Source organism: Dermacentor andersoni, chromosome 1, assembly GCF_023375885.2.
Source record: "Dermacentor andersoni chromosome 1, qqDerAnde1_hic_scaffold, whole genome shotgun sequence".
Taxonomy (NCBI): domain Eukaryota; kingdom Metazoa; phylum Arthropoda; class Arachnida; order Ixodida; family Ixodidae; genus Dermacentor; species Dermacentor andersoni.
This window is the reverse complement of record NC_092814.1, coordinates 414362171-414938886: the sequence shown is the minus strand read 5'-3', so window position 1 is coordinate 414938886 and position 576716 is coordinate 414362171. Positions and strand designations below refer to the sequence as shown.

At 46.1% G+C, this 576716-nt stretch overlaps 3 protein-coding genes and 3 pseudogenes across 6 annotated transcripts; 3 read left to right on the top strand and 3 right to left on the bottom strand.

Moving 5' to 3' along the window:
• Positions 1-138346: 138346 nt before the first annotated feature.
• Positions 138347-539020, bottom strand: LOC126518482 (solute carrier family 53 member 1). 3 transcript variants are annotated; one of them, XM_050168268.3, is made up of 14 exons: positions 538463-539018; positions 523553-523604; positions 495723-495824; positions 463342-463634; positions 389434-389535; positions 357271-357351; positions 356154-356232; positions 340210-340397; positions 330388-330715; positions 226326-226526; positions 208133-208302; positions 194018-194151; positions 187290-187481; positions 138347-138517 (listed from the first exon to the last, which is right to left on the bottom strand). In XM_050168268.3, the coding sequence occupies exons 1-14, from the start codon at positions 538529-538531 to the stop codon at positions 138445-138447; spliced, it is 2064 nt and encodes a 687-aa protein (XP_050024225.1). In that variant the 5' UTR covers positions 538532-539018; the 3' UTR covers positions 138347-138444. The 3 variants fall into 3 exon arrangements, with proteins under 3 accessions (XP_050024225.1, XP_054921029.1, XP_054921030.1); XM_055065054.2 differs by having other exon boundaries at positions 138427-138517; positions 187290-187452; positions 538463-539020; XM_055065055.2 differs by having other exon boundaries at positions 138437-138517; positions 187364-187481; positions 538463-539020.
• LOC140215528 (uncharacterized) lies at positions 199126-201487 on the bottom strand. The gene is made up of 3 exons (XM_072286027.1): positions 200785-201487; positions 199931-200688; positions 199126-199734 (listed from the first exon to the last, which is right to left on the bottom strand). Exons 1-3 carry the CDS (start codon positions 201485-201487, stop codon positions 199126-199128), a joined length of 2070 nt encoding a protein of 689 aa, XP_072142128.1.
• Positions 261879-262012, top strand: LOC126518781 (U2 spliceosomal RNA; annotated as a pseudogene).
• LOC140215527 (uncharacterized) lies at positions 308170-309817 on the top strand (annotated as a pseudogene).
• LOC140215526 (piggyBac transposable element-derived protein 4-like) lies at positions 434798-436486 on the bottom strand (annotated as a pseudogene).
• Positions 539021-546783: 7763 nt separating the features above from the next.
• LOC126518484 (uncharacterized) lies at positions 546784-561508 on the top strand. Of its 2 annotated transcripts, none has more exons than XM_072285891.1 (7): positions 546784-549784; positions 551495-551671; positions 552535-552696; positions 553325-553521; positions 553907-554066; positions 554447-554567; positions 559833-561508. In XM_072285891.1, the coding sequence occupies exons 1-6, from the start codon at positions 549592-549594 to the stop codon at positions 554563-554565; spliced, it is 1008 nt and encodes a 335-aa protein (XP_072141992.1). In that variant the 5' UTR covers positions 546784-549591; the 3' UTR covers positions 554566-554567; positions 559833-561508. The 2 variants fall into 2 exon arrangements, with proteins under 2 accessions (XP_072141992.1, XP_072141991.1); XM_072285890.1 differs by having other exon boundaries at positions 546785-549784; positions 552481-552696.
• Positions 561509-576716: the final 15208 nt, after the last annotated feature.

Sequence of the window (576716 nt, the reverse complement as noted above, 5' to 3'; positions counted from 1 at the left end):
GAACTCGTTGGAAGCAACATAATAAGTTGGCTTTAATGTTAAGTGATTTCACACCAGAACTACCACAATCAAGGGCGTGTTATTGTTTTCCATACGGGGCGCGCACACGATGCCTGGAAACTATTCTTCTATGCTCGCGGAACAGCTACTGACAGCAGCAGGAGCGAAACGCCAGTGTTGCAGTGACCACAGCGGTGTCACAGAGCCATCGCGCTGCGATCACTTCGGCGGCAGTCAAGTAGCCACGCTCCAAATTTGTCAGGCATCTCATTCCGTGCTGGAAACACTGCGAGACAGGACGTTTAAAAAAAAAATGGCCACCGCCGCGCGCAAATGTCTCGGTCGTGGGTTCGTTATGCCAGTTGTGCGTCATTCTAAGCCGTTCTGTAGATTTATTCTGGATATCAACTGGAGTCATTTAGTTGTGCTGATGCTGTTTGCCGTGTTTTGCATCAGTGCTTCTTGACATCGGCTGTATTGTGTGTTTTCGCCGACGGCTCACTACCACAATGGCAGAATCTGCGTTCTCCATCATCATCATCATCATCAGCCTGGTTACTCCCACTGCAGGGCAAAGGCCTCTCCCATACATCTCCAACAACCCCGGTCATGTACTAATTGTGGCCATGTCGTCCCTGCAAACTTCTTAATCTCATCCGCCCAACTAACATTCTGCCGCCCCCTGCTACGCTTCCCTTCACTTGGAATCAAGTCAGTAACCCTTAATGGCCATCGGTTATCTTCCCTCCTCATTACATGTCCTGCCCATGCCCATTTCTTTTTCTTGATTTCAACTAAGATGTCATTAACTCGCGTTTGTTCCCTCACCCAATCTGATCTTTTCTTATCCCTTAACGTTACACCTACCATTCTTCTTTCGATAGCTCGTTGCGTCGTCCTCAATTTGAGTAGAACCCTTTTCGTAAGCCTCCAGGTTTCTGCCCCGTAGGTGAGTACTGGTAAGACACAGCTATTATACACTTTTCCTTTGAGGGATAATGGCAACCTGCTGTTCATGATCTGAGAATGCCTGCCAAACGCACCCCAGCCCATTCTTATTCTTCTGATTATTTCCGTCTCATGATCCGGATTCGCCGTCACTACCTGCCCTAAGTAGATGCATTCCCTTGCCACTTCCAGTGCCTCGCTACCTATTGTAAATTGCTGTTCTCTTCCGAGACAGTTAAACATTACTTTAGTTTTCTGCAGATTAATTTTTAGACCCAATCTTCTGCTTTGCCTCTCCAGGTCAGTGAGCATGCATTGCAACTGGTCCCCTGAGTTACTAAGCAAGGCAATATCATCAGCGAATCGCAAGTTACTAAGGTATTCTCTATTAACTTTTATCCCGAATTCTTCCCTATCCAGGTCTCTGAATACCTCCTGTAGACACGCTGTGAATAGCATTGGAGAGATCGTATCTCCCTGCCTGACACCTTTCTTTATTGGGATTTTGTTGCTTTCTTTATGGAGGACTACGGTGGCTGTGGAGCTGCTATAGATATCTTCCAGTATTTTTGCATATGGCTCGTCTACACCCTGATTCCGTAATGCCTCCATGACTGCTGAGGTTTCGACAGAATCAAACGCTTTCTTGTAATCAATGAAAGCAATATATAAGGGTTGGTTATTTTCCGCACATTTCTCTATCACCTGATTGATAGTGTGAATATGATCTATTGTTGAGTAGCCTTTACGGAATCCTGCCTGGTCCTTTGCTTGACAGAAGTCTAAGGTGTTCCTGATTCTATTTGCGATTACCTTAGTAAATATTTTGTAGGCAACGGACAGTAAGCTGATCGGTCTATAATTTTTCAAGTCTTTGGCGTCCCCTTTCTTATGGATTAGGATTATGTTAGCGTTCTTCCAAGATTCCGGTACGCTCGAGGTCATGAGGCATTGCGTATACAGGGTGGCCAGTTTCTCTGCTTTCGCCACCTTCGTGTTACATCGGGATTCATAACATCTTGCGCTAATCGGACTATCCCATTATCTAAGGCCATCATGTGTTTTACTCGTGTTTCGGTGCGTCTTTGTACGTCGCGCGTACGGAGAACACTTTTTCCGGTAAGTGAAATACATTGCAATTCGGGTTCTAGCATTGATGTCCCCGTTGCCGCTTTGGTGTCATAGAGGCGCCGCCAATAATGCGAAATAATGACACGTTGTTACAAGTAGTAAAAAACACGATTGAATAAATATAATTACGTCCAGCCGCCAACTTGTGAAGCCAAGTTCAGCACTACCGCGCTCCAGGACTTCCGCAACACCAGTCAGAACTTTGCCCTGCTTGTTAGTCTTTGTGGTTGACGTAGCACGAATCAACCGAAGGGAGTGCATTCGAAGACTGGCTGTAATGAACAGACTGAACTCGTCCTATTTTGCGTCCTTTTGTTCCTGCGACAGCGTTGCGTGCGCGCGTGCGTGTCAGTGACTATGTAGCTGGTAGCTTTCCCACTTTATAGCAAGACAAAAATATAACGGCAATGTTTACTTCATCTATGCAATTCCAAATGCAATCGTCTGCTGATGTATAAATTTCACTTGTGTTTTGTTCTAAATAAGCAGCATAACTTTTAGCCTCGTAGGTGCTTCATCTGGGAGTGCAATCACGACTGTCTGGCATTTATTAATGAATGACTGTGACTGGGTCACCTCACTTGTAATTGCAAATGTCTTTCAACTGACTTGATGCTCTCTTATTTTGTTCCTTTCACTCAATAGACGACTGGACATCTTTCTTGTACCTTGGCGCAAGCTGGATGACGGGACCTCATCATGATCGGCTTAAGCAAATGTACTGTACCGTCTTTGGTCCTCCCAGTGCTTTGTATATGGGTTAAGGCCAGGGAGCGCTTCGTGGTAAAATAGCTAGTTGGTGTCTCACCAACGGGCATTTTTTTGCACTGGTCCCTTATAAGCTGCCACTATTACAACCAATTTCTCAGTGCCAGTGTACGTGCACAGTTCTACTATTAATTAGTTTCCTGAAGCGTTACAAAATTTAACTGTAGGTAGTCAGTACTATGCAAGAACTCACAAATTAACTCTGTTGTGTCATACGAGTATTCCATACCCATGAGTAAAAATTTGCTACAACAGTGTACATTACACCTTGCTTCCCTAATGCACAAATTTATTCAAGCCAGTATGTGATTAGTTCTGTATTCTAAATCTTTCTGTGTTATTTAATTTCTTTTCAGGAATTTACTGTACAGCATCAGCAGGGAGTCTAATTTAAGATTTATGTGTGCTGTAAAAGGTATGCTTTGCTAAATTGATAAAACATGGGCCGAGAGTTCCACACTAGGACGAACTTCAATTTTGCTCTACCACCGTCAGCACTTGGCTGGCGCTTGCAAAATGAATCACATCAGGTAGCTTGTGCCAGACTGTTTTTCAACCTTATTGTGAAGAGATCACAGTGACGTGTGGAGGCGCCTGCGTCTGAGATAGAGATTGTGCTGCAACATATGTGCGTGTAGAACAGGTGATCTGAGAGTTCCAGCAGTTTGCAGAGGTGCTTTTAAAATTTTGTCATAACTTTTTTGCCATCTATTTCAATAATATCATTGGAGCTGTTATCAGAATTTAGCAATTTATTTGCCCTGGCCCATTAGCCTGCCACATCTGACTTTTTACTAGGTGGGAAATTATTCAACATGGACCATTACTTGAATAAACCTTTTTGTGTGCAGTAGCTTCTAAATTGAGAGTCAACGTAGATGTTCAGAATTACCTGAGGTTATAGATGCACTGATGAATTTGCTACCTATACGAACCACTTTGCACTTTCTCGCGCAAACAGCATGTTAATGCTTCCAAGACAGTGATCAATGTTATGTCGCGAAGCACTTTGAGCAGAAAGCGTTCGCGACTAGAACGCTGAAGCAGCGAGAGGTAGTGTAGCCGACCGAGCACCGAAACAAGGTTGTTCTTTCTCGTCGTCGCTGTCTCTTTCCTAGCCACAGCCCCACTGCTCCTTATTTTACAGTACAGTTATCTCCCCCGCGGAAAAGGAAGCCGTCCCGGTGACCTACGGGTAGGACAGCACAGGCGGATCATAGTAGGGCTTGAGACGCTGGGCATGCACAATTTCGCGTCCACGACGGCGATGATCCAAAGGTAGCTCGAGGGGTTCCACAATATAGTTGACTGGAGACGTTTGGTTGATTACGCGGTATGGGCCTTGGTACTTCGACGCGAGTTTCGGTGACTGTCCGGTGGTAGAGGCTGGAACCCAAAGCCACACTAGCGAGCCAGGAGCATACGATACAGGAGCATTGGAACTTTCGCGATGGTGCTTCTGGCGTTGCTGGTCTTCTGACGTAAATATACGGGAAAGCTTGCGACACTCTTCTGCGTGTGCAGCAGCTTCGGATAGGGTAGTCATTTCCGTGGAGTCAGGGCGGTACGGAAGGATAGTATCCATTGTGGAAAAAGGTTCGCGTCCGTACATGAGAAAGAAGGGCGAAAATCCCGTGGTAGTCTGCGTGGCGGTGTTGTAAGCGTAGGTCAGGAAAGGTAGAACATGGTCCCATTTGGTTTGGTCGGATGCAACGTACATGGCCAGCATGTCACCAAGAGTGCGATTAAAGCGCTCGGTCATGCCATTAGTCTGCGGATGATACGCAGTAGTGGTGCGATGAATGATGCGGCATTCTTTGAGGAGAGCCTCGATGACGTCGGAGAGGAAGACGCGGCCTCTGTCACTGAGTAGTTCCCTGGGAGCTCCGTGGCGAAGGATGATGTGGCGCAGGAGGAACCAGGCGACGTCACGTGCAGAAGCGCTGGACAAAGGGGAAGTTTCCGCATAGCGCGTAAGATGGTCGATGGCCACGATTACCCAGCGATTGCCATCTGATGTGGTTGGCAGAGGTCCATAAATGTCGATGCCTACTCGATCAAAAGCACGTGCTGGGCAAGGCAAAAGCTGCAATGGCGCGGTTGAACGACGAGGGGGATCTTTACGGCGTTGGCAAACCAGACAGGAGCGGACATAATGATGGATGAATCGATACATCCCCCGCCAGTAGTAACGAAGGCGTAGACGCGCGTATGTCTTCAGTACCCCTGCATGCGCGCACTGGGGATCGTCGTGGAACGCTGCGCAAATATCCGAACGCAGGTGTCGCGGGATGACAAGCAACCATTTGCGGCCCTCCGGGAGGTAGTTGCGACGGTACAAGAGCCCGTCGCGAATGGAGAAGTGATGTGCTTGGCGACGTAATGCGCGATTGGTAGTCGGTGTCGATGGGCTGGACAAAAAACGCAGCATGGACACAATCCATGGGTCTTTCTTCTGCTCCAGAAGAATGTCCGTGGCAGCAAGGGAAGACTCGGACAATGAAGCGTTCGGGAAGCTAGCCTCGTCTGTTAGCGGCGAACGAGACAAGGCATCCGCATCCGAATGTTTTCAGCCAGAACGATACAGCACGCGAATGTCGTACCCTGCAGTCGAAGGGCCCATAGAGCAAGACGACCGGATGGTTCTTTTAAGGACGACAGCCAGCACAGCGAATGGTGATCAGTTATGACGTCAAACGGGCGGCCATAAAGATACGGACGGAATTTGGTTATGGCCCAAATTATAGCCAGGCATTCCTTTTCTGTGACAGAATAGTTCGATTCAGGTTTAGTGAGTGCACGACTGGCGAAGGCAACGACGTACTCATCGAAGCCAGCCTTTCTCTGAGCGAGAACGGCCCCAAGGCCAACGCCACTGGCATCCGTGTGTATTTCAGTTGGAGCACTTGGGTCGAAATGGCGCAGGATTGGTGGTGACGTCAAGAGACGACGCAGCTTCGTGAAGGCGGCATCGCAATCCGGTGACCAGGTTGAAAGGTTGTGGCCACCATGAAGAAGCTGCGTTAAAGGTGCTATTATAGAGGCAAAATTGCGGATGAAACGGCGAAAGTATGACGCTAATCCAATGAAGCTGCGCCGTTGTTTCAAAGTCGTTGGTCGGGGAAACTTGGCAACAGCTTGTAGTTTCGCCGGATCAGGGAGTACACCTTCTTTCGACACGACATGGCCGAGGATGACCAGCTGGCGGGCAGCGAAGTGACACTTCTTCAAGTTAAGCTGGAGGCCAGCATCGGCGATGCACTTTAGGACGTGTTCAAGTCGAAGTAAGTGGGAAGGAAAGTCCGGTGAAAAGATAACGATGTCGTCCAGATAACATAGGCATATCTGCCATTTGAGGCCGCGCAAGATGTTGTCCATCATTCTTTCAAATGTGGCAGGCGCATTACACAGGCCAAATGGCATCACGGTGAATTCAAATAAACCGTCAGGTGTGATGAAGGCCGTTTTCGGACGGTCTGACTCAGCCACTGGCACTTGCCAGTACCCGGATCGTAAGTCTAAGGATGAGTAGAATTGAGCGCCTTGGAGGCAGTCTAGCGCGTCGTCAATACGGGGTAGCGGATAAACGTCCTTGCGTGTGATCTTATTAAGTCGCCGGTAGTCCACGCAAAAGCGAATTGTGCCATCTTTCTTTTTTACCAGCACTACAGGAGAAGCCCAGGGACTGTGCGAAGGTTGTATGACACCGCGTTCGAGCATGTCTGCAACTTGCTCAGCGATCACGCTACGCTCCGTGGCGGATACACGATACGGCCTGTGGCGTAAAGGCGCATGGTTGCCGGTGTCGATATGATGGACAACAGTAGAAGTGCGGCCTAAGCGAGATTGTTGTAGGTCGAATGACGTGCGAAAGCGGTCTAGAAGATGGACGATCTGGGCGTGCTGCGCTGGAGTGAGGTTGGGATCAATACTCTGGTAAAATGTTGGGTCACACGGCGGCGTGGGAGGAGAAACTTGAAGGCCCAGAGTGTCAACCGGAGGAGAAGCCGGGTCGTCAGGCACATCGTAAAGGAAACTTGCTTCGATTCCGTCGGCATAACCAAGACACTCATTGTGGAGCAGCCTAGCAGGGCAAGGAAACAGGTTTGATACATAAAGTGCGCTCGAACCTTGTCGAATGGCAAGAAGGGCAAAAGGAAGCAAGAAAGGATGGCGGCGAGTAACAAGCTTAGACGGCGTGAAAAAAACTGTGGAGTCGGAAAACCCAATGCAGGAAACGGGTACAAGTGCGGCAGAGTATGGAGGAATCTCGGTGTCGGCGGTGACGAACACACGACCGGAAGTGTCATCAGTATCTTCAAAAACGCTGGTGCCGAATGGCGACAGCGCGAGTTCAGCACGGGCACAATCTATAACGGCATGATGAGAGGACAGAAAGTCCCATCCTAAAATCATGGCATGGGAGCAGCGAGGCAGAACAACGAACTCAATATGGTATAAAGCGCCGCTTATAACAACACGCACGGTACACTTCCCTAAGGGTTCAATCGGCGCAGCGCTTGCTGTACGTAATGAAATGGTTGAATAAGTCGTCGCTACTTTTCTAAGGGTAAGACGAAGCTGGTCCGAAATCACTGATATTGCTGCTCCCGTGTCTACAAGCGCATGAACGGCAATGTCTTCTGCATAAACTTCAAGGACATTCGCAGGAAATAAATGAGGTCTTGAGGAGTTCGCTAAGATCGCAGTTCTTGCCTCCGGAACTGCGGTCTTTAGTTTTCCTCTCGGATAGCTTCAGGACGACGGATAAGCGGCGACAGAGAACGCCGACGGGGAGACGGAGACCGACGGGTATTGAAGGGTGGGGAAAGAGGAGACGAGGCTTCGAAGGGCTGAGGGGCAGTAGCAGAACGGGACGGAGAGTCGAAACCGTTACTTTGTGCCCTCGGAGAATCCGAAGGATACCATCCACGCCGACGGCAAAGCCGTGCTACATGCCCAGGTAGGCCGCACGAATAACAGATAGGCCGATTGTCATGGGTGCGCCATGGATTGAGAACAGCGGGCGGAGACTGTTGGAAATATTGGCGAGGTGGGCGCACGGGCTGCTGTGGCGACCAGTAGCTGCTTGGGGGGGCAGGAGAATATGTTGCAGCTGCTTGCGGAGGTGAGGGAAAGGCGCTGGTAAGTCTGGATTGATTACCTGCAGAAGGAGGCCTTGGATTAGCGACAACGGCAGCGTACGTAAGTGGCGCAGGCGTAGGAGGCGGTTGATGAGCAAGTGGTACTGCGTTAGCGACTTGTTCTTGTATCATGTGACGGAGATCTGCAGACAAGCGCGGCTCTGAGGCTGGAGCGACTGGCAGAAGAGAGAGTTGGCGCGCCACTTCTTCTCGCACAAATTCCTTGATTCTGTCAAAAATTTCTGGACTGCAAGGAGTAGAGGTGACACCATCACTCAGAGCTGAAAGCGCGACGTCCGGAGCGAGTGCTTGGCGCGTAGAAAGCCGTTGTTTGCGCAGCTCCTCATAGCTCTGGCAAAGCGTTATGATGTCGTTGACCGTCTGAGGATTCCTTGCCAAGAGCATTTGGAAGGCGTCATCTTCTATGCCTTTCAAGATGTTCTTGACCTTGGCATCTTCGGTCATATCTGGGTCTATACGCCGGCAGATGTCAACTACATCTTCAATGTAGCTCGTAAAGGTTTCGCCCTTTTGTTGGGCACGACAGCGAAGCTGTTTTTCAGCCCGAAGTTGGCGCACAGCAGGGCGACCGAATACTTCCTGAAGTGCCGTTCGGAATGCTGACCAGGTGGAAAAGTCAGCCTCATGGTTGCGGAACCAAAGATGGGCGACCCCGGAAAGATAGAATGGTACGTAGCCAAGCTTGTCAGCTTCAGACCATTTGTTGTGTGCACTCACTCGGTTGTATGATGACAGCCAGTCCTCTACGTCATGATCGTCAGTGCCACTGAATATGGGAGGATCCCGTTGGCGTGGCGCACCAGGACAGACGACTGGAGGCGGTGCCATGGGTGGCGCGGTAGTACTAGTCTCCTCAGGCATGGGAGATGTGAGAGGGATCGTCCGGCTTCGGAGTTCCAGGTTTGCAATAAGTCCAGCACCTTCCACCAAATGTCGCGAAGCGCTTTGAGCAGAAAGCGTTCGCGACTAGAACGCTGAAGCAGCGAGAGGTAGTGTAGCCGACCGAGCACCGAAACAAGGTTGTTCTTTCTCGTCGTCGCTGTCTCTTTCCTAGCCACAGCCCCACTGCTCCTTATTTTACAGTACAGTTATTATTTGATCAGATCATGAGATACTTTCAATTTTGTATGACGCATCATCCAAGGTGATGCATCATTGGTGTGAGGTATTGCCCTAAGCCAATTAGGGTCACATGAAAATATATCAACAAAAGTGATTGATCCAGCTAGGGAGGTTGCTTTGGAACACTACTTTATCACCAGTCCTCCTTTGCGTGCTACCTGCTTACTCTGTACTGCGTCAAATTTAAGTTTGAAAAAAAAGCAACAGCTAGGCAGTGCAAAATACCAAACTTGCTTTTAGTTTAACAATATAAAACGCTATTTACCTTTTAATTAAGCTAGTACATCATTTACCTGCCGAATGGATTACTGTTCGAAACAATATATTTTGCAGGCAGCTTCTGACTCGTTTTACAAGTTGAGAAGTGCCTTTTTGCCCACAAAACACCATATATTAATTTCAAGGCTGATTTTGCCTGAATCTGCTCTGCAATTTAGTAACTATATGCCAGGAAATATACTTGTAATTTTAAACATCACATACATACCTTAAGATACCCGCAATTTAAGAGAAAGGAGTGCCTAAATTAATTTTTAATGTGAGCGAAACTTCTTACTTAGCAGATATTGCTTATTAAAGTTCCAATTTGAACATTTCCATTTGCTCCCTCGCCTTGTTCACCTCTTCTGTGCAGGTATTGCTTGCCTATATCTACAAGAACTGTTGTGTTGAGACACAAAAACTTTCACGCGTGGTCTGTGACAGCAAGCTTTTGTGGGCAGCCAGTAGTGCTCTCCTACGAAGGCTGGCCTGCTCTGGCAGCGGCGGCAATCATCTTCAAGATTCATCCATGATCACCTTTGCTGCCTTTTGTCACTCTTGTTAATTGCACTTTCACTTTCTGCATCTTTCTAATTTACTAGATAATAAAGTATGACTATGTGACATGGTGTGAAGTAGATTTCTTGCTGCTTTTTCGCTTGCAATCATCTTTTATGCATGAAAAACTCATTGTACAGTGTATGAAAAAAAATAACAGCATATTATGACTTATCTTTTAGTTCTGGTAACATGTAACGTACGAGGAATTCACTAATGGGTGGAATGCCGAAGAACTGGCCATAATTTCTGCGTGATGCTGTGCAAGCATGTGGCGTTACCTTACAAGGGGTACCCACAAAGTAAGTTACAATTTACTTCTAAATGAAGCATGGACATCAGAAAAAAGATATATTTATATTGCCAGTTAGAGTGGTTCGCAAAGATTTTCCAGATGTGTACTATCCTTTATTCCTTAACAATTCATTCCAGCCCAGCGTTCTGTTTCGTATACTGGTGTCAGGCTATTATGCCCCCTCTAGCTGAAACCAGGATGTAATTTTTGCCTGAACTGCAGCATCACTGACAAAATGTTTCCCTGCTAGAAACTATTTCAATTCTATGGAGACCTAGCAGGGCGAAGTTTTGTCAATAATGGCGTATTTCATGCAGAGATCTTGTTTAGGTCAATGGGCGAACATTGGCATGATTTTTTATTTATTTATTTATAAATACTGCGATCTTAAACAAGATCTTAGCAGCGTGGTACACGAGTAAGTTCACGAAACAATATAAATACAAAAATGGGGAATTGTACTCAAAAATTCTTCAAACAAGCGCTTTAAACAAGCGCTTCACACAAGCGCAAAAAACAGGCACAAAAAAAAAAACACAGGCGCAAAAACAAGCGCTTTAAGGTTACATCAGCGATACTTCCCAATCACACAGTAAAACAGTGCTATCACTGACAGCATATCAGCATACAATACAGATCTTGTTCTATTTGCAAAATAATTCTGACAGGCGGCATTCAATTGATTGGTCTAAGTAAAAAGAACTAATTGACCAATGAGGCTGTACTACACTATTCCCATGGTTCACATCTGGAAAAACTACCTGTGCATCACTCTCTCCGACAATATAAACTTCTTTTGCTGATGTCCGTGTCTCATTTAAAATAAATTGTAACTGCAGGCAAACCTCCTGTTACTGTAACAGCTGCCGCAAAAATTTGAGAGTATGTCTATAAGAAGTATTCAGTTGTTCTTGTCAAGCTGTCCATTATACAACATTTAGCGTAACCTTAGTAGGGCTTACTGAAGCGCTTCTAGACGTCCATGGCTGCAAAATGTCTTGATCAAGACAGCTACTAGACTTTTGAATTAGCCGTTCAAGACATCTTTTAGACATCAAATAGCTGCTTGCATGTTTCATGGGTGAGGATCATTGGCACTGCACTTTGCACAGGTCGATTTAACTCTGCATGATTGCGATGTATGTCCGAACCTCTGGCACTTGAAACACCACCTCGGGTTTGGGATATACGGTCTCACGTTGATCTTCACATACCCTGCATCAAGTGTACTAGGTAGAATACCGGTACCAAAGGTAAGGTAACGTGTTCGGCTGGAATTTATCAGTTTTTCGTAAAGTTATTATTTGAACCTTGATTACATTTTGTTCTTAGAAACCTTCCCTGAGTTATTCATCGCTCAGGTTTAACAAATCTTCTCATATCACGCCCCTACTTGTGTTTAGAGAACACAAGCAGGGCTTGTGCTGAGATTGTGACTTTGATGTCACCGACACTGGCGAGATCAGCGAGCTTTTCTACTTGGTCTTTGGTGTTGAGTTCAAGGAGGAAGTCCCCACTTGACATCTTTGAAGCCTTGTATTGTTTTCCGATTTTTTTTCTACTAGGCATTTCGCCACTAGGAATGGAGATAGTTTTCTCATTGGCATGGATCCTTCACTGTGCATTACATGATAGCGTGGGAATGTTTGTACGTTGCTTCTTAAGGTGAAATCAAAGATTGCTTCTGTGCGCCCTCTTTTGTTAGGACGATCTGGAAGGGGGGGATGCATTTGCCATGACATTCTTAGAATATTCAACGGCGATGGTAGCCACCCACTACCGAGCCCAACAAGGGGACGCTACGAGGTTAGGAACATACCTGTAGACGTCAGCTATTCAACGCCGCTGTAACCTAATATATGTACCCAAGGCTGGGTAGATCATCATCATCATCAGCCTGGTTACGCCCACTGCAGGGAAAAGGCCTCTCCCATACTTCTCCAACAACCCCGGTCATGTACTAATTGTAGCCATGTCGTCCCTGCAAACTTCTTAATCTCATCCGCCCACCTAACTTTCTGCCGCCCCCTGCTACGCTTTCCTTCCCTTGGAATCCAGTCCATAACCCTTAATGACCATCGATTACCTTCCCTCCTCATTACATGTCCTTAACATGTCCATTTCTTTTTCTTCAACTAAGATGTCATTAACTCGCGTTTGTTCTCTCAGCCAATCTGCTCTTTTCTTATACCTTAACGTTGCACCCATCATTCTTCTTTCCATAGCTCGTTGCGTCGTCCTCAATTTAAGTAGAACCCTTTTCGCAAGCCTCCAGGTTTCGGCCCCGTAGGTGAGTACTGATAAGACACAGATATTAAACACTTTTCTCTTGAGGGATAATGGCAACCTGCTGTTCATGATTTGGGAATGCCTGCCAAACGCACGCCAGCCCATTCTTATTCTTCTGATTATTTCCGTCTCATGATCCGGATCCGCCGTCACTACCTGCCCTAAGTAGATGTATTCCCTTACCACTTCCAGTGCCTCGCTACCTATTGTAAATTGCTGTTCTCTTCCGAGACTGTTAAACATTACTTTACTTTTCTGCAGATTAATTTTTAGACCCACTCTTCTGCTTTGCCTCTCCAGGTCAGTGAGCATGCATTGCAATTGGTGGCTGGGTAGATACACACGGTTAACCCTTGCTGCCTGGAAAATGAGAAGTAAAATGAAGTGAGTAGAAGACAGGAAAGATTAAAAGTTAGAGAGAAAGACGAAGAGTGAAGAGGGGGACAGGAAGAGGCAACTACCGACTTCCCCCGGGTGGGTCAGTCCGGGGGTGCCGTCTACATGAAGCGGAGGCCAAAGAGGTGTGTTGCCGCCGCCGAGGGGCCGTAAAGGTCCGAACACCCGGCATTGGCTAAACCCCCAGGATCCCCTTTTCCCCGGACACGGCTAAGCCGCGCACGGTTACACGCGGGAGGGTCCAACCCTCGTGTTCTCGGGTATGTGGTGTCGCAACACACCAAACGCCTGCTGACGCAGACGCCCCTGCGGAGTCATGCATTAGTTGTCATACCATCGGCCCAATGCAGTCATGGTCGTTCCATCGTCGTCATTCTAACATAAGACTCTCGTCATACCGTCGTCCTGACGCCTTCCTCGTCACGCTGGCATATTATTATCGTCAGCACTTCAATGACGTCATCCCATTGTCCTCACGCGGTCGTCTTCATACCGCCTTCGCACCCGCCGTGGTGGCACAGTGGCTCTCTCGTTGCGCTGCTAAGCCCAAGGTTGCGGCCGGGATCGAATCGTGGTCTCGACGTCTACACTTCGATGGGAGCGAAATGCAAAAAAGGCCGCGTACCATGCATTGGGTGCACGTTAAAGAACCACAGGTGGTCGAAATCTTTCCGAGGTCCTGCACTACGGCGTTCCTCACAATCATTTCGTGGTTCTGGCACGTAAAAAAACTCATACCGCCTTCGTCCATCCACCGGCGTCATTCTTTGTTTATCGTTCTATCGCAATCATGCTGCCATCATTCAAGTGTCATTTTGCTACTGTTGCCATGCTATCGTCGTCGTTGCATCGTCGGACAGTCGCTGTTATGCAACCATCTTGGATCTGTTATTGCCATTACGTCGTCGTACCATCGTCGTAATTCTAGCTTCGTAATCCGTTTGTCATCATACCACTGTCTTCATCTCAGTGTCCTCATGTCGTCGTCACACTGTCATTGTTATACCATCGTTATGATTTATGAATCAACATCTTATTGCCGTCATGGTGTTGTTACATACCACCTATCGTTCCACCGAAGTCACTTCTTCATTGCGTCATTGTCACTACGTCGGTGTTGTACAGTCGTTGTCATGCCACCATGCTCACAGGCGATCTTTGCAAGTGAGTGCCATAGGCAAAGTGGCACGATATCGGAGTATGTCGCATATAGCAGAAGCAACGAAAATCTGAGAATAACCACCGCACATGTTAAAAAAACGTTGCTTCAGTAATCTGGTGTGTTCCTTCATTGCTCGAATGCTAATCGCGTTGCCATCGACAGTCATCGTGAGATGAGTTCTGCCATAATATTTCTTCGTCATTCCATCCCCATAATGCCGGTGTCATCACGCCATCGTAATCATGCAGTCGCAAATCTGTCGTCATCCAAGCTGTCGTATCACGCAGTCGTCACCATACCATTACTCCTTCATCGCCATTCATAGTCGTCCTTTTGTGGTCATCATATAGTCATCGTCATAAACTCATAATTTTGCCGTCGTCGTCGTGCCCTCATCACGCCTTGGTCGCCATAACGTCGTCACCGTTGCAGCGTTGTCACTGCGTCGTAGTCTTACGGTCGCTGTCGTGCCGTCATTGCCGTATGTCGTGGTCGTTTCTTTGTCGTCATTCCGTCGTCCTCATTGCATTGTTGTCACACCGTTGTCATTATAGTCGTCGTCAGTGCGGTATTCGCATGATTGAGTGCCACAAGTTTAAGCAGTTGACCAAGACGTTCTTGGTGAAAATGTCAGATTTGGTCGCGTGCTCTATACTTGCAAGTGGACACTAAACCACAACAGCGTTCCTCGACAAACGCCAGCTTAAATACTTCGCATAAACTCATTCCTGAGAGCATAACTGTTTCCCATATAAATTTTGTATTTGAGGCTTCAGAGAAACTTTACAGATGTTACCCCACATTGAATTTTTCAGCGAAACTCTTACATTGAGAAAACAGTGCTACAGAAGTTAAGACACACACACGCGAAGGCGAGCACAGATGAGGCGCTTCGATGAACCAGTTTATTAGAAAAGACCACGGGGGAGAGGGGGAAATCGTGAGCAGATGCGTCAATTCGAAAATAGAAACTACGTGCAGTACATGAAAGAAGGGCGAATCACAAAAAGAAGGAAAAATATCGTAAACAATAATATGACTGACGGATCAAAACGGCAAGTTGGGCCAGTTGGTTGGGATTCATAGTAAGTTTGTTACAGCGCAACACAAGACAAGGACAAAAGAAGGTATAAAACGACGACACGGCGCTGACTCTCAACTGATATTTTATTGAAGATATTTCTAACATAAATATAGGTGCCATTCGATGAACCATGACATGCACGAGATACAGAGATGCATCGAGGCAGCTGTGACAAACTGACGCATAATCAAAATTGACATAGGTATCGCAGTTCCTTGTCATGAAGAGTGATAGACGGTTCACTGATACACGCTTTGTCCCTAATCTTTATATTGTGAGCCTCGGCGATTTTCCTTCTCAATTGGCTTACGTGTTTAAAAATGACACTAGTTTTTTTTTTTTTTTTTTCATTCGGGGCGACAACCGCACGACTTTCAATGCTGCGGGAGATGAAGTGGCGCAACCCCTTGAAGAGATAGCTCATGCTCCCGAAGTCGAACATTCACACATCGCTTCGTTTGTCCCACGTACTCTCTACCACAAGATAATGGAATGGCGTACACAATATGCTTAGCACAAGTGATGTACCTGTTCACATGTTTGACAGTGCATTTTCCCTTCTCTTGCTTATCCTTCAACAAATTATCAACTAACAGGCATGTCGGACCTATCTTATGTTTCGCAGAGAAACGAACGTCAATGTTGTACTTTGAACCAACCAATGCGCTAACTTCTGTACATACGGTACTACTGCGTTTTTTCTTCTAAGTTAGTTTTAATACCTTGGTCATTTATGCTCTTGACGCCGCGAACCATACTTTCACTCACAGATGAAATTATCGCTTCGGGGTAACCAGTGTCCATTAAACGATTTACCTGATCAGAAAGAGCAGCCTTCGACATATGAAAACACGACTTTTTTAATGCAGCATTTAGGATAGTCTTCGCTATAGCCCGCTTCACTACTTTAAAATTATTTTATTTATTTATTTATTTATTTATTTATTTATTTATTTATTGTACTTTCAAGGCCCGAAGGCGTTACAGAAGGGAGTGGAACTAAATACACAGCATGTGCAGATAACCGGGTATAATGATAACAAGAAAAAACTTAGAAAGTGCGGATTAACAAAAGTATTCTTCAATAGTAGTTCTAAAAGCAGATGTATCGGTTATGTTAACAATTGAGGCCGGCAGATGATTCCATTCATTGGTAGTTTTAGGAATAAATGAATAAAAAAATAGGTTCGTGCGACAGTGTGGAACGCTCAATTTATGCCGATGGTCAGTACGAGATGATATATATGCAGGTTCGGACAAAAGTTCACATTTTAATTCCGGATTGTAATAATAAATTTTGTGCAGCAGTGATAAGCGTGCTAACTTCCTACGGGATGAGAGGAGAGGGAGGTTTAAAGTAGCCTTCATAGATGTTACGCTTGATGTCCGAGAATGTAAGAATGAACCGCGCGCTACGATTTTGTATAGATTCTATGGCATTTTTTAAGTAATCCAAGCCAGGGTCCCATACAGAAGAGGCATATTCAAGCTTAGGACGTATTAGTGTTTTTGTATAGAAGTAGCTTTAAGTTAGCGGGTGCCATAGAGAAATTGCGACGGAGGTAACCAAGCGTACGGTTAGCATTGTTAGTGATGTGGTTTATGTGTGTTTGCCAGGAAAAATCAGATGTTATGTGGACGCCTAAGTATTTATAGGAACTGACTTCTTCGAGTACAGAGTTCTTCAAGTGATAGTTGGATAGGTTAGACCAAGCATTATTGCGAGAAATCCTCATTAGTTTGCACTTTTGGCTGTTAAGTCGCATTTTCCAAGTGTCGCACCAGTTAGTTACCTTGTCTAGATCAAATTGTAGTGTTAGAGTGTCAGAATTTAATGATATTACTCTGTAAATTACACAATCGTCTGCAAATAACCTTATGGAGGACGCTACACAGTTAGGCAAATCATTATTATAATTGAGAAAAAGCAAAGGTCCGAGAACGGAACCTTGCGGCACCCCGGAACTGACAGGACAACGTGAAGAGTCAAAATTATTAGCAGAGACAAATTGTGTTCTATTGGATAATAAGTGTTCAATCCATGAGATAATGTTACGGTCAATGTTAAGTGTATTTAATTTTAGACAAAGTAATTGGTGAGAGACGAGATCAAATGCTTTAGAAAAGTCTAAGAAGATGGTGTCAATGTGAAATCCATTATCCGACGCGGCACAGATGTCATGTGTAAATGAAATAAGTTGGGTATCACAGGAAAATGATTTACGGAACCCATGCTGACGAGATGAAAAAAAATGAATTTGTTTCTAGGAAGTTGATGAGATTAGAGTATATTATACGCTCTAGAATTTTGCATGGCACACTTGTTAGAGAAATTGGCCTGTAATTTAAAGGTGAATGCACGTCGCCAGACTTAAATAATGGAACCACCTTGCCGACTTTAAAGTCCTTTGGTAGTGAGCACGACAGAATAGATTGCAAAAAAATGTTGCACAAAATTATGGATGAGTACACTTCAGTATTTTTCAAAAATTTAGAGTTAATATCGTCTATTCCTGACGATGACGAAATCTTTAACTTACGAATCAAGTTCACGACACCATCGTAATCAATTAACAAGGGCTCCATCGGAGGAAACTTCATCTTAACAATTTCAGGTAGAGAGGCACAGGGCAACACGTTATTCAAAAATGATTTAGAAAACACTTCATTGAGTACAGAACAACATTCTTCTTGTGGAACAACAGCACCATCTACATCAGTTAACGATATTGTGTTACATTCGGAACCCTTCACAGTTTTCCAAAATTTTTTTGTACTTCCAGTCAGCAGAGATGGAAGTGTATTGTAAAAGAAAACGCGTTTAGCTTCTTTGACTGCGTTTTTAAACAGTGAAGCAACCTGCTGATACGCACGCCAGCTATCAATTGTGTTCCGTTTTTTAGTTTGGCGAAACAGACGCTTCTTCCTGTTCAAGATATGTTTTAAGGATGCATTAAACCACGCTGCTCGATGGTTACACCGGACAACTCGGAGGGGTATGTATTTTTGTAATAATTCATTAACTTTATTTTTAAAGAGCGACCAGTTCTGTTCAACGCTCCGAGTGTAAAAGTCCGGCATATATTCTTCTACAAAAGCTTCAAGTTGTGTGTTCATTGATGCGTAATCGGCTTTACTGTAGTCTCGAATGTATTTTTCTTTGCTATTGGGACGGTTGACGTTTTCCTTCAGCTGGAAATGAATAAAAGAATGATCGCTAAGCCCTGGCAAAATACTTAAAGAATTGACAAGATCCGGAGCGGTAGTGAAAAGTAAGTCAAGGATGTTAGCACTGGTTGCTGTAGTTCGAGTAGGTTTAGTAATCAGCTGAGTAAGATGGAAATGAAAACACAAATCGAGAAATGCCTTGCTATCACTGGATGAGTCGGATACAGTTGGCACAGGATAGGACCAGTTTATGTTGGGGTAATTGAAATCCCCTATTAGGAAAATGGGTGAGTGTGGAAACCTTGTTACGATGGTATTAAGCAGGTCATGAAGTTCAGCGCAAAACGTAGAGGAAGCGCTCGGTGGCCTATAACATGCGCAAAAAATAACATCACGGTGGTTTATTCTAATTCCTGCACAAACTGCTTCTAAACCGGAAGAAAGAGGAATGTGAAACGAATTGAGCCTGTCGGCCACTGCGATAAGCACGCCACCACCTAATCTAGTACCACGGTCCCACCGATAGATACAATATTGTTGTTGGCATTCGAATACTTCTTTGTTCGATATTTTTGACGATAGCCAGGTCTCTGTGAAAGGGACAATGTCGGCAGTGCATGTATCGATTAAGGAAGATATGTCACCACGTTTATTTACAACACTACGAATGTTAGAAAAGAGCAGATTAATATCAGGTGCAAGGCGGTGTGTGTTCGAGTTTAGCTATGCCGGATGTGTGTCATGCGCAGAAGATCGAACAGCGGCTTGAGAAGGATGCAAGGATGATTCATCAGCCTCAATTCCGGACTCGATCTCACAGACACTGTTAGTAGATGGGTGGTACATATAAGCCTTCTTTTTGATTATCAATTTATTGTAGCGTACTGAAAATTGTTCACCGCTAGCTTTTCCAAACTCTATTAGTTTTTTGCGGGCTGTGCGGGTGGAAATGCAAAAATCTTCACTTACAGTGATACCTGTCGTTCTCATTTGGGATTTTGAGGAAAATATTTCGCTTTTTGTTTTAAAACTAGTGAACTTAGTTATTATCGCACGGCATTTATTTGGCGAAAACTTTCCCAGTCTGTGGGCACGAGATATGGCCTGATTCGACAGTTCCATGTTGAGCGCTGAAGAAATGTCCCGCACTTTTTTTTCAGAAGCAGCCCACGTTTCTGTCCGGTCATCAGCGACGCCATAAAATATCAAGTTATCGCGCCTTGACCGATCTTCGAATTCATCGAAACGACTGTAAATGCCGGCCGTCTCCCTACCCACAGCCTCAGTCACTGCTCGGGCAACTTCCACCTCGGCACATTTTTCAGTTGCTTCTAATTTTTCTTCAACAGCTGTCAACCTGTCATTTAAATCTGTAATTTGCTTTTCCAGATTCATCTGAATTTCCTTTACTGTATAAAGTTCTGAGAGCACCTCTGCATGATTTTTGTCTATTTTAGCAGTAAGTGTCTTCATCAAAGAAAGAAGTTCGTTAGAAGTTTTGCTAGGGTCCTCCTTCGTAGGTCCGGGATTCATTTCGACATCACCCCCCAAAAGCAAAAGTTTCATGACATAAGCACAGTCACAAACAATGCTAAACATGGTGTGTGGGCATGGAAAGAGCAGCAAGCTAGTATTGCTTGAGCGTTTACAGTGCAAACGAGGGCCAGGACTGACCTGCATCGCGAAGCAAAGATAGATTTGGAACGCCCGCATCGTAGCCGCTCTTTCCTGCCCACTGAAGACGAACGATGAGAGCCCGGTTTTTAAAGGCAGTTGATCCGATGATGTCAGGGACGATGGCGATGCCAGATCCATGGGAAAAGACGTGACGGTCCAAGCGTTGTCCTTCGATGTGGCCGGGCAACATTGTTCTGGCTGCAGCACTGGGCTGCGCAGGGGTAAGCGGCACCAAATGTCTGATGACGCATCAGGCTGTGGTTGTGGCTCGCCGGGGACGCACATCGATGCCATCTGCATCGAGAAGCAAAGATAGATTTGGAACGCCCGCATCGTAGCCGCTCTTTCCTGCCCACTGAAGACGAACGAAGACGAACGATGAGAGCCCGGTCTTTAAAGGCAGTTGATCCGATGATGTCAGGGACGATGGCGATGCCGGATCCATGGGAAAAGATGTGACGGTCCAAGCGTTGTCCTTCGATGTCCTTTGACCGGATTTATAGTTTAAAATGGGCTTAACCGACCTGGGATCATATTTCCAGCACACATGATTTTTAACAAAAATTATTCTCAGGTCTAGAAACTGCAGTTGATCGTCCTTAGGGACTCCCAAAGTAAAATCAAGGCCCATGCCGTGCTGCCTGAATAACGTTAAAATTTCATCAACACCCTCGGCGTGAATATCACTGGTAAAAAATATAACGAAATCATCAACATAGCGAAAAACCCTATTGGAAAGTTTAGCAAGGTGGCCCTCTAATTGTCTATCAGTATAACCTAGAAAAAATGTCACTAATGATAGGAGCTACGCACGAGCCAATGCATACCCCCGATTTTTGTATATATAACCCCCTCTCCATGAAACAAAGCTAGACCTCAAGTAAAAGAAAAGAAGTTCAAGAAAGGCTTCTACTGAGATACCGCAACCATTGATGAAGGCTTGTTCATCATTGTCACGCGCTATACAGTCTTTAACCCATTTCATAGCCTGCGCATGTGGAAGGGAGTAATAGAGGTTTTTTCACATCTGCGCTGAAGGCACACCGAATGTCTGCAAGTAACTGGAAGATGGTTCGTTGAACATTCGATGTGCCTTCAGCGTAGATGTGGAAAACCTATATTACTCCCTTCCACATGTGCAAGTTATGAAATGTGTTAAAGACTGCATAGTGCGTGACAATGATGAACAGGCCTTCATCAATGGTTGCGGTATCACCATAGTCCAATCGTGATTGAATCAGGCTCTTGTAAAGATTCATTAAACACTTCCTATCACTGCCCCATGTTGTGTGGGATAAAATTTTCAGTAAGTTCATTGTTTTAAGCATTTCACCTTGAGATATCTTAAGGGGCAGCGCAATAATAAGAAGACAGAAGGCAGGAACATACAGGATCTGTCCTGTGTGTTTCCGCCTTCTGTCTTCCTCTTATTGCGCTGCCCCTTCAAGATATTCAACCAGTACCAACTCGCCCAAATGTCGATCCTTCACCTTGAGATACTTTATGTGTGGAATAAAAGTTAGTTCAGAGTCAAGTATGATGCCTAAGAACTTGTGCTCTTTGTTCACAGGGATTTTCTGACCATACATTTCGATATTGAGATCTGCAATGAGTCGTTTGTTTCTTGTGAAAAGCACACAATAACTTTTGTTGGAGTTCACTTTAAATTCATTTTCGTCTGCCCATTTGGACACTTTGTTCAAGCCCTGTTGTACTTGCCTCTCACACACTGCCAGGTTGCAGGATTTGAAACCTATTTGTATGTCATCTATGTAAACAGAATAAAAAATGGCTGGCGGTAATGTAGCCCGAAGCGTGCTCATCCTCACGATAAAGAGCGAGCAGCTAAGCACACCTCCTTGGGGTACACCAGTTTCTTGCATAAAAGGTCGCAACAATACATTGCCGATTTTCACGCGGTAAGTACGTTTGGACAATTAACTTTATGGTATGTTAAACATATTTCCACAAATGCCCTTTCCCGACAAGTCTCGCAAGATCCCGTATCGCCACGTTGTGTCATACGCCTTCTCCATATCGAGGAATATCGATAAGAAGAACTGCTTATTCAGCATTGATTTAGACACAGTGAAGGTATTGGATGGCAAGGCTAAAGGCAGTACATTGTCTGCCTGACTAAGGCCCTGTCACCCATACATTGCTCAACAGTGCGGTAGCATACAACATACAGATAGTATACACACATATCAATAGCGTGGATTAGACATACATAGCATACATTGCATACATCCGTGCACTAAATACAACAATCACTATACAACTTTCTAAGTAGAAACAGTTTAGGATCAACAGAGTAATATGAACACGAAAAAAACTTTATAGATATACAAGCACAAAATGAAACGCACTTAAAATCATTCTACATAAAAACACACAAAAAAACCAATTAGCACAATGTCAATCAGAAAGGGAAAGCAAATATTTTTTCATGGCACTTTTAAAGTAGCTTAATGATCTGAAGTTTTGCGCGATAGTGATCGTGTTAGGATGTGCATTTATGAAGGATGGGACTAAGTATGCTAGTTGTTTTTTACCGTAGTTCGTCCTGCAAAATGGAACTCTAATATGGTCATGCCTGAAATTGTATTGGGTGTAACTTGAGAGGTGGTTTTGATAAAAAATGAGTGAATTTTTCACGAGTTCGCCTCGTATGTATATAGCGAGCTTAAGTTCGTACAGTTGATTAATTTTTTAAAGTGCATGCTTTATGAAAAAAGGTGCCGTGTGATCGCGGGGTCCAAGGTTCTCAACACAGCGAACTGCTTGTTTTTGGAGACATATCAATCATCCAAGTTTGATTGGAATGTAGTCCCCCATACCAACAGGCAATAAATAAGATGAGACTGAATTAAAGCATAATACAGACGGCGTATCAACCAAGTAGGAACAAGGTATCTAATTTTAAACAATATGCCTATTGACCTACAAATGCTAGAATGAATCTTCGTTACATGAGGTGTAAAACTCAGGTTCTCATCAAAAAGCACACTTAAAAATTTAAAAGCTGAAGTGCGCTCGATTACGCAACTATTGAACTTTACACAAAAAGCACAGTCATCAGGCCTATTTCTAGGCTTAAAAACCACATATTTTGTTTTATTGACGTTTAACTGCAGGTGGTTTGCTGATAACCAAACTAAAAGTTGATCTAAGCAATTATTAGCTGTAATTTCTAGCACTCGTAGACTGTCACCTGAGAAAAACAAACTTGTGTCGTCAGCATACAAGACTATGTCTGGAGTAAGCGGTATGTTTACAATATCGTTTACGTATAGAATAAAGAACAGGGGACCCAAAATGGACCCTTGAGGGACACCGAGTGCAATTTCTTCCTTGTGTGAAGAAAACCCATTATAACACGTGTATTGCTGTCTGGTAGTGAAGTAATCTTGAATCAGTTTCAGGGCCACTCCGCGAACTCCGTAGTATGACAGTTTATTAAATAGGATGGTGTGTTCAATGGAGTCTAAAGCTTTTCTAATATCCAGGAAAAGACCAACCGTATATAGTTTGTTCTCGATGTTACTGAGGAGTTTTTCTTTGATCTTAACAAGTGCCATTTCAGTAGATCTGTGTTCACGGAAGCCAAACTGTTGGTCCACAAGGGCGTGGTTTTTATCTAGAAATTTAGTTAGTCTGCACTTTACGAGTCGTTCCAACACTTTTGAGAAAAGAGGTAGTATGGATATCGGTCTATAGTTTAAATCAGCGACAGAGCCTCCCTTATGCAATACAATCACTTTGGCAATTTTCATAGAATCGGGGAAAATGCCATTCACGAAAGCACTGTTACAGATATGGCATAATGGAGCCGAGACATCAGCAACAGATATGATTGGTCCTGCTTTTATGTCATCAGTCCCTGCTGCAGTATCTTTTTTTAAAGCCTTAAGAACGGAATACACTTCCATTTCAGTGCAGGGTGATAGGAAGATAGAATTGGAAGTCTCGTGGTTTAGAAATCTTTCAGGTGGCAGTAATGAACCACTAGAGTAGGATGACCCACCACCAAGTAAAAAATGATCGTTGAATTTATTGGCCAAGGAAGTTTCACTGTATTCAGTGTCACCAAACGTTAGAGTATTCGGGTTTGTGTTATACTGGATTCCTTTTACCTGCGAACTGCATTCCATAATTTCTTTGGATTGTTTGATACCGTAGAAAAGATATGTTCGTAATACCTGTTTCTAGCTTTTTTGAGGTCTGAAGTCAACTTGTTTCTTATTTTCTTGTATTCATTTAGTATCTCAAGATCCCTGTACCGAATAAATGTATCAAATAATTTGTCACGTTTCTGCATTCTTTTATACATATCTCGAGTTACCCACGGCTTCCTAGCTTTCTTGTAGGTCTTTATTTGTTGTAGTGCGAAAGCAGTATCATAAAACGATTTTATTATCTGAATAAACGTATCATACGAAATATTCGGATCATTTTCGCCACAGACTGTAGACCAGTCTGTATTCTCTATCATGGAGCGAAAGGAACTCATATTCTCATCGCTAAAGTGGCGACAGAAAGAAAGTTGACTTCGAAAACGCCTTTTGTTTTCATGTCGTGGCAAAAAACAAAATACTGGCAAATGATCACTTAAATCAGAGGTGAGAATTCCCGAAAAAACATCATTTGGATCGTGGTTCGTTATACATATATCAATTAATGATTCAGAATCTGGCGTTATTCTGGTTGGCGAACAAATTGTGTTAGTGCAATTATAAGAATGTAGTACGTCAATGAATTGTTGAGTTTGAGCAGTAGGTAATAATAAGTTAATGTTCATATCGCCAACCAAAACAACCGGGAGACTCAGATCAGAAGCATATTCCAATATTTTGGTAACGAATTCAATGAAATCATCAAGATCCCCTGAAGGAGGACGGTACACTGATGCAATAAAATATTTACAATATTTTACAGCAATACACTCATAGGAATCAGTAACGCACGAGAATTCGCACAGCAGCTCGTAGGACAGATCGTTTTTCAAATAAAGTGAAGTACCTCCACCACGGCGGTGTTTACGAAAAACACCTTCACATTTATAACCATCAAATTGAATAATATCATCCGCGCTTGTGAACCACGTCTCGGTAAAAGCTAGGACTTCGAATTTATGTTCTAAAGATTCCAAATAGGTTTCCGTTTCCATATATTTATTTTTCAGGCTCCTAGCATTCAAATGAAAGATAGATAGCTTGTTATCTTTTAGAAAAAATGAAGCATTTACGGCAGAAGTAAATAAAGAACTGGCATAGTAAGCTGATGCGCATGTACCCGCCATGAGAAAAAGTAATCTGTAACGCCCAGAAGGCACCAGAAAGTCAGCGTATCAGAGATAAATCAGCTTCGCATGCAATACGGATTGCGCGCTCGCCCTGAGCCCTGCGCACGAACAGTTTGCCGTCCCTATGCCAAGCGAATTGGTAATGCTTCTCCTGACATCGTAGCTTCATTTCCCACAGAAGCTTCTTGTTTTCTGGCGTCAGATTATCAAGGAAGTAAACATTCGATTTCCTTGCTTTCAAATCATTCTTTTTTGTCATCCATTCGTCCCGCGTGACACGGGATACAAAACGGACGAGTACTACAGGTTCTTTGCCTGGTTTGGGTGGAAGCCTATGCATACGTTCAACATCAGCTCGAGACAGTTCGGCAAGTTGCAGTGTTTTCGCTAAGTTGTTTACTTTGTCAAGCAGTACTTCATTGTCACTGTGCGGAATACCATGAATTTCCAAATTGTGGTGCCTACTATACTGCTCAAGTTGGTTAACTTGCTGTCGCAGTTTAGAAATTTCTTCTTTGCCGTTGTTTACCTCAGCTTCTTCGACCTTTTTTTTTCAAAGCAGCTATCTCTGAAGAATGTGTTTTCATTGTAGCCAGCACTTCATCGTACACATCCGAGAAATGCTGCACAGTTTGCTCTAATTTGCCTACTGTGTGCTTCAGCAGCATGAGTTCTTCAACTTTATTCATAATAGCCGGTAGTTGCATCAACTGCTTGTTAATTTCAGCCAACATCCGTTCAACTCCTGAAGCTTGCTCGTGTTTCTCTTTTCGCACGTCAGCGGCGATTCGGGCTGCTAATACAAGACACGTCTGACATTTCCACTTATTCTTCGTCACGTCATCTTGGGCCTTAAACGCGGACTTAGTCACGCCTGAGCATGCGCCGAGGTGGTAACCAAAGCCGCATTCTGTGCACATAGGGTACGAGCCTGATTCTGGAAGAGTGTCATTGCAGACTAGACAAAGTACAGACAGAGGCATTTCTAATCAAAAAAAAGTGCATCAGAGTAACATTAGAAGCAGCAGTGGTGGTGGCAGGGAGCAAGCAAGACATTTACTAAAAGGTACAGTTTGCACCAGCACCAACCTGCAAGTATCGAAGAACTTGGTTACGCTTTCTGCGATGCCGTTCACCACCACCACCGCAGAGCAAATGCACCGATGCCAGGGGAGCCTTGTTCTTTTAAGTAGCTCGATGACGTCACTGCTGGATGTAATCGTGGAAGGATTCCTCTGTCAGCGCCGGTGCCACGTGGGCGATGTTTCCACGGAAGGATAGCCGCAACTGCAAGTATCGAAGAACTTGGTTACGCTTTCTGCGATGCCGTTCACCACCACCACCGCAGAGCAAATGCATCAATGTACAAATGCATCACGGATGTTCCCTTCAATGCGCAAGATTATCAGTCGTAGACCGCCCTTCTCTGAAGCCACACTGATAGGGATCAAGCATATTGTTCAGTTCAAGGAAATGTATTAGTCTACGATTAATCATTTTTTCAAATAGCTTACACAGAGGGCTATCGGCAATAACTTGCCGCCAAGGAAGGGTCTTTACCCAGCTTCAAGACGGGAATAACAATAGCTTCCTTCCATGAGGAGGGAGGTATCCGGCAGCCCAGAGAGTTGAAAAGTGCCATAAGTGTCATTTGTATGTCTTTGTGTAAGTTCTTAATCGTGTCATACATGATTCTATCAACTCCCGGTGCAGAGCTTCTACATGTGCTCAATGCAGCTTTAAGCTCGGCAATATTAAAAGGACGGTTGTATGGTTCATCCGGACGGCATTTACGATCCAGTGCCTTAAGTTCAGCTAATTGTTTGTATTTGAGGAATGATTTTGTGTAATGTGTTGAGCTTGATACATGTTCGAAGTGTTCGCCCAGAGCGTTGGCCTGGGGGTCCAAGGTAGTCCCTTGGTCGTCCACTAAGGGCAAAGGGTGGATTTGTTGCCCCTTTACCTTTCTTACGCCATTCCATGCTTTGAACTCTTGGTTGTAGGAAGTGATGCCCAAGAGAAACCTCTCCCAGCTAGCCCTCCTTGCCTGTCTCCACGTGCGCCTTCCTTGTGATTTTGCCAGTTTAAATTCTATAAGGTTTTCTGCAGTCGAAGAGCGACACAGCAAACCCCACGCTTTGTTTTGTTTCTTTCATGCCAGTCTGCGCTGTCCATTCCACCAGGGAACCCGTCTTTTACATGAGAGTCCTTGTGTTTGTGGAAGGAATTTTTCTGCTGCGTCGAGTATAAAACAAGTAAAATACGCTACTGCTTCATCTATGCTAAAATCGGTGATAACATGCCGTGATAAGTAAGTTTATTCCTTAAAATGATTCCATTCGGTGGAGGCTAGTTTCCACCGGGGGGTATGGGGGGGGCATTCGTTTTGACGTATTTAATATTACAGGGAAGTGGTCACTTCCATAGGGATTTTTGATTACATGCCATTGCAAGTCCGGGAAAATTGAAGCAGAGCCAATCGACACGTCTATTGATGAATATGAATTATGATGAATATTATAATACGTTGGCTCCTTCTTGATGAAGAGGCACGCACCGGAGTTCACAAGAAAATTTTCAATGAAACGACCTCTCGCGTCACATCGCGAGTGTCCCCACATGGTGTTGTGGACATTAAAATCGCCTACGAGTATGTAGGGGTCCGGAAGCTGATCAATTAGGTTATAAAAATCGCTTTTTCCGAGGTGATAATTAGGGGACATGTATATGCAACATACAATGATCAATTTATTAAAAAGAATTGCCTGAATTGACACTGCCTCAAGGGGCGTCTGAAGGGCAACATGACAAGCTGCGGACTTGTCCACAACTATTGCTACACCGCCAGACGAGGTATTCGCCTCGTTGCGGTCTTTACAGTAGATGTTGTACTGGCGAAGAAAGTTTGTGTACATTTAAGATGTGTCTCCTGAACACACAGAACCTTTCGGTTACATTTGTGTAAGAGTTGTTTAATGTCATCGAGGTTGTGGATAAGACCTCTAACGTTCCAGTGTATTACGGTATTTGTGTAGCCATATTGTTCGTGTTTTTATGCTGTGTGTCAAGAGGAGTAAAGTTGGAAAAATGACTTACGGAGCCTTTTCAGGCCCCGTGATTCGGGTTTTGTCTTTCTTGGAGGGGTCGCGAGATTCACGCCCCTCCCGAGGTGCTGGATGCGCCGTCTGGCTCGGGATTGTGTCCATCGACTTTTGGGAGCCGCTGGACTTCCGCTCACATGAGCGCGGTGTTTTCACCGTAGGCCTTGCCTCGAAAAGCAGGGCCTTGGAGGCCACCAACCCAGAGGTCGATGGGCCCTCCTTCAGGGACAGCGCAGCAGCGCTGGCTGCTGACGCCAAGGAGGCTGGTGGCACGGCCGAAACCATACTCTTTGTGGGCCGGGCCGGAGTCTGCTGCGACGTTGCCCCTTTGCTGCCGCATCAGCATACTCTGAGGTATGGAAAAAGGAAACACGTTTCCGCGCTTCTTGAAATGAGATGTTCTCTTTGATTTTCATTATGATTATGTCTATTTCTTTTTTCCATGTGGGGGCAAGTTCGAGAGTATGCTGCGTGTCCACTGTCACAGTTGGGAAAGCGGAGTGTGCCACTACAATTGTTGGATTCGTGTTCGTGTTCGCCACATTTTGCACAGGTCAGTCGGCCACGACAGTTTTGCGAACCATGGCCATATCTCTGACACTTGAAGGATCTTCGGCGATTTGGGATGTAAGGCTTGACTCAAATTTTGGTATATCCTGTTTCTAGGATTTCCGGTAGCATGCTCGATGCAAAGGTGAGGATCAGATGCTTAGTTGGAATATCTTGGTTGTTTATATACGTGTTTAGTGATCGATGGGGGTAACAGTGATTGCCACATTACGGAATGCTAAGAGATTGGAGAGTTTGCCATGCTGTTGAGTGTCGCGGACCTCAAGAAGAAGGTCGCCACTGCTCATATTTTGCCACTTTGTAGCCAGCACCTAGTGTGTCGGTAAGACATTTAGCTACGATGAAAAGTGGATAGTTCTGACTGTCTTTTCGGGATCTTGACTGTGTATCACATGGAAGCGGGGGAAAGTTTCTTTGCCCTGGCTGAATAGCTGGAGAGTTTCGTCGGTGCGCCCTCATTTTAAGAGGACGATCGGAAACAGGGGGGAATGACGTCTTAGCCATGCAGAATTCATTTAATTTTCTAGCTACGCCAGCCACCCACCACCGAGCCCAACAAAGGGTCACCACGAGTCCAGGAGGAAACTCAGACGCCAGCTGCCCATAGCTACTATAACCTAATATAACATATCCAAGGTTGGATATATACACCAGGTTAACCCTTCATCATCATCCTCATCATCAGCCTAGTTACGCCCACTGCAGGGCAAAGGCCTCTCCCATACTTCTCCCACTACCCCGGTCATGTACTAATTGTGGCCATGTTGTCCCTGCAAACTTCTTAATCTCATCCGCCCACCTAACTTTCTGCCGCCCCCTGCTACGCTTCCCTTCCCTTGGAATCCAGTCCGTAACCCTTAATGACCATCGGTTATCTTCCCTCCTCATTACATGTCCTGCCCATGCCCATTTCATTTTCTTGATTTCAACTAAGATGTCATTAACTCGCGTTTGTTCCCTCACCCTATCTGCTCTTTTCTTATCCCTTAATGTTACATCCATAATCCTTATTTCCATAGCTCGTTGCGTCGTACTTAATTTAAGTAGAACCCTTTTCGTAAGCCTCCAGGTTTCTGCCCCGTACGTGAGTACTGGTAAAACACAGCTGTTATACACTTTTCTCTTGAGGGATAATGGCAACCTGCTGTTCATGATCTGAGAATGCCTGCCAAACGCACCCCAGCCCATTCTTATTCTTCTGATTATTTCAGTCTCATGATCCGGATCCGCAGTCACTACCTGTCCTAAGTAGATGTATTCCCTTACCACTTCCAGTGCCTCGTTACCTATCGTAAACTGCTGTTCTCTTCCCGAGAATGTTAAACATTACTTTAGTTTTCTGCAGATTAATTTTTAGACCCACCCATCTGCTTTGCCTCTCCAGGTCAGTGAGCATGCATTGCAACTGGTCCCCTGAGTTACTAAGCAAGGCAATATCATCAGCGAATCGCAAGTTACTAAGGTATTCTCCATTAACTCTTATCCCCAATTCTTCCCAATGAAGGTCTGTGAACACCTCCTGTAAACACGCTGTGAATAGCATTGGAGAGATCGTATCTCCCTGCCTGACGCCTTTCTTTATTGGGATTTTGTTGCTTTCTTTATGGAGGACTACGGTGGCCGTGGAGCCGCTATAGATATCTTTCAGTATTTTTACATACGGCTCATCCACATCCTGATTCCGTAATGCCTCCATGACTGCTAAGGTTTCGACTGAATCAAACGCTTTCTCGTAAACGATGAACGCTATATATAAGGGTTGGTTATATTCCGCACATTTCTCTATCACCTGATTAATAGTGTGAATATGGTCTATTGTTGAGTAGCCTTTACGGAATCCTGCCTGGTCCTTTGGTTGACGGAAGTCTAAGGTGTTCCAGATTCTATTTGCAATTACCTTAGTAAATACTTTGTAGGCAACGGACAGTAAGCTGATCGGTCTATAATTTTTCAAGTCTTTGGCGTCCCTTTTCTTATGGATTCGGATTATGTTAGCGTTCTTCCAAGATTCCGGTACGCTCGAATTCATGAGGCATTGCGTGTACAGGGTGGCCAGTTTTTCTAGAACAATCTGCCCACCATCCTTCAACAAATCTGCTGTTACCCGTTCCTCCCCAGCTGCCTTCCCCCTTTGCATAGCTCCCAAGGCTTTCTTTACTTCTTCCTGCGTTACTTGTGGGATTTCAAATTCCTCTAGACTATTCTCTCTTCCATTATCGTCGTGCGTGCCACTGGTACTGTACAAATCTCTATAGAACTCCCCAGCCACTTGAACGATCTCATCCATATTAGTAATGATATTGGCAGCTTTGTCTCTTAATGCATACATTTGATTCTTGCCTATTCCTAGTTTCTTCTTCACTGCTTTTAGGCTTCCTCCGTTCCTGAGAGCATGTTGAATTCTATCCATTTTATACTTCCTTATATCAGCTGTCTTACGCTTGTTGATTAACTTCGAAAGTTCTGCCAGTTCTATTCCAGCTGTAGGGTTAGAGGCTTTCATACATTGGCGTTTCTTGGTCAGATCTTTCGTCTCCTGCGATAGCTTACTGGCATCCTGTCTAACGGAGTTGCCACCAACTTCTATTCACATTCCTTCTATGCACATTCCTTAATGATGCCCATAAGATTGTCGTTCATATCTTGAACACTAAGGTCCTCTTCCTGAGTTAAGGCCGAATACCTGTTCTGTAGCTTGATCCGGAATTCCTCTATTTTGCCTCTTACCGCTAATTCATTGATCGGCTTCTTATGTACCAGTTTCTTCCGTTCCCTCCTCAAGTCTAGGCTAATTCGAGCTCTTGCCATCCTATGGTCACTGCAGCGCACCTTGCAGAGCACGTCCACATCTTGTATGATGCCAGGGTTAGCGCAGAGTATAAGGTCTATTTCATTTCTAGTCTCGCCATTCGGGCTCCTCCACGTACACTTTCGGCTATCCCGCTTGCGGAAGAAGGTATGCATTATGCGCATATTATTCTGCAAACTCTACCAATAACTCTCCCCTGCTATTCCTAGAGCCTATGCCATACTCCCCCAGTGACTTGTCTCCAGCCTGCTTCTTGCCTACCCTGGCATTGAAGTCGCCCATCAGTATAGTGTATTTTGTTTTGACTTTACCCATCGCCGATTCCACGTCTTCACAGAAGCTTTCGACTTCCTGGTCATCATGACTGGATGTAGGGGCGTAGACCTTTACGACCTTCAATTTGTACCTCTTATTAAGTTTCACAACAAGACCTGCCACCCTCTCGCTAATGCTATAGAATTACTGTATGTTGCCAGCTATATCCTTATTAATCAGGAATCCGACTCCTATTTCTCGTCTCTCCGCTAAGCCCCGGTAGCACAGGACGTGCCCGCTTTTCAGCACTGTATTGTCGCGGTACAACGCGGGCAGAACACAGGGAGACGTTCTTCACGAACAACAGGACAATCTGTTCAAAAACAAACAGAGCAGAGACACGTCTTGTTCGTCATCAACCAATCTCACTCTGACCCACTATAGGCGGAGTCCGTTAGTGCTCCCATCGTCGTCGTCGTCTGCATAGAATACACGCGTCATTTGTCCCTCCCTAGGAGAGCATCGTCCCGATGCTAAACAAGAAATGTCACTTGCGGAAAGTAAAGGCCGCGCATAGTCATTCGCTCACATACGGCTTCATGCGCACAACATGCACAAGTTCAGGACGGTGTGTGCGGCGTCGCGTACAGTTGGGATTATCGGGAACGACCTCGTAGGTGACATCACTGAGGCGCTGCAATACCCGATATGGTCCGAAGTATCGCTTTAACAGTTTCTCGGAGAGGCCTCGTTTCCGTATGGGTGTCCAAACCCACACTCTGTCGCCGACTTAATAGGTAACTATTCTACGGTGAAGATCGTAGCGGCCTGCGTCGTAGTCTTACTGCTGGTAGATCCGCAAGCGCGCGAGCTGCCGAGCTTCTTCTGCGCGTTGCGTAAATACATCGGCTTCCGTATCAGTGTCGTCAAAGTCGTGTGGAAGCATCGCATCCAGCATCGTTCGTACATCCCGTCCGTGAACAAGTGAGAACGGAGTCATGCCCGTCGTCTCTTGTTTCGCCGTGTTATATGCAAAGGTGATGTAAGGTAGGATGTCATCCCAATTTTTATGATCAACATCCACGTACACGGAGAGCATGTCTTCAATTGTTTTGTTTAAGCGTTCTGTTAACCCATTGGTTTGTGGATGGTAGGCGGTGGACTTTCGATGGGCCGTTCCACTTAGTAGCAAGACGTGATCTAAAGGTGCAGCCGTAAATGCGGTTCCTCGGTCGGTTATTACGACGGTTGGCGCACCGTGTCGCAACACCACATGCTCAATGAAAAAGCGCGCTACCTCGGCTGCTGTGCTGCTCTGGATTGCCTTTGTTTCAGCGTAACGTGTGAGATAGTCGGTTGCGACGATAACAAAGCGATTGCCTGCAGTAGAAGTAGGAAGTGGGCCCAAAATATCCATTCCGATTTGATCGAATGGTCTTCGAGGCACCTGGACGAGTTGTAGGAGGCCGGCTGGTTTCGTCGGAGGCGACTTGTGCCTCTGGCAATTGAGACAAGTGCGAACGTGATGTTTCACGGCGGTGGTAAGTCTCGGCCAGTAGTACCTTTTCTGCACTCTGGCCAATGTTCGCGTGTAGCCTAAGTGACCAGAAGTCACCTCGTTGTGGCAAGCTTGAAGTACTTCCGTACGAAGAGCTGCAGGAATGACAAGCAGATAGGGGGACCCGGTCGAAGAAAAGTTTTTTTTGTAAAGGACCTTGGCCCGTAAACAAAACGGCAACAGTCCTCTTGTGAAAACTCTAGGTGGTTTCGCAGATCTTCCCTCCAAGTAATTGACTAGTTCAAGCAACTCAGGGTCGTCCCGTTGTTGTTGCGCGATGGCGGATGTGTCCATAACACAAAGAAAAGCTGAGTCTTCTTCGGGCGGAGCAGTGAATCTATCGGCGATCGAGACAAGCAGTAAGCATCCATATGTCGTTTCCCCGACTTGTACGTGACAGTCATGTCAAACCCTTGCAGCCTTAGGCTCCAACGAGCCAGTCGTCCAGAAGGATCTTTAAGGTTTGTCAACCAACATAGTGAATGGTGGTCGCTGATAACAGTGAAGTGGCGGCCATACAAATATGGGCGAAATTTCATAACCGCCCATACCACAGCGAGGCATTCTTTCTCAGTTGTGGAGTAATTAGCCTCTGTACGTGAGAGTGTTCTACTTGCATAGGCAAGCACTCTTTCTGTGTCCGCTTGCCACTGCACAAGAACAGCTCCCAAGCCAACATTGCTGGCATCAGTGTGGAGCAATGTAGGAGCGGTCTCATCAAAGTGAGCAAGCACTGGAGGTGTCTGGAGACGTTGCCGCAAGTCGTTGAATGCACCTTGCTCTTCGTCGCCCCATACAAAAGCAACGTCGTCTCTCGTCAGGCGAGTTAACGGCGACGCAATGCGCGCAAAGTGTGCAATAAACCGACGGTAATAGGCACAGAGGCCGAGGAAGCGCCTGACAGCCTTTTTATCGGATGGTACGGGAAACTGTGCTACGGCTGCAATTTTTTCAGGATCCGGCCGGACACCTGCGTGGCTGACGACGTGACCGAGAAACTGCAGTTCCTCGAAGCCAAAGTGGCACTTCTGCGGCTTCAGGGTGAGGCCGGCGGACCGTATGGACTGCAGAACCGCTTCAAGCCGTTCGAGGTGTTCTTCAAACGTTGCGGAGAACACGATGACGTCGTCGAGATATACTAAGCAGGTTTTCCAATTCAGACCCGAAAGTACAGTATCCATGAGGCGTTGGAACGTAGCAGGGGCAGAACACAAACCGAAAGGCAAGACTTTAAATTCGTATAGGCCATCTGGCGTCACGAAAGCAGTTTTTTCACGGTCTCTCGAGTCTACTTCGATTTGCCAATATCCGCTTTTTAAGTCCATTGAAGAGAAGTAACGTGCCTGTCGAAGCCTGTCGAGTGAATCATCTATACGGGGAAGCGGGTATACGTCTTTCTTTGTCACCTTATTTAGCTTTCGGTAGTCCACACAGAAACGCAAGCCGCCGTCTTTTTTCTTGACTAGAACTACAGGAGATGCCCAGGGACTTGTTGATGGTTGGATCACGTCATCTTCAAGCATTGGTGTCACTTGTTGTTGTATGGCTTCACGTTCTCTAGGTGCCACACGATATGGATTTTGGTGAATTGGTGTTACCGTATCCTCTGTAATTATTCGGTGCTTTGTCAGAGGCGTCCGACCGACGCTGGACGTCGACGCAAAACAGTCGTTGAACTTGGCCAATAGCGTAAGAAGCCGCTCTCGTTCGTGCTCCGACAAAGCAGTGTTAACGTCAAGTACAGGAGCTGAGTCTCGCGTAGGCGCTTCTTCGAGTAGTGAACAGCAGCCACGAACATCCGCAACGCCGTCAAAATAAGCCACAGCTGTGCCCTTGGGAAGGTGCCGTCGCTCTGTGCTAAAATTTGTTAGCAACAGGTTTGTGCGCCCGTCGGTGACATTCAGGATTCCTCGTGCGACCGAGATACCGTGCGTAAACAACAACGAGGTTATTTGGTCGGCAACTCCTTCGCAACGAAACGGTATGTCGCATGCTACTGAAACAAGGGCACACGATCGAGGGGGGATGACGACGTCGTCTTCTGTTAGACGAAAGCAGTTGTGTTGCGGCGATAAACAATGAACTAAACCGGAGCTCTTATAAAACGTCACCATGTGGTCCGGGATGCTAATTACGGCGCCATATTCTTTTAGGAAGTCCATTCCAATAATCAAATCTTTGCAGCATACAGGAAGGACGATGAAAGCGGCCACGAAAGAAGAATCCCCGATGTTAACTCTAGCAGTACATCTTCCAGTAGGCATCAGTAATTGGCCGCCTGCCGTCCTTATGTTAGGTCCCGTCCATGGCGTCTTTACTTTCTTCAGGCGGAGGACGAGTTCCTGACTCATTATAGAGAAGTCGGCACCAGTGTCGACTAACGCTGTCACCGGTTGCCCATCCACGAAAACATCAATGTCGGCGCTCACAATTTCTTCAGTGTTTATCGCCTTCACGTCGTTCTGCAGCGAGAATGTTGGGGGCTCTTTAGTGTCTTGCGGCAGGCCTGCAACCTTGCCCCCAGAGGTCGCCGCCTTCAGTTTCCCCGACGGGGGCTGGGCGACCTTCGTCCTCGGAGCTCCGCAAAAGTACGTCCAGTAGATGAAGCCATTTGACGTGGAGGAGTTGGAGAGCGCGATCGACGGCCGAAATCGGACCGATCATTGGGCATGGATTCGTTACTCGGGTGCGCTATTGGGGGTCCCTGAAAAGCAGCGTCGTCCCGGTGTAGCATGGCGTCGTCATTTGCCCGTCGACCATAGTACCACGGACGAAGAGGTCGAAATGATGTATCACGATGCCAGCAATGACGCGAAATATGGCCGGCGCCTCCGCAGTGAAAACACAGTGGGCGCCTATCGACAGTGCGCCATACGTCGGTTCTCCGAAGTTGCGGCCGTCCCGTAGCGTCGTTTTGCGGCGGTGACCAAGACGCGGCGAACGACGGCTGGCGGTATGACTGAAGCGGCACAACGGCTGCGCGCCTCGAAGCCTCCTCTTGCGGCGACGACCGAGGAGCGGCTGTCGGAGGCTGTTGGTACGGTGATGTGGTTGCAACCGGTGGTGGACATCGGACAGCAGCGGCGTAACTCAGGGGTCGCTGGTGGTCTTGAAGATCGGTTACCGGGAACGCCTGCCGGATTTCATCACGCACCACTTCGGCGATTGACGCGACGGGTCTATCTAGTGTCGGTGTCAGGATCTTTTGAATTTCCTCTCTGATGAGCTCTCTGACCAGCTCACGCAAGGAGTTCTGATACTCGGTAGTCACTGCGGCGGCATTGATTGTAGTGCTGGTGGGCAGTCGATCGTATTGCCTGCATCTTTGATGAAGGGCCCGCTCAATAGCCGTAGCCTCTTTGATAAACTCAGCGACAGTGACTGGCGGATTGCGCACAAGCCCCGCGAACAACTTCTCTTTTACACCTCGCATGAGGTAGCGCAACTTCCTATCTTCGGTCATGTTCGGGTCGGCTCTACGAAAGAGGCGGGCCATGTCTTCGGCGAACATTGTGACCGACTCATTAGGTTGTTGCACGCGTAGCTCCATCATTTGCTGGGCGCGGTCGCGTCGGTCGGCACTCGCAAACGTATCGGTGATCTTCTGTCGAAAGTCATGCCAGCCCGTGAGGCTGCCTTCGCGGTTCTCGAACCAAGTACGGCCACTGTCGTCAAGGGCGAAATAGACGTGGGAGAGCTTTTGCTGCTCGGTCCACTGATTAATCTGTGCGACGCGTTCATGCTTGTCCAGCCAGTCTTCAATGTCTTCGAAGACTGCTCCGCGATAGCGATCGGGAACCAGCGGATGCAGAACGGTTACCTGTTGTGGACTGGGAAACCGACTGCTTTGGGGTGCTTGTGTTGGACTGGTTTCGGTCATTGCGAAATGTGTGCAGCTCCTGGAGAGAGGTGGTTGAAGAGCGGAGAACTCCGGGGCAAGGCCTAGCAGTCGACGACTAAAGCGATGCACCGGTGTCGTAACTGGCGATAGTGCGTCCGGGCTAGATGAACGACTCCCTGAAGGACTCCGACGCATCAGACGCGGTCAGTACCCAGCACCTCCACCAGTGTCGCGGTACAACGCGGGCAGAACACAGGGAGACGTTCTTAACGAACAACAGGACAATCTGTTCAAAAACAAACAGAGCAGAGACACGTCTTCTTCGTCATCAACCCATCTCACTCTGACCCACTATAGGCGGAGTCCGTTAGTGCTCCCATCGTCGTCGTCGTCTGCATAGAATACACGCGTCAGTATATGCTTCTTTCGTCCTCCTAACTTCCCTGAGCCCTATTATATCCCATTTACAGCCCTCTAATTCCTCCAATAGCACTGCTAGACTCGCCTCACTAGATAACGTTCTAGTGTTAAACGTTGCCAGGTTCAGATTCCAGTGGCGGCCTGTCCGGAGCCAAGGATTCTTAGCACCCTCTGCTGCGTCGCAGGTCTGACCGCCGCCGTGGTCAGTTGCTTCGCAGCTGCTGGGGACTGAGGGCCGGGGTTTGAATGTTGTGTTCATATAGGAGGTTGTGGCACCAGGGTGGCCAATCCTGCTCTGGTGAGGGAGAGCGTTACCGGTTCTGGTCACCGGGATCAGGCCACACTCCAGGCCTGTTTATGCAACTTTATCAACTCGCGGATTTTTTTTTACCCGGTGGAAAATTGCGCGGCACCGGGATTCGAACCACGGACCTCTTGCACGCGAGGCGGATGTTCTACGCCACCGCTGCACCTTACCGCTAACCGTTACCGCCTATAAATACGGAAGTGAGAAGTGATAAGAAGACAGGAAAGAGAGGACAGCGAGAGGGAAAGCAAAAGATTCAATAGAGGGACAGGAAAAGGTGACTGCCGATTTCCTCCAGGTGGGTCAGTTTGGAGGTGCCGTCTATGTGAAGCAGATGCCGAAGAGGTGTGTTGCCTCTGCCGGGGGGCCTTCAAGGTCCAAACACCCAGCATCGGCTCAACCCCTAGGATCCCCCTTTCCCCAGACACGGCTAAGCCACGCACGGCTACACGCGGTAGGGTCCAATCCTCGTGTTCTCGGGTACGTGGTGTCGAATCACACCAAACGCCTGCTTACGCAGACGCCCCTGCGGGGACCCATTCTCTACCCAGGCAGTACACCAGCATTGGTCCAACCATGGCCCAATGCTGGCAGAAATTGGTACCAATGTTGGACCAATGTTCGCAAATTTGCAAAGTGCAACCCAATCCAATGCTGGCCCAGCGTTAAAGCCAAGATTGGACCAATGTTATGCCAATGCAGCAGCCATTGTGCTGCCAGCGTAGGACCAGCGTTAAAGCTAAGATTGGACCAATGTTATGCCAATGCAGCAGCCATCGTAGGACCAGCGTTAAAGCCAAGATTGGACCAATGTTATGCCAATGTAGCAGCCATCGTGCTACCAGCGTAGGACCAGTGTTGAGTCATATCGTTGCCATTATTAATGCCAGCTTTGAGCCAATGCCATTTGCATGACGAATATTCTGGATACGCTGGCTTTAGAGCACGCACACATTCTTAACGCAAACCTTTTGCTAGCGGCATTTTTTGCAGCAATTGTCCCCTTACCGTCTTCCTCAATAGTAGCTAGGAAAGCTCGACAAAAAGATGTCAAGAAGCAGAAGTCATATATGCTTGCAAATAATAATAAAAGAATACTGAAATTGACGTTTATGACAGTTTATTTGCGAATAAATTCTCACACACAGGCATTTTCCGTGGACCTAGATGGGTGACGCTCGGTTATCTTCAAACAGTTTATTTACAAGCACTGCCCTCAGGATAAGAATTGGGCAAGGTGCCGAGGACGGTGGGCTGGCCAGGGGCTTCAGGGCAGAGAGCTGACGTCGGTAGGCAGGTTGGTCAGTGCAACAATATTATAAGCCTGAGCAGAGAGTTCGAAGGGGTGAATCAAGAAACTTTCTCGCAAGAGATTTGTCAGGTAACACTTCTTAATATTTCGACATATATGGCATATCTTGTACAAGGTGTAACGTAATATTTAGAACAGGCATAAAATGCGCAGGATCCGTCCGCCTTGTTTACAGCCCACACCTAGTCAGCGTAGCACTTTATAATTAAAAAATTGCAGCAAAACCTGCTACAGCACAAAAAGCCTAGTTTCAGACTGTGTAGACACAATGCGGCCTTCGTGCGAAATTTTTAATGTGGAAACCGAGAAGTTCCGTCAGGAAACACTAGTAAAAGAGGCATTTATTATACGAAAAGAAAGAAATACTGTCGGCTGGAAATGATGCTTGACCTATACCAGTGAGAAGAAGCGTGGTTCCTCGGTATCACTAGCAGGATCAGGCCGCGCGCGTGGCTTGATAAAATCATAGTCCTGGAATTCGGGTGAAATTCACAGAGATTTACACGTGGTTCTACTCCGGGCACTATTCAAAGGCTGCAAATAAAAAGAGCTATGTAATTACAGGCACTCTATATTAGCCAGGCCTGTTTCAGTAATATATATACCGCGTGATATTGCTTGGGTGATATTGCTCCTTATAAAACTTATAACATGCGCAAAACAAATGCACTCACCATTGTAAGATCCATGCTTCTGTGTATCCGAGTTCATCCCACATCGAAGACGGTGGCCACGAGCGCCGACTTTTTTTCTAACTGTTGTTTCGCCTATATTAATTCTAACACTCACAAAAATTCGTGGCCACATTGCTGCGTATTTCAAGATGTAGGCTTCTCAGTAGGAATGACAACCGCAAGCGAGCATTTTTTACGAGAGGAGTGCGCTGGCAAGAACGGACAAGACGGCAAGCACTCAGGCGGTGTTGCACCCAGTCAGCGTGCTAGCGACGCATAGAAGGAAAGAGTTATGCCCCAACCACTGGCACGCGCTGGAAAGCTTCGGCGCGCGCCGAAGGGTCAAATGCGTCAAAGCGTCGGTCGGGAACTCGGCGAAGCGGAACGTCGCGCAGCGATTATGTCTACTGCCGATGCTAGAAGTTTGCGACGCGCGGCGAAGCTGCGCCGGCGTGCACCAATGAGAGGCTGCGACGCCTCGCAGGCGTCAACCAATCGAAGGCTGCGGAGCCTCCGGCTGCTAGGCCTGTAATGGCCGACCGTACGAAGGCGCCCGGCACCAACGATCGTCCGAGTTCTTTGGACGCACGACGCGCGCGACAGTGTTCCTGAAAGACAGTACTGTAAATAGTAGGCCGACAACGACACGACCGACCGACCGACGACCGTGGGTTGTGGCAGTGCGACGTGGATCCGAAGCGACTTCGAACGACGCCGACTAATCCAACCTGCCCACTGGGTTCCGCCGGGCTCGGTACGATCGTCTGCTAAAACAGCCAGCCGAATCACGATTGCCGCAACGTCTGTGCTTGTTGTATGTGCATTTTGTTGTGCTCAAAACGAATGGAAACACGTTTACGAGCTCCGAAGTCTGGATAATCAACACTCGCCGTTACGCGTAGGCCTAGCGCATCCATCGAGTACGTAACTGGCGAGTGAACGAACCACGACCTTATACAGTAGGTCGTGGAACGAACTCACCGGAGAAATCTGTTGAAGGAAATAAATTTTCAGGTCCGTTTGGTGCTGCAGTGATTTAACATATGGCACTCTTGACTTCGTGTGACCTGTGATGCGGTGAATGAACCGTGTGGAAGTTGGGTTGGTCAACCGCGGCGTGTTTCGTGTGGTGTCGGTTGACTCAAGTTTAACGGGCAAGCTCTGCGCTGTTTCCAGTGGTAAAGATAACTTCCGAAAGCGAACTACACTAGTAGCCGAACTATTGGAAGTACTTACATATTCAGCCGTGCCGCCTGTTTCAGATGACACTGCGCTCTTTTATTCGGCATGTGAATCCAGTTCAGTACAAGTTCACTGTACTCATTCACTCCCTTCTTTCTAGTGCGTCCGTGTTTTGGGCTAGTTGGGGATAAATCGCTCGTGTAGCAATCAAGAACACTGACGCACTGAAGCATACGTGGCAACGCAGTCATATTTGAGTCAGTGTGTCGTTATAGTTGAGCACTGCAAAAAGAAATTATCTGTTTGCAACGTGTGCCCTGTGTGCAGTGCATAGCAGGACCTGCATCATGCAAGACCTATGCATGTAGCAGCGTATACCACGATTGCTTCGATGCCCGCTTCAGAAGCAGCAAGTACTGAGTCAATGAAACTGTAATTGAATTTTTATCTCACTTTTTGCTTATGGAAAGTGTAGATGGTGTGAGAGCATTGTGGGGAAGGTGAAAAGGTGTCATCAGTGTTTTGTGCAGTCAGTATGCTTAAACTGCTGGAATCCCTTCAGCCTCTACTAAAATGTTTCTTGCTGTGATACTATAAATTGTAGTCAGGACAAAGATGTACTCAAAACCAAGTTACTAATGCATCTGCCCAGAATGTGTTTGATTAACAAGTTAACGCTTCCACAACAACAATATGCCGATGCACAGCATATGTGCTTACAATAAATAAATTCCGTAAAGGTAAACGACTGGGCCTACAATATCAAACTTTGTAGTAGCACCGTAAAAAGTGCTGCCATTCGTATCAGCCACAACGAAACTGCTGCACGTCCAACCTTCTTCCTTGGAGGCACTTCTATAAAGACTGTTCGGGCCCTTCTCATTCTGGGTGTAGCATTTAGCTGTTCTCTCAACTTTTCCACATATGTCACCAGCACTGTATGTAAACACCAGCCCTTTCTTGGGTTTGTGTCCCGTGTCTCCCTTCCCTGATGACCTAAGGTTTTCCGAGCACTCTACACTTCTATCATTCTGTCACGACTTGAGTACTGCTCATCAGTATAGTTCCCGCACCAAACTCACGACGCTAACAAACTTAAGCTTGTTCTGCGCCGGACAATACGCACCCTTTACTCCCATCTTTTCGGTTGTCACAAGCTCAGGCCAGCCTTCGAGGATTGCCTCAAACCCCTCAAGTAGCACACCCTGCAATACCAACGCAACATTGCACTAGTCTATACTGCAGGGTGTTTGACGTCTCTCTAAACAGCACTAATCTTTCTTCAGTTCGTCTGAACGAGTGGTCAGCACAGCCTGAGCCCTCATCACGCCTCTATGGCCCGACACCACAACTCCATGATTATATCTGGCATGCAGAGCTTTCTCTCCACCCCCCTGGCGATTTGGATTCTCCTTCCTTGGAACCAGACTTCATTGGCACTCCTGTGTGTTGTGCACCTGTCGAGTGTGTGCGTGTGTGCCGTGCTGTGTTATTGAGCAAGTGTGTGTGCACGTGGAGGGGAAGGAAGTGTCTTCTGCATCCTGCAAATTCCTGCTTTAGATGGCTGGTTATCAGATGCTCTAACATACAGGCATCAGCCTTCTTTTCAGTCTAGTGTGCCAAGTTACCACTAAGATTATTATTATTATTATTATTATTATTATTATTATTATTAGAATCATCACTTTGACCACATTGATTGTGTTGAAGCCAGCGTGACACATAATTCAAAATATTTCTGGAGCTTTGTGGGCTCTCTCTTCTAAAAGGAGTGCCAAAGATGTACGTCTTCTTCATGAAAATAGTGGTGTTGTCTCGAACACTGCTGATGCCTTTGCAGAACATTTCTGTTTGCTATATGGTGTGAAATATGCTTCAAGTAACCTTCCTTCTCAGTCTGGCGCAGTGTATGCTAACAGTCAATGAAAACCTCGTTTCCAAGTATATGAAGTGCCTTAAACTTTGCCTTAAACTTTCCCTTTCTTGTGGTGTCGATGGTATATCCTCCACAGAGCTTAACCCTTTGAGACGCTGTCTACACAATTGGGCACAGCAGGAGCGTGCATCAATAGCAAAAGCACTGATGAAAGTAATGGTATTTAAAATGTGTTTCATACATCTTGAAACACTTATTATTGGAACTGTGCTGCAATTTTGAATAATGTGCAGAATGTTTTAACAAAATGATTGGGAAGGTAGACGGCTGGGTGTTGTTACTCTGTGTCAGTATGTTGTATGTAGCGGGTTCACTTCTTTCATTGTTTTTTACAATGTCGTGCACCAGGCATAATTGTCAAGTGGCTGGATAAGTGCTTTTCAAGCTTTTCAAAACACGAAATAGTACATGTTTTCATATTTTGTGTTCCTGTAGTGAGTTTTCGCATGGAGTCGAAATTTTGTAAACTTAACAAAACTCGCTAAACAATTGAAAATTCTTAATATTTGCTGCGGCTGTACACTTTCTACGATTCTGAGGATGCAAGAGATGTGGTGAAAGCAACTTTTCAATCAACGGGATAAAGTGGTGTCTGAAAGGGTTAAGATGTATGGAAGCATACTTGTTCCTCGTTCTCCCAAGCATCTTCAATAGTTCCCTAAAGTCTAGTACCTTTTCTAGCACTCGGAAGGTAGCATGAACATTGCCCATGCACAAATCAGGTGCTAGATGTGCAGTTACTCCTTGCCGACCTATATCTATCCTCTTCAGTGCGTCAGGTGTTTGAATCGATATGGGATTCCTCGCTTTCTGTTAGGGCTAAGCATTTTAATAAATGAACAGCATGACTTTGTGTGCCGACATTTCAGACTTTCAGACTATTTCAGACTGTCAACAGTGTTCACTACTGCATCGACTTCCAAAAAGACATTTTTTCACTCTCGAACTGGTGCAGAAGTAATAAGTACTCTTAAATGCTTCCAAAACTATGGCATTAAGTTATATGCACAAAACGCACCATGTGAAATTTTGATACACCCTACGTGATGCTCCACTCCTTAGGGTCGATGAAATGAAAGATCTTGGCGTGTACTTCAACAAAATGCTAAGCTTCTCTTCACATAGATAATTACACAAGATGCCCTTCACGCTCTTGGAATTGCATGCCGTATATTGCATGATTTCCACTCACCTGTTGTGTTTCTGAAATTCTGCTGTGTGCCTCCAACTACTAGAGTATGACTCTGTAGGAGGGGGGTGCAATGAGCAAATCTAATTCTGACCTCATTGAACGCATCCAGAATAAATTGATGTCTATCTTCAAGCACCACTTTTGCCATTCTGGCGACCACAGTTGAGCCTTTGTTCCTGCACCTTTTGTTCCTGTATAAGGTGGTCCATGACATTATACATTCCTTAAAGCTTCTTGATCATATGCATTTGTTTGTGCCGCAACACTATACCAGGTAGCATTCCACATTCGTTGCCTGGGCTTGTTACAAGATTGTGCTAATAAGACTCGACTCCAAAACATACTTCAGAGTTCATTTCCTGTGTTTTGTGTATCTGTAGATAATCACGTAGGATTAATTTCCTTTTACTTTTCCGCGTTTCCTTTTTTCCCTATTTGTTTCTCTATCTTCCATTTTTTTGTCTACTGCATTCATGTTTTCTCTACATTTTATCTCACATAGTGCTCGTTAAGTGCACCAGTACAAAGGCTCTCTAGCTGTTCCTGGGCGCTACAATAAGAATTTGAATGATTGACTATTATCGTAGTATAAAATTGTGCTTTTTAAGTATGTACTAGTATACTATTTTAGTGCAGTAGCTTTCATGCAATTAAAAAAAGGGCATGAATTAAGAAGAGAGAGAGGAAATGATAAATGAAAGGTAGGGAGGTTAACCAGGACTGAGCCCGGTTGGCTACCCTACACTGGGGAAAGGGAAAGGGGGACGGAAAGATTAAAAGAAGAGAAAGTCCACTGGGGATATCAGTCGGTCACTCAGTCTGGATCACAGACGGTGACTCAATCCGGTATCTTTCAAATATCGCAGCAGCGCTTTTGTGGCCTTTTGTAGCTGCGATATGCGAGGCCATGGTCCCAAGATCTTGTTCAAGGTGAACGGCTTTCCATCTAGCTGATTGAGAGCTCTGCAGAGGTCTTGCCTTTCATCTTCAAAAGATGGGCAGTAGCACATTAGGTGTTCTATGGTTTCCTCGACACCGCAGGCATTGCACTCAAAAATGCATATGCACTGGTGAATGCGACGCCCAAACATAAGCGGCACAGCACTGTTTCCTCATTTCGCAGAAGACCTGGTAACAGCGGCAGTTGCATAGAGGGATCAAGGGAATGCAATCGATGTTGAGTGAATTCAGGTGTGTGCCACTTTTCCAATGTCAAAAGAGTGTGCTAGCTTGCCTAAGTGTTGGGCTGTGTCGGTCCGCGATAAAGGTACAGAAACAAGGGTTGCTCCTTCGTGGGCTTTCCTAGCAGCTTCGTCAGCGAGGTCGTTGCCGGAGATACCGCAATGACCAGGCAGCCACTGAAACACGACGTCGTGTGCTTTCATGATCATGTGATGGTGCATTTCTCGTATCTCTGACACGAGTTGTTCACATGACCCGCGACGAAGAGATGACAGAAGACATTGTAAGGCCGCCTTTGAATCGCAGAATATTGCCCACCGATTAGCCGGTTGGTTATTAATATAATCAACGGCACCTCGGAGGGCAACAAGCTCCGAACCGGTCGATGTTGTCAAGTGAGAAATCTTGTATTGGATGCTTAGTGATCGTGATGGTATAACCACTGCGCTGGTGGAGCTGGTCTGAGTGGAAGAACCATCCGCATATATGTGGACTCGATCAAAGTAGAAAGTGTGCAAACAATCCAGAGCTGCTTGCTTCAAGGCCAAGGTAGGCAGGACGGTCTTCTTTCTTATCCCTGGAACCGTAAGACGCACTTGAGGTTGTTTTAAACACCACAAAGCTGAGGTTGAACGTGCTGAGGGTGTGAAGCCCGATGGTAAGGAGGCACGATGGATGCTGACCTTGTTGGAGAAGGACGCCTGTGGTCGTCGTTCTGGCATGAATTAAGAAAGTGCAATAATATGCTATGTGCCTGATCATATGCATTGTGCTATTCATTTCTTCTGAGTTTTAATAATGGCTGGCTACTGTATGCAGTGTTGTGCAATAAAATAATATGCCACAGCAATTATTGCGTGCCTCGTAGAACAAATTGAATATATCTTTCTCAGTCAAAACATCATAGCAGGCTGAAAACAATAAACTGCAATTTTTCTTTTTGTGGTGACGAAGTGTATAAATTGTGAAAATAACCTGTTTATATATTTCTTATACTATGCAAATGAGCTGCTCCCATGCATTCGAATAAGTGCTTCAATAGTACGACTTGGCAAAGGGCAACGAAAGACTCCTATTAAAACCCTCTAATTCTCAAGCTTGTATTATCTGACGGTATGTCATTTCATTATTGTAAAGAAAGGCAAACTTGATATGTGGAAACCAATTACAATAGAACATGGCCCTTACACTGTGAAAATGTTTTGTAGCAATACACTCAATGTGAAGGCCTGCGGATGCGGTGTTGATGCATCAAAACAACCTAGAATAATAGAGGTGCTCCATGGGCTAGATTTGGCAGAATCAAGAATTGTGGGGAGACAAGATACGAATTACATACATTTTAGCTATTCTAGGTTTTTTTTTTTTAGTGCTACAGGTGTTTCAATTCTGTTTTGCTGATTTTCTCAGAACCCACTTGTTCACGTTTCTCTCATGCATCAACAAGCATAATTATATTGACACGGATGCTTTATCTGTATCCGGTTACCGTATTTCACCGGCTAAAAAATGTTAAACGTTATCGCTCGGTGCAGGATGCGCCTGAACGTATCGGAAGTTTCGCGAATGTTATTGATGGTTCTGCCTGTTGTCGACGAACCTTGCTAATCTGATTGCATACGCGACACGAATTGTGTTGTAGTTTCTGGAAGGCGCGCGGGCACCAGCGAATAGGCTGTAACTTTCGACGACTGACGTATGCAAACCGACGCGCTCGACCCGCAGACGAGATTTTCTACGATTGCCGACATTGCTCGCCGCTATCGTTGCGATTGAGCCGGCACTATTCATTTACCGTCATTACTACGTGGCAATATTTCCAACACAGATTTTTTTTCAGTTATACATTGCACGCCTAACTCTTACATAGTTGACTGTGCAATAAGCTACCAAAAAATGAAATGGTGCAACAGTTTTTGATATATGGCATCGTCGTGCGGGTGTTTGCAAAGCGATCTTGCAGACAGACGACGCGCGAGCGCTGATGTTGATATTTTGTACACTATTGTTACTTCAAAAATAAAAACAAACTGTTGCGGCAGGTGTATATTCATTATTCAAACGTGTTTTTTATATCTAAAAGCACATACAGATCACTAACTTATTGTTTCAAGCTTTGTTTACAGCAGGCTGTTTTAGGCCGGACTTTGACGGATGAAGACGGAATAGTCCAGCAACAGTGCGCCGCAGCCGAGGAGCGAGCTTCGGCGCGCGTCGGAGCTTGTCTCCAGTGGTTGCGCGCCCTTTCCCTCCAGCCGAAGCGAAGCGACGCGTTCGCTTGCCAGCGCGCGCCGAAGCTTTCGGCGCGTGCCAGTGGTTGGGGCATTTAAGGAAAGGGTGAACGAAGAATGTGGCGTAAACGCCACTTTCCCCCTCTGGACCTAGCCCGACCGCGTTTTGGGGTGGCAGCGACGGAGGGCGACAAGGAGGACAATAGTGACCCCGCCGCTTTCCCCCATGCTTCCGAGAGCACCCAATTCGACACAGCAGCTTATGGCTGTCTGAACGCTTGACTGATAGCATTGACGAGGCTCACGTGAGTGCGTGGGGGAGAGGCAAGTGGGGGCTGAAGGACGGAAAGCTAGGCCGAAAAAAAAAAATCCGGAATGCGCCGTGCCTACTAAAGGCAAAGACAAGAGGTTGTTGACACGCAAATGCCAAAACGTGCAATTAATTTTTTTTCTGTCAGGGGCATTCGTACAAGGAGCTTACTACACATGCACGAACAAACAAATATATTAGAATAGGAGCATGATGATTATGTCGCCGCAACATGCCATGCATGCTAAACAAACAAACAAAAGTTTCACTAATACATATGCGCTCCATCTCGATGCAATATAAAACGGTTCCATCAGCTCTGAGGCACTGTAATTCTCGATTCTCCTCAGAATCCTGACCCACCAAAGCCGCGGAGCGTACATGCAAAATATACAGTGCGCAGGCAAATTCGCAATACCGTTGCTTCTTATGGAAAGCTCATGTTCTTATTCACGATCAATAAAGCAGCGGCTAAATTTATGCGGCTTCCCCTGCTTGCTACGTGGTACACTGGCTTTTCTCTTTAGGGGACGCATTTCGGTAAAGGAGAAGTGCAAAAATGGCGGTGTACAATGCATGGAGTTGACATGGGAGAACATATTTCTGGTTCCTGCGCAGTGTGCCTCTGATCAGTGCGTTAGTTTTCAAAACACGTTGTTCAATCTCAGCAAGTCGTAGAGCACTAAAAGCCGACAAGGCGAAAATTGGCTTATTACGGGCCAATGTCCTCCAAAGAAAGCCAACTAGTAACCCATATTGGCAAATCCATACGAAAGTCGGTCCAATAATTCCCGCCTTGTTGAACGGCAGTGCCAATATTGTTTACTGACTGTGTAATGTGGGCCAACATTGGATCTCTATCAGAATGGCACAGCCAATATTGTTTACTGACTGTGTAATGTGGGCGAACGTTGGATCTCTATCAGAATGGCACAGCCAATATTCGCGCCACGCTGTTAACCTTAGGCCATCATTGGGCCAGGAATCAGAATGGCACTGCCAATATTGGAACCACGCTGTTAATCTTATGCCGTCATTGGGCCAAGAAGTGCCAATATGTTTCCAACGTTGGCCCAACCTGACGTGCCGCCTGGGTACCTGCTGTCCTACCTCCTCTCTAACATTCTATGTACGTCTCCTCTAGATGGTTACATGTGTAGAAAGGCACGCATTGCAGTTTCCGCAATGCTTTTGTGGGGGAAGGGGGCAAAGATAAATACAGCCGTCAACAGGGCATTGTGACGACACCCAGGGAGCTCCAGAGGGCATCGCGAACATGTGACGCGGTGCAAATGCTGAAAAGATCTCGTGCGTCATCTTTCATCTCTGCCATGCTCCTGCCATGTATATGCGTGTTTTAAACCACCTTCCACCAGCAGTCGAAAAGTCGAAGGAAGAGGCATGGAAGGAAAAAAACAGTCAAAAAACACAAAGGACAAGAGGAGAGGTTCACACCACAACGACTGGACTATCAACTAACAATCAACTCTCAACTATAATAAAGCTCAGTTGATTGTCCAGTCGTTGTGGTGTGAACCTCTCCTCTTGTACTTTGTGTTTTTGACTTTTTTTTTCCTTCAAGTATGTACCAACTGGCCCGGATTTCAACCCTTCTGCAAGGCATGGAAGGTTCGCTTTACAAGTAGAACTGTTTGCTCTAAGGAATGTTCGAACCCTTTGTGGCCTATCTTCGCTCAAACAATAGCCTTGTATTTCCAGGTCACGAATGGCATGCACATTATCAGTGTAACAGCATTGTTGACATGAAAGTTACGGGCACAGAGTTTTCAAGAGAGAAAATTCAAGCAACACAGACGACCATTCTTACACTTTTTACACTCTAAAAAAATCTTGCACTCCTTGTATTTACTTTCAGGTGACTAACGGCATGCATTAAAGAAAATTTTGAAGAAAGAAAACGCAAGCAATATAGGTAATGATTACTGTTTGGGGATAAAATACACCCCGAAAAGTGTAAATTTCTTTTGTTAGAGCGAAGCTCTTAGGCGCCCATTCCTGCGGCGAGCGTCTGCCTAACCGAGAGAACGAGAACATTAGCGAAGAATGAAAGAGCAATGCGGAGTGCAGCAAGGAATGCGGCGATAGCGAAACGAGCGCGAGCACTAAAGCGGAGGAGGAGGGTATGGCCAGAACGTAAGAAAAGTGTAGTGTCGCGCAAGGCGTATTCTGCGACAATCACTACGAGATGGCACCAGAGTACCGGGCGTCGTCTGTTCACTTCTTCATCTTTCTTCGGTCACTGCTTTTCATCGGCTAACAAATATTGATGGTTATCCCTCGATGGCACGACGTACTTAAATGTATCAGAAGTTTCTCGAATGTTATTGATAGTTCTATCCGTTCATTTTTGTCACCAAAGCTTCTTGTAATCTGATTGTGTGCACGACGCAAATTGAGTAGCACTTTCCGGAAACCACGCAGGTACCAGCAATTACACCGGAATCAGCGACGAGTCATGTATAAAAGCTGATGCGCTTGACCTGAAGATCAGATTTTCGACAATCGCCGACTCCGCTCGCCGCTATCGTTGTGCACGAGTGTTACTTGTTTTGCTGGGTACAAGTTCGCCCAATAAAGAGGTAAATTTGTATCTCACTGTTTCGACACTGTTGTTCTTCACTGACACTACCACGTGACAATACAATCATAATACAAAATAGTGTCAGCCAGTTCTTTCTGAACAAAGCGCCGCAACTAGTTTAAGTACTTCCTCTGTTGCAGCTGCTAAACGAGCTGCCTGAGCAGAAGCTCAGTGCCGTTGCCAAGGGGACCCCATCATTAAGAATCAAAATTCTTTGCCACAGTATATTGCGAATTCAAAACTCCTCTTAGTAAAGCAATGAAGGGGGCTAGTTGGTGAACGTTCATGGTTATATTGCGCTCAGTTTTACACAGGCGATATTTCGAGTACATCGGGCTTCTACATCCCTATATCGTCTGTGTAAAACTGAGCGCAATATAACCATCAAAACACCTCAGCAGCTGCACTCAAAATTCGTATCAGGAAGTATTGTAATCATTGGTGATTTTTTAAAATGAAAAGTGCAATACATTTATAACCGTGTACGCATCTGATAAAGGAGAAAACCACCAAATATATATACTAACAAAATTGAATCTTTTATACCTTTCGTACCTTTGTAACCCATTATTTTAGGAAATCGTCGACTTCAGCAAAAGGTGCAATTCATTAGGTGCCTGTACATTCCTAATATGAAGGATAACAAAATGTGCACTTTATTTTCCCACTATATGTAAATGCAAGGGGTACCATTAATCTGTTGACAATAATAGAGCTGTAGTGGTGACAGCTGCATTACAATTTTCTTGTGCACGTGTGAAGGCTATAGAAAATACATGCCAATTATATACAAAATGAACTGCTTCTTGAGGTACAAGATGTCAGATTGTCTCTCCCATGACTGTGTGTTACATTCTCGGAGCTGCGTTGCATATGTTACCGAATGGACGGTTCGGTGCAAAATAGTATTGAATGTGTCAATTTGTAGGAAGGGGGTGTGGCATAAATGGTTAATTCGAATTATAGGTCTACTCAGAAGGGTTTGGGTGCGAGCTAGTTGGTACGGATCATTCATATTTAGAACAGCGCCAAGAAACACGGACAAGGGACGACAAGGGAGGAGCAGCGCTCGTCCTGTGTCCTTCCTTGTCCGTGTTTTTTGGCGCTGTTTTAAATATGAATATAGGTCTACTGACTGCCCCCAAAGCTTTCTACACCTTTTTGACATGAACGCGAAAACAGTTTGAGCAACTGTGCCGCGTTATGCAAGGATACAGATGCACCCACAACCTTTTTATTCAGGTTGTGAAAGCACACTTAGCTTTTGGTTCACTTATAGCGGTGTCACACGGCCACTTGTGAGGAGAGTGGCTCCCTTCCGCAGAATGAGGAAAGAAGCCAATCGCGACAGATAAATTCAATCCGCATCGGGTTCGATGGCTACCAAAAGTGCGCGATGCGACACCACTATTAGAAAGGCATGTAGTTATCCCTAAGCTAGGTTAACAAGGTTTATATAATAGTTGTAATTTTTCTTTATGTACCTCTGTAGGAAAATGAGAGAGTTGTCAGACAGGAATATATAGATACAGTGGAATCCCGGTTATACGTCCCCCGGTTTTGCGACGACCCGGGTTTTACGACGGATTAGCGCAGTCCCGGCGAAGTCCCCATAGAAGAAATGCATTAAAAACCCCATTATCCAATGCAATTTTAGGCCTGAGCCGCACCATACGACGACCCTCGCGAAGCGCGGGACGGAACGGCGGACGAAAGTGCCGCGGGTCTCTTTCCTCGTTCCGTCTCACCACATGCGGAGCGCTTGACACCGCTCGACCGGTTTGCTCCGGCGCAGCTTTCTTCCCTGCCTGGGTGGTAACAACTTTATTTCTTCAACAGAAAGGATTTGGTTGACTTTAATGGGCTTCCAGGGTGCGTGAGGTGGCCGTCCGATCAGTTCCTCCAGTGCCACCTGTTGTGGTCGCGAGGCCCTGTCTGTCGGCGACTTCCAAAGCCCAGCTGACGGCCTGCAGTTGAACAGCCGGGTCCGAGCTGAACACCGCATCCTCCCACTCTTGCTCGTTAGAGAGTTGCCATTCTCTTTTCGGTTTTAGATCGTCGCAATCGAATAAAATGTGTTTTAAATCTGCCTTTGTGACCCCGCAGAGCTTACATTCGGGCGTGTAGCCTCCTGGGTAGGCCTTGGAGTATATATAGGGATTGGGGAAGGTGTTAGTTTGTAGCTTCCGCCAGGTCACTTGTTGATGTTTATTAAGGCTTTTGTCTGGCGGCGCGAGCGTCCTTCTGTTGTTTCTGTAATATTGACACGTGTACTTGTCTTTCTCGGGCGACCCGTTTCACCGCCTAAACAAATGTTATCACACAGCGCCGGACGCGCTTGAATGTGTCGGAAGTTTCTGGAATGTTATCGATGGTTCCATCCGCTGTCTGTTGTCGCCGAACCTTGTGCAATCTGATTGCATGTAAGCGCGACGCGAATGGCGTAGAACTTTGTGGAAGGCATGCGGGTCCCAGCGATTACTCTGGAACATTCGACGACTGATCTATAAAAGCCGACGCGCTTGACCTGCTGGTCAGATTTTCGGCGATCGCCGAGTGTGTTCGCCGCTACCGTTGTTCTTTGAGTGTAGCCTGTTTTTGAGGGCACAAGTTCGCCCAATAAAACGCTCGTTTCGTTAATCACAGTTTTGCTGCCTTCTTAACCGTCACTACCACGTGACATCTGGTGGAGGTGCTAGCAGGGGGGGGACACTCCCCGGTTCCGGTGGCACAGGAAATTGGCGCCATCTCTGTAATGGGCGACGCAAAAATCCGTTTCCCTTGCATGGCCTCGTAGATCGTCGCGCGCACGCGCGCCGATCCAGGTGGCCAAGCCCTTCCCCCCGCTCAACTCCTCTCACTACGCCCTCTCTCTTAATACCCTCCAGAGGAAAAAAAAGCGTATCATGCCTACACATGAAGGTTGTTCGCGCGGTTTTCCCATCGGGGGTTACTGAGATAGTACACAAACACTAACAGTAATTTATCAGCTGTTAGCTGGTTTGTAGAACGTGATACATAGAAAAAGCACTGAGGGCGGTATGGAAAGCTGGGCAAGTTACTGAAGTTGCAGAATGAGACTTGGCACAGAAAAAAACAAGTCACAGACCAGGTGACAATGAGGAGGAACATCTATTTGTCAGCTTTCTCTACCGGGAAGAGGCAAGTGTAGCACAATCAAGGCGCAACGACGTCTGTCGACTGTCTACGCGCCCGCGCCGCCGTGCCATCCCCGCCGGCACGGCTGCTGCTTAGTCCGCTACGTAACGCTTTATTTTTGTTATCTACTGTCATCGAGATGCGTGCGCTGCTGTGCGTTGACCGACGTGGCTAGTTTCGTCAGTTCTGTGGTCCTCGATAGCTGTGTGCTTGTGCTCCGCGACGTTTCACCCGTTTCACGACTCGTACCGCTCGTGCATCGTGCAGCGGTGCACAAATACCTCAAAAACAAGTCCTGCAAGGTTGTTCCGGGTGCCTAAAGGCAACAGGTGAGCGCTCAGACCCAAGGACATCAGAAGGCGCATGTACACGAACACAGCCCTGTCCATTTGTGTACTCCATGAGGCTCCGGACGTCGTTGCGCCTTGATTGTGCTACACTTGCCTCTTCCCGGTAGAGAAAGCTGACAAATAGATGTTCCTCCTCATTGTCACCTGGTCTGTGACTTGTGTTTTTCTGTGCCAAGTCTCATTCTGCAACTTGAGTAACTTGCCCAGCTTTCCATACCGCCCTCAGTGCTTTTTCTATGTATCACGTTCTACAAACCAACTAACAGCTGATAAATTACTGTTAGTGTTTGTGTACTATCTCAGTAACCCCCGATGGGAAAACCGCGCGAACAACCTTCATGTGTAGGCATGATACGCTTTTTTTTCCTCTGGAAAGCATGAGCATTGCAAGTGTCCTACATGCAGATTTTTACAGTTCGTGTTTATTATACAAGGGAGAGCCCAGTAGGTACGACTTAGTGCCTTAAGTGACGTAATTTTATTGCTAAGCATTGCATTCGGGTCGAAGGAAAAGTTGTTTTGTTGGCTTATTTTACCTAGTCTTTGATAGAGGAATAAGCCTTTCTTTCTGCGAATGTTTTCTATGTGCTGCTGCAAAAGCCGACTACCTTCTGTTCCCCTTGCCACCGTTACTCAAGCTGTGGCCAAGTGAATAATGTGATAATGTGTGTTTCAGTTTTTAGTACAATGTTATTTTTTTCTTCCATGTTTTTTTCAATTTGTTCAGCAGTAATGAACATGTCACGCATTTCATATACTTTCGTGCAGATTTATAAGTAAGTTTTCTTTTGGTATGGCTCTCAATCAAACAATGTTAGCATTTTATTCTATCTTTCAGGTATTTTGCGTGTCATTGTTTTGGCCATTACTAGTGAGTTTTCCCTTTTTATAGTTGTCATGACTATGTCATACACGTCGTCCAATTTTGTGCAATATCTTAGTGCACATATCAGGAGCTCGTCTACATTTAGGTCTTGAGGACGTTATATAAAAATCTTGTTTTTATATGTGTGTACATGAAATGGCCTTCGCGTTTTCTAGCACTTTCTTTTGTTATTTCACCATCTGTGAACTTTTGTCTTTAGTACTCTTGTATATGTCATGCACCTCTCACTGTTGCTCACTTTTTGAGCGTGTATCACACCACGTTGTAAGAAAAATCTCTTTTCGGAAACGAAGTCAATAAAGCGAGACTAAACATCTGTTGTGTTGGAAGTGGAATTTTTTTTATGTCCCGGCACATGCTGGTATAATATAAGTATGGGCAAGACTGTGTGCGTGCCAACGCATAGCCCACGGCGCACCACGCGCCAGCTCGCAAGCAATGCCAATGCGCGGCGTAGCGCGCGCATTGTTTGCGAGCTGGCGCGTGGCGCGCGGTAACAAGCGCGCTATAAAAAAGAAGAAAAAACGCGCCGCCTACGGGTAAAAACAAAAAAAAAAGTGAGCGGCGCGCGCGGCATGGGGGAAAGGGAGTGGAGCGGGTAGGCATAATAAAAACAAAAAGGAAAGAAAAACGCTTGGGAGAGGAGGTGCCGCGCGGCTGCTGTTGCCATGACAACGTAAACAATCATGTGCGCCGCCATTTTGCTTAATGCGTCGCCCATTGGTTAGGGCCGTAACTGAAGGGGATCTTGGCGCTAGCGTCGAAAGAGCGTCTGCTCGAAAACGGCCAATGGGATGTATACGGAGTGTCCCCCACCTGGAGCTAGTGCGTTCATGTACCGAACGCCCCCGCAAAGCCGCGATCCAAGCCCGAAGCCCGAGTACAAAACCAACATCGCCCAAGACCAGCGTGCTAGCCGCAGACTGCAATGATTGCCCCCAGAGCACGGACTTCTACCTGAGTCGACAAAGAAGAAAGTGGTCAAAACAACCCCAATGGCTGCCCCAGCGTCCCCCGTTATCCTACAACAACCTCGGGACCCACCGACCTTCCATGGAGCAGCGACTGAAGACCCGGAATCTTGGCTGGAGACCTACGAACGAATCGCGACTTTTAACAACTGGGACTCCGACGACAAGCTGCGGCATGTATACTTTGCCTTAAAAGACACCGCCAGAACGTGGTTTCAGAACCGGGAGTCGACCTTGACAACATGGGACCTCTTCCGTAGCGGCTTCCTGCGCACCTTTACGAGCGTCGTGCGCAAGAAAAGGGGTGAAGCCATGCTGGACGCCCGAGTACAGCTACCTAACGAGAACGTTGCCATCTTCACGGGAGAAATGAACCGTCTGTTCCGCCACGCCGACCCAGATATGCCCGAGGACAAGAAAGTCCGCCTTCTCATGCGTGGTGTCAAGGAAGAACTTTTCGGCGCAATGATACGAAGCCCACCGAAGACCGTAGAAGAGTTCCTTCGCGAGGCCACCAGCATCGAGAAGGCATTCGAAATGCGGAACCGGCAATTCAACCACCGCACGAACTCTACCAACTACACAGGAATTCAATCACTGGCCACCGACGATCTACGCGAGACTATCAGAGCGGTCGTACGGGAAGAGCTGCAGAAGTTGTACCCCAGGTCGCAGCCTCCAGTAGCCTCAATCGCCGAAATCGTCAAAGATGAGCTGGAGCGATCCCTTGGAGTTCCTGAGGTGCAACCAGAATCACCGCAGCCCCAGCCGGAAGCGATGACCTACGCCGCCGTTGCCCGCCGTCAAGGCCCCCCTGCACCACCGCGCCAGGGCCCTATTGGCGGCGAGAAGTTGCGGAGTCGCCATCTATCGGGAGCGCCTTGCTGGCGTAGTATGAGGGATCACGTGGCGCGCTCCTCATAGGTTTTGCTGTCAGCGCTCACTGAAAACACCACGCGCGAGCTCTCCCGGATATTTCTGTAAGTACTTTCGAAACGAGAGAAGTTTTTTTTACTGTCTAAATAATAATCTTAGGCAAACTGAAAGCACAGAATCGTTTACAGACGCTATCTCTCTTTACCGAATACGTACAGTGTACGCCACTGCGCGCGGTCGCCGCGATGGAGTCTCCCGTACCGGCTTCTTGCGTGAAAGGTAGGTAAACGCTGAGAGCAAACTTGTGAAATATGTTCTTCAAGTGTTTGTATGACTAAATGGAGCGTAATAGAATGAAGCCTCAATGCAGCGATCGCACAGATTCGCAGCGACCGACTGCGCGTCTGCATGCTTGTCCGCGCTGTTTCGTTTTCACCGCGTGCGCATTTTCGCGCCGTGCCTTGAGCTTTAGGCCGCAGAATATGAGCGTTTCACAGTATACAAGCAACCATTGTTGCGTGGGCGCTATCAGAGCTATTGAAAAATAATGTCCTTTTAGAGGCTTCGACGCCTACGGGGACTGTGATGTGCCGTCGTGACGATTCGGTGTTTTTTTTTTCTAAATTCTTGTACGTTTCCATATTATTTCTCGAGTTGCGCTGCACTGTATGTTTATCGGTGTTCTCAGCGTGCGATTTCCCGCTGCTTCTTTTTTTGTAATCCAGTGCATTAATTCATAACACAAACATGACCATATGCCATGCTTATTTAAATGTGCTTCTTACCGCTCCCTTTCCACTCCTCGATTACTCGATTACTAACTTTTGTTCGCATGCATTTTATGCTGCGCCCTGTACTTTTACACCGTTTATATAGACAGGTTCTGCTGCCTGCGATTGCATACGCGTCCCCTGTATGGTGGCCGCCTTTCCCGACAACACATCTGCAAACGCGTGTCCTATCGGTGCAACGCTCGTTGTTAATTGCATTAACCGGCGCCTACCATACCACCAGGACCTCTGCCCTACAGATATTAGCCCGCTGTCCGCCTCTTACAATTGAGCTAGAACGTCTTAACGCGGAGTTTTCTTTATTCACACTCCGCCAGGTCACGCATTATGGGTGTGTCACGTTTCACCCTAGCGAGGTCGACTCTTCGTTTACTCGTTGGACCCACCATCCGCGCGACGTTTGCCGGTTCATGTTCACGCGGCTCTCCCCCGCAGGAGCTGCTCGCATCGCCACCCGCTCTGCTTTCCACGTCTATACTGATGGCGCGTACACGAGTATTTCGGCGGGGGCGGCGTTTGTTGTATTTAACCCAACCGGTCGCTTGTCAGCCGTCCGTAAATTCCGAGTCATCAACGCAACATGTGCGTATGGCGTTGAGGCTGTCGCCTTAGCCGAGGCGCTAGCGTACATAGTCACATTACCAACCTGCGCTCCAGTCCATCTTTATACCGACTGCCTCTCCTTATTGTCCGCCATAGCGCATCTTCGAGACACCAACACTTGCATATGGGCATGCAAACAGACCCTCACCTTGCTCGATCGTCAGGGCCGGCGGACATACCTACACCATGTCCCTGGACACAGGGGCGTCGTAGGCAACGAGCTGGCAGATACCGCTGCAACGTCAGCGGCTCGCACGGGACTCCTCCGCGTTGCGACGGCGTCCATCAATACGGTGCGCGCGCGCTTTCGCCGCATCGCGCGGTCACAATGGAATTCCTACTGGCACCGCGAGGGTACTGACACTCCACTATACCCCTGGGTTCCGGATATAGCCGATATACCTCGTTGGTTTCCACCAAATAAACTTCTGAGCCATTTATTTACTGGCCATGGTCATTTCGTCTCGTACCTATATCGATTCAATCTCCACGCTTCCAACGTGTGTACGTGTGGCGCTGTGTGCGCCGACGTATCCCATTACTTTACCTCCTGCCCGAACACTGCGCACATCGTTCGGGCATTGTGCGACGACGCTCACGTGGACTCGTTGACTCCAGCCACTTATGCGGACTTATTACTCTCTCGACGCTCACGAGCATTACTTCTGCGTCTCGCGCGCCTAGCAGTTCTTTCGGTTTCCCCTACCTCTCCTCCTCCTCCTCGTACTCCTGACGGTTCATAACTCCACTACTTCATTTCTTCACTCTATTTCTTCTTTTAATCATGTTGCTTTTGCATGTGTGCTTCTGCCAAATGCACTGCTTAAGCCTACTATTGGCGGGGCTTCCCCGTGCCAGCTGGCTCTAGCTACATGCGTCATCATTCTTTTCGTATACTTTTATTTCAACATTTCATGGCAACGCCTTTTCCTTTCCCTGCGTACATAATCATCTCTGGTTCCTTGCACGCCCTTTCCCCTGTCTCACTCTCTATCATTAGCCACATGTGCAGAATATGGCATCAGCTCCACCTGCCTGGCCTTCATTCCTCGACGTCTGAGCTGTTCGTGCCCTGCTGCCCTCACCAACATACCTGAACCCCAGGCGACGGCCTTTGCATTGCTGGCTGCCTGATGTTCCTGTTCTATCATCTGCGAGACCTACTGCTTCTGCCCCACCGTGTGGCCACCTTGCTGACTCCAGATGCACACCTGTTGGACTCCGGCCTCCCCGAGTACCAACCGCTACTACCTGCAGCATCACCGCCATGCCACATCGACAACTGGGCCAACTGGGCAGTCGACATGATGAAGCTTATTGGATGTATTCAATAAATCTCGCCCGTGCTGCGCATGGCAGCCGGAGCGGTGGGTGGGCGGTTGGGGGGGTTTGTTGGATTCTTATCAGGAGCACAATTTACAACATGCGCCTGACTACTTCTCTTCATCATCGTGCTAAATACTTCTTTCTAAATATCTACAGGCTTGCCTCCGTATTATTCTTTTAATAATTGGCTTTTCTATAAATTTTCTTTGGGAAGGCAGAGCCTTCCCCTATTCATTTATTTTGATTGGCTTACGCCTGCCATACCTAGTTGGTGGTGCGGGCTTCCCCACTTTATTTTTCTTTCTTTTTCTTTATGGGGACAAACAAAGCCTTTCCACTCCAGTGAACTTGCCAGCATCGACAAGTTCATAGACTAAACCGTCATGACATTAGTCGGGCAGCGGACTCAGGCGAGCGCCTCAGTGCGCATTTTCCGAACATCGCAGACCCGGCGCCGTAGCAGAAATCTTCCTCGCGTCTGTGCTTGCTGCATACCCGAGTTGTAGCGGATGACTGTTTGCCGGTTTTATGTTTCACGAGCCAAGCTTCACGCAGCTTCTTGTCCTGCGGCTACGTGTGAATAAGGCTGACACCGGGCTCCGTTGCGTAAGTCCGGCACTGCGGCACCGAGCAGTAGCCTACCATGCTGCGCGCCTTCAAAGGCAGCCACTACCTATTGAAGCGATTTCAAGCGTTGTAAAGGCGACGCTCGAAGCGGGAAAATCTCGCCACTAAATGAGGACCGCAGCGTATGAGGGAATTTAAGCTCTCGTTTTCAGCTCGCTTCGGCGCTCCCGAAGCAGCCGACGCCGCCGCTATGTCCACGTGATCCCTAATAGCACGTCATGCCGATGGTGGCGCCAGTTTTTCCAGTGGTGGAGCTCGAGGCCAATAACGCCGCAATTCCGTCGTCCACCGCCGCCGCCGCCAGCACGCCCGCCCGTCGCCCAGCGCCGCTACGCGAGGAAGACGGATATTTGGCGCGCTCCTGACCACCGACCACTCTGCTACCACTGCGGAGAAGCGGATCACGTCTACCGCCGATGCCCATACCGGGAGATGGGACTGCGAGGGTTCGCCGTTAACGCGCCGCGACCACAGATTGGCGAACGACCTCGCGACATCGCCAACTACCTCGCCGCCACTCAGTCGAGCCCTCGACGACCGTCTCGTTCGCCGTCACCAGGCCGCTACCTGTCGCCGCAGCGCCTACCATACACTGGCCCAGCCCGGGGCCGGTCAGCGAGCCCACATCTGGAAAACTAAAAGCAGCAACCGATGGAGGTGCGGTTGCTGTTCGTCGAACTGACGAAGATCCTCCGCCGCCGACGAAGACGCGGAAAAAACTATACCTAGACGACATAACGACACGCCGCCGTCCCGACGAAGTGTGGAAGCAAAGAATACGACGATGAAAGACGACCTGACGACGTCACATACCAGCCACAGGTCAACGCTACGCAGCCGCGATCCCACGCCAAGGCCGAACTGTAATGCAAGACAAAGAACCATCGACCTCGACGTGCTTCTCGACGGCCACGCAGTCACCGCCTTAGTCGACAGAGGGGCTGATTACTCCGTCATGAGTGGACACATCGCCGCCCAGTTGAAGAAAGTATAAACTGCATGGGAAGGCCCTCAAATTCGGACCGCTGGAGGACACCTCATCACGCCGACTGGAATTTGCACGGCAAGAATTACCGTCCATGACCGGACTTACCCTGCCACCTTCGTTGTCCTCCAACAGTGTTCACGAGACGTCATTCTCGGCATGGACTTCCTGAACCAACACGGCGCAATCATCGATGGTAGAGTGTATAAGCGCGACTGGACGAGGACGAAGAAAGAAACAGATACACAGACACAGCGCTTCACAGAAGATACAAAGAAGCGCTGTGCCTGTGTATCTGTTTCTTTCTTCGTCCTCGTCCAGTCGCGCTTATACACTCTACCATGGATTCCAACCAACTAGCCCGCCAACGTGTTTTAACCAAGTGCAATCATCGACCTGAAGTCGAAGTCGATAACGCTGTCGGGAGATCGAGCGATACCGCCGGAGAGCTGTCGTAGTCACCATGCCTTAAGCGTGCTCGAAAGTCAAGTAAGCATCCCGCCTCGCTCCAGCATTGTAATTTCCGTCGGCACCAAAACACCTGCCGACGTAGAAGGCGTCATCGAGGGTGACCAACGTCTACTGCTCGACCATGAAATTTGCGTCGCAAGAGGGATCGCTCGTCTGCACGGAGGGAAAACTGAAGTGTTGCTGACAAACTTCAGCCAGGAGTTCAAGCACATCAACAAGGGCACGACGATCGCGTACACCGAGGAAATTCTGGAAACCAATAATGCGTTTGTCCTCTCGGATTCCGCCGCATCTACCCCGACGACCATGGTTCCCGAACCAGACTACGACATTAATCCAAGTCTCCCTATGATTAAGCAAGAAGAGCTCGGAAGTCTCCTCCGACGATACAAAGGCTGCTTCTCGACGTCATCAAGGATTCGACAGACACCAGTCGTAAAACATCGCATAATCACCGAGCGCTCGACCACTCCGCCAGAGCCCTTACCGAGTTTCGCCGCGAGAACGTGAAGCTATAAGAGAACAAGTCGACGAAATGCTGCGCGACGACATCATCCAGCCGTCGAACAGCCCGTGGGCATCCCCTGTTGCCTTAGTGAAGAGAAAGGACGGAACCTTACGTTTCTGCGTCGATTATCGTCGACTGAACAAGATAACAAAGAAGGATGTATACCCCCTACCACGAATAGACGACGCATTAGATCGGCTCTGGATAGGATAGGAATAAACTTTATTTGTCCAACGGTTGTTGATGTTGGTGCCCGGGGCTAGGCTGCCAGGGGTCCATCGCCCGAGGAACATCTTTCGAGATCCTCGGCAACGGCCCTGGCCCGCTGGACGGCCCACTCCTGGTCTTCGGGTGCCTCGCTGAGGAGGGCGGCTTGCCATCTCTCAGCGAGGCGCCCCGCTTCAGAGGGTTCCGCTGTTCTATTCCCCCTTCCTCGTTGTCCTTGTTCCACGTGGCGTTGGCATTCCCAAAGCACATGGGCCATATCGGCCCGTTCGTGCTCGCACCACGGGCAGCCGGGCGACGGGTGCAGCGCGGGCCACAGGCGGTGCAGGTGGTAGGGGTTGGTGAAAGTGCCCGTCTGCAACCGTCTTAGGTCGACCGCCTGGGACCTGTCTAGACGCCCGTGGGGTTGTGGATATTTTCTTCTTTCTTTCCTGTAGTGACCAGTCACCTCTCTGTACGTTGCCGGAAACTCCTTGACATCGCAGTCGGCGTCCGCATGATCCCCAGCTCCGTCCGCCGCGATTTGTGTTGTATTGGTAACGACAGCGGCCGCGTCAGACGGAGTGGCAGCCGCCGTCGCCGTCACTCCTCCGCTGGGGTCCCGCACAACAACGGCAGCGGCTGCCCTCTGGGTGACCGCGTCGCGGCGGGTGAGTTGCCTCGCGACGAGGTGGGCGCGCTCGTTGTGGTTGGGTGGAGTGTCGTTGCGTCTTCGGCCGTTAGCAATGTTGGTGTCATTGTTGCTGTTACTGCCAAGCTCCCCGACGTGCGCGGGGAACCACTTGAGGGACTTGTTTGTAATGGTGCCGGATCCGAAGTCCCCGGCCCGGGCGTTGAGCATGCGCGCCACATCCGCGGACACCCAACCTTTGATGTAATTCCGAATCGCTGATTTGGAGTCGCTGATAATCAGGTTATCCTCCGCACCTTCGTGGAGTACCGCGAGGGCTATGGCCATCTCTTCCGCTGCTTCGGCCGATGGCAGCCTCGCTGATGCCGTGACTCGGATCGTTCCCTTTGTATCTACGACTGCCATGGAGAAGGCGGGCGCCGCCGCCGTCGGCCGGCCGTGTCGATGTTGCCGTTGTTGCTGCTGCCGTTGTTGTCGTAGTAGCTGTAGTGGTGGTGGTGCTGGTAACTGTGGCTCGCCTCGCACATTCCCTTGTAGCGGTGGTGGTGGTCGACGTTCCTCGTCGCCATCAGAGTCACCGACTGGCCGCGGGTACCTGGCTGCATCGACGAAGAGGACGCCTTCTTGTCTTCCATGCTTCTCGAGGACTGCTACCGCCCTGCGTATGCGTCTTTGCACGTCATGCACCGGGTGCATATTCTTCGGCATGTTTTCCGTCTGTATGGCGTCCCTGACCTCCGGTAGCAGTGATTCTTTCAGTCCACGCGCCTCGTGATATCGAAACCCGAGCAAGTCCAGGATTCGTCTTCCCGTTACGGTGCTGGACAGCCTCTCCAGCTGCGCGATTCTCTGCGCCTCGGCGATCTCTTCGAGCGTGTTGTGTACGCCCAACTCGAGGAGCCTATGGGTTGGCGTGTACTGGGGTACTCCCAGGGCGGTCTTGAACGCCCTGCGGATCGCCACGTTCAGCTTGTCGGTTTCGCTCCTGTTCCAGTCGGCGTATGCGGTGACGTACGCTATGTGGCTCAGCGCGTACGCCTGTATCAGCCTCGTAACGTTGTGTTCCTTCATTCCTTTTTTCTTGTTCGCGACCCGCCGCACGCTGTGTGTGGCGGCGGCCATTTTCTTCTGCAGTCGGGCAACCAGCTCGCGGTTGGCACCGTTCTCTTCCAGCCACAGGCCGAGCACTCGCAACTTGGACACCGTCGGTATTCGGGCCCCCTCCCTCGTCGTCACGCGGACGCCCAAACGACGAGCGTCTAGCACGGCCTGCGGAAGGGGTCCTTTCTTGCGCGGCCTGTGGAGCAGGATCTCCGACTTGTCGGGTGAGCAGACGAGTCCCGTGTCTTCGAGGTGCCGCTTCACCTCCCGGACGGCCCGCTGCAGTCGGTCTTGCATTTCGCCGACGCTCGTGTTCTCCGTGGTCCACACCGTCACGTCATCTGCGTATATGGTATGATTGATGCCCTCTATCGCGTCAAGACGTTCCGGCAGGCCGATCATGACGAGGTTGAAAAGCATGGGGGAGAGTACGGAGCCCTGCGGCGTTCCCGCACCACCCATTCGGACCGTTCGTGGTGGGGCCCCGTCGATCTTGACTGTCGCCTCGCGCCCATTCAGGAAGCTGCTGACATATCGGTGGAACCTCGCCCCGAGATCGAGTCGGCTGATCTTGTCCAGTATGGCCCCGTGCTTCACAGTGTCGAAGGCGCTCTTGAGGTCTAGCCCAAGTAGGGCGCGCACGTGCGTGCTCGGAGCGTTCACGACCTGTTCCTTGATCTGCAGCATGGTGTCCTGCGTTGAAAGGCCCTTCCGGAAACCGATGATGTGGGTGCCGAAGGCGTCCTGTTTCTCGAGCAGCGTCGTCACCCTATTAAGGCAGGCATGCTCCATCACTTCTCGTCGATGGATCTCAAGTCTGGCTACTGGCAAATAGAAGTCGACGAGAGAGATCGCGAAAAGACCGCCTTCATCACGCCAGACGGCCTCTACGAGTTCAAGGTCATGCCATTCGGACTGTGCTCGGCGCCTGCAACGTTTCAGCGCGTCATGGACACGGTGTTAGCTGGACTGAAGTGGCAAACGTGCCTTGTTTACCTGGATGACGTCGTTGTCTTCGCCGGAAATTTCGACGATCACCTTAGGCGGCTTGCGACAGTGTTAGAGGCCATCAAGTAATCAGGGCTCACTTTGAAGCCGAAAAAGTGCCGCTTCGCTTACAATGAGCTTCTGTTCCTAGGCCACATCAGCAAGTCTGGAGTCCACCCCGACCCGCAGAAGACAGCTGCGATTGCAAAGTTCCCGCAGCCCATCGACAAGAAGGCAGTGCGTAGATTCCTTGGCATGTGTGCCTACTATAGGCGCTTTGTCAAGGACTTTTCACGCATTGCTGAGCCGCTGACACAGCTAACAAAATGTGACGTCGAGTTCAAGTGGTAAACGCCACAGGCCGACGCGCTTCAAGAACTCAAACGACGCATGCAGTCGCCGCCCGTACTTGCGCACTTCGACGAGCACGCCGATACCGAAATCCACACTGACGCCAGTAGCCTAGGCCTCGGTGCCGTCCTAGTCCAGAGAAAAGATGGACATGAACACGTGATAGCTTACGCTAGCCGGTCGTTATCAAAAGCGGAAGGCAATTATTATACAACCGAAAAGGAATGCCTCACCATCGTTTGGGCTACAGCGAAATTTCGCCCTTACCTATATGGCAGGCCATTCAAAGGTCATCAGCGACCATGCACGCCTTGTGTTGGCTAGCGAATTTAAAGGATCCTTCAGGACGGCTGGCGCGGTGGAGCCTGCAAGACTGCAAGAATATGATATCCCTGTAACCTATAAGTCCGGACGAAAACACTCTGATGCCGATTGCCTATCACGCGCCCCCATTGACTCGCCGCCGCAAGATGACGAAGATGACGCTGTCTTCCTTGGCACTTTAAGAGCGGAAGACTTCGCTGTACAGCAGCGAGCAGACCCGAAGTTGAAAAACCTCGTCGAGTATTTGTAAGGGCACACCGACGTTGTCCCTAGGGCATTTAAGCGAAGATTGTCTTCGTTCTCGCTTCAAAACAACCTACTCGTAAAGAATAACTTCTCACCAGTGCGCGCCAACTACCTTCTTGTTGTCCCGTCAGGACTGCCTCCAGAAGTATTGCACGCCCTGCATGACGATCAGACCGCTGGACACCTCGGATTTTCCCGGACACTATCGAGGATACAGGAAAGGTATTATTGGCCGCGCCTGACCGCCGACGTCGCCCGTTATGTCAGAACATGCCGAGACTGTCAGCGACGCAAGACACCACCGACAAGGCCAGCGGGACTACTACAGCCAATCGAGCCTCCTTGCCGACCGACCATTCCAGCAGATCGGGATAGACTTTTTGGGACCGTTTCCGACATCAACAACCGGAAATAAGTGGATCGTCGTGGCGAAGGACTACCTCACCCACTTCGCTGAAACTAAAGCACTGCCGAAAGGTAGCGCAGCCGAAGTGGCGAAATTCTTTGTCGAAAACATCCTGCTGCGACATGGCGCCACAGAAGTCCTCATTACCGACAGAGGAACGGCCTTTATAGCGGAGCTCACCCAAGCCATTCTGCAATACAGTCAGACAAGGCACAGGAGGACAACGGCCTACCACCCACAGACGAATGGTCTTACGGAGCGCCTGAATAAGACCCTCGCCGACATGCTAGCAATGTACGTCGACGTCGAACACAAGACCTGGGATGCCGTCCTGCCGTACGTAACATTCGCTTACAACACGGCGGTGCAAGAAACAACACAGATCACGCCGTTTAAGCTGGTTTACGGCAGGAACCCGACGACGACGCTCGACGCCATGCTGCCGCACGTCACTGACGAGGAGAATCTTGACGTCGCTACCTATCTCCAGCACGCCGAAGAAGCTCGACAGCTCGCCCGCCTACGGATCAAGAACCAGCATAGTTCCGACAGCCGACACTACAACCTCCGACGACGCTTCGTCGAGTACAAGCCCGGCGACCGTGTTTGGGTATGGACCCCGATACGCCGACGAGGACTGAGTGAGAAACTATTGCGACGCTATTTCGGACCCTACAAGGTCATCCGACGTGTTGGCGCGCTGGACTATGACGTCGTGCCAGACGGCATTTCGCATTCACAGCGGCGCCGCGCACGATCTGAAGTGGTCCACGTGGTGCGGCTTAAACCATTTTACGGACGCTGGCGAAGTTCCTTATTTTGTTGTTTTCTTTGCTGCGAGTGCTTTTCTTTATTACTTTCGTTTGTTTGCAGCATCGGGTCGATGCTTTTTATGAGGTGGGTATTGACACGTGTACTTGTCTTTCTCGGGCGACCCGTTTCACCGCCTAAACAAATGTTATCGCACAGTGCAGGACGCGCTTGCATGTGCCGGAAGTTTCTGGAATGTTATCGATGGTTCCATCCGCTGTCTGTTGTCGCCTAATTTTGTGCAATCTGATTGCATGTATGCGCGACGCGAATGGCGTAGAACATTGTGGAAGGCATGCGGGTCCCAGCGATTACTCTGGAACATTAGACGACTGATCATAAAAGCCGACGTGCTTGACCCGCTGATCAGATTTTCGGCGATCGCCGAGTGTGTTCGCCGCTACCGTTGTTCTTTGAGTGTAGCCTGTTTTTGAGGGCACAAGTTCGCCCAATAAAACGCTCGTTTCGTTAATCACAGTTTTGCTGCCTTCTTAACCATTACTACCACGTGACAATATAATGTTATGGCGTGGTAGGTGGTCAAGGTCTCTCTGGCCGACCTCAGGACCGGCTCGCCCACTGCCCAGTTGACGAAACCTCGGGCTAAGTTGTGGGCCGCCTCGATCCCAGGATGCGACGCGTGGGCCGGAACCCATATGATTCTAATAGGCCTGGCGTTGTAATTTTGCGGTTTTAGGATTTGTCTGACGGGTTTGTGGAACCTCCATTTTGCAAAGTTTCGAGCGGCTGTCTTCGAGTGGCTAAAGATCGTGTTGGCTTCAGTGCTTATAATGGCGATGGCCGCTTCCTCCGCCTCGTGTGCCTTCCGCACGGAGGCGGCGGCGATTGGTTTTAGGTCCACGACGCCTATCGAAAAGGCATCGTGATCACGGAGCTCTGCAACGTCCGTACAGACTGCCTCCTTATGGTTTGAATATTGCCTGTGGAAGGCTTTGGCTCTCGCCTTCCTCCTTCCTGCGTGGTGTTCGGGATGCATGTTTTTCGGGATTGGATCTATTCTCAGATACTTGTGTATGTCTCTAGGCATTTGCACGGCATCCGCCCTATGCATTCTTGCCTGATATCCAAGGTCCTTAGAATGTATCTTTCCGTGGGTGTTTTTGTTAGCCTGTCGTACTGCGCGATTCTGGCGCCTCGACTAACTGGGGAAGCGTGTTGTGTATGCCTAACATTAGCAGCCTTTGTGTTGATGTGTACTTAGGGAGATGAAAGGCTGCCTTGTGCGATTGTCTTGTGAGGCATTCAACCGTGTTCTTTTCCGTTGCCTGAAGTTTGAGATAGGGGAGAGAATATACTATACGGCTGAGCACGAAAGCCTGCACTAGCCTCCTCAAATCTGTTTCTTTCATTCCCTGGTGTTTGTTAGCTATTCGTCTTATGAGCCTGTTGGTTTGTCCAACACATGCGGCTAGTTTGTTTGGCGTAGTTGTGTTTTTCCTATTGTTTTGAATGTACATTCCCAGGATTCTCAAGGTTTGTACTTCTGGAACTTTTGTACCATCAACCCTAACATCCAATTGTGCCGGGGGATCGTTTTTCTGTGGTATGTGTCTGATAACTAGGAGTTTGGATTTTTGTGGCGAGCACGTTAGTACGACTCTCCTGGCGTATCCGGTCACTATATTCGCTCCCGTCTGTAGCGTGCCTTCGATATCACCTTCGTTTCCCCTGACTGTCCAGCGGGTGATGTCGTTTGCGTAGAGTGCCGAGGATAAGTTTGGTATGGCGGCAAGAAGCTTGGCCATGGGTTTGAGGGTTACGTTGAACAGAAAGGGTAACAGCACTGACCCCTGCGGCGTGCCCTTGCTTCCTAATTGTAGTGTATCCGACTTGATACTTCCGAATGTTAGTTGAGCCATTCTGTCGGTTAGAAAAGGCTTGATGTATGAGTATATTCTCTCTCCCACGTTTAAGTCGGAGAGGGCATTCATGATGGCATTGTGGGTGACATTATTGAAGACTTTGGTGAGGTCCAGTGCCATTATTGCTTTAGTGTGTTTATTACCTCTTCCGAAAGCCTGAGCATCATATCTTGCGTAGACAGGTTGGGCCGGAAGCCTATCATCGTGTGCGGAAAGAGATTGTGCTTGTCCATGTGGTCTTGTAATCTAGATAGCGCCACGTGCTCCAATAGCTTCCCTAAGCATGATGTTAGGGATAGGGGTATGAGGTTGCTTAGTTCGAGTTTCTTGCCTGGCTTGGGTATGAGAGTTACCTTGGCGTGTTTCCACGTCTCTGGCAGCCACCCATACTTCCAGCACTTGTTAAAGTACTCGGTGATCCCTTGAATAGAGTCCTCATCTAGATTCCTTAGTATTTTGTTCGTCACCTCATCCGCTCCTGGAGCGGAGGATGTTCTAAGTCTCTGCATGGCCGCCTTTTTTTCATTTATTTATTTATCTGCTTTACCTCTGCTACCATTATGTTTTCGTCAAGTTCAGGGTTGGGGTTGCCACTGTAGTTGGGAAGCGTCAGGTTTTTCGTTGTGAATAGGTATCGGTTTTGTAATTCCGTTATCATTTCTTCGTCATTAAGTGAGCTTGCATGAATTATGCGAGCTACATCCCTCTGGTGAGCGGCTCTGCTGTTTTCTGGGTCTAAAAGATGTCTCAGAAGATACCATGTGTCTTTGAGCCCCAATTTCCCACTCATTTGATCACATGTTTGTCCCCATTGTTGTTTTACTAAGTTTTGAGAATGACTTTCGATTTCTTTTTCTAGTTTGGCTATTCTAATTCTAAGTTTTCTGTTCTGTTTTTGTTTCATCCACCTTTTTTGTAAGCTATAATGTGTAATAACGTGCTGTCAGCGGCTTTCTTTTCGGCTGCTATCTCTATCGTCTTGGTGGTGTGCTCTGCGTCTTTCAAGAGTTTGTGAATCCATTCATTTAGGTTTTCAATCTTCTTGCCATCTGCGTTAACCTGTCTCCTTTCTCTGAATTTATCCCAGTCGACCACTCGTGTCACCCTTCTTTCTTTCTTGAGCGTACTGCTGGGTATAGTGGTGTCTATAGCAATGGTCGCTCCCTAGGTTTTCGTTCGTGTTGCGCCATTGTGCATCTACTATGTTTTTGCATAGGGTCAGGTCAGGGCATGTGTTGGCTTGCACACTGTTCCCTATCCTAGTTGGCACCAGCGGATCTGTCAGGAGCGTGTATCCTTCGTCCTGAACATGTTGCCAGAGGCTAGTTCCTTTCTTTAAGTTTGTTCTGTAACCCCATGCCATGTGTTGTGCGTTCATATCTCCGACTACTATTAGGGGATTAGTTTTACTGATTTTTCTGGCTTCGTTCATAGCTTTTATTATGGGGGAGGATTCCGCCTTGGGGTGCTATATACATTTAGAATGAATAGCGGGGCCTCGCTTCTTCTTAGCGGTATGACCTCTATCAGGAGGCAGTCTTCACCGTTCGATTGAATTTCGTGCTCTATTGCCGTTAGATTTCTATGGACAAAGAAGGCCGTGAGTGGTTTTTCTTCCTTGCCGTTTCCATATGTTTTATAATCCCGAACATTTACTTTTTTCCTGGTTTCTTGTAGGGCTATGACATCTGGGATTTTTTTCTTTTTCAAGGTTTTGAATGTGGAGCTTTAGGTTCGCCCGCTTTCCGCGGAAGCTCCTACAGTTCCATTGCCATATTATTATCTCCGTGTGGCCCTTCCCCATGATTAACTTTAGGGAGGGAGATGGATTGCGCTGAGGTCCGAGGACCCATGGCCATCGGTCCTGGGGCCGGAAAGAGTTTGCCCATCACCTTAACCAGTTGCTTGTCATGTTTCTGTACTAGCTCGTTTGTAGTCTTTGCTGCGTTTGTAAGGACTCTTACTTGCTATGCTAAGGTTTTGTATTGTTCCCTGGTCTCGTTTCTTATAGCTGTGAAGCGTGCTTCTATGTTTATTTCAATATTGTTTTGCCTTTCCTCAATTTTGTCTAATCTCGTTGCCAATGTTCTTAATAGGCTCATTACTTCGTGATTCCGTTTTTTGTGGTTCTCTGAGTCTTCCATAACCCTCTTTTTTGCCGGTGGCCCTCTTGCAGGTGAGGGTGCCCTCGAGGATCCGTTTGACGGGGGGAGGGAGGCCCTCCGCGGTTCCTGTGTTAAGATCGCGGGTTGTTGAGCAATATGTGTTTTACTTTCTTGCTTCTGTTGCGTTATTGCCTTCATTAGTTCCTGAATGATTCTTTCCTGTTTTTGTATGATTGCTTTAAGTTCTTTAATTTCATTACTCTCGTGGGAGGATTGCGGTGTCCCGCTCACCTGATGTGGTGCTCCTTCCCGCCAGGCATTCGGTAGTGCCGGGTAGGACTCCGAGCGGTCTCGTTTTCCTCGGTCGTTACCCTGGGCTCGGTTTCTCGATCTGCTTCTACCTCGCTGTTGCTGCTGTTGTTTCGGGTGCGCAGGTTGCGGTCCCTGTCCCTCCGGTCGCTGAAATTCCACTTGAGACTTGCCATTCCGTTTCTTGTTTCGCTTGGCGGGCGGTCTCTGTTATCTGATCTTGCATTGGTTGGATCCCGTGAAATGTTCTCTCTTGCACAGGATGCACTTCGGCGTACACTTTGGCTCGTCTTGCACCGGATGCTCATTGCCGCACCTGTAGCAGAGGTTTCTTCGTTCTTGCGGACACACGACCGAGCGATGTCCCGGTCTTCTACAGTTGTAGCATGCTTCCACTTTGGGTCTGAAGAGGTAGCAGTTGTGAATTCCTCCGCCGAATCGAATGGAGTCCGGGACTCTCTTGGTGTTGGCGAAAGTGATGAGCAGGGCTTTTGATGATTTCCCCATCCTTCTTGCGTCCACAATCTCTAGCTGTGGGTTGACTTTCGTCCTTGATCTCGGCGTGGCTTTGGTCTTCTAGAACGTGATACGCTATCCCCTTGATGCTGTTGTCCGGTGCCGCTACGTAGGCACACGTCGCATAGACTTGGTGCAGGATTTTGCTATGTTGTACTTCCGCGTATTTTCCTGCGCGTTCCATAGAAGGGGTGCTCACCGTAAATGAGTTGTTAAAAGGATTGATCCTTACTTGGTCGTGTTGTTTGATTTCCCCAAAGTTCACTCCGATGTCCAGGCACAGGGCATACAGTAGTGTAGTGGCCGTGTGGTCTCGGAGCAGAAGTCCGCCTCTTGGCCGGTGTACGATCTTGTACTCGCTCTCTGGCAGACGCGGGAGCGGCATGTTTTTATATGGGCGGCGTCTTATCGATGGGCTCACCACATTGGACGGCCTTGCCGGTGGCGTCCGTCGGTGTCATAGCTGTATCCTGTTGGGCATTGGCGTCCCCATGCTTGGGGCGAGCTCGATCATGGGCTTTGATGGTAGTCTGTATCCATTGGCTTCGGCCTTCATATTCCTCCGGGGAGATTTCTTCTCCGTCTACGGCGTACTCCATCGCGGCAACGTCGGTAACGGCTCCAGGGGCCGGCGGCGACGCCGATAGTGCCCCTAATCGCGCTAGGCCTGAAGTAGGCCCAGCTCGACTAGTTGCGGCCGGTGAACGAAAGTGCCCCTAAAGGGGCAAGAAGGGGTCTTGCGGGCCTCGAAAAACAGCGGCAGGGTTCCAGGCACTCTCTGTGACCTTGTGGGAGCAGGTGCGGGTCCTCTGGTACAGATAGTAGCTCGGAAAAGACCAAGAATTCGCGAGCCCTTACGGAGCACATCCGCATGACTCAACGCGCCAAGCGTCCTCTCCTTCTTCCCTGCCTCGTCTCATCGTTCGTTTCTCTCTCCCCCACCAGCAGCCGCCCGCGACGCTCGCTGTGCTGAAATAGCGCCTTTTCTTCTCCACAATCACTTTCTTCCTCTCTTCTCGGCGGCGTCGCCTCTCGTCGCGTTGGGGGGGAGGAGCGTTTCTCTCCTTCCAGTTTCCCAGTAGCAGATCGCCGACAAGGTAGCGCGTAGAGGCCTAGGTTTATCACGCGTGTTCTTCGTCGCAATCCTAGCGACCAGTGTTCAGCAGAGGTTTTGAGTTGTGTGGAGCAACGCGACGCACGATGTCCCGAAAGCGGACAGTTCTGTCGCTCGGCGATAAGCTGAATATTATCGAGGAAGTGGAAAAGCAGCATAGAGCCACGAAAGCCAGCATTGCCCAAAACCTTAAGACACCAGAATCTTCGCTTAAGACGATCCTGGCAAACAAAGCGGTGATATTGCAGAATGCCAACAAGTTGGGGCTCAAGCGGAAAGCGGCAAAAGAAGGACATCATGAGAAGTTAGAAAAAGTTCTCGTCAAGTGGCTGCATCAAGCACGGAGCTCTGCGGTCAATGTTGATGGCGCCATCCTAAAAGGCGGACCTTGTGGCATTGCGTCTGGGCATCGACGACTTTCAGGCATCGAACGGGTGGCTGGATCGCTATAAAAACGGAACAGGATTGCGTACAGCCGCTCCTGCGGAGAAAGAACTTCCGTGGACGTTTCGTCGGTGATCAAGTGGATGGAGTCGCTGCCGGAGATGACTGCTGCATACAAGCCCTGCGACCTTATCAACGCCGATGAGAGCGGTATTTTTTACCATATGCGGCCCGAGCAAACCCTTGCGTTTAAGGGTGACAGCTGTCATGGTGGCAAGCGTAGTAAAGAGCGTGCGACGGCACTATACTGTGCTAACGAGGACCGTTCCGAGAGGCTGCCTGTGCTCGTTGTTGGAAAGTTTGCAAAGCCACGGTGCTTTAAGAACTTGAAGACGCTGCCGTGCAGCTACAACTTCAACAAAAAGGCGTGGATGACGTCTTCGCTCTTCAGCAATTTTTTGCAGCAGCTGGATAACAAAATGGGTGCTAAGGCGAGGAAAATATTGCGTTTCGTGGACAACGCACCGTGCCACCCACCCGATACGTCCAGCCTGAGGAACATAAAGGTTATTTTTCTTCCGCCCAACTGCACAAGGCAGCTGCAGCCGCTGGATGCCGGCATCATTAAGTGCGTCAAGCGAGGGTACCGGAAGCAGTTAGTGCAGCGTCAGCTGGCGGCTATAGAGCGCAGCGAGTCGGAAAAAGATATCACTCTGCTCGACGCCATGTATTATATTGCCAGTTCGTGGAACGCAGTGTCGCGAAGCACAATCGCTAACTCGTTCAAGCACTGTGGCTTTAAGTGAGAGACTGCCTCCTCTGCTGGGGACGCAACAACCTCGATGCCGCTCGAGGCCAATGCAGGCTTCGCCGACGACGATTTCGAGGGTTTAACCCTCACCACGACCTTCGCCGAGTACGTGGAGGCCGACGACAACGTTGCGATCTGCGGCGAGGTGTCGCTGGATGACGCCATTGAGGAGGCTTTGCCTAGTGCCGACACCGCTGCGACATCGGACGAGCACAACGACGACGCCACAGATGCCGAGCCTGTACCTACCACGTTCGCCGAGGTGCTACGGCACATAGACGGCATCCGGAACTTCATCTGTTCACGCGACGCCGCAGAGGACCTTATTTTGGACGTTGCCCAACTTGAGCGAAGGCTCTTGGTTCACGGATCAATGTCCAAAAGAAACTTACCGACTTTTTTTCAAGTTCACGCCGGCTGGCGGGAATCGCGGCAGTGGAGCGCCGTAAAGGTTTGAATAAAGCATTATTGGTACGTGTACTGCAGCATTAATTCTTATCGCATTTACTTTTTTGGTAATTTGGGTTTCCAAGCCCTGTAGAGTATGTTAGTAGTTTACATTGAAGTTTCTCGTAAATCCATCGCGCGAAATAAGTAGTATTTTTATAGGCATAATTTCTGTTCGGATTTTACGACGCCCGCCTTTTATGACGCTTTTTCGCGGTCCCGAGAAAGTCATATAATCGGGGTTCCACAGTATATGTATAACCTTGTCTGTGTGTGTTAAAGGAGCCTCCTACTCGTGGCAGCAATCAGCGCACGTGGATGCTGCCATGTGCATCATGCGCCTTGATCGTGTTCGTTCTTTGCCATGATGCCCGCTCATCATGAGCGTGCGTGGTGGCTCGCGACCCTTCCAAGAGCTGGCATTCCATGCAGTTCGGCCACCTCAGTCTGGCACGTGTACCTCCGAAGCAGACTGCCTACGCGCCGGTGTCTTCATGGTCGGCACGACTTTCGCCTGTAAACGATAGAAGCCGTGGCGTTTTTGACGCCGCTTTTGATCGGCAGCGAAGCTGAGATGACGGAAAATGACTGCGCAGGCACATTGAGCCCACCTCTCCGGTGGTGTTGGCCGCGGCGACGCCTGCACCACGTTCTGCAAGCATAGCGAGTGCGTGGTTGCCGAACACGCCGTTCGTCAATGACGGCCGCCACCACCTCGAGGGCGCCCTTCAGCGCCGCATGTGCACACTTCGTCATGCACTGCCACAACCCTTTGGCCAACACAAGTGTCGCCGTACTGAACACGGACTACACGTCACCCTCCGGCCGAGCCCGCCAGCCTGACGTGCGCCCAGTGGCGATACATAATCGGGTCCGTGGACGACGAGACCAGCCTCCGCCGTACGATCGTTTTGTGCTGGCGGCCAACCACGGTGCCATAGGACTCGCTCGTCTACCACATCTCGGCGTACGACCACGCAAGCGTCAGCAACTGGAAGCTCGAGCGCGGAAGGCTGCTGTCTGTCTCGTTCGTAGCGCTCGACGCATTCGGTCCCTGGTGGGCCGCCGCTCTTGCCGCGTTCGCCTCCTCAGCTGTGGCTGGCACACCTGCTCTGCTGCTCACCTTCAATCACCACCGCCCCAGGAGTCTACGTCCATCTGCGGCGTCCATTTTACCACGTCCTACGTGCTCCTCCTCAAGGTGACTGCACGCGCCAGGTGCAGCCGGTATTCCGTCGTGGCCATAGACGTCTCACTGGTCTTCGGTACCGCCTGCTACGTGTACGCCCTAGCCGAGCTGAGCTTGCTGCTGACGCAGGCGACAATGATCAGCCTGGGCGTCGTGGTTCTCACGCCACCGAGGAGTTCCTATGCAAGTAGCTCGCCCCATGCAACATGGAGCGAGCTAAGGATGTCGTGCTTCATGATATTTATTTTATTTATTTATTTACAAATACCTCAAAGGCTCCATGTAGGAGTATTATGTGGGGCGGACTAGACAATAATTTTTAACATGAACACGAAAACAAACAAAAGAAATTCAAGAACCAGGTATTATACAATGGTAAAATGTAGTAGATATGGTGTAACATTGTAATAATAGAATACTTAGTAGGTTTTATAAAAATCGAGTGGGCCTACATGATAATATTTATTTACAGGCAGCTGTAAATTTATTTCAGGTAGCTTACCGAACCACGATGTCGATCTGCAGGACGCGCTGTCTGGATGAGGCTTACACAGCTGATGATGCCGTTGCTACCTGGTCTACATTACGCCTCCATGCCGACGGCTTTAGTTGATGCTGATTTTATTGGTGCACTATGTTATTGTAAATAAATATTAATTGTTTGGCTATAGTGATGTTTGACTATACCGCATGTATGCATGCATTGTTTGAAGGCAATTTGGAAGCACAACCTCGGTGCCACAACTAATAGTGAAAGTTCTCACCTGGCTTCAGCCTATACATAAGGCTGTCATTGCCACTAGTTAGTGACGGACAAATCCTAGAAGTGAGCCATAAAATAAACGCTATTTTTTTATTTTTCAAAAGCGTTTGATGTTCCTCATAACGATTTATTAACAAAACTAAAGGCAATTGGCATTGAACAGAAAGTAGGGGCATGGATTGAATCTTACTTAAGAGATAGAAAGCAGCGTGTTGCCATAAATGGGAGTGTCTCCGAAGATTTGGATGTGTACTCAGGGATTCCGCAGGGCTCGGTCCTCGGGCCTCTCCTTTTCTTGGTATATATTAATGATATTTATCTTTGCGTCGAACCACCAATCCAGATTAAACTATTTGCAGACGACTGTGTTGTATACACAGCCATAAATAACCGAGATGACCAAATTAAATTGAACAATTCTTTACACTCCATTGATGCATGGTGCGCAAAGCGGGGCTTAAGAATAAACACTTCCAAAATAGCTTTCATTACATTTAGCAACAAAAAGAAGCCCCTTGACTTTACTTACTTTTTAGGTAACGTTACCATCAATGGAACTGACAAAGTTAAATATTTAGGCATCACACTTACCAGCAATTTCAATTGGGAACCGCATGTTGAAAATGTATGTCGGGGTGCACTACAGAAATTGTCGTTTTTGAAAAGGAAACTGCGTATTACCCCTCCTGCAGTAAAACTGAATGCATATAAGGCGCTAATACGACCAAAATTGGAGTATACATCGGTTATTTGGAGCCCTTGCCAACAATATTTATTTTATTTTATTTATTTAGTACCCACAGCGCCCATTCAGGCATTACAGCGGGGGAAAGGGGGGTAAAGATGAAAAAAACAACCATAAAAATTGCAGGTTTGCATAAATTTGTGTAAGTCAACAACACATTACTATACGCCGACAAAAAAAGCACACAGCCAAGCTGCACGCAGCGACGTCGGGCACAGGCACGTTGCAGGTGTCACATGTCACATTTGAAGAAAAAAAAGAAGTACATAACGCACAATGATTACAAAGACTCAAAATGAAAAAGCAAAAAAATAAGACAAAGCGAGTAATAAGTTGCAAAAAAAAAAGAACAATGCGGTGATTAATATACAGTGCGACAAGGTGAAAAAAGAGGCACTAAAAGAAAATGTCACTTGCAACTGGGATTGTTATAGGTCATGATGATTGCTAGACGTACACGGGATATTTATCAAGCATTAGGGATCAAAAGATTCTATTGCTTTTAATGCAGAAAAGAACTTGTTAGGACAAGAAATTCCTACAACTGAGGAAGGAAGTCGGTTCCACTGACTGATGGTTCTTGGAAAGAAGAGCTGCTAAAGGCCGATGTATTACATTTGTATTCTCTTATCTTCTGTTCATGATCTTTGCGTGCTGATGTGTAGTGAGGCTAGTTTATGTACAAGTCACGCGGAATTCGAGTATGAGAGTGATATATGCTGTGTAAAAGCTTCAGTCGAAACGACGCTCTTCGGTGCTGGAGAGATGGCCAGTTTAGCATTGTCTTAGATTTAGTTGCACTAAACTGCCTGTAGTACATTGCTATATCTAGTACATATCTTGCCGCCATGGACTGAACTTTTTCTAGTCTTTCTTTGTTAGTTACTGATGAAGGGTCCCACACAGAGCATGCGTATTCGAGCGCAGATCTTACATATGATTTATATAGTAACTCCCGGGTTTGTTGTGGAAACGCACGTGTATTTCGTCGTAAAAATCCCAAGCTCCGACAAGCTTTGCCTACGGTATAATCCACATGCCGATTCCACGATAAAGAAGGGCAAAAGTAAACGCCTAGGTATTTATATTCACACACCATTTTCACTGGAGAGCAGTTTATCGTGTATTCAAATTTCTCAGGATTTTTTTTCTGTAGAACCTCATACACACCGTTTTCTCGAGATTCAGTTTCATTTCCCATCGCTCACACCACTCGTGTATGGCATATAAGTCGTTTTGAATTACGAAGCAGTCACTTTCAGATGTAACTTTACGGTATAATGTACAGTCATCTGCAAATAACCTAATATGGGACTGTAAATTTTCATTAATGTCAATGATATAAAGTAGGAAGAGAAGGGGCCCCAGAACTGATCATTGAGGTACCCCTGACGTAACATTAGTTATTGCAGATTGTTCACCGTTTGCGACTACATATTGTCGCCTCTCGCGTAAATATTCGGCGATACACGCAATAACTTGGGGATTAATATTAAAACTGGTTAGTTTTTGCAGTAACAGGTAATGTGAAACGGTGTCAAACGCTTTTTGAAAGTCAAGAAAAATACAGTCCACCGATGATTTGTTGTCCAGGGCCGCCGCTAAGACATGTATGAACTCTACTAGTTGTGTGACGCATGATAATCCTCGTCTAAATCCATGCTGATTTGAGTTAAATAAAGAATTACTATCTATATATTTGAATACTGCAGTATATAAAATGTGCTCTAGAACTTTACTGCACACAGAAGTTAGTGAAATGGGACGGTAGTTATTAATAACGTTGCGCGGGCCAGTTTTATGTATAGGAGCAACCGATGATATTTTCCGATCAGCCGGAAGTGAACTGTGTTCCAAGGACTTCTCAAAAATAATTTTCAAGTACACTGACACTATATGAGAGCAAGACTTCAACATAAAATTGGGTAAACAGTCAGGGCCCACAGATTCTGCACAATTTAAATCACGAAGTAGTAATTCAATGCCCCAAGCTTCGATCACTATATTAGGCCATGGGTGTGGATTCGTGTTTCAACAATTTCAGATCTTTCTGAGAATCTGTTGGAGCAGAGAACACTGATGTACAATAAAGATTGAACAACTTGGCCTTTTCTGTGGCGTCGCAAATTGTAACATCGCCATCAGTCAAACATTTGATTAACAAAATCGAAAGAGTACAGAATTTAGCTTTTCGTTTTATTTATTCTGTTCACTCCCGTCACTCTAGTGTCAGCAACTTACGTAATAGGGTCAACCTACAAAAACTTGAGCAGCGCAGGATAATATCTAGATTAACATTTATTTACCAACTTTATCACGAGAAGTTTAAGCTATCACGGGAACGATATCTTCAGGATCCTTTCAAACGAACAGAGAGAACGCACCCCAGCCAGTCAGCCACATCAATGTTCACAAGTTATCTTTATTTCCTCGCGCAATTTATTATTGGAATACGTTATCTGAGGAGGCAGGAATCATTTGTTCCATGTATTAGTAATACCAACTTTTCTTGAAATTCGAGTCCAAGTGGTGTACGCTTCGAGTTGACAATATTACCTTGTTCGAGTATTCATTTATGTCATCTATGTCCAGTGTATTGCCATGTTTTTTTTTCACTTTTGTATGTATTATATCTTTGCAATTATGTCAAGTAATTAATTTAAATTTGCTGCCCTTGTTCGTATTCTTAGGACCCACTCCTGCATGGGCCCGAGAAGGGCCTGCAGTATCTGTAAATAAAATAAAAAAAGAAGGTTGCGCCTTCGTACAACTAATATGTGACCTTGTGCTTCTTGTTGTATATTGTAACCAGCAGGGGGCCACGCTTGTGGGCACTCCAGCGCCATCATTACAGTATAAATAACCTACCCAAGCAGGGGGGTGTGTCTTCAGGTATTATGTGATGTACCGGCCAGTCGTCGTCAATAAACCTCTTGCACAACTGTCGTCTCATTAGTAACGGCGACGAGGATGGGATGAACCACCGGCCCTGATTCAAGCAGTAAGCCGCAGTAGACATCATGGACAACGATCTGACACCGTCTTCTAGCCACCAACCGTTCGTCGGACGCCTGACGGAATTCTATACCACGACAGGTAACATGGCTATCTACTTCAAGCGGTTCGAGGCTTTTGTGAGAGTGGATAAGCTGGACGAACAAAGCAAGACGGACGTTCTTATCACGATAGTGGGTGACAGCGCGTATGCCACATTGCGGAACTTGATGTTTCCGGAGGCTCCTGAAAAGAAGACGCATCAAGAGATAAAACAGGCGCTTCTTTACCATTACGCGCCAAAGCGGTCGATACTCACAGAGCGTTACAACTTCCATAAACGCACATAGGGACCCCGGGAGGCAGTTGATGACTTCATCGTGGAATTGAAGCGGTTGGCAACGAACTGCACGTTTGGAACTTTTTTAACTAAGGCGCTCAGAGAACAGCTCGTCGTGGGTGTGCGCAGCGAGGCTATTCGATGCAAGCGTTTGGCCGCTGAGGACGACAAAGGCCTAACATGGGACAAGGCGTGTGTTATCGCCACGTCCATGGAAGCCGCGGAAAACCACACGAAGGAGATGCTACCGGGACGAGACGTGACCCGAGAACAAGAGGACGACGTCAAGTGGCAACGCGGCGACAGCGCATCGACTAGGCGACAGTGCAGCAACTACGACCACGCGAGGGAAGTGCTACTGGGACGAGACGTGACCCGAGAACAAAAGGACGACGTCAAGTGGCAACGCGGCGACAGTGCCGCGACTACGCGATCGACCAGCGACTGTCGGCGACGTGGTACGGCAGCTGCGAGGAAAGGGTCCACTGACAAGGACAGGATGCGGTCGTGTTTTCGTTGTGGGGGTCGCCACCACCAGCAGGACTGTCGGCACATAAAGGCAAGGTGCTACAGTTGTTCCCAGGGGGGACATTTAGCTATTATGTGTAAGCAATGTGTAAGAGCAATATTCCCGCGGAAGAGGACGTGTCTAGCTTAGAATTGTACGCGCTAGGAGAAAGAGTTGAGCCGTACAAAGTTGATATGAATGTATATGGGCAAACCCTTCCCATGGAAATAGACATGGGCTCAGCGGTATCTATTATGCGTGAAAGTGAATTTGTGAAATATTTTGGACATCTGCCGTATCAGCCTGTGCAGTTTCGCTTCATCGTCATCATCATCTTCATCATCATCATCACCAGCCTGGTTAAGCCCACTGCAGGGCAAAGGCCTCTCCCATACTTCTCCAACTACCCCGGTCATGTAAAAATTGTGGTCATGTCGTCCCTGCAAACTTCTTAATCTCATCCGCCCACCTAACTTTCTACCGGCCCCTGCTACGCTTCCCTTCCCTTGGAATCCAGTCCGTAACCCTTAATGACCATCGGTTATCTTCCCTCCTCATTACATGTCCTGCCCATGCCCATTTCATTTTCTTGATTTCAACTAAGATGCCATTAACTCGCGTTTGTTCCCTCACCCTATCTGCTCTTTTCTTATCCCTTAACGTTACATCCATAATCCTTATTTCCATAGCTCGTTGCGTCGTACTTAATTTAAGTAGAACCCTTTTCGTAAGCCTCCAGGTTTCTGCCCCGTACGTGAGTACTGGTAAGACACAGCTGTTATACACTTTTCTCTTGAGGGATAACGGCAACCTGCTGTTCATGATCTGAGAATGCCTGCCAAACGCACCCCAGCCCATTCTTATGGCACCCCTGCCCTAAGTAGATGTATTTCCTTACCACCTCCAGTGTCTCGCTGCCTATCGTAAACTGCTGTTCTCTTCCGAGACTGTTAAACATTACTTTAGTTTTCCGCAGATTAATTTTTAGACCCACCCTTCTGCTTTGCCTCTCCAGGTCAGTGAGCATGCCTTGCAATTGGTCCCCTGATAGTTACTAAGCAAGGCAATATCATCAGCGAATCTCAAGTTACTAAGGTATTCTCCATTACCTCTTATCCCCAATTCTTCCCAATCCAGGTCTCTGAATACCTCCTGTAAACACGCTGTGAATAGCATCGGAGAGATCGTATCTCCCTGCCTGGCGCCTTTCTTTATTGGGATTTTGTTGCTTTCTTTATGGAGGACTACGGTGGCTGTGGAGCCGCTATAGATATCTTTCAGTATTTTTACATACGGCTCGTCTACACCCTGAATCCGCAATGCCTCCATGACTGCTGAGGTTTCGACTGAATCAAACGCTTTCTCGTAATCAATGAAATATATACATTTATGTATATACATACATATCCGCACATTTCTCTATCACCTTATTGATAGCGTGAATATGGTCTATTGTTGAGTAGCCTTTACGGAATCATGCCTGGTCCTTTGATTGACGGAAGTCTAAGGTGTTCCTGATTCTATTTGCAATTACCTTAGTAAATACTTTGTAGGCAACGGGCAGTAAGCTGATCGGTCTATAATTTTTCAAGTCTTTGGCGTCCCTTTTCTTATGGATTCGGATTATGTTAGCGTTCTTCCAAGATTCCGCTACGCTCGAATTCATGAGGCATTGCGTATACAGGCTGGCCAGTTTTTCTAGAACAATCTGCCCACCATCCTTCAACAAATCTGCTGTTACCAGATGCTCCCCAGCTGCCTTCTCCCTTTGCATAGCTCCCAAAGCTTTCTTTACTTCTTCAGGTGTTACTTGTGGGATGTCAAATTCCTCTAGACTATTCTGTCTTCCATTATCGTCGTGGGTGCCACTGGTACTGTATAAATCTCTATAGAACTCAGCCACTTTAACTATATCATCCATATTAGTAATGATATTACCGGCTTTGTCTCTTAACCCCAACATCTGATTCTTGCCAATTCCTAGTTTCTTCTTCACTGCTTTTAGGCTTCTTCCGCAGTTTCGCTTAAGGACATACAATGGTTCAAGCGTTCCCTTGAAGGGCAGTGTCACTGTAGATGTAACTCATGAAGGCAATTCCTTTAGACTGCCGCTCGTGATAGTTGCGAATGAACAGGAGCGCACTGTACCTGCATTGCTTGGCCGAGACTGGTTGAAGCACATTCGCCTAAACTGGTCCCATGTTTTGCGAATGAACACAACCGCTAAACAGGAGGGGTTGCTAGACAAGTACAAGGATGTGTTCACGGGCCCAATTGGAACTATTTAGGGGTTTGTGGGCTCCATTGTTTTGATGCAGGGAGCACAACCTGTATTCTGTAATGCCAGGCCAGTGCCGTACGACCTGAAAGACAAAGTTGAAAAAGAGGAAGGATTTGGAATTGGCCAGTGTGTTGCACCCGGTGCGTGAAAGCCAATGGGTAACCCCTGCCGTAGCAGTTCTGAAGAGTGATGGAGAAGCTGTCAGGCTCTGTGGTGACTACCATGTGTCTTTAAACCCCTGTATTACGGTTGCCCACTACCCTCTACCATTGCCAGAAGATGTGTTCGCGTCGTTGGCAGGGGGAACTTGTTTCAGTGTGCTTGATTTATCGAAAGCGTACTTGCAACTTTGAATGGATGACGCTTCGCAAGAGTTGCTAACGATAAATACACACTTTGGCCTTTTCCGTTTCACGCGTTTACCGACCATTTGGTGTTGTTATATCTGTTACATCTTGATTACTGTGGATTACGACTGATAAGAGAAAGGACAACGGACGCCATGGTAAGCGGGTTGAATCAGCACTGGCCTATTTCCCAGTTGGGAGTGGCGTTTATTGCGTAACTAGCAGAGGGAAACGTAGGGGGCGCTAGCGATTACATAACACGCCGCCACACAAGAACTGACAACAAAAGACAAAAAAGAAACACACAGAAGACGTTCACAGGAGAAATCTTGAAGGAATTCTCACTGGTCTTCCAGAGCGCGTCTTTTTCGGGAATGCTTGCGTTGGCACCGTTCTCGGGTCTGAGGATCGGTCAGGCGGAAGACTTTGGCGTGAGGAATGGTGTGGCTCACTTTCTCCTGTTGCCTCAACGGGATAGTAGTCTTCAGGTGTTTCCTGGGGATCCCTTGAGTGGCTTCGCACTCGTAGGTGGTGTCGGTTGCGCATGTACGTTTGACCATTGGCTGCTGTGACTGTGTACCTCCGTGGCTCTTGGCCTACTTGGGTTATGACTGCTTTTTCCCATTTCTTTCCATGCCAGAACCACACTGGTAGGTTCTTGCCCAATGGTGGCAGGTCTCGAGCATGCTGGTCTGCGTACTTGTGCTGTGTCTGCTGCCTTGTTTGAAGCTTCTTCTGGAGCACCTTATGGTGGTAGTGTGGTAACAAGGTTCTGGGATGGGCTGGAATAAACGTTCTTATCCTTCTTCCCATAAGCATCTCTGCTGCAGATAGGAGGCCATTCATCGGAGTTGCTCTGTGGTTCATGAGCACCATTGAGAGTTCCTTGCCTTCAGAAAGCGCTTTAGTCATTGTTGCTTTTATGGTCTGGACCGTTCTCTCAACTTGTCCATTTGAGCGACGGAAAAGAGGTGATGTGGGTTTGTGGACGATGTCCCATTCCTTGTTGAAGTTTCTAAACTCAGTGGAGTCAAATGGAGGTCCTTGATCAGTCACGACTTCTGAAGGTATGCCAAACCGTGCATAGATGTCCTTGAGCACTGAGATCACAGGTGAGGCTGCAGTTGTTGTCATTTTCTTGACCTCTACAAACTTGGAGTAGTAGTCTACTAAAAGCAAATATGTGGCACCATTGTGGCAGAAAAAGTCCATTGCCACTTTTTCCCACGGACGTGTCGGCAGTTCTCTGTCAAGGAGCGGTTCTCGCTGATTAGCTCGCTGATGGCGTTGGCAGAGCTCACAACCAGACACCATCTCCTCAATGTCCTGGCTTATTCGAGGCCAGTAGACACTCTGACGAGCTGTATTCTTACATGAGACTATGCCACGATGGGTCATGTGGATCCTTGAGAGTACGTCCTTTTTGCATGCCTGGGGTACAACAAGTCGTTCACCGTAACAGAGAAATCCATCAGTTGTGTACAGTTCACTCCTGATTGAATAGTAGGGCTTCACTGTTGGCGGAACTTTTGAGATTTTGTCAGGCCAACCTTTCTGGATGTACCAGGCTACACGTTGAAGTGTGCTATCAGTAGCTGTGCAGCTTCTTATCTCAGCTAGCTTTGGGGTTGAGGCCTGCACCAATGTACAGGTCAGAACCTGATACTCTTGGTCTGAGGTCTTAATGGTTGCTGCTGGATCAGGGGCTCGAGACAGCGTGTCTGCAACTGTTAAGTGTTTACCAGGTACGTACACCAACTTCACATTGTAGCGCTGCAGTCGAAGTAGTAGGCGTTGTAGCCTGGGAGAAACTTTGTGGAAATCCTTACACTGAAGACCGATGAGAGGTTTGTGATCAGTCTCAACCACAATGCTGCGACCACAGACATAATAATGAAACTGTTCACAGGCAAACACCACAGCTAACAGTTCCTTCTCAATTTGCGCATAGCGCTGCTGGGCTGGTGTGAGTGCTGCAGACGCATAGGCTACTGGATTCCCATTCTGAAGTAGGACGCTGCCGATTCCATAGGAACTTGCATCTGTGGATATGGCTATAGCCTGTGCTGGGTCGAAATAGTGCAACACTGGGGCTGTTGTCAGCTTGTTCTTGATCTCAATGAATGCATCCGTCATCTTAGGAGTCCAGTGCCATGCGATGTCAGACTTAAGAAGTTCTCGAAGGGGCTGTGTCTTTGCTGAGAAATTCGGGACGAACTTCATGAGGTATGTTGCCATTCCCAGAAAGCGAAGAAGCTAAGCTTTGCTAGTTGGTGCTGGTATTGCATTGATCGCCTTGACTTTACTGGGATCAGGGGTGATGCTTTGCTGTGTCAGCTGATGTCCTAGGTAGGTGACTGAGGGCAAACCCAGTTTGAGTTTGTCATAGTTCAGTTTGAGGTTGTTAGCTCGTGCTGTGCTGAGCACTTTACGCAAGTGTGCCACATGCTCTTCAAGTGTTCTTGATGCGATCAAGATGTCGTCAAAGTATGGCGTGACAAGGCCTTGACGTTCAAAGATACTGTCAATTGCTTGCTGAAAAAGTTCAGTGGCTGTATTGAGGCCAAATGGTACCCGAAGGAACCTATAGCGTCCCCAAGGTGTGGCAAATGTGCACAAATACGAGCTGCTTTCGTCAAGAGCTAACTGCCAAAATGCACTCTTGGCATCCAAAACTGAGAACACTGTACACCCACTTAGCCGCGCGAACAGTTCTTCTGGAACTGGAATGCGATAGTGATGTCGCTTCACGGCTGCGTTTAAGTTCCTTGGGTCAAGACAGATTCGCACACTTCCATCTTTCTTTGTGATTATGACGATAGGATGCACCCAGTCTGTTGGTTCCGTCACACGCTTGATTATGCCATTCTGTTCCATTCGTTCGAGTTCAGCTTTCACAGTATTTTCTAGTGCACTAGTTACACGGCGAGGGGCAAAAACTGTAGGCTTAGCATCTGGCTGGAGGTGTATGCTGTATTCTCCAGGTAGCCTGCCAGTGCCTCTGAACACATCAGGAAATTCTTGGAGCACGGCTTCAAGCTGTTGAGAAGCTGAGGGGTACGTCTTTTCCACTGCTTTATTGTTCCTGACTCTGTGCACCAAGTCTAGCGCTGTGCATGCAGCTGCTCCAAGTATAGGCTTGAGGCTTTCTTTGACTAGCAAAAATTTTAGGATGCTTTGCTTGTTTTTCACTGAGCAAGAGAGCTCACATTCATAATCGATGTCGAGTTGCTCACCGAGGTAAGTTGTGGTCTTTGCCTTTGTTGTTGTCACAGTCGGCTGGGGCTTCCATTTCAACACTAGCTGCTCAGGGAGAATGTTCACGTCGGACCCTGTGCCCAACTTAAAGTTCACGTCGCGGCCATTAACTTCGACGCATTCGAACCAGTCTGATGATGAATTTTCCACAATGTCCACGGTGAGGCTTCCCAAGAAGAGTTCTTGGTCGGGGTCGTCACCCTGGTCGGCGCCAAGCATCCGAACTTTTCTCTGCATTGTTCGTTGCTTCTGACGGCAAACACTCGCGTAGTGTCCCAACTTCCCACACGCGTAGCAGGTAGAGCCGTAGGCGGGGCAATGTCGGGGTTGGTGCAAGGTTCCACACCTGCCGCATGTGCGTTGAGATACTGTTTCTCTAGGCTGACTGTTTCTTCGGTACAACGATGGTTGTCCTCTCGGCTGTTGCTTGTCGGGTGCTTGTTGTCGAGCTTGCTTGTGTTTTCTGTTCAAGTTGTCCACATTCACTTCTTGTCCATCTGCTGCCGTTGCTAGCGAAGACACATGCTGCTTGGATATTTCCGCAACTCTGCACGTCGCGACAATTTTCTCCAGTGTTAGGTCTCTCTCGCGAAACAGCCTTTCTCGAAGTGCTGCATCCCGAATGCCGACGATGATCCTGTCGCCCAGGAGGTGGTCATGCTTGTCACCGAAGTCGCATTTTGCTGCTTGCTGCTGGAGTTCAGCAATGAACTGGTCAATGGGCTGGTTTTCTTTTTGACACATGCTGTTGAAGACGGCTGTCGCTTGTGTCACGTTTTTGTACGGAAGGTATCTCTCGTCGAACTTTGCAAAAATGGCTGCCACTGTGTCGCTTCTTTGCTCACCTTCAGCTGGCGGAGAAAAACGGAATGTCTCCACGACCTTCCGCGCTGTTGGACCCATGACGTGAAGTAGCAGTGCTCGCCTTGTTGCTTCTGGCTTCGCGCTGTACTCGCATGCTGCTTCGTAAAGCTGATAGGCCGCTTTCCAGTCCGACCACGCTTCGGGGGGATTGCTGCCCGGCTCGAAATGCTTGGGTGGTTGAATGAGCGGGAGTGCCATGCTTAATAACGTTGATGCCGCGTCACTGAAGGGCCTAAGAGCTGCTGCGTTGGGTTAGTTGACTTCTGACACCATGTTATATCTGTTACATCTTGATTACTGTGGATTACGACTGATAAGAGAAAGGACAACGGACGCCATGGTAAGCGGGTTGAATCAGCACTGGCCAGCTGGGAGTGGCGTTTATTGCGTAACTAGCAGAGGGAAACGTAGGGGGGCTCCAACTCCGACTAGTGTCTGCGAATTGAAGGCTTTCCTAGGGTTGGTGAATCTTTACGCTAGGTTCCTTTTCTAAACAGCCACCACCCCAGAACCGCTCTACAAGCTCCTCAGAAACGATTGCCTGCGGGAATGGACAAAAGAGTGTGAAACCAGCTTTCAGAAATGCAAGCTGCTCCTGAGCGAGGACTCAGTGCTAGCTTTGTACGATGGAAACAAACCACTGCGCCTGACATGTGACACATCGCATACGGCCTTCGAGCGGTGCTCGCGCCCACCGAAGGTCGCAGCGAGAGACATATCGCATTCGCGTCACGCACGCTTACAGCGGTTAAAAGAAGCGATGCACAAATTGAGCGCGAAGCTATAGCGAAGCTCTAGCCATTATTTTTGGCATTAAAAAGTTTCATAAGTACTTGTTCAGTCGGCAGTTCGAAATAGTGGCTGCTCATCAGCCGCTGACGCAGTTTGATCCGAAGAGACACAGCAGTCAAGTAGCGATAGCAAGAGTGCAGCGATGGAAAAATTTCTTGGCTTGTTATCAGTATGTCATCAAGTACAAGGGCCAACAAGTGGGCCATGCAGATGGCTTATCGAGGCTTCCGTTGGAAACAACTACGGGGGGAAGAACAAGAAATAATTTTTTTTTCGCCTCTATCAGAGGTTCCCTTTACAGCCCAGGAAGTGGCTGAAGAAACAAGCAGAGATGAGGTTCTGAGAGTGGTAGTAGACATGACGTGGCGCGGTTGACCTCAAGAAACAGAAGAGCAATACCGCCCATATTTTAATCGTCGACACGAGCTGTCGATAGAGCAGGGCTGTTTGTTGGGGAACAGTCGGGTTGTTATACCGAAAGCTCTTAGGCCAAGTGTTCTGTCTTTATTACATGAGAGCCACCCAGGAATGACGAAAATCAAGATGCTGGCGCGTAGTTGCATTTGGTGGCCAAATCTTGATACTGAACTAGAAGACATGGTACGAGCGTGCAAGGTCTGTCAAAATCTACGGAATTCAGCGCAATCAGTACCGGTGCAACCATGGCCAATAGCTACAAACGCTTGGGAGAGGGTTCATTTAGATTTTGCGGAAGTGGAAGGGAGATCATTGCTGCTGATCGTAGACGTGTACTCAAAATGGCTCGAGGTAAGAGTAATACACGGCACATCAGCCTTGGCCACGGTGGAGGCGGTAAGGAGCAGCTTTGCGGCGTATGGCCTGCCCAGAGTCGTTGTGACCGACAACGGTCCACAATTTAGCTAGATCCAGGGAATTTCAACCCTTCCTGGAACAAAACGGTATAAAGTCACTTTTCACGGGCCCGAATCACCCCCAGTCAAACGATGCAATGGAAAGGTTGGTGCAGACCACGAAGAGGGGGATCTTGAAATTACAGCTAGAAGATGAAAGAGCCGGCCGCACGCAGTCGTTAAAACACCGCATTGATAATTTCTTGTTTTCATACAGGACGACGCCACATTTGTTCACAGAGTCTGTGCCCTGCGAGTTGTTTCTTGGACGAAAAGTTCTAACCAGACTGTCCATGCTGAAACCGTGCAAGATGAAAGTGTGGAAAAACAGAAGTGAAAAAAATAAATAAATAAGCTCATGGCAGATGTAAGAAGGGGTAACAGCCGTGACTTTACGCAAGGCGAAGAGGTATATGTCCGTACTGTTCGCAACGAAAAGGTGAATTGATGGCCAGGGAAAATTGTAAAGAAGGCGTCAAAAGTGACCTTCCTGGTACGCGTAGGTGGGGTTCTTAGGTATTGCCATGCCAATCACTTAAGATGTAAAGTGGAATCGGCAACGGCTCCCTGGTCCGAAATAACGCTGTCGGAGAACGCAGATACCCAAAGCGAGGTACTCCCCGAAATTTTACGAGGGAGGAGGCATTAGAAGCAGTCACATCCACTCGGGAGGCAGCGCCATTAGCAGAGGGCCAAGCAACTGAACAAAACTACCTCACAACATCCAGTCGGACCAGTGTCCCTGCGGCGATCCACTAGGATCCGGCGAGTGCCCGAAAGGTACGGGTACCAGTAGCCAAATAAAGGGAAGAAAGGTGTTGTATCTCGTAACCAGCAGGGGGCTTGTAGGCACTCCATGCGCCACCATTACAATATATATAGCCTACCCAAGCAGGGGGGCGTGTCTTCAGATATGTGATGTACCGGCCAGTCGTCGTCAATAAACCTCTTGCGCAACTGTCGTCTCTTTAATATCTAAGCTAGTGGGAGATAAAAAGCAGGTCAGCAGTGGCGGCGATTCGAACAGTCGCTTACAACGTACTTTGCCTATTTACAGCACTTCTGCCTCATCCGAGCATTTCTACCGAAGCCTGTGCAGCTGCCTCGGAACCCCTCCGCTGGCGAAACAGTCTGCACCAGTCACCGTCTCTGCCTGTTGTCTGCGCCTTGGTCTCCTACACCAGCGCCCTGACAGGCTTCTTGGCAGCAGTGGCGACGATTCGAACAGTCGCTTACAACGTACGCTGCCTATATACAGGTTAGTTTACAGTACTCTTGTTCCGTCCGGCTTGTTACGCTTTATTTCTGCCGCTGCTGCCACTTTGACACTGCGCTGTCTGCTTTGTTGACATTGCTGCTTGTACCAGTTATCTAGTGTAGTTTTGCTATGCCTAATGAAATTGAAAAAAATTCGAGACGAGCCGAGGAAAGAATTTCGAAAGGAGATTGCAGCTATGCGCAACTCACTAGAACGCGACTTACGCAACGACTCGAGAGAACTAACTAAAAGTGTACGTTGAGCACTGCAGCGAACAGTTGATGACTTGCTTGCTAAGGTTTCATCCTTAAAACAGGAAAATAAGGCGCTAAAATCTGAGAACGCTGCAATGTCATCCGAGTACGAGGAACTGAAGCGATGTTCTGACCTTGAACAAAGATTGACAGGTGTGGAACAGTATTCCCGGAACAATAACATTGAAATTAATGGGCTGAAATGAAAGCCTTCCGAACATGTTGCAAAAAATGGGCGAAATGATCGATGAGCCGATACTGGAAAGTGATGTAGACGTTTGCCACCGGGTTCAGACGAAGAACAAGAGCAACGTGAATGTAACTGTCCAGTTCAAAACTCGAGCAAAGCGTGACACTCTGCTAGCGAAAGCGAAGAAGACCAATCTCGCAGCAGAAAGCCTTGGATATAGCGGTTCAGATTCTGTGTACGTGAACGAACACTTGTCATCATCATCATAATCAGCCTGGTTACGCCCACTGCAGGGCAAAGGCCTCTCCCATACTTCTCCAACAACCCCGGTCATGTACTAATTGTGGCCATGTCGTCCCTGCAAACTTCTTAATCTCATCCGCCCACCTAACTTTCTGCCGCCCCCTGCTACGCTTCCCTTCCCTTGGAATCCAGTCCGTAACCCTTAATGACCATCGGTTATCTTCCCTCCTCATTACATGTCCTGCCCATGCCCATTTCTTTTTCTTGATTTCAACTAAGATGTCATTAACTCGCGTTTGTTCCCTCACCCAATCTGCTCTTTTCTTATCCCTTAACGTTACACCCATCATTCTTCTTTCCATAGCTCGTTGCGTCGTCCTCAATTTGAGTAGAACCCTTTTCGTAAGCCTCCAGGTTTCTGCCCCGCAGGTGAGTACTGATAAGACACAGATATTAAACACTTTTCTCTTGAGGGATAATGGCAACCTGCTGTTCATGATTTGAGAATGCCTGCCAAACGCACCCCAGCCCATTCTTATTCTTCTGATTATTTCCGTATCATGATCCGGATCCGCCGTGACTACCTGCCCTAAGTAGATGTATTCCCTTACCACTTCCAGTGCCTCGCTACCTATTGTAAATTGCTGTTCTCTTCCGAGACTGTTAAACATTACTTTAGTTTTCTGCAGATTAATTTTTTGACCCACTCTTCTGCTTTGCCTCTCCAGGTCAGTGAGCATGCATTGCAATTGGTCGCCTGAGTTGCTAAGCAAGGCAATATCATCAGCGAATCGCAAGTTACTAAGGTATTCTCCATTAACTTTTATCCCCAATTCTTCCCAATCCAGGTCTCTGAATACCTCCTGTAAACACGCTGTGAATAGCATTGCAGAGATCGTATCTCCCTGCCTGACGCCTTTCTTTATTGGGATTTTGTTACTTTCTTTATGAAGGACTACGGTGGCTGTGGAGCCGCTATAGATATCTTTCAGTATTTTTACATACGGCTCGTCTACACCCCGATTCCGTAATGCCTCCATGACTGCCGAGGTTTCGACAGAATCAAACACTTTCTCGTAATCAATGGAAGCTATATATAAGGGTTAGTTATATTCCGCACATTTCTCTATCACCTGATTGATAGTGTGAATATGGTCTATTGTCGAGTAGCCTTTACGGAATCCTGCCTGGTCCTTTGCTTGACAGAAGTCTAAGGTGTTCCCGATTCTATTTGCGATCACCTTAGTAAATAGTTTGTAGGCAACTGACAGTAAGCTGATCGGTCTATAATTTTTCAAGTCTTTGGCGTCCCCTTTCTTATGGATTAGGATTATGTTAGCATTCACGAACACTTGTGTCCACTGCAAAAAAAAAAATTGGTGGGAATGGCAGTGGCACAGAAAAAGGAGCAGAAGTGGAAATTTGTGTGGACACAAAATGGGCACATTCTGGCTAGGAAAACTGAGTCGTCGGCGATTGTGCACATCACATGCGTACAAGACCTAGATAAGACCTACAAGACCTAGATAAGATAGCGTAGATGCAAGGAATTTTTTTTTCTAACAATTGACAAACTGCGCTTTAACATGTGCTCAATCATGTCGCCTTCTGACCCTTGTGCTACGTTTACTCAGAAAAACAAAGCTCTGTCCTTTTATGTTAACGCGCAATAAAGGTGATGAGCTAGAAGCATTTTTCTGTATAGAGTTTCCGTTTCAACGTAATAATGATTACTGAAACTTGGTATCAAAGCAGTAGCGATGTTATGCGCCTACCTGGCTACAATACATATGTGCAGAATCGTACTGATAAACGAGGTGGCGGCGTCATGATAGCAATAGAAAAGACTTTCAGATGCATCATTCTTGTCGCCTTCACTATAACTCATGAGGACTACGAAATTCTGTCATTACAAAGCGGAAGAAACGTCTTTTCTGTTATATACAGAACACCCAGTGGTAGCGTTTCGAATTTTGTTCGCTTTCTTGATGGATATCTGCAGTGTATCACAGAAAACAACCTTAATCTAGTTCTGAGTGATTTTAATATTAATTTCTTTTCTTCTGCACGTAATTGTGAACTCGACCGCATATTAAACAGCAACGGATTCACTGTCATACATAAACCGACACGGCTGGAGACAGCGACTGCAATTGATGTCTTCATTAGTAACTGTCGAGTTGACTGTCTTCACTCAGGAGTCATTAATGTCCAAGTAAGTGATCATCTGCCCAGATTCTTGTTTGTAGATTCTTCTAAAAAAATACTCCTCAAAAACAATGTATGCTTCTTGCGGTACTATATCTTTCTTTCTTTCTTCTTTATTCAATACTGCAAACCTTGTACAGGTCCAAGCAGGGTGGGTCAAATGGCAACAAAACAATAAACAATAATAACAAGGTTAAAAAACAAAAAAAAAACATCAAAGTGTGGCGAAAGGCAATAAGGAATCATTCCAGTCGGTTACAGTGCGAGGGAAAAATGAAAACTCGAATAAATCTGTTCGCGCAAAATGCGGCGTCAGGGAATTAGGATGATGGTGGCGTGTATGCCTTGACGTTGAAAGCGACAGATATGGAGAAGGGTTAATAGCCAGATCTTGATTCCAAAGCAAGAAAAGAAACTGCAAACGTAAATTTTTTCTTCGTTGTTCAAGACATTGTATACCGTTAATCTGCATTAATTCAGAGGGTGAGTCATACGGGGAAAATTTTGAGTAAATAAACCTTACAGCTTTTCTCTGTACCTTTTCTAGGCGGGTGATATTGTGTTTATTAAATGGGTCCCAGACAACGCATGCATATTCAAGTTTAGGTCTAATTAGTGAATTGTAAGCAAGTAATTTTACGCTAGGGGGAGAATTTCTTAGCTTATGTCTTAAAAAATACAGTTTACGGAATGCGGAAGAACAGGTGTTATCTATATGTAAATTCCATGATAAAGTATTAGTTAGTGTGACACCCAAATACTTATATTTAGTCTCTTCCAGCAAAGGTGACGAACCAAGCCTGTAGTTAAAAGAAAGCGGAGCTTTTTTGCGAGAGAAGCGAAGAAAGACGGTCTTATCAGTGTTAAGTTTCATGTCCCACGTTTCACACCATTCAAAAATCTTAGCAAGAGAGGAGTTAAGATGGATTTGGTCGTTAATTGAAGTTATTTCTTGAAAAAGCACACAATCATCCGCAAACAACCCGATTTGGACATTCGGATCAAGTTCAGCAGTAATGTCATTAATATATAATAAAAACAATGATGGCCCCAGCACACTTCCTTGGGGCACGCCAGAGCCGACCGGAAGGCAACCTGATAGCTGCTCATTAACTGTTAGAAATTGGTAGCGATTGGTTAAATAGTTTGATATCCATATGATTAATATTTCTGGGAGTCCAATGCGTCTGAGTTTTAAAATTAGTTTGTCATGGGGAACTGTATCGAAAGCTTTACTGAAGTCAAGAAATATTGCATCAATCTGCCCGTTCCTATCGAGACATGAAGCAAGTGAATGTATTACTGTCACCAATTGTGTAATTGTTCAGTATCCTTTTCTAAACCCGTGCTGGAAATTAGAGAGGACTGCGTGTGCATCTAAAAATTCATTAATCTGGTTGGCAATAATATGTTCGATTAGTTTACAACATGATGATGTAAGTGATATTGGACGATAATTTTGTAATAATGTGCGGTCACCTTTCTTGTGTATTGGCACAACCCTGGCTATCTTCCAGTCGCTCGGTAATTTTCCATTAAGTAATGAAATACGAAATAAAATAACTAGAAACTTTGCAACAGATTCCGCATCTCTCTTCAGAAACACGTTAGGAAGGTTGTCGGGACCACACGATGATTTAGTTTTTAAATTTAGTAACATAGAAACTACGCCAGGGTATGAAATAAAATTTACATCACAGGGGTGAAACACTGCGTCATTGGATGGACAAGCACCGGATTTAGCTAGAAGACACACTGCGAGGCACTGAAGTGGTGCGCAATATCCCCGTGAACCACAGAACCACCAACCGAAATTTGCGACACCGGTTTCTTTTTTTCACTTACATAAATCCAAAACTTTTTTGGTTTCTCTACAATGAAATTTGGCAGCACTGCATTAAAATAATGTTCTTTCGAGGAGTGTACTGCACGTGCAAGACCTTCTTTTAAATCCTTTAAATGGCCTAAATGCAAGCGCTGTTCTTTAACGTCTTAACGGCGCATAAACCAAGACACAATTAATTCTTTTCGGTCAGCACTTGCAGGTGTGAACTGGAGTACTGTGCTCCGTGAAAGCGATCCCGAGGACGCTTATAATGCCTTCATTATCACATTTAAGTCTGTTTATGAGCAATGTTTTCCACTTGAGACGCCTAAAAAACCTTGTAAGGCTCGAAAACCCTGGATAAGCACCGAATGTCTTCAAATGATAAAACAAACAATCTTTATAACCACTTCATCAAAATCAGATCACCGGATGACCTGGTGCGTTTTAAGATGTATCGAAACAGTCACGTCTTTTCTTCGCCAAGCAAAACAAGAGTATATGGAAAAGTTATTCAACCCAGACGTGCTAAAACGGAGTGACCTAGTATGCAAAACAATAAATGAAATTTTGAATCGAGGTGCACATGCCAGCGGCATGCTTGATGTCTTAATTAGTTGACAACATACCTCTGGGTGGAAAATTGCTAGCCGGAAGATTGAATGATTTTTTCGTGTCTCTGGCAGATAGCAATAGTGCCCCCGCGAATGTCAAATGCCTCGACTCGCGAGTTCCTTTCACTGCATTCTTGATGCCAACAGGCACCAGCGAAATCGAAGCTTGCCTCGTGACCCTCTGCATCACGGGACATAGATGACCTATAAGCCAGTAAAATATGTAGCCGATATAATAAGCCCAGTCCTAGAACATATCTTTAATTGTTGCCTCGAAGATGCAGTGTTCCCTAAACGAATGCAGATTGATAAAGTAACCGTTCTTCATACGGGTTGAGACAAAAAACGACCTATCAAATTATCGCCCAATTTCTATTCCTCCGATTTTTTCAAAGTGTTTTGAAAAGATACTGTATACGCGAATGTCTAGTTTCTGTGGGAAATTTAATATACGGACGCCAAGCCAGCATGGTTTTAGGAAGAACTTTTCGACCAGTGACTGCACTTCTAACCCAAAAAGAACTAATCTTAGAGTCCTTTGAGCAAACGCTTTTCACTCTTGGTATTTTCATCGACTTCTCGAAAGCGTTTGACCGCATCAATCGCCAAACAATGTTAGCCAAACTCGAACACTACAGTTTTCGCGGAAAGTGTCTCGACATAATTTGATCCTACCTCAGTTCTCGCGTCCAACAAGTAACAGTAAACATTGAACTATCAGATGTTAAACATATTTCTTCTGGAGTTCTGCAAAGCAGTGTTTTGGGACCTCTGATTTTCCTCCTTTATGTCAACGACATAGTCTGCTTAAGATCCCAACATTTGTGATCTACGCAGATGATACCACTCTTCTTCCGAGCAGCACATGTACGAGGTCTTGAACCGCAAGCTGCAGATTGTCTGCGCCAACTTCATGAATGGTCTGAATCGAACTCGCTAATCATAAACACGAAAAAAAAGTAAAGCTGCATTATTTAGGCCTTGTAACAAGATTGTTTCTACTCTACAGATCTGCCTAAAGATGGGTTCGTCATCCATTCAAATAGTTCCCGTGGTCAAAAGTCTTGATGTTTTCTTTAACGAAAATTTATCGTGGGACGAGCACGTTGAAATGGTCAGGGGCAAGTTGTCAAAGGTTGTTGGTATCGTGTCCCGACTGCGATATTTCCTACCGAAGCGTGTTAAGCAAATGCTGTACAATGCACTGTTTTCTTCAGTCGTTAATTACTGTATCTTGGTTCGGGGCACCACGTCAGTTGCTAATATCAAACGGCTGCACATGCTTCAGAAGAGAATTGTTCTAAATATTGTTAATGCTTTAAAATTTGAACATACTGCACCAATCTTTGCATAACTGCGAGTCGGCCTAGTTGGAACAGACTCATTTTTAAAAAAAAACTCTTTTGTGCGCGAACAAACAGGGACAACACAACACAGAGGAGCAACACAAGGATGAGCGCTTTCTGACAACTAGTTTTAGTTTTGAAGAACTTCCTGCTTAATTACCCGCAGATCTGCGGGATCTAGTCAACAGAGCACGCCTATAGCGCATATAACACTTGAAATAAAATGCCGTGGACCAAAGCCACCCGGTCAACATAAAAAACAGCAAGACGCACGTAACAAGCACTTACGATGAAAATGCGTTAAAGATGTGATGACAGAAGGGAATTTTCCTTATCCAGCAATGAAACAGAAGGATGGCTGATGCATTTTTTCTGTTTTTCAATCCAGTGTGCTTCCATAATTTCTCTCGCGGTTTGATTCCTATGCCTATACAAAATTCCGGTACTACTAAGACACGGTGAGCGCTCGTGTTCTTGACAATGCATTGCCAAATGCGTATCTGGGTGACCTTGTAGACGAGATAAGTGTTCCCTTAGTCTCGTGTTGATGCATCTCGAAGTCTGCCCTACGTATACATGAGCACACGTCATAGGAATCTGATAAACAATGTTTTTTGCGCAATCAGCAAATTGGTTCTTACGCGCACGTTTAACGCTACATTCATTCTTTGCATCATCTTTTTTTCAAACTTACTTTTAACCTTCGAACAAACACTACCTATTTTGCTTTTTGCCGAAAACACCACTTTTACTTCGTAACTCCCAGCCACCTTTTTAAGTCTGTGTGAAAGGCCGTGAACATACGGAATCACTGAAACCTTGGAAGCCAAATCCTTCTGCCTTTGATTCTTTGTGCATTGTTCTTTATCCTGTTTCCTTGCGATCTTTGCGTCACTTGGCATCACCCCCCTTCCCCAACTGTATGTAAATTTACTATTAAGGTGGTATACAACAAGTATAAGACAAAATAATACATTTATGTTAGACCTGGCAATTTTGAAATGCAAGGAACTTAAGTATGCTACCCGCACTGGCTTCACATGGTTTGTGCCTAAAATGCGAATGGATTATGGTCGCCAGATGCTTTGCTACATTCTTCCACAGATGTTAAATAACACGCTGTGAATTGATGTAAACTTATGTACCGCTGAAACTTTTGTCATAGTGCTTTGTGATTGTTTTTCTTTTGCCTGTAATGTTCAAATGCCGTTTCATTTGTGCCAATGTTATGAACTAGCCTGGTTGCTTGGGCTAGTTGGTAATTCATGATCAAAAATAACGTACAGCGCGAAGGACAAGGACTGCGAGAGATGACATACACTGTGTTCTCGCAGTTTTTGTCCTTCGCGCTGTACATTTTTGCCAATGTTACTATTGTGAATGCTTTACACATGCTATATGATACACTGCGATACTGTTGCCAAGTCATTGTAGGGTGCGTCGACCTCTGTCAAGCCTTTCTTCTGGCTTTTTGTCGACGCACCCAACATCCTCATGATGATGTTGAATAAGGAATTGAAAAAAGAAAAAAAAGGTGCCAAACAGGAAATGTTTGAATCAGTCTGACTGGAAATATATGCACAATTCTTTGACCCACTTACTCATTTTAACTACAGTGAGCGAGTTGCCTTCATTTTGCAAGCGGACATGTTCTTGAGGACTATGAGCTGGTTCTGTACTAGTGCCAGCACCTTGCAACAAACCTCATTTACTGAAACTGGATCAAAGTAACTTGATTCACAAGAGAAGTTCAGTGTAGAAAGCTAAGTGCAGATGTGTGTGTGGCACCGTTTTTGCCTCCACTGAAACAACCAAGTAAGGGGTCAGCTGATATGAAAAGCAAGCGATAGTTCTATGAAAATAATTCTTTATTCAGCCTCTGAAAAAATGCAGGCTCCAGGATGGGGGTCATGTTAGACTTGCATATACACAGTATGTACACAGTACCATCACATTCATCCTTAGCAGCTGTGCAATAAATACAGGAGGTTACATGCACAATGGCAACTACAAATCATGGCACCTTGGCAAAAGTAAAACACAGGCACACTACCCAGATGTCTCCAGGCGTGAACATGGCAGTATTTGGTTCCATCCATTTGGGCTGTCGGCACAAAAATATACAGCTTCTTGCCCAAATTTTTCTGCACCGACCATAGAAGGCGACGTGTCAAGCAGTTTCAATTAGTTCCAATTGCAACAACTATCAAACTACAAACAAAAGCAATCCCTTAAGTCAACTTCACATAACGTATATAGAATGAAACTTCAGAATTCATAGAATTCCAGCCAATGGATAGGCGGAGTGACTTATCAAACATCTCTGTTCCCACCAAAAGACAAAACAATCGGAACACTCGCTTATTAATTGTTCAAACAACCATGAAGGCATTGTTCAGTCAATGCAGATTCTATAGCCTAGTACACGGTACAAAATACTTTGGTGAAGGCAAATAGCCGCATTCCTGTCAACAGCGTGGACACATCTGTTACATGGCAAATGCAAGCTTTTCCTGTCCCACTTATGTCCCTAAGCGTTGCATCACCACAGAAATGTGGCTCATGGTGCATGTAAACGGCATGTACAGCTCTCACGGAATGAAACGCAACAATTTAGGGCTAACTAATGCACATACTCTCGTTTCCACTGGCTGCAGTTCGTGTAATATCGACGTAACTTTGGCGCATGCACTTCGATCGGAGTCCGAGTCACCTTTAGTGACCAGATTCCTAGCAACATGACATGGTACTCTCGAGCTATTTGCACATATGCAGGGTTCTACTAAATGCTCCCTGTCGCGTTTGTACCCCATTGTACTGTAGCACTGTACCCCAGTGTTAAAGGTTGGACGATGTCTCATCTCAAGCTGCGTCGGCAATTCCTTAAACTACACAGCTGAGCTCAACACAAACAGCACAATGTCAAAGGTTTGCTTACTGGCTGTGGTGGTCGCACGTTGCGGAACCCCAGGTGGCTGAAATTAATCTTAGGGCCTCTCACATATGCAATGTGCTGCTTTGGGTCACGAAGCTCGTAATGCATGACTCACTGGGACGGCAAGTGGCACATTCAACCACTTCGCTGCCAGCACTGACAGTTCTGAGCTTTACACGAGTGTTTTTCGTAGAATGATTGCTTCATTGGGACTAACTTTCAGAGCAAAGCCAACAGTGAAAAACACAGCTCCCCCTGCAGTTCATGAGTTTGTAGCTGTGTGCACAACCAATGAGATAGTGAAATTATTTTTTTTCAAGTGTAACTGACAGGAGCATGGAGAAGCTGGCCTTCTGTGCTCTGAATATTTGACCACCACACAAATTTAGCACTTTTTCCGAAATGAATGACAGGCCTATCTTCACCACTACACTCAGTGACAGACACATCAAATTGAATCAAAATTTATTGAAATTATCGAGCAGGCTGAAATGCCACATTATGCCACTGTTCTAGCATCACATTAGTTTTTGATTCAGGTAAAATAAAAGCATTCACTGAGAGATGACTAGTGTGCAAACTTTGCACAGAGATCTCATTTTTCATTCTGTTTTATATAACACATTTGGTGCCAGTGACTCCTTTAACCTGCCCTTGTGCACAAGAACTACAGCCTGTAATAATAAAATAAAAGCAAATTCAGTCAATCAAATAGACCAGTGCCAGCCCACATGGAAATGGCAAAGGGGACAGGGTGGACAATGCTGAGAATGGTGGCAGAGTGACTGCATAGAGGAGCAAAAGCACAGGTCTGCTGCCTTAACTGTGCAGTTCCATATTTGAACCCAATAAAAGGCAGGCAAACACTAGGGGCAAATGTGCCATAGTACAAAAAGTAAGAAAATAAAAGATGCAACCTTTGCACAGAGGACTGCACAGCAGAATTCCAGCGGCACACATGAAAGAATTTTCAAAGCACTGGTGGTCTGAATATTCAGGCCATTGCATTGCATTGCAGCCCCACTGAGGTTGTGCCCATTAGGCAAATCTCTCACTCAATCTCACTCTGAAGTCTGGTTAAGCTCTCTGTATTATGCCAGCTCAAGATCAGAAACAGTGACTTGTGAAGAGCTGCCTCAAAGTCATCACGCACACAAGGCAAGGCTGCATATATGTATGACCGATGACATGCTTTACTGCATGCCGATTTTAGAGCACAGCTCTTAGGCACCCGTTCCTGTGTTGAGCGTCGGCGTAACTAAGCGAACGAACACAGTGAAAGATCAAAAAAGGGTGCGTGAGGAAGAAAATGGAGGAGGAGAGTACAGTGAAAGTATGAGGCAGAAATTGGAGGAGGAGTATGGCTAAAGGATGAGCACGAAAGCAGAGTGCTGCGACAGACTACGAGATGGCGCCATAGCATATGTAATCTGATTGTATGCATGACGCGAAATGTGTAGTACTTTCTGGAATCCATGCAATTACACTGAAACCTTCGACGAGTCATGTATAAAAGCCGACGTGCTTGACCCGCAGGTCAGATTTTTCGGTGATCGCCGACTCTGCTCGCTACTATCGTTGTGCTTGAGTGTTACTTGTTTTTTAACACTTCGCTCTGTTTGCAACGTGCTGCACGAGACAGATTGTCCGCGCCAGCCAATATATAAAAAAAAATGAAAACACGTATACAGCTGTGGTCAAATTTTGCATTATGGCGTATCGTAATCGTCGGTGAATTTTCTTGCACACTAAAAACATTACATGGTAAAGCAGTGATTTGGGCTAGTTGCTAAAACATTGTGAGGCTTATAGCGCGTGAAAAAGACAAGGACGAAAGTGAGACGTGACACACACAGGCGCTAACTTGCAACAATCTTTATTTCGAGCAAGGGACCCATACATATACAACTTTTTCGCGTACATCATACATGCGCTGCTTGCAAAAAAAACCTTACACACAATTGTGCAGGTACGATAACTCTTGGCGGGAAAGGGCAATCGATAGTTTAGACACACAGTTATCCCCAAGCCTATCAATCATTTCTGCTTCTATAAGTTCGCGAGTTATCCTACCTCGGGCTTTTCCCACAATGGAGCAGTCTCTGTATGCTGGAGCACACGTCGAGTGGTCACCATCATCCACCCCGGCAACAGCGCACCTGCAATGCCTGCAGTGGGCGTCAAGGAACCCACCCCGCTTTTCTGCTACATTATACCGGTGTTCCTTTAAACGCTCGTTGAGGCACCTTCCGCTTTGCCCCACGTAGTTCTTCCCACACTTTAAAGGAAGGTTGTAAACAACTGCTTCCACACATTCAACAAACGGTTCCTGGTGTTTCTTTTTGCACGTGCGCTTATCAGAGAGGCCTGGTCTGTTAGTCTGCACAGACATTGCAATTTTGTAGAAGCTGAAAACACAACTCTAACATTCGCACGTTGGCCTATTTTCTTTAAACGGTGCGATAGGCCGTGGATATATGGGATGACAGCAACACTCCTCTGATCTACACAAGGCACGCTGGCGGAATTCTTTGATAGCTTCGACTTGAGCAGACCCTCAGCAACGCTAATAAGTACATGTGTAGGGTAACCTGCCAATCGCAGACGGAGGATCTGATCCTTGATGCTTTCGGTCATCAGCTCCGGGCATGACTTACATAATGCATTTGACAAGCATGTCTTTAATTCCCCTCTTGACTAACTTGGAGTGCGCCGACTGATATGGGAGGAGTGGCTTGTTCACGCGAGGCTCGTAATTCCAGCGTACATGGTCGTTGAAAAATAAAAACTTAATGTCAAGAAATCTGATACTTCCTTTTATACGCGAGGGTTTATCTCCTCTAAAAATAACGCATGAACGGCCGATTGACGGAAGTATCCGATTTCTTGACATTAAGTTTTTATTTTTCAACAACCATGTACGCTGGAAGTAGGAGCCTCGCGCGAACAAGCCACTGCTCCCATATCAGTCGGCGCACTCTAAGTTGGTTAAGAGGGGAATCACAAAGACATGCTTGTCAAATGCATTATGTAAGTCATGCCCGGAGCTGATGACCGAAAGCATCAAGGATCAGATCCTCCATCTTCGATTGGCAGGTTACCCTACACATGTACTTATTAGCGTTGCTGAGGGTCTGCTCAAGTCGCAGCTACCAAAGAATTCCGCCAGCGTGTCTTGTGTAGATCAGAGGAGCGTTGCTGTCATCCCATATATCCACGGCCTATCGCACCGTTTAAAGAAAATAGGCCAACGTGCGAATGTTAGAGTTGTGTTTTCAGCTTCTACAAAATTACAATGTCTGTGCAGACTAACCAGACCAGGCCTCTCTGATAAGCGCACGTGCAAAAAGAAACACCAGGAACCGTTTGTTGAATGTGTGGAAGCAGTTGTTTACAACCTTCCTTTAAAGTGTGGGAAGAACTACGTGGGGCAAAGCGGAAGGTGCCTCAACGAGCGTTTAAAGGAACACCGGTATAATGTAGCAGAAAAGCGGGGTGGGTTCCTTGACGCCCACTGCAGGCATTGCAGGTGCGCTGTTGCCGGGGTGGATGATGGTGACCACTCGACATGTGCTCCAGCATACAGAGACTGCTCCATTGTGGGAAAAGCCAGAGGTAGGATAACTCGCGAACTTATAGAAGCAGAAATGATTGATAGGCTTGGGGATAACTGTGTGTCTAAACTATCGATTGCCCTTTCCCGCAAAGAGTTATCGCACCCGCGCAATGGTGTGTAAGGCTTTTTTTGCAAGCAGCGCATGTATGATGTACGCGAAAAAGTTGTATATGTATGGGTCCCTTGCTCGAAATAAAGATTGTTGCAAGTTAGCGCCTGTGTGTGTCACGTCTCACTTTCGTTCTTGTCTTTTTCATGGGCTATAAGCCTCACGATTACATGGTAAAAAACTATGGCACTATTTGCAAGGACTCAGCACACCGCAATAGTGTGCTTCAACATGCACTGAAAAGGCAAATCCACTGCAGACTATGGTAACTAACTTCCTGGGGTCACAAGAGAATGTACAGTGGCACCCTGGTTATATGTCCCCCGGTTTTACGACGACCCGGGGTTTATGACGGATTAGCGCAGTTCCGGCGAAGTCCCCATTGAAGCAATGCATTAAAAACCGTGGTTATGCGATGCAATTTTACGCCTGACCCGCGTTATACGATGACCCTCGCGAAGCGCGGGATGAAACGGCGGACAAAAATAAGTGCTGCAGGTGTCTTTCCTCGCTCCATCTCTCCACATGCGGAGCGCTTGACACCGCTTGACCGGTTTGCTCCGGCATAGCTTTCTTCCCTGCCTCGTCTCATCCTTCATTTCTCTCTCCCCCACCATCAGCCGCCCGCGACGCTCGCTGTGCTGAAATAGCGCCTTTTCTTCTCCACAATCACTTTCTTCCTCTCTTTTCGACGGCGTCGCCTCTCGTTGCATTGGGGGTGGGTGGGGGGAAGCGTTTTTCTCCTTCCCGTTTCCCAGCAGCAGATTGCCGACACGGTAGTGCGGAGAGGCCTAGGTTTATCACACGGGTTCTTTGTCGTAATCCTAGTGACCAGCATTCAGCAGAGGTATTGAGTTGTGTGGAGCAACACGATGCACAATGTTCCGAAAGTGGACAGTTCTGTCGCTCGGCGATAAGCTGAATATTATTGAGGAAGTGGAGAAGCGTCATGGAGCCACGAAAGCCAGCAATGTCCGGGACCTTAAGATACCTGACTCTTCGCTTAAGACGATCCTGGCAAACAAAGCGGTGATATTGCGGAAAGCAGCAAAAGAAGGACAGCATGAGAAGTTAGAAAAAGTTCTTGTCAAGTGGCTGCATCAAGCACAGAGCTCTGCGATCAATGTTCATGGCGCCATTCTAAAAGGCGGACCTTGTGGCATTGTGTCTGGGCATTGACGACTTTCAGGCATCGAACGGGTGGCTGGATCGCTTTAAAAAACGAAACAGGATTGTGTACAGCCGCTCCTGCGGAGAAAGCACTTCCGTGGACGTTTCGACGGAGATGACTGCTGCATACAAGCCCTGCGACCTTTTCAACACCGATAAGAGCGGTGTTTTTTACTGTATGCAGCCCGAGCAAACCCTTGCGTTTAGGGGTGACAGCTGTCATGGTGGCAAGTGTAGTAAAGAGCGTGTGACGGCACTATTCTGTGCTAACGAGGACAGTTCCGAGAGGCTGCCCATGCTCGTTGTTGGAAAGCTTGCAAAACCATGGTGTGCTTTAAGAACTTGAAGACGCTGCCGTGCAGCTACAACTTCAACAAAAAGGCGCGGATGACGTCTTCGCTCTTCAGCAATTTTTTGCAGCAGCTGGATAACAAAATGGGTGCTAAGGCGAGGAAAATATTGCTTTTCGTGGACAACGCACCGTGCCACCCACCCGATACGTCCAGCCTGAGGAACATAAAGGTTGTTTTTTTCCTGCCCAACTGCACAAGGCAGCTGCAGCCGCTAGATGCCAGCATCATTAAGTGCGTCAAGCAAGGGTGCCAGAAGTGGTTAGTGCAGCGTCGGCTGGCGGCTATGGAGCGCAGCAAGTCGGAAAAAGATATCGCTGTGCTCGACGCCATGCATTTTATTACCAGTTCGTGGAACGAAGTGTCGCGAAGCACAATAGCTAACTCGTTCAAGCACTGTGGCTTTAAGCGAGAGACTGCCTCCTCTGCTGGGGACGCAACAACCTCGATGCCGCTCGAGGCCAATGTAGGCTTCGCCGACAACGATTTCGAGGGTTTAAACCTCACCACGACCTTTTCCGAGTACGTAGATGCCGACGACAACGTTGCGATCTGCGGTGAAGTGTCGCTGGATGACGCCATTGAGGAGGCTTTGCCTAGTGCCGACACCGCTGCTACATCGGACGAGGACAACGACGATGCCACAGATGCCATGCCTGTGCCTACAACGTTCACTGAGGTGCCACGGCACATAAACGGCATCCGGAACTTCATCTGTTCACGCAACGCCGCAGAGGACCTCCTTTTGGACGTTGCCTAACTTAAGCGAAAGCTCTTGGTTCACGGATCAAACAAGGTCCAAAAGAAACTTACCAACTTTTTTTAAAGTTCACGCCGGCTGGTGGGAATTGCGGCAGTGGAGTGCCGTAAAGGTTCGTTTGAATAAAGCATGATTGGTATGCGTACTGCAGCATTAATTCTTATCGCATTTACTTTTTGGGTAATTTGGGTTTCCAAGCCCTGTAAAGTATGTGAGTAGTTTACATTGAAGTTTCTCGTAAATCCATCGCGCGAAATAAGTAGCATTTTTATAGGCATAATTTATGTTCGGATTTTACGACGCCTGCCTTTTACGACGCTTTTTCGCGGTCCCAAGAAAGTCGTATAATCGGGGTTCCACTGTAATTTCACTTAGTTTAGCGCCCCATGGCATGTTGCAACTATGCCTCACCAGAAACATAGCTACCGTGAGGAATCTAGGAAACAAATAATGTACAGGTGGTAACAAGCCCACTGATGGTAAACCAATACTAGTGCATTCATGCTGCAAGTATACCAGAGGTAGGAACAGCCACTGAATCAATAGGGAACTACTGCTTCTATGCCCATTACGCGTATACGGTGGTGGGGGCCTACCCCCCCCCCAATTTTTTTCCCTTTCTTTTTGTATCAGGGGAGAAAACTAGGCTATGCTGAGACACTGAAAGGCACTTATGCTCGGCTTGATTCCGTAAGTTAGTCGGTTAGCTTAATCAGGCCTTGACAGATGGCATTCTCTTTTGAGACAGCCCACTGCACATCTGCAATGCCAACATCGCAGAAAACATGTATGTAAAAAAATTTAAATAAACAATGCCGCACACTCACGACAGCATACAGAAAGTATGAATGACATGGAAAAACGCTTGTTTGCCTAAAGACCACAGCAGCTCTATCGAACGTACTCTTGAGTAGAAAGACACAAGCCTTCTGGACTCAGCTTGTCCTTTCGTAGCAGAAAGTGTAGTTGTGCTAGGCTCACAATTCTGCACACCACATTCACTGCTCCGATTCAAGAAAGCAAATATATGCACTATACGAGGACATAGAGGTTGTGCAGCTTTCACAGCTGTTAGTAACAACACATCAGCATGCCACTTTCACTTTATTGGCAATACAGTCACCAATGGCAACGTAAGGCTGCTTGCAAATAATCACCCAGAGCCAGCTAATGCAGAGCAAAGTGTGTTATCACCAATGATGCCTAGAGTTAGCAAGGGACAGTGCTCCAAACATCAAAGCTATTCGTTGACAATTGTGAGGTCTGTAGAGGGCTGAAGATGTGAAGGCATCGTCTACAGTTGATGCCGTACCAAATGAAAGCAGCATGAACATGAAAAAACATTTAACAGACTTGTACAATCCTCTCATTGAAAATACAGGGTGCTTTTTTTTTTTTGCCAATAGTCAACCTTTTTCAGGAAGCGTAGCAACAGAAAGTGGATCTGGAAAAGCCCTACTGGCGAAAAAAAAAAATGAAATTGATTTCATACTTTCTGCCGACCCCCAGCAGAGTGCAGGATGTAGAAGTGATATAAAGGGTAAAGTGCAGTGATCATAGGTTAGTGAGGGCTAGGATTTACCTCAATTTCAAGAGAGAAAAAGCAAAATTGGTCAAGAAGAAACAGGTCAACCTAGAGGCAGTAGGGGTAAAAGCAGACAAATTCAGGCTGGTACTTACAAACAAATATGCAGCCTTAGAACAGAGAGATGACGATGACATAGAGCTAATGAATGAAGCCGTAACTAAGCTGGCTTCAGAGGCAGCAACTGAAGTGGGAGGCAAGGCACCAAGGCAACCAGTAGGCAAGCTCTCCCTAGTAATAAAGGACCTAATAAAGAAACGACAAAGAATGAAAGTGTCCAACTCAAGAGATAAGCCAGAATTCGCGGAACTGTCAAGACTGATCAACAAGGCAAAAATAAGTGATATGCTAAACTATAACTGTGGTAACTAACATCACCAGGGGGCGCGTGATGTACAATAAAAAGCAACGCACATGACCTGTGCAGTCAGTGTGCCTACGACCCTCACCGCAGTTACTAGGTCTTCATTGCCGTGTCCTATGGCCGCGGGTCTGGTCACTACAACTGGTGATGAGAGTGGGATCTGGATGTAGCCCGGCAGCACTTATTATGTGGCCAAAGTACTGGACCTCAGGTAACAAAAACTTGCAGTTTGCAAGTTTCAGCTTCAAGCCCACCTCTTGCAAGCGTTCTAGTAGCTTGCAGACGTTTGCCCAATGTTCGTCGTCATTAGAGCCTGTTACCAAGATGTCATCGAAGTAAGAAGTAAACTGCGACATGATCAAGACCTCCCAGGAGGTTTTCCATTTCCCGTTGAAATATGGCTGGGTTGGAAGCAACCCCAAATAGCAGTCTTGTGTATTGAAATAAGCCCTTCGGGGTATTGACAGTGACGAACTCCTGTGACTGGTCTTCCAGCTTGATCTGCTGGTAGGCGTCCTTTAGGTCTAGCTTGGTGAACCTTACTCCTCCCAGGAGCTTTGTGAACAATTCCTCTATGCATGGCATGGGATACATTTCCACAAGTGCTATGGGATTTACAGTCAGCTTGAAATCGCCGCATACGCGGAACTGCCCATCTTGTTTTAGCACTGGAACGACAGGTGCTGCCCATCTGGCAGTCTTCACTGGTTGGACCACGCCTTGGTGGTGCAGTCTCTGCAACGATTCCTCAAACTTGTCTTTCAGAGCAAAGGGCATCCGCCGGGGCTTAAAAGAATCTGGGTTTGGTGTCTGGTGGCACCAAGATGTGAGCCTCAACCCCACGGAACGTGCCTAAACCATCTGAAAACACCTCTTGAAAACGGTCCACAGCTTCTTCTGCAGACGACACAGAGAAAATAGATTCTGGCTTGCCGATTCCCAACCGGAATTCCGTCATCCAGCTTCTACCAAACAATGCTGGGCACTGCCCCTTTACCACAAACAGAGGTAGCCATCTCTCCTCCTCCCCAAGCTTTACAGCGGCCGCAAACTTCTCAGCGACTGGTCGCTTGTCTCCGCAAAAACTCCTCAGCTGTACGTCAGATCATTCCAAGGCGGCCAATGGGAACAGTTGCGTGAACTTTGTTTCACTTATGGTTGAGACACTGGCGCCCGTATCAAGTTCCATCTCTAGTGGACGCTGTTAATGATAACCGCAACGCGCACAGGCACTGGCCCAGCCGTCTGAAGTGCCCAAAGGTATGCTTCCGGTGTTTGACTCACTCCGGGTGCCCCAAGCACTCATCCACAGTGTCCACGTGCCTCGAATCTGCGTGCCGCGCCTGTCTGTTTACAAACTCGCTATCACTTTTGCACACTCTTGCCAGATGCCCTTGCCGCCTCCATTTGTAGCAAAGTGAGTTGACGTGTTGGCAATGGCGCACTTGATGAGTACTGCTGCAGCGGAAACACCTGCATTCGCGACGCCCAGCTTGCACTACGTTTGATGTCACCATGGCCGTTTCGGCTGTCAATTGGGCCGACTCCGACTATGGCGTTGGGTGAGTGCTTAGTGTACGGGAATCCTTGCGAGCAGCCTCGATGTCCCGTACCATACTCATTGCGGTTTCCAGGTCTAAATTGGCTGTTTCCAGTAAACGTGTTTGCATTGGCACGTCGTCAGTGCTGCTGACAATTTGGTCTTGTAGCATGCGGTCTCGGAATGACCCAAATTTGCAGTCGTCGGCCAGTCACTTTGTTGACCCGAAGTACTCGCTCATCACCTCTCCGTCCCGCATATGGTGAGAAGAACTTGAAACTTGCTACCACTTCTGACACCTTTGGTGCAAAGTGGTTGTTGAAGGTCTTAAAAATTGCCACTAAGTTCGCTACGGCAGGTTTCTCAGGAGCCAGTGGGCTTCGCAGCAAGGAATACATCGTGGCCCCGCAACAGGTTAGAAATACGGCCGTCTTCTTACCATCTGGCAGGTCGTTCACCATCAGGAACAGTTCCACCCGCTATCGCTAATCGGTCAAGTCTACAGTGTCCACGTTGACCTCGTCTATCTTTCCGATGACCGGCATGCTTGTTCTTGCTTCACCGTCACCGGTGTCATTTACTTGAAGCATTTTCCCTCGTCGCCAGTTGTAGTGACCAGACCCACGGCCATAGCGCACGGCAGCGAAGACACGGTAGCCGCTGTGAGGGGTGTAGGCACACTGACCGCACAGGTAATGCGCTTTGCTTTTTATTGTACATCGGACGCTCCCTGGTGGTGTCAGTTACCACACTTCCGCCCCTCTTAACACAACAGATTAACAGCATATAAGCAGTTACAGTTCAAGGAGGAAACTGAAGCACCGGTCGGCGTTCCCTAGTGTTCCGATGAAGCCGAGGTGTGGAAGAAGGCGGGGAGCAATCGGTACATGTTGATATTATGGTGTCACTGGTCTTTAATTGATAGGGCTTGCCGGATAGTAGTAGTTGACCCTCCAAGCTTGTCGCTGCTTCGGGTAAACCACTGTCAGTGTTAGCTCCGGTCTCTGAGGACCCGCATTCGCGAGTGAAGCGTACGAGACATTCTTGATGAAGAACGGCGTGAAGAGGATGCTAGTACCACCCTATCACCCTGGTGCGGAGGAGAAAGCCATTCAAACTGCGAAAGTAACATTACAGAGAGTTCGCCCAGGGGACCTGCGTGCACAAATTGCACGAATACTGTTATCATATAAGTCGACACCCCACGAGGTCACCAGGTGTTGCCCATCCGAGCTGTTGATGGGACGGAGGCTCAGGACTGCATTGGATCTGCTGTGGCCGAACCTAAGGAAAACAGTCCTCCAGAAACAACTCGCTCAGAAGATGGAGTACGATCAAAGAACGAAACCAAGGGTGCCAGCACAACCAGGAGACAGAGTATTCACCAGGAATTTTCGGCCAGGTGCGAGCTGGATTCCCGCTGTAGTCACCAGGCAACATAATTCACAGATGGAGCTACAATTGGATGATGGGCGACAACGGACCCGGCATCTCGACCATGTAAGGCCACAGTCGATGCCCAACCAGCACAACCGTTGGTGCTCCAGCCCTTCTACTGCACGCTCCGAATAACATTTGATTTTATCCTCGGAGACTGGAGGTACGACTGACAGTGGTTTACCCGAAGCAGCGACAAGCTTGGAGGGTCAACTACTACTATCTGGCGAGCCCTATCCACTGGAGACCAGTGACACCATAACATCAACAAGCACCGATTGCTCCCCGCCTCCTTCTACACCTTGGCTTCGTCGCAGCACTAGGGAACGCCGTCCGGTGCTTCGGTTTTCTCCTTGAACTGTAACTGCTTATATGCTGTTAATCTGTTGTGTTAATGGGGGAGGAAGTGTGGTAACTCACACCACCAGGGGGCGCACGATGTACAATATAAAAAGCAGAGCGCATGACCTGTGCGGTCAGTGTGCCTACGCCCCTCACAGCGGCTACCATGTCGTCATTGCCGTGCACTATGGGTGCGGGTCTGGTCACTACAACTCCGGTCACTACAATAACATGAGAAAGACTGAAGAAGCCGTAAAAAACAGACGCAGCCTGAAATCAGTGAGAAAGAAACTTGGCATGTATGCACTGAAATACAAGCAGGGTAATATCATCAGCAATCTCGAGGGTATAGTAAAAGCAGCGGAAGAATTCTATACTGACCTGTACAGTACCTAGAGGAGTCACGATACTGCCATTAGAAACAGTAATGAACAGGATACAGAAAATCCTCCTATAACTGGTGATGAGGTGAGAAGGGCCTTATACATGAAACGAGGAAGAGCAGCAGGAGAAGATGGAATAACAATTGATTTAATCAAAGATGGAGGAGACATAATGCTTGGAAAACTGGCGGCTCTATATACGACGTGTCTATCGACTGCAAGGGTCCCAGAAAACTGGAAGAATGCAAGCATTCCACTATAATCCACAAAAAGGGAGACGTTAAAGAATTGAAAAATTATAGGCCCATTAGCTTACTCCCAGTATTATATAAAATATTCACAAAGATAATTTGTAATAGACTAAGGGCAACACTGGACTTTAGCCAACCAAGGGAACAGGCTGGCTTCAGGAAGGGATACTCTACAATGGATCACATCCATGTCATTGATCAGGTAATAGAGAAATCCGCAGAGTATAAGCCTCTCTACATGGCTTTCATAGATTACGAAAAGGCATTTGATTTCGTAGAGGCATTACACAATCAAGGAGTACACACCGCATACGTAAATACCTTGGAAAATATCTACTAAGATTCCACAGCTACCTCAGTTTTACACAAGAAAAGTAGGAAGATGCGTATAAAGAAAGGGGTTAGACAGGGAGACACAATCTCTCCACTGCTATTCACTGCGTGCTTGGAAGAAGTATTCAAGCTATTAAACTGGGAAGGCTTAGGAGCAAGGATCAACGACGAATATCTTGGCAACCTTCGGTTTGCCGATGACATTATTCTATTTAGCAACACTGCAGATGAGTTACAACAAATGATTCAGGACCTTAACAAAAAGAGTGAAAGAGTGGGGTTGAAGATTAATATGCAGAAGACAAAGATGACGAATAGCCTGGCAAGGGAACAAGAGTTCAGGATTGCCAGTCAGCCTATAGACCGTTTTTTCTTAGGCGCCGCCATATTGTGAACGCAGTGGCGCCGCCTATGAGCAGCGCCATACTGGCTTGGGTGAAAGCGGTCTTTTGCATGGCAGGTATACGCTCGGCGGTAGGTTCTGGCGTTTCTGTTCGCGGTCGTACAGTCTGTTTAGTATGACGTGCGTCTTCTACGTGGTACAAGGTCCTGTGAGACTTGCTGAAGTGGTTTAAGGTGTCATGGCCGGAATTTCTGCTGGCGTTGAGGTGGACGGAACACGCAGCGCGATGTGTGCGCGTATATTTGAGCCTATAATCAGCCTCGGAGATCAATTGTGTATTTCTGAATGTTCCAATCCCTAATGTGACCTTATTGCAGTATTATCCTCTATTTCTAGGCTGCGGTTTAGGAGCCATGACACATACGCGACGATCGTAACAGCGTGGGTACCGTTCCGCTACGATAGGAGCTGTGCTGTTATACTTTGACAAGCATTCAAACTGTTCGCTGCAGGTTACACTACGTGACTACTTGGTTCGATGGATGAGGTTTCCACCTATGAATAAATGTTTTGGCTAGTAATAGCATCATACCTTACAGTCTGAATTAAGCTTGTCCAGCAAAGCGACCGTTTACTAACTGCGCGAGCGTCCTAAGCAGTAGTAGGTGCTGAATTACAGATATCTTTGTTCTATATAGCGCATGGTCCAAGCATACGGCATCAGCGGTTATGTATTTATAAACGTTGTGCAGCGTTAGCCCGTTTTCCCTTGCTTTTTTGAGAAAGAGGATGATAAATGAATTTTTTTTTTGCGGTTGTGTTCGTTCAGTTCTCTACGACGCACTCACACGTATTAGGGAAATCTTGCGCTAAAAAATAGCCATCGCATTCTTTTTATGCGAACCCTCTCATATATTATATGGCTGTATACAGGCCAAAAGGGCAATGCCGAAGCACACAGCTTATATATATTTATCGTGCTGGCTCACCAACCGCAGTGATCGCTGTGTTGAGCAGCGCCATGGGCCACATGCAGCAAGGCTAGCGTAGACATATGGTAATTTCAAGCATACTAGACTTGAAATGCGTGAGAACGATGCCAGTGTATCACAAATATTTGATAGCGCTTGCCGCTCAGATATTTCGTGGTTGCCTTAGGTTGGCCGTGCACAGCATGCGCTCTTATGTTTTACTCCCTACGCCAATCGATCAGACAGTGAGCTGATTTACCATTTAATGCTAGTAATACAGACACGCCGGTTTCATTTGTTGATTTAAAATCGATATAAGCAAAATAGTAAAGAACACATACACGCACAGCGACTGATAATGCGCGTACACCGCGGCTGATTATGCGCGTCACATTCTTGCGCCCCCAAGACATAATTCCGCCTATAGTAGTTACCGATGCACCGAAAGGCTTCCCTGACGACCTTATATGAACGAACATGGCATAAATTTCACAAAGTAAGATCTAAAACATCTCGAAATCGTTCCGCAGCACGCGACAGCAATACTTTCAAGCAGCGCCGCGCCGGATCGCCCAAGCCAGAGAGGAGGAAAGGCTCTCCGCGCACCCTATCCTCCTCGCCCGATGAAACGGTCTATAGAGTCTGTGAAGGAGTATGTTTACCTAGGTCTACTAATCACAGGGAACCCTGATCATACGAAGGAAATACATAGAAAAATAAAAATGGGATGGATTGCATACGACAGACATTGTCAGCTCATGACTGGAAGCTTACCATTATCATTGAAAAGGAAGGTGTACAATCAGTGCATTTTACCGGTGCTGACATATGGGGCAGAGACTTGGAGATTGACAAAGAAGCTTGAGACCAAGTTAAGGACCGCGCAAAGAGCGTTGGAACAAAGATTGCTAGGCATAAATTTAGGAGACAGAATGAGAGCGGTTTGGAGCAGACAGCAAACGGGTATAGCCGATATTCTAATGGACAATAAGAGAAAAGAATGGAGCTGGGCAGGTCATGTAATGCGCAGGTTTGATAACCATTGGACCATTAGGGTTACAGAATGGGTAGCAAGAGAAGGAAAACGCAGTTGAGGACGGCAGAAGACTAGGTGGAGCGATGAAATTAGGAAATTCGCGGGCGCTAGTTGGAATCGGTTGGTGCAGGACAGGGGTAATTGGAGATCGCAGGGAGAGGCCTTCGTCCTGCAGTGGACATAAAATAGGCTGATGATGATGATGATGATGAGATTTGTTTATGAAAAGGCTATGGCCGTGAGACACATGTCATCTTTGCAGACGAGCTGTACGAGGCAGAAATACTTTGCTGCTGCGAAAGTTACTCTGAAATGACTAATAAAAATTATTTAGCGAACTTTTCTGTTAATAACTTGAGGGCAGTTATTTATTTGGAAAACTTGAGACCATCACAATTTATGGCATACCAACTTTTTTAGAAAACCGAAAATTCCACGTAATTTGGGATATTCACCATCAAAATTGAAGGCCAAATCCATGCAGTATTGGAACCGAGAGGTCCCGGAGTGCATAAAAGGCGGCCGCTTTGTTACGTCACACAGAAACGCTCCGTGACGAAGGGAGCGATGAAATTTGAAGGAAGGCACGTTGTAGCAGAATCTTGTCGAGGAAAATGGCAAGTAATCTGTGGTGCACAAGTACACCACTCATCCTTCACCCGTGATGCCTGTTGCCGAACTTATTCTTTGTTACGTAACGATTAAAATACGCGCAAGGCCCTCTTTCGTGCTGTGTGCATGCAGGAGGTTAGCGCCGCGATGGCTGCCCCTGGAAGTTCATGCTACTCAGTCAAGGAAAAGGTGGAAATGGTCTTGGTGTGCGCAGAAATGAACAGCAACTATAGGTTGGCTGCACAGCTGTACTCATCTTGCATCCCGGGTCTCCCAGTCCCTGAATATGCCAGGATTTCACCTCTCTACAAGCACTTCCTCAAAGCTGGCTACATCTGCTACCGGAAGTGTCAGAAAGGTGTTGTCCTGCATAGAAATTTTGAGATTGTAGTTCTAGCAAATAGGTTGGTCTGAGGAAGTTTGGTATGGAATATTCAGGGACTGAACAACTGTTGCAACTTCACTTGTGTTTTCAAAGTGCGCGGACCTTTTATCGCCTCATCTGGCGATCCATCTGAGTTCGGACTATCACTACTAACGCATGCTCCTTCCTGTCTTCCTGCCACTCGGCTACTTCTAAATTTGCTCTACACCTTTGAATAAATGTTCATTTTGTTCTACTGGCTACACTGATGCTTCACTGGTCTGGCGTTACTGCGAGCATGCCATGGCTATGCTACAATAACTGTGCATTATTTCACTGACGTCCTATAGCTGATGTCGTTATACCTTTAGGTGACGAGATGTTTAAGAGTCAGGCTTTGACTTTGTAATCTATTCTCTATTCTTCGGGCAGTGCTGTTTGCAACCAATGAGAATATTTGTGCATTCCGAACCTGCAGGCTTAACATTTTTTTTCAAGAGGCTTTTTGATAAGAGACAGCTGCTGCACAGATAAGAAACAAGGACTAGTTTTTGGCATCAACACAAATGGGTTCACTTTATTTGCTAACCAATTGTAAGCACTGAAGATATGGTCACATAGAACTTGAAACAAAAGAACAAGTTGCTTTATAAAAAATGCTCAAAATGCCTTTCCTCTGCCCCGATACACAGCACGGACCTTCTGTTCATCGAGTTCACAGCTCTGCAGATCATTTCTGGGCGAATATCAACATGTGCCACGATGGTTCTTTGCTTCAGGTCTGCAAGGCTGTGTGGTTCTGTTATGTCAACTTGACTTTTAACAGAGCCCCAGAGGAAAAAGTAAAGCAGCGTCAGGTCAGGAGATCTTGGGGGCCAGTACGCAGGGCCTGAGCACCCGATTCAACGGCCCAGAAAGTTTGTGTCAGGCTGCGCCCTAGCACACCCGAAAAATGAGGATGTGTGCTATCATGCTGGAACCACATTTCCCAGTAGTCACTTAGTGACACTTTGCTCGCAAGTTCCTCAATGATTCAACTCAGTATCTTCTCTATGTAGTCCTTTCTGGTGAGGTTCCCTTCAAAAATGTAAGGTCCAATCATTCAGACTCTAAATATGCCACACCATACATTCACAGACCGACGTGTTTGGCGATTACACTACGCGGGGTTCTGCTCAGACCAGTAGTGCACATTGTGGGTGTTGACATTGCCGCCCTGAAAAAAAATTGCCTCATCTGTTGAAACCTTACGGAGAAAGATTTCGTCCCGTTCTTTCATAATGAGGGCCGAGTTACTAAATTCCAGTCTTTTCTCGAAGTCGGCATCCGTGACATGCTGGTGTAGGCAAACGTGATTAGGGTCATGTCTGTGCTTTTTCAATACCTTCCACACCTCCAGTAGCAGACAGAGCCAGTTTTGAGGAAGTGCTTGTAGATAGGTGAAATTGTGGCATGCGCAGGGATTGGGAGACCCGGGCTACAAGACGAGTGCAACTGCATGGCTATCCTAGAGTTCCCATTTATTCCCAGGCACATCCCGACCATTTTCACCTTTTCCTTCACTGAGTAGTGTAAACTTCCAGAGGCAGCCACTGCGGTGCTTTCTCCTGCATATACACAGCGTGAAGCAGAGCCTTGCACCTATTTTACACTTTAGGTAAGACACAATCGGATAAGCACAGGACATCAAGCGCAAAGGATGAGCAGTCCACTTGCGCACCACAGATGGCTTGCCATTTCACCTTGACACGATTCTGCCACAATGCACCTACCTTCTAATTTCGTCGCTCCCTTTGTCACGGAGCGTTTTCGTCTGACGAAACAAAGCGGTCGCTTTTCTCTGTGCTACCAGCATCCTAGTTTACAATATTGCATGGATTTGGCCTTCAATTTCAATGATGAATATATGAAATTACATGATTTCTTTTTCATTTCTAAAAGATGAGTATGCCATAAATTGTGACACCCTAGAAGTTTTCAATGTAAACTGCCCACAAATTAGTAACAGAAAGAAAGTTAGTTCATTTTTTCTGAGTAACTTAAGCAGCAGGAATGTACTTCCACCTCATCGTAGAGCTCGTCTGTGAAGATGACAGGTGTCTCACAGTCATAGCTGTTTCATAAAAAATATGTATTGTGTAAAAAATAAAGAAAACAAAGAAAAACAAATGCCCGGTATATGCACATAAATGTGACACTCAATCACATGTCAGTGTGGATTTATGAAACATATGAGAAGGAAATTTTTTTTTGTTATGTCACATGAATGCAATGCACATGACTCATTCCTGTGCAGATATATTTTACGACAGGGTTTTCAAATAAACCAGTTGAACGTATGCACTATGTGTGTGCCTTGTCCTTCAATTCTACTGTCATGCGCATTTTCACGGTCATAATGATCAAGCGACTTGCCTGTGTTGAAAGCCGAGTTCAATGCATTTTGCATCCATGAAATTGCATCAGGAGCTGTCTCCCGCAGCTACAGTACTGGGAACCGCTCCACCAGACACCCGAGACTAATTTCCCCAGTTATTCCTGCGACAACTCGCCTTTTCTGCGCCTGGTGAATTACCATCAACAGGTAACACAACTTCCGTGACTACGGATGGGCAAGTCAGGTAATGCAGTGAGTTACCTTATTATGGTCAGTGTGCACCAGATGAACACGGACCACAAAAGAGTGACTCTCTCACAACAGGCCCAAATAAGTGACACAGCTCCTCAAGAAATAATCTAGTCAGAAACAGTCTATTTTACCTGTAAAGTGTATTTAAGAGTAAACATTTTTAAAGAAATCAACAACAGAGTCTGTAACACTGTGTTTCCATGTCTATGTTGGGAGATGGCGGTCTGCTAAATCTCCCGGAAGGAAAACTATCAAGAAAAATCCCAGCCTTTCTGGGAGAAAATAAGAAGAGAAGCATGAAGGCACAGAAAGCTAAGGCAAGTGAGAGGGGAATTTTCAGAAGCAACTCCGTAGAGCAAAAGCCCAAGTTTGCTTATACAGTGAAACCTTGTTACTACAAACACCACATTAACAAACTTTTCAGATAACCGAACCTTTCAGAAATCCCCTGCTGACTTCTTATAATTTCAATGTAAAAATATTTCATTACTACGAACTTCAGAATACCAAACTTTTCAGAATAATGATCATTATTCAGTTTCCTTGTGATGTTAACAACGCCTCAGTACTATGAAATAACATTCAGAAATTTGGGGATTCTTAGATCTCCGTGTATGCTTCACAGCAGCCAAAACAGTAGGCTAGCAGATGACAAGGCAAAGAGAGCGGATGCTGTGGCACATGGGTGTTGGAATACTTGACATGGTGCCCAAGAAAAAAAAGAATGCTGGCGAGTGGAGGTGATCAGTCAGACTGGGATACATAGCGCAACAAAATATGACACAGGGACAAGCAGAACACAGGACGAGCGCTGTGTCATATTTTGTTGCGCTATGTATCCCAGTCTGAATGTATCCCACCAACATGCCCAAACTTGTTCTCTGCTAAAATGACACATCAGGTTTTGAGAGTGCATGCTCCACCCAGAAAAGTGTCACCTAGCAATGGAGGCACGTCTCTTCCTTTCACCCTTCTTTCTGCACATGCATCTTTCTTTCGCGCTTCTTTCTGCGGTCGTATTAGCTATGCACACGGTGAAATGTAACCTCTGCACTCGTGGGGGTGCCATGCAGTTGCACTTTGCACTTTTGAGATGGTGTCGTTTACACGCTCTTGCACTTTGACCTAGTTCAGGCGTCGGCCTCGAGCGAGACAGTTGTGGTGTCCCCGACAAGAAATGTGAAAAGCAAACAAAAAGCAAGAAACATTGCGCTTTGGAGACAACATGAAACTACCTTTTTGTTGGTAGTTTTCTCGGCATCAGCGTCTGTTTTGCACACATCACTCTTATTATACGGTGCTTCGGTGGCGCCGGAATCTATGGAATATAGCAGCAGCATGTGCCGAGAGGCAACCGCGGTGTTTTCGTGAATAGCTCTTATGGTGACAAGTTATGAACTGATGGGTTGATGGGCGGAATGGTTAATTTTGGGGCTTTCACTATAACAACCTTTCAGAATAACGAACAGTTTACCGCGGTCCCCTGAAGTTTGTTGTATTAAAATTTCACTGTATAGGAGTACCGACACAAAAGTTCCAAGTTGGGATGTTTGTGCTATTTGATTCCTTGCACACGTAGGTGTCGCTGACCAAATAAATAAATATGAATAAATATTATTTGCAGATGTAAATATATTTTGCTCAGGCCCCTTTGAGCTTCACCACTGTACTATCATGAACAAATGAAATGCGAAGAGTGGAGCCTGTGCTGAAACCATAGCTCAAAGTACAGTGCATGCCATGGGCCAGCCATCCTTATCCACATGCGGGTACATATGGTTTTCAAGCACAGTGCGGGGCTGCTTGCCATATGGCAATATTGTTGCCCAAACTATACATTGTTCGATGCCTGGTTCCTGACAAGACCAGCTGCAGTGCCATTCCCATCGTCGCTTGTGCAGTGCAATATATTCCTCACGCTATTCACATTATGATTACACACTGGAAGCTGTTTGATTGTAGGAGAAATAGCAAAGTGATGCAGGTCAGGAAACCAAACACGTGTCAGCGATATCGAGATGCACAGGCGATGATGGTGCAAGCCACCATAACAGTACTGGCAAGATGGGAATGACTGTGCAGGAGGTGGGGTGAGAATAACAAGTTTTGTATAGTTTAGGCAACATTATAGTCTTTATAAGAAACTGCTCGAGGCCTCCGAAATTAATCCGAAATTCATTATAAAGGTCGTGGTCGCGCACTGCACAGCTCACAACAGAACCCAGACAGGATTACCCCTTCGTTATACAGGTCATTTTGTTGTAGAGACGTTCATTGTAGAGGTGCTCGACTGTTAGACGAGCAGCCCCCCACCAACTTTTCGTAAAAAACATATGCAGGTGGCCAATGATGACTGGTTGACGGCGTAACCTCTACTTTCAGTTACGGTTTGGACACGCATTACACTGTTCGTATTTCATTTGCTCCTGATAGAAAACGTACAGCGGATAGAAAATGTACAGAGGACTAAATAAGTTGCAAATGCTTGAAGACATACATGTCCGGAGGCAACTGCATGCTTGAATGTCATTGTTTCTTTTGGACCAGAATGCGCATAGTGTTGCACGGGAGAATTATTTAAATTCTGGGGTTTCATGTGCCAAAACCAGGATCTGATTGTGACGTAGGCCCTAGTGGCGGGGGACTCCTAATTAATTTTGACCACCTGAGGTTCTTCAACGTGCACCTAAATATAAGTACAGCAGGGCTGCGTTAAACCGTACCCGCTTAAACAGTAGCTTCATTTTAAAAGTAGTAAAGTCAAATCCCCGACTTAGAGGCAATTGAACATAATGTGTTTTGCATCTGCAAAAACAGTACCAGCTTATTGCATACGTATCGGTTAACACGTAGTGTTTCCACTTTTCGTCGCGCAAACATGGCGGTGCGTCGTCTCCATCGGGTGGCCCGGCAGAACAACAAGCCTCAGAGATCGGCACAATGGCCTCCAAGCGCCCTGTGCGTTTGTGCGTGAAGCCACATCAACATCAACATCATTTCGGCGCTGTGCCAGAGCGTTGTGGCGTTGTGAAAGTGAGGACTCGCGTCATGCTGAAACTCAGATAAAAAAGACGCTGGGTGCTTAGCATAGAAAAAAAAATTGACATCGTTCGTCCTATCGAACGTGACGCGAAAAGTCGGCGTTGGCACGCGACATGGGTCTACTGTTGACTACGGTGTGTGGCATTTGGAATGCGAAGAAGTTGCTCGGCAGCGCTGCTGCGACGGCGAAGAGATGTCGGCTACGAAGTCTGACTTTTTGCCATCGTTACCTCTGTTGTTGCCGAAGTGTCGCCTAGCGACAGTGATAAGGACGACACGGAAAGCGACAGCATGGGCGATCCAGGCCCGACAGTGGCAGAAGCTGTGCGTTACGTCAGCCTCATGAATGCAATAGTTACGTAGAGAACAGCACCCCGCAATGAAAAGGTGCCCCGCGACTACTGCAACGCTACCACACCTGTGCACGGAGAATATGCAACGCCAACGAGGAATCTGCCATGCCAGTGTTTGCCTAGACGAGGGGGCTGGCTCAAAAGCTGGCTCTAAGCTTCAGCAAGTTTGAGGCCACTGTCGTCGCTGCTAGGCTGCCGCAGCATCAAATGAAAATAACACGTTTGTCACGCGAAGTAAATAAATACTGCATGTTTTTTCCCCCTTTCATTGCACTCCTTACGAGTTCTGTTTTTGACAGGTAAGTGGGCAATCTCACGATATTTCAGTTAAGTAGTACTACCGTTTAGTACATACTTTTTTCGAGCTCCGGCCAACTACGGTTTAACAAGGTTTCACTGTACACAAGCATTTTGCTCTACCAAAATGCGGCTGCTGTGGCCAGGTATTGCACCTGTGGCCTCATGCTTAGTGTTGTGCCGTGGAAACTAAGCTACTGCGGTGGGTGTTACACTGGAGGTGCTGCTTCCTTGTGTGCTTTAACAGGTGCCAAGTGTGGTGTGCAGCTGGAAGCCAAGTTTCAAATTATTAAATAATTAAAAAAAACTTAGGTTGGTGGAGGAGAAAGCAAGAAAACATACTTTTTGTACTCTCCTGCTTAGCTGGAACTGCTGCAGGAGCTTAGGAACAAGTGCATAAATGAATTAATCAGCGCACTTCATGGTAAACTGATTTGCACCAAACTTCATGTACAGTCAAACCTCCATATAACGAAGTTGTACTTGCAGCGCAAAAACTTCATTAAATTTCAAAATTCATTAATTCAAGGTTTCAAAGTTTCAGCAGTAAAAATAATTTAACAAATTACCAGAACATTCTTAGTGGATAGTACCTTGTCAGTTATACCCTTATAAACAAATCACACGGTTGAGCCAAAATAGTGTGGTTACAGATGTTAACGCATGTGGGCCAGACTGGGTCGAGAGCAATGCATCAGCGGGGCTCACAGTGTCCCAAGATTTGCGTGTGTTGCGTCATGCAGCGCCTTAAATCTTGGATGCCATGGCTTACTGCACTTAGCGACCGCAGCCGCCATCAGATAGCGCTCACAAATTAAAAACAAAAGTATCAAAACATACAAATATTTTGCTGAGAAAAAAAAAGAAATGTGTAAATGCTGCACTTGCACCAGAAAGGTGGAGCACTGACAGCGACAGTGAAGAGACAACTACGTGAAGTAAGGTTCGTAGTTTTTTATAGGTGTCACGCAAGCTTAGGCAAACAACTGATCTCACTTGATGACCACGAACACTCACTGTCACAATGCAAGCAAACCCTTCGCACCATGTCGGAAACTTGAGATGAACATGCGTCCAGCAACACTACACCCGCAAGAACACAGTGCACATCTAGGCACCAACCTTCTCCGCTTGCCCTTTGCACTTCCTGCGATTACCTCCTAGACACGAGGCGCATATGGACAGCCAAGCGTGGCCACGGCAAGCGCAGAGGAGGAGATGTGCACTAGGAAGTGAAAAATAGGAGCGCATGCTCGTACCGCAAGTGTGTTCACCACTCCTGCACTGAAATTGGAATCGTCAGCTCTCATGCTTCTCCAAGTGCTCCGCGCGGCCGCGCACCCCCGCAGCCTCTGCAAGTTGTTCACCAATGCAACAAATGGCACAGCAGCATTTCCTGCACACCGCATGCCGGCTCCTCAATAGTGTTTTTTGCAGCTCAAACGTTTCATGCAGAAGGATGCTTGCAAATAACTTTTGCCTCGGGCAGCATATTTAGTTTTTTGCTAGATTTACCAACCATACAGGCTCCAAGTACATGCTTTAAATCGCCAAAAATGTCATTAAATTGAAACTGTGTCACGAAATTACTTAAACTAAATGGCTAAAAAAAAATGTATATGCAGTTTTCAATGGAACTAAGATCGGAAAATGAAGATAGCATGATGCATCACAAATTTAGTTAAATAGGGATTTCTTATGTCGAGATTATTACGAGTGCAACAGATATATCAAGGGTGCAACATGAAGTTATTGTTGCATTGAGTCACATATTGTTTTGCAAGTCCTGCTTACCCCACAATTCACTGAGTGCACTAGTCATGATTCAGTCGATCCTGGATATATTGAACTCGAAAGGGATTGCAAAATAAGTTCAATAGAGTCGAATGTCGATAATTCGAACTTGAAAGTGCCCAACAATTTGTTCGAATTAAAAGAAGAACTTGTTCTTGAAGTATTCGTGCATCATAGCACGATGCACGAACGGTGCAAGTCATGAAATAATGAGGCGCGCAAGCACACAGCAAGCGAGGACCACGAAAGTGCCCACGGTAGCGAATGCTCGCCTCCCAGTAACAGCAGAAAACGAAAGTTCAAAGAGCGGACTAAGCTGGCACCAGGCCGGCTGGCTGGCAGCACGGAGGCGGGTACACGCGAAGACTGTCGAAGGTGAGGGAGTTACGAGGGAAGCGTAGTTGCAAGGAAGGGCAGGAAGGAAGTGAATTTGCTTCCCGCCAGCTTGCTGGATGGCGCTAATTACCTCTGCCATCAAAGCACCGGAGTTGCCGGATTGGGCCTCTGCTGCTGCTTCCCTCTGTGTGCCCGGGTGCTTTAATGCGATAGCTTTGAGGAGCCCATGTCGTAGAAGATCCAGCATAGGCGTCAGATGTCATTTTGGCAAAAATATTTTCGAACCACCCATATCCAGGCCCTCCATATGATGCAAGTAATTTACTAAAGTAATTGAATTTATCAAGCTAAAATACGTGGAAGAATCAAACTACAACTTGCCCACAACCTACAGACATGTTAGCTCTCGGATTGTAATTTGAAGTATTCGAGACAACATAATTCTGTTACACGAAAACTCAAAGAAACCCCTTTTCCAGCATTTCTACCATTCACAGACCGGCCACGCCGTCGGCCACTTGCGCGCACCGCCACGCGAATGTCTTGGGAGCCATGGAGCGGCGCACCCGTTTCCTTGCAATACTTCCAGCTGGCGCTTGCCTCCGTCGCATTGTGGCCCACGCAAGAGGCCGCCTTTCTATCACAAAGCCCGCCTTCGTGCATAGCGTTTGTGGCCAGCGTTTCCGGGTAAATATTACAGTTACATACACTCCAGTTGCTGGGAAGCGCAAGAAGCAGTTAGGGATCTTTGAATGCTACTGTGTTCCACTCTTAAAGGTGAACCTTAACCCTTTGAGGGTCGATTTTTTCGCCCCATGCAACTGCCCAGGGTTGATTTTCTTTTATTGCAGATTCCAATTCTTCTTAGGGACTTATTTCGAAAAACATTTACCGCAATTTTTCTAGGGTGACCATAAAGTGAGAAAAAAATATTTTGCGTTGGTATATATGTAGTCTTCATTCCTCAATAACAACAACAATAAAAAAGGAAAAACTTACAAGAATTAAAAATTTGATGCATTGTTATACACATAGTTCAAGGCTTGAAAATGCGCACACTAAAATATTTCGCAAGACTCAAATGTTCCTACTCTTACACTAATATGTACATCCATCCATAGCGTAATTGAACTGCGTAGATGCGCGCACTCAAGAAAACTGTCTGGTTGTGTGCCCGTCAAAAAAGCAAAACATGTGACAAACTTCCGCTAATCTTCATCTTATCGCCAACCAGATGCAATTAGTTTTCGCGAGTGTCAAAAAAAGCAAAAAAAAAAAAGGAAACGGGAGCGCATGCACGGCGGCATCCTTCCTATGCGCACCCCTGCGAGCACTAAACAAGCGAGAAAGAAGCGGTCGCCCTTCGAGCGATTAGTAACGAGATAGCCATCAGTTTTGCAAACGTAAGAAGCCGAAACTGCCCGTGGAACAAAGCCCAAACTGCCAGCCACCTGCGCGCGGGCCAATGCGCGAGTGGTAGTATATAGGCTCACGGGAGCAAACTGGTGCTAAAACAAGCCATGCAACGAAAACCGAGAGAGGAGCGTGAAAAAAATTCCCTGTATACCCACATAGTGGCAGCACAAGCCAGGGAATAAAAAATTTGGAAATTGGTGAGCTTTTTAAACGTACAGACGGCGCCGTAAATATACGACATTGACCATTTTTGGACTTGTTTGCAGTGCCGTATATTTACGTCATTGACCCTAAAAGGGCTAAGTGTTGCAGTAAAACACGCTGTGGGGCTAGTTGGTGCATAGCTTTCATGGCTTTCAGTGCCTTGTCCTGTCTGTATTCTTTCTTGTGTGTCGTCACTATTGGCACTTCACCTATTGAAAGGTTAAGTGTCTTACAAATTTTTTCCTTCATCTGCTGACAGATCGGCGCTGTGTTTATGTTCTTCGTCCTGCATTCTTAACGCGAGTCACGCCTTATCAAGATGACGAAGTCGCTGCTACTGATCATAATCATGTTGGTATGCTCCTTTCTGTTGCGGTGTCGCCGCATTCAAAAGACAAGAAGAATGAGGAATGAGGTACTGGGTGTCACCTTCGCGCCCTTGTATTCAGGGTCTGTCTTGTCGTGCAGAATCGGATATGGCGCACTGTCTCCAACAACCTTTCCATCGGGGTATATTGGTTTAGACACGTCACTGTAAAAAAAACAAGTGCGAACGAGATCAACCAAGCCAACCAAAACAAGCGCGAGCAAGAGCTGACGAGAGCAGATGACAGTGCAAAACAAGCGGTCCGGCTGAACCAAATTGAGAGTAGGAACAGAGCGGTTGGGCGGGTCTGCATGATACTGCAGTTTCCCGCATGTATGTCACTGTAGGGGCCACTCTTATACTGTCGAACCTGGATAATCGAACCCGGATATTTCAAATTATTGGTTATATCGAACACACAGATTATCCCCTTGAAAATTCTGTATAAACGTGTAGGAAAGTTGCGTCGTATATCGAACTCTAATTTCGTTGGTCATTAGATATGTCGAACTGCTCGCCGCACACTGGAAGGTGCGCTTTCCCCAAAGGCGTAGGCATCTTCCGCACCCATCTGCGGTTGTTTGGCGCACGCCGCCGCATGATATATCAAGCCCCTCACCACGCAATGGAAGGTGCGCTTTCCCCAAAGGCGTAGGCATCTCCCCAACCTATCTGCAGTCGTTCGGCACGCGACGTCGTGCGACATTTGCGAGCCACGTGTGCGTAGGAAACCGGCTTGGCAACGGCTGGTCTAGAGCAGCACCTCAAAGCCCCTCGAATCTCCTGCGGTCGTTTGGCACACGACGCCACGTGACATTTGCAAGCTCTCTTTCGACTCTCTCTGGCCTTCCCTCTTTTCTTTTTCTCCTTCGCAGCAGTACGCAGGCACCAAAAAGCCAGATCAGAGCGTGCCAGACAGAATGCCCGTTGCTTTCCCTTGTGGGTGGTGAACATTCCATGGATGGCGTGTGTGACGTGCAGCTTTTTCGTGTAGTGCAAGCTATGGCAGCTGCAAATGTAAAGCAGGGGAAATATATGGACTTTGCAACCTTGTTGGCCATCATACAGAGTGTTGAAAAGGGCAAGAAGTCCTTGGTGGCTGATGCATTTGGCATTCCACGGAGCACTTTAAGTACGCTGCTCAAAACCAAGGAAGACTTCAAGCTCAAAGCAGCTGAGCAAAGTCACTCTGGAGCGTGTCATGTGCGCGCTGCGGCTTTTGAGAATGTTGAGAAAGCATTGTATGCATGGTTTCTGGAGGTCCGAGCTAAAAACATTCCCGTGGATGGCCCCATGTTGATAGAAAAGGGGAAATGGTTCACAGCTGCTCTCGGCGAGGAAAACTTTTGCGGTGGCACTGGGTAGCTGCAGAGGTTCAAAAGCCACTACAGCATTGCGGGAAAAGCCATTTCAGGTGAAAGTGAAGCTGTCAGCAGCCAGGAAATGCAACAGTGGCTTTCCGAGGAGTGGCCGAAGATCGCCATGAAGTTTTCTCCCGCAGAAATCTTCAATGCGAATGAGAATGCACTTTTCTGGAAAATGCTGCCATGTAAGACACTTGACCTCCGAGGGAGCACATGTCACGGTGGGAAGATGAGCAAAGTGCGCGTTACGGTTTTCCTCGAAGCAAATATGGATGGTTCTTTCAAGGTGAAGCCATTTGTGATTGGAAGAAGTATGTAACCTCGGTGCTTCAAGAACTGCAAGCAGCTTCCAGTACGCTACAGCTTTAACAGGAAAGCGTGGATGATGCGGTAGCTTTTCTGAATGGCTTCGGGGTGGGACACTGAATTGGGCAAGCCAGGCTGCCTTCTTGTCGACAACTGCTCGGCCCATCACACCACTTGTGAGCTGCAGCAGATAAAATTGAAATTACTCCCACCTAACCCAACAGCGAGGTTGCAGCCGCTGGACCAGGGCATCATAAAGGCACTGAAGGTCGGCTACAGGAGGAAACTTGTTCAGCGGCTCCTAATTAACCTCCACATGGGAGTCGATCTGAAGGTTGACCTGTTGGGGGCCATTCAGATGATCACTGGCGCCTGGAACGACGTGAAGCAGGCAGGACACAGCGGTCAATTGTTTCTGCAAGGCAGGTCTTGCAGTGGCCGTAGACGAATGTCTGGAAGCCTCAGACAAATACAGATATTTGCACGAGGCGCGACTTGTCCCATTTTCCGGGTGCTGTCCCGCCCGAAGTGACTGTTGACGATTTTGTCGATGCTGACAGCGATGTTCAAGCTGTAGCCGCTCTAGCTGACGAAGACACTGTGGCGGGAATTGTTGGCAGCCAAGAGGAAGCCGATTCCAGTGGTGACGAAGGTCACCGTGGTCACGAAGAAATGCGCCCGTGCACAACCACTGAGCTGGTGCCAGCATTCCGCCTGATTCGGTGTTGTTGCTGTGAAATGGAGGGCACCAGATTATCTCAACTGGAAAGTCTAGAAGATCGAAAGCAGCATTTTCAACTTTATTTCCCAGAGATTTCCCAGTCAAAGATTAGCGATTTTTCTTCTGTGAAATAAAGTGCGCCTTCACGTTGCGCTAAGGACCTTGCTGTTCTTGAATGCTCCGATAAGCTACCATTTGTCGTGACTGCGAGCGACTTCTCAAGCCAATTTCTCTATATCGATTTATCGACATATCAAACTATTTCGCGATCCCCTTCGACTTCGATATAAGTATCCAGGTTTGACTGTAGGTCTCCTCTGCTCGCAGCTCGCTTGCTGCCGCGGCAAGCCACGAAAAATCGGCCGAGGATCGATCCCTCCCGCGGCCCATGTTTTGCCGCTAGTGTGGCTGGGGCATTACGGCACGATGCAGAAACTCTTTCAAATGGCGATTGCCACTTGTGAGAGGTGACGACTATGTTTCTTTCATGCGTGGCGTTGAGGGGCCTCTCCTAAGCCTTTCCTCTAGGGCGGGGTCAGAGCAATGCTTGTCGGAGGCGCCGCCGCGTGATTTGGCTCGCTGCTGAGAGCACTGTCTGAGTGCGGTATGCTTGAAATAACCATCGTAAATGCTTGCGTATTTGAATTACCGGCCGTTTCTGCCTATTGAAAAACACATAACTTTGACAGGACCACGGCATGACTTCTAATAAACCGGAAGTTTGAATTAAGTGTGTTCGAATTGACGAGATTTGACTGTATATCGATAATTCAAAATACAAAATATGCCTACCTGAAGCTTATTTGAAATCTCTGCATGTCATAGACGGTTTCCCCGAGATCGTAAAAAGTGGGAATTTCTGATTGGCGTCGCCAAGGCCATGTCGAATGCACAAAAGTTTCATTATATTTTTTGCATATGAAAGTCAGAAGATGCTTGTGCTGAGGAATGGTCCTTGATATACAGAGACATGCATATTCTACTTAAAATTTTTGAGAAAACCTTTTACGTTTACCGCTGCACTGTTCTCACTCAAATTTCACAGAAAGATTGCAGTTTGGAGTCTACGTTGTTCAATGTAGCACTTGACCCAGTCAATACCTGGTTTTTAAGAAAGAAATGCGAAATTGCTTTCATTTATGGGGATGCAATCTGCTTTCGAGATGGTGCTAGCATAAACTTGTTTGTCCACCTGCCCGTGACTGCAGAAAGTAGCCATTCAAGGAATGTTTCCACGTGCTGCCTACTCCTCTGGAACCGGCAGCAACCCTCCCTGAACAGCCACTTTCTGTAGCTGCCGGCGACTGAAATTTGTGCTAGCACTGTATCGGCAGCAGCTTGCATCCCAAAAACGAAAGCAAGTTTGCTTTTCTTCTTCTTAAAACCAGGCAAGTAACTGTGCCAAGTGCAACATTGAAGGACGTAGACTCCAAAATGTGGTCTTTCTGGGAAACTTGAGCAAGAACAGTGCAGCAGTAAGTGCTTTTCTTCAAGGATTTTAAGGGAAATAGGGAAATATGCCCGTCCCTGTACTGATGGCAACACTAACCGTAGAAGCCTGCCTGGCCCGGCCAGTAGAGCAGAGTGCGCTTTGTGCATATGTAAGTGCTTCTAGCACGTTTTTATTCAGAATGAGGTGGAAATGGACAAAGCTCGGAAGCAAAACCAGCCTGTATGGAGTGGATATGCAGCGGACTGCCGTCAACATATTTCTACTGCAAATCGTGCGTGAATGTGCCCAACTGCGTTCCCCGTTACACTATGCCATCTAAATGGCTGATCGTCATATGTTCGCAATGAGTCGACCAGGCAGACTATTGTGTCAAGCTTCGGTATCAAAAGAGACTCTGTGCTCTCGCTTCATCACCAGTCATCATCGCTTTAAATCCGCCTGTCTCTTCTTGCGTGCCACTCAACGCTCCGGCACCTCGCAGTTCTCAGCTCTTCCTTTCCGGCTTCTGCATCGGGACTGCCAACAACACACAGATGCTATTAGATTCGAAAATGGCGTTCAGCTTGCAGACCATCTGAGCCTACTCCTACTCATTTAACCTCGCAAGCACAAATGAAACACACTCAGTGCAGACTGTCAAGTGACGAATAGCGCACCGATGAGCCTTGCGCTCCACTGCTGCAATGCTCTTTTCGCGAATTAAGTGCGGATGTGGCATGCGGTGGTTTCATTAAATCCAAACTGTAATACTATAATGTAAAAATGCATTCATGTAGAGGTTAGGATGTTGTGGTCAGCTTTGTTTTGACCGCTCGCAGAATGCTAAAATGCTGTTCACGGAGAAATGTCTTGTGCAAAAAAATAGACCCACTCTGGCACAGACGTTTCTAGTTGGGCATTCTATGCCCGCAGCCTCTCAGTGGAAAGCTTGTCATCTACACTTTCTTGTGGAAAGCCTATCAGATCGGTAGGTCTTTCGTGTTCTTAAAGAAGAGTGGCGATCTGCTTTTGCTGATAATGAATTGTTGCAGCTTGCACAAGCTATCCATATCCGCAGGGCGCAAAACCAACCTTGCTCATCTTTCCTCCATAGTATTTGCTGCCCGTCAGCTTCAATGTCTTCTTTGACAGCATCAGTCAAAACATTGCCATTACGAATCCGTCTGCTATGATTACTGCACAAGAAGGATCGCATGCCTGCAAGAAGCGCACTTGCGGGGGTGCACCACAGTGTTCAATAGTATTGCATGTGGCAGTGAGCAGGAATTTGATAAACGCATAGTGCAGTGCTATACTTCGGCATGGAACTTCCAAGGGGATGTTCAATATAGACAAAAATGACATATATCTGAGTTTCATATATCTGGGATCGACTGTGTGTCTATATATATATACATTCCAACCAGTGGTACCTCCATGGGCACAAAAATAGATCCCAATTATGCTAACATTTTCATGGGCAAGCTAGAACTGAATTTCCTTGCTACTCGTGACCTCAAACCATTCTATTACAAACGCTTAATTTTCTTAATTTGGCACCATGGTGAAGCTGCATCACTTTCCTTCATTACCGACTTTAACAATGCCGCACCGTCAATTTCCCTTTCCCATTCCTATTCATCACTCAGCATAAACTTTCTTGACGTCTCAGTATCTCTGTGCAATGGTAATTTAACGACAAACCTTTACAGAAAGCCCACTGACTGATAGCGATATCTGCATTTCAAAAGCAGCCATGTCAAACATTGCAAAATGAGCATTCCCTACAGCCAAGCTATCCGGTTCAAAAGAATTTGTTTGGACAATAGTGAATTCACTTGCAACTGTAACCAGCTTCGTAATGCCCTAACCGTACAGAAATACCCTTCACAAATAATTGACGATGCCCTTAAATGGGCCGACTGTCTCGACTGGAAAGAACTCATCTCCACAGACAAGCGATCAGCGCCGATTTCACCAACTAACCTTATCCTAACACACTCTGCATCTATTCCTAATGTGTCCCACATTCTCAGGAAGCATTATAACTTACTGACACAAAGCGACCATCTTAAACACATTTTCACGGAATCACCAAGAGTTGTCTATCGTTGCTCTAGGAATCTGCGTGACCTAGTAACCTCTTCCAAGACTAAAGTGATTGCTCCTGCTGGTTGTCATCCCTGCAATAAGCCCTGTTGTAATGTTTGTACACACATGACCACATCAAAGACTGCTAGAAGCACAGCATCCAATTTTTCTGTTAAAATCAATGGCGACTTCACTTGTGACAGCACTAACATCATCTATCTGCTTGAATGTTCAGTGTGTCACATGCAGTATATCGGTCAGACCGAAACATCTTTTTGTATCAGATTCAACAACCGCAAAGCACACGTTAACAGCTTGCCACACCTTCCATTATCTAAACATGTAAACATGTTCGAGTGCCAGGTCATACGTTTGACAATATCAGTGTAACCATAATACAATCAGGTTTTAAATCGCACCATTTCGAGAAGTACGAGAATCCTTTCTCATCCATAAATTTAACACTGTGTCGTCCGGTATCAACAAGAGCGTAGGAAAAATGTCGTGCCTTTCTGCCATATCTTGATGTGTATGTTCTCGTACAGAATTGACAAAGCATGCCAAATCAGTTTTGCCATGTCGCAATTGATATTATTCTGCACTTCATGTGCAATCATCTCGACACTTTAATGATATTTCATGCATATCATTTATCGTGCTTAAGTTATATTTGCTGCTGTACTTTTTTCTTTTATTATTTGCAAGTGTACATGTGCATGTACTGCTGATTATGCCCACGTGCGCATGCCCATAAAAGCGGCTGCATGCTTGCATCTGTGCTTATTCTGACGAAGGCCGTGCCATGGCTGAAACGTTAAAAACATTAAAGATACAATTTTCGTAAGGGTGCACCTTCATTTCTTCAACTACCTATGCACCGGACCTACAGAACTTTTCATTGATATATATATATATTGACTGTATGAAAAGTCACTTTCCAGTCTACAGCACTACCTGCCAGGTGTGAAACAAAACTATAGCTATACAAGTGACCAGCATAATTGTTACTCCCTGCACCCCTTCAACTTTGGGCAGTCGCATTTTACAACTTACTGGTATTACTTTCTTAAGCTACTGCCAATCACACACACTGAGTTCTGACCCTACAGACAGTCTTGCAGTGTTTATGACTACATTACAGTTTTCAAGCAGAATGTGGGCGTTGCGTAAAGGATTACTTTGTTATAGCATGACTCTGATCACAAATACAATTAGTCTTAACAGCTTAACATATAATTACAGACTCAATCAGCCCTTGCTCATGCTGTAACCAGGTGGAACATTTCAAACAATAATGCAAGTATCCAACTTGCCAAGTATAGAAGCCTATTTTAAGAAAAGATTTAATTGCTAGTACAAATATTACCTTCCCATAAAAACTAGACCACACTTAAAAAAAGCAAGAAAGATACCCGAAGCTGTGATTTCACCTATCAATGGTATATTTCAAACCTAAAGCTACAGGCATTTCACAAAGCAAACAAAACTTTCCTGATGCTAAAAAACATTTATTCATAAGTGGAGAGATCAGTGTAAGTACTAAATCTATGCAAACTCAAAAGCTTTTGAAGGGAATTGGCATAACAATGTAAAAAAATTATACTTAAAAACATCAAACTTTGTAAATAATATGTTAGCACAACGGTGTCACAATCAAAATGCTCCTAGGAAAAAAAAATTTTGGACTTCTGTATCCCCCATTACAATACTGACTGAAAATTTGCTGTAAGCATCTAAAACCCTGTTTAAATAATGGTGCTACATGAATATGGCAAAGGATACTACAGGACAAAGAAAACAGGCATAAAACATCATATCTCACAGTTGCAACGAGTCCAGTGCACTGGACAGAAGCTGTTAATGTGAGTACCACAGCCTAGCGCATCAAATATAAAGTCACAGGTTACGGGTTACAATGGGAAACATACTTGTCACACCCTATCATATACATACATGACTACAGGCATAGGTGGAACAGAAAAAAAAGCTATATAATATGCACTTTTGGCAGAAACTGCTGAAATGCGTGGCAAATAATGCCCAACTCTAATGAGCTTAATGACCATGGAATGATGAACGTAATGAGTCATACTCATCTCTGAACCCCAGATGACAAACACAGGAGCACAAAGAAAGCTTTTGTAGTACCATCTCCTGAAATTAGCAATATTAACACTTCTAGAATGTGTGTATTCTGGAACTGAATATCAGAAATGTTGCTACAGCGCCTTGCTTTTTTTAGAACAGTTGAAATGAACCAGAAACAGCATGAGTAACAAGCGAATCACTTGAAAAAAAGTTATGCCTCGAAAACAAAAAATGTGTCTCCGCCAATTAGCATGTACACTATTAACACTGATAGAGATACAAACGTCGGGGTGCGTGGTTCACCAATCCTCACGGTCATCTTGAAATGCAGTGACCACCTATGACAAGTCACATTAATGACAACACTCGTGACATACCCCAATCGTGACACGTCAGAAATTCTAGTTGCTTTTCACAAGGCTGCGCAAGAACTACGCACTGCACCGGCACCTGCATTTCAATGAATGGTGATAACACAATGCCCCTTGGTTTCGAGTTCACCCGAGTGGCTTTGGCTGAACATAGAGAATAACAGTGTGGGCCAGTAAAAGTTGCAGCAAGACAGAAGAGGAAGAGAAGCTTGTCTTGGTTGTACGTGGTACGTAATTACAGCACTGTGCAGTTAGTACAGTTGAATCCAGAATTGTTGAGCACAATTCACTTGCACAATTCACTTTACTTCTACTTGCTGGTTGCTTCTGGTTTGGGGAATATCACTCCTCTGGGTTTTGAATTTGACCTGCAGCCCCACCTTAGCTCGTTGAGACTTCACCACGCGAAACTTGACTTGTAAAATGTTTTGATTAGCACTGTACTGATACATATTAGCCCAAAACCCTGTTTGCAAGATGCATCACAGACCATTACTTAAGCCCAATAGCCTCCTCATGTCTGAATGGTACTGGCAGCTAGCTATTTCAGCACCCTATATAGCTGTTCATAATTTTACTCCTGTTTTTCTATATGTGTGTGAGCTGTTATATTTGAGTCTACTGTGCAAATTCACCACTAGCCTAGTCACTGAAGGACAAGGTACAAAACTTTTTTAAAATGGTGACAGTACACATCTCGTATGATGCAAACATAACTCAAATCCAGTCTTATTTACCATAAAATGATATTCTTGCACTTCTGTATACCAGTTGTTTCACTACAGACAGCCAAAACGTCCATGAGAATATGCCGCACAGACACCTTTGTTTTCAGCAACCTGTTCTCATGCAGGCCGACATCAGAACTTGCCCAACATAAGTGATCAGTTCATTAATAAATTTATACTTACTAACTGTATAACTTATTAAAATCAAAACTGCACCCTAAAATCATTAACTGAAAGGTTAATAAAACAATTAAACAGAGGTGTGCCACTGATATCAGGCACTTTCTGACGTCCGTTAAAGCGAATAATGTGCTGCCAAAGGACAGAATCTTTACTTACTATCTAAGCCTAGTTTCTTGCGAAAACCCTTGGCATTGCATCTGCTAGTTTAGCCCTCTATATCCTGGCTACTTTCTACAATACCTCTAATCATAGAAAGCGAAGCACAGCCATTTATGTGGAAGTGCTGCAACCTTAGTAGACTTGCATTGTTATTCTATGTCTTCAAATGTCACCAAGTGCCTAATGGAGCATCAGGCAAGCAAAGTTGCTTGTTGTGACACTGTTGCAACACTTTCTGGTCATTGCCGCTAATTTTTGTATAAGTTTAATCCTCCTTGCTTTGTTCTTTGCAGATCACATAACAAGCACACATGCTTGTATGTGCTCAGAACTGTCTTCAAGGCACGATGGAAAGATACCCGAAAGGTGAGAACAGACAAATACTTTGTGGCTGCTATAGAAAATGTTGGCCAAGGATTATTGGCTGGCTGTAAGCTAAATATGATGTACAACAAAGCTGCTATCATTTGATTCACATTCTGAACACGGGTTACTTTCGGAGAGGGAACGCAAGGTGCTATTATACAGTATTTTGTAGTGCTTCAGCTATAGTATCCATCTGTGCGATACTGAGAAGCCTTTCTGGAAACAAAGTACAGTGAATCATACATCATTTAATGAAAAAGTGTTCAGCACAAAAAAATCTAAATGTGTTCCTAGCACACAAAGCATAGGCTGGTTTCTAAGTCTTCCAGCCACCTTGTCAGCTTTATACCCTTCCTTTTGTATGTTACATGGAATTAGCTTTCCACAATTAGTTGATGAGGAGGGCCTAATGCAAAATGAGAAAATGTCCAAGGCTCTGTGCTCTGCACAGAGCCTTGTGCTCTGCAGATTAATGCACATTATGTGTCCCAGAAAACATAAGTCTGATAATACATATAAACGCCAGTCACATTCTACATTAACAATTTATGATAGCCACACTCAAGTATGCAGCTTAAGTGTGCTAACAATCAGATTCAGCTTTGTTCAAGTAGCATGAACAGGACTGCTATATTTCGCTCCGTAATCAGTCAATGTAAAAAAAAACACACATACAAGCAGGCTAGATGTTGCAAGGGCCGAAACAATGGCTGCAGTTGGTGCAAATGGTGGCTTCAATAGCTAAATAATGACTTCAGTGCATGGCAATGAAGCCATTTCGAAAAATGGTAAGATGGGTGTTTTTTTTCTTTTTGTTCTTTTTGCACTTTACTGCTATGAACACTGTAAGCCCATGCATTGCTGATGTCATCAGATGAGCAAGCCATTATGCAAAAAAGAGGAGAGGCGTGCAGACAGGCCACAAGAGTAGAGAAGTGGACAACACGAACGCCGTTCGTGTTGTCCACTTCTCTACTCTTGTGTCCCGTCTGCACGCCTCTCCTCTTTTTTTGCACAATGAATCCTTACCAACTAGCTCAGCTTTCTGTCGTTCTGAGCAAGCCATGAATGTCTTTTTTTTTTTCTGCAGAAAATGATGTGTGTTCGATATTTTAAATTAATTTTTGTACATGTTCAACAGCTTGCCTGACCCTTGGTCTCAATGAATGTCACCTACAAGCTTCTAACAGTGCCACTCTGTTAAAAAGCCAAATTAACAATGTCAAGAGGAGACCACTTTTTACACTTGCCCAAACTCTACCTCTGTTGCCTAACAATGCACACTGCAAGTAACAGTAGCCTAGGGTCTCATGCATACAGGACATGTCAAGTTGCTGAATGACACAGATGTGCACTGAAACTTCCAAAAGACAGTAAGAGGATCTTATAGCGTTTCCTGTGTCATTTTCAATGAAATGAATAAAAAGAAGAGCTTATAGCTCTTTGCTCCTCAGGGAACTATTAAAAAAATTCTCCCTAGAATCAGCTCTGTACAGTGCTAGAACATTTCACGAAAACAGACTTCTGAACCCTCACTTCCATGACAACCACACATGTTAACATTAACAAAGTGATCATCCATGCAGTCAGTAATGCGAGGCAGAGTGCAAAGCAAGGATGTGTGTCAGCCTGCTGTTCCCTGTACAGCCACAGACAATGGTAAGGAACAAAATGATGATGAGACTTAAGGTGAATGAAAAATGAAGGGGCCCTCCTGAGAAAGTTAGCCTGTTGCCATTCTCCAAACGATGATGTCCGGAGCGATGTGAAGCAGCAAGCTGACGATGCTGACTAGACGTCCACAGTGTCGTCGCCTTCCGCAGTTTCAAGGAGTATCTTCGTCTCCGGCGATGACTTCTTATGCCTGCAATGACCACATGGTGCGTGTGTGCACAAGCATGAGTGAAAGTGTCCGCAGAAATAAAAGGAAGATAAAAAAAAAAGTGCTTAGGGCCACGAGCCAAGCACACTGTTTCACACATGGTCACCTGTGCACTGAAACCGGAATACATTACACCAAGCTTGCGCAATACCATGTTTGTAGTTCACTATTTCTTTTGAAGATTTTCACATTCAGCACCCTTCATGTCAATATTACCTATAGAAAAAACCACCATGCAGAATACAAGCTGCAAGGTGTAGTTTGATAGTGCAATAGGCGAAACTTGAGGGCAGAACAACATGATCTATACAGTCAAACTTTGACACAATGAAAACATGTATTTTATTTATTTATTTTTTACCTAAAAGGCCCCTGGGCGTTTTACATATGGGGCGGATCAAATGTGCAAACTAATTCTTTCAATACGGTTCTTGAAAGTGGCAGGATGGGATCAGACATAACAAATTATTGGATATAATGAAGTAAATCTAGAATGCTTCGTACAGATATTAGGGCGTAATCATTATAGTATGCTTACAACAAGGTTTGACTGTATCAATGAACATTTGCAGCTGAATCCTTAGAAAACATGGAGCAATAAGTGACAGTCTCTGTGAGCATGCAAGGCTTGGAAAAAAGTGGGGAGGTGGTAACATTAAATTACAGTAACTTGGCATAGCACTGCAGTATTCATAGTTGTGCCCCTCTCCTTCATAGAATAATATGGCCATATTCGACTGGTCATTTGAGAGCGCTCTGGCAGTGCCCCAAGATACAGCCTACTAAGCCTTACTCCAGAGAGTGAATGAGTCATAATGATGATCATGAAGCACAATTACCTCTTCTATAGTTTTATATTCTCACAATGTAGCCTTAAAGCTGTTTTGAATGAGTGCAACAGCATTGCCAGAATGCTCGGAAACAATCATTTGGGTGTGCCACCAAATAACACTGCTCACTGCACGCTGTATTTATAAACCCTGCTGATGATTGTGCAATCTTTAGAGAAATATATAATCCTAACAATGTTTCACTTCTTCAATCTCACCCACATGCTGTGTTTACGTGGTGCAGCACTTGACACATGGAACTTAACAGCAACTAGAGTGCACTAGAATATGGTTGAGTGGGACAAGCGGCTGGGGCAGCGCATGCATTGCAGTGAGCTGCGCAACGACGAAAAATACTCTGGCAGCGCTGCAATCAAAGTGGATTGGGCCGCATTAAGGTCGTGCCATTGAAAACTGCTGGCGATACTTCTCGGAAGGGTCCTTCATACTAATTTGCGTGCTGGTATATGCATTCAGACTGCTCAAACAGTGTTTATAATTGCATATGACATGTATTTATGCCTTAGGAATAGATGCCTTTCTTTTTCTTCATTTGATTTTATTTATTTTTAATGACGCTCAGTGAGTGTGCGTGCATTGCAGCCGCAGTGTCAGCTTTGATTTTACTACGTTATTGGATGGTTCCCTTTGGAGAAGATATTTTTCTTGCTCTACAAGCAGCATGTATCTCCCGTGTATATTTTTAAGCGTACAGTTTTCCGTCAGTATGTCTTGCGACACGCAGACGGAAAAACATATGCAATCTTTATGCTTGCCGCTTCAAACAAATATAACATATCTGCCCCATCTGGCACCCTGTACTCAGATTTACGAGAAGTATTGTTACAGAAAAAAAAAAAAAAACTGCAGTGCAACATTCCATTCATGTTTCTGTCTTCCTCGCATAAAAGAATGCTGAGTAATTGGTACGGGTTCTTTTATTGCAGTCAGACCTCGGGTACAGTGTACTTGCACCCTGTACCTCGGGCACCGAAAACAGTTTTAGGTAGCCATTATATATGCTAATCTTTGGCCTGTACGCCATGTGGACTTTTTTTGTCGAGTCCATGCTTTAAAAAAAAAAAAAGAAAAAGAAGAAAGGCGGCACAGTAGCCTACAGTGAATATAGCGTTGCACAGATAAACTCGACCTGACGAGTTCAAACGAAGTCACGGAATTCGATGGGAACGAAATGGAAAAACACTTGCGTACTTCTGTTTAGGAGCACGTTAAGGAACCCCAGGTAGTGAGAACTGAACAGGATGTCTCATAATCATATCACCAGACGTGAAATGGCAGAATTTGCTTAATTAAAAAAAAAAGTAGCTGCATCCTTTGGCTTTTTTCTAGAGGTGTAAACAAAAGAAATTATTCTCGAGTCTGATTTCTGAGAAAAACATGTCACATTTATATGTCATACCTAAATGTAATGCCGTTCCAAACTATACGTCCGCTCAACTAAACAGCTTCTGTATTATGAATGGCTGCTTTCAGTTATCCGGTGCACTATCATAAAGACAATAATGAAGCAATTAAAGGAAAACGTGCCTCACATACACATACAGATATTAGTAGATCTGCTCTGTTCATTCAAGCGTGGTACCACATTGGGCACCCAATTTTAATGGGTTGCAGACATGGTGAGACTGCCAAAAAAAATGTTTTCCGTGCATGACAGAAGTTAGCAGATTTACAGGCTGCCCCAAAACAGGATGTTTACATTGAATGACAGCTGGGAACTTGTTCAGGAGAACCGCTTAGCGCCAGTGCGTTAATGCTCTAAGGAACTGGTTGCACAACAGCCACAACTCTCCAGCAGCACAATCATTCAGAAAAATAGGGCTCAATCGGCCCCTTACCTTTGAGAGTTCAAAAGTGCTGCTATGTGTTCCATTTGAACAGAAATGGCTATTTGATAATTTTTAATAATGAATTCTAAAGTTGTATATTATCTGAACAGCAAATACCATTCGATTTGACTACCTATATGTTTCTACTTCATCTCGCCTGCTGGCACATTGAAGGCGATCACCAGACAGGCCACGGAGATTACATTGGTATAGACTTCCCGGTCTCCCCGATTCAGTTTGAGTACATAGGCAATATCTTTTCGCTAACACTATTGTTCATATTAACATCCAATAATTGCCTTGATTTCGATTGGTTCACCTGGAGCTGGTGCAGCTTTTAAAAGAAGCACGCTTATTCCGGTTGGCAGTTTTCACTTTTTCAATCAGCGCATTTAGAATATTTGATAATTCTTTCTCTTACATGTACAGTGTGTCCCAGCTAACTTTAGCCCGAGTTTAAAAATATGTGACTGCCGCATAGCTGGAGAGAACCAAGGTAATTTTTGCCGTCGCTTGGAGATACTAGAATTATTTTTTTGCATTCTGCATAATTATGTAATTAGCCTTAATTAATTATTCAACTTCTCAAATATTATAATTAGATTAAAAGTGTCAATGACAAAATTGTAGAGTGACATGAAAAACTTCCGACACAGCTTTCTGTTGCTCAATACGTGCTACATAAACTTTTTCAGAGCGTGAAAGAAGCCCGTGAATACGTGCAAAGTGCCTCGAGCAGCCAGTCGCGTGGCAATGTTGCGTGAATTTTGCTTGCTTTGGCCTCATGTTGCATGAGGCCAAAGCGCTCCAACATGAAGGTAATTATCCATGCCCCGTCGGGTCTGCTGACATTGACATTGAAATCTCCCACGATGGCGATAAATGTATTGTCGACGGGCTTATTCTGCCCAAAGACATGCACAATAAACGTTTCGATATCTTTCTTGGATGCAGCAAGGCGGACTTACACAGTCGCAATCGCCGTGCCATTGGGGAACCTGACGGCACAGGCGTTGGCATACATGGAGATGACTGCTTCATCTACAACAGGTAACGGGTAAGCTTTGACACCGCCAACAATCTCATTCTTTATGTAGATGGCAATGCCAGCCCGAGTGTGGTGGTACGCAATATGCAGCGTCTTGGTATACGTCGCGCTTGCATTTCGCCTCCCTGGTCTGATCATTGTTGGTGGTATTCGCTCGACGGTGCCGCTTGCACCGATGCTTTTGCTCACGTCGGTGCTCGACATGTGTGAGTTGCTCTTCTTGGGGAAGAGCTTCACCGGCACTCGATGTTGTCAGACTGGGTAAAGCAGCAAGGGTGGCCTCACATTGTCAGCTCGCCCATTCACGCTTCTGTGCGCAGTGACACTAACTGTATTCCCGCTGTTCTTCCGATCGAACAACACGCGTCCTGCCCATGCCGCAAGTGATAAAGGCAGTGGCACGATCTCTAAGTCACAAGGCAATGATACACAATGATTGGGGTGGATAGAGGAAATGACGTTTTATTATAGCACGGCTATGCCAATCACGGCGCGTGATTCAAAGGAATACCATTTAGAAAGGATGAAGACTGCATTCCTATTGTAACTGCCATTGCCGATAAGGCGGCATGCTCTCTTGCTCCGATCGAGATCGAGATAGTGCATCGTGTGCCCATTAAATCAGGTCATCAAAATATTATTGCCAGGTTTTGCTCTCGCGCTAAAGAAAAAAGATTTCCTGGCAAAGGCTCGCAAGGCCAGGATGGATACCGGCAGTCTTTCTCTGGAGAGAATGCGGGGCCCATCTTCATTAATGAACACCTTACACCTGACAACAAGAGGCTTTTTGCTCAGGCCTTAGCGCTCAAGAAAGAAAAAGGATGGCGCTTCCTCTGGACTAAGAATTGCCGTATTAACGCACGCAAGTCCGAAGAAAGCAGAGTTCACCACATTAACTGGGAAGCAGACCTTTCTGTTATCTCTTAACCTGAATCACGTGCATAATGTCAATCCGTCCCCAACAGACCCCTTATGGCTTCATACTTCACACCGTCCTAACTAGATTCTTATCTTAAACCTCCTTGCTGATCCCTTGTACATTTTAATGCACGCAGCTTACGGAAACATTTTGATGACATTTATAATTTTCTATCATCCTGTCAACACCACATCTCGATCATGTGTAAGTGAAACCTGGCTCAGTGAAGCCGATAAAAACTTGTATTCTTTTTCATCTTATACACCAGAACACTGTCACCGGAGTGACAGCAGTCATGGCGGTGCAGCTGTCTTCATTTCATCAGAGTTAGAGTATTCCAGGCATCGGAACTTAACAATTAATCAAGTAAATTGCGAATCAGTGTGGATTGAGCTGAATGCATCATTTCTTGATATTGACGCAAAAATTTTGTGGTTGGTTCTATTTATCGATTTATCTTCGTCATTCATTAATGATTTTTGTTTAGAACTAAACCATGTCTTGCACACACTATCGCTAGAACGTAAAAACATCATTATTATGGGTGACATCAATATTAACTGTTAGATGTTCACAGTTCATCATACACTGCTTATACAGATACCTTGAATGGATATGGACTCGAATCACTTGTAGCTATACTTACTTGGCGGAATACTAATGGTCTGGATACACTAATTGACCACGCATTGTCGAAACTCATCATTACACCTGGATCTGGTGTCATTGAAGTTTCACTAACTGATCATTATCCAATATTCTTGCGTATAAATTCCAATATGAATATTCAGGATATGCATATTATAAGAAAAAAATCTCGACAAAACTTCATTTGTTAGGAAAATTGCCGATGTTAATTGGAACCCGGTTATGTCGCAAAATAATCCAGAAATCGCCTTCGAATTGTTTTGCAATATAATTTCTAATGCTACTTTCGAATCAACCACAATAACCACGAGTAACAAAAGGTTCGCTTTTCCTCGTTGTCCATGGATGACTGATAATCTTCTCAAATGCATGCGCAGAAAAGATAATCTTTATAACAAAACAAAAAATAAGCCATTTAATTTGACCATGCTGACTCGTTACAAGTGCTACTCGAATATTTTGAGCAGGCTTTTTAAAAACGCTAAAAAAGAGTATTATGAAAAGGAATTTGACCGTGCTGGCAACGATTCTAAAAAACAGTGGAAAATTATCAATGAGTTTTTAAATAGAACATCGCCAAACCCCGCCATAACTGCTATTCAAGTTGGAGAACAAACTCTTAATAATCCTTCAGCCATTGCTAACGCCTTTGTCGATTCATTTTGCCCCGACCAGCCACGTCTCTCAGTTCACATCGACAAGGCTTATCGTTGTCTGCCACAGTTTCTTTCTCTGTCAAGTTTCCCCAGAAGAAGTGTGCATGACCATTCTGAGCTTAAAAAACATGGGAGCTGGTTAAGATAACTTCAACTGATCTCATGTAAAGCTTATAGCTCATCTTATCGGTGACACACTCTCATACATAATAAATCTAATTTTCAAAACTGGCGTCTTTCCTAGCTGCTCAAAAATCGCCAAAGTTATTCCCGTTTTCAAAAAGGGTAGCAAAATCTCGTTATTAAACTACTGCCCTATATCTAGTTTATCATTTTTCAGCAAAGTAATTGAAAACTTAATCGTGGTACATTTAACTAGCTATTTCACAAAGTTCAGTATTTTGTCATCTAATCAATTTGGCTTTCGATCTGGTTACACAACTGAATTAGCGCTCATTACTTTAACTGATCATCTTAAAACAGCCATTGACACAGGCAAATTGGCTGGTACCTTGTTTATTGATTTTTCCAAAGCTTTCGATTCATTAAATCATGACATACTTTTTGCTAAACTAAACGCTGTTGGCATGTGTGGTCCACCACTTTCCCTAATTCGCAGTTATTTACATGATCGAAAACATGTCGTCTCTATTTCTGATACTCATTCGCATACCAAACTAACTAACATAGGGGTTCCACAAGGCTCAATACTAGGACAGATTTTATTTCTCGTGTATATCAATGACCTTCCAGAATACATTACACATTCTAGTTGTATTTTATATGCTAACGACACAACAATTTATTCTTCTAACACTTCCTTGGAATCGCTAATATCTTACCTTAATGTTGACATAACTAAAATCATTATTTGGTGCCGAGATAATATGCTCAATATTAATGCTACTAAATCGAAATTTGTAATTTTTTCATCCCCGCAAAAAAGTGTACAGCAGAAGCCATGCATTAACATTGGTCCGACTTCGCTTCAGGCTGTTGACCATGCAACATTTCTTGGAGTTGAACTCGACAATCATTTGAAATTTACAACTCACATATCTTTCATCATCATCAGCCTGGTTATGCCCACTGCAGGGCAAAGGCCTCTCCCATACTTCTCCAACTACCCCGGTCATGTACTAATTGTGGCCATGTCGTCCCTGCAAACTTCTTAATCTCATCCGCCCACCTAACCTTCTGCCTCCCCCTTATATCCTTATATACATATACCTATCCTTATTAACCCGTAAAGCGGCATATGGTATCAGAATACTAATCAAAGTCTGCCCCTATTTTCCTGTACATATATTAATTTCACTCTACAACACATTTCTTCACAGCCACATCTCTTACTGCATTTCTTCTTGGGGCAACTCACGCAACTCACTTGGCGCCCCTGCAGCACACACAAAACCAAGCCTTGAGTCATTTACAGCCATTTTTTATCTAGTGCGCTGCCATTACTCCACACATATATTTTGTCAGTAGTGGATTTAAATAACTGTTCTCTTAGTGTCCTAACGTATAAATTTTGTTGAGGAGAATTATCAATTTCGTTGATAACAAGAGACCAAACCCCACATTTCACTGGCACTCGATTTTCCCACCATAATAACTACCTCCTACCGAAACCAAGTACTAACTACGGCAAATTTACTGCGTACTTTTCGGCAAGATCAATATGGAATTCACTACCACCCTCCATTAAATCATCCCCTTCCATTCATTTATTTAAGAGGAAACTTCGTCACCACTTGTTGGGAACGTGATTGTGTTATTTTTTTTTTTTATGCTTCTGTATGTGGAATAATACTCCTAGGACCTGCCTTTTGTGTTTATACTTTATTGTTATTACTATGACTTGACTTTGTTAATACTTTCTGTTCCATAGGATTGCTACTGCTGTTGTTAACCCTATTAAGTGTACTTTTACTATGTATTTATTGTTGGAGGTCCCTCCTCAGTCTTTGACTATGGGACCTCCTAGAGTTACTTTTTATTTTTTATTTTATTTTCTCAATACTGCGGATATCTCTCCAAGCAGGAGGGGGCTACATGAGCAAATACAAAAAAAGCAAACGTGCAAATATATACAAGAGATACAGTCAACAAGATTCATCAAGTGGGTGGTTGTAACCAGTGGGAATTTCCCGGTAGGGCATTCCAATCATTGATTGTTTTCGGAAAAAATGAGTTTTTGAAAAGGTTTGTTCGTGCAAAGATTGGTTTTAAATACTGGCTGCATTTGTGGCAGGAAATTTGAGATGTGTCCTTAATAATATAGTCATGTGGTTGTATTCCTAGTTTCCCGTAATAAAGCTGGCGAAAGAAATTTAATCTGGCAGTTTTTCTTCGATCAGTTAGTGGTTCCAAGTTTGCGGCTTCTAGCATACTCGTTGGGAAATCACATCGTTTGAAGCGCTTATAAATGAAGCGTGCGGCTAACCTTTGAATTCTTTCTAGTTTTTCAATACCTACCACTGTGTGAGGATCCCAAACGATACTCGAATATTCTAAGAGAGGCTTAACGTACGTTTTATAGGCTTTCGATCTTAATGATGACATGGAGTCATCTAATTTAAACTTTAGAAATCCTAATCTTTTTCGGGCTGCACAGGTTATATTGTCTATGTGAGGCACCCAGAATAGACGTGAAGTTAAAGTTCTCCCCAAGTATTTGCAGCTTTCTACTTTCCTAATCTTATTATCCTTTATTTTGTACAAGTATTCTAGCTTTCTTAACTTATTTGTAATACACATATGCACTGTTTTGTCATAATTAATAACCATATCCCATTCATTGCACCATTCTGCCAACCTATCCAAGGTTTCTTCCAGAAAAAGCTGATCAGAGACAGTTCGAATGTTGCTAAATATAATACAATCATCTGCAAACAATCTGACACGAACAGGTGATTCCACAATTTTAACTAGGTCATTAATATAAATATTAAACAGTACTGGACCCAGCACTGATCCCTGAGGTACGCCTGAAGTTACCCCCAAAAACCGGGAGCACGATCCATTTATTTCCACATACTGCTTACAACCAGTCAGGTATGAATTTACCCAGTTTATGATCTGTAGGGGTATTCCGAGAAGTTTCATTTTATATATTAGTTTTGAATGAGGGACTCTGTCGAATGCCTTAGAATAATCTCAGAAAATAGTGTCAACTTGACCGCCCCCATCAAGCACGGAAGTGAGCTCATGGACAGTGACTACTAACTGTGTGGTTGTGGAGTATCCTTGTCTAAAACCATGCTGATTAGCCGTGAGTATATTATTTCTCTCCAAAATATTATTCAGGTAAGTGACTATGATGTGTTCTAAAGTTTTGCAGCAGCAACAGGTGAGTGATATTGGCCTGTAATTACTTACAGAAGATTGGAGACCTTTCTTAAAAACTGGTATTACTCGTGCCAAACGCCAATCGTCAGGAACAGTACCACAGGCTAAAGATTTAGTAAAAATAATGACCAAAAATTGAGCTAATACTTCCGAATATCTTTTAAGAAAAGCAGGAGGAATGTTATCTGGCCCTGTAGCTTACTTTGCGTCTAACCGTAGAAGAAGCTCAGTCACACCTTCAATAGCTAGGCTGATCACGTTTGGGCTGTCAAATATCTGCCTCTCAGCAACACTAGTGCTTAAAGTGGAATAAACACTTTGGAAAAACGCATTAAACGCTTCAGCTATTTTCTTTGCATCTGTAATTGTTACTTCACCATCGCATATTTCCCATGAAAGTTGGGAATCTTTGTTAGATAGGAATTGCCAAAATTTTGGGGAGTTCTGAGAGGCAAATTGACCAAGTGTTTCCGTAAAATAATGTTCCCTTGCCTCTCTCAGTTTTAGAGCCAAGTCATTTGCCATCGTGCTAACAATTGTCCTGGCATAATCTTTAGATTTTCGGTATTGTTTTATTTTACGTTTGAGATGAATGACGTCTCTGTTTATCCAAGGATTCTGTCTGCCGATCTTTTTTGTTTTATCTGGAATGAATTTTCTGATACAAAAGTGGCATAAGGACTTAAACTTGTTCCACAAAGAATTCACGTCATCGTCAGTATCAAGCTGTACAAGTGCTTCTTCCAAACAATGCACAATTTGAAGGTCGTCAGCAGAATCATAATTTTTAACAGTGATATACTTGGCAGTACGTAACTGTGATCGAGTAGGAAGAGCGCATGTGAAGTACACTATTTTGTGGTCAGAGATCCCTTGGTTCACTTCAGCTTTATAGTCAGAGATGCTAGCAGAGCATAATACAAGATCGAGAATTGAAGTCGCTGAATCTGTAATCCTTGTAGGCAGGTAAACAGTTTGGGTAAGGTTGTGCGCTAGTAATATATCTAGCAAGGCTTCAGAACTTTTAGTGTCCGTTGAGCCACATGACATTGAATACCAGTCAATATGAGGAAAGTTGAAGTCCCCGGCAATAATAACATTTCGATTTTGAAAACTGTCTAGGTAATCATACAACACTAATAAGAAATCCGGATGAGTCCCGGGTGACCTGTAAACGCCCCCGATGACAACTTGGTTACCCGACAATGTCATCATACAGAAAACACTTTCATGCTCCGTGCTAACAGCAGGCAAAAGCGAAGACATCAAAGTTTTTTTAACTAAAACAACCACGCCTCCGCCGCATGTCAGACGGTCCTTGCGATAGCAGTTATATGTTGGCGGAAAAACACAATCGTTCATTATTTCTGGTCGCAGCCAGGTCTCTGTAATTACCGCAACATGAGGATCATACAACAGGAGCACTCGTTCTAGTTGGTCATATTTGTTGCATAAGCTTTGTGCGTTCAGGCAAAGAAGCCAAAAAAGTTTCTTTTCGGCGTTTGGGGTGTTGATATTACATCAGTCTTCATTCCTGTTTCCAGAATTTGCATTTCGGACTTTCTGTGCTGGACTACTGGCCCTGCGCAAGAGCACTCTACAATTTTTGCCTTCATCCCACGTGTAAGCTTCGTTGTTTATGAACAGCTTATCATGCACCAGTCTCACCCTGTCCCCAGCCTTTCTATCGGTGCCGATAGACTGCCAAAGCTTTTTCTGGTAGCAAAGGTTCTTTGCGAGTAATCATGTGATATCGATAACCCTGTATCTTTTAGTTTAAAGCAAACTTTTATGACAGAATCTTTTTCTCTGAAGTTGTACAAACGAAAAATTATGGGCCTGGGTTATTCCATAACCTGCCAATCCTATGTATGCGCTCCAATGATTTGACTACGATCCCCAGTCTGTCATGAAAAACCTGCGGGACCACCATATCCTCGAGCATGTCGCTAGTTTCGTCAGGTTTTTCAGGAATTTCAAACACCACCAAGTTAGTTATTTCGACATGCTCTGTCTTAGTAATCGTTAAGCTTTTTATCCTGAGCAGCCAAAATCTTTTCGAAATGCTTCACCAATTTCTCCAGGACAGATATTTTCTGTTCATTCGCTTTTGATATTCGTAGCACTTCGTCCAACCTTGACAGCTGAGAATTAATTTGCAACAGTGTGTCATCACGCTTTTTCTCGGTTTCTTTAAGTTCCTTCAGAGCAGTAAAAATGGCATTTAGCATTTCTTGACCTTCAGGGCCAGGATTTTCCTCCACATCTCCACACAAAGCGATAAGTATAGTAAGCCAGCAATCAGCAATCATATGAAAACACCGTTGGGGGCACGGCAGCACAAAAGGCCATAACAGCTTGTACGTACATTAGAATACTGACACGTGTATTTATCTTTATCGGGCGAACACGTTTCGCCGCTTAACAACTGTAATCGCACAGCGACGGACGCGCCTGCATGTATCCGACGTTTCTGGAAAGTTATCGATGATTCTACCCGGCTGTCTGTTGTCGCCGAACCTTATGTTATCTGATTTCATCGCCTGACGCGAATGGCGTAGAACATTGTGGAATACGCGCGGGTCCCAGCGATTAGTCTGGAACATTCGACGACTGCTGTATAAAAGCCGACGCGCTTGACCCGCTGAGCAGATTTTCGACGATCGCCGAGCGTGTTCGCCGCTATCGTTGTGCTATAAGTGTAGCCTGTTTTGTGGGCACAGGTTCGCCCAATAAAAGTTAGTTTTGTCGTTCACAGTACTGCTACTGTGTTATTCAACGTCACGACCACGTGACATCTGGTGGAGGTGCTTGTGCGTTCATGTACCGAACGCCCCCGCAAAGCCGCGATCCAAGCCCGAAGCCCGAGGACAAAACCAACGTCGCCCAAGACCAGCGAGCTAGCCGCCGGCTGCAAGGACTGCCCCCAGAGCACGGACTCCTACCTGAGACGTGCAGGAAGATTGCCACCAAGTCCTCCCCAATGGCAGCCCCAGCATCCCCCGTCGTGCTGCAGCAGCCCAGGGAGCCCCCCACGTTCCGCGGTTCAACATTCGAGGACCCAGAAACCTGGCTCGAGACGTACGAGAGGGTCGCTGCATTTAACAGCTGGAACAGCGACGACAAACTGCGACATGTCTTCTTCGCATTGGAAGACGCTGCCAGGACGTGGTTCGAGAACAGAGAAGCCACGTTAACGACCTGGGACCTTTTCCGAAGTGGCTTCCTGCAGACATTCACAAGCGTCGTACGCCGAGAACGAGCCCAAGCACTACTGGAAACCCGAGTGCAGCTGCCCAACGAGACCACCGCGATTTTTACAGAAGAAATGAGCCGCCTATTCCGCCACGCCGACCCGGAAATGTCCGAGGAAAAGAAAGTCCGGCTACTAATGCGTGGTGTTAAGGAGGAACTTTTCGCCGGTATGGTACGAAACCCACCGAAGACTGTCGACGAGTTTCTTCGCGAGGCCACTAGCATCGAGAAGACACTCGAGATGCGAAACCGGCAATTCGACCGCCGCACCAACGCTACAAACTATGCCGGAGTTCAATCACTGGCCTCCGAAGACCTGCGCGAGGCTATCAGGGCAGTCGTACGAGAGGAGCTTCAGAAGATCTTCCCGTCATCGCAGCCTCAAGTGGCCTCGATCGCTGACATCGTCAAAGATGAGGTTCAGCGGTCGCTCGGAGTTCCGGAGGTGCAACCTCAATTACCCCAACCCGAAGCGATGACCTACGCCGCCGTCGTACGCCGTCAAGGCCCTCCTCAGCGACCGCGCCAGGGCCCTGTAACGCCGCAATTCCGTCGACCAGCGCCGCCGCCGCCGACAGCGCGCCCACCCGTCGCCCAGCGGAGCTACCCGAGGAAGACCGACGTTTGGCGCGCTCCTGACCACCGCCCGCTCTGCTACCACTGCGGGGAAGCGGGTCACGTCTACCGACGATGTCCATACCGGGAAATGGGACTGCGAGGTTTCGCCGTCAACGCTCCGCGCCCGCAGCAAGGTGAACGCCCTCGCGATATCGCTGACTACCTCACGGCTACTCAGTGGAGTTCTCGACGACCGTCGCGTTCACCATCACCAGGGCGCTACCTGTCGCCGCAGCGCCGACCATACACTGGCCCAGCTCGGGGCCGGTCAGCGAGCCCATATCCGGAAAACTAAAAGCAGCAACCGATGGAGGTGCGGTTGCTGTCCGTCGAACTGTCGAAGATCCTCCGCCGCCGACGAAGACGCCGAAGAAACTACCTCGACGACATATCGACACGCCGCCGTCCCGACGAAGTCTGGAAGGAAAGAATCCGACGACGAAAGACGACCTGACGACGTCACATACCAGCCACAAGTCAACGCGACGCAGTCGTGATCCGACGCCAAGACCGAACTGTAATGCAAGACAAAGAGCCACCGACCTCGACGTGCTTCTCGACGGCCACGCAGTCACCGCCTTAGTCGACAGAGGGGCTGATTACTCCGTCATGAGTGGACACATCGCCGCCCAGTTGAAGAAAGTTAAGACTACGTGGGAAGGCCCTCAAATTCGTACCGCCGGAGGACACCTCATAACGCCGACTGGAATGTGCACGGCAAGAATTACCGTTCACGACCGGACTTACCCTGTCACCTTCGTTATCCTCCAACAGTGTTCACGAGACGTCATTCTCGGCATGGACTTCCTCAACCAACACGGCGCAGTCATCGACCTGAAGTCGAAGTCAATAACTCTGTCGGAAGACCATGCGATACCGTCGGAGAACCCTCGTAGTCACCACGCCTTGAGTGTGCTCGAAGATCAGGTGAGCATCCCGCCTCGCTCCAGCATTGTTATTTCGGTCGGCACCGAAACACCCGCTGACCTAGAAGGTGTCATCGAAGGCGACCAACGTCTACTGCTAGACCGTGAAATTTGCGTCGCAAGAGGGATCGCTCGACTGCACGGAGGAAACACAAAAGTGTTGCTGACAAACTTCAGCCAGGAGTACAAGCACATCAACAAGGGCACGACGATCGCATACATCGAGGAAATTCTGGAAAACAGCAATGCGTTTGTCCTCTCGGATTCCGCCGCATCTACCCCGACGACCATGGTTGCCGAACCAGACTACGACATTAATCCAAGTCTCCCCGTGATTAAGCAACAGCAGCTCAGAAGTCTGCTCCGGCGATACAAAGGCTGCTTTTCGACGTCATCGAGGATTCGACAAACACCAGTCGCCAAGCATCGCATAATCACCGAGGAGTACGCTCGACCACTTCGCCAGAGCCCTTACCGAGTTTCGCCGCGAGAACGTGAAGCTATAAGAGAACAAGTCGACGAAATGCTGCGCGACGACATCATCCAGCCGTCGAAAAGCCCGTGGGCATCTCCTGTTGTGCTGGTGAAGAAAAAGGACGGAACCCTTCGTTTCTGCGTCGATTATCGTCGTCTGAACAAGATCACGAAGAAGGACGTATACCCTCTCCCACGGATAGACGACGCATTGGATCGGCTCTGCAACGCTAAATACTTCTCCTCGATGGACCTCAAGTCTGGCTATTGGCAAATAGAAGTCGACGAAAGAGATCGTGAAAAGACCGCCTTCATCACCCCAGACGGCCTCTACGAGTTCAAGGTTATGCCATTTGGACTGTGCTCGGCGCCTGCAACGTTCCAGCGCGTGATGGACACGGTTTTAGCAGGATTGAAGTGGCAGACCTGTCTCGTTTACTTGGATGACGTCGTTGTATTCGCCGAAAATTTTGACGATCACCTTGGGCGGCTTGCCACAGTACTAGAGGCCATCAAGTCATCAGGGCTCACTCTGAAGCCAGAAAAGTGCCGCTTCGCTTACGATGAGCTTCTATTCCTAGGCCACGTCATCAGCAAATCCGGAGTACGCCCCGACCCGCAGAAAACAGCTGCCATTGCAAAGTTCCCGCAGCCCACCGACAAGAAGGCAGTGCGTAGATTTCTTGGCATGTGTGCCTACTACAGGCGATTTGTCAAGAACTTTTCACGCATCGCTGAGCCGCTGACACAGCTAACTAAATGTGACGTCGAGTTCAAGTGGGAAACGCCACAGGGCGACGCATTTCAAGAACTCAAACGACGCATGCAGTCGCCGCCCGTACTTGCGCACTTCGACGAGCACGCCGATACCGAAATACACACTGACGCCAGTAGCCTAGGCCTCGGTGCCGTCCTAGTCCAGAGAAAAGATGGACATGAACACGTGATAGCTTACGCTAGCCGATCATTGTCAAAAGCAGAAGGCAATTATTCTACAACCGAAAAGGAATGCCTCGCCATCGTTTGGGCCACAACGAAATTTCGCCCTTACCTATATGGCAGGCCATTCAAGGTGGTCAGCGATCATCACGCGTTGTGTTGGCTAGCTAACCTAAAAGACCCCTCAGGACGGCTGGCACGGTGGAGCCTCAGGCTACAAGAATACGACATCACTGTAACCTACAAGTCCGGACGAAAACACTCAGATGCCGATTGCCTATCCCGCGCCCCCATTGACCCGCCGCCGCAAGATGACGAGGATGACGACGCCTTCCTTGGAACAATAAGCGCGGAAGACTTCGCCGAACAGCAACGAGGAGACTCGGAGCTAAAAGCCCTAATAGAGTATTTGGAAGGGCACACCGACGTTGTCCCAAGGGCATTTAAGCGTGGATTATCTTCGTTCACGCTTCAAAACAACCTACTCGTGAAGAAGAACTTCTCACCAGTCCGCGCCAACTACCTTCTTGTTGTTCCGTCGGCGCTACGTCCAGAAGTACTGCACGCCCTACATGACGATCCGACCGCTGGGCACCTCGGTTTCTCCCGGACGCTATCGAGGATACAAGAAAGGTATTACTGGCCGCGCCTAACCACCGATGTCGCCCGTTACGTCAAGACATGCCGCGACTGTCAACGACTCAAGACACCACCGACAAGACCAGCGGGATTACTACAGCCGATCCAGCCTCCTTACCGACCTTTTCAGCAGATCGGGATGGACTTGTTGGGACCGTTTCCGACATCAGCTTCCGGAAATAGGTGGATTGTCGTGGCGACGGACTATCTCACCCGCTTCGCTGAAACTAAAGCTCTACCGAAAGGCAGCGCAGCCGAAGTGGCTAAATTTTTCGTCGAGAACATCCTGTTGCGACATGGTGCTCCAGAAGTCCTCATCACCGACAGAGGAACGGCCTTTACAGCGGAGCTCACTCAAGCCATTCTGAACTACAGTCAGACAAGGCACAGGAGGACAACGGCCTACCATCCGCAGACGAATGGTCTTACGGAGCGGCCGAATAAGACCCTCGCCGACATGCTAGCGATGTACGTCGACGTCGAGCACAAGACGTGGGACGCGGTCCTGCCGTATGTCACCTTCGCCTACAACACGGCGGTGCAAGAAACAACACAGATCACGCCATTCAAGTTGGTTTACGGCAGGAACCCGACGACGACGCTCGACGCCATGCTGCCGCACGTCACTGACGAGGAGAATCTTGACGTCGCTACCTATCTCCAGCGCGCCGAAGAAGCCCGACAGCTCGCCCGCCTGCGGATCAAGACCCAGCAGCGTACCGACAGCCGACACTACAACCTCCGACGACGCTTCGTCGAGTACCAGCCCGGCGACCGTGTTTGGGTATGGACCCCGATACGCCGGCGAGGACTCAGTGAGAAGCTGCTGCGACGCTATTTCGGACCCTACAAGGTCATCCGACGTATTGGCGCACTAGACTATGAGGTCGTGCCAGACGGCATTTCGCACTCACAACGGCGCCGCGCACGATCTGAAGTGGTCCACGTGGTGCACCTTAAACCATTTTACGGACGCTGATGAACTTCCTTAGTTTGTTGTTTTCTTTGCTACGAGTGCTTTTCTTTGTTACTTTCGTTTGTTAGCAGCATCGGGGCGATGCTTTTTAAGAGGGGGGTAATGACACGTGTATTTATCTTTATCGGGCGAACACGTTTCGCCGCTTAACAACTGTAATCGCACAGCGACGGACGCGCCTGCATGTATCCGACGTTTCTGGAAAGTTATCGATGATTCTACCCGGCTGTCTGTTGTCGCCGAACCTTATGTTATCTGATTTCATCGCCTGACGCGAATGGCGTAGAACATTGTGGAATACGCGCGGGTCCCAGCGATTAGTCTGGAACATTCGACGACTGCTGTATAAAAGCCGACGCGCTTGACCCGCTGAGCAGATTTTCGACGATCGCCGAGCGTGTTCGCCGCTATCGTTGTGCTATAAGTGTAGCCTGTTTTGTGGGCACAGGTTCGCCCAATAAAAGTTAGTTTTGTCGTTCACAGTACTGCTACTGCGTTATTCAACGTCACGACCACGTGACAATACGGATTATAACAACTGACCTGCAACACAAGCCACGCATGGTTAGGCATGTTCTCAAGAAAGCTGCCGTGCCCTCTGAAGGTCTCGGGTGATCGGGTGAAGCAGCTGCCTTTATAGCTGAAGGCCGTGACGTCACGAATCCACTGGACCATCCAGCGTTGACTTCGTCGACGCAATCGATAACTTGATAATCTTGCAGAAACTTGGCAGTTAGCGACGCATTGGGCGGTGCAAGATGCGGCAGGACATGCTTCGGAATGGTTAGAAACCCCGCACTTGAGACCATGCGAAGAAAAAGCACCTGCAACACAAGCCACGCATGGTTAGGCATGTTCTCAGAAAAGCTGCCGTGCCCTCTGAAGGGCTCGGGTGAAGCAGCTGGCTTTATATTTGTAGCTGAAGGCCGTGACGTCACGGATCCACTGGACGATCCAGCGTTGACTTCGTCGACAAAATCGATAACTTGATAATCTTGCAGAAACTTGGCAGTTTGCGATGTGTTGGGCGGTGCAAGATGCGGCGGGACATGCTTCGGGATGGTTAGAAACCTCGCACTTGAGACCATGCGAAGAAAAAGCACCTGCAACACAAGCCACGCATGGTTAGGCATGTTCTCAGAAAAGCTGCCGTGCCTTCTGTAAAACATTTCAATTGCATCAATAAACTGAAACTGAAACTGAGAGATGGCGCTCGTAGCGAGGAGTATACACTACTTGGGAATGAGGCATCAGTGGTGGAGAGGAGTATAAATTGTTTATCTATGTCCACGGAGACAAGATCTGCCACAAGACTGGTGTATTTTCTGCCATTTTGTAATACCTATTATTGTATAATTATGTATGTTTTTCTTCAGTTACCACTCCTTTCTGTAATGGGCTCGGTGTAATGCTGTAATGGGCTCGGTGGCATTGCCACGATGCGATCCACTAACCCGCTGCTGTTCTTCATGCAGGTTTTGACGTCAGTTATCATGCGAATGCTGCTGCTTCTTCTTGTGAAATCAACGAGCGTCGCTTTGGGATGATCGCACCCGTGCTCCAATGACGTATTAACATGGGACATCAGAACCAACGTGGATTCAATCCATCTGGCCACGCCGCCAGTGAAAGAATGGATCCTCGACGAAAAGCTGCTGGCCCTACTACCATCGTCAACAACAATCCAGCTGCCTATAAAAGGGGAGCGACTACCCCTGCCGCACTGTGGGCTCGGTGGCATTGCCACGATGCGATCCGCTAACCCGCTGCTGTTCTTCATGCAGGTCTGTGAACCAAACTCTCTTTACGCTGAGAAAACCAATAATTATTCTCTTGTGCAGCTACCGAGCCCGCAGTGCTGATTGTGTGTTGTCTCTGAGTGCCTATGTGTTATCAAATACCTTTTGTTACTCTCTGGGGACATTGAAAGTAATCCCGGTCCGGATTACGCCGCATTACTTGCCGAAATGAAGAAGGTATCTGCTGGCCAAGATACGATTATCGCTGAGATGCTAGATCTTAAAAACAAACACATGGCTACGACTCCATCTCTAGAGGCTCTAAGCGAGAGGCTGACGCACCTGGAGGGTAATTACCGAAGTGTTTTATCCATGCAAGCCGATATGCAATCCATACGGGCAGACAGTGAACGAATGACACAGGTGGTTCATAAACTGGATGCCCGTGTAGATGATGCTGAGAACCGGTCAAGGCGAAATAATTTGATTTTTTATGGCCTTCCCGATCCATCAGCATCAGAGCCATCAAACGAATCAGAAAAAATTATCTTACGCCTCTGCTCAGATCATCTGAAGGTACCGCTTGAGCCTAAAGAAATAGAGCAAGCGCATCGAATTGGTTGGTATTCCCCTGATCGCAAGCACCCAATTATAGTTAAATTTGTATTCTTTAAAACAAAGGAAGCTGTCCTTTCTAATGGCCGTAATCTTAAAGGCACTGACTTCAGCGTTGCCAAAGATTTTTCGCCGGCTGTTAGAAATGCTCGTAAACACCTTGTCGCCTTCGCAAAAGCTAAGTCTGTGCCGTTTTCCCTACGTTTTAAAACACTATTCACAGGTTCCAAGTGCTACGTATATGATGAAGCTTCGCAGACGATTAAAGAAGTATAGCAACCACTTCGTAATCAAAAAATAAATCGACGCCCCCGAATAGCAGATATACCACGCACTTCTATTTCAGTAATCTTTACTAACATACGAAGCTTCATTGCAAAACGCGAACACGTGTCTAACCTTGTACTAACGTCTAAAAGCAACGTGCTGGTACTCACGGAAACCTGGCTTAGTGACCATATTCCAGACTCGGAAGTGCTGGCTGATTTACCGAATTTTAACGTGTTTCGGAAAGATCGCACGACAACACGAGGAGGAGGCGTCCTTATAGCTGTCAGTCAACAATTATCGTGTTCTGTTGTTAGCGTCACATCCAACTTAGAAATCCTTTTCATTCATTGTCACACCGCTCCACAATCAGTTCTTTTGGGCGTTTGCTATAGACCCCCTCGCAGTAGCCCAGATTTTGCCTGCCAACTTAGCAATGTACTGTGCAAACTAACTTTTCAGTACCCCAAAGCTGACCTCCTCCTCTTCGGAGACTTTAACTTTCCAGATATCGATTGGCACAATATAGCTCCGTCTCTCGTAAATCAGACAGAAGCAAGAAATTTCCTTGATGTTTGTTTTAATTTTAACCTCGCTCAACTTGTATCTGAACCAACGCGCGTCACACCAGACACAGCTAACGTATTAGACCTAATACTAACAAGTCGACCAGACAGTTTATTGTCAATTACATATCTGAAGGAAATTAGCGACCATAAGGTTATTCACGCTTCCTTTCACTTTGCGCCAATTCCATGCCAGAAACTTCAAAAGACAATACATCTTTATAACGAAGGCAACTACGAGGCTATACGCGATAATCTGTACAACTTCTTTATTTCATTCGAGGCATCCTTTAACAAACACGATATCCATACCAACTGGTAAAGGTTCAAAGAAAAAATAAATGATCTAGCTGACAGGTTCATTCCAACGATAACGTTTCAAATGCAACTTCGGAAGCCATGGTTCACCAATTCTTTGAAGAGACTTGATAATCAAAAAAAAAAAACGTTTGTACCATGCAGCAAACGGCAGGACAAACACATGCGCCTGGGATAAATACTACGCAGCAGAACGTGCATACTTATCAGCTATTCGGGAGGCAAAACAGTCTTTCTTTCACGAAGATCTACCAAACATGCTGGTCACTAATCCAAGAAAGTTCTGGCAGGTGATCAATCCTCGGGAAATAAGCAGTATTGCGTTAGTCAACGAGAACGGTGAAACGGTCGATGATGTTGAATGTGCTAATCTTTTTAATACAGCTTTTGTGTCAGTCTTCTCCCATGAACCTAGCTTGTCATTTCCGTTTTAGGCTTGTAGCGCAGCTCAGGAAGAGCAAAAAAGGAAGGAGGTAGGGGTAATCAAAGGGAACGGAAAAACAGAGTGAGCGCTCACTCTGTTTTTCCGTTCCCTTTGATTACCCCTACCTCCTTCCTTTTTTGCTCTTCCTGAGCTGCGCTACAAGCCTAAAACAGTCATGACATACCAACTCGCCCAAACTGCCACGCTATTGTCATTTCCCTCTACAGTTAACAACTCAACTAGTGTCATGCCATCAGTAACCTTCTTTGCCGATGGTATTTTGTCTCTAATTGACAATCTTAAACTAACATCCTCAGCTGGAGTGGATAACATAAACTCAAAAGTGTTAAAAAAATACTTAAGACATCAGTGCTGCTTATTTGTGCTTGTTGTTCTCGCAGTCACTCTCATCTGGCATCATACCACATGACTGGAAGGTGGGGAGGGTTGTTCCCGTCTACAAATCAGGTGACAAGAACTCTCCACTTAACTATCGTCCCATCTCACTGACAAGCATACCTTGCAATATCATGGAACATGTAATTTATACAGAAATTATGAAATTTTTAGACGCAGGAAACTTTTTTCATTCTTCACAGCACGGATTTCGCAAGGAATTTTCCTGCGAGACGCAATTGGCACTTTTTCTTCATGATCTTCACACCAATCTAGATACTAACCAGCAGACAGACGCAGTATTCCTAGACTTTGCGAAAGCATTCGATAAGGTACCACATCAACGACTATTACTAAAGCTATCTCTAGCGAACGTGCACCCCGATATATTGCGATGGATTGAAGCTTTCCTTAGTGACCGCTCACAGTTTGTTCTTATTAACAACAGCCCATCTGTTTCCCTACCGGTAACTTCTGGGGTTCCACAAGGATCTGTCCTCGGGCCTCTCCTCTTTTTTATATATATTGACACGTGTACTTATATTTATCGGGCGACCACGTTCCGCCGCCTAACAAATCTTATCGCACAGCGCGGGACGCGCTTGCATGTATCCGAAGTTTCTGGAAAGTTATCGATGCTTCTATCCGCAGTCTGTTGTCGCCGAACCTTGTGTTATCTGATTTATTCGCCTGACGCGAATGGTGTAGAACTTTGTGGAAGGCACGCGGGTCCCAACGATTAGTCTGGAACATTCGACGATTCTGTATAAAAGCCGACGCGCTTGACCCGCTGATCAGATTTTCGACGATCGCCGACAGTGTTCGCCGCTATCGTTGTGCTATAAGTGTAGCCTGTTTTGTGGGCACAGGTTCGCCCAATAAAAGTTAGTTTTGTTCTTCACAGTATTTCTACTGTGTTCTTGAACGTCACCACCACGTGACATCTGGTGGAGGTGCTTTTCGTTCATGTACCGGACGCCCCCGACAAGCCGTGATCCAAGCCCGGACCGCAAAGAGAGCACCAGCGTAGTCCTGGACCATCGAGAAAGCCGTCGTCTACAACAGCTGCCCCCGGAGCACGGACTTCTACCTGAGAAGCCCAAGAAGATTGTGGCCAAGACAACCACAATGGCTGCCCCAGTGTCACCCATCGTACTTCAACAACCCAGGGAGCCCCCTACCTTCCGTGGAGCTACGTCAGAGGATCCTGAAACCTGGCTCGAAACCTTCGAAAGGATCTCGACCTTCAATAACTGGACCTCTGAGGATAAGCTACGACACGTGTACTTCTCCTTGGAAGATGCCGCGAGGACTTGGTTCGAGAACCGGGAGTCCACCCTAGCAACATGGGACCTGTTCCGCAGTAACTTCCTGAGGACGTTCACGAGCGTTGTCCGAAAAGAAAGGGCCGAAGTTCTACTGGAAACCCGAGGCCAACTACCCAATGAGACCATCGCCATATTCACAGAAGAGATGACCCGTCTTTTCCGGCACGCCGACCCGGAAATGTCCGAAGAGAAAAAAGTGCGTTTCTTGATGCGAGGCGTAAAGGAGGAACTTTTTGCCGGAATGGTTAGAAGCCCACCGAAGACCGTCGACGAGTTTCTTCGTGAGGCGACGAGCATCGAGAAGACACTGGAATTGCGGAACCGGCAATTCGACCGCCGCACCAAGCCAACAAGCTACGCCGGAATTCAATCACTGGCCACGGACGATCTGTGCGAGACAATCAGGGCCATTGTGCGCGAAGAACTGCGCAAGGTCTTGCCATCGTCGCAGCCTCAAGTGGCCTCGATCGCCGACATCGTGAAAGAAGAGGTGCACCGATCGCTTGGAGTTCCTGAGGTGCAACCACAAGTACCGCAGCTTCAGCCAGAAGCGATGACTTACGCCGCCGTCGCACGCCGTCAAGGTCCCCCTCCGCGACCGCGCCAGGGCCCTGCAACGCCCCAATTCCGTCGTCCGCCGCCGCCGCCAGTACGACCACCCGTCGCCCAGCGCACCTACGCGAGGAAGACGGACATTTGGCGCGCCCCCGACCACCGCCCACTCTGCTACCACTGCGGCGAAGCCGGCCATGTTTACCGCCGATGCCCATACCGCGAGCTGGGATTGCGAGGCTTCGCCGTCAACGCACAGCGCCCGAGGGAAGGTGAACGCCCTCGTGACATCGCCGACTACCTCGCCGCTACTCAGTGGAGCTCTCGACGACCGTCGCGTTCGCCATCACCAGGCCGCTACCTGTCGCCGCAGCGCCGACCATACACTGGCCCAGCCCGGGGCCGGTCAGCGAGCCCGTATCCGGAAAACTAAAAGCAGCAACCGATGGAGGTGCGGTTGCTGTTCGTCGAACTGACGAAGATCCTCCGCCGCCGACGAAGACGACGAAGAAACCATCTCGACGACCTAATGACGACACGCCGCCGTCCCGACGAAGTCTGGAAGCAAAAAATACGACGACGAAAGACGACCTGACGATGCGACGTTCCAGCTTCCGTTCAACACGACGCAGCCGTGATCCGACGCCGAGACCTAACTGCAACGCCAGACAAAGAACCACCGACCTCGACGTGCTTCTCGACGGCCACGCAGTTACCGCCTTTGTGGACACAGGGGCCGATTACTCCGTAATGAGTGGACACATCGCCGCCCAGTTGAAGAAAGTTAAAACTGCATGGGAAGGCCCTCAAATTCGAACCGCTGGAGGACACCTCATCACGCCGAGTGGAATCTGCACGGCAAGAATTACCATTCATGACCGGACTTACCCTGCCACCTTCGTTATCCTGCAGCAGTGTTCACGAGACGTCATTCTCGGCATGGACTTCCTGAACCAACACGGCGCAATCATCGACCTGAAGTCGAAGTCAATAACGCTGTCGGAAGATCAAGCGATACCGCCGGAGAGCCCTCGTAGTCACCACGCCTTGAGTGTGCTCGAAGATCATGTGAGCATCCCGCCTCGCTCCAGCATTGTTATTTTGGTCGGCACCAAAACACCCGCTGACGTAGAAGGCGTCATCGAAGGCGACCAACGTCTACTGCTCGACCGTGAAATTTGCGTCGCAAGAGGGATCGCTCGACTGCACGGAGGAAACACGAAAGTGTTGCTGACAAACTTCAGCCAGGAGTTCAAGCACATCAACAAGGGCACGACGATCGCATACATCGAGGAAATTCAGGAAACCAGCGATGCCTTTGTCCTCTCGGATTCTGTTGCATCTAGCCCGACGACCGTAGTTCCCGAGCCAGACTTCGACATAAATCCAAGTCTCCCCGTGATTAAGCAGCAACAGCTCCGAAGTCTGCTTCGACGATACAAAGACTGCTTTTCGACGTCATCGAGGATTCGACAAACACCAGTCGCAAAGCATCGCATAATAACCGAAGAGTGCGCTCGACCACTACGCCAGAGCCCTTACCGAGTTTCGACGCGAGAACGCGAAGCTATAAGACAACAAGTCGACGAAATGCTGCGCGACGACATCATCCAGCCGTCGAAAAGCCCGTGGGCGTCTCCAGTTGTTTTAGTGAAGAAAAAGGACGGAACCCTACGTTTCTGCGTCGATTATCGTCGACTGAACAAAATCACGAAGAAAGACGTGTACCCCCTCCCACGGATAGACGACGCGTTGGATCGGCTCTGCAATGCTAAATACTTCTCATCGATGGACCTCAAGACTGGCTACTGGCAAATAGAAGTCGACGAAAGGGATCGCGAAAAGACCGCCTTCATCACGCCAGACGGCCTCTATGAATTCAAGGTTATGCCATTTGGACTGTGCTCGGCGCCTGCAACGTTCCAGCGCGTGATGGACACGGTTTTAGCAGGATTGAAGTGGCAGACCTGTCTTGTTTACTTGGATGACGTCGTCGTCTTCGCCGCAAATTTTGACGATCACCTTAAGCAGCTTGCGACAGTATTAGAGGCCATCAAGTCATCAGGGCTCACTCTGAAGCCGGAAAAGTGTCGCTTCGCTTACGATGAGCTTCTATTCCTAGGCCACGTCATCAGCAAATCTGGAGTACGCCCCGACCCGCAGAAGACAGCTGCCATCGCAAAGTTCCCGCAGCCAATCGACAAGAAGGCAGTGCGCAGATTCCTTGGCATGTGTGCCTACTATAGGCGCTTTGTCAAGGACTTTTCACGCATCGCGGAGCCGCTAACACATCTAACGAAATGTGATGTCGAGTTCAAGTGGGAAACGCCGCAGGCCGACGCATTTCAAGAACTCAAACGACGCATGCAGTCGCCGCCGGTACTTGCACACTTCGACGAGAACGCCGATACTGAAATCCACACTGACGCCAGTAGCCTAGGCCTCGGTGCCGTCCTAGTCCAGAGGAAAGACGGACTTGAACGGGTGATATCTTATGCTAGCCGGTCGCTGTCAAAAGCGGAAGGCAATTATTCTACGACTGAAAAGGAATGCCTCGCCATCATTTGGGCTACAGCAAAATTCCGCCCTTACCTCTATGGCAGGCCATTCAAAGTCGTCAGCGACCATCACGCGTTGTGTTGGCTAGCTAACTTAAAGGACCCTTCAGGACGGCTGGCGCGGTGGAGCCTGAGATTGCAAGAATATGACGTCACCGTAATATACAAGTCCGGAAGAAAACACTCTGACGCCGACTGCTTATCACGCGCCCCCATCGATCCCCCGCCGCAAGACGACGAGGACGACGACGCCTTCCTTGGAATAATAAGCGCGGAAGACTTCACTAAAGAGCAGCGAGCAGACCCGGAGCTAAAAGGCCTCGTCGAGTACTTGGAAGGGAACACCGAGGTTGTCCCTAGGGCATTTAAGCGCGGGTTGTCTTCGTTCACGCTACAAAACAACCTGCTCGTGAAGAAGAACTTCTCACCAGTCCGCGCAAGCTACCTTCTTGTTGTACCGTCAGCGCTGCGTCCAGAAGTACTGCACGCCCTACACGACGATCCAACCGCTGGGCACCTTGGATTCTCCCGGACGCTGTCGAGGATACAGGAAAGGTATTACTGGCCGCGTCTGACCGCCGACGTCGCCCGTTACGTCAAGACATGCCGAGACTGTCAGCGGCGCAAGACACCGCCGACCAGGCCAGCAGGGTTACTACAGCCGATCGATCCTCCTCGTCGACCATTCCAGCAGATTGGGATGGATTTGTTGGGGCCGTTTCCGACGTCAACATCTGGGAATAAGTGGATCGTCGTGGCGACGGACTACCTCACCCGCTTCGCTGAAACTAAAGCTCTACCAAAAGGCAGCGCAGCCGAAGTGGCGAAATTTTTCGTCGAGCACATCCTGCTGCGACATGGTGCCCCAGAAGTCCTCATCACCGACAGAGGAACGGCTTTTACAGCAGAGCTCACCCAAGCCATTCTGCAATACAGCCAGACAAGCCACAGGAGGACAACTGCCTACCACCCGCAGACGAATGGTCTCACGGAACGCCTGAACAAGACCCTCGCCGACATGCTAGCAATGTACGTCGACGTCGAACACAAGACCTGGGATGCAGTCCTGCCGTACGTAACATTCGCTTACAACACGGCGGTGCAAGAAACAACACAGATCACGCCGTTTAAGCTGGTTTACGGCAGGAATCCGACGACGACGCTCGACGCCATGCTGCCGCACGTCACTGACGAGGAAAATCTTGACGTCGCTGAGCTATCTCCAGCGCGCCGAAGAAGCCCGACAGCTCGCCCGCCTGCGGATCAAGAGCCAGCAGAGGACCGACAGCCGACACTACAACCTCCGACGACGCTTTGTCGAGTACCAGCCCGGTGACCGTGTTTGGGTTTGGACCCCTATACGCCGACGAGGACTGAGCGAGAAGCTCTTGCGTCGCTATTTCGGACCGTACAAGATCATCCGACGTATTGGCGCACTGGACTATGAGGTCGTGCCAGACGGCATTTCGCCGTCACAGCGGCGCCGCTCACGACCTGAAATTGTCCACGTTGTGCGACTCAAGCCGTATCACCAGCGTTGACGAACTTTGGGACTTCGCATAACTGACCTTTGGACTTGATTTCTTTTCGTTGTTTTGTTACTTATGTTTAATAAGTGTCCTTTTGTGTTTCCCTCTCTTATGTTTGTAGCATCGGGACGATGCTATTTAAGAGGGGGGTATTGACACGTGTACTTATATTTATCGGGCGACCACGTTCCGCCGCCTAACAAATCTTATCGCACAGCGCGGGACGCGCTTGCATGTATCCGAAGTTTCTGGAAAGTTATCGATGCTTCTATCCGCAGTCTGTTGTCGCCGAACCTTGTGTTATCTGATTTATTCGCCTGACGCGAATGGTGTAGAACTTTGTGGAAGGCACGCGGGTCCCAACGATTAGTCTGGAACATTCGACGATTCTGTATAAAAGCCGACGCGCTTGACCCGCTGATCAGATTTTCGACGATCGCCGACAGTGTTCGCCGCTATCGTTGTGCTATAAGTGTAGCCTGTTTTGTGGGCACAGGTTCGCCCAATAAAAGTTAGTTTTGTTCTTCACAGTATTTCTACTGTGTTCTTGAACGTCACCACCACGTGACAATATTAACGACTTACCTCTGCATGTATCCTGCAATATTCGCATGTTTGCAGATGACTGCGTCATTTACCAAACAATTACTAACATGTCTGACCAAATCTCCCTTCAGGAGGATATTAACCGCTTGCAACAATGGTGCGATTGCTGGTTAATGACACTTAACCCAAATAAATGTAAAGTAGTGGTATTCTCCCGCCGACGTAACCCACTAGCTTACCCATACATAATAAATAACGTAGAGGTAGAAACTGCGCAGTCCTACAAATACCTTGGTGTTACCCTTACTAATGACTTGACCTGGAGCACACATATTACTAATGTCATCTCATCTGCTATTAAATCTCTTGGTTTCTTAAAACGAAACTTAAAGCAAGCACCCAAGCATGTGAAATTACTAGCCTACAAGAGCATAATCAGACCCAAACTCGAATATGCATTTGCCGTATGGAGCCCTCATCAAGCATATCTAATCAACGCACTTGAATCGGTGCAAAACCGTGCCATAAAGTTCATCCATTCAACGTATTCATATGATGTCAGCGTGTCATCACTGAAAAAAGAATCCGGACTGGTTACACTCGCTGATCGCCGTCGCATCTCAACTCTCTCTCTTTTTCATAAGTTTTATCATACTTCACTTAATCAACCACCATACATTATTCCCGCTGCCCGTGTATCACATCGCACTTGGCATGTGTACCAAGTTGGCCGCCCTCGCACTCACACCACCACTTTTTCAGGCTCATTCTTCTTTCGCGCAGCAACAGATTGGAACAACCTGCCCCACCAAATTGCCGCCATAACCTGTGCACCTACATTCATGCAAAGACTGACAGCCCATTTTTTAGAATAAAAAAATGAACGGGATATGCTATCTATCTGTGTACTAGATGGAATTATCTACTTAATTTTCACGTATGTTGTAACTTATGCTCTGTTATTCTAACTTATGCTCTGTTATTCTTAAAATGATGTATAATAAATATATGTATGCCCACCCCTTATGTAATGCCCCTATGGGGCTTTTAAGGTAATAAAATGAAATGAAATGAAATGCCTTCGGGCCAGGAAAGTATCCGAAATAGATGAATAAATAAAAAACCTAGTCATAAACAGCTTTGCTGTAAAACACCATTTGCGTTGAATGGTAGGGGACGAGGAGTAAGGAAAAAGTTGACATCACCAAGAGACTAAGGCAGGGGTACCCTCTATCGCCGCTGCTCCTTATGACGTACATGGTAAGGATGGAAAGGGTAATAGAAGGAATCAATATCGGGTTTAACCTCTACAAACAGCCTATACAAACAAGCGTGCACAATAGTTGAGCAGAAGCTTCCAGGTTTATTTTATGCAGATGACATTGTGTTGCTTGCCAACAAGTAAAGTGATATGAAATGTCTAGCTGATATCTGTGGACAAGAAATTGAGAATTTAGGATTAAAATTTAGCGTTAAAAAATCCTGATTTATGGTATTCAATGAAAACAGTGAAAAACAGTGTTAATATCAGAGGCAGGAAATGCCTTGGGTAAAAGAATACAAATAGCTTGGTGTATAGATGAACGAAAACGATAGATACCTGGGGGCATAGGAAAAAATAATAGGGAAAGGGAAAAGAAATGAGGGGGCGGCCATAATCAAACACAGGGCGTTATGGCGATACAATATGTATGAGGTACTCTGCGGTATGTGGAAAGGTGTAATGGTTCCAGGACTTACATTTGGAAATGCAGCTATATTTGCTTGAAGTCGGGGGTACAAGCAGGACTTGAGGGCAACCAAAGATCAGTGGGACACCTCGCACTGGGCACTCACAGAAAGACTACTAATGAAACTGTGCAGGGTGATAAGGGTTCGACAAGTTTTGAAGTGAGGGAAGCTGAGAGTAAAATTGTTTTGAATAACAACTGAGGAATCATTCATTTATTCATTCTATGATGTCACTTTTGAGCGGGACCGCTTCAAGTGCTTGCCACTTGCAGAAACAAAAGCAGGCCACCATCCCCGCCGCATTGGCCCAAAAAGTGCTGCATGTGAGCTAGGCCAGGTGTGGCACGGACACGAAGAGAGCCAATTGCATAGACGCTGCAGTCTGCTGGCGAACGCACACATAAGCATACTGGCACAATGACGGCATGTGCTTAGTAGGCGACGTGCAGCATACAAAACGCTTCAAGCAATCAGTACCACACAGCAACAGGTATCATGTTTTGGTGAAGCAGCGGCAGCTTCGCTCAGTAATAGGTCGTTGTACAAATGTGCATATGTGCATCAGGGAAAGCCGGAAAAGTGTGCTCTGCTGCTGCGTTCCCTGCCAAAGTTTTGAAATGTTACTCGCCTTTTCACTATAGCACGGTCATATGAGAGAGGCGTAATTTACCACATCTGTGGAAAGAAATAAAGAGAGAAAAATCTTGTAGTGCATATTTTATATATTTATTGTGGCATCGCATATATTTCTTTGTTAGTAGCGGCATAACACAGGTCAGAAAATGCTAATTTGTACTTGGCAGTTACATACTACCTTTCAGTGCATAGTTACGCTGCATTCCTGCAAGGTACGTATTAATGAGGTTTCACTGTAACATGTGAGTAAACAAACTCTGGATGTGCCTAACCAACACCAGCAGACCTCACACAACAATGCAGCTTTACGATTATATATATATATATATATATATATATATATATATATATATAAAAAAGCAGTGCTCTGGTCCTTTATCTGGCCAGCTTGGCTTGTTTCTTCCTTTGTATGTTCCGCTGTACCAGTTCTAGAATGCAATACCAACTCGCCAAATCCTCAACCCTACTTTACGATTACGCTTGCTGGGTTTCGGTTTTTTGGGTTTCGGCAACATGGCTGACGACAATACCGGCGACGTGTCAAAGCCAAAATATTGCTATTTCTGCTCAACTCATGCAGGTAAGGTCCGAATTATTGAACAGCCCACTGTAAGGTGTCCAAAATTTCGGTCGTCCTTATATAGTTAAACCTCGATATAAAGAAGTTGGTCAAATTTTCAATTTGCTTTGTTATATTGAAATTTCATTATATTGAAATTTGATCTTTCATGCAAATAAGTACAGTCGGCCATATATATTTTTTTACACGGAAGGGGCGACCTAATTTTCTGAATTATCATGCAATCAGAAGAAAGCAAATTTGAACGAGAAAAAAATTGATTTTATTGAATTTGAAAGTCTGTGACAAAAGATATGGTTTCACGCCATGTTGACGATACCTTCGTAAGCTGGGATACATGGCACAAGAATGACACAAGGACGAAGCAAGAACATGGGACGAGCGCTAACTTTCAACGATTGATTTATTGCAGCTAGTACGCATATATATACTCACTCAGAAGCCACTGTAACAGACACACTGAAGATAAAGAAGATATGGAAAAGGAGTCATGTGACTACTATGCCAAAAACTCAAGTTCTTTCTTAGATAAAAGAATAGACGGCGTGCTAACACAATCGTCACCTGCTCTAGCTATCTCAGCTGCTTCGACAATTTCCCTCGTTATCTTATTCCTGTGGTGACAGACGACAGTTTGTTTTGAGAGAGGGTAGCATAGTGCCTTCACGTCACATTTTCTACAATGGGCAGCCAGATGCCTATCTATTGCGATGCTCCCTACTTTATTACTATTCTCCGCCAGACGCAAGTTTAAACATCTGCCCGTCTGGCCCACGTAGTACTTCCCACACGAAAGTGGAATCTTATACACCACGTTACGAGTGCATGTTACAAAAGGATCCTTGTGCGCAGTAGCGCAACCTGGCTTTCATTTCCTCACGGGACAGCTCAACACACTCAACCTCAAAAGTTTGTTAGGTGCTGTAAAAACAATGTTTACACCAGACCGTTGCCCTACCCTTTTTAGGTTGTGGGAAACCTTATGAAAGTAGGGAATTACAGCCACCTTTCGTTTGTCCCTTTGTTCTTTCTTCTTTCTTTCGCCATCCGCTCCCTGCTCATCGCTCATGCGTGAAGTTACCTTCCTTCGACGATGCAGGCTTTCAGCAACCGAGATAATGATATGTCTTGGATAGTTCACTGCTTCCATACGAGCCACCTGCTTACTAAGGCCTTCATCGAGAAAGTGAACACATGACTTAGAGAGAGCGCATAACAAGAAAGAACGTACGATACTTCTTTTTATGAGTTTTGAGTGTGCAGAAGTGTACCTCAAGGGCAGCTTGTTAGCTCTGGGCTCATATACCCAACACATGTGTTCAGCTTTGAAATGCAAATGCAAGTCTAAAAACCTGATATTGCCCTGCGCAGGAAATTCAGTGGTGAACGTAAGTGGCCTATAATACTCATTGAATGAGGCAACAATACTCAACAGCAGGGTTTGAACAGTCGAAACAGCAATCTACATGATATCTTCACATCAGTGGTACAAAGTAGAGCCAGCCATACTTTTGCATCCTCTCTGCCCCCGCGGATAATAGTGTCGACCTCAGTGGGACGATGCTACCATGAGTGAATGCTTTGTCTGCCTCTCGCTGCAATGCATTTCCGAAACTCGAGATTATGCAACCTCCAATACTAAGCGCATGGAAAGACAGTGCACATGATGCCATGACATGTCAGCCCACACTCTGCACATGCAACAAATTACATCTTAAACAGGGTGCTTGGGCTGCATATGCACTCAGCTGCACTGACTGATGCGCTGCAACAGCCATGCAACAAAAGGAAACGCACGCCAACCTACCCCCTTCACATGCATTTATCGCGTTACCGCGAGCTTGCTGCCCTTTCTCCTTGCTTACGCTGGATGACTGCGCTCAGTAGAAGACAAAACTCAATAAAATATAACAATATTTTCAATATAATGAAGTATTTACCATATTTATTCCAATCTAGGCTGATAGTTTTACCAAACTCTAGGGTCAGCTTAGATTCAAGGATTTAAAAAAACGCGCCACTTTGTAATTGAAAATGATAAATGTGGTGCATAGCTAGCGCCATCTAGAAAAGTCAGTATCTCAGCCCCTACTAGCCACTACTAGTCCGAATTATTGGGCATGTCCAGAAAATCGAACATTGACTGTATACTGTGTTTAATGAACAAGAAGTTATCAAAAGTTAACTGAAAGAAGTTAACTGAAGTACACGAGCGACGTCGCCATTTTGACCTGTGTCGTATTGGTGAGCGGTGTGACGTTATTGTAATGGCACCAAACAGGCGATGCCACTGCAGTTCCGCTTTCAATCTAAAAGTTGTGCTAGCCGCAGAGGCATCGTCAAATGTTCCAAGCCGGGCGAGACTTCAGAATCGATGAGAAAAATGTCCGTCATTGGAGGGGGCAATGGGAAATGCTTTTTGCGTGTGCCGCAACGAGATGACTGCGATAAGGAAGATAAGCCTGCCATAACAGAGAGGAGTTGTCCACTGAGATCGTGCCGCGTTTCGACGCATACCAGCCCTGCAGCATTATACGCAAGCGTACGAGGCTAGCAGCGATAATAACGTAGAGTGAGCTTGGCATGTTTGTATTAAATAAATGTTGTTTTCATTTTGTGAACACTGCCCTCGCTTTTTCGTTCGGCCTACATTCGAGGCAAGTTTTTAAATTTTTTCTAGCTTCGGACATTAGGGGGTCGGCCTAGATTCGAGCAAATACAGTAACTTTTTATAACTTTTTATCCATGGAACACCATGTATTTTGAACCTCAATAAAGTTAAACCTCAATCTAATGAACTTCGGCATAATGAACTTCTCAATATAACGAAGTATTTAACTTTTGATAACTTCTTGTTCATAAAACACAGTGTACAGTCAATGTTCGATTTTCTGGACATGCCCAATTCCTTCACGGATTCCTTCACGGCACCGTCACAAAAACGTTCGAAATTTCGGACGCTCAAACCCATCGCCATCTGGTTTTCCAGACTTTTTACGATTAACCACAGGTGCAAAGCGGCATCCATCACTGCCATTACGATTATCTCGCAGCCTTGAACCCACACTCTCACACATTGATCCTCTAGCCGTAGCAAGCTGTAGCACCGTGGCCCGTGCATCATACTGAAACCTCCAACCAACCAACACTCTCGCACGCCAATCCGTTGGCAGCAGTAGCCAGCTGTAGCTATGAACATTGCCTTTTGTGTTTATCCACATGTTTGGTTAGCCTTGTGATAGGTTGTGTGATTACCGTATTTACTCGCATAATGATTGCACCTTTTTGTCAGAAAAATTGATGCAAATTCAGGGGTGCGATCATTACGCAGGTTGAATTTCCCGCAAAAAGAAAACATTTTTTTTTTTCATCCAGTGTTTGCTGCGGGTTGACAACAGGGCAACAAACCGACGGCTGCCGCTGTAACAGCAGGACACCAAAACAAAAATGGTGGCCGGCGAAACAAGCCGAACGCGCTGAACGGGATTTTTTTTCTTCTTGCGAGTACATTACGCACACTGAAACAGTTTCTTCCGTATCAGTAATGAATAATATTGTTACTATCGGCAAGTTTGTGGCAATAACATAGCCATGACCACTTTGAGGGGACAGAAACAGAGATGGGCGTGCTTAGCTGCCAGTGACAGAAACTAAAGCCCCTCAATCTTTTAACAGAAACCCATGACGGGCAGGCTGCGGAAACTGCGGCATTTGTCTTCACTACTATCTTAATATAGTACGCTTCCGCTATGGGTGGGCATCTTAGCTGTGTTACAAGCGTCGGCATATGAATAGGGTACACTTCTAATGTACCAGTGTACATGGCTACTATCGTAGCTGCTTGCGATTTGTTGCGTGCCCAGGAGTGCTGACGAGAAGAATCCAAAAGCGCCTTTTTTGTTGTTGACCACATCCGTTAAAAAGCCTACAAATAATAAAGCCAAGGCAAGTTTGGTTGTAGCTTTTTTTTCATGGAAGTGTGGAAAGTGATGAAAGGAATGAAATGGGGCATCTGCTTAAGAATGTTCGGTGTGTGCAGACCACTTGGTATGTCTTGGAAGAGTCGTTCGCGTAGCACTCGACAGCATTCGACAGATGGCAAGCGCGATCATCATTAGCTAGACTTGGCACAAGACATATCGCTTTGGCAAGTTCGGGGTGCGATCATTGCACGGGAAAGGGAAAAAAAGAAGAAATAAAGAATTTTGACAACAAAATTCAGGGGTGCAATCATTACGCGAGTGCGATCATTATGCGAGTAAATACGGTACGTTGTGCTGCTGTGCGCTCTCTTTGATGTTCGCTAAGAAGCATCCCGCTGTTTGGTGCTGAGCTTTTCATCCAGCAGGGGCCGTATTCTGAAACGTTCGCCTTCCGCGAAAGTTTCGCCGCCGCGAAAGTCACATTCAATAAGCCAAGTGACTGCTTACCCGTGACGTCAGCGTGCACTACCAACGCGCGCTCTCGAACGCTTCACATTGCATAAGAGATCGCGCCCGGCGAGTGCAGAGCGGCTCAGGTGTGTTGTTTTCGAGTGTAGTGGCTGCAGTACGAGTTCTGTGCACTGACTATGTTTGCTTACAGCCTCTTTAGGTAAAATAAATTGAATAAGGAGGTGCGAAATGTTTTATTTTATATGAATCAACAAACATCGCCACGAAACAACGCAAGTGGAACGCCACCAAGAAGGCTACTATAAACTACCACCTATCTTGTCTCTACTACACTCCACCACCAACCGAACGCCAAGAGACGCCAAAAGACATGTTAATTTATTCAATACATGTCGAGAGCAAATGACGTAGGCCGGAACTACTAGATGGCGCTGTTTAATTTCCGGTTTTGCTAAAATCTCCAATCAGCGCGCGCCGTTGGCGGAGGCGTGGCCAGGGCAAAACTTTTGCAGAGGCGAATGTTTCAGAATACGTCCCCAGATTCACTGCTGACCGCAATGGCACTGACTACACCTTCGTCCTCTTCACCCATGGCTTTGAAGCGTGCAAAGCACTATTGTATCATCAAGCAAGTTGAAAGCGACTGGTCACAAGCAGACGTGGGCAGGGAGTCGGGGTGTTTACCCAAAGCATGAGGAAGCGCTTCTCGTATGGTCAAGTACTATGATCGTGAAACAAAGCCCAGACTTGGGTTACATCTTGAAGGAAAAGGCTGAGGCTTTTGCGCTATAAGTGAACACTGAGGACTTCAAGTTCAAGCAGATGTGCAGGGAAAGTGGCGCTGTCGACGGTTCAGCCATTGCAGTGTTGGAATGGAAAGCTACAGTCTTTGTAGCAAAAGTTCATGCCTGAGAACATTTTCAACAGTGATGAAACTGGACTGTTCTACAAAATGATCCCAGAGAAAACACTCACATTTGCTGGTGGCAGCAAACACAGCAAAGAGGGGCTGACCATCCTCGTCAGCAGCAACATGTCGGGAAGCAAGAAGCTTCCTAGTCATAGGGAAATCGAAGAATCCGAGGTGTTTTAAAGGGGAAACCCTACCTGTTCAGTATGAGGCCAACAAGAAGGCCTGGATAACACAGCAGTTATTCGAAGTGTACATTCAGAAGTTGGGCAAAAGGTTCGAACATCAGAATCGAAAGGTTCTGCTGCTTGTAGGCAACTGTGCTGCATATGGCCACATCAAAAACCTAAAGGCTATACAGATGCCGTACGCCACAGAAATGCTGCAACTGACAGACCAAAGTGTGATATGTAACATGAAGCTTCTATACAGGTCACTTGTGCTCAGCCGCATGGTGCTGTGCTCAGAAAGAGGCAGAAGTTATGCTGTTGACCTTAGGTCTGCTGTCAGCATGCTTGTGGACTTGTGAAAGGTGGTTAGGTACACATGAGACGCTTCGCAACCGCTTTTGCCACATGGGCTTCACACTTGGCACCGAGACGGCTGTCTCACCTAGAGAAAACAACAGCGTGCATGATCAATCTCCTTCCATGGACTTTTTGGTTGATGCCCTGTGCGCCGCTGGCATTTAAAACCAGGATAACTTTTGAAGGATTCACTGACACTGACAAAGATCTCGAACTCTGGGTGGAGTTCACCGATCATGAAATTGTCCGTCAAGTGACGGTCGATTTGGACAACTCCAACACTGAGAATGAAGAGCCACTGCCTGCACAGTCAACGAGCTCCGAGTTGAGGCAATCACTGATGACGCTGTCATCAGAGCACAGCAATGATATGACCCTGGCGAAAATTGAAGCAAACATGATCGCGTCCAAGCGGAATGCTGCGCAAAAGAGGATCAACAATTTTTTTCACACCACTAAGGCCAGCAACATTGACCAAGCTGAAGATGGTGCTGGCTACATTGACTGCACCCGCTGTCGGATTTAAAACAAAAATTGATAAACGGCTTTTTCAGAGCCGCCTCAATGATGCATTGGCAGAGTTGTGCAGTCTGATGCTCTGTCCCTTACCCTCTTTATCAGAGAAATACCTACAAAATGGTATTTTCAGCATGCATTTGTTTTTTTCGGACTGCCCTATTTTTTGGATGTTTTTGCGGTCCCCTGGGAGTCTGAAAAATCGGACATTGACTGTATTTTGTACCTCAATGTAATAAAGTTCGTTTATAACCGATTTCAATATGACATTTCACTGCCACAGTGAAAGAATCTTGAAAAGAAAAAGAAACTTTCGTGGAGGCAGATGGTCAAATGGTTCAATTACATATGGCTGCTTGTGAATGCACCTCTCATTGTGTGCCATGCAACCAAGAGGGACTGCTGAAGTGGAGGAGTGTCATGTTCCGTATAAAGTCCAAGTGCAACAATATCCTATTACGCATAGCGTGCTGTATACTTTGGGTGCGAATGAAAGCGTGCAAGAGTAAACGCTGTCTTCCCACGCAAGCAAGAGAAAAGGGTGGGAGGGATGCAATCAACTGGGTGGTTCCTTTCTAGCATGGCTGAATGCATACGCAGCCAGCATGCCCTATTTTAGAGGTAATCTGTCGCATTTGGAAAGCCTGTACGAGCTGAGATGGTGTGACACTGTTTTCACACGTGTTTAGCACTCGAGGTTGCGTGATCTGGAGTTTCGGGGATGCACTGAAGCGAGGCAGACAAAGCATTTGCACTCCACTGCCGATGCTTCTTTGACAGTATTGCCCACTGGAGGTAACACTTTCAGCTACGGGAATGGAGTGGACGCGAAAGTGTGGCTGGCTTCGCTTCACACCGCGCATGTGAAGATATCGTCAACACAGCTGAAACAGTATCCTTCAGTGCTGACTCTCAAATTCAACAAAGTGATTTTTTCCTTCTTCAAATTTGCTTTTTCCGGTCCCGATAATTCGGAAAACATAGTGGCCCCTTCTGTATATGAAATATCAATCGGCGACTGTACTTACTTGCTTAAAAGGTCGAATTTCAATATAACGAATTTTTTATATAATGAAGCAAATTACCGATTTTACCAACTTCATTATATCAAGGTTTAACTGTACAAGGAAGTGTGTTTATAAATGATTTCAATGCCGTCGACTTATGTTAATTCAACCCTGATAGGACCGGAAAAATTGACTGAATCATCCAGCAGATTGAAATAAGCAGAATGTTGGAAAAAATGCCAACACACATAGCAGTTTCATTTGGTAGTATTTTCCCGATCTTAACATGGAATCAAACTTGCACCTGCTTTCTATGTGTCCAAAGTAGAACACTAATGTAGAAATGACATTAAAGCTTCTAAAATCTATTGCACACTCAATTTTTAGCAAGAAAACGGGCACGGGTCTAATATGTGTTGCACAATGGTCGCCGGGTTTCCTAAAGTCAGGTTCGCCATACAATATTGAAATATCAGCTTCGCTGCATGATTTTTTAAAGTTTTAGCGGGGTGACTATCACCTCTAAAGCAGGTGAAGAAGATGGGCTTCCGTGCAGGTTGCGCGGGAATAGAACACGCTAGTGTGCTCGACCTGAGTGGCCGTAGTGTCGGCCGCTCCAAAGATTCCGCGGCACCATGGCTGGCCGGCCTAAATAAACCATGGCTACGATGGCTACCTCTTCACCCTGCCTCCCACAAATTGGTCACCAAGACAACCGAGCCCGGCCGTGCCAGTGTTAACCCAGAAAGTGGTGACCCGCACAATTGAGCTCAGCCATGCCAGTGTCCCCACACCGACTCTACAGGGTGAGTGACATGGCCTCACGCAGTCACTCCCATGGTTGTAGGGTGTCCTGGAATTCTACACTGATATGCCAGTCATCTGGCTCATCCAGCCGGACAGCCACTTCCGTCTCAACAAGGTTCCAGGCTCTGGCTGTCTTCCAGGCTACGGTTGCCACTCCCCGGCGCCGACTTCTACGATGACTTGTGAGCAGCCGTCTTTGCTCACTATGTCACCTCGAGTGCTCAATCAAAACCGCTCTCACCATTTGAACCGTTGCGTCATTCTGCGCCTTGTCGTCCCACATCGCCTGCATCCACCCATGCCGATTGTCAGCACGCGCTGGCCCCCCAGCATCAGACCTCTACTCGGTCCGTGAGCTTCCTCCCCAACTCAAAGGCAGCTGCATGACGACTCTTTCCAAGGAATTCACTGGGTCAAATGTAAGCGCTTTCAGCTATTCTACACCTCGCCGCTCTCCTTCCTTGGATGTTCCCACAAGCTGTTTGCTTTCCATTCGGGTGAACCTCACTCATCACCGATACAGAGGCTCTCCTACTGGCTGCACTAGGTGCAAATTTCACTCTCGCAGGCACAGTGATGCCCGAGAACAACCTTCGGGATACATTCAGCGAACCACCGCAACCCTTATATTATCGGCATTCGAGATTTCACGACAAGCAGCAGCAGGCGAGCCTTCCAATGTTCTGTGCTCATACCTTCCATGGATGCATGGTCTACTGAAGCTTTACAGGAGCCAGCTCTACCATCTAGTTTCTTCACCTCGAGAATCATGTCTACGTCAACAATGTGAGTGACCAACACTTGAGCTATCTCAACGCAAGTTGCAATTGACACTATGGTATCACTGTGGCTGCGTCTCGCTCACAACCCACGCTGCCGGTGCTGCCTGCTACATCTCTCTCAGATAGCGTGAACCCGACACTACCAGCGACGACACCATTTGCACACTTTACCTGGACTTTACCAGAGGACTTTATTTCAATCACATTTCACACCCGGAGGGGGGCTTTGTAGCAAAGAAGAAGATGGGCTCATGTGCAAGTAGCGCGAGAATAGAACATGCTAGGCGCGCTCGACCTGCACGGCCGCTATATCAGCCACTCCCGAGATGCCGCGGCACCATGGCTGGCCAGCCTAAATATACCGTGGCTACAGCAGCTACCTCTTCGTGCTGACTCCCACAAATTGGTGATGCGAACTACCGAACCCAGCCTTCCCACAAAGCAGTGACCTGGACGACCTAGCCTACAAGGTAGACTTTGCTGCAATTGTAACAAGCAGGTGACCGCCTCTCGGGCATAATCTTTGTTGGCCCGCCAGGCACGGTGGCCTGCCATGCTCGGTAGGCAACATTGGGCACCGCACCCAATAAACACCGACGAGCACAGCTGCTCGGCGGTCAGTCATCGTTCGTCACCACCACGCTTCGGAGCATCTGTCTAACGGAGGGTGCCTCGAGCCCTCCCTCGTTCACGAACCCGGGCGGATCGTGACACTGGTGACGAGTACCCACGGATCGTCCCACGCCGCCGCGAGCAGCGAAACACCGCCCCCCCATTGCTGCCACCATGCCACTGTATGGAAGGCTCGAGCCGTTCGAGGGAGATGGGTCCGCCTGGCCAATTTACGAGGTGCCTGATGCTGTTCCAGAAAGTGATGAAGTGTTCATGCTGGAGCACGCATACCTGGAGGTATTCTCCAGATCTGCGGTATCACAAGCGACCAGCCGGGACCCAGTCCTGTCCCAGGTGGTCAAGGCGGTGTCCCGTGGAGATGAATTGGTTCAGCAGGCCCATAGCCACAAGGCTGCCGAGCTGAGCTTGCAGCAGGGCTGCCTACTGTGGGGTTCCAGGGTGATCTCACAAAGTCTCCGGTCCAGGGTCCTGCAGTTGCTGCATGCGGGTCATCCTGGCATGGAAAAGACCAAGATGGTGGCCTGGTCCCATGTTTGGTGGCCTGGTGAGGACCAGGACATCGCTCACATGATGCAGAGCTGCCAAATCTACCAGGAGCATCAGTGGGCCTCACGTCATGTGGAAATCACCCCCTGGCCGTTCCGACAGAGACCCTGGTCCCGCCTGCATGTGGATATTGGGGGGCCCTTCAAGGGCCTTTACTTCCTGGTGGTGGTGGATGCCTTTCCGAAGTGGGTGCAGGTTCTACCTGTCACCACTCCATCAGCAGGCGCAACCATTGCAGTGCTACGACAGGTCTTCGCCACTCAGGGGTTGCCGGATGTCATCGTGTCCGACAATGGTCCTACTTTCGCCAGCACAGAGTACCTGGCCTGGCTGACGAAGAACGGAATCCGCCGGATGATCGTTCCGCCGTACCACCCTGCTTCAAACGGTGCAGCCGAGCGGGTGGTGCAAACCATCAAGGACAAGCTCACGATGAGCCAGACTGGGAATTTCCAGATGCAGATTGCCTGGATACTGTTCCAGTACAGGACCACGCCCCACATGTCACTGGCCGTGCCCCCTGTGAGCTCCTGCTGGGTTGGATGGTCAAGACACCCTTGGACGTCTTGCATCCAGACCTCCGATCTACAGTGCTCCTGAAGCAGCTGAAGCAGAAGCTGGCTGCTGACCAAGGTGCCGTCCCGGGCCTTTGCTGGAGTCGGGAGCTCCAGTTTCCACCTAGAATTTCCGTCCTGGCCTACCCTGGTCCGCCGGACAGGGGGTGTCTCCTGCCAGCACCTCATCTCTGCTCGTCCGCATGCCAGAAGGGGCCAAGTGGCACATTAGGCCTCGGGACCTGGCCAGCACCCTCGACTGCCACTTCCGAGTTCCATCCCGCAGGAGGACTAGCGGCAGCACCAGTCGCTTCCAGCGGAGCGCTGCCCACCTCGGAGGCGGCAAGCGTTGCCAGTGGTGCAGCACCGTTGGGCCGGTGTTGAGCACGTCACCACTCACAAGGCAGGCCACTGCGGACCCTCTGGATGGAGCGAGGCTGTCTCAGGCAGCACCCGGCATTGCCACACCCGGCCCGTCAACACCGGTGCCCAGGCAGAGTATTGGACGGCGGAGGCCATCAGATCATTACTCGCCTGGGTAGCAGGCACTGTCGAACTGGCTAGGACGGAGGCAGAGCCTCGTACTTTGAACTTAGACGCTTTTTTGTTGTGGACAAACAAGCTGGGGGTAAGGGGGCGTAACAAGCATGTGACGCCCCCTTGGGCATAATCTTCGTTGGCCCGCCAGGCTCGGTGGCCTGCCATGCTCGGTAGGGAACATTGGGCACCGCAACCAATAAACACCGACGAGCACAGCTGTTTGGTGGTCAGTCATCGTTCATCACCACCAAGCTGCAGAGCATCTGTCTAACAGAGGGTGCCTCGAGCCCTCCCTCATTCACAAACCCGAGTGGATCGTGACAGCAATAAATGTGCATTATGCAGCAAAGCATACGGACGCTCAGAAGGCAGTTTCCGGTCCAATTTTCACGAAAATGAATACCGTAATCAGACATTGTGATCTATGGTGATTGCCTGAAAAAATTTCTAGGGCAGGTAGAAAATAGGAGTTTTCGACAGGAAATGACGTGTTCAATGCATTCACTGTTCCCTATGCTCCAATGAGACAGATGCCACCACTAAAGAGGTGACTATTGGGGTCGCTGAAGGGGTCAAGCATGTGCGTGCCGACTGGTAACGTTAGAATTATCCGGCGAAAATCAATACTGTGATTGAAATAAAGAAAGTTTGGGCCCATAGAAATGCATGGACTTTCAGGACTTACGGCCAAGATTGAATTTTTTGAAATATTGAATTAACCGGCATCAAATTAACGGAAGTCTACTGTATAATGAAATTTCACTGGCACTGTGTAGGAATACCGAAACAACAAATGGAATCTTCCGCAGACGCAGATGGTCAAATGGTTGAATTGCATGCTGCTGCTTGTGAACTTCCCAAATCGTGAGTGCACGACCCAAAGCAACTGCTGAAGCGGAGCAGCGTCATGTTCCGTATAAAGTTCCAGTGTGGTAAGGTCCTATTGCACCCCGCACACTGCATACTTTAGGTGCGAGGGAATGAGTGCGAGGGTGAGCAGAGAAGGATGGTGGCTTGATGAGCACAGTCTTCAAGCGTCAGCAAGGGAATGGCGGGAGGGGAGCAAGCTTGCAATAACGCAATTAAGAGTGCGCGAAAGCAAGGAGAAGCAGAGGGAAGGGAGGCAAAGTGGCGCACATATCCTGTTCTAGCGCCGCCGTGGCTGCGCATGGCTGTCAGTGTGACATTCCCGATTTTAGAAGTACCATATCTACTCGCATAATGATCCCACTTTTTTCTCCAAAGAATTGCCACTAATTCAGAGGGGGGATCATTGCGCGGGTTAAATTTCCCGCGAAAAGAAAAAAAAAATTTTTTTTCATTCCGCATTTGCTGCGAGATGACAACAGGTCAACAAACAGACGGCTGCTGCTGTAACACTGCGGGACACCAAAACAAACATGGCGGCCAGCGGAGCAAGCTGAATGAAAATTTTTTTTCTTTTCGAGAGTACATTACGCGCATTGAAACAGTTTCTTCCGTATCAGTAATGAATAATATCGTTAATATCGGCAAGTCTGTGGCAATAATGTAGCCATATCCACTTTGAGGGGACAGAAACGGAGATGGGCATGCTTAGCTGCCAGTGACATAGGAACACATGGCAGGTATGGTGCGGAAACTGCGGCATTTGTCTTGACTACTATCCTAATATGGCACGTTTCCACTAAGGGTGGGCGAATACCTTAGCTGTGTTACAAGCGCTGGCCTATGAATAGGGTACACTTCTAACGTATCAGTGTTAATGTGGCTACTATCGTTGCCGCTCGCAATTTGTTGCGTGCCCACTAGTGCAAACGAGAAGAATCAAAAAGCATCTTTTTTGTTCTTGACCACAACCGTCATCAAGCCTACAAATAATAAAGCCAAGGCAAGTTTGGTTGTAGCTTTTTTTCATGGAAGTGCGGAAATTGATGAAAGGAATGAAATGGGCCATCTGCTTAAGAATGTTCAGTGCGTGCAGACCGCTTGGTATGTCTTGGAAGAGTCGTTTGCGTAGCATTCAACAAATGGTAAGCGCGATCATCATTAGCTAGACTTGGCACACAACATATCACTGTGGCAAATTCGGGGTGCAATCATTACACGGGAAAGGAAAAAAGTCTAATTTTGACGATAAAATTCAGGGGTGCGATCATTACGCAAGTGCAATCATTATGCCATACGGCAGTAATCTGCTATGTGTAGAGACTAGGCAAGCTGAGACAGCATGGCACCATGCGCCGTCTTCTTGTGCGTTTAGTGTTATAGGTTGCGTGATCTCGAGTTTCGGAGTTCATTCGAGAGGCAGACAAGCATTCGCTCCCTGTTGCCAGCACTTTCCATGATAACGTTATCCCACTGCAGGTGGCACTATCAGCCGTGGGGGCAGAGTGGATGCAAAAGCTTGGCTGGCTTTGCTTTGCACCGGCAATGTGAAGATATCGTCGACATGGCACGAAACCGTTCCTTTTGTGACCGTCACTCAAATTCAACAAAATCGACTTTTTTCTCATTACAATTTCCCTTTTCCAACTGCCTGATAATTAAGAAAATTATGAGGATGTTTTCGTGTAAGAAAAATCCATTGGTGACTGTACTTATTTGCATAAAAGTTGATCTTCAATACACCAAAGCAAACTGCCAATTTTACAGACTTCATTATATTGAGGTCTAACTGTACATATTGTTACAGGGATGTTGCGAGTATAGAAAGACTATATTTACAATATATATATACAGGCTGAGTCAGGGTAGTTAAGATGGCTGACCACCAACAACACGCAGCAGCCAGCGTCACTGATATTCTTCCTCTCTCTTCTTTCATCCTTCCGTAACAATATGAATAATATGTATGTGAAGCCAGTGATTTCAGAAGGCACATCCACTTAGAACAAATTTTGAAACTACAGTCGAATCTCGATAATTCGAACTCGAAGGGGCCTGAAAATTTGTTCGAATTAAAAGGAGGACTTGTTCTTGAAGTATTCGTGCACCATAACAGAATGCACAAATGGTGCAAGTCGTGAAATATTGCGGCGTGCAATCACACAATGAGCGAAGACCCCGAAACTGCCCACGCCGGCCAACGGCAGAAAATGAAACTTCAAGGAGCAAGCTGACGCCGGGCCGGCAGGGTTGGTGGCGCCGGCGGGTGCATACGGAGACCGTTGAAGGTGAGGGAGTTGAGTAGGAGGGTGAAGGGAGCAGATTTGCTTTCCTGCCAACTTGATGGACGGCACTAATTACCTCTGCCACCTAAAGCCCCAACCAGGTGTACGCGTTGTAACGCTGCTCGTGCATTGTTTGGGTGCACGCCCTCTTCCTCCGTTGGGCGCGACGCAACGTCGAGTGAGCGAGCAGCGTGTGCGGACGCGTTCTTTCTTTCTTGCTTTCTTTATTAAAACATAACATATACAAATCAAATATTTCGTCAGCCCGCCAAAGCAATGACGCTTTTGAGCAGGACTGGGCAGTGCTATGGCCTGAATGACAGAGTTTTGTGCTTTAAGAAGAGAGGAAAAAATAGGTGCAAGAAGTACAATAGTAAAATTAAATTTCTTATATGTGCCACAAACATGCACCCTGTAGTCTGCGAAAGCATCGATGCTTTTATGAGGACCACTGTATAGTAATTGCCTTCAGCAAGGCATAATACAAGTACACAATGTCTTTCTTTCCTCCTCGTTATTCCCTTTACCTTTTCCTCCATCACTAGGCTAATTTCTAGTAATGTCGACTCTCGTTACAGTGGACTCTGATAATCCGACAAAAAATGTCCGTTCTATCCGAAGTCCCTAATATCCGAAACGCCTCACTTCCGCAACCCACGTCACTATGTCTAGTAACTTTATTGCAAAGAGCGAGTGACGAACGTCCAAAGTAAAAAACAAAAAGTCGCAGTTTCGCCCGCACTTGCGTCATCTTGCACAACGATGGTACAAGAGCCTCTGATTGGCTGTCTGAGCAAGCTCTGCGGGCAGGCCAGGATAATTTTTTGCAGGGGGGTGTCGACTGCTCGCCCAATGCAGAGCAATCACGGTAGGGAGAGCGGTTGGATGGAGCCGTGTCGCTGGGTTTCCCCATTTCTGCGAGGGAAAGCCAACTTCTGAGGGCACTTTTGCGACGCTTGCCGTTCGATATATTGGGAGTCTCTGCTATTTTTGTTCGATGTAAGCTTAATTTTTGCTATACATACTCATTGTAACTATACCGTGTTCAGAAATTGTTCGACATACAGAATAATTTGATGTAAATGGATTCGACTGTATATACTTAAGCTGCAACACACTGCATAATGCAGTATCTGAGTATTATACAAGAAACTGCAATTTATGAGAAGCCACGAAATTGAGATAAAATTTGCAGTGCATGTCCAAGATTTTGTACAAGTAGGAGACATTAGAATGTTTTATGAAGGAACATGCAAGTGAGGCAGAGTGTCAGTTTTTCACACAAATTCTTTAAATTGGTTCATCAAATCTCCTGTAGTATGCCATCTTTCATATCGATAGAAAGGAGGAAGTACAACCAAGCAAAATGCCATTTGGCCAATCCCACAAGGATATCATATGGCCACACAATTACAGTTGACTCTCGTTGCAATGGACTCTGAAATCAGACAAACAAGGTTCATTTTATCCGAAACCTGTAATATGCGAAACGACTGACTTCCGAAAGTTTCGTTGCGATGTGTAACAACTTTATTGCAAAGAGTGAGTGACGAACGTCCAAAGTAAAAAAACAAACAAAAAAAGTTGCAGTGTCACCGGAAAGGCAAAGCATTGATCGCAACTGCAAATTAAGCACGATAAGTGCAGCAGCAGCAGCAAGCGAATTGACCTTCGAGCTGTCTCTTCCTTCCACATCGCAGATTGCTTTGAAGATGAGGCCCATGCAGGCATGTACTTTGTCCACATCACAGATTGCTTTCAAGATATGGCACCGGCATGAGCGTACACTTTGTCCACATCGCAGATCACTTTCAAGATAAGGTGGCCGCGCCGTAAGCAGCAGCCGCTGGAGTACACCTCTCCCTCCATGCCTCGTGCATGCGATATTGAGCCGAAATAGTCAGCTGACCCTTGTAAGTCAGTTGTTGGCCCGTGCTGACACAGCAAAAGTACATTTTATAGATCCGGTTTTGAAACAAAAAAGTTCCGCTAATTTAGTTCGCTGTAGCTGTTAAAAGTGTTAATAGCGGTCCGTTAAAAGCGAACTATGTTGCATTAATAAAATAGGTAGAACAAACTAAGGCTGAAATATGGACCAATATATACAAAAGTCTGTTGTATGCGGGTCGGTTGTAACGAGCGTAAACTGTATACAGGAGTTACTGAAAAGGTTAGCATAGATCACACGTCAAGAAATTTTAACAGGTGAATGTAAAAGCAATATCAGTAGTGTCCAGTCAATGCAGAGAAAGATAACAGGAGAAAAGAGTTAGTGCGCAAAATGCCTTGAATATTCTGGTCACAGGGTAGTCCCTGAAAGAAAAATTTACATCCACCCATATGTAGCACGAAGCTACAAAGGAAAGCCACATGGGTTTCTCAGAAACAAAGCTTCGTAGTTGAAAAAAAGAAAAAATCATCCAGGATTCGAACTCGGAACCAACGCTTTTCTGGGGCGGTCGCTCTACCATCTGATCTAACCAGGAGGCTAGCAGGTTGCAGTGCGAGGGCGAATTAGTCAAGAACTCTGGGCACAAGGACAATTGAATATGGCAAATCAGTTCTGCGGAATTCCGCAAGGTGACAATACCCAAAAGGACAATATTCATTGTCCTTGTGCTTTGAGTTGTCGACTAATTCGCCCTTGCAGTACAATCTGCTAACCTGCTGGTTAGATCAGGTGATAGAGCGACCGCCCTAGAAGGGCAATTGTCCCGGTTTCAAATCGCCGACCAGGACGAATTATTTTTCAACAACGAAGTTTTGTTTCTGAGAAACACGTGTGGGTTTCCACTGTACCTTCGTGCTACATATGGGTGGAAGTTAATTTTCCTTTCGTGAACCTTTCTTCACATTGCAGAATTTTGCAGAACTGATTTGCCAGGGTCATCCCTGAAAGAGCTTTTTGGAAGGTGCCCGGTTTTTGTCAAACAATAAGGTCAAAGGCATAATGATAGAAAAAGCAAATGAACGTGTCACGGTAAATGCCAGACAGTCTTTCTCAACTGCCAAGATAACATAAAACAGTCATAAATGAGGCAGTAAAACAAAGAATATACACGTATACATCACAGGTGCATAATGCATCATTCAACATGAAGCAGCCATGCTATGAAGAAGCCAGAACAGTCATGCAAGGCAACAACAGTTCAGTCGAAACAAAAGTGTTAAATTGCAAGAGTCCATTCACAACATAGCACTAAAGTAGTACATCATGCTGATGCTCCTGGAACATTGTTTCCAAAAGCTAAGCAGCAGGCGCTTTCACCTACACTTAGCAAATGCATTTATACACGCAGGAAAGAAACAGTCCACAGACAAAAACGCAGGGACAGAGTGAAGACAGAGCAGAGAGTCATGCTTCCCGTCCCAAACCAAGCCAGATGCCAAGCCTGAAGCCAATCCAGCCGCCAGTTCCAAGCCATGCTGTGCCTTCCTGTTCGGCGGGCATAAGGTGCACAAATGGCCTCACTTGTTGGCTCGTTTTCGAAGGTCCCGTCGGCCCCCACGGTTGACGACGCCACACGGCTCGTCCATCATGCGTACCAAGAGTGCTTGGTTTCCAGCATCGATCGGTGCCACTGAGATGTCCCGCACTGCTCGGAACTTGCCGCAGTTGTTCAGATGCTCGTTTTCTAGCCGGAAGAAGTTCCACACAAAACGCCTGCATTCAGCACAGGTAAATACAGTCACATTTAGCTGGACATCAGATGGGTGGCTGCAATCTTTTCTTGGTACACTTAAACCTCAATATAACAAACTTCAATATAACGAAATTCTCGATACAACAAAATATTAAATTTTTTATAAATTCTTGTCCATAGAACACCATGTATTTTGAACCTCAACATAATGAAGTTTTTTTTATGCACAATATCAATATAATGAAATCTAATTGCTTCTTCAGAGACATAGTGAGACAATGGAAACTTTCATGGACAAATGATGGTAAAATCATTTAATTACATGCAGCTGCTTGCGAACGCACCTCTAAAATTGCGCTACCAAGAGCAACTGAAGCGGAGCAGCATCATGTTCGGTATAAAGTCCAAGTGTGATAAGATCCTATCACGCCCCGCACGCTGCTGACTTTAGGTTGAATGAAACCGTATGAGGGTGAGCAGAGAAGAGCGGTGGCTTGATGAGCGACATCTTCCTGTGCGAGCAATGGGAAAGGAGGGAAGAGAGTGAGCTAACGGTAATGCAATCAAACGCATGCGAGGGCAGAGTGGGAGGAGTGGAAGGCTGGTTGGCACGCGTCTCCTCTTCCAACACAGCCGTGACTGCACATGGCTGTCAGTGTGGCTGAGCGCTAATCTGCCGCATATGCAAAAGTGGGAGAGCTGATATGTCATAGCATCGTTACTGTATTCCCTAGTGCATTAATTGCTGGAGGTGTCGTAATCTCGATTTCGGAGATGCATTGAAGCGAGAGGCAGATGAAGCATTCGTGTCCCATTATTGGCATTCTTCATCATGACGTCATTTCACTGCAGGCGACAACACTATGAGCTGCGGGTGAGGAGAGGACGCTAAAGCGTGGTTGGCTTTGTTTCATACCGCCGATCTAAAGATATCGTCGACTCGGCATGAAACCATATCTTTCGTCGCCTGCCTGAAATTTAACAACAGAATTTTTCTTACTGAAATTTGCTTTTTACGACTGCTTGATAATTCAGAAAATTTCGCGACCCCTTCCATGTAAGAAAAACCCATCGGCGAGTGTACTTATCTGCATAGAAGATCTAATTTCTATACACCCGCCGACGAATTTGTTGGGCTTCAAAAATTCGGACTTGATGGATACTTTCGTCTTGGTAAATGCACCGTCAAGGTCATCTGCACGACCAATATTTTGGACTAATTTAGGCCCCAAAACGTGATTTTCCAGACTAAATTGCTAGTTTCGAGCCATGCTACCTGACCTTGGGGGCTGCCTTGTTGGATATTCCACTGGATTGGCCAGGCTTGGCGTCCAGTGGCCTGCTTTATAGCCTCCAAGATTTGGAGGTGCGCTCTATCCTCCAGTCTCGAAGGCCATGTTCACTCTTCCTCAGCTGACAAAATGCTCCAGGAGATGCCTTTTCTTTTTCTTTTTTTTTTTCAGTCAGCACTATCACAATCATTGGGTGTGAATTCTTCTTTTTCTGTGTAATGTTTTGGTCGCCATTCCGCACGTGGCATGTCCACAGAGCAAGTGCGTCTTGGAGACATTGCATCTTTGTGTGTGTTTGTGTGCCTTCGCATTTGTGTGCTCGGGGCGACCTTCTGTACCTTCATGAGAGCCAAGTGGTGCAAAAAAACTTGGCTCGTTTCTTCTATCTACATGGCGATCTCCGTTGGCAGAGACTGCCAACACGGCGACGCTCTTGGCAACTTTATATGGAGAGGACGTCCCGCTTACACAAATCCAAGCAAATCTGATCGCCTTTGTATCGTAATCTGTATCACTATCAGCGCTGCGTGTGGCGCGCGCTGTGTTCGTGGCAAGATACGCCCCCATGTGGAAAGGGCGTTCCCCTCTTCTGCATATCTTGTATAAAACCAGTGCTGAATAAACGCTGGGCCCACTTTGGCCAGCAAGCGACACATGGTGTGTCGTTGACTGATCCGCTCGATATGTGGTGTCAGAAGTGGTTAGCACGGCAATGCACTGCCTGCACGACGCATGAAGACGAAGGATACTGCAGAGCAAAATGGGTTTCTTCAAGCCACCGGATCTGCTTTATACAACAGGCGACCTGCGAAAGAACTGGCAGCTCTTCAAACAAAGGTTTGAAATCTTGAGTGCTTCAGAAGTTGCCGAAAGAAAACAGCGCTGCTTTTAAGCGTCACCGGCGTAGCGGCTATTGAAGTATTGAACACCTTCACGTTTGCAGAAAGCGAGAAGAACGACGACTATCCCACGGTGGTGAAAAAATTTGATGAGTATTGCATTGCACAGACCAATGAGGTGCACGAGCGGTACACATTCAGGAGAAGAACCCAAGCTGCTGGTGAACCAGTGGGGCATTTCCTGCGAGACCTGAAAAATCAAGCATGTGCTTGCAACTTTGGCGCTCTCACAGAATCCACGGTGAGGAACCAAATTGTATTCTGAATGCACGACGACAGGGTGCGTGGAAAGCTCCTCGCAGACAGCTTGACTTTGCAGAAAGCAGAACAAGCCTGTAAAGCAGCTGAAGCAGCAGCAACTCAACAGCAAATGTGGAGCCAAGAACACCAAGTACATCCAATCGGCAAGGCTAGCACAAGCAGCAAAGTCCGAGAACAACAGACACGTTACGTGTGCTGAAATTGCGACAGAACACACACTCCAAGAAGCTGCCCGGCATTTGGCTGAACATGCCGGAGATGTCAGCGAAAAAACCACTTTGCCAGGTGTTGTAAAGCGACGGCACTAGTTGGCGAGCTACAAAGCGATGAAGACGATTTCGAGATACTCAAAGTACCCACAAGAAATGTGTCAAGCAAACATGACTGGAAGGTGCAAGTCCTAATAAAGAACTTGGCGCTTCATTTAAGTTGACACCGGAATGCAAGCAAATTTGCTGCCTTATGGAATATACAGCAAAATGAACCCACAGCCACCCCTGTACCCTAGCAATGCGACTTTACGCTCCTATGGCGGAGACGTAATCAAGCACATTGGCATCATGTGTGCCAAAGTCGTTCTAAACGATCACGTTGCCATGCTGAGCTTTTTCGTGGCACGAAAAGAGCGCCAAGCCATCCTAGGTCTTGAGGCGAGTGAACACCTGGGACTGATTTCACGCGTGAACAGCGTGTCGCGAAACAGCTCTGAAGAAGCGGCCGCCAACTTTCGTCACCTGTCTACTGGCACCGGCTGCGTGCCACAGGGTGCTTCGCAAGGACGCCGTGCCAATGGTTCAGAGACCACGCCGAGTACCCCTGGTCTTAGAGGAGCCACTTCGAGATGAGTTGGCACGCATGGAGCAAGCCGGAATAATTGCGAAAGTCACCGAGCCAACAGACAGGGTCAGTCCCCTTATCGTACGAAAGAAGGACAAGAAACAGCGAGTATGCATGGACCCCAGGAAGATAAATGAGTGCCTCAAGCGCGAGCACTATGCAATGCCAAGGCGGGAGGACATAGAGGCCGAGCTGACCGGCGCAAAGGTATTCACTCGCCTAGACGCAAGCGCAGGATTTCACCAAACTCCCTCAGATGAGAAAACTTCTAGGATATGCACTTTCGCAACGCCCTTCGGTTGTTATCGGTTTTTGCGACTGCCCTTTGAAATATCGTCAGCGTCCGAAGTATTCCAGCAAACCCGAAGTGAAATTTTTGACGCGCTTCCTGGTGTTAGGGTGTATGTCGATGACATACTCGTGTGGGCCAAATCCCGGCAAGAGCATGACCAATGTGTCAGAACAGTGCTAGAAGTGGCAGAATGTGTGGGGCTAGCATTCAATCCAGCAAAGTGTGCATTTGGCATTCAAGAAATTGAATTCCTCGGTGAGGTGATAAACGAAGAGGGAATCCGTCCAAGCTCGTCCCTTGTAGAGTGCATGCTGAACATGCCCCCACCGAGTGACAAGCTAGCTGTTTAACGCATGCTGGATGCTGTGAACTATTTCTGAAAGTTTCTGCCACCGCTCGCGGAAAGGACAACGCTTCTTAGAAGCTTGCTAAAAAAAGACACCATTTTCGAATGGCCAGCAAATCACTAAAAAGAATGGAGAGCGCTGTGCGACAACCTTAGCAGGCAGCCCTTGCTATCAGTGTTTGATCCTGATAAAGAAACGAAGGTATATCTTGCGATGTTTCAAAAAACGAAATTGGTGCTGCCCTGCTGCAGCATCACAGCGGTACATGGAAGCCGGTTGCTTACGCCTCCCGAGTGCTTACAGAGACGCAGCAACGCTATTCACAAATTGAAAAGGAAGCAATGGCCATCGTTTTCGGCTGCGAAAGATTTAACCACTTCGTGTATGGGTGGCAGGTTGTCGTTGAAACACACCATCATACGTTGATCTCCCAAAAGGCGATCGGTGACATGCCACCCAGATTGCAGCGATGTTTTTTGCGTCTGTTACGCTATGACATTTCCATAAGCTATGTTCCAGGAAAACAACTTTTGCTGCCGGACATGCTGTCAAGGGCTTCCGTCATGGGCGCAGCAGGTCACACCGACGACGACGTCGAAGTGCGCGCAGTGAGTGTGGCCGATTCTCTTGTCAGTGAAACCACGTGGGAAAAACTGGCTTCCGAGACACGGAACGGCGCACAGCTAGCCGCTGTTCTAGAGCACCTGCAGAACGGGGAACCAATTGAAGAGCCGCTGAAGTCTTCTGCTATGGGAAGTAAAAGGGGTCCTCTTGAAAGGGTGCAAGATTGTCATTCCGGCCAGTATGCTGGCAACATCAAGGCCACATGGGAATCAACAAATGCAAAGAAAGGGCACGGTGCCTGGTCTTCTGGCCAGGTATGAACACAGATATCGAGACGTTTGTACAGGCATGTCCTGTATGTAAAAAGTATGCATACAAATTGCCACAGAAGCCTTTGATTATGTGCCCGGTTCCAGACCAACCATGGTACTGCGTCGGCATGGACCTTTTCAGCTACGCAGGTCGGTCATATTCATGCATTTACGATGCCCTATCAAATTTTCCCCAAGTCCAACAGCTCGCAGACACTTCAGCAAAAACTACCTGGATGCAACAAGTGCCATATGTTCCAGATATGGCATACCTGTAGAGGTATGCACTAACAACGGACCTCAGTTGTCCAGTAGAGAATTTGCAATCTTTTCAGAGGTCTATGATTTCAAGCACGTAACTTCCAGCCCGTATTTTTCCCGCTCCAACGGGCTCGCCGAAAAAGGGGTACAAGTAGTCAAGAGAATCTTGAAGGAAACGAATGAAGCTAAACAAGACTTTTGGCTTGGTCTTCTCGCCTACAGGTCAACTCCACTGGAATGCGGCCGGGCACCAGCCAAAATATTACAAGGACGTCTGCAGCGAAAAACACTCCCAGCCGTTCAGGTCGGACAAAGCCAGCAGGTTGGCAAACACCAGCAAAAAAACTACTCAAGAGGGCCACTCGCACCACTCAACGACGGCGATACAGTCAGAATAAAAGACGGTACATAGTCAAAAAAGGCTCAAGTTTTCCGGTCGTCTGGTCAACCAAGGTCATATGTAGTCAGGACTGAAGACTGCCAACTCTTGCGACGCAATCGCGAGCATCTATTGCCAACTAGAGTCTTTCCGTCTATGCGGTCCCCACCAGGACGACGAAGACTATATTCAGGAATGCGCTGCCCCTACGTGTACGCAACACGACCCAGATGCGGCGCAAAATCAAGACTGCACAGCGAGCACTATGCCGATACGTCCGCAGCAGGTGGTAGCTCCAAGAAGGACTACAAGACAATGTCGACCACCTCGACGCCTAATGTATGACAAGAACTTTGAAGAAATGCCGTGACTTTATTCAGTGCTCTGATCTTTGATGTAGTTTTGATGCCCACATCTGTTTTGATTTCACTGTCTCTTTTCTGTTTTCCAAAGCTAAAAAGCTGTCCTTGTCATGAAATTTTTTTTTTGTTTACAAAGGGGGATGTATCGTAACCTGTATCACTATCAGCGCTGCGTGTGGCGCGCGCTGTGTTCGTGGCAAGATACGCCCCCATGTGGAAAGGCCGTCCCCCTCCACTGCATATCTTGTATAAAACCAGTGCTAAATAAACGCTGGGCCCACTTTGGCCAGCAAGCGACACATGATGTGTCGTTGACTGATCCGCTCGATACAGCCTCTAAGTGTAGTATGAGGCAGGGCATTATTAGATATTTTTTAAGCCACTCTAAGCCTAATAAATATTCGTTTTTTTTTTTTGGGCTGAACAAATTTTTCAGACTGTTTGATTTTTCGGATTTTTTTTCAATCCCCGTGAGGTTCGGAAAATGCGTCGGCGACTGTATCACGAAATTTCAATATACGAAGCATATTCCCGATTTCCCCAACTTTGTTATATAGAGGTTTAACTGTATAATCATTTAAAAGAGACGTCAAATCAAAATACTACAACCATATTTAATTAAACTTAAGAAGGCCACATGGTGACTGCAATCAAAGCTGACGGCTACACTGTGTATGCATATGCTAGTCTCTCAAGCTCATAGTGATGATAACGGTAATGATGACAAAAAAGGGTAAACAACCGGGCACACCTGAAGACCTCGAGCGGCGCGAGGATGGTGACCATAAGGTCCGAATGGATGACACCGAGCTCCGTTAGGGACACTGACAATGTCCATCCAAAGCGCAGTGCCAGGTCCGTCAAGATGGCAAAGTAGTAGTAGCCCTGAAAAAGTACAAAAGCAGGATGTTTCACACAGAAAGCACAGAATACAGAGGAGGATTCAACCATTTCAGGCCCAAAATTATCTTATTTTAGTACATTATGCAACACACTGAATCTACAGCAAGCAATGTATCCAAAGTCCTTCAGCACGAAATCTTGAGTCCACAGTATTGACATGCTCTTGAAAGAGCCATGACACCGTCAACTCCCAAATTGGAGCTTTATACTGCAATGAAAAGTACAGGTGCCCTTTTGAAGGTGAATACTTTTGAATACTTTTTCATGGTGCCCCATGAATTTAGTATTGTGCCTCAAATAAATTTTCTCTTTGGTGTTCCTTTCCCCATGCTTTAGGGTAGCTCAGGGTTCAGCTGTCGTACACAAGGGTTGCTATTTATTTCCTTTGTATGATAGAGGCAGCTCAACAAGCCTTGCTTTTTTATCATTTTTTCGCCAGTGAGCTGGTCGCCAACAGATCGTCCCGTCCATAGCGATATAGCTTTGAAGGAAGCTTTGTATCATACAAATATTAGGCCAGTGTTAGAATATGCTTGCGCAGCATGGGACCCCTTCACAAAAGTTCTTGAGGATAAGTTAGGGCGTGTTCAGAAAAGGGCTGCAAGATTCGTCACGGGCATCTATCACTACAAAATTAGAGGTTCGCAAACAAGGTAAAATCTGGGGTGGAAGTTGCTGTCCACATGCAGAAAAATAATCACGTTAAAACTTTTACACAACATTAACAGCGGTAACACAGATATCGATAAGAACATATATTTAAAATAACCTCATTATTAGTCTAAGAGACGCGACAATCCCAAGAAAATAAGGGCCTACCAAGGTCGTATTAATGTATCGTCTTCATTCTTTCCGCAAACAATTGCAGAATGGAATTTGCTCCTGGATGAGATAGCGTCTGCATCCAATTTTTCATCTGCCATAGAGAACTTTACATGAATCTGTTCTAGACAATATTTCCAGTGTGCTGTTTTATGCATTGTGTAACAAATTTTATAATCAGATGTTTTTGGTATTGGATGTGTTGTCTTTCTCTCTAATTACGATGATTGTATTTTTAATACCATAACTGACATGATGCTGTTTTTCGCGAAGTTCAATCTTTGACCTTTATGTTTGTAATTAACCCCCCTACAATAATGCCCAACTTAGGCGCTGTAGGTATTTGTAATAAATAAATAAATAAATAAATAAATAAATAAATAAATAGCTGGCACTCTTTATCCTCAATAGCCGCTCCTATGTTTGTGAGATTGTGTGCACAGCCATTGCACTGAGTCAAAACAAAACTACTGATTGCCACAACCACTGTAGATGAAACCTCGGCTGCTATCGATGAGATCTTGGACAGCGAACATGCAGTTCTGAAGGCATGCGGCTGACACTCACACCAAGTCAAAACGAAGCAACTGTTTTCCGCCGCTGCTGCAGACGAAACAGCAGCGGCAGACTGCAGTCGCTATTGATGTGATCATGGACAGCGACTACAGTCATACAGGCATGCAACGAATGCTGTCTGATGCCCAGGAAAAAAAAAAAAAAACAGGGTTGTGTGAATACAAAATTTTCACTTTCGAAGCAAATTACAATAATAAAAACCAAGTGTGAATTGAATAGAATATTTTTTTAATATAAATACTATTGGTTTTGCGAAAATGCAATTTCTTTTTTTTCAAGAGCAAAAAGTACGAAATAAAAGAAAAAAAAAAAGCAACAAAGCAAATAATCTAAAGGAAAATTATGCTTTGTGGTCAAGCTGACTTAAAGACATGGCAACAGCCATTTTTTGGAGGTTCAAATATTTCGAACAGTAAAAGTGCTTTTCAAATCGAATTGAATACTAGCAAATTTGAATATTCGTACACTGCTACAAAAAAGAAAAAGCAAGAATAGGTACAAATATGCACAAATTGTTCTGGCATTTCTGTGGTTCACGAACGATTTTTGCTGATGACTATAGCGATGTGGACTCTGCCACTTTGTTTCGATTGGGCGATAGTGCCACTTTTCCTCCTTTGCGTCACACATTTGCAGTGCTCTGCACTTGCCGAACTCTGAGAGTTGTTCAAATGAACCAGTGTGCAACCAACTATGTTGAAATTAATGAGTAATTTCATTATACAATGCATACACCTGCTAGGACGAGAAGATGAGTAAAAATAATTAGATTTTCCTAATTAATGAGGGTTGAATTAACAAGGCTTTACTGTACCTTTGTTTTTGTTCCCCATCACTTCCTCGCATCCAAGTGCAAGTTTTCATTAAAAACGTTATCTAAAGAATGAAAGGTGCCGTTGCAGCAAAACAGATACCAGTCACATGCCATTCCGAAACTACGAGCGCAGCTGCTGCCATTTTTGCTTGGAGAGTGTTGAGGGTAGCTGAGCAGCTAAGCTGAGGGATCTGCATGCCGACAGCCCTGCCCCAAGAGACCAACAGACACCAATCGCATCCAGCCAGACACTGCTGCTCCCGCCCAGGAACTTGCTTTATTACAACAAATCATAAGCGCCCTGGCGCCATCTATGTTAAGCATGGCACACTACACAAAGCTTGCGATATATGGTGGGACACCAGTGGATGCTGCATACGATAACGAAGTAAGTGTTCTAGTTGGCTGAAAGTGGAAACTACTGCTGCGTGGTGGCATTTTGTAAAGGTCTTGCCATTATGACAGCAGCATCAGCCACACACATGTCGACAGGTGCAAAGTTAAGTTTTTTATTGCACTTCAGCCGAAAAAGTCCAAAGTCCAAAAGGCAATGCCGTCGCAAACTATTATCAGCAACGAGATAAATGAAGCATCAATAAACCATGATTTCTCGATAATGGCCACCAAACCTTTGCAATTTTGCGTGGCAGCGGCACGCCGTAGTGCGTTCACGCCGACTCTGGCTGCAGAATTGACAGCAATGATAAGATAGCAACACTTGCGCAGCTGAGATAAAGCGCAAAAGTGCAACCGAACTGAGCCCATGAAAGTGCGACCGAACTGGGTGCACGGCAGCGACCCCCACTCAAGTCCAACCACAATGAAGATATGACCGTTGAGATATGCAAGCACCGCAAGCAGATTTCAGAAGCCACGAAGGAAGTCACTCGCATTCAACCATGCTAGGGTACCCATGCTTTCAAGGCACATTTAAAGCATACTTCAGCATTGTCGCGTGGTTAGTGCCGCACGGGGCATGAGCACGCAGGGACGGACCGAAACGTATCGCCTCTTGCTTGGACGAAAAGGGAATGCCCCTTCTTTATTGGGCCCGAACATATATAGAGACAGACACACACAGGTCACCGGAGGCGCCACACTCTGGTGGCAGCCTAACAAACAGGGCTGAACTGTGGCGACCTCTACATCTCCCCCCCTTGAAGCGTTGGAGTTTAGACGGTAGAGATTCAGGAAGCCAAACACGTCAAAAGTTTGACAAGTTCAAACGGCGCGGCAGAACAATAGGCCGGCTGTAATGTGTTCGTGTCACACCATCACTGCGGTCCCTGGCTGCAGGGGACTGTTGCACAGACTGTCCGAGGGGGACCGTTGATTCCACGATGTTGGCAGGCCGAGGTTCCTGACAGCGAACTTGCTGCAGTGGTGGTGGTTCCTCTCTGGAGGCTGTAGGCCCAAAAGGCACTAGGTGACGTCGGTTGCGCTGTAGGGTGCCACCTCGCTCCGTTTCGACCACGTAGCTTCTTGGTCTTTGCCCCGGACTGAGGACCGTAGCCTGCACTTGATCAGGTCGCACCCAGACACGCTGACCTGTTTGGAGTGGTGGTAAGTCTCGAGCTCCGTGATGCCTGTTGTAGTTGCCGGTCTGCTTCTGCTTGTAAGCCATATTCTTGGCAACGACGTCTTTCGTTGGCGGCCAGTTGGGGCATAGCTGGGAGTCTTGCTTTGGGACTCTGGTTCTGAGTTGACGTCCCATCAACAGCTGGGCCGGACTAAAGCCGTCGACTCCTGGAGTATCCCGATAGCTGAGCAGAGCCAGATAAGGATCCTTTGACTTGCGAAACAGGTCCTTGACAGTACGCACCATCCTCTCCGCCTCTCCGTTCGATTGAGCATAGTGTGGACTGCTGGTCCTGTGGTTAAAGCCGTATGACGCTGCAAACGCTGCGAACTCTTGCGACGAGAGTGGTGGGCCGTTGTCTGACCTGACTTCTTGCGGGATTCCATGGCGGGCAAAGATGGATTTGAGAGCGTCAATGACTGCCTGAGCTGTCGTGCTCCTCAGGGTCACCACCTCAGGGAACCTTGAGTAATAGTCCACCACCAGGATGAACGTCGGGCCGTTGAGGTGGAACAAGTCCATTCCAAGAAATTCCCAGGGATGTCCAGGTAGGGCTGTGGAGGGCAGGGGCTCGGCAAAGTTCACGCGGGTGGAAGCGCACTGTTCACAGTTGGCAACGAGAGAGGCGATGTCTGTCGAGATACCAGGCCACCAAACTGACTCCCGAGCTAGGGCTTTGGTCCTGTTGATGCCCTGATGACCTTCGTGCGACACCGTCAAGATCGCTGGCCGAAGGGATGATGGGATGACTATCCGGGCGCCTTTCAGCAGAACACTGTCGCAGACAGAGAGCTCGTCTGCCACAGAGGCGTACTTTAAGAGGTGCAGTGGTATTGTGGTCTTTTTAGGCCAACCATTCTGGCAGTAGGAAGCGAGGCCTTTGCACTCGCCATCGGACTCTTGTGCCTGTCGCACGTTTTTAGGGCTGAGTGGCAAGACTTCCGACGTGCAGCTGACTACCTGTGCTGCAAAAAGTTCGATAGTGTCCAGAGGAGTGGGTGGCTTGTAGGTGATGCGCGACAACGTATCGGCTGTGGCTAGCAGCTTTCCTGGCACATGCAGCATACGGAACTGGTATCGCATGGTCTTCAGCCGTAGTCTCTGAATACGAGGCGGCAACAGGTCCTGTTCCATCTTGCCGAGAAGTGAAATGAGTGGCAGGTGGTCACTCGACGCCGAAGGGGATGCCACGGACGAACTCATCGAACCTTTGGATAGCCCACATCGTTGCCAAAGCTTCTTTTTCAGTCTGGCTGCAACGCTGCTCGGTATCGGTCATTGACCTCGAAGCGAACGCGACTGGGCGGCGCTCTCCTGAGGGTTGCATTTGTAGCAAAACTGCGGCGAGTCCGAATGAGCTTGTGTCTGCAGACACCGTAGTGGCGTACGACGGGTGGTACTTGGCCATGGACCTGTCTGACGTCAAGAGTTCCTTGATTTTCTCGAATGCTGCCTTTTGCTCATGCTGCCACACCCAACTCGCAGACTTGTTCAGTAACGCTCTGATGGGAGCTGTGACGTCCGAGATGTGTGGCAAGAATCTGGCAAGATGATTCACCATTCCGAGCAGTCTTATAACGCCGGCGACGTCCGTTGGAGCTTCCATGGCTTTGACTGCTTCGACCTTGCCCGGATCTGGCCTGATGCCCTGTGCTGAGACGACAACTCCGAGGAAGGAGACCTCGGGTACCCCAAAACGACACTTGTCCTGGTTCAATGTGATGCCTGCCTTTGCAAGGCGAGATAGCACCTGGCTCAGTCTGGCGTCACGTTCCTGGCGGGTGCGTCCAAAAACCAAAATATCGTCTATCATATTGGCGACTCCTTCTTAGCCCGCCAGGATTCTTGCCCTCTGCTTTTGGAAGTACTCTGGTGCGGAGGTAATGCCAAAGGGGAGCCGGCAGAAGCAGTATCGGCCATATGGGGTGATGAATGTCGTAAGCTCTTGGGAATCTTTGGTGAAAGCTTGCGGTCGCGTCCAGCTTCGAAAAAACTGTTGCATCGCCGAGGAGGCCAAGGACTTGCTCGACAGTTGGCAGAATATGTCGTTCACGGAGGATGACTTTGTTTAGTTGAGTCAAGTCGACGCAGAGGCGGTAGGAACCATTGCCTTTCCGGACGACGACGAGACCTGAGCACCATGGTGTTGGCTTGTCGACCCTATGGATCACGCCTGCGCTTTCCAATTTGTCCAGCTCGCGGCGGACGATCTTGAGCAGCGGGATGGAGATCCTGCGAGGTACGCTTAGCGAGAAAGGTACAGCATCAGGTTTCAACCGGATGTTGTACTCGTCCTTGAGAGTGCCCAATCCATTGAAGAGCTCGGCGGGCAGCGCCGCTTTTGAAGTCTTGAGTTGATCAAGAAACCGAACTACTTGGAGGGCTTGGAGCGCTGGCAGTCCCAGAAGAGGCACAGTGGGAGACTGGATCACGTAGAGGAGCTGACAGCTTGTTTTCCCTTGCCACTGAAGTCGTGCCACATACAAGCCCAGCACGCGCAGTGGCTGTCCTCCCGGGCCAGTGAGCAGAGTGTCGACTTGGTCGAGTTTGGCAGGCAAGGTAGGAAAGTCACTGGGAACAGCAGATACTTCAGCTCTGGAGTCAACCTTGAACTGCGCTGTGTAGTCGTCAACGGTGACGTCGACGAACTTTGTCGAGGCGGGCGTCGCGACGGCATGCAGGTGAACGGAGCTGAGCTTGCACTGCTTGAACTTCCGCGAGCGGCATACTTCGGCAAAGTGGCCTTTCTATTTGCAGAAGTTGCAGGTGGAGCGACGGGCTGGGCAGTCTGAACGTCGATGAGGCGCACGGCCGCAGAATTCACATGTGGACGGCTCGCGTGAGCGCTCTGCTTGCGGCTGCGGCGAGCGAGGCTTAGCGCCGGAGCGACGACGAGAGGGGAACTTGTTAGCTTTTGCGGCGTCGAGGTTCAGCTCGCGAGAGTGCTCGGTGCGGTTCTGGGGCAACGCCTTTTCCCTGTCGGCGTCTTCGGATTGACGGGCTTGTGTCCAGGCGTCCTGTAGTGTCAACTTCGCGTTCCGGCACAGCTGGTCCGAGAGACGGGAGTCGCGGAGGCCGACGACGAACCGGTCGCGTGCGAGCCTTTCCTCGACAGCAGCAGACTGATAGTTACAGCGCTTAACCATCCTGCGCAGTTCTGCGTAGTACGTGTCGACGCTTTCGTCGGGCAGCTGAACACGTCTGTGGAACCGTGACGACTCGTAAAGCTCGTTTGCCGGGTGCACGAAGTGCTCGGTGAAGCGGGAGGCAACAGCTTGGTATGAAGCGAGCGACTGGGCGTCGAGCGAGAAAGTCTCGAGAAGCAGGCAGGCCTCCGGGCCCATGCAGTACAGTAGCGAGCGTACCTGCATGTCTTCCGACGCTTGCGTCAGTCCTGAAACCCCTGCGTAGTCTTCGCAGCGGCTGAGCCATGTCGCCCACGTTGGCGGGTTCGCGAAGTCGAACGGTGCCGGCGGCTGGAAGCTGACGCCGTACAGTTTCGGCGGCTCGCCGGTCTCGAGGGACATCTTGGTGCCTTTCTCTGAGGTGAGGACTAAGGCAGGGGGGCGTTATCCGGCCACTTCTGACACCATGTCGCGTGGTTAGTGCCGCGCGGGGCACGAGCACGCAGGGACGGACCAAAACGTACCGCCTCTTGCTTGGACGAAAAGGGAATGCCCCTTCTTTATTGGGCCCGAACATATATAGAGAAAGACACACACAGGTCACAGGGGGCGCCACACTCTGGTGGCAGCCTAACAAACAGGGCTGAACTGTGGCGAGCTCTACAAGGATGAAACAGTACAGCGTACAGTGGCCTTTGAGGTAGCACCAGTGCTATTTTGCAGTGCAGTTTAATAAGCAAGGTCGGAAAATCGTGAATACAGTAACATGTGGTCGTTATAGCTGATAAATTGTTATGTATGGGATCGTTATAAGTGGGTTTAACTGTATTTTCTTTCCCCCTAATAGTGATCAGACCTGCAACTCAGCGCCACGAGCGGTAGCCTGGTTTACATCCAACCGCAGATGCCAGATGTTCCCTAGCGCTAGCTAGTGCCACCTGCTGAAAGTTGGTATCCTACCATGTTTTCTTTGTCAGTTTGATTGTTGGTTGTGTTGACATGTGTAGGAAGTGATCGGACTGCTAGTGAGTGTCGCATGGGCTGGTACAAAAGCTACACTGCCGGCTTCAAGTCCAAAGCCATTGCATATGCTTTGAAGAATGGCAATCACACATCAGGAAGGCACTTCGGCATTGATGAAGTATGCAACCACTATTGGAAATGGCAGCATGAAAAGTTAAAGGCTACCAGCAACACATGCCGTGCTTACTGCCAACTGAAGACCAGCCGCCACCTGCAGGTTTTGAAAAAGCAATGCTTGAACACGTATGAAGACTCCGGAGCGATGGCAGCGCTGTGTCAATTGAAATGATACAGAACAAGACTCGCTTACATGCAAGAAAACAGTCCATTCCGGCTGCACACATCAAGGTGAGCAATGGCTGGACAATGCGCTTCCTGTGGCAGCACAAGCTTTTAGAACGAAGGATGATGTGTCAGCTGCTGCCTTCCAATACGAAAAAAAATTGTAGATTTGCCTTGGTTCGTGATCATCTTCTGATGCCAAGAGCTAAAATTAAGAGGCAGCCAGAGGAACCTTTGTGCATGTGGGTCCTAGAGGTATGGAGGATGACTTCTGATGGTGCAGTTGTAAAAAACTATCAAAACAACTGACAGCTCAAAATAGCTTGACACCACTGAGGTCGTCCCTGTTATGGGACGACACTATTGAAGTTGAAGCTACTGAAGAGGCGGCTGAAACTGCAAATTTTCCGCACACAGACTCCGATTTGGAATGAGTGTTTTCTAGCTAAGAAAATAAGACTCAGCCTGTTCCCATAATCTATCTCTATGTGATTCATCAGTAGCTTCTTTTTCGACATAATCATAGCATATCGTATATTATCGTGTCATAGCATATTGACACGTGTACTTATCTTTATCGGGCGGCCACGTTTCGCCGCCTAACAAATGTTATCGCACAGCTCAAGACGCGCCTGCATGTAAAAGAAGTTTCTGGAATGTTATCAATGGTTCCCTCCACTGTCTTTCACTGCAACTTGTGTAATCTGATTACATGTATACGCGACGCGAATAGTGTAGAACTTTGTGGAAGACACGCGGGTCCCAGCGGTTAATCTGGAACATTCGACGATCGCCGACCGTGTTCGCTGCTATCGTTGTGCTATAAGTGTAGCCTGTCTTGTGGGCACAGGTTCACCCAATAAAAGTTAGTTTTGTCGTTCACAGTATTGCTACCGTGTTCTTCAACGTCACCACCACGTGACAATATTGTATATAGCCAGGCAAGGGAACAAGAGTTCAGGATCGCCAGACAGCCTCTAGAGTCTGTGAAGGAGTTTGTCTACCTAGGTCAATTACTCACAGAGAACCCTGATCATGAGAAGGAAACTTACAGAAGAATAAAAATGGGTTGGAGCGTATACGGCAGACATTGTCGGCTCCTGACTGGAAGCTTGCCATTATCACTGAAAAGAACGGTGTACAATCAGCGCATTTTACCGGTGCTAACATACGGGGCAGAAACTTAGAGTCTTACAAAGACACTTGAGAACAAGTTAAGGACTGCGCAAAGAGCGATCGAATGAAGAATGTTAGGCGTAACGTTAAGAGGCAAAGAGAGCAGTGTGGATTAGAGAGCAAATGGAGATACGTGATATTCTAATTGAAATTAAGAGGAATAATTGGAGCTGGGCAGGTCATGTAATGCGTAGGTTAGATAACCGGTGAACCATAAGGGTTACAGAATGGGTGACAAGAGAAGGGAAGCACAGTCGAGGACAACAAAAGACTAGGTGGAGCGATGAAATTAGGAAATTTGCGGGCGTTTGTTGGAATCGATTGGCACAGGACAGGGGTAATTGGAAATCGCAGGGAGGAGCCTTCGTCCTGCAGTGGACATGAAAATAGGCTGGTGATGATGATGATGATATTAAGGCTTGTTAGTGACCATGGAAAAAATTCCCTCAGAAAAGCGTCCCACATAATGCACGTACCCCTCAACAAGTCTTGGAAAAAAAAGAAGGAAGATAAAGAGAAGTATTCAATGTGAAAGTAAATGCGGTATTCCTATTGTAGCTTGTTAAAGATAAGTACTGCTGATTGAGTGTGCAAATGAAATTAGTCTTGAGAGGGCACAACTGTTCTTTCATTTACACAGTTACACAGAACGTTTGAAATCATCCAAGGCAGTTGTTTCTGTGAAACTACCTCTTACATAGTTCGTTCTTGTGAGCTCTGAAAAAAGTAAAAAAATTATGGTGAAAAACTTATGTTCCTACGCTTTATTTCAGGATTTCTGTGCAGCACTGTGGAAGCTACAAGCTTCTCGACCTATCTGGGGGTTGAACACATCTTAAAGGTGCCTTTCTGCACCTTGTCTGCTAGCGGCGAGCGCTGCAGCACAGGCAGCGGCAGCATCTACGAAGACTGCAACTTCGCAGAAACAATGGCTGTTATGATAGCAGCGGTGGAAAATTTGTTCTATATTCACTCTGACACCAAAAAGAAGTGAATCTTCAAGACATTTTGAGGCACACAGGAGAAGGAGGGTTGCAGAAACGGTGGAAGCAGAAGGAGCACTCGGCCAGCAGGCAGCATGGTATGCTGCCATCTTTTGATTTTTCCTGTAACATCCACTTGTACACGGTGTGCTCGCTGACATTCGCAAGTGCAGCCGTTCTCGTCACTAGAATTTGTGCACATTTATTGCACTCCTTCTGCACTATTCCAAGTATTTCGTATTTCAATGCCAACTTATTCGTTCCTTTGGCATAAAAGAGCAACATGGAACAATACTACACAAGCAAGTCTACGGATGCCATTTTTGCGAAGGATTAAGAGGATTTGTTGTGGCTGTGCCGACTACGTGTATGAATTTAGCCACTGTCAGAACAATAACAGTTGAAATCGGTTATATCGAACTTGAAAAAAGAACGCCCCCCAGTTTGATATAGGGCATAATTGGACATGCCGTATTTACTCGTATAATGATCGCACTCGCGTAATGATCGCACCCCTGAATTTTGTCATCAAAATTCGATTTTTTTTTCTTTCCCATGTAATGATCGCACCCTGAACTTGTCGCAGCTATATGTCGTGTGCCAAGTCTAGCTAATGATGATCGCGCTTACCATCTGTCAAATGCTACGCCAACGACTCTTGAGGGCATACCAAGTTTCACCACTAACAATTCATTTATTCCCGAACTGGAAATGACTGGAACCATCTCCCTGCCTTCATGGCTGCGATCACAGACGTCAACAAATTTAAGAAAACTGCCGCCGATTTTGTATGCCCCTCCTCTCTGTAATGCCTCTGGCCCTGAGAGTACTGAAGTAAATAAATAAATAAATAAAAGCGGTCCGTACGCACCCAACATTCTTAAGCAGATGCCCCATTTCATTCCTTTCATCACTTTCCGCACTTCCATGAAAAAAAAGAAAGCCTACAACCAAACTCGCCTCTGCTTTATTATTTGTAGGCTTCATAATGGTTTTGGTTAACAACAACAACACAAAGGGCACCTTTCGATTCTTCTCGTCTGCATTCGTGAGCACGCAACAGATCGCGAGCGGCAACGATAGTGGCCACGTTTACACTGATACGTTAGAAGTGTACCCTATTCATACTCCGCCACTTGTAACGCAGCTAAGATATTCGCCCACCCTTAGCGGAAACGTGCCGTATTAGGATAGCAGTGAACAAATGCCGCAGTTTCCGCAGCATGCCCGTCATGTGTCTTTATGTCACTGGCACCTAAGCGCGCCCATCTCTGTTTCTGTCCCCTCAAAGTGGACATGGCTATGTTATTGTCACAAACTTGCCGATATTAACGATATTATTCATTACTGATATGGAAAAACTGCTTCAATGCGCATTCGGTGCGTTCAGCTTGCCCCGCAGGCCACCATTTTTGTTTTGGTGTCCCACACGGACAGTGGCAGCCGCCTGCTTGTCATCCTGCAGCAAATGCGGGGTGAAAAAAGAAAATGTTCCTTTTCGTGGGAAATTTAACCCGCGTAATTATTGATCGCACCCCTGAATTTGCGTCAAATTTTTTTAGAAAAAAGTGCGATCATTATGCGAGTAAATATGGTAAGCCTGCTAAAGAATTGGACATCATAAAAGCACATACCATTTACAAAAGCACTTTATTGATGAAACTAGCTTAGTTTCGCATGAAATAGTCGTGTGTCTTCTGCTTGGGCAACTTCGCTGCCTGTGACAGCATGCACATCTCCACATTGTCTAAAGAGTTGGAGCAGCTGAAGCCACAACCTTCCACATTCACGCAGAAGCGCCAGATTAGTGCGAGTGCTCCAATCACCTCGGAGGATGTGGGTGAAGGGTTGGCATTGTTTTCCTCATTGTGCCCGCTTTCACTTGAGTTCGGTACGATGTCGACAATGTAGTCTTCGTTGTCGGGCTCTCCTGTGGTCACGGCACAGCCATCTGCACTCACAAACTTGTCGGCCGTTGATCCATCAATGACTTCCAGAAATTGTGACAAGTCGCTCCAAACTTCGGCGACACCGGCAATGGCTTCGTCACACTGATGAGCATTTTCAGAGTCATCACCGGGCACGCAGAAACTGGCACGTCTGAAGCAGTTTCGGATAAACCACTTGTACATGGCCGCCTCGATGTCGCAGCCATGTGTATGCGTCGGGCGCCACATGGGCACCGGGTGATTTTTCCGCCTTAGCCCTAATCTTCCCTTTACTTTTCAATATCATGCTGAGAGTGCCCCTTGGAATCTTGTACGCTGCGACGACATCCAACTTGTTACCGCGTTCCGACTCGAATTATGATTTTGAGCTTCATAGCGAAAGGCAAATTCAGTGCGCTTTGTGCTAGCCATCAAGGCAAGCATGCGGGAGAAGGCCCACAAGGCACAAATACAACAAATGAGGAAAGCAGCGAGGCAACTCGGACTTGCACCATCTTGAACGACGAGGGCACAAAAGCCTCTGAATGGCTGTCTGAGCAAGTGCTGCAAGCGGGCCAGGATAATTTCTTGCAGGGGGGTGTCGCTGACTCGCTCAACGCGGTGTGGACACAGCAGGGAGCGCAGGTGGATGGAGCCGTGCCACAGGGCTAAACCACTTTTGGGATGTGTCGGCAGATTTCCCCGGCGCCGCAAGGGAAAACCAACTTCTGTGGGCACTTTTGCACCGCTTGACATTCAATATATCGAGAGTCACTGCTATTTTTGTTCAACATAAACGTAACTTTTGCTATATATACTCATAGTAACTATACCGTGTTCAGAAATTGTTTGACTGTAATTGTTTGTACTTTTTAAATGCAAATGAATGTCTGGATGGCAGCATTGCATTTATTTTTTTGTTCTCTTCATGTTTTTATTCGAACAAGTGGTAAACGTTTTTTTTTCTTTTTTTTTTTTCACTCTCTCATTGACAAACTATAGCAGGAAGTTTTCTGGTCTGCGTGTGTGTATATGTATATTATATGTACTCTGAATGTATGAATGAATCTGTGCCTGTTGCCAAGAAAAGGGGTAAGGACCTAGTCAAGCTGCTGTTTTGCAGCTTTTTGTTCTTGCCCTAGCATTATTTTTCTGCTGTAAAAAAAAAAAAAACAATGCTGAAATAAAATGAAATTAAAAGAACATGAAAAACTGTTTTCAGTATCATGGAGCCTCAATAAACCACCCTGTGACCAGCGGAGAAGCTTCCAAGTAAACGCCTGCCGACAGGACCACTTGTCAAGGCCATTTGGTAGCACAAAGGGTTCCGAACTGTGGCACTACATCTCGCTGCACAAGACTCTGCGCTCGCAGAACTACTGAAACGGAGTATACATGCTTGTGCACCGTGACTGCATCGCTCTCAACCATGTTTATTGCGTCCCCAAAATTGTAGACACTTTAGGCCTCATTCCCAAAGAACAAGGCCTCATGCAAGACGAGGTCAATTGTTAGTCAACCACATGTGCATGTACTTTCCCTGTCTTTGACACTGTTCCATAAATAAGACTTCTTTTTCTGCATTTCCTGAGGAGTACCCACGGGCATTGTGGCTATAAGGTGAGCAAGCGAGTCAAGTCGCGTGAAGCACTCACCGAGGAGGAGTAGACAATCTCCTCGCGCAGGAAGCGGTTCTCGCCGGCATTGGAATCAAACAGACCCCAGTCCATCCTGATGTCCCAAGTGTAGGTGAAGCACGAGCTGACCACTGCCGACAGGATCCACAGGATGAAGAATGGGTGGCTGCTCGACGATGGGTAGCTGTCTGCACGGGGGCATAAGCATGTACAGAGGAGGACTCATTAAATGGATTTTCAACCACTATGGTAGCTCATTCAATGTGGCAAAGCCTTGTTGCTGCAACCACAGCATCAGCCTAATTATGCTTACAGTGCAAGGCTAAACGTAAAGAGGTACAAGAAACAACATGGAGGTTATGTGTGGCAATGTAAATTTCAATAAAGTACAGTTGAAAGTCCAGTGTCCGTCCGTGCCTAACGCCTTTTCCTTGTGTGCGCATCCTTTGTGTTTCGCTGGTACCCCCTTCTTCAAGTTCATCATGCACCAACTGGCGCAAGAGCTTGCGCTAAAACAACACCAAGAATGCTGACTTCCACCTGAGAAGCGACTGAACTGTGTTTCTCTAGTTTTCGTTTTGGTGTTTTCATGGCACAGTCACATATGTGTGTTCTTTCTGCGAATAAGATCACTTGGAAGTCAACGCTGTTCATGTTGTTTTCTCTGGCTACATTTAACCTTTCTCTGTAAGTACATAGCAGACCCTCGTTATAATGAAATCACTTTATTCAAAGTTTTTTGTGGTCTGGCATTACTATGACTCTTTTATAGCGCCCATCCTCTTAACAAAATACCACTTACAACCAAGTCAACTTGCAGTCCCGATGACTTCGTTGTAACAAGGGTTTACTGTATTTAGTACAACTCACCAACAAGGTCAAACTTTTATGTTGCACTGCATCAGGATGCAAACATGGTGAAACAAATGAAAAGAAAATTAAATTCTGTGTTTGTTCTTGTGCCAAAACCACGATATCATTACGAAGTACGCCACAGTGGAGGAGTATCACTTAATTTTGACCCTCTGGGGTTCTTCAACATGCATCTAAACATAAGCACACAAGCGTTTTTGCCCACATTGAAATGCGACCGCACACGGCCAGGAATTGAACCCGCAACCTCGTGCTTAGCAGCCCAACGCCACGAAGTTACCGCAGTGGGCAACGAACAAAACAAACAACGTCAAGACCAAGCACAGAGTGCAGAAATGCCATTCAACACATTTCCCCAAGGTCTCGGATAAAGAATGGTTTTAGACAGGCCTATGCTAAGCAGCCTCTGCAATGATCAGCAACATTCTCCTGCTTTTGTACAACACAATCCTTTGATGAGAGAAAAGGAACAGTGACCTTAGATGCAAGATTGCTTTTCTTTTTTTTGTAACACAGACTGTTCAAAGCAGTGTGGCACAAAGACGTTAATTGTTGCTCCATAATGAAAGCATCTTATGCATTCCCGAGATTCCGGCAGAGGAGTAGCATATACAATGTAGTAAGCATTTGTCTCTCAATTCCTTGACATTTCTTGCCTTGTGCCAAGTTTTCCTCCACATCTTTGCATTTTTTCTTCTGTGTTCTGCTACGTACTGCATGCCTGCCAACTTGTAAACTACCAAATTCGTAAAAATCTTGCAGACATGACAGGAGGAGGAGGAAGAATGGAGGGGGAATATGTTTTTGAATGTCTGCCCTGAACACACTTTTTGTGGGATACATAAACCGTTTATTAATGACGATTTACCTTTAGACTTAATACTTAAAGCAGAAGCAGCAAAGAACTTGGAACAGCACAGACTGACAAGCAACACATCTTTTTTAGATCACAGTGACGTTTTCAAAGACTTCGCTGTAGCTGATCGGGCCTGTTTTAAGAACCTATGCGAATAAATTTGCTTGAAGCAATTACCTCTGGCAAATGCAGCCTTGGGCTGGCATAAAGGTATTTATTCAAAATACCTTACAGGCCCGAAGAATGGGCATTGCGTAAGGGAAAAAAAAAATTTTACACCATATAAAGAGCAAACAATTATACAAAATTATACAATTATACAATGCTTTGTTAATAATAACACAACGAAGAATCAAGTTTACACAAACTCTAAAATTCTAATATAAAAGAAAAAAAGCATACAAGAATCAACGCAGGCAAGAAGTTTCTTTTTTTTTTAAGTAAGAAATAAATGTTTATGTCGTGATAGAATTTTTCTTTGTTCGCTTCAGCTACCAGGATATCAGGAAGGTCGTTCCACGACAGGTGACACGTGGAAGCGCAGATGAGTTAAAAGCATCGGTTTTGCCGTAGATGCACGTGAAAGAAAGATGATTATGCAATCTTCGTGAGGTGAATGGAGAAACTTGCAGAGGTATTGGTGATGGCCTCGGTCCGTGAACGTACTTGTGAAACAGCAATAGAAGTGCTACATCACGACGAGTGTTCAAAGAAGGAATTGATAGAATGTTTTTCATTTGCGTTATACTTTCGATACATTTGTAATCTTGTGAAATGAATATATCATCATAATATTTTGTATCTTTTTTTCCCCCATATTGTGCATCCCAAATTTCAACACCTTATTGTTCGTTACACTTGATCAAATATTAAGAGGAAGCTTTAGCTCGGGCCCAACTCCGACGCGGCCTATTCAAATACATGTAAAAACGCAAAAACGTTTTTTTGAGATAACCCCTGGACCGATTTTAATGAAATTTGTTGCATTTGAGAGAGAAAGTTAAATTCTAGTGACTGTTGGAAGCGGAATTTTGATTTAGGGCTTTAATTTTGTTAAAAGGATTTTCAAAAATTCAGACGTTTGAAAAAAATAGAAGCACGAAGTTTGCAAGCTAATAGCTCTGCATCAAGAACAGATATCGCGATTCTGTAAACGGCATCCATTAGACCATTCAAAGCAGACAAATTTGATGGGTCAGTTTGCATCTTACGTGAATTTGTTACGTTGTTTACGAAGGTTCTGCAAAAGTTGTAATTACACATTACTCCATTTTTTGAGGTTCATGCGTAACATATCAGTTTTGTCCGCTTTAGATGTGCTATCAGGTACAATTCACAGAATTGCGATATCATTTTTTCTTGCTGAGTTACGGAGTTGTAAACTTGATAGTTTCGTTTTCTGAAAATTTGCGATTTTTGCCAAATTTTTATAACAATTTGACGACCTAAATCGAAAATTCGAGACCAACAGTCACTAGATTTTAAGCTTTTCTTTTAAATGCAGCAAACCACGTCAAATTTGGTGCACTGGTTGCCGAGAAAAACGAATTCTCCTTTTACATGTATTTAGATAGGAGCACCCGAGCTAAAGCTTCCTCTTAAGAACATTTTATATTAAGCCTAAATACATAAATTTTATGAGAAATTAGGGAGAGTTAGCAGATATGCTACTGCCATACACGCTGTGTGATATCTGTTTATTTAGAGTACACACTAGGCTACATAACTAAGAACTACATAAAAGGAGTGCCTTTCATAGGGACAGATCAACAAGAGGAGGCAGGTTAGTGGCTGTACTGGTAAAGAAAAATGTGCCAGTCACTCTTGCGTCACGCTGATGATATGGGAACTATTAGCCTAAAAGTTTCTTGTTGGAGACAATCTTTCCTGCTGTTTGCTGTTTATCGAGCACCTGGCTCACCATCCCAATTCTTGAGTGATTTGCATGCACCTATCGCACCATTCGTGCACAAAAATTTTTTTTAATAGGAGACTAATTTTCCAGAAGTTAACTGGGAGCATATTTGTTCTTGTGCTGAACTCACTCTGCATTCAAGCTATATGCATGATAGAATCCTGTGCCCCAATTTATAACAAGTTGCAAATTTACCCACGCACATGCACGGTTTTTCATTATCAGTATTTGATCTTGTGTTTGTGAGTAGAACAGTCGAAAAGATTTCAGTATCGGTCAAACACGGCATCGACTGCACAAATCGCTCCGAGATCACGGGATCCTATGCATAAAATGACCCAAATTGTAGTGCCTGTGGTCTGCAGTGTTGGGCTGCACGCCAAAATGTCAGCGGTACAGCCTTGGTTTTACGCAGCGCACAATGCAAATTTGAAGAATACTTGCGCGTGAAACGTCTTTCCAGAAGAGTTCTCCGGCCTGCTTGTGCAATTCACGGCACAACAAGCAGGCATTTTTGGGCAGAAAAAGAAAACACGTCAAGCGCATGCGAGCTGCAAAGCGATGCAATGGCTGACTTCCGGGACAAGGCCTCTCACTATAGTGCCTAGAATATACTGGCTAGCGTGCCATCTGCGGCATTCCAGGTGGCACCGGATGCAATGAATGCCAGCTGCTGCCGCTAGGAGTGCTGCAGTGCAGGTGGGCGAGGAGTTACGGAGTCGCCGTCTGTCAGAAGTGCCTCCCTTGCGTAGTATGAGGGACCACGCAGCGCGCTCCTCATAGGTTTCACTTACGCCGCTCAATAAAGACACTACGCGGCAGCCCTCCTGGACATTTATGTAGGTACTCTCAAAACAAGGGAAGTTTTTGACTGTCAATATAATAATCTTGGGCAAACTGAAAGCACTGAATCGTTTACAGACGCTATCTCTTTACCGAATACGCACAGTGAACGCCACTGCGATGGAGTCTCCCGAACCGGCTTTTTGCGTGAAAGGTAGGTGTTGTGTATAGGGGCGCTGACAATTACATCAGCTGTATATAAGCGATTGCCATCAGAATAAATTTCAGTTCCGTGGTTCCCCGTCAATGTATAGTCTTATTCAGCGCTTCACGCTACCACAATCTGGCGCAGTTCGACGAACTGCTTTCCCTTACCTGGCTTCCTGCTGTTCCAAGGGGCATCACCTACGAGATGGCAGCGTACAGACTACCGCCTTTCCTGGAGACTCCTGGAAATGCGACCATTCCATGGGAGCAGTGGCTCGATGATTTCACAAATTTCCTTGAAGCGACGGGGATGGACGCGCAACCGCCACTACGGAAAAAGGTCATTCTGCTACAATGTCTTGGGGTCGAGGGACGCCGTGTTTTTCGTCGCACAATGGGCCCCGAGCCGGCACGTATGTCATATGACAAAAGCCGGGCCGGAGGCAAGCAAACCAGCAGGAAAAGACAAGACGGAGGCAAGTGAAGAGGATAGTTACACGGAGGTGTTGAGCCTATTGGAGTGTCAGTTCTCAAGCACCGTCAACGTACTTGTCGAGCGACGTCAATTCACGTTACGTCGGTAACTGCCGAATGAGCCGATACGAGAGTACATCAGTGCCCTTCGACAGTTAGCAAAGACGTGCAACTTCGGGCATTTCTTGGAAGCGGCTCTACAGGACAGGGTTGTTGACGGAGTACAGAGCACTGAGTTGCGACAGAAATTGCTCGTGAAGGGGTCACAACTTATGCTCGCAGAGGCAGTAGAAATGCTGCAGATGTACAAGCAGGCAGCGGAGGGCGCTGCGGTCTATGACCAAGGGTAGCCACAAACGGACACAGTGCAGCACGTATCTCAAGGCAGAGGCCAAGACAGTGACTCGGCAGTGACGCCGGTGCTTACCGGTGGGGCTCTACGAGGCACCTAGCTAATTCACAGGAATGTAAAGCACGGGGGAAACGTTGCTCCCAGTGCCACAGGATGGGACATTTCCGAGCAATCTGTGGCAGGTCGGCGGAGCGGGATGTGCGGACGGTCCTAAATGACGGCGCTAACGAGGAGGACGTCCTCACTGTGCTGGCGGTCAGATAAGTGGAACGAAGGACTTTGGTCGGTGACGTCGTTATTGAGAACGAGCCACTTCAGTTGCTGGTGGATACGGGGTTGTCGGTGCCTATTTTGCCAGACCACGTTTATCGAGCCAAGTTCGCCAACAGGCTCCCTTTGACTGCGGCTACAGCGATGCTGCAGGATTTTTCACAGAAGAAGATTCCAGTCTTGGGATGGTTCACAGCCAGAGTTGCACGTGGGAACAACTCGGCTTGACTTCGCTTTTACGTTGTTCCCCCAAGGCATGGCATTACTAGGACTGGATGCAGTGCACAAGTAATACAGTAGAACAGCTTGAATGCCTCCTCTTCAGATACAACCCCCCTATTGCAATTGTCGAGGAAACCTGGCTGCATGATGGTGTTAGCAAAGAAATACTGGCATCACCATCACAAGATTTTCCGTCCGGACCGTGGATCGAGGAGAGGAGGTATAGCGATTATTCTAAAAAGCATGTTTTCTGCAGAAATACTTCCTCAGATTGAAAACCATGAGAGTTTGTTTTTGAAAGTTAATTGTTGGGGACATGTAGTTATGGTATGTGAGGTTTATAGGTCACCATCGTCCCCTCCAGAATTCGTCTTCGCTGCGTGACTACATGACTGTGCTGAAACCCCAGAAAATTATCATGGCGGGCGATTTCAACCTACCCGCAGTTAATTGGCTGCACAGGCCCGAGATGCAGCTGGCCGATAGCCTTCTTCTCGACATAATGTTTGCATGTGACATGGAACAAGTTGTGCTTGAAAACACACGTGACAATGCTGATACTGGTTCAATTTTGGATCTTTATTTCTTAGCAAAAATATGACAGAGCTCGATGTTCGAGTGGAGGAGGGCATATCTGACCACAAGCTTGTGCTGGTCAGTAGTAGGCGTTATAGTTGTGAAAGGAAGCATGTTAAGCCCTGCAAAACTGTTACAGACTTTATTAATGCCAATGATCAATCTATCCTTGATGAACTTTGGATGCTGGTCGACAACTTACCAAAAACTGATGTTACTTCACTGTGGCGTGCGTTTGTGACCTGCATTAACTACTGTATTGATGCCTTCGTGCCGACTAAACGTATTAAACCACAACAAAGAAACCCATGGATTGACAGAAAAATTATACATATAAAACACAGGTTAAAACGCAAAAAGATGCCGGAACAAAAACCTTGAAGTTATTAGCCACCTGCGAGTCCAGCTTTCAGACGCATTGTCTTTGACCCGTCAAAAATGTTTTTCCAATACTTTGCTGAATTACATAAAAACCAGTCCCAATAAATTTTGCCGATATCTTGGCAGTGGAAACAAACATTTGCAAGAAATGAGGCAACGCGACATTGTGATCACCGATCCTCAAGAAATATCTCACATAATGAATGAATATTTACATTCTGTGTTCACCCGCGCTGATAGAGACATGGAGGCTCCTTTTCCATGCCAAGTGTCAGACGTCATATCATTTGAAGGTGTGTTTTCCTTATTGCTTAATGTTAAAAAAAAATCTTCTGGGGGGCCAGATGGCATACCAAATCTTTTCTTCGCCGTTACGCCAAGCCTGTTACACACATCTTAACAGCTGTCTTTTCTTTTTCTATGAGCACAGCGACTTTACCTGATGACTGGCGTGTGGCTCGTGTCATTGCAGTTGATAAGAAGGGTGATCGCCTAAGAACTGAAAACTATCGTCCCATTTCATTGACATCCACGTGCTGTAAAACACTAGAACACATCATCGCTCATTAAATAACTAATTTTCTTAAAAGTAACAACTCTCTCCATTTCAGCATGGCTTTCGAAAGAAACTGTCGACATCTATGCAACTTTTAACAACTGTTCACGAAATCGCTCTAACGCTTGATTCTTCCAGACAAGTTCACCTTATCTTCCTTGATTTCAGTAAAGCGTTTGATCGCGTGCCTCATAATAAACTTCTTGGAAAACTTACTAAGCTCGGCCTCCCTACATTTATCATAAATTGGATAAGAGCCTACCTTTAAAACAGTAGTCAGTTCGTAGACGCTAACGGCCATGCTTCTACTGCATACCAGTTCCATCCGGAGTACCTCAAGGAAGCGTACTCGGCTTGATTCTTTTCCTAATCTATGTTAATGATATAACTAGCACCATTCATTCACACGTTAACATCAGATTGTTCGCAGATGATTGTCTTGTCTTTAAAGAGACTACTTGCCGTGATGACCAAGTTCAGTTAAGCATGAATTAGTAAATGCAAGGCGTAGAAGACCAGGACTCATATTGCGCCTTGCCTTTACTAATTCAAGCATGAACCAACTAGCCCAGGCAAGAGTTTTACTTACTCAGTTAAGCACTAGCTTAGCCAGACTTAATGAATGGTGCACCACCTGGTCTATGACCCTAAATGCTGACGAAACTGTCTTACTTCGTGTCACGAACAAAAAGCAACCTATGGCGTTTACATATTGCATCAATAGTACACAAATAAAGGAAGTCTCCGAATATAAATACCTAGGCATAATGATTACCAACACACTATCGTGGTCGAAACACATTGCAAACGTTTGTGCATCCGCCTCTCGAAAGCTTGGCTTTCTGCATCATAAACTGAAAACAGCACCTTCAAATTTAAACTTCTAGCATACAGAACTTATATATTGCCAAAACTAGAATACGCCTCAATAGTATGGGACCCCTATTACATAAAGGATAAGCATAAGCTTGAAATGGTTCAGAGGCGAGCAGTACGGTTCATTTTCAACAAGTTTAGGTCCACTGATTCACCGTCACAACTAATGACCGAAAACCATATCCCTACCTTAGAAGCACGAAGAACTGTGGCACGACTAAAATTTCTTTTCACGATGTACGACAAATCGCTTGAATTTAACGGACAAACATACATTCAACCTTACCTGTCATGCGCATCTCGACACCGTCACGCTCAGAACTTGCTCCCTTTCCGTGCACGCTCTAACCTGTTTAAAAATTCATTCTTTCCTCGTACTGTTGTTCAGTGGAATGGTCTACTCTCAGAAATTTTCTCTGCTGATAATTTTGAACAGGCACTACTCATGTATTTTGCACAATAATATGGAATGTTATTTTTTTTCCCTCTTTTATTCACGTTACTTTTACTATCACCTATGCAAGTGAATTTTGTTCTGATGTGAACTTGGTTATATTTATATGATATTGACTATCCCAGTGAATTTTTCTGATGGTATGAATATCGTCCTTTGCAATACAAAAAGGCCAACTTGTTCCTTTCTTTTTCTTTTTTGCTCTCTTCCTTTTTCTGTTCCATATGTCTAGCACAAGAGCACATATTACTCTTGTCCTACATGAGTGTTTGCAGAAATACGCCCACCTTCTTGGTCTGTATAGACTGCAGTATGTACAAATAAATAAATAAAATAAAATAAATAAATAACAAACCAGTTCATTTTTAAAAAGTATGAGTAGCGCATTACGCTTGAAAAAAAGAAGTGCTCACTGTTTTGGACGGAAGAGATCAAAATACAGTTTTAGATTTCAGAATGCTTAAGGCCCATTGACACCAGGCTGACACGACACCGATTTTGGTCGGCCGACTGTCGGTGCCAGCACTTTCCATCCTGTTGGTGCCTCTGTCACACTGCACCGACGCCAACAGTCTGCAGATGGGTCGCTGACGGCCATGTCAGCGGAGCACTGGCGGGAAAGGACTCATTAGCAGAGTCGGGCAATTTTCTTGTCACACTGGAACAACACAACCATACACAATGGAAACATGGAGACACCTTCAAAGCGACAGCCAACCGCTGCGGATCTATCAAGTTGTTGTCCTGCCCTTTTTCAGCCTTTCACTCATAACAGGTAGATGTATTCGCTTTCGATGTTAGTAACGATGCTTAAACAACAAACTATTAGCGACAACTGGGTGTTGTTACCAAGATCCGTTCTCGGTTTCTTGACCCATTAAGCCTAACAAAGGCGGCTATATAAACTGGACATGGCCTCCGAGACTGTATGCGCTGTCAGATCTCAGAGGTTATACATTATGAATGTTTGTTTGTTTCTTTGCTCTATAGGTGGCGCCACAGCTTTTTCTCACGACCCATTTATAATTGCTGCTGCGCGTCGTTTGCTTCAAATACAGTGGAAACCATGCAGCGCTGACTTGAAATACTGATGAAATCCTACAACACACAGAGATTTACACATACAATTGGCGTATACATCACTCAGACGCGCTGATATATGAGCGGCCAGGTTTCGCAAACGGCTCTCACTGCAATTTTGATAGCAGGTTCTGATTTTCCATGCTGTGTGGCCGCTTTTTGTGTGCAGACTGTACGAAGTCAAGAGCAATTGATTCAATGTCACTATGGGCAGAAGTGAACTACACTGAACTTGGGAGACCAAAATCGGCGTCATATGGGCCTAGTTTGACCGGACATTATTTCAGGCATACAAGTAGTGAGTATACACACATGAACCCCTCAGTTCCTGGTAGCTTCTCCGCTGAACAAAATCAGCACCTGCTCTAGCTCAACACAGACTGCTGGCAAAGGCAAACAATTATGCATTTCAACTTATGAAGTATGTTTCCATGTATGTGGAGGACGATTAAGTATATATCAAGTGCAGCTGCTGAGGAAATCGCTTTGTCGGTGCAATATTCTCACTCTGCAGCTGATTTTACGAAGACTGGTCAAATAGTCTACAGACTGGCTTTGTCGGTGTTGGTGTCACAAAATACTGTCACACTGCGACAACCCGCTGTTGTCGGTTGCGTTGGCGGTGCTATCGGTCTAATGTGACAAAATGCCTCTCACACAATCTGCTGACTAGTTAGCCGATCATCGACGGCGGCGTTTTGTCGTTCTCTTGTAGGCGTCAGTGTCAGGTTAGTGTACTAAGAACGTTCCTTTACGGTACCACCAGATGAATTCTTAAAACCTTTTACAAAGATATGCAGCAGATTTCTATTAATGCTGACTCCAGTTAATTAGTTTGGTTAAATCGATCTCAACTGAAGGTCCCAGCTGGCACATATGCATTTCTATAAGCCCAAACTTTCATTATTTTGATACTAAAATTGGCCTTTGCCAGACAATTTGAACTTGACCTGTCATCATTCACGTGCCTCATCCCTATGGTGACCAAACAGCAACCTTTTTAGGGGAAGCATGTCTCAGCAGAACTTGGGGGACAGTGAATACGTTGAACACACATATTATTTCCCGTAAGAATGCCTAATTTCAACTTGCCCTAGGAATATTTCCAAGCAATAACTGTAGCTCACAATGTCTGATTACGATATTTACTCAATCGCAATGGACAATTTTTTTTTTTTTTTTAAATTGGGCTGTAGAAGCGTGCGCAGTTTATTCAGATAGAAAACCAAAACAGCATTCGTGGCTTTTGTATGTTTTACTGCATAACAGAGATGTATTGCGGCGATGGTGACTTTAGGACACTGGCTGGCATTGAGAAACACATAGACTGCTGCCTATTTTTCTTGCTAAAGAATCGTGTGTGTGTTAGATTTCTACATAGTTTAGGAGATTTAATTAATTTTTATGTTAGTTGTTTACATTGGACAGACAGAAAGCAGGGCACACATGACTAGGGGGTGTGTTAGAGTTGTGCAAATACTGCCATATGAATCAGTGGTGTGTTTTATGTTTTTTCTGCATTTTGTTTAATTTGACCCGCCAGATAATTCAATCAGTTGTGTTGGCCCCATCAGGGTCGAACTAACGAAATTAACTGTATATATTAATAAAAAGTCACATTTTTGCCAAAAAAGTGACAATTGCAGTAGCAAATCATTTAGACAGCTATACGAAGTAAGGTGGGTAGTTTTATTTGCTGTATAAATTGCAGTAAACATTCGCTTACTAACTAAATTAATAAGCATGGTGTCACGCATGCACAGGCAAACACGAACAGATCTCACTTAATGACAGTGGACATTAGCTGTCGGAACGCTGGTGTGATGAAAAGCGGCAGCAGCGACGAGCGAATGCGTCGTGCTGCCTGTAGCTTCAACGAGTCTTTGAAGCTTGAGACTATGCAATCTCCAACAGTAGGCACGGGAAAACACAGTGTACACAAAGTCATAAGCCATCTCGGCGCTTGTAGCCTCTGTGCCTGCTGCAGATTACCTCCAAGATAGAGTGTGCGCCGCCGCACTCAGTTTCGCCACGCGCAGCTACAGCTCGACTAGTGTGCTCACCTGCCTCCCTTCGTCCTACTTAACGTGCGCGCTCACCTCTCCCCCTCCCTCCCCCGCCCCCTTTCGTGCACAACATAGAGCGAACGGGGAGACGGCGCACATGAAGCCACCATCCTCCCTTATCCTTCTCGGCTAATTCTCTCATGCTTTCCCTCGCACCTACAGTATACGGCGCTGTGGAATACAATAGGGCCTTATTGAACTTGGACTTAATACAATATATCGTGGAGATGGTAACGACGATGGCATAAATTCACCTGGAGCGTCCCCATAATTGCTATCACAATAGCAATTCTGTTGTTTTGTCTTTTCTTGTTTCATACTTGGTTGTTCACTAAATTAAAAGTGGCGAAGGATGCTTTTCATGCTGCTGAAAAGCCTCAGTGCCATTTTACAAGACTGCATTAAAGGGAGATTTTTCTTCAACTGTTGTCGAACATGATCACCGAGTAACTCGCCTCGTTCAACAAGTACATTTAAAATCTTGAATGGCAGGGGCACATCTACATGAATTGCGTCATGGCCAATTCCTGTAGAATTCAGGCTTTTTAAGTTGATTCAAGGTCAAAATAATCCTGTTCATGCACTGAAAATACAATATTCAGTAGCTGCAGTAATGGCAAATGCTGCAGACACAGTATTTTTATAGATTGACACATGCTGCATCACGCCCAATAAACACTAGTGACATGAGAGCGAAGATTGATTACTAGGCAAACTAAGACAAATGCAAAACACGAAGAAGGAATGAAAGTCCTGCTTTATATTTTTTCCACAAGTGAGCAATTTCAGGGCAGATTGTCAGCCTGCTATAATAAACATAATTTAACTGTTCTAAATAAATTCTCATAAGAAAAATGTGTCTGAAATATTGCTTAATTTTGTGAGGTGGCAGAGTGGTGCTTCCAGTAAGAGTGGTACTTCCAGCTTCCTGCTGCTACAACAAATGTTTGTACTGGCTGAGCTACGTCTTGTTTACGCAGAAAGAAATACTGAGGAACACGAACACTTCCCAATGCCAATGTGCAAGCAACAAGATCATCATCATCAGGCTATATTTGAGAACATTGCAGGAAAAAGACCTGCGGAGATGGCAATGTTTGCTGAACCACCTCCATTTATTGCAGGCAATGAAGACAACAGACCATGCCAGGGGTTGCAGCTGCATCGTTCAAGAGCCAGCCTGGTTCATTGTGAAGGTCTTAGTGTGCTCAAGATGATGGTGATGGGGCTGCCACAGGCCTCTTTCTGCAAATCTCCAATTATTGCATGCTTTGTAAATTTCCTAGCCTAATTGCTCCATCTGGTCTTCTCTGTTGCCTTCAAGTGCGCTTTTCTTCTCTTGGCACCCACTGTGTTACTCTAATTGACCACTGGTTATTTTTTCTGTGAGCCACATGATTTTCCCAACACGGCTACTTCCTCTCAATTTCAGCTAGAACAATATCAGTTGACATTTACTCTCAAATGATCCACACTGTTGCTTCCTGTATCTTAATGTTGCAGCAATCATTCTCCATCACACCTAGCACAGACCTTAACTTCTCAATAAGGTAATGTTGTACAAAGACAATCGTGTAGGAACTAGATGTAAAAGTGTGCTCAGTCTTAATGAAAACAACGATGACAGGATGGTGACAGGGCAGCCATCATTTCAGCCACCAGATGACACCACCATCTTATGGACTCGGGAAAACTGTTTGCATCTGTGATGCTACCCAAGCAAGATTCTGGGCAGAGAAGTTGCTCCTCAAAATTTTAAAGCAAAGCTTTCTTTGCCTCTTACCAAGGTTTGTTGCATGTTGACATTTCTTCCAGGGATATGTTTGTAGATATACAATAGACAACTTGGGCCACTGGGTACGTGCTAGCTGCTGTCTTGCTGAGAACTTGCACCACAGGGAACGTGCCTGAACAGAAAACTTGCTGCTGGCTGTTGTCTGGCAATATAAGGCCCAACGGGGCACAGAAAAGGCATGTTGGACTACTGTGGTATAGTGTCTCCCCCTGCCAGATCTCCGTGTTATCATACATTTATGTTTCGTAGTAGTCTAGCTAGATGGCGCACCCCCCTTCTGTCATGTGACGAGCTTAGACCAATCAGGAGGTGTCATCTGGCGTGTGAAGTCCTTTTTGGTAATAAACGGCCGCGAGCCGGCTCAGTCCTTTGTCCGGTTTTCATCAGGAGCAGTTGGCTCCGTGTCTCCCTCTCTGCGTCGGGCGGTCGCCGCGCGTTCGCTGGTCGCGGGCCCCCGCTTGCCTGCCGCTGCCGACAACATCTTATGGCGACGAGGATGGGATTCCCGCAGCGGTTCCAACCGAAGCCCCGGGAAACCAACGAGCTTCGTAAGTGAAGTGTCCCTTCCTGTGTCTGCACGGCAAGCAAACGCCTCCGACGCACTTGGCGTCGCGAGGCTTCTGAGCCTAGGCCTTCTCGACCCCTTTGTTCTTCCTTGCCCCATTCCTGCTGCGAGCTCCGGCTTGTTTTCTGTACTGTCTCCTGCACGCTACCGGGCATGGCTTCCTTTTCGGCAAACCTTCCCGTTTTTCTTGAATTGCCCAGGCCACCGTCAATTCCATGGAATAGATGGAAAAAAAATTTTTCAGGCCCACCTCGAAGCGGCCGGCGACGGCGACTGGACGGACGCGCGACGAGCGTCTGCGCTCGTCAGCGCTCTCAGGCGTGAGGGACAACGAAAGTATTTGGCTGACGAGGAGCAGGAAGCAGCAAGGCAGTTAACCGGCGCAGCGTCAGCGTCAAGCGAAGCCGCAAGGCAGTCGACCGGCGCAGCGTCAACGTCAAGTGATGCGGTCCCGCCAGCGTTACAGTTCCAGAAACTCTTGCAGCGGCTTGACCGGTTGTTCGCCACGTCAACAAATGTTCTGGCGGAGAGGCACGAATTCACCAGTCGAAGGCAGTTCGAGGGAGAAGGATTCCTGGAATTCGTGACCGCACTGAAGGAGAAGGCGGTACAGTGCAACTTCGGCACAACCTACAATGAGCGCGTCCGAGACCAAATAATACATGGGGTAGCGAACGCCAGTGTTCGCGAAAAGTTATTAGCTCATGGCGAAACCCTGTCCCTGGACAAGGCAGAAGAAATTGGACGCTCTTTAGAAGCCTTGCATCAAGCGAACCGCGCGTTCGGCTCTGAAAATGTACGAAGAATCGAGGCATCTCAACTTGGCGTTCCGTCGACGGGCCAAGATGACAGACTTCTTCCGGAAAGCTGCCAAGATGGCCGACTTAGTCCGGCAGGCCATGAAGATAACCGAGTTCTTCCGAGAAGCCGCCGCCAAGATGACCGACTTCTTCAGAGAAGCCGCCAAGAGGGCCGACTTTTTCCGAGAAGCCGCCAAGAGGGCCGACTTTTTCCGAGAAACTGCCAAGATGGTCGACATTTCGCACATGGCTCCTCCGGGAACCGTGGTGCATGCGATCGGTGTGGCAGCAGGAACCATATCGCGTCTTACAGGAATTGTCCAGCAAGAAATCGGCGATGCAACGCCTGCCACACGTTGGGCCATTTCGCTTCGGTATGTCGAAAGACCCAAACAGCGGTGCAACACGTCTCTTCCGCAGAGACGCTGTCTTCGTCAACTTCCGCAGGGCAGCCGTCCGCGTCTGTCTTGACGGTAAGCGCTTTTGAAACTAAAAAAGATTTGGAAGTTCCGGTCGTAGTTAACGGCGTCTCCATGCGACGGCTGGTGGATACGGGAGCGTCTGTGTCATTCATGACGGCCGAAGATTTTAGACATCACTTTGGTCGACAGCACAGGCTGTCACAAACAACAGTGGATTTGAGAAATTTCTCCAAGCAACGCATCGACATTCAAGGCCTGTTTCAAGCCACTGTCCAGTTTTTCCAAAGGTCATGCTCCGTCACGTTCCACGTAACGACTACAGGAACATCACTGCTGGGTTTAGACGCCATCCAACGCTTGGGCATGCAGATCGACGGTACGTCGCTGACATGTCGTCTGCCATCGCTTTCTTCAGTACAGAGCCCCACAGGTGTGCCTCCGGGTTTTGATCACCTCTTCAGTGACGAGTTGGGTCTCGTCAACAACTTTGTGCACCGAATTCATCCGCAGCAAGATGCGAAACCAGTATCTTCAAAGTTGCGCCGACTACCCCTGGCTCTCCGTGACCAGGTCACAAATGAATTGCGACGTCTCGAGGACTGCGACGTCATCGAGCACGTCGAGGCTTCTGAGTGGGTGTCTCCACTTGTGGTGGTGCGCAAGAAGGATGGAACCATGCGGCTCTGTGTAGATCTACGGGAACAGGACAGTCTTGTGCCTCAAGTTCAAGAAAGGGTCTTGCAGAAACAGTGGCAGACTAAACAGTACGTAGACAAACGTAGAGGTGCTCAGGCAACTCGTATCAAGGTGGGAGACACCGTCAGAATAAGATTTAACAGGAAAGGATTTTTTTAAGTACAGTAAACCTCGTACAGTTAAGGCCCAGATAGGACCATCTACTTTTCTACTCAGTGATGGGAAGACGTGGCATGTGTCTAAGTTAACCCTAGTGATAAAGGATTCAGCAGATAGTACATTGTGTACAAGTGATAGGGACTTTTTGTACTCATATTCAAACTTGGATAGTCATTCCGATGACTCATCTGTAGTGACATCGTCTTCTCATAGTTATAAGCATCAGCTAAGTAGTTCGTCTGACTGTATCACTTCCGAGTCTACACAGTCAGCATTCGTCTCTGATTCCGTGGGGGAATTGGTAGCCTCCCAGGACTTGTTGGGACGTCGAGAGGAGCTTCCTGGGCAACCCTCTCCAGCTTTGAGCGACACCCACATTCAGTTGTCTAACCAGGGGGAGGGAAACAGTAGTGGGACGACTGGGTCTTCGAAGTCGACCGATACGCGTCGCAACCCCCAAAGTTCTTCTGAGGTACGCACACGTCCTCATCGTGACAGAAAACGGCCTCCGTGGCTCGATGATTATGTTTCTTGAATGTAGAGCGTATTGCAGTCTTCGAAATGCCACGGATAGGGGCCTCGCTGTGACATTTAGGAGACAGTTCACATGTTTCGTTAACACAGGTATAAAATGTGTTCCTTCTTGCGGTGCAGCGAGTCTTGTGCCGTGTTCCTTGTCGGATTTTGTCTTGAGTGACTGCCTGTGTTTTGGTGCCCCAAGTCTGGTGCGCGTGTGTGTGAACTTGGGCGGGGACGGACTGAATTTGTTGTGGACTTAAGTGCGTGCCTTGTGTGCGACTGGTGCGCGTGTGTGTGAACGTGGGGGGGAACGAACTGAGTTTGTCTTTGGACTTAAGTGCGCGTCTTGTGTGCGCGTTTCACTGTATGCTTACTTTGTTCCAGGGGGGGATGATGTGGTATAGTGTCTCCCCCTGCCAGATCTCTGTGTTATCATACATTTATGTTTTGTAGTAGTCTAGCTAGATGGCGCACCCCCCTTCTGTCATGTGACGAGCTTGGACCAATCAGGAGGTGTCATCTGGCATGTGAAGTCCTTTTTGGTAATAAACGGCCGCGAGCCGGCTCAGTCCTTTGTCCGGTTTTCATCAGGAGCAGTTGGCTCCGTGTCTCCCTCTCTGCGTCGGGCGGTCGCCGCGCGTTCGCTGGTCGCGGGCCCCCGCTTGCCTGCCGCTGCCGACAAAACAACTACCACATGGGCTAGCTCCAAGAAACACGGCTATTCATGTAGCTTTAACTAAACTCCCTCCATAGTAACCCGTCCTCTTTCCCTCCCTCCCCAGATGGTAACTACAAAGGGGGGAGGTCATACCCATGCATAGGAAAAACTAAGTTTTTTTTCACCATCATCACCTACACAACTTCGGTCACTGGGTATGTGCCCAAACAGACAACTTGGGCACTGGGTATGTCCAAACTGGCTATGTGTCAATTCTTGGCAAATCCTCTAGAACGGATGAGCCACAGTGACGCAAGTAATACGATGCCTTAATTGTATTAGACATGTGTTGTCCTTCACTAAGCCTACACTTCTCATCAACATTCTTCCTTTGACAAGCATCGTATTTGCCCTTGTGACGCAGCCAGCCAACAGCTACAGGTGATGAGGCTGTGCTTGTTTCATTTGCTACTGCTGCTACCTCGCTAACTCAAACAAGCTTTGTGTTATTGGAATTGCAACACTGCGTTAGAACTGGGTTTTCTTTTATAGCTGCAAGAGCTCAGTGCAGTTCTACTACAAACATAGGCAAACCAAAGATGCACAATCTGGAGAAATGAAGGAAACTGGGCAACAGTGTTTCTACTGAAACTGACCCCTGTAGACATTGAAGAGGGTCGAGAAGAGCACGACGAAGAACGTAGTGGCGTACTTGGTGGCATTGGCCAAATGTGGGAAAGCTTCCCGCGTGTCCCGGTACCGACGCAGGCACTGAGCAAACCGGAACCAGGCTGGCAGGCATGCCAACACGGGCCGCAATGCGAGGTTCACAGGCTGGTTCATGCAGCGGGTGGCGTCTGAAACAAACAAACCCAGCACTCAATACAAGTTTCCCGAGTTATTAGGCTGCTTGTTTAGATTCTATGGCAGGGGTGTGTGAAGCTACACGAGGTGTGTACAAAGCGACAATGAGAAGTGGCAACATTAAAGGGACACCAAAGAGAAACTCCAAATCAATTCAGACTGAAGTGCCACTCTTTCAAAACCATTTTTGTTAATTTCTCAGTAATGTGCTGAATAATAAAAGAGAAAACAAAGGTAAAAGACTCTAGCATTGGTATGTTAATGCGACATCATGAACCAAGTGTATTTTCGTATTTGGGCTGTTATGCTTTTCACCAAGTTACTGAAACCTGCTCGACTCTCTTAGGATACAATGTAGTCCATCTTTACCGATAAAAAATTAAACAGGCCTGAGCAAATGTGGTCAAAATAACAGCAAGCTAATGTGGGAACTTCACAGCTCTTTTGTTCTTGCATATTTTCTGGCTTCTCAATCTCTTCTCACAGTAAGAGTGGCCTTCTTGAGGCATTGTAGAAGAGTAATTTACGAATGTAGCTGAAATTATTTTTCTCTTTAGTGCCCCTTTAGCAAACTGTAAAGGAAATGTGTGATGAGAATGTACGCAATAGCTGAAATTCATGTAAAGTTTGAGAAAGTGAGGTCAGAAAATCAGTTTTTGAATTCCTCCAAACTTGATCTGATGGAAAAAGTCTAACTAACAACCGCAATAAACCAGGTTTGTCTCAAACTGTACCTTCATTTACGCTAAAGTAATCAACCACTTTTCAGTGACTAAACATAGATTTTTTTTTGCAGGTTACACAACAAATAGATGCAGTGACAAAAAATGTGACCAAGCACAAACACACAGTGGATGAAACGCACACATTGGCTGGTTTTTCCTCCAAGGTTAGGCTCATGAAGAACAGCCCTGACCTCACCACTATGCAGTATATGCAGCACCACAGGCAAATTCGAGAAGGGACACACACGGACTGGTGTGTCTCTCCCTTCTCCAATTTGCCTGTTCTGTGCAGTATTTTTTCCTAAGCATTATGAACTAACTAGCCCAGCAACAAGTTTTATTGCCTTGGGCTAATTAAGGTTTAACAAAATTCAGAGGTGGTCCAGCCAGTTTAGGATTTGGAGCAATTTTTGGAGCAGGAAAAATATCGTTCTGAAGCAGTTTAGGAGCAGCCACACCAGCATTTTGGAGCAGTTTCAGAGCAGAAAAATTTGTCTTTTTGGAATACTTGGAGTAGTACAGCAGTAATGTATAGCCATTTGGCAAAACTTGTTATTACTGTGCAAAAAGTAAGTGCTGCTTAACAGTGAAGCAAGACACAAAGCCAACAGCGAGCAATTAAACATGCCTTCCAACGGACGGTACACCATGCACGGTATGTTGCAAACATTTTCATTTGGGCAGACAAAGAACTGAATTTTGTAAACAAATAAAATTTTTTAGGCTAACAAAAAAAAATGATATACGCCTTGGCGCAAGACAGACATAAAATTACAAATAAGCTAGAACAATTTGTGCTGTCAGGCACAAGACAAAAAGTGATGGCATATGTCTTATGTGCCTTCCAAATGACAGATGTGTTTTGATGTGCTTTACCGCATTAGACAAAATGTGTATTACACTCAATAACAATGCTAGAAGCTTGAAAAGAGACTATGCATCTATGAACGGCACCAAGATGAGATGCCTCTGTACGGTGTGTTCCAAAGGTGGTGATGGCATTGGAGCACAATGTTTGCACCATCCTGTACACTTGCTTTCATTGTGAGGCAGTTTGTCAGCTTCCTGTGTGTCGTGTGGTCTCTGCACATAGATACGAGTCGATTTGGTGTAAAATATTAACTTTTGTCGTAGATACCTGACCAACCTTTCGAAGCACTACCGGTCAAGCCAACGTACAAGGCAGTGTGCCATTGCGAAAATTGGCTGTTGGCCGATGTGACCAGCAAGCTTTCCACAAGCCGTCACGGAAAGCTTGCCGATAATATGTTTGAATGAGCAGTTGACTGGCAATTGGTTCAGAGATGATGCATGCGTGTTTTTAACTGTTGAAGCTGGCAACTACTGCAACTGCGCATAGAAGTTCGCAGATTGACCGAAAGTTCCGAACCGCATGTACAAATGCGTGAATCCACGTGCATGAACACGCGTATGCAATACCACCTGCATGCCTTCCAGTGGCTAATCGGTCCTATACCTTCACACAAAGGCACTGCTTTCGTTGCCTTCCCTTTGTCTGCGTCAGGTATAGGAATTGCTTCGTTTTGAGTTGATGACCCGGACGACCCTTGCACCAAGACAAGCGTGCCTACATCAGATTGTGCTTTCGCCATGTAAAAACTCCAGAATTAAATTTTCTTTTGTCCCAAAACCAACTGAGCACCGTGTTAAGGCTGCATGCAATGCATCAACCCGAACTGAGTGTTTCACCAAATATATATGAAAAATAGAGTAGTAGATAATCGAATCGATAATCGAATCATGAACTGAATTATTTGAATGTTCACAAATCGATTCGTATAGTTGAGTACAGTCAATGTCCGATTTTTCAGTCTATCTAGAGGCTGTGAAAACCTACAAAAACTCGGGCAGTCCGAAAAAAAAGAATGCATGCCTTTTACTGCCCCCCCAAGGGCTCAAATCGCCACAGGCGCAGCCAAAATAGCTCTGGAGGCATGCCAGTACACTTATCAGGCACATAGGTGCTCATACTGTGACAGAAGACGGCAGGTGCACGCGTGCGTAATTAAGGAATACATACTGTGTCCCGTGACAATTGCCTCTTCCCACAATTGGTATACTTCACTTTGCGTGTTTCACCACGTAACAGTGCTGTATTGAGGCGAAGCTAACTTTTGGGAACCGGTATTATGCAACGCGTCATGCTTTCCAAGCTTCGAAGCCATTGGTGAGAATAACAAAGGCTGAGTCGGCGCCTTTGCTAACAGCGGCAATTTTTTTTTTAAATGAAAAGCACGGCACCGAACAGCAAGAAGCTTGGTAGTGAACGTCGAAGTAGCTAGACCTAGAGTTGCTGTGGTGGTGGCTACGACTATCACACCACCACGGCTACCAGCAGATCTGCGTGCGAGAGCGCCTGTTCGAGATGGCGAGATAAACTAAATGACGGCAATGATGGCTTCGATCAATGCCCTTTCGAATCTACGGTCATGGCGAAAAGTCTGGAAAATCGAACGGCAAAGTATTTTTGCGTCCAAAATTTCAGGCGGGCTTATACAATGACTCTATGGGGTGGTGCAATGAAGGAGCCCTAATTATCGGGCATGTCCAAAACATCGGCTGTTGACTGCAGATGCATAACCCTACTGAATTATTATAATTACCTATAATAATTACTTCTCTCCACCTTGCGGGTTTCCGCAGAACTACTACGTGGAACCCTACTGAAAACATTTCATTGCCGTGAAAACACGAAAATACCGCTCTTTTGCACAGTTGGCGCAAATGGCAGAGTTGGAGCACAACTGAAAATTGTCATCCTGTAGATGCTTTTCAATCAATCGACAGTGTTTAAAGGGGCCCTGAAACACTTTTCTAACTAGTCATAGAATGGCCTCACTATCAAAGGGTGTCGTCTCACGAATCTTGTGCCGAAAAAATTTTTTCCTATCCTTCAACTGTAAGCGAAGTTATCGCAATAATACCCAACTTTCTCTCTTTTAATCTCTGCTAGCTGTGCTGGGAGCTACACAGCAGAGAAGCCAAATGGGCAAAGCGCCAGCCAAAAGTTGAGGGTGGTGAACATGCTTGCCATGGCGGCCGCAGCAGACTACAGCTACTACAGCTCTGTACTGCCGCTACGTGCAGTACAAAGATGTCTTTTTGAGATTGCAGACATATATATTTTTCATTTACTTAATTAGCAATTACTGCTCTTGTGATCAGCCAATAGCTTTTGATGTGATGGCACTGTGAGGGCCTTTCGCTGTGTCCGACATGAGATTGTAAATTCCCCGCTGCAGTGTATGCCATACAATGCAGTGCAGTATATATTTGGCCTTCAAGTTCACAGCAGCCTCTACGACAGATGCACAAAGTTTTCTTACTTCGTTCAAAAAGTGTTTCAGGGCCTCTTTATTGCACCTACAACAGACACCGCTGTGGAGGGTTTTGGATTATTTCTGACTACCTGGGGTTCTTTAACGTGAGCCGGAAACTTGGCACACAAGCATTTTTTTCCCTTCTGCCCTCGTTAAAATGCAGCGGCTTTGACCGCAAATCAAACCCATGACCTTGTGCCCACCAGTGAAAATTAATAGCCACTAAGCCACTACGGTTTGTAATTAACTGTTTAATTATTTAACCTTCTTTTAGCAGAACACTGCAGAAACTAAAAACCCTTGCTGTTTCCAGCACTGCATCCTTGAAACCAAGTGCTACCCTGTGCCAAAATGTGGCATTTCACCACAGGACATATGCTCAAGTTTCATTTGTTGCAAAATGCAAGATTCTGAACAAAATGCTGATTTTTACACCCGCTAAAAGAAAAATCAGTCAGCGAAGTGCCCCTCATCCAAGGGAATGTATGAACATGCTACACAGGCACACTTGGCAGAAGACAGCAGTGCACTTGGCGCAACTGCACTTTCCCATTATGTCTTACTGTAGCGATCAATGCTAGTGGGTAACTTGAGGCAGCCACATGTTGCTAGAACCAAATTTCTTGCCCCTATGACAGGCATAAACACGCTATTTCCTCTGTTTGCTCTATTTGAGTGCAATTCCTATGTTTTGAGTACCATCCAAAGGCTGCTATGTCTGCAGTTTTATCTTCCAGGAGTACAGAAATAACATTTTCGACTCTTCATTTTTTGCATTAAATAAAAGTGCGGGGACTCTAAACCCCAGGAAAAAAAAATAAAAAGAACTTACAAGCCTCAGAGCGCTCTAAATAATTTATTAAGGCGAAAGCCTTATATGTCTCACTGGTAAGCCGACCTTGAGCAAAAACGCATCAACGACACGAGAGGTACAAAAAGGCTACAATCCCTCAACCCTTGGTGGGAGTCGAACCACGGTTGTTTTTGGGAATCGAACCCATCACCTTTGGTGTTAATGAAGGTGAAGTTAATTAAGATAGAGTAAAGGCACTCGAATCCACACCCTTAGAATGACAGAAAGCTGAGCTAGTTGGTAAGGATTCATTATGCAAAAAGGAGGTGAGGCGTGCAGACAGGACACAAGAGTAGAGAAGTGGACAACACAAACGCCGACTATCAACTGAAGGGAGCACTGAGGTGAAAAAAGAAAGACACAAAACTCATCTGCGCAAGCTCAGGAATGGTATCTCCATGTGTCAGTCGGGTACATGTGCCGGTCTACGTGAGAGATAACTGGTCAGGCACTTAATCTCTTCCTTATGTAAAGTAATCAAAGACTGACTCACGCACGCACTTCCACCATTATAGATATGCCATGCCTCTACCATAAGACACGTATCTTCATTCAGATGCCTGTACAATATCGCGCATTCATCTAACTCTGGCGTGCAGTTACAATCTTGGCAATGTAGGAAAAGATTAAAAGGCGATCCACTGGTTAACGACCTTTTATGTTCCATTAGCCTCTGATTGATACACCATCCCATTTGCCCTACGTAGAACTGGCCGCAGCTAAGGGGAATATTATAAACCACACCCATACGACAGTCAGTAAACCTTCAGTCAGTAAAGTCAGTAAACCTGGCGGTAAAGTAAGTAAAGCTGGAGATTTCAGCCATAGAAAAGAATTTACAGCCAGTAAAACTTAAGCCTTCGGCAGTTAAGCAACGTGCGGTTGACGTCCTGTCAAGACATAATCGTGATAGGGTTGTCTCCAATGTCAAGAAAGCAAAATCCCTCACCTTAGAACTGTTTTTCTCGGCGAAGACCCATTAGCAATAAATTCCTTTTCGCGCTATAGTGCCAGAGAAAGGGACGTGGCAGGTCTGTGTCGCTAGTTACCTACAGAACTGCTTAGCTTCATTAGTTTTTTCAAACCCCTTTTGCTTGCATAATTCTCGGGCACTAGTTCAGTATTTGAGAGAGGAAAATCCTGGTGATTGTACAGCTTTTCGTATGTATATCGAAGACCTGTATTACTCCTTGCCGCATGACAAGTTGCTAAATTCCGTAAATGAGTGCATTAAATAACAAGTGCAAGAGTTTGCTTTGCTTGACAGATGCGGTGTTTCCATGGGAGCTTTTCTAGAAATTCTTTCAATGTACTTAAAGTCGACGCTGATTGGGTGGAGAGATGGTGTGTTTCTGCAGAAATCAGGTATTTGTATTGGCTCAAAGGTTGCCCCTATTCTTAGCGATATTTACCTGAGTAAGGTTGACAACAGCTTAGAGAAAGCCTTAGGTGATAGCGTTATCAAGATATTTCATTACGTTGATGATTACCTGATTTTCTGCAATAGGGAAGAATTCGATTCCGCTGCTACCTCAGTAAGTGAGCAATTTAAATTTTATGGAGGAGGATTAAGGTTTACCAAGGAATTTCCTCAGCGACGCGTAATTCAGTTTCTTGACATTTCCTTGGTCTTCGAACAAAATCACGTTTGTTGGCAGTACTCCCCAAGATCTTTGAAGCCGTTGCTAAACTTTCAATCCAAGCATTCCAAAGCAATAAAAACGAAATTGCCATGTCTTGCCTTAAGTCTTCTCTCACCAGATACTGCACGCACAAAATGAGCGCCACTTTTAATGCGCAGGTCCGGCGCCCATAAGAAGCGGGTTATCCTAGCGTAGCAGTGGCCACTGTGGCTGAACGCCTAAAGAAGTCAGTTTCGAGGGGGACGGACGTGATTACAGAAAGCAGTAATAGCAAAAAAAGAGTAGTGGCTATTCCATACATTCATTCAGTATTGCACAGGCTTAAAAAAGTTGCAAGTAGATATGATGTTAATGTTGCTTTCACTGCTCCCAATAAGCTAGGTAAAATATGCGCTGCCGTGCAGAGGAAAAAGGAGCAGGTAAAAGGCAAAAAAAGAACAGATATTTGTCCAGTGAAGCACAATAAGAACAACAGGTTTACTGACTGTCGTATGGGTGTGGTTTATAATATTCCCCTTAGCTGTGGCCAGTTCTACGTAGGGGCAAATGTGGCGGTGTATCAATCAGAGGCTAATGGAACATAAAAGGTCGTTAACCGGTGGATCGCCTTCTAATCTGGACAGTGGACTTGGAAGCACCGAACGAGCACGGATGCTGATCAAATTTTTTCTGATCGCACAGGTTAGTGACAAGCATTTAGTCTCTTCAATTAGAGACAACGATGTAACATTAACGGTGCTCCCAAGTCCACAATGCTGTGTTGCTATTTTGCGGGATTGTTTTAATGTTGTCTGCTTAATGTTACTGACATCCGGAGACGTTGAACAAAATCCAGGCCCCGACTTTGATTCAGATGAATGTTCGCAGCGGGAACTAATGAAACGTATTCTAAGAGAACAAAAGGAAATGAACAAAACACTGAAACAACTGTCTTCAAATATCAAGCACGTGGAGACAATAGTTGCAGATTTGCAAGAAAGAATGACAGTTATTGAGGATGAAAGGGGATTATGGAAAGAATGCGAAGACAAGATGGTACACTGCAAGGAATCTTGTAAATCTACCATGCCACAAGTAGAATTTCTGGCATCGAAGGTCGATGATTTAGAAAATAGAAGTAGGCGGAATAACCTAGTAATTTATGGATTACGAGAGAGCTCTGATGAAGATGTTAAAACACTTGAAGAAGAAGTATGAGACGGTATATTTAAGAAGATCCTAGGAATAGAAATTAACTCAATAGAACGAGTTCACAGAATCGGCACAAAGCAAAGCCAAAGGACACGCCCCGTTATTATCAGGCTCTTCAACTTCGCTGAGAAAAACAAAATACTATCAAGCTGCTTCAAGCTGAAAAACACACAGATTTCAATATCCAAAGATTTCTCAAAGAAAGTACGCAACACACATGCTAAATTATGGCGTTCTGCAGTAAGTGACAAGGCGAAAGGGGCAAAGGTATCTCTGGCATTTGATAAACTAAAAATAAATGGCAAAACCTTTATATGGAATGAGTGTGAGGACTGAAGAATTGAACTATCTAAACCGATAACTTCTGCACACGCTGGCCCAGCAGCTCGCGATGGCACGCGACAACAACGTACAAAATGTATCAGAGTGTTATCACTGAATGCGCGCAGTGTAGTCAATAAGTTCAGCCTACTTGAAAGCATAGTTGCAGCCCATCAACCGCACGTTATAGTCATCACGGAAACCTGGCTTCACGAAAGCGTCCAGGATTCCGAAGTGTTTCCACCTTCTTATCGGCTCATACGGAAAGACAGAGAATTGCGGGGGGGAGGTGTAGCTGTCGCAATTAAATCTAACATAAAATTCACAGTTTTAAACAGCGTACCTGACCATGCAAGCGTATGGTGTAAACTTACATTTAATGGAAAAAGCATATTTCTGGGTGGCGTATACCGACCTCCGAATGCGCCCCCTGAATACCTAGACGTTATGCACGATTACACTGCACAACACACTAATTCACGTTCCAATATTATCATCACAGGTGCTTTCAATTTACCAGGAATCAATTGATCTAATCTTTCGCACAACAGCTCTGACGCAAAAAGTGCTGAATCACTATAGTTTGTGCGATTTACCTTCTCTCTAGACCAGCTAGTTTCCGAACCGACTAGAATAGCTGGTCCGTCATGTTCTGTGCTTGATCTGATGTTCGTAAGCAGTCTATTTCAATATGACACATTAAACGTTGAAAATGGCATTTCGGACAATAAAATGATCGTATTCTCCTGTCCAATTTTAGGAAACCGTGAACGCGTTGAGCCATCGATTGCTGTTATCAGGGATTACTCAAGAGCGGATGACAATGTTATCTCAGAATATTTAAACGCCTGCTTTCTGCAGTTTTCACTACTTCATGACGTAAATGAATTATGGTTACGTTTTAAGCGTATTGTACACTTTTGTGAAGAAAACTACATTCCCTCCAGAAAGAAACGAGTGAACAGAGAACATCCTTGGGTATCGTGCGAAATAATACATTTAAAACGAAAAATTAAAAGGAAGCGCAGAAAGAAAACCACACGTGACCTTCAAGATCTCGTACACTTATTACAAGATAAGATCCACATAGCCAAGGAGCGTTTTTCCACTGTTACTCTGCCTTCTTACATGACGAATAAACCACAAAAATTCTGGCGCTACCTATCGAGGGAGCGGCACACCGTATCGCAGATTACTGTTTCGAACGAGACGGTTGTTCAGCCTGACGTCATAGCAAGCAAATTTAATGAATTTTTTCAATCTGTATTTAACAGAACTACCTTTAACGGTCACTCTCCACGGTATCAGTTCGAGAATCCAATGCCTGAAATAGATATCGACCAACAAGGAATTTTTCGACTCTTACAAAAACTGGATGTAAGGAAACCCTGTGGCCCTGATCTTATATCAAATGCATTTTTGCAAAAACATGCAGTTTGGACGTCAAAATACTTATACGTAATTTACAGGCGATCTTTGGGAACTTCAGTGATACCCGACGACTGGCGAAGGGCCAAAGTAATACCTGTGCCCAAATCTGGCTCTAAACTCGACGTAAGTAACTATAGACCTGTTTCATTAACATGTGCATCCAGTAAATTGTTCGAACATATTTATTTATAAGGCCATAATATTGCACTTAGAGAATAATAACCTACTATACAGCTGGCAACATGGATTCCGCTCAGGTCTAAGTACTATTACTCAGCTGAGTTAACCCATGCTGTAGCTACCGCAATAAATAACAGAAGCTAAATAGATGCCGTTTTCTTAGGTTTTTCAAAGGCCTTTGATGTTGTTCCTCATCCAGATCTTATTACTAAACTAATTGCCATTGGTGTACACGAGAAAACAGTATCATGGATCAAGAACTATCTCGAAAACAGAAAGCAATGCGTAGCTGTGAATGATATTACGTCTGATTACATCCACGTTTCTTCTGGTGTTCCACAAGGCTCGGTTCTTGCACCCCTCCTATTTCTGATCTACATCAATGATATTCGTTCATGCGTTCAGCCGCCTATTCAAATGCGCCTATTCGCCGATGATTGCGTAGTGTACACAACAGTGAATACCAGAGAGGATCAGGTAAAACTAAATGATTCGTTAGCTGCTGTACAAAATTGGTGCAACATTTGGAGGATAAAACTGAATGCATCAAAAACTACCAGTATCTCCTTCACACACAAGAAAAATGCGCTTCAGTTTACATACACAATAAACAATATACCACTAAGAAAATACGAGGAGGTCACATATCTCGGGGTCACTCTTACTGGGAAACTGGGTCACTCTTACTTAATTGGGAAACACATATAAATAACATATATGACAAGGCCCTAGGTAAACTACATTTCTTGAGAAGAAAACTTAGAAACACACCTCCTAGTGTTAAATTAAATGCATACAGAACCCTCATTAGACCCGCTTTAGAGTATGCTGACATTATTTGGGCCCCGCACCAGAAGTATTTTCACCAGAAGTATTTAACCGAGAAACTAGAACGCATACAGAACTTAGCATTGAGATTTATATATTCACAATATTCACGTCAAACGAGCATTACGAACCTGCGCGTCAAGGTTAGCGTTCAATCACTGGCTCAACGCAGAATGATTTCCAGATTAAAATTTCTATACTTACTTTATCACGGCTCCTATCGAATACCACAAGCAACATACATTCAAGCGCCATTCAGACTTTCTGCCCGAACCAACCATAATAAATCAATACGACACCATCCCAGCCATAATAACACTCACAAGTACTCTTTATTCCCACACGCCATTTCCCATTGGAACATACTACCCTCTAGAGCCGTAAATTGCCCATTTGCCAACGCATTTATTGACAGTATTGAGAATCTGGAATTCGAATGGTAAACGCTGTTTCTCCTGCTTCCTGGACGGCTCATTTAAACAGTGTATATATTTATTGAGTATGTTCATTTTTGTGTGTGCTAATGCTCTTTGTTTTGGATACACTAGTTTCACTTTATTCTTTTTTTTGTACTGTATTCCATGTTGTAACCACTCCTGCATGGGCCCGACGAGGGCGTGCAGTATTGTAAAATAAATAAATAAATAAATAAATAAATAAATAAATCTTTCCCTACATTGCCAAGATTGTAACTGCATGCCAGAGTTAGATGAATGCGCGATATTGTACAGGCATAAGAATGAAGATACGCTTCTTATGGTAGAGGCATGGCATATCTATAATGGTGGAAGTGCGTGCGTGAGTCAGCCTTCGATTACTTTACAATAGGAAGAGATTAAGTGCCTTAACAGCTATCTCTCACGTAGACCGGCACATGTACCCGACTGACACATGGTGATACCATTCCTGAGCTTGCGCAGACGAGTTTTGTGTCTTCTTTCTTTTTTCGCCTCAGTGCTCCCTTCAGTTGATAGTCGGCATTCGTGTTGTCCACTTCTCTACTGTTGTGTCCTGTCTGCACGCTTCACCTCTTTTTTGCATAATGAACCTTTGGTGGGAGTCGAACCCACCATCTTTGGTGGTAATTAAGGCACAGGTAACTGAGATAGATAATTAAGGCACTCAAACCCCCATACTTTGATGTTAATTAAGGCACTCGAACCCACACCTTGGGTGAGAGCCAAACCCTCGACCTTTTGAATTAAGAGGGGTGACTAAGCAAGGTACACTAAGTAAATGCAGGGGGATGACTAAGCAAATTAGGAGGGATGACTAAGCAAAGTACATTAAGAACATGCAGGTGGATGACTAATCGAATTAAGAGGATGAGTAGGTGAATTAAGAGGGATGACTAAGGAAATTAAGAGGGATGACTAAGTGAATTAAGGGGGACATGTAGGTCATGTGTCTGTCTTTAATACATCGGCACTTGGGCTTTCACCTTTAAGTGGTCTTAGGGGTAATGTAAGAGGCCGTGTGAATTTTTATATTAATTTTTTTACAGCCACTTTTGGTTTAGTGTCTCGGGAGGTTAATGTGTCATGACATGATGCAGAAGGTGGCCATGTGCGAGCCTGACATTGAGACTTAACATTCGCTCCTGCTTGCTCGGTCATCTGCTATGCTGCTACATCAGCCCTCAACAGAGTAGCAACAGAGGAGGCAACAGAGCCGAAAATGAGAGTTGAAAATATAATGTCAGAACGTTAAAGTTCCCCACACTATGCATAACTTGTAGGTTCCTTTACAAAGCATCATACTACACATGCGTACGTGTCATGCATCCTTCTCTGTCTCTTGTGCATCGCACTATTTTTTGTTGTTATGGAATACAAACTTGTCCAGCATTCTATCCGAAGCACCATACTAGCCAGGCACAATACCACTGCTGTAAAACCTAACTCGTGTTTGCTTTGTTTGCATATAGCCCTTGTAAGTTATCACTTCTTGCTTCAGATGTAGTGCCTGAAGCATACGGACATGCACACTGCACCGACTTTAGAAATACCAGCACTGACATGTTTGTTGAAGAAAAAGCATGACATTAACTGTTTCAAACACTGATGAGCTCAAAATTGTTTAGCTATGCTGTATCGATTGCACTGCCACACATCAGAATAGACTGTGAAACTATCACACATCTCTATGACTTAACAAACGGAAACCCGTCCAAGGCAACCAGTGAGCAAAATTAGTCTATTACATATGATCATCAGGCTGTTGAACATGCTCCCAGCTTCGTAATCAGCTTCATCATCCCAGCTTCGTTGACAACCTTAGGAACACACTCAATGCCTCTGATTTTACTAAATTTATTTAACTGCCTACTATTTATTTAAGAATTATGCATTCTTATAAGCCAAAACCCCTATCTGATTATGAGGCATGCTGAAGTGGGGGACACTGAATTAACTTTCACCATCTGGGGCTCTTTAACTGCACCTAAATTTAAATATACAAGTGTCTCTGTATTTTGCCCCCATCAGAAGGCGGCTGCCGTGATCATCATTTATATGCACATGTGTTCATGTGACGATGACTTCTGTAATTTGTATGATTTCTTCCAGACATTGTCTTAAAAGTCATACACGGAACATAAAATGAACATTTAATGCTACTAATATCAAATCAGGGCTCAACGACATGAGACTGAAATCACTATGTAATTTGCAGCAAAGTGCAACTAGGGACCTTGAAACAAAGCAAAATATCAATCTGCTAAAATTGGCTACTTTATGTACTGCTGGTAATCGCTAGTGTCAAGGTGAAGCAGTAAGTTAGGTGTAAGCAGAGGCTCCTCATTCTATTAAAGAAAGCAATATCATACCACCAGGTTAGAAATATGGAAATAGTGTTGTGGCATGGCTGATAAAAACATGCCCACATGCACTTGCACGCGCACACACACACGAACACACACACACACACGAACACACACACACACACGCACACACACACGCACACACAATCGCCCAATGGCTGGCGTCTATTGGATGCCATGCGGGTCAATGATGTCATAGGTGAGGCATAATAGAGGGGACCTTGAAAGCCCCAGGAGAGAGCAAGCAATCTTTTATGCAGTATGGGGCTCCCTGTTGCATGTAGAAGAATAATGTGCGGCTCGTGTGTTCATGGCAGCTTGGTTTACAGATTGTGACAATTTTCTTATCGTGTTAGAAAAGTGTTTCAGTGGTCTAATTCCATCTATAATAATGCTAATGTATTTTTATTATAGTTCCTGCACTCCTTGAGTTTTTCATGGGCAACTAGCAGCTCAACTGCTCAGATGTAGTAAAAAATTGCAAATCACACTAGTACATATTTTAGACATGAGTGAGTGAGTGAGTGAGTGAGTGAGTGAGTGAGTGAGTGAGTGAGTGAGTGAGTGAGTGAGTGAGTGAGTGAGTGAGTGAGTGAGTGAGTGAGTGAGTGAGTGAGTGAGTGAGTGAGTGAGTGAGTGAGTGAGTGAGTGAGTGAGTGAGTGAGTGAGTGAGTGAGTGAGTGAGTGAGTGAGTGAGTGAGTGAGTGAGTGAGTGAGTGAGTGAGTGAGTGAGTGAGTGAGTGAGTGAGTGAGTGAGTGAGTGAGTGAGTGAGTGAGTGAGTGAGTGAGTGAGTGAGTGAGTGAGTGAGTGAGTGAGTGAGTGAGTGAGTGAGTGAGTGAGTGAGTGAGTGAGTGAGTGAGTGAGTGAGTGAGTGAGTGAGTGAGTGAGTGAGTGAGTGAGTGAGTGAGTGAGTGAGTGAGTGAGTGAGTGAGTGAGTGAGTGAGTGAGTGAGTGAGTGAGTGAGTGAGTGAGTGAGTGAGTGAGTGAGTGAGTGAGTGAGTGAGTGAGTGAGTGAGTGAGTGAGTGAGTGAGTGAGTGAGTGAGTGAGTGAGTGAGTGAGTGAGTGAGTGAGTGAGTGAGTGAGTGAGTGAGTGAGTGAGTGAGTGAGTGAGTGAGTGAGTGAGTGAGTGAGTGAGTGAGTGAGTGAGTGAGTGAGTGAGTGAGTGAGTGAGTGAGTGAGTGAGTGAGTGAGTGAGTGAGTGAGTGAGTGAGTGAGTGAGTGAGTGAGTGAGTGAGTGAGTGAGTGAGTGAGTGAGTGAGTGAGTGAGTGAGTGAGTGAGTGAGTGAGTGAGTGAGTGAGTGAGTGAGTGAGTGAGTGAGTGAGTGAGTGAGTGAGTGAGTGAGTGAGTGAGTGAGTGAGTGAGTGAGTGAGTGAGTGAGTGAGTGAGTGAGTGAGTGAGTGAGTGAGTGAGTGAGTGAGTGAGTGAGTGAGTGAGTGAGTGAGTGAGTGAGTGAGTGAGTGAGTGAGTGAGTGAGTGAGTGAGTGAGTGAGTGAGTGAGTGAGTGAGTGAGTGAGTGAGTGAGTGAGTGAGTGAGTGAGTGAGTGAGTGAGTGAGTGAGTGAGTGAGTGAGTGAGTGAGTGAGTGAGTGAGTGAGTGAGTGAGTGAGTGAGTGAGTGAGTGAGTGAGTGAGTGAGTGAGTGAGTGAGTGAGTGAGTGAGTGAGTGAGTGAGTGAGTGAGTGAGTGAGTGAGTGAGTGAGTGAGTGAGTGAGTGAGTGAGTGAGTGAGTGAGTGAGTGAGTGAGTGAGTGAGTGAGTGAGTGAGTGAGTGAGTGAGTGAGTGAGTGAGTGAGTGAGTGAGTGAGTGAGTTTATTTTCCAGGTTTAACTGGAGGGTTTTCTGGCGAAAAGCTGCATGAGCAGCTTGACTATGTCCAGAAAACCCCTACAAGCAGTAGCACACTAGTGGTACAGAAATCAGACACACATACAATAGTTATAGTCAATAAAGAGAAAACATTCACCAGTTATACATACAGAGTGTAACAATCTATTGCAAAAAAAAATTAAACAATAAAATCGAACATAGAGGCGCTCAAATGGTCATACAATATTCAGAATAAAATAGGAATAATCAAGCAAAACATAAAGGACATAAAATCACATGTCAACAAAATATTTCCGCAGCTAAGCTTTAGTATATCCTATTGTGTGTTTATATGTGTTTAGAACATGGGGCAGGTTGTAAGACAACATTTGTAATTTATAGTTAGTACGAAAACGTGTTATATTCCAAGTATTAATAGTTCTTGTGTGTATGTTAGCATGACGCATGTCCAAAGATGCCAGAGTCGAATAAAAATCGGCAATGGATGCCGTCGAAAAATACATTTTTTGTAACAACTTAAACTGATACAAATACAAAGACTGATACAAAGACTGCTAAAGTCATGCAAGTGGCAGATGCAATATTTCAAAACATCTCATTTTGTGCAAGCTAACATTGAAGCAGTGATAAATGCACTTCATGCGCGGGCTTCAAGACAACCAGAAGTAGACCACACGACGCCCCACCATGACGCAGAGCTAGTGAAAGCAGCGCAGATCGACAAAGTTGGAGGAAATGCATGGCTATGGAGGAGGGTACCCTGTAATCATCTGTAGCTCTCTTGATATGAGACTCTCCAAAAAATTGTGATGCAAATGATTTATTGTACCTGTACCGTACATGTCTGCAAAATTTGTCTGAACTGTTCCAGGGACCCTTTAAATGTCAGCAGACCTGGCTTTGCTTCAAAATGTGCAACCAAAGATGTAGCTGCAATCACTTCAGCAGCAATGATTGCAGCCAATAATTATATGATCCCACCACTCACCACTCGGGCTTACAAACCAGTGACACGAGGGAGTATGCAAGTTCAGTTGCCAGAGGCAGATTTCATCTGCTAGCCACACGTATTGCAGCATATCAACTGTATAAATGTTAATTGTGCTCACAGCCATCATCAAGTCAGGCTGATGATTTTTTGTAAGCCAAAATTGTCCACCATTATGGACATAACTGACCATTTCATGGGTCTGAGAGTGACAGCACTGCATGCAGTGACGAAGGAAGACATCCATAGATTGGCCAAGCTCCCCCTGCTATATATAGAAAGATCTCCTCTTTTGTCACGTTCATATTTTCTTTCCACACCCCTAGCCTTTTTAGCAAGGGCCACCATGCTAAGCAGGAGAGTCAGGCAGGCATGGAGATTTGTTACACCCATGCCAGGGGAGCCCACAGTGCCTCCTCTGCAAGGCCTGCTTCTACCAGAAGTCCACACTCCTTTCTGGTAGCAGGAAATGAAGTGAGCAAGTACGGCTGCATCTCCCCATGGACATTCATTGTATCCGCTGCTGTTAAGTAACTTGACCCACGGTTGTTGGGGCCTCACATGGGGATACAAATAAAATGCCATGTTGGCTACGATGCCAACCGTTTGCTTCGAAGGATAGAGTTGTACCGCACACCGACGCCCAAGCATGACAGTGTTTCCAGACATAAACACGCGTTAATCTTTGTTTCTGATAGCATGCATGAGAAAGTAAGGGGACAAAAGAAAAAAAAAATGGGAGTGGGGCTGGCACAGAAGTAGCACCTTCACAGCGTTCCACGTGCACAGAAGTAGCACCTTCACAGCGTTCCACGTGCGGGGCCATCCCATTGGTGACGTCAACAGTCCTCGCAAAACATATCAGATTCTTTAGAAGCTTCAGAATGTAGTTAATTTATGTCAATGCCACAAGGTATTGACATAAGGTATTGTGGTTCAAAGTCAGATTCCCACATGGCCTTTAAACTCTTATTAAAATAATGTATGTATTTGATTCTAATGAGTCCTTGATCGTAACATGTACCCAATTTTTGACAGCCAGAAATGAAAAATGCAATGCCCTTGACAGTTCAGTTACCAGCATTTCATAGAAAAAGAGAGGATAATGATGACCGGTTCTCATTCCTGGAAGAAAAGTACTACATCTAAAGAAGAACGGAAGATTGGGCGAGTTGGTGGTTTCCCATATTGTTTAAAAAACAGTGCTAAAGACGTGCACCGGACAATAGAATAGAGGATGGGAAACACACGGCGCTGACTTACAACTGTGTTTTTTGGGAAAAACACCATGGCTTTTTAAAGCCTTGCATCAAGCGTGCGCGCATGCTCGATGTGAATAAAAGCAGTTGTAATTGCTAACACACTGCCTCGTGATCGTGGGTGATATTAACACCGTTGTTCATCCCGGTTAAGCAAGCCCATTTCCTTCAAAGATAAGGTTACGGAAGGCTGACTAACACATCCATTACCTTTTCTCATTATGCAAAATGCTTTCACTACTTCCCTGGTAATGCTATCATTGTGACAAACAGGATTTTTCTGTCATCAAAGAACGGTTTACACTCGCATTCAAACCAGTGCTTTGCCAGGTTTGTAGATTCCTTGTCTAAAGAATTCTGGTGCTTTAACAGCCTTACGTTAATGCATCTGCCTGTCTACCCTTTGTACAGATGGAGGCACAGATGGGCAAGCTCCAATGTTTGGGTGTGGTTTGATATCTTTAATCGTGGAAACGTTTTCTTCAGATGAGTCAAGCCATGATAATATTGGTCAACTTGCTGCCGTGGTTCAGTGCTTACGGCATTCTGCCACAAAGAGGGCTTTTTTTTCATGCGATATCTTCTTGCGTGCGGACAAACTGCTGTGACTGCAGCTGCTATACTAGTCGGCTCCCTTTCACGAAAAATAGCATTACTTTGAGGGGAATTACAGGTTATTCGCATTATTAGCATGGTACTGGTTTTAGCATTGTACTGTATGCCGAGAAATGTCATGGCTATATATTATTGCCTCTGTTGCAAGCAGTCTCAAATTGCACTTCATAACATAAAGCCAAAATGTATATCCCTGCCTCAGCATGCCTAGCATGATTCTCAGGTTGCTCATCAACCAGGCCAGTTGTTGCCTGAGCATTTTCAATTGAGTAATTATTGCCTAAATTTTGACTATAAGCTTAAAGCTCCTCATTTAATAACACATTAAGCTAACGGACAGGTTATAATGGACAGGTTATGGCAAAATATGGATTTATATGTATCACTAAAACACAGAAGCCACAATTTAAGTTCTCAGCTTCAGCTAAGAAATTCAAGGCCAACTGCACTCTACAAAACATGATTAATGGCTTAAACGAGAAGAAAAGGGGTTAACTGAGGGGCCCGGTTTTTATTAGTCATACTACAGGAAGCCAACGAACACTGACACCAAGAACAACATAGGGGAAATTACTTGCACTTAATAAATGAAATAAAGAAACGATAAATTAATGGAAATGAAAGAGGATGAAAAAACAACTTGGCATTAATTTATCGTTTCCTTATTTCATTTATTAAACACAAGTATTTTCCCTATGTTGTCCTTGGTGTCAGTGTTCGTTGGCTGCTTATAATATGACTAATAAATATTGGGCCCCTCGGTTAACCGCCCTTCTTCTCGTTTATTACATAACGAGGGTCTCGAATCTGGCAACATTGATGCCTTCAGGTAGCATGTGTGGGTTTAGTGACCGGTTGCCTTCACCTAAAAAAGATCATGTTCTCGTAACGTCTGTGGCAGAAAGGATGTTCCACATCCGCCACCAAGGTCTGTGTGTAGTGGCACTGGCTAACACTCCCAAGGTTCTACTACGAACCAAATACCCAAGAAAGTGGATGGGTAAACGGCGCCATGATAGCTCAATTGGTAGAGCAGCGCACACGAAATGCAAAGGTTGTGGGATCGTTCCCCACCTGTGGCAAGTTGCTTTTTCATCCACTTTCATTTCCATTAATTTATTGTTTCTTTATTTAATTTGTTAAGCACAAGTAATTTCCCTTATATTGTCCTTGGTGTCAGTGTTCGTTGGCTGCTTATAATATGACTAATAAATATCGGGCCCCTCGGTTAACCGCCCTTCTTCTCGTTTATTACATAACGAGGGTCTCGAATCTGGCAACATTGATGCCTTCAGGTAGCATGTGTGGGTTTAGTGACCGGTTGCCTTCACCTAAAAAAGATCATGTTCTCGTGACGTCTGTGGCAGAAAGGATGTTCCACATCCGCCACCAAGGTCTGTGTGTAGTGGCACTGGCTAACACTCCCAAGGTTCTACTACGAACCAAATACCCAAGAAAGTGGATGGGTAAACGGCGCCATGATAGCTCAATTGGTAGAGCAGCGCACACGAAATGCAAAGGTTGTGGGATCGTTCCCCACCTGTGGCAAGTTGCTTTTTCATCCACTTTCATTTCCATTAATTTATTGTTTCTTTATTTAATTTGTTAAGCACAAGTAATTTCCCTTATATTGTCCTTGGTGTCAGTGTTCATTGGCTGCTTATAATATGACTAATAAATATCGGGCCCCTCGGTTAACCGCCCTTCTTCTCGTTTATTACATAACGAGGGTCTCAAATCTGGCAACATTGATGCCTTCAGGTAGCATGTGTGGGTTTATTGACCGGTTGCCTGCGGCAGAAAGGACGTTCCACGTCCGCCGCCAAGGTCTGTGAGTGATGGCGCTCGCTAACACTCCCAGGGTTCTACTAGGACACATAAATACACAAGAAAGGAGATGGGGAAACGATTTCTTAGATACACAAAACATCTTAACAGAATGCCAGCATGGATTTCAGAAAGGGTACTCCACTTGTGCACAGCTAGTTGCTACCATCCATGATTTTGCCATATTTGTAGATAAAGTAGAAAAAATTGATGCAATTTTTATGGACTTTTCAAAAGCTTTCGACAAGGTATCACACAGTAAATTGTTATTTAAATTACATAGTCTGCTTAGAAACTCTTTACTTGTTAATTGGATTTCAGCGTACTTGAACAATTGCCGCCAGTTTGTTGCATTTAAAGGCCGTCAATCTGACCAATTACCAATGAAATCAGGTGTCCCGCAGGGCTCGGTCCTAGGGCCACTCCTTTTTCTTGTGTATATAAACAATACAGTAAAAGACATCTCTGTCAAAATTGTACGCGGACGAATGTGTTGTATATACGGAGGTTAATGATCAATTGGATCAGGCATTGTTAAACAATAATTTTCAGCGGGTTGTTTTATGATGTATAAGCTGTGGCAGATGTGTATAAACTTCGAAAGACTGCGAAAAGACTGCTTTTATGCAGATCACTCGAAAGAAGAGGCCCTTAACGTTTTCGTACAATTTTAACAATGTGCTTCTGTCTGAGGTGTCCGAATACAAATATCTTGGACTTGGACTATGGATTTCAAACAATCTTAGGTGGAATAAACATATCTATTACGTTACAGCTAATGCTTATAGGAAGTTATTCTTTTTAAGAAGAACGTTAACTCTGGCTACCCCTGCTGTAAGAAGATTGGCATACAAATCCACTGTCCTCCCAGTCAGTCTTAGACTATGCTGCTATAATATGGGACTCCTATACAAAAGGTAATATTCTGAAAGTAGAGAATGTCCAAAAAAGAGCTGTGTAGTTCATTTATAACAATTTTCGACGCACCTCAGTGACTGAACTACAAGCTCGCGCTAACCTAACCCCGTTATCCGATAGAAACCGCTCATCAAGTCTAAAATTTTAAATCAATTAGTTAAGGGGCACTATAACGTTGCCGTTCGCGAATGAATTACATTTTCTTCCGGTTATTAAACACGTGAAAGACATGAACTAACAATAACACCTTTTCATTCTCATAATGACTCTTTCAAGTATTCATTCTTTCCATGAACAGTCAGAGACTGGAATAACCTCAGCAGCTGCATCGTTCAAGCGGACTCTTTGTCAGTTTTCGCATCCCTTCTTGATGGCTGAAACATAATTGGTTATGTTTATAGTGACTGTCTATATGATATCTGTGTTGATTGTTCCTTTGTTTAATTTGCACATTTGATAAATGCTTTGTTTAAATTTTTTGTTCTCTTTCTTGACTGTGACCTATGCATGTAAATATATTTTGTTTGCCATTATGTTGTATTTTCTTTCATGTATTGTATCCCACCCTGCTGAAATTACGGTGGGGGTTGCAGTACAAAAAAAAAGAAGAAGCCATTCCACTCTGTGGAGGTGGATGAATAGCGAAGCTGATTAGCACACGACAAAGGTGACAGAATTTTTGAACAAAAGTACGAACTCAATTACCATGATTTTTATATAAATTCGCATGGACGACAGGACCGCCACCCAAAGTAGAAAGCAAAAATGGACACCTGCTATCAATGGTTTCAAACACTGCTTTTGAGACCTTCTGCACCACTCACGGAGATTCTGTGCCATTAGATGTGAAGGAGGGGAACTATATTTCTTCTGTTTTCTAAGCAGCTCGCTTTTTTCCCACCAGGAGGTAATTTCTGAACATGCTCTGGGGTTTTCGCGATTGTTAAAGTAGAAAGCAAAAATGGCCTCCTCCGAGAGAGGTGCGCGCGCTTCAAAAGATCGCATCTTGCGGTTTCACTGCGTTTGCAGCTGATTTTATTGATGGAGACGAGCAGCTGCGAGTCTAAGGATGGTCCCTTTTCGTCCGACTCTGAGAACAATGATGACGCAAACCAGCCTGGAACATCAGCAGCCACAGCCCGGCATGCCCAACTGCTTGCCATTAAATTTTTGCAGTGCAATACCTGTTCAATGAAAAATTTTCATGTTTTGGAGATAGTGCCAATCAGACAGCAATACATTTTTTATATCTCACAATTTTTGTTACATATTTTTCTTGGTAGATACAAGAGTGTCTTTATGAACTTTGTTCAATTTTATCCTTGATAAAAGGATAAAACCTTGATTCTGGCAATTTTTCTTTTTTATGATGTAATCATCATCATCATCAGCCTAATCATGTCCACTGCAGGACGAAGGCCTCTCCCTGCAATCTCCAATTACCCCTGTCCTGCGCCAACCAACTCCAAATAGCACCAGCAAATTTCCTAATTTCGTCCCTCCATCTAGTATTCTGCCGTCCTCTACTGTGCTTCCCTTCTCTTGGTACCCATTCTGGGGCGCGATCGGAGATATTTTGTTCGATACGCGTTCTGTTCAGTTGCTGCAACGTCACAAAGTTGCAGTATGCAAAATTTGTGACAGCGGGGCGGAGAGAGCAGCCAATCAGGAAGCGGTGACCTCCCCGGAAGTTTACCTCCGTCGTTTGTCGTCTGCTTGCAAACAGTATACTACAAAGCCAAATGTTTCTCGTCTTCAATTGAATGAAATCTTTATCTAAAAAACTGTATTTTTTCTTCTCAAGCCCAAACACGTTTTCAAATAGTAGTACGTGTGACTACAGCAATTTATAACTATTAGGTCCTTTGCATCGTCCCTAGGTGGTGTCGCGCACAGCGAGAAGGAAAAAGAAAAAAAAACGACGGGAAGAGTGGCGCACTTTTCAAGAGGCAGCGACAACATACCAGTGGCTCGCTGGCACCGATGATATTGTCGATTTCTCTGTACAACCAACGAATTATTTGTTTCGAGAAACAAAAGCGACACCGGAATTCACTTTCTGCCATTTCTTCAAACGCGTTTCGCACCGCCACCCGCTCTCCTTCTTCCTCTAGAAACGCCAGCGCAACAACCTAAGTTTCCAACGGAAGCGCCATTTTCCAGAATTAAACTATGGATTGGATTCAAAAGTGCCATTCCGCAGCCGAAAAGGCCACCTGTTGGATCCAATCCAATCCACCAGACGCGCCATGCGAAGCCGTATGATCGCTCCAAACTTCTCAACTCCCGTCGCGTTCGGACGAAATGCTCGGTGGGCGGATGATTGACAGGAGCGTGTCGTCATTTTGACGTCACCAAAAACGGGGCGGCGCCCCGCGGCTGGCGACGTCGGCGCAAAGTAGGCCAATCGCGCGCGCCGGTAACCGAACGAACGCGCCGAACAACCATCTCCGATCGCACCCCTGTTACCCTAATGGTCCAACAGTTATCTAGTCTGCGCATTATATGACCTGCCCAGTGCCATTTTTTTCTCTTAATGTTTATTAGAATATCGTCTATGCCCGTTTGCTCTCTGATCCAAACTGCTCTCTTTCTGTATCTTGAATCAATTAATGTGTGGTGTTTATTGGCGCAAGGGCCAGGTATGGCCAAAGAGCGCCAAGCCAGTGTTGATGAGTTTGCAGTGGAGTTATGAATTCTGTGAAGTTGATGTGACGTGGCTGTAAAAGGGCCTAAAATAGTCGCTGTAAAGTGCGTAAAATCTACATGCAATAAGATTATGGCGATGACAAAAGACATGTACTATGAGCATTAGGGTGCATGGCGAAATAATGATACCGTATAAAAAATGTATAAGATTCTAAAATTCACTAGAGCACTATGGCCTCATTAGAGCCCTTAAAACACAAGGGCCTAGAGGCATGTGCTATAAAAAAACAACTGTCACAGCGGCATCCTCTGGAAAGAGGATGCGCTACGAGTTTAATGGGCTTATAACATGCAGGACAACATCATTTAAAAAATTGAGGGCTACCTTGGTGTTAAAAAACGGTTCCCTGCCAAGAAACATAGACGGGTGAAGAGGGACGCAATAATGATATGCAGGATGAAAATATTTCTTTCTTTCAGACTCAGCTTTCTGACACTCCAAGAGGACGTGGAGGACGGTCAGCCTCTCACCACATCGACCACAGGTTGACGGTTCATTTCCAGTGAGCAGAAAATTGTGGGTACCAAATGTCTGCCCTATTCTGAGGCGACAGAATAAGACATCTGTTCGCTGAGATTTTGTTGGGGAGGCCTAAAAACCTAAGTGTGGCTTTATAACATGCAGTTTATTATTTGTTTCTGCGTTCCACATGCACTGCCAGTGTTGTCACAGTTTCCTTCTTAAGAAAGGCCTCAGATCTGTGACAGGGACAGCAGTTGTAGAAAAAGTGGTTAGTGATGCGAGTGATGTGGCCATTTTGTCAGCTAGCACATTACCTTCAATGCCCCTATGGCCAAGCACCCAGCATATTACTACGTGTCTATGTGATAGATAAATATTGCATAAGAGCGAGTAAAGTGCAATGAAAACAGGATTTGTATGCTTTTGTAAAGAAATTAACGCTTTTACAAGGCTTAACATGTCTGTAAATACTATTGCTCTGTTGAGTTTTGATTTATTTATGTTTTACTGCAGACAGTACTGCATAGGCTTCTGCAGTGAAGATACTTGTTAAGGGATTCAATACGTCAGATTCTGAAAATGAGGGACCAACTGCAGCAAAAGATACGCCAGAATGTGATTTTGACACCTCTGTGTAGAATTCTGAGCACGAGTACTTCGATTGAAGTTCACAGAAATGCATAGTGATTTCGAGGTCAGGTGCATGCTTTGTGACCTCTACAAAGGATATGTCACAGTCTATCACCTGCCACTCCCAGGGTGGTAACAGCTTAGCTGCAGGCATTAGGCGATGTTCGAGAACTGGCACATCCATTTCCGTGCTAAGTTCTCTTGCATGCAGTGAGAAAGGGAGTCTCATAGAGGGTCTATTCTGAAACAGTGTTTCACATGTCAAGTCGTTAACGGTTGTGAAACACGGATGTTCCTTATTAGAGCGAACCTTGAGAAAATATGTTAAGCTGATGTATGGTTCTCTGAAAATGGAGTGACCACTCATCTGACTCGACGTAAAGACTTTCAACAGGGCTTGTTCTAAATGCACCAGTGGCCAGGCGAATACCGAGATGGTGAACGGGGTCTAACATCTTTAGCGCACTCGGGGCAGCGGAGTGATATACTACGGCACCATAACCTAATCTTAATCGAACTAGGCTCCTGTAAGGATTCAGTAAACTCTTCCTGTCGCTACCCCATGTTGTGTGGGATAGGATTTTAAGTAAATTCACTGTTTTTAGACATTTTGCTTTAAGACATTTTATACGTGAGATGAAACTAAGCCTTGAGTCAAGTATTACATCGAGGAATTTGTGTTCATTGTGCACAGGTATTTGTTGTCCGCCCAGTTCTACGCAAGGATCTGGGACCAGACCTCTCTTTCTTGTGAAGAGAACGTAAGAACTTTTATGGGGGTTGATTTTAAATCCATTTTGGTCTGCCCACTTGGACACCTTGTTTAAGCCCTGCTGCACCTGTCTTTCACACACTGTAAAGTTGCAGGACTTGAAACCTATCTGTAAATCGCCTACGTAGACGGAATAAAAAATGGCCGGTGGCAGTGAAGGACGAAGTGTGTTCATTTTATCGATAAAGAGAGTGCAACTGAGTACTCCTCCCTAGGGTACACCTGTTTCTTGTATAAAAGGTCGCAACAATACGTTGCCGATTTTCACGCGGAAAATACAATTCGACTAATAGCTTTCAATTATGTTCAGCATATTTCCACGGATGCCCATTTCCGACAGGTCTCGCAAGATCCCGTAATGCCATGCCGTGTCATACGCTTTTTCCATGTCAAGGAATATCGATAGGAAATACTGTTTATGTATAAATGCATCGCGGATATTTCCTTCAACGCGCACAAGATGATCAGTTGTCGACCGCCCTTCTCTGAAGCCACACTAATAAGGATCGAGCATATTGTTGAGCTCAAGGAAGTGTATAAGTCTGCGATTTATCATTTTTTCAAAAACCTTTGCGATTTATCATTTTTTCAAAAACCTTACACGGACAATTTGTTAGAGCTATCGGACGATAACTTGCTGCCAAGGAAGGGTCTTTTCCCCGCTTCAAAACAGGAACCACAATCGCTCCTTTCCATGTGGATGGGAGGTATCCCGAAGCCCAAATAGTGTTGAATAGTGTAAGTAGTGTAACTTGTGTGTCAGTATGTAGCTTTCTGATCATGTCATACAAGACTCTGTCAGGTCCTGGTGCAGTGCTTTTGCAAGTGTTCAAGGCAGCTCTCAACTCGGCAATACCGAAAGGCCGGTTATACGGTTCATTCTGCCTGGATTTTTGTATGATTGGCTTATGTTCTACTATTTCTTTATGTTTAAGAAAGGATTGGGAATAGTGCATTGAGCTCGACACTCGCTCAAAGTGCTCCTTAAGTGAATCTGCCTGATCTTGTAGTGTATCGCCCTGTGTGTTTACCAGAGGGAGTGAATATGTTTGTCGCCCTCTTATCCTATTAACCTTGTTCCAGACTTTGGCCTCATCTGTATAGGAGTTGATGCCCGATAAGAACTTCTGCCAACTGTCTCTTCTGGCCTGTCGGCGCGTTCTCCTGCCTTGGGACTTTACTTTCATAAAGTTAATAAGATTCTCCGCAGTGAGAGAGGCGCGTAGCAACCCCAACGCTTTGTTCTGTTTTTTACGAGCGATCCTACAATCGTCGTTCCACCACGGGACACGCCGTTTGCATGCCAAGCCATTTACTTCTGATATGCATTTAGATGCGGCATCTATTATGAAGTCACTGAGCATGTGCTGGTGGGCTAGTTGGTTAAGCATGATCACAAAGACTGTGCCGAATAAAACAACACACGAAGAAAGGAGACACGAGACAAGCACATCTTGACATCTTGAGAGCGACACTTAGAAGTTATTCTGTATCTTGGCTTCCTTGTGCGATGCAGATGACTGCCCTGTTTATTCTTGTTGTTTTGATCCTTGACAGCAGCTATATATTACTATGTCAAGAAATAAAACACTCAGTTGTTAGTGCGCCTACGTGCTTGTCTCGTGTCTCCTTTCTTCGTGTGTTGTTTTATTCGGCGCCGTCTTTGTAATCTATTATGAAGGCTGTAAAATACTCAACAGCAGCATCAATTCTTAACGAGGACAAGTCATCCGATGGGATACTAGTGAGAGTTCGGAATTTCTCCCAGTCGGCTGTATCAATCTTCCACTTAGGGGCCTGTGGTAGATATTCATTTTCTTTAGGTGTTCTTAGCAGTATGGGGAAGTGGTCGCTTCCGTAAGGATTGTTGATAACTTCCCCCTCGAGTTCAGGTAGTACAGACGGGGAAACAAGGCTAAGATCAATTGAAGATAGGTTCCTTTTGCAAGACAGTAATTGTGGGTGCCTTCTTATTCAGCAGACACAAACCAGAAGAGAAAAGGAAACTGTTCAACAAGACGACCTTGAGCATCTATACGAGAGTCGCCCCACAGGCAGTTGTGCGCTTTGAAATCCCCAAGGACAACATAAGGTTCTGGCAATTCATCTATGAAGGACTGAAATTCATGTTTAGTTAATTTGTAATGTGGGGGTATGTAGAGCGAGCAGACAGTGATAAGTTTGTTTAGGAGAACAGCACGAACCGGCACTGCTTCAAGGAGAGTTTGTAGCTGCAAACGTTGACACGCTATGCCGTTCTGAATAACAATGGCAACACCGCCCGATGATGCGTGAGCATTATCGCGATCTTTGCGAAAAGTTATATACTGTTAGAGAAAGTTTGTCTGTTTGGATTTTAAGTGTGTTTTCTGTAAACACAGCACTTTTGGATTGTGTTTTTGGATGAGTTCCTGCACATCATCAAGGTTTCCAAGAAGACCTCTGACGTTCCATTGAATTATTTGTGTATCCATATTGGAAGTCAATAGGTGCTGTGTGTACGGAAACAGAAGTATTAATTACAGAGATTTCAGAGATTAGATTACAGAGCTCTTTCGAGGCCCTGTAATCGGGGTTTTGCCCTTTCTGAAGCGTTCGAGGGAGCCTCGCTGCTCCTTAGGCGCTTGGAACGCCTTGAGGATAGGTGTAGTGTCCATTGCCTCTTGTGAGGCACCGGACACGTGCTCTTGCGAGCGAGAAGTTACCCGAGAGAGTCTCGCCTTGGAGGGCAAGACCCCTGCGCCCACCAGCCCGGAGGTCGATGGGGCTCCCTGAGGGATTTGGCTGCGCCGGCTGTTGCCAGCGCTGGAAGGGGCCGGGGAGCTTGAGGCAGCCTCGGCTGCGCCCACCATCGGGGTCGATGACCCCGGCTGCTGGGTTGGCGTAGCAGCGCTAGCTGCAGCCGCCAGGGGGCGGATGGCGTCAGTGCAGCCTCACTGGGTGTGGGTCAGACAGCCGCCGGAGACCGTTGTGGCGCTGGCCCCTGACGCGCCACATCGGCAAAGGTTTTCTTGGGCAGGTAAGATACCTGCCTGCGTGCCTCCTTGAAACTTATATTTTCCTTTACTTTGTGACAATTTCTTTTCTTTTTTCCATGATGGGCACGACCGCGAGTACGCGGCGTGCTCCCCTTCAGTTTACGCAATGGAGAGTGTTCTTGCAAGCTTCAGAAGTATGTTCTTGGGCACTGCACTTCGCACAGGTTTGACGGCCTTGGCAGCTCTGCGAACTATGGCCGAAACGTTGGCATTTGAAACATCTGAGGGGATTTGGCACATATTTTTATTTATTTATTTAACCATACTGCAGGCCAATTCTTTGGCCCTAGCAGGAGGGGCATTTTCGGAATGACAAAACAGTAAATAACAACAATAAATTCGCAAACAGCAAAAGGGGCAAAAGCAACAGCGCTAACACAATGAAGCAATTTTCAAAAAAAAAAAAAAAAAACAAACATATGGCCTAACACAGAGCTTGATGTACCCGGCCTCTCTAGACTCGGGCAGAATACTTGAGCCGAATGTGAGTATGAGGTGTTGTTAGATATGGGGCCGTTTCCTGAGCCTACTTCGAGTTCCCCAGACCACATCGAATCGCACCACAGCTAAGTAAGGAATGCAGAAGCAAGACGGCTGTAACGCGCCGTGACAACCTGACGGCTGTAATGCGTCGTGACAACCTAGCAGCGTCGCCCCCGTCCGCCTTTGAAGAGGGCATTTGCAAGCCAGGGAGGCAATACCGCAGGGAGAAGAAGGCCCTCGGACAAACAACCGAGTGGCGACTCTCTTCGCCGGGTGTGACTCCATCGCATGGGCGCCTACCATTGGCTGAAAATGGCGTCACCTGAGCGGGCTCTCCCATTGGCCGAACGTGACATGTCTTCGAGGCACCGAAGGGCTTAAAAGACGCAGACCGGGAGCAGCAAGAGCATTCCTAGAGGATTCCTAGAGCCTTCCCTGATTCATCTCTTTCGAACTTCTTGCGACGGGCCGCAGCGTCCGAGTTGCTGCCGGCCCGTAATGACTCTAAGACTGTTCATTGACTCTCACTGTAAATAATGTAAATAAACCTGCCAAGTTTTCATCTCGAAGTCCTCCTCGACTCCTACAACTGGTTGCTAGCGGTGGGATCGCCTCCAAATGCATCAACTGGTGGCAGCGCTACGGATCAATCTTCGTCGAGAGAAATCCTGAGGGACCTGGAACAGCGAAGAAGAGCCTTCGTCCAAAGGAGTCGCGAGGAACCGGGAAGAGCGAAGAAGAGAGAGCCTTCGTCGAAAGAGGTCCTAAGAAACTGGGAGTACCGAAGAAGAGCGAGCCTTCGACTCAGGGAGTCCTGAGGAACCGGGAACAGTGGACCGATGAACCAGATGGCAGGGTGCTGCAACCGTAAGTGAGCGCGTGGTTTCTTTCCTTTTGATTCACCAGACTCAAATGTTGTGTGTTCATTTTGATAGTTCTGGAAATCGGGAATTTGTTGCATTGTGAGTTTGCACAAATTAATTAAGGAAAACAGTTCTAACCACCAGTCGAGGCAGCTGCCATGGATCTTAGAAGGTTGACGAGGTTAGACTTGTTGGTGTGCGACGATTTGGGAGTTGAGGCGGACGAACAGATGAAAACGCCAGCTATCATAAAGGCGATTGAAGATAGTGGCAATGATGATAAAATCATTGAGCTTGCTTGGGAGGTGATACAAGAACCACGGGAGCGTGAACGTCGTGAACGTAAGAGTGAGCGTAAGCGTCAAGAACGCGAGAATGAACGGAAGCGTGAGCTTCAAGAACTTACTCTTAGGTGTGAGCGTCACGAACGTGAGAATGAACGCGAACGTGAGTATCAGGAACGTAAGCGTGAGCAAAAGTATGAGAGAGCGAAGGCAGCATTGTTAAAAGAGATACAGCTCGAGTAAAGCCTGCTGCATTGTTCCAGAGTCGGTTGAGCTGTCCGCCAGTCGAGGCAAAGTGAGAGTAGATTTAAATGTAAATCACTCAGACTGTTCGGGTAAGAGACCGATCCGGGCCGACGAAATGTGTAACGGCCAGCACGAGGCACCAGAGGACGGCAAAAAAGGGCATTCCAAGAGAAAGCGCCGCAAAAAGAAGCGCCCTAAAGATAGGAATGCGGTGACTAATGTAGCGCCGCCAAAGACGGCGAGAGACCCAAAAGGGCAGGGTGCGAGGAAAAGAGAGGTGCGGTCGTCACTGACGATGTTGACGCATCATAAACGTTCGAGCCACAGGTCAAAGGGGGACCGCGAAGCATGTTCTGCACGGACGCGGACAAAGGACACGGGGCAGTTAAATTCCTTGTCGTTCCATCGTTCTCTTCGAAGCTCAGCGTGCAGTACGAAGAAGCGCAAGGTGGCAAGACGAGACCAGGTGGGGAGTAGCGACGCAGTCAATAGAGTTTGTGTTGAAAGCGGGGCGCCAGGACGCAAATTGGCAGGGGACTGTAACGTCTTGGGGGAGCTGATAGTGAGTCAGCCCTTTTCTTGTTCCTCGGTAGCCAGAGTAGCTTTCACACCGTGACCACCTCAGGTATGGCTCAAAGTATGAGTCAGACGTAAACGTTTGGAACGGGAGGCAAGAGAGCTTCCGTAGAAGTGAAACGTGTTTTGTTTTTTATTTTTGAGCACTCGGATAATTTTCGCGATTTAAGTTTCTTTCAATATGTAAGGTTTGAGCTTTGTTTAGGTTTTGTTTGAGAAGCTCGGAGATTTGAAAGACGCGTTTTTTGTAAACATGTAGTATCGCGAGGTGTTCATTAATAAGTAGATGGGCTCTCTTTTTTGTGTGTGTGAGTAACCCGAGTGTCAAGGTTATCGGTGAGAGGCCTATCGTAACGTGCGTGTGTTTTAGTTAACCTTCTTTTTTTTATGTGTTTTTTAATTTTCTAAGGTTAACCGCGTAGGTTTTCAGTAAGTGCATCATTTGCACTGAGAAGCGTCCTTGGTTCCTTTAGCGCATGTCCTGTGTGGACGGAAGGAAGCAGATTTATGACTGGGTTGCTCGTGTGTGTTGAGGGCAGCCATATTCTGACTTCTTTGGTGAACGCGACTAGAACTAGTTATTAGAAGACGCATCATTTTAAGGTTTCTGCGGAGTGCGTGAGCCCCGCAGGTTTAATTGCTCGCCTAAGTTACGTGTCCTGTAGGGACTAAAGGAAGAAACGTGAGTAAGCGTAATAAAAAGTTTGCCTACAACGCAAGTACGCGTTCTGATTAGTGACCACAAGGCTAGCGCGCTTGTGATTACGTACTTGTGAAGTTGACCAGACTGTTCAGTGGCACCAATACGTGCGATAAGTACGCCACTGCGATAGGTTGGAAACATGCTGTTCGTGTAGTTAGGCCACTTAAGTTATGTTCGGCTGTTTTCATTGTTTGTTTGCAACGATAACGACCCTTTGTTTTGCAACAACAATAGTACTCTGGTCGTGTCGGCATTCGGGGAGAAATGGATAGCGGTTTGGAAAGGTGGTTGAAACTGCTTTGTCAAAATTGGGGAAATAAAAGATCAGGGTTCATTTTGACTCAGTAATAGCCTGGCGAGTCAGGGGTGAAGAGCCTGCGCTTACATGTGGTGCAGCGCTGTGTTGTTTTGTTTGTTTGACGTATGTTCTCCAGGGCCCAGGATCCCGAATGTTGTCAAATGAGGCTCGACACCAGTACCCTGCAGGTTCTTTCAGCGTTCCTCATGGCCAGCGAATTGAGTTCACCGGCCATTCCGAACTTCTGGGGTGAGGACGAGCTGTTAGATATGGGGCCGTTTCCTGAGCCTACTTCGAGTTCCCCAGACCACATCAAATCGCACCACAGCTAAGTAAGGAATGCAGAAGCAAGATGGCTGTAATGCGCCGTGACAACCTAGCAGCGTCGCCCCCGTCTGCCTTTGAAGAGGGCATTTGCAAGCCAGCGAGGCAATACCGCAGGGAGAAGAAGGCCCTTGGACAAACAACCGAGTGGCGACTCTCTTCGCCGGGTGTGACTCCATCGCATGGGCGCCTACCATTGGCTGAAAATGGCGTCACCTGAGCGGGCTCTCCCATTGGCCAAACGTGACGTGTCTTCGAGGCACCGAAGGGCTTAAAAGACGCAGACCGGGAGCAGCAAGAGCATTCCTAGAGGATTCCTAGAGCCTTCCCCGATTCATCTCTTTCGAACTTCTTGCGACGGGTTGCAGCGTCCGAGTTGCTGCCGGCCCGTAATGACTCGAAGATTGTTCATTGACTCTCACTGTAAATAATGTAAATAAACCTCCGAAGTTTTCATCTCGAAGTCCTCCTCGACTCCTACAGTGTTTGGTCTTGATTTCTTTGCTGTCACGCCTGATCTTAATTCCTTTAACATTGATAACATTCTGGTCACTGAAGCCCTCCAAGAGTTCATCCTCAGTGAGCTCCAGTAAGTCATCGTCCGAGACAACACCGCGGCTTGTGTTCATCGTACGGTGCGGGGTTACAATTACTTGGGTTTCCCCAAATGACACTACTTTTGTCAATTTCTCATAATGTTTCTGATCGCGGAGCTCCAAAAGGAGATCACCGCTTGCCATCCTCGACGCCTTATAACTTGTACCAAAGACTTCATTCAATGTCTTAGAAACAAGGAATGGTGAGATAGTTTGCGCTGGTTTAGCTGGTATTTCAGAGTGGATCGCGTGAAAACGAGGGAAAGATTCTTTTTGCCGACCAAAAAACTGGAATACTTCATCGGTGCGCCCTCTTTTCTGAGGGCGATCAGGAAGCGGAGGGAAAGAGGTTGCCATAAAGGAATTTAATTTTCGGCAATAACGCCAGCCACCCACCGTGGAGTCCTACAAGGGGACGCTACAGGGACTGTAAGAACAGGTCCTGTAAACGCCAGCTGTACGTCATCACTATAACCAAATATGAAAAAACCTAGGTTGGCTATTCACACAAGGTTAACCCTCACTGCCTGGAAAAATTGGAAGTAAAGGGAAGCCAGGAGAAGACAGGAAAGGTGGAAAGTGAGAGAAAGACGAAGACTAGAGGGAGAGAGGGACAGGAAAAGGCAACTACCGATTTTCCCCGGGTGGGTCAGTCCGGGGGTGCCGTCTATGTGAAGCAGAGGCCGAAGAGGTGTGTTGCCTCCGCCGGGGGGCCTTAAAGGTCCAAACACCCAGCATCGGCTCAACCCCCAGGATCCCCCTTTCCCCAAACACGGCTAAGCCGCGCACGGTTAGACGCAGGAGGGTCCAACACCCATGTGCTCGGGTACGTGGTGTCGCAACACACCAAACGCCTGCTGACGCAGACGCCCCTGCGGGGTCTTTCTGTCTTTTAAAGTTATGCCTAGCATTCTTCATTCCATCACTCTTTGCGCGGTCCTTAACTTGTTCTCAAGCTTCTTTGTCAGCCTCCAAGTCTCTGCGCTCTATGTCAGCACCGGTAAAATGCACTGACTGTATACTTTCCTTTTCAATGATAACAGTAAGCTCCCATTCAGGAGCTCACGATGTCTGCCGTATGCGATCCAACCCATTTTTATTCTTCTGTGAATTTCCTTCTCATGGTCCGGGTTCCCTGTGATTAGTTGATCTAGGTAAACATACTCATCCACAGACTCTAGAGGCTGACCTGCGACCTTGAAATATTGTTCCCTTGCCAGGTTATTTATCATCTTTGTCTTCTGCATATTAATCTTCAGTCCCACTCTTACACTTTCCCTGTTAAGGTCCTCAATCAATTGTTGTAACTCGTCTGCATTGTTGCTGAATAGAACAATGTCATCGGCAAACCGAAGGTTGTTGAGGTATTCGCCGTCGATCTTTACTCCTAAGCCTTCCCAGTTTAATAGCTTGAATACTTCTTCTAAGCACGCAGTGAATAGCATTGGAGAGATTGTGTCTCCTTGTCTGACTCCTTTCTTTATAGGTATCTTCCTACTTGTGTAGAATTAAGGTGGCTGTGGAATCTCTGTAGATATTTTCTAGGGTATTTACGTAAGCGGTCTGTACTCCTTGATTACGCGATGCCTTTATGACTGCTGGTATCTCTACTGAATCAAATGCTTTTTCGTAATCTATGAAAGCCATATAGAGAGGTTTATTGTACTCTGCGGATTTCTCGATAACCTGGTTAATGACATGGATGTGATCCATTGTAGAGTAACCTTTTCTGAAGCCAGCCTGCTCCCTTGGATGACTAAATTACAGTGTTGTCCTTATTCTGTTGGAGATTATTTTGGTATATATTTTATATAATACTGGGAGTAAGCTAATGGGACTATAATTTTTTAGTTCTTTAACGTCACCTTTTCTGTGGATTAGTACAATGTTTGCATTCTTCCAGTTTTCTGGGACCCTTGCAGTCGATAGACACTTCATATAGAGAGCCGCCAGTTTTCCCAGCATTATGTCTCCTCCATCTTTGATTAAATCGACTGTTATTCCATCCTCTCCTGCCGCTTTTCCCTGTTTCATGCCTTGCAAGGCCTTTCTGACCTCATCTCTAGTTAGAGGAGGAGTTTCTGTATACTGTTCATTATACAGAAACTGGGTACCGCCTGGGTACTGTAAAGGTCAGTATAGAATCCTTCCGCTGCTTTTACTATATCTTCCAGATTGCTGATGATATTACCCTGCTTATCTTTTAGCGTATACATCTTGGCTTGTCCTATGCCAAGTTTCCTTCTCACTGATTTCAGGCTGCGTCCATTTTTTACGGCTTCTTCAGTCTTTCTCACGTTATAGTTTCGAATATCACTTATTTTCCGCCTTGTTGATCAGTTTTGACAATTCTGCGAATTCTATCTTATTTCTTGAGTTGGACACTTTCATTCTTTGTTGTTTCTTTATTAGGTCCTTTGTTACTTATGATGTACATCTCTGTTAATAAAACTTATGCATGAGAAGTGCATCATTCTGCTTTTTGTCTACTTATTACATAAAATATTGAGTGCAATAGTTCCTTAGAAAAAAATAAAATTTGGTGTAACCTACAAAAAAAAACCTATTTTCCCCATGGCAGGAAAAGAGTTAATATCTGATAATGTTCTATTTGGACCCAAGATATTAAACTTATTTTTGCAAGTTGGTGTAGTGCTTGAAGCCCGCTTCACCTCTGCCGCGGGTCGGCTCGGTATTTCACTATCTCCGCGATCGGTCTACGGTTTTTGCACACACAGAACAAAAATGTACGAAACCCTAGACATAAACAGCTTTGCTGTAAAATGAAACATAGTTGGACATTCTGCACTCAAGTTCCCACATAAGCTTACTGTGAAATTATGGATTTTGAGAGCATGTATACTTAGTTATACTTAATAGTTTATCACAAACTACTCTGCAATCTCAAAAGGTCAACCTCGCAAGTCTGGAATAACTTTCAAGGAAGTTTCCAGAACCCAAGCCTAATTATCTTGTATTGTTTATGGGGAGTATCATTTACAGACATTTGTAAGCTCGCAAGTTCCCATGTGCATTAGACGGCTGTATATGGAGGAAAAAGAGCAGACAGCACGGAGGCACACACACGTCTGGACTTTTTCTCTTCTGGCATCTAGATCACAAAGTTATAAATGATAACACTTATACTTTGCTCAACCATAAAGTTGCTTCCCCCATAAAAGGCTGGCGGAGCACTAATTCACATCCAAGCCCCACTAATTACGCGGCATTGTTTATGGGGAATATCATTTACAGACATTTGCAAGCTCCCAAGTTCCCATGTGCATTAGATGACTTTCTATGGAGGAAAAAGAGCAGACACAGTATGGAGGCACACACGCATCTGGACTTTTCTCTTCTGGCATCTAGATCACAAAGTTATAAATCATAACGCTTATACTTTGCTCAACAATAAAGTTGCTTCCCTCATAAAAGGCTGGCGGAGCACTAATTCCCATCCAAGCCCGACTAATTACGTTGCATTATTTATGGGGAATATCATTTACAGACATTCGCAAGCTCCCAAGTTCCCATGTGCATTAGACGACTTTCTATGGAGGAAAAAGAGCAGACACAGTATGGAGGCACACACGCATCTGGACTTTTTCTCTTCTGGCATCTAGATCACAAAGTTATGAATGATAACGCTTATACTTTGCTCAACAATAAAGTTGCTTCCCTCATAAAAGGCTGGCGGAGCACTAATTCCCATCCAAGCCCGACTAATTACGTTGCATTATTTATGGGGAATATCGTTTACAAACATTTGCAAGCTCGCAAGTTCCCATGTGCATTAGACGGCTTTCTATGGAGGAAAAAGAGCAGACACATTATGGAGGCTGTAGAAAAAGGCGAATAAACGGAGCAGGCGGGCACTGCGAGAAGAAATTGGAACAATGAGGAGCTCTTTGTCTGGTTTCTTTATGTCTCAGTTTTTATAAATTTTTTGGTGCCGAAAACCTCCGTGTGGACTCGTTACCTTCATTGCACGTCTCCAAGGGCCTTCTACTCCACTGCCTCGCACTGCGAGCGGTGAGGAATGACTGGATAGCGCATCGTTCATGATGGGCGTGGAGACCAGACATCTATCAAGAGCGAATCTGATGGATTGCCTCAAGACCAAGCGGTCGGCTCGACGAGCACAGATTACGAAGATTCTGCAAGAAGCACAGTTGCTACTTACAGATCCTACCGTGGACAAGCCCAAGCTTTCAGGTATTTTTGGCCATCTATCTACTAGCAACAACGAAACTCGAAACTTAACGATGCACTCGAAGAGCACATTGCCGACGACGAGGTCGAAGCAGAATACATAACTGCTGCAGAATATAACGATCAAGCTATCAGCATGCTTGCCGAGATTTGGTGCAAGATTGACGCTTTGGGACGTGCTGACAGTACAGCGGAGTCTGCTCCTCAGAATGCAACCCCGACAGTTCCTGACACTATGCCCAGTATGCAAAAAAAGAGGTGAGGCGTGCAGACAGGACACAAGAGTAGAGAAGTGGACTTCACCTCTACCCCATCGCATCCTAGTAGCAATCTAGAAGTAGATGATGTAGTACTCATCGAGGAACCTAACATCTCTAGAGGTATTTGACCACTGGGACGAGTGGTGGATGTCTTCCCTGGTCAAGATGGAATAATCCGAGCCTGCTGTGTCAAAGCTCAAGATGGCAAACTTATAAGAAGGCCAGTGCAGAAATTGTACAAGCTTGAATTGGACAATTGGACAATTGGGTGGGAGTGTGTAGAAAAAGAAGAATAAACGGAGCAGGCGGGCACTGTGAGAAGAAGTTGGAACAATGAGGAGCTCTTTGTCTGGTTTCTTCAAGTCTCGTTAGTTTTATACATTTTATACATTAGTTTTCATACAGAGGCACACATGCATCTGGACTTCTCTTCTGGCATCTAGATCACGAAGTTATAAATTATAACGCTTATACTTTGCTCAATAATAACGTTGCTTCCCCCATAAAAGGCTGGTGGAGCACTATTTCACATCCAAGCGCAACTAATTACATTGCATTGTTTATGGGGAATATCGTTTACGGACATTTGCAAGCTCGCAAGTTCCCATGTGCATTAAGCAGCTTTCTATAGAGGAAAAAGAGCAGACACGGCATGGAGGCACACACGCGTCTGGACTTTTTCTCTTCTGGTGTCTATAGTAGGAAGTTATAAATGGTGACGCTTAAACTATGCTCAACAGTAAAGTTCTTCAACCACTTAAGATCCAAGTGCACATAATTATGTAGTATTGCTCATGGGGAATATAATTTACGGACTTTTTCTTTTCTGGTTCTCTAAAATACAGGGTTCCGAAGCTGTGTACATGCTCATCAGAGTTGTGAGAGGTGCTCCGGAACATCGCAGATCTCACGATTCCACTGCGTCTGTGGCTTATTTTATTGACAGCTCAAGCAGTAGTGAGTCAGATGATGCTGCCTTTTCATATGACTGATTCTGAGGGCGATGAGGACGGAAATCAATCCGGAACTTGAGGATGCACAGCTAGTTCATGCTCCTCAATGAACTGTCAGCACTAGCCTCTTAACAAGGAGACATACCTAAACTGCAATAAATGTGATAACAAAATGTAGTAGAAAACAAGAGTTTTCCAAAAAATTTGCAAAGTTCCGCTATGTTTTGCTATCAGAAACTGCTTTGCTTCCTGGCAAACCCAATTGCAGGGCTTCAAGTTAAACTTGTGTAACACAAGTAGTTTTCAAGGGAGAAGTTTTATTTCTTCACAGACAGTGACTATGAGGTATACAAAATTTTCTTATATTTCAAAAAAATTTTAGCATTTCTTCTTTATATACAAGCGTACCTTTAGAACAATACCTTGCAAGTGTTGTCTTGTTTAATTCTACAACCTTGTTTTTGGCAATTTATACTTGTTGTAACTAAATCTTGTTAATACTTTCAGGGTTAATGACATAAATATACGACGCCGCGAACATATCCAAAATGGTCGATGCCGTATATTTATGGCGCTGTCTGTACGTTTAAAAAGTGCGCCAATTTCCTAATTTTTTCTTTCCTGGCATGTGCTGCCACTACTTGGGAATACAGAGAATTTTCTTCTCGCGCCTCCCTCTCTAGATTTTCGTTCCATGGTTTGTTTTAGAGCTAGTTTGCTCTGGCGCATCTCTATACTACCACTCGCACATTGGCGTGCGTGCGGGCGGGCAGCGGTTTGGGTTTTATTCTGCGGGCGGTTTCAGCTTCTTACGCTTGCAAAACTGATGGCTAATTGCTTAAAGGGCGGCCGCCTGTTTCTCGCTCGTTTATTATAAAATATAAAGACGCCACTTGCAACTGCTTTATTCATAGAATGCAGGCGCATATATATGGTCAGTCAACGCATACGCACAGAGCAAACTTACAATCACATATCTAATCAAACATTCATGATAAACAACGCTCAAGAAACTTCTTCTCGGCCTTATATAATGATAACGAAGTTTCGCTAACGCACAAGCTGCCTTTATTGCCTATGTGATAGGCTTCAACCAGTTCCCTTGCTCTAGTATCATCAGTGCTATGGGCAAGAATCCGCACATCTGAAAAACGTGGTTCACAAGAGCGTGAGGGACAGGTCCCGATGTGCTTAGACAAATTTGGGCTCTCTTTCATTTGCTCAACATTTCTTTCACGCTCCCTGACATGCTCATAAACACAGCGCCCGGTCTGTCTTATAGAGGAACGACCGCACGAGAGGGGTACCTCGTACACAACCCCTTCTGCACAGTTCATGAAAGGTCGCCCATGTTTGGTCCCACAACCTATTTGTGTTTTTTTTTTTGTGTGTGATTTGAGAGCGAACACTTCCGAAGCTTCCTTGGGGTTGAAAACACAAGTGGGACGCCATGTCTGCTCGCTACCGTCTTCAGATTGTGGGCCACCTTGTGCACAGACGGCACACGGCCACCGGTATCACCTCTTTCCGAGGGGCCTCTGCTCCAGCTCTCATCGCCTTTCTCTTTATTTTTGTAAGAGGCTTTCGGCTACTCCTGTTACGAGCGACCCAGGGAACCAAGCTGAAGCTAGCCTAGCCAACTGATTGTCAAAACTCAATGCCATCTTGTGAACACACAACTTCCTGAGTGCGGACTCAAGGCAGAGTGACGCAATTCCTCTCTTCACTAATTTTGAATACGCTGAGTCAAATCGCAGAAGCCCTTTCTTTGCACGTGGAGCATAGCAAGAACAGACATGATCCTCACCAAACTCGATGCTAAGATCTAAAAACAGTAAAACATTTCCATGTGGCAGTTCATCTGTAAAATCCAAGCCTTTTTCATGTTGTCTAAAAACAGATAAAACATTAGCCACAACTTCTGTGGAGTTTTGACTGCCGACCTTAGTTAAAATATTTAAAAATCATCTACATACCTAGAAACTTTAAAAACCTTGTTAGCTGGTAAAGCCTGGTGCAATACTTGGTCCATTTGAAAAAGAAAAATGTTACATAACACAGGGGCGACACAGGACCCAACGCATATACCAGCTTTCTGCAGAAAAAAAACACTGGTCAAACATTATAAAAGTGGAGTCCAGGTAAAACTTTAAAAGGGTTAGAAAGTCATCTATGGAGACACCGGCAGAGTTGTGAAAAGAAATAGGATCATTCCCTTCAATGCACTCCCTAACTGCAAAAAATAGAGCATCATGGGGAACCAAATGAAATAACTCAACAATATCCATGGAAAAAGCAAAGCCCACACTACCTTCAGTTCCCAGGAATTCACATAATTCATCCAAGCTTTTCGTTAAAAACGGATCTTGTACATCTAGTTTACTCAAATACTTTAACAAGAGGTAATTTGCTTCTGCCATGGCCCTTTTTCCGTCACTATTGTTCTGAAAGGCAGGTCTCGCTTGTGCGTTTTTACCGAGAAAAACACCTTCAGCACGTTACTTTTGCTTTTGTTAATTTCTTTGGCAAGGCTGACCAACCCCAGATGCTCACACATTGCCACAGCAGTGGCTTTGACTTTTATCGATTTTAGTGGAATAGATGAAAAATTCTTTTTAATCGCCTGAGCTGCCCTTATCGAGAAGTTATCTTCCGATATGACTACAAACCCGCCTTCCTTATCGGCTTGAAGCGTTAGGCCATTCTTGCTAAAGAAAGACACTATAGCTCCGGTTGACATATCCATGCGCCGTGTAGGCCCCGGGTAGCAAGATTTAAGCAGGCAGTCAACTCCCTCAAGAAGGCACTTTTCTTGCTCTTCTGGATCAGCCTTCCTTGCAATTCGATGATTAACGGCAATGAGCTCACGCGGCAGAACTTTCGGTTCTATACCAAACTTGGATCCTTTCTGGAGAACAGACGTCACTTTCTGTGGCAGATCAATATCCCCCACACCCACAACACTCCCACATTTCTTCTTGTCCTTTCTCCTTACCCTGAGCAGACTGTTCAGCCTGCACATCCAGAGTTGTTCTGTCATCTGAGAAGCTAACCTCTTGAAATACCGAATGTTAAATCATTATATAAGGCCGAGAAGAAGTTTCTTTAGAGTTGTGTATCATGAATGTTTGATTAGATGTGTGATTGTAAGTTTGCTCTGTGCATATGCGTTGACTGACGGTATATATGTGCCTGCGTTCTGTGAATAAAGCAGTTGCGAGTGGCGCCCTATCCCATTCTCTTCTCTTGTGTGTGTCCGTTTATTTGGCGTATTTATATTTTGTAATGAACAGCTACCAACTAGCCCAACAAGAAGTGCTTCTCGCTTGTTTAGTGCTCACAGGAGTGAGGAAGGATGCTGCCGTGCATGCATTCCCTTTTCTTTTCTTTTTTATTGGGGGGGGGGGGGGGGGGGAGAAGAGAGAGACTCGTGATATCTAATTGCCTCTGGTTGGCTATAAGATGAAGATTAGCGGAAGTTTGTCACACGTTTTGCTTTTTTGACAGGCACACAACCATACAGTTTTGAGTGTGCTCACCTATACAGTTCGATTACGCTATGGACGCAAATATTACTGCAAGAGCAGGAACATTTGAGACTAGCGAAATATTCTCATGTGCCCATGTTCTAAGCCTTGAACTATAACAATGCATCGAATTTTTAAATCTTAAAAGCTTGTTTTCTTTTTTTATTGTTGTTATTCGTAAACAGAGAGTACATATATACCAACACGAAATATATTTTTCTCACTTTACGGTCACCCTAGAAAAATTACGGTAAATTTATTTCGAAATAAGTCCCTCAGGAGAATTGGAATCTGTAATAATCATAATTATAATAATAAAAAAAAACGACCCTGGGCGGTCGCAATATGGCAAAAAAAATCGACCCTGAAGGGGTTAAGAAAAGTTGTATGGCTGAAAAGTGAATTCATTCTGCTTTGCTTTCAGGTCCGGCGCAAAACCTATGGTGGCCCACATAACGTGAGAATATATGGTTAGGCCAAGCAATGTCAACTCACGTTTTCTAAGGGTCACGGACTTCGTACGGCAGTGGGAGGCACTGCTCGACAGTGAGGACCGGGAGAGCCAATTGGCTCTTCTGGACCAAGCTCAGCGAGGCGCAAGAGCCAGTGGAGCCCTGGACTGAGGGCCCCGCCCCAGACCTGCCATAACTCCAATTAACTTCTCAATAAAGTTTTTCCTCCTCCTTTCAGTATCACATAAAATCTCAAGTGCAATAGTTTCTTCATAAAAAAAAAGAAAAGATGTAGTGTAACCTACAACAAATGGCCATTATCACCACGGTAGGGAAACAATTAAGGGCAAGACTGCTTAGGAAAAACCTGCATTCTATTTCTTCGTGTTTTTCTGTTTCGTCATCGTCATCAGCCTGGTTACGCCCACTGCAGGGCAAAGGCCTCTTCCATACTTCTCCAACAACCCCGGTCATGTACTAATTGTGGCCATGTCGTCCCTGCAAACTTCTTAATCTCATCCTCCCACCTAACTTTCTGCCGCCCCCTGCTACGCTTCCCTTCCCTTGGAATCCAGTCCGTAACCCTTAATGACCCTCCTCATTACATGTCCTGCCCATGCCCATTTCTTTTTCTTGATTTCAACTAAGATGTTTTTCTGTTTATCTCTCATAAACACGAGGGTTGCAATGTGGGCTTGTTGATAATGCATACTGAAGGGGTGTACGGTAGCGTGATTAAAAGAAGGGACAAAAGAATGCACACAGGGACATGCAGCACTATTGAGTGCGCTTAAACACTTACTGTAGTTGTCTGTTTTCGATGGCGTAGAGGTAGAGCATCCACCTCATGTGCAAGAGGACCGTGGTTTGAATCCCGGTACCGCACAATTTTCCATCGGATAAAAAAAAAAGAAAAAAATCCGCGTGTTGATTAAATTGCATAAACAGGCCAGGAGTGCGGCCTGATCCCGGTGACTAGAACCGGTAACGCACTTCTTCACCAGAGAAGGATTGGCCACCCTGGTGCAGCACTTGGCCACAACCTCCTATATGAATACAACAATCCAACCCCGGCCCTCAGTCCACAGCGGCTGCGAAGCAACTGACCACGCCGGCGGTCAGACCTGTGACGCAGCAGAGGGTACTAATAATCTCTGGATCTGGACAGGCCGCCATTGGAATCTCAACCTGGAAACGTTTAACGCTAGAACATTATCTAGTGAGGAGAGTCTAGCACTGCTATTGGAGGAATTAGAGGGCAGTAAATGGGATATAATAGGGCTCAGTGAAGTTAGGAGGACGAAAGAAGCGTATACGGTGATGAAAAGTGGGCACGTCCTGTGCTACCGGGGCTTAGTGGAGAGACGAGAACTAGGAGTCGGATTCCTGATTAATAAGGATATAGCTAGTAACATACAGGAATTCTATAGCATTAATGAGAGGGTGGCAGGTCTAGTGAAACTTAATAAGAGGTACAAATTGAAGGTCGTACAGGTATACGCCCCTACATCAAGTCATGATGACCAGGAAGTCGAAAGCTTCTATGAAGACGTGGAATCGGCGATGGGTAAAGTAAAAACAAAATACATTATACTGATGGGCGACTTCAATGCCAGAGTAGGCAAGAAGCAGGCTGGAGACAAGTCACTGGGGGAATATGGCATAGGCTCTAGGAATAGCAGGGGAGAGTTATTAGTAGAGTTAACAGAACAGAATAATATGTGGATAATGAATACCTTCTTCCGCAAGCGGGATAGCCGAAAGTGGACGTGGAGGAGCCCGAACGGCGAGACTAGAAATGAAATAGACTTCATACTCTGCGCTAACCCTGGCATCATATAAGATGTGGATGTGCTCGACAAGGTGCACTGCAGTGACCATAGGATGGTAAGATGTCGAATTAGCCTAGACTTGAGGAGGGAACTGAAGAAACTGGTACATAAGAAGCCAATCAATGAGCTAGCGGTAAGAGGGAAAATAGAGGAATTCCAGATCAAGCTACAAAACAGGTATTCAGCTTTAACTCAGGAAGAGGACCTTAGTGTTGAAGCAATCAACGACAATCTTATGGGCATCATTAAGGAGTGTCCAAAAGAAGTCGGTGGTAACCTAGTTAGACGGGATACCGGTAAGCTATCGCAGGAGATGAAAGATCTGATTAAGAAACGCCAATGTATGAAAGCCTCTAACCCTACAGCTAGAACTGGCAGAACTTTCCAAGTTAATCAACAAGCGTAAGGTAGCTGACATAAGGAAGTATAATATGGATAGAATTAAGCATGCTCTCAGGAACGGTGGAATCCTAAAAGCAGTGAAGAAGAAACTAGGAACAGGCAAGAATCAGATGTATGTGCTCAGAGACAAAGCCGGCAATGTCATTACTAATATGGATAAGATAGTTGAAGTGACTGAGGAGTTCTATAGAGATTTATAAAGTACCAGTGGCACCCACGACGATAATGGAAGAGGGAATAGTCTAGAGGAATCGGACATCCCACAAGTAATGCCGGAAGAGGTAAAGAAAGCCTTGGGAGCTATGCAAAGTGGGAAGGCAGCTGGGGAGGATCAGGTAACAGCAGATTTGTTGAAGGATGGTGGGCAGATTGTTCTAGAATAACTGGCCACCCTGTATACACAATGCCTTATGACCTCGAGCGTACCGGAATCTCGGAAGAACGCCAATATAATCTTAATCCATAAGAAAGGGGACGCCAAAGACTTGAAAAATTATCGACCGATCAGCTTACTGTCTGTTCCCTACAAAGTATTTACTAAGGTAAATAGAATCGCAAATAGAATCAGGAAAACCTTAGACTTCTGTCAACCAAAGGAGCAGGCAGGATTTCGTAACGGCTACTCAACAATAGACCATATTCACACTATCAATCAGGTGATTGAGAAATGTGCGGAATATAACCAACCCTTATATATAGCTTTCATTGATTACGAGAAAGTGTTTGATTCAGTCGAAGCCTCAGGAGTCATACAGGCATTACGGAATCAGGGTGTAGACGAGCTGTATGTAAAAATACTGAAAGATATCTACAGTGGCTCCACAGCCACCGTAGTCCTCCATAAAGAAAGCAACAAAATCCCAATAAAGAAGGGCGTCAGGCAGGGAGAGACGATTTCTCCAATGCTATTCACAGCGTGTTTACAGGAGCTATACAGAGACCTGGATTGGGAAGAATTGGGGATAAGAGTTAATGGAGAATACCTTAGTAACTTGGATTCGCTGATGATATTGCCTTGCTTAGTAACTCAGGGGACCAATTGCAAGGCATGCTCACTGACCTGGAGAGGCAAAGCAGAAGGGTGGGTCTAAAAATTAATCTGCGGAAAACTAAAGTAATGTTAAACAGTCTCGGAAGAGAACAGCAGTTTACGATAGGTAGCGAGGCACTGGAAGTGGTAAGGGAATACAAAGTTTGCGCTTGGTGTGTCGTCCTCTCACGTCCGTGTCGTTTTTTGCTGCGCAAAATCATTTGAGTAATGGATTACCAACCTGCTCAGAATGCTGCTCTCATTGAATACATCTACTTAAGACAGGTAGTGACCGCAAATCCGGATCACGAGACTGAAGTAATCAGAAGAATAAGAATGGGCTGGGGTGCGTTTGGTAGACATTCTCAGATCATGAACAGGAGGTTGCCATTATCCCTCAAGAGAAAAGTTTATAACCAGCTGTGTCTTACCAGTACTCACCTACGGGGCAGAAACCTGCAGGCTTAGAAAAAGGGTTCTACTTAATTTGAGGACGACGCAACGAGTTATGGAAAGAAGAATGGTGGGTGTAACATTAAGGGTAAGAAGAGAGCAGATTGGGTGAGGGAACAAACGCGAGTTAATTATTTATTTATTTATTTAGCAATACTGTAGGCTTTGGCAGGCCCATACAGGGGTGGGTTACAGGGGTATTCCCAGTTTCGATCACTATATACAGGACATTTGCACGTCAATGTACTGTTCTGCAACACATCATTCTGACCAAGTTTCAAAAGAGCACATACAACTTTCGCGTTATGGCACAGGATTCATGAATACTTTGTTTAGCGCAAAACGACAGAGACAAGAAAGACGACAGGACAAGGCGCTTGTCTCTGTCGTTTTGCGCTAAACAAAGTATTCATGGATTCGAAGCAACTAGCCCGCCAACGCATTGGGCACAGGATTAAAAAAACTATTCTAATTTGGTTACAAAGCTGGACACACAATCGCTGTCAACAAGATCCAGTGGCAAAGAATTCCATAACTTGATGGACGACGGAAAAACAGAGAACTTAAATGTTTTGCAATGGGTGACGTATGGTCTGATGTGGTTATCGTGATTTATTCGTTTAGTGTGGCGATGTGGTGGCTGCAGGTACTGATCTTTGTTGATATTCACAGACCCATGATAGAGCATGAAAAAGAACTTCATGGCGGCAACGCGAGGCTGACTGGAAAGTTTGGGAATGCCTGCTTGCTTTCTAAGTGCACTGACGCTTTTGTACCAAGAATACTTTGAGTATATAAATCCTAATGCTCTATTTTGCACCGTTTCCAGCCTATCTGCTAAGTACTGTTGATGAGGGTTCCATACTATGCTACCATACTCTAAGATGGGTCTGACTAAGGTTTTGTAGGCATTCAGCTTTACTTCAGCAGGTGTCATGGCTAATTTCCTTCGTAAAAATCCTAGTGTTTTAAACGCGTTTGTACAAGTATTATTAATATGCACATCCCATTTCTAATTACACATAAGTGTTACTCCTAGATATTTAACGGTGTCTGTTTGCTTGAGCTCTGACCCATTTAATGTGTAGTTAAACCTCAGTTGCGATTTTTTATGACTGACACTCATACATTGTTTTCGATACATTTATTTTCGTGTCCCACTTCTCGCACCACAGAGAAATGTTTTTTAATGACATGTTCAGTTTCAGTTGATCATCTGGTCCCCGCACAACTGTGTAAATCATGCAATCATCAGTGAAAAGACTGATTTTCACCCGATCATCGACACAAGAGCTGATATCATTAATATATATGAGGAATAATGGTGGTCCAAGCACGGATCCCTGTGGTACACCGTAAACCACTTCGAGGTTCTCTGATTCACTATTATTTATCACGACATATTGTGTGCGGTTTGATAGGTAAGCTTCTATCCATGCTATTACTGTTGAATTAATGCCGATGAGCTTTAACTTGTCAATTAATTGGCAGTGTACGACACGGTCATAAGCCTTAGAAAAATCAATAAATATACTGTCAACTTGTTCTCTGCTATTCATTACTTTCATGAAGTGATGTGTTATTTCGAATAACTGAGTTACTGTCAATAGTCCTTTCCGGAAACAGTGTTGCATCGGATTAATTAAGTTATTTGCTTCCAAATAACTCATAATCGATTTATTAAGAATGTGCACCATAAGCTTAGAGCAAGCACTTGTAAGAGATATGAGTCTGTAGTTGTCAACCAGCTTTTTATTTCCTTCTTTGTGAATAGGGATTATCTTTGCATGAAGCCAGTCAGTAGGAAGCGTGGCAGTTTTTAGTGACTCGACAAAAAGTGCATGTAGGAAAGGGGATATTTGTTGTGCATACCGTTTTCAAAATACATTTGAGATACTGTCTGGACAGCGCGATTTTTTCGAGTCAAGCTGTAAAAGCAGGTTTGACATCTTAGTTGAAATCAAGAAAAAGAAATGGGCATGGGCAGGGCATGTAATCAGGAGGGAAGATAATCGATGGTCATTAAGGGTTACGGACTGGATTCCAAGAGAAGGGAAGCGTAGAAGGGGGTGGCAGAAAGTTAGGTGGATGGATGAGATTAAGAAGTTTGCAAGTGACAACATGGCCACAATTAGCGTATGACCGGGGTAGTTGGAGAAGTATGGGAAAGGCTTTTGCCCTGCAGTGGGTGTAGCCAGGCTGATGATGTAGTAGTCTGTTGCTTGCAATAATGAAATAAACAAGCTTTCTTTATGCCTTAGTCAGAATTCAGAAGTGCCCAGTTTAGCCAGATGCTGACCGTGACTCCAAGCTTCACCATAATCGGCATATGGAAACTGTTAGGAGTGTTATATACAGCAACTTTGGAAACTGCAAATTTGCGACTTTTGAGGAGGGGTTGTCCACTTTGGAGCAAAAAGTAAGTGTTTTGGAGCAGCTTGGTAATTCTCAACATGAGTGAAAGAACAAGAAAAGGTGTTCTATATTTGACATTGCAGAACAGTGGTGAAAAAAAAAAAATGTAAAGCTTCCCGCACACGGTGCCCACTGCATGTTGATCGGCTTTACTTCATGTTAATTGGGAGTATATTTTATAATTGTGCACAAACACCTAACACGTGGGTCAATTATCTAACCACTCCTAACTCCTACCAGGCACTCCTAACTTTTATTTACTTAAGATGTCAACAGCCTAGGCTTTGCGAGTCCTTTTTTTTTTTTTTTTTAGAAAAAGATGGGAATGCATCCCATCACCAACGATATCAGCAGTCTCATGTGTAATCATTTTTACCTAATAGTATTGTTTATCTTATACATGTGCAAACCAGGGCTTCATCTTCTATAAGGACTGAGGATGCATGCCGAAACCTGCTGGCACATCAGGGAAAGGGAGTGGCCACTCCAGGTACAATAATCTAGGTTTTGCATTTGGCGAGGTTCTCATTTGAAACTGTTGCAATCCCTTGGCATGCAAATGCATTGTGAAGGCAAACTTTTAAAAATTTATGAGCTGTCTTACGCCAGAAAAAGGTTTTGCACAAAGCCTATGTTACTTTATGTGACGTAGTAGTTCTGTGGAAACTTCTGCGGAATAGTTTTGCAGCAAGTTCTGTTGTCACACTAAAGACTTAGCTTCGAGTTGTTGACAAATTCAACTTCGCCCTGCTATCTTCTAGCCACCTGGTAAGATCAGATGGTAGAGCGGCTGTCCCGGAAAGGCGGTGGTCCCAGGTTCGAGTCCCGGACCAAGACAAATTTTTTTTCAACTGCGAGGCTTTCCTTTCAAGGAACCCTATGTGTTTCCGTTATAGCAGTTGCTACGAACGGGTGGATGTCTTATTTTCCCTTGATGAAGTAAATAAAAGGTACATTATTAAACTTCAATAAATGATTTGTGCAGAATAAAGAAAAATATTCATGACCAGCATGAACAACAACTATAAACAATGAGTGCCTTACGTGTAAATACCTCGGTTATCTTTTAGTTCTAGAAGACATTTAGTTGAGACAGCCGGTATGAAGTTACTTCCCATGTCGTTACATGTTTATCAGTTTTTCACATACCTGACAGTGAAAAAGCATTTTAATAATTTTGAAGATAATAAAAAGAGATGTTCACTGGCTTTCTTCCCTGCTTATACACCTATCATCTTAGGGTTATACAGTTGCCAACCAATTTTTAGCACAAGCTTGATTATTTGGACTCATTTGAGGTACAGGTCATGGGCCCCATAAAGCCATATAAAATGGCAGCTAATATTTTGGACAGTGACTGATAGTTTATTGAACTTTTCAGGATATATATAAGCAAGTCACGTCATGAACAGTCACCGCAAATGCAGTTCCTGTCATTTCAGTTTTCGACGACATTTTACGACCACGATTTGGCCAATAAGTTCTAAAATGATAAGTGATGTGAAGTTTCAGTTTTAGTCATCGTATAACCATGACTAAAACAAACTGTAGATTACTAGCTTGTGTTTTGCGGCAGAAAATGACTGATTTAACATGGTGTACTCATACCAAAATGGAGTAGGCGGAATCCAAATTTCGATGACAATCACAGTTGCCATTGGATATTTGTTAAGAAGTTTCATGAGAGTAAGCACGCTGTTTGTCACTGCTCCACACTATCATCCCAGCGATCGAACATGGTGCATGTGCAAAATGGATTCGGGACATTACAAGCCCAGCGTTCACCATTAATCGACACAGATAACTAAACTGACGAACTACACATAGAACAGACTGACTTCACTCAGCTAACAAGGTGGCTTTCCATCCTGACTGCCCCGTAAAAAGAGCGCCAGTTAAAAGGATCTTTAGCTGGTCCACACATAGGCAAATGTGTAAGATGCATGCGTGACGTATCGTATAGAACCAAAACAATCTTCATTTCGCAGTCAGCAAGTTACAATGCACTATCGAACAACCACACTCCAATGACGCCGACACTGAAATGAATTGCCTGGTTTAGATTCGAGGACTAAACACTATCCATGACACTAGCCAATGCATGACGACGGCAGTGTGGTTGCCACTGAAACGCATTAAATTCAAAGACCTCACTAGAAATTTTTTGTTTCGGAACAGGCTGGCACAGCTTCAAGGTTTGATGGGTGATGCCATTGGCCCAGCCCATTCACACCTGCATAATGCACTCTGCATGCACTGGACTCTGTAGGCATCCGAGAAACTGTGTACAGTCGATCCCACTTATAACAATATTCAAGTGCCATGAAAATTCCATCGTTATGACCAATAATTGTTATAACCGGGTTGCGTGAAAAAAATCAAAATAGAGGTATGGCAGAGCTGATATAAGAAAACTATAATAGCAGGGAGGTCAGTGCCCCTCCCCAGCACCTTCCTTCATCCAGCTGGTGATTGTGTTCACTCGTTTAACTGCTTCGTGGGAGCTCCGATCGCATGTAATGAGCCCCGGGTGTCAGTGTTAAAGATTGGCACTGCTATGACAACTGCAAAGAGGGGTCACGGGTGGCACGTGATATACGAGCACAGCCGAGACATCTATTTGGTGGCTCCCAAAAGGGGCCTTTTAAAAATTGCGAGAAGGCTGCTGCGGCAGCCTGTCAGCTTGAGAAATCCAGAAGAAACGCTGAGGTGAGATCGTCACAAGCATCTCGCCACGCACCTCTCACTGGCTTGCATGAAAAAACCCTGCGTCCATCAGCCTTGCATGCTTTACGCGAAGCTTGCCTACATCCTCCAAGGCATCCAGGTGCTCTACGTATACAAAGGTTCCTCGCGAAAATGAAGTCCCGGAGAGACTGAATCATCTGCCGGGCCTCCTGCAAGGACAACGTTGAGACAGCCTGCCCTACCGCGTCATCACTGCCATCGTCGCTGTCGCTATCTAATGCAAGCATGTTCGCGACGATTGCCTCATCGGTTAGAAGCACTTAGTTTCCAAATGTATAGCCATGCGCTTTCTTTTCACCGGCAACGTCATGCATTGCCGATGATTAGTGGGCGAATAAGTCATCTTCCGTTTCGGCGGTGAGTCAAACCAACTGTTGGTCAAACGAGGCTGAGAAACCATGTGGCCAGTAACGATTTTGACGCAACTAACAAAGACGAACATGAGCGATTAAGCTATTTGCAGAACTGCACTGAATGAGGAGCCAGTGAGCAACCTGTTAGCAATGCAGTTGATGCGGTCCATTCGTATTTCGGAGGGTCGGGCGGCTTAGAGCTATGGGCGCAGCCCATTCATGTTCGGAGGGGTGGAAGGGTAACGGGAGAGAGGCGCGCGGAGATGGCTGGAAAACTAGCGTGCGGCGGCTGTTGGAGCAGGGGCCATCTTGCAGCAGCCCCTCGAATTTCTCGTTTTCTTTTCAAGGATTTCGCATTTCACTACCTTTCGGCTCGGATACCCAGGAGGAGGAGGAGGAGGAAATAACTTTATTGAGTCCTGAGGAACCCTTCCCCACCCACTCTTGGTTTAGTGGTCGGCAGGGGTCGCGGGCCGCACCCACGTTAGGGCGGGAAGCCCGTGAGCCTCTGCCCTTTCGTGAGCCCTCTGGACGGCCCGGAGCTGGGTCTGGTGGTCGTCGCTTCGCCGGGCATCCACCCAGTCTTCTTTTTTGCAAAATACGGTGCCGCTTAACGCGGAGCATTGCCAGAGAATGTGCAATAGCGAGCAGTACGATTCGCCGCTATCCGGACATTGCGGCTCTACGTCGGGTGTATAAAGGCTCAGTCTGCCTCTCGAGGAGAACGACCTTGTTTGAAGCATTCGGAATATAGATGACTGTGGTCTAGTGAGTTTAGCGTGGGGAAGCGGGAAGGTCCTCCTCGAACAGCTGATAGTGCGTTGTTATTTCGTTGAAGGTGAGCAGCGGATCTCGGTGCTCCTCTCCCTCCCCGCCACTACGCTCGCCACAATCGCCACAGTGCGCGAGTCCTCGCGCGCGTCCGTGCGCCAGCTCGTTGGCGTTGGAAAAGTCGGGGTGTACGCTGGCCCCCATGTGGGCTGGAAACCCCCATGTGGGCTGGAAACCCCCATGTGGGCTGGAAACCCCCATGTGGGCTGGAAACCCCCATGTGGGCTGGAAACCTGCGGCTCCCTCGCTGCCGAGGACGGCTGCTGCTTCCCACGATATCGAGCTCGAGGCGAATGCTCTGGCCGCCGATCGCGAATCTGTGTATACGTAAGGACGTTCGGGGTCCCTTATTGCCATGGCTATTGCTACCTGTTCGGCCATCTCGGACGTTACCCCCTTGACTGATGCTGCGTTAATGATCGTACCATCCCAGCGCAGCGAGACGGCCGCGTAGCGGTCGCTGCGCCCGTACTGGGCCGCGTCTACAAATCCCGCCAGTCCCGGGCAGTTGGCGGTCGATTTCAGCAGTGCTCGGGCCCTCGCCTTTCGGCGCCCCTCGTCGAATTGCGGGTGGACGTTTCTCGGAAGCGGTTCTACCTTGAAAGTGCCCCTGACCGCCGCGCTGAGTGCAACCTTGCGTGCGTTGCACTCTGCCTCTGAATTTATCCCTGCTTCTTCTAGGATGCATCTGCCGGCCCTGGTGGTCGACAGCCGCACGACCTGTGCCTTGGTCTGTGCTTCGATGATTTCTGCTAGCGAATTGTGGACCCCTAACCGATCGAGCCGCTCCGTGCTTGTAGTGATCGGAAGACCTAGCACCCTCTTGATGCTCTTGAGCATCAGTGTGTCTATCTTGGCCGCGTCTCTCTTGGTCCATTTTAGCGCCGAGGCTACGTAATTTACGTGACTCATTAGGAAGGCGTGGTAAAGTCTGATGAGATTGCTCTTGCTGAGCCCTCCCCTGCGGTTCATCACCCTGAGGATCAGCCGGAGCATGTTCTTCGTTTTGGACGTGAGTCTCATGACCGTTTGCGTGCTACCGCCTTTAGCCTCAATTAGCAGCCCCAGGATTCTTATAGTGTCCACCCTGGGGATCGGCTGGCCGGCACTCGTGTGTAATTTGATTGGTATTTGATCGATCGGAGTCAAATTCCTCATGCCTTGTTTTGAGGGCCTGTACAGCAACAGTTCCTATTTGCTGGGTGACAGACGGAGTCCCGTTTCCTTCAGGTACTCTTCCGTTGTGTCCAGCACCTCTTGAAGAGCCCGCTCGACTTCTGCGTCGGACCCTACCGGGCACCACACCGTAGTGTCGTCTGCGTACAGGGCGTGATTGACGTTGGTCACTCTTATCAGCCGGTCCGAGAGCCCTTTCATTGCTAGAATGAATAATAGTGGGGAGAACACCGCCCCTTGTGGGGTACCCCTCACGCCCAGCGTGTACCAATCGGACGTGGCCTGTCCTATTTTGATCATGGCTTTCCTGTCTCTGAGTTAGTTAATTCGGGTTTAATGGCGCAAAAGCGACTAAGGCCATGCTGCGCCAGTCACAGGACAGTATAAGATCCAATGTTAAGGTAGTTATAGCTGTGTTACCTTAAAGTCGATGCAGATAATTGGTTTCACCTAAAAACTGGAACAGGTTAGTGAATGGCACTAGTGGGTCATCGCCCAATATTAAGGCAGGGTGCAGAGGTATATGTAAGTGATACAAATTTTTGAAATGTTTCCGTCTCTGTGTTTCAGTGTGTGGGCATGATATAATGATGTGGGTTACTGTGAGCGTTTCGTGACATTTCTCGCATGTTGGTGGACTTTCGTTTCGAAGTAAAAAATTGTGTGTTAGATGCGTGTGTCCAATTCGAAGTCGACATAACATTACCTCATAGAACCGTTCTTGGTGAGTACATGATTTCCACTCGCGAAGCAGGGGTTTAGTTATATGTAACTTGTTATTTACGCACGTGTTCCATTCTTGTTGCCATTTTGATGCTAGGGCCTTACGAACCACTCTGATGCTGTCTTCGTATGGAAGTGTTATGTGTGTGATACTTTTGTGCGCTGCCATGGATGCGCTTCTATCTGCAGCTTCATTCCCTGCTATCCCAACATGGCTTGGGACCCAGCAGAATCGTATGGTTCCTTCGTATTTCTTGTTAAACACTATGTTTAAGATATCGCCAAGCAGGGGTTTAGACGCGGAGTTTAAGTTAAGGGCTCTTAGGGCACTTAACGAGTCGGTATAAATAATAGCATTCTTCTGCTTGTCGGAAGTGATTTTCTTAACTGCCATCCAAATCGCATAAACTTCGGCGGTAAAGACTGAAGAAAAATTATTTATGCGAATGCTATTTTCCCAATTTTTTGTTACAAACCCGACACCTACGTATTCTTGTGTTTTAGAGCCGTCAGTGTAAAATTCTGTGTAATTTTTATATTTTTCTTGGATAGCTCGGAACTCTTGTATTATATGCTCTTGTGGAATGTCTTTTTTCTTTATATGTGTTAACGTCCAGTCACACAGCTGTGTAAAATTGCACCACGGGGGCAATCTTGGTGGCCTTTCGGCAACCTGCAGGGCTTCAGGAGGGATATCATAAGTCTGACAGTATTGTTCGTGTCTTAAGATGAGTGGCCGAATCATGTTTGGTTTATTTGTGTAGTGTATTCGTGATTGGCACTGTGTTACGATGTTGTAGCATATATGTTGTGGTGATGACCGAATTCTTAGTACATAGGAAAGTGTAAGTAGTGCTCTGCGGTGCTGTAATGAAGGCTCATTAGCGTCAACGTATAAACTTTGTACAGGCGATGTTCTGTAGGCACCGCTCGCCAGTCGTAGGCCAAGATTGTGAACTGGATCAAGTCGCTTAATGTAGGACTGCCTAGCTGCACCATAAACTACACTACCGTAGTCGAGGATGCTACGTACAAGGGATCGGTATATACGTAGTAGACATGTACGGTCAGATCCCCAGTGCTTATGTGATAAAACCTTGAGGATATTTAGTGCTTTATTTGCTTTAATTTTCGTTGCGTTAATGTGGGCCAGGAAGTTCAGTTTAGTGTCAAACGTTACGCCTAGAAATTTATAGTGTTCTTTGACCGGTAGCGTTATACCATGCAATGTGAGACCTGGAGTACAGTGTAACCCTCGCTTCTGGGAAAAGAGAACTGTAACAGTTTTGTGTGTTGAGAACCGGAAACCATTTTTGTTAGCCCATTGTGTAAGATTATTTATCGTTATTTGTAGTTGTCGTTCACAGGTGGGTAAGCTTGAGGCGCGGCAAGCCATTTGCAAATCGTCGACATATATTGAGTGCATAACAGATGATGGGATGATTTTATTCACAGAGTTCATTTTGACTATGAAGAGCGTCGTGCTCAGAATGCAACCTTGTGGAACGCCATTTTCTTGTGTGAATGTGCGCGAGAGTATTGTGCCGAGACGTACTTGAAATGTTCGGTTTGACATGAAATCGCATAGACAATTCAGCATTCTTCCGCGAATTCCCATGTCAGCCAGGTCTCTCAAAATTCCGTATCGCCATGTGGTATCATATGCCTTTTCAAAATCAAAGAAAACCGCGAGGCAGTATTGCTTGTGAAGAAACGCGTCACGTATTTCATGCTCTAGTCGCACGAGATGGTCAGTGGTGGAACAGCCCTTTTTGTATCCGCACTGGTGTTTGTCTATTAGGTTTCTTGTTTCTAGGATGAATGTGAGTCTTATGTTTATAATGCTCTCATAAGATTTGGCTAGACAACTTGTTAGTGCAATGGGTCTATAGCTGCTAGGGGAGGTACCGGGTTTACCAGGTTTTAGAAAAGGTACTACTACCGCTTTTTTCCAATCTGTGGGCATTACCCCACACTCCCATATCTTATTGAAAAATTTAAGAAGTGCCCCTACCGACGCTTGGGATAGGTGTGCCAGCATTGTGTAGTGCACACGGTCAAGACCTGTTGCTGTTTTTTTACCAGCAGAGAGAACTCTGTTCAATTCATGTATTGTGAGGGGCTTATTGTACATTTCAGCTGAAGCCCCAGTGGTAGGCAGCCTCTCTTTCTCAGCCGATTCTTTATATTTTAAAAATGTATTTGAATAGTTTGCCGAGCTGGATATGTTATGAAAGTGTTCACCTAATAAGTTGGCCTGGTCCTGTAGTGTTGTTTGTGTGCCTGGACATGTAAGTAGTGGTATAGTGTATGATGAGTACTCTCCTCTAAATTTCCTCACCTGGTCCCACATTCGTTTTGATGTCACTGTACTATTGATTGAAGATATGTATTTTTGCCATGATAATTTTTCTGCATTTCTTCGAATATATCGTGCTTTGGCTTTGGCCTGTTTCAAATTTAGAAGATTGTTATAAGTGGGGTACCTTCGTAGGATTCCCCAGGCCTTATTTTGTTCTTTTTTGGCTTTAGTACATTCGTTTGTCCACCAAGGATTTAGCTTTTTGCGCATAATACCGGAAGACTGCGGTATCGCCTTTTCTGCCGCTGTGATTAAAACTTCAGTGATTTTTTTATTAAGATCATCAATACTGAGCTCTGGCGAAAAGACATTTTCCAGTTTCGCGTTCTGCATAAAAACCTGCCAGTCAGCGAGCTGTAATTTCCATCGGCGTGGTCTAGTTAGTAGGGTTTGTGGTGATGATAGGTGTTTGATGAGTGCCGGTAAGTGGTCGCTACCATATGACGTGTCGAGAGTTTCCCATTTAAAATCAGTAAAAAGAGAGGGTGAACAAAAAGCTAAATCTAAACAACTAAATGTGTGAGAAGTCAGTGAAAAGTAAGTTGGCGCACCTGAGTTTAAAAGACAAATATTATTTGACAGGATAAAATCTTCAACGAGTTGCCCCCTTTGGTCAGTTTTGACACTGCCCCAAAGAGTACAATGAGCGTTAAAATCTCCTACCAAGACAAATGGCTCCGGTAACTGTTCTGTTAGATTTTCTAAGTCTTTGATAGTAAAATGTGTGTGGGATGGGATATATAGTGAGCAAATGGTGATTGTTTTGTAGGATAGAAGGGTGACAGCTACGGCCTCTAAAGATGTATTTAATGGGACATTTCGGGTAGGAGTGCCGCCCTGCACGACTATAGCCACTCCACCTGACAACCGGTTCGGACATTCGCGGTCCTTTCGGACAATGGTGAAACCTCTAAGGAATTGACTGTGTTTAGGGCCTAAGTTTGTTTCCTGTAGGCAAAATGCGATTGGCGAAAAGTTATTTATTATGTCCTTAATGTCACCTAAATTGCGAATCAGTCCTCTACAATTCTAATGCACTATAAAAGCCATAGTGACAGAATTGAGAATGGTAATTTACATATATGTACTAAGTAACTGTAGGTGACATTTGTTAGTGGGAATGTGCTATTGGAAGAACGGTAACCGTTCAGGTTACCGGTCCCTTTGTTTGCGTAGTTATTGTGAGCTTGTCTTTCTTAGTGCGCTCCAGAGAGCGCTGATGTTTTGGCGTCGATGACGCCGGAGTTTTGGTGTCGACATCCATAACCTTCTCCGAGGCGCTGGATGATCGAGAACCAGGCGCTGAGACGCGCGTCTCAGGCCTGGGAGTTCGATTTAGCCTGGGGCCCTGTGGAACCGGGGTCTGCAGGCCAGTCTTTGATGATGATGATGATGATGATGGAGCAGGACTGGCTGCTGCCACCAAGGGGACGGATGGAGTTACTACTGGGCCACTGACTGCGGTCCCTGTAGACTCCTGAGACCACTGCGGTGCTGTCCCCTGTCGCACCGCACTGGCGTAGGTTGTTTGAGGTAAGTGTGCTAGTTTCTTTCTTGCTTCATAAAAGGAAATCTTCTCTTTCACTGTAAGTGCAATTATCTCTTTCTCTTTCTTCCAGCAGGGGCAAGATCGTGAATATGCTGGATGATCTCCTTTGCAGTTTGTAGTGTGGAGCAGCATTACAGTTTTCCGACTGATGGTCATTGGCACTACACTTTGCACATGTCGAGTTACCTCTACATGATTGCGATGCATGTCCGAATCTCTGGCACTTGAAACACCGCCTCGGGTTTGGGATATACGGTCTTACGTTGATCTTAAGATAGCCTGCATCAAGTGTAGTAGGTACAATACTGGTACCAAAGGTGAGTATAACGTGTTTGGTAGGGATTTGTTCATCATTTCTTCGGAGAGTTATTCTTTGAACTTTGATTACATTTTGTTCTTGGAAACCTTCCAGGAGTTCTTCATCGCTTAGGTTTAAGAAATCTTCTTCTGATATTACACCTCTGCTTGTGTTGAGAGAACGGTGTGCTGAGATTGTGACTTTGATGTTACCGACACTGGTTAGATCAGCGAGCTTTGCAACTTGGTCTTTGGTTTTGAGTTCAAGGAGGAGGTCCCCACTTGACATCTTTGAAGCTTTGTATTGCTTTCCGATTTTTTCAACTAGGCATTTTGCTATTAGGAATGGCGATAGTTTTCTCATTGGCAGAGATCCTTCACTGTGGATCACATGGTAACGTGGGAACGTTTCTGCGTTGGTTTTCAACGTGAAATCAAAAATTGCTTCGGTGCGCCCTCTTTTGATAGGACGATCTGCAAGGCGGGGGAATGCATATGCCATGTATTCTTGGAATATTCAGCGGCGATGGTAGCCACCCACCACCGAGCCCAACAAGGGGACGCTACGAGGTTAGGAACATACCTGTATGCGTCAGCTATACAACGCCGCTATAACCTAATATATGTACCCAAGGTTGGGTAGATACACACGGTTAACCCTTGCTGCCTGGAAAATGAGAAGTAAACTGAAGTGAGTAGAAGACAGGAAAGATTCAAAGTGAGAGAGAAAGACGAAGAGTGGAGAGGGGGACAGGAAGAGGCAACTACCGATTTCCCCCGGGTGGGTCAGTCCGGGGGTGCCGTCTACGTGAAGCCGAGGCCAAAGAGGTGTGTTGCCGCCGCCGGGGGGCCATAAAGGTCCAAACACCCGGCATTGGCTCAACCCCCAGGATCCCCTTTTCCCCGAACACGGCTAAGCCGCGCACGGCTACACGCGGGAGGGTCCAACCCTCGTGTGCTCGGGTCCGTGGTGTCGCAACACACCAAACGCCTGCTGACGCAGACGCCCCTGCGGGGTCCTGTCTCCGAGGAAGGAGCCTATGTAAGAGTGGAATTTCCGGCCGAGCCCCATCACCGAGATCGTTTCAATTAGAAATCTGTGTTTCACCGTGTCAAACACTTTCGTTAGGTCCAGGGCCAGTATGCCCCTGGTGTGTCTGGTTATGCCGTCGATTATGTGCTTTTTGAGTTGTAACATTACGTCCTGTGTGGAGAGGCCCGGTCTGAAGCCCGCCATGTTATGTGGGAAGAGGCCCTCTCTCTCTATGTACCGCGATACTCTGTTATGTATGGCATGTTCCGCCGTCTTGCCTACGCACGAGGTTAGCGATATTGGCCGCATGTTCTCCGCCGCAAGCAGCCAGATTTTATCGTTATAACCGATAATGCAGCATCGGGGCATTGTAGTAAGCGGGTTATTTCATCATGGAACACATACAAAAGTTGACGGTGCAGCAGCTTTTCATTGTTATAACTGATATATTGGTAAAACCAGTATCGTTATAAGTGGGTTCGATTGTATAGAGAATACTGTTAGTGACAGTGTTGCTGACAAGGACAGCAACAACCAATTTTATAGAAAAGAGGATGTTTCTGCAATTCTTCACTATGTTGTTCCTAATGTATATGGCCCACTCACACTAAGAGGTGTAGCATCTAGAATTCAGCTACACCAGGCCTGAATCTGGGACAAATGGCTATTCTAACACTACCAAATCAGGACTTGTGGCTTTGACAAGAATTAAAACAGCACCACAAATTTCAATATGGTTTGCAACAGACAAAACGTGAAAGCCCAAACGTGCCTGACATCTCCTCTAGTGTTTACCGTATTTTTGCACGTGCAATCCGCACCAAAATTAAGCCACATCTCTCCGCCATTCAAAGTTTCGTTATCTCCTAGGGAACCAACCCCACATGCTTCGCACTTCTGGGTGTTGAAGCTCTCGTCTCCCCTCTTTCATGGTCACCCATTCTCCTCCTTTTTATGGGTTGCCATTTTGTGTTTAGTAGTTAGTGAATAGCCTGCGCAGCACCAGCAAACTGATGTGTTACTGGTCCCCATGGCACTCCTTCGGGCCATGCGCAGTGCTTTGCGATACGGCCGTGAGTCAAATCACCGCTGAGATTTTCAACTTGGCTGCGTTTGCTCCATCGCCAATGCCCATGCGAAGGCTGCTCCGTCTGCGCTGTGATCTATTGTTGTGTGAATGCTATCTGCGAAATGATCCGATTCTCATCACATATCACATGACTATTCGTCCGCAATAACGTCTGGCATGTGAATCTAGCTTTGCGAGCATCGACGAAGAATGGGAGAACAGAGCCGCTGGCCAAAGATACTGTTTTTGCCAAGATTTGAGCATTGTTGTATGCAGTTATTTCCACGGATTATACGTGTGGATATTTCTTTTTACTTTTTTTTCCAGGCTGTTATAATTGGGTGTGTATAGCTGGCCCTAGCACCATTAAACATCAAACATTCATTGATAATTGCGGGTGTGGGTTATACACAGAAAAATACAGTATATCTCACACTTTTGAATCATCCCACCAGCAAGGCTGGTGACAAGCAGGGTGCTCAGGCACATAGATGGTAAACAGGCCAGGTGCACAGTCACACATATGCTGTGCTGTTCGTCTTGTATTCCTCACAACGGACACTGGTAGGTGAAAAAACCTACTACTTCGACCACACTGCTAACCAGGTCACTGAGGAACACCTTTAGCCATCATTGAGACCAAAATGTACACCGCAACCACAGAACTGTCAGCCTTTATCATTCCTGCTCGCTAACATTCCAAGTGTTGTTGCCAAGCGTGATGCACGGTGCAGTCTAATAGGCTCATCTTCTTGCGATGTCTTACTACTAACAGAAACATGGCTTAACACATCAATTGATGATACCGAAATTCTCCCTTACCTCTCGCATTTTGACATTTTTCGGAAAGATAGACCCGATAACTCACGCGGTGGGGGTGTATTAATCGCCACTAAGCGTAACCTACATTGTTCACTTGTAAACCTCTCTTCATAACTGGAAATGATTTGGATTCGATGCACTGCTACACACCCACACATTCTGATTGGTATTTGCTATCGGTCTCCTAGTACCGACAGTTCTTTCACGCCTTCACTTCATGAAGCCTTAAATACGTTAACAAAAACATATCCTAACAGTCCTGTCCTTCTGTTTGGCGATTTTAATTTTCCAACTATTGATTGGTCCGATCCTGCCTCTACATTATCTAATAGCAGCCCCGCTAGAACTTCTTAAACACGTGTATAACATTCGGCTTAACGCAGCTCGTCACTGACTCAACACGCGTCACTGCTCACTCGTCCAACGTTTTAGATCTTGTATTAACAACTCACCCTGATAACTTTACCCCTGTCACCTTATTGCGCGGTTTGAGCAACTACCTGACAGTACATATTTCATTTCGTTGCAACGTACTAAAGAAACAAAAACAAAAATCGGAAGACACTTACACTCTATGATAAAGGGGACTATGTCAGCATGAACCGAGAATTATCTGAGTACTTCGATATGTTCGTCGCTAACTTTCAACTAAATTCTCTCGAGTCGAACTGGCTGCTTTTCAAAGCAGAGATGCATCGCCTTATACGTCTTTACATCCCCACCATTACAATAACAGAAAGAACAACATGGTTTAATGTATCCCTCAAACGGCTAAATAATAAGAAAAAATGGTTGTTTCGATCAGCCAAATGATCTAATTCTTCTTGCACATGGCAGAAGTATTACACAGTCGAGAAAGAATATGACAAGTTAACCTCTCAAACTAAACACAAGTTTCTTTCTACCACTTTACCAGCTGTGCTACAAACTAACCCGAAGCGATTTTGGAAAACTATTAATCCTAATCAGCGGAATGAGATATCACTTATCAATAACTCCGGACTTCCGATCCCTGAGACTGAGGCTGCGGATCTTCTTAACAGAACATTTAGTTCAGTTTTTACTAATGAATTACTTGATGGCTTGCCCGATCCACCATACTTCGCATATCCGCTCATGCAAAATATCACATTCGATCCCATCGGCATTGTCAAAGTAATTGAATCATTGAAGAACTCGTCATCTACAGCAGTAGACGGTATCAATGCCAAAGTTCTAAAAAATACTAAACATGTGTGTAGCCTGTTTTTATCACTCATATTCCAGGAATCACTTAACAGCGCTTCAATTCCACATGACTGGCAGGTGGGCAAGGTCATCCCAGTCTCCTAGAAAGGAAGCCGATCATCACCGAGTACCTACCGCCCTATTTCCATAACAAGCGTGTCTTGTAAAATAATGGAACATATTTTATACTCGCATATTGCTAACTTCCTAACATCCGTCAATTTTTTTCACCCAAGTCAACACGGTTTCCGCAAAAATTATTCCTGCGACACTCAACTTGCTCTTTTCTTGCACGACTTACATTTAAACCTAGATCGTAACATCCCGACTGACACAATATTTTTAGATTTCGAAAAAGCATTCGATAAGGTCCCTCATGGTCGTCTCTTAATAAAGTTCTCACGTCTTAACATTCATCCTTGTGTTCTAAGCTGGATTCGAGGGTTTTTAACTAACCGTGAGCAATTCGTATACGCTAACTCACAGTCTTCATCCTTAACACCCGTGCTTTCAGGCGTACCTCAAGGTACCGTACTTGGTCCCCTCCTTTTCTTAATATACATCAATGACCTACCTTGTAATATATCTTCTCATATCCGACTCTTCGCTGATGATTGTGTGGTTTACCGAGCAGTTACTAACCCCAGCGACCATTTGGCGTTACAAAATGACCTATCGCGCATACAAAACTGGTGTACCACTTGGCTCATGTCATTAAATGTAGCTAAAACCGTGTTAATGTCTATTCATCGTCGTCGTAATTACAATATCCCTAATTATAGCATCAACAACACGCAGATTGCAACAACGGATTCATTCAAATATCTTGGTGTGTACATCTCACGTGACTTAACTTGGACCTGTCATGTTAACCACATAATAAACTCTGCTAATCGTACTCTAGGTTATCTACGCCATAACCTTTTCCTCGCTCCTCCCTCTATTAAACAACTTGCTTTTCTAACCTTTGTGCGGCCCAAGCTTGAGTATGCCGAAGCTATTTTTGACCCCCACCACAATAACCTTATTAAAGCCCTTGAGTCAGTTCAGAACCGCGCGACACGATTTATCCTGTCAACTTATTCATACAAGTATCTCGGCACTAAAAACCCAAATAAACCTACCCTCTCTAGCCTCACGCCGTAGAATAGCCCGTCTTAAGCTTTTTCATAAATTCTTTCATTCCTTGCCTTTTGACAACCCGTACATAAAAAGAGCACATCGCATTGCCCGCACCAGTCACTCTAATACAGTATATCCCCCACAAGCCCATACCGTTACTTTTCAGCAATCATTTTTTCTGCGCACAACACGAGACTGGAATGGCCTGCCCGCCGAAGTTGCCACTATCATCGACCCACTTGCATTCAAGCGACTCATCGAAAATATCCCTTTGTAATTTGTAGTATCTATCTTTGTCACTAACTCCCCACTCCCTCATGTAATGTCTCAACAGAGACCTTTGAGGAAATGAATAAATAAATAAATAAATAAATAAATAAATAAATAAATAAATACCAACTCGCCCAATCCTCAACCCTAGTGAAGCTAACGATGACCGTGCACAAGGCAAGGCCAAAAACGAAAGGCACATCCCAGAGCATTCAGTTTCTTTTAAATGAGTTCAACCCTTTAAGGGTATAATTTTTTTGCCAAATGTGACCCCTAGGGTCGAATTTTCTATTGCTGATTTCAAATAGGACTGACCTATTCAAAAAAAGAAATTTACTGCAACTTTTTTAGAGTGGCCACAAAGTGACAAAAAATATTTTCTGTAAGTCAATATGCATTGTTTATTCATGAATACAGATGGGTTTCCACAAATAATAATAATAATAATAATAATAATAATTATTATTATTTATGCACCACAAGAAAAAAATACATAGTAAGCGGGCCTGTCGAAGCCTAAATGGCTTGTGTGACTAGGCCCGGCAGTGCCGGCAACAGCGATGAGGTCAGTGTATGTACAGTGCTCACGGATTGAAATAGGACACGGAGCATTTAGTACAACCCTACATATGTGCAAAGTACGCGAGAGCACAATGTCATGTCGCTAGAAATTTGGTCACCAAAGGTGACGAGGGCTCCGATGTAAGTGTACGCGCCAGAATTACGTCGATGTGACACGAACTGCAGCCGGTTGAAGCGAAAGTATGCGCATTACTTAGCCCTAAATTGACGCGTTTCATTCCGTGAGCACTGTAGATACATGCGTAACCTTAGTGCCGACAAAATATTGTGCATAAATGAAAAATAAATACATGTCAATACAATGTAGCGTGAACATATTTTCACGCTTATATAGATGAAAAACAGAAAATTTTGATACATGGTAGTCCAACATAGTGAACATTTTTTTTTTATGCTTACATAAAACAAGAAACAAAAATTAAAAACAAGTTATGGCAACGTAATGAACATTTTTGTAAGCTCATAAAGATATACAGGTTAATACAACCAAATTATTTCAAATAAACACATACCCATACATAAAAGAAAACTCAAATGGAAGATAACATCTTCTTTAAAACCTTTTTTGACTGAACCGAGAAAAATTCTTCAGGTAGATCATTAAAGATTTTGGGCACATAGACGCATCGCCATGCCTCGCCATACCGAGTTGATGAACGAGGAACATTGAAACGAATGTTGTCTCTCAAAAGTCGAGGAGCTACATATTTTTCTCGGAATTGGTCGTTCCAAAATTGACGAAGAACAAGTTTGCTTAAATAAGGACTGAAATGAAGGAAAACCTAACGCGGAAAATTAATTGTCACCTGACATCTGGCCGCAGCCATAGGCAACACTTTTCAATATATTTTTTAGTAAACTGTCAATTCTCGTCTGCCATCTCAATGCGCAGAAAGCGAAAACGGTGATTCCGTATCGCAAGATGCTGTATGCGAGTGCATGCACTATGGACTAATAATAATAATAATGCATGCACTAATAATAATAATAATAATAATAATAATAATAAAAGTAGATACACTGAAATAGAAATATCAAGGAGACATTCTGATTTGGCACCTGGGTAGTAGACTAGTAGTCCACATCGGAGGAATCACTGCTTGACTCACTAGCAGCAGAGCAACCAGCGTGCATGCCCATAGCGTAATTGAACTGCATATGTGAGTGCATGCAAGAAAACTCGATGGCTGCGTGCCCATTAGAAAAACCGAACGAGTCAGAGACTTGCAGTTATCTTTCGTTCTATCGTCAACAACGGGCAATCAGTTTTCGTGAAAAGGTCTCGAGAAAAGAAACACAGTCATGGCAGCATCATTTATGTAAGGCCGTATTGTTCGTATATATCAGCCCGTGAACAGACGTACTCGCGGCCCTATGCACAACAGACGACCAAGCATCTAGCGGTGACCCTTTGAGAGATTAGAAACCAAATAAATATAAGTTTTTACGAATGCAAAGAATGGAAACAGCTGGCGAGACGAAACCAAAACCAACCACCTCGCGCGCATGCGCGCCCTCGCACACACAGATCCATGCCGACGCTGCAATGACAGTGTAAAGAAGCCGTGGAATGAAAACCAAGAGACTGCTAAGCAAAAAAAAAAAAAAGTATCCACACAGAGTGGAAGCACTTACTGGGCAACAAAAAGTTGAAAAATTGGCGCATTTTTCAAACACACAGACGGTGCCATAAATATATGACATCGACCATTTGGGACTTGTTTGCAGTGCCATATAGTTAGGGCAGTTACACTCAAAGGGTTAAGTGGAGTCCCGCTTCTCATATTCAAGCAGTAAAGGGACTGGCAACCAATTTCACGGTACCTATTTTTTTAATGCAATGGAAAAATTACCATTTAGACTGTATAATCATGCAGTGGTACTCAGAAAACACCGTGGAACATTTTTTATGAGAATTTTTCTATCTGCAGTGAGGATGTAGTCGTTCGCTGGAAGCATGCTGAAAATGGTAGAGTGTTTTAGCAGAACGTTTTTGACGGTCCGCTCCGCTCTCGCGTACCCGCTCACAGTTAGCGGAGCGGCGGACGAAGAATCAGTTTTAGCGGAGCGCCCAGCTGCGTCCGAAAGGCATGTGCTCGCCTGACGCGCCACCTTGCCGCAGAAGATAAAACCGCTATGAACATAATACTCGTGTTGCAAGAATTGCCGCAATAAAATATGTCTGGAATTACTCAAATGTCTGAAGGCATTTCACGCAATGCATTGCATTTTCATTTCTTAAATATATATATATATATATATATATATATATATATATATATATATATATATATATAATCCTTACATTAACAAAGCCGTTACGCTGTGTTGTAGCCAAGGCAAGGTTCTTTGCTCTTTCAGTACACCTAAAACGTGGTCCGCATAAACAAACGTGCACACATGGCAGGGTTCTGGAACGGGTTCATGGCCACAACCTCCCGAAGTAGAAGATCTTCGTGTCTCCTAAAGTGTACTCTAGGTTAGGGCTTTACAAATCCCGATTCAAACGAGCTCGTTGACGGGCCAGCAGCACTGGGGGCCGCCATTTTGCTTCGCTAGACCTGCTTGACGCGCTCGCCGCGCTCCGCTGAGAAAGCTTTCTAGCGGAGAGGGGGCCCCCGTCCGCTCGCCCGCTCACGGCTGAACGGGTCGCGCATGCGCACTTGCGCTTCCGCTAGCCCGCTGAGCGGAGCGGACCGTCAAAAACGTTCTGCTAAAACAGCCTGGTAACAGGTGAGTGTGATAGCAATTATACGCTGCCATTAGTGTGAGGCAGACGGCAAATGTGGCCGTAACTATGAGAAAGTATTATTTTGTTTATGAAGTCGATGTTTCTGTGATTCATGTTTTCCGAAGTGTTAAAGTATTTCTGTGATAATAGCTACGTGTTTTCGTGGTTTCCTGTACAACTGCTTTGGTATTTGACCAGCCAAAATGAAACCAGTCGGATTGAAAGCGAAACGCTTTTCCCATGATAGTTCAGCTTGTTGCCACTGTCATGCGTGCACTTGTCATTTCCAAACCATGGAATAAAGCACAAGTGTCTAATAATATAGCAACTGCAATTTTAAGCGATAGTTATGTTGTACTTAATAACAGCGAACTTACGAACAGTAATCTTATAGACTACATCTGAAGTAAAGCAATGAAGGGGGCTAGTTGGTGAACATTCATGGTTATATTGCGCTCAGTTTTATACAGACAATATAAGTGAAGGACGGGACGTGGACGGACGTGCGCTACGTCCGTCCACGTCCCGTCCTTCACTTATATCGTCAGTGTATAACTGAGTGCAATATAACCATGTACATCTGAAGTACCAAGTTTCCCCACCAGGCCTCACCACTTAATAATTTTTTATTAGACTTTCTTTGCCAATTTAAAATTATAATTCCTACTTAAAATGCAAACAGCATGCTGGATTCTTATCACTATAAATCATAGTCATTTCATTTCAATCAACATCTCACAGCACATTCTGGCCAGTTGTCAGTCCTTTTAATGGCCAACTGCAACGAAATTTCACTTAGGCTAAATTGACTATAAATGCCTAGCATACACTCTCAAAGTAATCTTGCCAAAAAAGCAGGGCTGGTAATTACCTAATTTTGCATAGGCAGCTATTAAATAGCTGCCTATGCAGATGAAGCATGCACCACATGGCAAAGCAGTAGCGATGCAGATATGGCGAATGTTGAAAAACCGTATGCAACTGTTAATCTCTCAGTTGTGCCATGTTGCACCAAGGCAGCCAGATGCATTGCTCACTCATCAGTTGCGAATTGACGGGCGTCTCTTTCGGGGTGCATTCTCTCTGTTGTGCTCATGATTAGAGCTGTTTCAAGAATGCCAATGTGTTGGGCAGCCGTCGAGTGCTTGAATGTGTAGTCGAGTACGAGCAGTGGCTGTGCAGTACACATTGCTGAGTAGAGGAAGGCCAAACACATCTTTCCTGTCTCAGCTTTCAGTGTGGAATCGTGCACCGCAGTGCAGCAGGTAAGTGCGACGTGGACCAGGCAACATGCACAAAGCACGTAACCTGCAGTTGATGAACCTGCAAGAGCTGCATTTCAATAGCACAGTCACTCACCCATCAAGATTTTCTTGGCTTTCTCGGGGTGACTATAAGTACTACATGCCATGATGGCGCACGAAAACCAAAGGTAACATCCAAAGGTAAATTGTATTCAAGGGCAATATTCTTGAGTGGTCATTTCCGGCAGTGCATCATCTTCAAGATATTTTGTGCGTCTCTACATCGGACGCGTCAAAGTAGACAAACTAAATCCTTTCTGACACAGCGCCAGGAACGTGCAGGAACTACATGCTGCATTTTTCACGAAGGAAACACAATGTGGTGGCCATGGTGTTGATGTGGCTGCAAGCCATGCAGGAATGCAATGCCGTCAGAGAGAAATGGGTGAAACTTTACCACGGCTGCAGTCTGGCCTGTCCGGCCGAGAGTTTATGCCCCTCTAGCCCAGCCGTGCCAAGCCTCAGCTACTTATCATCCTTTACTACAGATGGCAGTAGTTGTCTGATCAGTCGACGAGTCCGGCACTTCCAGCGTGCCAGACAGCGGCTGGTGAAGTCGGATACGTCCTGCTGGAGATGCTAAGATCGCTAAAATGTTACCCTGCGCTTTAAATGTGACCCGTAGCAGCGCAGCAATCAGTTGTTGCTGCAACGCTAGCAGACAAGTGCACGGCGAGCAAGTGCTTCTTTGTTTGTTAAAGGCACAAACACAACACATTCGCTTCAGCGAACTCGAACTGCATGCTGCTGCTCAGCCAAGCTAGCGCGCGATGCACCCCGTTCCAGCTGCTTCGGCATGCAATAGGACATGTTCTATTCCTGCACCAGCCACACTAGACTGTAGAGTGTCCAATTTTTGTCAATTTAGCATAACTGTGCTACATGTAGATCACGTCTGCGTTAAGCTGGACTATACCGCACCTTTAGCTTGGCCACCCCAATGCGCTCTCCTTCGAGCGGAGGCAGAATGCATGGATGCCCTACTGTTGAACGTAGACAACCAGATAGAGAAAACCGGCTGAACTCGGATACTTCGCATTAAAAGATCATAGCGGGTGCGCAACAGCGTTGTCATAGCGCACGAAGCAGATAACAAAGTTTACTAACTCTGTGGCTAGCAGACGTGCGGGACCTGTTCGCTGATACACCGGGACAGAATACAAGCAAGGAAAGCAGACAGCATGGGCGCTGGTTCTTCACATTCTTCACTGTATGTTACTTCTGCCAGGCAATAATGGCAGCGTTTTTTCAGTTTCGGTACGAAAAACATCAGTTTTTGCGAGCTCATTGAGCAGGATTGACCTGTATTTCAAGCTTTAGATTTTGAACAGTTAACTGCATGTCTAAATTATATGAAACTGGGCTTCTTATGCGGTTCAAACTTCATCGCAGTTGGCCTTTAAGCACCTTCTGCACAGGGGACAAGACTCTTCTGTAATCTGCCTCCTACAAGTGGATCCGCAGCTTGGGAGAAACCTTAATTCTCCTCCATAGCTGAGCATTGTGAAAGGCAGAACTGCAGCAAAACATCGATCATTTCATCTCTCTTTGTTTGAAAATTCAGTTAATTCATATAATTTGTGCCGTCCTGCAATTTGTAATGTGAATTACACAGGATAATTTCAAAAGTCAGCATGCATCGATTCGTATAATTCGCGGCTTCCGGTGATGGCTTCCAAGACCGTCATGCTAAGACATGCTTCTGGGTCTGCACATCTCGAAGGCAGTGTCAGAAGTATGGTGGCCACAACATGTGTCCCTGCTCCTGCAATTGCTTCTATCTAGTAATGTTGATTGCTTCTGGCTCTTGCAGTACATAAATGCATTGCCTTTGAGATCGGATCTGAGACCCACCACTACTGTAGTTTAGACATGTTCTTCATTCTGCCATGTGGGTGCTGAGAGTTCGTACAGCTGTGCAAAGTACCTACGTCATGAACATTGTGTGGCAGTGCTGACTGCGTGAATAGGCTGAACATAGCATTTGAACTTGAACATAGCAGACGTGCAAACAGCACACACCAATGTGGAAAATGAAGTCACTGACGGGGTGCCAGTAAGCAATGGCCGGAATGATGAGCCCACTCGTGCACCCGTTGTACGCGTAGTGCGCGCCAATGGATGCGCGATGGGTGGTGGCCTTGTGTAGAAAACACGGGAGAGGAGCCAGCCCCGTGCCATGGTTTGTTGTGTCGTTGATAGTGCTTCTCTGTCTTATTCACGTTTTCAGAGCAAAATAGGCAACACCCTTCGCATGTGTGGGGTGGCCAAAGCTTCAAGGAATGTCAAAGAAGAATCGTTGCAGGGTGGGGCGCTCAAATGCTGGTCAAAACGTGCCGGCAATACGGTTCTAATCATTCCCCGCAAATCTTCATCAGCGAGAGCAACGGTAGCAATGGTCGTCGCTTCGGCAGGAAATTTCTTGTTTTCATCCTTTCCTTTGTCGCGTCGGTGTTTTTTTCCACTCGGATCATAGTCAGACGCTTAAACGACAAAGTTCATCTTCAGTGCAGCATGCGGTTTAAAGGCCGTTTGCTAAAGTTCGGAATGCTGTTCGCCACTTATATTGTTTTCCGCTTCTTTACCGCGTTGCACTAGCTAGGCAGCATGACTGCACAAGCACATTGTGTTGTATGTTAAAGCTACTAAAGTTTGCATGAACTGAAATTGTTGGTTTTATGTGGCCCGGCAAATCCTCTCAAAAGCTGTCGCGCACTTCATGTTTTTACATCTATTTTGTGCGTGGCTTGGCACATGTTTAACTGTTGCTAGTTGCTTCATGCATAACTCTTGTTAATTCTTTTGAGCTGTGAAGTTTTCACCTTGCCTCGTTAGTAAAGGGTGTAAATTACATTGTGTCCTATCGGAATGATACCAAGCAAGTGCTTCTTTAACAGCTTTATTCTTTTCGCCTGAGGGCATATTAGATATTGCGGTTTTTGGGGAAATGTGTTTAGAAAATAGGTAGCTCAGGGCGAGAATTGCTAATAGCTGCTGCATATGGCATTTTTGTTCCATTTTTCACTGGAATGTTCGCGTCATGTTTGGCAAGTCATCACACCTCGATGCTGTCTGAGCAGACTTAACACGCCGAGTGATTTGTTTGCTTCACAATGTAGGGGTCCCTTGCATGTGAATTTTATACTCAACTGAATTCTTTCTTATTATGCTTACGCCGCTGAGGACTAAACCCAGCCTTGCCGTCAGCGCACATCTACTTTGACTGGCGTTGCTCTGCCTTTAAATATATGATGTGGCACCTCTCTCTAGTAATATAAAAAGAAAAGTACTGAAAAGTTTAGCTTTGTACGTTTCCAAGCAGCTCCCTTGGGGAATTTAAGATTGCAAAATCTGCAGCGGGAATGGCAGTTGATCGGCGAATGCAGCAGAATTGCATCGGCGGTACAGCGTTAACACGCACTTTTATTAACCCGTGCGTTTAATGACTTCGTTGACTAGTGTATGTGTTTCTATCAATAAATTCGCAATTACTCTTCTTGATGCGACCTTGACTGCACTTATTCAGCGATGTCACACGTATTCATCAGCAGTACAATCACAGCGGCATATGCAGACATCGCACCATTTGGATTTGTTTGATATAAGTCTGCACTAACGACAGGTGCTTATTATTGAGGTACAGAAGCAGCATTACAGTAAGGATAGAATTAAAAAAAGAAAACGATTGAGACATCGCATCACTCAAAAAAATTTATTGGCTAGTTAACATGAGCTCCACTTTATGTAAATGGGGTTCATCGCGTTTGTCTGTGGGACGCACCTGGCACGTATGTGGACCATGTTGTCCCAAACACCGGGAACATTGTGTTCATACCCGCTCCCACAGAAGCGAACATCTTCCCTACTGCTGTCAACACAGAAGAAGCAGTCTGGCACCCGAACAAAGGAGAAATCGCAGCCGCGAACTTCAGCTATCCTTGCTGCAAAGGGCTGTCGTCTGCTATGGCTCCCGCGCATACTGTTGGAAGCACCCGCTAGGTGGCTATCAGTGGCGCCTCTATAGGCGGTGCACTAGGCGCACAGCGACAGTTATCGTGTCCCCTAAATGTCGCCCGCAGCTTCGTTGAGGTAGCGGTAGTCACTGCGTGATGCTGTGTATGATTAACGGTCTAGCTACCATGGGTCGTATTCTTGGGTGATCACTTTCGGATATAGTTTCAACTCGGAGTAAGACTTGTTCGCGTATATGGCCAATGGCATTTCTGATACTGTGCCAAGCATGTTATCTAAGCATGGTGCTAGGAGCATTGTCAGCAATATACTTCAACACGTCCAGCACCAAATCTCGCTAATTTTTGCAAAAGTAATCATCAAAGAATACTGCTCCACGGCTCTTGGAGCAACAAACTACTGTAGCAAGCAATCCCGCACAAATGATTGCTTCAAGTAGTCCTTCTACAGAGAAAATGAATGTGACATGCTTGTGTCGTGCAGTTCTACCCTTATTTTTCTGTTTTTTCCCCTCCTTTGTGGGTAATTAGAAGCACTGCTTAATTTTAAGATTTTCTGTGATCTGGCAGAATTCCAATAAACAAGGTTTTACTGCGCAACCCTTGCATCAATTAAGGCACTAAACTACACGCTCACTTCTGTGCCAAAATTGCATGGCACTCTGTGTTGCTTGTTACAACTCGCTACAATCATCATCATCATCATCATCATCATCATCAGCCTGGCTATGCCCACTGCAGGGCAAAGACCTCTCCCATACTTCTCCAACTACCCCGGTCATGTACTAATTGTGGCCATGTTGTCCCTGCAAACTTCTTAATCTCATCCGCCCACCTAACTTTCTGTCGCCCCCTGCTACGCTTCCCCTTGGAATCCTTCCCTTGGAATCCAGTCCGTAACCCTTAATGACCATCGGTTATCTTCCCTCCTCCTTACATGTCCTGCCCATGCCCATTTCTTTTTCTTGATTCCAGCTAAGATGTCATTAACTTGCGTTTGTTCCCTCACCCAATCTGCTCTTTTGTTATCCCTTAACGTTACACCCATCATTCTTCTTTCCATAGCTCGCTGCGTCGTCCTCAATTTAGTAGAACCCTTTTCGTAAGCCTCCAGGTTTCTGCCCCGTACGTGAGTACTGGTAACACACAGCTGTTATACACTTTTCTCTTGAGGGATAATGGCAACCTGCTGTTCATGATCTGAGAATGCCTTCCAAATGCACCCCAGCCCCCATTCTTATTCTTCTGATTATTTCAGTCTCATGATCCAGATCCGAAGTCACTACCTGCCCTAAGTAGATGAATTCCCTTACCACTTCCAAAAAATGAGTCAAGCACGCTACCAAGTTGAAACACCAAGCTTTAACCCTCTCAAGCCATGCCCACGAAGTTTGAGCCAATGTCGATCCTGTTCAGCGAAGGTTACCCTGACGCCGTCGAGTTCGCGCATTCGCTACCGGCGGACCTGACCTCAAATGTAAGCAGTTAGGTCAACGAAACTGCTTTTGTAGTTCAGTTCTGGCCTTAGCGATTTGAAATCAGCTACACTTCACTTCGCACGGCGCATACACAATAAGCGGAAAGCGGCGACACAGCACTGTGCCAGCACAACGCAAGGCAACCGTGTGGCTGAACGGAACTCAGCGTGCCTTTATCGGCCGCACTGTTTGCAGAACAGGGCACTCAGGCCAGCTCCCCGAGTAGTCATTGAGTGGTACACGGCTTCAGGAACAACATGATGTCCCGAAGAAGCCATTAATAATGAGTCGCGATCTGCGAAGCGCACAACCGACGCGCACTCAACGTGGGTGCAGCTATGCAAATCAACCGGCGAGAGCCCCGGGACCCTTCCAAAACGTTTTCAGCGGCGTGCGGCAGAGGGCAGCACAGGAAAATGAAAGAGGCAGATTGGTCCCCTGAGTTACTAAGCAAGGCAATATCATCAGCGAATCGCAAGTTACTAAGGTATTCTCCATTAACTCTTAACCCCAATTCTTCACAATCCAGGTCTCTGAATACCTCCTGTCATAGAGTTTCTCACTATAACACCTAGAGAAAAATCTGGTGCCACCGTCTATGGGAGTTTCTTAAGGGGCGCCGTGCCATCACGGGAATGATGCTATATGAGTCTGCGAGGCTTGTGTTGGCTGGTGTTGTAAGAGGCTTCGTCTAAAACGTGGGTATGGCCACACAAATAACGCGTTCTTAAAGTAAAATCTTCATGAAATGTTTCCGTTCACGCAAATTACATCTTTACTCACCTACAATGCATGACGAAGGGAAGGAAAGCAAGAACAGACGACAAACTATTTCAAATGGAGCGCATTTATTATTTCAAATGGAGCGCAATGGAGTGCAAATGGAGCGCAAGTTATTGACCTGCTCACCCCTTGCCTCACTCCCATTTACAACATCTCCCTAACCTCTGGCATTTTTCCTCAACAGATGAAAATTGCAAGGGTAGCATTGGTGTACAAAGGCGGAGAAAGGGAAAACTTAAGTAACTATAGACCAATCTCAATTCTTCCACTGTTTTCAAAAGGTTTAGAAAAAATTATTCTCCTTAGGATGACTGCCTTTTTTAATGAGTATTCTGTTTTAACACCATGTCAATATGGCTTCAAGTCAGGCTGCTCGACTGAAACTCTTCTTAAACAAAAGGAACTAATTTTGAAAAATATAGAGGCGAGGAAACTAACATTGGGAGTATTCCTTGATTTCTCAAAAGCTTTTGACAGAATTAACCATGGAACACTATTCAAAAAATTGAATTGTTATGGTTCACGCGGAATAGTTCTAGATTTAATTAGAAGTTACATAACCAACAGAAGGCAATGCGTACCAATAAATAGAAAATTATCTTTGTTTAAACTTATTAAGCAAGGTGTGCCTCAAGGTAGCATATTGGGACCACTTCTATTTATCATTTATATAAATGACATTGTTAGTACTGATGTTTCGATTAACTATATTATTTATGCAGATGATACTAGTTTATTCTTTTAAGGAACTAAGGAGGATCAACTCATCAATTTTGCAAATGAAATACTTCACAAGATATATAACTGGTCTGTAAAAAATTCTCTCCAGTTAAACAGCTCCAAGACAAAAGCGGTCCTCTTTAGAGCGAAGTCCACGCCTTGTGATCTCACCCAATGCCTCACACTCAATGACACAAATATAGAACTTTCCGCTACAGCAAAAACATTGGGTGTTATCTTTCATGAATTGATGCCACACCGATTACTTACGAAATAAACTTAGTAAAGCGTTAGGTATGTTGCGCAGATGCCAGAGGCTACTACCAATACCACAGAAACTTATGGTTTATGACGCACTATTTGCTTCTCACCTGCGCTATTGTAACCTGGTCTGGTCAAATAGTACTAAGAAATCATTAGGTAACTTAGTTTCAGTTCAAAAGAATGCCTTACGTGCTATTTCAGGCTTACCTTACAATGAACATACGCGTGACATATTCCGGAAGTTCAAGATTTTACGTGTAGACCACCTTTACGAGTATCAACTTATGTGTTCTTTTAAACGTGACATGATTAAGGGTACTAATCATATCATAAACATCACGAACTTGCAGCGGAATCCTTCTTTTCGCCTAAATCGATATACGGAACACAGGGAAGTCCCGCGCCCTCGGACTAACTATGGCCTTCAAGCACTCTCCTACTGTCTTCCCTCTACACTTAACAAATATAGTCTAAATGATGTAAACATACGCCATATATCCCAGAGCACATTACTGCAAAAATTTCTGTGAATAACTAACTTTTTGGTTTGTCAGTTGAAAAGTATTTCTTTGCTATTTCTAAGTTGTCATTTCTGGTTTTCTTGCATACATGTATGCATATATGCATGTGTGTATGTGTATGTATGTGTATATATATATATATATATATATATATATATATATATATATATATATATATATGTGTGTGTGTGTGTGTGTGTGTGTGTGTGTATATATATGCGTCTGTGAATATTGACACGTGTACTTATCTTTATCGGGCAACCACGTTTCGCCGCCTAACAAATGTAATCGCAGAGCGTGGGACGCGCCTCCATGTATCCGAAGTTTCTGGAACGTTATCGATGCTTCTATCCGCTGTCTGTTGTCGCCGAACCTTATGTTATCTGATTTCATCACTTGACGCGAATGGTGTAGAACTTTGTGGAAGGCACGTGGTTCCGAACGATTAGTCTGGAACATTCGACGACTGTTCTTTAAAAGCCGACGCGCTTGACCCGCTGATCAGATTTTCGACGATCGCCGACTGTGTTCGCCGATCTCGTTGTGCTTTAAGTGTAGCCTGTTTTGTGGGCACAGGTTCGCCCAATAAAAGCTAGTTTTTGCCTTTCACAGTATTGCTACTGTGTCCTTTGACGTCACGACCACGTGACAATATGTATATATTGACCCTGCCACAAGTATATACTACGAATATCTTGCCATGTTGCTGCCTGTTGTTCATGGGGAGGTGGGACTAGTCAAGCTGCCGTTATGCAGCTTTTATCCTGCCATCCCTACCGCTTTGTATATATCAGTGTACTTATGTGGTGAAATAACCTCTTCTTCTTCTTCAAATCTTGTCGTCTGTCCTCCAACTTTAACGGCCCGCTGATACTCTTTACATATCACATAATTGTACATGCAATAGCAAGTTCTCATAGTTAAACAAAACGTTTTTGTGTAATAATAAAGCTAAAACAGCTTTTTATGTGCAGCTTTAGTAGAAAATGAGTCATTGTGACAGACGGAACGGTGCTTGCCTGGCTCTTCGAGAACGATGCCAATCCGAAGTCACAATATACCGGCATTCCTACGCGTATCACAGCACAGCAGCGCCAGATTTCCCTCTAGGTAATATAGTGAGAAACTCTATGCCTCCTGTAAACACGCTGTGAATAGCATTGGAGAAATCGTCTCTCCCTGTCTGACGCCCTTCTTTATTGGGATATTGTTGCTTTCTTTATGGAGGACTACGGTGGCTGTGGAGCCACTGTAGATATCTTTCAGTATTTTTACATACAGCTCGTCTACACCCTGATTCCGTAATGCCTGCATGACTCCTGAGGCTTCGACTGAATCAAACACTTTCTCGTAATCAATGAAAGCTATATATAAGGGTTGGTTATATTCTGCGCATTTCTCTATCACCTGATTAATAGTGTGAATATGGTCTATTGTTGAGTAGCCGTTACGGAATCCTGCCTGGTCCTTTGGTTGACAGAAGTCTAAGGTGTTCCTGATTCTATTTGCGATTACCTTAGGAAATACTTTGCAGGCAACGGACAGTAAGCTGATCGGTCTGCAATTTTTCAGGTCTTTGGCGTCCCCTTTCTTATGGATTAGGATTATGTTAGCGTTCTTCCAAGATTCCGGCACGCTCGAGGTCATGAGGCATTGCGTATACAGGGTGGCCAGTTTTTCTATAACAATCCGCCCACCATCCTTCAACAAATCTGCAGTTACCTGATCCTCCTCGGCTGCCTTCCCCCTTTGCATGCATAGCTCCCAAGGCTTTCTTTACTTCTTCCGGCATTACTTGTGGGATGCCAAATTCCTCTAGACTATTCTCTCTTCCATTATCATCGTGGGTGCCACTGGTACTGTATAAATCTCTATAGAACTCCTCAGCCACTTGAACTATCTCATCCATATTAGTAATGATATTGCCGGCTTTGTCTCTTAACGCATACATCTGATTCTTGCCTATTCCTAGTTTCTTCTTCACTGCTTTTAGGCTTCCTTCGTTCCTGAGAGCATGTTGAATTCTATCCATTTTATACTTCCTTATATCTGCTGTCTTACGTTTGTTCATTAACTTCGAAAGATCTGCCAGTTCTATTCTAGCTGTAGGGTTAGAGGCTTTCATACATTGACGTTTCTTGATCAGATCTTTCGTCTCCTGCGATAGCTTACTGGTATCCTGTCTAACGGAGTTACCACTGACTTCTGTTGCACACTCCTTAATGATGCCCATAAGATTGTCGTTCATTGCTTCAACACTAAGGTCCTCTTCTTGAGTTGAAGCCGAATACCCGTTCTGTAGCTTGAACTGGAATTCCTCTATTTTCCCTCTTACCGCTAGCTCATTGATCGGCTTCTTATGTACCAGTTTCTTCAGTTCCCTCCTCAAGTCTAGGCTAATTCGACATCTTACCATCCTATGGTCACTGCAGTGCACCTTGTCGAGCACGTCCACATCTTGTATGATGCCAGGGTTAGTGCAGAGTATGAATTCTACTTCATTTCTAGTCTCACCCTTCGGGCTCCTCCACGTCCACTTTCGACTATCCTGCTTGCAGAAGAACGTATTCATTATCCGCATATTATTCTGTTCTGTAAACTCTACTAATAACTCTCCCCTGCTATGCCTAGAGCCTATGCCATATTCCCCCGCTGACTTGTTACCAGCCTGCTTCTTGCCTACCGTGGCATTGAAGTCGCCCATCAGTACAGTGTATTTTGCTTCGACTTCACCCATCGCCGATTCCACGTCTTCATAGAAGCTTTCGACTTCCTGGTCATCATGACTGGAAGTAGGCGCGTAGACCTGTACGACCTTCAATTTGTACCTCTTGTTAAGTTTGACAACGAGACCTGCCACCCTCTCATTAATGCTATAGAATTCCTGTATGTTACCAGTTATATCCTTATTAATCAGGAATCCGACTCCTAGTTCTCGTCTCTCCGCTAAGCCCCGGTAGCACAGGACGTGCCCGCTCTTTAGCACTGTATATGGTTCTTTTGGTCTCCTTGTCACTGAGCCCCTTCACTCACTACAGTCAACTGCAACTTAAAAGCAGTCTTCAAGCTTGTGCCTGCACCCTCCTTTAATACCGTTTCTAGTTCTAACAAGCAAAAGCCATCAAAATTACTGACTTCTGAATAATCAGGCTCAATGTCTTTAACAAACTACAAGTACAGAAGACTTCTGTTAATTCAACTGCAGTTAATTTGATTTTATGGCTAGTTTGATCCCAACCGAAGATGGTGGTCAGCGCCCATGCATTCCCAAGAGTACAAAAATTTTTTTTTTTATTTCGATCCTGAAATTGGCATTTGCCAGATAATTTGGACTTGAATGTTCAGCAAGCATGAGCATGACCTCTATGGTAACCCCAAGTGATCCTTTAATGGCAGCATCTGTAACGGCAGAGCTTAGCGGACAGAGAATACGCTGAAGACACGTCAAATCTGCCTTGGAAAACGCCTATTGTCAGCCCCAAACAATAACAGCATTTACCCACTTCTAACACATGCCCCCACCCCCTTTTTTTTCTCCCAACAAACCTAAAATAAAATACCGTATTTACACGATTGTAAGTCAACTCAAATGTAAGCCGACCCCCCCATATTATGCGTGACAGGGAAAAAAAAGAGCATACCCGAGGGCGCATTCGATAACGAAAATTTATTAGTAGCTGACATGGTCACTGGACTATTCGTCTTCACTAGTGCTGCCATTGTCATCGCTGCTACAGTCCCACAGCGCATCGTTGTCCAGCGAAATTCCACATTTGGCAAACGACCAGACCACGACATCTTATGGAACAGCAGCCAACGCCGAATGCACACAACCACACGCAGCTGTCAGGGAGGCTCTTTTGACAGGTCCGGTTGGCGTAAGTTCGCTGTCATCTGCCGCCAGCCACTCGTACTCACAGTGGAGCAGGTCCTTAATAGGCGAAGATCCGGGCTTGTTTCATGACCATGTTGCACTTCACTGGCAGGGATTGATCACGCATTTCAGCGACGTACGCCACAAGCTTGGCGAAGGTGTGTTAGCTCGTCGAATTGAGAATAAAGGAATGCTGTGCAAAGGCCAGGGGCCTGGCCATCTGACAATCACGTGCCAACGCCCGTGTGTTAGCTGGCACTACATCGGTGTGTGAATATTGCTTCATGATGCACAAGAAAAAAAAGAAGCCGCTTTTATTTCCTTCCTAAAACACATCAATTTCCGGTCGAAGAAATATTTACAGCAGAATTCCCAGGTCGGTCTAACTACTGAGTCACTATCTAAATTCTTAAATCACCACCTGTCAAACATCCCCACCACCCTCCCATCTTTTGTTCAAGACACGCCGCACTTCCTTCGAATTATCGACGGCATCAACGCCAAGCAAATGCTTTCCGACCGCGCTATTCTAGTCACTTTGGATGTTTCTGCCCTTTACAGCAACATACCCATGAGCGAAGGAATTGAAGCCATTTCTAAATCCCTCGCAATCAATCCCCAAGCGCACGCTCCTGAAGTTTACCTGTTGCTCCTTAGGTTAGTTCTCATGCTCAACTAGTATTTCGAATTCGATTCTATTCACTACCCGCAAACTTTCGGCACTAGTATGGGTACACCATTCACTCCCACGTATGCGAACATTTTCATGGGACAGCTTGAAGCAGACCTGTTGAAATCCTACCCTTTAAAACCCTACACCTGTCTTCGTTACAGTGACGACATATTTATAACGTGGGAACACGGCACAAGCACGTTAACCAACTTATTTAGCCATTTCAATCGCTTTAACCCGAGTATTAAAATTACTGCTCACCATTCTCCTAGTCAGATCAACTTCCTGGGCATGACTGTCCACATAGAAAACGGAAAACTGAAAACGACAGTTTACCGGAAGCTCGCGGATAGTCAGCAATATTTAGACTACAACAGTCATCACCCGTGACAGTGCAAGCAAGGAATTCTTTTCGGACAAGCGAAACGTATAAGAAGAATCTGCGGTGAAGACCACGATTATATCCACCACCTAAATGACCTTAAAACAGCGCTAGCAGAAAGGAACTATCCCCAAGTTGCTCTCGATAAAGCTTATGATGCCACGTCAAGATTGGAGAGACAGTCGGAATTGGCAAAGAAACAGCCCACACCAGAATCTGACAGACGATGTGGACACGGCAGCACTGCCGTGACGATGCCGCCTGACGTGCCGCTGTTCATGCAGGTTCTCTGCGCGTGCCTTAGTTTCATTGCTGGAGGTGCTGCGAAACCCTTCGACACTGGAAACATCACGCTTCGCTACGATGCTGGCCTGCCGCGACACTTCTGCGTGAGCGGATACTTCGGGCAATTTGCTGACTTCACCGGTATCCGGGGGCATTGACACGTGGATGGTCTTTTCGGCTCACCATCTGGGGGCACGATGACGTCAGGACGCATACCTAGAAGGGATCAGCTGTATGCTATAAAAGCATGCCCATCGCCTACCAGCTTCAGTGGACACGGCAGCACTGCCGTGACGATGTCGCCTGACGTGCCGCTGTTCATGCAGGTTCTCTGCGCGTGCCTTAGTTTCATCGCTGGAGGCGCTGCGAAACCCTTCGACGCTGGAAACATCACGCTTCGCTACGATGTTGGCCTGCCGCGACACTTCTGCGTGGGCGGATACTTCGGCCAATTTGCTGACCTCTCCGGTATCCAGGGGCATCGACACATGGATGGTCTTTTCGGCTCACCATCTGGGGGCACGATGACGTCAGGACGCATACCTAGAAGGGATCAGCTGTATGCTATAAAAGCATGCCCATCGCCTACCAGCTTCAGTGGACACGGCAGCACTGCCGTGACGATGTCGCCTGACGTGCCGCTGTTCATGCAGGTTCTCTGCGCGTGCCTTAGTTTCATCGCTGGAGGCGCTGCGAAACCCTTCGACGCTGGAAACATCACGCTTCGCTACGATGTTGGCCTGCCGCGACACTTCTGCGTGGGCGGATACTTCGGCCAATTTGCTGACCTCTCCTGTATCCAGGGGCATCGACACATGGATGGTCTTTTCGGCTCACCATCTGGGGGCACGATGACGTCAGGACGCATACCTAGAAGGGATCAGCTGTATGCTATAAAAGCATGCCCATCGCCTACCAGCTTCAGTGGACACGGCAGCACTGCCGTGACGATGTCGCCTGACGTGCCGCTGTTCATGCAGCTTGGTGACCGAAAAAATGGCTTCCGTAGTGATGTTCTTGGTCTTATAGTGCTGCCGTGTCCACAGGCTGTCGTTGAATGTATATGCAACTGTTTTTCTATTGCGGGCCTGTTGTTGAGTCTCTCTGGGGACGTGGAGAAAAATCCTGGACCAATAACAGAAGTAATGAGCAGGGAAATGCTCCAAAACCAGAAAGACATTTTGTCTAAACTCACTGCGGTTCAAGACAAGCGAGACTCGTTTGAAACAAGAATCCTAGACATGCAGAACCGGCTTCTTCTTATCGAGAGTAAGGTACAAAGCTTAGACGAGACTCGGAACAGGCTCGCAACTCTTGAAGGAATTGTAGCTGACCACAGCGTTAAATCATCTACTCTGGTCAAACATCTGGATGATCTGGATAATCGTTCACGACGAAATAATCTTATCATTAGAGGAATTAAAGAAGAGGACCATGAAAACGAAGAGACCCTATTAAGCAAAGTAATAGACGGAATCTTCAGCGCTACTCTGAAAGTAAATGTATCTTCTATCGAACGAATTCATAGGCTAGGCAAGAAGATTTCTTGTAGAACTCGACCAGTCATCCTGAGGGTGGCAGACTATGTATAGGGATAAAATGAAAGTTTTGCAGAACTGCACAAAACTGAAAGACACGGATTACAGCGTAAGCGAAGATTTCTCTAAAAGAGTACAGGGTATAAGAAAAAAGCTATGGGCCTTGGCAAGTGAGGAGAAGATGGCAGGAAAGAAGGTAAAGCTGCTTTTTGATAAATTAAATGTAAACAATACGCTGTACAGCTGGAATGAAGAACGCGAGGAAAGGTGCAAACTGCGAACTGATACAGGAGCAACTGATAATTGACGCATGCAGGGCCAACATGCTGGTTTCAAAATAATCAACGTAACTGCAAGAAGCCTGATAAACAAGGCGCATGCGCTTGAAGCTCTAGTTATTGATCACACTCCTGACATTGCTGTAATCACTGAAACCTGGTTGCATAAAATTATACTCGATAGCGAAATCGCGCCACCCGGATATTCGCTGGTTAGGAGGGATAGGGATGGAAGAGGTGGAGGCGTGGCCGTTTTGGTGAAACAAAATATTATATTTTCCACTTTAGAAGTACCAGGAAATATTGAGGCTGTATGGATTACTACAAAATTGAATAATCGCACTGTATTCATCGGAGCGGTATACAGGCCTCCGAACTCCTGAGTAGAACACATTAAGCTGCTAAGAGAATTCATGGAAACGCATGTGAAAGAGCAAGATAGCATACTGTTACTAGGGGATTTTAATCTCCTGGCTATTGATTGGGATTCATATGTAGCCGGTGACACTGATGTTACATCTTCCGAGTTGTTTTTGGATTTAATATATTCCTACAACTTAACCCAGCTTGTTAGCCAATATACTAGGGTGTGTGCAACAACGTCATCTGTACTTGATCTTATATTAATCTCAAATGCTTTCACACCGCATGTGATTGACTGTCTTGTTGATGAAGGGCTATCTGACCACAAAATGGTTATTCTGTCCTTGAACATGTCATCGTACCCTTTACACCAGGATTCAAGCATCCAATATCTAAACTTTCAAGCTGCTGATGATGTTAGTGTCTTGGATTACCTTGAAAGGTCGTTTGATAACTTTATGTCTGTTTATGAATTTAATGGTGGCACTGACGATCTCTGGGACTTTTTTTCCAAGGTTACGATGCATTGCACTATGCGTTTTATCCCTATAGGCGTCAAAAAATGTAAACGAAATAACCCATGGATTACAAGGAAAATAATACATGTCAAACGAAGGATAAAAAGGAAACAAAAAGCTTGTTCTCGAGATCTTAGCGCCCAAAACAAGACTTTGCTTCATAACATGAGGCTCGACTTAAACCGTCTGATCAAGGAATCCAAGGAGAGATTCTTTAATGTCACACTGAAAAATTTCCTTCATAATGCACCTAGTAAATTTTGGAGATATGTGAACCCTTCTAAAAAACAACACAAAGGCGAGGATGAAAGGATTAACCAAGAACGTACAGAAAATTTCAATTCCTTTTTTTCCTCCGTGTTCACCAATGATGATGGCACACTTCCGTACTTTCATGACACCTCTGACCGCCCTTTAGCATCTGACCTTCTCATCAACGAGGCAGGAGTCCTGAACCTTCTTCTGCGCATTAATATTAAGAAATCCCCCGGCCCCGACGGCATACCGAATGAGTTCCTATATAGGTATGCTCCGTGGGTTGCTAAATATCTTACCATAGTCTTTCAATCTTCGCTCCCCCAGGGAACATTTCCTACAGCCTGGAAGCAAGCTAAAATAATTCCAGTTCACAAAGTGGGAGCACATCTGAGGTAGGAAACTACAGGCCTATTTCTCTTACGAGTACCTGCTCCAAACTACTTGAGCATATAGTTTGTAAACATCTGTCAAATTACCTGGAAGCTTACAAGTTATTATCACCAGCACAACATGGTTTTCGCAAGAGGTTGTCTACAATAACGCAGCTTGTTCAAACCGTTCACTATCTTTCACAAACATTAAATTGCCGAGGACAGGTCGACCTAATTTTTTTAGACTTCGCCAAAGCGTTCGACAAAGTATCACATCCTAAACTCCTCTTAAATATGAATGAAATATTTATAAATACAAATATTACTAAGTGGCTTAAATCCTACCTTCAGTCTCGTAAGCAGTATGTTGAAATAAATAAAATTAAATCCATGCCCAAACCAGTTTTGTCTGGAGTACCCCAAGGCAGTGTCCTGGGTCCTCTTTTATTTCTTATATTTATTAATGATTTGCCTTCTGATATAAGTGTTCCACTAAGGTTGTTTGCAGACGACTGCGTCATTTACAATAGGATCGAATCTTTAAGTGACCAGTTAGAACTTAACAACAATTTACAAAGAATAATCAAATGGTGTAATGAATGGCAAATGTCACTGAATCCAGTAAAATCAGTTTGCATGACCATAGCAAGAAAGAAGATGACTTTGCGGTACAAATACAGCATAGGTCCACAGGAACTAAAGAGAGTAACAGAATATAAATATCTCGGACTAATATTTACTCAAGATTTGAGATGGAATGTGCATATCAATCCTGTGTAGCAGGGCAAATAAAGTCTTATGGGGTCTCAGGCGAAGACTGTACAGCGCAACTCCTGAAGTGAAAAGTTTGGCATATAAGGTATTAGTAAGGCCAATTATTGAATACGCTAACATTGTATGGGACCCGCACACTGTAACTAATCGTCATAAACTGAACAGAGTTCAACGACTCGCCTCCAGATTCATATTTAATAAGTATCAGCGCATGCGCTCTTCTACTGAACTATGCAGACGTGCAAACCTCTCCTCTTTAGAACTAAGGACTAAGTTTGACCGACTGAAATTTTTATACCCAATTGTTCATAACCAGGTTAAACTTAATTTCACTGATTTCTGTATAATTTCACCAGATCAACGCTCCAGACACAAGCACAGTTTATACATACACCCGCCAGTTACACGGAATGATATATTCAAGTATAGTTTTTTTCCTAGGGCGATCAAAGAATGGAACGAATTACCCAATCCACTTGTCACATGTTCCTCTGTCAGTGCTTTTACTGCTGGTTTGGAGAATCTTATTTTTCCGGATATGACTTCATCATAGCATTTGTTTCTGATGCGCATACTGCGAGTGTTTTGTCTTTGATCACTGCATGTCACTTTTTACAGATTCTGCTATTTGTATTGTTCTTTGTTCTACATGTACCGATATTTTGTATCTTTTATTGTATTTCTATCCACTCCTGTAATGGTCCATCCTTGGACTGACAGTATAAATAAACAAACAAAACAGACTGCCGGCCTTTAAAACAAAATATTCTAATGCACTCCCAAACATAAACAACATCCTACAAAAATACCACCCAATATTATCAAGTAGCAAGCGTCTGAGAAAAGCATTCCCGGATGTACCTAGGGTTACCTACCGCCGCAAGAGGAACTTTAAAGACATGTTAGTGCACGCAAAAGTCATCCAACAGCATTCCCCCGTAATAAAAGCATGTTGTCGCCCCATGTGCAAAACCTGCAGGCACCTTCAGTGACATTAAAATTAAAAGCACTGCAAATAGTTATACACACGAAGTCAAATCTAGCTTCACTTGTACAAGTTCGGACGTGATTTATATGCTTGAATGTTCCTTCTGTAAGAAACAATATATCGGTGAAACAGGTCAATCAATGTACGTCAGATTAAATGGACATCACGCGGACACAGCTAAAAAGCTTCTCAAAGCCGTCGCCGAGCATTTCAACCAACCAGGACATAACTTTGATGAACTTAAACTCTACATCTTACAGTGAAATTTTCGTTCTGAACGAGAAAGAAAATACAGAGAATCATACCTTATCCATAAGTTCAAGACATTGCAACCAACAGGCATAAACGTTTCAAAGGGAGCTTTAGAATCTATTCGCTATGATAAATTTCAAACAATAGGCAACAACACTTAGTTTGGTTTCCTAGGTTTTTTTTTCTCCCTTCCCCCCCCCTTTCTTTTTTCCCAGCCGACGTGTCAGACGCCGTTGATGCACTGGCTAACACGCGAGCATTGACATGTGATTGACAGACGGCCGGGCCCCTGGCCTTTGCACGTCATTCATTTATTGTCAATTCAACACGCTAACACACCTTCGCTCGTTGCCGCACCCACCCGCCTTACACCCACTCCCCTTTAGAAGAACCCCACCTATATATACTGTGTCGAGGAAGGCATATGTCGCCTTGAAGAAAACAAGTCAACTTGTCGAAACGTTAGCTCCTGCTTTAACCTAGTTCTCATTTTCCTCATCGTCTTGAATTTCTATCTCCCGCCTTTCCCCTGTTTTCCCTGTCCTCATGTATGTCATCTGCCGTTTGAAGAGAAAGCAAAATTGATTTGATTGGTTTTTCATGTTTGAGAATTGTGGAGTAGGCCGGTTGTGTGAAGTTGCCTTTTCTAGCCGCCTCTTATGGTGCAGGGCTAGCCTAGTTACTGATTTCATGCAAACTGTACATGAGCCTTTTGTAGTTAACAAATGAAAAATAATGCAATATCCATATCTAATTCCAATTCCTCCAGCAACTTCTTTCGTCCACAAAACCAAATAGCCCTTTGATAAACTGAAGCTAAAGTACTGAATTTAATGCATTAAACAGTCGCACGCATGATAATTCACCAATATTTCGTACCTGTTGGTTCCAAATGTTCTTGCTGTTGTTTGGTTTACCTGAGAACATTTATTTTTGCATTAGTGAAGTGGTGCATCATGTTCATGCAGAAAAAGAATGCATCATTTCTAATAGCTTCATGTCTTTCATGCATTTGCTTGTGAAACCAGCGGTGTGATCTCTGCTAGTGTATAAGTGAGCGCACAAATGTTCTCATTGTGATATTCGTAATATTTAAGGTGTTGACATGCATTGTAGTTGGGCAGGTATCAACTTTATGGAGAGTAGAAATATTTATTTACCATGCTGCTTAAGCACCCTAGAACAAACAGTACATTTGCATGTGTTCTGTAGTCACAAAGCATTACAATGTATATCTCACACCTTTTCGCATTTCATATTGCAAAATTGTGCTTTTTCACTTTCTGATGCAATCAAAATTTCGGTTCCAGACATGCAGTAATGAGGACGGCACCAGTATAAAGTAGCATATTCCATGCACTAAAGAGAAGCTGCTGCCTGCTACAACAAGGCCATTGTGCGGACTTTGGCTGCTACTACAAGGTAAACAACACCTGGTTCAGAAAAAGATATGTTTGATATATACTGTGTTGGCTTGCTAGCCTTAAGATACATGTCATTTGTTTGTAGCAGATGATATGAACATTTACTTATACAGTCAACGACCAATTTTTCGGAACCTCTAGAGAACGTAAAAATGTCAGAAAATTCAGGCAATCCGAAAAAATGAATGCATGCAAAAAAACTCACATTATTTCTTTTTTTCTCGGATCTAGAGGTAAAGGGAAAAGTATCAGGCTTCCGAAACCCTGCCAAAGCATCAGTGAAGTGGCTATAAAAAAGAGGCGTTCAAAAACTCTGAATGCAGCTGACTGCCAGTTTATTATGTACACGTGCATCGTCGGGCAGCCAGTGTTATTGCTGCAGTGGCTTGAAGAACTTGTCGATTGTTGTTTGGATGGCGTTCCGGTTGGATGCGATCATATTCGCCTCGATCTGAGCAAGGGTCATGTCAGCACTGTACACTGATGAAAGTGTCAACAGTGCTCGCGTCAACTCAGTGCATGTAGGCAGCGCAGGCATTGGCTCCTCATTTTCAACATCAGACTCTTCTGAATCTCCCACAACCTGACGGACTATTTCCTCGTCCGTCAGTTCTGCGCAGAAGTCGAGCTCATTGTCAGCGTCAATAAACTGTTCAAAAGAGCACACTTGACACAACAGCACAACCACGCACCACGCTAGCCAAAACGTGGCCTGCGCAAACAAACGAAATGGCGCCGCTCCGGAAACTCCGCCGGGGTAGGGTGGCTAGAAGGGGAGGTGTGAATACCGGTGGCGCTTTCCTTCGGGCGCGCGTGACCATCTTGCGCACCTATGCCACCAGGGGGAATGTGTCGCTGCCGCTCGCGGCGGGGTACTCGTAGCCGCTCGTTCGTTATTCTATGGCCGCGCTGGCCTGCGCCTCCATGCCTCTGCTGTCAGTTGGTCTCGTCGCCTCTTTTGGAGTGTTCCTCGCGACAATCTGTCATTTGAGGGCGAGATGCAGTCGGCAGCGAAAAAGAAGACTGAGCGTTGGCGCTTTGTGCCCGGATGTGATAATGGGTGCAGGAAAACCTCAGAAAAAGTATCTCTTCCGTGCCCCTGCCTGCAAACAAACGTCTGCCAAACGGGATCGAGCGATCCCAAAGGCCAGGCCAGGCTCATTGAAGCTATGACATCGAGGTTCCCTGCAGAAGTCATGAGGTTATTTTAACATAGTTTTTCTCTCAAAATGGTGCATGATTGTTGTCTTTGGTATTTCAGACGGGGCAGCAAGAAAGAGGCCACCCTTGAAATTCTTCCGTTTCTTGATGAATGGGAGGCTCAAGGGCTCGGCTTTCTTAGTAACAGTACTTCAGAGGGGCTGAGGATGACCATCCATTCAACAAAACACCTTCTAAAGTACCTTGCAGAAAACGCTGACTTCATGTACATGATGACTTCGAAACTGAGCCAAGACCGCCTAGAGCAATGTTTTGGCGTTAATTTGTGAGACAAGCGAGTGGGGCAAACAATCATCCTACCTCAGCTCAATTCATTCTAGTCATAAGGTATGTATACGTACGTGCAAGCTTGGTAAATAGCACCTATGTTTTGCAGAAGTTCGGCATGCTTATGTAACAAATGTCGCTTGTGCACATCCACGTGTCTAAGCTTCTACAGCCAAGCAAGGAGCCCCAAGGACGGAAATGTGTCGTCGGATGTCCTGGAGTTATTGTTATCTGTTAGAGAGGTGCTGGCTGAACAAGAAAGCCACAGTGAAGACAGCGTGAAGGTTCTGCCAACTGATGGCGTGCAAGTGGCATTTGGACCACCAAAGTTATGTAGAGCACCGCAGCGACGCACGGCTAGTTTATTACATTGCAGGTTATGTGGCGAGAAGGCGTGTTTTGCCCACACATTGTGAAGACTGCAAAGCAGCATGTCTTAGTGATAAAGGCAATATCCCCAGAGAACTTCCATCAGAGGCATCCAAAGAGCGGGACCTTGGGGGCATTTTATATCGCTCAGAATCGATCTATAAGCTGCTCAATGCCCTTGAAAAGAAACTCGCTCGTTCATTCAGTGTAACACGCTTGCATGCCAAAGCTGTGGCCGAAATCTTGCAGTTAATTCGTGATGTGCCAAAAATTGGTCGCCTGGACCATTCTGCTACCCTCACAGCCTCAGTTATACGTTATTATTGCCACACAAGGATTCACTTTTTGCTTAAAGGTGTCAATCAGCAGGGCAGCGAGAAGAAACGGAAAACAGTGAAACCTTGTGTGTTGTAAAGTTATGACAATTTTTTTCCTCACTTGTAAATAAACGACTTTATGACCTGATCTGTTGCTTCGATCACTGTCCGCAATCATGGGAAATTCCTTATATGAGCGTCAAAATGACATGCTACAGGTCTACAAGTGCAGACAGGAAGTCTGCACTTGTAGACCTGTAGTGCAGGTCAGACAGAAACAAGTGCAGGCAGAAAGTGGTTTGTAAATACGTCGAGACGAATTATCAGATAATGTCTCTCAATCTGCAGACATTACCTGATATGCACAGGGTGATTGACTACTGCACGTGACTACGTCATAGGGTGATTGCATAGGGTGATTGACTACTATGCGTGCGTCAGGCATAGGGTGATTGACTGCTGATCTCGAGGACGACGGTCGCATTTTCAGAGAGGCGAAATGCAAGGCGCCCGTATGCCGTATGATGCCAGTGCGCGTTAAAGAACCCGAAGTGGTCGAAATTATTTCGAAGCCCCCCACTAGCCCTTAACACCCTTTGCCGCTTCACGAAATGTGCACAGACAAAACGCATTTGAATCTCGATACAGTGCGAACTGGGCCCGTAAAATTTCACAGGAGTAATAATGTGGGCTGACATAACATCATTTTCATGATAAAGATTCATTCTTTGACGCTCGCAGAAAGCGCGCGATACTCGAAACAGGCTCACTTTCACTTCGCTGCTAGACATGCAGCCGACGCGATGCTGGCGAGGCGCTCATTTCGGCTGCCTGCTTCCCGCGCCTCGGTCAACAGCGCCGCCCCGCGGCATCGGTGCGCTGTGGGGTCACGTTTTCACCACCGGTATTCACACCTCCTCTTCTAGCCACCCTAGCCGGGGGCGAAATGTGGCGATGAACATAGCCAGCGTGGCCAGACCTAATCGCTGTGTGACGGCTAGATCCGGCTAGTTGTGGTTCAAAGCGGTGATACGCTTCGGCTGCAAGTCAATTTCCTTCGCAAGGGCGCTGTGCGAGGAGCCAAAGTACCTTCCGTCGCATCAAAAAGTCCGGAAAATTGTATGGCGGGGGGTTCGAGCGTCCAAATTTTCAGATGTCCTTATACATTGATTCTATGGGGCTCGTGGCGGTGCCGTGAAAACGTCTGAAATATCACGCATGTCCGAAAATTTGGGCGTCCAAAAGTTCAGTCGTTGACTGTAATTGGGTTTGACTGTACATGGACCGAAGTTGATATCCACATGGTATCGACATGCAAATTTTATTTCTGCTCTTGTGTGAGAAGGTGTACTGCTTTTATTTTGCCAATAAAGTCGGACATCCTGTTCACTCACTTGTGGCTTGTTTGTAGGGACGTCAGTAGAGGCTCTTTAGTCTCCTGGCAATTAAAACGCGGCAGCTGAGGCACGCCGCAAAGTCAGCAGGGTGAGGTATAAAGTGGCCATATTAGATAGTGCACTAAAAAATGCATTTCCGCTTCCCGTTTCAGTATCCCCATCTGTCGGCCCCCCCGGTAAGTTCCATGCGCTGCCGCTTTTTATTTTAGTACCACTGTGGAAGGTACAGTTTCCCTTCTCTAAAGGTCGTTCTTTATTCTATGACATAGCCAGCAGTCAAGTCAAACGCGTCAAGCTAGCTACAAGGAAAGAGAAGCATGTGAGCGGTGTCTGCTCTTCCATGAACTATTGATACTCCCCGCAAGCGCCGCAGTTCTGAAGGTGCCGCTGTGAATGGAACAGCAGCACTTCCATCAACTATCAACACCTCCCCCATGAGTGTTGTGTGCCCTGCAATACTCTCAAAAATGTTGAGAAACCCTTCTGAAAAGCAAACAAATGCACGGGATAGCGAAAAGCTACGGGTAGGGCCATAGAGCCAACATAAAATTGTAACTATGTTGTAGCTCCCCTGATATCGTGTTGGTCTCGCTTTTTTGACGGTGCCATGTTTTGGTTTCAATTGTAAGTCGACCATCCCACTACAGATTTTCAAATCTTAAAAAATAGGTTGGCTTACAATCGTGCATTCGTGATGTTTGTATGCTTTGACACATAACACAGCTGTATTGCGGTGAAACTGACTTAGACATCCATGCAGCAAAGCAATGAAACCGGCCGCCACTGTGCAACACATATTAGACCCTTGCCCATTTTTCTTGCTAAAAATCAAGTGCACATATAGTGTGTGTGTCCCCCTTCACTGTGTCCTTGTCAATTGTGCGCGCTAAATATTTTACTATGAATTACTGCTTTGTTTAGGAGCTTTAATGTTGCTTCTACGTTCAGGGTGTCCACCAAGTTGACATTTTCGGATTCCCTGAGTTTTCCAGGTTTTCCCTGAGTGCCTTTGCGAAATTCCCTGAGTGACACAGAACTTTATTTTATGCCAAGACAGGTTGACACCATGTCGCCCAATGCTGTCACTCCCTAGTAAGCATTTTAAAAATAAAAAAGAACAACTTAATCTAGTTTAAATAGTAAGGAGTAGTGTTTATTTTATTAAAAATAGAAAACTGAAGGGAGGGGTTAGTAAAATGCACAGAGAATAAAATATCTTTGAAAAAAAAAATGGTCACACCCATGGCAAATAGTCTATTTTCAAATACGAATAAAAAGATGCATAAAGAAGCAAATATTTTCAAAAGAAGAATTATGGGGTTTTACATGCCAAAACCATGATCTGATTATGAGGTATGCCATAGTGAGGGACTCTGAAAATTTGGACCACCTGGGGTTTTTTAATGTAATGCGGCCGCCATGGCCAGGATTCGATCCCGCAACCTCGTGCTTAGCAGCCTAAAAAAAAATTAAATTAAATTATGGGGTTTTACGTGCCAAAACCACTTTCTGATTATGAGGCACGCCGGAGTGGAGGACTCCGGAAATTTCCACCACCTGGGGTTCTTTAACGTGCACCTAAATCTAAGTACACGGGTGTTTTCGCATTTCGCCCCCATCGAAATGCGGCTGCTGTGGCCGGGATTCGATCCTGCGACCTCGTGCTCAGTAGCCCAACACCATAGCCACTGAGCAACCGCGGCGGGTGCTTAGCAGTCTGACACCATAGCCACTAAGCAACAATGGTGGGTATTTTCGAAAACGAGCTATTTCTATCAAGTGATAGCAAGCTCATTGGTATTAAGCCCAAACTTTGTCACAACTGAGGTTCTCTCAGCAGCTGGAAAGTCAAGCTCAACTGTCCTGACATACTCTCAACACACGCACAATGCCTCAGAGTTACATTTCACTGTTTTACAGAGTTTATTGTGGTTTGGATAAGGGTCACCTGCATCTTGGTGTCAGCCAACAATTTGCTTTTTGAGATCAAGCTCCTTCAAAGAAGAGGCGGCACAGTTACTTTCCCGATGATTCCTCAATGCGTCGGTCCTTTCTGTTCTCGTCCTCGTTCCACCGTGTGTACGCCCCATGTACCATTTGAAGCATCCTCTTCGTCAGTTGTACGGTCAACCTCCGATTTTTCGGACTATTTAGGGACCACAAGAACGTCCAAAAAAATCGGGCAGTTCAAACAAAATTAATGTATGTCTTTTACTGCCCTTAAGGGCTCAAATCACCCCAAGCACATCCGAAAAAGCTCCAAAGACCTGCCAGCGCACTTATTAGGCATATCGGCGCTCGTAGTGTGACAGGAGACGGCAGGTGCACACGCGTATAATTAGGGAATACAGGGCCTGTCCTGAAAGGAATGTCAGTAAGGCCATTAAAAATCATTTATTGAATTTATCGTTACAAGTGTTTAAAAATCTTCAAAATAATCTCCTTTCGCGTCGATACATCGGCTCCAGCGAGACTTCCAGCTCTCGAATGCGTTTCAGTAGTCCTCCTCCGGAATGGACTTTAATGCTGCTATGCAAGCTGCTCTTCAAGCTGTAAATGCTTGCCTTTCAGGGGCAAGCACAACAGAAAAAAGTCGGGGGGGGGGGGGGGGGGGGGCAAGTTCGGGCTGTACGGGGGCTGGGGGATTGTTGGCACCCCTGCGTTAACCAGGTAGTCGGCAACGATGAAGGCAATGTGGGCCGTCGCATTATCGTGGTGCAACTTCCAGTTGTCTGCGATGTCCAGCCGGATGCGTTGAACTCTGCGTTTCAGTCTTTTGTGGACTTCCACATAAAATTTGGAGTTCACAGTGGTTCCAGGTTCTACAAACTCGTGATGAACCAGTCCGTGGATGTAAAAAAAAAAAAAATTGATGAGCATGATCTTGATTTTTGATTTGCTCATCCTGGCTTTCTTCTGGCAAGGGGATGAGAGCGTGTGCCACTCTGATGATTGCCTTTTGGTCTCCAGGTTATATTTAAATACTCAAGTCTCGTCACCTGTAATGACGTTGTCCAAAAGTTTTCGATCACGTTTGCACATGTTCAGGTTTTCTTGGCACATTTCAACGCGGCGTGACTTTTGGTTATCATTGAGCACTTTTGGAACCATTTTTGCGCACACCTTCCGCATGCCAATATCATTTGTAAAGATTTCATGAACTTGAGTTTTCTGGATGTTTAACATGTCGGCCATTAAATTGTCGGTCTGAGTTCAACAGTTCCTTCACTTGCGTCACATTGTCAGCCGGGGTGGTCGTGGACGGCTGTCCGGTGTGGTCCTCGTCGTCGACCTCTTCCCGGCCTTTCAAAAAGGCCTTGTGCCACCGAAACACTTGCCGATCTGACAGGGCATGTTTTTTGTAAGCAGTCTTGAGCATAGTAACAGTTTCCACAGCGGTATTGCCAAGTTTCACGCAAAACTTGATCGCAAATCTTTGTTGTAACGAGCGCTGTATTTTCCCTTGCACAAGAATAAAAAAACTCTCACGGACAGGCCCGTCCTACACTCTCTGATGCTCGGAGCACACTCAGCGACGGAGTACTGCTTAGCTGTGTTCCCGCACTACCAGTTTGAACCGGTTAGACCATGCTCCGATGTACAGTCGCGTCACAATAAATTCACTGACATTACTTTCAGGACAGACCCTGTACGTACTGTGTCCCATGACAATTGCTCTTCCCATGCTTGTTAAGCTTCACAGCAATACTTCACGCATGCTTCACCACATAACATTTCTGGGGCTGTATTCTGAAACGTTTGCCTTCCGCGATAGTCACATTCAGCAAATCAAGCAACTGCTTACCCGTGACGTCAGGGTGCACTAGCAACACACGCTGTCTAACGCTTCACATCGCATGAGAGAGCGCACCGTGCAAGTGCAGAGCGGCTCAGATGTGTTGTTTTTGAGCAGTACGGGTTCTACGTACTGACTACGGTTAGTTATGGCCGCTTTAGGTAAAATAAAGAGGATAAGGAGGTGTGAAATGTTTTATTTTATATGAATAACAAATATCGCCGCGAAACAACACGTTTAAGACGCCACCAAAAAAGACTACTATAAACTACCACTTATCTCTATTACACTCCACCACCAACCGAACGCCAAAAAATGCCAAAAGATGTGTTCGTTTATTCAATGTATGTCGAAAGCACCAATCGACACCATGATGTTAAAATGACGCAGGCTGGAACTACTAGATGGCGCTGCTTATTTTCCGATTTTGCTAAAGCAGCCAATCAGCGCGCGCCGTTGGCGGAGGTGTTGCCAAGGCGATAGCTTCCCGGAAGGTAAACATATCAGAATACGGGCCCTGTGCTGAGATAAAGATGCCTTTCGGAAACTGGCATATGCAATACCCCGTGCTTTCTAAGCTTTGAAGCCAATCGCGAGGATTACAGAGGCGGACTCGGTGCCATTGCTGACAGCAGCGAATTCTTTCAATGAAAAACGCAGCACCGAACGGAAAAAACTTTAACAGCGAACGTCGAAGCAGCTAGGCCTCGTGTTGCCGTGGTGGTGGCTATGGCTGCCAGCAGATCTGTGTGCGAAAGCACCGGTTCGAGGCAGCGAGATTATCGAAATGGTGGTGTTGGCTCTGATTCATGCCATTTCGGACCTGTGGTCGCGGCAAGAAGTCCGGAAAGTCGGACGGCAAAGGGTTCTTTCGTCCCAAATTTCAGATGTTCTTATACATTACAGGGTACACGACTCTACGGGGTATGTGATGGTGCTGTGAAACTGTCCGCATTATCGGGCATGTCCCAAATATCGGACGTCCGCAAAATCTGTAACTCACTGCACACTGGCAACTCCTCCAGCCTACGACACTGCGTCAGACAATTCGTTACGATCCCTCTCTTTTACTTGAGCCAGCATTAGGGTGACTTTCGTTCCCTTTCAATAAAATGATAGCTAATTTTCCCTGACAGAAGCAGAAATTCCCCGAGTTTTCCCTGAGTATTTCCAGACTATTCAAAATCCTTGAGAATTCCCAGTCTTCTCAGTTTCCTCAGTAGGTAGACACCCTGATGTTAGTTTTCTACTTTGGACACGTAGAAAGTCGGCGCAGGTTTGATTTGGGGGCACGTTATAATCGGGCAAACACTGACAAATGAATCAGTGGTGTGTTATGACATGTTTTTCTACATCTTGTTTAATTTACCCACCAGATAATTCAATCCATTTCGTTGGTCCGGTCAAGGTTGAAGTAACGGAAGTCGATTGTAGTACAAAAAGTAGTGCTTAGCCCTTTGCTTACCAACAGCAACAGATATTGCTGTCAATGCACGCATGTTGTTGCCATACTGCAGGCCTTCTGGGCATGGTGAAAAATTGCCAATATTCACATCCAACATGCATGAGACCTTACGCTTTAAAATCACTCAACTCTATCAGACTGCATGCATTCAGAGGGAATGGGTGCCAAAAATCTGCATTTCAGACAGCTCTGGCAATAAAGTTAAACAAGCCACAAGAGTGGCAAGCCCTTTGAGGCTTCGCTAGTAGGGTTCTTCAAGCATACCAGTTTTGAAACTCTCCTCTGGATATGCTACCGGCAGTGGCATATTTGTTCGGAGGGGGCTCACATTGCAGCTCGGCCTCCTCCTTAAAGAATTTGTAGAGGGATCAAATACACAAATAATAACTGCATTGCCATTGCCAAAGATGCTGCAAACGAATTCTTGAATGCTACGCGCTGTCAAGACAAGTATGTATTCTTTCATAAAAGAATATACTCGTTATGTTTCAAAAATTGTGCCCGAAATAACTGATATCAATGCTTCGCTGTTTTTTGTCCATTTATTAAGTAAAGCAAATATCACATGAACTTTACTATATCAGTTCGAAACCAGCAGAGCAGTGCCTGCCGCTGATACGAAACATGTAAAGGCCATGAAATTAACAAGTTGAGGACACATATGTTACAGTAAAAGCTCGGTAATTCGAATTCGGCGGGGATGCTATGGAAATTCGTATTATATAAAATTCGAACTAATGAAAGTCAGAGAAAAAAATCGCTCGGTTAAGGCGCCTATATAGTCTGACGTGGCGTGAGCACGCGCGCACACGCTACGTCACGTTGGCGTGAAAAACGTCTATACTTCGAAGCTCTGGCGCAGCCAACGTAACTGGACGCGGCCAGCGCGGTCCGACGCGCCTGACGTCGAGATGGCTCTTGCTCCATCCGCGCGTTCGTCGCGCTGACTGGGGCGTAGAAAAAAAAAGGTCTCCGTCTCGCGCGAAAAGCGAAGCATCGATTGCGATAGAAAATTAGTAGATAGCTATACGAAGTAAGGATAATAGTTTTATCGGCCGTATAAACTTGTAAGCATTTGCTATCTAACTAAATTAACAAGCACTGTGTCACGCGCGCACAGGTGAGCATGAATGCATCTCGTTCGATGACCGCGGAAACTCGCTGAAAAACGCTGGAGTGAGGGCACGCAGCAGTAGCAGCGAGCGAATTGACGTTCGTACAGCCCTCGCTTTAACGCGAACTAAATGTAGAAAGCACATCGCATTTGAAGCTACCGGCAATACGCGCGCTCTGCACACATCGCAGATCGCTTTGAAGACGAGGCCTACGCGGGCGCACACTTTGGCCACGTCGCAGATCGCTTTCAAGATGCGGCGGCCGCATGGCCGCGCCGTAAGCAGCAGCCGCCTCAGCCGCCGAAGATCATCCCCTGGTCCCTCCCTCGCCTCACCCCCCTGCCTCGCGCGCGACAAGAGAGGGTGCACTCCGCCCCACTTTCCCCTCTCGCGCACGCGAGATTGAGCCGCGTTCGCCGGCTCACCCTCGCACGCTCGTACGCAAAGAACATGGCGTGCGGCAAGGGTGTTATCGTCCTTGCCGCTGATTGAAAAAGCAAAGCTGCGCGACCCGCGCGGCGACACCAGCGTGCTCCTGTGCACTAGCTCTCTCCCCATCCACGATGATGCGGAGTTCGAATTATCGATGGCGGTGCGGATTTCAGTGTGAATTAGCGGGATGTGTTACATATTGCTTTCAATACATTGTGGGACGGTCCGCGGCAACTAATTCGAATTATTCGAAATTTCAAATTAACGAGTAGTGAATTAACGAGCTCTTACTGTAATAACTTGATCAGTCAAGAACGTTGTTTAAATTTTTGTACATATGCAATGGCCAGGGAAAAATCTCAATGGTGCTGTGATTTGTTCCAATGTATTGCACAGGAGCAGATGTCACCGGTGGTGTATTGTGAGCAATTGCACTGAAATTATAGTCGCAACAGACGGGAATTTTGCGACTCGTTAGTGGGATAAATCTCTAAAAGCTCATGGAGACTACTTTTAAATAAAGTACCCCGTTTGTCATATATTCCAATTGGCTTACTTCCATTTGACTCGCCCTCATACATTTCGCAAAACTCCTGATTTTTATATGTGCTCTCTGTTGTGACTATAATTTCGTGAAGCAAGATGACCCCATTCGTCAACTTCCCACGTCATTTGTTCTTGATTGCGACCCGCAGCCGATCCGGTATTTCACAATACCAGAAACAATTGATAGCCTCTCCAGGTTTAGCGAATTCAATCAATAATGGCCCCCGATGATCGAAAAAAAAAGTCAACAACACCTTTCCGGCAGAAATGACAACCTTTGCTTTCATTTGGGTAGTGAAATCAAATGTTTCCACTGTAAGCTTTGCCGTCGTGTTTCAGGCTTGCAGTAATGGCACCATGATTCGTCCCCTGTCACAACTGCAGACAAGAAGTCGCCGCCCCCATTGTGATACCGGATCAGATGAATCAAAGCAGCGCCGAACCTCTCCATCTTCTGGTGGTGGTTCAAAATCTTGGGCATCCATTGCGCACACATGAGCCGATAACCGAGATGTTAATGAATTATGGTGTGAACCAAACCGTGACTGATGTTCACACGCTCTGCCTGTTCATGGATGCTTATCCTCCGTTCTTGTCTAATCAGCTCATCAACTTTTGCAATTGTGTTGGGGGTGATTGCACGGTGGCTTCGGCCCGGTCTTGGATCGTCTTTGCAACTTTCATGCCCTTCTTTGAACAGTTTCCTCCAACGCTTCACAGTGGCCAATGAAATGAAATGAAATGTTCAACATACACGGCAGCCACACAGCAACTATTTTCTTTCTTTGGAAACATCTTCACCTGTCAAAAACCTCACGACACTACGCTGTTAAACTTTTGGAGTGTCCATTATGTCACGCAACCACGTTCAACCCAGTGTATGAGAGCATTAAAAAACATTTATCCTCACACCTGCTGGTCACTTTTGTAAATGAGACATGCCTGCGTGCTACAAGCATTAATCACAACCATTATCACGCAGGGTTAGTTGGCTCACATTCATTTGACTCGCCCTTGTACATTAGAAATGCAAAGATACAATTTGACAAACAGCAAAAAAGCGCGCGGAGATAGCTAGAAAATGAGTGCGCGACGGCTGTTGGAGCAGCGGCCCATCATGCAGCGGCTCTAATTTCTCGTTTTCTTTTTTTCCTTTCAAGGATTTTGCATTTCACTACCTTTCGGCTCAGACACCCAGCAGCCAAACTTCCTCGTTATAACCAATAATGTGGCATAGGGGCATTGTAATAAGCAGGTTATTTCACCATGGAAAACATACAAAAGTTAACGGTACGGCAGCTTCTCACTGTTATAACCAATATATTGCTAAACCGGTATCTGTGGTGTTGAGAGAAGATGGAAGTCAGACTCCAGCCGTCCCGAAGTAAAAAGCCGTTTATTTAACATATACAACCAATATATATAATGAAGAATAGAAGCGCCCCCTGGGGAATAAAGAACTGAAATGAATAACGAAACTGAATATAACAGTATCGTTAAAAGTGGTTTCAACTGTATACGTATAAGTCTCCAATAAATCTATGTAACTAAGGAAAAGTCAATTTGCGTCAAACATCAAACAAGGGAAATAAACATGTTGCGCAATCATAGATTTACAGAATCCTAAATCCAGCCAGCCACCCCTCCCTCCCTCCACTCCCTCCCCCCCCCCCTTCGATGTAGCGCGCTTCCTCCCCGCTTTTCTCCCTTGCACACACAAGACTGAAGCACCATTATCTGCTCACTCATGCCCCCCGCACCACGCTTTCATTTGCACATATAGCACACGGCGTGCGGTCACAATATTATGGCCCTTGGACTTTATACAGAACGACGGCAGTAATGCGCCTGGAGTGTCCATATAATTGTTATCGCAATAACATAATATGAGTATTCAGCAACTGAAGCGTCCCGTGGCCCATTCCGTGGCCCATTACTTTCCGCAAAAGAAGAAGTAACAAACTCGAACGTTCACCATGCGACAATTTACGGCACCGCAACAATGTCTTTTTTTCTTTTGTGGGGCGGGGGCACAGAAATAAGATAAGAAACACAAAGGAAAGCATGTTGGCCACAATTGAATGCCTATTTTGGGCACCTAGTGTGGCTACCGAAGGAATATAGAAGAAAACGTAAGACGCTTGGTCCACAGAGAACCATGCGCATACTGCTCAGAATCCTACACCGGTGAGTCAATGCAGTGACGGTGGCGAGCGACCATTGTTTCTTGCTCTCGTCTGCTAGCCAGAAAGAGTCCAAAACTTTGCCAGGCGAGAATGCACTTGGCCAGAGAAAAACGAACGCACACCAAAGAGCGCCGCACGGTAGTCGCGGCAACACGAGAAAAACGCATGCGCTCTGGCTGGCTGTGGCAGCTCGCGGGCAGCGAGAACAAGAAAATTGAAGAGGCTCAATATATCCTCGCGAATAAAAGTAAAAAAGAAATAAGAACGTCGTTACCTTTGCTGGCTTTATTGTCTTGACATGGATGCTTTGGCGGAGGGGAAAAACATATTTGATATTTTTTTTTGACGTAACGGCACAAATACCATATTTACTCGCATAATGATCGCACTTTTTTTGTCAGTAAAATTGACGCAAAATCAGGGGTGCGATCACTACGCGGGTTAAATTTCCAGCGAAAAAAAAAAAAAAAAATTTTTTTCGTCCCGCATTTGCTGTGGGACACCAAAACGAAAATGGTGGCCGGTGCAGCAAGCTAAACGCGCTGAACGCGATTTTTTTTCTTCTCGAGAGTACATTACGTGCATTGAAACAGTTTCTTCCGTATCAGTAATGAATAATATTGTTAATGTCGGCAAGTTTGCGGCAATAATGCAGCCATGTCACTTTGAGGGGACAGAAACAGATGGGAGCGCTTAGCTGCCAGTGACATAGAAACACGTGGCCGGCATGCTGCAGAAACTGCGGCATCTGTCTCCAATACTATCCTAATACGGCACGTTTCCGCTAAGGGTGGGTGAATATCTTAGCTGTGTTACAAGCGTCGGCGTATGACTAGGGTACACTTTTAACGTATCAGCGTAAACGTGGCTACTATCATTGCCGCTCGCGATTTGTTGCGTGCCCACGAGTGCAGACGAGAAGAATCAAAAGGCGCCTTTTTTGTTGTTGTTGACCACAACCATTATAAAGCCTACACATAATACGCTCTTTCAAATAGAGGCAAGTTCGGTTGCAGCTTTTTTTTAGTCATGGAAGTGCAGAAAGTGATGAACGTAATGAAATGAGGCATCTACTTAAGTATGTTTGGTGCGTGCAGACCGCTTGGTTTACCTTGAAGAGTCGTTCGCGTAGCATTCGACAGATGGTAAACGTGATCAATATTAGCTAGACTTGGCACACGACACATCGCTGCGGCAAATTCGGGGTGCGATCATTACACGGGAAATAAAAGAAAATAGAATTATGATGACAAAATTCAGGGGTGTGATCATTACGTGAGTGCGATCATTGTGCGAGTAAATACAGTAAACCATCACAAGCTTCGTCTCATCAGACCTTGCTGCGTGCTTTGTCAACTTGTGAGATAGTGTGTTGATTTGGCTTATCTCGTTGTATGTTCCGAGTACAACTTTAAAAAAGCCAATGCACCTTTGGCGTCAAATGTTTATAACAACATTAAACGCACAAAGTTCTGGAATTGAAAATCTAAAGCACGACTTCAGAAATGTCAGTGCACCTTTTGCATCAAAAGTTTGTGAGAACTTTATACCCATAAAGTTTCAGAATTGAAATCCATGCCCTCTGTAGATTCCGCGGCCTCTGTGAGATGTTGTGACGAGCCCTCTCGCCATCAAAATGCCCTTGAAACTTTGTGCTCAGATGGGGCTCCTTGAGTTATGTGACTCCCGGTGCATGGCTGGCCGTGGCCACGCAATCCAGCCCGAGTTCACAATAGGTTTATTCGATTCAGAAAAAAGTGCACGGCACCACAAACGAAAAGGTGCAAGGGGTGCCAGTTAAGGTGTGCCGGGCTGCACCCACTCGCTGCAAGGTTCAAGGGTGCACTGTATCACGGCGGCACCTCGCCTTGCACCCCATTCAATCGAGCACGGGGGTGCAGGGTGCATCGCTGCACCTTGGGGAATGAAGGCCAAGGTGCAGTGCACCATGCATAGGTGCAGATGGTGCAGAGAAACTTGGCTGAATTGAACAGACCTAATGTGCTCGCTGAAATGTCTTTTTGAGCATCAAAAAGACATTCGAGATGAAATCCAGAATGATTTCTGGTGCCGGAGGTTGTTTTGGTCGGCGGTGCATAGAAAGCACGACAAAATTTCAGGGGGGGGGTCTGAAGCCCCATAAGCCTCCCCCCCTTCGGCTACGCCCCTGTACTAATAAGCAGGGGTTAATTGGCTAATTGACTAACGTGTCGCCAACAAGCAACAAAATCAAACATTGCTTTGATGCTCCGTCATACTGCCTGCTAAAAAAGTGCTTAGAATTAAACACCTGAAATAAAGGTATGACTAGAAAATGTGTTAGTTTGGTTTTGCTCATTGCGCATTCATAATCTAACTTTCATTTATGTTCCTTTGGTGCTTGGAAAAGCAGTGCTTTACAGTACCCTTTGTTGTCCATTGGTGACATGCTGTGTGCCAATCACTGCATCTCGATCCTAGAAGGAGTTCTATGAAGATACTTTCTTATATGGTAAGTCCAAAAAGCTGTGTTCGCAACCGCATAGCCACGAGTTCCTTACCGCTGTTCTCCATCCACTGGAAATCCGTGGCATAGAAGCAGACGAAATACTGTGCATCAATGAACACAGGCACTAGACTGTTGAGCTGGTCGGCCAGCCAGAAGTCCGCAAAGCCCACGTAGAAGAAGGGAGCTGCAAAGATGCGACCCAGCACCCGCAGCAGCCAGAAACGCGCCTGGTGCCTCATGGTATGCAACGGGTTCACCAGGAACACCAACATGAGCAGAAGCAGGGCAAGAGGGTTGGCGTACGTGGGGATGGCCAGGGGGCCCGAGTAGAGGAACGCCAGCACGCTCAGCGCCCACAGGACACCAAAGATGGCTGCCATCTGCAACAAGGCACAAACAACATTTTGCAGCATGGGCGATCCATGCCGAGCCTGCATTGCACTGTACTTAGCGAATCATTATACAACATGGAACCTTTGATGATTCGGAAAACAAATTAACATTACAACTAAGGGTTGATAATTATTAGAAGTTTCATATGCTCACTGAATACTTGCATTTCAACTAAATATTTTACTTGAGAATTTGATATTTACCTTTGTGGTATCCACCGCCATGCCCAGCCAGACTACATTGTAGAGCCAGAGAATTGCGAAGTTAACAGCCCCAGCACCAGTACACGAAAGCCGTTTATAGTCCGCGATGGATATATATATACCGTATTTACTCGCATAATGATCGCACTTTTTTGTCAGAAAAATTGATGCGAAATCAGGAGTGCGATCATTACGCATGTTAAATTTTCCGCGAAAAAAAACAAAAATTTTTTCATCCCGCGTTTGCTGCGGGACACCACAACAAAGAGGCCGGCCGGCGGAGCAAGCCGAATGTGCCGAATGCGATTTTTTTTTCTTCTCATGAGTACATTACGTGCACTGAAACAGTTTCTTCCATATAAGTAATGGATAATATCGTTAGTATCGGCAAGCTTGGGGCAATAATGTAGCCATGTCCACTTTGAGGGGACATAAACAGATGGGCACGCTTAGCTGCCAGTGACATAGAAACACATGGCTGGCATGCTGCAGAAACTGCAGCATCTGTCTTCACTACTATCCTAATATGGCACGTTTCTGCTAAGGGTGGGTGAATATCTTAGCTGTGTTACAAGCGTCGGCGTATGACTAGGGTACGCTTTTAACGTATCAGCGTAAACGTGGCTACTATCGTTGCCGCTAGCAATTTGTTGCGTGTCCATGAGTGCAGATGAGAAGAAACGAAAGGCGCCTTTTTTGTTGTTGTTGACCACAACCGATATAAAGCCTACACATAACACGCTCTTTCAAATAGAGGCAAGTTTGGTGGCAGCTTTTTTTTAGTCATGGAAGTGCAGAAAGTGATGAACGTAATGAAATGAGGCATCTAGTTAAAAATGTTTGGTGCGTGCAAACCGTTTGGTTTGTCTTGTCGTTCGCGTAGCATTCGACAGATGGTAAGCGCGATCAATATTAGCTAGACTTGGCACACGACATATCACTGCGGCAAGTTCGGAGTGCGATCATTGCACGGGAAATAAAGAAAATCGAATTTTGACAACAAAATTCAGGGGTGCGATCATTACGCGAGTGCGATCATTATGCGAGTAAATACGGTAGATACACGTGGCGGTTAATCCTGCCAAGGCACGCCATCTGGTTTTACTCAAAACAACTACTAAATACCACAAACTTCTTCAAGTGTTCAGTCAAGTCTGCATATAATCTTTTTATCCATGGTGTGTTTTTTTAGCCATAGAATGTGTTTGAGACACCAGGAAACTTCCAGCTGCGTGCAGTGGACTACAGCATGCATTGCTGCAGCAAAGTATGTGTCACGATCCGCCTGGGTTAGTGAACAAGGGAGGGCTCGAGGCACCCTCCGTTAGACACACGCTCCGCAGCATGGTGGTGATAAACGATGACTGACTGGCGAGCAGCTGTGCTCGCCAGTGTTCATTGGTGCAGTAAGAAATGTTGCCTACCAAGCCTGGCGGGCCAACAAGATTATGCCCGAGGGGGCGTCACATGCTTGCTACACCCTCTTACCCCCAGTTTGTTTGTTAACTAAAATAAACAAACGTCCAAGTTCAGAGCATAAGGCTTTGCCTCCATCCTAGCCGGGTCGACAGTGCCTACTACTCAGGCGAGTAACGGTCCGGTGGCCTCTGCCGTCGAGTACTCCGCCTGGGCACCGGTGCTGACAGGCTGGGTGTGGCAATGCCGGGTGTGGAATGCCGGGTGCTGCATGAGCCAGCCTCGCTCCGTCCGGAGGGTCCGCAGTGGTCGGCCTTATGAGTGGTGCCAGACTTGACACCGGCCCAATGGGCACCGCACCACTGGCAACGCTTGCCGCCTCCGAGGTGGGCGGTGCTCCACTGGAAGTGACTGGTGTTGCCGCTAGTCCTCCTGCGGGCTGGAACTCTGACGTGGCAGTTGAGGGTGCTGGCCAGGTCCTGAGGTCGGCATGGTCGGCGTGTCTGTGCCACGTGGCCCTGTCTGGCATGCAGACGTGCAGTGATGAGGCGCTGGCAGGAGACACCCACTGTCCGGCGGACCAGTGTGGGCCAGTACAGAAGTTCCTGGCGAAAACTGGAGCTCCCGACTCCGGCAAAGGCCCGGGACGGCACCCTTGGTCAGCAGCCAGCTTCTGCTTCAGTTGCTTCAGGAGCACTGTGGATCGGAGGTCCAGATGCATGACGTCCAAGGGTGTCTTGATTATCCGACCCAGCAGGAGCTCGCAGGGTGCACGGCCATTGACATTGTGGGGCGTCGTCCAGTACTGAAACAGTATCCGGGCAATCTGCGTCCGGAAATACCCAGTCTGGCTCTTCTTGAGCTTGCCCTTGATGGTTTGCACCACCCGCTCGGCTGCAACGTTTGAAGGAGGGTGGTACGGCGGAACCATCATCCGGCGGATTCCGTTCTTCGTCAGCCAGGCCAGATACTCTGCGCTGGCGAAAGCAGGACCATTGTCGGACACGATGACGTCCAGCAACCCCTGGGCGGCAAAGACCTAACATAGCGCTGCAATGGTCGCACCTGCTGATGGAGTGGTGACAGGTAGAACCTCCACCCACTTTGAAAAGGTGTCCACCACCACCAGGAAGTAATGACCCTTGAAGGGCCCCACAATATCCACATGCAGGCGGGACCAGGGTCTCTGTGGGAACGAGCAGGGGGTGATTTCCACATGACGTGAGGCCCACTGATGCTCCTGGCAGATTTGGTAGTTCTACACCATGTGAGCGATGTGCTGGTCCAGGCCAGACCACCAAATATGGGACCGGGCCACCATCTTGGTCTTTTCTACGCCAGGATGATCCGGGTGCAGCAACTGCAGGACCATGGACCGGAGACTTTGTGGGATCACCACCCTGGAACCCCACAGTAGACAGCACTGCTGCAAGCTCAGCTCGGCGGCCTTGTGGCTATAGGCCTGCTGAACCAATTCCTCCTCACGGGACACCGCCTTGACCACCTGAGGCAGGACTGGGTCCCGGCTGGTCGCTTGCGATACCGCAGATCTAGAGAGCACCTCCGGGTACGCATGCTCCAGCATGAACACTTCAGCAGGTTCTGGAACAGCATTGGGCACCTCTGGCAGGGGCAGGCGGCTCAGGGCATCAGCAGGTCCCAGGTCCTTTATCGGACGATAAACCAGCTGGTAACTGTAAGCTGCCAGCCGCAAGGCCCAGCGTACCACTCGAGGTGATGCCAGCACAGGAACTCTGCCTTGTCAGGCCCTAGCAGCCCCAACAGCGGCTTGTGGTCCGTGACCGCCTCGAACTTCCGGCCCCACAGATACTGATGGAAGCGTTCGACATCGAACATGAGGGCCAAACCTTCCTTGTCCAGCTGGCTGCAACGGTGCTCTGCAGCATGAAGCTGACGAGAAGCAAACGACACAGGGCGTTCCTGGCCATCCTTGTCCCGGTGTGCCAAGACAGCTCCCACGCCATACGGCGACGCATCTACGGTCAGGACGACAGGCTTGGCAGGATCGAAAAGTACCAGCACTGGAGCCTTGCTGATTAGCTTCTTGCTGCGCTGGAAGGCCTAGTCCTGCTCCTTCTTCCAGACCCATTGCTGACCATCTCGAAGCAGAAGATGGAGCGGCTGTAGATGCTCCGACCGGTTTGGAAGGAAACTCCTGTAGAGGTTGATGAGGCCGAGGTAGCTCTGAAGCTCCTTCTTGTTCTGGAGATTAGCCGCCTTGAGTACGGCATCAACTTTGCGGGGAGCCGGGGCTAGGCCAGCCTGGAAAATGACATGTCCCAAGTACTCAACACTGGGGGCCAGGAAAATACACTTTTCCAGCTTGAGCTTGCAGCTGGCATCCTGCAGTCGTGGCAGGACGTTGTGCAGGTTTTGTAGGTGGTCCCCGTCGTCGCTGCCAGTTACCAGGATGTCATCCAAGTACACCGCCACGTGCCTCATGCCCCTGAAGAGGTTGTCCATCTCCCTTTGAAATATGGCTGGGGCTGAGGCCACGCCAAACGGTAAGTGCGTGTACTGGAAGAGCTCCAAAGTTGTCAATATTGTGACATACTTCCGGGAGGCATCTTGGAGCACCAGCTGCTGGTTAGCATCTCTGACGTTGAGCTTGGTAAAGTTCTGTCCCCCGGACAACGCCGACTAGAGATCTTCAATCCGGGGCAACGGGTACTTCTCGACGGTAGCGACAGGGTTGATGGTAACCTTGAAATCCCCGCAGATCCTGACACTACCGTCTTGCTTGAGGACTGGTACGATGGGAACGGCCCATTCAGACGTCTTGACGGGCACCAGGATGCCCTCTAGCTCTAACCGTTGCAGCTCCTGGGTGACCCCGTCCTTCAGGGCGAATGGCAGTGGCTGAGGCTTGAAAAAATGTGGCCAGGCTCCCTCGGGTACATAGATGCCAGCCGTCGTGCCAGCGAATGTGCCAACCCCTTGCTGGAACAGGGACTTGAACTCGGTCAGGAGGCTGGGGATGTCTTTCACCACCTGCAGGCTGGCTTCCTGGTACTCTGGCAGACAAATGCCCCGTACATGAATGCAATTTCGGCCCAGCAGTCATATGACGTGCCGGCTGCGCACATGCCCTCCCGGAAACTTAGACACGAGCTCGTGCATGTGAAAGACCGTTTGGAAAAGGACAAGTTCCCAGCCGTGGTGTATGTCATTCCGTGTGCGGACTGTCCGTATGTCTACGTCGGAGAAACAGATAACGTCAAAACAAGACTTAAGCGGCATAGGAATCACGTCCAGAAACGACACGTTGCATTGAATGCCTGGGCCGAACACTGTGCTACCACGTCACATACGATTAACAGGGAGAAATCTCGCGTGATTGCCAAGGAGCGAAATAATTTTTCGTGTCTTTATCTTGAGTCCCTAATCATCAAAACCACGGCACACACTCTTAATCACAACGAAGGCAATCTGCCGCCCATGTATGTCAGATGCCGTAGTCATGTTTTGAGTCACACATAAAAGGGGCACCAGCTCTGCTGCTTGTTTTTTTGTGAACAAGGCTCCCATGGGGAGCTGAAACACAAATATCTATTTTAAACTATTTTGGTCAGTGTCCGGACCTCTTCCTTTTAAGTATGCATCATCCCGATTAGACAGGCTTCCGTCACTCTCGACTTCAACCTTTTCAACGATTCATCAACACAGTAACAAGAGCATTGCCTTTCTGTTTCACATACATAGACGATTTGCTTGTCTTTAGTCGCAATGCAGAACACATCCAACATCTGGGCCAACTCTTTCAACACTTCACAGAATATGGCCTTATCAACAATAGGGCGAAGTGCAAATTCGACGCGCTCAAGTTGGACTCCACGTCGATCACCATGTCGAGAAGGATGGCATCTGTTCCTTGCCGCTCCAGGCCATACAAGATTTTCCTCAGCAGTCTTCAATCTGCAAACTGCGCGAGTTTCTTGGCCTTGTGAAATTCTACAACCACTTCATCTCTCACAGCGCCACTTTTCTCCGGCCCCTGACAGACATGCTCCAAGGCAACAAATCCAAAACAACTAAACTAACCTGGTCCCCAGAAGCACTAACCACTTTTGATACCATGAAGACCAAGCTGTCTCAGGCAACCCCTCTCGTCCATCCGAGACCAGGAGCCCCACTTTGCCTCATGACCGATGCGTCCAATGCTGCAGTGGGAGCAGCGCTTCAACAGTTCGCAGATAATGTCTGGCAGCCACTTGCCTTCTTTTTTCAGAAGCTCTCATCCACGGAGACCCGCTACAGCACATTCGGAAGAGAACTCGTCAGAATGTACATGGCTGTGCATCACTTCAGACACTTCCTGGAGGGTCGATAGTTCCGCAATAAGACAGACCACAGTCCTTTGACCTTCGCCGTCCGGTCGAATTTTACCAAATTTTCACCACGGGAAAAACGCCATCTCGCCTTCATCCCAGAATTCATGACGTACGTATGGCACGTGCACGGAAATGACAATGCCACAGCTGAAATGCTCTCGCACTGTGCCTCTCCCATCACAATGGACAACAACCCGGTTAGCATCGACTTCTCCGCACTTGCTGCCCAGCAACAAGACGACACAGAGGCAATTGCGCATTGTGGAAATGCTGGTGCCTTACATATGTATGTTGTCCGCTTCAGACCTTGCGCCATCCCTATTCTTTGTGATGTATCCACGTACACCCCATGTCCAGTTGTTCCACTCAATTTTGGGCGTACCGTTTTTGATACACTTCATAAACAATCCCACCCTGGAATCCGGGCCACACAATGTCTGGTAACAATGTTTTATCTGGCCGGGCAACAACCAGGATGTACAGGCGCGGCCACTGTTAGAGGTAACACGGCGCGCATGGCCGCGCTCCTCGGACCACCAATCAGCATGAGAGGCAGAGTTAGCTGCGCGTCGTCTGCTACTGTTCCTCCCACTTCGCCACACGCGCTCTGGTACAAAAGACTGTAGCCATAGTGCTTGAAAGGAAAGAGACCTTCATCTAAGCTTCATTTGCAGCTGTGGTCTGGGCTTCTTTGTATTTACCATATAATAAATCTGAAGAATAGACTTATAAATAAGCCTTGTTTGTCGCGTGATCTTTCACTTCTTTAGCATGCGAATTCTGAAATCGACCCTCCGTGACAAAAGGGACCTTTTAGAAGTAAAATGTGCAGTTAAAATTTTAGGTGTACAGCATGCCTGCGTGCTTTGATAACTGATTTAAAATACTACCTGTTGACGTACCAATGCTACAGGGTTTGTGTACTCCGAAGCGCGCGCGCAATCTAGGTTTCGCAGCGAAGTGGGAAGAACCATGGCAGACGACGCGCAGCTAACTTCGCCTCTGGCATCAGTTGCACTTTCGCCGCAATACTTCACACGGCACCCGTGGTGGCGCCAGCCACTCCGTCTTACCTCTAACAGTGGCCGCGCCTGTACGTGCCTGGGTGGCTGTCCAGTATGCCAACAATCGAAGGCTCACCGACACACAAGGGCATCTTTCGGTTTGTTTACTCCACCATCTGAACGATTTGACAAAGTATCCATTGATATTTTGGGGCCATGGCCGCCATCAAACGGGTACACCTCCCTCATGACCTGCATACATAGCTTTACCCGATGACCAGAGGCTTTCCCTCTAACCGACATCCATACTGAAACCATTGCATACACGTTCGTCGTGGACTGGGTTTCGAGATACGGCGTACCAGCTACTATTAAAACCGATAGAGGACACCAGCTTGAATCAGCTTTATTCAATAACCTGCTGACCCTCCTAGGCACTTCTCGCATACACACCACGACATATCACCCTATCACCAGTGGTCTTGTTGAACGTTTTCACCACTCTATCAAGATCTCGCACAAAGCGCAGCCTGACGCCATTCACTGGTCCACATCACTTCCACTGGTTATGCCGAGTCTTCGGGCTACACTGAAGCAGGATCTGTGCTGTATGCCTGCTGAGGTGATTTTTTTAGCACCACTATGCCTTCCATGGGAGTCCTTCCACCCTTGAATTTCATCGCTGTGCCCTGACCCCACCGACTACATCAACAGGCTGCGAGCTTCATTCCGCACACTTCATGCTCCTGAACACCACACTGCCAGCACCGTACCACATCGCATATTCCTAAAGAGCTGGCGACATCCTCTTATGTTTTCGTCTGCCATGACTCCGTACGAAAGCTCCTGCAACGCCCTTACAACGGTCCATACCGTGTCAAGCATCGTGCCAACAAACGTTTCACCGTGGACTTAAACGGCTGACAGGAGAATATCTGTATTGATTGCCTCAAACCTGCCTTGGTTGAGGACCCACTCCCTCAGTCACCGGATAAACCAATTAGCCCAGAGCCAGTTGGTTCTCTCCAGTCATCCTTAAGCGCACTTCAACTCCCAACACCCCAACCTAAACTCCTCAAGGTATTGTTCCAGCTACCCACACGGCTGCATCACTAGAGGGGAGGCCTCCTGTAGCAGCATCAACGTTGAGGAAGATGAGAACGGTGGTTGGCTAGGGACAGGCCATTGCCTAGGAAGTGAAGCGAAGCAGGAACGTGGCTCAGATCATGAGCGGTCGGCATGAAGTCACCGGAAGATTTATCTGCTGAAGAATGAACATCAGCTAGGGCCTTCTACTCAGTAAAAATATACTCCTCTTTATTGTGGCTCATCGTTGTCACTGATTTTACACGCCACAGTCTTATTGCAGCTTTGGCAAGCTTACGTTTGCTTACTTCGAACTCAGTCTGGGTCAGAAGGCTTCTGAGTGGGGTATTTTGGCAGGAAGTTTTGATGTGCCTACTTGACGTCGAGCTGGTGGGACCCTGGCAACCCAAGATGCACATTGTTGCTTTCCTATGGTGTAGTGTTTTTAAGATGGTGACGGAAAACCGAAATGAAATTGAACTAGAGGGCGATGCCAGAATACAGTGCCTATGATGCTGCCAGAGCAAAACACGACGCTCACTTTGCGCCGCCTGCAGCAGATAACAGCAGCGAGTTTGGGTTGTCATCTATGAAAAGCATGCAGTACGCTTCCAGCAGTGCTATGCCCCATGCACTGTGAAACAGATAGGTGAAGATGCTTATTGCGGTTGGCGGCGATAGCTGTGGCGCATGACAAGGCGGGAGAAGATCTGCTCTGGAATAGGAAACTGAGCACGCGCCGGCATTCATACGCGAGACCGGTGAATGAGTGAAGCTGCAGTGGCACTGTTGTTGATCGCGCATGCCTTTCTTGTTTACATGTGGTCTAGTAAGAGGAGAACTTATCATACAATCACACTTTCCTGATGTGCTGGTGCCAAAAGACTTTTCTGGGAACGTATGAACTGGTAAAAAAGAAGCACAACCATAGTGGGTCATTTTTGGTGTTCTCGATTGCGAATGTTGGTGCCGGAAAATTGTACATAACAGGATCGTATCACAGAGGTTCTACTGCATGTGCACAACCTAGACGAAATTTGCCCTAAATTTGTAGCTGGTAATCGGTTAAAAGAGGAATTTGTTACAAGAATAATATCGGCAGATAAAACCAACTGTAAAGAATGGTCTGTTATATCCAAAACTATGCTGTATGTGGATCTGTTATAACGGGTGTTAACTGTATCAGAGTGTAAGCTTATAATGAATATCAAATATAACGAAGATATTTCCTTGTTGGATGCAACTTTGTCATAACAAGGTTCCTCTTTATTAAACTGCACTCGCCGTGAAATGCCACCAGAATTGCAATACTTGGGAAGTCAATGGCAAGGAGCACTTGAGAGGGCCACCATGCAGGGGCTTTGCATGCCACATCATACAGCGTCATGTTTGAGACCACAGAGGTTATTTGTGTGCTCACCTCCATGAGATGCTGTTCAGAAAGATGGTTCCGGGGGTCGAGCTCAAAAATCAGCACATGGTTGACACCAGATGTCCGCCAGCCATACACATTGACTCCAATGAGGAACATAAACAGGATGATAAGCAGTGTGCCCCGGTAGAGGCGAAACACGATGCGCCAGTCGTCCCGCGTCTGGCTAAAAACACCTGGGGCGCAAAGAGGAATAATGGGGCACTCAATAGGGCCAGTTGGTGCATGCTTAAGTAATTAGGTTAATTGGCATCTTCTGACAGTACACAAAACAGACAACACAACAAGCATTAGTTATAATGCCACCTACGTTGGTAGTGCGTAAGCAACGAGGTTATGCTAGATGAGAGGTTGCATTGAGAAAGTGCTTCAATACGAGGCTAATGTGCTTTATGCACACCCCAAGATGCTTCTTTTTTTCTTCATTAACTCAGAAAAAACAGCAATGTATCTCTCAGTATAAGCTTGCTTTGTCACACACTCCCTTGTTCCAAGCTCTTTCTCACTGCAACACTTTCATCTAGCACGGCCCTGTGACTAGCTTACACACTGCTAGCGACAATATATCCAGCACAAAGGAAAGTGAGAGGACTGTCTTGGGAACGCTTATGGCCAGCCAGCAACCTTGAACCAAGCTTGCAGCCAGAACAAATCAGCAAAACTGCCCACAAAGAGAAGGCACACCTACCGCCAGTGTTGAGTCACAAGTACTTTTTAACGCAATAGCTTTAAGGGTGGACTTGGCTTTGAAAATCAACTTCCTTATTTCTTCATGGATTTTTATTAAAATTGGCACAACTGTTTATCCCTGATGCTTCCATAAAAGTTTCAGAGCGATATCTTGAGACCAATTTATTGAATTTTATTGAGCAGAATTTTTCTCTCTCAAACTTTCTGGAGAGCCTCGGGAACATAAAAGAACGTGATAGAAGGCTTGTTAAGCATTGACTGCATAGCTAAATGCGTGCTGAAGGTCGTGACATTCTCGTTTCTTTTTTTTTTTTCGCAACACATATTTTTTGGAGTGCCATTTTTTATGTTACCTTCGAATCAAGCACACTTCTGGGGTAGACGAATAGCCATATTGTAAACTTACAAAAGGTCAAGATAAGAAAGCTAGAATGTCATGACCTGCACTGTAGCCCAAGGAATGCGACGAAAAAACCGGAGTCAAAATATGCTAAACGGTAAAAGAAGAATCAGCTCCAGAAACTGAGCAGAAAGGCAAAAAAAAAGAAAACACAGTTTTGAGAAAACAGCTCTCAAAGTTTCACTTTGTCTTCAGTTCAATGGAAGGCACCAAATTTGTAGTCTTTCGGGTGATTTCTGATGTAGGGCTTCCAGTACATGTGGCCTCTGGTCTGGTGTGCCTTCATCCTCGCACCCCCCCCCCCCCCCTACTTTTGTATGGCATTCTTGGCTGCTGCTCTACAAAGAGTATGGTGCCTGAGTTTCAAACCGAGGTGCAGAACTCTGTGTGGGCATGAATATAGTTCCAGTGTAGTACCAGCAGGCTGCCTGATTGATAGCAGTCTCGAGTACAATCAGTGAGGCATTTTTTTTTTTGGTAGAATTGACCATGTTACTGAATGAAGGCTCTGAGTGTCAGTAGCCTTCCAAGTCATTTTCACCGGACAATAGCTGTGGAACTTCGGATCAAAGAGCCAGGGATAGATATGCAGCTGCTAGGTGCTTTCCAGAATTGTACTTTCGTATGATGCCTCGATCACTTCTGCAGCCAGGCGTCTGTGCCAGCCCAAGGGGCCTAGTGAACATAGCTCATGATGAGGTTCTCTTTATGAAGGGGTGGTATGATAGATATCGTTATGAGCTATCATGACAATATGATAATAGAGTGAACGCGCAATTTGTTTGGTTGCAGGTCCAAGGTGCCAACGCGCGAAATGCCTAGCTGCAGATACAAGGAGTTGACACTTGGTGTGCTTATTTGTGCAGTCCGAGGTGCCGACGCGCGAAATGCCTAGACGCGGGCTCGAGGAGTCGACACTCCATGCGCTTATTCATGCAGTCCGAGGTGCCCACGCGCGACATGCCTATATGTGAGCTCGAGGAGTCGGCACTCGATGTACTTGTCGTGCAGTCGGAGGTGCCGATGCACAAATTGCTTAGGTGAGGGTCCGAGATGTCCGCGCGCGATGTGCTTGATTGATGAGTCGGAGACTCCTATGCGCAAAATGCTTAGCTGTGGTACGAGGATTGCGTGCGCAATGTGCTTGGTCATGAATTCCGAAACACCGAGTGCTGAAAGGCCTAGCTGCATGTCCGAGGATTCCGCGCGCGAATCTTGGTCACAAAGTCCACGTCGCCGATGCTCGGAATGCTTAGCCGCGGGTCTGAGATGTCCACAAACATAGGGATCGGCCAAGCTACTGCGATGTCCGTGTGGCGCCCGTTTTCACACATGGAGATTATGGCGAGTGGAGACTTCCAGGGCTCGCGAGGTGCAAAGAGCCGAGCAGACACTGCGAGCGCCGGACCAATGATGAACCGTGCTGGAGTCACGTGGCGGACGCGGCCAATCGCAGACTCCAGCACGACTTTCAATCATTTGCTTTTTGTGTGCTTGTTTCTGTATAGAGTAGATAGCTGAAGCGGCAAATTTGAAGATGGATAAATGCGCTTTCTAATGAGACCAAGATGACGGTGCTCGGTTGCGCCGTTACAGAGATATTGTGGCTTGAAAAACGCTCTTTCTTGATTTCTGTGAAATTTTTTGCCACCTTGGCAAATAAAACAAATTTTTTAGAGCACTTCTACATGGTTTATAGGGATGATATTTCGAAATCAGATGGAAAAAGAGTTACAGAAACTGAAAATGTGATTATTCGGTAGTGACTACAATGACGGGGCCCGGTACTTTAACATCTGCACTACAGTGGCGGGGCCCGTCACTTTAACAACAACACTGTAGCCACGGGGCCGTCCCTAATGATGTCGGTATTGGGGGCGAGGACTTACGGAGTTGCCATCTGTCGGAAGCGCCTCACTTGCGTAGTCTGAGGGATCACACGGCGCGCTCCGCATAGGTTTGGCTATCGGCGCTAAATAAACACACTACGCAGGAGCTCTCCTGGACATTTTTGCAAGTACTCTCGAAATGACAGAATCATCTTACCTTTAAAATAATAATCTTGGACAAACAGAAGGCACAGAAAGGTTTACAGAAGCTGTCTCTTTACCTACTACGTACGGTAAGCTGGGACACTGCGCGTGGTCGCCGCGATCGATTCTCCCGAACCGGTTTCATGCATTAAATGTAGCAATCGTTGAGAGAAAACTATGTGAAATATGTTCTTATAGTGGGCCATCTGTATAGCCAAATGGAGCATTACAGAACGAAGCTTCAATACAGCGATTGAACGGGTTCGCGGTGACTGACTGCGTGTCTGCATGCATGTCCGCGCACAATGTTTCGCTTTCGCTGCGAGAGCATTTTCGCACCGTGCCGCGAGCTTTATGCCGCAGTACATGAGCATTTGACCGTACGCACGCAACCATTGTTGCATGTACACTATCAGAGCTGTTCAAAAATATTTTCGTTATAGCTAGAGACTTCGACGCCTATACGGCGACTTGTGTTGTGCCGTCGCAATGATTCAGTGTTTTTTTTCTTTTCTTCTAAAGTCTTCGAAGCTTCAATATCATTATTTCTCAAGTTGCATTGCACTGGATGCTTATTGGTCTTCTAAACGAGCAATTACCCGCTGCTTCTTTTTCTTAATCCAGTACAGTATTCATTGTCTGGTGCGTCTGGTGCTACACAAGCATGAACATATGCCATGCCTTTTTTTAATGCACTTTGTACTGTTCAGTTTCCATTCCAGTAAACTTTCTTTCTTTCTTTATTATCATCATCATAGGTGTTACGGTGCATACGCAAAAGGCTGTTGGAACCAATAGCCGCAGGCTAGTGGATGGGTCTGGATGCAAAATATAATACACATTCGGTACAAGCATAGGGGGATCAATGCAGAGGATGAATGCAACACATTAGCCCAATAAGGGGGGAGGCGGGTTTCGCATCGCGAAAAATTGCCAAAAAATAGATTGTTTGAAAATCACATTTTCAGTTTCTATAACCCTTTTTCTATCTGATACCCAAATATCATCACTGTAAACCACATAGAAGTGCTCTAAAAAAAATCGTTTTATCAGCCAAGGTGGCGACAAATGTCGTGGAAATCAAGAAAAAACAGCGTTTTTCAAGCCACGAGATCTCCGGAACGACGCGATCGAGCACCGCCATCTTGGTCTCGTTGGAAAGCGCATTTCTCCGTCTTCAAATTTGCCGCTTCAGTGACCTCCTCCATACAGAAACAAGTGCACAAAAAGCAAATGATTGAAGGTCATTCCGGAGTCTGCGATTGGCCGCACCCACCACATGACTCCAGCGCCGTTCGCCATTGGTCCGGTGCTCGCGTCGTCTGCTCGGCTCTTTGCACCTCGCGAGTTTGGACGTCTCCACTCGCCGTAATCTCAACGTGTCAAAACAGGCGCTACGCGGACCTCGCAGTAGTGTGACCGATCCTTACGCTTGTGGACGTTTCAGACTCGCTGCTAAGCATTCCGAGCATCGGCGACGCAGAATTCGCAACCAAGATTTACGCGCGTAATCCTCGAACATATAGCTAAGCCTTTCAGCACTCGGTGTTTCAGAATTCGTGACGAAGCACATCGCGCACGCAATTGTCGGACACGCGGCTAAACATCTCGCGCATAGGGAGTCTCCGACTCAGCGATCATGCACATCGCGCGCGAACTTTTTGGACCCTCACCTAGGCATTTTGTGCATCGGTGCCTCCGACTGCGCGAATAAGCGCATCGAGTGTCGACTCCTCAAGCCCGCGGCTAGGAATTTCACGCGTCGGCACGTTGGACTGCGCAAATAAGCGCATAGAGGGTCGACTCCTCGAGCCTGCGACTATGCATTTCGCACGTCGGCACCTCAGACTGCGCGAATAAGCGCATAGAGGGTCGACTCCTCAAGCCCGCGACTAGACATTTAGTGCATCGGCACCTCGAACTGCACGAATAAGCGCATCGAGGGTCGACTCCTCGAGCCCACTGTAGAGGTCGCCACCTGTGTATATAAGGTGGCACTACAATCTGAAATGACCTTGTATTTATAAGGGGCTTTGGGGAGTGGGGAAAAACATCGTTTTGGTTTCCGCCTTGCCATTAGTCCACCTCGTTCCTCAGCTCCTGTGCAGAACATGGTGTCATAAGTGGAATCCCACCATTAACACCGACATGCCCGACACGGAATCCACCCCCGCCGAGACCACCGAAGCGAAAGTGCACATCGTTCACACTGGCACATCTGGTCTGCGCCCACTGGAGAACCTCACGTTTTCAAACCCGGGAGAATGGCCAACGGGGATTTCGACGTTCAAGGATTACGCTTCCGTGGCCGGCCTCCACAGTGCCGGCGACGAGGCCCAGGTACGGACACTTCTTTACTGTATGGGACCGCAAGCCAGGACCATTCTTTCGTCCTTGGGGGTGTCAACAATAAAAGCGCTTTCTTTCACTGCCGTCAAATAAAAGTTGGATTTGCACTTCGTGTATCCAGTAAATGAGATATACGAAAGTTGTTTCCACCGCCACACTCAGCAGCCAGGCGAATCTGAGGATGACTTTTTTTTTGTATTACGCAACCTGGTAAAGCACTGCAGCTATAACAGCCCGCTCGTCGAGGATCGCCTTGTTCGCGACAGATTCGTCGTAGGCATACGTGACGAGAAACTGATCAATTGTGCCGGTGCACAAAACTTTCCGCTGAGGAAGCACTGTGCTAAGCCCGCATACACGAGGACGCAGAAAAAGAACGGTTATCAAGCGCTAGATTGACTATGGATAACGCTCTTGTCGAAATGCTAAATACTGACTTGGCTCGGCGAAACGATACGGCCACTTCTTCGCCACGTTTCCGCAACCAGTCCGAGAGCACCTGGCTAGGTTATCGTGTGGCTTTTGTAGACGACAGTGTCACTCTCGAAAAGACTGCCCAGCCAGAAAATCAGTTTGCCACTACTGTAGAAAGCTAGGACATCTTGCGGAAGTGTGCATGAAGAAGAACGCAAATTACTGACTGGGTTCCATCGAACTTCACAACGTGAATTCATGACGAGCAAGGTACATAGACATACTAGTGAACGGGCACCCGGCCGAGTTTAAGATAGACTCCGGTGCGGAAGTCTCTGTTGTCTTGCCGTCTTTCTCAGGCCGAACGCGGTTGCTGGATGATGTTGAAGGAGAAGTCTTGGGCCCTGGCGAACAGAGTCTGCAAGTTCTTGGTAACTTTAAAGCAACCTTGCAGTGGGGTGAAAAGTCCACAGTGCAGACCTTGTATGCGGTTGAACGTACAAGGTCTGAATGGCCTCACCTGCTTCGGCTCCCTGCAATTGAAGCCCTTGGTGTTGTTCACTTCGTGGATTCTGCCGAGTGTGCTCATTCCCCCCCAGCCAAGATATTCCAAGGGTAGGGAAAATTTCGGCAAGCCGAATATCGCATTCGCGTTAAACCCGGCACTCATCCATTTTCCCTGAGCGCTCCAAGACGGATTTCAATTCCTTTAAACGACGTTGTCAAGAAAGAGCTAGACGACCTGGAGTTGCAGGACGTCATAAGGAAGGTAGCGACCCCAACTGAGTGGTGCTTCGGGCTTGTAGTCGTGCCCAAATCATAGGGAGGCTAAAGAATCTGCGTCGATCTGACGAAGCTGAATGAAGTCATCGAAAGGGAGCGCTTCATCTTGCCGATGGAACAGATCCTCGGCCAGTTAGGTGGAGCGCGAGTATTCTCCAAGTTGGATGCGTGGTCTAGTTTCCATCAGGTGAAGCTTAGCGCCGACAGCCAGGAGCTCATGACATTTATAACGCCGTTTGGCCGGTACTGTTACAAGAGGCTCCCTTTTGGTATAGCCACGGCACCAGAGTATTTCCAGAAGTTAATGTCGAGGGTTCTTGAGCACTTGCCTGGAGTCGTGAACCTGATTGATGACATTCTAATCTTCGGGAAAGATCATCAACAGCACGACGAGCGTCTGGCTGCAGTCTTAGCTCGCCTTGAGGAGGAGGGTGTCACCCTTAATGAAAAGAAGTGTGTGTTTCGGGTCAGTTCGGTCAAGTTCCTTGGAGTAGTGATTGGGGCGGACGGGATCTCACCAGACCCGGACAAGGTGAAGGCTGTCAGAGATCTGCTGCCACCGACCGACGTCAGCGGAGTACGACGATTGCTGGGAATGACCAATCACGTCGCACGGTTCATACCTCACTTATCAGACATTACGGAACCCATTCGTTCCCTCCTAAACAAGAACAGCACCTGGACTTGGGGTCCCAGTCAAGAAAAGGCCTTCTCACGCCTCAAGTTGCTGTTGAGCTCCGACACGTGCATGGCAAAATACGATTCTTCCTACCACACTGTAGTATCCGCAGATGCCAGCTCCTACGGTCTGGGAGCTGTACTGCTACAGGACCATCCTGAAGGTACTCGATGGGCTGTAGTGTATGCTTCAAGGGCGCTTACTCCGACGGAAGCACGTTATAGTCAAACAGAAAAGGAAGGTCTCGCGGTGACTTGGGCCATTTCACGGTACGACCAGTTCCTTTGCGACCTAAGCTTCGAGGTAGAGACAGATCACCTTTGGTCACCCTTCTGGGTAACAAGGACCTGGAACTAGTGCCGCCTCGCGTACAACGAATGCGGATAAAACTGCTGCGATATCAGTATGTAGTGAAATATGTGCCTGGAAAGCACTTAGCTACGGCGGACACTTTGTCACGGGCTCCCTCTGATTTGCCAGCTACTCGCATGGTAGACACCCTGGAGTTGTCTGTCAGTGAAGTGTTCAAGTGAAGCCTCTTGTAGCAAGATGGCTAGAAGATGTCGGCATACACCAAGCCCAAGATGGAGTCTGCTCTGCGATCATGAAGTATTGCATGAAAGGATGGCCAGTCAAAAACAAGGTGCCGCTGCAGATCGCTCCATTTTGGAAGGAGAGAGACAGATTGAGCATATATGACGGCATCCTTCTGCTGGACCGACGATTTGTCATTCCTTCAGCCTTGCGTCAAGACATTCTCGCCCTATTACACGAAGGGCATCAGGGAGTGCGCCGCTGCCAAGAACGGGCCAGGGAGTCTGTTTGGTGGCCTAAATGTAACATGCATGTTGAGCATATGGTGACCCAATGTGCCATATGCGTCGAAACTCGAGTTCAGCGTTCTGAGCCTATGTTGTCCACGGTGACACCCGACAGACCATGGCAGCACCTTGGCATCAATCTGTTTCAACTTAGAAGGCACGATTACGTCCTGATCGTTGATTATTATTCCAGGTTTCCTGAAGTAGTCTCCGTGAGGTCCACCAGGGCACCAGCAGTCATCTCGGCGATCAAGAGCTGTATTGCCCGTTTTGGCATACCAGACATCGTCCAGACCGACAATGGATCGCAGTTTGTGTCCAACGAGTTCGCCGAGTTTACGCGGTCATACGGCTTCCGTCACAAGACCAGCAGCCCGAGGTACCCCCCCCCCCCCCCTAGCAATGGAGAGGCAGAGCGCATGGTGCGCACAGTGAAAGACTTGCTCTTCAAAGGTCCTGATCCCTACCTTGCCTTACTGTCGTACCGTGACACGCCCGGTCCCAACGGCATTTCGCCAGCTCAAGCCCTGATGGGAAGGAAATTACAAACTCGTCTCCCGAAATTACCGGAACAACTAATGCCGTCGTTACCATGCCACACAAGTTTCAGGGAAAAGGACTCGTGGAACAAGGCACGGTAAGCGATGACCTACAATCGCCGTCATGCTTCAAGCCAACTGGCCCCTCTGAGTCCTAGAGACTATGTATGGGTCACTGACGCATGCTGCAATGGTGAAGTACTCTCGCAGGCCCAGCATCCGCGGTCCTACCTTGTTCAGACCCCCGGAGGTGTCCTTCAGCGTAATCGTCGACACCTGGTACTTCATTCATTGGAAGCGGCCCCAGCTCAACTGGCAGCTTCTTCGCCTGTCCCTCCCGAGGTCGTGCAGCCTGCAGCACCTCAAGAAGATCCAACGCAGCCAGAAGTAACGCTGCAGGAAACGGTGACACAGACTCGCAGCGGTCATATAGTGGGACCTCTGCGATGGTTAGACTTGTCGGGCCCTGTCCCATAAGAGGTGAAAAGGAGGGATGTAGAGGTCACAACCTGTGTATATAAGGTAGCGCTACAATCTGAAATGACCTTGTATTTATAAGGGGCTTTGGGGAGTGGGGAAAAACATTGTTTTGGTTTCCGCCTCGCCGGTAGACCGCCTCGTCCCTCGGCTCCTGTGCAGAACGCCCATGACTAGGCATTTCACGCGTCGGCACCTCGGACTGCGCGAATAAGCGCATCGAGGGTCGACTACTCGAGCCCGCGACTAGGCATTCAGCGCGTCGGCACCTCGAACTGCGCGACTAAGCACATCACGCATCGACTCCTTGTATCTGCGGCTAGGCATTTCGCACATCGGCACCTTGGACCCACAACCAAGCATATTGTGCGTCCACTCTATAATATTGTCACGATAGCTCGTAACAATATCAATCATACCACCCCTTCATAAAAAGAACCTCATCATGAGCTCTGTTCACTAGGCCCCTTGGGCTGGCACACACACCTGGCTGCAGAAGTCATCGAGGTATCATACAAAAGTAAAATTCTGGAAAGCACCTAGTAGCTGCATATCTATCACTGGCTCTCTGATCCTAAGTTCTACCGCCATTGTCAAGTAAAGATGACTTGGGAGGCTGCTGACAATCAGAGCCTTCATTCAGTAACATGGTCAATTCTACAAAAAAAAAAAAAAAAAAAGGAAAGCCTCACTGATTGTACTGGAGATTGCTATCAGTCAGGCAGCCTGCAGGTACAGGCTGCCAGTGGGTACAGGCTGCCTGAATGTACACTGGAACTATATTCATGCCCACACAGAGTTCTGCACGTCACTTGGTTTGAAACCTAGGCACCATGCTCTTTGTAGAGCAGCAGCAGCAAAGAATGCCCTATAAAAATAAAAAGGGGGGGGGGGGGGGGGGAGCACACCAGACCAGAGGCAACATGTACAAGAATCCCCACATCACAAAACACCCCAAAGACTACAAATTTGGTGCCTTTTAGAGAACTGAAGAGAAGGTGAAACTTTGAGAGCCGTTTTTTCAAAACTGTTTTTCTGCCTTTCTGCTCAGTTTCTGGAGCTGATTTCTTTGTTACCGTTTAACATTTTTTGACTCCGTTTTTGGGCTGCAATGCAGGTCGTGACATTCTCGCTTTCTTATCTTGGCCTTCTGTAAGTTTACGATATGGCTATTCGTCTACCCTGAGAGTGTGCTTGATGTGAAGGTAACATAAAATATGGCACTCCAAAAAACTTGTGTTGCGAAAAAAAAAAAAAAGCAAGAATGTCACGACCTTCAGCACGCATTTAGTTATGCAGTCAATACTTAAGCCTTCTATCACGTTTTTTAAGTTGCCCACGCTCTCCAGAAAGAGCGAGAAAAATCCTGCTGAATAAAATAGAATAAAATATTTTCAAGATATCGCTCTGAAGCTTTTATGGAAGCATCAGGGAGACATTCTAAACATTTGTGCCAATTTTCATCAAAATCCATGAAGAAATAAGGAAGTTGATTTTCAAAGCCACGTCCCCCCTTAAAACAGAAAAGAAAAATGAATTTTTTTACAGCATGCATAAAAATTATCAGCAGTTACATACATTATCAAAGCGCAAAGACGATAACGCCAAGCAAGAATACAGGCACCAAATCAGTGGTTTATAGCTAATAAATATGATTGTAGTGCTTTGCCAAAATTTTGTGCTTTTTTTGGAGGGTATGTTGTTCCATGTCTCCAAAGGCTATCAGGGGACACAAGATTGGTGAAGAAGAAATTGAAGTCACCCCTGAGAAAGTTCTTTCAGCAGTTCTGGACGACAGAGTTGAAGATAGGCGAAATTCGGAACTATTTCACCGATGATGGGTGGGCCACGCTCATTGCAACAATTACTCAGAAGTGTAATCATAGTTTGTGGACATGTAGTGCATGTCGGCAAAGGGTTCATGACAACGCCATTGGGTGTGACGCGTGCCTGAAGTGGCTGCACTTTAAATGTGTGTCTGTCACATCTACGCCAAAAAGTAAGGTGTGGTTTTGATGGAATTGTGTGAAATTTTCGAAATTATGCAAAGTTTTCTCAATATGGGCGTGTTCAGATTACGCTAATCAAAGTCCCATTACCATTTTTTTTGTTTTCTATAGAATTTTTATATGTGATGGGTAAATATGTTGACACAAAGGAATAACCCTTAGCTCTGCATGAGACACTAATTTTTTTGTGAAAACGTTTTATGTGACAAGCAATGGAGCATGCTATTCTTGCGATTTCGCAAAGTTCCAAGTCAGGCCCTACTGCATGCACAATTTTTTTTGTCATGCTCGAGTATTTTTTCATGTAAGCCTAACAACTTGTATTGTTTCAAACACTAAGTAATATTTCTTTTGTTGTCTTCTTATTCTGGGAAAAATTCCTAAACATTTCTGCACAAGCTACGTGCTACGAAGAAGCCATTTTTCAGCCCAAATTTAACGCAAGATGTATCGAGATTTGATCGCTGAGAAAATATTCATGTGCAACAAAAATGTATTGTGTATGCAGGAGGGCCCCAAACATGGAACTTAGCGAAATCGAAAAAACACTATTCTCCACCTTTTGTCATATACGATCATGGTCATGGGACCTCAATTACCATTCTTATATCAACATGTCCACATATATGTTCGTATTTTTGTCATATGTCAATGTGGTTGAAGAGCCGGACCACGTCTCTGTAGTGTAGATATTAAAGTGCCGGGCCCCGTCACTGTAGTGCAGATGTTAAAGTACCGGGCCCCGTCACTGTAGTCACTACCTTTCAAAAAACAGATTTTTGGACATTTTTTCATGATGCTAAAGCCGCGTCCCCCCTTAAGGGTCCCGTGTCGTAGAAAATCTGGCGTTGACGTGCCTCATCCAGCGTCGACCGTCTTTTGAACGAAAGCTCATTCCGAAACACACATACCCAACCTTGCAGGCCATTCATATCCATTCATATTCCATATTCCATTCATTCCCATTCATATCTTTGCAGTTAGTGCAAAGACATTACTGAAATAATTGAATTTCTTAAAGCAAAATGCGTCAGAATAATCGTAAAGTACGACTTACACACAGCCTACAGACATGATAGCATCAGATTGTAATTTGAGCATATGACAAAACTTAATTCTGTTACGTGGAAACTCAAACATAAACTCCTTTTCCAGCGTTTCTACCATTCATAGAGCAGCGCACCAAGCTCGATTCCTTGCAACAACACCACCGATATGGTCCTTGCCTCTACGCATTTGCGGCCCATGTAAGAGGCAACGTTTCTACCAGAAAGCTCACCTTCGTGCATAGCGTTCGCCACCAACATTTCGTCGTAAATATTATGGTAACATATGCTGCAGTAGCCGGGAAGAGTGAGAAGTCAGGAATCTTTGAATGCCGTCGCATTCCACTTTTAAAAGGCGAAGCTTACACATCCTCCAAATTTTTACAATTGGTAAGTAATCTATTCACACGCAAATAAAAAAGGAGTTCGATATAAGACGTGCTCACGAGATTAATGTTCGACATTAACTAAAGCAAAGTCACAACGATAGATTAAGTCCATTTGTTTGGCTGCTTAACTGTTGCTGATCAAAATGTGTGTAAGTGATCCCTCCTAATGTGGTAGATAGAAAAGAAATATGTCATGGAGTTGCTCTAAACATGCAGCTCAAAGTGAAGTTTAACCAATCAAAATTACAGGCTTTCCTGAAATGTCATACTTTGACATTGAACAAGAATTGCCTCCAGATTTAGCAGCCTGAAGCATTAAAAGTTTTGCACCTTCACATAAACAGAAGTCCTGTATTTACTCGATTCTAACGTGCCCTTGATTGTAACATGCACAGTTTGCTGTGACGTAAAAAAAAGGAAAGTCCTTTACAGTACTGCGCACCTCATTCTTTCATACAGAAATACACCTTTCTCTCATTTGGAAAACAATAGATTTACTCCCAATGCACTAAAGTTGCAATAGATAAAAAAAGCCGCAGTTTTGCCCAAACGGTGAAGCATCGATTACGATAGCAAATTAGTAGACAGCTATACGAAAAGTAAGAATGATAGTTTTATCGACCGTATAGACTTTTAAACATTTGCGTACTAACTAAATTAACAAGCATGGTGTCCTGCGCACACAAGCAAACATGAACACGTCTCACTCAATGACCACAGAAACTAAACGCTGGAGTGAGGAAGTGCAGTAGCAGGAGCGAGGGGATTGACCTTTGTGCAGCCTCTCGCTTAGGCACGAACGAAGCGATGAGAACACAGCGCGGTGCGCCTAGACGCGTAAACTCTTGTCTCCGTCGCAGATCGCTTTCAAGATAGAGGCCACATGGCCACGCCGTACATAGCATCCGCCAGTGTAAAACACCTCTCCTGTTTGTGCCAATCCTGCACGCAAGTTTCGGGGACTCCTACATCCGTGATGCGGCCTAAGTTCTGTCCGTCTCCACACATGTGACCGCTTTCCTTTTAATTGTGGCATCGTGATGAACTCGGCCTATCTTTGCAGTTGGCACTTCCATGCTTATAGAGCAAATGTAGAAAATGGGAAGACGGACGGGGCACTAACCCAAGCCAAAGGAAGCATTGCCTAAGCACACGCACTACAGCACATGGAGAAAGCTACGGCAGCTAGGCTCGAAGTGCGTATGAGGCGGCCATTTTGAAATGCCGATGGTGCTATGGTAATGCACATTTAGGACTGTACGCGATTCTAACGCGCACATGATTTTTGGACCCGTGTAATCATAAAAAAAGTGAGCGTTAGATCAAGTAAATATGGTACACATATTTGGAAAGATTGGATGTGCTTTATAAACGATCACAAGGAAAAAGACGGGACAGACGCAAACTAACAAGTTGTTAGTTTGCGCCTGTCCCGTTTTCTTCCTTGTGATCGTCTACAAAGCGCATCCAATCTTTCCAAACACAATGAACCAACTTGTCCAATAACGCATTCTGCTAAATGGTACACATATGTTCACGAAGAGTCTAACTTTGCCATTCCAGAAAATAATTTGTTTTCCTCCCTCGCTGCAACTTCCATTTATGGCTGCAGTTAAATAATATAGGTAAATATGATATGTTCATAGCAACCATTCCTTCCAAGGGGCAAAGATTTTATTTCTCCGATTCATCAGTACACATTTCGACATATGCAGCATGACATTTCGAACATAACCCAAATAGAACCTGCGGCTGCAAACAACAAGAAACAAGCAGGCAGGAATGTTCAGTGAGAGTGCTGTGTGTCGAATGTGTAACGCCTTTGGGCTTTCAAGGTGATAATCAACAAAACTAAATAAGGTTTTACAAACTTGTAATAATCATGAGCATAAGTTCCTTACTCTTTGTGTAACTCTACGTCCAACAACACATTCCTTGTATTTAATGCAAAAATGTTTCTGCTGCTCTGTATTTTAGAAATTAGAACTAAATTCTGGAGCTTTACATTCACCAAACACCAAAAACACGATATGAGCTTGAAACATGAAAGAGCTTGAAACCCGTAGGCTGTAGCGGGGACCCGAGTAATTTTGATCACCTGGGGTTCTTTAACCTAAATCTCAGTACTACACAACATTTCACCCCTATCAAAATGTCACGGCCAGGATTGACAGCAACTCCTCGAGCTCAGGAGTACAATGCCATAGCCATTATGCTACCACAGTGGGTCACTGCCCTCTGTTTGCAGTTGTTTACAGTGTACCATGTGAAATCTTGAAGCCTTTCTGTAGCCCACATTTACGGAATGCTTCAGCTCAGAACCCATTACAGTAGAACCCCACTGTTACATTCCTCACTGCTGCGTTTTCCCGGCTGCTCGCATGATGCGTTCCCACATCAACGTTCCCGCATGATGCGTCGCAACCCAAATCCGCCTGGGCCAAAGTAGGCAACGCGCTCCAACCGCCATTTTGGCTTTTGACGAGTTTTGACCGGGCTTGGCTATGGAACTGGCTGCAAGAAGCCGCACGCCAGTTCGAGAAGCCGCCACTAGGTGGCCATTCGTGAACAATGCTCTCACTATCATCACTGTGATTACGGTCACAGCATGGTTTGTTGAACGGGTCGACTCGCGGAGGAAGGAAATTCAGGAGAAGCCCTGACATCACTCGTCGTGAAGCTATAGCTAAAGGGAAGCCGGAAGTTAGCGTTGGTCCGCCTATCGGGCCAGCTCTCCTCTCTTGTTCACATTTCTCGCGAAACCACGCCGCGCTGCGCACAACCGGGCTGCTCGGATGCGCGTGCTCCGCAGCAATACTAAACAATCGTTAGCACGTTAGCATGATTATGCCAAAGGGGACAAAATTTCCCGCGGATATTCATTCGTCCGTTGCCATTGCCGTGGCGCGGTGACGACGAGGAGCACGAGCCGCATGATGCCGGGGAGTTGCCAAATCCTAGCTTTGGCGAAGCTGTCGCGGCTCTGGACCTCCTCCGCAGGTACGTCGCACCTCACAGTGACGCTGACAGCAATGCAGTCTTCCAGGCTATTGAGAAACGTGTGGTGATTTCTAGCGAGCGAAAGAAACGGCAAGCCACCATTCTAGGCTTTTTTAATTTCTAAGCGCACTCTGTGAAAATAAATTGTCTATAGATGAAGCTGCGCTTTTTTCATTCATTTTCGGAGCTTTCCTCACTGTTGTGTTTTCCCGGCTGTTACGTTCTTTTTCCTTGGTCCGGTGAAAAACGTATGAACGGGGTTCCACTGTGTATGTATATGAACAAAACAGAAAGAGTACTCACCTGAAAGGATCACTGCAATGATGAGTACAATATAGGCACCAGAAAAGAGACCCACTTTGAACGTCACCCAAGGGGATTGCTGCACAGACAACAAAGCAGTGGTTGTATACTGATTCTGGAGAAAGTGACCCTTACACTGAACGAGGATAAAGACCATGCCGAAATACAAGGTCACCACTATTCCAGCACGAGCTGAATTGGCTTATTTGTGGGTGTGGCAACATGGAAGTCTGAATATACTCAACTGTTTGGATGAAATAGTCCCTCGCCTGCTTCGTGCTATTTTTGGATGAGCATTGCCCATTTCTATTTGTCAGGAGGCTGCTATTCAGAGCTTGGCCTGACTTCATTTGGCCACCCAGTGGCTATTCCGCTGCACAAAGCAATGCTTTCTATCCTTTCCATTGTTTCTTTAAAATTCAATTTTATTGCAAACAGTGTCATGAAAATAAAGCAAGAAAAGAAAACATACAGTAGGATGTCCCATGGCTCATGAAGCATAGGTGGGGCCTCCTATTAATCTAGTACGTACAACAAAAATAAAAAAGATGACAAATGCTCATTCAACAGCACATTACACAGATTATACAAACATCACACATTGTGTTATGCAAGCAAACACACACAAACATGTGCAAACACGCACAAAAAAAACCTACACAGTGGTCTAAACAAGTAAACAAATTAAACATTTTTTCTTGTACAAGCTATTTTATAAAATATCTAATTTCAAATGTTCATAAGTCCCAGAAAGTCAAGGTAGAAAAGCACAATTTGTTTGCCACTGTTTCTGCTTTGGCTTTCTACCTTTTGCGGAAGATTGTATTTTGCCGGAAACCTAGACCTGCTTAGATTAGAAAGCAAGCTGGAGAGAAATATGTCGAAAGTAAGCTGGAGAAGATGAAAAAGAGAAAAAGAAAAAAAAAAACAATATACCAATATCAGTGAAATGCAGTTTGGGAAAAGGCAAAGTTTTAAGCTGCTGAGAGATAAACGCTAATATGCTCCGAAAAATTTCCCCTGCTGCTCTTTCCAGATCGCTTTAACGAAATTGGGCTGCCTTAATAAGAAACACACAATTCATGACAACTTAGAGAAGCCGTGACAGAAGCCTCACCTGATCACCAAGCGGAGGTACTCGTAACCGCTTCATGGCCTTTTGTCGGTCGCCGCCTTCCAGCATGGAGGTCACCAAGCTCTGCAATGAACAGCAGTAGTAGTGAAGACCACTTTGGGTTGGGAGGGTACACCCACTGACTATGAGGGGGTAGGGGAAAATACTACACTTTACACAGCAGCGAGTCGAAATTCACTCCCCCTTTCCACGAAGGAGAGGAGCATGAGATACATGGCCTGTTCAATCATTTTTGCAGGCCATTTCCACTTTGAGTGCTGACCACGGCTTGGGTAATGCGGCTATGCCGAGTAATGGTGGCAGCCAGAACAGCGGATAGAAATTAGGGCCGCCTCCTTTGGTGCATCTATATCACTCAAGAAAACTCAGTGGCCACAGAAGCATGCTTTGTGTGCACCACACAACCCGCAGCTGCAAGAAACAGCCAGGTCATGCTACGGCAACCTCTCATCCATGAAACTGACTCACTGCTACACTTGGAGTCCATAAATAACCCAAGGCATCAGCACCCTGTCAATAACTTGGTAAGATACGTTCGCTGCACTGCAGTACGATCAAAAGTCATACTTTACATGCTAATGTGATGGTAATTTGCGTCGACTGAAGTCAAAACATGCTGTTACATCAGCCATTCTGCTGTTTCTTTGCCTCAATGCGAAATTTCTTTAGTTAGTTGAATGGGGTTTAGTAGCATAAAAGTGAGTAAGGCTATGCTGCACCAAACACAATGTTAGTTAGTTGGTTATATGGGGTTTAATGGTGCAAAAGCAGCTAAGGCTATGCTGCGCCAAACACAAGGTGTCTTAAAATCCAGTTTATGAAGGAAAAAGCTGTGTTAGTAATCTATATTTTATGTAAAAATCCAGTGTCGTCTAGGAATTTACGGACATCACATAATGGGACTAGCGGATCATCACCTAAAGTTAGAGCAGGGTGTAAAGGTATGTGTAGTTTATATAATTTGTGCAAAAGTGTTCATCTGTGTGTTTCAGTCTGCGTACATGGGAGTAATATGTGCATAACTGTTAGTGGCTGTTGACATTTCTCGCATGTTGGTGTGTCTTCTTTCGTAAGTAATTGTGTGTGAGGTGTGTGTGCCCAATGCATAGTCGGCATAAAATTACTTCGATGAACCGCTCCTGATGATGGCATGACTTCCACTCACCAACTATGGGTTTCGTGAGATGTAACAGCACAACAGTCCCATTCGCATTGCCATTTTACCGTGAAGGCTTTTCTAATTGCACGGATGCTATCATTATATGGGAGTGTTGTGTTTGTAATGTCTTTGTGCGCTGCCATCAATGCATATCTGTCAGCTGCTTCGTTACCCGGTATCCCAACATGGCTTGGGACCCAGCATAAACGAATTGAGCTCCCGTATTCGTTAAAAGCCACCATGTTTAAAATGTCTCCAATCAAGGGTTCACACTCAGATTTCAGATGTAGAGCCTTCAGTGTGCTTAAAGAATCTGTGTATATGACTGCATTTTTGTGTTTATCAGCGATAATCTTTTTAACAACAACCCATATAGCGAAAACTTCGGCTGTGATAACAGAGGCATGTTGAGGCAACTGAATACTTTTTTTCCCAATTTTCCGTTACGACCCCCACTCCTACGTGTTCTTTCATTTTAGAGCCATCAGTGTAAAATTCTATGTGGTTATGATATTTGTCCTGAAGAGCACGGAATTCTTGTATAATGTGTTCGCGTGGGGTGTCTTTCTTCTTTAAATGTGTTAATGTCCAGTCACACAACGGTTGACAGTTGTGCCACGGGGGCAAACGTTTCGGCTTTCTGGCAACCTGGAGGACTTCGCAAAGAATGTCATAATCCCAAACATATTCCTCATATCGCAGGTCAAGCGGTTTAATCATGTTCGGTTTATTTGTATAGTGTAGGCGTGAGTTGCATCGTGTGACGATGTTGTAGCATATGTGTTGCGGTGATGACTGAATTCTTAGTACGTAGGAAAAAGTGAGTAATGCTCTGCACTGCTGTAAGGAGGGTTCATTACAATTGACGTATAAACTTTGAATAGGTGAAGTTCTGCAGGCACCACTTGCCAGTCGCAGTCCAAGGTTATGTACTGGATCAAGTCGTTGGATGTAGGACTGTCTGGCTGAGCCGTAAACAATGGAGCCGTAGTCTAAAAGGCTACCAACAAGAGACCGGTAAATACGTAAAAGACACGTTCGGTTGGAACCCCAGTGCTTATAAGATAAAACTTTCAGGATATTCAATGCTTTATTTGCCTTAATCTTTAGCGTTTTAATGTGGGCTAGGAAGTTTAGTTTTTTGTCAAACGTTACTTCCAAGAATTTATATTCTTGTTTTACCGGCAGCGTGACATTCAATTTTAAATCTGGGTACAACCCTCGTTCGAATCCGGGTACAATCCGGGTACAACCCTTGTTTTTGCGAAAAAAGCACTGTAACAATTTTCTGAGTAGAGAAGCGGAAGCCATTTTTCTCAGCCCACTCCATTAGTTGATTTATTGTTATCTGGAGCTGCCTTTCACATGTTCGTAAGTTTGAGGTGCGGTACGCTATTTGCAGATCATCGACATATATGGAGTGCATAACAGAGGTGGGAATGACTTTGTTGACAGAGTTCATTTTTACTGTAAAGAGTGTTGTGCTAAGTACGCAACCTTGTGGCACACCGTTTTCTTGGATAAATGTGTGCAAGAGCACAGTGCCTAGACGGATTTGGAATGTTCTGTTGGACATAAAATCAGCGAGACAGTTTAGCATTTTGCCACGGATTCCTAACGCGGCGAGGTCACGTAAGATTCCAAATCTCCACGTGGTGTCGTACGTTATTTCTAGGTCGAAGAACACTGCTAGGCAGTGCTGTTTGTGTAAAAATGCTTCACGTATTTCGTGTTCAAGTCAGACGAGGTGGTCTGTCGTTGAACACCCTTTTTTATAGCCGCACTGGTGAAAATCAATGGAGTTCCGTTTATCAAGCGGGAAGGTTAACCTCGCATTTACAACACTTTCGTACGATTTCGCCAAACAGCTTGTCAGGGCAATGGGTCGAAAGCTGCTTGGGGATGCGGGGGATTTTCCCGTTTTTAAAAAAGGCACAACTATTGCATTTTTCCAACATTTTGGCATGCTTCCGGATTCAAATACTTTGTTAAAAAATTTAAGGAGAGCATCTACGGATGCTTGGGACAGGTGTGCGAGCATAGAATAATGGATCCGGTCAGGACCTACTGCAGTTTTTTTTGCCAGCACAGAGAACCCTGTTAAGCTCTTGTAACGAGGATGACGCAACAAGCTATGGAAAGAAGAATGATGGGTGTAACGTTAAGGGATAAGAAAAGAGCAGATTGGGTGAGGGAACAAACGCGAGTTAATGACATCTTAGTTGAAATCAAGAAAAAGAAATGGGCATGGGCAGGACATGTAATGAGGAGGGAAGATAACCGATGGTCATTAAAGGTTACGGACTGGATTCCAAGGGAAGGGAAGCGTAGCAGGGGGTGGCAGAAAATTAGGTGGGCGGATGAGATTAAGAAGTTTGCAGGGACGACATGGCCACAATTAGTACACGACCGGGTTGTTGGAGAAGTATGGGAGAGGCCTTTGCCCTGCAGTGGGCGTAACCAGGCTGATGATGATGATGAACGTAAATGAAGCGTTGTATTCGTGCCTTGACGTACAAGTAGTGGGCAATTTCTCTTTCTGCCGATAGTTTGTAATTTAAGAACCTGTTTGTATAATTAGCTGAGCTAGAGACGTTATAGAAATGTTCCCCAAGTATATTCGCTTGTTCTTGTAGTGTTGTCCGAGTGCCTGAAGGTGTGAGTATGGGTATCATGTATGGTGAGTAGCCCTCCTTAAACTTCCTGACCTGGTCCCACATCCTTTTGGATGTGACGGTGCTATTAATTGTAAACACATATTTCTGCCAAGACAATTTTTCCGCCTGTCTCCGAATGTATTGAGCTTTCGCTTTGGCTTGTTTGAAGTTTAGAAAGTTGTTTTGTGCTGGGTATCTGCGTAAAATTCCCCAGGCCTTGTTTTGCTGCTTTTTTGCTACGGTGCATTCATGTGTCCAAGGATTCAGGTTTTTCCGAACCACGCCAGAAGATTGCAGAATGGCCTTTTCAGCTGCAGAAATTATGCGATTGGTAAACTTTTCATTAATTTCCTCAATGCTTAGGTCTGTTAAAATAAGTTGCTCCAGCCTGGCACTTTCCGTAAAAACAGCCCAGTCGGCCATTTGTAACTTCCAGTGGCGTGGTTTGTAGGATATAATGGGTAGTGTTGATGTAAGGTGGATTAAAGCAGGTAAATGATCACTGCCATATGGATTCTCCAGTACGTCCCATTTAATATCGCTAAAGATATCCGGAGAGCAAAATGCTAAATCAATGCAGCTAAAAGTATGTGAACTCGGTGAAAAATGAGTTGGCGCACCTGAATTTAGAAGACAGATGTTGTTTGTCAAAATGAAATCTTCGATAAGTTGTCCTCTTTGGTCATTCTTATCGCTGCCCCAAAGAGTGCAATGAGAATTAAAATCTCCAACTAAAACAAAAGGCTCTGGCAGCTGGCTAATTAAATTTTCCATGTCTCGAGTTATGAAATGGGTATGGGGAGGGATGTACAACGAACAGATGGTGACAGTCTTAAAAGTTAAAATGGTGACAGCTACTGCCTCAAACGCAGTATTTAGTGAAACGTTCCGTGTGAGGATGCCGCCTTGGACGATAATAGCGACGCCTCCTGATAGACGGCTGGAGTGCTCGCGGTCCTTTCTTATGACAGTAAAACCTTTAAGAAAATGTGTATGTTTGGGTACCAGGTTCGTTTCTTGAAGGCAGAATGCTACTGGTGATAACTTATTTATGATGTCTTTGATGTCACCTAGATTATGAATTAGGCCTCTGCAATTCCAATGAATGATCAAAGCCATCTTATTGAAATTTGGAAAAAAAATACTTATGTGTGCAAGCTTACAAATTGTAGGTGACGTATTTAAAAGCTGATTACTCTCATGAAGGGCGGTAACCGTTCAGGTTACCTTTCCCTTTCTCACAGGAGTTATAATATGTTTCTCCTTCTGTGAGCGCTCCAAGGAGCGCGGGTCTTTTGGCGTCAATGACGCCGGGGTTCTTGGATCGACCTCCATCGCCTTTTCCGAGGCACTGGACGATCGAGAGCCAGGCGCCGAGACGTGCGTCTCGGGCCGTGGGGTACGCTTCAACTTCGGGCCCTGCAGCACTGTTGTCTGTGGGCCCGTATTCGTTGCTGATGGAGCAGCACTGGCTGCAGCCAAGGGGGTTTCTACAGGAGTATCGGACGTGGACCCTGTAGATTCCCGAGACCGGTGTGGCGCTGCCCCCTGCCGCGTCACACTGGCATAGCTTACTTGAGGTAAGTGCGCTAGCCTTTTCCTCGCTTCATGGAATGAAATCTTTTCCTTTACAGTTATTGCAATTATTTCTTTTTCTCTTTTCCAGCAAGGGCAGCTCCATGAGTAAGCTGGATGATCGCCCTTGCAATTGACACATTGTGCGGGAGCATTGCAGTTGTCAGATGGATGGCCGTTGGCACTACACTTTGCGCATGTTTACTTTCCTCTGCATTATTGTGATGCATGTCCGAACCTCTGGCACTTGAAGCACTGCCTCGGGTTTGGTATGTACGGTCGGACGTTGATTTTCAGGTAGCCTGCATCGAGTGAAGTTGGCACAGTACTGGAGCCAAATGTAAGTATTACGTGTTTTGTGGGGATCTGTTGGTCGTTTCGTCGAAGTGTTATCCTTTGTACCTTGATTACATGTTGCTCCTGGAATCCCTCAAGGAGCTCTTCGTCACTGAAGTTCAAGAAATCTTCTTCTGATATTACTCCTCTGCTGGTGTTGAGCGAGCGATGTGGGGAAATTGTGACAGTGTCACCGATGCTTTTGATTTCAGTGATTTTTTCGACTTGTTCTTTCTTTGTCAGTTCGAGGAGGAGGTCTCCGCTTGCCATCTTTGATGCTTTGTAGCCTGATCCGATCGTGTTTGATAGGCATTTGGATACTATGAAAGGTGATAGTTTTCTAATAGTTGTGTTGCCTTCACTGTGAAGGACATGGAACTTTGGGAAGGTGTCATAGTTTGATTTTAATAGGAACTGAAATGTTGCTTCGGTGCGCCCTTGTTTTTGAGGGCGATCTTCGAGGGGGGGAAAAGCGTTTACCATGTAAACACTGGAAAATTCGGCGGCGATGGTAGCCACCCACCCCCGAGCCCAACTAGGGGATGCTACTAGGTTGGGAATAATACCTGCAGACGCCAGCCATGCATCGCCGCTATAACCTAATATATATATACCCAAGACAGGATATATTACACACTGTTAACCCTTGCCGCCAGGAAATACGGAAGTAATAGGAAGTGAAGAGAAGACAGGAAAGATGGAAAAGTGAGAGAGAAAGACGAAGATTCGAGGAGAAAGAGACAGGAAGAGGCGACTGCCGATTTCCCCCGGGTGGGTCAGTCTGGGGGTGCCGTCTACGTGAAGCAGAGGCCAAAGAGGTGTGTTGCCTCCGCCGGGGGGCCTTAAAGGTCCAAACCTCCGGCATCGGCTCAACCCCCAGGATCCCCCTTTCCCCGGACATGGATAAGCCGCGCACGGCTACACGCGGGAGGGGCCAACCCTCGTGTGCTCAGGTACGTGGTGTCGCAACACACCAAATGCCTGCTGATGTAGACGCCCCTGCGGGGAAAACACAATGCGTTATAAAATAAAATTTAGACAGCAAAAGCTGTGTTCGCCTATAGCTTATGTAAAAAGCTAGTGTTGTTTAGAAATTTAAGCAAATCAGGTAATGGCACTAGTGTATCATCTCCTATAACTAAAGCAGGGTGTAAACGTATGTGCAATCCATACAAATTGTGAAAAAGTTTTTGTCTGTGTGTTTCAATATGTGTGCATATCAGTTAACCCTTCTAAAGGTGCGTCTTCAAGTGGCTGAGGAGTTCTATAGAGATTTATACAGTACCAGTGGCACCCACGATGATAATGGAAGAGATAATAGTCTAGAGGAATTCGAAATCCCACAGGTAACGCCGGAAGAAGTAAAGAAAGCCTTGGGAGCTATGCAAAGGGGGAAGGCAGCTGGGGAGGATCAGGTAACAGCAGATTTGTTGAAGGATGATGGGCAGATTGTTCTAGAGAAACTGGCCACCCTGTATACGCAATGCCTCATGACTTCGAGCGTACCGAAATCTTGGAAAAACGCTAACATAATCCTAATCCATAAGAAAGGGCACGCCAAAGACTTGAAAAATTATAGACCGATCAGCTTACTGTCCGTTGCCTACAAAGTATTTACTAAGGTAATTGCAAATAGAATCAGGAACACCGTAGACTTCCGTCAACTAAAGGACCAGGCAGGATTCCGTAAAGGCTACTCAACAATAGACCATATTCACGCTATCAATAAGGTGATAGAGAAATGTGCGCATATGTATGTATATACATAAATGTATATATTTCATTGATTACGAGAAAGCGTTTGATTCAGTCGAAACCTCAGCAGTCATGGAGGCATTGCGGATTCAGGGTGTAGACGAGCCGTATGTAAAAATACTGAAAGATATCTATAGCGGCTTCACAGCCACCGTAGTCCTCCATAAAGAAAGCAACAAAATCCCAATAAAGAAAGGCGTCAGGCAGGGAGATACGATCTCTCCAATGCTATTCACAGCGTGTTTACAGGAGGTATTCAGAGACCTAGATTGGGAAGAATTGGGGATAAGAGTTAATGGAGAATACCTTAGTAACTTGCAATTCGCTGATGATATTGCCTTGCTTAGTAACTCAGGGGACCAACTGCAATGCATGCTCACTGACCTCGAGAGGCAAAGCCGAAGGGTGGGTCTAAAAATTAATCTGCAGAAAACTAAAGTAATGTTTAACAGTCTCGGAAGAGAACAGCAGTTTACGATAGGTAGTGAGGCACTGGAAGTGGTAAGGGAATACATCTACTTAGGACAGGTAGTGACTGCGGATCCGGATCATGAGACTGAAATAATCAGAAAAATAAGAATGGGCTGGGGTGCATTTGGCAGGCATTCTCAGATCATGAACAGCAGGTTGACATTATCCCTAAGGAGAAAAGTTTATAATAGCTCTGTCTTACCAGTACTCACGTACGGGGCAGAAACCTTGAGGCTTACGAAAAGGGTTCTACTTAAATTGAAGACGACGCAACGAGCTATGATAGGTGTAACGTTAACGGATAAGAAAAGAGCAGATTGGGTGAGGGAACAAACGCGAGTTAATGATATCTTAATTGAAATCAAGAAAAAGAAATGGGCATGGGCAGGACACGTAATGAGGAGGAAAGATAACCGATGGTCATTAAGAGTTCCGGAATGGATTCCAAGGGACGGGAAGCGTAGCAGAGGGCGGCAGAAAGTTAGGTGGGCGGATGAGATTAAGAAGTTTGCAGGGACAACATGGCCACCATTAGTACATGACCGGGGTAGTTGGAGAAGTATGGGAGAGGCCTTTGCCCTGCAGTGGGCGTAACCAGGCTGATGATGATGATGCATGTCAGTAAAATGTGCATAACTGTTAGTGGTTCTTGGCGCTTCTCGTATGTTGGTAGTCTTCTTTTTCTAAGTAAAAATTTGTGTGCGAGGTGTGTGTGCCCAATCCTTAGTCGGCATAAAACTACTTCAATGAACCGTTCCCGGTGATTACATTACTTCCACTTGCCAAGTAGTACAGGTTTAATAACATGATGTATTCTTTGTACAAAATTGGTCCTTTATTATGGATTCTTCTATCTACACACTACTTCATGAGCTAGACAAAGTTGTATCATCTGAGTGGATTAATCATGATTCCTTGAAATGCTTTCACATAAATGCACAGTCTATAAATAACAAACTGGAGGAGTTCATGTTACTGCAAAGCTTTGGCTTCTCATATGACGTCATCATAATATAAGAGTCATGGCTGAATAATGATTGCTTTCAGCTTTCAATGTAAACCATGTTGTCGGCCGCGGTGAAGGTGTATGTATGCTTGTCAATGAAAAAACCAGTTGCGAAATCTTACCAGACTTCTGCTACATGTCTGATGACGAAGTTGTTTCAGTGGTAGCCAAAAACAAAGTATTATCAGTGTTTTACAGGCCACCCAATGAAAATATGTGTCTATTTCTTGAATTTCTCGAGTGTTATCTTTCATTTGCGTCAAAAAGCTACTATGATACCATTTTAAGCGGCGACTTTAATATAGACATGCTGTCCAGCACACAAAATAGCAATAACTTTGATTTATTGCTCAAATGTTTTGATTTTAACATTCTTACACAACACCCAACGCGAATTACTCTGACATCAAAGACATTACTTGATTTGTTTATAACCAATATTGATATTTCAATAAGACATAGTGGAGTTACATGCTGTGACTTGAGTGACCACATGGGAATGCACCTGTTTTTTAAAACAGTTGTTCGTAAATGTAGAAGGTATGATATGCACGTTCAGGCAATCACACAAACTGCTTTAGAACATTTTTGCACACAGATATCTAACAAAGATTGGAATTGTCCCTTTCAAAGAAAACTCAGATGCAAAAATTTTGGTTAAAATATAAACGTCACTTTTATTTGCAACAGAAACGGAAGCCCAGGAGAGTAAGGAAGCCATGGATTTCTTCTGAGCATCTTTAATTGCCTCTAGGGACATCGATGCTTTAGAGAAAATACACGCTTCAGAAAATACAGAAATAAGCTGAACAGTGATACATGTAAGCAAGAGTACAATATTATGAGAAATATCTTGATTCAACTTGCGACCGACCTGGCAGACTATGGAGGAAACTCGGGACACTTGATGGAGGAGACTCCAGCAAAATACTGGTAGATAGGATCGTGCACAATGGCCGTGAGTATGTGGGTGAGGATTTAGCCAATGAATTTAACAAATTTTGTACTCAAGGTATCTCCCACTGCAGAGACGTAACCAATATTCATATTGATAAATATCCGTCCACAGTCTTTCTCAAGCCAGTTTGCCAAAACGAAGTTATTACAACATTCTCTTTCTTATCTAATAGCACGTCCTGTGACGCTAATGATCTACAGATAAAACCAATTAAACATGTCACTGACATTGTTGACTATCCCCTTGAGCACATATATAACCTATGAATACAAACAGCCACTTTTCCTTGAGACATGCAGATTGGAAAAATTACTGTTGTCTATAAAAAAAAGTAGAAGTGAATTCAGGAATTATACACTAATAAGCATACTTGAAAAGCCACTTCTTAAACATATTGAAAATTTTTTATGCGAATATAGTATTATTACTGACTGTCAGTATGGTATGCGCTGTTACAATATTTAAGTTAAGTCATGTCAGTGTGGATTCAGGAGTAATCGGTCAACAGAGCTTGCACTTCTGCACCAAAAAGAATTCATTTTAGGAAACTTTGAAAACAAGAACATTGTGTTAGGGATTTTTCTTGACTTTACAAAAGCATTTGAGAGAATAGATCATGGCATACTATTAAAAAAACTAGAGCTGTATAGAATAAGAGGTCATGCTCTGCAACTAGTTAAATAATACCTTTCTTCCCGAAAACAGTTTGTTTAAATGGACAAATGTAAGTCACCTATGCAAGCTGTGAACTGTGGTGTGCCACAAGGCAGTATTCTCGGACCATTGCTTTTTAATATCTATATTAATGATCTGGTTACCATAGATAGTAACGCTCATATCATAATGTATGCGGACGATACTACTATACTCTTTGAAGGCGATAACTTTATTAACTTGGCAGTACAGGCGAATACATTTCTCAATAACTGGAAGCATGGTGCGACACAAATGTGCTCAATATTACTGTTAACAAATCTAAGGCAGTCTGTTCTCACAAAAAAAAAAAATGTGATCTTACTCTTAACCTATTGTACAAGCGAGAAATTATAGAAATTGTCTTTTAAATCACTGGGAGTGTACTTTCAGAACAAATGTTGTAGGACAGACAGATAAATCATATTGCCATGAAAGCCTCTCAAGGTTATAGGTTCTGAACACGGCACAGGTATGCCCTGCTGCATAAAGTAAAGTTGCTTCTGTACGATTCCCTACTCTGCTCTTATCTAAATTACTGTCCATTAGTGTGGGCGACCACCACCACTACCAACTTAAAACAGATATTGGTCCTACAAAAAAGAATTCTTCGTATTGTGTATGATGTACCTCACGGACATATGACCAGACACCTGTTTTACGAACAGAAAATCAAAGATACATTAAATTTATATGCTTACAAGTCATTGCACAATTATGAGAAAGAAAAAAACAATTGGTTGAGTTTACATCAAAATTAGCGTCTTCATGTCCTTTCAAATCTCCGTATCCACTCCGACAGATGACAGCCTGGGCGTTGCCTACTGTACGGACAAATTACGGCTACGAGATGATCAGGTTCCAGTTAGCCGCGCTTTTAAAGGGGCCCTGAACCACCCCTCGGGCTTGGTGAAATAACCGTGGGTAGCATATGCTGTTGTGAACAACTCGGCCAAGTTCTGCTGTCATCGCGGGCCGTGGAGCTTGCAAGCAGAGCGCGAAGTCACCTTTTTCTCAAACGCTCTCGTTTTAAAAACTCCATGATCCTCACTCTTTTCTGTGTGCTCTATTTCGTCATAAAGCACACTCCAATACGCGTCTGCTATTGGTCGCTGCGCTCGGCTACACCGCGGCCGCCACGAGAGTCCAGTGGCTAAGCGCACTGCGACTCTCTGAGAACAGCCGCGTTTGGCTTACGTTTAGCGCGGCACAGGCACCAAATCGGAAATTTGAACTGCGTGCTACGGTGACATCTCCGCCGTAGCCTTCGCAGTGCAAGGCATTGGAGGAGGAAGGGGAGCACATCTGAGGCCGTGTTTGATTGCCGATAACTCCGCTTCTGCTGAACGCATTGAAGTACTTTTTGCGGCAAAGTGGTTCTGAAATAGCCTATCTTCACTTCAAATGCCTTTCTCCACTTCGATAAAAAGTGGTTCAGGGCCCTTTAAATGAACTGCATAACTTGAACATTTCCCTTAAGAACATTTCAAATGCGCATCTACACAGTTACATTATTGGTCGTCGCATAACAGGAACAGCTTCTTAACTTTGATCATCGACAATGTTTCTCTACAACTAACATGTTACCACTCCCAATATACTAGCAGTTACTATCCACCATCAAGTGTGACCATTTTTCATTCTTATTTCTATTTCACCTCTTGCTGAAGGCTTGCGAAATTAATTTGTATGTATTTTTTTCTTTTTAAAGGTTTGTATAATATGTACGAGGCAAAATTAAATGCCTCGAAATGTATTTCAGTAATTGTTTCTATTTGAGATAAGTTATCTGTAAATATGAACGTAAATGTATGACGTTCCCTGCTGTTGCTTGCTGTAAAAGGTGCGTGACCTTCATCAAGCATTCCTCGCTTTTAGTCTCACACCTTCCATCAACCTCTGTATTGATGGGAAATAATATTACCATATTATTATTATTATTATCGTTATGTAGCTTGTTGTTTGCACAACAGTCCCATTCGTGTTGCCATTTTGTCATTAAGGCCTTCAGAATCGCTTGGATACTATCTTTGTATAGAAATGTTACATCGGTTATGCCTTTGTACGCTGCCATGGATGTGCATCTACCTGCTGCTTTATTACCTGGCAGAAATGACCTCCCGTATTTGTTTGAAATTACCATGTGTAAAATATCCCCTAGCAGGGGTTGACACTCGTATTTCAGATGTAGAGCCTTCAATGTATATAAATGTCTTTCTTAGGCTCGTAGCGCAGCTCAGAAAGAGCAAAAAGGAAGGTGGAAGGGGTAATGAAAAGTAACGGAGAACAGAGTTAGCGCTAACTTCCAACTGGCGGTTTATTTTGTGACACAGAAGGCTGCTTATATACACTCAGCGAACCATGTACAAAACCAAGCAACAAAACCGAAAGTAACCATGTGAAAACACATACTCAGACAGCCTGCTCAGACAGATTGTTCAGACAGCCATACTCAGACAGATTGTGTGAGATGGTGTGATTATAAGGAATAATGCTTGTCCTACCCCGAGTAGTTGCAGGATTATCTTCGTGCTGGTTGTCTCTTCTAAACTCTCTTAGAATCCGTTCTGCTACTGACACTTGTAGGGACACAGGATGACCAGCCTGCGAAAGCCGTTCGCACTGAGAGGCAAAGCTAGACGAAACGGTATGGTGGTACGACTTTTTCAAAGCCTTATTTACACAAAGGTTAGCAATGCCTCTCTTGACCAACTCAGAATGAGCAGAATTTTTGTTGTGCTTATATGGGCCACAAAGTTGAGTTTTGTGTCAAAGGCCACTCCTAAAAATTTATAATCTCGTTTGACCAGCAGTGTGGCGTCATTAGATTTCAGGACTGGGTTGCAATGTAGCCCTCGTTTCTGAAAACCAAACAGTAACCGTTTTCTGGGTTGAGAAGTGGAAGCCATTTTTGTTAGCCCATTGTGTAAGTTTATTTACTGTGGTCTGAAGCTGCCTCACAGAGGTTGACAAACTCGAGGCGCAGCAAGCCACTTGGACATTGTCTACGTATACAGAGTGCACAAGAGACGACGGTATAATCTTATTAACTAAGTTAATTTTTACTATAAAAGGTGTAGTACTGAGAATAGAGCCTTGCAGAATGCCATTTTCCTGTAAAATGAGAAAGTACTGAGCAGAGACGCACTTAACATGTTCTATTAGACATGAAATCAGCTAGGCAGTTCAACATTTTAACACGGATCTCAAAGAGAGCCAGGTAACACTTAAAATTCCATATCTCCACATGGTATCATGGGCTTATATATCAAAGAAAACAAAGATGGTGTTGCTTGTGTAAAAATGCCTAACAAACTTCATGTTCTAGACAGACAAGATGGTCAGTGGTTGTACAACCCTTTTTATATTTGCGCTGGAGAAGGTTCTCTTGGGTTTCTTGATTCTAAAATAAATGAGACCCTTATATTAATAATGCTTTAGTATGACTCTGCCAAACAGCTTGTCAAGGAAATGGGTCTGTAGCTGCATGTAGATGTTGAGGATTTACCAGCTTTTAGAATGGAACAACTATTGCTTTTTTCCACTCTTTTGCCATTATCCCAGATTATATCGAAAAATTCAAGGAGAACCTCAACAGATGTTTGGGATAAACGTACCAGCATGGAGTAGTGAATACGGTCGTGACCTAATGCTGTTTTTTTGTATGTGCAGAGGCGACTGTTTAATTCCTGCAGTGTAAGGGGGATATTATATAATTCATTTGACGTGTCAGTAGTAGGCAGCTTCTGATTTTTCAGCAAACAGCATATAGCTTAAAATTTTGAACAATTTACTTAGCTGGAGGCATTATAAAAGTGTTCGCCAAGTATGTGTCCGCCTGTTCTTTTAGTGTTATTTGTGTGCCCGGGCTTGTAGGTAACGGTATTGTGTAAAATGAGTAATCTCCCCTAAACATCCTCACCTGTTTCCACATTCGTTTAGATGTGACTGAACTGTTTATTGATATGTAGTATTGATTCCATGATGATTTTTCTGCCTGCTTTCGTATAACTCAAGCTTTGGACTGTTTAAAGCCTAGGAGTTTTGTATAGGTTAGGTATTTTCGTAAGAATCCGTAGTTTCTATTCTGTTGTTTTTTAGATTCTGTGCACTCAGGTGTCCACCAAGGATTAAGTTTTTTGCCCACAAAGCTAGATGCTTGAGGTATTGCCCTTTCTGCCGCTTAAATTAAAACAGTTAAATTTTCATTAATTTCATCAATGCTTACCTTACTTGAAAAGACTTTTGCATGTTCCATAAACTGCATTCTAGAACTGGTACAGCGCAACATAAATACGAAGAAACAAGCCGAGCCAGCCAGATAAAGGAACAGAGCGCTGACTTCCAGCTGGTTTATTAGCGAGTTGCACGAAATATATACCTACAAGAAAGCATCAGGACAAGTCATCACAATACTTCACAAAATGTCACACCGATAGAAGGCTACACTATCATGGGTCACAGAAGGCGCAATTTCGTCATGCAAGGTTGAACTGATCAAGAAATCTTGCGTCCTGTGGAGATAGGCACAAAGATGGCGCGCTAACGCACGTGCTTCCAGCCCTTGCTATGAGACCAGCTTCAATGATCTCCCGCGTAAGTTGTGATCGGTGCTTTTTTAGCACTTCACACCGATAAAAATTCGGTTTACATCCACAGTCACGACAGTGAATTCCTAAGTGTCCCTGTATAGCCCGGTACACATTTTAATTATGTTCTTTTAGCCTTTCATTAAGGCAGCGACCCGTTTGACCTATATATCTCTTCCCGCATGATAGTGGGAGATCATTGAAGCTGATCTCATAGCAAGGGGTGGCAGTATGTGCGTTAGCGCACCATCTTTGTGCCCATCTCCACAGGAAGCAAGATTTCTTGATCAGTTCAACCTTGCACGACGAAATTGCGCCTTCTGTGACCCATGATAGTGTAGCCTTCTATCGGTGTGACGTTTTGTGAAGTGTTGCAACGACTTGTCCTGATGCTTTCTTGTAGGTATATATTTCACGCAACTCGCTAATAAACCAGCTGGAAGTCAGCACTCTGTTCCTTTATTTGGCTGGCTCGGCTTGTTTCTTCCTATGTATGTTGCGCTGTACCAGTTCTAGAATGCAATACTAACTCGCCCAATCCTCAACCCTAGTGTACTTCATAAAACGCAACAAGTATTTTCCACCAACGTGGTTTAGAATTTACAATGGGTAGTAATGTGGATCTGATGACAGCAGGTAAATGATCGCTGCCACACGAGACATCCAGGACTACCCATTTAAAATCACTAAAAGCACATGGTGAGCAAAAAGCTAAGTCCAGGCAACTAAAATAGTGTGAAGTAGAAGAGAAACAGGTTGGTGCACCCGAGTTTAAAAGACAAATATTTTTAGATAAGAAAAATCTTCAATAAGCTGCCCTCTTTGGTCAGTTCTATCACTGCCCCAATATGTACAATGGCCATTAAAATCTTGCACTAAAAGAAAAGGCTTAGGCAACTGTTCTATTAAATTTTCTAGCTCTAACTGTAAAGTGGGCATGAGGCGGAATGAAATTGAACAGATGGTGACAGTTTTATACGATAAAACAGTGACAGCTATGGCCTCAAAAGTAGTGTTTAAGTGAACATTACAGGTAGGAGTGCCCCCTTGGAAAACAATAGCGACACCCCCTGATAGACGACCGGAATTTTCACGGTCCCTTCGGACAACTTTTGAGCAATTGACTATTTTTAGGACCTAGATTTGTTTAGCATAACAGCGAGTCGGCCTAGTTGGAACAGATTTCCGGTCAGCGTTGTTGAAGTCATGTCACCACACTGTAAAGATTGCATTTTTTGAGCAAGTTGATAGGTTGAGAAAGGCTGGGTACCTGCTCGCTGTGATGCTGGCGTCGTGCGCTAGACTAATGAAGGAACTTAAAAAGGATAAAGGACAATGCACAAAGGATCAAAGGCAGAAGGATGTAGCTTCCAAGGTTTCAGTGATTCCGTATGTGCACGGCCTTTCACACAGACTTAATAAGGTGGCTGGTAGTTATGCAGTAAAAGTGGTATTTTCGGCAAAAAAAAAAAAAAAAAGGTAGTGTGTTCTAAGGTTAAAAAGAAGTTCGAAAGTAGGGATGATGTAAAGAAAGAATGTAGTGTTAAACATCTGCGCAAGAACCAATTTGTTGATTGCGCGAAGAACGTCGTTTATCGGATTCCTATGACGTGTGGTCATGTGTACGTAGGGCAGACTGCGAGATGCATTAACACGAGGTTAAGGGAGCACTTGTCAAGTCTGAAAGGTCGCCCTAGTATGCATTTGACAATGCATTGCCAAGAACATTATTGCTCACCTTGTCTTAGTAGCACAGACATTTTGTATAGGCACAGGAATCAAACCGCTAGGGAAATTGTGGAAGCACACTGGATTGAAAAACAAAAAGAAAAATGCATCAGCCATCCTTCTGTTTCATTGTTGGATAAAGAAAATTCGCTTCTATCACCACATCTGTAACGCATTTTATTGTAAGTGGTTGTTTTATGCACCTTGCTGTTTTTATGTTGACCGGGTGGCTTTTGTCCACGTCTTTTTATCACAAGTGTTATATGTATTATTGACGTGCTCTCTTGACTTGATCGCGCAGATCTGCGGGTATCATATGCGCTATGGGCGTGCTCTGTTGACTAGATCGCGCAGATCTGTGGGTATTTAAGCAGGTGGTTCTTCAAAAATAAAACCTGTTGTTAGAAAACGCTCGTCCTTGTCTTGCCCTTTTCTTCGTCTCTGTTTGTTTGCGCGCAGAAGTTTTAAGATAGATTTGTTTCTTGTAGGCAAAATGCTACAGGTGACAAGTTGTTAGTCTTTAATGTCACCTATATTGTGAATCAGGCCTCTACAATTCCAATGTGTGATAAAAGCCTGTTGGAACATGCTGCAAGGCTGAGCTGAGCGAGTATAAGCAACCATGCGTCCCAAACAACAACTGAGCTTTTATTCACTCCGAAGCTCACAAAGAAAAGTCTGGTGATACCTCGCACATTCGCTCTTGGCATTGCACACGGAAGCACCGTTTCGCGGCACTACAATACTCCCCCCCTAGTGAATGGGTCAACAATGAGCTGTGGTTCATACGTTCATTCGCAACGGAGGTCTTGTGTGCCGTCCACTCCGTGTGAACCTTTCGACTTGTTGAGCCGGTTCAGTCTGGTCTGCTGGTAGTCCTTGTGGCTGTGGAACTCGAGATGATGCACGCACTTCACTGTTGCTGTCCACGTGTGCTGGTTTTACGTGGTCAAGCGAAACCACGTCATGATGGCCAGCTCGGTCAATCGTGATGTGCTTTTCTCCTCGTTTCACCACCTTGAACGGCCCATCATACGGGGGCTGGAGTGAACGCTGTACGGCGTCATGGCTTACAAACACGTGAGAGCAGGAGTAGAGATCACTGTGGACGTGGGCAAGCCGTGGTGCCGGCAGACGTGAAGGGACAGCGCATAGCTTGCTCATAATGTCCCGCAGTCACAGGGCATTTCCGTTTTTACTGTCAGCGACAAACTCTCCCAGAAGGTGAAGTGTTGCGCCGTATACGAGCTCAGCCGAGCAGCAGCCAACGTCCGCTTCCAGAGCCGTCCTAATTCCCAATAAAACCAGGGGTAGCGCCTCTACCCAACTGTGACTTGAAGTTGCCGTCAGGCTAGTCTTCAGCTAATGATGGAATCTTTCCACCATACCGTTGCTAATGGGATGGTGGGCCGTTGTTCTGATGCGCCCGATTCCCAGGAGTCGCGTAATGTTCCCGAATAGGGCAGACTCTATTGCGTTCTGCGATCCGTTGTCACTGTTGATGGAACTCCGCATCACGCTACCCAATGGTAGATGAAAGCGCGGGTCACAGTATCGGCAGTCATACCTGGGATGGGGATGGCTTCTGGCCACCGCGTGAAGCGGTCGACGCAAGTTAGTAAGTAGTTTTGCCCTTGGCAATAAGGCAATGGTCCCACAAGGTCCAAATGCACATGGGAAAATCAAGTGTCCGGCTCGGTGATGGATGCTAAGGGGGTCACAGTATGACGCTGCATTTTCGAGCGCTGACATGATAGGCACTCCCGTGTCCAACGTCAGACGTCCCGGTTTATTCCGGGCCACACGAATCTAGATGTGCACAGCCATTGAGTGGCTCGAATCCCCGGATGCAAGAGGCCGTGCAGCAATTCATAAATGTTGCGGCGAAGATCGGGGGGCACAAACGGCCTGGCCCTACCTGTAGACATGTCGCAGCATACAGATCCTGTCGGTCCTTCCATCTACTGCAGCTTCAAGGCATTGGTTGTGGACTTCAGCAGGTGTTTCAACTCCCTGTCTGTGTGCTGAGCCGTCGTTAGTGCAGTGAAGTCGATGCCGCTTGGTAGGCTGATAGCATTCACTGGGCTGCGCGAAAGAGCATCTGGCGCTGCATTGTCCTTCCTGCTGACATGACGTATATCCGTAGTGAATTCTATAATGTACGCCATTTGGCGGAGCTCTCGTGCCACGTGTGCACCCGTATCTGAGTGGATTGCGCGCAATGCGTAGGTCAACGGCTTGTGATCCGTGAGTACAAAGAATTCTCGCCCTTCTACATAGTGGCGGATATGTCGTATAGCAGCGTATATGGCCAGGAGCTCCCTACCAAAGGTGCTGTACCGTCGTTCGGACTGAATCAATTATCTGGAGAAGAAGGAAATCGGTCGCCACCTTCCGCTCGGCTTCTGCTGCAATACTGCTCCAATAGCTGCGTCGGAGGCGTCTACCATTATGCATTGCGGAACACCGGGCTGCGGGTATGCGAACAGAGCCGCATTTGCGAGAGCCTCCTTATATACAGGAACGCTTCTACGGCTTGGTCATTCCACTGAATGGCGCTTGCATTAGTTCCTGATGCTGCAAGTAGGCTGTGCAGCGTGTGAAGGATGTAGGCGTACTTCGGAACGAACCTACGGTAAAAGTTTACGAGTCCCAGGAACTCTCGGAGCTGGCGTATGGTTTTTGGCTGTGGAAACCGTCGTACTGCTTCGACCTTGTCTTGCTGTGGTTGCATTCCCACGCTTGAAATGCAGTGACCCAAAAATGATAGTGACGGCACCCCGAACACGCACTTGGCCGTATTGATAATGATGCAGTGCTCTGCGAGTCGCTGTAGCACACAGCGTAGACAACTCTCGTGCTCTTCGGGCGTGCGGCTAGCAATCAGCAGGTCATCCAGGTAAACCTTGTAGAAGTTGAGGCCCCAGACAACGCCATCCATGAAATCTATGAACCATTGTAAAGTTTGGCCTGCATTCCTTAAGCCAAAAGGCATCCGCAAAAATTCGAACATTCCGAATGGCGTTGTTATTGCGGTCTTGGGAACATCCTCAGGTGCTACAGGTATCTGATGATATGCTCTCAGCAGATCTATTTTTGAAAAGATGTTAGCGCCATGCAGGCAAGAGGTGAGGTCGTGGATGTGCGGCACTGGGTAACGGTCCGGTACAGTCACACGGTTTAGTACCCTATAATCCCCACAAGGACGCCAATTGCTGCCTGGTGATTTGGGGAACATCTGCAGAGGCGACGCATACGGGCTGGACGAAGGGCGTACTATGCCCAGTTCCATCATATGCGAAAACACCTGTCGGGCTAGCCGTAGCTTTTTGGGCGAAAGACGCCGTGGCCGCGCGTAGACCGGTGGTCCTGTGGTTTCTATGTGATGCTGAACATCGTGTTTCACTTCGGCGAATGCCTCTTGCTGTCGCATCAGCTCTGGGAACTCTTGTACTATGGTGGTGAATCACGATTCTCCGGACGGACGGAGTAATGTCGGGCTGAGGAGGATGCAAACATGGCTTACCTTGTACCACTGCACGACATACAGGATCCTCAAGCCGTTTGTTCCGAACGTCAACCAACAGACCGAAGTACTGCAGAAAGTCAGCACCCAATATGGCGAACTTGACATCAGCGGCTATGAACACCCATCTGAATGTTCTGTTGAAACCGAAGTTCAGCATGAGCGAACGATTTCCGTATGTTCGTATCATTGTGCTATTGATGGCTTGGAGTGGCAATGTACTAGGGTTCTTCCTTTCGGCTTGTGACGCGAGTATCACGTGCACCTCGGCACCTGTGTCGACTAAGAAACGAGCCCGGTTGTTGCAGTCGGTAACAAAAAATACCAAGGGATGACTTGAAGGCAACGTAGAAGCACTGGTCGCCCTCAGTGCTTGCCGCGGTCGTTTCCCGGGCGTGCACATGGTGGGACACAGTTACGCGCAGCATTTCCGAACCGCCGATAATACCAGCCTATATATATTCTTCCACTGAGGTTGTGAGAGCGACGTGTTTGGCTCGCTTAAATTTTGTGCTTTCCTGCTTGTGTGCAAAGCTGATAACATCTCGGTGAGTCGAGAAATATCTTCACACATTTGCTGAAGTTCGTCCTGAGCCTGCGGTGCTCGCACGGCAGCCAGTGATGTGGGCGTAGTGATCGGCAAGCTCAGCGACCGCAGGTAGGTCTTTCTGCTCTGACACAGCAACAACCAAGCAGACACTTCACGGCAGCTTTTGCAAAAAAATTTCTCGGAATAATGCTCCGTCTACAATGTTTCTTGTTTCGCCACGCAATAGTTGCATGTGCCGCAACAGCAGACTGGGAGTACGGTCGCCGATGTCCATGTCGCGAAGCAATTGTTGAAGTCGCTGCGACTCGGGGGGCGTGACACGGCGGATTAGGTTTTCTTTTAGCGTTGCATATGCTTTTTCAGCAGGCGGGTTGAGTAAAAGATCCCGTATTTCACTGGTTATGGGCGGCGGGAGAATGCTTATGACGGAGTGGTATTTGGTAAGGTCTGCAGTGATGCATCGTGCTGCGAACTGGGCTTCTACTTGTATAAACCAGAGTGTGGGGTCCGCAGTCCAAAAGGGGGACAGTTTACCGTCGACTGAAGAGACTGTTGGCGTAGCGTCCATCGTGGACGTTGAAGTCATAGAGCCGTTGATGCTCCACCCCGGTGGCTGCTTATCGCGTCCAGGTCACCAATGCTGGAACGCGCTACAAGGCTGAGGTGAGCGACTATCAGCAACCACGTGTCCCAAACAACAACTGATCTTTTATTCACTCCGAAGCTCACGAAGAAAAGTCTGGTGATTCCTCGTGCATGCACTCTTGGCATTGCGCACGGAAGCGGCATTTCGAGGCGCTACAAGCCAAAGTGATGAAATTGAGAATGTTAATTTATGTGCACGAGCTCAAAAGTTGTAGGTGACATGTTCCAAAGGAATTGTACTATTTTCAAGAGCGGTAACCATTCACGTTGCCAGTCCCTTTTTCGGTGCAGTTACAAGATTGCCCTTCTTGGCATGCTCCAGGGAGCGTAGATCCTTTGGTATTGATCACGCTGGAGTTTTCGGGTTGACCTCCACCGCCTTCTCCGAAGCGCTGGATGATCGAGAGCCAGGCGTCGAGACACGCGTCTCAGGCCGTGGAGTTCTGTTCAGCTTCAGGCCCTGTGACACTGCGGTCTACAGGCCCGTCTTTGATGTTAATGGAGCAGCACTGGCTGCTGCCACCAAGGGAGCGGGTGGAATCTCTACTGGCACACCATGCCTGCATCCTGTACACTCCTGAAACCAGTATGGCGCTGGCCCCTGCCATGCCGCACAGGCATGGCTTACTTGTGGTAAGTGCCCTAGCCTTTTCCTGGCTTCATAGAATGAGATTTCTTCCTTTAAATTGATTGCGATGAATTCTCTTTCTCTCTTCCAGCAAGGGCAGCTCTTAAGCTGGATGGTCTCCCTTGCAATTGACACGTTGTGCAGGAGCATTGCAGTTGTCAGAAGGATGGTGCTTGGCATTACACTTCGGGCGTTTCTCTGCCTCTACACGATTGTGATGCATGCCTGAACCTCTGGCACTTGAACCACCGCCTCGGGTTCAGTATGTATAGTCTGACATTGATTTTCAAATATCCTGCGTCAAGTGAACTGGGCAGAGCACTGGTACCAAAAGTAAGCATCACGTTTCGCGAGGATCTCTTGGTCATTTTGCCAGAGTGTTATTGTTTGTACCTTAATAATGTTTTGCCCTTGGAATCATTCAAAGAGCTCTTCGTCGCTGAGGTTCAGGAAATCTTCTGATAATGTCATGTGGTAGCGACTCTGAAGAAAGCAGCCAAACTGGAATGACGAAACTAGCGTTTTATTGGGTGAACTTGTGCCCTCAAAAACAGGCTACACTCAAAGAACGGCGACAGCGGCGAACACAGTCGGCGATCGTCGAAAAATCTGATCAGCGGGTCAAGCGCGTCGGTTTTTATACATCTGTCGTCGTATGTTCCAGAATAATCGCTGGGACCCGCGTGCCTTCCACAAAATTGTACATTATTTGCGTCGCGCACACATGCGATCAGATTACACAAGGTTCTGTCCCAGACAGCGGATGGAAGCATCAATAACATTCCAGAAACTTCCGATACATGCGGGCACGTCCTGCACTGGGCGATAACATTTGTTAGGCGGTGAAACGTGTCGCCCGATAAAGACAACCAAGTACACGTGTCAATACCCCCTCTTAAAAAGCATCCACCCGATGCTGCAAACGAAATAAATGAAAACACCCGTAGCAAAGAAAACAACAAAATAAGGAAGTTCGTCAGCGTCCATAAAATGGTTTAAGACGCACCATGTGGACAACTTCAGGTCGTGTGCGGTGCCGCTGTGAATGCGAAATGCCGTCTAGCTCGACCTCATAGTCCAGTGCGCCAATACGTCGAATGACCTTGTAGGGTCCGAAATAGCGTCGCAGTAGTTTCTCACTGAGTCCTCGTCGGCGTATCGGGATCCATACCCAAACACGGTCGCCGGGCTGGTACTCGACGAAGTGTCGTCGGAGGTTGTGTCGGTTGTCGGTCCTCTGCTGGTTCTTGATCCGCAGGTGGGTGAGCTGTCGGGCTTCTTCGGCGCGCTGGAGATAGGTAGCTACGTCAAGACTCTCCTCATCAGTGACGTGCGGCAGCATGGCGTCAAGCGTCATCGTTGGGTTCCTGCCGTAAACCAACTTGAACGGCGTGATCTGTGTTGTTTCTTGCACCGCCATGTTGTAAGCGAATGTTACGTACGGCAAGACTGCATCCCAGGTCTTGTGTTCGACGTCGACTTACATTGCTAGCATGTCGGCGAGGGTCTTATTCAGCCGCTCCGTAAGACCATTCGTCTGTGGGTGGTAGGCCGTTGTCCTCCTGTGCCTTGTCTGACTGTATTGCAGTATGGCTTGGGTGAGCTCCGCTGTAAAGGCCGTTCCTCTGTCGGTGATGAAGACTTCTGGGGCGCCATGTCGCAGCAGGATGTTTTTGACAAAGAATTTCGCCACTTCGGCTGCGCTACCTTTCGGCAGTGCTTTAGTTTCAGCGATGTGGGTGAGGTAGTCCGTCGCCACGACGATCCACTTATTTTCGGTTGTTGATGTCGGAAAGGGTCCCAACAAGTCCATCCCGATCTGCTGGAATGGTCGGCAAGGAGGCTCGATTGGCTGTAGTAATCCAGCCGGCCTTGTCGGTGGCGTCTTGCGTCGGTGACAGTCTCGGCATGTTCTGACATAACGGCCGACGTATGCGGTAAGGCGCGGCCAATAATACCTTTCCTGTATCCTCAATAGTGTCCGGGAAAATCCGAGGTGTCCAGCGGTCAGATCGTCATGTAGGGCGTGCAATACTTCTGGACGCAGTACTGATGGGACAACAAGAAGGTAGTTGGCGCGCACTGGTGAGAAGTTCTTTACGAGTAGGTTGTTTTGAAGCTTGAACGAAGACAATCCTCGCTTACATGCCCTAGGGACAACGTCGGTGTGCCCTTCCAAATAAATCGACGAGGCCTTTTAGCTCCGGGTCTGCTCGTTGCTGTTCAGCGAAGTCTTCCGCACTTATTATTCCAAGGAAGGCGTCGTCATCCTCGTCATCTTGCGGCGGCGGGTCACTGGGGACGCGTGATAGGCAATCGGCATCTGAGTGTTTTCGTCCGGACTTGTAGGTTACAGTGATGTATTCTTGTAGTCTGAGGCTCCACCGCGCCAGCCATCTTGAAGGGCCCTTTAAGTTAGCTAGCCAACACAAAGCGTGATGGTCGCTGACCACTTTGAATGGCCTCCCATATAGGTAAGGGCGGAATTTTGCTGTAGCCCAAAGGATGGCGAGGCATTCCTTTTCGGTTGTAGAATAATTGCCTCCCGCATTTGACAACGACCAGCTAGCGTAAGCTATCACGTGTTTATGTCCATCTTTTCTCTGGACTAGGACGGCACCGAGACCTAGGCTACTGGCGTCAGTGTGGATTTCGGTATTGGCGTGCTTGTTGAAGTGCGCAAGTACGGGCGGCGACTGCATGCATCGTTTTGAGTTCTTGAAATGCGCTGGCCTGCGGCGTTTCCCACATGAACTCGACGTCACATTTAGTTAGCTGTGTCAGCGGCTCAGCGATGTGTGAAAAGTCCTTGACAAATCACTTGTAGTAGGCACACATGCCAAGAAATCTACGCACTGCCTTCTTGTCGATGGGCTGCGGGAACTTTGCGATGGCAGCTGTCTTCTGCGGGTCCGGGCGGACTCCAGACTTGCTGATGACGTGGCCTAGGAACAGAAGCTCACCGTAAGCGAAGCGGCACTTTTCTGGCTTCAGAGTGAGCCCTGATGACTTGATGGCCTCTAGTACTGCCGCAAGCCGCCTAAGGTGATCGTATAAATTTCCGGCGAAGACGACGACATCATCCAAGTAAACAAGACAGGTCTGCAACTTCAATCCTGCTAACACCGTGTCCATGACGCGCTGGAACGTTGCAGGCGCCGAGCACAGTCTGAATGGCATGACCTTGAACTCGTAGAGGCCGTCTGGCGTGATGAAGGCGGTCTTTTCGCGATCTCTCTCGTGGACTTCTATTTGCCAGTAGCCAGACTTGAGATCCATCAACGAGAAGTATTTTGCATCGCAGAGCCGATCTAATGCGTCGTCTGTCCGTGGTAGGGGGTATACATCCTTCTTTGTGATCTTGTTCAGTCGACGATAATCGACACAGAAACGTAAGGTTCCGTCCTTTTTCTTCACGAAAACAACAGGGGATGCCCACGGGCTTTTTGACGGCTGGATGATGTAGTCGTGCAGCATCTCGTCGACTTGTTCTCTTATAGCTTCCCGTTCTCGCGGCGAAATTCGGTAAGGGCTCTGGCGGAGTGGTCGAGCGCACTCCTCGGTCATTATGCGATGCTTGGCGACTGGTGTTTGTCGAATTCTCGATGGCGTCGAAAAGCAGCCTTTGTATCGTCGGAGGAGACTTCAGAGCTCTTCTTGCTTAATCATAGGGAGACTTGGATTAATGTCGTAGTCTGGTTCGGGAACCATGGTTGTCAGGGTAGATGCGGCCGAATCCGAGAGGACAAACGCATTACTGGTTTCCAGAATTTCCTCGATGTACGCGATCGTCGTGCCCTTGTTGATGTGCTTAAACTCCTGGCTGAAGTTTGTCAGCAACACTTCAGTTTTCCATCCATGCAGTGGAGCAATCCCTCTTGCGACGCAAATTTCACGGTCTAGCAGTAGACGGTCACCCTCGATGACGCCTTCTAAGTCGGCAGGTGTTTTGGTGCAGACGGAAATGACAATACTGGAGCGAGGCGGGATGCTGACTTGACTTTCGAGCACGCTGAAGACATGGTGACTACGAGAGCTCTCAGGTGGTATCGCTCTATCTTCAGACAGTGTTATCGACTTCAACTTCAGGTCGATGATTGCGCCGTGTTTGTTCAGGAAGTCCATGCTGAGAATGACGTCTTGTGAACACTGTTGGAGGATAACGAAGGTGGCAGGGTAAGTCCGGTCATGAATGGTAATTCTTGCCGTGCAGATTCCAGTCGGCGTGATGAGGTGTCCTCCAGCAGTCCGAATTTGAGGGCCTTCCCATGCAGTTTTTACTTTCTTCAACTGGGCGGCGATGTGTCCACTCATGATGGAGTAATCAGCCCCTGTGTCGACTAAGGCGGTGACTGCGTGGCCGTCGAGAAGCACGTCGAGGTTGATGGTTCTTTGTCTTGCGTTACAGTTCGGTCTTGGCGTCTGATCACGGCTGCGTTGCGTTGGCCTGTGGCTGATACGTGGCGTCTTCAGGTCGTCTTTCGTTGGTGTATTCTTTGCTTCCAGACTTCGTCGCGACGGCTGCGTGTCGTTATGTCGTCGAGGTATTTTCTTTGGTGTCTTCGTCGGCGGCAGAGAATCTTCGTCAGTTCGACGAACAGCAACCGCACCTCCATCGGTTGCTGCTTTTAGTTTTCCGGATATGGGCTCGTAAACCGGCCCCAGGCTGGGCCAGTGTATGGTTGGCGCTGCGGCGACAGGTAGCGGCCTGGTGACGGCGAACAGGACGGTCGTCGAGGGCTCCACTGTGTGGTGGCGAGGTAGTCGGCGATATCGCGAGGTCGTTCACCAAGCTGTGGTCGCGGCGCATTCATGGCGAACCCTCGCAGTCCCATCTCCCGGTATGGGCATTGGCGGTAGACGTGACCCGCTTCTCCGCAGTGGTTACAGAGCGGGCGGTGGTCAGCAGCGCGCCAAATCTTCGTCTTCCTTGCATAGCGAAGCTGAGCGACGGGCGGGCGGGCTGGCGGTGGACGACGGAATTGCGGCGTTATAGGGCCCTGGCATGGTCGTGGAGGGGGGCCTTGACTGCAAGCGACCGCGGCGTAGGTCATCGCTTCCGGCTGGGGCTGCGGTGATTCTGTTTGCAGCTCAGGAACTCCAAGCGATCGCTGCACCTCTTTTTTCACGATGTCGGCGATCAAGGCCACTTGAGGCTGTGACGAAGGCAAGACTTTGCGCAGTTCTTCGCGCAAAATGGCCCCGATGGTCTCGCGCAGATCGTCCGTAGCCAGTGATTGAATTCCTGCGTAGTTGGTAGAGTTCGTACGGCGGTTGAATTGCTGGTCCTGCATTTCGAGTGTCTTCTCAATGCTGGTGGCCTCCCGAAGGAATTTTTCTACGGTTTTCGGTGGGCTTCGTATCATTGCGCCAAAAAGTTCTTCCTTCACACTACGCATGAGTAGGCGGACTTTCTTCTCCTCGGGCATATCCAGGTCGGCGTGGCGGAACAGACTGCTCATTTCTTCCGTAAAGATGGCAACGTTCTCATTAGGTAGCTGCACTCGGGCATCCAGCATAGCTTCGGCCCTTTCCTTGCGCACGACGCTCGTAAAGGTGCACAGGAAGCCGCTACGGAACAGGTCCCATGTTGTCATGGTCGACTCCCGGTTCTCAAACCATGTTCTTGCTGCGTCTTCTAAGGGGAAGTATACATGCCGCAGCTTGTCGTCGGAGACCCAATTGTTAAAAGTCCCGATTCGTTCGTAGGTCTCCAGCCAGGATTCCGGGTCTTCAATAGCTGCTCCATGGAAGGTCGGTGGGTCCCGCGGTTGTTGCAGGATAACGGGGGACGCTGGGGCCGCCACTGGGGTTGTCTTGGCCACGATCTTCTTTGTCGTCTCAGGTAGAAGTCCGTGCTCCGGGGGCAGTCCTTGCAGTCTGTGGCTAGCACGCTCGTCTTGGGCAATGTTGGTTTTGTCCTCGGGCTTTGGGCTTGGATTGCGGCTTTGCAGGGGCATTCGGTACATGAACGCACAAGCACCTCCACCAGATGTCACATGGTAGTGACTCTGAAGAAAGCAGCCAAACTGGAATGACGAAACTAGCGTTTTATTGGGCGAACTTGTGCCCTCAAAAACAGGCTACACTCAAAGAATGGCGACAGCGGTGAACACAGTCGGCGATCGTCGAAAAATCTGATCAGTGTGTCAAGCGCGTCTGCTTTTATACATCCATCGTCGAATGTTCCAGAATAATCGCTGGGACCCGCGTGCCTTCCACAAAGTTGTACATTATTCGCGTCGCGCACACGTGCGATCAGATTACACAAGGTTCTGTCACAGACAGCGGATGAAAGCACCGATAACATTCCAGAAACTTTCGAGACATGCAGGCGTGTCCTGCGCTGGGCGATAAAATTTGTTAGGCGGTAAAACGTGTCGCCCGATAAAGACAAACAAGTACACGTGTCAATATTACTTTCCACTTGTCTTGAGCAAGTGATGTGGAAAGATTGTTACGTTAATGTCACTGATACTGGCGAGTTCAGCGAGCTTTTCGACTAGATTTTTCTTTATCAGTTAGAGGAAGAGGTCTCCGCTTGCCACATTTAAGGCATCTTAGCTAGGTCTAATCACGTTTGCTAGATATTTAGATACTACTTTTCTTACAGTTGGGTTGCCTTCACTGTGAAGGACATGGTACACTGAGAAGGTGTCTTCGTTTTACTTCAGAAAGAAGTGGAAGGTTGCTACGGTGCACTCTCTCTTTAAGGGGGGTCTTGAATGGAGGGAAAGTGTTTGCCATGAAAGCCTTGGAAAATTTGGCGGCGATGGTAGCCACCCACCACTGAGCCCAACATACGTTCGCTACTAGGTTGGAAGAATACCTGCAGACACCAACCATGCATCGCTGCTATAACATTATATATATATACCCAAGACTGGATATATTACACAAGGTTAACCCTTGCCGCCCAGAAAGTCAGAAGTAAAAGGACGTGAGCAGAACACAGCAAAGATTTAAAGCTAGAGAGAAAGACAAACATTGAAGAGGAGGACAGGAAAAGGCAACAGCCAATTTCATTTCCGTCAGGTGGGTCAGTCTGGAGGCTTCCAGACTGACCCAGCAGAGATCAATTAGGTGTGTTGCCTCCGCCGAGGGGCCTTAAAGGTCTGAACACCCGGCATCAGCTCAACCCCCAGGATCACCCTTTCCTGAGACACAGTTAAGCCACACACGGCTTCATGCAGGAGAGTCCAACCCTGATGTGCTCGGGTACGTGCTGTCACAGTGTCCATGTCCTCTTCTACTTCAGCTGCGGTGGCTGAAAGCAGCCATGCGTGCCCTATCTTTGAGGCAATTTGCTATGGCTTATTTTATTATTTATTTATTTATTTATTTATACAATACTGCAGGCCCTGGCGTGGCACAAGCAGGAGCGGCATACAAATGATAATAAAAGATAACATTAGCAGACGTAAATTAACAGTGCGCAGAATACCAATCCAGTCCATCAGCTGCTAGCACAAAGCAGGGAAAGAACACTTGATCATGTAATGAAGGAATTCCCAAAACAAATAAAGTGAAGAACATATGTAGAAATGAATCATTAATACAGTTTAAGCAAAGTAAAAGAACAATAACACAAAAATCATTTGTTAATCAATTCACAAGAGAGCAATGATGTCAATAATTCAGATGGTCAATGGAATCAATACTGGTTAGTAGTGATTGAGGTATCAATTGTTCCCATCCGTAATGGTGCGTGGGAAAAAAGAATATTGAAAGATGTTAGTTCTGGCAATAGGGAGTTAAAGAGTCAGCGTGACGATGCCGTGTTCGGCATGCCACCATTGGCATTACAAACGGCTCTGGCTCTGAAGAAGGTTACTTTCAAGAAGAAATTTTAACCGCTGGATTTTTCTTTTCATTTGCAGTGTTTGGATACCATGTTTTATTTTGATGTCGGGGAATCAGTCATGCAGTACTTTGAAAAAATACATCTGATTGCTTTACGCTGAATTCTTTCTAGTGCATCAATGTTAGTTTTGGTGTAAGGGTCCCATACTACGCATGCATACTCAAGTTTTGGTCTTATTAGTGATGTGTAGGCTAAAAGTTTAATTTCAGCGGGAGCTTGTTTTAGTCTATGACGAGGACAAAGTTTACGAAAGGCTGAGTCATATACGTTAGTAATGTGTGTGTTCCAGTTTAGGCTATTTGTTATTGTGATGCCAAGATATTTGTATTCCCTCACCTCGTTTAGCGGTTCAGATCCTAGGGCATAAGGAAAAGATAGAATATTTAATTTTTTATTTATTTTCATGTACACTGACTTGTTAGCATTTAGTTCCATATTCCAGCGCCTGCACCAAGAAAGAAGATTTTGAAGGTTAGTGTTCAGGGTTATCTGATTACCGCGGCCGGTTACTTCACTAAACAGCCCACAATCATCAGCGAATAATTTTGTTTGAACAGGTTAAGTGATTACGCTGGTAATGTCATTATTATATATTAAAAACAATAAAGGTCCTAGAACGCTACCCTGAGGGACACCCGAGGCTTCAAAGGATAGGCCATCCGAGATAGTTGATGGCTTCGTGTGCACTGCGTTCTCGCGTGCCTAGTTCGTGTTGAAGCAAGAGGCATCACAAAAGGGAATTCACTCGCCGCTTCCGCAACTCTTCATCACGTCAGCGTTCTGACATCAAGCGTCCATGGTCATCGAGCGACATATGTTCACTTGCCTGTGTGCACATGACAACATGCCTGTTAATTTAGTTAGCAAACAAATGTTTACAGCAGGTTAGTCAGCTGATAAATCTACTAACCTTACTTTGTATAGCTGTCTAGAAATTTGCTATCCCAATGAATGCAATGCCCTTTGGGCAAAACTGCGATTTCCTTTTGGCCAGTCCGTGGCTAAAAGTACTTGCTTTAGAAAATAGTTTTCTCACACATGCACAGAATATTTTTGCAAATGGTCCACCGACTTGAGTGAACACTGGGAATGCCTATAGGAACAATTCTTGCTGCTTGAGAGCCAACCTTAGTGCAGGCCAGGAGCTGGTGTCAGGAGATGGAACGCTTTCATATCTCTCATAACTGCTAGCCTTTATGCCTCTGAACTATGGAGGTGAGCATGAAGATGATGTCCGATGCCAAAATTTTGACAGAGGTGTCTTCAAGTAGCCCTGCTTGGGTTTGCAAGCATCATCGATTCTAGAGTGTGATCGTTTAACGATAGGTGCCACATGATGGAGACAAGAGAGCACTGATCGACCACAAAGCCGTAATTTTAAGTTCCATTCGAACATTTCTTGAGCAAAGAAGGATGCCAAGTAAATCAGAGGCTCACTGAAAGCGAGCGAAATTTGCATTGCATTATACTACCGAAGTTCTGGTGCAAGGCTCCGCCACAGTGTTTTGGACTGAAAAGCAACATAGCATGTGGACAATGCAGGAAGCAATATTGAATAATTATTTAAGGACTACAAACGAACCGAGCCACAATGGTTTAAATTGTTCACTACAGGTTTGCAAATGCAGCTGCTTATTTAAATGCGTAAAACTTTCTTGTTCAAGCTTTCTTGTTTTGTCAAAGTAAGAACTTCTGCTACCTCTCTCTCTCATAGCCATGGCAGTAGATGCAGAGCAACCTATTAACTGCAGGTGTCATGTATATGACACTCTTTACTCTCGTATTTCACTTCAAAATTCACACTGTACTCTTTTACTTTGGATTTCATGTATGTGAATTCCAAATTACGAAGCTTTCTGTCTGCAAAAAGTAAGATCCTTTGGTAAAGTTTGCCATTCAGAGAATCCCTGGCCTGATCTTGCCCCTCAAGAGTGCTGCAAGCGAGTCCCACACACACTTAAGCTCAGGCTTTAAAAAACATTGAACAAAACAAGCAGCCACGCACCTCTGTCTCCTGAATGAGCCGATCGATGTCTTTGTTGGTGTAAAACGGTGCTGCCTCCACGTTGCCCTGGCGCCATTGGGCACCTAGGTTCGTCCCCAAGAGCTGCAGTAACAAAAGAGGAGCACTGAAACAGCACTTAAGCACAACACAGTAACACTGCTCACAGACAGAACTACCTCAAAGCAGCTACAGAAGCTAGTAGGTTATACACTGTTGATAATGTGTGCATAGCCCCAACATTGTTTTACGTGCCCGCACTGTGTGCATTATCAAACTGTCCCTCATCGTGTTTTACATTTCAAAACAGCCCACCAAAATGTCAGCAATCTTACATACATTACTCACAGTTGTTTACAAACCAGGAATGTAGCAGAAAATAAGCTACAAGAGGAGTCCGTGTACAGTCGACACCCATCAATTCGACCTCAATTAATTCAACTGTTCACTTAATTTGAACAAGCCTTCATGAGAATGTGTACATTGCTAAAAAAGAAACTCCTTTAGTTTGAACATGAAAGTATGCCACTTCAGTTAATTTGACGCCCACTGGTGCCCCATTATGTGTAAAGCAGTCACTAAAAGCTTAAAATACAAGAAATTGAGCAGAGGGTGCTCTTGTTTCCCTAGGTGTACAGAATAAAAGCATACTGTGTAGATGCACAGAAGTGTGTGTCGTTTTGCTTTGCTTTGCGTGCATTTTGTTTGGCTTTACCCATCGCCGATTCCACGTCTTCATAGAAGCTTTCGACTTCCTGGTCATCATGACTGGATGTAGGGGCGTAGACCTGAACGACCTTCAATATGTACCACTTATTAAGTTTCACAAGACCTGCCTACCTCTTGTTAATGCTTCATTATATCATAATTAAAGCGGTTTCTTTTCTTTGCGCCACTGGTCCTTTGTCACGCTGGTCGCGGCTCGCGAACCCCCTGAGAGAAGGCGAGGGGCCTTCAATATATATATACATATCTATATATTGTAACAGATACGAAAGGCACAGACAAGAGAAAAGAAGAGAAGATGAAGAGAACGAGGAGTTTGAGAGGCTGAGCTGCGCTACTATCACGCTACGATCATCATCCCTCACCTGTAAATATAACCATTTCTTCGCAACTCTTCGTAACAGTTGTGGTGGAAGGTGTGGGGTAATCGACACCGGAAGACGGAGCTGAACCATAAGTTCTTCGACGGAGCCGTCGCATTGCTGGACTCCCACCGAATCTACCGGAGTTGAATATGTCTCACGACGCAGACGAACAACGGCCCATTGCAGCAGCTGCGCCGACAACTTCCGTTCTACAACTGAGAGATGCGCGTCCTTTCGGCAGAAGATCGGACGAAGACGTCGAGGAATGGCTCATCCATTATCACCGGGTGAGTGCCGCCAACAAGTGGAACAGCGCTTCTCAGCTTTCGAACGTCGTGTTCTTTCTCACGGATACTGCGTTGATGTGGTTCGACAATCACGAGGAAACGTTCCCAACATGGGGAAGATTTGTTTCCGAAATCAAAAAGCGATTCGGCGACTCCGCAATGAAAAAGAAAAGAGGAGAACAGACGTTAATGCAACGTGCGCAAGTGCCAGCCGAAACCTGCACGACCTACATTGAGGCGGTAATAAAACTGTGTAGGATGGTGGACTCTGGAATGTCTGAGGAAGATAAAGTCGGGCACATCCTGAAAGGAATTGCCGAAGACGTTTATAATTTCCTCATTGCAAAAGACAACCTGGCTTCCGTCGCTGACATCATTCAGCACAGTCGTACTTTCGAGCAGCTGAAAACGAGGCGCATCACGCCGAAGTTTGGCAGGCTAGCCAATCTGACTACAGTTGCAAGCGTGGACAGCCAGCCCCTCGATCTTGCATCAACGATCCGACAAATAGTTTGGGAAGAGCTCAGCCTGCACGCGCAAGTGACACATCTAGGCACTCATAGCTTCCACCTACCACCAGATTTCGAGCCAAACGTGGCATCCTTCTCCCCGTATCCTGCGGCGAGGGGCACCGAGGATTATGAACTCGCGCCCCGACAGCAGCCACGTCTCTACGACAGAGGCGCTACTTATGACGCTCGGCCACAACGAGAGCAGCCGCGTTTTTGCCCCCGAGGCCCTGTGACTTCTGTCAGGCCGCAACAAGAAGAGCACCGACCCTACTACCAAGACGTGACTTATGAACGATATAACGGATTTCAGCGAGCCGCAGAGACACGTTATCCACACAACGAACTTTCTCGCCGCCCGCAGCAGCCTAGCATCCGTTTCGAGGAAGATGCTGCGAACCGCGACCCTCCCGTGTGCTACAACTGCGGTTCCACAGGCCAGATAGCTCGGTATTGTCGCTAAGGCCATCAATCACGAAGGACACCACCGATGTTCTCGCCACCCAGAACCCGTACTTCATATGACTTACAGATAACCGATTCCCTTCCAATGGACCACTTCTCACACGAGACCAGACGCAGCAATTCGCCAACTTCTGAGCGGAGTTTGATGCCACCAAATAACCGTCCCCGTCACTCTCCGTCCCCTCGGCGCCGTTCTTCGTCACCGCCATCGGGAAACTAGCATCCGCGGCCAATGGAGGCGAGGTCGCCGGACGGTCTTTGCCAGAAATGCCTCTGCCTGTTGTGATGCTCAAAAACAAAGTGAATGTCTCGATTGACGGAATACCAACCATGGCGTTAGTTGATACTGGGGCGACTGTGTCTGTGATGAGCCTCGCTTTCAAAAACCGTCTAGGCCACAAAGTTATGTTTTCTTGGAACGATCGTATTACCTTTCGTGGAGTGGGCGGCGAGTGGCTTCATCCCCTTGGTGTTTATGCTGTGAGTGTTTTGTTGGCTGGGAAAGTTTTTGTGTCGGAATTCCTTGTTCTTGCTCGTTGTTCGCACGATGTTATTCTTGGTATTGATTTTCTTTAACAGTGCAGCGCTTCCGTGGACTGTGGTTGTGGCGAAATATCATTGAACAAGTTAATTATATCAGCATATTCCGAACAAAGCTCGCGTGGCGAAGACAGGGACACAGACACACTCAGTGTTCTTGATGAAGTGATCGCACTATCGTGGTGCCTGACACCCGTTCGTGTTTCTGCAACTACTGTTGACACTGATTGTGTTGACCTTGTAGTTAGGCCTCTCCGCATAAACTGTGCTAAAAAAAATATACTTGTGCCCTGCTCTGTCGTGTGCATGACGAAAGGAGTCGCCACATTGTGGGCGCTGAACTGTTCCGCCACGCCGGTTGTCCTTCCTCGCGGTATGAAAATCGCTCTCTTCGATGAAATCGCATGTAACTCAATGGCGGCCCTAACTGCGGATGTCTCTACAGCTTGCTCTCGTTGCGATAATGGCCATTTTGAATAGCTAATGCTTGGCATGATCAGCAAGGCTCTCGGTACGTCGGAACGGCAAGCACTGGTACATGTCCTTGCCAGGCATGAGGCTGCATTCGACTTCACGCATGGAGATGCACCCCTTCGTTTACCATCGTCCCGCGCTCGTCACAGAATAGATACTGGCTCCGCACACCCCATCCGCCAGAAGCCCTACCGTGTGTCATCCTTCGAACGAAAGGTTATTGCAGAGCAAGTCAAGGAGATGATAGACAAAGGTGTCATTCAAGAGTCGTCTAGTCCATGGGCAGCCCCAGTAATCCTGGTCCAAAAAAAAGATGACTCCTGGGGAGATTCTGCGTGGATTACAGACATCTAAACGCAGTGACAAAGAAGGATGCCTATCTACTACCGCGAATAGATGACGTCATTGATTGCTTACACGCTGCTTCTTACTTCTCAACACTTGATTTGCGATCGGGGTATTGGCAAATACCTATGGACCCTGCCGACAAGAAAAGACCGCTTTCATGACTCCAGATGGCCTATTCAAATTTAAAGTTATGCCTTTTGCCCTTTGCAATGCTCCTGCCACCTTCGAAAGATTCATGGACACAGTACTACGTGGTCTAAAGTGGGAGATATGCATGTGTTACCTCGATGTTGTAATCTTTGGCAGCACGATTGAAGAACATAATGAACGCCTCAGCCTTGTTCTCGACTGCATCGAGAAAGCTGGACTGGTTCTAAACTCAAAAAATGTTGCTTTGGCGAACGTCAAACACTGGTCCTGGGACACTTAGTCGACAAGGATGGCGTCAGACCCGATCCTCATAAGATTGAAGCGGTGAGCTCCTTCAAGCCACCACAATCAGCACGAGAACTTCGCTCATTCATTGGCCTATGTTCGTATTTTCGTCTCTTTGTTCCCAGGTTTGCCGACATCGTTTACCCGTTGACAAGTATTTTGCGACAAAATGCATCCTTGAATTGGACACCAGAGGGTGACGCATCATTCTCTCAACTGAAGTTTATACTAACGTCAGCACCCCTCTTGCGTCACTTCGATCCATCTTGCCCGACTGAAGTTCACACTGATGCTAGTGGAATTGGGATAGGAGCGGTGCTTGTACGTCACAGTGGAGCAGAACATGTCGCATATGCCAGCCGTTGCCTGAGCAAATCTGAACACAATTATACGGTTACGGAACAGGAATGCCTGGCAACTGTTTTCGCCATACAGAAGTTTCGGTGTTATCTTTACGGTAGACCATTCAAGACCATCATTCTTTATGCTGGCTGGTCGGTTTGCGTGATCCCTCTGGTCACCTCGCACGTTGGGCGCTGCGCCTCCAGGAATACGACTTTGTGGTGTCGTACAAGAGTGGCCGTCGTGACGCTGACGCAGACTGCCTCTCTCCAATTCATCTTGAGGCTACCGACTGCGATGCTGAGAATTTTGACGACTGTCTCGCTGCTGTTACTTCTACGTTCCCTGACGTGGCAGACTTTCAGCGAGAACAATGGAGTTATGTTACCCTCGATCCGCTTTTTGTTGCCGCCCATACTTCTCAAGGCAGCGGTCGCTTTACTGTCCGTGATAAATTACTCTACAAAACTAATTATTCCAGGCATGGAGTGCATTTTCTGCTTGTTGTCCCCGAGAGCCTTCGCTCCGATGTTCTACGCGCCATGCATGACGATGTGACATCCGGCCATTTCGGCTTCGTACGAACGCTACACCGCACGCAGGAGCGCTTTTACTAGCCCGAGATGTACGAAACAACCAAGCGCTATGTCGCTAATTGTGAAACGTGCCAACATCACAAGCGACCAACCACCGCAGCCCCGGGTCCCCTTCGGCCATTGACACCGCCCAGCATGCCGTTCGAGCAAGTAGGCATTAACCTTTTGGGTCCATTCACATTATCTAAAAACAAGAACCGTTGGATAATTGTCTGCGTAGACCATCATACACGGTATGCAGAAACTGCAGCCATACCGTCTTCCACCACAGCTTGCGCGGCGGTTTTCCTGTTGCGTTCGGTGGTCCTTCGTCATGGCCCACTACGTGTCATCATCAGCGACCGTGGTCGCCAGTTCACGGCTGATGCCATTGAAGAGTTACTTCGTTTGTGCACTTCAAGGTTCCGTCATTCCACGCCGTATCATCCACAGACCAATGGCCTCGTTGAAAGGACAAACAGAACGCTGACCAACATGCTTGCCATGTACGTCTCCTCCAATCATAAGAACTGGGATGACGGGCTGCCCTTCATCACTTACGCATACAACACGGCAAAACACGAAACCACGAACTGTAGCCCATTTTATCTCCTGTATGCAAGGTTACTGCGAAGCCCTCTCGACACTTTCTTACCCTTCGTTCTGCACAGTGACGATTCTGTATCGAAGACTTTGTGTCTCGCCCTGTATCGAAGACTTTGTGTCTCGCCCTGTATCGAAGACTGTGTCTCGCCGAAGAAGCCCGTCGAATAGCTCATCTTCGTACTCTGGCCTCGCAAAGTCGTTCGAAAGAGCGATCTGACGACCGCCATGTACAAGTATCGTTGGAAAAAGGTGACTTGGTTCTTCTTTGGACATTGCAACACAAGCGTGGATTGTGCCAGAAAGTTCTTGTTACAATATTTAGGCCCATTTGTAGTTGTGGACCGCCTGAGTGAACTCACTTACGTCATAGCTCGCCTACTGTGCAATGGTCGGCGATCAAGCAGAACTTAACCGACTCATATTGCTCGCCTGAAGCCTTTCTACCCTGCTTGTGCATCCTGACTCGCCCCACGGGCTTCGTCTGCTTGCGGGGAAATGTAACAGATACGAAAGGCACTGACAAGAGAAAAGAAGAGAAGACGAAGAGAACGAGGAGTTTGAGAGGGCGAGCTGCGCTACTATCACGCTATTATCATCATCCCTCGCCTGTAAATAAAACCATTTCTTCGCAACTCTTCGTAACAATATATATATATATATATTGTCACGTGGGGTGACATATGAAGAACACAGTAGCAATACTGTGAAAGACGAAACTAACTTTTATTGGGCGAACCTGTGCCCACAAAAACAGGCTACACTTACAGAATGGCGACAACGGCGAACAGTCGGCGATCGTCAAAATCTGATGAGCGGGTCAAGCGCGTTGGCTTTTATACATCAGTCGTCGAATGTTCCAGAGTAATCGCTGAGACTCGCGTGCCTTCCACAAAGTTCTACATTATTCGTGTCGCGCACACATGCAATCAGATTACACAAGGTTCGGTCACAGACAGTGGATGGAACCATTGATAACATTCCAGAAACTTCCGATACATGCACGCTTGTCCTGCGCTGTGCGACGACATTTGTTAGGAGGTGAAACGTGTCGCCCGATAAAGACAAGTACACGTGTCAATACCCCCCTCTTAAAAAGCATCGACCCGATGCTGCAAACCAACGAAAGTAATAAAGAAGCACTCGTAGCAAAGAAAACAACAAAATAAGGAAGTTCATCAGCATGTGTAAAAGGGCTTAAGATGCACTACGTGGACCACTTCAGATCGTGTGCGGCGCCGCTGTGAATGCGAAATGCCGTCTAGCACGACATCACAGTCCAGTGGACCAATACGTCAGATGACCCTGTAGGCTCCGAAACAGCGTCGCAATAGTTTCTCACTAAGTCCTCATCGGCGTATCGGGGTCCGAACGCAAACAGGGACGCCGGGCTGGTACTCGACGTAGCGTCGTCGAAGGTTGTAGTGTCGGCTGTCGGTACGCTGCTGGTTCTTGATCTGTAGGCGGGCGAGCGGTCAGGCTTCTTCGGCACGCTGGAGATAGGTGGCGACGTCAACATTCTCTTCGTCGGTGACGTGTGGCAGCATGGCGTCGAGAGCCATCGAGTTCCTGTCGTAAACCAGCTTGAACGGAGTGATCTGTGTTTTTTCTTGCACCGCCGTGTTTTAAGCAAAGGTTACGTATGGCAAGACGGCATCCCAGGTTTTGTGTTCGACGCCGACGTACATTGCTAGCATGTCGACGAGGGTCTTATTCAGGCGCTCCGCTCCGTAAGACCATTTGTCTGTGGGTGGTAGGCAGCTGTCCTCCTGTACCTTGTCTGATTGTATTGCAGAATGGTTTGGGTAAGCTCCGCTGTAAAGGCAGTTCCTCTGTCCGTGATGAGGACTTCTGGGGTGCCATGTCGCAGCAGAATGTTCTTGACGACCAATTTCGCCACTTTGGCTGCGCTACCTTCTGGGAGAGCTTTAGTTTCAGCGAAGCGGGTGAGATAGTCCGTCACGACGACGATCCACTTATTTCCGGATTTTGACGTCGGAAACGGTCCCAACAAATCCATTCCGATCTGCTGAAATGGTTGGCAAGGAGGTTCGATTGGCTGTAGTAGTCCCGCTGACCTTGTTGGTGGTGCATTGCGTCGCTGACAGTCTCGGCAAGTCTTGACGTAACAGGCGACGTCGGCGGTCAGATGTGGCCAGTCAAGCCTTTCCTGTATCCTTGATAGCATCCGGGAGAATCCGAGGTGCCCAGCGGTCGGATCATCATGTAGGGTGTGCAGTATTTCTGGATGCAGCACTGACAGAACAATAAGGAGGTAGTTGGCGCGGACTGGTGAGAAGTTCTTCTTTACGAGCAGGTTGTTTTGTAGCGTGAACGAAGACAATCCGCGCTTAAATGCCCTAGGGACAACGTCAGTGCGCCCTTCCAAATACTCAACAAGGCCTTTTAGCTCCAGGTCTCCTAGTTGCTGTTTAGTGAAGTCTTCCTCGTCGTCATGAGGCGGGGTATCGATGGGGGCCTGTGATAAGCAGTCGGCGTCAGAGTGTTTTCATCCGGACTTGTAGATTCGACGATTAGATTTTTCTGCTTTCTACCCTGCACCTCCACCAGATGCCACGTGGTAGTGACAGTGTAGAAAGCAGGAAAACTGTGAATGACGAAAGTAGAGTTTTATTGGGCGAACCTGTGCCCTCAAAAACAGGCTATACTCAAAGCACAATGATAGCGACAAACACAGTCGGCGATTGTCGAAAACCTGATCAGCGGGTCAAGCGTGTCTGCTTTTATACATGTTGTCAAATGTTCCAGCGTAATCACTGGGACTTACGTGTCTTCCACAAAGTTCTACACTATTCGCGTCGTGCATACATGCAATCAGATTACACAAGGTTCGGTGAAAGACAGCGGATGGAACCATCGATAACATTCCAGAAGCTTCTGATACATGCAGGCACGTCCTGCGTTGTGCAATAACAGTCGCCCGATAAATACAGTCGCCCGATAAAGATAGGCAAGTACACTTGTCAGTACGTATATTATTTAATCACGTAAGGCTAACAATGTCAAAAACTGCTCAAACGCGTTCTACCTCGCCCGTTCTATGTGTGCTTACGACATGGCAATTGGTGGTTTCTATACAGGTAGTGCACAAGCGCAAATGAAGGAATCGTACATTGTGACATCATCAGCAACTACGTGTTACACAATCGCACGTACCTACGGCGATGTCATGTGCGTATGTAAAACGACGATGATATTTGTATTCTGGCAAAGAAATGTTAAAGCATCCTTAACTTGGGTGATCATTAAGAAGGTACAACAACGCATCGCACAATTCAACGTAGAATCCTATGTAAAAAGTACTGAAGAAAGTGGGCTCGTCCAGTGGGCTGGTCCCGCAGATAGTATAGCCTAACACGGTGCCTCAGGGCAAAAGCTCTCACAAGGAAAAGACAAGAAAGCGGCACGGGGCACACATGCCGAGCGGTTTAAGGAGCTGGCTGGCTTTGGAATAAGAGAACTATGCGTGCGATTGTGGCTTAATGGTTAGAGCACTGGGCTGCTGTGCTCGATGGCAGAGGTTCGATTCCACTGTTGGTCACACATTTTCTTTTTATTAAAGTGAAGCGAGACAGGAGCCAACCTAGCAACCTACCTGCCGCAAAGTGCCAAGAACAGGGCAAGGAATGCTTTGCATTAATAAAGCGGAGGTGACCTCCCAGTGAGCACATATCCTGTATGTCAATATGGCATGGGCTAATGCGCCTGCGTGGCATGCTGATCCGCAATCGCTGATCAGCCAAATCCACATACACACATGAAGATGCCAAATGGCACTTTGTGCTTTGTACACAGCACACATGATCGTGTGTACGCAGTGTGTGCGGTGGGTGCTAGGGTGCATCAGAGGTATGTGGCGACCAGAACGTTAGCTTTGCTAGCCTGCCAAGATCCAGCCAAAAAGCAAAAATGTTTGGGCAATACAAGATAAGGCTGCAATTAACACCCAGGTTGAAAAAGGCAGCAACATGGAGATCGCCAACAAATTTAGAACTGTGTGCAGCTCGCTGTCTACAATTTTGAAAAATCAAGGTCTCCATTCTCAGTGTGCTCAGAAATGGTGCAAGTACAGAGAACAAAACGGCGACGGCTTCAGCTTTCCCAGACATAGACAAGGCGATGTTCGCTTGTTTTTTTTTTTTAACAGCGTGCCAACAAAGTGCCACCTTCTGATAGAGTATGTCAGCAGAAGGTACTGCACTTCACTTGCATGCTTGGGCACGATATTTTTAAGGTAAGCCCTGGCTAGTTGAGCTGTTTTAAAACTCACCTCAGCATAGTGGCCCAAGTCACTTGCAGAAAGGCAGCAGCCATCGACCCAGTGGCAACGTTGTCATGGCTGCTGACCAACAAAGAAGTACTGGACCAGTACAAGCCCTCCGACATACACAATGCTGACAAGATGGGCTTATTCTACTAGATGCTTCTGTCGAGAACCCAAACTTAAACGGCCAGAAATGCCACAAGAGAAAACACAGCAAGCGGCGTGTGAGCATTTTGTTCTGTGCCAACATGGACGGCACATACAAACAGCCACAGCTTGTCACTGACAGGAAGTATCGCTTCTTCAAGGGTAATCATAGGCTACTGCTCCATTACACCGCAAACCTGAAGTCATGGATGACCCGGGCCATATTTGGCAGCTGGCTCGAGGCCTTCAATGCTGACATGCGGAAGGCAGGCAGCTCGGTGTGCCTTTTTTAACGCATTAGCATTCTTAGTTTACTACACACACTTTCTAGGGGCCAAGTATTTATGTTTGTATCTGTATACCTGTATATCTGTATCTGTTTGTATTTTCCCTCTTCTCGTGCCTACCTGAGTCATTTCATTTTATTACCTTAAAAGCCCCATAGGAGCATTACATAAGGGGTGGCCGTACATGTTTATTATACATCAGTTTAAGGATAACAGAGCACAAGTTTTAAATACAACACACGTGAAAATTAGGCACATAATTCCATCTAGTACACACATAGATAGCATATCCTGTACATTATTTTTTTATTCTGAAAAATGGTCTGTTAGCTTTTGCATGAATGTAGATGCACAGGTTATGGCGGCAATTTGGTGGGGCATGTTGTTTCAATCTATTGCTGCGTGAAAAAAGAATGAGCTTGAAAAAGTGGTAATATGAGTGTGAGGGTGGCCAACTTGGTATGCGTGCCAAGTGCGATGTGATACACGGGCAGCGGGAATAATGTATGGTGGTTGATTAAGTGAAGTATGATAAAACCTATGAAAAAGAAAGAGTTGAGATGCGACAACGATTAGGGAGTGTAACCAAACAGGATTCTTTTTTCAATGACGACATGCTGACATCATAGGAATACGTTTAATGGATGAACCTTATGGCATGATTTTGCACCGATTCAAGTGCATTGATTAGATGTGCTTGATGAGGGCTCCATACGGCACATGCATACAAGTTTAGGTCTGATTATGGTTTTTTAGGCTAGCAATTTCACATGCTTGGGCGCTTGCTTTAGGTTTCTTTTTAAAAAACCAAGAGATTTATTAGAAGATGAGATGACGTTAGTAATATGTGTGCTCCATGTCAAGTCATTAGTAAGGGTAACACCAAGGTATTTGCAAGACTGCGCAGTTTCTACGTCTACGTTATTTATTGTGTATGGGTGTAAGCTAGTGGGTTACGTCGGCGAGAGAATACCACGACTTTACATTTATTTCAGTTAAGTGTTTAACCAGCAATCGCACCATTGTTGCAAGCGGTTAATATCCTCCTGAAGGGAGATTTGGTCAGACATGTTAGTAATTGTGTGGTAAACGATGCAGTCATCTGCAAACATGCGAATATTGCAAGGTACATGCAGAGGTAAGTCATTAATATATAAAGAAAAGAAGAGGCCCGAGGACAAATCCTTGTGGAACCCCAGAAGTTACCGGTAGGGAAACAGATGGGCTGTTGTGTTACGTTTGACCGGCTGGCGATCTTTGGGGAAGCGACCGTCGGAATGGCACCGGCAGGTCTGCTGCGACTACTCACTTTGTGAAAACAACAATGCGCCGAGTCAACGGGACATCGGCGGCACCATGGCTGCGGCGGCGACTCGTTTTCTAAGGAGGACAACGCGCCGCGTCCCAACGGAATGGCGCCGAGATGGCTAGACGGAGTCGGCGGAGCAAGTATTGTTAGTGTGTACGCCGACACTGTCACGGTCTGTTTGGAGCAGGGGAGCTCCGGGAAGATGTGTTGCGGTGCCGTGTCACGCAGCTTAAAGTCGTCAGTCAATGGACAGACGCGGCGGCCACTGATTGCAGGGTCAACTCTAGGATAAAGTGGCGCCTGCTCGGGTCAAGACCTCTGTCTGCGAGAACCCTCTCACCTTGGTGTGGTCAGTGCAACCTGTGCGGAAGTGAGTGCACAAACCCTCCCCCTCAAAGGCGGGTCGGCTACGATGACTTTGGACGCTCCGAATTGGTCGACGGTTGAACAGCCTTTTTCGCTCACCTAGGGATATAGGGAGGACAGTGTGTTTATAAGCAGCGGTTGTGCGGCTGCTGAGGGTGCATTCCTCTTTCAGTCATGCTAGACTGATGAACTGTAACATTCTCATGTAGATACTGTAAATAAATCCCATATTCCTCGTTCTCGATGAGAACAAGTCTCTCCCTTGAACAACGTCCTCAGCGTGGATAAGTTGGACAATGGCATGGACCAGCTACCGTCTATTTCATGCCCGAACCCAACCATTACAACTGGCTGACAGCGGTGAGACGGACTTTGCGACGCAGTGCTATGTCTACGGTGAGTGCTTGGTTCTTGCTTTGACTCTCTAGGCTTCATTTTGTGGCTCTGTTTAAAACAGTAGTCAAGCTAGATTGTTGATTGTTAGCTAGGTTGTATTTTCCTAGGTAGGTTTAGCGAGCAGGACCAAGGCAGTAAAGCAGCAATCATGGAGTTAAGGACACTGCTGACAGACGAATTGTTGATTATTGGTGAGGAACTGGACCTAGAGGTACACAAAGAAATGCTAAGATGGAAATTATTGAAGCTGATTTCCGAAAAGGCGAGTGAGGAGGACATTGAAATTGGGCTAGAAATTCTTAGGAAAACAGAGAAACGGGACAGAGAGAGATAAGAACGGGACCGAGAGAGAGAAGAACAGGACAGAGAGGAACACGAGTTGAGAAAAATGCAACCTGAGTTTGAAAGAAAATGTTTGGAGTTGTCTCAAGAAAGTGAAAGGGCTCTGGGACGACCAAGTGAGGCAGAATCATAGTGCATGGACAGGCTGTTAAAGCCATTTGAGGTCTGGAACAACATAGGCTTGTTCCTAGGAAATTTTGAAAGGACTTGCGAGAAGATGAACTTTGGCCTGAGTACATGGCCACGGCAGTTGTTGTCTATGTTGCCGTGTGAGGTGCGGAAGTAATCGCCAGATTCAGTGCGCAGGATGCATATGATTATGTAAAAGTTAAGGCTAGTCTTTTGAAAAAGTACCACCTTTCGGGCGAAGCTTTTCGGCAGAGGTTCAGAAGCACAGGCAAGAAGGATAGCGAGAGATATCCGGAGTTTGCATGTAGCTTAAAGGCCAACCTAGTCGAGTGGTTGAAAAGTGCGGAAGCCTACGAGAGCAGAGACATGATTGTTGAATGCATGTATCTAGAGAAGTTTTACAAAAGCATCCCACAATCTGAGAAGCTGTGGGTGCAAGACAGAGGAAATGTAAACACTGTGGAAAGGGCGGCTGAATTAGCCGAAGAGTATGCAACGCCTAGAAAGCTGAACGCCGAGGACGGAAATTGGGACGGTCGAAATGGACCGCAGAAACCATTTCCGTTCAAAAAGGGTTCGCAGACTAGACGACCGGAGCCTGTAGACGTGGAGGAAAAGCCCTCAGAAAAGAGCGAGGAAACATGAAACGGGGAAACCGTGCAAAAAGAGCAGAAAAGAAAATTGGAATCTTTTAGACCGATCCGCTGCTATAAGTGCCACAAACTCTGACATATCGCTGTAAATTGCGGAAAGTCTAGAGTAGTTTTCTCCTACATGGATGAAAGAGACGAGAATATGGAACTTCTAAGCCCATATCCTCGTGACCTGCAAGTTAATGGTAAACCATGCTGGGTGCTGTGAGACAGTGCCGCCACTATGGACATTGTCCATCTGTCTTACGTGACGGTAGATGACTTCACTGGAGAAGGAGCATGGATCAAATAGGTTGTAGGAGAACACAGCGTGTGTCTGCCCATAGCCAAAGTCAAAATCAGTGGACCGTTCGGGGAGCTCGTGACTGAGGCTGCAGTTTCCAAATTTTTGTCGCTGCAGTACCCTTACATTTTTTCGAATCGGTCAGATAAATTACTGCGTGACAAAGGGCTTAAACTGGGAGAGGGTGTAGTACAGGGGTTGACGCGAGGCTAAGCTTGGATCATTGCATTGCTTTCAGCTGAAAATGCAAAAGCTGCTCCAGCAGAAGTAGCAAAAGAGGTAACTTCAGTAACCGGATCTGAGCTCGGCTCGAGGGACGAAAAAACGGTTGAGGAAAGCCTGCCAGTTGACCAGCTCAATGAGAGTGGATCACTTAGTTTGTCAAAGTTCACGCCTGCCAGAAGATCCAGCTGACGCAATCGCAAGCGAGACAGGGTCGTTACTATAACCTGCCTCAAAGAACTTTGATCAGCTCTTACGTGTGGGCAAAGAGTCACTGGCAGCTGAGCAAAAGAATGACGACAGCTTGGCTAAATTGCATCACACAGCTAAAGAAGGCATTGCTAGGCGCAATGTGACGATACAAGAGAGAAGAGGATTGTTGTATCGGCACTACAGAGCTCGAAAGGGTAGGATTCTAGATCAGTTAGTCGTACCTACTAAGTACAGGGAGGACCTTTTGAGTCTCTGTCATGGAAATGGGTGGTCTGGCCACCTAGGCATAAACAAATCAAAGGAAAGACTGCTTATGGAATACTACTGGCCTGGCTGTTTCAAAGATGTCAAAAACTTTGTAAGATCATGCGACGCCTTCCAGCGCTTGGGTAAACCACGAGAAACATGGAAAGCTCCACTAAAGGTAGTGCCCTTAATAACAGAACCTTTCAGATGACTTGTGATAGACATGGTAGGGCCTCTACCAAAGATAAAGTCGGGTTACAGGTACTTGTTTACCATGCTGTGTCCGACTACAAACTTTCCGGAAGCAATCCCTCTGAAAGAGCTCAGCTCCACCGATGTAGTAGACACGCTTTTGACAGTATTCGCACGAGTTGGGTTTCCAGCCGAAATTCAGGCGGATCAAGGGTCTGTATTCACCAGCGCACTGACTTCCACATTCTTACAAAAGTGCGGGGTAAAGTTGCTACACAGTTCCGTCTATCAGCCTCAGTCAAATAGTGTAGAGAGGTGGCATTTAGTGCTTAAGCGAGTTTTGCGGGCGCTCTGTTACGAGCACAAGGAGGACTGGAAGAATTGTCTTCCGGCCACTTTGTTTGCTTTGCAAATGGTTCCTCATGAGGCTACAGGGTTCTCGCCAGCAGAACTAGTGTATGGGGGGACACACCATTCTCCACTGAGAATGTTAAGAGAGATGTGGGAGGAAAGAGGAGAGAGTCCAACAGTGGTAGAATACGTGCTAAACCTGCTGGAACGGCTAAGCGCAACCCAAGAACTAGTCGAAAAGAACATGGGAGCAGCTCAAAAGAAGGCCAAGTTCTATTACAACAAGAATGCGAGGCTTCGTACGTTTAACGCTGAAGACCAGGTAATGATCCTCAAACCTTCAAGAAAGAACAAGTTTGAAGTTCACTGGGACGGGCCCGTTAAAGTGTTGCACAAGCTTTCAGATACTAACTATGCTCCGAAAATGCCCGGTCGCAGGAAGGAGGTGAGGATATACCACTGCAATTTGATGAAGCCGTGCGTAGAGTGGAGCGGAGTTGTTAACTGTACCATCAAAGAGCAGGATGACACTAGTACCAAGTTTAATGAGTATAAGGCAACTTCCAACTCTGAAATCAGCCTAGAAGATGTAAAACATTTGGTAAGCTCGCATGCTCTTAGACCCAAGCAGCTAGATGAGCTAAAAGGGATGTTAGGGGAATATCTCGACAGATTCAGCGATCGGCCAGGTAGAACCGAACTAATAACGCATGAAATAGAGCTGACATCAACCGAACCCATAAGATCAAAGCCTTACAAGGTGTCTCCACAACAGAGAGAAATTATGGAGGCAGAGATACAGTGCATGCTAGAGTTGGGAGTTATTGAGCCTGCTGAGAGTGACTACACGTCACCACTAATACTTGTAAAAACTTCTAATAAAGACCCTCGTCCGTGCGTTGATTACAGGAAGTTAAATGCCATCACTAGGGATCAGCTGTGCCCGATACCCAACATTAAGGAACAAATTGAAAGAGTTAGCGCTGCTAAATACATTTCAACTATAGATCTCGTGCGGGGATACTGGCAAGTTTTCCTTTCAGAAAGTGCCAGCCACTATGCCACATTTATCTCACCTGTAGGCACTTTTCGCCCTCTCGCCCTCAGCTTCGGGCTGAAGAATGCACCATTTAGCTTCTCTAAGTTAATGGATATTGTCTTAAAAGACTTGCAGGAGTTCGCCTTGCCATATCTTGATGTAGCAATTTTTTCGGACAGCTGAGAACAGCATGTATTGCACCTCAAACAGGTGTTCTCACGGTTGAGGGAAGCCAGCTTAACGATGAACGCGGAAAAGTGTAGGTTTGGCTGCTCGCAGGTTACTTATCTGGGCCATGTTGTCGGCCAGGGTACGAGACGGTCGGCCGAGCTGAAAACAGCTACGATAGGAGATTTTTCACAGCCGCGCACGAAAACAGACATCCGTCCATTTCTGGGACTTGTGGGGTACTATCAATGGTACATTCTGAATTACTCGCAAATGGCAAGTCCTTTCACGAACGCCCTCCGAAAGGGAGCACCGAATAGCGTGCACTGGGATAAGGGCTAAGAGAACGCTCTCAAAAATGTGAAAACGCTATTGGTTTCTCTTCCTTTGCTTCGCGTGCCAGACTACGCAAAGGAATTCATAGTTCAGTGCGACGCAAGCGACAGAGGTATGGGCGTGGTACTTAGGTAGGCAACGATAATGAGGAACATCTTATCCTCTATGCCAACCGTAAACTAACTGTAAGAGGGGAAGCCTACAGCGCTTCAGAGAAGGAATGTGCTTGTTTAGTTTGGGCAGCCCAGTTTTCATGCTACTTGTACGGAGCGAGGTTCTTCTTCGAGACCGACCACTGTCCTCTGACGTGGCTCAATCAAATTCCACACAAAAATGGCTGCTTGCTCCGATGGGGCCTCACTCTCCAAGAGTACAACTTCATTATATATAAGAAGGGAAAGTTGCATAGCAATGCGGATTGTTTGACCAGGCTAATTTGAATTCGGCATTTAGGGATCCCGCCTAAATTTTGGGGTTGTTATTGTTAATTTTGTTAAGCCAAGAAGATCCCCTCTCATTTAGCAGGACTATCCATGATTACTCAATTTGTCAGCACGAAATTCCTTGAAAAATTGGCATAGGGAAATGCAGCATTTGTTGTTTCTGCACTTACGTTTTTTTGAAGCCTAGCGGGTCTAAAGTGAGATCCAAGATAAGTCATCTCGGCGCAGAGCCATGTTGTGGGGTTCGCTTTGCAGTTGCCTGGTGTTGGATGTTTTGGGGCGGTGTCATCATTTCACAGCCGGTCGCTGTAAGTCAAGGCATCCCCCCCTTGCCACCAGCCATTCTCTTCCTGCCCAGCGGTTATCAGCACTGGCCAGGCAAGATTTTCCGGGCCATGGAGGAGCTGTTACTACGTTTGACCGGCGGGAGCTGGCGATCTTCAGGGAAGCGACCGTCGGAATGGCACCGGCAGGTCTGCTGCGACAACTCACTTTGTGAAAACAACGATGCGCTGAGTCAACAGGACATCGGCGCCACCATGGCTGCGGCGGCGATTCATTTTGTAGGGAGGACAATGCACCGCCTCCCCGTACGGAATGGCGCCGAGATGGCTATACGCAGTCGGCGGAGCAAGTACAGTTAGTGTGTATGCCTACACTGTCATGGTCTGTTTAGAGCAGGGGAGCTCCAGGAAGATGTGTTGCGGTGCCGTTTCATGCAGCTTAAATGTCAGTCAATGGACAGACGCAGCAGCCACTGACTGAGGGGTCAACTCTATGATAAAGAGGCGCCTGCTCGGGTCAACACTTCTGTCTGCGAGAACCCTCTCACCTTGGTGTGGTCAGTGCAATCTGTGCAGAAATGATTGCGTAACCCCTCCCCCTCAAAGGTGGGTCGGCTACGATGACTTTGGACGCTCCGAACTGGTCGACGGTTGAACAGCCTTTTTCGCTCACCTAGGGATATAGGGAGGACAGTGTGTTTATAAGCAGCGGTTGCGCGGCTGCTGAAGGTGCATTCCTCTTTCAGTCATGCTAGACTGATGAACTGTAACGTTCTCATGTAGATACTGTAAATAAATCTCATATTCCTCGTTCTCGATGAGAACAAGTCTCTCCCTTCAACAACGTCCTCAGCGTGGATAAGTTGGACGACGGCATGGGCCAGCTACCATCTATTTCATGCCCGAACCCAACCATTACAGTTGTTAATAAGGAGAAACTGTGAGCGGTCACTAAGGAAAGCTTCAATCCATCGCAATATATAGGGGTGCACGTTCGCTAGAGATAGCTTTAGTAATAGTCGTTGATGTGGTACCTTATCGAATGCTTTCGCGAAGTCTAGGAATACTGCGTCTGTCTGCTGGTTAGTATCAAGATTAGTGTGAAGATCATGAAGGAAAAGTGCCAATTGCGTCTCGCAGGAAAATCTCTTGCGAAATCCGTGCTGTGAAGAATGAAAAAAAGTTTCCTGCGTCTAAAAATTTCGTAATTTCTGTATAAATGACATGTTCCATGATTCTCCAAGGTATGCTTGTTAGTGAGATAGGGCGATAGTTAAGGGGAGAGTTCTTGTCACCTGATTTGTAGATGGGAACAACCCTCCCCACCTTGCAGTCATGTGGTATGATGCCACATGAGAGTGACTGCGAGAACAGCAAGCACAAATAAGCAGCACTGATGTCTTTAGTATTTTTTAACACTTTTGAGTTTATGTTATCTACTCCAGCTGAGGATGTTAGTTTACGATTGTCAATTAGAGACAAAATACCATCGGCAAAGAAGGTTACTGATGGCATGACACTAGTTGAGTTGTTAACTGTAGAGGGAAGTGACAAGCTAGGTTCATAGGAGAAGACTGACACAAAAGCTGTATTAAAAAGATTAGAACATTCATCATCGTTGAAAGTTTCACCATTCTCGTTGACTAAAGCAATACTGCTTATTTCCCGAGGATTGATCACCTGCCAGAACTTTCTTGGATTAGTGACCAGCATTTTTGTTAGAGCTTCGTGAAAGAATGACTTTTTCCTCCCGAATAGCTGATAAATATGCGCGTTCTGCTGAGTATATTTATCCCAGTCGCGTGTGTTTGTCCTGCCATTTGCTGCATGGTACAAATGTCTTTTTTTTTTTAATTTTCAAGTCGCTTCAAAGAATTGGTGAACCATGGCTCCTAAAGTTGCGTTCGAAACATTATTGTTGGAATGAACCTGTCAGCTAGATCATTTATTTTTTCTTTGAACCTTTGCCATTTAGTGTGGATATCGTGCTTGTTAAAGGATGACTCGAATGAAATAAAGAAGTCGTAGAGATTATCGCGTATAACCTCATAGTTGCCTTTGTTAAAAAGATGTATTGTCTTTTGAAGTTTCTGGCGTGGAATTGGCGCAAAGTGAAAGGAAGCATGAATAGCCTTATGGTCGCTAATTTCATTCAGATAGGTAATTGACGATAAACTGTCTGGTCGACTTGTTAGTATTAGGTCTAATACGTTAGCCGTGTCTTGTGTGATGCGCGTTGGTTCAGATACAAGCTGAGCGAGGTTAAAATTAAAACAAACATCAAGGAAATTTCTTGCTTCTGTCTGATTTACTAAAGACAGAGCTATATTGTACCAATCCATATCTGGAAAGTTAAAGTCTCTAAAGAGGAGGAGGTCAGCTTTGGGGTACTGAAAAGTTAGTTTGCAGAGTACACTGCAAAGTTGACAGGCAATATCTGGGCTACTGCGAGGGGGTCTAAGCAAACGCCCAAAAGAACTGATTGTCCAGCGGCGTGACAATGAATGAAAAGGATTTCCAAGTCGGGTGTGACGCTAACAGAACACGATCATTGTTGACTGACAGCTATAAGGACGCCTCCTCCTTATGTTGTCGTGCGATCCTTCCGAAACACGTTAAAATTCGGTAAATCAGCCGCACTTCAGAGTCTGGAATATGGTCACTAAGCCAGGTTTCCATGAGTACCAGCACGTTGCTTTTAGATGTTAGTACAAGTTAAGACATGTGTTTGTGTTTTGCAATGATGCTTCGTATGTTAGTAATGATTACTGAATAAAAGTGCGTGATACAACTGCTATTCGGGGGCGTCGATTTATTTTTCGGTTACGAAGTAGTTGCTATACTTCTTTAATCGTCTCCGAAGCTTCATCATATATGCAGCGCTTGGAACCTACGAATATCGTTTTGAAACGCAGGGAAAACGGCACAGACAGCTTTTGCGAAGGCGACCAGGTGTTTATGGGCATTCCTAACAGCCGGCGAAAAATCTTCGGCAATGCTGAAGTCAGTAGCTTTAAGATTACGGCCATTAGAAAGGACAGCTTCCTTTGTTTTAAAGAATACAAATTGAACTATAATTGGGTGCTTGTGATTAGGGGAATACCGACCAATTCGATGCGCTTGCTCTATTTCCTTAAAATCAAGCGGTACTTTCAGATGAACCGAGCAGTGGCATAAGATCATTTTTTGCCGATTCGTTTGATGGCTCGGATGCTGATGAATCGTGGAGGCCACAGGTGCAATAGTTGATAGTAGGCATTTGTGTTGTCCACTTCTCTACTCTTGTGTCCAGTCTGCACGCCTCACCTCTTTTTTGCATAATAGGCACAAAGCCTTTCTCGGCAAATGCCCTCATCACAGCCATAGCTTCAGCAACTTTCATTGGCCCTGGAATGGTCGCTTCAACATCATCACTGTTGTCATCGTTCTTGACATCTTCAACATCACAAGGTGCAACAACGACAACAATCTCGCTGTCTGTTAAGTCAGGAGATGTTGCCACGCCACTATGTCGCGGAACGATCTGAACAACAGATCCTCGGCATTACCTTGTCATTCCTACATCTCTGCGAGCAGGCTGTCGCAGTCGTCGGCACACTCTCTCTCTTTCTTAGTTTTTGGCATTGCTCACGTGCAGAAGTAACTTCGCTCGCGCAAAGCAGTTCTCGATTGTAGCGGAATCAACCCGCTGCCACAAGTAAATTAGGAGATATATTGCTCCTAGCACGTCGATGCAGTACTGCTTGTCACACTCCACTGTTAGCTGCCTTTTGCACAGCAAGTTCTTCCTGTATAGATGCTTGATTGAGTGAATGATGCCTTGGTCGAGGCGTTCTGCAAGCTCTCTGGTGTTTGCCGGAAAGAAGAAGCGTTCAATTGTGCTCAAGTTATCCAGTGCAACATGCTTCGACATCAGCGTAAACTGCAGAACAAATAAGCCCACTGAAGGATGAAAGAAGAGAGCGAACGGGGAGGATGAAAGACAGCCATAGCGAAGAGAGCACGAGGAGGAAAGCAAAGAAGGAGGGTACTGCAAAAGCATGAGGAGGAAAGCAGACGAGGAGAGCATGGCAAAAGGGTGAGGAGGAGAGCTGAGTGCAGTAGGAGACGTGCTCCACGGTGGCAACCCACTTGGAGGTAGTGCCATAGTACTGTGCACCATCTAGTCAACGATGATGTCATTACTAAGGCATGCGGCAAGCACATCCGCTGATACCACCATCGTGAGCCTATTTTTATGTCCACTACTCTCCCTGCATCTCCAATTACCCCTGTTTTGCGCTAGCCGATTCCAACTTACACCTGCAAATTTCCTAAGTTCCTCTCCCCACCTAGTTTTCTGCGCTCTTCGACTGTACTTCTCTTCCCTTGGCACCCATTCTGTAACTCTAATGGTCCACCAGTTATCTACCCTATGCATTACATGGCCTGCCCAGCTCCATTATTTTTCTCTTAATGTTGGTTAATGTTGAATATTGGCTATCCCTGTTTGCTCTCTGATCCACATCGCTCTTTTTCTTCCTGTCTCTTAACATTACATCTAAATCTTTTTTTCCATCGCTGTTTGCGCAGTCCTTAACTTGTTTTTTAGGTTTTTTGTCAACCTCCAAGTCTCTGCCCCATATGTTAGCACCAGTAAAATGAACTGATTGTACACCTTCCTTTTCAATGATAATGGTAAGCTTCCAGTCAGGAGCTGACAATGTCTGCTGGATGCGATCTAATCCATTTTTATTCTTCTATGAAATTCCTTCTCATGATCAGGGTTCCCTGTGATTAGTCGACCTAGGTAAACATACTCCTTCATAGACTCTAGAGGCTGACTGGAGATCCTGAACTCTTGTTCCCTTGCCCAGCTATTCATCATTATCTTTGTCTTCTGCATATTAATCTTCAACCCCACTCTTACGCTCTGTCTGTTAAGGTCCTCAATCATTTGTTGTAACTCGTCTCCACTGTTGCTGAACAGGACAATGTCATTTGCAAACTGAAGGTTGCCGAGATATTCGCTGTTGATCCTCACTCTAAGCCTTCACAGTTTAATAGCTTGAATACTTTTCCCAAGCATGCAGTGAATAGCATTGTAGAGATTATGTCTCCTTGCCTGACCCCTTTCTTGACAGGTTTCTTGTGGAGAACCAAGGTAGCTCTGGCATCTTTGTAGATATTTCCAAAGATATTCACATATGCCCCTGTACTCCTTAATTATGCAATGCCTCTATGACTGCTGCTATCTCAACTGAATCAAATGCCTTTTTACAATCTATGAAAGCCATATAGAGAGGATGATTGTACTCCGCAGATTTCTCAATTACCTGATTGATGTCATGGATGTGATCCATTGTAGAATATCTCTTCCAGAATTTAAGGTGGAAAGCTGCGCTAGTTGGTGGTTATTCGTATAAGGGGACATTGTACTAGCGCATAAAAAAGGGCACGGACAGGAACATGAAAAAAAGACACACCGAACGTTAGTACAAAAAAACACACACGTTTGGTGTGTCTTTTTTTATGTTCCTGTCCGTGTCCTTTTTTTACGCGCTAGTACAATGTCCCCCTTCCTGAAGCCAGCCTGTTTGCTTGGTTGATTGAAGTGTTACAATGATTCTATTGGAAACTACAGAACATTTTATACAATACTGAAGGCAAGCCAATGGGTGTATAATTCTTCCATTGTTTAATGTTTCCCTTCTTATGGATTAGTATAATGTTGGCATTCTTCCAGACCTTTGGTACATTTGAAGTTATAAGCCACTGAGTATAAAGGGCCGCAAGCTTTTCAAGCATGACATCTCCTCGATCTTTGATTAAATCGACTCTTATTCCATCTTCTCCTACCACTTCTACATGGGTCATGCATTGCAAGATCCTAACTTCATCGTAGTTATAGAAGGAGCCTCTGTATCTTGTTCATCCCTACTTTGAATTAAAGTAGCATGGCTGCTCTCGGTACTGTACACAGTGTGTCTACTAAGTGGACATTTCCAAATTCCCCGAGTTTACAGGTTTTCCCTGAGTGTCTTTGCGAAATTCCCTGAGTGATGCAGAACTAAGTTTTACGTCAAGACGGGCTGAAACATATCCCCCCATGCTGTCACTCTCTAGTAAGCATATGACAAGAATTTTTAAAAAAGACTTAATCCAATTTGAATACTAAGGAGTAGTGTTTATGTTATTCAAAAATAGAATAGAAGGGAGGGGTTAGTAAAATGCACAGCAAATGTCTTTGAAAAAAATTGCAAATTGAGTCGGACATTCTCAAATACGAATAAAAACGAGATGCATACTGAAGCAAATACTTTCGAATATGAATTATTTCTATCAAATGATAGCAAGCTCAGCGGTATGAGGCCTGAACTGTCACAATTGAGATTCTCTCTCAACAGCTCGTAAGTCAGCCTCAACTGGCCTGACATACTCTCAGGCCATGCACGACGCCTCAGTGTTGTGTTTCAGTGCTTTAAAGAGTTTATTTTGGTTTGGATGAGGGACACCTGCATCTCGGCATCAGCCAACACTTCGTTTTTTGAGCTCAAGCTCCGTCAAAACGGAGGCAGCACGCTTGCTTTCCCGTTCATTCCTCAATGCGTAGGTCCTTTCTGTTCTTGTCCTCCTTCCACCACTCGTAACCCCACGGACCATTTGAAGCATCTTCTTGGTCAGTTGCACAGTCCACGTCCAATTTTTTTAACTCTTTAGGGGCCGCGAAAACATCAGAAAAATCGGCCAGTTCGAAAAAATAAATGCATGTCATTTATTGCCCTTAAGGGCTCAAACTGCCACAGGCACATTCAAAAATGCTCTGAAGGCCTGTCAGTACATGTATTAGGCATATCGGTGCTAATACTGTGACAGGAGATACCGGGTGCATGCGTGTATAATTAAGGAATACATACTGTGTCCCCTTCCCACACTTGTCATGCTTCACTGCAATACATATGCTTCACCAAGTAACATTTCTGTACAGAGGCGAAGCTGACTTTCGGGAACCAGCATTATACAACGCATCGTGCTTTCCAAGCTTCTAAGCCAATCGTGAGGACCACAAAGGCGGAGTCGGTGCCATTGCTGACAGCAGCGAATTCTTTCAATGAAAAACATGGCACCCAACGGCAAGAAGCTTAATAGCGAATGTTGAAGCAGCGAGGTCTAGCGTTGCCGCAGTGGTGGCTATGGCTGCCAATGGATCTGCGTGCGAGAGCGCTGGTTCGAGGCGGCGAGGTAATCAAAATGGCAGCGGTATTAGCTTTGATTAATGCCGTTTTGGACCTGTGGTCACGGCAAAGAGTCCGGAAAATCGGACGACGAAAGGTTCTTGCGTCCAAAATTTCAGACGTTCTGATACATTGACTCTATGGTGTACGTGGTGGTGCCACAAAGCTGTCCAAATTATCAGGCATCCGGAAAGTCGGTCGTTGACTGTACACTGGCAACTCCTCCAGCCGACGACAGGGTGTCAAAGATGATTCATTACGATTACTGTCTGTTACTTGTGGGGATGCGCGACTCTCGCGCGTCCCCTGATGTTTTTCCCGCATAGCGCATTCCCTGATATGCTGTTTTCCCGCACGGCTCGCGTGGCCTGGCGGTCGGAGTGGTACAAGCGCGGTGCGAGAGATGGCGCGACTGTCGCGCTGCTGCGGGGTTACTTGGGCGCCGAAAGGGAAGGCGCTTGGTCTCTTTGGGTTCGGGAAGCGAGCGGGAGCGGACGTGCCCCCCCGCGCGTGCGCCGACCATGCTTCTGCGAGACCGTCTCGCGTGGCCGCCTTCGAACGTGCCACCATTCGCGTGACTGTACACGCGAACGACCAGGCGTTGGGATCCAGCATGGGGCGAACATATTCGCTCGCAATGCGGTCGCGGTAAGTCGGACTTCTAGATTTGTCGCGCGCCCATCGGCATGTTTTGGGGATAGCAACTCGGCCAGCAGGCATTGATCTATGAAAGGTGCAATAAATGCCCTTGTGACTGTTTGCACTACTGTGTTGTCGTTCCTTTGTCCCCAAGAGTACGAAGGAGAAACCCGTATCTCCCACATACTCGAGCCAGCGTTACCTCGACTTTCGACCCTTTCAATGAAACTACAGCTAATTTTCCCTGACAGAGGCACAAATTCCCTGAGATTTCCCCAAGTTTTTCCAGACTACTCAAGATCCCCGAGAATTCCCGGTTTTCCCGGTTGGTAGACACCCTGTGTACAGGTCAGTATACAATTATTCTGCTGCTTTTCTTCTCACTTATTTCATGCTGCTGTGAATTTTTACCACTTCCTCAAACTTTACCACATTAAAATTTTGAAAAGGCCTCACTTTCTTCTTCTTGATCATTTTTGACAGTTCAGTGAATTCAATCTCATCTTATTGAACACTCATGCTCTGCTGTTTCTTTATTAAGTCCTTTGTTACTTGGGAAAGCTTACTTCCAACTGCCTTGCTGCTTCTGTAATCAACTATGTTACGGGTTCATTAATTACCTCTATGTTTTCTTCATCTTCCTGTTCTAAAGCTACATATTTGTTTGCGAGCATCAGCCTGAATTCGTCTGCTTTTACCTTTACTGCTACTAGGTTGGCCTGCTTCTGCTTGACTAATCTTACTTTTTCTCTCTTCAAATTGAAAGAAATCCTCCTATGGTCCCTGCACTTTAACGCACCTAACACTTCTACATCCTGCACGATGCTGGGATTGGCATAGAGCATGAAATCCATTTTATTTCTTGTTTCTCCATAAGGGATTTTCCAGGTCCATTTCCTCTTACTGAGCTTCTTGAAGAAGCTCAGTAAGAGGAAATGTCCTCAAGAAGCTTCTTACAGAGCTTCTTGGGGGCACGCCACCACACGGAGAGTGGTCATGATGCAGACTTTGTTTCCGCAGGTGCTACTGCTATCGTCAATCACCTCGGCTGCCTTTCTCAGTGGAACCTGCCCTTCCTCATCTTTTGCTCGCAACTGAAATGACATCGCCTGCCAACTTCCCCTGCCTTCGGACGAAGAAACCAATTCAGCCTCAAGCCCGCCACTTCTATCCCCAACCGTGCTTTCCGCCTGGCCACAGTGAGCAGCTTCCTGCGCAGGAAACTCGCTACTTCTAGTTAAGCAGCCTCCGTCTTGGAACTACTTGGGGCACACCACCACACTGAGCATGGTCATGACGCCAATTTTGTTTGCACAGGTGCTACTGCTATCGTCAATCACCTCGGCTGCCTTTCTCAGTGGAACCTGCCCTTCCTCATCTTTTGCTCGCAACTGAAATGACATCGCCTGCCAACTTCCCCTGCCTTCGGACGAAGAAACCAATTCAGCCTCAAGCCCGCCACTTCTAGCCCCAACCGTGCTTTCCGCCTGGCCACAGTGAGCAGCTTCCTGCGCAGGAAACTCGCTACTTCTACTTGAGCAGCCTCCGTCTTAGAACTACTTGGGGCACACCACCACACTGAGCATGGTCATGACGCCAATTTTGTTTGCACAGGCGCTACTGCTATCGTCAATCACCTCGGCTGCCTTTCTCAGTGGAACCTGCCCTTCCTCATCTTTTGCTCGCAACTGAAATGACATCGCCTGCCAACTTCCCCTGCCTTCGGACGAAGAAACCAATTCAGCCTCAAGCCCGCCACTTCTATCCCCAACCGTGCTTTCCGCCTGGCCACAGTGAGCAGCTTCCTGCGCAGGAAACTCGCTACTTCTAGTTAAGCAGCCTCCGTCTTGGAACTACTTGGGGCACACCACCACACTGAGCATGGTCATGACGCCAATTTTGTTTGCACAGGCGCTACTGCTATCGTCAATCACCTCGGCTGCCTTTCTCAGTGGAACCTGCCCTTCATCTTTTGCTCGCAACTGAAATGACATCGCCTGCCAACTTCCCCTGCCTTCGGACGAAGAAACCAATTCAGCCTCAAGCCCGCCACTTCTATCCCCAACCGTGCTTTCCGCCTGGCCACAGTGAGCAGCTTCCTGCGCAGGAAACTCGCTACTTCTAGTTAAGCAGCCTCCGTCTTGGAACTACTTGGGGCACACCACCACACTGAGCATGGTCATGACGCCAATTTTGTTTGCACAGGTGCTACTGCTATCGTCAATCACCTCGGCTGCCTTTCTCAGTGGAACCTGCCCTTCCTCATCTTTTGCTCGCAACTGAAATGACATCGCCTGCCAACTTCCCCTGCCTTCGGACGAAGAAACCAATTCAGCCTCAAGCCCGCCACTTCTAGCCCCAACCGTGCTTTCCGCCTGGCCACAGTGAGCAGCTTCCTGCGCAGGAAACTCGCTACTTCTAGTTAAGCAGCCTCCGTCTTAGAACTACTTGGGGCACACCACCACACTGAGCATGGTCATGACGCCAATTTTGTTTGCACAGGCGCTACTGCTATCGTCAATCACCTCGGCTGCCTTTCTCAGTGGAACCTGCCCTTCCTCATCTTTTGCTCGCAACTGAAATGACATCGCCTGCCAACTTCCCCTGCCTTCGGACGAAGAAACCAATTCAGCCTCAAGCCCGCCACTTCTATCCCCAACCGTGCTTTCCGCCTGGGCACAGTGAGCAGCTTCCTGCGCAGGAAACTCGCTACTTCTACTTGAGCAGCCTCCGTCTTAGAACTACTTGGGGCACACCACCACACTGAGCATGGTCATGACGCCAATTTTGTTTGCACAGGCGCTACTGCTATCGTCAATCACCTCGGCTGCCTTTCTCAGTGGAACCTGCCCTTCATCTTTTGCTCGCAACTGAAATGACATCGCCTGCCAACTTCCCCTGCCTTCGGACGAAGAAACCAATTCAGCCTCAAGCCCGCCACTTCTATCCCCAACCGTGCTTTCCGCCTGGCCACAGCAAGCAACTTCCTGTGCGGGAAACTCGCTACTTCTAGTTAAGCAGCCTCCGTCTTGGAACTACTTGGGGCACACCACCACACTGAGCATGGTCATGACGCCAATTTTGTTTGCACAGGTGCTACTGCTATCGTCAATCACCTCGGCTGCCTTTCTCAGTGGAACCTGCCCTTCCTCATCTTTTGCTCGCAACTGAAATGACATCGCCTGCCAACTTCCCCGGCCTTCGGACGAAGAAACCAATTCAGCCTCAAGCCCGCCACTTCTATCCCCAACCGTGCTTTCCGCCTGGCCACAGTGAGCAGCTTCCTGCGCAGGAAACTCGCTACTTCTAGTTAAGCAGCCTCCGTCTTGGAACTACTTGGGGCACACCACCACACTGAGCATGGTCATGACGCCAATTTTGTTTGCACAGGCGCTACTGCTATCGTCAATCACCTCGGCTGCCTTTCTCAGTGGAACCTGCCCTTCATCTTTTGCTCGCAACTGAAATGACATCGCCTGCCAACTTCCCCTGCCTTCGGACGAAGAAACCAATTCAGCCTCAAGCCCGCCACTTCTATCCCCAACCGTGCTTTCCGCCTGGCCACAGCAAGCAACTTCCTGTGCGGGAAACTCGCTACTTCTAGTTAAGCAGCCTCCGTCTTGGAACTACTTGGGGCACACCACCACACTGAGCATGGTCATGACGCCAATTTTGTTTGCACAGGTGCTACTGCTATCGTCAATCACCTCGGCTGCCTTTCTCAGTGGAACCTGCCCTTCCTCATCTTTTGCTCGCAACTGAAATGACATCGCCTGCCAACTTCCCCGGCCTTCGGACGAAGAAACCAATTCAGCCTCAAGCCCGCCACTTCTATCCCCAACCGTGCTTTCCGCCTGGCCACAGTGAGCAGCTTCCTGCGCAGGAAACTCGCTACTTCTACTTGAGCAGCCTCCGTCTTAGAACTACTTGGGGCACACCACCACACTGAGCATGGTCATGACGCCAATTTTGTTTGCACAGGCGCTACTGCTATCGTCAATCACCTCGGCTGCCTTTCTCAGTGGAACCTGCCCTTCATCTTTTGCTCGCAACTGAAATGACATCGCCTGCCAACTTCCCCTGCCTTCGGACGAAGAAACCAATTCAGCCTCAAGCCCGCCACTTCTATCCCCAACCGTGCTTTCCGCCTGGCCACAGCAAGCAACTTCCTGTGCGGGAAACTCGCTACTTCTAGTTAAGCAGCCTCCGTCTTGGAACTACTTGGGGCACACCACCACACTGAGCATGGTCATGACGCCAATTTTGTTTGCACAGGCGCTACTGCTATCGTCAATCACCTCGGCTGCCTTTCTCAGTGGAACCTGCCCTTCATCTTTTGCTCGCAACTGAAATGACATCGCCTGCCAACTTCCCCTGCCTTCGGACGAAGAAACCAATTCAGCCTCAAGCCCGCCACTTCTATCCCCAACCGTGCTTTCCGCCTGGCCACAGTGAGCAGCTTCCTGCGCAGGAAACTCGCTACTTCTAGTTAAGCAGCCTTCGTCTTGGAACTACTTGGGGCACACCACCACACTGAGCATGGTCATGACGCCAATTTTGTTTGCACAGGCGCTACTGCTATCGTCAATCACCTCGGCTGCCTTTCTCAGTGGATTGGAACCTGCCCTTCCTCATCTTTTGCTCGCAACTGAAATGACATCGCCTGCCAACTTCCCCTGCCTTCGGACGAAGAAACCAATTCAGCCTCAAGCCCGCCACTTCTATCCCCAACCGTGCTTTCCGCCAGGCCACAGCAAGCAACTTCCTGTGCGGGAAACTCGCTACTTCTAGTTAAGCAGCCTCCGTCTTGGAACTACTTGGGGCACACCACCACACTGAGCATGGTCATGACGCCAATTTTGTTTGCACAGGCGCTACTGCTATCGTCAATCACCTCGGCTGCCTTTCTCAGTGGAACCTGCCCTTCCTCATCTTTTGCTCGCAACTGAAATGACATCGCCTGCCAACTTCCCCTGCCTTCGGACGAAGAAACCAATTCAGCCTCAAGCCCGCCACTTCTAGCCCCAACCGTGCTTTCCGCCTGGCCACAGTGAGCAGCTTCCTGCGCAGGAAACTCGCTACTTCTAGTTAAGCAGCCTCCGTCTTAGAACTACTTGGGGCACACCACCACACTGAGCATGGTCATGACGCCAATTTTGTTTGCACAGGCGCTACTGCTATCGTCAATCACCTCGGCTGCCTTTCTCAGTGGAACCTGCCCTTCCTCATCTTTTGCTCGCAACTGAAATGACATCGCCTGCCAACTTCCCCTGCCTTCGGACGAAGAAACCAATTCAGCCTCAAGCCCGCCACTTCTATCCCCAACCGTGCTTTCCGCCTGGCCACAGCAAGCAACTTCCTGTGCGGGAAACTCGCTACTTCTAGTTAAGCAGCCTCCGTCTTGGAACTACTTGGGGCACACCACCACACTGAGCATGGTCATGACGCCAATTTTGTTTGCACAGGTGCTACTGCTATCGTCAATCACCTCGGCTGCCTTTCTCAGTGGAACCTGCCCTTCCTCATCTTTTGCTCGCAACTGAAATGACATCGCCTGCCAACTTCCCCGGCCTTCGGACGAAGAAACCAATTCAGCCTCAAGCCCGCCACTTCTATCCCCAACCGTGCTTTCCGCCTGGCCACAGTGAGCAGCTTCCTGCGCAGGAAACTCGCTACTTCTAGTTAAGCAGCCTCCGTCTTGGAACTACTTGGGGCACACCACCACACTGAGCATGGTCATGACGCCAATTTTGTTTGCACAGGCGCTACTGCTATCGTCAATCACCTCGGCTGCCTTTCTCAGTGGAACCTGCCCTTCCTCATCTTTTGCTCGCAACTGAAATGACATCGCCTGCCAACTTCCCCTGCCTTCGGACGAAGAAACCAATTCAGCCTCAAGCCCGCCACTTCTATCCCCAACCGTGCTTTCCGCCTGGCCACAGTGAGCAGCTTCCTGCGCAGGAAACTCGCTACTTCTACTTGAGCAGCCTCCGTCTTAGAACTACTTGGGGCACACCACCACACTGAGCATGGTCATGACGCCAATTTTGTTTGCACAGGCGCTACTGCTATCGTCAATCACCTCGGCTGCCTTTCTCAGTGGAACCTGCCCTTCATCTTTTGCTCGCAACTGAAATGACATCGCCTGCCAACTTCCCCTGCCTTCGGACGAAGAAACCAATTCAGCCTCAAGCCCGCCACTTCTATCCCCAACCGTGCTTTCCGCCTGGCCACAGCAAGCAACTTCCTGTGCGGGAAACTCGCTACTTCTAGTTAAGCAGCCTCCGTCTTGGAACTACTTGGGGCACACCACCACACTGAGCATGGTCATGACGCCAATTTTGTTTGCACAGGTGCTACTGCTATCGTCAATCACCTCGGCTGCCTTTCTCAGTGGAACCTGCCCTTCCTCATCTTTTGCTCGCAACTGAAATGACATCGCCTGCCAACTTCCCCGGCCTTCGGACGAAGAAACCAATTCAGCCTCAAGCCCGCCACTTCTATCCCCAACCGTGCTTTCCGCCTGGCCACAGTGAGCAGCTTCCTGCGCAGGAAACTCGCTACTTCTACTTGAGCAGCCTCCGTCTTAGAACTACTTGGGGCACACCACCACACTGAGCATGGTCATGACGCCAATTTTGTTTGCACAGGCGCTACTGCTATCGTCAATCACCTCGGCTGCCTTTCTCAGTGGAACCTGCCCTTCATCTTTTGCTCGCAACTGAAATGACATCGCCTGCCAACTTCCCCTGCCTTCGGACGAAGAAACCAATTCAGCCTCAAGCCCGCCACTTCTATCCCCAACCGTGCTTTCCGCCTGGCCACAGCAAGCAACTTCCTGTGCGGGAAACTCGCTACTTCTAGTTAAGCAGCCTCCGTCTTGGAACTACTTGGGGCACACCACCACACTGAGCATGGTCATGACGCCAATTTTGTTTGCACAGGCGCTACTGCTATCGTCAATCACCTCGGCTGCCTTTCTCAGTGGAACCTGCCCTTCATCTTTTGCTCGCAACTGAAATGACATCGCCTGCCAACTTCCCCTGCCTTCGGACGAAGAAACCAATTCAGCCTCAAGCCCGCCACTTCTATCCCCAACCGTGCTTTCCGCCTGGCCACAGTGAGCAGCTTCCTGCGCAGGAAACTCGCTACTTCTAGTTAAGCAGCCTCCGTCTTGGAACTACTTGGGGCACACCACCACACTGAGCATGGTCATGACGCCAATTTTGTTTGCACAGGCGCTACTGCTATCGTCAATCACCTCGGCTGCCTTTCTCAGTGGATTGGAACCTGCCCTTCCTCATCTTTTGCTCGCAACTGAAATGACATCGCCTGCCAACTTCCCCGGCCTTCGGACGAAGAAACCAATTCAGCCTCAAGCCCGCCACTTCTATCCCCAACCGTGCTTTCCGCCTGGCCACAGTGAGCAGCTTCCTGCGCAGGAAACTCGCTACTTCTACTTGAGCAGCCTCCGTCTTAGAACTACTTGGGGCACACCACCACACTGAGCATGGTCATGACGCCAATTTTGTTTGCACAGGCGCTACTGCTATCGTCAATCACCTCGGCTGCCTTTCTCAGTGGAACCTGCCCTTCATCTTTTGCTCGCAACTGAAATGACATCGCCTGCCAACTTCCCCTGCCTTCGGACGAAGAAACCAATTCAGCCTCAAGCCCGCCACTTCTATCCCCAACCGTGCTTTCCGCCTGGCCACAGTGAGCAGCTTCCTGCGCAGGAAACTCGCTACTTCTAGTTAAGCAGCCTTCGTCTTGGAACTACTTGGGGCACACCACCACACTGAGCATGGTCATGACGCCAATTTTGTTTGCACAGGCGCTACTGCTATCGTCAATCACCTCGGCTGCCTTTCTCAGTGGATTGGAACCTGCCCTTCCTCATCTTTTGCTCGCAACTGAAATGACATCGCCTGCCAACTTCCCCTGCCTTCGGACGAAGAAACCAATTCAGCCTCAAGCCCGCCACTTCTATCCCCAACCGTGCTTTCCGCCAGGCCACAGCAAGCAACTTCCTGTGCGGGAAACTCGCTACTTCTAGTTAAGCAGCCTCCGTCTTGGAACTACTTGGGGCACACCACCACACTGAGCATGGTCATGACGCCAATTTTGTTTGCACAGGCGCTACTGCTATCGTCAATCACCTCGGCTGCCTTTCTCAGTGGAACCTGCCCTTCCTCATCTTTTGCTCGCAACTGAAATGACATCGCCTGCCAACTTCCCCTGCCTTCGGACGAAGAAACCAATTCAGCCTCAAGCCCGCCACTTCTAGCCCCAACCGTGCTTTCCGCCTGGCCACAGTGAGCAGCTTCCTGCGCAGGAAACTCGCTACTTCTAGTTAAGCAGCCTCCGTCTTAGAACTACTTGGGGCACACCACCACACTGAGCATGGTCATGACGCCAATTTTGTTTGCACAGGCGCTACTGCTATCGTCAATCACCTCGGCTGCCTTTCTCAGTGGAACCTGCCCTTCATCTTTTGCTCGCAACTGAAATGACATCGCCTGCCAACTTCCCCTGCCTTCGGACGAAGAAACCAATTCAGCCTCAAGCCCGCCACTTCTATCCCCAACCGTGCTTTCCGCCTGGCCACAGTGAGCAGCTTCCTGCGCAGGAAACTCGCTACTTCTAGTTAAGCAGCCTCCGTCTTGGAACTACTTGGGGCACACCACCACACTGAGCATGGTCATGACGCCAATTTTGTTTGCACAGGTGCTACTGCTATCGTCAATCACCTCGGCTGCCTTTCTCAGTGGAACCTGCCCTTCCTCATCTTTTGCTCGCAACTGAAATGACATCGCCTGCCAACTTCCCCTGCCTTCGGACGAAGAAACCAATTCAGCCTCAAGCCCGCCACTTCTAGCCCCAACCGTGCTTTCCGCCTGGCCACAGTGAGCAGCTTCCTGCGCAGGAAACTCGCTACTTCTAGTTAAGCAGCCTCCGTCTTGGAACTACTTGGGGCACACCACCACACTGAGCATGGTCATGACGCCAATTTTGTTTGCACAGGCGCTACTGCTATCGTCAATCACCTCGGCTGCCTTTCTCAGTGGAACCTGCCCTTCATCTTTTGCTCGCAACTGAAATGACATCGCCTGCCAACTTCCCCTGCCTTCGGACGAAGAAACCAATTCAGCCTCAAGCCCGCCACTTCTATCCCCAACCGTGCTTTCCGCCTGGCCACAGTGAGCAGCTTCCTGCGCAGGAAACTCGCTACTTCTACTTGAGCAGCCTCCGTCTTAGAACTACTTGGGGCACACCACCACACTGAGCATGGTCATGACGCCAATTTTGTTTGCACAGGCGCTACTGCTATCGTCAATCACCTCGGCTGCCTTTCTCAGTGGAACCTGCCCTTCCTCATCTTTTGCTCGCAACTGAAATGACATCGCCTGCCAACTTCCCCTGCCTTCGGACGAAGAAACCAATTCAGCCTCAAACCCGCCACTTCTATCCCCAACCGTGCTTTCCGCCTGGCCACAGTGAGCAGCTTCCTGCGCAGGAAACTCGCTACTTCTAGTTAAGCAGCCTCCGTCTTGGAACTACTTGGGGCACACCACCACACTGAGCATGGTCATGACGCCAATTTTGTTTGCACAGGCGCTACTGCTATCGTCAATCACCTCGGCTGCCTTTCTCAGTGGAACCTGCCCTTCCTCATCTTTTGCTCGCAACTGAAATGACATCGCCTGCCAACTTCCCCTGCCTTCGGACGAAGAAACCAATTCAGCCTCAAGCCCGCCACTTCTATCCCCAACCGTGCTTTCCGCCAGGCCACAGCAAGCAACTTCCTGTGCGGGAAACTCGCTACTTCTAGTTAAGCAGCCTCCGTCTTGGAACTACTTGGGGCACACCACCACACTGAGCATGGTCATGACGCCAATTTTGTTTGCACAGGCGCTACTGCTATCGTCAATCACCTCGGCTGCCTTTCTCAGTGGAACCTGCCCTTCATCTCTTGCTCGCAACTGAAATGACATCGCCTGCCAACTTCCCCTGCCTTCGGACGAAGAAACCAATTCAGCCTCAAGCCCGCCACTTCTATCCCCAACCGTGCTTTCCGCCTGGCCACAGTGAGCAGCTTCCTGCGCAGGAAACTCGCTACTTCTAGTTAAGCAGCCTCCGTCTTGGAACTACTTGGGGCACACCACCACACTGAGCATGGTCATGACGCCAATTTTGTTTGCACAGGTGCTACTGCTATCGTCAATCACCTCGGCTGCCTTTCTCAGTGGAACCTGCCCTTCCTCATCTTTTGCTCGCAACTGAAATGACATCGCCTGCCAACTTCCCCTGCCTTCGGACGAAGAAACCAATTCAGCCTCAAGCCCGCCACTTCTATCCCCAACCGTGCTTTCCGCCTGGCCACAGTGAGCAGCTTCCTGCGCAGGAAACTCGCTACTTCTACTTGAGCAGCCTCCGTCTTAGAACTACTTGGGGCACACCACCACACTGAGCATGGTCATGACGCCAATTTTGTTTGCACAGGCGCTACTGCTATCGTCAATCACCTCGGCTGCCTTTCTCAGTGGAACCTGCCCTTCCTCATCTTTTGCTCGCAACTGAAATGACATCGCCTGCCAACTTCCCCTGCCTTCGGACGAAGAAACCAATTCAGCCTCAAGCCCGCCACTTCTATCCCCAACCGTGCTTTCCGCCTGGCCACAGTGAGCAGCTTCCTGCGCAGGAAACTCGCTACTTCTAGTTAAGCAGCCTCCGTCTTGGAACTACTTGGGGCACACCACCACACTGAGCATGGTCATGACGCCAATTTTGTTTGCGCAGGTGCTACTGCTATCGTCAATCACCTCGGCTGCCTTTCTCAGTGGAACCTGCCCTTCCTCATCTTTTGCTCGCAACTGAAATGACATCGCCTGCCAACTTCCCCTGCCTTCGGACGAAGAAACCAATTCAGCCTCAAGCCCGCCACTTCTATCCCCAACCGTGCTTTCCGCCTGGCCACAGTGAGCAGCTTCCTGCGCAGGAAACTCGCTACTTCTAGTTAAGCAGCCTCCGTCTTGGAACTACTTGGGGCACACCACCACACTGAGCATGGTCATGACGCCAATTTTGTTTGCACAGGCGCTACTGCTATCGTCAATCACCTCGGCTGCCTTTCTCAGTGGAACCTGCCCTTCCTCATCTTTTGCTCGCAACTGAAATGACATCGCCTGCCAACTTCCCCTGCCTTCGGACGAAGAAACCAATTCAGCCTCAAGCCCGCCACTTCTATCCCCAACCGTGCTTTCCGCCTGGCCACAGTGAGCAGCTTCCTGCGCAGGAAACTCGCTACTTCTAGTTAAGCAGCCTCCGTCTTGGAACTACTTGGGGCACACCACCACACTGAGCATGGTCATGACGCCAATTTTGTTTGCGCAGGTGCTACTGCTATCGTCAATCACCTCGGCTGCCTTTCTCAGTGGAACCTGCCCTTCCTCATCTTTTGCTCGCAACTGAAATGACATCGCCTGCCAACTTCCCCTGCCTTCGGACGAAGAAACCAATTCAGCCTCAAGCCCGCCACTTCTATCCCCAACCGTGCTTTCCGCCTGGCCACAGTGAGCAGCTTCCTGCGCAGGAAACTCGCTACTTCTAGTTAAGCAGCCTCCGTCTTGGAACTACTTGGGGCACACCACCACACTGAGCATGGTCATGACGCCAATTTTGTTTGCACAGGCGCTACTGCTATCGTCAATCACCTCGGCTGCCTTTCTCAGTGGAACCTGCCCTTCATCTCTTGCTCGCAACTGAAATGACATCGCCTGCCAACTTCCCCTGCCTTCGGACGAAGAAACCAATTCAGCCTCAAGCCCGCCACTTCTATCCCCAACCGTGCTTTCCGCCTGGCCACAGTGAGCAGCTTCCTGCGCAGGAAACTCGCTACTTCTAGTTAAGCAGCCTCCGTCTTGGAACTACTTGGGGCACACCACCACACTGAGCATGGTCATGACGCCAATTTTGTTTGCGCAGGTGCTACTGCTATCGTCAATCACCTCGGCTGCCTTTCTCAGTGGAACCTGCCCTTCCTCATCTTTTGCTCGCAACTGAAATGACATCGCCTGCCAACTTCCCCTGCCTTCGGACGAAGAAACCAATTCAGCCTCAAGCCCGCCACTTCTATCCCCAACCGTGCTTTCCGCCAGGCCACAGCAAGCAACTTCCTGTGCGGGAAACTCGCTACTTCTAGTTAAGCAGCCTCCGTCTTGGAACCACTTGGGGCACGCCACTGCACCGAGCGTGGTCATGATGGCGACTTTGTTTGCGCAAGTTAGTTACCTACCTTGTGCAAGATGTGTACGTTCTAGTGACTGAATGTTTATCGCGGTGTCGTGCCCCTCTGACACATTTGATACCACAAGGGAAATTTTGTGCCACTCGCTTTGTTCATTATGTGTGAATGCTCACCTCACTTTTCTTTTACTAGCCCTTTCTGGTGACATTGAACATTACCCCGGTCCTGTTAATGACATTCCCACTCCGGTATCCCTTGAATCCATTGCTAGCGCCCTATCCAGTTTAGAAACCTCTCAGAACACTGTTCTGTCTGAGCTCGCTCTAATTCGTACTACATAGGCCACCATTGAAAACCAGGTCGGTCGTCTATCCACCAGCGTTGACGCCCTTAAGAAAATTGTAGATGCTCATAAATCAAGTGACTCGATACCTGTATCCAGTGACAACCCTGAAATAATTAAACTCACTTCACAAATAAACAACCTCGTACCGAAATGCGATATCTCGGAAAACCGCCTTCGCCGAAACAACCTACTTTTTCCAGTGTTGAGGATGTGTGTGATGAAACTTGGGAGCAAGCAGAGTCTCGTGTTATTTCACTGTGTGCAGATAAACTTCCAATAGCCATCACCAAAAATGACATAGAATGCGCACACAGGCTTGGCCATTTCCAGGCCGGTAAAAGCCGACCAATTATAGTGAAACTTGCACGGTTCAAAGATAAGTGTAGCATTCTGTCTGCCGGGCCAAAGCTTAAAGGTTCGACAATTTCTATCCGGGAAGATTTGTCATCGCGCATTCGGCTTGTAAGGAAAAGGTTGTATGCCTATGCAAAACAAAACAACGCCTCCACTTTCAAGATATGCTTCGGTAAGCTTCAGATGGATGAAAGGCAGTTTTTTTATGACACTCATTCCGACTCAGTTTTAGAAGTTAAATCCTAGCCATCACTGCTGGCTTGCCCAGCACTCTCCTTTCCCCTCAGCCGCTACTAAACCCTGTTGAAGCATCACGAAATCACATATATCTGCTATACTGGCTAATGTTCGCAGTTACATGTAAAAAAAAGGTACTGTTGAAGCCCTTCTCGACGACAATAATACAGACATGGCCATTTTCACTGAGTCTTGGTTAACTTCTGACATAAATAGCACTGAGCTACTGCATACAGATTCCCCCTACACTGTTTTCAAACGCGATAGGAAGGAACGAAGGGGTGGTGGCGTTCTTGTCCTCACGAAAAACAGCATTCCTTGTCACCAGCTCCCGAACAATTGTACTCGCGAAATTTTTTGTGTGCACATATCCATGCCGACATGCACATGCATACTCATATATTATCGCCCACCCGCTTGTGACCGTTCCTTTATCGACAAACTTAACACTGTCATTTTAGATGCCACCTCTCAATTCCCACGTGCTAACTATATTATTTTTGGCGATTTTAACTTTCCGGATATCAGCTGGGACAATCTAACAGCATCATCCCACCAGTCAAAAGATTGACTTGATTTAGCCGTAATCTTCAACCATACACAAACAGTAAACTTTTCTACATGTGGCTCAAACACCCTTGACCTGGTCCTCACTTCTCAACCCGAATACATTCAGTCGTTAGCATGTGTCAATGAGCTGAGCAATCACAGTATTGTCCTTTTCAATTTGAATATCCCTGTTCCAATTAAACAGTGTTCAATAAAATTAATATGGGACTACAATAAAGCTGACTTTTCCAAAATTAACAGTGAACTAAATATTTTTTTTTGAATACCTAAAAGAAACTGCTTTCAGAAGGTCTGTTGAAGGAAACTGGCTGTTGTATAAGCAAAAGCTACTCAGCTTAATCAATAATTACGTACCCCTTGTTTGCATTCGTGGTGTCATGGGAAAGCCTTGGTACACTAACCAACTAAAAAAACTAGCACAAAAGAAAAAGCGCCTTTTCAGAGTGGCAAAAAAATGTGGTTATGCCCCGAAATGGAAGAAATATTTCACCTGCCTGCGCAAGTACAACAGCCTTCTGAAGCTTTCTAAGAAAAAATTTTATCACCAGGATCTTCTCAATATCATCCGTGTAAACCCAAGAAAACTTAGGAAAATACTCGCACAAAGTAGAAATCAGTCGCCTAACATTACCATAACTAATCCTGATGGGTCCCATGTTCCAGTTGAAAAGCGTTCCGACGTCTTAAATTCATACTTCTCTTCCGTCTTCAGTTGTGAACCTTCCACCAACCTTCCTGTTTTACCAAGATGTTGCGGCACTGAAATGCCTTCCATTGATGTAACTGCTGAAGGTATCGTGAGCCTAATCAATAAACTTAAGATATCTAGCTCCCCTGGACCTGATAACATACCGGTGAAGATACTGAAAGCCACTAATATCATTTCTAGCCAGATATTACAAATCATTTTTACCCAGTCTATAAGCGATGGTATTATGCCCAAAGACTGGAAACTAAGCAAAGTAACCCAAGTCTTTAAATCTGGTAAGCGCTCCGACCCATCCAATTATCGCCCGATCTCACATGTATTGCCTGTAAACTTTTAGAACATATCATATATTCCCATATAGCGTCCCACCTTGACAGAAATTCTTTTTTCTTTAGCAAACAACATGGCTTTCGTCCGGGCCTATAATGCGAAACACAACTTTTTGAATTCACCACAAATCTCCACCTAAACTTAGATTCTTCATTTCAGAATGGTGTAATTTACATAGATTTTTCAAAGGCTTTCGATCGCATCCCTCATCATCGACTAGTGTCCAAACTTTCATGCCTTCACCTCGACCCACTAATCCTATCATGGATCATCTGCTTCCTGACAGATCGCCTCCAGTTCACCTGTGTTGGCGGTCGCTGTTCCGATACTACCAAAGTAATATCAGGTGTACCACAGGGATCCGTCCTCGACGCACTCCTTTTTCTAATGTATACATTAACGACCTCCCAACCGACATATCATCTACAATATGTCTATTTGCCAAAGACTGTTATTTACCGTTGTGTCACTACTAACACTGACCAATCCATTCTGCAAAGTGACCAAAATTCTATTGACAAGTGGTGCTCACGCTGGATGATAGAACTAAATGTCTCCAAATGCAAGTTGATGCATGTATCACGTAAACGCTCTATATCCAAATTTCCATACACTTTAGGCTCTGTGAATTTATCTGAGGTCGACAGTTACCGCTACCTTGGCGCTATCATCACAAACTAAATTGGTCGAACCACATTCTAAAAATAACAGCCAATGCCTCATGATCCCTTAACTATATTAAAAGGTCTCTATCCTTGTCTCCTCCGTCGATTCATTAACTAGCATATGAAATTTTCATCCGCACCAAATTAGAATATGCGTCTACAATTTGGAATCCGCATCAAAAGTACTTGATTGACACTTTAGAAGCTACTCAAAATCGTGCCTCCCGTTTTATCTTGTCGAATTATGACAACACTATCAGCGTTAATAACTTGAAATTATCTATTGGTCTGCCCCTTTTAGCATCAAGATGTATAATTTCGCAACTCTACTTATTCCATAAATTGTACTATAATTTTCCTGACCTTCGTTCCTAGCTGTTATTTCCACCCGTGCGCTGATCACATCGTCTAATTCTTTAAGTATCCAACGCCTACATGGAAACGCTTTCAACAAATCCTTCCTTCCCGTTGCAATAGAACAATGGAACTCGCTTCCGGAATCCGTCGTTGTAGAGCGAAACCCTTCGAAATTTCGAGTTACTAACCATCCATATTTTCAACTAATTATGCAAAAACCTGCGTTTTATTTTTTTGCAGTGTCTTTTCAGTTATTGCTTTTTGTTGCTTTGTACATGACCATTCCTTCGATGTTTGTATTATTGTTTTGCCTCCCCCCCCTTATGTAATACCTCACACGGGGCGTTTTAAGGGAATAATAAATGATGATTATGCTATTGATTATTCGGAGTCTATATTCCTTTCCACAAGTTCTACCAACATCTCGCTACTATTCCTGCCATAGTTGCCAACTGATTGTTCCCCAGCCTGCTCTTTCTCCACTTTTGCATTGAAGTCACCCATGACAACAGTATACAGTTTGCACTGTTGTCTGTTGTATACAGTACCAACAGTTTGCACCTTTATTACTGTTAATTCAACACCTTCATAAAACTGTTCTCTTTATTCATCCTGATGACTGGAGGTTGAAGCATAGGCTTCTGCTGCCTTTATTCTATACCTCCTATCCGGCTTTATTACGATGACCACTGCCTTCTCATTAATGCTGTAGAATTAATCAATGTTGCCCACTGCAGTTGTGCCCACTTATAACAAGAATATTACAAGAATATTAACAAGAACGAAAATTCCACTGTTATAACCAATAATTGTGATAACCGGGTTGCATGAAAAAATCAAAATAGAGGGATGGCAGAGCTGATATGATAAAACAGTAGCTGAATGGCGGGGAGGCCAGTGCCCCTCCCCACCACCTTCTTCCATCCGGATGCTAATTGTTTTCACTCGTTTAACTGTCTCCTGGGTGCTCCAATTGCGTGCAACAAGCCGCGGTTGTCGGCATCAAAGAATGGCACTGCTATAACAACTGCAAAGAGGAGTCAGAGGTGGCAAGTGATTTGCGAGCACTGCCGAGGTATCGCTTTGGTGGCCCCGAAAGGGGCCTTTTTAAAATTGCGAGAAGGCTGCCACGGCAGCCTGTTAGCTTGAGAAATCTAGAAGAAACGCTGAGGCGAGATTTCCACAAGCATCTCGCTATATACTTCTCACTGCCTTGCACGAGAAAACTATGTCCATCAGCCTTGCATGCTTTACGCGAAGCCTGCCGACATCCTTCTCCAAGGCATCCAGGTGCTCCATGTTGTGCAACGGAAGGTTCCTCTAGAAAACGAAGCCCCGGAGGGACTGAATCATCTGCCATGCTTCCTGTGAGGACAATGCTGAGGCAGGCTGCCCTACTGCAACATCGCTGCCATCGCTATCTGATGGAAGCACGTTCGCGACGATCATCTCACTGGTTAGAAGCACTTAGTTTCCAAATCTATAGCCTTGCGCTTTCTTTTTACCGGCAACGTTGTGCATTGCCGATGATTAGCGGGTGGATCAGCCATCTTCCGTTTCGGTGGCAAGTCAAATGAGGCTGAGAAACAGCGTGGTCACGAACAATTTCAACGCAACCAACAAAGATGAACGCGAACGATTAAGCTGTTTGCAGAGCTGCACTGAATGAGGAGCCAGCGAGCAACATTCTGCAACATGCTTGAATTGCCCCGTCTGCCACGTGCCGAATGGAGGACGATTCTCCAAGCTCCAGGGACATGGCAGCGCTGCAGTCAGCGAGATAACACGATCTGCGGTGTTGGTGCCCTCAACGTCGCATTTCGCCAGGACTACTTAAAAGCGTCGACTCTGGGAACCAATTTCACTTGCCAGCAGTAGCAATGATTTTGGAGACAAGTCTAAACCGTTTGTTTGTACTTGCTGTAGGTTAGTGCCAAACTTTTGTTTCTCATGAGTGGAACTGGTGTGCTTAAAGTTGCTGCTGCTGCCAAGCTGTCATTGCTATTTGCATAGTGTTTTTCCTTTCCCTCTTACCAAATTGTGGTATCGTGTGTGCGCATTTTTTTTAATGTTTATTTTTGGTTTTTGTACTAAGCCCAATGGCGAAGGATGTCGGGTGTGTCAGAGAAGAAATGAAAAATGACTTTGCCAAGCTTAAAGAAGATCTTCATCGGGAATTTAAATCTTCAAAAGAGTGACTGGAGAGAGAGTTGAGAATCGAAATCCGTGAGCTTAAAACTGAACAAAAAAACATCACCCAAAGCCTTGAATTTGCCCATGAAACAATCATAGACCTCAAACGTAAATTAGAAAGCGAAGAAGCAAAAGACACACAGCTCAGAAAGGAAAATGAGGCTCAAAATGCAAAGTGCATAGCGTTGGAGGGTATGATAGAGGAGCTAAATAATCGATTAGCAAATGCAGAGCATTCAAGGAAATGCAACCTTGAAATAAAGGACGTCAAAAAACAAGCAAACGAAAGCGTTCTGGACATCTTGTCCAAAATAGGTAGCGTATCAACGAACCAATAACTGCAAGTGATATCGAAATCTGCCACCGCGTGCCGACTCGGAACAGTGAAAATATGAACATTGTAGTTCAATGCAGGTCGCGTACGAAGTGAGATGCAGCCCTAAAAAGTGCAAGGAAGACTAGGTTCACTAATGCCGACATTGGACTTCTCGGCTGGACTCCAATTTATGTGAATGAGCATCTCTGCCCAGCACGAAAAAGGCTTCTCGGAATGGCCATTAAAAAGAAATATGAGCAAAAGTAGAAGTCTGTGTGGACTTCAAACGGCAAAATCCTGGCAAAACAAAATGATGACTCGGAAGTTGTGTACATCAACAAGGAGCAGGATCTTGGGAGGATATGCAATACTCCTAGGTCGGAGTAGCAGCACTTAGTAGTATAACTTGGCAATATGGATTACCACAAGTTTTCCCTCCCAGAATCAATTCAACAGAGGCAGCACTCTCACAAATCTGTTCATTTGAATGCCTGTGCAGCATCGAACAAAGATGAACCCATTGTAAGTTTCCTTAATCACTTTTCTTTTAAATTTAAGATTAAAATGCTCACCGAGACTTGGTACTATGACGGCTGTATTGTACTCCGCCTTGATGGTTATAGGAATTTCTGCATGAATCACTCAAATCGTGGAGGCGGTGGAGTTTCAATCTACGTCGATGCTGATTTTCAGTGCGAACCTGTTACTGATTTTTGTAAAACAACTGATGCTTATGAATGTCTAACTTTAAGAAGCAACCTCGAAATAATATGAGTCATTTACCGTTCACCAAATGGGGATATTACAACTTTCTTGAATTTCTTTGAACTGCTTTTAGAATATGTCCGTGCAAACACTTGTCACCTAGCATGTACTGGCGATTTCAATATAAAAGCCTTGGAGCAGAACACAACCGCAGTAGATTTCACGACCAAACCTTTTTCCACTGGTTCCACAAACCATATTGAGACAGCAACACATGTCACCTTGACTACATCAACGGCACTAGACTTAATGATTACAAATTATGAAACAATCGTCACTCAAGCTGGTACTATTGCATCGGATATTAGCGACCATTGCCCTGTTTTCATGTTCTACCAGCTACCAGAAGATCACGAATACGCAGCTCAATCAAGTTTTACCATTCAGAACATATCAGATAGCGCCCTCAAATCCTTCCAATGTGATACAGCTACACACAACTGGTCGTCGGTCTCCACGAAAAAGAACGCAGACGACGCCTACTCTGAGTTTATCAATATTTTTGTGAACTTGTACGCTAAACATTTTCCTGTTACATCGTTTAAGCCATCTAAAAAGACAAGAAAGCCATGGAAAACAAGGAGAATGCAGGAGATGGAAATTCAAGACGACGAGCAAAACGTGAACAAGGTGAAAGCAGGAGCTAACGTTTCGACAAGTGGACTTGTCTGCCTTGAACAAGACAAGTCCACTTGTCGAAACGGTGGCTCCTGCTTTCACCTTGTTCACGTTTTGCTCATCGTCAAGAAAGCCATGGGTCACTCGATTACATGCCTCAATAATAAAAAGCAAAAATAACCTTTATCACTCTTTCCTGCATATGCGAACGTTGGATACGTTCAAGATGGTAGATTTTTTTTATTGCACATTTAAATTCTTCAGAGGGACCTATTTCGAAAAAAATTTACCGTAATTTTTCTAGGGTGACCGTAAAGTGAGAAAAAAATGTTTTGCGTTGGCATATATGTACTGTTTATTCATGAAAAACAATGTCCACATGAGAAAAATACACAAGAAAAATGCGCACATGAAAATTTTTCGCAAGTCTCAAATGTTCCTCTTGCACTAATATTTCTTCAGCGTGTGGTAGTCCTTGAAGCATGGCTCCACACAGAGTGGTTTGTTGCACTCAGCGCACATATACCTTGTGTCCTTGCGACGTTTTTGCTGCCGAGTGGTGTTGGCGCATACGTGGCACCTCCTCTGGGTACTGCTTCCCTGAGCAGTCTTGGGAGGCAACTTCTGAATAAAGTGTCGCGCTGTCAACCTCGGAGTATTTTCTCTACTTGGCCTTCCCTGTTTGCTTTTCTCAGTGTGATGTTCTTCAATGAGTTGGCTCACTATTAGCCGTTTGAAATCTGCATATTTTGTTGTCGACCAGGTGTTCTCACGAAAGAGAATGAACGCGTTGAGCAGCGACATGTCTAGAAAGCGAAAAAACATTTCTTATTCCACTTCATCGTCTTCCTAATACTTTCGGAAAAGCTCAGCTACATGTCAACTTTGTCTACCAGTCCCATTTTTTTGTTGTATTCTAACACGCATTTCGGCTTCTTCCTTTCACCTGTCCTCCAGTCCAGCTTCTCCGTTTCAGCAATCTCCGCTCCATGCATTGTTGACAGCATGTGCACATCTCTTCTATCATGCCACTTCAGGGCAAGCATGGTGTTCGTGTGAAAGCTATCAATTTGTCCTTGCTGAAGCTTCTTTGCGAACTTTGGAAGCCCCCACCTATTTGCTCGCAACGTGCAACAAGCACTTGTCTGCCTGCTGTGGAGAAACTTGAACAGGGCTGGCCTGGTATACCAATTATCAATGAACAGGGAATGTCCCCTCCAAGCAGCTCCACCACAACAGACCCTGTGAATCCCAGCTCTTTCAATATGGTCACAGCTGTGGTAGCTCCTGTGTACATGATAAACCGCAAGATGTAGCCTGTGTTGACATCACAGAGCACAAACAGCTTTACACCAAACCGATGCCTCTTAGAAGGAATATACTGTCGAAAAGCAAGGCGACCTCTCCAAGGCATCAGAGACTCGTCAATGCACAAGTCTTGAAAAGGAACAAAAAGTGCGGCAAATCTTTCTTGTATTGCTTCCATCACCGGTCTGATTGCTCTTAGGCGGTCTTTTTTATCTGTGATTTAACTGAAGTGCAGCGCTCACGTCAATATGCAAAACCAGTTGGCGGAAAAGACTGACCGGAAAAACGGTGTTTTCAACATCGTACCTTTAGACCAGTAGTCCCCGACAGTATTTTTCCTCACCAGGCCCATCAATAGCACAACCGCTAGAAAGCAGTAAAGTTCTGAGACGTCGGTCTCTTGCCACTCCCTGAGTCGCGACTTTCGGGGCAGACTACGCTCGTGAGCCTTCTGCTTTGCATATACTTGTTTGTTTCAGTTACGATCTGCGAAACCACACCTTCGTCCAAAAAAAAAAAAAAAGCTTGAAGTAGTCGACTTCTTTTGCGTCTGGGGGTGGAGTAGAGCTGGACAATTGTCCAGAATGTGTGGCGTCAAATGTAAACAAGGAGGGAGAAAAGTCAGACCCAGTCAGCATCGTCATGCTGCGAACGCGTTTGCGATGTTGCTCCTTCGTCAGATTCCGAGTCTGAACTGGTGAGTAACTCTTTATCTGACGGGCTCAGGTCCAATGAATGTGACTTAGACCCGGTACTTGGGCAGTAGTCTGCATCGGAGGAATTGCCGCTCGACTCACTTGCTGCAGAGCAGCCAGCGCGCAGGTCCATAGCATGATCGAACTGTGAGGTGAGCAAGCTCAAGAAAAATGTGTGGTTATGTGCTCATCAAAAAAGTGAAACGTCGTGACAAACTTCCGCTCATCCTTCAACCTTATCGTCAACCACAGGCACTTAGTTTTCCGAGTCTCCAAAAAAGGAAACGCATGCACGGCGGCATCCTTCGTATGCGGACCCCTGTGAGCAACAAACAAGCGAGTAACAGGCAGTCACCCTTTGAGTGATAAGAACAAGATAGCCATCAGTTCTGCGAGCGAAAGAAACCGAAACCGCGTGTGGAACGAAACCAAAACAAACCGCCGTGCGCCCGGGAGGGCACCAATGCGCGAACAGTAGCAGACGCGCCAGAGCAAAACAAAAAAAAAAACTATACAACGAAAACCAAAAGAGAGAGACGCGAGAAAAGAATTACAGGCATTCCCACATAGTGGCAGCACACGTCAGGAAAGAAAAAGTTAGGAAATTGGCGCTCCTTTTAAACGTACAGACGGCGCCGTAAATATACGGCATCGACCATTTTCGGACCTGTTCACGGCGCCGTACATTTACGGCATCGACCCTCAAAGGGTTAAGAAAGCGTGTAACAAATTGAATGCAGAACTTTCGTCGACCAAAAAAAGCATATTATGAGCAAATTTTTTTCTGGAGTAGTTTCAAAGCATCCTGAAAGCGCTTGGAAAATAATAAATGATGTATTGGGTCGGGGTGCACCAAATATGAATGAATGAATGAATGTTTGATGTTTTATGGCGCAAGGGGCAAGTATGGCCAAAGAGCGCCATGTCTGTGTTTATGAGTGTGCTGTGTAATCATGAGTTCTATGAAGTTGGTGTGACGTGGCTGTAGAGGGGCCTTAAAAATGGTCGCGCTAAAGTGCGTAAAATCTGTATAATAAGATTATGGCAATGACTTATGACGTGTACTATGAACATTAAGACACATTTAAAAAGGATGATACGATGTCTAAAAATCTATCAGGTTATATAAGATATGCTAGAGCACTACTGCCTCCTTAGAGCCCTTGAAGCACAAGGGCCTGGAGGCATGTGCTATTCGAGACAATTATCGCAGCGGCATCCTCTGGAACGAGGATGCTCTACGAATTTAATGGGCTTATAACGTGTAGAACTACATCCTTTAAGAAGTCCAGGACTGCCTTGGTGTTAAAAAGCGGTTCCTTACCAAGAAACATAGCCGGGTGTAGCGGGATGTAATTACGGTATGCTAGCGGAAAATGTTTCTTTCTTTCAGGTTCGGCTTTCCGACACTCCAAGAGGACATGGAGGACGGTCAGCCTCTCACCGCATCTACCACAGGTTGGAGGATCGTTTCCAGTGAGTAAAAAGTGATGGGTCCCAAATGTGTGTCCTATTCTGAGGCGACAGAATAGGACATCTGTTCGTCGACATTTTGTTGGGGAGGGCCAAAAACCTAACTGGGGCTTTATAAGGTGCAGTTTGTTATTTGTTTGCGCGTCCCACGTGCACTGCCAGTGATTTCGCAGTTTATTTCGTAAGAAAGGCCTCAGGTCTGTGACAGGCACATCAGCGGTAGGGTTAACAGCTTGCGATGTGATTGACGTGGCCATCTCGTCTGCGAGAACGTTACCTTCGATTCCCCTATGGCCAAGGACCCAGCATATTATGATATTCTGGTTAGATGAGTACGCTTTACATAATACCGAATATAGTTCATTGAATACGGGATTTTTATGTTTGTAGAGTGACATTAAGGCCTTCACGACGCTTAGAGAATCTGTATAGATCGCTGCTTTTGAAAGTTTTGATCTTCTTATATGCTTCACGGCAGAGAGTAATGCATAGGCCTCGGCCGTAAAGATGCTTGTTTCGGGATGCAGTACATCGGATTCCGAGAAGGATGGGCCGACGGCTGCATAGGATACCCCGGCATTTGACTTCGAAGCGTCTGTGTAGAACTCTGCGCAGGAGTGCTTGTACTGTAGTTCTAGGAAATGCATTCTGATTTCGGCCTCAGGAGCGTGCTTTGTAACTTTTATAAAGGATATGTCACATTGCATCACCTGCCACTCCCAGGGAGGTAAGAGCTTGATTGTGTGCATTAAGCGATGCTCGAGGAGTGGGACATGCATTTCATTGCTAAGCTCCTTCACACGCAGTGAAAAAGGCTGTCTTATGGAGGGACGGTTGCTGAAAAGTGTAGCGCACGTCATATCGGTAACGGTACCAAAACATGGATGTTCAGGATTAGAGCGTACTTTAAGGAAATATGTAATGCTGATGTATGATCTCTGTAGGTGGAGAGACCATTCATTTGATTCGGCATATAAGCTTTCAATCGGGCTTGTTCTGAAAGCGCCCGTGGCTAAGCGGATACCTAGATGGGGAACAGCATCTAGCATCTTTAGCTCGCTCGGGGCGGCAGAGTTATATACCATGGCACCATAATCTAATCGTGACAGGATGAGGCTCTTATAGAGATTCATTAGGCACTTCCTGTCACTACCCCACGTAGTCTGGGATAGAAGTTTCATTAGGCTAATTGTTTTCAGACACTTTTCTTTAAGATGTTTAATGTGTGGGATGAATGTGAATCTATTGTCAAGTATAACAGCTAGAAATTTGTGCTCTTTGTTTACAGGTATCTGTTGTCTACACATTTCCAAGCAAGGATCCGGAACCAGGCCTCTCTTCCTTGTAAACAGCACACAAGAACTCTTTTGAGGATTGATTTTAAAACCATTTTTCTCCGCCCACCCTGACACCTTGTTCAAACCATGCTGTACCTGTCTCTCGCATACTGCGAGGTTACAGGTATACCACTAAACCAAATCACATGTAACAACACAGTGCTGAATGGCCAAGCAATGGCAGAATATTTCTACCATCACTTCATCAATATTGCCACAGCACAGAATGCTTCCATAGGTAAAGTGAGCTTAGCTAGCCATTCTGTCGAAAGTGTATTCCTTGAACCAACAAATGAGCCAGAAGTACGCGCAACAATTATGAACTTCAAAAACATCAAAGCATTAGATGCAGATAATATTCAAATAAAACCTGTAAAGTATGTACTGGGTTTTCTCCTTCCCGTACTGGTTCACATTTTTAACTTAGTCTTGGAAAGTGGAACGTTCCCTAGAGAAATGAAAAAGAGCAAGGTAGCTGTACTGTACAAAGGCGGAGATAGAAACAAAGTTGCTAACTACAGACCAACAAGCGTGTTCCATTTTTTCAAAAGGACTGGAAAAATTATTAATCATAAAAAATTTTCTTGAAAGACAAAAAATATCAGATGCTTTATATGGATTTAGAAAAGGCAGATCAACCAAGACAGCAATATTAACCATAAAGGAACATATACTATGCAATATAGAAAAAAACCACTATACTCTAGGTCTTTTCATTGATTTCACAAAAGCTTTCACTATACGGGGTAACGCTCTTGAACTTTTAAAAACCTATTTGACGAACAGAAGTCGGACAGTATCAATAGGCGAAAACCGGTCTTCTTATCTCGCAATTAAGACCGGTGTACCGCAAGGCAGCATTTTAGGCCCATTCTTATTTAACACATTCGTAAATGACATTCCCAACATAGACACTTCACTTAATTTCGTTATTTACGCTGATGATAGCACCGTTTTGTTTTCTGGTCCAGATGCAGACGTTTTGGCAGGAAAATGCAACATTTTTGTTGAAAAGTTGTTTTACTGGTCCCAACAAAATAGACGAAGTGAATCCAACTAAAACCAAAATCATTATGTTCCGTGCAAGAAACAAACCATTGACAATCAATCACGCCATTTATTATGCAGGGCAGGAAATCGAATTCGTCCACCAACACAAAATACTGGGCGTCACTTTCGAGACCTGTTTATCTTGGGATACACAGGTGAACACAATCTGCAAAAAACTATCTCATGCATCTGGACTGACGGCACGTTGTCGCACAATTTTTTCGACATCTGTCAAAATTCAAATATATCACGCACTCTTCCAGGCACATATCAGCTTCTGCAGTCTAGTATGGTTAGCAACTACTATGACAAATGGGATGAAAATCCACATGTTATAAAAGAAGAGATATATTGCAAACATTCCGTACTTATTGCACACTGGCGATGCATTTCAGACCTATAAGATTATGGCCTCTCATCACATGTACATCTTTCGTATCTTGCGCTCGTTCTATTTTTCGGCTAGCTCCATTCACGATTTCCTTACACACACACAGCATCATTAAAACCCACACTAAGCAACATATGCACACGAAACACGGACTTGTGGTTTACACCACGTTTCTGCACAAACTACAAGCTACACACCCTTGAACACAATTTACCTAGTATCTTAAACAGGTACAAGCATACCATAGGATTTACTTTGAAACAGCCTAAGGAATATTTCCAAAGCATGTAGCCTTAAAATAATGTTAATAATCAGGATGCAATGCAGACTGCACAAATGGATGTTTTTTAAATCACGACTAAACTTCGAACCTATATTATTTCTGGAAATGGATATGTTATAAATTTCTTAATGTTAGTATATCTGTGAGCTGTTGAAGTCTAATTTCGGTTTATTTGTGTATTTACGATATATGCGTGTGTTAATATATGTGTGGAAGAATATGTGCATGTCACCTGTATGTGTTATTAATGGCTATGTTTTTTTTTTTTTTTTTTCATTAATCTGTTTCATCTCCTGAATGTCACCACTGCTAAAAGTTTCCAGGTTGCTGGGCCTAGTCAAGCTGTCAAAATACAGCTTTTTACCCAGGTACCCCTACCAGAAATGTCTATTTTTTTCTGAAAAATAAAAACTGAAATGAATGAAATGAACATGCGAGCAATCTGCGAGCAGCGCAGTTGGTGCGATCCATGCATGTTTTGGAGGGTGGAACGGCATAGAGGTATGGGTGCAGCACATTCGTGTTCTGAGGAGTGGAAGGGCGACGCGAGAGAGGTGAGCGGAGATGGCTGGAAAATGAGCGCACGGCAGCTGTTGGAGCAACGGCCCATCGTGCAGTGGCTCAAATTTCTCACTTTCTTGTTTTCTTGTCAAGGATTTCGCATTTCACAACTTTTCAGCTCAGACACCCAGCAGCCAGACTTCATCGTTATAACCGATCATGCAGCATCAGGGCATTGTAGTAAGCGGGTTATTTCACCATGGAAAACATACAAAAGTTGACGGTGCAGCAGCTTCTCATTGTTATAACCGATATATTGTTAAAACTGGTATTATTATAAGTGGTTTCGACTGTATGTCCTAATGGATGAGAAATCCTACCCTATATTCTCTCATATCGGGAAGACCTCTGTAGCAGAGGACGCGGCCATAAGTTAGCACTATATAAGCCTGACCAGTTTTACCTCACTAAGGCCAATAATATCCTAGGCAACGCCCGATAATTCCTCAAAGAGCCCTTCTAAGCCAGCCTCACTCGAGGGTTTACGTGCTGAATGTTGCCAGGTTCAGTTTCCAGCACAGTAAAACCTTGTTAAACCATACCCGCTTAAACAGTAGTTTCATTTTAAATGTAGTAAAGTCAAATCCCCGACTCAGCAGCCATTGAACATAATGTGATTCGTATCCGCATAAACCGTACCAGCTTATTGCGTACGCATCGGTTAAAACGTAGTGTTTCAACTTTTCGTCGCGCAAACACGGCGCTGCGCCGTCTCCATCGGGCGGCCCGGCAGAACAACATGCCTCAGAGATCAGAACAACGGCCTCCAAGCGCCCTGTGCGTTTGCGCATGAAGCCACATCAACATCAACATCATTTCGACGCGGTGCCAGAGAGCGTTATGGCGTCGTGCAAGCGAGGACTCGCGTCGTTACGAAGCTCGGATAAAAAAGACGCCGGGTGCTCAGCATAGAAGAAAAGTTAGACATCGTCCGTGCTATCGAACGTGACACGAAGAAGTTGGCGCTGACATGCAACAAGGATCTGCTGTTGACTACAGTGTCTGGCATTTGGAATGTGAAGAAGTTGCTCGGCAGCGCTGCTGCGACCGCAAAGATATGTCGGCTATGGTGGCTAGAAGGGAGAAGTGACGCCAACGGCGGATGGAAGCCGCTCCTCCATTTGAAGCCGGGTGTAGGTGGCGCTGTTGGCTGTAATGCAATGCATGGTACGCGCCGCTGGCTTTGGGCATACGCAAGGACGCAGGCCTGCCGTGCACGCAACGCGTCGGCCTTTCAGTGATGTTGTTGCAAGCAATGGTTTAGCTCATTAAACGCTAGTCGAACGTGACTACGGCTGACAGAATGCAATTTTAAGCCGTGGTGGTGCAGTGATTAGGGCGCCCGAATGTTGTGCCCAAGGATGAGGGATGGCATCCCAGCCGCGGCGGCCGCTTTTCGATGGAGGCGAAAAACAGGCGCCTGTTTGCTGTGCGATGTTAGTACACGTCAAAGAACCCCAGGTGGTCGAAATTTCCAGAGTCCTTCATGCCTCCACTACGGCATCTCTCATAGCCTGAGTCACTTTGGCCCGTGAAACCCCACAAACAAAACCATTAAAGTCCAGTGGTTGCCTCTGCAATACATCTGCTGCGTAACACATCGGCGTATCTAAAGCGTTATTCGCGACTCCTTTCAGTTTCAGGAATTGAAGGGTCCGAATGAGTCCCGTGTGGTCAAGATAGTGCAAGACGACAGTAGGAGACACAGACCAAAAGAATTAGGATTGAAATATGTTTCGGGTCCGTGCGATTGCATTTTTTTAATAACGTTGTTTATTGCCTCAGGGCATAAAGAAATATGTAAAAAGGAAATTAAAAGGGGTATTAAATGAGAGAAAGAAAGGTTGGCTGTTCTTTGGCCTGTGCCTTCCAAAACTCCTTAAGCTGCAGTAATATGAAGCGTCAGCTTACTCCTAAAAAATGTGAATGGGGTTCAGAACAGGTAATACAAAGCATAGCAAAAATTTATTGCACATCGTAGTAATAGCAAAGCGCTGCACATCATAAATTCAGGGTAATTCAAAATACAAGATAACACATTTACACATGCTTCTGTGTAATTTGAAAGAAAAACATTAAACATTGAACACCCACTAAGAAATGGGGAGGCAAGGATATCACTTTCCACTAAATAAAAAATAAAGACGTTCGACCTTGAAGAAATATGCAACTTAAAGCACCCTCCTAAGTTTAGAGCACCCTCCCTGCTGCCTCGACTACACATAGCCGGACGTACAGCCAGGGGCAAAGCAGTGATGCTGCCTCGCGTTTTTTGCGTTGGAATTCATCTGTTCGGCGAAGTCCGGCACTCACATTAACATGTCAGCAGCAAAACACATATTGCCATAAATGAGAGAACACAAGAAACAGGAACGCTGTCACGCCGGCCAGACACCGCGGGAAGCTGCACACGCGCGCAACCGCGTGACTGCATCGCCAAGCTGACCGCAGCGCCACCGCGGCCTTTGCGGCAGCGCATGAACGAGAGGATCGCGCTTTCTCGGCGGATATGCCGGCGCTGGCGTCACCTCCCCCTTCTAGCCACCATATGTTCGCTACGAGGTTCGAATTTTCGCCATCCTTGCCTGTGTTGTTGCCGAAGTGTCGACTAGCGACAGTGACGGAGGACGACACGGAAAGCGATAGCACGGGCGTGTGGTATTGACCAAGGTGGAAGTCGGACTCCAGCCGTCCCGAAATAAAAAGCTGTTTATTTAACATATACAACCAATGTATATAATGAAGAACAGAAGCGCCCCCTGGGGAATAAAGAACTGAAATGAATAACGAAACTGAATATAACATACTCCCTCCCTTATGTTTAGTGGTTAGTTGTTAGTAAGTATTAGTAAGCAAAACCCCAAAGCATGCACACTGTACTTATTTACACATATTTACAACCTATGCACACAATGTCAGACCGCCAACTAATTGGTCTGATAGTCTTGGAGCCACGCCGGTGGCCGGCACTCTCGGGTCGGCCGCGTTGGACGTCGCACTGGCGATGGGCTCGTTGACTGCTGCTGCGGTATGCCAGGAGACAGTGCCTGCGTCCTGGGAGAAGGAAGCTGTAGCACGGCAGGCTGAAGCACATTGGGAGACAGCGGCTGCGGCGTGGCAGGTTGTAGCGCATCAGGAAGCTGCGGAAGCTGCATCAGGAAGCTGCATCAGGAAGCGACGTGGCGGGCCGCAGCGCATCAGGAGACCGCGGCTGCGGCGTGGCAGGTGGGCCTGGTTCCCAGGTGCCCCTCTCCGCAACCCTGGAAAGCTTGGAGGCATTCCACGTACGGCCGTCTCCAAGTCGGAAAGAGGCTGGTCCCCTCCTCTTGATCACCTCAGTTGGTGAAGAAAAGGCGCAGTCTCCCTTGAACCGAACGGACAGTTTTTTGATACGGACAAAATCGCCTACGGCTATCTTCGTCTTCTTGGCGGCTCTCCTTTTGTGCATGTAGTGTTTGCTGCTGACGCCGAACCCTTTGACGAAGTCGCGCCAACTCCTTGGCTGGATCTTCCGCAAATGCTGGTGCCGAGAAACCCACGACATCCAGCCTGGTTCGGGGCATTCTACCATGCAGCAGAACTGCTGGGGCGACCCCGGTGGTGGCGTGCGTAGTACAGCGGTAAATGGCAAGGTATTCTAGGACAGCTTGCCGGAGTGGTCGTCTTTCGAGGAGTGAAACTTGAATGAAATTCTTCAATGTGCGATTAAAACATTCTATTTGCATATTGGCTTGGGGTAGTATACTGAAGAATGTGAAAGACTGATGCCTCTGTTTTGCAGGAAAGTTATGAACTCAAGCGAAGTGAACTGAGGTCCATTGTCGCAAACGATCTCTTTCGGGTAGCCTTCACGGGCAAAAACACTTGTTAAAAAGTCTTTCACGGTGCTCGTGGACACTTCGCTGCAAAAATACACCTCTGGCCATTTAGAATGGTAGTCAACAAGCGTTACAGCAAATCTGCTGTTGTAAGCTGCATGCTCCAAAGGACCAACAATGTCTAGGCCAAGCTTCTGCCACGGTCGCTCAGGCCATTCAACAGGTTGCAACGGTGCTGGTGATGTTTTGGCGGACTTATCTGCTTCCAGGCAGATATGGCAGTTTTTTACTGCCATTTCCACTTGCTTATCCATTCGTGGCCACATGAACCGCTCACGCAGTCACGCCTTCGTGTGCGTGATACCCGGATGTGTCTCGTGCGCGGTGCCGATGATCTGAGCCGTGAGGGAGGACGGAACAACGAGGCGCTCTCCAGCAAGAAGCAGGTTATCGACAACAGAAAGTTCTTCCCGAATGGCGTAGAATGGTTTCGCCTCTTCTGGTATGGACTTCTTTGGCGGCCAGGAACTCAGCACGAATGACTTGATGGTTTCCAGGCAACTGTCGTCGAGAGTGGCCTGCCTGAACTTCTCCTTAGTCACCAGGCTGGCTCAATGAACGAGACAATTTCTTCCTCCTTAGCAATCTCTGCCTCCGAGGTAGGTGCTGGTAGCCGAGAAAGTGCATCTGTTACAATGTTTGTGGACCCTTTGCGGTATTCAACAGTGAAATTGTAGCAAAACAGTCGTGCACTCCAGCGTGCGATTCGGAGTGGGTGTCTTCCATGTCCTTGTGACGACAGCAAGGATACCAGCGCCTGGTGGTCTGTTCGAATTGTGAAATGGTGACCCCACAGGTACGTGTGCCATCGCTCACACGCCCAAATGCATGCAAGAGCTTCTCGTTCACCGACTGAATATTTTCTCTCTGCAGGCGACAGTGTACGAGATGTGAAAGCAACTGTGCGGAGCTCGTGGCCATTTTGTTGCTGCGGCACTGCTCCCAGCCCACAGTCGGACGCGTCGGTCGACACAATGACTGGCAATGACGGATTGAACATCTGGGGGACTGTACTCGACGAAAGCATTTCCTTGACCCTCCGGAAACTGCTGTCTGCTTTGGCAGACCAGATGAATGGCTCATTTTTGCGAAGTAAGACTCTCATAGGCTCAACCACTTGTGCCAAGTGTGGAACAAACTTGGAGTAGTATTCTGCGAGACCCAGGAACAAACGAAGGGTGGCCACATCAGTTGGCACTGGTGTGTTAAATGGAGCCTACTTTCTCTGGAAGTGGCGAGATACTACGTGCAGTGACCGTGTGCCCTAGAAAGGCAAGTTCTGGAACGTCGAAAAGGCATTTGTTGTTCAGTTTCAGACCTGCGTTCTTGATCTTTTGCAGCACGGTCTTCAAGTTTGAAAGGTGTTCTTCTGCGGTCTTGCCAAAAATGATGACATCATCAATGTAGAACAACACGCCAGGGCAGCGGTCAAGGATTTTCGCCATCATCTTCTGAAATGCCGCTGGGGCAGAAACGAACCCAAAGCAAACTCTTTTAAAATAGAAAAGGCCATCATGAGTGATGAAAGCTGTCAGATCCCTGCTGTCAGGGTGCAAGAGAACCTGATAGTAAGCGGACGCCAAGTCAAGTTTGGAGAAGTGTGTAGCGCCTACCAAAGCGTGAAGCAGCTCCTCTGTATGGGGCAATGGGAAACTGTCTGGAACAATAGCTTTGTTCGGCTCTCGAAGGTCTACGCATATCCTGATGCTACCATCTTTCTTGTTAACAACAATGGGGGACACCCATTCAGAAGCATCGATCCGCTCGATGATGTCAAGGCTAAACAACCTCTGAAGCTCATTTGATACTGGTGACCGGAGAGAATATGGCAGACGGCGAAGCTTCGAAGTTACAGGCCTTGCCGTGTCTTGATGCGATGCGTGAACCCCTTAGCAAGACCCAACTCTGGACTGAAAAGTGAACTGAACTCATGTGCTAAGGCTGGCGGAAGAGCTTTGTTACGGGGCTGCGTGCTTGACAATGTGGAAATAGAACAGGATAGCGGGTCAACAACAGTCGGCTGCGGAGCAACGGACGTGTATAAGCACTTGAGAGCAGAACCCTCAATGCGAAGATCCAAGGCTTCAATGCCATCAAGACCGATCAGACAAGTTCCTCGGTGAACAACATAAAAACGTAGCGACGCTGTGCGGCCTTTAAACCGTACATCTGCCTGGAAACAACCTAGCACTGGAATCGGCCGTTGAGAGTAGTCAAACAGACTAACATGCGGAGCAGGCAGGAGCGGAACGCTCTGAAAATATTCACTGAATTGTTAAATTATGGGGTTTTACGTGCCAAAACCACTCTCTGATTATGAGGCACGCAGTAGTGGAGGACTCCGGAAATTTCCACCACCTGGGGTTCTTTAACGTGCACCTAAATCTAAGTACACGGGTGTTTTCGCATTTCGCCCCCATCGAAATGCAGCCGCCGTGGCCGGGATTCGATCCCGCGACCTCGTGCTTAGCAGCCTAACACCATAGCCACTGAGCAACCACGGCGGGTGACTGAATTCTTGCTCCGACAGGATTGAAACAGACGACCCTGAATCAACAAGGAATGTCAAAGTGACATTCGCGACTTGCACTTGAATATGAATTCCGCTACGCGCGGAACATTGCACAGTCAAAACTTCCTCAGCACTGCTGGAAAACAAAACATCTTCATGAAATTCAACTTCACGGACTCGGCCTTGCATTTGGGTTAGCTTGCGGTTGCATACCCTTTGAAAGTGGCCCTTGCGACCGCAAAATGAAGAAGTCTTGCCATGCGCTGGGCACTGAGGCGCTGACGCAATGTGGTCCCGCGAGCCGCATCAGAAACAATGTGGCGAGCCGGAATGGCTACTCTGTTCTCGGTTCCGCTCAGGGGGCGGTTCCGCTGCGGCGCACGTGATCCGCCCGCGCTCCTCGTTAAATTCTGCTCTAAGGTGGCTGCCGGTTGTGAATTCCTTTTTTTCGAAGAATGCGACGATGGTTTTCGACGCTGCCACAATGAAATTGCTTCGACCGAAGCAGAAAGCTCCTTTAGCTCTTCAGCCGCCTGCTCAAACTGAAGTGCAATTCGAACTGAATTCTCGAATGAAAGTGTGGAAACCTCGAGCAGTAACCGCTCACGTACGCGAGTGGAAGCTACGCCGGCAACGAATTAATCCCGCAGAGCATCATCTTGCGAGGCAAACGAACAGTGTGACACTAGCCCGTAGAGCGGCAACAAAGTCGTGAACGGACTCGCCTGTGTGTTGGCTGCGGCGGTGAAAGCAATGACGCTCGATGATAACGTTGCGCGACGTAGAAAACTGGTGCCGTAATGCGGCGAATGCAGAGTCGTATTCATCAGGAGGGGCCACGACAGACTTGTCATCGGCGCGTGCTGCGGCACTTGGCGCGGCCGGTGCTGCGGCGCTGGTCCCTGCATGTAGCGTCTGATAAATACGCTGGCCCTCCGCCCCCAAACAATGCAAAAGAATAGCCTTGCGTTGCTCCGGCTTGAATGCGGCGGCTCCGAATGCCAGCAAGTACACTTTGAACATCTGCTCCCACTGCTCCCATGGCAATGACGGATGGCCGGGCGTCGAAGGGAAAAACTGTGGCGGAGCAAGCCCGGTGAAGCTCATGGTGGGCGGATACGGACGGCGCAGTGGGGCTGGGGGTACGTTCACGACATCCTCGTCGCCAATGTGGTATTGACCAAGGTGGAAGTCAGACTCCAGCCGTCCCGAAATAAAAAGCCGTTTATTTAACATATACAACCAATATATATAATGAAGAACAGAAGCGCCCCCTGGGGAATAAAGAACTGAAATGAATAACGAAACTGAATATAACAGGACGATTCAGGCTCGACAGTGGCATAAGCTGCGCGTTACGTCAGCCTCACGAATGCAATCGTCGCGACGACAATAGGGGCGCGATAACGTAACTCTGTTCCAAATGAAAATTATTTCAAACTCCGGCACCCAGCAATGAAAAAGGCGCCCCCGGGACTTCTGCAGCACTACTGTGCACGTGCACGGAGAATACGTAACGCCAACGAGGAATCCGCCATGCGAGTGTTTGCCGAGAAGAGGGGGCTGGCTGAAAAGCTGGCTCGCAGCTTCAGTAAGTTTGAGGCCACTATCGTCGTCGTGCTAGGCCACCGCGGCATCAAACGAAAATAACACTTTTGTCGCGCGAAGTGAATAAATACTGCATGTTTTCTTCCCCTTTCATCGCACTCTCTCTGAGTTCTGTTTTCAACAGGTAAGTGGGCGATCTCATGCTATTCGGTTAAACAGTACTATCGTTTAGTATGTACCTTTCTCAAGCTCCGGCCAACTACGGTTTAACGAGGTTTCACTGTATATACCAATAGTACTGATACCATATATGGAAACAAAGCACTGGCATGAGTGTCGGACCCACCGTGCATGCACTACTTCTCCTGCACCACCGCAATGCGCTCCGCACAAGCCAAGGGTTCCCGTGTTCACGCTTTCTTTCTGAACAATGAGCAACGTAACCAGTGGAATTGCTTCGTGTGCTGTTGCCGAGAGGACCCTGCCATTCCAAATCAAATTCCTTGCCTCAATATATTGTGCATTCAAAAGACCTATAACAGCCAAGCTCAAATTTCACATTAGGGAATATCGTAATCGTAAGTGAATTTTTTTCTCCCGCAAAACGCCGGTCCAGGAGTTGCACATATTCCTCGAAAAGCTTTGTGCAAGCCTTTGTGTTGCTTCTGTATATGACGCTCGAGGGCAGTTGGGTGCCTTTAAAACACCTCGGGTTCGCATACCGGCCAATAACAAGCAGTGGCAGCCTTTGGCTTCCTGTCACATTGATCGTGAAAGCAACCGATAGCCTTCTTTTTTTTGGAATGCTTGCCACCAGTGCACTTATCACCCTTGAACGCCAACATTCTGTTGGACAAAAGTCTGTAAAAGAATGCTGACTCGTCAATGTTGAAAACGTCTTCCATGGCGCAGTTGGCTAGAGTTTCAGCAGCAGGCCATTCTACCATTCTACGGCACCTTCATGGTCCGCATGTGCTGCCTGTCTGCATGCCACCCTCGCACTTACGTTGTGGCGCACTTTAAACCTTGCTAGCGAACCGTTGCTGCAAGAAACATTCTTGCAGTTCAGTTGGCTAGCAAATATTTCTGCCTTTTGTCACCGACTGGTAAGCACCACTCCTTCGATTTTCCCGTGCTTTCCATATGCCACAAACTGTTGTCAAAGGCAGTTCCCAAGCACGTGCGACGGTGGTCTTTGTCATTTCGGTTTCAATGCTACAAAGGATTCCCAACTTTTCCTTCACGCCAAGTACATGATTATTTCGTCCATTCGGTTTTGTCATTGCTCCGTTTCTCCTGACGAAGCCCAGCAGAATACTCAGTCAATACTAAACCACTAAAAACGACACCTATAGTATGCAACACTCCCAGGACGAAGTCGCATGTGCAATGAAATATCCAGTTGCTGCTGAACCCCCACAAACGACACCACCATGACGACACAGGAGAAATGAGTGGCATTCGACCAGCTCGATCTGGTGGCATCGTCAATCGGTACTTCTGAGTACCGGCTGTATTACGGTTTCTGCACCGATTTTCTTTTTCAAAAGCGAATATACACAATTGCGGCGCGACATGCTGTTCGCCAAACTGCAACTTAATGAAAATGGTACGCACTACCGGTACGCATTCTACGAACCACTACGCCGCAAGTGGTCATTCAATAAAGTAGCTTTTAGAAATAGTTTTAGGTGCAAAAAATAGGCCAAGGACAACAGAATAAGAGACACGGACAGGCGCACTCCGTGTCTTTTATTCTGTTGTCTGTGTCTTATTTCTTTTGCCTAAAACCATTTCTAAAAGCCATGTATCAACTAGCCCAGCAGCAGAAGTCAATAAAGTAGGTTCCTTGAGGGCTCGGCCAGCGAACTGTAGCAACTACATTTTAATTATAACAATGTCGTAAGTAGGCACGTATTAACGAGGTTTTAGTGTATTAAAATTTCACTGCATATGTAGTAGTACAGTGGTTCGGGAAGCCGCAATCTCCCACGTATGTTTGAAGTTGTGCACACCACTCGGCATATACTGCAGTAAAGGGCAATAGCCAATACAACAAAGTACTTGATACAACGAAGTAATTTTGACTTCCCTTTCAACTTCATTATAACAAGGTTCGAGTGTATATGCTTGCCACACATCCTCCTAAGAATATGTTTATTCACTGAGAAATTCGCGTGATGCATGCATTATCTGTCTGTTCCATTTCAGTCTATCAGCCGCACACCCGTGAGACAAGAGCAGTTTTAGTTTCTTTTTCACCAAGTTCTATTCTGTGGCTCTTTCACAATAATATATGATGTTTCACATTCTATAAATAGATACAATAAAAAAAGTATCTCAAGAATGTTCCTAAACTATTTTTAAATGTTTGGAAACGGCGACAACTCTTGCCATTCCCACATATCTAAGATGCTCGCTGGCTCTTCTATGTGTTGCTGCCTTGTGAGGCAAACGCAAAACACGTTAACTAGACCATTGTGTTAGTTGCAACTATCTCAGCGCCGACACAGTCCTCGCTCGAGCATGTTCTCCAAGAATGGCAACGACTGCGCTTGATGAGCCACTGAGCAGGCAAAATCAGATTTGATAGAAGAGTACAAAAATATGTCGCTGCAAACATGCTGTAGAAGAGTCAACCAACACTGGATGACATACTTCAAAAGAGAAAGCAGCCCTTGTCTCAGAAAAACTTCACCAGAGAGCGGCAGAGATCTTCAGCCTTACAGCTGTGTATAAAACTAAAAGCACTCGTGAAAGCAGCTGTACCAGACTACAGTCTGCAATCTAGAGCAAAATCGTTGCCCATGCTCGCCCTGCGCCTACAGAATGACACAAGTGCAAAGGTATGATACGAGCTGAACGACACTGAGACTCCACCGAGCTCCAAGCAGCTGACATGGAACCCAGCTGAGACACTGCCATGTCACCGTCAACTTCATGCGCACTGGTGGCATACAGTGTATGGAATGCTTCTGGTGATCTAGTGATGAACAAGAAGACAGCATCTACCCTTGAGAGGGAAGTTACAGACTATGCAGAAAAGCCTCTTCTGGACATGGGCAAGGATCCTTGCGAGTGGTGGCAGTACATTGGTCACTTCAAGTAGTTGGATTTAAGCACACTCACCCAGAAATACTTGGCCATCTCTGCCACCTCAGTTCCAAGTGAAAGGGTCTTCTCTACTGGCAGAAGTGTTGTCACAGGGCATATAGAGCACTCAATTTCTGACCATGTCAAGCAGCTTATTTTTCTGTATTATAACTTGTAATGATTGCATTACCTGTAATGAGCGTCTCTTTAACTTGCTCCAGCCTAGTAAAATGCAGTTTCATTGTTTATTTTAAAAGGGTAATGAAAGCTGCTGTTACCTCTTGTTTTGCAATTTTTAGAGCGCAGCTCTTAGGCACCCAATCTTGCGTTGAGCGTCGGTGTGCCTCGTTGGCATAACCGAGTGAACGTGGAGCGCAGAGAGGAATGAAAGAAGGTGATAGTGAGGAGACCACAAGGAGGAAAGCGGAGGAGGAGGCTACATACAGTGAAAGCATGAGGCAGAAAGCGGAGGAGAAGAGCAGGGCAAAAAGTGAGGAGAAAAGCAGAAGACTGCAATAGCGAAGACAGCGCGAGGGGGAAAGCGGAGGAAGCCACCTTTGAAGCATCACCAAATAGTGCTCACGCCCGTGCATCCGCGGCGCCAGTCGTCCAGAAGAAAAAAAAAAGAACCAGAAAGCTCACATTCACGCCCAATGCTCGCCACAAGCGTTTCCCTGCAAAGATTATGGTTGCATAAGCTGCAGTTGCCGGAAAGCGGTAACTGTGTGGCTGGTCTATACCGTCAACTCTCGTTACAATGGACCCTGATAATCCGACAAAAAATATCCGAAGTCCGTAATATCCGAAGCGCCTCACTTCTGAAACTTTTGTCGCGAAGTTAAGAACTTGATTGCAAAGAATGAGTGCCAAACATCCAAAGTAAAAAAAAAAAGTCACAGTTTCGCCCGAAAGGCAAAGCATTGATTGTGATAGCAAATTAAGCAAGATAATCGCGGCAGCAGCAGTGAGCGAATTGACCTTCGTGCTGTCTCTCATGTCAATGCGAACTAAACATCGAAAGCACAGCGTAAATGAAGCTACCGGCATTGGGCACACTTTGTTCACATCGCGGCCGCGCCGTAAGCAGCAGCCACCGGAGTAGAACCTCCCCCAGTGCCTCCTCCTGCCTCGTGCACGGAAGAAGACAGCGCGCTTCCACCCCACCTTCCTCCCTCGTGTGTGTGCGCCCGCGACGTTGAGCCGCGATTGGCTGCCCCTTGCAAGAGCCCATGTCGACATGGCAACAGTCAACTTTATACCCCCAATTTGGACAAAAATGACCTCTAATTTCGTTCGCTGTAGTCGATAGTACGTTGTAGCGTGGTCAGTTAAAAGCAAACTTCGTTGCATTAACAAAATAGGTAGAGCAAACTAAGGTTGAAAATGGTCTGCTAGATCCGAAAGTCTGTTGTACACGGGCCCATTGCAACAAGCACAGACTGTATATAGTGCTGTGTGTCGCAGCTCTGCCAGTTTGTGTGGTGATCGGTGCGATGCCTCAATATATGACAAAATGAAAATATTTTATTGGGGTGTATCGTAATTGTCAGTGAATTTTTACTACTACACACGTAGTGCGTACACACGTAGTGAATTCCATAGTCGAAGACAGTTCTTTGCATTATTTATATTCAATTGGTATTTGAAAAGTTCAACATTTACATACCCTTAAATGCCCTCAACACAATCCGTTCGTTGTTCGGCGAGCAGGACGACGATGTGGCAATTGACTACATTTTGCATTGTGAAGGCAGAGCTGTCAAGCTCCTGCAATGCAAGGCTCGGCAAAGTAGGCTTACTGACTTGTGGCAACAAATTTTTGTTTTGCAGGCCATTTCCCTGTCTTCTCCGAATCATTCTTGAGGCATCGAAATTCCTGTGAAAGCGAACTTTTTCGCTTTCCCCAGCGATTTAATTACAGTGGGTTTCAAATATAAAGGATAACCCAAATTTTGACCCCCTACAGCACACCATTCGATAATTCCTAGTTCACTAACACAACAACGTGCTAATTCGATCATCAAGTAAAGCAGAAAATTCAAAAATTTTTCTTTGATACATCACCAGCTATGTCAGTGGCGCCTCCTCGAAACCGAAATTAGTGAAACCTACATCAGTCCATTATTTGCTAACTGTGTGTGTTTTGTGTGTCTAGTGTTTGTTCCTTTACGTGTTAAATGGAGAAAGTCCCATGCGATTTTTTATCGCTCTTATGTCTTTTTATTGCTCAGAACCATCAAGCAGCTTCAAGTGTTGCCAACTCCATCCCCTATGACTGTGCCGATGAGAGCAACGATTACAATTAGGTGAAGAGTGGCAGACAACGACTGTTGCAAAGAAACCTGCAATCAATCAGCTTTCGGTGGGCGGTCGACCTCTGTTTAAGTTGCCAGGGGATAGAGTTTTGGTGCATGCACTGAGTGTACCTTTGTCAACAGCAAGACAATGGTTGAAATACGGACTAACCAGGTCACAGGCAAGCATATGTGTGTGCAGCAATGTACTGACTAGCTCTGTTACTAGCTTGTGGAATAAAGTCACTTATTTTCTGGTCAATTCAATATTTAAGGCGCATGATTATTCGGACTTTCAGGCAGTCCCTGTTGACTGTATAAAGCCTTGTCCTTTAACCTTAGTTCACTGGTTGTTTCAAGCCATGCCCAAGGCATACGAAACAAACTTGGCAAGAGAAAAGCTTCATGTCTAGAAGCATCCAATCAATCTGGAGCTAGCACTTTGTTGCTAGCACTCTGTTGGTTCTCTTAGTTTGGACAGTTTTTTGGCCGTGTAGTAGCGTTTCAATCGGCCTACAGCACCGCTGAGAAAAAAAAATTATGCGTGTAGATTTGCACGCAAATAGAGCCTGCTAGCACACCCGGCCTGAGCATATACATTCACCTGCCGCTTGCCGGTACCATCACCATCATGGCTCGCCAGCTCCAAAATATTGCCGCAGCTGCGACATGCATGCACATGCATACACATGTACATGCAGTATACCACAACACATGAACTTCAAATGCTGGTTAAGGGGGAGGCTACCCTTGGATACCAACTTTTTTGTTTATTGAGATATCTTCATGAAATTTTCAGGATACTCATAGCAAGAGCATTAGTAGAACTACAAAATTTTATGCAGTTATGCTCCCTGGTTCTCAAGTTACAGTAATATGTCAGAATGGTGCACACGGTTTTCTCATTCCTGGCCTGGACAATTTTCAAAAGGTGCTGCAACTGTGAAATTTACTATGATGATTCCCAGATGGATACCTCAAAGCAAGACAGAGCCCTTTTTTAAATTTCCTTACTGAAAAATTTTAGCAGACCATCAAATTTAGTGTTGGTGATTAAGATTTTTTTTATCAACCAAATTTTGATTAAATATCACAAATCACAGACACAATATATATATATATAAAAGGGCTTGTCTTGCTTTTAGAAATTTATTCAGATACACAATAAAAAACTTCTGGAAATCTGATGAGCGGTTACAGAGATATGGATGGAACAAGCAGCCTCACCAGCCAAAAAAGTCATATTGAAAAAATGAGTTTTGAAAGTTTTGAGCACATATATTGGTCTAAAATGACCCTGCACCGTAACTGGAGATGTCCTTAGGCACTCTCTTCTTTTGCCGCCTTTCCACCTTCTCTTGCGATCGCTTCTTGGGCTTTTTCAAGCGCAGAGAATCTTTCTCGGCTGTCCGTTGAATGGCCAGGTGTTAGCCCCACTGATGAACATAGCTCTTGGGTGGCCCTGTGGCAGCCAGCATTATATCTTAAAACTGCCTGATGCAGTGCTGTCTCCACAGCAATCAGCAACGCATGCTGCTCTTCGGGCATCAGGGACCACAGCACAGAGTGAAACGATTCTGATGCATTCTGCGTCTTTGCTCCCAGGCAGCGCTGCATATGAGAAGCTTGTGAGAGGCGCTCATAAACAGGTAGCAGTGCTTCTACAACATAGCCTGGAAGATTGTACCGATGCTTCGAAGGTGGCGGTGGCACATCATATCTCTTGCCGGCGTTATGACACCATGACTCTGCACCCTCAGGGCACAGGTCATGGTGAGGATCCTCATCCGTCGATGTCACGTGGTGGTACGATGCCATCACTTGTGGGGATGCGTGACTCTCACGCCTCCCCTGAGATCTAGTTTTCCCGCATAGCTTGTCTCCTGCAGGGCGGCTTCGCCCGCGGCGGTCGGAGGGGTTGAGGCGCAGTGCGGGAGATGGCGCGAGTGTCGCGCTGCTGCGCGGTTACTTGGGCGCCGAAAGGGAAGGCGCTTGCCCTCTTTGGGTTCGGGAAGCGAGCGGGAGCGGACGTGCCCCCCCGCGCGTGCGCCGACCATGCTTCTGCGAGACCGTCTCGCGTGGCCGCCTTGGACACCGTTGGCGTGACCGTACACGCGAACGACCAGGCGTTGGGATCCAGCATGGGGCGAACATATTCGCTCGCAATGCGGTCGCGGTAAGTCGGACTTCTAGATTTGTCGCGCGCCCATCGGCATGTTTTGGGGATAGCAACTCGGCTAGCAGGCATTGATCTATGAAAGGTGCAATAAATGCCCTTGTGACTGTTTGCACTACTGTGTTCTCGTTCCTTTGTCCCCAAGAGTACGGAGGAGAACCCCATATCTACCACATCTGGCACCCATCGTGGGGCTCTTGGGGCATCGGACGATAATTTTAAGTGTTGCTTCGTTCAAGACCTTTGTTTGAACCGAAGCGTAGGCCTAGCGTGGATTTTGATCGCTAGCGTCGGCGGCGTGCTTTCTTGAGCGAGGCGACAGTGGCTGTAGTGTGTTTGAACTTATCAACATGCTAAGCCTTTTCGCAAGTGTTTTTTTTTAATGACATTCGTCAGTACGAGAGCCACGTGGTCTGCATCCTGGGAGAGCGAGGCTGAGCGCCCGCGGAGCAGTGGCAAGCCTGAGGCGAGTGAGTACGGAAGCCTCGTGGGTGGTCCGAATTTCTTATGTAAATAGCTTCTTCTATCTCTTTGACTGGGATGAAGTCGCGGCTCTGGGAGCCGGGTGGCCGCAGGCCACGGGTGCCACGGCGGGCTGACTGGTATTGCGGCCTGGCACCGGGCGCTCCGACACCGTCTGGGACGGTGGGCGCCGTCAACTCGGATGCTGTGTGCACCGAGCAGAGTAGGACCACCTCACAGAGCTAACGTCTCCTCGCGGCTGCCTGTTTTGCGCCCATTTTGGGTGTTGTTTTTGGATGCCGGTTGTCAGGGTAGCGACGATTTAGGCCTAAGGCTTTACGAAGCTGCCTGTCGCACGTGGAGGGACACAACCTGGTGGACCGTGGCGTTGAGGCGTTGCAATTTGCTTCCCTCATTCTATTTAGCCTCGCACGAATTGAAATTACTCGTTCGGCTCAAGGAAGCGAGCTTCGTTCACGTGAACTTAGCAACTGAGTAGCTGCCCGATCTTTTGCTAGCCGAGTTGAACATCGTACCACGTGGGCGATGCGCATGCAGAATTCCTCTCCCTTGCACTACTGTAGTGTTTGCCGAGTGTGTTGAGTCTACGCAGCGTCATTGGAGTCACCCCGGGCGATGGTGATGCTGTGGCCAGTTACTTCGGCGGCCTCCTGCATCCAGCTCACAACCCTCGGCGGCGGACAAAGGAGCCAGCGGTCACCGACAGCTACGGCGGCTCTTGCCAGCAGGGCGCGTCGGCGCGAGCGACGCTTGCTCGTACCGACTACTGCGTCGTCGTCTCCGGAGTCCTGGCCTGGGATCGTGCCGTCGAGTCGCAAAGCTGCTGCTGTGACCGGCGGACGCCAGCGGTGTACCCCAAGGACAGTCGGCTCGCATGTTATGGACAGCGTGTGGACATTTCCTCAGCGCAGCCACTGTTGCATGTACTATCTTGTTCGCGAAGCACGGGTTAACGTTAGGACCGTGTCACATGTTTCGCCGGAATAAGAAGTGATTTAAGGTTGGGGGGATGTGGGGATGCGTGACTCTCACGCCTCCCCTGAGATCTAGTTTTCCCGCATAGCTCGTCTCCTGCAGGGCGGCTTCGCCCGCAGCGGTCGGAGGGGTTGAGGCGCAGTGCGGGAGATGGCGCGAGTGTCGCGCTGCTGCGGGGTTACTTGGGCGCCGAAAGGGAAGGCGCTTGCCCTCTTTGGGTTCGGGAAGCAAGCGGGAGCGGACGTGCCCCCCCGCGCGTGCGCCGACCATGCTTCTGCGAGACCGTCTCGCGTGGCCGCCTTGGACACCGTTGGCGTGACCGTACACGCGAACAACCAGGCGTTGGGATCCAGCATGGGGCGAACATATTCGCTCGCAATGCGGTCGCGGTAAGTCGGACTTCTAGATTTGTCGCGCGCCCATCGGCATGTTTTGGGGATAGCAACTCGGCTAGCAGGCATTGATCTATGAAAGGTGCAATAAATGCCCTTGTGACTGTTTGCACTACTGTGTTGTCGTTCCTTTGTCCCCAAGAGTACGGAGGAGAACCCCATATCTACCACACACTGCACGCTGCTTTGCAGCCACATCGTTGGAACTGTTCCGTAGGGCCCAGCCATAATAGTGGGTCAACTTGTCGATGAGGGCCTTTGTCAGCCTGCCCATCCCTCCTGAAGCCTTGTCACTTTTCTGCACAAGGTTGTGCAGTGCTGTCCCCATCCTCTTCTGGACGTGGTTCAGGCATTTCTCTTTCGAAATGGGGACCAGTCCATAAACATTTTCTTGCACAAGGGCAGAGAAGGTGACGCTATCTACGTCAGACACGAGTGTTGTGTAACGGAGGCTGTGCTTTGGCGCCAAACGTGAGAAAAGGATGACAGCTGCCTTAACCTCCATCTGGCAGACATGATCCTCCTGCCAGCTTGTGTAGCCTGGTTCTCCAGGCTTTGGTCCTACTTGGCAACCAAGGCACTGGTTTGATAAAACAATGGCGTCCAAGATGAGGCCTGTATATTCAATTATTTCACCAACTCCAATATGGGATGTGTGGCCACGCTTGTGCCATGTTCCATCAAAGTTTACTGTGATATCCCTGCTGAAATATGGATCCATTTCCTTGTAGGTGGTTTTCACAGCAGAAGCAGATTCTGCATAGAACTTGTCTATGCACTGTGTCTGCAGTTCCCTGAATTTCTTCAAGTGCTTCTGAAAAGTCTTATGATGCAGGCCATGATGGGACACGTTCATTGCTGCCCAAAAGTCATTGAGGGCTGTTTGTCCCTTCCCTATCTGTTTTGTTGCCACAATGGCGCTTATATTCACGTCAAAGGCCATTGAGTCATCCTGACGAGCAGAACTCCACGAGCTTGCAACTACTCCACAATGTAAACATAGCAGCTCAAGCTTTGTTGCAAGTCCAAGTTGGGTGTCTCCTTCAACCTCCATCCCAGTCGCAAAGCACCGCTGGCACAGGGTCCCGGATAGCAGGTTGCCTAGGGTATCCCATTTGCACAAGCAGAGATTTTTCACCTTCACTTGTAGCCATGGCAGCTTCAGGATCATGCTCCATTGCTTGAAATTTTCGCTCCATCGATGACACAGCACCAAGTGCTCGTTGCACAGCAGCGCATTTTTATCCACCGCCTCTTTCTCCTCACTATGCAAAAAAGGTGAGGCGTGCAGACAGGACACAAGAGAAGTGGACAACACGAACGCTGTCCACTTCTCTTGTGTCCTGTCTGCACGCCTCACCTTTTTTTGCATAATGAATCCTTACCAACTAGCCCAGCTTTCTGTCGTTCTAAGCCTCTTTCTACTCACACGTCAGGAAACGTGTTTTCAAGTGCACAGTGGACGACGCGATCGCACTGTCTGAGGCAGATGAAAGAGGATGTGGAAGCCGCTGTTGATGAGCATGAAACACCAGGTGCACTCGTTACGACAAATTCTTGCACCGGTGGAGCAGCAGTCACGTTGCTAGAAGCGTCGACGCAACCACGCTTTTGCGTAGATGAAGCAGAAGCTGCATCACAGGAACCATTGATGCGATCATCATCGGCACGCAAAAGAACGGCGAGCTTCGCCACGCGGGCGAGCTTCATAGAACGAGTCCTTGCACCGAAAGCGTGTAGCGTCTCGAGTTTCTTTGGGGACATCGTGGCCAACCTCACAACAATCGGCAGGCTGAATGCAACAACGGTTTCGTAAAGACGGTAAAAACTTGGAGAATATGCGAATGGCTGCAAAGATAGATGATGGCAAGCGGAACACACAAAGGGTGCCGGCGATGGAGGAGCCAAAGCAAACGACGGCTGGACACATTATGCAGGAGACCACTACACCATCGCACGCAGCAGCCAATGGGAGTTGCGGGCTCCCCCGTGTCCTTGAGGAGCGCCACTCTTCGCCCAATCTCAACTTCGCGTCTCAGCCACGGAAAACTTGAAACCTCTCGCGAGCCCTCCAATCATGAGCAATTTACGCCTCTCCCACGCTGCCGCCGCCGCAGAAGGCGGGGAAAAAAAAAGCACAAGAATGCACGAACAAAACAACACCAAAATGGCAGCGCTCGGGGGAGTGGTGGAGAAATGGCATTCACGCTAAGTAGGGGTATTTTGAGCGCTTGCTCGCCGCTTGAGGGCTGCCATGGCTCGTTATAAACTTTATTTGAAATAGTTTTGCGATGAATTAGACGATATTTACAGAAATGGTAGTCTAATACCCCTGTCACACTGGGAGTTTTAATGTCATTCGAATCGAATGGCATTCGGTGCAACGAATGTCATTTGCCCGCGGAGGTGCTACACTCGAAAAATTAATGTCATTCGGTGGCGATATCAATGGCGATAATTCCAAAAAATACGTGGCACCGAAAGTAGAACAAGGTAGGTATAAAGTACTTGCATAAGCAATCCATATATTTAAATGTATTTTTGGGACGTCACTTCACTGAAAAAAAAAATATATTTTAGTAATGCCTATAAAAAAAAGTTCTATTTGAGACCATGTGGCCACTATAAGCCAAAACAAGGCTTAGCCACCTGAGTAGCCGATAAATTGAAAACAAACAAAATGGCTGACATGACGATGCTGGACGACGACGCTAAGTTGCAGTAGGTGAAGCGATTACTAGTTGCTGCGTACTTTGCATTACGAGAAGGCGTAATAATCGGAGGAAGCGATTAGACGTTCTATGGCCGACGAGCAGAGTGGCGGCGGCATGGGCGGCGGCCAGACGCTGCTGAGCTGGAGAGTAACAACATTTTGCCACAGCCGGCCGCACATATTTTGTCTCTTTATTAAAGTAACAAAACCATTAAAACACGCAAACGTTATTATTTCTACACGAGTACGGTTTTCAATTTGCAAATACTGTGTCCTGTTTTGCTTAGTTTCTGGGGTTGAGAGTACACATTCGCTCCGAGCGCGAAGCCGAATGAGTTTCTCGAACTCATTCGATTGCGGAAGTCATTCGGTGCTAATGGCATTAAATATCGCTGTGTAGCAACCGGATAATGTCATTCGATGCTAATGCCATTCGGTTCGAATGACATTAAAACACCCAGTGTGACAGGGGTATAAGACATACTGCCGGAATATGTGGTTTTCTAAAAATAACTTTTTCGCAATATTTCGGTTTTCAAAGGCCGCGTCCCCCCCCTTTAACAGTCAAGCTGCAGTCATCTAGTCTGTCTCATTCAGCACACAGCGACAGCAAGTGCATACCGGCTTCTCTCACTCATCAAGTTACTGAATTAATTTCTGCTGCTGGTCCAAATATCGTATTTACTCACGTAATGAACACACCACCAACTTTGCTACTGTGCAGTCCCACGGTTGAATGACCGTGCAGCAGTTTTTTGGAGAGACTACAATCCTTGAATCTCGCACATGTGCTTAAAGCAAGCACACTTAATGCTTAATGCACCCTTTCCACCAGTGCCGGTGCAAAGGCTTCTTGCAGATTCGAGGGAGAAAGTAGTGTAACTGGCTCTCTGCTACATACACAGCTTACATACTTTATGCTGACGTAATAGGAGAGCATGCATGCGGGATGCGCGGCCGGGTGCGGCGCACGGGAGAGTAAACGTGAAGAAGGGGTGGCCGGCACTTGATCAGCATACTGGTCATAGTAGGGCACAGTGTCGAATTCGCATGTATGTGGCTCGCTACTCTGCCTGGCTTGGGTTTCGATGTGTGTGATGAGCCTTAAGTAGAGTTATACGCCTGCTGCGGGAAATAGAGTTTATCTGCTCACAAAACAGAAACGCTGATCAGACACCGATAAACTTTGACATGCCGATGTGCATGACGGTCGAGGAAAGACGCACACAGCATGTTTGTCGAAACAGGTGCGCGTTTCAACGTGATGCTTCCGATAGCGGCCACTGCAAGGACGAGCTAGGACACGATTGGAGATCGCTCTTGGGAGCACGCATTCAGTTTCACCGCGCGTGATTGGCCAAGGCCACGCCGACTTTGCACGGCTGACGCATTGTTTCTTTGCTCTATGGTGGAACCACGATATGGATGAAGCAGCCAGTGGCCTGAACGGCAGGCCTGGTGGTTCCAATGCTCAGTGAAGTTATGATTTGCAAATGGTACACATGTATTTTTACTGCAAAGATAAATTATTTTATGCATGTTCCAAATCATTACCATCTTACTTTTTAATTTTTGCTGTTTCAGAAATGTCTCCATGAAATTTGCCCTGCATAATGAATGCACCCCCAACTTTGCTCCAGTATACTGGGAAAAAAGTGTGTTTATTATGCGAGTATATACGGTAATCACTGCACTTTGTCTGTGACAAGTAGTGCATATGTATGCAATTTTCAGGGTCTGAGAAACCAACAGGCAATTCAATTCTTAAAAATTATAGGGCATTGTCCCTCTTTCTTTTATAACGGCTGCCTCTGTTAAAAGCTGCTCACCTTGTCGTGCTTCTTGAGGATCTTTCGGAAGCCGGTGAAGTTGAGGTTCTGGTAGTTCTGCAGGAGGATGAGGCTGAGGTAGAACTCACTGAAGGCCAGCTTCAGGTCATGAATCTTGCGTGTGTGGATCTTGACCTCCTGTGCCTGCCGGTCGAAGGCCCGCATCAGACCCAGTCGGCCCCCTCCTGCGGCAGCCACATTGCTACTCAGCCGATGCGACTCCAGCTTGCTGATGTAGTTGTTCAGCTCGGACTTGAGGTTGCTGAACTTTCGCGTCGCCTCTGCTAGTTTTTCTGCACCAGTAAAAGCACAACAGCTTGCTTGCAAGGAAGAAGTCTTTCAGATAAGCAGAATCTTACCAACAAGGAAACACAGTATTACAGAGCTCATGATTATACAAAATAACAATATACAGCGGGTTTCCTTAACAGATATAAAACTGCTTGTAATTGTACGCTGCTAGGAAACCTTTCACAAAACTTAAATTGTCAGTGATTGTCATAATGCCTGAGGGATGCTGAAAAATTAAATTAAAATTATTCCCAAAGCAATTCACTGGGTATGGCTGCAAATTAGTTTCAATCATGCCTTGTACATAGTGCTTTCCACCCCTATCGCTGATACATTGTGCTTAGCAGCAGGGTGCCAAGGCGAGTGTGTGGGACATTGTTGGTTCCTGTTTACAGTCGAACCCACTTAGAAGAATATTCAAGTGCCACGAGAATTCCACTGTTATAACTGATAACTGTTATAACCGGGTTGGACGAAAAAAAATCAAGGTGGGAGGATGGCAGAGCTGTTGCGAGAAAAACTATAATGGCAGGGAGGCCCAGTGCCCCTCCCCACCACCTTCCTTCATCCAGCTGCTGATTCTGTTAACTCTTATAACTGCTTTACTCTGCTTTCTGCATGGTCTTGATTGTGTGCAACAAGCTGCGGCTGTGCTATGGCACTGCTATAACTACTGCAAAGCGGGGTCACGGGTGGCAAGTGACAAGGCAAGTGACAGGAGAGATGCGCACGAGGCTGTTGATGCAGAGAAGGCTGGAAAACAGCACACGGCAGCGTGCCGGGGCTCGAATTTCTCTTTCTTTTTTTCTTTTCAAGAATTTCGCATTCCAAAACCTTTCGGCACAGACATCCAGCAGCCAGGCTTCATTATTATAAACGACAATGTGGCATGGGGGCATTGTAGTAAGCGTGTTACTTCACCATAGAAAACATACAGAAGTTGACAGTGCAGCAGCTTCTCATTGTTATAACCGATATTGATGCATGTATTCTATGCAGAAGACAACGACGATGGGGGCATTAACGGACTCCGTCTAGTGGGTGGCTGAGATCGGGCGAGGACAAAGAAGACGTGACTCTGTTTGTTTTGTTTTTGAACAGGTTGTCCTGTTGTTCTTGAACAACGTCTCCTTGTCTTCTTTCCGCGTTGTACCGCGACACAGGTGGAGGTGCGGGGTACTGAGCTCGCCTGATGCTCTGGAGTCCTTCTGGGAGTCTTTCATCTAGCCTGGACCCATTGTCACCAGTTACGACACCGTGCATCGCTTTAGTCGTTGACTGCTAGGCCTTGCCCCGGAGTTCTCCCCTCTTCAACCACCTCTCTCCCGGAGCTGCACACATCTCGCAATGGCCGAAACAAGCCCCCTGCAAGCACCCCAAAGCAGCCGGTTTCCCAGTCCACAACAGGTAACCGTTCTGCATCCACTGGTTCCCGATCGCTATCACGGTGCAGTCTTCGAAAACATCGAAGACTGCCTTGACAAGTATGAACGTGTCGCACAGATTAACCAGTGGACTGAGCAGCAAAAGCTCTCCCACGTCTATTTCGCCCTTGACGACAGTGGCCGTACTTGGTACGAGAAACGTGAGGCTAGCCTAACGACATGGAATGACTTTCAGCAGAAGATCACAGACACTTTTGCAAGTGCTGACCGACGCGACCGCACCCAGCAGATGATGGAGCTACGGGTGCAACAACCTAATGAGTCGGTCACAATGTTCACCGAGGACATGGCCCGCCTCTTTTGTAGAGCCGACCCGAACATGACCGAAGATATGAAGTTGCACTACCTTATGCGAGGTGTAAAAGAGCAGTTGTTCACGGGACTTGTGTGGAATCCACCAGTCACCGTCGCTGACTTTATCAAAGAGGCTACGGCTATTGAGCGGGCCCTTCATCAACAGTGCAGGCAGTACGATCGACTGTCCACCAGCACTACAATCAATGCCACCGCAGGGACTGCCGAGTATTAGAACCCCTTGCATGAATTGATCAGAGAGCTTGTCAATGAGGAAGTGCAAAAGATTCTGACACCAACATTGGATAGACCCATAGCATCAATCGCCGAAGTGGTCCACGACGAAATCAGGCAGGCGTTCCCGGCAGCCGATCTTCAAGGCACCAGCGTCCCATGAGTTACGCCGCTGCTTTCAGATGTCTGCCACCCGTCACAACCACACCGCCATACCACCAGCCTCCGACAGCTGCTCCATGGTCGCCGCTGCAAGAGGAGGCTTTGAGGTGCGCACCCGTTATGTCGCTGCAGTCACACCACCAGCTGTCATTCGCCGCGCCTTGGTCAATGCCGCAAAACGACGCTACAGGACAGCCGCAATTTCGGAGAACCGACGTACGGTGCACCGTAGATAGGCGACCACTCTGTTTTCACTGCGGAGGCGCCGGCCATATTTCGCGTCATTGATGGCATCGCGACACATCATTTAGACCTCAGCGTTCATGGTCCTATGGTTGACGTGCAAATGATGATTCCATGCTACGATGCCATGACGCTGCTTTTCGGGGACCTCGAATAGCGCACCAGAATGACGAATCTATGCCCAATGATGGGTCCGAATTCGGCCATCGGTCGTGCTCTCCAATCCCTTCCTGTCAAATGGCTTCACCTACTGGATGTACTTTTGCTGACCTCCGACAACGAAGGTCGCCCAGCCCATGCCGGGGCAACTGAAGGCAGCGACCTCTGGGAGCAAGGTTGCAGGCCCGCCGCAAGAAAATAAAAAGCCTCAACCCTCCCGCTGCAGAATGCTGTTAAGCCGATAAACACCGAAGAGATTGTGAGCACCGACATTGATGTTTTCGTGGATGGGCAGCCGGTGACAGCGTTAGTCGACACTGGTGCCGACTTCTCTATAATTAGTCAGGAACTCGTCTGCCGCCTGAAGAAAGTAAGGACGCCATGGACGGGACCTCAAATAAGGACGGCAGGCGGCCAATTACTGGTGCCTACTGGAAGATGTACTGCTAGAATTAACATCAGGGATTCTTCTTTCGTGGCCGCTTTCATCGTTCTTCCTGTGTGCTGTAAAGATTTGATTATTGTAATAGATTTCCTGAAAGAATGTGGCGCCGTAATTAACATACCGGATCATTAGGTGACGTTTTATAAGAGCCCTGGTTTAGTACATTGCTTATCGCCGCAACACCACTCCTTTTGACTAACAGAAGACGACGTCATCCCACCTCGATCATGTACCCTTGTTTCGGTAGCATGTGATGTACGGTTTCATTGCGAAGGCGTTGCCGACCAAATAACCACGTTGTTGTTCACTCATGGTATCTCGGTCGCACGAAGAATCGTAAATGTCACCGAAGGGTGCACGAACCTATTACTAACAAATTTTAGCACAGAGCGACGGCACCTTCTAAAGGGCACGGCTGTGGCTTACTTTGACGGTGTTGCGGATGTTCGCGGCTGCTGTTCACTACACGAAGAAGCGCCTACGCAAGACCCAGCTCCTGTACTTGACGTCAGCACTGCTTTGTCGCTGCACGAACGAGAACGGCTTCTTACGCTACTGGCCAAATTCAACGACTGCTTTGCGTCGACGTCCAGCGTCGGTCGGACATCTCTAACGAAGCATCGAATAATTACAGACGATACGGCAAGACGAATTCACCAAAATCCTTATCATGTTGCTCCCAGAGAACGTGAAGCCATACAACAAGTAACAAAAATGCTTGAAGACAACGTGATTCAACCATCAATGAGTCCCTGGGCATCTCCTGTATTTCTAGTCAAGAAAAAAGATGGCAGCTTGCGTTTCTGTGTGGACTACCGAAAACTAAATCAGGTGACAAAGAAAGACGTGTACCCGCTTCCCTATATAGACGATTCACTCGACAGGCTTCGACACGCACATTACTTCTCTTCAATGGACTTAAAAAGCGGATATTGGCAAATTGAGGTAGACCTGAGAGACCGTGAGAAAACTGCTTTTGTGACACCAGATGGCCTATACGAATTTAAGGTCTTGCCTTTCGGCTTGTCCTCTGCCCTGCTACGTTCCAGCGCCTCATGGACACTGTGCTTTCAGGCCTGAAATGGAAAACCTGCTTAGTGTACTTCGATGACATCCTCGTGTTCTCTGCAACATTTGAAGAACACCGCGAACGGCTTGAAGCGGTTCTGCAGTCCATCCAGTCTGCCGGCCTTACCCTGAAACCGGAGAAGTGCCACTTTGGCTTTGTGGAATTACAGTTTCTTGGTCATGTCAGCCACGCAGGTGTCCGCCCAGATCCTGAAAAATTGCTGCTGTCGCACAGTTTCCCGTACCATCCGATAAAAAGGCTGTCAGGCGCTTCCTCGGCCTCTGTGCCTATTACCGTCGGTTTATTGCACACTTTGCTAGCATTGCATCGCCGTCAACTCGCCTCACGAGAGACGACGTTGCTTTTGTATGGGGCGACGAAGAGCAAGGTGCAATCAACAACTTGTGGCAGTGTCTCCAGGCACCTCCAGTGCTTGCTCACTTTGATGAGACCGCTCCTACATTGCTCCACACTGATGCCAGCAATGTTGGCTTGGGAGCTGTTCTTGTGCAGCGGCAGGAGGACACAGAAAGAGTGCTTGCCTATGCAAGTAGAACACCCTCACGCACAGAGGCTAATTACTCCACAACTGAGAAAGAATGCCTCGCCGTGGTATGGGCGGTTATGAAATTTCGCCCATATTTGTATGGCCGCCACTTTACAGTTATCAGCGACCACCATTCACTCTGTTGGTTGACAAACCTTAAAGATCCTTCTGGACGACTGGCACGTTGGAGCCTAAGGCTGCAAGAGTTTGACATGACTGTCATGTACAAGTCGGGGAAACGGCATATGGATGCTGACTGCCTGTCTCGATCGCTGATAGAGTCACCTGCTCTACCCAAGAAAGAAGACTTAGCATTGCTTTGTGTTCTGGACACATCCGCCATCACGCAACAACGGAACGACCCTGAGTTGCTTGAACTCATCAATTACTTAGAGGGAAGATCTGCGAAACCCCCTAGAGTTTTCGCAAGAGGACTGTTGTTATTTTGTTTGCGAGCCAAAGTCCTTTACAAAAGAAACTTTTCTTCGACCGGGTCCCCCTATCTTCTCGTCATTCCTGCAGCTCTTCATACGGAAGTACTTCAAGCCTGTCACAACGAGATGACTTTTGGTTACTTAGGCTACACGAGAACGCTGGCCAGAGTGCAGCAGAGGTACTACTGGCCGAGACTTACCACCACCGTGAAACATCACGTTCGCACTTGCCTCGACTGCCAGAGGCGCAAGTCGCCTCCATCGAAACCAGCCGGCCTCCTACAACCCGTCCAGGTTCCTTGAAGACCATTTGACGAAATCGGAATGGATATATTGGGCCCAATTCCTCCTTCTACTGCAGGGAATCGCTTTGTTATCGTCGCAACTGACTATCTCACACGTTATGCTGAAACAAAGGCAATCTAGAGAAGTACAGCAGCCGAGGGGGCGCGCTTTTTCATTGAGCATGTTGTGTTGCGACACGGTGCACCAACCATCGTAATAACAGACCGAGGAACCGCATTCACGGCTGCACTGTTAGATCACGTCTTGCTGCTAAGTGGAACGTCTCATCGGAAGTCAACTGCCTACCATCCACAAACCAACAGATTAACAGAACGCCTAAACAAAACAATTGAAGACATGCTCGCCATGTACGTGGATGATGAACAGAAAAATTGGGGCGACATCCTACCTTAGACCACCTTTGCATACAACACGGCAAAACAAGAGACAATGCGCATGACTTCGTTCACCCTTGTTCACGGACGGGATGTACGAACAATGTTAGACGCGATGCTTCCCCACGACTTTGACGACACTGACACGGAAGCCGATGTGTTTACACAATGTGCAGAAGAGGCTCGGCAACTCGCGCGCTTGCGGATCTGCCGGCAGCAAGACTACGACGCGGGCCGCTATGATCTTCACCGTAGAATAGTAAGCTATGAAGTCAGGGACAGAGTGTGGGTTTGGACACCCATACGGAAATGAGGCCTCTCCAAGAAACTTAAGGTGATACTTCGGACCTTATCTGGTATTGCGGCACCTCAGTGGTGCACGTACGAGGTCATTCCTGATAGTCCCAATTGTATGCGGTGATGCACATACTGTCCTGAACTTGTGCACGTTGTCCACATGAAGCCGTATGTGAGCGAATAACTATGCCAGAGATCCTTACTTCCGTGAGTGACATCTCTGGTTTAGCATCGGGGCGTTGCTCTTTTAGGGAGGGACAAATGACGCATGTATTCTATGCAGAAGACACCGACGATGGGGGCATTAACGGACTCCGTCTAGTGGGTGGCTGAGATTTGGTGAGGACGAAGAAGACATGCCTCTGTTCTGTTTTGTTTTTGAACAGGTTGTCCTGTTGTTCTTGAACAATGTCTCCCTGTCTTCTCTCCACATCGTACCGCGACAATATATTGCTAAAATCAGTACGATTATAAGTGGGTTCAACTGTATCATTAAAAATGCACCAACTGAGACAGCATGACAGCAAAGAAGACACCCTTGTCTTCCTTGCTATAGCCTTATTTACGCAAGTCTGTTAGGTTGATGGTTCCATTCCAGGGATGCACTGCACTTACTTATGCAAGGCACGCACTTTTATAAAAAAACAATTTTACCGGGTGTGGACCTTACATGAGGCAGACTTATGGCTACTCACTGAAACCTCGAACTGCACTCAGGCTTCTATGCAAAGTGACGCAACCATACACGACAGACTCCTCAACCTATTTTTTTACTATGGACAATGCCATGAAAAAGAACGAAAATCAATTAATTTTTTTTATAGCACTAGCATAACGAGAAATTCGTTCGCGGACTGTTGTTCAGGGCTGTGCTCACTTAAAATAAAATGTAAAAATAAAAAGGCGCCGGCCTCTCTTTGTCCTGAGCGCCTTTCTCGGATGAATTCACCATGGAGCAGACTCCCTGCTCTGCGTAGGCGCGAGTTCACCCGCTGGCCCCTCTTTGTCCCGAATGAAGTTCGATGTCTGGTGCGCCGCAGCGGAACCTCCCTGCCTCGCTTTCGGTGCATAATTGCTCGCTGTTGGTGCATAATTGCTCGCTGTTGGTGCATAATTGCTCGCTGGCATCTCCTTGTCCCAAGCGCAGCTGGTAGGTAATGTCGAGCGCGAGCCACCCCGCTCAGCCGACAACATCGCCGCGTTTTGCAACTACCGCTTACCTCATGCGCAGCTGGGCGACATTTTCGATGCGCGTGAGCCTCCCCGCTCCGCTGTCAATCCGTTCGCCAGTAGTGCGAGGCCACCTGCACCTGTTGGAGCGGCAACTGAGCTCTCCTCTATGCCGTTTACTGGCCCCTCAGGGTCGGGCGGGCATTTGGGAGAACAGGCGCAGGTTGGCCCTTCACAGGCCGCCATGCCTGGCCCAGAGCAACCGCCGCTGCACACCGCAGCCGCAAAGCTTCTCCAAGTCCTGATGGAAGCGGCGCGCTCGAAGCCTAGTGCTCTAAAGGCAGACCTCCAATCCCCTCAGCCAGGCATGCCAAGTGGCCTACGGGCACCTCTCCCAGAGTATGGCGGTTATTCGGACCGCATGAGTGCTACGGAGAACTTCGAGGCACTGCACCACCATCAACAAGCAATGCGGCTGGACGATAGCATGTTGCTAGGCACTGTATTGCCCGTCTCACTAACAACCCACGTGGCACAGCGGTACAGACTTGTCGGCCCCCAAGCTCGTTCGATGGAGGAGTTTAGGACGCTTTTCCGCTGTAAATTCCTCCTTCCTGAATATGAGCGCCGCATGTGTCGCAAGCTAGAGCTTCGCACCCAACGCGTCGACGAATCTCTGCTCGAGTATGTCAGGGCTATGCAGGAGCTCTATCTTCTTGCCGACCCTTTGGCATCTGATACCGAGAAGGTGGAGCGGGCTATTCGTCAAGCCCATCCAACCTTCGCCGCTTACCTTCGGAGAGCCCATTATTTAGACCTAAATGAATTGGCCTCCGATGCGAAGCAGATTCAGGGCGACATACTGGCAGCAAGAGCCTACCGCCCGCCGTCATCGCCGCTCGCTGTCATTGCCGCTTGCCCCTCTCAAACCTCGTTGTGCGTGGGATGGTGGTGACAAGTCATCTCATAACTCCCCGAAATACGAAGCGGCCTCGGCCACGAGAGAACACCAAGATGCGCATGACTTTTCCGACCGCGCTCATACTCGCATACTGACCCATAGTCCCATGCCGGGCGCGCTGTTCTGCCCCGCACGACCAATGAGTATGCAAACCCCGTGCCATGGCGCACGAGGGGAAATCCGATCGCGGTGCCCCTTTGGCTAGCGAACGGAAGCTACCTAGCACTCGAGATGCACCCAGGCATCCTCAGTCAGATCGAGTTGTGTCTGCTACCATTATCATGAACACGGCCATACTGCCCGAACACACAAAGTGCACCGCCCGACGCAAGAGCCTCCTCACCCGTCTGGAAACGTCGTGAGCCACCAGTGAGTTTCCCCTCGCCGCAACAACAGCAGGAGCGCATGGTAGTGAACGCAACCTCTATTTCCAATGGTGTGTCACACTAGAACTGACCCTTCCCCCCCGTCGGTGCCTTTTATCACCCTTACGATCGCTGGTCGACAGTTTGCGGCACTGCTGGATAGCGGGGCTTCGGTCTCACTGTTCGGTGAGGAGGTTATGGCTAAATTGCGCCGGCGGTCTGTCCGCATTAGAGGCTGGGACACCGCCTTCCACCTCAAGAGCGGCACAGCTACGTCGTGCGGCTCTGTGCGGTTGGTTGTGCGCTGGGAGAATAGCGTGAGCCATCAGCGCTTTGTGCATCTCCCGGGTCTTTCCGTGCCCATGATTCTCGGACGCGACTTTCTCGCATGCACGGGTATTGTGATTGACGTCACAAGTGGAGGCTGCAGGGTAGGGCCTTCTGACCCCCTGCAACCCTTTACTACACTCCCGCTGGCCGCGGCGGCCCTTCAGATGCCGGATTCCATGCGAAAGCAGGAGGAGAGGAGACCTAGCGATGACACCTTGGCTCATGTCCCTCACTCCGCTGCCAATACTGGCCTCTTGGCCGGCAAGGCGGAAAACGGTCAGTGCCAACTACTTTCTCACGAGCAGTGCGCTGCCCTGGCGGTCAAGGTGCTGGCTACCCGGCGACCACCCCGTTAAGCAGCAGCTCGGACTGCTCACCTGTCATCGCTGCTGACTCGTTTCAGCGAGATGTTCACTGAACGACCAGGTTGCACTTCTCTTGTGCGGCATCGGATCGACCCAGGCGATGCACTGCCGTGGAAATGCAATCCTCGCCCTGTTAGTGTAGTCAAGAGGAAGGCAATCGACCAGGCATTGGATGAGCTTATTAAGACCGGTATTGTCCAGCGCTCAAACAGTCCCTGGGGTTCACCGATGGTAATGGTCCCCAAAGAGACGGCTCTTATCGACTCTGTGTGGACTACCGGAGGCTGAACGAGGTCAAGGTGACGAGAAAGGATGCTTATCCTATCCCTAACATGGACTCAATCGTGGCTAATCTAGGCGATGCGTGCTACTTCACCACCCCCGGATCCTAGCCGCGGCCACCTGCAGGTTCAGATGTCGCCGGCTATGCGGAGAAAACTGAGTTCACCTTTTACCGAGGCCTTCACCAGTTTACCTGTATGCCATTTGGCTGCTCTGGAGCTGCAGCTACATTCCAGAGATTGATTGACCGCATCCTGGGGGATGCTAAGTGGTGCTACGCGCTGGCATACCTTGATGACATTGTCATCTTCTCTTGAAAGTTCAAGGAGCAGCTCCAACACCTGGAGGACGTCCTCGAAAGGTTGTGTGCTGCCAGGTTGACTATAAACCTGAAGAAAGCACAAATAGCTGACACATTTCCCTATTGGGCTTTACAATCGACAAGGGTAGTGTTCTGCCATGCAAAGAGAAGGTGCGAGCTATCCTCAAATACCCAACGTTCGCAATGTTGCAAGCAATATTTTGATGCTGGCCATCTCCACCCCTACCGTGTCTGCAACAGCACTTAACCTCAAGCCTCAGTCACAGCGCCGAGAGCTTGCACAAAAATGTAACACCAGGAAGAACTATGAGTATGTTTAACCCTCTTGCCCCCAAAAGAGACAATCAGGTCAAAGTATGCATAAAAGTCTTTCCATAATCTGCAGTCTTCTCCATCAGAGCAAGGCTCAGATGGTCACAGACACATTCAAATGTCTCAAAGCATACGTTGCCTTGAAGAAGACAAGTTCACTTGTCGAAACGTTGGCTCCTGCTTTGACCTTGTTCATGTTTTGCTCATCGTCTTGAATTTCCATCTCCCGCATTCCCCGTGTTTTCAATGCATTCTTGACGTTTATAAGAATCCTGCTTAAGGACGACTGATGGGCTTGTTTGTGAGGCACTGCTGATACTGCTAACAAATATGCACACGATATTCTGTGGTGTATTCCTGTTGGCAAAATGTACTCTGGTCGCTAAAGCACATGCTTGTCAGGAACTACAAAACAAGCTTAATCAAGAAATAATGAAAGTAGAAATAAATAACACGATCAAGGCACATTTGCATTGGACCTCTGTCTGTTCCCCTCTGGTAACAAACTTGCTCCCCTCAAACCACATTCTCATACACTGTGAATGCACATACAGGGCTGTCGACATAAAAGGGGACACTTAATATTCAAACAATGATTACTGAAGACATACAAGTTGAAATGCGACCTGCTGATGCGTGCAAAGTACCTCTCATTTTTAAAAAGGTCTCACGAATGCCTTTTCAATCCACTAAAAGAAGCAAGAACATTCATTCACCTGGAAAACAAATGCAGCACTCGCTTTTACAGTGGTCTGCCACTCGGAGGGGTGTCCACTCATGGATGGAACATGCCATTTGTATTCATATGCCTAAAGCAGCTTAAATTTGGAATGAAAGCCTGCTGATAACTCTTTCATATCACATATCAGCCCCTTCTTTCCCAAAAAGTAGAAAAAAATTTGCCGAGCTTGAATAGCTGAATTACTGAATCTTACATACAAGCTACGTGGGATTTAATTTTAATTTAATTTCATAATTTATTTATTAGTAAAAATACAGATAATTGCATGTGCGTAGTATACATAAGGAGGTCCCATAGTCAAAGACTGTATCGGGACCTCCTGCTAAAGACACTTATGATGTTATACAATGTTTAAAGCAACAGTAGTACAGATGAGAGCTAAGAGTAATATCAAAACATGTTTATAGCATATGAGTAATAAGAACACTTGTTAACAGCAAGACAGTATAAAAAAACGGAATAAAACTAAAAAATTAAAGAAAAACTAAAAAAATAGACAAGGAGAGTTTTAGTTAGTATTTATTATGAATGATTTTAGTTCTCTTTTAAATTGGTATAAATTTTTTTGCATTTTTGATGATAGGTGGTAGAGTATTTCAAAGCGATATTGCGGAAAATTCCGCAGTCTGTTTACCATAGTTAGTTCGCACTTTAGGTAGAAGAAAATTATTGAGTGCAAATCTAGTGTGACTATGAGCTATTAGGTCACAAGGTGAGAAGCAGATTGATGGTAGTTCCTTAGTCATATATTTGTAGAATAAAATTCCTAGATTATATTTGGTGAGTTCTGAAATGGTTAAGATGTCGTTTTCATGTAGTAGGGATTTTCCATTAGCAAAGCGTGAACTCCTTGTAATTATTCTTATGGATTGGTTCTGGATTACCTGGAGGGATGCCAAATGGGTGTTATAAGTGTTACCCCAGCATAGTATGCCGTAGTTAATATGAGAGTGAATGAATGAGTAGTATAGCGAGATTAATGTATTATGTGTAAAGAAGGGACGAGTTTTAATTAGAACGTGAATACCGTATGCCATTTTCTTTTTGATGTGAGAAATGTGATCTTTATATTTCAAGCTGCAGTCAAGAGAAATCCCAAGAAAAGATGAGCATGGACTGGGAGAGATGGAGTGTGAGCCGAAAGTTAAAGGGGAGAATGCCGAATGTTGTTGATGTGAGGAAAATACAACAAATTTAGTCTTGGTGGCATTAATAGATAACAGGTTGGCATTACACCAACTTAAAACATTTTGTAGATCAGTATTTAGCTTGTTAATAAGAAGTGACATGTGTTTATCAGAGGAAAATATGGTAGTATCATCAGCGTACAGAATGCACTTAGTAGAGGACAAACAGTTAGGTAGGTCATTGATATAAATCAAAAACAGTAGTGGTCCTAAGATGGATCCTTGAGGGACGCCAATGTTAGTGGTTTGTTCTCTGGAGTAGACATTAGACACAGACACTATTTGGACCCTGTCTGATAAGTAACTTTTGAATAATGATAGCGCAGGACCAAGAACACCGATAACCTTAAGCTTAGCAAAAAGGATAATATGGTTTAAGCAGTCGAATGCTTTTGTTAGATCAATGAAAACTGAACCTGCAAATAGACCATCGTCAATTATTTTTTTTAATTGGTCAGTTAGATGTATGAGTGCCAAATCTGTGGAGTATCCATTACGAAAGCCAAATTGGCATGAAGAGAGAATATCAAATTTAGTCAGATATCTGGTTAGACGCAATGCGATTAATTTCTCTAGAATTTTGCCGAAAAAGGGTAAAATACAAATAGGGCGGTAGTTATGTATTAATGTACTGTCACCTTTTTTTTAGAACTGGAATGACTTTACCGCGCTTAAGCTCGTTAGGAAACACACCAGTCTTGAATATCGAATTAGTAATATGAGACATGATATCAGAAATTAGGTGGGCAATCATTTTAATGGTAGTAGGTAGAACTTCATCTATTCCAGCACTGGTGGGTTTTAGGTGACATATAACGTTATATATTTCTTCTGGCGTCGTGGGGAAAAGAAAAAATGTGTGAGGGAGACGATCAAGTTGAGTTACTTGTGAAGGAGAGGGTGTGTCATTATCAAAAAAATAGGAGCTGAAGGCGTTGGCTATTTGGTTAGGGGAGTTATACTTTGAGTTATTGTATATAATTTTTGATAGCTGTTCTGGTTTAGAATTCCTGTTTAGAAAGGAGTTGACTATGTTCCATTTCAATTTGCTGCTATTGCCGGCTTGTAAGATTTTTTGTTCAAGATATAATCATTTTGCCACTTTTAACTGGTTGTTTATAGAGTTACGTAACCTTTTATATTGGGCAATTAATTTGGTATTAAAAGGCTGGTTTTTAGTTTTTTTGTACAGGTTATCGCGTTTACGCAAAGCTGCTAATAACTTTTTAGACATCCATGGATTGTGAGAGAATGCAATGGTTTTTTTACATTTCCTTTTACAAGTGAATTTATGAATAAGTGATATAATTACAGTAAAAAATTTAGAAAATGCTTTCCGAGGATCATTAAAAGTTTTTATTTCAGACCAGTCTATATTAGCAATGGCAGTTATGAAGCTCTCTTTGTCCAGAACATATTTGAACTGTTATGTCCATATCAAGAACTTTTGCCTCTGGTGAAGTTATTAAGTTAGATAGGACATGATCAATTAGCGTCCCTGTGCCACTAGGAACCTGTCGTGTAGGAACATCAATTAAGCATTCATATCCGTAGCTTTGTAGTAGACTGGTGTAAGAAATAACTGTTGGTGATGTGTCATTGAGTAGGTTAATGTTGATATCACCCATTACAATGACATTATTATTTTCTAGTGAAAGGGTATGTAAAGTATGATCAAGATTATAAGAAAAGCCGTCGACTGATGATGAAGGCGAGCGATAAATGCATCCAAATATGAAATCTCTGTTATCATTAGAGGGAGAACAATTAACTATTTCAATCCAGACAGATTCACAATTAGTGATGGGTAAATGTAAATTAAAAAAAATTATGGGGTTTTACATGCCAAAACCACTTTCTGATTATGAGGCACGTCGTAGTGGAGGACTCCGGAAATTTCGACCACCTGGGGTTCTTTAACGTGCACCTAAATCTAAGTACACGGGTGTTTTCGCATTTCGCCCCCATCGAAATGCGGCCGCCGTGGCCGGGATTCGATCCCGCGACCTCGTGCTCAGCAGCCTAACACCATAGCCACTGAGCAACCACGGCGGGTGATGGGTAAATGTAGATCATGTCGTCTGCGATAAGTAAGATCAGAAGAGATATATATTGCCGCACCACGACTGCTAGTTAATCTGTTACAATATTCTGAATTGTAGTTAAGGAAGCAATAAAGATTTTTGTCATCGTCTGACAACTAAGTTTCAGTCAAGGCAATTAATGAGAATGAGCTAGAAGATGAAAAAAGGAAATGATTAATCTCCTCAAAGTGTTTGCGAAGACTTCTAGCATTAAAATGGATGACGGAATGAAATCCACTTATGTAAGAGTTAACTTGATTAGGTTCCAGGAGTGAGGCCATGATAAGCTGTGAGACAATGAACACAGGTTGCTATAGTATTAGTCTATTCTAGTCAAGTCGGAATGATCATGGATTCGCAGAACTCTGCTGTTAGTAGTCTATCTAGCCTTGATTTGACAGTTGTCAGTCCAAAGAAACATCCACTTCTTTTCTTTCTTCAGTGTTAGGGCTTTGGAAAACAGGGCCTTGTTACATGGGGTCAGATGATCGTTTACGAAGATAGGTGCGTTAGAAATGCTAGAGAAGCCTAGATCACTGACACAAAGCTTGGCCTTACGTGCTTTACTGATGAAGTCAGATTTTTTAGTTCGAGAGCAGAAACGAGCAATGATGTTTTTTTTTTCAGTAGACCGTGTGGGCACGCGATGAACAATGTCTAGATCATGAGGCGATATGGAACATCCAGCCTTCTGATTGCGACGCAGTCCTCTCCTTGGGAACAGGGAACGCCCTTGATCTCAACATTGCTGAGGCGTGAATATTGCTCAAGTTCTTCTACCTTGCGAGTGAGTGAAGAGTTTTGAGATTTTAGTTCTTTATTCTCATTTACCAATGAAGTATTTTGGCCACGTAAGTCCTCGACAAGTTGATTCAAGTGTTGTGCACTTGATTGAAGGGACTCAACTTCCTTCTTTAACTCCGCAACATCAATGCCGGAATCTTTCATTTTTAGCAAGAATCTGCCGAACACCTTATCAGAGGTGTCTTTAGCTAAACTGTTAATTTTAGCCTCTAGATCCTCGATTTTTTTTTTTAGAGTTCAGCATTAGTTGGCATGGTATAAAAATAAAATACAAACTCGAACACAAGCAGGAGGAGAACCCAGTTGGTGGCAGCAGTGGCAGTGGTATGGAAAAAGAAAAGAAAATGAAAATAAGAGTTGGTAAGAATACCTGCATAAACGATGAACTTTTTAAAGATGTGGCTCATGCAATGCCACTGCTGCCAGTGAAGGGTGGGCGTCGGTGCGTGCTTATTTAAAGGGAAGGTGCTCCGGGCAGCGACCTCCAGTGGTAGTCTTGTTGATAATGTCAGCAGGCCACGATGAATCCACGCAGTCGCAGCTTCACCACGTGGCGATGATTCAGCGTCCGGGAGGGCAGTACGTCGATGTGTCACCACGAAGATTGCCGTTTGAGACAGAGGGGGATGGGTGAAAAGTGTCCGGTCAGGGTATCTGCGTAAACGATGAACTTTTTAAAGATGTGGCTCATGCAATGCCACTGCTGCCAGTGAAGGGTGGGCGTCGGTGCGTGCTTATTTAAAGGGAAGGTGCTCCGGGCAGCGACCTCCAGTGGTAGTCTTGTTGATGATGTCAGCAGGCCACGATGAATCCACGCAGTCGCAGCTTCATCACGTGGCGATGATTCAGCGTCCGGGAGTGCAGTACGTCGATGTGTCACCACAAAGATTGCCGTTTGAGACAGAGGGGGATGGGTGAAAAGTGTCCGGTCAGGGTATCTGCGTAAACGATGAACTTTTTAAAGATGTGGCTCATGCAATGCCACTGCTGCCAGTGAAGGGTGGGCGTCGGTGCGTGCTTATTTAAAGGGAAGGTGCTCCGGGCAGCGACCTCCAGTGGTAGTCTTGTTGATGATGTCAGCAGGCCACGATGAATCCACGCAGTCGCAGCTTCATCACGTGGCGATGATTCAGCGTCCGGGAGGGCAGTACGTCGATGTGTCACCACAAAGATTGCCATTTGAGACAGAGGGGGATGGGTGAAAAGTGTCCGGTCAGGGTATCTGCGTAAACGATGAACTTTTTAAAGATGTGGCTCATGCAATGCCACTGCTGCCAGTGATGACGTCACAATGATGATGTGGTGCTTCCATCACATTTAGTACAGGCGACACACACGCACAATGACAAGCACTAAAGGCATGAATTTTCTCTGAAGGCGCAATGAATACATGTGGCCAAATTTTCAAATGTTACGTGGCAATGATTATTGTGTAAAGCAGTGAACAGCGAAGCAGAACAGAAATGTGAATATGGTTGTCTGCTCTTGTTGCCTATGCTGTGCTCTTTTGGTTACAAATACGCAGCTTGTCTATTGAATTCTAATGAGTTCTTTATGCTATACAATACAGCCACATACAGCTACACACATTTCCAAAATGACCATCTTCTACTGCTATAGACAAATAGGACTATTATGGCTTGACAATGATGTGATCTTAAGAGAATTGACACTTCGGGTAGAGAAGGTAAACCGATGTATCTTCTACACCTGCCCACAAAAATAAGCTATAGAGGGACATTTTAATTTAGTTTTGTTACACCTCAAGTGATAACTTTCAAATCACACTGTACATGAATGAATGAATTTGTTGTTTTATGGCACAAGGGTCAATTATGGCCAAAGAGTGCCAGGTCAGTGGGTAGATGAATTCTGAGAGGTTGGTGTGATGAAGCTCTAAAGGGGCCTAAAAGTGATCTCTGTAAAGTGGGTAAAAGCTACATGCAATAAAATTATGGCAATGACTAATGAGGACTACTAAGAACACAAAAGATACATTGTGATAGAATGATGATCATGAAGCCAAATGTTTGCAAGACGCACTACTGCCTTAAGAGAGCCCTCGAAAGGGAAAGGCCTGAAGGTATGTGCTGCAAAAAAATATCGCAGCGGCATCCTCTGGAGAGAGGATGTGCTACAAATTCGTAGGGCTAACAACATGCAAGACAACATCGTTTAAAAAACTTAGGACTGCTTTGGTGTCAAACGATGGTTCTGTACCAAGAAACATTACAGGATGAAGGGGGATGTGCTGCCAGTATGCTAGCGGAAAGTGTTTCTCTTTGTTTCAGCTTCCCGACACTCCAGGAGGGCGTGGAGGATGGTGAGCGTTTCACCACATCTACCGCAGGTTGGTGGTTCATTTTCAGTTAGCAGAAAACTGTGTGTGGCATATGTGTGTCCTATTCTGAGACGAGAGAATAGGACATCTGTTCGTCGCGTTTTCGTTGCGGATGGCCAATAACCTAGTTTTGGCTTAATCAAGTGAAGCTTATTATTGGTTTCAGCATACCAGAAGCGCTACCAGTGGCTTCTGAGTTTCTTTCGGATGAAAGGCTTTAGATCTAAGGCTGGTATAGCAGTGGTAGGATGGATATCTTGTGATGCAATTGATGTGGCAATTTGGTCAGCCAGCATATTACCCTCAATGCCCCTATGTCCCGGTACTCCCAGCATATAATGACTTGCTGCTGAGACATGTACGATGTGCAAATAAGGGAATAAAGCTTGGTAAGTACAGTTTTCGATGATTCCGCAGGGACATTAAGGCTTTTACGATGCTTAGAGAGTCCGTGTATATAATGGCTTTGTGCACCTTTGCTTTTTTTATTTGTTTAACAGCAGATATAATTGCATAAGCTTCCGCGGTGAATACGCTTGTTTCCGGATGCAGTCCATTGGACTCGGAGAAGGATGGTCCGATTGCAGCATAAAACACGCCGGCATGTGACTTAGAAGCGTCAGTGTAAACTCTACGAGTACTTCGATTGAAGTTCCAAGAAATGCATTCGAATATGTGCCTCTGGGGCGTGTTTCGTCACCTCTACGAATGACGTATCGCATTCTATGGGCTTCCACTGCCATGGCGGCAATGGCTTAGCTGGGACCATCAGGTTTTGCTGAAGAATTGGAACTTGCATTTCATCAGCAAGCTTTCTAAAGCACAAAGAGAATGGTTCTCTAGCTGCAGGTCGATTATTAAAGAGCCTTGCAGATCCCACGTCGTTTATGCTTACATAAGAGGGATGGTTGTGGTTTGCATTCACTTTTAGAAAGTACATGAAACTGGAGTACGACTTCTGAAGATGAAGTGACCACTCATTAGCTTCAACGTAGAGACTCTCTACAGGACTTGTCCTGAAGGCACAGGTCACCAAGTGGATACCTGAGTGGTGAACAGGGTCAAGCATCTTCAAGGCACCTGGACGGGCAGATTGATATACTATGGACCCATAGTTTAAGCGTGTACGTATAAGACTTTTGTACACGTTCATCAGACACTTCCTGTCGCTACCCCATGTTGTATGTGATAAAAGTTTAAGAAGAAGGTTCATTGTTTTCAGGCATTTCTCTTTTAGGTGCTTTAAGTGTGGAATGAAGGTCAGTTTTGAATCTAACATGATTCCTAAAAATTTGTGTTGTGTGACAACCGGTATGTGTTGTCCATGTAGTTCTACACTGGGCTCTGCAAATAAGCCTCTTTTTCGCATGAAAAGGACACACAAGCTTTTAACAGGATTCAGTTTAAAGCCGTTTTCCTCTGCCCATTTACATACTTTGTTCAAGCCAAGCTGGACATGTCACTCACCAATAGCAAGGTTACGTGACTTGAAACCTAATTGTACGTCATCTACGTACAGCGAATAAAACATAGTCTGCGGTATAAATAAGCGCAAGGAATTCATTTTTATTATAAAAAGGGTACCCCTCCTTGCGGCACCCCAGTTTCTTGTGTAAATGGCCTGGATAGAGCATTGCCCACCCTAACACGACATGTATGGTTTGATAGGTAACTTTCAATTACATTAAGCATATTCCCTTGAATACCCATTTCTGAGAGGTCTCGCAAAATCCCATATGCCTTTTCCATGTCTAAGAAAACAGAAACTGCTCATAGATAAAGGTGTCGTGAATGCCTGCTTCAATGCGCACGAGCTGGTCAGTAGTCGACCTACCCTCTCTGAAGCTGCACTGATAAGGGTCGAGCATTTTATTCGATTCAAGGAAATGTAAAAGACAATTTATCATTTTCTCAAAGATTTTGCATAAGCAACTCATGAGTGCTATCGAACGGTAACTTGAAACGTCGGTTGGGTCCTTGCCTTGTTTCAAGACCGCTACTATGATAGCTTTTTTCCATGAGAATGGGAAGTATCCAGCAGCCCAAACAGAGTTAAAAAGTGCAAGAGTTATAGTCTGTGTATCAGTGTGTAGGTTTTTAATCATGTCATACATGATTTTGTCAACTCCCGGTGCAGAGCTCATACACAAGCTCAACACAGCTCTAAGCTCGGCAATATTAAAAGGACAGTTGTACGGTAGATTTGGCCTGCATTTACGGTTTATTGACGCAAGTTCTGCTATTTGCTTATATTTAAGGAATGTTTGTGAATAGTTTATGGCGCTTGATACACGGACAAAATGTAAGCCAAGGGCATCGGCATGGTTTTCCAAGGTATTTCCTTGCTCATCAATCAAAGGTAATGAGTTGATCTGCTGCCCTTTTAACCTTCTCAGCCCATTCCATAATTTAGCCTCCTGGGTGTAGGAATTGATGCCCGAGAGAAACCTTTCCCAGCTTGCTCTTCTAGCCTGCCGTCTCGTGCGCCATCCTTGTGACTTGATATGTTTAAATGCAATGTAATTTTTCGCCATAGGATAGTGGCGCAATCTGCCCCGTGCCTTATTTTGTCTTTTTCGTGCATCTCTGCAGTCTTCATTCCATCAAGGAACACGTTTCTTAGATGACTGACCGCTTGTTTGTGGAATGAACTTTTCAGCTGCATCAATAATAAAAGCGGTAAAATATGCTACAGCATTATCTATGCTAAAATCGAGTATAAAATCTTGTGATAAGTAAGTAGATTCCTTAAAACCCTTCTAATCAGCCGAGTCAAGTTTCCAGCGAGGTACTTGTGGACAAATGTCGTGTCGTGTTAGTAAGTTTAAGGTTATCGGAAAGTGGTCACTCCCAAATGGATTTTCTATAACATTCCATTCTAAGTAAGAAGAAAGTATGGAAGATCCAAGCACTAGATTTATCGAGGAGTATGAATTATGTGCAATATTATAGTAGGTAGGTTTTTTCCTATTAAACAGGCACACACCGGACGCAACAAGAAAGGATTCGATCAGTCGACCTTTCGAATCAGTTCTGGAATCTCCCCAGAGACTGTTATGGGCATTAAAGTCCCCGACCATAAGAAACGGCTCAAGAGGTTGGTTAATAAGTTCGTAGAATTCTGTTTTGCTCAGGTGATAGTTTGGGGGTTTATTAAAAAGAATTGCTTGAACTGCAACTGCCTCGAGGGATGTCCGAAGGGGAAAGTGTTGGCAAGCAACAGTTTTATTGACAATTATGGCTACACCGCTTGGTGAGGTGTTAACCTCGTCTCGATCTTTACGAAAAATTGTGTATGACCGGAGAAAATTTTTCTGTGTAGCTTTTAAGTGTGTTTCCTGAACACACAGTATTGGATTAAGTTGGTGTAAAAGTTCGGTTACGTCGTCAAGATTGCGGAGGAGACCTCTCACATTCCATTGCATAATTTGTGTATCCATATTGACAGAGTTTGATACTGTGTGTTCTGGAAAGGAAAGGTTAGTTCACGAGCCCTTTGAAGGCGCCGTGACGTGGGTTTTGTCTTTTTTGGAGCGGTCGATAGAGGCTCGCCGCTCCTTTGGCACCGTCTGGCTGGTCGTTGTCTCCATCGCCTTTCCACGGCGCTGGACGTGCGCTCTTTCGAGCGCTTTGTTTGACGTGAAGGCCTCGGCACGTTGGACGAGACCTTCGAGGCCACCTGCCCGGCAGTGGATGGCCTCTTTGTAGTATAGTGTCGCCCCCTGTCAGATCTCTGTGTCATCGTACATGTATGTTTTGTAGTTGTTTAGCTAGATGGCGCACCCCCCTTCTGTCATGTGCCGAGCTTGGACCAATCGGGAGGTGTCATCTGGCGTGTGAAGCCTTTATTAGTAATAAACGGCCGCGGGTCGGCTGAGTCTTCGTTCCGGTTTTCATCGGGAGCAGTTAGCTCCGAGTCTCCTTCACTGCGTCGGCGCTCGACGCGCGTTCGCTGGGCATGGGCCCCCACTTGCCTGCCGCTGCCGACACAACATCTTTTGGCGACGAGGATGGGATTCCTGCAGCGGTTCCGACCGAAGCCCCGGGAAACCAACGAGCTTCGTAAGTGAAGCGTCCCTACCTGTGTCTGCACGGCACGCAAATGCCACCGACGCAGTTGGCGTCGCGAGGCTTCCGAGCCTAGGCCTTCTCGCCCCCCTTTGTTCTTCCTTGCCCCATTCCTGCTGCGAGCTCCAGCTTGTTTTCTGCACTGTCTCCTGCACGCTACCGGGCATGGCATCTTTCACGGCGAACCTTCCCGTTTTTCTGGAATTGCCCGGGCCACCATTAATTCCATGGCATCGATGGAAAAAAATTCTTCAGGCCCACCTCGAAGCGGCCGGCGGTGGCGACTGGACGGACGCGCGACGAGCGTCCGCACTCGTCAGCGCTCTCGGGCGTGAGGGACAACGGAAGTACTTTGCAGACGAGGAGCAGGAAGCAGCAAGGCAGTTAACCGGCACAGCGTCAGCGTCAAGCGAGGCAGCAAGGCAGTCGACCGAGTGCGTCGGCGCTCGACGCGCGTTCGCTGGGCATGGGCCCCCACTTGCCTGCCGCTGCCGACACAACACCCTTCTGCTGGGGTGGCGGAGCAGCGTTAGCTGCAATCACCGCAAGGGCAGATGGCGTAACTTCTGACTCACTGTTTGTGGGTCAGCAGCCGCCAGAAGCCGTTGTGTTGCGGCCCCCTGATGCGTCACATCGGAAAAGCTGCTCTTAGGCAGGTATGACACCCGCCTACTGCCTCCTTGAAAGATATGTTTTCTTTGACTTTGAGTGTCACAATTTCTTTTTCTCTTTTCCAAGACGGGCAGGACACCACGAGTATGCGGCATGTTCACCATCACAGTTGACACAATGTGGAGTGTTCTGGCACATTTCAGAGGAATGTTCATTGTTACTGCATTTGGCACATGTCAGCCGGCCTTGACAGTTCTGTGAACTGTGGCCGAACCTTTGGCACTTAAAGCATCTAAGAGGATTGGGCACGTATGGCCTAACACGAAGTTTGATATAACCGGCCTCGATGGACTTGGGAAGGACACTTGAGCCGAAGGTGAGTATCAGGTGCTTCGTCTGGATCCGTTTACCATCTCGCCTCATCTTAATTCGTTTAACATTAATGACATTCTGTTCACTGAAGCCCTCCAAGAGTTCAGCCTCAGTGAGCTCCAGCAAATCATCGTCCGAGACAATGCCGCGGGTGGTGTTCATTGTGCGGTGCGGGATTACTACTACTTGGGTCTCCCCAAATGATACTAGTTTAGGCAGTTTCTCAAATTGCTTCTGATCGCGAAACTCCAAGAGGAGATCACCGCTAGCCATCCTCGATGCCTTATAACCTGGACCAAAAACTTCGGTAAGAGAATTCGATACAAGGAATGGTGAGATTGCTCGCACTGCTTTATCTGGTTTTTCAGAATCGATCATGTGAAAACGAGGGAAAGATTCTTTTTGCCGACCAAAAAACTGAAATACTTCCTCAGTGCGCCCTCTTTTCTGAGGGCGATCAGGGAGCAGGGGGAACGAGCTAGCCATAAATATATTTATGGAGATTTTGGCAGTAACGCCAGCCACCCATTGTGGAGCCCTACAAGCGGACGCTGCAGGACCTGTGAAACATGGCCTGCAAACGCCAGCTGTACGTTACCCCTATAACCAAATATGAAATAACCTAGGTTGGCTATTCACACAAGGTTAACCCTTGCTACCTGGAAAAAATGGAAGTAAAGTGAAGCCAGGAGAAGACAGGAAAGATGGAAAGTGAGAGAAAGACAGGAAAAGGCAACTACCGATTTCCCCTGGGTGGGAAAGTCCGGGAGTGCCGTCTATGTGAAGCAGAGGCCAAAGGGGTGTGTTGCCTCCACCGGGGGGCCTTAAAGGTCCAAACACCCAGCATCGGCATAACCCCCAGGATCCCCCTTTCCCCAGACATGGCTAAGCCGCGCACGGCTACACGCGGGAGGGTCTAACCCTTGTGTGCTAAGGTATGTGGTGTTGCAACGGACCAAACGCCTGCTGACGCAGACGCCCTTGTGGGGCACACTGTACATGGATGCCCATGTGCTACACTGAGAAATTTTCCGACGAGAGGGCTCTCCAAGCCTTACACAGCCTGGTGTAAAGGGATGTAAGTTGTGGGGACTGAGGTGCCTTCCCGTGACTCATCCCCAATAGGTGCATGATGACGGCCATTAGCGAAGCTTGATCTCCGAGAACTGCCGTCCTGAAGACATGGTTAGTGTACCCAAACTACTTTCTCATGCAAACCGTAACTCTCCTTCGCGAAGTTTAGTCACACATGTGAGCACATGTTGCCAGGACATGCCCCGATTTGCCACAGCCTCCAGGCACCCTCTGCCCCATGCTCTAAATTGCGGGGTGCTTCCTCAACATGGCAGATGCTCCACAGGCCTGCTACGAGTTAGTTACATGGGACTTGGCAGACCACTATCCGGTTAGGCAAGCACAGCAGCTGCACAAAGTCTAACAGTCTTGTGGCAAACCTTTGCCTTCAAGTCATGACTGTCGCACTGAGGTGGCCTGAATTAATAAGCTCGCATTTGTTGGCAAATTGACAGGGTGTCTACCAAGTTGACATTTCCAAATTCCCTGAGTTTTCCAGGTTTTCCCTGAGCACCTTTGCGAAATTCCCTGAATGAGCATGAACTTTGTTTTATGTCAAGGCAGGCTGACACTATGCTGCCCGATGCTGTCACTCTCTAGTAGGCATGTTGAAACAAAAAAATAACTTAATCCAGTTTGAATACTAAGGAGTAATATCTGTGTTATTTAAAAAGAAAACAGAAAGAAGGTATTAGTAAAATGCACAGCGAAAAAAAAATGGCAAAACCCATCTCAAATTGAGTCGAACATATTCAAATACGAATGAAAAGGAGATGCATACAGAAGTAAACATTTTCGAATACGAGCTATTTCTATCAACTGATAGCAAGCTCATTGGTATGAGGCCTGAACGTTGTCACAACTAAGATTCTCTCTCAGAAGCTGGAAAGTCAACGTCAACTGTCCTGACATACTCTCAGCCCATACACAACACCTCAGTGTTGGCTTTCACTGCTTTAAAGAGTTTATTTTGGTTTGGATGAGGGACACCTGCATCTCGGCGTCAGCCAACACTTTCTTTTTTGAGCTCAAGCTCCTTCAAAGAGGCGGCGGTACGCTTCCTTTCCCGTTACTTCCTCAGTGCGTCGGTCCTCTCTGTTCTCATCCTCCTTCTGCCACGCATTCACCCCATGGATCATTTGAAACACCCTCTTTTTCAGTTGTACAGTCAGCGTCCGATTTTCCGGACTCCCTAGGGACCAGAAAAACATCCGAAAAATCGGGCAGTCTGAAAGAAATGAATGTCTTTAACTGCCCTTAAGGGCTAAAATTGCCACAGGCACGTCCGAAAAAGCTCTTAAGGCCTGCCAGTACACTTATTAGGCATATCGGTGTTCGTACTGTGACAGTAGACGGGGGTGCACGCGTGTATAATTAAGGAATACATACTGTGTCCCGTGACAACTGCCCCTTTCTACGCTTGGTATGCTTCACCGCGTAACACTGCTGTACTGAGGCGAAGCTAACTTTCGGAGACTGGCATTACGCAACGCGCAGTGCTTTGCGCGCTTCGAAGCCAATCGCGAGAATTACAAAGGTGGAGTTGGGGCCATTGCCGACAGCGGCAAATTCTTTCAATCAAAAACACGGCAACACATGGGGCGTCTTGCGCTGGAGATTGAGGTATAGTAGCGGCGCCTGGTGGCGGCGCGGGAAACATCTGGGTCGTATTGAGCCCTGGCTGTGGCGAAGCACGTTTCTAGGCCGAGTTTTGCGTCGATTCGCACTTTTTTCTGCCCTGTTGCGAGTGCGAAAAGGCTCGTCACTTCTCACAGACCACGCCGATCACGCTGCGAGCTCGTCGCAGCCTATAGTTTAACGAAAACGGACTCTCCGTGAGACGTAATGCTGGAAGCAGAAGGAATCGGCGACGCCGATCCGGAGAGACCTAGCTCAGCCTCTAAAAAGCGTCACCGTCGTCACTTCTGCGTCGTCGGCTGCCATGAACAAGAAGGCCTGAATCCCAACATCAGATTCTACTGTTTTCCTTCAAGGCCTCACGAAGCGGAGCGTCGGGCGCGCTGGTTCGCTGCAGTTCGTCGCGCTGGGTAAGCGAAACTTCGCGCCATGTTGACTGCTTCGCCCGTCTTGAACTTTGCATATCTGCGTTCTAAAATTCGGTCTTTTGCACCTACAGTCCCGACGGCAGAACGACATAGCAGCAGGCATGGCTGGTGATTCACGATTCGAGACCCGGCCACAGCGACAATTACCAATTCGACCCGTGCGAACTGGTGCGTGCAAATGAGCACAAATGGTCGGGCTGATTCGGGGACAATTCACTACCCCACTACGAGCAGCACAGGTTAGATAGAGAGTTAAATGTGCTTATCCTTGACCTCAAGCCAGCACGTTGAGGCAGCGCAGCAAGGTAGTATTGATTGCAGCACATCGATGTTCGAGCGTTGTCATTAAAAGCTACATTAAGCGAGCAGCGCACGAGCTCGCGCGATTCGCACGTACGTTACTGCGAGCTCACAGCTTTGCATCAGTTATTTATCAATTGCTAAAGGGACAGATGGCCGCTACTACAGTGCAGCAGGCATAACTACTTGCCTAGCGGCATGCAGTCAACAAAGATAACAGGAGGCCCGCCGTTTCGCGGCATGTCGAAAGACCGCTGCCGTCGCGGCGCGTACGATCGTGCGCTCGAGCAGTTCGTACATCGCGGCATGCTGAAAGACCGCTGCCGTCGCCGCGCGTACCGTCGTGCGCTCGAGCAGTTCCGTACACATGATGCCGGCTTATCGCTGCTCTGAATTCATTTATAGCAAGCATTTCCTCACGTTTGTGCGCCTGAATCTAGCAGCGTGCAAACCTTACCTGAAGTTCAACTTCGTACGCGACTCGCTTCACTTGCGATTGACACCGCGCTAAAACTTCGCCGCTTATTTCTTGAACGGCGTACACGTATTCGGCGTTGCATAAGTTATTGCTTTTACGCAGCGTGCCACCCCTGAAAAAAATCTTCGGCGCCCGATATTCGCTGCAAGCCGCGGTACAACAAAACCGAAAGTGGCGGGTCCATATAGTAAACGTGCCTTCCGAAGCAGACGACGGAGCTTGGTACTACCCAGTTGAGGACAGAGGGCGCTTTTTAGCACCATTTTCGCAGCGCCCCCTCGGCAATGCAAGAGCCCCATGGCAAGAAGCTTAATAGACCTCACTCTGCCCAGGCGGCGCTGCGGAAAAACCCGTCACCAGCGCCCCCATCGCAGCGTTGGTGCGAACTGAGTAGTGCAAGAAGAGCTGTCCGGCAAGCGAAGGTGCATAGGCCACAATGGACTCTCCTCTTTCGGTTGTGTTGAGGCACGATTTCCTCATAATCAAGGACCTGGAAAGCTTCTTCTGCCCATCCACGCTTCGGAAAGGGAAGAAGCTCAGCAGGGCGAAGTACGTGTACAATATAAAGGAAGTCTCAGGTGTTATTTCGGCGTGCTGTAACTCGCAAGTACAGAGAGCACCAGGCTTGTTTATAGGCATATCAGCATAAAAATCTAAGCATTTCAAATTGGGCGGCAAACAGAAAACGTTTTCCAAGGCAGCAAACAGCGTGTGAACATAACGAAAGTAAGCTTCCTACAGTGCCTGTGCGCCGCATCTTTCTGCCTCGCAGGAGCTACAGCATCGCTCAGTACCTCTGAAATTTTCGCAGACGCTTCAAGCGACACGCGCACAAATGAATGTAAATAAACGCAACTTTTTTTTACACACGTGCGTTACTTCGCAATTACTCGCCCAGTGCTCCTACAGCAACATTATTATTCACATTTCAAAAACGCAGTCGAGCAGGCTCAGCACATTGCGGAACGTGCTTGTTGTATCGGCGCAGGACATATAAAATACCGAAACTAGAAATGAGCTCGCGATACAACGATGCTCTAGAACAGGATTTTGAATTCATAAACGAACTAAATGTTTGGTTAAACTGACATGTCAAATATCTCCGTTCTACTTGTTGAGTCAAGCGGAGGAGGACGTCTGTTAACAGGTGGAAATATCGATGGCACATACGCAACGTTGTTTTTTCTGTTGCCAAAGAAGTGGTGGCTGCAGATTCTTGAGTTTCGCTTGATTGCCACGGTCCTACGTCAGGGCTACGCACGTAGCACAATTACAGCAGAACAACATTATCGCACATTCTCATGCGAGCCGCTGTGTTGTGGGGAATGCAAGTCATTCGATTACCCAACACGTTGAACGGCCCGTATCCAGCGCTCTCGCCTTTCAAATTCGTTCATATTGAATATGTCCTGAACACAAGACTTAAGTATCTCGTATACCTTTATGTATTTTATCGTAATGTTTTGTCTCGCAATTATTTACAGAGAGTAAATCCTTTCATAGCCTTTTCCAGGGCAGCAAACAGAAAACGTTTTCCAAGGCAGCAAACAGCGTGCGATCATAACGAAAGTAAGCTTCCTACAGTGCCTACGCGCTGCATCTTTCTTTCTCGGAGGAGCTACAGCATCGCTCAGTACCTTAATTTGAACTTTTCGCAGACGCTTCGAGCAACAAGCGCGCACAAAGAAACGTAAATAAACGTGACATTTCTTTCTTTACAAACGTGCGTTACTTCGTAATTACTCATCCAGTGCTCCTACAGTAACTTTATTGCTCACATTTCAAAACGCAGTCGAGCAGGCTCAGCCAGTGTCTCCTGGCACTGGATCAGCACACTGCGAAGCGTGCTTGTTGTATCGGCGCAGGACATACAAAATACCGAAAGTAGAAATGAGCTCGTGATACAACGATGCTCTAGAACAGGATATTGTATTCATAAACGAACCAAAACGTTTGGTTAAGCTGACATGTCAAATCTCTCCGTTCCACTTGTTGAGTCAAGCGGAGGCGGATGTCTGTTAAAAAGTGGAGATATCGATGGCACATAAACAGGATGGTTCAAAACGTTGTTTTTTCTGTTACCAACGAAGTGGCGGCTGCAGATTCTTGAGTTTTCGCTTGGTCACCACGGTCCTCCATCAGGGCTACGGAACACAATTACAGAAGAACAAAATTGTCGCACTTTCTCATGCGAGCCGCAGTGTTGTGGGGAATGCAAGTAATCCGATTACCCAACAGGTTGAACGGCCCGTATCCAGCGCTCTCGCCTTTCCCCTTCATACGATCGCGATTGAAATCGGCAAAACTGAACGTTCTTATTCCGTCCTTTACGTTTATGGCAATTTACAACACAACATTAGCGTCGATTGCGGCGTTTCTTCGTAGCACGCGGAGCTATCGCGGTTGCCGTCGCTTCTATACCATCAGTCTGACGAGTGAGCCAGGAAATGCTTTATGGCAGTTCGACGGCGCGTCCGACTAGCGTAGAAATTCATGGCTCTCTGTCTGGATGTTAAATGCGCAAAACACTCGCAATATGGACCAAAACCTAGTTAAATCGTTGTTTCGCAGTCGCTAGCTGCATAGGCAACTTAGCAAGGGAGTCGGGCTTCGCACTACTCAATTACTGCCTCTTCGCACCGGCAGGTGGCGCTACGCGTCTTGCAAACTCCAGTCTGACGTCCATAGCAAACGTAGAAGCAGCTAGGCCTAACGCTGCCGCGGTGGTGGTGGCTTTGATTATTGCCATTTCAGAACTGCAGTCAGGGCAATATGCATTGACTACATGGAGTACGTGGTGGTGCCGCGAAGCCGTGCGAATTATCGGGCATGTCTGGAAAATCGGTCGTTAAAGGGAAGCTGAAGAGTATGTCGAATTCAATAAGACGCTCATATACGGATGCGGGAACCTTATAAATCATGCAGGTAAAATTTTGGGGGGAGTTTTCACTTAGGAGCGACTCAATCGTCGGTTAAAATTGCGCTGTAGCTCCGCTCCCCGTCGAGCGCCGCGCGCTGCTGCTGACGATGCGAGCGGAGACCGGAAACCGCGGCGTAGTGACGTCAGCACTGGCGTTCTGTTCCTTCGCAGTCTCCGCAACCGTGTCTGACCAGGCTTATTTCTGCGTGCGTGCCGTCCTAATCTGCTTCGCTCGACCCTGCATTCCTTTGTTTGTGTGTATATAGGAGTGGTAATTGACGTGCGCAGCATCAATTGAACTTCTAGACCGATCATGCCGGCGTTCTGTGCAGCCTACGCTTGCACGAACACCAGCGGCCGCGACGATGTTCCATTAGTTCCTGCAAGACAAGAAGCTTTCAGCTAAGTGGGAGGCTGCTGTGAAGCGAAACAACTTCAAGCGCTCAAGAACAACAGTGTTGTGCTCTAACCCCTTCCGTGACGATTACTACCGGAGTTTATCAATAGTGCGTGCTTTGGGTTCTCCGTGTTAGCACGCTGAACGGAAGGTGCATGTTTATGTCCCACCACTGACGCAGGATTCATTGCCAAGCACCACAAATTTTCTATTCACACGTGGGTTGTGAAACAGCCTGCATGCAGCTACCATAACGAAGTGCAAGCGTAAAGTTTGCATGTGTTGGAAAGCCTGCTCACGCCAGGACGCTGCGCTACCCCTTCTCTCGCACACAGAGAAACCGACCATCTCACGTAGCCGACGGAATTCGCCGGTTACGAGGAGCGTGCAGATGGCGTGCTGGTGAAGGTTCTATACTACACGTGCTACAACAGCTGGTAAACTTTTCCCGCGTTTAAACCGTCTGTGTAGATTACCGACAGCTTTGGGGCAGCGCACAAATGCCGAAGATCGCATCACCGCTTACGCTCTACGAGGAGGCATGCAGGAACATAACACTACAGTTGTTTGCCCGGAAATGTACTCACTGGAACGCTGAACGCAGCTTAGCAAAAAACATACTCGCTAAAGAACATTTCCAACACAAGGAGATGCTAACACTTCGCCTTCGTTCGCGTGAAAAGCAGTGCTTGCACCAGCATTTTTTGCTTCTTGGAGAGGCCGGCTCTTCGCAATCGGCTCATACACGTAAAGCGTAAAGTATAAACCCCTTACAAGTGATCTTGCACGTGACAGCGACAGCGCGACAAGCGAGGCGATGGCTGTCGCGTTCACTCGTCGCCTGCAAGCCGAACTCCACTCCAGCAACGGCTTTGAAAGATAACTTCCCGGTATGAGGCCAGCAATATACGCGCCGAAACTAGCGTGACGCATGCTTTATTAATTTAAGTTGATGTATTTTACTGAAAAAGGAGCATAAAATATTTCTGAAGGTCTTGCACTAGGTTCTTATTCTTGCACGTGTAAAATTCAATAGCTTGCTCGTTCCGTGCGACAAACAGTAGTATTTGAGTTATGTACATCCAGTTCCGGCTTTGCACTATTGGCTAGTCGCTCATAGCGCTTCCGGGCGACGAGCGACGAGTTCTAGATTTCTAGAAACGAGCGATCGAGCGACAACACCGAGCGATCTGTTCAAGCGACGGCCCGTTTTGTCGCTCGAAACCGTCGCCCGTCACCGTCGCGCGCAAAATTGCTCTCGTGGAGTTTGGACTTAACGCCAAACTCCTCAGAGAAACGCAAGCTCTCAAAATTTTCCATGACCATCTCAGCAAAACAGCACCAAACTACCTTGCACCGTGCTTTGTGTGTAGCGGCAGCAGTCGGTCCGGGCGAACACCATTGTTGACGTCACGAGGCGCCCGACCAATCACAGGTGGAAACGAGGCGCGCGAGCTCGGCGTGTCTGCTGCTGCACTTTTTGTCGAAATAAAATATGTTTGCACTTTCTTTCGCTCTATTTCGATGCGATATTCGAATTCAGAGGGTTGAAAACCACAACGTACTGCTCTTCACTCATTTTTTCTGAAAAAGCTTTCAGCTTCCCTTTAACTGCTCTGGAAATACCTCGTGCCGATGACACAGCGTCAATGACGATTCGTTGCGATTCCTCTGTTACTGGAGCCTGTGTTAACACGACTATCGTTCCCTTTCAATAAAATTACAGTTAATTTTCCCTGAAAGAAGCACAAATACCCTGAGTTTTCCCCGAGTATTTCCAGACACTTTAAATTCCCTGAGAATTACCGGTTTTCCTGGCTGGTAGACGCCCTGTTTGACTATGGACTCTCTTTTATGCTGTGTCAGAGTCGATGAACCCTGCTACAGTATCCTTTGTGCGTGGTGAAGTGGAGGAGCGCCACATGCCTTTGCCTGATCGTCGTTCGCTGGGTAAGCCTCACACAAAATCATTTCAACTATATATGCAGAGGAGTACTCTAGCTTGGATAATGTGTGTGTAAATACAGAATAAGTACACGTTCGAGACGTGGAGTTGGTTCCAGAAGAAGTGGGGGACAAATCAGTGCGATAGGTGCCTGTCATAAATGCACGTGATTGCTGAAAATTCTGCTTAGTGTTCCCACATAAAAGCTTGTTTGCAAGTAAATCTTCGAAAATTAACACTGTTTATTGTCATATGCACAGATTTACCTACGTCCCCAAGAGTGCACTTGGTATCTAATGTGATTCACAAAAGCTGCATGACCTTCACAAAAGAGCTCCACAGGCAAGGTACAGCCTGCAGTCCGCATATTTGAGAACCCTGACCAACAAGGGGAACTCAATTGCAAGAATTATGCGACTTACGTGCACTCTGATATCAAGGATGCACAAATTAGTATAAACTTCCATGAAACACCTTGGTAGTTAGCGCCAGCACAGCAGCGTCTACACCGTCTTGTGTACTCTTGTATACCACACTAACAATCTTCAAGCAAAGCTCCCGGGACAATAACCGCCCCTGCTCACCTGAGTAGAAAGTGTTGATCTTGGCCAGCTCCTTGTCACAGTACTGGAAGAACTCTTCATCAAACGATGCCAGGTACCTTGTAATTATGCTCTGCTCCACCACTGAAAGTGTGCAGAAATAACTTAACACAAACAAAGAAAAAACAGCAACAACAGTAAGCCCCCCCCCCCCCCCCCCCCAAAGCTAGAAACCTGCATTACAACTTCAGGCAGGCTGCAGCATACAAGCCAAGTTTATAAAGTGCCTAAACATGCAAATACATGCCTGGACACATGGTCCAGCTACTCGTCATTTTTACAATGCCAACTACTTTTATACTATATTTCATAGTTGGCAGGCAAATGCTGCTTACGCAACACAAGTAGTGCGGCCATAGAAGCTTCACTTTGTTCAATTCACAGTGCAGTTATTTATAATCTGTGATGCGCTCTAACTACTTCACAACTAGTGGATCTTATGTCAAATCGCATAACGTTTCTCCACTGCTGTGCTTCCAGTCGCACTATGTTTTGATTGCGAGCGGAAGTGATGCACTGCGACCACTATTCGCAGAAACACATCACCCCATTCATTAGATTGTAAAAAAGTTCAGATCTGCGATGCTTTCTATGTAATAACTACATCACATTTTGCGACATGAAACTATGAGACTTCATATGACTCATACCTAAAGTATTTTAATTTCATATGTGACGCATAGTTCCTTGGCAGTGAAAGCGAGCTGTGAGAGAAGTCTCTGTAGCATCACAAAGTGTTCCCTGCTAAGCATTACACCAAGTATAGCTCAACCATGTGGAAACAATGCTTGAATGCTAACCCAACACAACCTTTAATGTCATTACTTACATTTACATGTTCCGGCTTCAGTTTCAGTTTATTATTCTTTCAATACAGTGAATGGGTAAAAGACAATATACAGATGAGGGTGCCAAAGTCAAAGACTGCAACGGGGCCCTCGGTTAATATTAACAATGGAAAGATGTATTAAAGATGAGCAAGCTAACTTAAGGAAACAAACACAATCGCGAAAATACAACATAGAAAAATTAACGAAAACAACTTGTCTATATACAAGCCTATAGTGCATAAAAAAACTGTCAATACATACAAATAGCAAATGTAGTGTCATGAATGACGTAAACTTAGTTATACTCGGTACAAAGTCTCAGTACACAGGCCTATATTGAGTGCTGCGTGCCGTGACTCCAGCTAGGTACGAAATCGCCCTCGTCAGTACCAGTGCCTAATCTGCCCCGAATATCACCGACGTTGTGCACGTCGCACGCCTCAAACCATATTACTCTCCTGTTATCAGCGATATTTAGACGCACCGGGGATAATGATACATGCATGCATGCCGGGGACATGATACATGCATGTCGGCTGAACTGGCCAGCGCTGAATTATCCTTTGTAAGTAGACTTTGTAAATAGTGATGATGATGAAATAGCCTCCAGTCCTTAATCCTTCGTTCACGTAACAATATAAAAAAGCTTAAGGGCATGACTAAATGCATGAAAGGATGAAGATTTAATGTTGTTGGGTAAACCATTCCACAGTTTTATAGCAATGAATGAAGATGTCATTTTTCCATGGTTAGAATGAACCATAGGCAGTAGAAAATTGTAGTTACGTGCAAACCTGGTATTATTATTATTGATGAGGTACCTGGAATCAATGAATTGGTATGAAAGCTGTTTAGTAAGTAATTTATCAAACATAATTATTAGATGATAGTTGAACAAGGACTTGTCCGATGCATGAAACAGGCAGCAGAGACCGTGAACTGTTTGGTGTACCTCCCTCCAGATGCGACTAGTGAATTCGCGGTAAGCGCTGAAAGTTTCTTCATTTTCTTATTTTCTTTTTTTTTCCACACTACTTTTAAGTGATGTTCAATTCAGCTGAAAATATATTGCATATCTAGCCTCATTCAAAGCTGCTTGCATATGGGAGACTCCAAAACCACGATGATAGAACCATTGAGAAATGCTATGCCGTGCCACCTGCCGCGATCATCAAAACCCATATCCCGTGGATAATTCAAGCACGTTTTCAGGCATTTGAGATATTGGGGGTCAGCTCCACCACTGGAAAAGCTGGCGCCACCATCGGCATGACGTGGCAAGAGGGATCATGTGGACACAGAAGCCGCGTCGGCTGCTTTGGAAGCGCCGAAGCAAACTGAAAACGAAAGTTTAAACTCCCACCTGCGCTGCGGTTCTGATTAAGTGGTGAGGTTTTTCCGCCTTGCGTATCTACTTGACAGCATTTGAAAGTACTGTAATAGGGAGTGGCTGCTTTTGGAGGCGTGCAGCGTGGTAGGCTACTGCTCGGTGCCGCAGTGCCGGACGTACGCAACGGAGCTTGGTGCCAGCCTTATTCCCACGTAGCCGCAGGATAAGAAGCTGCGTGAAGCTTGGCTCGCGAAACTTAGAACCGGCAAACAGCCATTGGCTACAACTCGGATATGCAGCAAGCACAGACGCGGGGCAGATTTCTGCTACGGCGTCGAGACTGCTATTTTCGGTGAGTCGAAGAAAACACGCACTGAGATGCTCGCCCACGCCCGGCTAATGCCATGGCGCTTTATTTGGACTATGAACTTGTTGATGCTAGATTGTGGCAAGTTCACTGGAATGTAAAGGGAGCGGTAAGAAGCACATTTAAAAAAGGCTTAATTTGGCACATGGTCATGTTTGTGTTACGAATTAATGTACTGGATTACTAAAAAGAAGCAGTGGAAAATCGCACGCTGAAAAGACCGATAAACATACAGTGTGGCGCAACTTGAGAAATAATATTGAAACGTCCAAGAATTTAGAAGAAAAAAGAAAGATTGAATTGTCACGACGGCACATCACAGTCGCTGTAAAGTCTCTGTACCGAAATTATTTTTTAACAGCTCTGATAGCGTCCACGCAACAATGGTTGCTTGTGTACTGTCACATGCTCATATTCTGCAGCCTAAAGCTCACGGCACAGTGCGAAAACGTGCTCGCAGTAAAGCACAACATTGTGCACAGACATGCATGCAGATGCGCAGTCGGTCGCTGCGAACCCGAGCGATCGCTGCATTGAGGCTTCATTCTGTTATGCTCCATTTGGTTATACAGTGTGGGAAATATGGGTTTCTCCTCCGTACTCTTGGGGACAAAGGAACGACAACACAGTAGTGCAAACAATCACAAGGGCATTTATTGCACCTTTCATAGATCAATACCAGCTAGCCGAGTTGCTATCCCCAAAACATGCCGATGGGCGCGCGACAAATCTAGAAGCCCGACTTACCGCGACCGCATTGGAGCGAATATGTTCGCCCCATGCTGGATCCCAACGCCTGGTCGTTCGCGTGTTCGGTCACGCCAACGGTCGTGCGTTCGAAGGCGGCCACGCGAGGCGGTCTCGCAGAAGCATGGTCGCAGCGCGCGCGGAATGTCCACGCTGTTCGCCCGCCCGCCGGGAAAGAGCCAGCGCCTTGTCCCTCGGCGCCCGAGTAACCCCGCCGCGGCGCGACGGTCACGCCATCTCTCGCACCGCGCTTGTACCACTCCGAGCGCCGCGGGCGCCAGGCCACGCAAGCCGTGCGGGAAAACAGCATATCAGGGGATGCGTGAGAGTCGCGCATCCCCACAACAGACAGCCCACTATAAGAACATATTTAACATAGTTTGCTCTCAGCGTTTGCCAACCTTTCATGCGAGAAGCCGGTTTGGGAGACTCCATTGCGGTGACCGTGCGCAGTGGCATTCATTCAACATATTCGGTGAAGAGACAGCGTCTGTAATCGATTCTGTGCTTTCAGTCTGCCCAAGATTATTATTTTAACAGTAAAAAACTTCCGTTTTGAGAGTACTTACAGAAATGTCTAGGAGGGCTGCCGCATAGTGTTTTTATTGAGCGCCGTAAGCCAAACCTATGAGGAGAGCGCCGTGTTATCCCGCATACTACGCAAGGGTGGCGCTTCCGACAGATGGCGACTCCATAAGTCCTAGCCCCCAATACTAAATGGACTTAAACTGACTCTACCAACATGCTTCCCGCCGACTTTCTAGTGAGAGCCCCCCAACAAGGAAAAGAAGAAATTGTAACGCTAAAGGAAAATAAAAAGTGATGAGAAGGTGTGCAGTAGCACGTAAACAACAGAAAAAAAAAAACGTAATGACAACAGTTGCAAAGTTCACATACAGATTTTCAAGCAAAACAAAAAGTTGTAGTTTGCTTCCAGTTATTTCTTCTACATTTCCACTTATATTCATTTTCGCGGGTTTTCGTTTATACTCCTGCATATCACAAGCATGTATTCGCAACTGTGAAAGGTCATCGGTACGCCTGTAGGGTTTGCCTAGCCGAGTTCACGGCCGTCTGCGCACGTGCGATGAGGCCAGAACTGTTTAGAAATTGCTCTATATTGAGTTATCCCTCGCAATCAGGAAAACATCTATCACAGATACATCAATAAGTTTTTAGGCACATAAGATTTACGAAATGGATTGCAGAAATCTGCCGATATGTGCCTACTGTGATGTCCCCCTTTTTGTGATCGAAGCGAGCGCATCGTGCACATTATTATTTTAAACATGAGTAGCGGTATGAGCTCTGTGTCGCAGAGAAGCCAGTGACAGAGTCTTCCGATTCGTTTGAGATCGAAAGTTTCCGCGTATATATATGTATATATATACCGCATATATATGTATGTATATTCGTTTTTGTGGGTTTTCCTTTGTACTCCGTAGATCATGAGCATGTATCTGCAACTGCTAAATTGCATGTATTGCAATGTTTGGCGGCAAATGGGACGTCAATAGGTTTCCTGCGCGAAGTGTACAATGTCTAACTGAGTGGGCGTTGGCAGGCAGCAAGTATGCAGACGTGGCGAAAGACATGATTCTTCTTTATCCAGTTTCTGGCTTTCACCTGGACTTGGCCCGTTGCCTTGATGGATCAACCTGCTATCGTGGTGCACCAGATGAATACTATTGCCCGCAACGTGCTGCTGATGACGGCAGATGACTATCCAATTCTTGTTTCCGAGTTCAGCCTGGAAACAGCACCAGTGCTCCCTCTGGGCTGGTCAACCACATCACTGAGGACATCACCGGACGTGCTGTACTTAAGCGACCGGCATCGTACGCGCCTTTCAGTGGGCGTTGGCGGGCAGCAAGTATGCAGACGCGGCTAAAGACATGTTTCTTCTTTATCCAGTTTCTGGCTGTCACCTGGACTTGGCCCGTTGCCTTGATGGATCAACCTGCTATCGTGGTGCACCAGATGAATACTATTGCCCGCAACGTGCTGCTGATGACGGCAGATGACTATCCAATTCTTGTTTCCGAGTTCAGCCTGGAAACAGCACCAGTGCTCCCTCTGGGCTGGTCAACCACATCACTGAGGACATCACCGGACGTGCTGTACTTAAGCGACCGGCATCGTACGCGCCTTTCAGTGGGCGTTGGCGGGCAGCAAGTATGCAGACGCGGCTAAAGACATGTTTCTTCTTTATCTAGTTTCTGGCTTTCACCTGGACTTGGCCCGTTGCCTTGACGGATGAACCTGCTACCGTGGTGCAGCAGATGAATACTATCGCCCGCAACATGTTGCTGATGGTGGCAGATGACTATCCAATTCTGGTTTCCAAGTTCCGCCTGGAAACAGCACCAGTGCTCCCTCTGGGTTGGTCAACCACATAACTGAGGACATCACCGGACGTGCTGTACTTATGCGACCGGGCATCGTACGCGCCTTTCAGTGGGCGTTGGCGGGCAGCAAGTATGCAGACGCGGCTAAAGACATGTTCCTTCTTTATCCAGTTTCTGGCTTTCACCTGGACTTGGCGCGTTGCCTTGATGGATCAACCTGCTATCGTTGTGCACCAGATGAATACTATCGCCCGCAACATGCTGCTGACGGTGGCAGATGACTATCCAATTCTTGTTTCCAAGTTCCACCTGGAAACAGCACCAGTGCTCCCTCTGGACTGGTCAACCACATCATTGAGGACATCACCGGACGTGCTGTACTTAAGCGACCGGGCATCGTACGTGCCATTCACTGGCCGTTGGCGGGCAGCAAGTATGCAGACGCGGCTAAAGACATGTTTCTTCTTTATCCAGGTTGGTACTTCATATTCCTTGCATTCTAAACACTCGAGTAATCGCTGCTTGCTGCTCGTCCCATGCCCACATGTTTTGATACTTTTGGTTGCGGATTGCTTTCAAGTGTTGAAGATGTTGCTATTGTCCGGTGATGTGGAGCAAAACCCTGGTCCCGATAAAGTTGATAAGGGCAATGATGAAGTACTGGCTGCCATAAATGCTCTCGTGAGTACGATGGAAGCACGTCACGCTGAAGTGATGTTTTCATTTGACGAGGTGAAAGCTAGTCAAAAACTGTTGGAAGAACGAGTGTCTGATATCGCCACGAGATTAACAACTGTTGAAGGGAAAGTAAGCGCTCTCGAAGGCACTCATAATGTGGAAGCACCCGAAGTTCACTGCGTTGCTGCTCACCGCGTTGATTCAAAGAAAGTGCCAAGTGAAAACGCTGCACTGCAAGCACACCTTGACGACTTTGAGGACCGTTCCCGCCGTGAAAACTTAATTATGTATGGACTGAAAGACAATCCTTCAGAAAGCTGGGTCCACACTGAAGAAGCCGTACGAGCCGTTCTTGCAGATCATCTATCTTTAGAACTTCCTGCAGACGCAATTTCACGAGCGCATAGACTTGGCTCTTTTGTTACCGGCAGAAATCGTGCTATAGTTGTGAAATTTGCTCTGTTTAAAACAAGAGAGAATGTTTTAGCAGACAGGTCTAAACTGAAAAATACGGGAGTCGCTCTACAAGAGGACTTCTGTAAAACAACGAGGCAGATACGTAAAAAGCTGATCGATTTCGCCAAAGCTACCACACAACCCTACAACCTAAGATATAATCGATTATATATTAATAAAAAATGCTACGTCTACTGCAAAGAAACTGATAATGTCTGTGAAATAGATTCCCCTGGCGCATTTGCATCTGGCAACCACGTACCTTCTTCAGATCTGCAACACGTTGCTGGTTTCCCTCGGGCACATGCCTCCAATAATGCTTCAACTTCCAGTGTGTCACAACCTCATAGTGCTCCGACTTAGAAATCAGCGGCCGTTCAGACGAAGCAAATCGGCGACTATTCATTCCTTTTTGCGAACATCAGAAGTATATTAAAGAAGCGTGATACCTCATCATGTTTAATGGACACGTGCATAGTCGATATCCTTGTTTTAACCGAGACTTGGTTGTCAAGTAAAGTCATGAATTGTGAACTCTTTTCTTGTGAAAAGAAATATACAGTGTACAGACACGACCGAAGGAACCGATCAGGGGGTGCTGTTTTGATTGCCGTTTCTGAAGGCATAAATTCTTACGTTCTCCCGACCCAATCAGAGCTTGAATTTCTCTGTACATGCATTACCTTAAACCATCACGATGTCATTGTTTGTGCATGTTATCGGCCTCCGCTTTTTGCCACCACGTTCTGTGATGAACTCTACGATAGTCTGAACAAAGTTGTGTCTCGATACCCGAAAGCGCCAATTTTTCTTATGGGTGACTTCAATTTTCCAGGTATTCAGTGGAACGATTCTAACCCCATTGTAACTACTAATTCATCCGAGTGTATAGCTTTCATTGACCTCTGTTCTACATTTAATCTTTCCCAGCTCGTACAAGAACCAACTCGTGTTACCCCTTCGTGTGCAAATGTACTCGACCTTGTGCTCACCAACTATCCCGATTCTGTCTCTTCCCTAACACTACTGCCAGGTCTAAGTGATCACCTTGCAATCCATTTTACTACGCCATAGCACTCGCGCTGCACATCGAAACATTCGAAAATAATCCAAGATTACGGGAGAGCAGACTTTCAAGCTATTAATACTGCTCTGGAAAAATTTGTTGACGAGTTCTTGCCGCAGTTCTGGGAACGCACAATGCAAGAGAACTGGCGGTTATTTCAAATGCAAGTCAAAGCGCTCATCGATAAATATATTCCGCTGGGAAGAATATCTAGCAAGAGACGTTCGCCGTGGTTCAACTTATCGTTAAAATGCTTACTAAACAAGAAAAAGCAAATGTTCCGCTGCTGCAAAAAAGTTATGACTGACAGAGCAAGGTTGGCTTATCAAAAGACGTTTTTTTGCCGCAATTGAACACTCACAAAAGAAAGACACAAAGACAACACGGGCATAAAGACAACCGCCCGTGTTGTCTTTATGTGTCTTTCTTTTGTGAGTGTGCAATTGTGGCAAAAAACATGTCTTTTAGCAAGCACCAACTAGGCCAACAAGTAGTTCTGTTGGCTTATCAATCTACCGCTGCGAAATATAAACGTGCTCTCATCGGTGCTAAACATTTTCATTCAACCCTTCCCTCTTTACTTACTTCAAATCCACGCAAATTTTGGAATGTTACTGGCATGTGCGAGTCCGAAGAAGTTCGCTTAAAGAACGATCGAGAATTCTTTGTATTAGATAAACAATGCTGTATCTTACTCAATGACACATTTTCATCATCTTTTTCACATGTTGCACCAATAACCAACAGTTATTTCTGCACCCGACTTTTCAAATGGACCCTACCCTTCTCGACTGGGTAGGCATTTCTAAACTCATTCAAGTTGCGAAACTTTCATCGTCAGCTGGTACCGATGGTATTAACTACATGTTTTCGAAAAACACTCAGACTTATTCATCCATTATACTGTTGTATGTCTTTTCTCAGTCATTGCAGAGCGCCACGTTGCCGGATGACTGGAAGGTGGGAAAGGTGTATAAATCTGGTGATGTTCATAGCCCCCACAACTACAGGCCTATCTCATTAACATCAATTCCATGCAAGCTGCTTGAACATATAATATATTCTAACCTAATGTCACATCGCAAATCGAACTGTTTCTTCAAACCTAATCAGTATGGTTTTCGCAAACACCACTCCTGTGAAACTCAAATGGTCGCATTTACCAATGATTTGTTTTCCATTTTGGATTGTTCTTTATTTGTGGATTGTTCTTCATTTGTGGATTTAATTTTTTTAGATTTCGCGAAAGCATTTGATACTGTGTCCCATCAACTACTACTTCTCAAGCTTAGTAAACTAAACCTTGATATTAATCTGTTGAAGTGGATTGAATGTTTTTTGCAGGGCCGTACCCAGTACGTTTCATTTAATGACTGTGACTCACCTGTATGCCCCATGACCTCCGGAGTTCCGCAAGGCTCCGCACTAGGTCCTCTGCTTTTTCTAATTTATATTAACGACCTTCCCGATTCCATTGACTCACAAATTAGACTCTATGCTGATGATTGCGTAATATATAGACAAATATCTAAACCTTCTGATGCAGCCATTCTTCAATCTGATCTGGATAACATATCCACTTGGTGTCACACCTGGTCTATGAAACTAAATATTGGTAAGTGCAAAGCAATGAAAATAACGCGGACGCCTAACCAGTCTTCATGCACCTACTTCCTTAATAACTCTTCTTTAACTTCAGTCTCTGATTATAAGTATCTTGGCGTATACATTACTGCCAACCTATCATGGAAAACGCACGTTGCACATATCACTAATAATGCTAACCGCACACTTGGTTACCTTCGCCGTAATTTTTCCCTAGCTCCTGTGTCCCTAAAACTACTTCTATATAATACTCTTGTGCACCCGAAACTAGAGTATGCTTCTTCCGTTTGGGATCCTCACACCAAATCACTCATACAAGCCCTCGAATCCATCCAAAATCGTTCCGTTCGTTTTATACTTTCTAATTATTCTCGTTCAGCCAGTGTAACGCTTATGAAGAAAACATTAAATCTTCCTGACCTTCCCTTACGCCGTCGTATTTCTCGTTTATGCCTCTTTCACAAAATATATTTCACCAATGACACTGTTAAGCAATCACTCTTTATTACTCCTACTTACTTTTCATCCCGCATGGACCACCGGTTCAAAGTTGGCGTGCCAAGCTGCAGGACTAATCTTTATTTTGATTCGTTTGTTCCGAAGACAAGCGCGGACTGGAACCACCTTCCTGCCTCCGTCGTGTCCATCGCAGTACCCGAAGTCTTTAAGCCTACTGTATATGATCATTTTCATTAACCTGCCTACTACAAATGTGTTCTTCTATACCCATTTGCATTCTTGTATACCCACTCCTCTCTGTAACGCCGGACGGCCCTGAGAGTAAATAAATGAAATGAAATGAAACTGATCACAGTCAGAAGCTTATGCTGTCGCTTAAAGGAGGCGTTGTATAAGTGCTTTCTAACCCTAGAGCAAGGCCGCTTCCAAGGTCGCCTATTTTACGTGCAGCTCAGAACTATTGTTTGGCGGCCCGTCTCGCCACTGAGGATTTGCCTTTGAGCAAAAGCCTCTGTCAATGCACCTTCCTCACATCCGACATCTCAGCCTTGCACGGCGCATCAGTACCAGTTCCGTCTCGTTCAGGAAGACTTCTCTGATGCACGAAACAGGCAGCCAAGACCGTGAACTGTTTAGTGCACCTCCCTCCAGATGCGACTAATGAATTCGCGGCAAGCGCTGAAAGTTATTTGCATTTTCTTGTTTTCTTTTTTTTTCCATGCTACTTTTAAGTACTGTTCAATTCCGCCGAAAATATATCCCGTATCTAGCCACGTTCATGGCCCCTTGTGTAAGAGAGACTCCAAAACCCCGATGTCACAACCATTGAGAAATACTGTGTCGTGCCACCTGTCACAATCATCAAAACCTGTATACCACAGATAATGCAAGCATGTATTCAGGCATTTGAGATACACTAAATGGACTTAAACTGCCTCTACCGACATGCCTCACGCTGACTTTCTAGTGAGACTACCCCCCCCAAAAAAAAATATTGTAGCGCTAAAGGAAGAGAAAAAGTGATGAGAAGGTTTGCAGTACTTCTCAAATGAGACACTTCTATCGCGGATAAATCAAATAATTTTTTAGGCACGTAGAGCCCTCTGGGGTGTACTAGTTAGCGATAAGGTAGCCTCACCGCCTACGGGATTATCTGACTGAGCTATGTGGAATGCCGGGTTGCCATAGTCGAAGTTCAAATCCTTGTACAAGTTCCTTTTTTTTCTAATTTGACGATGATGAGCTTGAAATTCACCTCCTCCAGTGCACTACATCTGCCCGCTTGGAGTGGCATCTGACACCAGCAAATGATGCCGTGAGCGAGTGGGGCTATACTAATCCAAGTACAAACAAATTAGGAAGGCCCACTAAGCTTGAACAAAGACACTCCCTCACCAGAACAGGAATTGGCCTCCCTGGTGCAGTATTCGGCCACAACCTCCCGAATAAAATGATCTCAATGAAATGGCCCTCAGTCACATCCCCAGTGGCTGCGGAGCACCTGACCAAGGCGGTGGTCAGACTTGCAACGCAGCAGAGGGCGCTAAGAATACCTGGGTCCGGACAGGCCGCGAATCGAAACTGGCCCTGTCAACCTTTAATTGTCAAACTCTCTCGAGTGAGGCTAGCTTAGCAGGATTCTTTGAGCAACTATCAGACATTGTTTAGGATATCATCGGCCTTAGTGAGATTAAAACTGGTGAGGCTTACACATTGCTGAATAACGGTCATGTCCTCTGCTATAGAGGTCTCCTAGATAAGAAGCAATATGGGGTAGGATTCCTAATCCATAAGGATATAGCGGGCAACATTGACGAATTCTACAGCATTAATGAGAGGGTAGCTGTAGTCTTAATCAAACTTAATAAGAGGCATAGATTAAAGGTAGTACAAGCCTACGCTCAAACATCTAGTCACGATGAGGAGGAAGTAGATCAGTTTTATGAAGATGTAGAATTAGTGATGAGAAAAGTGCAAACTCAGTATACTGTAGTAATGGGTGACTTCAATGTAAAAGTGGGAAAAAATCAGGCTGGTGAACAAGCAATCGGCAACTACGACATCGATGCTAGGAATGCTAGAGGAGAGATGCTGGTAGAATTCGCAGAAAGGAATAAGCTTCGAATAATGAACACCTTTGTCAGGAAGCGTAGCAACAGAAAGTGAACCTGGAAAAGCCCTAATGGTGAAACAAGAAATGAAATGACTTCATACTTTCTGCTGATCCCAGCATAGTGCAGGATGTAGAAGTGATATGAAGGGTAAAGTGCAGTGATCATGGGTTAGTGAGGGCTAGGATTCACCCCAATTTGAAGACAGAAAGAGTAAAACTGGTCAAGAAGAAACAGGTCAACCTAGAGTAAGTAAGGGTAAAAGCAGACAAATTCAGGCTGATACTTGCAAACAAATGTGCAGCCTTAGAACAGAGAGATGAAGATGACATAGAGATAATGAATGAAACCGTAACTAGGCTGGCTTCAGAGGCAGCATTTGAAGTGGGAGGCAAGGCACCAAGGCAACCAGTAGGCAAGCTCTCCCAAGTAGCAAAAGACCTAATAAAGAAAAGACAAAGAATGAAAGCAGGGTGTCTACCAAGTTTAGATTTCCAAATTCCGTGAGTTTTCCAGGTTTTCCCTGAGCGGCTTTGCAAAATTACCTGACTGATGCAGAAACTTGTTTAATGTCAAGACAGGCTGACACCTTGTTGCCCGATGCTGTCACTCTCTAGTAATCATGCTAAAAGATAAACAAATTGGCTTAATCCAGTTTGAATAGTAAGGAGTAGCATTCATTTTATTCAAAAAGAAATCAGAAGGCAGGGGTTAGTAAAGTGCATAGCGAAAAAGATACCCTTACGAAAGTCAGCAAGACTCATTGCTAATTGAATTGTACATTATCAAATACGAATAAAAAGGAGATCCATGTGAAAATAAATATTTTCGAATATCCCCTTCAGTCACGAATCATGAATGACTGTCGATACATGCGTGAAACATAGATGTTGCTTGAGACTTCACTGAAAGGAACAAAGTGACTCTTATAGCATTTTATTATGAGTAATTGTAAATACAAAGTAACTACATATTTGAATAACTTAAAGTCAGTCATGCCACATTTCTTCATAAAAATGATTATATCCTCCGCTCCAATTACATGCACGAGTTATTCATTGGCTTCAAGCATGTCAAGAAAGAAAAAATACATATATTTCAAGGTTGATACCGACATGCTCCACGTCAAATGTCACATAAAACACTGTAGTGCCTTCACGAAAGCAGTACTCTGTAATGATACACATCGCTTCGAAATAAAATGGAAGTAATTTAGGCTATCAGAATGTTCAATAAGCTTAATGTTTGTGCTCTATTCCTTGCTACCACTGCACAGATATGGCAAAAATATGCCACGTCCACAAATGTGGACCGCGTGACCTAAGGGGATGTGAGCTATTTCTATCAACTGATACCAAGCTCATTGGTATGAGGTCCGAACTTTATTGCAAGTGAAATTCTCTCTCAATAGCTGGTGGGTCAACCTCAACTATCCTGACATACTCTCATCTCACGCACAATGCCTCAGCGTAGCGTTTCACTGCTCTAAAGAGTTTATTTTGCTTTGGATGAGGGACACCTGCATCTCGGCATCAGTCAACACTAAAAAATTTAATTTAAATTATGGGGTTTTACATGCCAAAACCACTTTCTGATTATGAGGCATGCCGTAGTGGAGGACTCTGGAAATTTCGACCACCTGGGGTTCTTTAACGTGAACCTAAATCTAAGTACATGGGTGTTTTCGCATTTCGCCCCCATCGAAATGCGGCCGCCGTGGCCGGGATTCGATCCCATGACCTCGTGCCCAGCAGCCCAACACCATAGCCACTGAGCAACCACAGTGGGTATCAGTCAACACTCAAGCTCCTTGAAAGAAGCGGTGGCACGCTTCCTTTCCTGTTTATTCCTCAATGCATAAGTCCTTTCTGTTCACGTCCTCCTCCACCGCCCGTTCGTCCCACGGACCATTTCAACGATCCTCTTGGTCAGATTTACAGTCAAATTTTTCGGACTCCGTAGGGGCCGTGAAAACATCAGAAAAATCAGGCAGTTCGAAAAAATTAATGCGTCACTTTTACTGCCCTTAGGGGCTCAAAGCGCCACAGGCATATCCGAAAAGGCCTGCCAGTGCACTTATTAGGCATATCAGTGCTCGTACTGTGACAGGAGATGGTGTGTAGACGCGTGTACAATTAAGGAATACATACTGTGTCCCGTGACAATTGCCCCCTCCCACGCTTATTATGATTCACTGCAATACTTTCGCGTATGCTTCAGCGCGTGACATTGCTGCATTGAGGCGAAGCTGACTTTCGGGACATGGCATTCTGCAACGCGCCATGCTTTCCGAGCTTTGAAGCCAATCGCAAGGATCACAACGGCGGAGTCAGTGCCGTTGCAGACAGTGGCGATTTCTTTCAATGAAAAACATGGCGCTGAACGGCAAGAAGCTTACTAGAGAATGTCGAAGCAACCGTCTAGCGTTTGCTGCGGTAGTGGCTACGGCTGCCAGCAGATCTGCGTCTGAGAGCGCCGGTCCAAGGCGGCAAGGTAATCAAAACGGCGGCAATGGTGGCTTTGATTAATGCCGCTTCGGACTTGCAGTCATGCCAAAAAGTCCAGAAAGTTGGACGGCGAAGCGTTCGTGCGTCCGAAATTTCAGCCGTTCTTATACATTGATTGTTGTGTTCATATAGGAGGTTGTGGCCAAGTACTGCACCAGGGTGGCCAATCCTGCTCTGGTGAGGGAGTGCGTTACCGGTTCTGGTCACCGGGATCAGGCCACACTCCAGGCCTGTTTATGCAATTTTATCAACACGCGGATTTTTGTTTTTTTTAATCCGGTGGAAAATTGTGCGGCACCAGGATTCGAACCACGGACCTCTTGCATGCGAGGCGGGTGTTCTACCTCTACGCCACCGCTGCGTCTACATGACCAGGGTAGTTGATACACGACCGGGGTAGTTGGAGAAGTATGGGAGAGGCTTTTGCCCTGCAGTGGGTATAACCAGGCTGATGATGATGATGATGATATACATTGAGTCTGTGGGGTACGTGGTGGCACCACGAAGCTGTCCGAATTATCAGGCGTCCGGAAAGTCGGTCGTTGATCGCACACTGGAAACTCCTCCAGCCGAAGACACGGCGTCAAAATACAATTCGTTACGACCCCTCTGTTACTTGAGCCAGCAACTACCTTGACTTTCGTTTGCTTTCAATAAAATTACAGCTAATTTTCCCCGATAGAAGCACAAATTCCCCTAGTTTTCTCTGAGTAATTTCCAGACTATTCAAAATCCCTGAGAATTCCCAGTTTTCCCGGTTGGTAGACAGCCTGGAAAGTGTCCAACTGAAGAGATAAGATAGAACCCACAAACTGTCAAAACTGATCAACAAGGTGAAAATAAATGATATTCGAAACTATAATGTAAGAAAGACTGAAGAAGCCGTAAAAAATGGACGCAGCCTGAAATCAGTGAGAAAGAAACTTGGCATAGGAAAAACCAAGATGTATGCACTGAAAGATAAGCAGGGTAATATCAGCAATCTCGAAGATATAGTAAAAGAACAGGAAGAATTCTATACTGACCTGTATAGTACCCAGAGGAGTAAGGATACCTCAAATAGAAACAGTAATGAACAGGATACAGAAACTCCTCCTCTACCTAGCGACGAGGTCAGAAGGGCCTTACAAGACATGAAACGAGGAAGAGCGGCAGGAGAAGATGGAATAAGAGTTGATTTAATCAAAGGTGGAGGAGACATAATACTTGGAAAACTGGCGGCCCTCTATACGAAGTGTCTATCGACTGCAAGGGTCCCAGAAAGCTGGAAGAATGCAAACATTATACTAATCCACAAAAAGGGAAACGTTCATAGAAGAATAAAAATGGGTTGGATCACATACGGCAGACATTGTCAGCTCCTGACTGGAAGCTTACCATTATCATTGAAAAAGAGGGTGCACAATAAGTGCATTTTACCAGTGCTGACAAATGGGGAAGAGACTTGGAGACTGACAAAGAAGCTTGAGAACGAGTTAAAGACCACGCAATGAGCGATGGAACGAAGATTGCTAGGCATAATGTTAAGATACAGAAAGAGAGCGGTTTGGATCAGAGAGCAAATGGGTATAGACGATATTCTGATTGACATCAAGAGAAAAAAATGGAGCTGGGCAGGTTATGTAATGCGCCAGTTAAATAACTGTTGGACCATTGGGGTCACAGAGAAGGGAAACGCAGTCGAGGACGGCAGAAGACCAGGTGAAGCGATGAAATTAGGAAATTCGCAGGCGCTAGTTGGAATCGGTTGGTGCAGGTCAGGGGTAATTGACGATCGCAAGGAGAGGCCTTCATCTTGCAGTGAACATAAAACAGGCTGCTGATGATGATGATGAGTTGAACAAGTTCATTACAACAAGGATGTTATTTTCACGAAGTAATAGAGTAGCACTCGTTAAAACCAACTGTTAGTGATAATGCATACTGCTTGGTTTTGTAAGTGCTGAATATACGAGGTATGATAGTGATATGTGTTTCCCCAGGAAACAATGCCGTAATTAATGTGACTGTGAATAAAAGCAAAGGATAATGCTAATAATGCGTCCTTGGAGAAATATGCTCTTGATTTGATTAATGCTCTAATACCGAAGGTACACTTTTGCTTCATGAAGGCAATGCGTTGAGAAAAATTTAGGTTGGAATCTAATTTGATGACCAAGAATGATACACAGTCAGTGATGGGAATGTGATGACCATCTAGAGTTATCTCGGTAGTATTCTTTAGCTAGAATGGAAAATCATGAATAGGATTAATAATTAAATGATTGGAAGAACACCATGCAACAATATGGTCAAGCTCATTGTTTAGTTTAAGGATTAAGGTTGTTAAAGGATCGTCATGCAACGAGATAGTATTGAGAATAGTTCTAGGGAAAGCCGCAAGGTGAAGAGAAGTAATTAATGAAGGGAAAATCAGACATCCACCTGTCCGTAGCAATTGCTACGGACAGGTGGATTTATTTTCTTTTTTTTTTCTCTTCAACTTCGAGGCTTTTCTTTCGAGGAACCTGTATGGGTTTCCTCTGTAGCAATAGCTACGGACAGGTGGATCTCTGATTTTCCCTTTATTAACGAGATAGTAGTATCATCTACGTATAGTACACAATGTGCCGCTTTAAGACAAGTGGATAAATCATTAATATAAATAAATAGTAAGGGACCTAGTATAAAGCCTTGTGGTGCACCCGCATTAATAACTTCAGTATCTGAGTAAGCACCTCCAAAACATACTGTTTGTTCTCTATCACGCAGGTAACTTTTCAGGAGCTTTCGTACTGCCCCGGTAATTCCCAGGGCTTCTAGCTTAGTAAAAAGTATGTTATGCTTAATCGTATCGAAAGCTTTAGTGAAGTCCAAAAATACCGAACCAACGAAGTTACCCGTATCAATCGAGTGACGAATGTAGTCGATTAGGAATATTAAAGCTGAGTTAGTCGAACTACCAGTGCGAGAACCTAATTGAGAAGATTGCAACAAATTAAATTTTTTAAAGTAAATATTAGAAGAAAGCCAGCGAAATATGGAAAAAGCCACGTGACGGAGCGTTTGTGCAGTGGTATTGTGCTGCTCTCAAGCGTGCGTTCGGTGAACAAGGTCAGCTGCATCGTGACTGGCGATGAGGACGGGGCAGGGCGTTCTTTGTCTCATCGGCAGCGCTCGGCCAGCAGCATGCATTTTCGCCGTCATCCCATGGGAGCTGGCTTTCTTCACCGAACACATGCTTGACAGCAGCACGATACCACTGCGCAAGTGCTCCGTTAGGTGGCTTTTTTCATATTTTGCAGGCTTTCTTTGCAAACCCAGAAAAAAGGACTACGTGAGACGTATTGTAAAGGAAACAACTCGATCGGTGGTGTAGCAAGCATGTGACGCTTCCTCAGGCATAATGTTCGACTGCCGCTAGGATCGGTGGCATGCTAAGCTCGGCAGGCAACATTGGTCACCGCACCGCAATAAACACCGACGAGCATGGCTGCTCGGCGGTCAGTCATCGTTCAGCACCACCACGCTGCGGAGCGTCCGTCTAACGGAGGGTGCCTCGAGCCCTCCCTTGTTCACGAACCCGGGTGGATCGTGACAGGTGGTTTCTGAAGGTGCTATACAAATCGGCGTGTCATACTTGGGGTCCTCAGCCAATAATTAAGAAGTTGGGTAATTAAACTTAATTAGTTATGTGGAAAACAAAAATTGTCTGAGTTACTATAGGCTATTGCGAATGCGTTCGGTTCAATTCACTTCCAACACGCCTTCCATTTTGAGAGTCTTGGCTCAAGTTATGTGGGTCACTCTGTATATATATGGGTGGGGTTCGGAAAGCTGGTGGGGCCGAAAAAATGAAAAGTTTCCACCTATGGTGTTTAGCATAATACAGCACAACTTGCTACATACAATATGTGTCTTGTTCCCATCTTATGCTTTGCCGTGCAATCTTAAACAATATACAAACATATCATTATTACTGTACCACGGAGTTACACTCCAATCCACAAGAGAAAGCAGGTCAAGCACCTTCTGTTCAATGCCATGTGCTCATGCCCACAATTTGAAATATTTAATGCCTTAAATGGACCCTAAATATTGTCACATGGTGGTGACGTTGAAGAACACAGCAGCAATACTGTGAAAGACAAAACTAACTTTTATTGGGCGAACCTGTGCCCACAAAAACAGGCTACACTTATAGCACAACGATAGCAGCGAACATGGTCGGCGATCGTGGAAAATCTGATCAGCGGGTCAAGCGCGCCGGCTTTTATACATCAGTCGTCGAATGTTCCAGAGTAATCGCTGGGACCCACGTGCTTTCCACAAAGTTCTACATCATTCGCGTCGCGCACACATGCGATCAGATTACATAAGGTTTGGTCACAGACAGCGGATGGAAGCATCAATAACATTCTAGAAACTTCCGATACATGCTGGCGCGTCCTGCGCTGACGGTACAACAAGAAGGTAGCTGGCGTGGACTGGTGAGAAGTTCTTCACGAGCAGGTTGTTTTATAGCATGAATGAAGACAACCCGCGCTTAAATGTCCTAGGGACAACGTCGGTGTTCCTTTCCAAATACTCGACGAGGCCTTTTAGCTCCGGGTCTGCTCATTGCTGTTTAGTGAAGTCTTCCGCGCTTATTATTCCAAGGAATGCGCCGTCCTCGTCGTCTTGCGGCGGGAGATCGATGGGGGCGCGTGATAAGCAGTCGGCGTCAGAGTGTTTTCTTCCGGACTTGTATATTACCGTGACGTCATATTCTTGCAGTCTGAGGCTCCACCGCGCCAGCCGTCCTGAAGGGTCCTTTAAGTTAACTAGCCAACACAACGCGTGATGGTCGCTGACGACTTCGAATGGCCTGCCATAGAGGTAAGGGTGGAATTTCGCTGCAGCCCAAATGATGGCGAGGCATTCCTTTTCAGTCGTAGAATAATTGCCTTCCGCTTTTGACAGCAACCGGCTAGCGTAAGATATCACCCGTTCAAGTTCGTCTTTCCTCTAGACTAGGATGGCACCGAGGCCTAGGCTACTGGCGTCAGTGTGGATTTCGGTATCGGCATCCTCGTCGAAGTGTGCACGTGCCGGCGACGACTGCATGCGTCATTTGAGTTCTTGACATGCATCGGCCTGCGGCGTTTCCCACTTGAACATTTGGTTCATCACATTTGGTTAGATGTGTTGGCGGCTCTGCGATGCGTGAAAAGTCCTTTACAAAGCGCCTATAATAGGCACACATGCCAAGGAATCTGCGGACTGCCTTCTTGTCGATTGGCTGCGGGAACTTTGCGATGGCTGCTGTCTTCTGCGGGTCGGGGCGTACTCCAGCTTTGCTGATGACGTGGCCTAGGAACAAAAGCTCATCGCAGGCGAAGCGACACTTTTCCGGCTTCAGAGTGAGCCCTGATGACTTGATGGCCTCTAATACTGTCGCAAGCTGCCTAAGATGATCGTCGAAATTTCCGGCGAAGACAACGACGTGATCCAAGTAAACAAGACACGTCTGCCACTTCAATCCTGCTAACACCGTGTCCATGACGCGCTGAAACGTTGCAGGCGCAGAGCACAGTCCGAATGGCATGACCTTGAATTCGTAGAGGCTGTCTGGCGTAATGAAGGCGGCCTTTTCGCGATCTCTCTCGTCGACTTCTATTTGCCAGTAGCCAGACTTGAGGTCCATCGACGAGAAGTATTTAGCATTAGAGAGCCGATCCAATGCATCGTCTATCCGTGGAAGGGGGTATACGTCCTTCTTCGTGATCTTGTTCAGTCGATGATAATCGACGCAGAAGTGTAGGGTTCCGTCCTTTTACTTCACCAGGACTACAGGAGATGCCGACGGGCTTTTCGACGGCTGGATGATGTCATCGCGCAGCATTTCGTCGACTTGTTGCCTAATAGCTTCACGCTCTCGCATAGAAACTCGGTAAGGGCTCTGGCGGAGTGGTCGAGCACACTCTTCGGTTATTATGCTATGCTTTACAACTGGTGTTTGTCGAATCCTCGATGACGTCAAAAAGCAGTCTTTGTATCGTCGGAGAAGACTTCTGATCTGTTGCTGCTTACTCATAGGAAGACTTGGATTCACGTCGAAGTCTGGTTCGGGGACTATGCTCATCGGGGGAGATGCGGCAGAATCCGAGAGGACAAAGGCATTGCTCGTTTCCACGATTTCCTCGATGTACGCGATTGTCGTGCCCTTGTTGATGTGCTTAAACTCTTGGCTGAAGTTGGTTAGCATAACTTCCGCTTTCCCTCCCTGGAGTCGAGCAATCCCTCTTGCGACGCAAATTTCACGGTCGAGCAATAGATTGAGAGTAGATAGAGCTTCCTACAACAATTGCTAGAGGTAACTCTGGTGTCTACAGGAGCTTCAGGAAGGGTGGTTCAGCCGGCATGGGAATGATGGCTAGTCCATGGATTTGCCCAAACTGGGTCCTTATGACTTCAAACAGCTTCTTTGAAAATTACATTTACAGCAAATGTACTGTAATAAATTAATAAATACACACAAATAAGATTGTCCGACGCCTGGATTCGATCAGAGGACCTCTAGCACAGAAGCCAGATATAGTAACAACTACAACATGGGCGTAGATATCAACAGGCGTAATAAAACAGGAGCAGTGACAGCATCGATTGTGCATCTGCTAAACAGTTCCTGCTTCACATTGCAGATGTGGCGCCCACGAAAGCCCGAAAACCGTATCAGCATCGCTGGTGAACCGGCCTGCGATAAAGGTGACGAATGACTGAGCTGGGCAACTGCGCAAAGCCGGATCGTTCCTATTGAAACGGCGCCAGGATCTCATGACCAACTTACAGCCTATAAATACAGCAATGCTCTGGAGAGACATCGTTTGGCAGCAGTGACAGCATCGACTGTGCATCTGCTAAACGGTTCCTGCTTCCCATTGCAGGTTAGCATTCTTTTCTTTTGCCTCCTTAAACCTCTTCTGAAGTTTTGCTGTCACTGCTGCCACTGTGTACCAAAGTGTGTCTCTATAGTGTTTACCCGGTTGTGTTAAGGTTTGCAAGTGTGCCTAGTTAACTGTAAAAATGGCTTCTAGCAAGACTGACGCTCTGTCAGATATTGCTAAAGCCTTGGTTGAAAAGGCGCCAGCTAGCATTGAAGAGGTATCAAAGGTGCTCGTTGAGATGACCTCTAAATTTATTGAAGCAATGGGTGACCTAAAAAAGATTTGAGGTCACCCAGTCAAGTTTTTAGGGGTAATATTTCATGAAAATCTTCGATGGACAAGTCACGTGAATTTTATAAAAGGTATCATTGCTAAATCAATTGGAATGCTAAATAGATTTCGGACGTTGTTGCCAATAAGATTAAAACGGCAACTTTATTTTAGTACTGTACATTCCCGTATGCAATATTGTCTACTAGTTTGGGGGGTTACATCAAAGTATAATTTGGAACGCCTACACATAATGCAGAAGTATACGATTTATCAAAACCTATCTCGTCGTGATCATACATCCCCATACTTTGCCGAGAACCGGATACTTGACATAGAAATGGTATATAAACAGCGTTTGTTGAAATTGATATTTCTCGAATTAAAAGCAAATCGCGACCTGTTTTTTCATACATATACAAATACAGAGACACCATATTATTTCAAAAATAAAAACTTTGTAAAGATTAAAACGAGAACTAGATACGGTGTGCAATTATTAAAATGGCAAATTCCGAACCTACTGAATTGTTATCCATCGTTTTTAGATACAATGGAGAGTGCTCCCTCCTTGCTTGCCTTCAGAAAACTAACTAAAATGTATTTCCTCCAACAGTTGTAATTTTGTTGTACATTTGTTTTGTTCTCTTCAAGTCCAATTGTAGTCCATTGGCCTTAATAGTTCTGTGTCTTGTTGATGATGAATGTGTTAGCTAATTCTGTCATTCTTCCTTATCTTGCTTTATCGTGTTTGATACTCTGTACATGCATTTTTATTTGTATGTGTTTGATATTTTGCAGTGTGTTTTGAAGCATGTTGCGCTCATGTTGTGTGCTGCGTGTGCTGTCTGGTGTCAAAGGCCTAGTCAGGTGGCTTTTAGTGCCGCCTTTTGCCTTGGCACCAAGACAAACCGCTCTTGAGCGTTGTTTTGTCAATAAACAAACAAACAAACAAACACAGCAGTACAGCAGGCGCAATAACCTTGGATTAAAAGGTATACCAAAGGCTGACAATGAAGACGTCCTCGGAACAATTGGAAAAGTCGCATCTTCTTTGTGCGTCCAGCTTTCTGACAGTGACGTTCACGTAGCTCACCGCGTCCCATCGAAGAACAATGCGCCTCCAAACGAAGTTATGAAGTTCACACCCAGATCAGTTCGTGACAAACTGTTGAAGGCAGCCAAAAAGAAGCAACTGAATACAGCCATGCTGGGTTTTCAGAATAGCGATCCAGTTTACATAAACGAACACTTGTGCCCCGAAAACAATATCTTGCTTGGAAAAGCCATCCAACAAAAACGAGAGAAAGGATGAAAATTTGCATGGGTTTCTGAGGGGAAAATACTAATGTGGAAATCCGAGAGCTCCAGAGTAGTGCATCTAACACGTGAAGAAGACTTAGCAGAAACAGTTTAATTATTGTTATAACTGCACAGCCTATTCGTTAACAATGGCTTATTCAATCAAAAAGATTAACAATCTTTGTAGAGCAAAATCTACATCAGTTCTTCATTGTAATATCCGTAGTATTAATAAATACATAGACTTGCTTTCTGCTTTCCTGTTGCTACATGCACATTCGTTCAGTGTCATTGCAACAACTGAGACGTGGCTGCGGAAAAGTGAAATAATCAGTCTTCCAGGTTAAAGAACAGAATCAAACGCGCGCGACTCACATTCACGCGGGGGTGGCATTGCATTGTTTGTAAAACATAATATATCGTATTGTAAAGTTGCAGCGGCCACATATAGTTGCAATGATATTGAATCCCTTTTCATTCGGCTAGAGTGTGACGTCGTCATTGGTGAAGTTTATCGGCCACCTAGCAGTAACCTCGCAGGATTTCTCTATAAGCTGGAAACAATTTTCTGCGCTGTGTCAAAGCAGCGAAATGAACCAGTGATTATAGTAGGCGACATGAACATAAACACGTATAACATGCATAACCGTGGCTATAGCTATTTGTTGCAATCTTACAATTATCGTAATTTAATTACGTCACTGACGCGTATAACTAAGGGATTTGATTAATTGTCAACGCATTAACAAATGTAGACACGGGGGTCACCGGAGGCATTTACCTAGAGCCAATTTCTGATCATCTACCTATCTTTGCCGCTTTAGATCATCCAACTAGTACCAAAGAAATAAGAAACAGCATTGCAATGAAAATAGATTACAAGATATTACGAGAAGAAATCCTTCACATTAATTTCAGTGAAATTTCGAACGAGGATATCGACACTGAAATAACTAACCTAATTGCATATCTCAATATCGCCGTAGATAGGAGTAATCGCAAAGTCTCGAAGGGTCGACATGATACGCCCATGTGCCCTTGGATGACAGAGCACATACTTCAAACACTTAAGACCAAAGAATACTGGCATGACAAATGGCGTCATAATAAAGATAATATATACTACTTACAGCAATTCAAAGTACAGCAGAATAAGTCTGTCGCTATGATTCAATCGCGCAAAAGGGCCTATTATGCTCACCTAATTACACAGACCGCTGGTAACACAAAAAAGCTGTGGGAAATTATAAACGAAATCATAGGAAAACAACGCAAGCTAACTGTGCTTCCCGAAACCACTGATAAAGACGTTGTAGAGAATTTTAACACATACTTCGCATGTATCGGTCCATCCCTGGCTGAAAAGTTTAGTGAATCAGAAAATATATCTATCTTGCAGAGTCCCTCCCGTACCTAACACTTTCGTTATGTATACCATTTAACTTGAAGAAATGATGGCAACAGTCAGTAAGATGTCAGCCTCTAAAGCCTCTGGACTAGATGGTATTTCTATTGGAATGATAAAAGAGAATATAGATATATTAGGGCCAGTACTGTGCCATTTGTTTAACCACTCTGTGAACTCCTCTAGATATCCGTCTCAGCTGAAGATTGCTAAGGTGGTCCCTATCTTCAAAGATGGAGACCGAAATGACCCTTGCAATTACAGGCCGATATCCATGCTCAGTACCATTAATACTATATTTGAAAAAATTCTAACGCATCAGTTAAAATTTATTGATAAGTACAAGGTTATGTGCCCACAGCAACATGGCTTTCGTCCGAATCATTCAACTTTGTCAGCAGTGTTAACGTTAACTCAAATGATTAATGTAGCTTTGCAAAATAATATACTTGTGTGTGTCATATTCCTGGACCTAAAAAAAGCATTCGATACAGTTGATCCCGACATACTCCTACATAAACTACAACATTATGGTTTCCGCGGTAGCTCATTAGATCTTCTTACTGACTACCTTCATGAACGAGTGCAAGTAGTCAGAATGAACAATGTTACATCATCACCTAAGCATACGCGCACTGGAGTCGCTCAAGGATCCGTCCTTGGACCCCTTTTATTTTCATTATACATTAACGACTTCCCACTTATTTTTGGTACAAGTGAAGCCCTTATGTACGCCGACAACACTTGTATTGTAGTAACAGCCAATAACATTTGTGATCTGGAAACTAAAGCAAACGAAGAGTTGAAAAAAGCAAGTGAATGGTTTTCAATGAACAAACTTAAGATTAACGTTAATAAAACCAAATATGTGGTATTTCAAACGCATAACAATACCTTTCCTGCTAAATCATTAGATTTAGAAATAAACGATTTTCCATTAGATGAAGTCAACTCATTTCAATATCTTGGCCTGATTTTTCACAGCAATCTGCACTGGCAAGAACAAATAAACGCAGTTTGTAAGAAGCTCGCATCAGGATGCTATGCACTCTCACAATCACAGCATAATCTCGATACTAACACACTGCGTATTTTATATTTCACACTCATCCATAGCCATAACACATATTGTAATGAATCATGGGGTACGAGACATACAAAACTTATCTTGAACCTGTACTCAAACTTCAAAAACGCGCCCTGAGAATAATTACTCATTCATGTTACATAAACCAAGTCTGACTTTAATAGAATGAAAGTTTTGCCGTATGATAAGATACACGAATTAAGAATTGCCGCGTGTGTTTTCAACATTGTTAAACACAATCTGCCTTTTCATGTTTCTATATTTTATTAATCTTTTTGGGCGACCAGAAATCAAACGTGCGGTAATTTTAATCTTCATCCAACTAAAAATATTTACGAACAACGTTCGCTACACTTTTCAGGGTCAAAAATTTGGAATAAACTACCAGCAGAAATAAAACAAGCAAATAATTTTTCATCCGTGCTGAAGAAGTACTTGCTTAGCCTCAATAATGCTTTTCAATGTTAACAATCATGATGTCCTTTCTTTTCTTTAACAAACTCACTGACACCTGTTGAACATATCTTGGTGTTTCGATTTTGTCAAGATTAATAATGTATGTTCATAATAATGCAGGAACTTGCCTGCAATCCTCCTAACTAGTGTATTGTGTTTACTTAGAAATGTTTAATAGTATAACATGCTTTTCACTGTTTCGCATTTCATTGTGTACGCACGTGCAATTTAATAGTATGCAACGAATATGTGTATGCACGTGATTTATCTTATTTGCTTTGTACTTGCAATCGTTATTCATTTTTCATTGGACCCGCAACTAGCCTGTGGCTATGGGTCCAACCAGTTCTGGAATTTCTGTATGTTCTATGTCTGCAAATAAATAAAGAATTGAAAGAATTGAATTGAATCAAGACTGAAGGGGCCAGACAATTCTTACCACTGTACAAATCACTCAACAAATGGGGTCTCTAATGCATAGCGTTCCTTACAAAATTACTAGAGGGAACTCGGGTGCTATTGTGTACGAGAGCTGCAATACAGTGATTTAAACAACATGCAACTCACGGGTAGTACATGAATTCACCTAAAATTTGTCCTCCTGGCATCAAACAAATTGGTCACTTTGCAAATTGATCATTTTGAACCAAATACTATTGAAATATAAGTGCAATAATTTTGAACGATTATGCATTCTGACAGGAATTTATCGCCCTCATGCATTTAGAAAAATATGATTCCCTTTAAACTTACAAAGACCATGAATAATAAGTAAGGCAACAAGAACATCTGTAGCCCAAACACGAAGATTAAACAAACTACAATATAATAATATACAAGACAATGGCCTTTTACTTCTACTAAAACTGATGAAAGAAACTGCAAAAGCTGCCCCTCAGAGCAGCTAGACAGAAGCCCACCTGCACAATGAAATCGGCAATTACTACCAGTCATTCACACGGTAGCTGTACAATTGCAGTGCCAGAGTTCCCTTTAGTAATTTTTGTAGCGGGAAAGATTGTAGTGGAAAGATAGCGGCAAAGGCATGGAACGACTCCTTTCACAATCACGAAACAGTATATCTATGATCAAATATAGCCGAGCACCTGAGACCCTGCGGCCAGCTACGAGTTAAAGCATGAATGTTAAGGTGAAAGCAGTTTAGTTGGTGGCCTGAGCCTGCAGACCTTTTTACAAACACAGCTTAGAAGACAGGGCAGCTAAAAATTCTGTCTTTTTACCTGTGATAATAATATGCTTACAAGCAGGAGGGAGGGGGGTTACTCTGTGAGTGTCCAACCTAGTGCACATGTCCCTTTTGTCTGCTGCTGAAGTTCTGATTAGCTGAGTTAGGGTACACATGCAGGATACAGCGCCCCCCCCCCCCCCCCATCTGCACACAAGTCAGAGAGAGGCCTGTACACAGAAATTGGGTATTTAAGAGGTATGAAGAGGCAGCGAGTAGTTCAGTCGGAAAATTGGGATGGACACCACATTTCTGGCAGAAACAGAGCATGCCAAAACATGAGCCCAGTAAATGCTATCACCATTAGTAAGTGTATCAACCCTGGAAAGAAAGGGTGTCGAGTGCAGACATTTCATGGGCAAATAAGTTGTGCAAGGAACATTAAATATGTGCCATTAAAGATAAATACCATTAACTCTGCCTATATGACACCATGTGAACGACATTAAGACGTGAATCACTTAACATAGCGTCGTGCACTTATCCGATACGGCCATTCAGCAGTGGATAAGCGCACAATCACAAAGCCAGCGGTGGGAAATTCCAAGACAAAATCAGCCACCAACCATTAATCTTGAGAATCAAAACGCTGCTTGGCTATATAAATGCTGCATAAATCGCGAAGAGCAAAGCTCACCTTCGGCAGATGGGGCTCTTTCCACCGCCCCATAAAGCATTGTCTTCATTTCCTGAGAAACAAGAAAAAGAGGAGGCTAGTATAGAAGGCATACCTTTAAGTGTTTCTGAAACACCTTTTCTTGAAATATCAGCAATACGCGGGAAATAGGGATGGTCGTTTAATTCATTCTTTTGATTAACGATTAATTGTTCATCACTTTATCCTTTACGTGATTAATCGCTTACAATGCAGTTTTTTTTCATCAACTACTCGAAATTTTTGAGGGTCACATTAAAAAGGTTGAAATAGAGTTATCTACTCTTGCAAGACCCTATTTTAATGTTTGAGAGGTGGAACCAAGTTAGAAATGCAGTGTATAAAGTTTGATAAAGAATAATCTTTAATTTGTTTAAGACAAGATCATGTTGGCACTTGTGGCCTTTGAAAAGAAATAATGTGTGTTATAAAAGGGTACTTAGAGCAGAATTATACAAGACATTGACACTAGTGAATCCCTGTACAGTACAAGAAATAATAAAAATGGCAAAAGTGAATGGTGATGTCCAACTAAAATATGAAAGCAATTGCAATATGCCCAGGGGAAAAGAAAATTACTGGTTTACAATTTTAAACCGTGCTCCTTTCTACAGAGATAAGCAATGTCAAGTGGCTAGGATGTTTGGGTGAAACCAACACTTTCTTTAAATCACCACACAACCAGCATGTGAGAATAGATGCTCGGATGTTACAGATATGCTGATATCAACATGAACATTTGCAGCTAACAACGATTTATTATTGCCACTAATACATACTAATTATGGAAAACAATCTGGACATTTCATAACATTGTCTATTTGGAACAGCCTCCCACTAGATGTCAAGCGCTCTTTGTCTTTAGGTTTTTTCAAGGAAACATTCACTTTTCTACTAGATAGCCAAAATAATCCACATAACTAAGCTATTCACTTCACCCCTGTGCATTTCTTTTTCCTTCTTTCTAGTTTTTTTCACTTGTAGCCTTTATAAATATTTTTGGTTTGTTCTGTTGTGAATGCCTTAACTACTGTTATAATTCTATGATTAGTTATTGATTTTATATTATTTAGCAGTTTGTACTACATTTACTTTGCATAATCTTCCACTTAGTGACTAATATATTACTGTTTTACGCTGTATATTTGCACAAATGTATACATTTTCTGACAGCAGGTCCGCTTTCAGCCACATGCTCTGGGACCTCCTCCTGTATACTTGTGTAAGCATGTATATACACTTATTAAAGAAATAAACTGAAACTCCATCACAATGTCAAATGCATCCTCTAAACCGACATGAATGCTGTGCCATACGTTTAGTGCACTGGGAGTGACACGACGATTAACAACTAGGTTGCAATAACATGCCTTGAACTGCAAGGACATTTCAAGCCTCCACCTTCGGAAGCAGCGTGTCGGGGAAGCGCACGGCTCGGCATCACTCGGGACTAGCAAAAACAGTCGACACTTGCTCTACCAAAGTCAATGCTCGTGCTCTGCCATTCTAGTACGACATCAAAATTTTCACGCCACTCTGTCAAACTCTAGAAAACTATTAATCAAACCTGTCTAATCGATTAAGTCGATGAAATGAAAGGTGGACATTGATGACAATTCATCGTTTTGCGGGATACTTTTAATCAATTAATCATTCATTGATATTACCAACCGTAGCCAGAAGGAATGCAATGGATTTCAATGAGTGTATTCTCAAAGAAATTCTTAAAAAGGATCTGCTCAACTACACTTCATATATTTTTTTTATTTTTTAGTGCCAGAACCACGATTTGATCATGAGGAATGCTGTAGTGGGGGACTCCGAATTAATTTTGACCCCCAGGGGATCTCTAACGTGCCCCCAATACACGGGACCACGGGTGTTTAGACATTTCCCCCCCACCGAAATTTCATCCAGCACCCTACTGCTTAGCAGCACAACACCGCAGCCGCTAAGCCGCCGCAGCGGGTTCAACTACACTTCTTCCTTTTGGACTGAACAAGAGTATCAGCTGCCCATGCTTGCCCTCTAACCCATAATGACATCTTGTCTCCAGACACCATCATTTCTATCAGTCTTTTTTCATTCCAGTGGTTGTTGCATAGCCCTTAGTTTTCTCTCACCTTTACGTCCTATTCTTCAAATTTCAGCCCCATAGGGCAATGCAAACGAATGCATTGAATTATATACCTTCTTTTTTCTCATGGATATCAGTGAGCTGCTGTTGATAATTTGATAGTGCATGTAGTATGCCCCAAGCAATTTTTGCTAATTTGCATATGCCCTCCTCATGATCATGGCTTCATGCGTAACCTTGCGTCGATTTCACTAACAACAGGGAGGGTTACAAGGTGCCAAGTTTTACCGAATCGAGGACCCACAAAGTGACTTTTTCTTCACCATTTCAGAAAGCGCTTGTGAACAAGTCCTACATCGAAAAGGAATTGAGCCAGCAACCTCATGCTCAGCAGTGTAATGCCACCATTCTTGACACAACAAGAATCAAAATAGAGGGCGCCAGTCACTGCACAGCAGAACCACAACCCTTAGGAATAGTGCTGAACAGACATTAGCAACTTATTTTACTCATACTTCAACCAGATGAACAGCAAGAAACAAAAAAAAAACAAGGACACAGTTGCCCAACCAAGGCACGCAAGCTTACATAATACGTGCCAAGGTTCTCTGCAACCACAGCCGTTCAACGCTAGACTGATAAAAGAACGTACAATGTGCCGCAAGATTCGAGAGCCTGTTCTTTTTCTTCGTGCCGACAATGCGCACCCCTTGGCAACTGTTCAAGAGAAACGACAGCCGATAAGCGCCACAGGCGCTTATGTGACAGCGAGTGCTACATCTTCGCCCTTTTCTTTTACTTGAGCAATGAGGACCTAGTGCTTAGAAAGTTTTGCACGACATTACTAGGCTCTCTTGTGTCTACATGGTGGCTCGCAGCAAAGCACAACAAAACAGATTGCAGAAATACTAGCAAATGAACAAGCCACTGAGAGACCAATTTACTGTTCCGAGCAATGGGCATTGTTGCCTGGAACAGTGCTCTGTACATGACTGAAAAACCCACGAAGTAACATTCAAAAAGACTAAGTAGAATTGTGAACCTCAAAAATTTCTCAAGCAATTTACAATCTTTGACAACGTAAAAAAGCAGGCGCTTTAACTGTTTGAAATGTCATTGCCGAAAAAAAAAAAAGCTAAAACATAAGTGCATCTTTAATTCTGCATCATGTCACGGTTATAACACTAAGTAACACAGCCAGTGCAAGTTTTATGGCTCTTTTGAGTTAAAAGAGGGAGGGGGCTCAGCATAAAAATGAAGTGTATACCAAGAGCAGTACTAAGCTGCTAACAGAAAGCAGAAGCAACATTTTAGGCTCAAAACTTACGATATGGCTGTGGCAAATACTGCCTTCACTTCACTTTATTTCCTTAAAGACCCCACAAGGGAGTGTTACATAAGAGGTGGGTTGTACAAAAATGTTACTAATGCCACAGGTTTTTAATAAGACAGGCATATGGATACACTTTGAATAAAACGTGATGGACAGGTGATTGAAACAATGTCGTGGGGAAGGCCATTCCAATCCGAAGCTGCGCGGCAAAAAAATGATGCAGAAAAAGTAGTGGTGCCAGAACGGGGTCGGGTGACTTGAAGTGGATGGCCCGTGCGGGGGGAAGTGCGCACGGCAGGAGCGATGTAAGGTGGATGGCTGAAAGAACTGTGATAAAACTTGTGGTAAAGTGATAGTGTGGTGGTCCTGCGGCGAGACGAAAGAGCGGGCAGACCAGATTCATTTTTAAGGGATGACACGCTGATATTGTATGAATAAGAATGAATGAAGCGAGCAGCACGATTTTGCACTGCTTCGATAGCACTGATCAAATAAACTTGGTGAGGGCTCCAGATTGGCGATGCGTACTCAAGTTTGGGCCAAATTAGCGATTGGTAAGCCAAAAGTCTTACGTGGTAGGGTGAGTGACGCAGATGACGTTTTAGAAATCCTAATGATCGGTTAGCCGATAAAATGATATTCGTGACATGGGTGCGCCAGGAAAGATCAGGGGTTAGTGTTACACCAAGGTATTTATAGGATTCACTTGTTTCAACTGGTATGTTAGCGATTTCATAGGGAAATTGGAGCGGGTTTTTGCGGCGGTGGAAAGAAATTAATTTACATTTGTTAGGATTAAGGGTCATTAGCCAGCGGTTACACCAGTCGAACACTTTATTAAGATCATTCTGTAGGGCTATTTCATCAGATATGTTAGTTATTTTGCGGTAGATAACAGTCGTCAGCGAACATGCGAATGTTACATGATAAATTGTTGTGGGCCAATAAAAAGGGGGCCGAGGACAGATCCCTGCGGCACGCCGGACGTTACAGGGAGCGAGTTAGACTTGACATTGTTAAGGGAAACAAACATAGCGGTTACTCAGAAATTGGGCATCCAGTTTAGAACGTCGGTTGGCAGATTTAGTTGAGAGAGCTTCATTAGTAGACGCTTGTGTGGTACTTTATCAAAAGCCTTGGTGAAGTCAAGAAAAATAGCATCTGTTTGTAGGTTAGTGTCGAGGTTAGCATGCAGGTCGTGAAGAAAAAGGGTTAGTTGGGATTCGCATGAGAGGCCTTTTCGAAATCCATGTTGAGAGGGATTAAAAAAGCTGTTAGAATCAAGGAACTGCATGATCCGAGAGTATATGATATGTTCCATGAGTTTGCAACACACAATGGTTAGAGATATGGGGCAGTAATTTAACAGACAGTCTCTGTTGCCTGCTTTGTGAACTGGAATGACCTTCCCACACTTCCAGTCGTAAGGGACTGCCACCTGACAGTCCGTATAGTCACATTAGGAAACATACTTTTGAGCCTTTCTATTTTTGTATGAAACTAATAAATGAAGATGGAATTCTGTCCTTTCTTAGCATCCCCCATTGATCACCTAGTTTTCAGAGTGACAGGAACAATGTCAATGACAGAAGAGGACTTCTTGGAATGTAAAAGCAGCCTAACAGGATTGCTCTCCCTGCAATTTCTGTACCTCTAGGTGTTACTTTGTAACTTGTAAGCTTTTCATTGCTTTGCATATCTCTTCTGGTTGTTTTAATTATACCTTATGCTCTGATTAAAGTTAGTGCTTGTTTTTCTAATAAAATGTATAATTTGTGGTGTAAGTATGGATTTGAACCAATGAGCCCCCTTTAATATCTTACTCCTTCCAGACTGGTTTGAACAAGCAAGTTCCTGCATGTATTAACACAGCTGCTTTGTTTCAACACATTCTTTTCTTGTTACTGTAGTAACAGTAGCCTTGAAGTGAAGATTCTCTGCAGCACTCATTTCTTCTAACCATCATACCTTGCTGGTGAAGCAGCGCACTGGCACGGCAAAGACACACAAGAATACATGACACTTGCTAATGCGTGTCTTCGCCGTGTCCGTGCGCTGCTTCACCAGAAAAGGTATGATATTTAATCACCAACTAGCCCAACTTTCCACATTACTGATCTTCTAACCAATGTTACTTGCTTAGGTACTTGATTACTTTGAAAAATGCGTCATGGAACCCCATGAAATCATGTAGCCTTTCTGTCATCTGCCACGCCCATTCGTATATCTGCCATTTGTGCAGCCATAGAATAGGCAATGGAGGGAATTTGTGTGCATCATGGCCCAAGATCAGCACCAACCCATCTGATCAGTTCAGTTCAGTTTACTTTCCTTAAATACCCTCGATTTCAGGGGTGTTACATAAGGGGTAGGTACAAGATTCAAATTTACACTCATTCAAGTAACATAAGTGCGCATATATATATATATATATATATATATATATATACACATACATAGTATACATATTCAGGTATATGCACACATGTATACACACATGTTAACGCCTACATATGTACACGTACATACACGCATGTAAATACAAACAACATATATAAGGAAAAATCAAGTACAACGTGGTTGGAGATGGTCAGTAAAAATACAGATGGGCAGATTATATTGATAATGGCAGGGCGGAGGCCGTTTCAGTCTGCCGCCATGTGAAGAAAAAGCGAGGCTAGAAATGTTGATGCTTGTGAACGTGGTCGTGAAACCTGCTGCGAGTGGCTGGTCCGGTATGATATACGCGCTGCGGGCATTATATAGGGTGCTTGGTAGGACTGTAAAAGAATTTGTGGTAAAGGCAGAGGGAAGCGATGTATCGACGTAAAACGAGGTCTGGAAGCCCAGATAGTAATTTCAGTGACGTGACGCTGATATCATACGAGTATGACGAATGGATGAATCGAGTGGTGTGGTTTTGTACAACTTCAAGAGCGTCGATGAGATATGCTTGATGCGGATTCCAGACTGCTGAGGCGTATTCTAGCTTCGGTCGTACAAGTGATGTGTAGGCAAGTAATTTTACGTGATTTGGGGCTTTCCGCAAATTATGTTTTAAGAAACCTAAAGTTTTGTTAGAAGCAGAAATGATGGTATGCACATGCGTACACCAGTCGAGGTCGTCTGACACAGTGACACCGAGGTATTTATAGGTGTCAGTTGATTCTAGAGCCAAATTATTGTGTACACAAACGTCCAAGGATTATGGCTGCGGGTGAACGACATTCTTTTGCATTTGTTGTCGTTTAATGTCATTAACCAAGTGGTACACCATTCTGAAATATTAGCAAGGCCACTTTGTAGGGTTACCTGATCTGAGTGTTAAGTACGGTGCGGTAGATAATACAGTCATCCACGAACATGTGTATATTACAGGATACATGCAAAGTTAAGTCGTTGATATAGGTTAAGAATAGGAGCGGTCCAAGAACCGATCCCTGGGGGACGCCTGACGTTACTGGAACCGGAGTGGATAGGTGGTTATTTATAACAGTAAGAAATTCTGTAATCCATGTTAAGACAGTAGGATGTAAATTTAGCTGGGAGAGTTTCGCAAGTAATCGTTGGTGAGGCACTTTATCAAACACTTTAGCATAATCAAGAAAGATTGCGTCAGTCTGTAGATCACCATCCAGGTTAGTGTGGATGTCATGCAGAAAAACTGCAAGCTGTGCTTCACATGACAACCCCATGCAGAAGCCATGTTGTGAAGGATGAAAAAATGATTACTGTCAAGAAAATTTATTATGTGGGAGTAGACCACATGCTCCACGATTCCACAGGGGACGCTTGTTAGAGAGATAGGGCAGTAATTAAGTGGGGAATTTCGGCTACCTGACTTGAAAACCGGAACGACCTTCCCTGTCCTCCAGTCTGGAACGATTCCTAAAGAAAGTGACTGTGAAAAAATTAGGGTGAGATAAAGTGAGAGGTTGTGTTTGGTGTTTTTAAAGATTTTGGTATTAATTTCGTCCATTCCAGCAAGATGACAATTTAATATTTTCTATTGTGAATCAAATTCCATTTTCACAGAAATTGATCGCTGACATGTCACAATCAAAGTCAAGCAAAGGTAAACAGGAGGGTGCGGTCACCTCACCAGAAAAGACTGTAGCGAACGTGGTGTTGAACAAGTTCGCACAAACCATGTCTGTAATCTTTTCATTCAGATCACTGGCGAGTACTATTTCCCGCAGTTCGTCGTCTTTCAGTGTTTTCCAAAACTGTTTGGGATTAGTTTTTGAGCAGCTTGGGCTAAAACTAATCTAAGTGGTAAAATGAGTGCTTTGCTTGATGTAGAGCAGAAAGGTAGTTTTTATCTGCTTCGTAATATTTCTCCCATGCATTTGGAATACCAATATATTTCTCCCATGAACCCGGAATAGGCGTTTCTTTTTATTTTCAAGCCTTTTTAATGTTTTCGTAAACCATGGTTTGTGACGACTGGTTCTGAAACTTACAAATTCATCTGTCACTTTCTTCAGCTTTTCTTTAAAGCATGTCCAATTGGTGGTGAAAAGAGATGATCCCTTTCTATTGCCTCCCTGTCTTGTCTAGTAGTCTGCCGAATCCTTTAGGCTGGAAACAGCACTACATTTAACCAGCCCACCCAACAGCTTTATGCTTGCTTACCTCAGAGGCCATTATGTGCATGACGTCTCTCCATTGCCTGGTGTGCACAACAGGTCGGCACAGAAGGCAAAGGGAATGTGTTATATGTGAAGCAGTAGTTTGTAATTAACAATAACCTACAAGTGTTCAGTTCTACAGTGTTCCCTTAAGCCTCTTCAAAGAGCTTTTCCTACAGTGCATTCCCTGTATACACGTCGTGCAGTCATATGCACACTGCTTAACCAAGGTACCTGAGGAAGAGGTAAGAGGTATGGTATGTGCAAGTCCCTGTACAGCTGGTGCATGTGAAGTGTTTGTTTCAAGCCAGAAAAACACCCATGCACCTACTTCTTTTTCTTTCTTTTCTTTTTTTTGTAAAAAGCTGAAAAGCAAGGTAACACCCTCCCCACCCTGTGGATGGCCAGCACCACTGCACTGTTTTTAAACGTTTGTCACAGCCTTCCTACCCCTCCCTTTCCTCCCATGGAACCATGCTATTCTGAAGAAACACTTTGCTCTCCTTGTTTTTTTACAGGCAAACACAAATGTATGCATATACACAGGATCTATGGTTAACAGTCCTCACTAGTACATGGAAGTGCACCCCTACTTTGCTGAGCCATAAATGTTCACGGCCTTCGCATTTTTCTTTTTAGCCTTAACATAAATTACGATGTCAAAATGTAATACTAGAAACAATATTTGCACAGTGCCACATTGACGGTATTTGAAGTGATACAATGCACGAAGCCAGTGAGATCACCCATCACAAGCCTCGTTCTCCATAGAATTAATGCGTAGAGGGGAATCACTTTGATCGGCATGGGTTTGGTATCTTTAAAATGCCGTTACAAATTACATTACTTCGGCAGAGCACTTGGAATGAACATTTAATGTTAACATAACAATAATAACAATCACCGCACTGCGGCAATTCTTGCAAGGCGATTCCCAGACAGCCACCACTCACGTTGTTTGAACAGCATGTAGTTTTTGCCTTAATTTGATATTTTCTTAAGGATCTGTTATAAACTATCAGTGTTTACAATATTCTTGATGCACTCATTACTGATGGTACCATTATAGCAGTAAACACTTTTCCAATTGCCCTTAGGGATATATACCAAAGCTGACATGAGATGTAAAACTTAAAGGCAAGCTGCTGGATTACAAAGTGAACTGACAAAAAGACTCCTCGTATGTAATCAGGTTTTCTTACAAACATTACCAATAACGACACACACACACATGCATGCACAAAAAAAAACACAAATAGGTTAAAGTTAACCTCAAAGTGTCCTCAAACAAAGCAGTGCACATTCATAAGACACCATAAAAGATCATGAGGCTAACTGCATCACAACAAGGTAACTGAGCAGTCATTTTCAGCTGAGAAACACGAATGTTCAGTTGCCTTTCAATACTACTTTGAATGAATGACATCGGAATTTTACATTCAAATCATTATCATCATCAGCCTGGCTATGCCCACTGCAGGGCAAAGGCCTCTCCCATACTTCTCCAACTACCCCCAGTCATGTGCTAATTGTGACCATGTTGTCCCTGCAAACTTCTTAATCTCATCCGCCCACCTAACTTTCTGCCGCCCCCTGCTACGATTCCCTTCTCTTGGAATCCAGTCCGTAATCTTTAATGACCATCGGTTATCTTCCCTCCTCATTACGTCCTGATTATGCCCATTTCTTTTTCTTGATTTCAACTAAGATGTCATTACCTCGCGTTTGTTTCCTCACCCAATCTGCTCTTTTCTTATCCCTTAAAGGGAAGCTGAAGAGTCTGTCGAATTCAATAAGACGCTCATATGCGGATGCGGGAACCTTATAAACCATGTAGGTAAAATTTGTTTTGTTTTTTTTTCAATTAGGAGCGACGTAATCGTCGGTTGAAATTGCGCTGTAGCTCCGCCCCCCGTCGAATGCCGCGCGCTGCTGCTGACGCTGACGATGCGAGCGGAGACCGGAAACTGCGGTGTTGCGACGTCAACACTAGTGTTCCGTTCCTTCGCAGCGTCCGCAACCGTGCCTCACCGCGCTTGTTTTTGCGTGCGTGCCATCGTAATCTGCTTTGATCGACCCTGCATTCCTTTGTTGGTGCGTCTGCGTGTATGTAGAGTGGTAGTCAACGTGCGTGGTAGTCAACGTGAGTGGTAATCAACGTGAGTGGTAGTCAACGTGGTAGTCAACAGATGAAGGTCACTACACGTACTGCATGAACCGGGAAGCTTTTCACGCGTTTAAACCGTCTTTGTAGATTGCCGACAGCTTTGGACAGCGCACAAATGCCGACGATCGCATCCACGCTTACGTTCCACGAGGAGGCAAGCAGGAACACAACACTACAGTTGTTTGACCGGAAACGAGCTCACTAGATCGGCGAGATCACTAGATCGCTTTGCAAAAAACATACTCGCCAAAGAGCATTTCCAACACGAGGAGATCCCAAGACTTTGCTTTCGTTCGCGTCGAAAGCACTGCTCGCACCAGCATCGTTTGCTTCTTCGAGACGCCGGCTCTTCGCAATCGGCTCGTACATGTAGGGAGTAACGCCGAACTTCTCAGAAAAACGCAGCCTCTCTAAATTTTCCATTACCGTCTCAGAAAAACAGCACCAAACTACCTGGCACAGCGCTTCATGTGTAGCGGCAGCGGTCGGTTACTAGTGTTGACGTCACGAGGCGCCCGACCAATCACAGGCGGAAACGAGACGCGCGAGCTGGGCGTGTCTGCTGCTGCACTTTCCGTCGAAATAAAATATATTTGCGCTTTCTTTCGCTCAATTTCGATACGATATTCGAATTCAGAGGGTTGAAAACCATTATGTACAGATGTTCACCCATTTTTTCTGGAAAACCTTTCAGCTTCCCTCACTTACACCCATCACCTTCCCTTACACCCATCATTCTTCTTCCATAACTTGTTGCGTCGTCCTCAATTTAAGTAGAACCCTTTTCATAAGCCTCCAGGTTTCTACACTGTAGGTGAGTACTGGTAAGACACAGCTGTTATACACTTTTCTCTTGAGGGATAATGAACCTGCTGTTCATGATCTGAGAATGCCTGCCAAACGCACCCCAGCCCATTCTTATTCTTCTGATTATTTCAGTCTCATGATCCGGATCCGCAGTCACTACCTGTCCTAAGTAGATGTATTCCCTTACCACTTCCAGTGCCTCGCTACCTATCATAAACTGCTGTTCTCTTCCAAGACTGTTAAACATTACTTTCGTTTCCTGCAGATTAATTTTTAGACCCACCCTTCTGCTTTGCCTCTTCAAGTCAGTGAACATGCATTGCAATTGGTCCCCTGAGTTACTAAGCAAGGCAATATCAGCGAATCGCAAGTTACTAAGGTATTCTCCATTAACTCCTATCCCCAATTCTTCCCAATCCAGGTCTCTGAATACCTTCCGTAAACACGCTGTGAATAGCATATAAGAGATCATATTTCCCTGCCTGATGCCCTTCTTTAGCAAGATTTTGTTGCTTTCTTCATGGAGGACTACGATGGCTGTGGCGCCGCTATAGATATCTTTCAGTATTTTTACATACGGCTCATCTACACCGATTCCGTAATGCCCGCATGACTGCCGAGATTTCGACTGAATCAAACGCTTTCTTGTAATCAATGAAAGCTATGTATAAGGGTTGGTTATATTCCGCACATTTCTCTATCACCTGATTGATAGTGTGAATATGATCTATTGTTGAGTAGGCTTTACGAAATCCTGCCTGGTCCTTTTGTTGATAGAAGTCTAAGGTGTTCCCGATTCTATTTGTGATTACCTTAGTAAATACTTTGTAGGCAACGGACAGTAAGCTGATTGGTCTATAATTTTTCAAGTCTTTGGCGTCCACTTTCTTATGGATTAGGATTATGTTAGCATTCTTCCAAGATTCCGGTATGCTCGAGGTCATGAGGCATTGCATATACAGGGCGGCCAGTTTTTCTCGAACAATCTGCCCACCATCCTTCAACAAATCCGCTGTTACTGCTGTTACTAAATAGGGCACGTAATTTTGTTCAAGATGGCTTGATACAAAGAAAGCTCCCGATTACAAACTGCACTATTCATACAGCAAATAAAGAAAAAAGGGAAAAGCACATAGCTTCTATTTTATTACTTATCGACGAGCTCAGCCACAGCTTCGTCATTACTGGAAATACCAGCTAGCCTGTGCAAGTGATAAGGGATGCGATTTTCATAGCGATTACTTTTTCCTGATACTAAATGCCTTATGGTACTTTCACATGAATGAGTGGTCAAGCAATGCTCTGCCTCAGGCAGAGCGCCAAATGCAGCCAATCATTAACACGAAAAGGAATTAGCATTGAAAAAGGCGTCGCTACAAAAATAGTGGCCGAGAATAGATGTGAACTGAAAGAAAAAGAATAATTACACTGGACAAGTGCACAAATATAAGCTGTATGGCTACACGTATGGTAATTCCTTTGGCACAGCTCTCCGAAATTAAATGATGTTCAATTTATGTGATTGAACTGCAACATGACTTACAACAGCAGCATATCAATCTGACCCTCACACCTCAATGGGTCTCTTTTCTAGTGGACAAGGGTGGCAAACACATGGCAAGCCACTGCTATGCAAGAATTTTTTTTTATCTTGTGTATACATGATGTTCCAAAGCATTTGACCTCAAGGCTGATGATTTCCAACTTGTCCAAATGTCAGCCATACCAAGAAAGGAACCCTTACATGAGACAACTCATGCAAATGACACACATATAAACACACACACAAAAAAATCTAATACGTTTAGTAGGTGAGTCTGCTAATGGCACCCCGTATGACCCCCCTAACAAGTATGAGCTCAAAGTGGTTTCAGTAAACAGAATCTCTCTCAAATGTGCTTAAGATGATGGCAAATCATTTCGTTCAAATGGCCATATTTGAAAGAATGTTCTCCTGCAGGAGTGTCAATGTAGGGCTAAATGTGTTATGTAAGCTCCCTTCATAATACAAGCATGTAGGTCAGTGAAACATTCCAGACAGTACTAGCAACATAAATACTTACTAAAATGCTGACATATTTCCCTGTCTAGCCCCACTGCTCCGAGCTACACCAATAAATTCAACTTGGAGCAGTAACAAAGCTTAAGCAGTGCACCCAAAGTATGTACAGCTGCAGTTAATAATAAGCTGTGAGGTTTAATGTCCTGAACTCTTCGTTAGCAAATAACAATGTAGTGGAGAGCTTTGGATTATAGATAGGGGCGGCTGTGCCTTTAAACAGAAATGTTCGGAGCCAACTTGATGCGTGCTGCAGGCACACAACTTGGTTGGCCTAAACTGCTAGAACGGACAGCTTTTCAACAGTTGCGATCGCAAAGCTTCCTTCATCTAAATGAAAGTTGCTTTTTACAAATTTATGGGTTTTAGACATCGTGCAGAGACACTTAGCCATGTGCTTGTTCCAGTTAGAATGTTCCATGGCAACTGCCAATTTTACATAATTTTCCACAGCTGCATTAAACTGAAACGTGACTCGCAACTACTGTAGCATATCAACCTGGTCCTCGCACACCCTTAGGATGACAGAGCTCACTGCTCTTTGATAGAACATTTAGAACGGACGAGGCTGGTAAAGTTAGCGGCTAGGCACTCTGTGGACTGATGGCGAGCCGTAAACAGTACCACAATAACGCTCGACATCGCCGCGGCAAAGCATAGCAACAGCGGCGGAGTGTCGTAAGCGCGAACTAAAAAACAATCCTTCGACGAAGCGCGCCAAGCGCTACGCACGCTTCCAAAGCTGCAAAAGAGCTACGCCGGCGAGCGCGTACAGCGTGGCGAAACCTTCCTTAATGCACTCCGGTTCCAGCTAGCGGCAGCGATCCATCATAGCCAGAGTAACAACCTCCACAAGCGAGGCGCGAGAAGGAATTTGCGTTTGCTTTTATCCACTGGGTCCTGACACCCGTCGACGGTCGCACTTCAACCGGCGTACAATGAAAGGAGCAGCAGGGCGCTTGAATGCGAGTACAGTAGCTAGCTGGGCGAGTCGGTATATCTTCATAACTATTACACACAGCGCGCACTAAAAAACACGGACGCAGAATAGACAAACACGCGCTCTATGCGACCTCGGAACTCAGGCCGCGAGAGAATCGCGCGGTCAGGAAACGAGGACGTCGGCAAGGCTCCCCGAGTGACGACGTCACTGTAGCCCGTTGTCGAGATGACTTCAGCGACAAGGCAAAACGAAATAGCACGGGTCAAGAAATTGGCTACACGCGGTGCTCGCGAAATTCGCACGAGTCCTCAATCATAACGCGCTGCTACATGTGCCTCAACGTAAACAAAGACCCGGGATTTCGATGTTAACCCAGTTGTCACGCTCGAACGAACGTGGCTAAGCGAGCGCTTATTAAGGAAGCTGTCAAAGCGAAGAGCTCTGGCCCATTCAGAATGGACACAAACGCTTGACAAAGCAGCGATCCTGTGCAAGAGGTTTCAGGTTGGCAACTCCGTGCGGTATCGCCAAATTAGCGCTACGCGACAAACGGCACATTTGTCAGAGTTCCGCAGACAGAACTCGGACCAGTGTGCCAGCGCTATAATTATACGCGCTGCGAGTGTCAAGCATTACAGTGTCCACCTCAACTTTCGTGTAGATTTCCAATGCACCAAGCGTTCGAAAAAACGCGCCTCGAAGCCTCATGGCGACAAGCGACGGACCTGTCTGCAACAAGAGCTTCGAGGGCGGCAAAGCTCGGACACGCGACGCGAACAGGAAGAGTGCGCGCGAGAGTAACGGATAAGCGTACTAGGACGCTTCTCCAACCACACTGTAACAGCGAGGCGCCAGTACGCGCACCGTTCTCTCACCTCGTACAATATGTACTGCTTGCGCCACTCGGGCGTGATGTGCGCGGCCAAATGTTCAGTGAATTTCATCTTGCTTCTCAGACCAGGAAGGGTGACGCAGTGATGGGGTTGGCTGCGGACGTTGTGACTTCCACTGTGGCACGAATGCCGCCGTCTCACGGCGTAGAGAACGCGACCCCACGGTGCACAACACCTGCATTTGAGCCGATAACGACAGCGGCCATGTTGGTGTTTCAGCTGTTTTTCATCCCGCACCGAATGGAATGCGCTGGCTTTCTACATCACTTGTACCTGCAGAAAAAAGATGTTTTATAACTTATTGGCCATTTGGTTCTAAAATACATATTTATGCCTAGGTTTGTTACTTTTCGGTAAGATCAACTTTGATTATGTAAAACAAAAACAAAAAAAAACATGCGCGGGAAAATTAAACATGATTGCGACGATTCACGTCGAGATGTGCTCGCTGCATGCTGCTGGTAAACGTACAACAGCATGAACAAAAGCAAAGTCCTGTTGTTGACTCAATTTCGACCAAAATTATGCTACATCTCAATGAAAATTTAATTACGTTACCATTTACCAGAGTATCAAATAGGCACAGGTCGGCGCACTCGCTCGCACTCACTCGCGCTCATTTCAAAGGCGTGAGTACGAGTGAGTGCGTGAGTGTGAGCGGAGGTGAGTGCGAGTGAGTGCCAGTGAATGTGGGCGGAGGTGAGCGTGAGTGGATAACACTCGACGTCCTGAGAACGTCCTCAAAAGGTAAAAGCGTCCTCGTCCGTTCTGCGTCGTTCTGAAGATTTCCTGAGGACATCAGTTGCAGTTATCCTAGAATTCTCCTCAAACGGACGTGCTCAGGATAACAAACCTGTGAATCAGTTGGAAAGCTGCTAGTTCTGAAATAAATGCTGTTTAAGTGTAGATTACGAAAGACAATTAAAAATAGCTGGTTATGTAAAATGGTTATGAAGTTACGATGATAACCTAATTATGACGTTTTGCCTAAACTGAAAGAACACCGGCATAAGTCGTCAATTAAATTTTGGTAAATGAGCTATTTTCCTTAGCCGTCTCCCTTACGGACTGCTCGGTAACAAAAAATAATAATAATAAGCGTTGTAAAGAATAAAATTTTGTTCAGAATCGCCACCCCGGCGCTTTTTTTTTTTTTTTTTTGGCCGCTGGCAACACTGGGATGAAGTCAAGCCAAGCCCGAGCCTCGCATTCTGGCGTGGCGCTCAATCAAAAAGGAGCACGGAGGAAAAGGAGTCTGAGCGGATGACTCGGGTACAGTGTGATGGAGGTCAACAGGGACGTGTGCGGAGCCGGCTCCCGGCCTTTTGTGCAGGATGGCATTCACTACAGTGGTGACACTGGCAAAAGGATAGGGGGCAGGATGGGTCGCCAGGCAACAGCTTTTTTAGGGGGACCCAGAGCCCTGAAGGAACCAGTGTAAGCGTAGACGATTCGAGGCTGGAGCTACAAACAAGCAAGCATCGGTACTGTAGGGGAGGCAACAGAAGTAAGCACCAAAGCTAAATTAAGTCACACATAGGGTTCATTAACATACAAGGTGGCAGAAACAGGCTAAAATGAGAGGAAATCGAAGAGCAACTAAGGCAGGAGAACTTAATGGTTTATGGGTTTGTAGAGACACATCTTAGGGACATGGAACAACCGCCCTGTAACCCTGATTATGCATGGGAATACTGCAACAGAGTGCAGGGTAGCAAAAAGGGCGGGGGAATTGGAGCACTCATTCATAAAAATACAAATTGGCAAAGGGTCAAACAGGAATGCAAGGAGCATTTATGGCTAAAAGGAAAAGTAGCGGGGGCGAAAACACTTCTAGGCTTTGTATACCTTTGGACAGGATCAAATGCTAAAGAGGGAAAGAAAAAAAAAATGTTGGACTGTATAGCAGCGGACATCAATGAGCTAGGAAAAGGATGTGAGATAATTGTTTTAGGAGACATGAATGCGCATGTTGAAGATAAGGATGGGCACACAGACTCCACAGGTACGTAACATGCTGCTGGATATGTGTGAGAGGCATAACTTAGTTGTCTGTAACTCTACTGAGAAGTGTGACGGGATCATAACATGGGCGGTCGACACTCGACAATAGATTATGCGTTAATGTCACATAGGATGTACGATAGGTTAGGAGCCATGAATATAGATGAACAGGGCTCCAGAAGTATAGGTAGCGACCACAAACGTATCAAGTTGAGTTTTAAGAGGGAAACTAAGGCACGAACGACGCGTGAGGAAATGCCAGGTGTGCTTTTTTACTCAGAAGACCAAGTGAAAATAGCGGCCAACCAAATTGAAGAGGAAATATCAGAGGGTACTGAAATTGATTGGACTTACCCAAAGTTAATGAAACTATTGAGCTAGGTAAGGCGAGAGTCAGGAAAACAAGACAAGGGATACGAAAACTCAAGAGCTCGTGGGATGAAGAGGTTAAGAAGGCCGTAAAGAAACGTCAGGAAGCCTCCAGGGAACACAATTATTCCAAAAGTAAGGGAGAACCTGAAGCAGAAGTAGAGAGGAAATGGGTAAACTACATAAAAGGCAGAAGGGAAGCATCCTATTTGATCAACGAGAAAATCAAGGCAAAAGGGCCCCAATGACTGTCAGAAATAAGCATTAAAGAAATAAACAGGCAGCTAGGAAATTCTGGCAACATCTGAACTCATTGGGTAATAGGACAAGCCTAGAGCAGAGGTATATAGTAACAGCTCAAGGTTCTCGGTTAGAAGTAGAGGATGCAATGGATCATATAGGAACCATGATGAGGGAAAAATTTACAGAACAGACAAATGGTACATGCAGTATGTCGGAGGGGGATAGCCCGGTCAATCCACTGCTTTCGCTTGGACAAAGAGAGTGGGAAAGGGCCGAGAAGAGGGTACCAAGTAGCACATCGGCAGGCCCCTATAGTATTCCAATTATGTTAATAAAGAAATTGGGCCCGAAATCGAAGAAAGCATTAAGGGAGGTGGTGAGCAAAATGCTAATGGATGGTAAAGTGCCTTACGAATGGAGGCTAAGTAGGATGAGAATGATATATAAGGGAAAGGGGGACAAAGCTGTCATGAATAACTACCGGCCTATAACAGTGACGCCAGTGGTTTGCAGGGTGGCTACGCAGATTATAAAGGACAGACTGCAGGCATGGGTAGAGAACGAGGGAGTGCTTGGAGAGCTACAAAATGGGTTTCGGAAGCATAGGAGGCTAGAAGACAATCTCTTCTCACTAACACAGTGCATTGAAATAGATGAAAAGGAACACAGACCCCTATGGCTGGCTTTTTTGGATATCAAGGGAGCCTATGACAGTGTACTTCAAGAGGGCTTGTGGGGCATTCTGGAAACATTAGGAGTGCAAGATGGAGTAACCAATTTCTTAAAAGATATCTGTAAATGTAACCGGGTGATTATACAATGGGAAAAGCAGGTTTCGGAGCCTGTAATGATTCGGCGGGGGCTTAGGCAGGGGTGTTCATTGTCACCTCTGATGTTTATACTGTACCTACAAGGCTTAGAGGCCAAAATACAGCAAAACGGACTCGGCTTCAACCTATCATTTTTCAAACAAGGAAAATTGATTGAACAGTCATTACCAGGACTGATGTATGCGGATGATATTGTATTAATGGCTGACAATACAGAAGATCTGCAGGGATTGATGGACATATGAGGTACAGAAGGAGACAGATTAGGCTTGAAGTTTAGCAAAGAAAAATCAGCAGTCATGATTTTTAACGATAACATTTACGGAGAGCATAAGATACAGGGGGCCACGCTGGAGATAGTCGATAAGTACAAGTATCTTGGCGTGTGGATAAATAATGGCATTGAGTATCTGACAGAGTACGAAAAATGTGTAACGACTAAAGGTAACAAGTGCAGCGAATATGAAGAGTAGGGCACTGTGGAACTACAATAGGTACGAGGTAGTACGAGAGATATGGAAGGGGGTGATGGTTCCGGGCCTGACTTTTGCCAATGCAGTTCTATGTATGAGAGTAGAGACCCGGGCACAGTTGGAAACTAGGCAACGTGGTGCGGGTAGGCTCGCTCTGGGAGCACATGGCAAGACACCAAATCTTGGGGTGCAGGGGTATCTGGGATGGTCTTCTTTCGAGGGCAGAGATGCTAGTAGCAAGATAGCATTTGAGGAGCGATTGAGACAAAAGGGGGAAATGCGGTGGGCTAAGAAGGTTTTCAGTTACTTATACACGAGGAATGTTGACACAAGGTGGAGGAAGCGAACTAGAAAATTGTCAAGCACATACTTGGGCAGCAATGGGGGGACAGGTAAAGAATCATCTGTCAAGAAAAAGGTTAAGGAGAAAGAGAGGGGTATGTGGAAAACAGAGATGCAGACCAAATCAGCATTAGAGACATACAGGACGTTTAAGCAAGAAATAGCCAACGAAAATATTTACAATAGCTCTAAGGGAAGCTCATTGTTGTTTAAGGCCAGGACAGGTGTACTGTGGACTAAAACGTATCGAGCCAGATACCAGGAGATAGACTTGTTGTACGGGGCGTGTGGAGAGGAGGAGGAAACGGCTGAACACCTGATTCTTGCTTGTAAACAACTGCACCCTGCAGTTGAATGTAACGGGGAACTATTCAAAGCTTTGGGTTTCGAAGACAGTGAAAGTAAAATAGACTTTGAACAGGTAGAAATAACTAAACAGAGGATATCTGATTGGTGGATGTTATCAACGCAAAAGTAAAGGAGTAAATACATACACTCTAAAAACAGTTGCACTCCTTGGGGTGTATATTTGCCACACAACAATAAACGTCATCTGTCTTGTCCGCGCATTTCCTTTCTTTAACACGGCGAGCCCGGCACTTCCCAGTAACGAATGGCATGCGCATTATCAGCATGACATAGCATTTCCGACAGGAAAGTAACTAGCCCAGCGTTTTCAAGAAAGGAAATGCGGGCAAGACAGATGACGATTATGGTCATGTTGTAAATATACACTCCAAAGGGTGTAAACTTTTCTTATGGCGTTTTTCACTGGTCGATCTGGAGCGGCCACCGAAATCCTCGAGCGAGCGCTCGGGTTTCACAAATCCGGATCGGCCAGCGGAGCGTAAAAACGCTCCGCGGCGGATCACACAGGAAGTCTGCGTACACGTCGCACGCATCGCACGGACCGGTTCCGAAAACCATGCCCGACTTCCGTTCTGTCGTTTCCACGGCAACCAAACTCGCCGTCCCCCGTGTGTAATTTGACCGTGGCAGTCGCATAGTCCGTCATTTCCATGTCGCGCCCGCAAGGATTGTGCATGAACAATGTGCATAGAAGGCTTCGTACAGCACGTGCGTCACTTCATAATCGCTGTCGTCCGAGCTCTCATCGCTAAACGCGAGCGCTGCAGCAGCACCGAACGCAGCCATTTTGCGAAGCAACACAATGTTGTGCGTACCAACTGGGTACCGTTTTCGCTTGAAGACGGAAGTAACGCGAGCTATTTCCGCCCGAATCCGCGCCTCGGCGGCGGAGCAAGTGAGAGCGATCCGGCGCGGAGCGAGTTGATCCGAAACGACCAGTGGAACGCGCGAACCCGCTCCAGATCGACCAGTGAAAAACGCCATTAGAGTGTAGGTATCGCACACTCTAAAAACAGTTGCACCCTTTGGGGTGTATATTTGCCACACAACAATAATCGTCATCTGTCTTGTCCGCATTTCCTTTCTTTAACACGGCGAGCCGGTACGAAGCGCAGTACGAAGCGGTCGCTGATGTTGAAGTCATGACAGCAGAAAATGATCTGGAGCCAGATGTGAATGCCGGTGAGTGCTGTCCAGCCTTCTGAAAGCCGTGGTGTTGTTTGTTGTGCTCGTGGTGGAGGAAAGCAGTGAACGACAGTTTCGCTGGGAGCGAAAACGGCGCGTTGATGCGTGTGTTCATTTCCTAAGAGACGTTCACAATGACTTCGCAGCGCCTCACGTACAACGGAGCCCACACAGGCACTGTCTTTCGTGTTCGGTGCGGATGACAGTGGTCACGTGGTGAAATGAATTTGGATGATAGGGAGATAGCGCAATCTCCTGAGTTGAGCAGAGAGCTGGCACGTTTTGTTTATGACGATGTGCAAGGGGTGTGTCAGCATGGCGTAGTGGACACTGAGTTAGTGAGTGACCTAGTCAGCGGTTCTTTACCTAATGGCGACGTGGACTTGTCGCCTTCGGCCATTTTGTTGGAACACGAACAACGCCAACTCCAAAGCAGTGATGCACAAAGCACGCAGGACTCTGAATCTGACAGTGGCGACAGCAATGTGTTGACCATATGGCAGATGTTGCAAGCTTGAGCTGTTGAATCGCGCTGCGCTCAGGCCGCGGTCACGTCACTATTGGCAGTTCTGCGAAGCCACAGTTGCCTTTCGTCACTACCCTCGTCTGCTAGAGCTCTTTTGCAAACTCCAAAAAAGGTCCTTAACATCAAGGAGGCGGGAAACTTCACCATTTTGGCCTAGAGGCAGGGCTGCGGCAAACATTTCTTGGCCGTGCGCACTTACGGCACGCATTGTCCGACGGATATCCGATTTAGGTCCGCATGTCCGGAGCCGAGCTCAAACATCCGCCGGACATAGAGCGAACGTCCTTAAGCGGACGTCGCGAGCGGAACGTCCACGGGACGTTTGCGGTACTTACTATATCGGATGTATGTTGAGCCTGTCCGAAGCCGTGCCGGAACATCCACCGGACTTACAATAAGTATCCCAATGCGGACATTGCGACAGGGTCACCTAAGGGGTCGTTCGCAGTACTTAGAGCAATGGAGTAAGTTTTAAATTAAACCAGTAATTAATTTACGCGCTTCTCGCCCGGCCCAATTGAATTCCCACCGTAGAAGTGATAGGTATATATATACGCTGGAGTACGTGTGTGGACGTCGGCTGTACAATTAATTTTTAAGCTTGGCGGAGTGAGCGCGCAATAGCTAGATGCTCTAGTCCGCAGGTTAATTATTGAATTTATTACAAACGATGTGAATGAACGCTTCAGTTACGTGTTTCCATTGTAGGACTCCGGGCGTCTGCTACATATACGTGCAGCTAAGTTTTTACCGGTGTATTTCCGCAAAAAAATATTTCGTAAGATGTGTTTTTATGCGCCGTGCTTTATATGGTGGGAAGGCCAAATGGCTAAATTCATCGTGGGACGTCTTGTCCAAATCCAGGCGCAACGACGGCTAACACTCGATCGGTATGAATCCTAAATCTCGAAGGCCGTGCTGTTGCTGCCTGCATACAACAAAAGCGAATGCGAAGCCAGAAGACACCTTATGGAGGTCATGGAGATATGTTTGTCAACGATCCGCTCTCGTAAGGTCCATGTAAACGTAGCCTTTTAGTGGTGTTAAAAGCATGAATAGGCTACCTTGACGTCACTTTGGCTCTTGCAATCACCTCTGAAATCTTAGTGCGCAAAAACACTGCCTTCGAGATTCACTCGCTCACGCATACTACGCGTAACAAGCCGGGTCAATCCAGTTGTCAAGCTCCGCAATTCGCACCTACAGGCTTCGCATGGGCTTCCCGCCAACGTTCCCGCGCTCGCAGTTCGACCAAGTTTGTATAGATGTTCTGTGGTTCGACGCCGCGACGACTTTTCTTGGACACTGTTTCGGCATCGTCCTGTTGCACAGTAAGTATTTTTGCGAGTATTCCTTTTTGGATAAGTTTTTCTTCGTGTCAAGTGACGGTGTGTAGTGATAAGTGCGTCGGTAGGTGCCCCTCATGTTCAATTCAGTGCTCTCCGCCGGGCAGCGTATTTCCAACTGCTCGTAGGTACAACGGGGCGTGGAACTTGCGGAGACGACGGACGTTTGCGCGCATGCGCGAATGAGAGCGGGTGCGAGAGAGGAAATGTGGGGAGTTTTGCTCCTTGAAAATACGACTCTCCCTAGGTACTACGGAGGAGTTTCTTGGCGCGCGGTGTATGCGCTTGTCCCTAGGCGTGCCGGCAGAAGTCGCGGGGCGCGGTTGTGCTGAACATAGCATCGCAAGTTGGCGCTCGACGCAATCATATTTAATCGATCATGTTTTTACTAATGAAAACAACGTGTCATTATTTCGCATTATTGGCGGCGCCTCCAGGACACCAAAGCGGCAACGGGGATATCAAAGCTAGAAGCCGGACTGGTCCGTGGGTTGGGGCTCGCAGAGGCCTGCGCGTGCCAGGGGAGTATAAGATCGGCTGTCCGCTATCGCGGACAGCCAATGTTTTATGCGAACACCCCCAGGCACGCTTCGGCCTCTGCGGCCCCAACCCACGGGCCGCCCAGCTTCCAGCTTTGATCCCCCCGCTACCGCTTGGGTGCCCCGGAGATCCTGCGCCGCCTGCTTTAGTATAACCTCAGGTGCTCTCCTGAGGCCTCCGTTTGCCGGTTACATGTGCCCTCCTGGAGCAGTGCTTGTAAAAAATCCGATCTATCGTCACGACGAAAAAAGCGACCCGCGAACACCAGTCAGAACATTGTCCCTTCAGACACAGCGATCACCAAGCGGCGTCCGCGCCCACTGCCTCACCGCGCGGGCAGCCAGCGGCGGAGCGTATAAACCAACTCGACCGAACTCCGCAATGCCGGCATGTCTAGGGGACAAACGAATACAACGCGCTCTAAGAAACCTCCTCCGTAGTGCCTAGGCTGTCATATATTCAAGGAGCAAAAGCCCCCAGATCTTCTCTCTCGCGCCCGCTCTTACTCGCGCCTGCGCAGAAACGTCGAGCTCCGTCAAAAGTGGCACGCCCCGTTGTACCTACGAGCAATTCTAAATACGCCGCCGGGCACGTATGCGTGTAGTTGACGGAGAGGAGCTATGGAGCTTGAAAAGAAGCGGATCCGCATTGCTCAGCGAACTGGTCGGCAGTGTAAACAACTTGTAGACATCTTAGGCGAACGTGTGTTCTTGCCCAACAGTGGAACTTCGGCTGGAGTGGTGCCTTTGGATGTTAACTGTCCTAACGGAGATCGTAGCGCTCCTGATGAGTCTACCTCCGATGAGAACTGGTCAGAGCTGTTTTGTCGACCGCAGTCAGATATGCCAGTGTCGCGACGCAGTCCGTTGGCGTGACCGATACGACATTGCACCCAGATTCATCTGCTGCGGGTGGCGTTTGCGGCAATTTGCTCTATTTGCAAGACCTTGGGCCATCACCAGACGACACTTTGAGCAACAAGTCAGCTACCAGCGACAGTAAAAACCTTGGTAGAGAGTTACAGGCATGGGCCGTGAGCCACAGGATAGGAAGGGATGCGCTGAGTGACCTTTTAAAAATTTTGAGGCAGCATCCATGTCATTCGGCTCTTCCGAACGACGCCCGCACTCTTTTGAAAACGCCCCGAAGGTCGTGCTTCGAATGCCCTATTACTGTTCTTTCTCCCGGTCATTACTGTCATTTCGTGCTTCACAGAGGATTGCTGCATGCATTAAGTGGTTGTGGTCAGTTGCCAGAAAGACTGTTGTTGTCGTTTAATATTGACGGACTACCATTATCGAAAAGTTCCAACGTTCAACTTTGGCCGATACAGTGCCTTATTGCCAACTGCAACAAACAAACTCCATTTCTCGTTGGTGCATTTGTTGGGCCAAGCAAGCCAGAGTCTGCAAATGACTTTCTTCTACCATTTGTAACCGAGTTAAAGGGCTTGCTTGAAGATGGCCTAATCGTTAGTGGTTGCAGTATTACTGTATCAGTGAAGGCAATTATATGTGATGCTCCGGCGCGCTCATTCGTCCTTTCGACTAAAGGCCATTCTGGCTATAGTAGTTGTCCGAAGTGCACATGCGAAGGTTCTTACAGAGGAGGCAGGGTAGTTCTTCTGGAGACAGGTTGTGAAATGCGCACTGATAGCAGCTTTCGTAGACAACAAGATGTGGATCACCACAGGGGTACCTCTGTTCTTGTTGATTTGCCACTTGACACAGTGAGAGACATTCCAGTGGACTATATGCATTTAGTGCTGCTTGGTGTAGTAAAAAAACTTTTGATGCTTTGGCTGACTGGGCCACTGTCCATTCGTCTTGGCCCACTTGAGCGCAAGCTCATGAATGAGGCCAGTGAAAATTTGAAGCTGCACATTCCTATAGAATTTTCCAGAAAGACACGTCCTGTTACTGAAGTTGAACGATGGAAAGCTGCAGAACTCCGCCTCTTTTTGTTTTACACCGGCCCTCTTATACTGAAATCTGTGCTAAGCCCCAAGTTGTATGATAACTTCACAGTTCTGCATTCTTCACTCTCCATTCTCGCCAACAACGAATTGTGTTCTCAACATGCCGACTATGCTGGAGCTCTACTGAGGCACTTTGTTCACTCCTTCACTACAATCTATGGAGAAGAACACGTTTCATACAATGTCCATTGCCTTATACACCTTGCTGAAGATGTTAAGTTTCATGGTCCTGTTGACACATTCAGTGCTTTCCCCTTTGAAAATAACATGCGTCATATCAAAAAAGAGCTTCGAAAGCACAAGAAGCCATTACAACAATTACGAAATAGAATGTTGGAAAGGTTACAGCTGCCACATGTGTTTCTTGAAGGCCCAACAGATTTTGAGCTCATTCGCCCGCAGGACACTGGACCTTTGCCACCCGATTGCACTGGTCCTGAATTTGGTGCAGCTAGATGCGGCACTTTCCTGCTTAGTGGATCTACTGGCAACAATTGTGTAATGCTTGACGGTCACATTATTCTTGTGCAGAAGTTTTGCTATCTGAAATCATCAAACGAAATTTGCATTGTTGGACAAGAATTTAATCACAGAGAAGACTTTTACACATCACCCTTTGAGTCCTCACGAATAGGAATTTTTTTGGTCTCCACTCTGTCAAGAAATAAGGTGTGGCCTCTAAGGAATCCGAAGAAAATGTTGTTGCTGCCTCACGCCAGCCAGTACATAGTTCTTCCAGAGATCCACACCAACTGAATTGCGTAATTCGTGTGCTTGTTTTCATTTTACCAGTGGGTCTGCGTAACACTTGCCTTTCAGTTTTGTAATCAACGCTTCATTTAATTTGATGTTTCTGTTTCCTGTGAAGAAAAAGTGGTCTTTGTTCATGCAAAGTTCTCTTTCCAGATGGCTTATGCAATTGTCGATTTTATTAGTCGAAAAGAGGTAGAGGTTGTGCCATCCTCATGGATCTCGGACGACATATGCATGTGGCCTAAAGTACCATTGGACCGACTGACATCTATGATAAGAAAAAAACATCCATGCTCCTACTTGCCACCATGGCAAGGATACGAGGTCCAGGTGAAGGGGCTGTTTGGTAAGTGCCACTGTTGCTGCTCATCAACATGTATATATAATTGTTAACAGTTTTGTTTACTGCACATGGACAATGTAAGTGTATATGAATCCTTCCACATGGCCACTTCCTGTGTGCAAATACTGTTGTAATTATTGAGTGTTAGCCTGGTCTTCCAAAATTTCCTGGGGTCATACTACTTCCACCACATGCAATGATAGTTCACACTATGCATGCACAGTAGTTTTTGTTATGGATGGGCAAATATTCCAAGTTTGAATACAGCTGTTAACAGTTAACGGGTAAATTTCCATTCTATTAAACGAGGAAGTATTTCTACTCTATTTCAGTAGTTCCTCACAGTGGAGCAAAGGCTACGGGACCTGCGAGCGCAGATTTCTGCGCATCGAGATGTAGTGACATAGTTGGGAACCCACTGCATGACTAAGTGCCCTTGACAGGTGGTCTTGTGGGCAGGTGTTTACTTCGAAGCTTCTCTGCAGGTCTTAGCTGTGGTCGATTTTGCTTCGTTTTTTAATAAAATATTTATTCAGGCTCAATGATATTGAAAATAGTTATCTACTTTCTCAAATGAAAATGTGTAAAGAACAAAAAAGATTAATGGAACATTTCTCAAAGAAGACATTTGCATTAAAAACTACAAACAATTTACTGCTTTGATAGTAGCTAAATTCATACGGGCAGTCGCCACAGCTACAACACCATGGAGGACTTCCTCTTGGGCAGTGCTTTGTCCTTTGCAAAAATAATTTCTGCAGACTCACTTGTGTAATATCCTTCCTAGCTGCTGTTTGATGCAAAAGGAACCAATAAGTCAGCGTTTAACATGGTTGGAACAGTTAGCAAGGAGAGCGGTAAATGTGCACATATTCTAATTAAGAAAGTGCCTGCTCTTACGGATGTCTGTGTGCCCACCATGTACAAGTAGATTGTACAAGATGGATCATGAGGCAGCGCCACCATTTCATGGGACATGGTCGAGCGCTCCTTATGAACCCTCCGCTTCCGCCATTTCTGCTACCCTCCTCTGTACCATGAAATATCTTGGAAAACTAGCATCTTTTTGGTGTCAGAGTGAATATGGAATCAATTTTCTACCACTGATATCACAACAGCTGATCTCGCTGCTCACTTGCAGTCTTTGTAGATGCAGCCGCAACCTCTTCTGCAGCTCTCGCCACTAGCAGATGACAGGGCGTGGAAGAGCACTTTTAAGATTTGTTCGTCCTGCTGATTGGTCGGAGAAGCCTGTAGCTTTTTCTTTTTCCGAAATTCCTGGTCTTTTTTTCAGCAGCCATTTATTTAGCGTTTTTGGAAAGCTAGTTATGCAGCAGCCGTTCTTTCTTGGAGAGCTTGTTTGCAACCAGGCTGCAATGTTATTGAGAGGCTATTCATGCAGTTTTTGTAATGAAGACTGGTCATCTTTTGTTTAAAGCTGACCGTCTGTTCCCGATAGCAGTCCTTTCTGCACTAGTCAATACATGTGCGCCGCCAAACTATACCAAAATAAATATTCCTGCTGTAAATATATGCATCTGCGTTTGACTATTGGATGCTTGGTACTTAGTATTCGTATTCGAAAAAGTTCATATTCGTCTACCTCTAGTTTTTGGAAATCTCATAACTCGCTGTAGCACTATGACAATGCCAGTTTAGGTGATGATCTTCAGTACATAAGTAATTTGTTGCTATTGTTTGTTGAACTTCTAGGATCATATGATGAAGCGCGCAGGAAGTTGGACAAGTCGCAGTACACTTCAGACCTCGGGAGCGACTCTGAACCACCGCAAAAAAGAAGAACCCCAGCTGTTGTGTGGGACCCTTGCCAGTCGTCTGACAGCCAGCACTCTGAAGATTTGCCACCAGCGCCAGTGAACTTTCCCCAGGGTGAGTCTACCTGTTGTCATGCCCACTTTGTTAACCAAGTCTGCTTGTGGAACTCTATGCTTTACATGTTGTGTGAATTGTTTAACTGAATGTTGTCTTTACAGCAATTAAGTCTTCACTTGCAGACAGAACATTTCCTTCTTGCTCAGAAGGGAAGGGATATATTATCTTTGCGGTGTTGTGTGAACATCTAAAAGGGATAATTTGCTAGGTTTTTTATGATACTGCCTTTACAGTAAACATGTGCATGTCATAATTCTTTTTACCAATTTTTATAGATTTCCTTAAACCAGTGCAAAGCAAAATAGCAAGTATTTGCTTTTGTGTGCCATGTTAGTATATGTATAGAACAGGCTCTCCCTCACATCGTCATTAGATATAGTAGCATATTTATTCTGATATCGGTTACCCTCTTTTTTTAATTCTGCCCCCCAAAGAATCTTGACTTATATTCGCGAAGAAAGGTAGTAAAAGTACAAAGCTAACAGAGTTCCTCCGTCACGCCCACCGTAAAGCCAGTTTGGAGCTTATCCAGACTGGCTTTAAGAAACCTGCATATCCAATGCACTCGATGCCACTGAAAATGACGTTTCTGCATATGTAACATTAATTACTTAAACACCTTTCTTTCGAACTGCAGCTTTGTCTGCAGCTCATCCACATATCATAACAGCTCAAAGCTTTCTATTAGTTGGTATTCAGCTGTTGCTCTGAACCTGTAGACACTGCGGCACTGTAATGCTGTTGGCAGAGCTGCTGTCAAGCTTGTATAATTTCATCGTGTCTCTTGACACCCTGTCTTTGAATAGCTGCCTTCCCTGCATCGCCTTGCTCACCTGCATCGGTTGTGTCACCTCTGCCAGTGGCCTCACCCATGCCAGCAGCCTCGCCTCTTCCAGTTACGTCATGTGTGCCAGCTGCCCCACCTTTGCCAGCCATACCGCCAGTGCCAGCCGTAACACCAGTGCCACTTGCACCACCTTTGCCAGCTGCTTCGCCTGCCCCAGTCACATTACCACCACATGGTAAGCTGAACTACACAGTATTTTTTAGGGGCCACACTTCTGTGCGATTAAATTTATTTGTGAATCTCAACAGGACAAAAAAAAATTAATGTTTGCACAGCATGTAGCTGCGTCTGCTGCGCATGGCCTCCGGTATGGCAATGGCGTGCTCCATAGCGCAGTCTACTGTGGCCGCCGTGCCACAACGGGCCTTGTCGCCCCCGCGACATTGAACTTTTGGATGGGGCTTTGCCCTCTTGGCTTCTCCGCTGTGTAGCTTCCAGCATGCTAGCAGACATGAAAAGAGAGACAGCCAGCTATTGGTGCAATAGCTCCACTTGTAGTTCAAGGAGTCAAATAATTTTTTCACCATGAGATTTTTGGGATGACATACTTTGAAAGTGAGGCCTTTCGATGGTTAGTTAGGAAAGTGTCTCAGCGCCCCTGTAATATATGCTTTTGTGTATACTGGTTGCTCTCAAGTATTCTGTTAGTAAACAAAAGGCATTAGCTTCTTTTGACTTGTCTGCCATACCATTAAACTTGCAATGTGAGCATCTGTCTGAAGCGTAGTATATGGCTTTAATGCTTGTTCACGCACATCATGGTTGCTCTGTTGAAATCATTAACTTCTTCCTTTATTATTCAGAATTTCAATCACAGGTACTTCGGCTGTTAAACATCTTGAGGCTGACTGTACAGGAAATTTTGAGCAATCTGGATGCCTGTGTGGCTCAAGGCAAGGTGACCTCTGCACCCGCTGTACTAGTGCAGCAGCCGTTTGAGACGGTGGATGCCCTTCTGAACTTTGAAGCATCGCTTCGTCCAGAGGATGCTAATGTCCTGGTGAGCTGAAATATCAGTTAGCCGCAATGCTGCTCATGTGTACGCAGTCTCATAGAAAATGTGCCACCGGTCGACTAACATCACTTTGTGCAAAATTTCTTGAATGACCCTTTTTGGGGCTTTTCAGTTCTTTGGTTTCTTGTTCACATTCTTTGGTGGCATTATTTTCTCCCAGGGAAGTTATTAAGAATTTGCAAACATTCTGTCTGCCTTGTCAAAAATGGCACTGGCTGCATGTGTTGCCTATTTTATTGATTTATTTCATGTAAAGCTATAGATCTACTTTCTCTGCAAAGTGTGCATTGAAAGTGCAGAACTGTTAGGTGTGTGAAAATGATTTAGTGTAGGAATATTGAATCTGGTTGGCTATCTTTTGGTTTTCCAGGTCAACGAACTCGTGCAACTTGGGGGCCGGACCCCTAATGCGGCAGTGAAGCGTATGCTCATTTACCTGTTTGCCGACAAGCTGGCTGCTGAGTACTCATGGCATGGAAAAAAAGGAAAGCGGAAGTTTGCTGATCTTCGGCTGTGTCAGCATTTGTTCAGTATGTGTTTCCTTTTATGGAGTTAAATGCTCGTTTAGTCTTTAGTGTAACGCTTGCTTTACACGGTGCTTCACTATGTGTGAGAAACTTTACCCATGAGAAGAGTAACAAAATTGTTTAACAGTCAAATCAGATAAGGCAGCATAATGCATACCATCTTATGTGACACAACGATAGTGACAAAGAGCATCCCGCACCTGTGCTTGTTCTACCTCTCTGCTCTCTTGCTGGTGTGCCTATCTGTGTGTTAGCACTATTACATTAGCACACCACTTCTGCAACCAGTACTAGAGGGGAAAGTTTCCTTTGGGTTGTTTTCAAACTGCACTTTAGATGGGCAGTGTTCTATTCATTGATGTAAATTTGTTGCTTTGTTCCAGCTGCTGTCAGGAGGCGCTTCCCACAAAGTACAAGGGATGACGTTGAGTCAACCACTAAGTCATGGCTTCGTCATGCTCCTGAGAGGGCTAATGGAAGAGAGGGGGTCAGAGACACGTGAAGGTGAGGTTAAACTGGCAGCATATGAATGCTAGTTACATTGCTTTAATGTTTTCCCTACACTTATGTGCAGAAACTTTGTCCACGTCATTATGGCTCATATGTTGAGTTCTCCCAAATTTTCAGCATCTGCAAAAATGTATCAGCCTGCGTGTAGCAGTAAATATCAAGTATTTCTACTTTATAGTTTTAGAAGGTTTCGTTGCAAATTTTTTATATGGTTGCACTTAAGTCATGGTATTTGCTTAAGTCAAGGCATATAGATCATGTTAATTACAAATAAAGCTTGCCCCAACATTAAAACAAGATTTCCAATTGTTTTGTTTTTAAATGTCAGAACTACCATATTTACGTGTCAACATAAACATGCATATGGTTTGATGGGATACGGTTGCTAACTAAAAAAACAGAATTGGGCTAATAGAGCAAGTTGCAACACTTCACATGACTTGAGGTGGTGCTAGTTAATTCATACTTGCAAGTAATAAAGAAGGGATTGAGTTGTTTCCATGCCTTCTTATTGCTTGCAAGTTGGCAATGTATGTCCAAGTGCTACATGTTTGGCTTATACGCAGCAGAAACCTTGGCTGATGTTTCATACCTGCAGAAAATTTAGGCAGATTCTTCTGAAACAGCTCTAAAAATATGTTTAATGTAAATACATGAAGATAGCGTGTGAAATTTATTTGAAATATAAATTAAAGCCACTTCATACATTTGCTCAGGTGTTTAAAATATGCTATGCACAGTTATACCCCTGTCACACTGGGCGTTTTAATGTCATTCGAATGAAATGGCATTAGCATTGAGTTACATTATTCGGCTACTACACAGTGATATTTAATGTCATTAGCACCGAATGACTTCCGCACTCGAATGATTTCGAGAAACTCATTGGGCTTCGCACTCGGAGCGAATGTGTACTCTCAACCCCAGAAACAAAGCAAAACAGGACAGAGCGTTTGCAAATTAAAAGCCGTACTCGTAAAGAAATAATAACTTTTCCGTGTTTTAACCCTTTTGCTGTCGGACCTTTCTGGCCGTGACGCACCCCCAGTGTCGGCTTGGTTGCAGGGAACGAGCATAACAGAGAATGAACATAGCAATTTATTTTTGATTATGATTGGTATACATATAACATAGTTAATGGAATATGCACATTTCAGTGCTCTGCAGCTGTTGTTGGTAAACATCATCATCAGCCTGACTATAACCATTCAACATCCGAATCTGACGATGCGGAACTCACCTCTTTCTCGCATGAGACGCTGTCCTAGTCCAAATCCGAGCTCTGCTCGTATTCTGAATCGGAAGAGCCACCGCTCCAATGAGCAGACGAGCATGCTCAGCCATCCGAAAGTAAGCAGGGAGGATGCGCTTTCAGTCGCCCGCACAACGGAGAGAAATGGGACGTTTTGTGATCAAGAAGACAGAGGGAAATGGAAAAAGGCTAAAACAAAGTTCGAGGGGCTTTACGTTTACTGCTGCAAGTTGGAAGCAAGGGTGCGGCGAGAGAGCGAAAGCAGCAATCGAGTCACTCTTTTCGGAGAGGCAAGGGCGCGTGCCCCTGAACTTGACGCGCCGTAGCAGGCACAGCAACAGAAGAAAAATAAAAACCTTCAAACCAGCGGAGATGGCAGAACAACCCTTGAACCCATAACCACACGCGCGCGACGCATGATCCAGTGAACGTGCCACCCAGTAAAGAGAGAGGGCGAGTGGCAGTCGCACCATACTCTTCAATACATGCAACAACACAGTGTGGGACGAAAATACGAATTTGTTGAAAGATTCAGCAGATGGCGCGGCCAGTCCAGGAGCGCCAGCTTAGCGCTCAGGCGCGAAATTTTGAGCGCACTATAGAGAATGTCCCGGTACGTCAGTGACACTGTGGGGGGAAGCGCGAAGACATACCGGTACGTCCGTGACAGCAATAGGGTTAATGGACTTTTTACTTTAAAGAGAAAAAATCTGTTCGGCAGACTGTCGCAAAATTTTGTTACTCTCTAGCTCAGCAGTGTCTGGCCGCCGCCCATGCCACCGCCACTCTGCTCGTCAGCCATATTGTAAACACTCGGGCTCCTGGTTGCATGTTTTGGTTAATCCGGCACCAAGAACTTTATCTGCACATATGCTAGCACTTTATACCCAACTTGTTCTACTTTAGTCGCCATGTTTTTTCGGGATGATCGCCACCGAATGACATTAATTTTTCGAGTGTGGCACCTCCACGGGCGAATGACGTTCGTTGCACGAAATGCCATTCGATTCGAATGAGATTAAAACCCCCAGTGTGACAGGGGTATTAGGCATAGCTACGCCTAACTGTGCATTAGGCATAGGCATGGCTATGCAACTCTTTGATTAGCCCATCACTTAATTGAGCCTGAAAACAACTTGTGTTGATTTGTTTCTGCCTTTTATCTGTACATTAAATAACATACAGTGGCTGTTATCAGTGCGTATTAGCTGTACTGTCTTCATCTATCTTTGCATAGGAAAGATTGGATTGCTACATTTAATGCACAAAAATTTAAGTATACCTGGGCTTTGTTTTAGTTATGTTTTGAAGTATGTAAATAGCAACACTGACGCTTATTGTAGAGCATCTCGTTTTCTGTTTTTTCTAGCTTTTTTTGCAGAAGAGTCATGTAGTGTAAAGGACGTTGCATGATAAATTCGCACTTAATGAGCCACTGTAGTGGGTGCTGGTTATGGCTTGGAAAAATACCCAAATATAAAGCAGGAGAGATTGCAATTCTTTCAACTATACAATGTTATTCAAAGTAGCAGATCTCATACGTTGTAGGACAGTTATCTATAAGCTTATTGATAATGAGATCTAACCTAAAGAAAATGATAGGGTTTTACATGCGAAAACGACGATGTGATTATGACGCACACCGTAGTGTGGGACTCCGGAATAATTTAGACCACTTGGGGTTCTTTATAATGTGCACCTAAATCAAAGTACACGGGTCCTTGCGCATTTCGCACCCATTGATATGCAGCTGCTGTGGGCGGGATTTGATCCCGCGACCTCATGCTTAGCAGCGCAGCACCATAGCCACTAAGCGACCACAGCGGGTCATCTAAATTAAGGTTTCTGTCAAATTTGGACATCATAACGATTAAACTGAAGCTATTTCTGTGGGCACCTGTGTTCTTAAAGAGCTGTGTTAGTGTGCTGATGTCATGTCAGTGTGACAACTTCAAAGGAAAGTGGCAACAAGTGGATTGCATTGTTGAAATTGTAAGGTCTTCTGGAGTATTTGAGCACAAAGGCAGGAACAAAAGCTGTGACATGAGAAGGTCGACAAGGCTTCAAGCATGAGGAGGAATTGAATGTTGGAAACCTCTTCAACCCTAAACATTATGGCATCTCGACATGTAGCTGCTCCAAAATGCATGTTTTTTCTCCACATCTTATTAGTACTGTTGGTGTATTACTCAGCCACTCCAGAACACATTCCAGGGACGATTACCTAACCCATTTGCTGCCACTTAGTGTTTTCCTTCAGGTTTCTAACAATGCATGCTTGCATGACATGTACAATTGCACTGACCATATAAAAATTATATACAGAATTGAAAGAGCTGCCACAAAAACGGGCTCTTCTGTCAGAACGGTGGCTCTCCTTTTCTGAGCTTCCACAACCAAACCACAGCAACTTCTTTATTTTTTTGTTCTCGCTCTACTTCTGCACCCACGATTTCATGGCGTATACACTGTCACACAGCTTGGTCTTTTCCTGAAGCGCATGAGGAAGGTTTTGTAGAAAAATTTGTAAAGCGCAAGTGAAGTTCGCGTCAAATTATGTAAGATATCTAAAAATGCGGGCGCCTCTCATTGCTAGTAGACACGCCACGATGGCTAGCGTCGATGCTGTAATTACGCCACACACACATCAACTTGAGGGCTAGGTTATAGTGTACGGTTGTTTATTTATACAGAAATATATAAGGGTGGAGGGGTTCCCTTTCAATAATATACATGATCCCATCCACCCATATCTATCAATTCATGACAAAGGAAACTCCTTTCTTTATTAAAAATCACAGTTCCAATGTCGAGCACCGATTTGGTCCTGTTGCAGAGAGCAAATCACACCCCCATCCGCAAAAATCAGTAGATCTGGGTTCGATCCCTCCACCTGGATACCGTGTTGCTCGAATAATGATCGCGCCCCTGAATTTTGTCGTCAAAATTCGATTTTTTTTATTTTCTGTGTAATGATCGCACCCCGAACTTGCCGCAGCGATATGTTGTGGGCCAAGTCTAGCTAATATTGATCACGCTTACCATCTGTCGAATGCTACGCGAACGACTCCTCAAGACAAACCAAGCAGTCTGCACGCACCAAACATTAAGCAGATGCCTCATTTCATTACTTGCATCACTTTCCGCACGTCCATGACTAAAAAAGAAAGCTGCAACCAAACCTGCCATTATTATGTGTAGGCTTTATAATGGTTGTCAACAACAAAAAAGGCGTTTTTCGATTCTTCTCATCTGCACTTGTGGGCACGCAACAAATCGCGAGCGGCAACAATGGTAGCCACGTTTACACTGATACGTTAAAAGTGTACCCTATTCATGCGCTGACGCTTGTAACACAGCTAAGATATTCACCCACCCTTAGAGGAAACGTGCCGTATTAGGATAGTAGTGAAGACAGACGCCACAGTTTCCGCAGCATGCCGGCCATGTATTTCTATGTCACTGGCAGCTGAGAGCACCCATCTGTTTCTGTCCGCTCAAAGTGGACATGGCTGTTATTGCCGCAAACTTGCTGATATTAACATTATTATTCATTACTGATACGGAAGAAACTGTTTCAATGCACGTAATGTGCTCACGAGAATAATAAAGCATCGCGTTCGGCTTGCTCCGCCGGCCGCAATTTTTGTTTTGGTGTCCCGCAGCAAACGCGGGACGAAAATTTTTTCTTTTCGCAGGAAATTTAACCTGCGTAATGATTGCACCCCTGATTTTGCGTCAATTTTTCTGACAAAAAGGTGCGATCATGCGAGTAAGTACGGTCATTTTTCTTTAACCCAATTGCTGCAATTGGGTGGATGGCATAATGTCTAATTTTCTATGTGTGCTGCCACGAATACTAATGTTAAAAATGCTGCATCATTACTGCATTGTCTGTGAGGTTTCAAAATGCTTAGGTATACTGCTACCTGACATACTATCCTACTGCTTATCTTTATCATTTCTCCTCATACTGCCCTTTTTTTCTTTCTCCTCCCTCTGAGCAGAATAGCAGACTGGAGGACTATTGCTTCAAGCCTTTTTGCGGATGAGGTGTCTTCTAAAACCATGTGTTCAAGATGCCATCAATTCTCTTCAAGTACTCGAGCTTGTGTCCAAAAACATCATTAGGTGCATTTTTGTTCCATGGAGTGTTTTATGGGTACTGAAGGTTTTTCAGTTCCAATTTATTCTAGACCAATGACTTCTGTTTTAGTCAAGTGAGATGCTTTGAAGCTTTATAATTTGTGTCCACTATTGCAGTATGTATTCAAGCAACCCATGTTTCATAGCACCTCCAGGTATTGTACTGGGCTTTATGTTCTGCAGAAGACTTGTACTTACAAGATCTGTATTTTACTTGCATATATCAGAGCTGCAGAATGTACTCTAGTTGCATAACTTCCATTTAGGAGCCACGAGCTTGTTTCTAGTGCAGATGTTCCTTTTAAACACTGTGAATTGTTTTCAGGTATCACATTTTGCGTTTAAGGACTACGGACATTTTTTTTTTTTTGTATGCAGTGAAGTTCTTACAACTCTAAACGCTAGAAAAAATTATGGCAAGCCTCACGGCGTCCTAAATAATTCAGTCTAATGCATTTCCCACAGCCAGACTTGGTTTTGGTAATGGGAAGTGGTCACACAGAAGCAACACATCATGAGGGTTCGACACTCACTCCGGCTTGCTCAGTCATCTGCTTGCTGCTACATAGGTCCTCAGCCGGTAGGCAGCATAAACGGCGACAGCAAATAGAAGTGTCAAAGCCTCATAATGTGCTGCTCCCGTGTGGCCACCTTCTGATGACCAAAACCGAGAATGACTGTGGAAAATGCATTATGCCAAATTCTTTAGCGTGCTGGGAGGCGTGCCAAGCATTTTTCAAAAGGTTGTAGTTGTAGGACTTTAGTTGAAAACTAGAAGATCAATACTAAAAATAAGCTGCATTCCTTTAACAGATGTCTTCTTGCTATTAGGCAATTACTGCTATTTAAAAAGTTGAAAACTGCATTGATTCTCAATAACTCACCTTATGATCCTAGTCATGACCTGTGTCCTATTTCTGCAAGTTGCATTAAAGCACCACTGACCATGCTTAAACACCACTACTGCTAGTCACATCATGGTCCCAAGTGTTCTATTCTAGGGCCTACAGTTTGTGTTGTAATATCCTGAGTAGTGCTTTGTTTTAAAAAGGTTAAACCTAGTTGCATTATGGCTTTGCTTAAAGAGTGGCAGTCTCTTACATTATTTCATGTACCAAGCGGGTGTTTTACTAGTGTGAATTTGCTGCAGTTTTGGAAGATGTATATTTTACATTATGGCATTGTTTAAAGAGCGGCAGTCTAGTTACATTATTTCATGTACCGAGCGGGTGTTTTACTACTGTGAGTTTGCTGCGCTACTTTGAAGATGTATATTTTACAATATGGCATTGAAAGTGTGGTAGTCTAGTTACATCATTTCATGTACCAAGTGGGTGTTTTACTACTGCGAGTTTGCTGCGCTATTTCAAAGATTGATATTTTACATTATGGCATTGTTTAAAGTGTGATAGTCTAGTTACATTATTTAATGTACCAACTGTGTGTTGTACTACAGCGAGTTTGCTGCTATGTTTTGAAGATCTATATATTTTGTACCTTCGAGCTTACATTTCTGAAATAAAAGTATTAAAACCTCCGTGTAGGTCATGGAATTCTTAGTTTTCAGCTATGCTTGCATGGTTTTAAGAGTGAAAAGCATGTAAAAAGTGATTAGTGCCTAAATTTAGGTCCGCAAGCTTTCTGCAGGAAATATCCGAATATCCGTCTTTGGATGTCCCAGGGACCTACCTGTCTATGTATGTTAAAAGGTCTGGCTACGGATGGTCCACTGGATGTCCTTCAGATGTATCGTGGAGGTAAATGGATGTCCGCAGGACATCCGGATGTCCAGAAAGAAATGTCCCTTGGATGTTCTATGGACGAAAGTGTGCCGTCTCGGCAGGCATATATATATGCCTGCCGAGCTTAGTCTTAGCTTTAACATTGATGGTCTGCCACTAGCGAAAAGTTTGAGAGACCAATCCTGGATCATCCTCGGCTGCATCCGAAATTTTGAAGACGGAGAACCATTTGTTGTCAGTGTTTTTTTCGGCAAAACCAAACCGCAAGATGCAAATGAATTCTTGCAGTGCTTTGTTGAGGAAACCAAAGAACTGTTGGTGGAAGGCCTTCCTGTTCATGATGCATCAGTTCCTGTGAAGCTGCATAGCTTAATTTGTGATGCACCTGCTAAAGCCTTTAGCCTTTATATCAGGACCCACACAGGATATTTAAGCTGCACAAAATGCACCGTCAAGGGAATGTATAGAGCAGGAAGAGTTTGTTTCGCGCCTTTTGCTATATAGCACCCTCCGTACTGATAACAGTTTTCGCAACCAGAGTCGGGAGCAACACCACACAGGCCGCAGTATTTTGGAGGAACTCCCAATAGATATAAAGGATGTGCCTTTGGAATACATGCACCTTGTCTGCCTATGTGTCATGCAAGAACTCCTTGTTCTGTGGGTGCGCGGGCCGAAAGAAGTGAGACTTTTTTATTTATTTATTTATTTATTCATACTGTCGGCACAAGCCACGACAGGAGTTGCGGTTACATTGCTGTCATCAAACTAGACAGAGTAGATGTTTAAACAATTCAATACAAAGCAATCAGGATAGGAAGGCACAGCATATAAACAAATATGAAGCAATAAACAACATGAGTCACAATGAATAATTTATAGCACTACCTGGGTCTAACGAAAAAGTAATGCGCCGAAACAACTGCAACCGACAAACAGCTAACAATAAAACGTATTCTCAACCGCTTACAAGTAATTGGTAACAACCTTTACAAAATATTGTAAATCAGTACATTCTACTATATCGTGGCAAGTTGTTCCAATCGTCTATGCTTCGAACCAGGAACGAATTTTTGAAAATGTTCTATAATTAAGTGGTATAATATGTTTTGGATGCTTTGTTCTGGGGTAAGCAGGTCTCTCTAATGTGATGTGTTTTTCTAAGTCTACTTTATAGTCTCCGCTTAATACGCGAAAAAAGAATGTCAGCCTGTTAAGCTGCATTTTTTGCTTGACAGTCATGAGGCCAGCTCTATTTCTAAGTTCGGTGACGTACTAGGTTCTAGCGTATGTGTTAAAAATAAACCTTAAAGCCCTGTTTTGTACGCGCTCACATGTTAGTGCGTTTTGAGCGTACGACTCGCAAACATGGCTTAATTGCATAAGTCAGTACAGGAAGTACAGTCATTTTGTAGGCCATTGTTTTTACCTCTGGGTTGGCGTCGTGAAGTTTTCGTCGTAATGACCAAAGTGTACACGTGGCCTTATTACAGATGTTGTCGACATGTACCGATCAGTTCAAATCATGTGTGAGATGAATTCCTAGGTATTTAAATTTCTTAACCTCAGCTAATTCGGCTCCGTTAATGCTGTAGGGGAAAATTAAAGGATCTTTTTTACGCGTCATACGCATACAAACAGTTTTTGATGCATTCAATTCCATTTGCCATTCATCACACCAAAGACTGACTTTTTGTAAATGGTTACTAAGCTCCTGTTGATCATTAGGAGAAATTTTAGCATATATAATGGTGTCATCTGCATAATGCTTGATGGATATTTGCGGCGAAAAACCTGCTCCCATATCACTAATATAAATGGAAAAAAGTAAAGGGCCTATAACAGATTCTTGTGGCACACCCGATCGAACTGATTTATTGGTACTGCAAAAAGAATTTAATGAAACAAGTTGTTCCCTTTCTGACAAATATGCCTCAATCCATTTTAATAGCTGGGTATTACCTAAGAAATGAGACAGCTTCATAAGCAGCTTTCTATGGGATATTCTGTCGAATGCTTTGCAGAAATTGATAAAGATCATATCTATTTGACCCCTTCCATCAATACATTGACCGATTTCATGCGTAACTTCAGTGAGAATAGTGACTGTGGAGTACCCTCGGCGAAAGCCATGCTGGTTTTTACGCAAAATGTCGTTCTCTTCCACAAATTTAGTTCGGTGAGTAGTTAGGATGTGCTCTAGCGTTTTGCAACATGTACTTGTCAAAGAGATTGGTCGGTAATTAGTGACGTCATGTTTGGAACCCTGTTTGTGAATCGGCAATACCTTAGCCCGCCTCCAGTCTCTCGGAACGTCGCCAGATTCTAGAGATTTAGTATAGATATCCGAAAGGAAACATGAGCCCCGCTCTTTAAAAAAGCGCTGGCAATTTGATCAGGGCCAGGACATTTTTTCTCATCCAGTTTAAGGAGCAGGTTCAAAATGCCGTCTTGTCTAATAGTTGGTTCAGATATACAGCACATAATGGAATGTACTGTTTGGGGTGTAGAACCATCATCCCATGTGAAGACTGATTCAAAATATTCATTGAATAAGCAAGGCATTTCAGAGCTGTTCGTGATAGACTTATTTTCACTTGTCAGAAATTGAATGCCGGATTCGGACCCTAAAATGTACCTCCAAAATTTTCCCGGAGAGGATTTAATAAAATTGGTAAGTGTTTTATTCATGTAACAATGTTTCGCTTTAGTAATTTCCATTTTAAGTTCCTGTGAAGCGGAATGAATACAATGACGTGTTCTTGTAGATAATTTTCTCGATCTCATGCGTTTCAGGAGACACTTTTTATGAATTATTTTCAGTGTAATCCATGTTTTTTTTCTCTTAACTTTCTTAAGGCGCTTGGGAACAAATAGTGCTATTGATTTCAATACCACACTTTTAAACTTCTCGCAAGCATCATTTACTGACGTAGTATTTAGCGAAATAAAATGGCTGATTTCATCATAACCATCCTCTAAATGGTCCAATACTGCAACATCACCTGCTTTAGAGAAATCTAAAGATCGAAGGTCGAATCTACAGTCTCTAAAGGTCGAAGTGAAATCTCTGAGATGAACATTAAACTTGCGAAGTTCATTCCTTCTGATTTTAATAGGAAGCCGCGAAGTCTTGTGGAGCTAGATCGCTGCAAAGGCAACTGAACTTCGCTTCTTCTTACTATACGGAGGGCATTTAGTTTTGTCTTCTACAATCCCTTCCCACATGTATGAGAATTTTCTTACACTGTATTTGGCCATTACAATACTAGCCTTACCTAATTCAATTGCAAGTGAGGTTAGTTATGCAGGTGACTTGCTAAACATTTTTCTTAGAAACTTCATCGACATATATGGACAAGAGCAAGTGTCGCACAATGTGCATGGCTTAGGCGACATTGCATCTGATGTGTTGCATCTGATGGTACTCCCCTGGATGCTTAGAGTGCATTTCCATTTGAAAACTATATGTCAAACATCAAGAGAATGATACGAAAGCCAGAACATCCCCTTGAGCAGCTTTGCAATAGATTGTCACATCGAAGAAATGTTCCAAAAAGAAATTTGGTACCATCAGAAGGTCGATTTTCTGTAGAGCCTAACTGCGGTTCACTGATTCTGCCGTTCCAAGGCCCACAGTTTAAAAAGGCCACATTACCTGGCAATGCACTGGCAGCTGGTAAAAACAGCTGCTGCACACTAAATATCGTCATCATCATCATCATCAGCCTGGTTATGCCCACTGCAGGGCAAAGGCCTCTCCCATACTTCTCCAACTACCCCGGTCATGTACTAATTGTGGCCATGTTGTCCCTGCAAACTTCTTAATCTCATCCACCCACCTAACTTTCTGCCGCCCTCTGCTACGCTTCCCGTCCCTTGGAATCCATTCCGGAACTCTTCATGACCATCGGTTATCTTTCCTCCTCATTACGTGTCCTGCCCATGCCCATTTCTTTTTCTTGATTTCAATTAAGATATCATTAACTCGCGTTTGTTCCCTCACACAATCTGCTCTTTTCTTATCCGTTAACGTTACACCTATCATTCTTCTTTCCATAGCTCGTTGCGTCGTCCTCAATTTAAGTAGAACCCTTTTCGTAAGCCTCCAGGTTTCTGCCCCGTACGTGAGTACTGGTAAGACACAGCTGTTATACACTTTTCTCTTGAGGGGTAATGGCAACCTGCTGTTCATGATCTGAGAATGCCAGCCAAATGCACCCCATCCCATTCTTATTCTTCTGATTATTTCAGTCTCATCATCCGGATCCGCAGTCACTACCTGTCCTAAGTAGATGTATTCCCTTACCACTTCCAGTGCCTCACTACCTATCATAAACTGCTCTTCTCTTCCAAGACTGTAAAACATTACTTTCGTTTCCTGCAGATTAATTTTTAGACCCACCCTTCTGCTTTGCCTCTTCAAGTCAGTGAACATCCATTGCAATTGGTCCCCTGAGTTACTAAGCAAGGCAATATCAGCGAATCGCAAGTAACTAAGGTATTCTCCATTAAATCTTATCCCCAATTCTTCCCAATCCAGGTCTCTGAATACCTCCTGTAAACACGCTGTGAATAGCATTGGAGAGATCGTATCTCCCTGCCTGACGCCTTTCTTTATTGTGATTTTGTTGCTTTCTTTATTGAGGACTACGGTGGCTGTGGAGCCGCTATAGATATCTTTCAGTATTTTTATATACGGCTCGTCTACACCCTGATTACGCAATGCCTCCATGACTGCTAAGGTTTCGACTGAATCAAACGCTTTCTCGTAATCAATGAAAGCTATATATAAAGGTTGGTTATATTCCGCACATTTCTGTATCACCTGATTGATAGTGTGAATATGGTCTATTGTTGAGTAGCCTTTACGGAATCCTGCCTGGTCCTTTGGTTAACGGAAGCCTGAGGTGTTCCTGATTCTATTTGCGATTACCTTAGTAAAGACTTTGTAGGGAATGGACAGTAAGCTGATCGGTCTGTAATTTTTCAAGTCATTGGCGTCCCCTTTCTTATGGATTAGGATTATGTTAGCGTTTTTCCAGGATTCCGGTACGCTCGAAGTCATGAGGCATTGCGTATAAAGGGTGGCGAGTTTCTCTAGAACATTCTGCCCACCAGCCTTCAACAGATCTGCTGTTATCTGATCCACCCCAGCTGCCTTCCCCCTTTGCATAGCTCCCAAGGTTTTCTTTACTTCTTCCGGTGTTACCTGTGGGATTTCGAATTCCTCAAGACTATTCTCTCTTCCATTATCGTCGTGGGTGCCACTGGTACTGTATAAATCTCTATAGAACTCCTCAGCCACTTGAACTATCTCATCCATATTAGTAATGATATTGCCGGCTTTGTCTCTTAACACACTAAATAATGGAACAATTATTATTGTGGATGACAAGTCAGGCACAGCCTTTGTGATAGGAAGAGAGTTCCTCCAAAGGAGAGACTTGTATACGAAACCTCGTCAACCTATAATGCTTGAGATTTGCATTGTATCCCAGCTTTCTGGCTTGCGGTCCTGGCCAGTCCGGAGTATACTTCAGAAACGTCTGAGAGTGTTGTTCAAGAGAAAAAATATTATTTTTCCACTTTTGTATGCTGTTCCGCAATAGTTGTCATGTTTCTGTACAGATGTTGCAATTTCATTTGTCATCATTAGTGGGATTGCTTTTGGAAATAAACTAGGTTTCTTTCTTTTTTTTCAAGGTGGCCTCTACATAGCAGTAAAATTTCCTGAAGAAGATGATGATGTTGCCATTATACATAAAAAACTGGAATGATGGCAACAGCTGCATGTGGCCTCCGCAAACAAAGTGCACTAAAAGCTTGTTAAAAGCTGGGGCCATGTCTGGAAATAACTGGAGGAGTCGACCTTGTGAAGTGGTTGAGGCATTTGGTAATATTTATAATTTTTTTTCATTTTATATATGCAGGCTTCAGCCGTATTGCTATGTTTGTGTACTACTCAAACATGTAGACTTTTCTTGTGTGCTTTATTAAACATGTACACTAAATTAACTAATTCTGCATGCTGCTTGCACTATGTTGCATTCTATTCTGAAGCCCCACCTGTTCATGATAGAACCTATAGGTTATACCAAAGCTTCAGATCAAGCGAGTGAAAGGTGGATGTTGAGCTTGCAAATTAAATGTCCGCCACTGTGTCTTCTGGGAGAACATGCTGTTTTTAAGCGTCTTGTACATGCTTAATTGTTCGGATAATTTTAATAGAAGGTCTTAAAACAAACTATGGCAGCTATAACTTAAAACTATTCCAATCTGTTTTTATTCCAAATCGACCATTAGCCCTTTGTGATAGGTCAAAATGGCTCGGGATATGTCCATGTTGGTGTGGCGCCGACCCATATGGGCTGGACCCAAACCATTCTGACCTATCAAGGAGGGCTAATGACCGATTTGGAATAAAAACAAAGTGGAATAGCTTTAGGTTGTAGGGCATTTTATGTGGGCAACTGGACAAGTGAGTGCTCACACTGTTTGGGGTATGTGGTCGTACTACATTTAACGATAGCAGACTGAATGCTTCTGTTGCTGAGTGTTCTTATCAAAGGAATAGGAGCATCTTTATTCACATAGACAATGTTACTTCTGACGTCTTTGCACCAGCAAACTAGGCCATAGTTGACCATTGCAATAATAGTTCAGCTACAGTGTACTAGAATCTAGTATCTAGTATCTAGTATCTAGTACACTGTAGTATCTAGTATCTAGTATCTAGTACACTGTAGTTCAGCATGCTAGTTCCATACAGCACCACACAGTGTTGCTTCCAGCGCAAAAAATTCCGTCAATATCTCCCGTATTCCATTAGTACCAATACGGATAAATTGGGGCAAAATGCTTTTATAGGTCAAAGCAGATTATTGACAATGTGGGACCACAATGGACTCCTTAGTTAGATGAGGCTTTAGCTGCAGTGATCTTGTTTAAACGGTGCTTTTATTTTAATTATTGCGTGCATTTAAATGAAATTGCACTGTCTGTGCACCGTGAGAATGGGTGGCGCTTCCCTGGATGGCACCATTTCAGATTGATTCTCGACGGTAGTAGGAATATTTTGCTCCGCCAGCTTCCCTATGTGAAGATCCAGGTCGCAGGAAAACCCTGAGGCTGCACTGCGTTGCGCTGTAACCGCGTCAGCTAGTGCCTGTACTGTCCCTACTTTACCAATTACTGTTAATTTTGATGCGTTCCATTTCGTACCGTTTGCCAGAAAAAACGAATTCGTGTCTACTTGTCTCTCCACCTGGATCGGCAAAGAAAACTTGTGTTTCGTCTTTGGTCCGCCTTGCTTTATTTTTACGAAATCTCCTGGCTCAATGGTAGATGTTCTGGCTGCTCGTTTTTTATCGGTGTACTTTTTTGTTCGTTGTTGCTGCTCCTTAACGCGCTGTTTCAACTTTTCCATGGCAACACGCGGCTCCTCGAAAAATTCCCTTTCTGGGAGGCCAACCACACCCAATCTTGTTCTGGGTCTTCTTCCATGCAGTAGGTAAGCCGGTGACGCTCCCGTAGTTGCACGTGGGGTGGCCCTGTAAACACCAAGTAGTCCCAGATTGCCTCCTTCAGTGATCTTCGTTCCAATGCGGCAACCTGAATATATTCCTTGAGAACGCGGTTGAACGCGGTGACTGCTTATCAAGACAGCATCGATGAAACGTATCCCGTTCCTGATTACACCGCTTGTAAGGACTGTACGTGCCCGCCCTTCATCTGCACTACCTTGGATTTTAAATCACCACTGGACATGACAGCGCTGCCTGCGGTTGTTTCTCTCGCTTGCTGGCCACCATGGTCACCTTCGGATGAAATACTACTAAAGCAGCAGCCGCAGCCGACCATTTCGGGATCTGGCGCCGCCATGGCTACCAGGCACTTACGCTTCGTGTTTCTACAGGTTAGTTTATTTTATTTACAAAATACTGCAGACCGGATCGGTCCAAGCAGGAGAGGGTACATACATTTGTTAGTAAACACTATGCCTTAGGATCAGAAACAATGGGGAAGTTATTTACATCCAGAAAATATAACAAAACTAAACAAGGTTACAAAGTAAATACAATTTGTGAGAGTACGTGCCCCAAACACAGGTACATAGACAAAAAAGGCACACTACGCACAGTTAATAAGTAATCATCATTTCTAACCATACATATAGATACTTATATACAGGCTCTCAAGAAGTTGAAGAAAGGAGAGGTGAGTCATGAGGCAGGGAATTCCAGTCGGATATTGTTTTAGGGAAAAATGAATGTTTGAAGAAATTCGTGCGGGCAAATATTTGCTTGATGCTATGGCTATGTTTATGTCGTGAGGGTCTGGTTGTGTCCCTTTCGAAGTAATCCTGTGGTTGAATGGCTAGTTTTTGAAAATACAAGGAGTGAAAAAAGCGCTGCCGGGCAGCCTTTCTTCTTTCAGCCAATGGCTCAAGGGCTGCCTGATGTAACATGGCGGACGGAGAGTCCCTTCGCTTATAGCGGTTATATATAAACCTTACTGCTAATCTCTGGATTTTTTCTAGTTTATCTATGTTGATTGTGGTGTGTGGGTCCCATACTATGCTGTCGTATTCAAGAGTAGGTCTAACAATTGATTTGTAAGCTTGAAGTCTAAGTACGCTTGAAGAATTGCCTAATTTATATTTTAAGAAACCTAGCTTTTTTCTTGCAGAGGAGCAGATGTTGGAGATATGGGATGACCATTTAAGATCAGATGTTAAAGTCACGCCCAGGTATCTGTATTCTTCCACTTGACTAATTATGTTTTCCCCAATGCCATACGTAAATTTCATTTCGTTGATCTTATTCGTAGCACATAAATAAACGGTTTTATCATAATTAATTGTCATATCCCACTTGTATCCCACTTCCTATCGTTGTGTAAATGGCAAACCTTTTAGAAGACTGGCGTCAGATCCCACCCAATGCCTGTACATGCTTGCATGTCGCGTGTTCTGTTTAAGATTGTGCTGCTCTATTGCCATTTTTTGCCTGTTTTCAAAGTTGCTCTTACTGCTTGCCGGGGATGTCGAGCTGAATCCTGGTCCTCTTGCCGAAGAACAAGAACAGGAAATGTTTAAGGCTATTATGCAGATACCATCAATCTTGGAAAAACAATCCGGCATTCTTGACGAAATTCGTTCGCTTCGAAGTAATTAATCAGCAGGCCATTGAACAAAAAGTAGAGGAGCTCGCAGCCAAGGTTGTGTGCGCTGAAGATCGCGTATCATGTGTCCCACAGTTAAAAGAATCGATAGAAATGATCTCGTCTCGTGTCGAATCGGTTGCTTCCTCGTTTGCGACAGTCCACAAAGGCCAAGACGATCTAGACAACAGAGCAAGAAGGAACAACCTGATCTTTCATGGCCACCCAGATTCCGAGAATGAAACATGGGCACTGTGTGAGGAACGGATTCTGACTTTTTGCGCTGAGAAACTAAGTGTAGAACTTATCTCGATGGAAAGAGCGCACAGACTTGGGCGTTACTCCCCAGAAAGAAAACGGGCGATTCGAGTGAAATTCTTTCAAAGACAAGCAACGCTTACTTGCAGCTGGCTCAAAACTAAAGGTTTTGCTATCAGTGAAGACTACTCGAACAAAGTAAGGCATGAGCGGAAAAAGCTGATACAGTTTGCTAAGGAACGTGGCGGTGACTTCAAGCTTAATTTAAACAAACTAAAGTTGGCAAAACAAGTTTACATGTATGACAGCACTACTGATACCGTGAAAAGCATAAACCAATAGCCATCAAGGAATCCTGCATCGCAGAAAAGAGCAGATCCTAAATCCGACTTGATAATTATTGCTGTCAACTGCCGCAGCCTCAAGAATAAAAAAAGAGTTTGATGCACTCTTGAAATTGGTCAAACCACAAGTGGTCATTGGCACCGAGTCATGGCTGGACGAAACAATAGGCTCCTGCGAGATATTTCCGTCTAATTACGATGTATACCGGAAGGACCGTAAGAACCATGGCGGTGGTGTCTTTGTAACTGTCGATAATGGACTGGACAGCATACCTCTTAACACAGAAAGCAAGACATGCGAAACGGTCTGGTGTAAGGTCATACTGACTAACGGTTCCTCAATGGCTATTGGTTCATTTTACAGACCTCCAGCCTCTAAAACACCGCAACCCCTATTTGAATTGAGCAAGATCCTACTAACCCTAGATGCATCTTACGTTATTTTAGGTGGTGATATTAATTTACCTAATGTAGAATGGGTCTCCCTTAAGCCGAATATAAAGACCACATCGCTTCTTCATACTGCTTTTCGTGAAATGATTAACACTCATTCCCTATTTCAGTTTGTGGAATGCCCAACTAGAATAGGCTGTAGTAGTGCAAATGTGCTTGATTTGATTTTCTGCAACGATCGCAGCCTCGTTTCTTCAACCACCACAATTCACGGTTTAAGGGACCACGAAGTGGTAATCGCAAGATTATCTTGTTTTGCCGAGCACCGCAGAAAGCCGCCACCACGTACGGTATTTCATTATGACAGAGGAGACTGTCTCGCTATCGCATGAACTCGATGCCTTTCTCCCAGAATTTAGACCTCACAGTTCCAGACTTGATTACATTCCACGTGGCACCTACTGAAGACAAAACTCCTGGCCTTAGTGCAGACGTATGTTCCACCACGCACCATTTCGTGGAAGTGTCGAACAGATAAACTTTGAATGAACGCCGCCATTCGAACCTTGATAAACAAAAGGCACCGCGTATATCGTAGGTACTGTCAATCACCAGAGCCTTCCTTGCATTGTGAATTGAAAGAGCTGCACAAGGTTATAACGCGGGAGATGCGCAGGGCCGAACGTGCGTATCTGGGTGTTCTTGGCGGCAAAATAAAGAATAATCCAAAGCAAGTATGGAAGTATGTAAAAAGTAAGCAGCGCGTAAGAAACAACATTCCCGATATTATAGATGACTTTAACTATAGCTCGGATCTGGAAGGCAAGGCTGAACAGTTCAATCGTTATTTTCAGTCAGTTTTTTCTCTATCGGCATGCCCTACCGACGGTTTACATATTGTGAATGAGTTTACGGAGATGAGTGGCATAGATTTCTCAGTACATGGAATAGTGTTATTTTCGGAGAAGCTCAAGGTAAACACTGCACCCGGTCCTGACCGTATTCCCCACTGCATCTTGAAGAACTGTGCAGTTTCTGTTGCTCCCTTCTTAGTAACACTGTTTCAAAAATCCCTGGATGTCAGCGCCTTGCCCGATGACTGGAAAAGCGCCAACGTAGTTCCTCTGTAAAAAGTGGCGACAAAACAAAAACTGTAAACTATAGGCCTATCTCCCTTACAAGTGTAATATGCAAATCGCTAGAGCACATCGTTTACACTAACCTATTTAAGCACCTCCAGGATAACAACTTTTTCTGTCCAATGCAACATGGCTTCAGAAAGGGATTTTCTTGCGATACGCAACTGATAGAGTTTGCTCACGATGCCGCTTTTTCAATTAACAATGGTAACCAGGTTGACGCATATTTTTGTATTTTCAAAAAGCTTTTGGTTCTGTCGCACATAATTTGTTATTACTGAAACTGTCTACCCTCAAAGTTCCACCCACCCTGCTGAAATGGCTCGAAGCGTACCTCGTCGGTAGAAAGCAACGCGTTATTCTTGAAGGCGCAAGTTCATCTGATATTGCAGTCTTATCGGGTGTTCCCCAGGGATCAGTTTTGGGCCCTCTTCTTTTTTTAATATTTATCAGTGATATAGTTGACCGGGTTTCCAGTCGGGTCAGATTGTATGCTGACGATTGTTGCACTTAGCGTGACGTCACATGTATAAGTGACTCTTATGCAAAGCGACCTCGACTCCGTCTTGGCATGGTGCAAAACATGGAACATGACATTAAATTTTTCAAAATGTAAAGTTCTGCAATTTACAAATAAAAAGCATCCATTACCTACCTAGCACTCTTTAGGCGACCGAAACTTATCATTTGTTAAGAATTACAAGTACTTGGGTGTTATCGTTGCCAACAACCTTTCTTGGAACGACCACGTAAACCATATTGCTGCCAAAGCTAGCCGTGTGTTGAACTTTCTAAAACGCAATTTCAAGAAGGCGCCTGCTGATTTGAAGGAGACACTCTACTTGACAAACGGGCGTCCCATCTTTTGTGCGACTCGGGACCCTGAAACAAAAACACTTATCAGCGAACTTGAACGAATTCAAAAATGAACAGCAAGGTTTGTGTCGGCAAACTATGATTTCACCAAAAGCAGCTCTCAGATGTGCAAAAATTTGGGCTGGCCTCTAGTGCAAGACAGACGCAAATACCTTAGACTTAAGCTATTTTACAATATTTTTATAGGCGCAACAGGTTTGTCTAAAGATTCATACATGAAAGCTCCCAGCTATATATCCTCCCGTTTAGATCATTCTTTAAAAGTTCAAGAATAGCAGTGCCGTATAAATGTCTTTAAAAACTAATTTTTCCCAAAACTGTGCATGATTGGAATAAATTTGCAGAAGAAGTCTTAGCCTCGCAATCTTCTTTTGAAAATGCTCTGTCACGCCTTTTGTTGAATTTAATTTTGCTTAATTTTTTTGTGCTGTGTTGCTGTGCGTTTTCGAATTTTTTGTATACGCATGTTCATATATGACAATATTTACGTCTTTCTTGCTTTCATGATTATTTTGTTATCAGTTTGCTCAGTATTGGAATGCGTTGTATTTTTATTTGTTTGTTTGTTATTTAGTGTCATCTGTATGACGATGTATGTTTTACAACTGGAACCCCCCTACAAAAATGCCCTCAACGGGCGCTGTAGGTACCTGAATAAATAAAATAAATAAACAGCTCAATTTTACCATTGCATTGCGGGTAGTACAATGTTGTAACGCAGTGCTGGATTCCCCGATCTCGTAAAAACTGCTCAAAATATGTCGACATAAACTGATGCCCATTGTCAGTCACAATGCTTTCCGGGTACCTTTCTCTCACAAAAAGTTCAAAAGCACTTTCACTACAGCCTGTGCAGTGATTGTGGACACAAATGCCATTTCGGGCCACTTGCTGTGGTAATCAATAATAGGGATTGCAAACCTGCACTCCGGAGGGGCTCGCTCCATCGGCCCAACGATGTCGATTCCGAGCTTTTCCCACGGCTTCTCGGGCCAATTTACTGGCTCCAACGGGGCCATTACGGTTTTTGCAGATTTGTCTGATGCTTTGGAGATAGCACAATTCCTAACCAGAGATTCAACATCACTGTCCATTTCGGACCACCAGTACTGTTCCCTCAACCGTTGTTTGGTCTTCACAATGTCTGGATGTGATTCAGTGCCATCATGACCTGCCTGGAAGTGTGTCGCTTGGGGAACGACCCGTTCTGCGCGAAACAGTAGTCCGTCTATAACCGACAGTTCTTCATGTACACGAAAAAACAACCTTAGCTTTCCATCTAAATAGGCCTTTTCCGACCATCTGGACATAACATGCTGCCCACCTCACTTAGCAATGAATCCTCAGCTGTTGCTGCTTGCAACTCACTCTTAGTGATCATGCTGGAAACCACAGCAACTACTTCCTCCACAGGTTCGTCCTCTGCAGAGGTCCAAGACAACCTAGAAAGCGCATCCGCAATGACATTGGTGTTAACCTTTGTGTACTGCACAGTGAAGTTGTATCTCAAAAGTCTAGCACGCCAGCGTTCAATACGCAGTGGGCGTCTTCCAACCCCATTTGTGGACAGCAGTGTCACCAAATCCTGATGATCAGTTCGCAAGACAAACTTGCGGCCCCACAGATAAACGTGCCAATGTTCGCACGCCCATAAACATGCCAGCGCCTCTCGTTCCCCGGTAGAGTACTTGCGTTCTGTTGGAATTAGTGTCCTCGAATCGAATGCCACTGTACGTACTTCTCCGTCGACTACCTGCTTATAGCACAGCTCCCAGTCCATATGCCGAGGCGTTAGTGGTCACTTGTACAGGCAAAAACTCGTTGAACATAGCCACCACCCCGCATGACGACAGCATCTCCTTGATCCTGCAAAAACTCTCCTCGGTGCTCTGGTCCCACACGAACTTCTGTCCTTTAGGAATAAGCCGTCGCAGGGGCTCCCCACCTCTGAATGATTGGGAAGAAATTGGGAGTAATAGCCTACGAGCCCAAGGAAAGACCGCAGTGAGGCTACATCGGCAGGCGTTTGTGCTTTAATCACAGCATCCACCTTTGACTTGAGTGGGGCAAGACCACTTGCACTGACATGATGACCCCAAAAAGGATAGTTCCTTGAGAGCGAACAAGCATTTCTGATTTAGCTGCAGCCTCGCCTCAGAGATCCGATGCAATACCTCGCGAAGGTTACGGTTGTGCTCGTTCTTAGTCTTTCCAAAGACTACGATGTCGCCGATATAAAACAACACGCCCTTGCAGCCTTTCAAGATTTCTTGCATCGTTTGCTGAAACGTGGCTGGTGCCAATGTGAGGCCAAAACACACTCTGCGGAACCTAAATAAGCCTTCGTGCGTAATAAACGTCGTTATTTCGCGACTCTCTTCTGTTAATTCTGCTTGATGGTAGGCTGCAGCAATATCCAGTTTCGAGAACCATGCTGCTCCGCTCAGCGCATGCAACAGTTCCTCCGTGTGCGGCAAATGGAATCCATCAATGAGTACAGCTTTGTTCGGCTCGTGCAAATCCACGCATAGACGAATAGTTTCATCCTTCTGCACAACCGCTATAGGAGACACGCATTCCGCAGCACCGACCTTTTCTATAATGCCTGCATCCAATAATCTTGCCAGTTCAGCTGCTACGTTCTCTCGTAGCGTCAGGGGCAAACGTCGAACCTTCGCTGCTACTTGTTTTACTTCTGCATGCCGCTTCACAGAATGTACAAAGTTTTTCACTAATCCCAACTTATCAGCGAAAAGAAAGGAAAACTCACATAATTCAGGAGGAAGCGACTGGGGGCTGACCGTGGCTTGTAGGCACTCTAGTGATAA

Coding starts and splice junctions, on each gene's coding strand:
- LOC140215528 (XM_072286027.1), bottom strand. CDS start 201,487: ATGTCCCTCGAGACCGGCGAGCCGCCGAAACTGTACGGCGTCAGCTTC. Junction 200,689..200,784: donor CTCACGCGAGCCGTCCACAT/GTGAATTCTGCG, acceptor ACTTTGCCGAAG/TATGCCGCTCGCGGAAGTTC. Junction 199,735..199,930: donor TTTCGAAGCTGGACGCGACC/GCAAGCTTTCAC, acceptor CGCACCCGCCAG/GAACGTGACGCCAGACTGAG.
- LOC126518482 (XM_050168268.3), bottom strand. CDS start 538,531: ATGAAATTCACTGAACATTTGGCCGCGCACATCACGCCCGAGTGGCGC. Junction 356,233..357,270: donor TACCTCCGCTTGGTGATCAG/GTGAGGCTTCTG, acceptor TTGTCTGTGCAG/CAATCCCCTTGGGTGACGTT. Junction 138,518..187,289: donor CTTCGAAAACGAGCCAACAA/GTGAGGCCATTT, acceptor TGGTCATTGCAG/GCATAAGAAGTCATCGCCGG.
- LOC126518484 (XM_072285890.1), top strand. CDS start 549,592: ATGGCTTATGCAATTGTCGATTTTATTAGTCGAAAAGAGGTAGAGGTT. Junction 549,785..551,494: donor CCAGGTGAAGGGGCTGTTTG/GTAAGTGCCACT, acceptor TTGAACTTCTAG/GATCATATGATGAAGCGCGC. Junction 551,672..552,480: donor GCCAGTGAACTTTCCCCAGG/GTGAGTCTACCT, acceptor GTCTTTGAATAG/CTGCCTTCCCTGCATCGCCT.